At 43.9% G+C, this 552500-nt stretch overlaps 12 protein-coding genes, 1 long non-coding RNA gene and 1 other non-coding gene across 22 annotated transcripts in view; 9 read left to right on the forward strand and 5 right to left on the reverse strand.

Moving 5' to 3' along the window:
* The window catches only part of whrna (whirlin a), a 123415-nt gene extending 661 nt beyond the window's left edge, over positions 1-122754 (forward strand). The window contains exons 1-13 of the mRNA XM_082957564.1: positions 1-1023; positions 56518-56736; positions 57145-57270; positions 85317-85525; positions 92326-92428; positions 92652-92750; positions 110544-110756; positions 111402-111623; positions 114415-114498; positions 116918-117458; positions 117671-117837; positions 118390-118512; positions 121698-122754. The exon at positions 1-1023 is cut by the window's left edge and continues 661 nt beyond it. Of these exons, the coding sequence (XP_082813690.1) occupies positions 277-1023; positions 56518-56736; positions 57145-57270; positions 85317-85525; positions 92326-92428; positions 92652-92750; positions 110544-110756; positions 111402-111623; positions 114415-114498; positions 116918-117458; positions 117671-117837; positions 118390-118512; positions 121698-121880 (3036 nt within the window). The 5' untranslated portion in view covers positions 1-276 and the 3' untranslated portion in view covers positions 121881-122754. The remainder of the gene's footprint in view (positions 1024-56517; positions 56737-57144; positions 57271-85316; positions 85526-92325; positions 92429-92651; positions 92751-110543; positions 110757-111401; positions 111624-114414; positions 114499-116917; positions 117459-117670; positions 117838-118389; positions 118513-121697) is intronic.
* Positions 122755-137238: 14484 nt separating this feature from the next.
* Positions 137239-147018, reverse strand: LOC145859190 (uncharacterized). The gene is made up of 2 exons (XR_014379438.1): positions 146609-147018; positions 137239-137726 (listed from the first exon to the last, which is right to left on the reverse strand). It is a non-coding gene; the product is annotated as an uncharacterized LOC145859190 (long non-coding RNA).
* akna (AT-hook transcription factor) lies at positions 145423-177556 on the forward strand. The gene is made up of 22 exons (XM_014128363.3): positions 145423-145706; positions 146090-146204; positions 149018-149596; positions 149859-151150; positions 151379-151453; positions 159080-159236; positions 159468-159655; positions 159773-159891; positions 160031-160202; positions 160319-160482; positions 160777-160947; positions 161142-161391; positions 161512-161615; positions 161921-162219; positions 165296-165446; positions 167904-168050; positions 168257-168426; positions 173969-174097; positions 174518-174637; positions 174849-174965; positions 175086-175245; positions 176077-177556. Exons 3-22 carry the CDS (start codon positions 149188-149190, stop codon positions 176354-176356), a joined length of 4674 nt encoding a protein of 1557 aa, XP_013983838.2. The 5' UTR covers positions 145423-145706; positions 146090-146204; positions 149018-149187; the 3' UTR covers positions 176357-177556.
* Positions 177557-177901: 345 nt separating this feature from the next.
* Positions 177902-228298, reverse strand: stxbp1a (syntaxin binding protein 1a). 3 transcript variants are annotated; one of them, XM_014128368.3, is made up of 20 exons: positions 228147-228298; positions 207196-207245; positions 202171-202252; positions 201198-201274; positions 200765-200843; positions 200215-200318; positions 194604-194752; positions 194257-194341; positions 193777-193907; positions 193026-193133; positions 192704-192767; positions 192526-192591; positions 192366-192446; positions 190878-191016; positions 189763-189872; positions 189291-189392; positions 189046-189131; positions 187922-188076; positions 182862-183023; positions 177902-180096 (listed from the first exon to the last, which is right to left on the reverse strand). In XM_014128368.3, exons 1-19 carry the CDS (start codon positions 228181-228183, stop codon positions 182911-182913), a joined length of 1818 nt encoding a protein of 605 aa, XP_013983843.1. In that variant the 5' UTR covers positions 228184-228298; the 3' UTR covers positions 177902-180096; positions 182862-182910. The 3 variants fall into 3 exon arrangements, with proteins under 3 accessions (XP_013983843.1, XP_013983845.1, XP_013983844.1); XM_014128370.3 differs by lacking the exon at positions 228147-228298 and adding an exon at positions 212339-212526; XM_014128369.3 differs by lacking the exon at positions 182862-183023.
* Positions 228299-230498: 2200 nt separating this feature from the next.
* Positions 230499-315567, forward strand: LOC106563126 (protein Niban 2). The gene is made up of 14 exons (XM_014128360.3): positions 230499-230852; positions 242331-242461; positions 243378-243506; positions 243712-243817; positions 244220-244387; positions 269647-269762; positions 303478-303582; positions 303843-304005; positions 310825-311012; positions 311308-311463; positions 311703-311822; positions 312086-312193; positions 312396-312507; positions 312790-315567. Exons 1-14 carry the CDS (start codon positions 230798-230800, stop codon positions 313875-313877), a joined length of 2745 nt encoding a protein of 914 aa, XP_013983835.3. The 5' UTR covers positions 230499-230797; the 3' UTR covers positions 313878-315567.
* Positions 315568-315595: 28 nt separating this feature from the next.
* Positions 315596-324253, reverse strand: copt2 (Probable low affinity copper uptake protein 2). Its single transcript, NM_001165291.1, is given in 4 exon segments — positions 315596-316688; positions 316939-317143; positions 317526-317592; positions 324231-324253. Coding segments are annotated over 4 exon segments (444 nt in total). The 5' UTR covers positions 324237-324253; the 3' UTR covers positions 315596-316522.
* A 1182-nt stretch (positions 324254-325435) lies between these two features.
* Positions 325436-347134, forward strand: LOC106563127 (ER degradation-enhancing alpha-mannosidase-like protein 3). Of its 2 annotated transcripts, none has more exons than XM_014128362.3 (20): positions 325436-326288; positions 326478-326523; positions 326856-326956; positions 328764-328803; positions 329138-329250; positions 329456-329609; positions 335540-335674; positions 335764-335869; positions 336162-336259; positions 336831-336956; positions 337286-337369; positions 337454-337537; positions 337669-337793; positions 337936-338101; positions 338188-338342; positions 340002-340113; positions 340343-340519; positions 342474-342639; positions 344225-344410; positions 344863-347134. In XM_014128362.3, exons 1-20 carry the CDS (start codon positions 326146-326148, stop codon positions 345120-345122), a joined length of 2577 nt encoding a protein of 858 aa, XP_013983837.2. In that variant the 5' UTR covers positions 325436-326145; the 3' UTR covers positions 345123-347134. The 2 variants fall into 2 exon arrangements, with proteins under 2 accessions (XP_013983837.2, XP_013983836.2); XM_014128361.3 differs by having other exon boundaries at positions 325437-326288; positions 344225-344422.
* A 5417-nt stretch (positions 347135-352551) lies between these two features.
* Positions 352552-391170, forward strand: npdc1 (neural proliferation, differentiation and control, 1). Its single transcript, NM_001173856.1, is given in 9 exon segments — positions 352552-352794; positions 377392-377541; positions 384888-384980; positions 385183-385386; positions 385616-385682; positions 386277-386361; positions 388896-388975; positions 389179-389278; positions 389407-391170. Coding segments are annotated over 9 exon segments (951 nt in total). The 5' UTR covers positions 352552-352694; the 3' UTR covers positions 389479-391170.
* Positions 391171-400152: 8982 nt separating this feature from the next.
* On the forward strand, positions 400153-402928 carry pou5f3 (POU domain, class 5, transcription factor 3). The gene is made up of 5 exons (XM_014128359.3): positions 400153-400908; positions 401049-401160; positions 401397-401527; positions 402128-402292; positions 402536-402928. The coding sequence occupies exons 1-5, from the start codon at positions 400153-400155 to the stop codon at positions 402779-402781; spliced, it is 1410 nt and encodes a 469-aa protein (XP_013983834.2). The 3' UTR covers positions 402782-402928.
* Positions 402929-403739: 811 nt separating this feature from the next.
* Positions 403740-413321, reverse strand: fut7 (fucosyltransferase 7 (alpha (1,3) fucosyltransferase)). 3 transcript variants are annotated; one of them, XM_014128337.3, is made up of 3 exons: positions 413143-413321; positions 412188-412262; positions 403740-405532 (listed from the first exon to the last, which is right to left on the reverse strand). In XM_014128337.3, exon 3 carries the CDS (start codon positions 405491-405493, stop codon positions 404420-404422), a length of 1074 nt encoding a protein of 357 aa, XP_013983812.3. In that variant the 5' UTR covers positions 405494-405532; positions 412188-412262; positions 413143-413321; the 3' UTR covers positions 403740-404419.
* An 8310-nt stretch (positions 413322-421631) lies between these two features.
* clic3 (CLIC family member 3) lies at positions 421632-426862 on the forward strand. The gene is made up of 6 exons (XM_014128357.3): positions 421632-421976; positions 424322-424431; positions 424685-424810; positions 425080-425186; positions 425292-425467; positions 425841-426862. The coding sequence occupies exons 1-6, from the start codon at positions 421941-421943 to the stop codon at positions 426003-426005; spliced, it is 720 nt and encodes a 239-aa protein (XP_013983832.1). The 5' UTR covers positions 421632-421940; the 3' UTR covers positions 426006-426862.
* Positions 426863-468911: 42049 nt separating this feature from the next.
* Positions 468912-518319, forward strand: LOC106563121 (patatin-like phospholipase domain-containing protein 7). 4 transcript variants are annotated; one of them, XM_014128355.3, is made up of 37 exons: positions 468924-469038; positions 474209-474281; positions 474600-474632; positions 483338-483429; positions 483603-483686; positions 484410-484497; positions 484791-484870; positions 488072-488160; positions 488237-488377; positions 488469-488628; positions 489132-489212; positions 490027-490155; positions 490431-490511; positions 490921-491137; positions 491226-491314; positions 491465-491620; positions 491978-492055; positions 495701-495906; positions 496012-496143; positions 496858-496981; positions 497810-497923; positions 500112-500178; positions 500319-500468; positions 500994-501057; positions 501210-501378; positions 502189-502371; positions 504317-504435; positions 508883-509039; positions 510038-510154; positions 510454-510523; positions 510659-510775; positions 511017-511165; positions 511555-511707; positions 512191-512307; positions 515707-515794; positions 516395-516513; positions 516852-518319. In XM_014128355.3, the coding sequence occupies exons 4-37, from the start codon at positions 483340-483342 to the stop codon at positions 516969-516971; spliced, it is 4098 nt and encodes a 1365-aa protein (XP_013983830.1). In that variant the 5' UTR covers positions 468924-469038; positions 474209-474281; positions 474600-474632; positions 483338-483339; the 3' UTR covers positions 516972-518319. The 4 variants fall into 4 exon arrangements, with proteins under 4 accessions (XP_013983828.1, XP_013983829.1, XP_013983830.1 ...); XM_014128353.3 differs by lacking the exon at positions 474209-474281 and having other exon boundaries at positions 468912-469038; XM_014128356.3 differs by lacking the exon at positions 474209-474281 and having other exon boundaries at positions 474550-474632.
* trnaa-agc (transfer RNA alanine (anticodon AGC)) lies at positions 516612-516679 on the reverse strand. The gene has a single exon. It is a non-coding gene; the product is annotated as a tRNA-Ala (tRNA).
* Positions 518320-550807: 32488 nt separating the features above from the next.
* The window catches only part of LOC106563145 (NMDA receptor synaptonuclear signaling and neuronal migration factor), a 41336-nt gene continuing 39643 nt past the window's right edge, over positions 550808-552500 (forward strand). Inside the window, exon 1 of the mRNA XM_045689939.2 lies at positions 550808-551224. Within this exon, the coding sequence (XP_045545895.1) occupies positions 551154-551224 (71 nt within the window). The 5' untranslated portion in view covers positions 550808-551153. The remainder of the gene's footprint in view (positions 551225-552500) is intronic.

Below are 552500 nucleotides of genomic sequence, written 5' to 3' on the forward strand. Positions count from 1 at the left end.
CTGTTGAATATGTCCTATAGTTTGTGTTTGAAATTATAACATTGTACTTAAAGTTGTTTATTTCATTGCTCGAGGCTGCGTTGTAAGACTGTTGGAATTCAGCCGGTTGGCTAAGCCAGACCAGGGCTCAGACCTAACCAGTATGACTATTAGTGGAGTGGACGTCCTGCAGGAATCGCTATGCCACGCTCCGTTTTAAAGGAGCACAACCCAGCACTGTCAGCCCCTAATGCCCAAATGTCTCCCCGCTCCAGTGTTGCTGCGTGACCCAGTCACATGTCTAGAATGAGCACGGATCTAGAGCGTATGTCGCTCAACTCCTCCTCGGCCAACTCGGTGGCCTCGAGTGCCCGCACGCTGTCAGCCAATGTCAAGAAGCTGCACAACGCGCTCAACCTGCTGCTCAACGAATTGGAGCGGGAGCAGTTCATCCACTGCCTCAACGTGTACCACTCCAAGCGTAATGTCTACGACCTGGTTCAAACACTTAAAGTCATTCTCAATGCGCCCAGCAAACGCCAACTTCTGCCCATGCTACGGCAGGTCATTCCCCGCTCAGACCAGCTTTTGTTTGACCAGCACACCTCGGAGGGCCTTTATTTGAAATCGGATTTACTTGCCAGAAATGGGAGCGCCGAAGCGTTGGGCGAAGTTCCCAGTGGGAGTCCAACTCCTCCTGGGCATTTCTTGTCAACACCTCCCGGATCTCAAGTTGCGATGCGCGGCTCTCCGGATAGTTTCAGCACCAGCAGTGATGGGACAGCTCCCCTCGTCCCGCTGCTCGGGAGAGGCTTTCTGCACGAGCCTCCAGGAGAGGTTCGACAGGTGACCCTGAAACGGCACAAGAGCAACGAGGGCTTGGGTTTCAGTATCCGCGGAGGCTCGGAGCACGGGGTCGGGATCTATGTGTCTCTGGTGGAGCCGGGATCCCTGGCCGAAAAAGAGGGACTAAGGATTGGGGATCAGATTATGAAAGTCAACAACACAGTGTTCGATAAAGTCACGCATGCTGAAGCAGTGAAGGTAAGTGTGTGTGTGTGTGTGTGTGTGTGTGTGTGTGTGTGTGTGTGTGTGTGTGTGTGTGTGTGTGTGTGTGTGTGTGTGTGTGTGTGTGTGTGTGTGTGTGTGTGTGTGTGTGTGTTATATTAACTGTCACGTTTCAGCCCAGCAATATATAGCATGTAATCACAATACAGAGTTAATACAGAGAACACCAAACACACCACAACACACACACACACACACACACACACACACACACACACACACACACACACACAGAAGAGAGCGAAAGGAAATACTTTAAAACAGGGTTCAGATGAAATTGATGCTGGTTTACAATGTTTTACTCCCACTGTACAGCCTGCCTCTACTAGCTCTCCTATGCTCCACTTTTTTAAAGTTCCCCTGAAGCTCTTAACTGAGCAGTCTGTCTTGGCTCAGCTTCTGGAGTCTGTGCCAGGGTGGGCCACACAGTCAGCACTTAGAGCTTTTTTAGGATCATCTTTTTCGTGGCACGCTTGGCGGCGAGGAACAGCATCGTGACGGGAACTGGGTCGTAAATCCCGCCATCCCGTGGCCACGTCCAATTGGACGAAGCAGAGAGAGAGAGACGTCTGTCTACCTACCGCTTCATCCGATTGATCTGAGTCTCTGACTCAGTGATGAAACAGAGAAGGCTGGAGATGAGATCAAATCAAATCAAATCAAATTTATTTATATAGCCCTTCGTACATCAGCTGATATCTCAAAGTGCTGTACAGAAACCCAGCCTAAAACCCCAAACAGCAAGCAATGCATGTGAAAGAAGCACGGTGGCTAGGAAAAACTCCCTAGAAAGGCCAAAAACCTAGGAAGAAACCTAGAGAGGAACCAGGCTATGAGGGGTGGCCAGTCCTCTTCTGGCTGTGCAGGGTGGATATTATAACAGAACATGGTCAAGATGTTAAAATGTTCATAAATGACCAGCATGGTCAAATAATAATAATCATAGTAGTTGTCGAGGGTGCAACAAGCACGTCCGGTGAACAGGTCAGGGTTCCATAGCCGCAGGCAGAACAGTTGAAACTGGAGCAGCAGCACGGCCAGGTGGACTGGGGACAGCAAGGAGTCATCATGCCAGGTAGTCCTGAGGCATGGTCCTAGGGCTCAGGTCCTCCAAGAGAAAGACAGAAAGAGAGAAAGAGAGAATTAGAGAGAGCATATTTAAATTCACACAGGACACCGGATAAGACAAGAGAAATACTCCAGATGTAACAGACTGACCCTAGCCCCCCGACACATAAGCTACTGCAGCATAAATACTGGAGGCTGAGACAGGAGGGATCAGAAGACACTGTGGCCCCATCCGATGATACCCCCGGACAGGGCCAAACAGGCAGGAGATGACCTTCCCTTTGGCTGGACTCTCTCTCTCTCTATACCAGGGCAGCGTACTCTTTTGCTGTTTAGGAATTAACAGAATATCTGACTAGTGAAATGAAATGCACACTCTTACAGTTGTTCAGAGTTACTCCACTGGGACTTCTGCTGTTGTCTGAGCTGCCTGTGTGTGGATGGCTGGGGGATGGGGGAACGGATATGTGGAGCATTAAGGTAGAGGTACTAGTTAACCCAGCTGTTAACCCACCATGCATACTGTTAACTGGTAAAGATCCACCAGGCATGCTGTTAACTGGTAAAGGCCCACCATGCATGCTGTTAACTGGTAAAGGCCCACCATGCATACTGTTAACTGGTAAAGATCCACCAGGCATACTGTTAACTGGTAAAGATCCACCAGGCATGCTGTTAACTGGTAAAGATCCACCAGGCATGCTGTTAACTGGTAAAGATCCACCAGGCATGCTGTTAACTGGTAAAGATCCACCAGGCATGCTGTTAACTGGTAAAGATCCACCAGGCATACTGTTAACTGGTAAAGGCCCACCATGCATGCTGTTAACTGGTAAAGATCCACCATGCATGCTGTTAACTGGTAAAGATCCACCAGGCATGCTGTTAACTGGTAAAGGCCCACCATGCATGCTGTTAACTGGTAAAGATCCACCAGGCATACTGTTAACTGGTAAAGGCCCACCAGGCATGCTGTTAACTGGTAAAGATCCACCAGGCATGCTGTTAACTGGTAAAGATCCACCAGGCATACTGTTAACTGGTAAAGGCCCACCATGCATACTGTTAACTGGTAAAGGCCCACCATGCATACTGTTAACTGGTAAAGATCCACCAGGCATACTGTTAACTGGTAAAGATCCACCAGGCATGCTGGTAACTGGTAAAGATCCACCATGCATACTGTTAACTGGTAAAGGCCCACCAGGCATGCTGTTAACTGGTAAAGATCCACCAGGCATACTGTTAACTGGTAAAGATCCACCAGGCATACTGTTAACTGGTAAAGATCCACCAGGCATACTGTTAACTGGTAAAGATCCACCAGGCATGCTGTTAACTGGTAAAGATCCACCAGGCATGCTGTTAACTGGTAAAGATCCACCAGGCATGCTGTTAACTGGTAAAGATCCACCAGGCATGCTGTTAACTGGTAAAGATCCACCAGGCATGCTGTTAACTGGTAAAGATCCACCAGGCATACTGTTAACTGGTAAAGATCCACCAGGCATGCTGTTAACTGGTAAAGATCCACCAGGCATGCTGTTAACTGGTAAAGATCCACCAGGCATGCTGTTAACTGGTAAAGATCCACCATGCATGCTGTTAACTGGTAAAGATCCACCAGGCATACTGTTAACTGGTAAAGATCCACCAGGCATGCTGTTAACTGGTAAAGATCCACCAGGCATGCTGTTAACTGGTAAAGATCCACCAGGCATGCTGTTAACTGGTAAAGATCCACCAGGCATACTGTTAACTGGTAAAGATCCACCAGGCATGCTGTTAACTGGTAAAGATCCACCAGGCATGCTGTTAACTGGTAAAGATCCACCAGGCATGCTGTTAACTGGTAAAGATCCACCAGGCATGCTGTTAACTGGTAAAGATCCACCAGGCATACTGTTAACTGGTAAAGATCCACCAGGCATGCTGTTAACTGGTAAAGATCCACCAGGCATGCTGTTAACTGGTAAAGATCCACCAGGCATGCTGTAAGTCAGGCCTCTCTTGGTCTCTGGGGGTCAGTGATCATCAAAGATTGAACTTTCTCTAGCTGACGGTAAATTGTCATGGCCATGATGAACGTACAATTCCCTCTGGCTGAGCCTAGGGGCCTGTCTGTGTGTGGACTGCATGTGTAAGGAGCAGGTATGTAAGCAGGTACATGACTGAGAGTAAGGTCAACAGGAAGATTGGATTCTTAAGTAGATTTCTACCACTGTAGTAGTTCTTCTAATTCTTCTTCTTCTGTCATCTGTGTCCTGAGGTTCAAATGGCAAAGTGATGACAGTGTATTTATTGTAAGAGGACTTTTAGCGTGCTTCTGTTACCTATTCCTTATAGGTCATGCTATGCTATAAGGTCACACTGAGTGGTCATAGCTCATATCCAAGAGACCGCAATTTGTAACACCTTTTAAAATAATTAAATGATCTGTCCAAAATTCACCGCTCCCTTGTCGAGAATACATTTTGCAGAATTGTAAACGTTGCAAAAAACAGCACTGAGCTCCGTTCATGATTTACCGATATGGACATTGGCTGCAGCTCAACAACCCCTATGTTTTCTGCCCTAAATAATTGTGGTCCAATCCTGGCCAGGGTTTCCTGGCTCACCACTTGTTGTTTAAGTACAGGACCGGCCCACTTTCGTAATGATGCGGGGGTGTGCCGTGCGTCATCCTCTCCACACAGATAGCTCTAAAGAGAGAAGAGACCAAAACAGAGTGCTGAGGCCAGCTGGGGTCTGCTGTGGTCACTTGGGTCCATTCCTTTTTTTAATTACGAAGTGAATTATATATCAAATGCTTTAATTACACAGGCGGAGACTAATTCCTCTTGCCTTTGTGTGACGGTGCACCGGTTTGATTAATATTGAAATGTTTTCCCGGGGTGCGTTTGGAGGACGGGTTAAGAAGGAGATTTCATCCCAAATGATACCCTATTTCCTATGTAGTGCATTACTTTTGACCAGGGCCCATAGGAAATAGGGTGGCATTTGGGACACGGCCTGAAGTCACACCCGTCTCGCTGATCCCAATTTATGCATTTTACAGCCACGGGAGAAGTTGGAGCTATCCTTCACACAATCTTTCAGCCATAATCTTTACCCTTTTTCTCATGTTTTCACTGTCGCTCATACTCAAACTCTTCCTTGTCATCTTTTTACTTCCCCCGTTTCCTCATCATGAACAGAAAACACATACATCCCTCTCTTCCTGCCACCGGCTTATATTGGTCACATGCACGAAGGCACGCAATACACACACACACACACACACGCACGCACGCACGCACGCACGCACGCACGCACACACACACACACACACACACACACACACACACACACACACACACACACACACACACACACACACACACACACACACACACACACACACACACACACACACACACACACACACACATACACACTGGCAGACTCTTTGTCAACATTCTTCATCCCCTGTCTGTCTTAAAGTACTGTTTGTATTCACCTCCAGTCTCTCCTGGGATCTTCCACAGCTGCCCTAACACATTGATTCCATTCTGGCTGTCTAATTGTTTTACAATGGACTGCAAGGTTGGGTCAGTTCACAGCCAAGGTGTCTCTAATCCATCACCTGGTCTCACTTGTTCTCTACAGGCAGAGTATTGCTGGACTAGCCATTAATATCACCTAGTCACTGCCCAGAGCTGTGGTCAGATATGTGCTGAAATATCACTCATTCTATTAGCGTCTGGCCTGTTCACTTACGCTAACATTGATTTCAATGGAGACACTGGAGACCGCATTGGGAGCACCATTAAAGTGACAGTTCAATTGTCTGGGTGGTACATGGTTTAGGTGACACCATGAAAATGTAGGGCTAAACTCAGACAATTGAAGCGCTTGTATGGGACTTGCAGCTTTATTACTTTAACTGTGTCCCAAATGGAACCCTGTTCCCTATTTAGTGCACAACTGGGCTCTGGTCAAATGTAGTGCACTATGTAGGGAATAGGGTGCCATTTGGGACACAAACTGCATGATTTATTGTGGAGTACCTTGCCTCCTCAATGGACTCTGACACTGTTTACAATGTGTGTTGATCACTCTGGTCATAGATAGCACCCTTAGCATATGTCTGATTTCAGCTCCGATGGATTTACAGCTGAACTGGGCATGGGGGATTCTCTCAAAGGCCCTTTCTGTGTCCCAACTAGCACCCTATTCCCTACGTAGTGCACTACTTTTGCTCTGGTCAAAAGTAGTGCACTATAAAGGGAATAGGGCGCCATATGGGACACAGCCCCTCTCTCCTCCCAAGGTTACGTGGGAAGGGTGAGCCTCCGGTGGAGGTCTGAGGTGAATATTAAGTAGGATAACAGGATGGAGGGATGGAGGGATGGAGGGATGGCTCTGTCTGGGCTATCAGTAGCTTTTGACAGGTATGTGTTTGATGTAGGATGGAGATTTAAACAGGCGTGCAGACACAGACGCGTACACGCACGTACACACGCACACACGCACACACGCACACATGCACACACACGGTTGTGCCTTAGTTAGGGCTTAGTTATCCTGCAAAGGAAAGGAAGACCACCCTGGCTGGTGTGTTGATAATCCTGTTCCCTTCACTAAGGATGAGAGAGGGAGACAATGAGGAGCGCATCAGGGGCTTTTCACTAGTATCACACTGAAACATGTTGAGTGGAAATCATTTTCCTTGGAGAAAAACACAAATACATACACTCTCTCTCACACACACACACGCACGCACGCACGCACACACACACCCTGCTGCTGCTTACTGCCTGATGGGTGCCGCCAGCTAACGATTTCCCTTCCAGAGGAGGAGGAGGAGAGAGAGAGGGGGAGGGCCAGATGGAGAGAGGGAGGGGGGGTTGTTAGAGTTGCAGAATGGGATAGGATTTGAATCATCTCAAGGTATGGGACTAGATGGAAAATTCTGAAGTTCTCGGATGTTTCACTGTGGTATACCCATGTTCAGGACCAGAAGTGATCCTAACCACAGAACAGGAAAAGTTACAGCACATGAAGACCCAGAGTTTTTCCCTGTCAGGTCAAAGTAGTAAGGAAACAATTACTGGCCCTATTCACTTTCAATATTATTATCAATCTTTAATCATGTTCAATATTAATATATTTAACCAGGGTACGAATTATGAGGGAGTCAGGGGGTGCTCAACTCCCCTGAATGAGATATTAGCTCCCCTAAATACAACAAAAATCTATCTTTGGGGGGGATTTCTAAATAATGCTAATTTAAGCATTCTCCTGTTTGTTTAAAATGCAGTGGTAAACATGTTTTACAGTGGCAAATTTGAAAATAAAAGCACCTCTTTCTGATGGTTTAAACCATATATTTCTACATGGCTGCACAAACCGTCTCCCTTTCCACGGCGCTGTTCACTCAGTAGCGCTGAATTTCGGCCTCAGCTGAGCTCCTGTAAACACAAAGATTTATTTTGTTTCTCCTCATTTTCACCATCTGTTTTCCATGCGTCCTTGATAAAAATAACCAATGCCTTTATTCCAATGCATTAGATTTATCTGTTGATTTATCATTGTTTGCTTTTGTCAGTCCTCTGTTTAGAGCGCTCAGCCAAAAGAAGTCGACCGTTTATTTAGCATCAATGTTTTATATTGGTGTTTGTTTTTCTTTCCTCGATCAGCGGATGGTGGTCGCCAATATCAATTGACAATTAGCCTACAGCTGGACACCAATGCGCATCCAATCCATCCAACGTTAATGACAGTAGGCCTGTATTAGACTCTTTAGAAGCATGTGATTTTGTAACGGCATAGGACTACATTATTGTGGATTTGTGTCCCCATGAGAACTGTTTTCACGGTGAAACATAATGAAATGTGACGTAGGTATAGTTACACTTACAGTGCATTTATGGCGATCTCACCATTTACAGAAAAATGTATTGAACGTCTAGGGAGCGTAATATTTCTTTACCGCGACCAGCGATCAGAGTTTACCCACCATTTTTTTTTTTTACCACTATGTCACTGGCTACGGGTAGGCCTATTAGAAGTTCATGGTAATACACATTGTAGCCCATTGTATAAAATGTACTGTGTGTGTTAGGGTGACCATCCTGTTTTTCCCAGGACAATTTTCAGCCCCATTTCAGGTGTCCAGACTTAATCAATGGCAATTGGCAAATTTCATTAGGCACACTTTTTGGTGTTTTGTAAACAGATGTTTATTTCCATTTATACAACAGGTGGTTCTAATCATGAAAGCTGATTGGTTAAAACCGCATTCCTGGCGGTGTCTATTCCACAAGTTACAACCGGCTAAATCTATGGTGTTAAAATGCCTATTTACTCTGTTCCATCTGGCTGCGCAATACAGTGTCTCATCAGCCCAGCCAGGCAATTTATAAACTTGATCTCCACTATAAAAAGCATCTAGACATTATCTCACACTTCTTTTGACTAACATTTCGTTTTCAACAGCAGAGATTTGTATAAACCTTGCTGTCTGTCCGACATTTGCAACATTGTCCCATAGTTTATTTAACTAGGCAAGTCAGTTAAGAACAAATTCTTATTTTCAATGACGGCCTAGGAACAGTGGGTTAACTGCCTTGTTCAGGGGCAGAACGACAGATTTTTACCTTGTCAGCTCGGGGATTCGATCTTGGTACCTTTCGGTTACAAAAGGTATATTGGCATGGTTTTCCAGACCTCGACTGCATCTAGGGTCTAACACCACCTGTGACAATATATCCTCCAAACACCGACTTCTTGGGCATTATAACTTAATTATCAAATGGCGAGTGTAGGCTACATGCATTGCACTGTTTGGATTATTTTGGAGCAGATGAACATGCACACGTATGCTACTTACATTTTTTGGGGTGTTTATGCCACGTTAAAAGGTAATTCATTTTTACCATTAAATAACAGCATTATTATTAGGCGCCCCCGATTGTCACGGTGTAATTCACACTCTGTAATTACAACAGTCAGTCTCTTTCAACTGCATGCAGTGTCAAGTCTGGTATGACATAGTGAGCTAATTGGTCACAAGTCGATTCTGCTAGTCCACTTATCAAGCTGTTTCATGTTGTAATAGATAATGATTGGTCCTATAGCTACAACAAAGATCTATCTACAGAGCATGACAGTATGAGAGCTTTTTCTTTGGCACCCTATTCCCTATTTAGTGCACTACTTTTGATCAGGACCTACAGGCTAGTGCACTATGTAGGGAATATGGTGCCACTTGGGACCTCGCCTTTATCTAGGGGATCCAGATGTCTTCTTTATCTCAGGATCACCTGGGAGGAGCTCTGTCTCTCTCTGGGTCATCTGATGCACGTCAGCATCGAGCCTCTTCTCTCCCACGTCACATGACCCTGGACACTCAGTCTGCCACCTCCCTCCCTCGCTACCATCTGTTGCGTACAATAAAATAACTCTCACTGGTACCTGTTATCACTACTGATATGCAAGTACATATAAACAAACACACACACATATAAACCCACGCAGCCACACACACACACAAACAAACACATACCTGAGGAGAAGGTAAGGAGACACAGAATGAATGAGTGCCCTTCTCCTCCTCTGCATAAGATCTCTGTGTACCACTGCTAGCTAGGTGGGCATCTGCCTTGCTAATGAGTGATCCGAGAAGGTATTGATTTTAAGCACATGGGAGAGCCCGGATGCCCAGTCCTGTTCAGTCCCCTCTCCTTGAAGACGTCTGATAGGCTGTGTCCCCTGCTCAAGGCTTCCTGGGTCTGAATTATTGAACAAGAGCTAAGCCTCACCGTATTGTCTGTCTATGAAAGAGAAAGGGCTAGACAGAGAAAGAGGTTTTCTTTCTCTGCTGCTCTTTGGCAATCCTCTCTTCTCTGTCTGTCTGTCTGTCTGTCTGTCTGTCTGTCTGTCTGTCTGTCTGTCTGTCTGTCTGTCTGTCTGTCTGTCTGTCTGTCTGTCTGTCTGTCTGTCTGTCTGTCTGTCTGTCTGTCTGTCTGTCTGTCTGTCTGTCTGCCTGCCTGCCTGTCTGTCTGTCTGTCGATCAGAGAGCACAGGATACAACAGGTGTAATACAGTACAGTGAAATTCTTACTTGAGAGCTCTTTCCCAACAGTGCAGTAATAAAACAAATAATATAGATAATAAAACATCTAATAAAAACACACAAGATGTGAGATAAAATAAAGAAACCGGAGAATGCGAGTATATACAGGTCAGTGCCTGTCCCATACTCAATGTGCAGGGGTACAGGAGGTGGTGGAGGTAGGTATGTACATAGAAAGTGACTGGTAGTAGGATAAATACTCATGGTAATATGTACACTACCGTTCAAAAGTTTGGGGTCACTTAGAAATGTCCTTGTTTTTGAAAGAAAATAACATCAAATTGATCAGAAATACATTGTAGACACTGTTAATGTTATAAATGACTATGTTAGCAAAGCTGAAAACTGTTGTTCTGATTAAAGAAGCAATAAAACTTGCCTTCTTTAGACTAGCAGAGTACCTGGAGAATCAGTATTTGTGGGTTCGATTACAGGCTCAAAATGGCTAGAAACAAAGACCTTTCTTCTGAAACTCGTCTGTCTATTCTTGTTCTGAGAAATGAAGGCTATTCCATGTGAGAAATTGCCAAGAAACTGAAGATCACGTACAACACTGTGTACTATTCCTTCACAGAACAGCGCAAACTGGCTCTAACCAGAATAGAAAGAGGAGTGGGAGGCCCAATGCACAACTGAGCAAGAGGACAAGTACATTAAAGTGTCTAGTTTGAGAAACAGACGCCTCACAAGTCCTCAACTGGCAGCTTCATTAAATAGTACCCGCAAAACACCAGTCTCAACGTCAACAGTGAAGAGGCGACTCCGGGATGCTGGCCTTTTAGGCAGAGTTCCCCTGTCCAGTGTCTGTGTTCTTTTGCTCATCTTAATCTTTTATTTTTATTGGCCAGTCTGAGATTTGGCCTTTTCTTTGCAACTCTGCCTAGAAGGCCAGCATCACGGAGTCGCTTCTTCACTGTTGACGTTGAGACTGGTGTTTTGCGGGTACTATTTAATGAAGCTGCCAGTTGAGGATCAGATACTCAACTAATCTAAAGAAGGCCAATTTTATTGCTTCTTTAATCAGCAAAACAGTTTTCAGTTGTGCTAACATAATTGCAAAAGGGTTTTCTAATGATCAATTAGCCTTTTAAAATGATAAACTTGGGTTAGTTAACACAATGTGCCATTGGAATACAGGAGTGATGGTTGCTGATAATGGGCCTCTGTATGCCTATGTAGATATTCCATTAAAAATCTGCCGTTTCCAGCTACAATAGTCATTTACAACATTAACAATGTCTACACTGTATTTCTGATCAATTTGATGTTATTTTAATTGACAAAAAAGTTGCTTTTCTTTCAAAATCAAGGACATTTCTAGTGACCCCAAACTTTTGAATGGTAGTGTACGTGTAAACGGTCTGATAGTAGGAATATATTATAAATACTAATGGTAGTGTATACTAATGGTAATATATACATGTAAACAGGGGTAAAAGTGATTGATAGTGAGTTAAATAGATGCATACTATTAGCAATGGAAATCATAATAATCAACGAGCAGCAGCGTAATGGTAATAATACATCTAAACAATATCATCTTTATAGCAAAGCCCATTCTCTTATGGAATATGCCATGGAGCTTCATCAATAAGTTGTCCCCACAGTGACTGTGCATACGTATCCCAACCAGAAGCCATGGATTACAGGCAACATTTTATTTTAATGATTTTTTTTATCTCACCTTTATTTAACCAGGTAGGCCAGTTGAGAACAAGTTCTCATTTACAACTGCGACCTGGCCAAGATAAAGCAAAGCAGTGCGACAAAAACAACAATACAGTTACGCATGGGATAAAAAAACATACTTTGGTGACAAAACGGATGGCACCGTGATAGACTGCATCCAATTTGCTGAGTAGAGTGTTGGAGGCTATTTTGTAAATGACATCGCCGAAGTCAAGGATCGGCAGGATAGTCAGTTTTAGGAGGGTATGTTTAGCATCATGAGTGAAGGAGGCTGTGTTGCGAAATAGGAAGCCGATTCTAGATTTAATTTTGGATTATAGATGCTTAATATGAGTCTGGAAGGAGAGTTTACAGTCTAGCCAGACACCTAGGTATTTATAGTTGTCCACATGTTCCAAGTCAGAACCGTCCAGAGTAGTGATGCTAGGCGGGCGGGTGGGTGCGGGCAGTGATCAGTTGAAGAGCATGCATTTAGTTTTACTAGCGTTGAAGAGCGGTTGGAGGCCACGGAAGGAGTGTTGTATGGCATTGAAGCTCGTTTGGAAGTTTGTTTGACAATGTCCAAAGAAGGGCCAGATGTATACAGAATGGTGTCGTCTGCGTAGAGGTGGATCAAAGAATCACCCGCAGCAAGAGCGACATCATTGATATATACAGAGAAAAGAGTCAGCCCGAGAATTTAACCCTGTGGCAACCCCATAGAGACTGCCAGAGGTCTGGACAACAGCCCTTCCGATTTGACACACTGAACTCTATCTGAGAAGTAGTTGGTGAACCAAGCGAGGCAGACATTAGAGATACCAAGGCTGTTGAGTCTACCGATAAGAATATGGTGAGAGCCTTGGCCAGGTCGATGAAGACGGCTGCAGTATTGTTTTTTTGTCGATGGTGTTTATGATATTGTTTAGGACCTTGAGCGTGGCTGAGGTGCACCCGTGACCAGCTTGGAAACCGGATTGCATAGCGGAGAAGGTATGGTGGGATTCAAGATGGTCAGTGATCTGTTTGTTCACTTGGCTTTCGAAGACTTTAGAAAGGTAGGGCAGGATGGATATAGGTCTGTAACAGTTTGGGTTTAGAGTGTCTCCCCCTTTGAAGAGGGGGATGACCGCGGCCGCTTTCCAATCTTTAGGAATCTCAGACGATACGAAAGAGAGGTTGAAAAGACTAGTAATAGGGGTTGCGACAATGGCGGCGGATAATTATAGGAAGAGAGGGTCCAGATTGTCTTGCCCAGCTAATTTGTAGGGATCCAGATTCTGCAGCTCTTTCAGGACATCAGCTGTCTGGATTTGGGTGACGGAGAAGTGGGGTGGGGGGGTGGGGGGGGGGGCTTGGGCCAGTTGCAGCAGGGGGTGCAGAGCTGTTGGCCGGGGTTGGGGTAGCCAGGTGGAAAGCGTGGCCAGCCGTAGAGAAATGCTTATTAAAATTCTCGATTATCGTGGATTTCTCGGTGGTGACAGTGGTTCCTAGTCTCAGTGCAGTGGGCAGTTGATAGGAGGTGCTCTTATTCCCCATGGACTTTAGTGTCCCAAAAGTTTTTGGAATTAGTGCTGCAGGATGAAAATTTCTAACTGACTGTGAATATTGGTTCCTGACTTCCTTGAAAAGTTGCATATCGCGGGGACTATTCGAAGCTAGTGCAGTGCGCTACAGGATATATACAACATCCGCATCGAGCTAAAGGCTAGAGCTGTCGCTTTCAAGGAACGGGAGACTAATCCGGACGCTTATAAGAAATCCCGCTATGCCCTCAGATGAACCATCGAACAAGCAAAGCGTCAATATGGGATTAAGATTGAATCCTACTACACCGGCTCTGACTCTCGTCGGATGTGTCAGGGCTTGAAAACTATTATGGACTACGAAGGTAAATCCAGACGCGAGCTGCCCAGTGACGCGAGCCTACTAGACGAGATAAATGCCTTTTATGCTCGCTTCGAGGCAAGCAACAATGAAACATGCACAAGAGCACCAGCTGTTCTGGATAACAGTGTGATAACACTCTCGGTAGCCGATGTGAACAAAGTCTTCAAACAAATCAACATTCACAAAGCCGCTGGGCCAGATGGATTACCAGGACGTGTACTCAAAGCATGCGCGAACCAACTGTCAAGTGTCTTCACTGACATTTTCAACCTCTCCCTGACAGAGTCTGAAATACCTACATGTTTCAAGCAGACCACCATAGTCCCTGTGCCCAAGGAAGCGAAGGTAACCTGCCTAAATGATTACCACCCCGTGGCACTCACGTTGGTAGCCATGAAGTGCTTTGAAAGGCTGGTCATGGCTCACATCAACAGCATCCAGTTCAACACCATAGTGCCCACGAAGCTCATCACTAAGCTAAGGACTCTGGGACTGAACACCTCCCTCTGCAACTGGATCCTGGACTTCCTGACAGGATGCCCTCAGGTGGTAAGAGTAGCCAACGCCACGCGGATCCTTAACACTGGGGCCCCACAGGGGTGTGTACTTAGTCCCCTCCTGTATTCCCTGTTCAACCACGACTGTGTGGCCAAATACGACTCCAACACCACCATTAAGTTTGCTGACGACACAACAGTGGAAGGCCTGATCACCGACAATGATGAGACGGCCTATAGGGAGGAGGTCAGAGAACGGGTCGAGAGTTTCAAGTTTCTTGGTGTCCACATCACCAACGAACTATCATGGTCCAAACATACCAAGACAGTCATGAAGTGGGCACGACAAAACCTTTTCCTCCTCAGGAGACTGAAAAGATTTGGCATGGGTCCCCAGATCCTCAAAAGGTTCTAAAGCTGCACCATTGAGAGCATCCTAACCGGTTGCATCACTGCCTGGTATGGCAAATGCTCGGCATCTGACCGTAAGGCGCTACAGAGGTTAACGCGAATGGCCAAACTTCCTGCCATCCAGGATCTATTTAATAGGCGTTGTAAGAGGAAAGCCCATAAAATTGTCAGAGACTCCAGTCACCGAAGTTATAGAATGTTTTCTCTGCTACTGCACGGCAAGTGGTACCGGAGCGCCAAGTCTAGGACCAAAAGGCTCCTCAACAGCTTCTACCCCCAAGCCATTAGACTGCTGAACAATTCATAAAAATCCTCACCGGACAATTTACATTGTCCACCCCCCCCCCCCCATACATTGCTGCTACTCGCTGTTTGTTTGTTACCTATGCATAGTCACTTCATCCCCACCTACATGTACAGATTACCTCAACTAGCTTGTAGCCCTGCACACTGACTCGGTACTGGTGCCCCGTGTATATAGCTTCGTTATTCTTATTGTGTTACTTTTTATTGTTACTTTTTATTTTAGCCTACTTGGTAAATATTTTCTTCTTCTTGAATTGCACTGTTGGTTAAGGGCTTGTTTGTAAGCATTTCACGGTAAAGTCTACACTTGTTGTATTCTGGGCACGTGGCAAATAAAGTTTGATTTGATTTGATTCTGCAGGTTCCAGATTACGGTTGGACCTGGCGAAATGTGGAAGCTATACCGTCCACTAGGGGCAACGTGAGCCCTTGTTACCATCTAGTAGGCTTGCAGAAATTTAAGGTTGCATCTAGATTAAGCCGCATATTTCGGCTCAGAGGGTCACGTGTTTAATCCCAGTTCTAGGCATTTGTTTTTGTTTTAAGCCTTTCCCACACCTTAACCACTCAGAATTAAAGCCTAAAATTAAGTTTATCAAAATAATGTATATAAACTCTGGATTGCTGATGCTATGTATTGGCCATTGAGAGGCTATAAAGCAACCGGTCGGCCATATTGGCACTCCCCAGTAGGAGCACTCCTTCATAGGAATTAATGTTATTCTACAGTATTTAAATTACATTTAAGTATTTTTTTGTTGTAATAGGGACAGTAACATAAGTAATGGTTTTAGATATTTTTTATTTTTCATTTTTATGTTTATCTCACATAACATTTAAAAGTAGGCATTAAGGTGTCTGTAATAGAATGAATGTGACATCAATAAATGCTTTTCTATGGCTTCCAAAATCTTTTTTACAACGGAGGAGGAGTACCAAGATGGAGGGCACGTTGGCTTCAACACAGCACCCCCTATTAGTCATCTAGTGTATATATAAATGATTGGTTTAACCCTATCCTTAACGCTAACCTTAACTATTTGGAACTAATGCCTAAACTTAAATGTAGTTTCACTTTTGCGGGGTTTGACTGGCAGCTAAGATACGGCGCCACATGGCGTAATTAATTTAATTCTGTGACAGCTAAAATACGGCACCACATGGTAATAATTAAAATGTCAAGCCACATGACGTAATTTTGTGACTGCAGTCACGCCACAGGTTTTATTTGGAGATTCAGTTGATATAGCAGCAGCATAAGGTGTGAGTGGGTGTGTATGGGTGGGTGCATGTGTGTTGCGTCAGTAATGAGTGTGTGCGTGAGCATGTATGTGAGTTTGTGTGTGTTCGTGTGTGTGTAAGAGTCTCAGTGTAGGTATGTGTACCTCTGTGGATAGAGACCTGTGGATGAACATAGAGTCAGGTAGATAGAGTTGACAATAACCGTGGGAGAGGGAGGGCAGTAGTTGGTAGCCATTTAACAGTCTTATGGCCAGGGGCTAAAAGTTGTCTCGTTCCGCCTGCTGGATGGGAGCAGAGAGAACAGTCCAGGGCTCGGGTGGCTGGAGTCTTTGTCAATTTTTCTAGCCTTTCTCAGATACCACCTGGCATGAATGTCCTGGATGATTGGGAGCTCGCTCCGTGAGGTGCTGGCCCATCTGCACCAGCCTCTGTAGGATCTTAAAGTCAAGGGTGGTCCAGTTGCCATACCAGACGGTGATACAACCGGTCAGGATGCTCTCGATGGTGCACCTGTAAAAGTCCCTGAGGATCTGAGGGGCCATGACAAAAAGTTTCAACCTCCCGAGGGAGAAGAGGCGTTGACGTGCCTTCTTCACAACTTCTTCACGACCGTCACCACTTGAGGTCGGCCCGTCAGCAAGTCCAGGATTCAGTTGCAGAGGGAGGTGTTCAGTCCCAGTGTCCCAAGCTTGGTGACGAGCTTGGAGGGGACTATGGTGTTGAACCCTGAGCTGCATTCGGTATATGCATTCCGTTGCAATACAAACCATTAAGCTTTGGGGGTCATTGGATGAATTTTCCTTCTTTGACTGTGTTTTTCATATTGCTCCTGGAACAGTGTCAGCTCTTAAATTCTGTTAACTTTCCCCAAATTTCCCATGTTCTCCAGAAATTCCAGTTGGAAGAATCCTGGAAGGTTCTGGTGTGCGTGTTGTTCAATTGCGTAACACGCTCTGCAGGTGTGGCTACCTTGCACTCTGAATAAATGTTATTCAACCACGCGTAATGGTGGTGAAATTATTAGGGGATTAAATCAAGGTCAGAATACAGTTTATCTGTAGACACACCTTCATTTATACTATCTCCCCCCAAAGGAATAGCAGGTGAATAGCATGCTATTCTCATGCTTAAATTCAAGATCAGAATAAGCGTAGAGGGAAAAATGCATAAAATCGGAATTACGTTCCATTTACATGGCCTAAACTCGGGTCAGAATCGGGCCCTTGTTGAATTGGAATTTTAGTTTACTTCCTGAATTGATTACCTTCAATTCTGACATGACATCTGCATGGCCTCTGGAGAGTCGGATTGGATCAGACCTGTGGGCATATGCATGCGGGTGTGCATGTTTGCATGTGTGTGGGAATCTGTGCCAGATTATGATAGTCACTCAACTGACCCAGGTGTCCTTCAGAATACAGGGTCACAGCCACAGCATAGCCATAAAGGCTAGACATATTGTCTCCAGGTGAAATGACAGGCTTATTCTACGGCTGCTTCGCAAATGGCACCCTAATCCATATAGTGCACTACTTTTAACCAGAGCACTATGGGGTTTATGGGGCACATTAGGGAATAGGCTGACATTTTGGACACTGAGTGTATATTAATGAAATGTTGTTGGCGTCTCACGCTTCATTGTCCTCCAAATGCAGTTGTATCCATTAAGCCATTCTGGTAGCCAGAAGCTATGATAATCGCCTATTGGGGCCAATTCTGGCCACATTATTTTCCTCCTCTTGTTTTGTATCCCTTGTTATATTAGATCAGGGAGGCATGTTCATGGTTATGCTATTACCAATTGTGGTCAAATGAAGACACAATTTCCCTCCAAATGAAAATGAGTGTACGTTAATGCCCTTTATTACAAATAAGCACTGGAGAGGGATTAGAGACTGAAGGACGATCGGGTCTCCATAGACACTGATGGAAATCTTCTTCTCCTAATACGTTCGGAAGTAGATCTGGGACTATCGGACTATCAGACACTAGAGGACCGAGCTAAAGAGATTGGTACACGAGAGTAGGACCACGTCCCAAATAGCACCCTATTCTCTATTTAGCGCTACTTTTGACCAGAGTCCTAGGCCCTGGTTGGGTTTCTGCTTAGAAGTTGTGCACTATACAGGGAATAGGGTGCCGTTTTGGGACACAACCTAGGATAAATATGCGGCCAGTAATTCACCAGAGATACAGAGCATAGTGTTTCATTATGAGCTGTAGCGTGGCTGGACGGATGGATTATGATAGCTTGAGTTGATATGAGAAGCCATGTCCAAAGACTAAAACCTGCAGCCAACCAAGGCAGGATAATTGAATCTGTTTGAAGGCAGATTATTTTTTCGGTTCGATTGTTTCCCAGATGAGGATTGTTTCCTGAATCTTTGTGTACTTGGTTATGAAGCAGATGGTTCCACAGAGATTGGGAGGGACATTAGATGAGTTATTGAGCTGGCGTTGTTCCACAGCTATTCCTATTTAATCCTTGTAATTAAGACTCGATCAATCGCAGACATAACGCCCTCTATGTGCCCTCTATTGTAATGGGTTCTGTGTATGATCCATGGGAGGGAATGTCAGGTGAGAATATAGTCGCTCTTCATGAGGACATTTAGTGTGTGTTGGTGTGTGTGTGTGTGTGTGTGTGTGTGTGTGTGTGTGTGTGTGTGTGTGTGTGTGTGTGTGTGTGTGTGTGTGTGTGTGTGTGTGTGGTGTGTGTGTGTGTGTGTGTGTGTGTGTGTGTGTGTGTGTGTGTGCGTGCATGGGGCTTAGTGACTGGAGGAAATAGAGGTGTGCTGTTTGTTTCTCCTCTGTATTCTAACTTAGGTAATGCCTTAGTGTCAAGGTTAGGAAAAACATGGCACGGAGCCTGGCTGATAATGCATGTCTCGCCCTCAGCTTGGCCCCCAATTAACTTGCATGTGGGGAGACAAAACGCTCCCTAGAGGCCCCGCTTCTGGATAGGGAAGTACGTTCCCATTTTATTACCTCCTCCGCACCCCGAGGCTATCAACAACCCTTAGTTATTAGACCCTATAGCCCAGACCTGACATACACACTACATGTCTCAGACTGCACCCTATTCTCTACCTAGTGCAGTTCTACTAATAACCAGGGTCAACAAAGGGAATAAGGTGCTATTTGGGACGAAGAGTTCACATACAAATCACACACACCATGTGGGGCTAGAAAGAAGCTTTCTCTCGTCTAGCCATCTGGCCCTTTTCCTTATAGCATATTGTCTTTTTTCTCTACCAACTACCAACTTCCACTGAGAAGGGCCTTGGGTGACCGGGGACAGCTGGAGAGCAGGGGAGTCCGGTGGAGGAGGCGGCTGGTGTGTGTGTGTGTGTGTGTGTGAGCGTGAGCGTGAGCGTGGTCTCACCTGCTTCTAAGCTCCTGTAGGCGATACCTCAGAGAGAAAGCGTGAGAAAGAGAAGGACCGCGACACATAGCAGATACAGTAGTCTGGGAGGCTGCGTCTTGCATTTTAACTTCGACAGACCTTGATCTCTCCATTTAACACTACATCTCAGAGCTGTTGCCTAGATGGCCCTGAACACCATCTTTTTTTTCTCAGAGAAGCAATGAGGGAACATTGTCATTTAGATTCCAGTTTATTTCCTGAATTGACTGAATTCGGGAAACCTGGCACCCACACGCAGACACACAAATACACTCACATATGCATATGCACACTCCTAGTCATATGTGAAAGGTCATAGACACACACCTCACAGACACACCTCTCACACACAAAACCTCCAAGGCCCGACAACAACCTAAGGAGGAAGTGATGGATGAGACACAAAAGGGAGGGAGTTGGAGAGAGGGTTAGAGGGGGGAAGAGAGGGAGGGAGAGAGACAGGACTGTCAGTGCCAGACCCATGTCAACATGGCAGGAGAGGAGGATGTTTCAGAAGGAGGGATGCAGGCGGAGTGACAGAGTGCCGACGAGAGGGGGATGAGAGCAGAGGGAGGGAGAGGGGGAAGGTAATGGGAGAGAGAGGGAGGGGGGGTGTGGGAGTTGGCAAGGAGATTAGTGGTGACAGCCAATTTAGGGTGCCACTCCTGCATCTATTTCACATACACCAGTGACCTCCCTCCCTCCCTCGGAGGTAGCAGGCAGCCTCCCAGGCACTGGTTTGGCCTTCAGCCTGCTTAACCACACTCCAACGTTGCCTAATGTTCATTTGGAAAGCATCCGTCAAAATGTGGCATTTCTGTGACTATATTTGTATACCTAGTATAGCCTAGCTTCTCTGCACAGCCCACATACAGAGACGAGGGAAACTGTCTTTGATACGGTCTTTGCCTGAGTGTCAGCACATCTCCCTGTAAACCGAGCCATCACAATACTCTTGATTTGTAGGCAATGAGAAAAGCAACTCATACAATGCATATTCATGAGGACAATATCTTCTACGTGTGCATGTTATTATACACTGAGAGTACAAAACATTAAGAACCTGGCATCTACTACCATTCCCTGCACTTAAATGTTTTGTCTTGCCCATTCATCGTCTGAATGGCACACATACAAAATCTGTCTCAATTGTCTCAAGGCTTAAACATCCTTCTTTAACCTGTCTCCTCCCCTTCATCCACTGATTGAAGTGGATTTAACACGTGACATCAATAAGGGATCATAGCTTTCACCTGGTATCACCTGGTCATTCTATGTCATGGAAAGAGCAGGTGTCCTTAATGTTTTGTACACTGTCTATACAGTAAGGTTTTACTGGGAGTCTTTTTCACTCAATTCATTTCTGTAACAAGAGGCTCTTTTAGTGGACAGGTGTGTCTGGCTGGTTGCTGGGACAACAGCCCTCACTGTGATAAAAGCTGTGCCCCAGTGCATGCTGGGAGGGTCTGGCTGGCCATGTGGCGTGTATTGGCGCTGGGTTAAAAGGCACTCAGAGCAGCGTGGCGGCAACACTCTGAAGGACCTGTGGAACAATCAGCCTCACACACACACACACACACACACACACACACACACACACACACACACACACACACACACACACACACACACACACACACACACACACAGACACAGACACACATACACTCGCTCTCCCTGCTGCAGCCACCAGGTGCTCCACACAGCTGTGACCCTGAGAGGGGGAGGAGAGGGAGAAGAGGAGGGAGGGAGGGAGAGAGGGAGGATAGGCTTTTAAAGTGATATCCCAAGCAATCCGTCATTTCTCTTCCCACTGGCTGGTTTTGATGAAACGCCAGAGGATTTTGGAGTTAATTAAAGGGGATTAGGAGCTACTTGGATCAGACTGTTCATTTGTACCTCCCTCGCTCTCTTCTACCTCTCCATCTCGCTCTTTCTCTTTATCTGGCTCCACACCTCCCTCTCTCTCTTCTACCTCTCTACCTCTCCATCTCTCTCTTTATCTGGCTCAACAATTCCACAGCCAGGTTCTTTTAGTGTATGAAATACTGAGCTTTTAGCTTTTATTCATGATTCTAGCTCAGAGGTAAGTCTGCTTATAAAAGCCCAGAAGTGTTATGCAGGTCAGGTCAGAGCTGCATTACAGAGTCATGTGATGTGGACTAGACACACACACACACACACACATTTCACCGCCTCAACAATAAGAGCCGCGGGCTAAACAGCTTAACCCTTTGTTCAGTGCCACGTCATTGTTTTTTAACCATGTACAGCTCGGCTACATAGTGTCCGGTGGACATAAGTCCGCTATTAGGTTTAAAGAATGAGTTGGTCAAGTGACCAGACAGATATAAGTCAATGCTCTGATGGCTTTTGAGGGCTATGCAGCTTGTTTCCATTTTATTTAACTGATGTGTTGTAAAATCAGATTGAGCTGATTGAGTTACAGCATGCTGTTAGGAGTTAAAGGGAGGGGGCCATGGGGTATGTTGCCTCAAGATGTAAGCAGAAGGAGAGGGGTAAGGGGAGGCCTTCAGAAGTGCATCTTTCCTTCCTACCTTCCTTGAATTAGTTGGATTGGTGAAAGTAACAGGGCGGTAACCTTGCTTGCACCTATCCATTCAGGTATAGATATGTGCTTAATGTACCTCAAGGAAAAGGGACGAAGGATACATTTCCATAGTATTCTAACAGGGCCTCAGTCTTTGGTCTGCTTTAATACTCCACTCTTCCTCATTTGAATATTTTTATTTCACCTTTATTTAACCAGGTAGGCCAGTTGAGAACAAGTTCTCATTTCCAACTGCGACCTGGCCAAGGTAAAGCAAAGCAGTCCGACAAAAACAACAACACAGAGTTATACATGGAATAAACAAATGTACAGTCAATAGCACAATAGAAAAAAGTCTATATACAGTGTGTGCAAATGGCATGAGGAGGTAAGGCAATAAATAGGCCATAGTGGCGAAGTAATTACAATTTAGCAAATTAACACTGGAGTGATAGATGTGCAGATGATGATGTGCAAGTAGAAGTACTGGTGTGCAATAGAGCAAAAAAAGTAAATAAAAACAATATGGTAATGAGGTAGGTAGGTTATATTTTATGTATGAGGTAGGTTATATTTTGGGACAGGGTGCGAAGAGAACCTGGTCTGACGTCAGTAGTAGTGTTTTCTCTCTGCTCTCACCCTCTTCCTCGCCCTATCCACTTCTGTCGTCTACTGTCGTCATGACACACACACACATCATGGAAGACAACACAAATTCCCGCCCACGCCACTTCATTGCGCCTCCATGATGAGGGCCGGGCGCTGCCTTTGGAGCACAATGGCCCTTGAAACCCATGCTTCAGCCTAGCTGTTGTCAGAGTTAGTCTTCTTTCTCTCGCTGGCTCTCCACTGTGGACCTGCGTTGACTAATACTCCATAGAAAAGGTGGGCGACAACCAAAGAATAGAGGGGGTGACAGCTATAGAGATAGAACAGCCATAGGATAGAGGGGGCGACAGCTATAGATATAGATCAGCCATAGAGATAGAACAGCCATAGGATAGAGGGGGCGACAGCTATAGAGATAGAACAGCCATAGAGATAGAACAGCCATAGGATAGAGGGGGCGACAGCTATAGAGATAGAACAGCAATAGAGATAGAACAGCCATAGGATAGAGGGGGCGACAGCTATAGAGATAGAACAGCCATAGAGATAGAACAGCCATAGGATAGAGGGGGCGACAGCTATAGAGATAGAACAGCCATAGGATAGAGGGGGCAACAGCTATAGAGATAGAACAGCCATAGGATAGAGGGGGCGACAGCTATAGAGATAGATCAGCCATAGGATAGAGGGGGCGACAACAGCCAGGAAGTGGAAGTGTTTGACGCATGGCAGTTGGAGTGCATGTTTGTGTGTTCTTTACTTTTTGCAGCCTGTTAAGATAGACGACCAGGCAGTCTAGTTAGTCAGAGGATCAGGTGCACAAATTTGGTGTTTAGTTAGTTGGCCAATATATTGGTTGAGTTCCTGCCTGACTAGATGCGCAGGCATTGCATTGCATCAACCTATGGTTGCGTGCCAAATCATCGACTGTGCAGTCGAGCATCAGATGGCTATATCATATGATGTGGTCATCTGATATGTTGAATACCTATCCAGGCCTTTGTAAGATCTGGCGTCTCCAATGTTGTAAGGGGTGCATAACTAGTGGCAGGGAAGTCAGACGCAGGAGAGCAGAACTAGGTAATAGCCGGAGCAGTTTAAATCCAAAACCAACGGCATCAAGAAAATAACAACTTGGGTTCAAAACCCAATGCGCAGCAGTCAACATGTGCACAAGCACTTACAAATAAACAATACCACACAAAGACATGGGGGGGAACAGAGGGTTAAATACACAGCACGTAATGAGGGAATGAAAACCAGGTGTGTGGGAAAACAAGACAAAACAAATGGAAAATGAAAAATGGATCGGCGATGGCTAGAAGGCCGGTGACGTCGACCGCCGAACACCGCCCGAACAAGGAGAGGAACCGACTTCGTCAGAAGTCGTTACAAATGTAGTCAGGAAAGAACTCGACCATTGTCTCCTCAACTTAAGGAGAAAGGCAAAACGCCTATAACCACGGACAATGTCAATATAGTAAACTCAACCAACTGAGTAGGTAGGATATTTGTCAGAGCTATACTTTTTTAAATTTTGTATTTAACCTTTATTTAACAGGTTAGTCTCGTTGAGATAAAAATCCTCTCTTTTTCAAGGGAGACCTGGATCAAGACAGCACAATCAACACATCAGTATCAGAAAGACAGGCACATGACATCAACAGGATGAAAATGAGGACTACATCAAGACAATAAGCAGCACATCAGTCACAACCAGAACAGCCAGAAAAATATCAGACTGCAATGGCTCAAGCATCAGAGCTTGAAATAACTACATGTTACCTAAACTGAACAGCCCTCCTAGAATTAGGAGAACAGGCATCTTCAACAACATTTTAATTTTACCTGGCAAGTCAGTTAAGAACAAAAACTTGCTGGGCAAACTGCCCAATGTCACTCCCAATCACAGCCAGATGTGATACAGTCTGGAATCGAACCAGGGACTGTAGTGACACCTCTTGTGCTGAGATGCCATCCCTTAGACCACTGTGCCACTTGGCCTGCCCTAACATGGCACAAACCATTAACATCTTAAACAGGTAATTCTTAATGAACAGTTGTATTACACTTTACATGCAATATTGCTAAATTTACAGTTGCTTTAGTTATTCCCTCCGCAAGGCAATCAAACGGGCAAAATGTCAGTGCATATACAAAGTGGAGTTGCAATTCAACGGCTCAGACACGAGACGTATGTGGCAGGGTCTACAGACAATCACGGACTACAAAGGGAAAACTAGCCACGTCGCGGACACCGACGTCTTGCTCCCGGACAAGCTAAACACCTTCTTCGCTCGCTTTGAGGATAACACAGTGCCACCGACGAGGCCCGCTTCCAAGAACTGTGGCCTCTCGTTCTCCGTGTCCGACGTGAGTAAGACATTTAAGAGTGTTAACTCTCGCAAGGCTGCCGGCCCAGACGGCATCCCTCGCCGCATCCTCAGTGCATGGTGCGGTCTGGTCTGCCCAACGCATCACCGGGGACACACTGCCTGCCCTCCAGGGCACCTACATCACCCGATGTCACAGGAAGGCCAAAAGGACTGTTAAATAGCCATCACTAGCCAGCTACCACCCGGTTACTCAAACCTCCACCTTAGAGGCTGCTGCCCTATGTACATAGACATGGAATAATGTTTACATAATGTTTTACTCATTTCAAATGTACAGTAACAGTCCAAAGTTTGGACATACCTACTCATTCCAGGGTTTTTCTTTATTTTGCCTATTTTCTACATTGTAGAATAATAGTGAAGACATCAAAACAATAAAATAACACAGAGAAACTCTGGAGCTCTGTCAGAGTGACCATCGGGTTCTTGGGCGCCTCTCTGACCAATGCCTTTCTCCGATTGCTCAGTTTTGCTGGGCAGACAGCTTTAGGAAGAGTTTTGGTGGTTCCAAACTTCTTCCATTTAAGAATGATGGAGGCCACTGTGTTCTTGGGGACCTTCAATGCTGCAGACATTTTTTGGTACTCTTCCACAGATCTGTGTCTGGACATAATCCTGTCTCAGAGCTCTACGGACAATTCCTTTCACCTTTTCCTCTGATATGCACTGTCAACTGTGGGACCTTATATAGACAGGTGTGTGCCTTTCCAAATCATGTCCAATCAATTAAATTTACCACAGGAGGACTCCAAATTGTAGAAAACTCTCAAGGATGATCAATGGAAACAGGTTGCAGCTGAGCTCAATTTTGAGTCTCATATCAAAGGGTCTGAATACTTATGTAAATAAGCTATTTCTGTTTTATTGTTTCATTTTTTTAATTAGCAAAAAAATCTAAAAACCTGTTTTCACTTTGTCATGATGGGATATTATGTGGTTTTTTATTATTTAATCCATTTTAGAATAAGGCTGTAACGTAACAAAATGTGAAAAAAGGGAAGGGGTCTGAATACTTTCCAAATGCACTGTATTTTTGTTCAGTATAATACAATAGTTTTGTCTTATTCTCTGGTCTCCATATTCTCACTGACATGTTTTATATTTGTCTTACACTCAGTGAATACATGATTTGAGTCCTGGCCTCATAAGAACAGACAGATCCTAATTTATATCAAGCGTATGGCCTGAAGGTTAGAAACATAGAAATGCCTCCAGCAAGCCTCTGCACTTTGTGGAACACTGGCATCCTCCCTGTTTACATCGTGTAATGGGGCATACAGTATATCATATGTTCTCTACGTTTTCATGTAACCTTCTTTAGAGATCCGTAATTGTGTCCAAAATGGCACCCTATTCCCTAATAGTGCAGACGAGCCCTGGTCAAAAGTAGTGCACTAAATAGAGAACAAGGTGCAACTTGGAACACCTCCTCAGTCTATCAGTCTACCCAGGATGTGGTGTCAGTCTCTGTAAACAATCCCATTGGAAGTGGGTCAGGGTTCAGGTTTAAGTTACTGATAGTTAATACAGTCAATATCACAGTAAGAGAAACGTCCCCCTGCACTCTGCCCCCCTCCATCATGTTCGGCTATTAGGAGCCACCACTAGCATGTTAGTTAATGGATTAGGAGGGAAGCTAGGAGCTATAAAATCATCACCCTCCTGACGCCTCCCTCCCCCTCATCCCTTATCTCGTAATTTACGGAAAGACTGAGCCCCGTCCCTGCAGAGTCCAGGCTTTTTATTGGCTCAGATAGGAGCTCCAGTCACTGGAGCATGGTTAACACATAATTAATAGAAGATCACTGGTAGCAGGTACACAAACAGAATCCTCACTGTCACATCAATCAAGCACCATGTGGAGAATTCTAAAATGGCACCCTATGGGCCCTGGTCAAAAGTAGTGCGTTACGTATGGAAATGTGTCGAGTATTTTGATCCGCTCCACTCATGCAGGAGTAATAAAGGCCTAGTGCACTAATTTGGTGGGGGAAATTCACAATATTTTTAATATTTTTTTTTAAATTGAGATTTATCATTGGGTGCTACAGCACCCTCAGCACCCCTACTTCCTGCGGCTATGGTTGTGGTTCTCCCAAAGGTGCTCTGAAGTGTCTTAGAAGTGACATTTGTCTTCTGTAAATATGTTTCCAATACTAGTCTCTCAAATGTTATGCAATCTGCCTGGTTTCCCTTACATAGGCAGATACTGTACTGTATGCAATATAGTGCTTTAGCTCTGGGATGGAATCAATTAACTTACAGGCCTGGGTCAAAAATTGTGCACTGCATAGGGACGAGGCTTCTATTTGGAACACACCCATAGCATTTAATTTCCCTCTCTATAAAACACTCTGATTCGAGCCTCCATGACCTGCCTCCATTTGCCTCCATTCAGCTGAAGAGGGGCTAAGCTAGGAGGTCAGGAGTAATGGCACTGCCTCAACTCTCCATGTGTCAGCAAAAAACAGAGAGAGAGAGAGAGAGAGAGAGAGAGCGAGAGAAAAAGAGGGACAATGAAATGGCAATGAAATTCTTAACTGATTCACTTACTGAAGGGGCCACCGGTCTTCATATTTGTGCTTTGTAGTTACACTCACCAGATAGTTTATTGGGTACACCAACACGTTCACGAAAATGGATCGCTCCTACAGGAAGTGAGTCATGTGGCCGTGGCTTCTTTATATAAAGCAGGCACGCCACATCCAGTATCTCAGAAACGGCCTCCTGGGCTTTTCAAGCATGACGGTGTTTAGGGTTTACTGAGAAGGATGCGACAAACAAAAATCATCTAGTCAGCGGCAGTCCTGTGGGCGAAAACTGCTCATTGATGAGAGGTCGAAGGAGAATAGCAAGAATCGTGCAAGCTAACAGGCTGGCCACAAGCAGACAAATAACGGAGCAGTACAACAGTGGTGTACGAAACAGCATCTGGGAACGCACAACTCGTTGATGCTTGTCACAGATGGGCTACTGGAGCAGACGACCACACCGGGTTCCACTCCTATCAGCTGAAAACAAGAAGCAGCGTCATGCGATCACCAACATTGGACAATTGAGAATTGGAAAAACGTTGCCTGGTCCGACGAATCCTGGTTCCTGTTGCATTATGCTGATGGCAGAGTCAGAATTTGGCGTAAGCAGCATGAGTCTATGGACCCATCGTGTCTGGTACAGGCCGGTGGCGGTGGTATAATGGTGTGGGGAATGTTTTCCTGGCACACGTTAGGTCCTTTGATACCAATTGAATAACGAACATTTCCGACACCTTGTAGAATCCACACCCCAAAGAATTCAGGCTGTTCTGGAGGCAAAGGGGGTCCGACCCGGTACTAGATGGGTGTACCTAATATACTGCTCAGTAAGTGTATATCAATGATGTCTTCTAGTGATGTTGAGGTTCAGCAGGGGTGAGCAGAGTTACTCTCTAGAGTGGCTCTGGGTGAAGTGCCTCTGTGACTAACTGTCCGTCCACTGTCAGGTGATCTGTGTGGCTCAGTTGGCAGAACATGGCGTCACGGTCTCGATTCCCACTGTGGTCACTTTGGATAAAAACGTCTGTTGAATGGCTAAATGGAAATTAAAAGTGCAAAAGTATGTGAGAATTATTTCAAAAGAGAGGGTAACCTGAGCTTATCTGTCTTTTGAAACGCACTAATGGGAAAAAAAAGACATTTACGCTTTGCTTCACATCCAAATGTGGAAAGGAATGGAAATCCTTGTCAATCCCAGGGGTTTAACATTTAATACTCCTCTGATGTGCAGCTGTGTGTGTGTGCATGTGTGTTTTTCCCACATCTATCTCATCACCACAGCGGTTCCACCAATTCGGGTGGCTTTTTAGAACAAAAAAACTCAATTTGATTTCACCTAATATTAACATTCTGTCAAAAAGAGCACTTGTTCAACTTAATAAAAAACATGTTTTCCCATCTGAAGAGGTTAAATACAATAATGTTTATAGAAAGTGCCTATTAAGTGCCAAACAGGTTTGACTGTAACAAGGTTGCCGATTTCTTCTTAAATCAGCCATGAATCCCCTCGTGACAGGGGGAATGGAAGCTTGTTGTGTGCAACAGGGAGTGGCATTTGAATACAAGCTTCCCAAAAGAAATATGTAATTGTTAAAACATTTCTAGCTTGTCTATCTATGGGTAACAGAGTTGACGTGTTATGCTCGACCTGCTCAGTTTTCATGGTTGCCATGTTCTCAGAATATAATATATTAATGTTCTAGACACGTTTTAATTGGAGGAACTGCAGAGAAGGGCAGTGCCTCTTTAGCTATTATACACTAGAGTAAGGGAAAAAAGTATTTGATCCCCTGCTGATTTTGTACGTTTGCCCACTGACAAAGAAATGATCAGTCTATAATTTTAATGGTAGGTTTATTTGAACAGTGAGTGACAGAATAACAACAAAAAATCCAGAAAAACACATGTCAAAAATGTTATAAATTGATTTGCATTTTAATGAGGGAAATAAGTACTTTTTTCCCTCACTGTATATATACAAAAGTATGTGGACATCCCTTCAAATTAGTGGATTCGGCTATTTCAGCCACACCCATTGCTGACAGGTGTATAAAATTGAGCACCCAGCCATGCAATCTCCATTGCCAAACATTGGCAGTAGAATGGCCCGTACTGAAGAGCTCAGTGTCTTTCAACGTGGCACCGTCATAGGATGCCACCTTTCCAACAAGTCAGTTTGTAAAATTTCTGCACTGCTAGAGCTGCACCGGTCAACTGTACATGCTGTTATTGTGAAGTGGAAACGTCTAGGAGCAACAACGGCTCAGCTGTGAAGTGGTAGGCCACACAAGCTCACAGAACGGGACCGCCGAGTGCTGTAGCCCGTAAAAATCATCTGCCCTCCAACACTCCAAACTGCATCTGGAAGCAACATCAGCACAAGAACTGCTCGTTGGGAGCGTCATGAAATGGGTTTCCATGGCCGAGAAGCTGCACAAGCCTAAGGCCAACATGCGCAATGCCAAGCGTCGGCTGGAGTGGTGTAAAACCTGCCACCATTGGATACTGGAGCAGTGGAAACGCATTTTTTGGAGTGATGAATCACGCTTCACCACCTGGCAGTCCGACGGACGAATCTAGGTTTGGCGCTTGCCAGGAGAACGCTACCTGCTCGAATGCATAGTTCCAATTGCAAAGTGTGGTGGAGGAGGAATAGTGGTCTGGGGCTGTTTTTCATGGTTTCCAGTGAATGAAAATCTTAACGCTACAGCATACAATGATATTCTAGACAATTCTGTGCTTCCAACTTTGTGTCAACAGTTTGAGGAAGGCCCTTTCCTGTTTCAGCATGACAATGTCCCGTGCACAAAGCGAGGTTCATACAGAAATGGTTTGTCGCGATCGGTGTGGAACAAAGCCTGCACAGAGCCCTGACCTCAACCCCATCGAACACCTTTAGGATGAATTGGAACGCCGACTGCGAGCCAGGTCTAATCGCACAACATCAGTGCCTGACCTCACTACATCCCCGCAGCAATGTTCCAACATCTAGTGGAAAGCCTTCCCAGGAGAGTGGAGGCTGTTATAGCAGCAAAGGGGGGACCAACTCCATATTAATGTCCATGATTTTGGAATGAGATGTTCAACGAGCAGCTGTCCACATACTAGATGCTAGTCTCAGATGCTAGTCTCGGGGCTAGAGACTTCAACTCTCTGGATTGATCGTATAAAAGAGAACACAGCCACTTCTGCCTGTCTGCCTTGCCAGGGGAAGGGGAGATGTAGTAGTGGGGCTGACAAAAAAGTCCACTTCCTGTTTTTTAACCCCCCCTTTTGTGAGATTTGTGAGGAACATTGAAAGCTGAATTGATCTGGAGGTGACTCACCTCAACTAGCTTTTGTGATGCTGAGAGTAGCTTGTGGGGTGTGCTTGTGCATGCATGTGTGTGTGATAGTGTGAGTGTTAGACACAACTTTAAGAGATTAACTTTTGTGTAATTGAATTTAGCTTATGTTAAAATGCTACTGATTAAGCTTTAGAGGAAAGTGGATTGTAGTGTGTGTGTGTTGGCTTTGGGGTTTGTTTCTCCATGTGTGTGTGTGCGTGTGTGTGTGTGTGTGTGTGTGTGTGTGTGTGTGTGTGTGTGTGTGTGTGTGTGTGTGTGTGTTCACACCTAACTTTTAACCAAAAGTATTGCACTATATAGGGAATACGGTACTATTTGGGACTATCTGTTTCTCAGTGGAATTAGTTGGTGTGGACTGAAGGCATCAGCATGCTTCGGTTGGGCTGGTGGCTAGCTTATCTCGGCTAGGCAACCCAAACGAGAGTGCTCACATACAGCCACATACTCCGTCTCCCATTGAATGACAACAAATACTTAATGGAAGAATTCCTACTGTTGACCAATCACTGACTAAGGGGCGTAGACTTCAGCTACTGACTTCGGTTATCGACTTCGACTTCCCACTTTGGCTTGTGTCAAGAAAAATGTTTGCTGAAAACGAACAAAAACGTCACAAAATGGCGTCATAAGATACAGTATACACAAACTGTTCTGAACTGTTTCTGATGGGAAGCATGAGGACGCCTTAAAGGGATGTTTCAATATATTTAGCAGTCTTGACTCAAAAGTGCACAGTAATGTATTATAAATGAACACATTATTTTGGACACTCAGTCATTCAAGCACATTATCATGAATGACTACAAACACTTAATGTATTTCAATTACATATTATTGTCGCAAGTGCAAGTGCATGCACACAAACACACACACACACACACACACACACACACACACACACACACACACACACACACACACACACACACACGACAGTCAGCTGGTGAGGGGAGGACGGGCTCATAATAATGGCTGGAATGGAGTAAATGGAATGGCATCAAACCCATGGATACCATTCCATGGGTGGTATTTGATACCATTCCATTAATTCCGTTCCAGCCATTACTATGAGCCCGTCCTCCCCAATTAAGGTGCCACCAGCCACCCGTGACACACACACACACAGTTGATGTACACTGAGTGTACCAAGCATTAGGAACACCTTCCTAATTTTGAGTTGCTCCTCCCCCCTTTTATCCTCAGAAGAGCCTCAATTCATCGGGGCATAGACTCTACAAGGTGTCGAAGGCGTTCCACAGGGATGCTGGCCCATGTTGACTCCAATGCTTCCAACAGTTGTGTCAAGTTGGCTGGATTTCCTTTGGGTGGTGGACAATTCTTGATACACACAGGAAACTGTTCAGCGTGAAATACCCAGTGCGTTGCTGTTCTTGAGACTAACCGGTGCACCTGGCATCTACTACCATACCCCGTTCAAATGCACTTGCATGTTTTGTCTTGCCCATTCACCCGCTGAATGGCACACATACACAATCCATGTCTCAATTGTCTCAAGGCTTAAAAATCCTTATTTAACCTGTCTCCTCTACGCTGATTGAAGTGGGTTTAACGAGTGACATCAATAAGGGATCGTAACATTCACCTGGATTTACCTATGTCATGGAAAGAGTAGTTGTTCCTCATGTTTTGTATACTCAGTGTTTTTTGTTAGTGCATTGGAAGAAATACCTTGTGACAATCCCAACCTCTACAACGTGGTTTGATTCAACATACATGACAATTAACTGGAACGAAGGCTATTAGCTTAGTGGCTTCCTGTGAATAATGAAGGACTTGGCCTCTTCCTGGTCATTATGGGCTGGCTGCTAATAGAGTCAATGTACCAAGTCTTTTCTGAGTGTGCTCTGCTCTTAAGTGAAATCGTCACTGATTAGCATTCTCTATGTGAGATTTGAACCAAAAACCAGCATGTGGCCAACGTTATTTCGATATGTAAGACTTGAAGCTGTGCTAGTTTAACTAGACCAGAGACTATGTTCCACAATGCATTCCTTTGTTCTGTTTAGTGTCTGCCAAGTACTGGGTCGTATTCACTAGGAACCAATTGGATGCATATGGGCTGAAATGTGGAGCGACCTACACTACATGACCAAAAGTATGTGGACACCTGCTCATCGGACATCTCATTCCAAAATCATGGGCATTAATATGGAGCCTCTAATCCTCTGGGAAGGCTTTCCACTAGATGTTGTAACATTGCTGCGGGGACTTGCTTCCATTCAGCCATAAGAGCATTAGTGAGGTCGAGCACTGATGTTGGGCAATTAAGCCTGACTCACAGTCGGCGTTCCAATTCGTCCTCGAGGTGTTCGATGGGGTTGAGGTCAGGGCTCTGTGCAGGCCAGTCCTGTTCTTCCAAGCAAATCTCTACAACCCATTTCTGTATGGACCTCGCTTTGTGCACGGGGGCATTGTCATGATGGAACAGGAAAGGGCCTTCCCCAAACTGTTGCCACAAAGCTGGAAGCACAGAATCAGCTAGAATGTCTTTGTATGCTGTAGCATTAATATTTCCCTGCACTGGAACTAAGGGGCCTAGACCAAACAATAAAAAACAGCCCCAGACCATTATTCCTTCTCCACCAAACTTTACAGTTGGCAATATGCATTGGGGCAGGTAAGGGTCATCTGGTATCCGCCAAACCCAGATTTGTCCAATGGACTACCAGATGGTGAAGCGTTATTCATCACTCCAGAGAACCCGTTTCCACTGCTCCAGAGTCCAATGGCGGCGAGCATTACACCACTCCAGCCGACACTTGGCATTGCAAATGGTGATCTTGGGCTTGGAAACCCATTTCATGAAGCTTCCTAAGAACAGTTCTTGTACTGACGTTGCTTCCAGAGGCAGTTTGGAACTCGGTAGTGAGTGTTGCAATTGAGAACAGATGATTTTTACACTCTATGCCCTTCAGCACTCGGCGGTCCCGTTCTGTGAGACTGTTGTTTCAGTGTAGTATCTGTTGCATTTTCTCTCTAATTCGCTCTCTATAAAACACTCTGCGGCGTGCCTCCATTTGTCTCCATTCAGCTGAAGAGGGGCTGAGCTAGGAGGTCAGGAGTAATGGCACTGCCTCAACACTCCATGTGTCAGCAAAAACACACACACACACGAGAGAGAGAGAGAGACGAGAGAGAGAGAGAGAGAGAGAGAGAGAGAGAGAGAGAGAGAGAGAGAGAGAGAGAGAGAGAGAGAGGACTCAAGGTTGTTTTACTTGGCCCCCACCTTACTAGAACCCCATATTGTAAATAACCTTGGTCATTTGTCCACCAATGTAAAGCCTACGGCCAGAAACGTTGCTGCCTCTTTTTTTTTTACCGTGACCTAAACCTCAAGGTGCATGTTAAGAAGGTTGCCCAGTCCTGATTTTATCATCTAAGAAATATAGCTAAAGTCGTGTTTTATTTCAATCACTGCTCTGGAGAACGTCTAGATTACTGTAACTGCATACCTGTGTCAGTCAGAAATCCCTCCATCGTCTACAGTTAGTTCAAAATGCTGCAGCTCGGCTTTTAACAGGCACCAGGAAGTGTTACCATATTACACCTATTTTAGCTTCTCTGCACTGGCTGTCAGTCACTTTTAGGTTGGGGAAAAACTGAGCCTTTAAGGAAAATTCCACTCAAAAACGACATTTAAGTATTTGGAGTCCACAGTTAATACAGTCCCAAAATGTTTCACGTCAGCAATCATGTTTTCAAGATTTAGAACTTACAAAATACAGAAAGTGTCACAGTATGAGGCATTTTGCATCATTGTGGGACTGTATCAGCAATGGACTAATGAAACAAATACCAAAAGATCGATTTCAGTGGTATTTTCCTTTAATGCTCGGTTTTGCCCCATCCTATATGTCAGATATTTTATCTGTCTCTCTACGAGCCAGGACACAGCCTGACATACTCTGGCAGGGCACTGTTGACCGTTCCAAAGTCTCGGTTGAAAACTAAAGGAGACCGGGCATTTGCCATTAGGGCTCCTAGACTTTGTTACTTGTAAAAAGCACAATAGAAAATAAAATTAGGGAGAGAGAAATGGCCTTTAAACTGATATTGATTCACCTACTAAAAAGGCAGTGGTCTCCGTATTTGTCCTTTGTAGTTATGGCAACAACGTATTGTTCTAGTGATACATCCGCATCGAACCCGTCACCCTCCCTAGGAGAGGGGTTGACCTTAACAATGTATTGTTCAAACGTAAAGACTTTGATCTGAAACCATTCCTATGATTATTGCGTTTTTGCTATCGCTTGTAAATAAAATTGTGTTTAATTATGATCAAATTGTGTGTATGATCGTCGGATATCCAGGCATGCTTTTTTATATGCATTACTGATATTTGTAAATTGACCAATGATATTATAACACAGCCGGCCATGATTACAAACACCTGTGCGTGACCAACTGAAATCCTATATTAACTGGTGACCTGCAGTGTTTGACGCGGTGCTGTGATGAAGCCATCTTGCTGTTGAAACCTTAGTGAAAAATAAGTTATTGCATTGGAGCTCCTACAGTGTGTGGCTTTTCCTTTCTTTTAAAATCCCAGTGGTTTAACATTTAGTAGTCTTGTGTGTGTGTGTGTGTGTGTGTGCACTCTTTCCTCTTCTTTCTCATCACCCTAGAGAGGCAGTTTAACATAGATCAACGCTCTTTCAAATGCTGCCGATGGCGGGCCTCCGTTCACAGACCTTCCATCACACACACGATAAACCTGTCTGTCTGTCCGTCCGCCTCTATCTATCGGTCTGTCTCTCTGTCTGCCGCGTCTGTCTGTCTGTCTGCGCGTCGGTCTGTCTCTTGTGTTCACTCTCTTTAACCTCCCCGGTGACCTGCACAGTAACAGCAGACACATGTACAGGTGCAGGCTGGCCTTACTACAGTATTACCGCAGCCATCCCCACCATGGAGCAGACCGGCTAACCACTGCACTCTGTGACCAGAGATAGAGGAAGCCTACAGCTTTGGGAGATTTGCTTCGATTTAGCACTGCAGAGAGAGAAGGCAAGGAGAAATACTGCAGCAACTCTGCTGATTGACTGTGAACAAACGGAGCAGCCTGTTTCATCTGGGTTGTCATGTTAATTTGTGTTCTGGCTGTTGTGTTGCTGTCGGTCGGTGACAGGATTCACAGCAGGATAAATACCATCTCCTCTTTTAGATTTGTCTCCTGTATTGTGTTGTAATACTACGCTTGCGGGATAGCAGCAGCAATCCATACGAAGCAACAACAAATATAGATCTGTGAAATTCAATTTAGGATATGAATGTCTTCGCGGTATAGGAAGTGTGGTGCTTTTCTTTGTTGGGTTGTTTGATGCTGTTTTGAGCATGTGGATCTGTGTATGCTGTGTAATCAACATCGGCACCAGATATGCAGGAAAACTGTGTGTGTGTGTGTGCGTGGGTGAAGGTGAGCGTATGGTGTGCATGTGACGAGTGTGTGTGTGTGTGTGTGTGTGTGTGTGTGAATGTTAGACACAACTTTAAGAGATTACCTTTTGTGTTAATGAATTTAGCTTGTGTTAAAATTCTACTGATTAAGCTTTAGAGGAGAGTGGATTGTAGTGAGTGTGTTCAGACCTAACTTTAGCAGATTACCTGCAGTACAGTTGAGTTGTGCTGACGTTGCAGTGTCTGTGATTTGATTGAGCGCGACTTAGCGGTAGGGTCTTATCACCAGGCTGCTACCATAGCTACACCGGGCCTCATCTGCCTTCTTCAGAAAGGCCACCGGTGACAATGAGGCCTGTTTAATGAATGGTCTTTGCATAGAAGTGCGTAAAGACCACGTCCCAAATGGCACCCTAGTCCCTACATAGAGCACTACTTTTGACCGGAAGTAGTGCTCTGTGTAGAGAATAGGGTGCCATTTGGGACAAGACCAGTCTGTTTCTTCGTGGAATGAGTTGGTGTGGACTGAGGGGATGTCTGCATTCTGCAATTTCTCAGTATATGAAGGAGTCTGGACTCACACAATTTGGGATTCTCAGTCATGCAAGCACATCATCATGAATAACTATCACATACACACTTATTTGTACATCAATTATAGATTATATATGCAATGCGTGCATGCAGGTACACACAGTTGACTTACGTGGTTAGTGCATTGAAAGAATTAGCTCGTGGCAATCCCAGCTTCTACAACGCGGTTTGATTCAACAGACCTGTTAACTGTAACGAAGGCATGAAGGCTATTAGCTGAGTGGCTTCCTGTGAATAATGAAGGACTTGGACACTTCATGGTCACTACGGGCTGTCTGATAATAGATTCAATGTGTTTTCTGAGTGTGCTCTGCTCTTAAGTCAAATCGTCGCTCATTAGCGTTCTCTAAATGAGAATAAAAAAACAGCATGTGGCAAAGTTATTTCTCTACGTAAGACTAAAAGCTGTGCTCGACCAACTAGACCAGAGACTATGTTCCACAATGCATTCCTTTGTTCTATTTAGAGTGTCTACCAAGTACAGGTTCATATTCACTAGGAACCAAATTGAAACAAACGGGCTGAAATGGGGAGCGACCTACCTAAGTTTGTTCAATAAGAAACACTTGATGTTGTTTTCCGTGGTAACTATGTTTTCCGTTTTAACACTAATGAATAGGAACCAGATGTCCGTAGTGCGTAACAAATGTTGATTCAGTCTAATATCTGCACTATTGTCTCTCTAATTAGCAGTAAGATATTTCTGTACCTCTCCACTCATTCACTCCTGGACAGAGGACTCCTAGCACTGGCAGCCCCAGATGGGCATGTCTCTCCTGTCCCTATCAGTCCCTCTGTGAGCATTAGTGTCACCCACTGGGTGTCTGGGGGGGGGGGGGGGGGGGGGGTGCCAGCCAGGACCCATCTGTTTCATCAGTCCCCCTGTTCCTGGTTCTGCCCTGGTAGGTGGAGTGGGGATGGCTGGTGACAGTAGCAGGCGTGTCTGTCAGCTGTCTCAGACAGAGACACAGTCTGCCCTGGGAATCAGATCCTGACACAACCCTTCCCGAATGCTGAAGAAAGTGAAGTGGTGACTATTGGAATTGAAACGCTGTTAGGTGGCTATATGAGGAGGCACATAAGCAGGTTCTTGTATGTAATGAAAAGTTGCTCAGTTCCAGTTCACTGCTGATGTGAGTTTAGATGTACTGTATGTCAGATTGGATGTGTTTGGTGGTGTGGATGTCATGTGAATGTGGTGTATGGGTCGGGGTGTGTGTGTGGTGTGTGTGCACGTATGGATAAAAGTGTGTGTGTGTGTTTTTGAAGCAATGTGAAGGATTGTATGAATGAGTGTGTGTTGATCCCCCTTTGGAAGGGGTCTCACCCTTTCTCTTGGGAGTTCATTTCCCGCATAACTGAGCACTGAAACTAGGTAAAACAGTTGCTTGTGGCAGCGGAGAGCAACTCATAAGACAATGCATCATGTCAGTGCGCCAGCAGAACTGTCTGACAGCACAACGGCAGTCCAAAGGAAACTGATGCATCACCAGCCTGATCGGCCAAATGGCAACACAGCAACAGCAACAAACTATCAAAACGAATCATCTTCAGGCTATAGGTCAGAGGTCAGGCTAGGACTGAGGCCAAAGAGTGTCTCATCATCACAGACCACCCTGTTCAGTCTGAGGAAGTAGGGTAAAGGGGAGAATTCATTCCCCTCCTTTCCCTCCCCTCCCCCAGGTCACTTACAGCAGTCAGCATCCATATTTATAAAGTGTCTAAAAGTAGCAGTGCTGATCTAGGATCAGGTCATCCCTATCCATAGCAATCTGATTTGTTATGATCTGAAAGGCAAACCTGATCCTAAATCAGCACTCCTAATCTGAGTCGCTTCATAAATACGGGCCCAAACCACACCTTTGAGTGCTAGAGTGGGTACTAGGAAGTACTAGCCCACTGCTCCTTGTCCTATGTGCTAGCTAGAGTGAGTACTAGGAAGTACTAGCCCACTCTGTCCTCTAATGATTCATAGGAAGCGGTCAAGCACTATTACAGTAACTCCAGGTTTGTTATGAGAAGCCGTGATTTATTCCATTGCTGACTGCAGGATTCCGAGTGCAGCGCTGCTTGGCCAGAAAGCCAATGAAAACCTCATCAATATCTCCAATATATTCATAAACGTCCAGGAAATAAATGCTTTAAATGGCTTCTAACTGGCAGGGTGGAGGGGTGATATAGAACCCAGAAAGTGCATGTGTTTTAAGAGTTTCCTTCCCACTGTGTTCTATATGGCAGCCTCAGAGCTGTATTCTCACTTCTCAGCTGTTCTCCTGAGTAATAGTTTGCACAGCTGAGAGACTAGCATCTAAGGCCTCGACGTGACCTTCTTTTGTGGTTTTCTGTGGAACGTTATTGGTTGTTCATTACCCGCATGTCGAGCCAACATTCACCTGCCTCTCCTCATCTCCTCCTCTCTTCTCCTTGCAGAGATGTGGGTTGGACTGATCGCCAAACACGCACTCTGTAATCAAAAAAGCACTCTGTCCATTCCCTGGGAGACTGGCAGGAGGGAGGGAGGGATGGATGGAGGAGAGCTGGATTCACTGATGATGTGGCCTTTGGTGAACTTATCTGTCTGTCTGTCCTGGTAAATATCAAGTGTATGTGGGCCTCAGTGAAAGGACTTGGTACGATGCAATAACTGTGACTCCACTTTGAAAATCAACTATACTGTAACAAGAGGACGATCGAGGGACGTGGCAGCTCATAGGCGGAAGGTCATTGCGTCGTGTTGTGTGGCTCAGTTGGTAGAGCGTGGCTATTGCACCACAAGATCATGGGTTTGATTCCTGCTGCGGCCACCCATGTGAAAACGTAGGCACTTTGAATCAAAGTGTCTGCTAAATAGCACATTTTAGTGAGAATTAACATGAATGAAATGATGGAAACGTCTTTACTCAAGCTAATGCAGTGCCCCAGTGTGTAGGTAGATCAACAGGTAAATAGGGAAAGCATTAGTGTAAAATATAGATTTCACACCGATAGCACTCTCCTGTTTTAAAGAGAATAAGCAATCATTTTCACTACGTATGTTTCCCTCCCCTCCTTCCATTCCTCCCTCGCTTCCACCTCTTTCCCTTTTTGTTGTGCAGTGAATTAGGCAAATATCAAATAAACACCCAACAACTGCACACATCAAAGGGCAGCTATAGACGCTCCATTATGGCGACCGATACAAACAGATTGCTCCTGACGAGAAGCATGTTCGTGCAACGTCATCTCAATGCAATAACACCCGTATGAAATGTTCATTATCATACAGATTCAGGCAATATGAGATATTATAATAGGTACAGTACATGACCAAAAGTATGTGGACACCTGCTCGTCAAACATCTCATTCCAAAATCATGGGCATGGGCTATAACAGCCTCTACTCTTCTGGGAAGGCTTTCCAATAGATGTTGGAACATTGCTGCGGAGACTTGCTTCTATTAAAGCCAAAAGAGCATTAGTGAGGTTGGTCACTGGTGTTGGGCGATTAGGCCAACATCAGAGTTCCAATTCATCCCCAAGGTGTTCGATGGGGTTGAGGTCAGGGCTCTGCGCTGGCCAGTTAAGTTCTTCCACACCGATCTCGACAAGCCATTCCTGTATGGACCTCGCTTAGTGCACAGGGGCATTGTCATGCTGAAACAGGAAAAGGCCTTCCCCAAACTGTTGCCACAAAGCTGGAAGCACAGAATCGTCTAGAATGTCATTGTATGTTGTAGTGTTTCTCTTCACTGGAACTAAAGGGGCCTAGCCCAAACAATGAAAAACAGCCACAGACCATTATTCCTCCTCCACCAAACGTTGGCACTATGCATTGGGGCAGGTAGTGTTCTCCTGGCATCCACCAAACCCAGATTGGTCTGTTGGACTGCCAGATAGTGAAGCGTGATTCATCACTCCAGAGAACGTGTTTCCACTGTTCGAGAGTCCAATGGCTTTACACCACTCCAGCCGACGCTTGGCATTGCGCATGGTGATCTTAGGCTTATTCTGTGAGCTTGTGTGGCCTACCACTTCTCAGCTGAGCTGTTGTTGTCCTAGACGTTTCCACTTCACAATAAGAGCACTTACAGTTGACCGGGGCAGCTTTGACAAACTGACTTTTTGGAAAGGTGGCATCCTATGACGGTGCCACGTTGAAAGTCACTGAGCTCTTCATTAAGGCCATTCTGCTGCCAATGTTTGTCTATGGAGATTGCATGGCGGTGTGCTCGATTGTATACACCTGTCGTCAACGGTTTAGGCTGAAGTAGCCAAATCCACTCATTTGAAGGGGTGTCCACATACTTTTGTATATACGGTGCATTCAGAAAGTATTCAGTCCCCTTACATTTTTCCACATTTTGTTATGTTACAGCCTTATTCTAAAATTGATTTTGTTTAAAAATCCTCATCAATCTACACACAATACCCCATAATGACAAAGCAAAAACAGGTTTTTATACATTTTTGCAAATGTATTACAAATGATGCTGCCACCACCATACTTCACCATAGAGATGGTGCCAGGTTTCCTCCAGACGTGACGCTTGGCATTCAGGCCAAAGAGTTCAATCTTGGTTTCATCAGACCAGAGAATCTGGTTACTCATGGTCAGAGTCCTTTAGGTGCCTTTTCGCGATCTCCAAGCAGGGTGTGATGTGCTTTTTACTGAGGAGTGGCTTCCGTCTGGCCACTCTACCATAAAGGCCTGATTGGTGGAGTGCTGCAGAGATGGTTGTCCTTCTGGAAGGTTCTCCCATCTCCACAGAGGATCTCTGGAGCTCTGTCAGAGTGACCATTGGATTCTTGGTCACCTCCTTGACCAAGGCCCTTCTCCTCCGATTGCTCAGTTTGGCTGGGCAGCCAGCCTTAGGGGGTTCCAAACTTCTTCCATTTAAGAATTATGGAGGCCACTGTTTGTTGGGGACCTTCAATAATGCAGACATGTTTTGGTGCCCTTCCCCAGATCTATGCCTTGGCACAATCGTGTCTCGGAGCTCTACGGACAATTCCTTTCATCAGGTGTGTGCCTTTCCAAATCATGTCCAAGCAATTGAATTTACCACAGGTGGACTCCAATCAAGTTGTAGAAACATCTAAATGATCATCAATGGAAACAGGATGCACCTGAGCTCAGCTATGAGTCTCATAGCAAAGGGTCTGAATACTTATGTAAATAAGGTATTTCAGTATAAAAAAATAAAAAAACATTTGCAAAAAATTCTCATTATGGGGTATTGTGTGTAGATTGATGAGGAAAATATTTTATTTAATCAATTTTAGAATAAGTCTGTAACGTAAACATTTTAGGAAAAAGTCAAGGGGTCTGAATACTTTCCAAAAGCGCTGTATAAGGTATTTGGTTATTTCATTGTCGAGTGGCTTGGATTAGACCAAATTGGAAATCATCTGTCATGCTATTTGTTAATGTGTATCGTGTTGAGACAATATGACAGTACAGTGACCTTGTGAAAAGTGTGTGTGTGTGTGTGCGCGCGTGTGCATGCATGCTTGTGTATGTGTGTTTGTATATGTGTACGTGCACGTATGTGTACGAACGTACATGCGGGCGAGTGTGCATGCTTGCTTGTGTGTTTGTGCGCACGTATGAGCGTGTGCACGTGCGAGTGTGTGCATGTGCATTCATGCGTGCGTGTTTGTGTGTGTGTGTGTGGTATTGTTATCTTTCAGTGCTGTTGGACCCTGCAGGCACTGGTTGGCCTGAATAGATGGTTGATGTTTGAAAGGCAGGTTATTAAACAAGCAGAGGGTTGTGTTTCCTGTGTTCTCTCTGTGTATGGCAGGCTGGCAGGCCAGCTACGCAATATCAACACTACACTGGTTTTACCTGATGTAGGTCATTTACTTTCTGGACAGACTTTTCAGCTGTTTATTCTAAGATAGCCACACATCAGCATTTAGCGCAGTATGAACATATAATAAATTACATGCACCATTTATAAACCCTTTATGCACTGTTCCTATACCATTCAAACTCCATAAACTACTCACAAGCAATGGATCATGTAATATGGGCACGGGAGATAGCCTAGTGGCTAGAGATGCAGGCCATTAACCGGAGGGATACTGGTTCGAATCCCAGCTCAGATAGGAACATTGGTGCTGAGTGATTTGTCTGTTGTTGTTCCCGTGAGCAAGGCTATACAGTTTAGGTCAGAAGTTTACATACACTTAGGTTGGAGTCATTAAAACTCGTTTTTCAACCACTCCACAAATTTCTTGTTAACAAACTATAGTTTGGGCAAGTTGGTTAGGACATCTACTTTGTGCATGACAAAAGTAATTTTTTCCAACAATTGTTTACAAACAGATTATTTCACTTAAAAGCTGAAATAAATCATTCTCTCTATTATTCTGACATTTCACATTCTTAAAATAAAGTGGTGATCCTAACTGACCTAAAACAGGGAATATTTACTAGGATTAAATGTCAGGAATTGTGAAAAACTGAGTTTAAATGTATTTGGCTAGGGTGTATGTAAACTTCCGACTTCAACTGTAATTGCTCCAGGTGCTCTGCACTGCAGCTGACCCATTTCTTCCAGACCCTCAGGGTGTGTGTGTGTCTGTCTCTGGGGGTTGGGTTGTGAATGTAAAGACAAATTTCCCTTCTCTGTAAGTTAATGTGCAATAAAGTAGACCTTATCCTATTCATGCTTTTCTAACACACTCCATTCTAAAATGAGGACAGAGAGATGAGAAACACCTGATTGTGTCCAGGTTAAGTATGTCTAATGAGAGAATAGATTGGCTCATCAACATTTCACCTCATAAGCAGCTCACTGCTCTGCATTTCCTGGAATGAACAGTTCTGCAGTGAAACAGATGGCAGTATGACTCAATTTGTTCTTTCTTACCCGTGAAATGGAGTTCGGAGCAAATGCGACGATAATTACTCTGAAAGCATCACATTTCTGATACCGGTGGGGGGAGTGCAGCATGCATTTAAGTGTGGCAGTACATTATTGTGTCTGGGAGCATACAGACTGTAATTGATTCACTGTCGCTGATGAAAGGAGACACAGGCAGGTGCCGGCCCCAATCACCTGCGGCCCCAAATCAGCTCTCACATTTCTAAGAAAAGGAGCTCATCCATTTGGCTAGCATTTAATACTTTTTGGGATCCATGCCAAAACAGAGTGCTGTGGTAGATTTGATGGAGTAGTGAAGGGGCTACATAGCACTTTAGGGGTGCCTGTGGTAGCCTATTCACTATATAGTGCACTACGTTTGACTAGAGCCATACAGGCACAGGTCAAAAGTAGTGCACTGTATAGTGAATACACTTAGAAAAAAGGTGCTATCTAGATCCTAAAAGGGTTCTTCGGTTGTCCCCATAGGATAACCCTGCTTTGGGGATAGCCGAAGAACTCTGTTGTAACCTTTTTTATGAGAGTGTAGGGTGCTATTTGTGAGGCAGCCCAGCAGCTCTCCTTTAGTCCACTGCATACCATTTCATTGGCCTTTAAGGCGCCACTTAAGCAGCTTTGGAGTCTCATAACCACTGATGTAGGTCAATGTAATAGAAGTGTGCCTCGTTAAGCAAGCTGCTGGCCGGTAGTCCTGATGTCGGTCATCTACGGTCTGTTGGACACATTAGAAGAGGCTGGTTATTGTCAGGTGTAAATGCAGTTTCAGACGTAGGGTCTTGCTATTAGTTGTTGCCACAATAACATTGACTATCGCCCCACAATAATGACATAAACAATCTAGCTTGCTAAGCAATGTACTATAGCTAGCTGAAGATACAGCCCTTACCTTATGCATTGATTCAGTACACTCCGTCCTTTGTCAATGCAATTTTCAGTGTCAAGTTACTTTTCAATGTATTCCCTTAAACATTAATTCGCCATCCAATTCAAAAGTAGCCAGTGGGGTGAGGGTGCACCATGTTGAACAACACCAAATTAATTGCTTGCTTGCGTGACCCCTTTGCGCAGTCAAAATAAAACGCCATGCTTGCTAACTTGGTTAGCTATGTGACTGTTTTCAATACATCAACTGTTTTAGACAAAAGAAAAATTGCCAAGCAAGATAAATAAATGTTCAGTCAGTATTGAGTGAATGATCAACAACAAAAGCGTCCTGTCATCACCAGACTGTCCATTTAAGACAATGCGTTCATGACAGGGTTCGTAGTGTACGTGTTAACATCACCGCCATGGAACCTGAAGGGTTTCCACTAGTTACTACAGTCACAAAGTCCAAATTGGTTATATCGTAAAATTCATGAAGAAATTAAGATTTTTGGTCTTACTTTAAGGTTAGGGTTAGCCATAATGTAAGCAGTGTGGTTAAGGTTAGGGTTGAGGTTAGGGTTAGGTTTTAAATCAGATTTTAAGAAGAGAAATGGTAGAAATAGGCAGGGTTTATGACTTTGTGGCTGTGGTAAGTAGTGACAAGCAATCCCCCCACTGTAGAGTACGCAATCTTCATGCGTGTGTGACACTTTTGATATTGTCTATGCGATTAAAATGAAAAAGGGAAATACAAGTATTATGTGAGTTCTTCAGGGGCGAAGGACACTGTCTGTCCTAGCTAAATACCGCCTCCCATCTGCTGTGTACCGGTCCTCCTAGCTAGCTAGCTAACACAATGTCCTTCGATCCCGCCTGCCCTCACCGTTGCTAACAGAACTGTGGGAAAGCAGGGCCCGACAGGCGGAGGACACTGTCTGCCGGTGTCCTATCCATCGTTAGCTAGCTTGCTATATTCAGTATCCCACCTGCTGTGTACCAGAATCCTAGCTAGCACCCAGTTTCCTTAGCTAATGCCTGTCCAACACCTGCGTGATATCAGCACTGGTTGAAAAAGTACCCCATTTTAATACTTGCGTAAAAGTAAAGATATCTTAATAGAAAATGTTTAAAGTATAAGTGAAAGTCACCCAGTAAAAAAACATGAGTAAGTATAAAAGTATTTGGTTTTAAATACAAATTTAAGTATCAAAAGTAAATGTAATTGCTAAAATATACTTAAGTATCAAATTCCTTATATAAAGCAAACCAGACGGCATCATTTTCTTGTTTTAATTTACGGATAGCCAGGGGCACACTCCAACACTCAGACATCATTTACAAACGAAGCATGTGGGATGACCAGGGATGTTCTTTTAATGAACACTCAGGGAGAAACAGTTGTAGAATCACGGGCAGAGCGCGGCAGATGTTTATTAAGCCTTCACAGAAGGCAGGCAATGGTCAAACACAGGTAGGCGGTCAAAAACAAACAATACCTCACAACCATACAAACAGAAAGAACTGAACTAAATAGGGAGCTGATGAGACCAGGTGAGAAACGAACACAGGTGAACAGGGCTACGTTCAAGAACACCAAGAAAAAGAACACAAGGTTGACGAAGAAAAGAAAAGCAGAACCTTACAGTTCTCTTAATAAGTGTGTGAATTAGACAAATGTCCTGTCCTGCTAAGTACTTTTGGGTGTCAGGGAAAATGTATGGTGTAAAAAAGTATATACTTTTCTTTAGGAATGTAGTGAAGAAAAAGTTGACAAAGATATTAAAAATAGTAAAGTACAGATACCCCAAAACCTACTCAAGTATTTTTACTTAAGTACTTTACACCGCTGGATATCAGAGGAGAACGCCGTTGTCCCGGGAAACATTCAGATGACCACCTACCTCTAAATCTGAGCATCTGCAGGATGTCAGGGGGAGACGTAAGCACAGGTCCTCCGCTGGCGCAGAACACCAAACAGTTTGTTTATTTTTATTTTTATTTGACCTTTATTTAACCAGGAAGGGCTCATTGAGATTTGAAATCTCTTTTTCATGAGCCCCCTGGCCAAGATAGGCAGCACCAAGTCATTACACAATTACAGACAGACAACATGAAAAACTACAAGTAATCTAGTAAAAGATGTGCCACTTCATGCCTTGTTCTCCGAGCCACGTGATGTGACAGTCAATCATTTATGTAAATAGTTCATGGGATGGCTACATGGTAATTATTTGTGTATTTTCCAGGGGCTTTCTCAGTTGTCTTGTTATATTTCCGTTTTTTCACTTCCCTCTGGAAAATCTGCTGTTCATATAAAAAAATACTAATAACAACATTATTTCTGTTGCCATTTGCCATTACTGTATATTTTGACTTTACTCGTTTTGCTGTGTTACGCTGTGATATAATGTTATATTATAACATTATATATTATAATGTATAATAATCACCTTCCGGTGTAAAAACCAGTGAGAAGTAGGCATCGGTCTGGACCCCCCCCCCCCCCCCCAAAAAAAGAAGAACATTCACATAAGCACCGCAATGCCTACTCCACCCATGCTCTACCAAGTTTTTCCAGCACACAGCTTTGAGCTTCTACAGCAACTACAGTATGATGGTCTATTTAAGGGATATACACTATCATTCAGAAGTTTGGGGTCACTTGGAAATCGATCAGAATACAGTGTAGACATTGTTAATGTTGTAAATGACTATTGTAGCTGGAAACAGCCAATTTTTAACGCAATATCTACATAGCCGTACAGAGGCCCATTATCAGCAACCAACACTCCTGTGTTCCAATGGCACGTTGTGTTAGCTAACCCAAGTTTATCATTTTAAAAGGCATTGAGACTGGTGTTTTCCGGGTACTACTTAATGAAGCTGCCAGTTGAGGACTTGTGAGGTGTCTGTTTCTCAAACTAGACGCTAATGTACTTGTCCTCTTGCTCAGTTGTGCATTGCGGCCTCCCACTCCTCTTTCTATTCTGGTTAGAGCCAGTTTGCGCTGTTCTGTCAAGGGAATAGTACACAGCGTTGTATGAGATCTTCAGTTTCTTGGCAATTTCTCACATGGAATAGCCGTTGTTTCTCAGAACAAGAATAGACTGATGAGTTTCAGAAGAAAGTTATTTGTTTCTAGCCATTTTGAGCCTGTAATCGAACCCACAAATACTGATTCTCCAGATACTCTGCTAGTCTAAAGATGGCAAGTTTTATTGCTTCTTTAATCAGAAAAACAGTTTTCATCTGTGCTAACATAATTGCAAAAGGGTTTTGTAATGATCAATTAGCCTTTTAAAATTATAAACTTGGATTAGCTAACACAACGTGCCATTGGAACACAGGAGTGATGGTTGCTGATAATGGGCCTCTGTAGGCCTATGTAGATATTCCTTTACAAATCAGCTGTTTCCAGCTACAATAGTCATTTATAACATTAACAATGTCTACACTGTATTTCTGATCAATTTGAAGTTATTTTAATGGACAAAAAATGTTTTTCTTTCAAAAACAAGGACATTTCCTAGTGACGCCAAACTTTTGAACGGTAGTGTATACAGGTATATCCTCCAAACACCGGATTCAAGGGCATTATCACTTTTATAAAACGGGTTACCAACATATTCAAATAATGATTTACATATTTTCATTAAAAACGTTATTTTGATGAATTTATTCATACCATTTCATCCTTCCACAATATATAGTCCCGACACAAATCTAGGGTTGCTACCCAAGCCGGCTGGTCATTTGTTCTTTCGGTTCGGTTGCCAGAGACGCGATCCAGTCGTTCAGTCTAAATGTTCCATTGCCATACCCGCTGGCAAAGTTCTGCTTGCTAGCTAGCCAACTACGGCTAACTTACAGTCACGTCAGAATAACAGCAAAGTAGCTGTGTTTGCATTTGTTTAAGCTGTTTTTTTGTGACATTTATTTGGATACATCCGTGACAATGAGCTAATGATGTACGATTTCGCCTGGCACAGAAAAATGTGCTCACTCATCAGGACACTGTTGTTCAGAGGAGATGGCCACCAACACAGCTAACGCAATCACTTCAAACTGGAAAGAATAGCTGCACTTCATTTTACCTTTTTTCAATTGACATTTCTTTGTCTATATCGATAAAAATGATGCCAGCTGTTTCATGATTTCAACTGGCTGAGAAACGCTGCCAGCCTGTCTGTCTGTCTTGTCCCGACTTCCGACACATTCATTATAATGGGACAGCTGGAGGTCGAATTTGAATATTGAAACAATGTTGCAAATGCCAGAGAGACAGACTGCAAGGTTTATACAAATCTCCGCTGCTGAAAACAAATGTTAGTCTAAAAGAAGTGTGAGATAATGTCTAGATGCTTTTTATAGTGGAGATCAAGTTTATAAATTTAGCAGGTGGTAACTTGTGGAATAGACACCGCCAGGAATGCAGTTTTAATCAATCAGCATTCAGGACTAGACCCACCCGTTGTATAATGTACTTCAAACAATGTGTATGCAGGTTGCTAAGGATTCAAACCTTCTCAAACAGCCTAACTCATACTCACCAGTGGATTAATGGACTTTACAGTGTCCTGCTATTCAAATAATGTATATATATGATATCATTAGGCTGTAGGTATTTTTAGATATAGGCCTATTGTAAATGTGTGTTATTGTATCGTCACCGTCTTTATTGCAAAATAAATACAAATACACACCGAACGTTAAGCTACTTATTCATTTGACAGAGGTAATAAACTGCCCATTGATCAGCAAAGCAATTGATAAAACATGACTGTGTTGGCAAAACAAATGTTTCTGAGTGTATGTCAATATCACACGTAAGCTAATGGTTACAGAAATCAGGGATACAGACAGGCTCTGTAGACCTCTATATATATATATGAGTGACTGTGTCCAATACACCACCACCTGGTGTTATGTTGGGTACCTACTGACCCCAAAAAGATTTTATGAAATGAATTGTTAAATAAAAAGGTTTAAGGCAGGCGCCACATTACTACAAGACAAAACAGCTCACTCAATCAAGCATGATGGTCTTGTAAGTATAAAAGCAAAGCTTGTTTTCATATAATAAAAAAATATATATAAAAGGTAGTGGAATGGGATTAAGTGTAGTGTGTGAAGAATCCAATAATTTACCTTATATGCGGTACAAATCACATTATTGTGGGAGCACCTCCTCTAAGAGTATGAATTAGGCATACACATTGTTTGAAGTACAGTAGAATAACATAGCTACTGTAGTAGTCAAAGCTGTGTGCTGGAAAACCTTGGTAGAGCATGGGTGGAGTTGGCATTGTGATGCTCATGTGAATTTCCTTTCTTTTTCGACTTCAGACCAATGCCTACTGCTCACTTAAAACTTTGTTTTTTGTTTTTAATAGATACAAAAGGGCCAGTAAGTAACGGTACAATTGTGAAGTAGATTCAGATAGAGAAGTGTTGATGCTATTTCACTGTCCATGGTGCTGAATCTTACATCAGCCGCTCTCTCTTCATCTCCCTCTCTCCTTCTCCACCCTCCCTTTCTCTGTTTATCTCTCCCTCTCTCTCTCTCTCTCTCTGTCTCTCTGTCTCTCTCTCTCTCTTCATCTCCCTCTCTCCTTCTCCACCCTCCCTTTCTCGCTTTATCTCTCCCTCTCTCTCTCTTTCTCTCTCTCTCTCTTTCTCTCTCTCTCTCTCTCTCTCTCTCTCTCTCTCTGCCCCTCTCTCTCCATCCCTCTCTCTCTGAGTACATTTGGGGCATCTCTGGCCGGGAAGATGCATTGTAAATAACGACCGCTGAGATATGTGGTGCTCGATAGAGGAGAGATAGAGCAGGGGAGGAGGAAAGGTATGGGAGGAGGTTGATTAATGGGGGAAGGATTCGAGGAAGGGGCCGACAGGGCCCCTCAGTCCTGCCACTCAGGGGCCGGATCAATCTATTCTCAGGCCCCCTTTCTCACATCTCTTCCATATTGTTTAATGTGACACATTCTCACCCTCTGGCTTTCAAACAGTTAAATGTCCAATCTACATAGCTTCAGGCTCAAGGGCATGTTTTAATAGTCAGTTGCTTATCAGTTACTTATGATTCATTGTTACAATGATCATTTCTATATCTTCCTGAGATACAGTATCAACAGTGTGGGATTTGTTGCAAAGAGGATGCTATATTATCTGTAGCTACAGATTGTACACTGTTGCCTCTGAGAATATTATCCTGTATATGGAATTGTTGCTATAGTGAATCTGAAGGACAGAGGGCCTGTTCACACTCAGATTGTACAACTGATGTACAACGCATTTAACACAATGGTTGTGTGTCATGTCCTGACCAGTAAAAGAGGTTGTTTGTTATTGTAGTTTGGTCAGGGCGTGGCAGGGGGAGTTTGTTTAGAGTGTTTCGGCGTTTGTTGGGCTATGTTCTTTGTTAGTCTATTTCTATGTTAGTTCTAGTATGTCTATTTTCTATGTGGTGTTTATTGGGTTGACCTTCAATTGGAAGCAGCTGCTCCTAGTTGCTTCTAATTGAAGGTCCTATTTAAGAGGGGTGTTTTTTTCTATGGGATTTGTGGGTAGTTATTTCCTGTTTTGTGTTCGTGCACCTGACGGGACTGTTTAGTGGCGTTTGTTGTTTTTGTATACGTGTTTCTTTTGTTTTCCTTCTTTAATAAAATAAGAAGATGATTTTACACGTTCCCTCTGCATTTTGGTCCAATCCCTACGACACCCGTGACATTGTGATACAACTGATGGGCCTACATTAGTTGTACAAGTTGAGTGTGAACGAGACCCAAGAGAAAAACTGGAATGGGTTGAAAATTGAGATAGGAGAGAGTGGCAGAGTGAGAGACAGAGATGGATTGGGGGAATGGATGGATTACCAGAGAGAGAGAGATGGCTGGGGAGTTAGGGAGCTACTTGCATTGTAGATACAGTATCTCCTTGTGATTGTTGCCTCTAGTCCATTAATTCTGGGAATGGTCTTGTGTCGTGTGTGTTCCCTCTCCGGCCTCCGGCCTCTGCTTGTTAGGGCTCGTTAGGGCGCACACCTGTCACCAGCGGTACGTGCATAATGACACTCACCTGGACTCCATCACCTCCTTGATTACCTGCCCTTTATATGTCACTCCCTTTGGTTTCTTCCCCCAGTCGTCATTGTTCCTGTTTCATGTCGGTGCGCTGTTCGTGGTTCTTGTTTTGTTCATTTATTTATTAAATGTGTTCACTCCCTGAACTTGCTTCCCGACTCTCAGCGTACATCGTTACACCTTGTCAGTCTATCATCCATTCATCTACACTGCCTTCAGAAAGTATTCATACCCCTTGCCTTATTCCACATTTTGTTGTGTTAGCCTGAATTCAAAATGGATAAAAAAATATATATGCTCACCCAACTACACACAATATCTCATAATGACGAAGTGCAAACATGCTTCACCTTTGGTTGTGATTACAGCTGTGAGTCTTTCTGGGTAAGTCTCTAAGAGCTTTGCACACCTGGATTGTACAATATTTGCACATTATTATTTAAAAGAATTGTCAAGCTCTGTCAAGTTGGTGGTTAATCATCGCTAGACAGCCATTTTCAAGCCTTGCCTTAGATTGTCAAGCCGGTTTAAGTCAGAACTAGGTAACGAGGCAGCTCAGGAACATTCGATGTCATCTTGGTAAGCAACTCCAGTATATATTTGGCCTTGTTTTTAGATTATTGTCCTTCTGAAAGGTGAATTTGTCTCCCACTGTCTGTTGGAAAGCAGACTGAACCAGGTTTTCCTCTTTAATTTGCCTGTGCTTCGCTCTATTCCATTTATTTTTTATCCTAAATGATTTGTATTCAGGACATAAAATGTATTTCTTTGCCACATTCTTTTCAGTTTTACTTGACTGCCTTATTGCAAAGAGGGTGCATGTGAATATTTTCATTCTATACAGGCTTCCTTCTTTTCACTCTGTCATTTAGGTTAGTATTGTGGAGTAACTACAATGTTGTTGATCCATCCTCAGTTTTCTCCTATCACAGCCGTTAAACTCTGTAACTGTCTTAAAGTCACCATTGGCCTCATGGTGAAATCCCTGAGCGTTTTCCTTCTCCGGCAACTGAGTTAGGAAGCACGCCTGTATCTTTGTAGTAAATGGGTGTAGTGATACTTCAAAGGGATTTTAAGTGTCTGCTTTGCAAGGCATTGGAACACTTCAATGGTCTCTGTGGTTGAATCTTTGTTTGAAATTCACCGTTCGACTGAGGGACCTTACAATTATTTGTGTGTGTGTGGGGTACAGAGATGAATTTGTGTGTGTGGTGTACAAAAATCATGTTAAACACTATTATCGCACACAGAGTCCATGCAACTTATTATATGAGTGGTTAAGCAGGTTTTTTCCTCCTGAACTTATGTAGGCTTGCCATTCCAGCATTTCATTTTTAATTCACTAAACTTAAAGACATGTTCACACCATAGAATGTGCACAAGACTTGAGGGAAAATGCTGACACTGTCAAAAATGTGCTATGCACATGCGTACTCACGCATGACTCTCGTACCTTACACAAATTTGCAAAGGGGATTGCCTCCATTGACAGGTACATGGGCATCTACTGTGGATCATCAGGCTCACTCAGATGGACCTCTACTACAAGTCTACTACGAGTCTACTACAAGTTCTGTGGGAATATAGTATATATAACTCTGGTCAATGTGCCAATGCTTAATTGATCCATGTAGACGACATCAACTGGACTGCCTGCCGACCTGCACTGTGACTAATTCAAACAAACGTTCTTTCTGGCCAACCGTTCAGGTATATTCCACCCTCCCGTTTGTTGACTTTGTAATCGTGTAATCACATTTGGAACATTCTGAACACACGCCACTTCCAGAAAAGATCCAATTACTTCTTGGGTTAATGAATGAATGGTGTTTGTTTTGTTTACATGTGCTGTGTTTTGGTACCTCTTTGTTTGCGTTCCCCTGTCACTGTTAACGTTAAGATCTAACTTTACCACATACCCACCCACACACACACACACACACACACACACACACACACACACACACACACACACACACACACACACACACACACACACACACACACACACACACACACACACACACACACACACACACACAATCAGACATCAGCCCAATCACACACCTGAGCTGTTCCATTCCCACTCAGACAGCCGGTGAGTCTAACAGCCCTACAACTGGAGTCTCAATGGTCTCCAATCACAGGCAGAGATGTTCAGGGACAGCACAGAGTACTTCTCTCTTCCCTTTCTCATCACCCATGTGTCTGAGCACTGAGCTGTTTCCCCCTGTTCCCCTTCAGCTCTCAGTTGTTTTATAGGTCCCTTTGGACACAGCGGTAAATACACAGGGAGTGGCGGAGTGAGTGAGTGTGTGTGTGTGCGTCAGTGTGTGTGCGCTCATGTGTGTATGCCGGTTTAAGGAACCTGCCAAGCGCAGCCAATTACCAGGAACAATTAGCCGTGTTTTCACTATAGGAGCCAGGACGACACCGTAGCCCCCTAAAAAGCTGTTACGCTGGGAAACAAGGGCAGACCGTTTTCTCTTCGTGGCATAAAATCCATGGGCCCTTCTGGAGGCTCAATGTGGAACCCCAATGGTCCCTACCACAACCCCTTTATCTGAGACACAAACACACACACACCATTACTTCCCCAGATTACATTATTTTAAAGAATAGGTGTATTGTAGCTCTGGTATACACACACACACACACACACACACACACACACACACACACACACACACACACACACACACACACACACACACACACACACACACACACACACACACACACACACACAGTACTGGTAGTGTAGCGTGTTCATATAGAATGGGGCAGTCAGTATTTTCATTAGGGGGATTTAGGTTTTTATGCTCTTGCCTGATTGCTGGCTGTATATTACCTGGCTTTACCGTTTCCTGTTTTCTCCCTGTATTTCCCGTTACCAGCCATTATGTCCTGTAGCTGTGGGCCTTACTGATGCACTTCATCAGGCTCTGTCCCAGTCAGCACTTTCCTGCTGGGACACAACACATTAGGACCACTGCTGCTGCCATTGTAGAGCAGCAATGCTCTATACTACTGTTGTGCCTTTATTCACAGTGGGAACAGTTTATCCCCCCCCCCCTCCATGTCTCCTCTTCGCTCTTTCCCCTCTCCTCCCTTCCCGCCCTTCCTAAGTGCTACTCTACCAAACTCTCTCAGCCCTTTTCCATTTCCATTTAATCTAAACGCAGTTCATTTTCCGCTTCCTATTCTCTTTCTTCTAAATTTAAAGGAACATTTCTGCGCCAGGCACGGTGGCACGCACCACGAGAGAGAGAGAGCCTGTTGGATCTCATAAATCATAGGAGTACAGACTTGGCAAAGTGGCCCACAGATACACATCTACTCCCATACTCACAGATACACAATATAAAGGCAATTTCTATATCTCCATCTCCTCCCCCTTTAGAATACTGATCATGTTAGTGCCAAATAGGAATTTCAGGTGTAATCTCTGGTGACAGAATGGAGGTAGCTAGCTAGCTAACACAAGATTTTGTTCTGGGTCCCGAGATTATTCAGGTGAGATTGATCAGTTTAGAGGTGTTTGTAATGGCACTTTCATATGCAACTGTGATTGCTTTGACTGCTCTCCGTCTTGACCCAATCAAAGCCCCCACAATGTAATGTCTGCTGCCAAACCCTGATGAAGGCTACAGACGACCGAAACGGTTTGACTTTGAACAATAAAGAAGCATTTTTTATCAACTCCCACTGTCCTCCAAGAGTTGCTGAATTTGGTTTTCTCTTTAGTTTGCAATCTCAATTCATTCACGTTGGTTGGAGAGCAAGGTTCCCAGATGCTCAGGGGAAAGCAGACTATCCACTAAGTTGACACTTTAGAAGAGTTTTTCATCCCTTTTCTCAGAGGTGGCCTGAAGCCTCTGCATAACTGTGTATTAGGAGCTGACTACATTTACATTTTAGTCATTTAGCAGACGCTCTTATCCAGAGCAACTTACAGTAGTGAATGCATACATTTCATACATTTTTTTCCCCATACTGGTCCCCTGTGGGAATCAATCCCACAAACCTGGCATTGCAAACACCATGCTCTACCAACTGAGCTACACTGTAGAGACTAGCGCTCCTAGTACTCCAACTATTTATTGTCTTCTCTGCAAAACGGGCTGTATTCGTAAATCTTCTCAGAGTAGGAATGCACATCTAGGACGGGCACTCCTAGCTCTGAGATGCATGTTACGTACAGCCGTGGGAGAACAGTCTGAAATATATGGCTTTTTGAGGATCTGACTGTACTACGGAGGAACAGTAGGATCTTTTGACACTCTGATGCAGTCACCACCCTGCACAAACATATGACTGCATCTACAGCAGACTATCAGAAATCAATGAGGCACAACTCCGTGTTCTTTTCTCAGTGCAGCTAATGTGTGCGTTACTGTGTGCATGCGGGCATGATTGATTACCAGAAGGATCTGTATGTATATTGTGCTTTGAAGCGCTGGCTCATGTGTGAATGGATGATTTGGATGATTTGTGAAATATTTACTTTTTCATCTGACTATCTTCTCTTTCTCTAACCCCTCTCATCCACCCCTTCCTCTCCTCTCTCCTCCACCCCTTCTCTCCTTTCCCTAGGTGTTGAAGGGCAGTAAGAAGCTGTCCCTGTGGGTGCGGTCGGTGGGGCGTATCCCGGGGGGTTATGTCACTAACCATGTGTACACCTGGGTGGACCCTCAGGGTCGCAGTGTGACCCCTCCCCCTGACCTCCCAGAGCACCGCAGTGCCACCCTGAGACGCAACGACAGCCAGCGACGCAGCAACATGCAGCTACTGCAGGAGGGAGACGAGAAGAAGGTGAGCCGGTAGTCAAACACACACGGTCGATCCCCAGTTGGTTGGCTGGCAGGGTGAAAGGTCACTGAACACACAAGTACCCACCCAGATAGAGTCCATCCACAATATCGCTGGCCTCTGGAAAAAGGCCGTAGTTTAGTGTAATTTAGTGTTGGGCGTTTACACAGTGTTTCCAGATGCCAGCTGTTCAGGGCCTTCACATGGATCATAATGTTTTATTGTTGCGACAAATGCTCTGCTTAGCCAATAATAACTCACCAACAATAGCCACAATAGCTTCTCAACTCACTGTATAAAACACACAGCGTTCAGAATCTTAGACAATGCTGGAATCCGCATATTTCTTTTCTCTCAAATCTCTCTCTTACCCCCCCTTTCCCCCCTCTCTTTCCCCCCTCTCTCTGTCAGGTGAACTTGGTATTGGACGATGGCCGTTCGCTGGGTCTGATGATCCGGGGGGGGGCAGAGTATGCCTTGGGGATCTACATCACAGGAGTGGACCGGGGCTCTGCTGCAGAGTGTGGAGGACTCAAGGTAACCACTGACGTGGGCTGTGTCCCAAATGGCACCATTTCTCTATAGTGCACTACATTTGAGGTCACTAGAGCTGTCCATGGTGCTGAATACTGTCCTGGGCAGTTCTCCTCCTCTCTACTTTGTGCTCCCTGTTTTATCTATATTCTCTGCAGTGGGTATCAGGTGCACAGACTAATGTTTAATAGCGGGAACCGGGTCACCAAGATTTAAAGAGATTTCCTGCCCAAACCCACTCCCGTTTCCCTGGATAAATAACAGTGAGAAATATAATTATAATAAATAATTTCTATGAACAGCATGACATGAAATGGAACTGTTAAATTATATGCCATGTCTAAATCTGGCTTCTCTACGGGCTTCTTTGCTCTGCTATCTGCATGATCAATCATCAATGCTCAGGGTGGGGACAGACAGCGCATCTCATATGGAATACAGTTCACAATGCATGTGTCATCTCATCAGCTGGTAACTTTTTGTCTTGTGACAGATACATTTGCTGCAGCATAGTCTATGGTACAGTAATATTAAGACTAGTAATATATCTGAATGCACGTTTAATTTACACATTTCCATCTGGCTTTCGGGGGTCACCTTGTTTTTTTATTGTAAAGATGATATATATATATATATATATATATATACACAAAAGTATGTGGACACCCCCTCAAATTAGTGGATTTGGCTATTTCAGCCACACCTGTTGCTGACAGGTGTATAAAATCGAGCACACAACCATGTAATCTTCATAGACAAACATTGGCAGTAGAATGGCCTTACTGGAGTGCTCAGTGACTAGGATGCCACCTTTCCAACAAGTCAGTTCGTCAAATTTCCACCCTGCTAGACCTGCCCCGGTCAACTGTAAGTGTTGTTATTGTGGAAACATCTAGGAGGAACAACTGCTCAGCCTCGTAGTGGTAGGCGACACAAGCTCACAGAACGAGACTGCCGAGTGCTGAAGCACGTAGCGTGTAAAAATCTGTCCTCGGTTGAAATGGGTTTCCATGGCCGAACAAGCCTAATATCACCATTCGCAATGCCAAGCGTGGAGTAAAGCTCGCCTGCCTTTAGACTCTGGAGCAGTGGAAACGGGTTTTCTAGAGTGATGAATCACGCTTCACCATCTGGTAGTCCGACGTACGAATCTGGGTTTGGCGGATGCCGGAGAACGCTACCTTCCCGAATACATAGTGCCAACTGTAAAGTTTGGTGGAGGAGGAATAATAGTCTGGGGCTGTTTTTCATGGTTTGGGCTAGGCCTCTTAGTTCCAGTGAAGGGAAATCAGCATACAAACAGCATACAATGACATTGTAGATGATTCTGTGCTTCAAACTTTGTGGCAGCATGTTGGAGAAGGCCCTTTCCTGTTTCAGCATGACAATGCAACCCTTGTACAAAGCTAGGTCCATACAGAAATAGTTTGTCGAGATCGGTGCGGAAGAACTTGACTGGCCTGCACAGAGCCCTGACCTCACCAATGCTCGTGGCTGAATAAAAGCAAATCCCTGCAGCAATGTTCCAACATCTAGTGGAAAGCCTTCCCATAAGAGTGGAGGCTGCTATTGCAGGAAAGGGGGGACCAACTCCATATGTATGCCCATGATTTTGGAATGAGATGTTCGACGAGCAGTTGTCCACATACTGTAGTGAAAATATACAGTACCTCTCAAAAGTTTGGACACAACTACTCATTCAAGGATTTTTCTTTATTTTTTAAACTATTTTCTACATTGTAGAATAATAGTGAAGATATCAAAACTATGAAATAATACATGGAATCATGTAGTAACCAAAAAAGTGTTAAACAAATCAAAATATATTTTGTATTTGAGATTCATCAAAGTAGCCACCCTTTTCCTTGATGACAGAGTTGCACACTCTTGGCATTCTCTCAACCAGTTTCATGAGGAATGCTTTTCCAACAGTCTTGAAGTAGTTCCCACATATGCTGAGCACTTGTTGGCTGCTTTTCCTTCACTCAGCGATCCAACTCATCTCAAACCATCTCAATTGGGTTGAGGTTGGGTAATTGTGGAGGCCAGGTCATCTGATGCAGCACTCCATCACTCTCCTTCTTGGTCAAATAGCCCTTACATAGCCTGGAGGTGTATTTTGTGTCATTGTCCTGTTTAAAAACAAATTATAGTTCCACAAAGAGCAAACCAGATGGGATGGCTTATCGCTGCAGAATGCTGTGGTAGCCATGCTGGTTAAGTGTCTCTAAATATTCTAAAAATCACAGACAGTGTTACCAGCAAAGCACCCCCACACCATCACACCTCCTCCTCCATGCTTCACGGTGGGAACCACATATGCGGAGATCATCCGTTCACCTACTCTGCGTCTCACAAAGACACGGCGGTTGGAACCAAAAATCTCAAATCTGGACTCATCAGACCAAAGGACAGATTTCCACCGCTCGTGTTTCTTGGCCCAAGCAAGTCTCTTCGTCTTATTAGTGTCCTTTAGTAGTGGTTTCTTTGCAGCAATACGACCATGAATACCTGATTCACGTAGTCTCCTCGGAACAGTTGATGTTTAGATGTGTCTGTTACTTAAACTCTGTGAAGCATTTATTTAGGCTGCAATCTGAGGTGCAGTTAACCCTAATGAATTTATCCTCTGCAGCAGAGGTAACTCTGGGTCTTCCTTTCCTGTGGCGGTCCTCATGAGAGCCAGTTTCATCATAGCACTTGATGGTTTTTGCGACTGCACTTGAAGAAACTCTGTGAAATATATAGTTTCACCGACATATTGTTGCATTTTTTTCTGCTTTATGCGAAATTGTTAAGAATAATATAAAACCAGTCTGCACACCACCAAGGTGAATTGATTTAGTCTCGACTCTTGGTTGACAGTGTTGGTGGATGGGTAATGTATTGATGCTCGAGTGCCAAATCAACACAAACTTGTTTATATTTGTCTTTGTTACTTTATTTGTCTTTGTCTTATTTTTGTATATATTTTTATATTTATACAGTTTTAAATGTTATGATTATTTATTTGTGTTGTTCCAAATGTCTGAATAAAAATTACAGTTAGTGCAGAATGGTGCTTTTTGGGGGGGAGCAGGTGGGTGGGGGGGTGGGGGGAGGGTTCGCCCAGGGAGCCAGACAAGCTTGAACCGCCACTGCTGTGGGTGGAGACCATTGAGACTCCAGTTGTAGAGCTGTTAGACTCACCAGCTGTCTGAATGGGAATGGAACAGCTCAGGTGTGTGATTGGGCTGTGTAGAAAGTCCTCTCTTTTAAGGCTGGCTCTCAACTCTGCCTAGCTTTATTACTCTGCAGAGAGCAGAGGTGCTGAGGGGATGGGCTTTCAATTCACAGCTCAGCTTCTGGAACACTTTTCCTGGGTCACCTGACCTCTTCCAGCCAATCATTGGCCTACCTAGGGTAGCTGAACCTACAAACAGTATTTCTGAACTTCTTAGTTGTTCCTAGGAGGGCAGGTTGAGAAGGTATCTGTAAACTCCTGTCCTCCATCACAACTCAGCATCTGGACCTTTCCACCAATGGACAATCCTCACCTGGGACTTTCCCCAATATGATTATGGTCCTTTGTAGCTCAGTTGGTAGAGCATGGTGCTTGTAATGCCAGCATAGTGGGTTTGATTCCCAGGACCACCCATATGTAAACTGTATGCACACATGACTGTAAGTCACTTTGAATAAAAGTGACTGCTAAATGGTGTTAGTGTCTTAGTACCATGAAACCGCTATTCACTAGTTTGGTGTGTGTGGATTGTATCCCTGTCTCCTACTGGTCATTTCTAACCCGTAAGGTTGTATCTAAACCAGTTGCTGGTGCTCTATTTCAGTGTGTGTTTGAGCAGTTTGTCACACATTAGGTCACTAAGGGATAGTTGGAGTGTGGACACTCCCGTCAATGGCTTGTCTTGCACCTGTTTCAACACCCACTGGCCAAGCAGGCACTTCTACAGCCCCCCTATTAGAGGACCCAGACACACACTTAGGGCAGGATATGGATCCTCTGTGTTGTTAGCGACTGACAAGCCCTCCCAAGGGAAATGGAGAGGGAGAGAGGGAGAGAGAGAGAGAGAGGGAGGGGCTGAGAGAGTGATGACACTGTGGTTGGTTGGGGTGTTTTTATTGAAGCCCTGCAGGGATTGGGAGAGAGAAGGGAGAGAAAAAGAGGGAGAGGTAGACGGAGAAGGAAAGGGAGAGATAGAAATGGAGAGAAAGAGGGAGAAGGAGGCTCAAAGGCTCAACATCATCATTACATCTGAGATGGGCTTCAAGGGAAAAGACTTCTGTTTCTTTCTCTTCATCCGTCTCTGCTCTGTTCCAGACGCTTGTCTGTTTACTTCTCTCCGTCTCCCTCAATCCATCCGTCGCTTGCTTTTTTCTTATGCCTCAATGTCATCTTAAAGCCAATTTGCCTGTGTTCTTGAGGAGATTGTTTTGCTTGAGGTTTTTCAAAAATCTTCATCTAGTTTGTTTTTTACCTCTGAGTTTTGATGCGTGGTGGTTTGATGTGGTTTGATAGGGAAGGTGAATGTTTTCACCTGAATATATTGAAATGGTTATAGTCATGTCCTCTATTCTATTGAGCAGCGTGTATACATTGCACAGTAGGCCATGATGAAACACAAAGGGGAGGCAGGATGGCAGGATCTAAATATATCCATGTCTCTGTCTGATGTGTTGCGTCTGTACCTTTGTTGACGGGGGGAGATTGAACTAGGCTTCAATGGATACCTGGTATCGTGGTGCTGAGACACACGCGCTTTTGACGAGTTGGGGGGAGCATAAGTCAAAACACACGGACACGCACAGCATTCACACACACACGCACACACACGCGATGGACACGGAAACAATGCACGCACACACACACACACACACACAGACACCACCACACACCCACTTCACTGATACCTTATAGCAATCATCGGTACCGACCACATGAAATGAGGTATTCGACATGCATCCATACAGTACGCTGCAACCTTGATGTGCATAATCATTCTATTCCACGGTGTTTTGTGAATGTGTCTCTGTAATGTTCCAGCCCAGTGCTTTGTAATGGCCCCCCGTGGGCTGGTTATAAGAGGCCAGCGGGCAGGAGACCCAACTCTCTTGGGGGGATCGGGGGGTCTAGGTCTGGTAACCCATTGGAGCCCGACACTTTGACTGATGGAGTTATTACAGGCGTAGCACACAGGCCAAGGGGGCCGTCCATCTCCCCCTTGCCCCCTCTACAGAATGGAGGTGGTCGTGTCCCAAGTGGCACCCTATTCCCTATGTAGCACACTGCTTTTGACCAGAGCCACATGGGCCCTTGTCAAAATGTGTGCACTACATAGAGAATAGGGTGTCATTTGGGATGCATATGGTGTCTTTAAATCCATGTTGGGATCTCGCTCTGCACCATTGAGTATGTCATCTTGGGTTTATTCCTATTGCTATAACATTGTACATTGTAGAAAGCTGTCGTTCACCCTGGAGGAGGCCTTCAATCCATTACATTTTTTAAATTTTGAAATACTTCAGAATATTATTATACACAGTGTCCTTCATTCCAGAAATCACTGCAAAAACAGAATGGAATAGACTACCCAGCTAGCACATTTGGTTTCTTTGAAGATTAACGTATGTTTTTGGCTTCACATTGGTTGTGGGAACGAAACAACAAGTTTCCTGACCGGTCAAACTGAACGTTTTTTAAACATTCTGAGAACAGAAGTAAAAATGTTGCCTGTCCTGGGAATGTTTATTTTTAGATTGCAGGGAGGTTCTGAGAATGGGACTTTTCTTTAACGTTTTTCTTGGAGATTTTATTAATGATCTGAGAACGGAAATTATAGGTTATTTAAAGTTAATTAAATAACATTCTCTAAATGCTGTGAATTTAGTTTTCTTAAAACTTTAAGAACTAAATGTAAAGGTAACTTTTAGGTTTTTTAATAATTACCTTAAATTGTAATAACACTGCTAGCTGGTTTAGGTTCAAGCACAGTAGGACACATATTTGCTTAGGAATTGATCATGCAAACAGCTTTTTAAAAACTTTACCACAACATCAGTGAGATTTGAACATATGATCTTCTGTTTTCTAGCCTTGGAAGTAGTCCACTGTACCACCAGGATGTAGCTAATTTGCCCTATTTTTTTACGCATAGAAAGCTGATCATTTTAATCTATTCACGCAGACCCCATTTCAAAGGAAACAGGCACTCATTAAGATCAGGTGTGGCCAATTAGTGGAGCGGCCAACAAACTTAACAAGATAGAGTATAGAGAGAGTTTTGTTGGCGTTGAAAATGGAATGTATGTTTTTAATTAATAGTCTTAGAACATATTCTGAACATTACAAAAGTTTTCTTGTGGTTTTTATGGAAAGTTTTCTTCATGTAGTAAAAATATGACATTAAATAGAACCAAATGGGATCGTGTGGAATCAATGATGTGTATAAACCCTGGATCACTGACAGGGGGCGCTGTATTAAAGCCACCGTGCAACCATCTTGGTACTCCTCCTCCATTGTAAAAAAGATTTTGGAAGCTATGAATCTCTACATTAGTTTTTGACTTGTTTATTCTATTACAGACACCTTAATGTATACTTTGAAATTATATTATGTGAGCTAAACATAAAAAAAAGAAAAGAATACATACAACAACAAAAAAAGACATGTTATTTTGTCCTTGAAACATTAAATTGAAATAGTGTAGAATAACATTAATTCCTATGAAGGACTGCTCCTATTGGGGAGTGCCAATATGGCCGACCGGTGGCTTCAAAGCCTTTCAATGGACAGTACATAGCATCAGACCCCTTGACTTTTACACATTTTGTTATGTTACAGCCTTATTCTAAAATGGATTAAATAGTTTTTTCCCCTCATCAATCTACACACAATAATCAAATCAAATTATATTGGTCACATGCATGTGATTAGCAGATGTTATTGCGGGTGTAGCGAAATGCTTGTGCTTCTAGCTCCAACAGTGCAGTAATATCTAACAAATTACAGAACATATACCCAATACAAATCTAAATAGGAATGAATTAAGACTTATGGACGAGCGATGTCAGAGCGGAACGGACTAAGATACAGTAGAATAGTATAGAATAGAGTACATATTTATGAGATGAGTAATGCAAGATATGTAAGCATTATTAGGTGAATAAGATACCGTAGAATAGTATAGAAAACAGTATATACATATGAGTAATGCCAGATATGTAAACATTATTAAAGTGACTGAGATACCGTAGAATAGTATAGAATACAGTATATACATATGAGTAATGCCAGATATGTAAACATTATTAAAGTGACTAAGATACCGTAGAATAGTATAGAATACAGTATATACATATGAGTAATGCCAGATATGTAAACATTATTAAAGTGACTAAGATACCGTAGAATAGTATAGAATACAGTATATACATATGAGTAATGCCAGATATGTAAACATTATTAAAGTGACTGAGATACCGTAGAATAGTATAGAAAACAGTATATACATATGAGTAATGGCAGATATATAAACATTATTAAAGTGACTAAGATACCGTAGAATAGTATAGAATACAGTATATACATATGAGATGAGTAATTCAAGATATGTAAACATTATTAAAGTGACTAGTGTTCCATTCCTTAAAGTGGCCAGTGATTCAAGTCTATGTATATAGGGCAGCAGCCTCTAATGTGCTAGTGATGGCTGTTTAACAGTCTGATGGCCTTGAGATAGAAGCTGTTTTTCAGTCTCTCGGTCCCAGCTTTGACGCACCTGTACTCACCTCGCCTTCTGGATGATAACGGTGTGAACAGGCAGTGGCTCGGGTGGTTGTTGTCTTTGATGATCTTTTTGGCCTTGTGGCAAAATGGCTTAAGGACAACAAAGTCAAGGTATTGGAGTGGGCATCACAAAGCCCTGACCTCAATCCTATAGAAAATTTGTGGGCAGAACTGAAAAAGTGTGTGCGAACAAGGAGGCCTACAAACCTGTAGGACTCCTTGCATGATGACGCTACAAGCTTGGCACACCTGTATTTGGGGAGTTTCTCCCATTTTTCTCTGCAGATCCTCTCAAGCTCTGTCAGTTTGGGTGGGGAGCGTTGCTCACAGCTATTTTCAGGTCTCTCCAGAGGTGTTTGATCGGGTTCAAGTCCAGGCTCTGGCTGGGCCACTCAAGGACATTCATAGACTTGTCCCGAAGCCACTCCTGCATTGTCTTGGCTATGTGCTTAGGGTTGTTGTCCTGTTGGAAGGTGAACCTTCGCCCCAGTCTGAGGTCCTGAGCTCTCTGGAGCAGTTTTTCATCAAAGATCTTTCTGTACTTTGCTCCATTCATCTTTGCCTTGATCCTGACTAGTCTCCCAGTCCCTGCCACTGAAAAACATCCCCACACCATGATGCTGCCACCACCATACTTCACTGTAGGGATGGTACCAGGTTTCTTTCAGTTGTGAAGCTTGGTATTCAGGCCAAAGAGTTCTATCTTGGTTACATCAAACCAGATAATCTTGTTGCTCATGGTCTAAGAATCTTTAGGTGCCTTTTGCCAAACTCCAATCGAGCTGTCATGTTCCTTTTATTGAGGAGTTGCTTCCGTCTGGCCACTCTATCATTAAGGCCTAATTGGTGGAGTGCTACAGAGATCGTTGTCCTTCTGTAAGGTTCTCCCATCTCCACAGAGAAACTTTGGAGCTCTGTCAGAGTGACCATCTGGTTCTTGGCCACTCTGACCAAGGCCCTTCTCCCCCGATTACTCAGTCTTGGTGGTTCCAAACTTCTTCCATTTAAGAATGATGGAAGGTGTTGTATTCTTGGGGACCTTCAATGCTGCAGACAGCTCTACGGACAATTACTTCGACCTCATGGCTTGGTTTTTTTTCTGATATGCACTGTCAACTGTGGGACCTTATATAGACAGGTGTGTGCCTTTCCAAATCATGTCCAATCAATTAAATTGACCACAGGTGGACTCCATTCAAGTTCTAGAAGCATCTCAAGGATGATAAATGGAAACAGGATGCACCTGAGCTCAATTTCGAGTCTCATAGCAGAGAGTCTGAATGCGTATAGGTAAACAAGGTATTTCTATTTTTTGTTTTTAATAAATTTGTAAACATTTCTAAAAACCTATTTTCATGTTGTCATTATGTGGTATTGCGAGTAGATTGCTGAGGAAATAGTTTTATTTAATCCTTTTTAGAATAAGGCAGTAACGTCACAAGATGTGAGTAAAGTCAAGGGGTCTAAATACTTTCCGAAGGCACTGTATATAAAATATTCAGACCCCTTCCCTTTTTCACATTTTGTTACGTTACAACCTTATTCTAAAATGTATTCATACATTCCTTTCCTCCTACACAAATTATTATTTTTTTTTTTGTAATTATTTTTTATTATGGGGTATTGTGTGTAGATTAATGAGGGGAAAAAAATGATTTAATCAATTTTAGAATAAGGCTGTAACGTAACAAAATGTGGAAAAAGTGAAGGGGTCTGAATACTTTCCGAATGCATTGTACATCATTGTGTGGAATGTTCTGTGGAAGTACTGACATTCCCACAGAAGATTGTTGTTTCTTAAAGTTCTCTAAACAATTAAAGAACATCACTTTAAATATGTTTTCAAATAGTTCAGAGAATGATTAAGAAATAATGTTCTTCAGTGGGAATATCAATATTTCAGCATAACAGTTCCCACATGTTTCTACATGGTTCTATTTAAAGTCATGTTCTCAAATTGTTGAGGAAATCCTGTAGGAAACGTTATAATGGAGTACTGACATTTCCACAGAAGAACTTTGTTTCTTAACGTTCTCTAAACAATTTGAAAACATTCCTAATGTTGAACCAGATGAAGAACATTCCTAGAACATTACCAACATTGAAATTTAAAGTAACTATGTTTGAACTTTTAGGAAAAGTTCTATTAAAGTAATGAAATACCAAGAAGATTAAAAAAAAATTCTGTCAAGTTCCTTTAATGTGCTGAGAATGTTCCAAAGCCAAGCAACTATCCTGCACCATTCCCAGAAAGTTGTGGGAAGGTTGTATGCAACGTGTCTCACAACGTTATGTGCTTGCTGGGTAGTGAGTTTCCCAATTGTACAGACTGCATCCAAACCCCAAAAAATGAATAGGGTTTCTGAAGGGAAGTGAATTTGCCAAGAGTGCACCCAGTCAATTTATGTGCCAATGAGAGTTTTCTGCAATAACCTACATTATGATGATGCACAGCACAAAGCCATGAACTCTTATCAGTCCAGATGTCCACCTAAAGACGTCTGAGCAGCAGATCTCTGTGGGGAGGGATACTATCCAATCACAGCCGATTATAGTGTATGTTGGGGGGGATGAAAGTCCTGCTGCTAGTAGTCATATTAACCAGGGGGAGATGTCTGTACAGGTACTTTGTGAAGGTATTCATCTAGCATTGGGTTGATGGATCTCTCTCTCTCTCTCTCTGCCTTGCCAAAGTGTTGTTATAAAGTGCTGGGGTGCGTTTAACAGCTATGTTGGTCCTGCATAGAAAATAATGGAAGGGAATGATAGGTCTGAGTCCTGACCTCCACAGCCAGGTTAGTGAGCTCTACATGGGGACAGGCTTTTCCCCATCAAAGAAGCCTGTGGGTCTGTATCCCAAATAGCACCCTATTCCTGTTCCTGGAGGGCCGGCAGGCACTTCATGTTTTAGATTTAACCGACCTGGAAGACTAGGTGTGTTGAATTTAGGCAATCACCGAAACGGATCAATTAGCTCAGTTGGTCAGGTGTGGTACCTAGTACCAAAATCCTGCAGTAACTCCAGCACTAGGGATAGGGTTGTCTTCCCCTGCCCTATACATTCCCTATTGGTCCTGGTCAAAAGTAGTGCACTAAATAGGGCATATGGTGGCATTTGGGACACAGGATGGGTCTTGGTCTTCTCCGCTTTGGAAAAGGCTACTAACAGTCGTCTGCCCTTTTAATGACACCTGGCGGCTTCAGTCTAATTGAATTGAATGTCTTGAGAAAGGTCACACTGTGTCAACACAATAACACATGCACAGTGGGGAGAGAGTGTCAGAGGTACGGATGAGACAACTCCTACTCAGACCGAGTCTGTCCTAATATGGACACCATACAGACAAACTGTTATGGACGGCGAGGTCAATTGACTACTAACACCACCTGAAGAGGGGACTACATACGAGAAATTGTACTCACGTGTTGTTTTTTAGTCACACTTGAACAAGAGTGATTGATTACAGCTGGTGATAATGCTCCGGTCGACAAACTAAATGGTTCCAACGGGGCTCTTGCTCTCTCTTGCACACAGTGCTTTACATTTAGATGGATTAAGGAACACATTTTCTATTTGGTTTTTGGGCAGTTTTCCATCTATCGTGATAATAGAGGGTTATGCTGAAAGAGCGGAAAACAAATCAGGGTGTTCAACCTGCCTGTCAGTCCGACTCCACACTCGGTTTTAGTTACACTATAGTACCACTTCAATGGCCTCTGTGGAAGTCTATAGCATTCTTTGTATGATTCTTCTAAGGAAAGGTTTCATTTACTGGTTTGCATTGAGTCAGACTTCGTTGAATCTACTTTGTCTTCTTTGTAGTAGTGATCTCCTTTGTATGTACTGTAGCTAGTGATTTGAAAATGGCAGTGCATTTATTCAATTTAATTCATTACATCTTTATTGTCTCGAAGGGCAATTCTTGTGCAGCGTAAAATAAGACATATACTGTACATAGATAAAGACATACACACAGCATTGATGCTATGAATGAAAAGTTACTGCTCTATGTACTTTGTATCTAGTTAAATGGCCTGTTTTGGTTGTTGCCTGTGAAGAAATGCATCATACAGTTCATTGTCTGGATTTGATATATGAATATTTGGGGTGAATGGTGTTTGGTTGTAGTTTTCAATGCAGCGCCGTGGCTGTCTCTACTGTTGGAGTCCTACATTATCAAAGAACAGTCGTTCTATCTCAGGTTAGATTGCTCCTGTAAGCCTCAGATTGAGATTCCTGCCCAGTGCTCTGTTCCTCTGTTGGAAAGGCTGATTCTCTCACACACACACACACACACACACACACACACACACACACACACACACACACACACACACACACACACACACACACACACACACACACACACACACACACACACACACACACTGCTTTAAATGCAAGATTATGCACATAAACACATGTTTACATAAACACGTGCACACACACACACACACACACACACTCACACACACACACACACACACACACACACACACACACACACACACACACACACACACACACACAAACACACACTGACAAATTGCATATGAAGTACGCATGTAAAATACCAGTGACCTACCGCTGTGGTCCAATAGTACATTTGGACTGTAGCTAGGCAGAACCTCCACAGTGAAATAGAGAATGGATGATCTGATTGGAGGTATAGAACACACTTTACTATGATGACTCATAATGGATATATTACTATTGTATATCTGGTCATGGACAAATAACTTTTTGCTAGTAGGGAAAAAACACTTGGAAATCCATGTCTCTGATCATGTAGGCTACATCCAATACAAAAGCGCACACACACACACACACACACACACACACACACACACACACACACACACACACACACACACACACACACACACACACACACACACACACACACACACACACACACACAGCCACTATAGAGAGAAACAGATCATTGCAGCCTGAAGGCCCGTAGATCAAAGCCCAGGCCCAGCTGATAGTAGACTCGATGGACACCTGGGTTTCATCATCTAATCTCAGGGCCACCAGGGTGCTCTCAGGATGGGAGTAAATAACCATTATAGCTTTACCCAGACACACCTGCTCAGGTGCTAGGGGGCCAGACAGGAGACCATGCAGTAGTACATGCCATCTGCTTTACTTTGGTGGGGACTCACTTTTAAATCTCCTCAATGGCCCAATCAAGGAAAATACTGTTAATTGTAGGCTACACAGGAAATACCAGTGAATTGTCTTTCATAAAAAGCTCAAAGGGAGCCAGTTCTTTTCGCCGTGTTTTGCATAGAGCATTGTGAGAACTAGTAAGTAGGGGATGGATTGAAAAATAATACAATGCCACCATATTTAATGTGTCCAAGATTTGACATTTTGTAGTTGTCGTCTTCCAAGTCGTTTCCACAGGTCGCATATAGCAAAATTAGCAGGCCACGAACTGAATTAAATATAAAAGGCTTTGGGGGAGAAAAGCTTATGGTAAGCTCAGTGATCCATTGACATTTCACAGAGATGCGCTTGTTTTTGTCCGAAATCTTGGGAAAAGAACAGGAACGTTGCATTAATATGAACAGCGTGTACTAAAATATGAAAATACTACATGTCATGTCTCAAAATCTGATATACTTTGGTGGGGACTCACTCTCTTTAATCAATTCAATTCAAGGGACTTTAAGCAAGTGAAGTAGATAATACACAGACGTGAAATAAACAATAAAAATGAACAGTAAACATTACGCTCACAGGCGTTCCAAAAGAATAAAGACATTACAAAGGAAAACATTGCTAATTGTAGGCTACATAAGAATACCAGTGAATTGTCTTTCATAAAAAGCCAGTTCTTTTCGCTGTGTTTTGCATAGAGCATTGTGAGAACTAGTAAGTAGGGGATGGATTGTAAATGATACCATATCACCATATTTGTTTTCCATTGAATGAATGTTCTGCTGACAGTCTATTGTGAGCTGAGTGATTAACCACGTTTTCATCCTCAGCTTTTGTCCGAGTATAGTCAAGTTTCGGTTCAATTTTCTAATTGCTGACAGATCATTTGTTCTTTTCGACATAGTGGGATCTTTTTGTGTCCGTCAAATGAATTATGCAAGAAATAGCGGTGGAAACGCCAAATATTGATATAATAACCATCGTATCGAAGTAAACTTGGAATAACGTGATGATAATAAGTTATAATGAACATCACAGGGTGGTGAAAGTGCACTGTGATTTTGATGCTCCTTTCCAATAAATATTGAGGGTCTTATTCTGGTGACATGATGATCGATGCTTGATTGCCGTTTGACAAATACACATATTCTCGCTGTTATCCATAATAACCTCATCATTTAGACTATACCTGCACAGCCTACCCGCACTGTATCGGCGAGATATTGGTTAGAGCGCACATGCCAAGACCAGAGTGTAAGGTTCTGTATTTATTTTCTTAGTTAGTCAACCTTGTGTTCTGTTTCGTTGTGTTCTTGAACGTAGCCCTGTCTTTCATTTTTGTTCATTGATTTCACCTGTGTTAGTTACTCACCTGGTCTCATCAGCTCCTTATTTAGTTCAGTTCATTCTGTTTGTGCCTTTGTGAGGTATTGTTGGTTTAGACTCTACTAAGCCTTTTCCTAGCTCGTTTGTGAGAACCAGTTATAGCCTTCAGTCCTAGTTTTGATTCACCTGCCTGTTTGCCTACCTGTGTATGACCATTGCCTGCCTGTGACCACGATTCCTGCCTTCTGTGAAGGCGAAATAAACACCTGCCGCACTCTGCGCGTGAATCTACACGTTTTTCTCCCTGAACATTCATTACACAGAGTAGGCATGTTTTTTCTCCCTGAGTATTCATTACACAGAGTAGGCACGTTTTTCTCCCTGAGTATTCATTACACAGAGTAGGCACGTTTTTCTCCCTGAGTGTTCATTACACAGAGTAGGCACGTTTTTCTCCCTGAGTATTCATTACACAGAGTAGGCACGTTTTTTCTCCCTGAGTATTCATTACACAGAGTAGGCACATTTTTCTCCCTGAGTATTCATTACACAGAGTAGGCACGTTTTTCTCCCTGAACATTCATTACACAGAGTAGGCACGTTTTTTTCTCCCTGAGTATTCATTACACAGAGTAGGCACGTTTTTCTCCCTGAGTATTCATTACACAGAGTAGCACGTTTTTCTCCCTGAGTATTCATTACACAGAGTAGGCACGTTTTTCTCCCTGAGTATTCATTACACAGAGTAGGCACGTTTTTCTCCTTGAGTATTCATTACACAGAGTAGGCATGTTTGCTATTTAAAGCAACAGTAGAGTTGAAAATACGATTGGAAACATTGAACTTCAGATTTGTATTCGGTACGTGAACATTTAAGCGAAAAAGTACATTTTGTGTGCACTACCTCATCACGCACTGATTTTATCCTCAAAAAGTCAATTTGGTGGAAACACACCACTGGTGGTAAAATGCGCATATTTTCTTTATGCAGATTCTAGATTATTCCTATGAACATCTGTCACCAATTGGATGGAAACCTAGCTATTGGAAATGCTATTTTAAGGCTATAGATAGATTTCCATCTAAATGGCAACATTTTTTTATGCAAATATTTTACAATCTGCATAAAGAAAACATGCACATTTTACCACCAGTGGTGTTTCCACCAAACTGACTTGTTGAAGATAAAATCAGTGAATGATGACGTAGTGTACTGAATAAAATGTTCAATGTGTTTCCATTTCATGTTCAACTCCACCGATAGTTTTGTCACAAAAAAATGAAATTCCCATTTTAAATAGAAAATGTGCCTACTCTTATCTTGACATGTGCTCTCTGCAGGTAGGGTAGTCTACATGATGAGATTATGGATAAGAATGTTTTTATTTGTCAAAACAGCAACCAAGCATCGATCATCATGTCACCAGAATAAGACCCTCGATATCTATTGGAAAGGAGCATCAAGCTCATCACAGTGCACTTTCACCACACAGTGAAGTTCATAATGTATTTCATCTGTAGCTTAATGAACTGGATTGTTTCCCGAGTCGTAGTGGGAGGACCACACACCATGTCATCGCATGACTCCAACTTTACTTCCATGTGATGGTTATTATATCAATATTTGCGCATAAAGACGTTTTTACTGTCATTTCTTGCATAATTAATTGTACCGACATAAGATCCCACCATGTCGAACGAAGAAATGATCTGTCAGCGTTTATAAAATTGTTTTGATCACAGCTGTCATGATTTTTTGTATACATGGTATGACTTTACTCACGTAACTGTGGATGGAAACGTGGTTTATGAAAGGGTTTTATTGTGTCAAATTATTAAGTGTGTAATTATGAATAGAACGTCATTTGCGTGATGAATGTTGTAGGCGTTTTGATCCGGACTGCTAAAATGAAATTGCCTTTGATAAACTGCACAGAGTTGCCGGGCTTTCAATGACAAAGTCAGCCTTTACTGTTCCCTCGAATGCTGGATCACTCTTCTCCACGTTATGGTCCCTTACAGAGGATCCTCTGTGCTGAGACCTGTCAAGATTCTTATCAGAGATATTTAGTGTCATGCCAGTCATTCAAAAGTGTCAACAAAAAAATGTTGATACAGAAAGGACCTTGAGACGAGGAGTAGCTGAAGAGAGAACTTGAGACAAAATCGTGAAAAAAATATGCTCACTCCTGAACACACAAAAAAAGAATGGTTCTAAATAGTACCAGATAGGGGTTCTTTGGCTTGTAACCATAGCGGAACCCTTTTTGGTGCCATATACTATAGAACCCTTTTTTTGAAGATTCAATAAAGAACCAAGCTCATAAGGTTCTAAATGGAACCTGTATGGTGCTATAAAGAATCATTTCATAAGAACCATTAACAAAGGTTCCATATAGCACCAAAAAAAGGGTTCCACTATTGTTACAACCCTTTTTGGGGCTATATAGAAGCCTTTTTATGGTTCTTTATAGAACCTTTCTCAATCTGGAAGGTTCTTTGTAGATCGCGAGGGGGAGATGTAGTGAGACGGAGGACAGAGAAAGTGAGAGGGGGAGATGTAGTGAGACGGGGAACAGAGGGAGAGAAAGAGAGAGGGGGAGATGTAGTGAGACAGGGGGACAAAGAGAGAGAAAGAGAGAGGGGGAGATGTAGTGAGACATGGACAAAGAGAAAGAAAGAGAGAGGGGGAGATGTAGTGAGACATGGACAAAGAGAGAGAAAGTGAGAGGGGGAGATGTAGTGAGACAGGGACAAAGAGAGAGAAAGTGAGAGGGGGAGATGTAGTGAGACAGGGACAAAGAGAGAGAAAGAGAGAGGTGGAGATGTAGTGAGACAGGGACAAAGAGAGAGAAAGAGAGAGGGGGAGATGTAGTCAGACATGGACAAAGAGAGAGAAAGAGAGAGGGGGAGATGTAGTGAGACGGGGGACAGAGAGAGAGAAAGTGAGAGGGGGAGATGTAGTGAGACGGGGGACAGAGAGAGAGAAAGAGAGAGGGGGAGATGTAGTGAGACGGGGGACAGAAGGAGAGAAAGAGAGAGGGGGAGATGTAGTGAGACTGGGACAGAGGAAGAGAAAGAGAGGGGGAGATGTAGTGAGACAGGGGGACAGAGGGAGAGAAAGAGAGGGGGAGATGTAGTGAGACTGGGACAGAGGAAGAGAACCATACAGGGTTTTGTATTCCGGTCAGCCATATTATGTTGTTATAATTCCATACATGTTCCATACATGTATAGTCATATATACAGTAATATGTAATGGCATAACACAACACATTAGATCAATTGGAACGACACTCTCACTCACTGTTGCACAAAAAGAGTTGTGAGCAAACCACGGCCAAAATATTCTATTGAGCCGCCTCCCCTACATTTTAGTTATCACTAAAAGAGCAAACTTTTGTGAACTGTAAAGAACCATTGAACAACTCAAAGCGTTACTTGAGTCATTATAGTTCCACATAACCATCACCCTTCCCAAAGAACCTTTGAGGAACCCACATTTTTTAGCCAGTGTGATGTGGTATGTGGATACGTGAGGTTTACCATATTATGCTTTTACACCATGTCAATTAATCTCAGTGAGATGATGGGATGCAGTTAGAGGATCTGGGGGCTCATTAAGATGCTGTGGGGGCAGTTCAGACAGCAAGAGCCTGTCAGTGGGTGAAAATATAGAATGAAATTACAGAATGAGAAGGGTCACTTGTAGACTATAGCAGAGAGAGATAGAATGTAAAGAAAGAGAGAGGGGGAGATGTAGTGAGACTGGGGGACAGAGAGAGAGAAAGAGAGAGGGGGAGATGTAGTGAGACTGGGACAGAGGGAGAGAAAGAGAGGGGGAGATGTGGTGAGACTGGGACAGAGGGAGAGAAAGAGAGGGGGAGATGTGGTGAGACAAGGGGACAGAGGAAGAGAAAGAGAGGGGGAGATGTAGAGAGACTGGGACAGAGGGAGAGAAAGAGAGGGGGAGATGTGGTGAGACAAGGGGACAGAGGAAGAGAAAGAGAGGGGGAGATGTGGTGAGACAGGGGGACAGAGGAAGAGAAAGAGAGGGGGAGATGTGGTGAGACAGGGGGACAGAGGAAGAGAAAGAGAGGGGGAGATGTAGAGAGACTGGGACAGAGGGAGAGAAAGAGAGGGGGAGATGTGGTGAGACTGGGACAGAGGGAGAGAAAGAGAGGGGGAGATGTGGTGAGACAAGGGGACAGAGGAAGAGAAAGAGAGGGGGAGATGTAGAGAGACTGGGACAGAAAGAGAGAGAAAGAGAGGGGGAGATGTGGTGAGACAAGGGGACAGAGGAAGAGAAAGAGAGGGGGAGATGTGGTGAGACAGGGGGACAGAGGAAGAGAAAGAGAGGGGGAGATGTGGTGAGACAGGGGGACAGAGGAAGAGAAAGAGAGGGGGAGATGTGGTGAGACAGGGGGACAGAGGAAGAGAAAGAGAGGGGGAGATGTAGTGAGAATGGGACAGAGGGAGAGAGAGAGGGGGAGATGTTGTGAGACAGGGGGACAGAGAGAGAGAAATAGAGAGATGTAAAGAAGACAACAGCCTTTGTTTAACACCAACAAAGTACTGTAGTGCACTATAAAGAGAATAGGGATCCAGCTCACCAGACATTCCTCTATCCCTCTTTTTGACACAAACATACACTTCCCCATATTCCCAAACCCCCAGCTGCATTCCTTCACTTAGGGAATCCCGGTTAGTTGGTAGAGCATGGTGTTTGCAACGCCAGGGTTGTGGGTTCGATTCCCACGGGGGACCAGTACGGAGAAAAAAAATGTATGAAATGTATGCATTCACTACTGTAAGTCGCTCTGGATAAGAACGTCTGCTAAATGACTAAAATGTAAATGTAAAAATGCTACATTTCACAGAGCAGAGAGTTGGACAGAGGGGCATGGCGCCAGTCAATATCCAATCTCTCCCCAGTTCTCCTCTTTTCTTCACTGGAGAACAGAACATGAGAGAAATGTCAGGGGTGCCCCAGTGTAGAGAACAGCGGAGGGTGGTCAAATGCCAAATGCTGCTCCGTCACAGCATGGATCCTTGCACTCTAGGAGAGAGAGGGAGAAAGAGCAGAGAAAGGCAATGAGAGAGAGAGAGACAGTAAAGGAGACAACAAAAAAAACGAGAATGGGCATAAAAAAAGAGAACAACAATGAGGCTCAGACAGGGACAACGAAGTGAAAGACACGTCATTCCAAAAGATGAGTGTATGGCTGTATAGAGATGACTGGACTCTTATATCTTCCCACCCCCCTCTCCCATCTCACAGTAAAGTCATCTTCCCCCTACTGTAATGTCAACGGGATTCATGACAGTGGGCCAGATCAAACAGATACAGGGTGCGTCCCAAATGGCTCACTATTCACACCATAGTGCACTACTTTTGACGTAGCGCTGTGGACCCTGGTCAAAACTAGTGGACTATATAGGGAATAGGGTGCCATTTTGGGACAGAGACACATTGTCAGGGAAGAAAGACACTTCAAAGGGGGTTTAATGGGATGCCTGTTCAGCTCTCCACAGCTCTCCTCTCCTGAGATGAGGGCTCTTTAACCTTTTCCTACTGCTGTGAGATCAGCTCTGGTCAGCTTTCAGCTCTCACTCTCTCATCTGATTCACTTAACATGCAGACTTCATCAAAATCATGATCTTTATTTCATACGGTCTGTGTATTGGTCACAGTGCCACAGTGGTATACCCGTAGTACAGTGGTGGTTGGTGGGTGGAGATATAGGACGAAAAGCTGTCATAGCTTGAAAGGAATGAATGGAACAGTATGTTGTTGATAGCTTTCCATTCAGTCCATTCCAGCCATTGCAACAAGCCCATCCTCCTATATCTCCACCCTACCAGCCACCACTGCAGTAGCCCAATTGCTTAACAGGCTTCCTTCCTCTGACTGTTTCTCTGGTTGTCGTTCTAGTGAGGGAGGGAGTTGTTGTTGCTTCCTTGTGGAGCTTTTGGCACACAAGCTGAGAAAGCGAGACAGAAAAGAGAGACAACAGGAAGGACATGGAGAGAGGAGGAATCGATGGCAATGTGAGACTTGTGATAGAGAGGTGTGTGTGGGGAAAACAATGGGCCGTGTTTAATGGCCATCGATCCAGTTGTACTCATCTGTGGCCTGAGTCGTATTCCCAGAAAACACAGTCACTTATTATTCATCTCCACATTGATTGGCCTTTTGTTTGTAAATGTCATTATCATTGGCCCAGCATTTCTGCTGCTGGTTAATTACCCAGGATGCTCCCTGGCGGCTTGGCCACGCTCTGATCTGACGCAGTGCATTGATCTGTGTGTGTGTGTGTGTGTGTGTGTGTGTGTGTGTGTGTGTGTGTGTGTGTGTGTGTGTGTGTGTGTGTGTGTGTGTGTGTGTGTGTGTGTGTGTGTGTGTGTGTGTGTGTGTGTGTGTGTGTGTGTACAAAGCAGTACTTACTTCCCATGCCAGCTTCTCTGAGCCCCCAAATGAATGTATAGTGTGAAGGAGGGTGAGATGGAGGGTGAGCTGGAGGGTGATAGAGAGAGCAGGAAGAGTGGCGTCAGCGCAGCAGCACCATCACATTCAGGTGACGTCTCTGTGGTGACTCAGGCTTATTCAGAGACTCTTCTCTATGCTCTGATTACAGGGGGAGGTAGGGACTGACGGAGGGAGAGAGAGCGAGAGAGCGAGAGGGAGAGCGAGAGAGGGGGAGAGAGGGAGAGAGAGTCTACCAAACATTAGGAACACGTACCTGATATTGAGTTCCATGCCTCCCTTTTGCCTTCAGAACATCCTCAGTTCGTCAGGGTATGGACTCTACAAGGTGTTGAAAGCATTCTACAGGGATGCTGGCCCATGTTGACTCCAATGCTTCCCATAGTGGTGTCAAGTTGGCTGGATGTCCTTTGGGTGGTGGACCGTTCTTGATACATGGGAAACTATTGAGTGTGGGAAAACCCAGCAGCGTTGGAGTTCTTGACACAAACCGGTGTACCTGGCACCTAGTACCATACCCCGTTCAAAGGCACTTAAATTGATTGTTTTGCCCATTCGCCCTCTGAATGGCACACATACACAATCCATGTCTCAATTGTCTTAAGGCTTAAAACTCCTTCTTTAACATGTCTCCTCCCCTTCATCTACACTGATTGAAGTGGATTTAACAAGTGACATCAATAAGGGATCATAGCTTTCACCTGGACTCACCCGGTCTGCTATGTCATGGAAAGAGCGGGTGTTCTTAATGTTTTGTACACTCAGTGTATTGTCTTAACACCAGTCACTGAACACCAGTCACTAGATATATTTTTTCACACACAAGCACAGTGTCTGCAGTGATTTGACTGAGGGGCTGTTGAAGTTATCGATGGTGAGATATGGATGACTGAGCAGAGTGAAATAAAATATTTCAACACATGTAAGAACAGCTGCCATATGGGAAACAATGTTTAAATGGCAAACACAAAATGAAACTCTAAATGCTGAACGAATGCGCTAACGTGGAAGGAGACTGAGAGTTAATTCTGTAGCTGTGTGTGTTCAGTGACCTGTCAGCAGAACAACCAACCAACTGTACGATCAAACCATGCATGTCACAGCACATCAGTACACTTCACTCCCATCCGAATTCCCGTGAACTGATTTGAACATGTAAACTTTCCATTGTGATCTAAAAGGCAAACCTGATGAATAGTCAGCACTCCTACTCTACAGGTGTACTATTTTCATTTGATAACTCCGTTGTCATAGAGAATTTTCCTGCGCAGTAGGCAATGCAAATTGTAGTGTATTCCAGGTTTAAAAATCTATTTTAATTGTCACATGTGCTGAATACAGCAGGTGTAGACCTTACAGTGAAATGCTTACTTACAAGCCCTTAACAGACCAATGCTTTAAGAAGTTAAGAAAAGAAATAAAAATAAGTGTTAAGTAAAAAATAGATAAATAGAAAATAGAAAATAAAAGTAACAAATAATTAAAGAGCAGCAGTAAAATAACAGCAGCGAGGCTATATACAGGGGGTACCGGTACCGAGTCAATGTGCGGGGCACCAGGTTAGTCGAAGTAATTGAAGTAATATGTACATGTAGGTAGAGTTAAAGTGACTATGCATAGATAATAAACAGAGAGTAGCAGCAGCGTAAAAGAGGGGTCTGGGTAGCCCTTTGATTAGATGTTCAGGATTCTTATGGCTTGGAGGTAGAAGCTGTTAACCTCTACGGGATCAGTCAGGGTTCTGTGCAGGCCAGTCAAGTTCTTCCACACCGATCTCGACAAACCATTTCTGTATGAACCTCGCTTTGTGCATGGGGGCATAGTCATGCTGAAACAGGAAAGGGCCTTCACCAAACTGTTGCCACAAAGTTGAAAGCACAGAATCCTCTAGAATGTCATTATATGCTGTAGTGTTAAGATTACCCTCCACTGGAACTAAGTGGCCTAGCTCAAACCATGAAAAACAGCCCCACACCATTATTCCTCCTGCACCAAACTTTACAGTTGGCACTATGCATTGGGGCAGTTAATGTCCTCCTGGCATCCACCAAAACCAGATTAGTCCGTCGGACTGCCAGATGGTGAAGCGTGATTCATCACTCCAAAGAATGCGTTTTCACTGCTACAGAGTCCAATGGCGGTGAGCTTTACACCACTCCAGCCGACGCTTGGCATTGCGCATGGTGATCTTAGGCTTGTGTGCGGCTGCTCGGCTATGTAAACCCATTTCAGGAAGCTCCCGACGAGTGTTGTACTCGAGGACAGACAATTTTTACGCTCTACACGCTTCAGCACTCGGCGGTCCCGTTCTGTGAGCTTGTGTGGCCTAGCACTTCGCTGCTGAGCCGTTGTTGCTCCTAGACGTTTCCACTTCACAATAAGAGCACTCACAGTTGACTGGTGCAGCTCTAGCAGGGCAGAAATTTGACAAACTGACTTGCTTGAAAGGTGGCATCCTATGACAGTGCTACGTTAAAAGTCACTGAGCTCTTCAGTAAGGCCATTCTACTGCCAATGTTTGTCTATGGGGATTGCATGGATGTGTGCTCGATTTTATACACCTGTCAGCAATGGGTGTGGCTTAAGTAGCCGAATCCACTAACTTGAAGGGGTGTCCACATACTTTTGTATATCTAGTGTATGTTTAACCCTTTATCATGGTTGGTGTTTTGAAGGATTTGTCCAAAATCGTGTGACATAAAGCATTACTTTTCTGTCCTTGTATTTATGGCAGTGTAAGTTATCGTTAATCATATATTAAGCATTAATCAGTTAAATTAGACATTGAACTTGAATCCTTTAAGAATCCTGGATCTTGCTGTCGGACAGTTTTTTGTCTAGAGATCTCAGAAATGCAGTATAACTACGTAATATTTTGTGTCTCCTTATGTTACGGGGTGAAACAGTTTTCATGGGCACACAAGTCCAAAATAAAATAATGCGATTGAGAAATCAAATGCTTCTAACCGAAGGAGCCACCTTACCTTGATACATAAAACCTACATCGATACTGACGTTAACGTGGTCCTTCAATAATTGTGCATAATACACGTTGGATGTGCATTTGGGGTTCAGCTGTTTCTTTTCACACATATTTTCACACATCGTCATACATTTTCAGAATGACAGCCAAGTGACGAACAGCTGTTGTGATAGGCTGTTGTTGCATTGCATGCGCTAAGTGCTGGGGGGGGGGAGTTGTTTGTGAGGAATGTCCAGAATATTTTGGCGTCTCATTCGTTACTCCGGTGAAGACGGTTTGTGGCTGGGTCCACGTTGGATCTAATATCCCTAGTGAATTGTTGATAATCTGTTGTCTGCTTGATTTACAGCAGGGTCTCGTTAGATTGAACAGAGAAAGCATGAAAGTAATGTGTTCATGTTTACATATGTTTTTTGTGGCTCTGATTAGACACCGAGTCTACTGAGTAATATTGTGTCGTGTGGAGTATTGTGCAACACCCAACGCTATTCCTATTAACTGGTTCGATTCCAGGCTGTATCACAACCGGCTGTGATTGGGAGTGCACAATTGGCCCGGCATTGTCCGGGTTAGGGTTTGGCCGGGGTAGGCCGCCTAATAAAATAAATAAATATAATGACAACACATTACACCACACCCAACACTATTCCTATTCATTATTCTGGATATAATGACAAACAATTACATCGCCTAGTGGGCTTATTCACAATATGATCTGGTAATGAAATAACATGACAAATACATTTTGGTTTCCATGTTACACCTGCAATTTTAAACAATACAAGGGGCTTTAAGTAGCTCAGAAATTCAAGTCTCGGAATAGGCCTACCTTGAAAATCAGAAATTTCTTCAATGCTCCATTAAAAAAGGAACCTGGTTTTTGGTCACTTTCTCACTATAAAAACAATGATGGTGAGGTTGATGCTATGTGTGCCTGCGTCGCTCACGTAGGATACAGAAAAATTGCCATGCTGGCATCTGGTCTATTTAGTCAGGCAATGTCCACATTATTCTCCCATATTTTAGCATGTAATAATCATTTGACTATCGAGGCCTGAAAAATCATTATTCTTAAAGTGGTAATAGCCTACTTTTTCATGCTTTTCGGGAGGGATGGAGGGGTTCTATAATAGGCCCAATATGTACAATTATATAAATTATACAATTGGATAATATTGAGGTCCGTGAAAAAAATAAAAAATCCCTGAAAGTTATTCGATTTGACTTGCCAATGTCTGTATGAACCCTGCTTAAAAGATGCATAAGCCTATGCTGTTGTATAGGTGAAGTTATGGGCCAATTTGCATATATTCCATTTCATTCCTCTAAGTACACATGCGGAACTGCATAGAAATATTTCTTTCTGTTTCAACCCATTTCGAAGTGTTTATCTCAATGTCACACATTGCCCCCGTTATTTATAGAAAGACCCACGTCTGTCTGCTCTCTGTTTAGTGTGGTGGGTCGCTATACTTATTGTACTGCTGCATAGATGGGCTACCTCCCAAATGGCACCCTATTCCCGTCATGATATATTCTCTATATTGTAGGGAGTATGGTTTCATTTGGGATGCATATATTATTTATCTATACAGTCCACAGTCCAGAGTGCTATATAATTTAATGCATATGATGATCTTGTAGATGATCAGAGATCAGCCAAGTGCTTCCTGTGAGGTCAGAGGTCATGTATGAGTCTACAGGGGGGAGAGCAGAGAGACATGGGCGGTGTCCCAAATTGCTCCCTATTCACTACATAGTGCACAATGTTTGACCAGAACCCCAACGGCACTACAATAGGGTGCCGTTTGCAGCTGGAGATCAACATCAGTAGACAGAGTAGTCTTCAGTGGCCTCTAAATCTCTACCCTCAAACTCCTCACAGTCTCACCAGGGGTCAGAGAATACCTCTGACCCTGTGTTCCACGTCTCTACCTGGGATCTACAGTGCCTTCAGAAAGTGTTCATGCCCCTTGACTTATTCCACGTTTAGTTGTGTTACAGCCTGAATTCAAACTGGATTCATTTAATTTCCTCCCCATCTACACACAACACCCCATAATGACAAAGTGAAAGCAGAATCTCATTTACATAATATTCACACCCCTGAGTCAATGTTAAGATCAACTTTGGCAGCGATTACTGCTGTGAGTCTTTCTGGGTAAGTCTCTAAAAGCTTTGCACAACTAGATAGTACAATATTCGCACATTATTATGTTTAAAATTCTTCAAGCTCCGTCAAGTTGGTGTTGATCATTGCTAGACAGCCATTTTCAAGTCTTGCCATAGATTCTCAAGCCGATTTAAGTCAAAACTGTAACTAGGCCACTCAGGAACATTCGATGTCGTCTTGGTAAGCAACTCCAGTGTATATTTGGCCTTGTGTTTTAAGTAATTTTCCTACTGAAAGGCGAATTTGTCTCCTAGTGGTGGAAAGCACAAGTGGATTTTACCTGTGCTTAGCTCTATTCCCTTTCAGTACAGAGAAAAGCTTGGACTGGGGTGGGAGGGCCAAGAGACCTGAGGTGGCAGAACGGAGCTCTCGGGTTGGGGTGTAGGGTTTGAGCGTAGCCTGAAGGTAGGGGGGGCAGTTCCTCTTGCTGTTCCGTAGGTAAGCACCATGGTCTTGTAGTGGATGCCAGCTTCAACTGGAAGCCAGTGGAGTGTGTGGAGGAGCGGGTTGACATGAGAGAACATGGGAAGGTTGAAAACCATCCAGGCTGGTGCGTTCTAGATAAGTTGCAGGGGTTTGATGGCACAAGCCTGGAGCCCAGCCAACAGCGAGTTGCAGTAGTCCAGACGGGAAAGGACAAGTGCCTGGATAAGGACCTGCGCCGCTTCCTGTGTGAGGTACGGTCGTACTTTACGGATGTGGTAGAGCATAAACCTGCAGGAATTGGTCACTTCTTTGATGTTTGCAGAGAACGACAGGGTGTTGTCCAGGGCCAAGCCAAGTTTCTTTGCGCTCTGGGAGGGCGACACTGTGGAGTTGTCAACCGTGACGAAGAGGTCTTTGAGTGGGCAGGCCTTCACCGGGAGGAAGAGCAGTTCCGTCTTGTCGAAGTTGAGCTTGAGGTGGTTGGCCGACATCCAATTTCAGATATCTGCCAGTCACGCAGAGATGCGTGTCGCCACCTGGGTGTCAGAAGGGGGGAAGGAGAAAATAAGTTGAGTGTCATCCTCATAGCAATGATAGGAGAGACCATGTTAGGATATGACGGAGCCGAGTGACCTAGAGAAGAGGAGAGGACCTAGAACCGAGCCCTGGGGGACAACAGTAGTGAGTGTACGTGGTACAGACACAGATCCACTCCACGTCACCTGGTAGGAGCGGCCTGCCAGGTAGGATGCGCTCCAAGAATGTGCATAGCCTAAAATGCCCAGCCCTGAGAGGATCTGATGGTTCACAATGTCAAAGGCAGTGGATAGATCTAGGAGGATGAGAACAAACATTAAACTCTGTAACTGTTTAAAAGTCACTTTTGGCCTCATAGGGAAATCCCTGAGAGGTTTTCTTCCTCTCCAGCACCTGAGTTAGGAAGGACGCCTGTATCTTTGTAGTGACTGGGTGTATTTATACACCATCCAAATTGTAATTAATAACTTCACCATGCTCAATGGGATATTCAGTGTCTGCTTTTTTTATTTTTACCCATCTACCAATTCTTTGGTTGGCATTGGAAAACCTCTCTGGCCTTTTTGGTTGAATCTGTGTTTGGAATTCACTGCTCGACTGAGGAACCTTACAGATAATTGTGTGTGTGGGGTACAGAGATGAGGTAGTCATAAAAAAATCATGTTAAACACTATTATTACACACAGAGCGAGTCCATGCAACTTATTATGTGACTTGTTAAGCAGGTTTTTCCTACTGAACTTATTTAGTCTTGCATAAACAAAGGGATTGAATACTTACAGCTTTTAATTTTTAATTAACTTGTAAAAATTTATAAAAACGTAATTCCACTTTGACATTATGGGGTACTATGTATAGACCACTGACACAAAATCTAAATATAATCAATTTTAAATTCAGGCTATAACACAACAAAATGTGGAAAAAGCCAAGTGATGTGAATACTTTCTGAAGGGACTATACCTCCCTGTGAAGTTCAGCACTGATCAATATACCAATCTAACTCCCACTCTGTTTGTTATCTAACACTCTCGTCTGTGCTCTACCTGGACTCTATCGCTCTAACCCCACTGTGTCACCTCTGACCTGTTTCTGTAACCCAGTGTCTGCCCATGCCAGTCCACCCACCAGCCCTTCCTCTCTATGCCTTCCCCGCCCCGCAGGTGGGTGACCAGATCCTGGAGGTGAACGGGCGCAGCTTCCTGGGCATCCCACACGACGAGGCGGTGCGCATGCTCAAGTCGTCGCGCCACCTGATGATGACGGTGAAGGATGTGGGGCGCCTGCCGCACGCCAGGACGGTGGTGGGGGAGACCAAGTGGATCACTAGCTCCCAGATAGCAGAGAGCTCCGCCAGTGGCAGCGTGGCCGGGTAAGAGAGATGGGGAAGGAGGGGGGTGGGGAGAGGCATAGGGAGAGGGTCTCTGTATGACTGTACAGGTAAAAGAGAGGGGGGAGGGGAGGGATAGGGAGACTATGGTGGGTATAGAGTGATTGAAGGGGATGAAATATGGCAGGATGACAGAAAGGGAAGGGTGAGATGGAGGTTTGGGTATGTGTGATATAGACGAGGGGATTGCAGAGGGGGTAATTGATTTTTGATGATAAGCTACAATAGAGAGAGAGAGAGAGAGAGAGAGAGAGTGGTGGAGGGAGATGGGGGGAGGGAGTATTTAAAACTAGGATTCGCTAATTAAATTGGAATCTCCGGGTGGCACAAGCGCTGGATTTAATGTGCCATTTCAAGAGGGCATCGCACAATTTTTGCGTCTTTGATTTTACATTATGTCCTCTCCTTTTACTGGCCCCAACGGCCATGCTTTGAGTTGGTTTATTTTCTCATGGTCTAAAAACGAATTATGTTATCGGCTGCTTAGATTGCTACAATAAACTAGAATCACTTTCACTAAAGACAAAGACGTTGGACTTCTTCGTGTTGTGATGAAAGATACAAGTAGCTGTTATCTATTCTGCCCGTACTGTAGATCTATTCTGTGTGCATGTCATGAGGCACGTATGTGTCGTAAATTCAGTTGAAAGACTTCCATACATTTCCATTCAAAGGATTTTCTATGTGTGCCAGGTTATTTAGTGTCATTCCGGGAAAAAGTTAAATGAGATACAGTAAAAAAGGACAAAATAGAAACTTCACTCAGACGTGAACGATGCAGTTCCATGAGAAATAGAGGAAGAAAAAAAGGGAATATAAATGTCCCTACTTAACCCATCAATCATATGGAAATGTCAGTTCCCAGCTAATCCCAAGCACATGAAGCACAACCTCTGAACAGCTTGGTGTCTAAGCATACCTTTTGTCTTTGTCTGTCTGTATCTGTCTGTCTGCCTGTGTCTGCCTCTGTCTGTCTGTCTGTCTGTCTGTCTGTCTGTCTGTCTGTCTGTCTGTCTGTCTGTCTGTCTGTCTGTCTGTCTGTCTGTCTGTCTGTCTGTCTGTCTGTCTGTCTGTCTGTCTGTCTGTCTGTCTGGTGCTCCAACTCAGTGTCATTTGCTGTAATGCATCTCTCCTGATTAAGAAAGCTTTGGAGTACTGGTCACACACCAGGCAGAGAAATACATCTGCAAGGTAGCTGGACATGTTTACAGTTTTTCTCAGTCGCTTTGGTGCATTTTTCACATCATCCCTAACATGTGCAAAATAATAAGTGCATTTCTCAGAACAATTTGTACAAACTGCAATATACAATAGATGTGTTTCTAAAGCTAGTCAGTCACAAAAAATCCTTAGTACATCTCTCAAAAGTCAATATTCATGCCAATGATCATGTCAGTGTCATCAGAATGATAAGTCATTGAGTCATTGTTCACGAACAAGGTCGTCAAAATGTTTAGGCATGTTGTCAATGGAACTGTGTACTTTGACAGTATTACCTGATGTAAACTTAGGCTACAGTTTGGATGACAGTTACTGTATTGAAAATGCACAAGGCTGCAATTTTATGGCATATATCAATTTCAACAGTACTATTTACATATTACTGTATGTGGGTTATTGATTGAAAGAGACTGGACAACCCAAGGGACACAAAGGAAAAAAAACTAAATTAGAAAGAAACACAGGAAACCTCCCCTAAGGCACAACTTTGCCCGCAGCACTGTTCTAGTGCTGTCTCCTCACATCCAGACGTTCCTGTCTGTCGGCCCACATATTCTCATCCACATCACATATTTTCCCTTCCAATGCAACGTGGAAAGAATCTTTTGGAATGCCTTATCCATCCTCTGCAGGCGTCTACTGTGATGTCCTCACATGCTGCATCCATTGCAGCCAGCAGGGTCATCTGTGTGTGTGGCTGACGATCGTACACCTTCCACCTCCATGCTGAAAATAACCCCTCAATTGGGTTAAGGAATGGTGAATAAGGTGGGAGGAATTCTATGAGCATCCTCGGGTGGGTCATAAACCATTGCCTTATGATGTTTGATCGATGGAAACTCACATTATCACAAATGACCACATACTTTGGCAAATCCTCTCTAAAAAGACCCCTCTCATCATCAGGGATGAGAGCCCTGTAGAGAGTCTCTAAAAAGTTTGAGTAGATGCTGGGTGTTGTATGGCCCTATAAGGGGGATATGGGTTAGGACACCATGCTCCGAAATAGCAGCACACATGGTGATATTTCCTCCCCGTTGGCCTGGCAAATCCACAGTAGCTCTGTGACCGATGATATTCCGACCCCGCCTTCTGCATTTGGTCAGGTTGAAGCCAGCCTCATCCACGTATACAAAGTTGTGAGAGGGTTCACTTGATTCCAACTCCATAATACGCTATATCCCAGAACACACAGTTACATTTGTTTTGGTAAGGAAGAGTGACATAAAATGTACATATATTGCATGTTCCTTCCACAGCAATGGAAATGTGTGCAGTTTATGCTTACTGTACTATGTATCACTATAAAATGTTGCTGTAAAGTAGTTACATAGATATATGTTTTACCTGTACATACTGGTACCGTAGCTCCTTAACTCTGTCCTCATTCCTTTGGAATGGTACATGGTACAGCTGTTTCATACTCATCTGGTTTCTATGCAGCACCCTGTCGATGGTTGAGATGCTAACCGTATGGATGTTTTCAAAGACATCGTTGTCTTCTATAATGGTCCTTTGTATTTCCCTGAGTCTCATGGCATTTTTTGCTCGGACCATGGTGCAAATAGCCTCCTCCTGTTGAGGTGTGAAAAGGCGTCCTCTGCCACCGGTTTGAGGTAATCTTGCAGTCCTATGTGGGGAAAAATGCAGTGATGCATCGCACACTTTCACATAGTTTTTGTCTATGCGAACACACATTTTACTGTAAAACATACAGGTGGGTGCATGTAAGGTGCAGTATGTATCTGTATAGAGTATATTTCTGTATGCTGTGAAATACAAGTGGACTACTGTAATATGAAGCATTGTAGGAAGTATACAGTATACTGCTTATATACAGTAACTGTGCACTGTACATTGGTGGACATACCTGTTCTCTCTTCGAAACGTTTGAACTATTGAGGACACGGTTGATCTCCCAATATTCGGCTGCACCCTTCGACCCGCCTCAGCCATTGTAAGGCCATGATTGACAACATGGTCTACAATAGTGGCCCTTATGTCATCAGATATGCGCCTATGTCCTCTTCTGCCTCTTCCTCTGTTTTGCCTTCCACCACGCATCCTTGCTCCTCTTCTTCCTCCTCTTGGCTGTTGACCCTGTTCGTTTCCTGGTCCATCCATTATTGGAAAATTGCAACTCTGTGTTGTGGTCTGTCTATATATGCTTGCCAATGAATTCTTCATGAGATGCACCTTTGAGCAATTTAGACAACTGGTTGATTGTTGGTTGAACTAACACTTTACATTCCTTCATGAGTGAGGGTCAATTTCACCTGCACCATTCATCAATTCACGTTTTTGTACAAAAGGTCTAATAATTGAAATGTGTAAAACAATTGAAATGTGTAAAACTATGCTTGACAGTATATGACAAATAGTTCAACAATTTTGCATGTAATGGCTTATGCAAGGAACTAATGCCTAGATGTTTTGAGGGGTAAGACTATTCAACGGAGAACCATCTACTATATTTTGATCAACATGACATGAGCAATTGAAAATGTGGAAAAAAGCTGACACTTGTACATTATCAATTGCAATATGTACAAAAGCAATTGTAATTTGTTTAAAGGAATAAGAAATTCCTTTAATGATGTGCACAAGTGACTAGATGATTTGGAATTTGTACAAGTAGTATCAAGAATGGCACTTTTGATCTAAGAAATGCACCAAAGCGACTGAGAAAAACTGTAAGAAAGTATCTACTAAATAAACTGAAGTAAACAATAAATTAAAAAAATAAAAAAAATAAGAAAATAGAGGTAATTGAGGTAATATGTACATGTAGGTAGAGGTAAAGTAACAATGCATAGATAATAAACAGAGAGTAGCAGCAGTGTGAAACTGGGTGGGGGGGGGGGGGGGGGGGGGGTCAGTACAAATAGTCTGGGTGGCCATTTGGTTAGCTGTTCAGGAGTCTTATGGCTTGGGGGTAGAAGCTGTTAAGAAGCATTTTGGACCCAGACTTGGTGCTCCGGTAACGCTTGCCGTGCGGTAGCAGAGAGAACAGTCTATGACTAGGGTGGCTGGAGTCTTAGGCAATTTTTAGGGCCTTTCTCTGACACCGCCTGGTATAGAGGTCCTGGACGGCAGGAAGCTTGGCCCCAGTGGTGTACTGGGGACTACCCTGTACTACGCACTACCCTCTTTGGCGCCTTGCGGTCGGAGGCTGAGCAGTTGCCATAGCAGGCGGTGATGAAACCAGTCAGGATGCTCCCGATGGTGCAGCTGTAGAAAATGTTGAGGATCTGAGGACCGATGCCAAATCTTTTAGTCTCCTGAGGGGCAATAGGCATTGTCATGCCCTCTTCCCGATTGTCTTGGTGTGTTTGGACCATGACAGTTCGTTGGTGATGTGGACACCAAGGAACTTGAAGCTCTCAACCTGCTCCACTACAGCCCTGTCAATGGGGGTGTGCTCTGCCCTCCTTTTCCTGTACTCCACAATCATCTTGTTTGTCTTGATCACCACACTGCCAGGTCTCTGACCTCCTCCCTATAGGCTGTCTCACAGTTGTTGGTGATCAGGGCTACCACTGTTGTGTCATCAGCAAACTTAATGATGGTGTTGGAGTCGTGCTTGGCCATGCAGTCATGGGTCAACAGGGAGTACAGGAGAGGACTGAGCACGCACCCCTGAGGGGCCCCCGTGTTGAGGATTGCAGACCGCCACTGAAGACTCTGGACTGCAGACCGCCGCTGAAGACTCTGGACTGCAGACCGCCGCTGAAAACTCTGGACTGCAGACCGCTGCTGAAGACTCTGGACTGCAGACCACCGCTGAAGACTCTGGACTGGAGACCGCCGCTGGAGACTTTGGACTGGAGACCGCCGCTGGAGACTCTCGACTGCGAACCGCCGCTGGAGTCCAGAGTCTGCGGACCGCCGCTGGAGGCTCTGGACTGGGGACCGCCGCTGGATGCTCTGGACTGGGGGACTTCGCTGGAGGCTCCGGACTGGGGACCGTTGCTGCAGACTCCGTGCCATGGATCATCACTACAGGTTCTGCGCCATGGATCATCACTGGAGGCTTCTTGCCATGGATCATCACTGGAGGCTCCGGGCCATGGATCATCACTGGAGGCTTCGTGCCATGGATTATCACTACAGGCTCCGGGCCATGGATCATCACTGGAGGCTTCGTGCCATGGATCATCACTGGAGGCTTCGTGCCATGGATCATCACTGGAGGCTTCGTGTCATGGATCATTACTGGAGGCGTCGGACCCTGGATCATCACTGGAGGCTTCTTACGTGGAGCTGGAACCGGTCTCACCGGACTGGGGAGACACACAGGAGACTGGGTGCACAGAGCAGGCACAGGGTATACTGGGCCGTGGAGGCGCACTGGAGGTCTGGAGCTTAGGGCTGGCACAACCCGTCCTGGCTGGATGCTTACTTTAGCCCGGCAAGTGCGGGGCACTGGCACAGGACGAACTGGGCTGTGAAGGCGCACTGGTGACAGTGCGTAGAACTGGCGCAGGATATACTGGGCCGTGGAGGTGCACTGGAGGTCTGGAGCGTATGGCTGGCACAACCCGTCCTGGCTGGATGCTCAGTTTAGCCCGGCAAGTGTGGGGCGCTGGCACAGGACGAACTGGGCTGTGAAGGCGTACTGGCGACACAGTGCGTAAAGCTGGCGCAGGATATCCTGGACCGAGGAGGCGCGCTGGAGACCAGGAGTGCTGAGCCGGCAGAATCCGTCCTGGCTGAATGCCCACTCTAGCACGGCAAATGCGGGGTGCAGGCACAGATCGCACCGGGCTATGAATGCGCACTGGCAATATAGTGCACATCACAGCATAACTCGGTGCCTGACTGGTCACCTGCTCCCTACGGTAAGCACGGGGAGTTGGCTCAGGTCTGAACCCTGACTTAGCCAATCTCCCCGTGTGCCCCCCCAAAAAATGTTTTGGGGGCTGCCTCTCGTGCTTGCCTCGTTGTTGATTCTCCCCTGGCCAGCTCGTCTTCCCAGTAAGCAAGCGCATGCTGCTTGGCCTTCTTGTGGTGGGTAATTCTGTCATGTTCGCTATCTTCAAACTCCCTGTCATATATCAGCCAATGCGCAGTGTACCGGTAATTCTACATTCTTTATTGGAGAAAACCGAACAAAACATTAAACAGGTAAACAGAAAGAAACGTGACGCAACTGAAGCGCACACAAAACACACAGAGAAATAATAATTACCCACAAACACAGGTAGGGAAAAGGCTGCCTAAGTATGATTCCCAATTAGAGACAATGATAGACAGCTGCCTCTGATTGGAAACCATACTCGGCCAAAACAAAGAAATACAAAACAGAATGCCCACCCCATGTCACACCCTGACCTAACCAAACAGAGAAAAACAGCTCTCTCAGGTCAGGGCGTGACAGTGTTGTTTGTTTGTTTGTGTGCGTGCATGTGTGTGTGCATGCGTTTGTGTGTGTCCACATATTCTCAGAGCAGACAGGAAATTAGAAAATGCTGGCAGTGATACCTTTGTGTCTAGAGTGAACTGTCATGAGTCATGAGTACAGTGCAATAATGTGTTCTGTTTATCTGTGTGTCCTGCAGCTTGTCCATGGACCAAGGAGCCTCTGCATCAGGAAAGGTAAGGCCCACCTCCACACGGAGATCTGTCTTTGAAATCAGTAGTCGTATACTTGTGTGTGCATGCGTATGTGCTTGTCTGTGTGCGTGTGTGCGTGTGTTTGCGCATGTGTGTGAGAACGCACTACTTACTTCCCGTGCTTGTGTGGTTGTGCGTTTGTGTGTTTACTGGAGGCTGTGTGTGTGTGTGTGCACATTATCATGTTTCAAATAAAATAAAATGTTATTGTCAGATGTTGTTTGTATGATCATATTTGCTCTCTCTCCATCTGTGTCCACATCTGTGACAGCGTGGCATCATGTCAGCCTGTAGGGGGAAAGGGACGCTGGCATTGCAGCCATGTCACGCGGTGGGCCCCAGTGTTATTGAGTGTGAGGGCATCAGCAGGGCGAGAGGCCAGCGTTAGAGAACATGACCTGAGGAGGGGGAGAGGGACTGTACATAGCTCTGGTCCAAGGCATTACGTGCAGCTTGCTGATGCTGTTCATTCTTTTCATTTTCCTCATCAATCTACTACACACAATACCCCATAATGACAAAGCGAAAACAGGTTTTTAGAATAAAAATCAGAAATACCTTATTTACATAAGTATTCAGACCCTTTGCTATTAGACTCGAAATTGAGCTCAGGTGCATCCTGTTTCCATTGATCATCCTTGAGATGTTTCTACAACTTGATTGGAGTCCACCTGTGGTAAATTCAATTGATGGGACATGATTTGGAAATGCACACACCTGTCTATATAAGGTCCCACAGTTGACAGCGCATGTCAGAGCAAAAACCAAGCCATGAGGTCGAAGGAATTGTCTGTAGAGCACCGAGAGAGGATTGTGTCAAGGCACAGATCTGGGGAAGGGTATCAAAAGAAATCTGCAGCATTGAAGGTCCCCAAGAACACAGTGGCCTCTATCATTCTTAAATGGAAGAAGTTTGGAACCACAAAGACTCTTCCTAGAGCAAGCCGTCCTGCCAAACTGAGCAATCGGGGGAGAAGGGCCTTGTTCAGGGTGGTGACCAAGAACCCAACGGTCACTCTGACAGAGCTCCAAAGTTCCTCTGTGGAGATGGGAGAATCTTCCAGAGGGACAACCATCTCTGCATCACTCCATCAATCAGGCCTTTATGGTAGAGTGGCCAGATGGAAACTACTCCTAGGTAAAAGACACGCCGCTTGGAGTTTGCCAAAAGGCACCTAAAGACTCTCAGACCATGAGAAACAAGATTCTCTGGTCTGATGAAACCAAGATTGAAGTCTTTGGCCTGAATGCTAAGCGTCACAAGAAACCTGGCACCATCCCTACGGTGAAGCATGGTGGTGGCAGCATCATGCTGTGGGGAGGTGTTTCAGTGTCAGGGACTGGGAGACTAGTTAGGATCGAGGCAAAGATGAATGGATCAAAGTACAGAGAGATCCTTGATGAAAACCTGCTCCAGAGCGCTCAGGACCTCAGACTGCGACAAAGGTTCACCTTCCAACAGGACAACGACCTTAAGCACACAGCCAAGACAACGCAGGAGTGGCATCGGGACAAGTCTCTGAATGTCGTTGAGTGGCCCAGCCAGAGCCCGGATTTGAACCTGATCAAAAATCTCTGGAGAGACCTGAAAACAGCTGTGCAGCAGCGCTCCCCATCCAACCTGACAGATCTTAAGATGATCTGCAGAGAAGAATGGGAGTAACTCCCCAAATACAGGTGTGCCAAGCTTGTAGCGTCATACCCAAGAAGACTCGAGGCTGTAATTGCTGCCAAAAGTGCTTCAACAAAGTACTGAGTAAAGGGTCTGAACACTTATGTAAATGCGATATGTCAGAAAATTAGCAACCATTTCTAAAAACCTGTTTTTGTCATTATGGGGTATTGTGTGTAGATTCATGAGGGGGAAAAGACTATTTTAGAATAAGGCTGTAACGTAACAGAATGTGGAAAAAGTCAAGTGGTCTGAATACTTTCCTAAGGCACTATATGTAATGTGGTTTGTGGTTGTCATTCTTCACCTACTTGACCATGCAGTGCTCTATCTGAACATGATGTCCCAGTATGCTTGTACTGTAGAGAGAGAGAGAGAAATGCCTGATCAGCAGAAAGAGCCTGTAGTTAAAAGGTCCTCGGTTTCTCACAGACGGTCCGTGTTTTGTCTTTGACTTCAAAATCTAATTTTATTTGTCAAGTGCGCTGAATACAACTGGTGTGGACTTTACCTTGAAATGCTTGCTTATGAGCCCTTCCCAACAATGCTTAGTTTAAAAATAAAAAAGTAACACAAGAGGAATAAAATAAAATACACAAGAATGTACTGTAGAATGTACTGTAGAATGTATTGTAGAATGTACTGTATCACATCTGGCCGTGATTGGGAGTCCCATAGGGCGGCGCACAGTTAGCCCAGCGTCGTCTGGGTTTGGCCTGTGTAGGCCGTCATTGTAAATAAGAATTTGTTCTTAACTGACTTGCCTAGTTAAATAAAGGTGACATTTTGTTTTATATATGTACAGGGAGTACCAGTATCAGATCATTGTGCAGAGGTACGAGGTATTTGAGGTAGATATGTACATGAAGGCAGGGTAAAGTGACTAGACATCAGGATAGATAATAATAAGGTATTTGAGGTAGATATGTACATGAAGGCAGGGTAAAGTGACTAGACATCAGGATAGATAATAATAAGGTATTTGAGGTAGATATGTACATGAAGGCAGGGTAAAGTGACCAGGCATCAGGATAGATAATAATAAGGTATTTGAGGTAGATATGTACATGAAGGCAGGGTAAAGTTACTAGGCATCATGATAGACAATAATAAGAGTAAAATAAAGAACAGAGTAGCAGCAGCATATGATGAGTGTAAAAGTGTGTGTGCATGTGTGCAATGTGTATTTGTGTTTTTGTTGTCAGTCTGGGTGTGTGTGTGTTGTTCGTGTGTGTGTGGGCGTATGTAGTGTATGTTAATGTCTGTGGGTTTTGTGTGGGCGTGTCAATGTAATGTGTGTGAGTGTGTATATCTGGCCCGCCAACAATATTGTTTGGCCCCCCACCAAAGCCCCCAAATTTAATTATTAATATTATTTTCATTAAAATAAAGAAATGAGTAAATCTCGAACCTGAGATGCAAAACGTCCTAAATGCAATATCCCAAGAAGAGAGTCACCCCACCTAAATAATGCAAACGTTACATTTTCATTTCATTCATGAGGAGAGAGAATGCAGGAGACAGTCAACTAATAAAGCAGGCAGCGGACCATTTTGTGGTGCTGAAACGTAAAGCTGCAACCCCAGCACAATCAAGAGGAGGTAAACAGCGCCTGGTGCTGAAAATATAGCTAACGTCTGATGCAAGTGGCACACAGCAACAGATGGAGAAAAACTACACCAGTCGAGTAATTCATTTCAACTGTAATGTAGATGCAGGGAGTCCGGAAGCAAGTGCAGTTAGTGAGTTGAATGACGACGAACATGGAACGATACAAAACAAGAAAAGCTTCTAAACATGGAAACAAAAACAATATTTCCTGGTGGGTGATAACAACGGAGTGCTATGTAAAGGGGAAGTAATCAGGCTAGTGATGAAGTCCAGGTGTGCCTAATGAGGCGCAGGTGTGCGTAATGAAGGTTCCCAGGTGTGCGTAATGAAGGTTCCCAGGTATGCGTAATGAAGGTGCCCAGGTGTGCGTAATGAAGGTTCGCTGGAGATGGGTCTAGTGGGAGTGGATGTGACATGACTACCCTCGATGTCCAGGGGAGGCGGAGGGGTGTCGTGGGGGACGGCATCAGCGTTGGAGCCTCACGTGGGCAGTGTCCCAAACCTCTACTGTGCGTCGGAACCGCTCATACACCAAAGGGGCTTCGGTCTAGCTCAGGTACCACGGAGCCAGGGCCAGGTGTTACCCCAGGACGCACTGAAAGGGAGACAACCCGGTGGAGGAGTGACGAAGTGAGTTTTCCGCACAGGGAAGAAACTGGGCCCACTCCCTCTGTTGGTCCTGACAGTGACTCCTCAGGAACCTCCCCAGCTCCTGGTTGGTCCTCTCTACCTGCCTGTTGGACTGACGTCGGTACCTGGATGTGAGGTAGACCGTGACCCCCAGCTTCTCCATGAAGGCTCTCCAGACACGTGATATGACTTGGGGGCCACGGTCGGACACGATGTCCTCCAGAAGGCCATAGTGCCGGAAGACCTGCTGTAACAGAGTCTCAGTGACCTGGAGAGTGGTAGGGAGACCAGAGAGAGGGATAAGCATGCCACCAAAACGCACACAAGGACTCGGCTCTCCTGAGCGCATCCCTGATTTGTCTCGATGTCTGGAATTCAATCAGATCAGTTTGAATTGCGGCCTCATCCAGCGAGGGAATCATTTTCTTAGCAAGGGAGGAGAATTCTCCACCAGAGCGGACTGTGAGAAGAGCACGTATGCAACGCAATGATATTCTTGGGCATGCTGTAATCTTCAAATCTAGTGGAGAAGTTGTCCCTCAACTGCTTGTTGAAATCTTCCATCACCTCTGTGACAATGCTGTGGCCTGGTCCCTCTGCCTGTTGTTTCTTCAGTGTGCTGAAGTGCAGTTGCCTTCCAGATGACAAGTCCAAATCGAACGACTCAAGCTTCCTAGTAAAGGCCTCAAGTTTTCCCACCATGTCCACCACTGTTTTCCCTCTTCCTTTTCACTGCAGATTTAACCCGTTTCATTTACAGAATGTCAGGCAAAAAAGCTGTGTGCGTTGCTTGCAGTTAGCGCTTCGATGTTTTTGCGTCGGGCCTCTGTCTGGGACAGGAAGGCCACTTTGAAAGTTCCATGCTTCAAAGTTCCAGATTCATAATGATGTCTGAGATTGAATTCTTTGCAAATAAGACACACTGGCTTGTCATTGGGAAAAGATGGTAAGATGAGCGCATTTCTCTCTGTTCTTTTGATACTTTGTGAGAGGGACATTTTCTCTCGCTATCAAGCTAATTGTTCTGAACGAATGTTTTCCCCCACCAATCAACGCACAGAGAAATAGACACAAATAATTGAATAGAGACATGATTTCACGAGCGTAATCCGATCAAAATGATTGTTGTTGTCACTGAATTTATTATGTACTAATCAGATGTGTTAAAAATGTTGCTCAATTTGTAGCGTAGGCCAATAAATTGTGCTAATATTGTTCTGGCAACTATTAGCACATAAAGAAATTGTCCCAAGGCCAAACCTAGTTGACAAACCCTGGTGTATATGGTTTGTATAGTCTAGTGGGTGTGCTTGACTTTTGCCATCAGTGCCACAGGGAAGATTTATTTAGATGGAAAGGAGACAGGTGGAGAGTTGGGAGAGACAGCAGCTGCCAAAAGAAGGACAGCAAGGGAAGAAGAGGAGAGGAAGAGACGCGAAGAGATCACCATCGATTACACATCTCCTGAAGTGCTGACCCTCTCCATTGATATTACAAGGCAGTGTCTTCGAGTCCACAGGGACTTGAAGAGGAGAGGGGTATTGGGGAGACTTCCACAAAAAGTGTTACAACCCTTGTGTGTACAAAGTCAGTCGTCTTACCTTGTGGAGAACTCTAAGGTCTCTTTAGCCCTAAGGTGTGTGTGTGTGTGTGTGTGTGTGTGTGTGTGTGTGTGTGTGTGTGTGTGTGTGTGTGTGTGTGTGTGTGTGTGTGTGTGTGTGTGTGTGTGTGTGTGTGTGTGTGTGTGTGTGTGTGTGTGTGTGTGTGTGTGTGTGTGTGTGTGTGTGGTCAGAGCGATCTTGTAGGATGAACACGTTCCCTCGCAAAGTGTCATGAGCTTTTTTTAGTGGATGAGTGAGCTTCATAAGATGCTGTGAAATCCCCCTCTGTTCATATCAATCAAATTTAATTTGAAAGCCCTTTTTACATCAGCTGATGTCACAAAGTGCTGTACAGAAACCCAGCCTAAAACCCCAAACAGCAAGCAATGCAGGTGTAGAAGCACGGTGGCTAGGAAAAACTCCCTAGAAAGGCCAGAACCTAGGAAGAAGCCTAGAGAGGAACCAGGCTATGAGGGGTGGCCAGTCCTCTCCTGGCTGTGACGGGTGGAGATTATAACAGAACATGGCCAAGATGTTTAAATGTTCATAGATGACCAGCAGGGTGAAATAATACTAATCACAGTGGTTGTCGAGGGTGCAACAGGTCAACACCTCAGGAGTATATGTCAGTTGGCTTTTCATAGCCGATCATTCAGAGTATCTCTATTGCTCCTGCTGTCTCTAGAGAGTTGAAAACAGCAGGTCTGGGACAGGTAGCACGTCCAGTGAACAGGTCAGGGTTCCATAGCCGCAGGCAGAACAGTTGAAACTGGAGCAGCGTCACAGCCAGGTGGACTAGGGACAACAAGGAGTCATCAGGCCAGGTAGTCTTGAGGCATGGTCCTAGGGTTCAAGTCCTCCAAAAGAAAGAAAGAAAGAAAGAAAGAAAGAAAGAAAGAAAGAAAGAAAGAAAGAAAGAAAGAAAGAAAGAAAGAAAGAAAGAAAGAAAGAAAGAAAGAAAGAACGAAAGAGAGAGAATTAGAGAGAGCATACTTAAATTCACACAGGACACCGGATAAGACAGGAGAAATACTCCAGATATAAGACTGACCCTAGCCCCCGACACATAAACTACTGCAGCATAAATACTAGAGGCTGAGACAGGACGGGTCGGGAGACACTGTGTCCGACGATACCCCTGGAGAGGGCCAAACAGGCAGGATATAACCCCACCCACTTTGCCAAAGCACAGTCCCCACACCACTGGAGGGATATCTTCAACCACCAACTTACCATCCTGAGACAAGGCTGAGTATAGCCCACAAAGATCTCCGCCACGGCACAACCCAAGGGGGGGCGCCAACCCGGACAGGAAGATCACGTCAGTGACTCAACCCACTCAAGTGACGCACCCCTCCTAGGGACGGCATGGAAGAGCACCAGTATGCCAGTGATTCAGCCCCTGTAATAGGGTTAGAGGCAGAGAATCCAGTGGAGAGAGGTGAACCGGCCAGGCAGAGACAGCAAGGGCGGTTTGTTGCTCCAGTGCCTTTCTGTTCACCTTCACACTCCTGGGCCAGACTACACTCAATCATAGGACCTACTGAAGAGATGAGTCTTCAATAAAGACTTAAAAGTTGAAACCGAGTCGGTTCTCCTCTCACGTGGATAGGCAGACCATTCCATAAAAATTGAGCTCTATAGGAGAAAGCCCTGCCTCCAGCTGTTTGCTTAGAAATTCTAGGGACAGTAAGGAGGCCTGCGTCTTGTGACTGTAGCATACGTGTAGGTATGTACGGCAGGACCAAATCGGAAAGATAGGTAGGAGCAAGCCCATGTAATGCTTTGTAGGTTAGCAGTAAAACCTTGAAATCAGCCCTTGCCTTGACAGGAAGCCAGTGTAGAGAGGCTAGCACTGATCAATATATATCAATATATATGATCAAATATTTTGGTTCCAGCCAAGATTCTAGCAGCCGTGTTTAGCACTAACTGAAGTTTATTTAGTGCTTTATCTGGGTACCCGGAAAGTAGAGCATTGCAGTAGTATAACCTAGAAGTGATAAAAGAATGGATACATTTTTCTGCATCATTTTTGGACAGAAAGTTTCTGATTTTTGCAATGTTACTTAGATGGAAAAAAGCTGTCCTTGAAACAGTCTTGATATGTTTGTCAAAAGAGAGATCAGGGTCCAGAGTAACGCCGAAGTCCTTCACGGTTTTATTTGAGACGACTGTACAACCATCCAGATGAATTGTCAGATCCAACAGAAGATCTCTTTGTTTCTTGGGACCTAGAACAAGCATCTCTGTTTTGTCCGAGTTTAAAAGTAGAACATTTGCTGCCATCCACTTCCTTATGTCTGAAACACAGGCTCCCAGGGAGGGCAATTTTGGGGCTTCACCATGTTTCATCGAAATGTACAGCTGTGTATCGTCCGCATAGCAGTGAAAGTTAACATTATGTTTCCGAATGACATCACCAAGAGGTAAAATATATAGTGAAAACAATAGTGGTTCATATGCAAAACTATATATATTTCCATAAAAATGATACCCTGCATGAGAACGCAGATACTATGACAGGACAGTCGTTTATAATGGCTTAGAAGAGGGGGAGTATCAGGTATCAAGGTAAGACCCAAGTGCAGACTGTGTGAAGTAACAATGTTTATTGTAACAGGGGCATGCAAACGACAGGTCAAGGCAGGCAGGGGTCGATAATCCAGAGTAGGAGCAAAGGTACAGGACGGCAGGCATGCTCAGGGACAGGCAGAGTGGTCAGGCGGGCAGGTACAGGACAGGCAAGGGTCAAAAACCAGGAGGACGAGATAAAGAGAGGCTGGGAAAAGACAGGAGCTGACAGGACAAACCGCAGGTAAGCTTAACAAACAAGAGGAACTGGCACAGACAGACCGAAAACACAGGTATAAATACCCAGAGGATAAGTGGGGAAGGAAGATGGGCGACACCTGCAGGGGGTGGAGACGAGCACAAAGACAGGTGAAACAGATCAGGGCGTGACAGGGAGAGGAGAGGAGAGGGAGGGGAGCATAACACTACAGTTCTGTGTATGTGTGCATGCGTACGTATCTACTATTTCCTGAAAAGGGCATCACTCAAATGGGATGTATTTGGTTTTCTTTGATTTCCTGGGTCAAACCATCCTAAACAATCTACATGAAGTACTTGTCTCCAGATTCCTATGGGCCATAATCAAAAGTAGTGCACTATGTAGGGAACAGACTGTCATCTGGGACACAGCTTCAGAGTCCCACTCGTGAATAGCCAGCAGGCTTTCCCTGCGTCCTCTCACCCCTAGAAAGCTCTTGTGTCATGTCTGCCTGTGCAGAGCCTCAGGCCAGCTTTTTAACACATATACAGCAGAGAATTGACTAGTGTTAGTCGAAGCATGGTGATGTCATCATCAGCCATAGGGTTGTGATCATAGAAATACAAATGATTATGGTTGTGACTGGGGTTGAACTGACCCCCCAAAAAAAGACAGGCAGGACATTGGTTTCATTAACACATTTTTTTTTAAACGAACTCTGTTGGGATGTTGTTGGACATCCAAGGTTCATTCAGCGGTTCTGTGATATGACCTGAAGCCATTATCTGTCACTCTGTCAGACCCAATGTCAGTGTTTTTTCACTATGGACTGCCTGTCAAGTCAATCAAATACACCCAGGCAGAGCAGGGTTAATCCCCATTGTAGCCTCTGGCCCTGTGTGTGTGTGTGTGTGTGTGTGTGTGTGTGTGTGTGTGTGGTGTGTGTGTGTGTGTGTGTGTGTGTGTGTGTGTGTGTGTGTGTGTGTGTGTGTGTGTGTGTGTGTGTGTGTGTGTGTGTGTGTGTGTGTGTGCGTGCGCGTGCGTGCGTGCGTGCGTGCGTGTGTGCGTGCGTGCTGATAGGTGAGGTCTCTCCTGACCCCGATGACTGTTTACTGTAGTGATTGTAATTGTTGTTGCAGAGAGAAACCTCCAGCTCTGCTCACCCCTCCAGACATCTCTGAGCTCCTTCAATCTAACTTAAACACCTTGCTTTCAAGTAATTGGCAATCTGTGGCTGACGCTCTTAAAAGGATTTTGAAGTAAACAAAAACACAGGGCACTCTTCAGAGAGAGAGAGAGAGAGATGATAAGGGGGACAGGGGAAGGGAGAGGTTGAGGAAGACAGAGGGAGGGAGAACAGGAAAGAGAGAGAGAAGATAAGGAGGGCAATTCTACTGAAGTAGGGAGGGAGTTTCGATACGTTTTCAAAGTGTACCCTAGCCAGTTGCTACCATGCCCAGAGCTGGCTGTAATACATGCAAGCGAGCAGCATGGATTTGCAGTCTGAGTGCTGTTAGTTGGGAAGGCTGTTAATACACTGTGTAATAGCTTCAGAGCTATTCGATATGAACAGGGAGGAACACTCTGTAAAGTTAAATATCCATCCACCCCAACCTCGTATACAACGTCGACAGCTCTCAACTCGTTTCAGCTGTGAAGATATAGCCAGATGGTGACATCTTCACAAGCCGAGAACTGTCGTCCGCTGCACACCATTCTCTGTCCTTCACCTTGATTCAGTCCATCACACTGGTCATAGAGGGACCGTTGTTCGTCCTGCCACATCCCTCTTTCCCTCCCTCCATCCCTCTCTTTTTAATTAGAGCCAAAGGCCAGAATGGGCCGATAAGCTAATTAATTAAGAATAGGTTGCACGGCAAACCGGGCACGGGTTCAGCGCAGCAAAAGTCTCATAGCAAAGGATCAGGCATATGACCCCTTTCATTTCATGGTGAATGGATGGGATAGCCCAATCAGTGGCTATGCTCTAATCGATTTTGACACGGCTATTATTGGCTAATAGCTTTTCACCCCAAAGAAACCTTGTCTAAAGAATTACAAAGTCTGGTCTCACAATTAGATTTTAGAGGTGGATACGCTTTTACATACGATTCTCTCCGTTTCAGCCATCGATTGGAGAAGCTCACACAATCAGTGGAGAAGATAGCATGCTGGATTGTTCCGTTTACATCTGACAATGGAACAGTGGAACGCACACACATATGCATGCACACACACACACACACACACACACACACACACACACACACACACACACACACACACACACACACACACACACACACACACACACACACACACACACTCACACAAACACACACTCCAGACCACCCTCCCCCCACCTTGACCCTTACCCCCACTTCAGGGGGACCAATAGCTGTCACAAGGCTTTGTGTGTTTAGTACCAGGATGTAGCCATTGTGTGGCTCCAGGGCCTCACTGCTCCTCATGGACAGTCACACAGATAAGTTGCCCCTCGGTATAGCTAGGTAAGAGCTCATCCCTCTGATGAAGTTGAATCTAACGCTTAAAGATGCACTATGTAGTAATGTGAGTTATAGATCTGTCATTCTCATTGAAAGCAAGTCTAAGAAGTGGTAGAGCTGTTCTATGTGCACTATTTCTATGCTTCCCGTTCTTAAGTTTAGTTTTTGCATCTTTTACTTTTGGTTTTGTACAACAGCTTCAAACAGCTGAACATACAATGTGTTTAATTATGGAAAATATATTTCACAGCAGTTTAGATGGTACAATGATTCTCTGCATAATACTTGATTGTTTTGTCATACAAACTGAAATTTTATCAACCAGGAAAATGGCGTCGTGATTTCTGCATAGTGCACCTTTAATTGCTAGGTTAGAGGTTGATTTCACTTCTGTGGTGGTCAGTGATATGTGCAGGAGGATGAAGAGTGAGACTGGGAATATGTCCCAAATCACAGATTTTGACCTGGTTATTAAAAGTAGTGCACTACACAGGGAATTTGGTGCCATTTAGGACACAGAGAGCGTTTGATTCTGCATGGTTTAGCAGGGGGTCCAAGATGCTCCAGTCCAGTACACTAGCTTGATGGTTATTGCTACGAAACAATAGTTCTTTCATTTCTCTATCGGATTGGATTATTAAGGAGCACTGTGGTCTGGTAAAGTGATTTAATCAGCAGGCATTCCCCTGTGGGAAAGATGGATGTCAATCAATACACTAATGGCCTACCATCTAAAATGCCCAGTGTGATTGTGATAACTGCCTAGCTTTAGACGCTCAGCCACAAGAACATTTCATTTGTTTTGGTTTCCATAGGCTTTTACTGTAAATCAACTGTTTGGGCTTCTTTTCGACATGTGGTGAAATTGGAAGAGGTAGAAATGTATAGCATGGTTTAAGGGTTCTAGACTCGAGAATGTGTCCCTGGGCCTGATACCGTTCCATTACATACGTGTCTGCTGGGTCCCACTCTCAGTAGGGATAGGGTTTAATACCTGGATGTATGCCTTCCAAGGTCACACCTTATCTGTCCCACATCATGTGAAATCGATTTGTCCTCCCTTTGCGTGGACATGTTTCTTACCCCTGGTGAAAACTCTCCTCACCTCTTCCTCCTCCTCTTCCTCTGTCATTATATATCCCTGAGCTGCAGCCTTGGACGTGTTCTTCCCTCCTGTGAAAGATAATGTTCTCATTTCTCCAAAAACACTGAGCGTGAGGAAACAGAGAGCGCTGTCATTGTCACTAGGGACTGTGCTGAGTGGTGTCAGGCAGCATCGGTGTGTTCTGGAACAGTCCATACTGGGACAGAGGGGCTAGGCTAGGACAGGTAGGGAAATAGACTAAACACCCTTCACACTGGTTTCCTAATGATGCACCCTTCCCACGGTCTAGTTCATGCCCATTTCTTAGTTCTCACTGATCTGCCAGGTATGTTGCTTTCCCCCATCCAGTACTTTTAGTAGCAGTCAGGGCCGTAACCCCCCCCCCCCCGATTGCTGTAGCTCCATTCACCTCAGTCGATCCACAAACATCTAGCCTATTAGCTATGCAATTAGCCGCTACAAATGAACTCACATTAACTCAGCACTGGGATTAAAAACTATAATTTCATACGTACAGTAGGATCTGTTAGCAGAAACAGTACGATAAAAACACACTTTTTGCCATGGGCTGGGGATAATTTGTTGCAGTTTTTAAGCTAATTTCCTGTAATTCTACAAATTGTTCCATGAGATGTCATGTTAATATGATATCAAAATCAATGGGGCACCCAGGGAGGTCAGTACCCATGGGCATGTACCCTGCGTGCCCGGTCGGTAATTCGCTATGATTACTACAAGTTTAGATAGTTTGCTAGACTAACTAGACTAATTTAATTACAGTTGAAGCCGGAAGTTTACATACACCTTAGCCAAATTCATTTAAACTCAGTTTTTCACAATTCCTGACATTTAATCCTAGTAAAATAATAGTAGAGAGAATGATTTATTTCAGCTTTTATTTCTTTCTTCACATTCCCAGTGGGTCAGAAGTTTACATACACTCAATTAGTATTTGGTAGCATTGCCTTTAAATTGTTTAACTTGGGTCAAACATTTCGGGTAGCCTTCCACAAGCTTCCCACAATAAGTTGGGTGAATTTTGGCCCATTCCTCCTGACAGAGCTGGTGTAACTGAGTCAGGTTTGTAGGCCTCCTTGCTCGAACACGCTTTTTCAGTTCTGCCCACAAATTTTCTATGGGATTGAGGTCAGGGCTTTGTGATGGCCACTCCAATACCTTGACTTTGTTGTCCTTAAGCCATTTTGCCACAACTTTGGAAGTATGCTTGGGGTCATTGTCCATTTGGAAGACCCATTTGCGACCAAACTTTAACTTCCTGACTGATGTCTTGAGATGTTGCATCAATATATCCACATAATTTTCCTCCCTCATGTTGCCATCTATTTTGTGAAGTGCACCAGTCCCTCCTGCAACAAAGCACCCCACAACATGATGCTGTCACCCCCGTGCTTCACGGTTGGGATGGTGTTCTTCGGCTAGTAAGCCTCCCCCTTTTTCCTCCAAACATAACAATGGTCATTATGGCCAAACAGTTCTATTTTTACTTCATCAGACCAGAGGATATTTCTCCAAAAAGTATGATCTTTGTCCCCATGTGCAGTTGCAAACTGTAGTCTGGCTTTTTTACGGCGGTTTTGGAGTAGTGGCTTCTTCCTTGCTGAGCGACCTTTCAGGTTATGTCGATATAGGACTCGTTTTACTGTGGATATAGATACTTTTGTACCCTTTTCCTCCAGCATCTTCACAAGGTCCTTTGCTGTTGTTTGCGGATTGATTTGCACTTTTCGCACCAAAGTACGTTTGTCTCCTTCCTGAGTGGTTTGACGGCTGCGGTGTCCCATGGTGTTTATACTTGCGTACTATTGTTTGTACAAATGAACGTGGTAACTTCAGGCGTTTGGAAATTGCTCCCAAGGATGAAGCAGACTTGTGGAGGTCTACAATTCTTTTTTCTGAAGTCTTGGCTGATTTCTTTTGATTTTCCCATGATGTCAAGTGAAGAGGCACTGAGTTTGAAGGTAGGCCTTGAAATACATCCACAGGTACACCTCCAATTGACTCAAATGATGTCAATTAGCATATCAGAAGCTTCTAAAGCATGACATCATTTTCTGGAATTTTCCAAGCTGTTTAAAGGCACAGTCAACTTAGTGTATGTAAACTTCTGACCCACTGGAATTGTAATACAGTGAATTATTTTCATAGGGGTAGTGAAATGGAGACCAAGATGCAGCGTGGATAGTGCTCATTTTCAATCTTTTAATGAAGACACTTGACAAAATAACAAAAACGACCAACACAGTCCCGTCAGGTACTTAGACTAGAGCGGAAAACAACTACCCACAACCCCAAAGGAAAAACAGGCTGCCTAAGTATGGCTTCCAATCAGAGACAACGAAAGACACCTGCCTCTGATTGGAAACCATACCCGGCCGAACATGAAAACCAACACATAGAAATAGACAACTAGAACAAACCCACATAGAAACAGAAAACCCAAAATACATACAAAACAAACCCCCCCTGCCACGCCCTGACCATACTACTATGGCAAATGACCTCTTTCACTGGTCAGGACGTGACAATTATAAGTTAAATAAACTGTCTGTAAACAATTGTTGGAGAAATTACTTGTGTCATGCACAAAGTAGATATCCTAACCAACTTTCCAAAACTATAGTTTGTTAACAAGAAATTTGTGGAGTGGTTGAAAAATGAGTTTTAATGACGCCAACCTAAGTGTATGTAAACTTCCGACTTCAACTGTATCTATAAATCTACTGCCATGGGCTAATTGAGTGAGTGACATATTACAAGAGTTAAACTGCTGATGCACAACTAACTTTTGAAATTTGCAACCCTGTGTATTCTACTATTCTAGCTCTCAACAGGAAGTTAAGACCCCGACTGAGTCCCCCCCCCATTTTTAAAATGTATTTTTTAATCTGAACTTGCTGAGGTCCGGACCTGGGTGTCCTCATATGTATTGACGGCCCTGGTAGCAGTGTCATGAAGTTTAATATAAGCACTTTGATCCTACTATCAAAGGGCATTGATCTACATTGATCTACAACATTGATCTACAACAGAGTGCTAGACAGTGCAGTGGTGCGAATTGGACCTGTCTGGTCTCCATCTCATCTTGTCTTGTTTTGGTCCTATCCCTCTCTCTGGGTAGTCATTGGAATGGGGTCAGTGGTGCTTGTAGTTGATGCCTTTGGTAAAGGGAGCAGTCATCTTGTCTTGCAGAATGCACACCGAGAATTGACAAAGACCCAGTGCGTGTCCCTAAGGGCACCCTATTTCCAACATAGTGCACAAGATTTGACCAGAGCTCTATGGGCCCTGGTCAAAAGTAGTGCACTACATAGGGAATAGGGTGCCATTTGGCATGCAGATGGAATCCAGCAGCACACTGGCCATTGTAGTATTTGATTAATTATTAATTAATGGGTCTTAGTTTAACATGGGATACAGGTTAGATCTGAGTCTTAGTTTAACATGGGATACAGGTTAGATCTGAGTCTTAGTTTAACATGGGATACAGGTTAGATCTGAGTCTTAGTTTAACATGGGATACAGGTTAGATCTGAGTCTTAGTTTAACATGGGATACAGGTTAGATCTGAGTCTTAGTTTAACATGGGATACAGGTTAGATCTGAGTCTTAGTTTAACATGGGATACAGGTTAGATCTGACACGTAACCCAAACCGGCTGCGCGCGTGCACCATCGTGCAACATTGTGCACATATTTATTTTGGCCCCCCACACTAAACGCGATCATGACATGCAGGTTAAAATATCAAAACAAACTCTGAACCAATTACATTAATCTGGGGACAGGTCGAAAAGCATTAAACATTTCTGTCAATTTGGCTAGCTAGCTTGCACTTGCTAGCTAATGTGTCCTATTTAGATAGCTTGCTGTTGCTAGCTAATTTGGCCTGGGATATAAACATTGAGTTGTTATTCTACCTGAAATGCACAAGGTCCTCTACTCCGACAATTAATCCACATAATAAAATGGTCAACCCGAATTGTTTCTAGTCATCTCTCCTCCTTCTAGGCTTTTTCTTCTCTGGACTTTATATTGCGATTGGCAACTTTCATAAATTAGGTGCATTACCGCCACCGACCTCATTCGTCTTTAAGTTGCCCACGTGGGTATAACCAATGAGGAGATGGCACGTGGGTATAACCAATGAGGAGATGGAATGTGGGTATAACCAATGAGGAGATGGCACATGGGTATAACCAATGAGGAGATGGCACATGGGTACTGTGGTGGTTAATTTCTTTACTATCAAATGAGGAGAGACAAATTTATCACACAAGTCAGAGTCATACTTAAACTAAATCTTTAATAGTGAGAGCAATGGCTTGTCGTTGAATCACCGTTTCTGATGATCCGTTGAGAGCGGCAACACAAAGGCTACTGAGATCTTTTATAGCAAAGATCCACCCGCTAGTCTACATAACAAACCACAGATGTTTTGAACGGGTCACAAGATGAGACTTTTTAAATGAGAAAGGAGTATCCCATAGCAAGATAGCATTCACTATAAATTATCGTTCAGTTTGGTCCCTAAGACGAGGTTCCTTGCTCGTTCCTGGTACTTCATAGCACAAAAACACCAACTCATCCAATGGCATAAATCAATTGTCAACTCCAGATACACCCATCTCATGTAAAACCCCTTCTTGACCCCACTCCTGGACAAGCTCACTGAGGGGAGTGAGCCTCTAGGTCATACACTATCCCAGGATAAGTGCAACATCAGAGATGACATACAATGGTTCCAGACGCTACCACACACATCCCCCAATGCCAAAGGAGGGAGTGACTGGCGCACAGACATTGTGGAGACAAGTAATTAGTTCCGCATTAATCACGCAATCCCTTCACATGGTTTAAGAATAGGTAGACGCATTCACATATGAAGACAATGTTCCCTCCTGTCCTCTTCCCTTTCTGATATTCTGCATAGCACCAGGGACATGTGAAAGACAAGCCTGACCTTTCCCCTCTCTGTGACGCGAACGGTGTAGTCAGCCTGTGAGTCTTAGTTTAACATGGGATACAGGTTAGAACTGAGTCTCAGAGGCTAATCTCTTTAATTATTATCATTGGCATCATACATGTCCTAACAACCATCAAATAAGTTGTCATTAAGGGATTGATTGTTCTTACGCCTTGTAGGTTTGAACTATACTCAGGCTGTGTCCCAAATGGCACCCTATTCCCTATATAGTGCACTACTTTTGACCAGGGCTCTATGGGGAATAGAGTGCCATTTGGGACACAACCGATGTGCACTTTTCAATAGGATTCTTCAGGTAAATGCATGTTGTAAGCATAGAGTTAATTAGGATACTGCCTAAGTGTGGCTTCACCTTGGGGTAGGGACTTATGTTTGGCAAAGGCTGCAACACCTCACTCCTCCAGACCTGGTGGCTAACACAGACGAATGAGAGTGGTTAAGAGTTTGGGATGAGGAGTCTGGGGCAGGTGGGGGAGGGTGAGTTGCCCCTCTCTCCTTCCTTCCCTCCCTCCCTCCCCTCTCTCTCTCGCTCTCTCTCCCCATATCTCTCTCTCTCTTTCGTCTTTCACTCTCTTCTCTCCCTCTCTCTCCCTCTCCCCATCTTTTTTCCTCTTTCTCTCTCTTACACAGCCTTGGGGCTGGTGACTTTGAAGTGGTGTCTTTGATTAAGGAGTTAATTAAAGAAAAGCTGCTTGTGAGGAGATACCGAGAGCGAGAGAAAGAGAGATAGGAAGAGAGGGAGAAAGACAGGACAAGGAAGAGCAAGGAGAGAGAGAGAGTGTGTGTGTATGTATGAATTCGGGGTAATATTCTCATCTGGTTCTCAAGTGCCGTGGTGCCATCGCTGAGTGAATTGATTGGATTGGCTGAGCTGGCTGTGGCATATGAGAAGGGCAGTTGCATAGAGTAGGCTGTGGTTCTGTGGAAGAGATGAGAGCCTTAGTGCCCAGTGTTAGAGTGATGTACTCTGGCCCCTCCACGCCAGCTGTGGGTGGGATGGATGGATGGATGATGAGCAATGACAAATGCATGTACATGATTTCTCTCTTTGTTCTTTTTCTGTCCCTTTGTTTCTCATTTCCTGCCTGACATACACCTCCCCCCTCACCTCTGGGTCTCTCCTGTGTCACCTTTCTACTTCTCACCCCCCCCCCCCACACACACACACACACACACACACACACACACACTTTCTCCCTCACCTTGTCCCTTTTCCAACCCTCCTCCTCACCCCATCCTCCTCTCCCCCTCCCCTTCCAGCCGGTGTTCTATAAGGGTGTGGCGGGCTCCCAGGTGACCCTCTCCAGCCTGGTGAACCAGAGCAGAGCCATGCTGGAGGAACAGGCCCGCCACCTGCTGACGGAGACTGAGAGGCAGACCATGGGCTACTACATGGAGGAGTACCGAGACGGACACATAGGGGTGGAGCAACTAGTCATGGCCCTGTTTGAATTGCTCAACACACACGCCAAGGTGAGGAGTGACTGTGGAGAGACAGCGTGGGGTGTGTGTGTGTTGGTGTGGGTGGATGGGTGTGTGGGTGGGTGGATGGGTATCTTTTGTGTGTTTGTATTTGTGCGTGTGCATGTGTGTGTGTGCACGTGTGTATGTGTGTGTGTGTGCGCGTGTGTGTTTGAGAGAAAGAGCGCGAGAGAGAGAGAGACTTAGAATCGTTTGTGCATACATGTGTGCAAGAAACAGAGAAAGACAAATTCCGGTGTGCATGCGTGTGTCCGTTGTTGTGAGGTGCATCATGTGTTGGGTTCTTGTGTTCCCTCACTCATAGTGCTTATGGTGATTGCTCGCCTTTTCTCTGTACATCCATCACTTGAATGGCAAGTTTTGTGAGACTTTCCGTGATTTATGTTAAGGCTTTTGTGGTTGCTCAGACATCTGTTTTTCTCAGTTTATTAGAAAGCCACTTGTCTTTCTGTCAATGTCCTTGCCCTGCACCTCATATAAAACAATGATTTATCAAATATATTGAATTCACAATTGGTAAAGTGCTTTAAACAGTGTTGTTTTGTTGCAGTCTTCCTCATGGTCTCCTGATGCATGTTATAGCTCCCTATAACTCTAGAACCCTGTCTCCATCTCCTCCCCCAACCCTCCTCTTAGTTCTCCCTGCTATCAGAGGTGCGTGGCCTGGTGACGCCCCAGGATCTGGAGCGTTTCGATGGGATGGTGCTGCGCCGCGAGATCCAGGCTTTGAAGGCCCGGCAGGGGGGTGCCAGTGCGGCCGCCCTCCACCCTGACTCCCTCTCCATGGTTTCCTACCCAGATACCTTGGCCTCCTCGTCAGCCAGCTACATGACCTCCACCACCCTCAGCTCAGCACGGGTAGGAAGGCTGGGCCGCAGTGGACCCAAACTGTCTGTCTGTCTGGCTCTGTCTCTGGCTGTCGCTGGCTGGCTATGTTTGTCTGTCTGTCAGGCTGCCGTGTCCGTCTGGCCGTCTGTCCATCTGTCTGTCTGTATGTCTGTGAGAGTCTGAGTCACTCCTCATTTTTAGGTGTCACTTTTGTCTCGAAGTAGACCGATTTGAAGGTGTCCCTGTTTGATGAGGGGTAGAGGATAGAGCTGTTAGGATGACATATCGTTACTCGGAGTGCATGGGGCAAGGAGAAGGGTTTCAGCAGGACAGAGGTGATGTGTCCCAAATGCCATTCTATTCCCTATATAGTACACTGCTTTTGACCAGGCCCCTTAAAAAGTAGTGCACTAAATAGGGAACAGGGTGCCATTTGGGACATAGTCAGGGATGAGAGCACTGTGCCCCTGCTGAGTCGGAAAGGGCCTAACAAGGGATCATTAACTAGATCCAGCCGTGGGCCGATTTTTTTCTGGAGCGGATGGGCGGGGGGCCAGAACATAATTACAAATAATTTGTAGACTGCAAATCGACGGAAATATAATTATTTCAAACCATGCTTACCTTTGTATAATATCACGTTTCTCTATTATGCGTGGGAATACATGGGAACAGATTTCTTAAATTAAAATCACTTGGAGCTAATTTTCTGGTGTTTTTACAGTCTTTTATGTCCAACAATGAAAATTCCACATGTATTTTTAAAACCCCGGCCTAAACCCTTCACTAGAGATGAAAGAGACGTATTTATCTAGAAACTTCCTCCGTTTAACCCCGACTCCCCGCCTGCCTTTTCAACCCCCCAGGAAAGACTGCTGTGGTTGATAGATATGATGGAGGTAGGAGTTGTTGCCAATTCTCTTATTTTACATCCATTTGCAGTGGTTCTCTGCCTCTAATTTTGAAGTGAATATGGTTTGGAGTGCTTCAGTCTGCATTCATTTGTCAGGTTGCATAAAGACAATGGATCTAACTTTTTCTGTTGATGTGACTGTCCTTTTGAACATTTCTGTGTATCCCTGTGTGTGTTGTATGTGTGTGGACATATACTTGTGGGGACCAAAAAAAAATACAAATTGGGGACGTTTTGCCGGTCCCCATCTTGAAAAAGGCTATTTCTAGGGGGTTTAGGGTTAGGATTATAATTAGTGTTACGGTTAGAATTAGGTTTAGGGTTAGGGGTTAAAGGTTAGGTTTAGGAGTTAGGGTTAGGAGTTAGGGTTAGGTGTAGGTGTAGGGTTAAGGTTGGGTTTCGGGATTAGGGTTAGGAAAAATAGGATATAGAATTGTGTCCCCCCCACAAGGTTAGTAAAACAAGACTGTGTGTGTTGATGTGTGTGCGTGTCTGCGTATGTGCGCATGGCAGTGTGCGTGCGTGCGGCATACATGAGCATGCATGCTGGTGTGTGCTTGCATGCATGTGTCTGTATGTGTTTCCCTATTCGCAGTGCATACACACACATTGTTTCTGCAGGAGTAATTACAGACAGTCAGACTAAGCTGCTGCTAGCCCGTCCACTATTGATGTTTCCTTCTGGGGCGCAAACCAGAGGACAACACTATTAACCAGCTAGCTATGTCACACATGCACTCACACACACACACACTCAAACACACACACATGCATTCACGTACACACACACACGCCAAGGCACGTGCAAACACACACACACAGGCATATGCACACACACACAGACACACAGACTCAATCCACTCTGGACAGTTGAGATAATCTGCAGCTGTCTTACTATAGCACACCGTGGACAAGGCCAGACCTCCAGATCTCTGTGTGTGTATATGCGTGTGTGTGTGTTTGTGTGTGTATGTGTGTGCATGTGCATGTGTGTGGTTTGGACTGTGGCCCAGCTTATAGTTGTTTATGTTTGAGTCACAGTTGAATGCTGCTGCTACTGTTTTGGAGAGATTAGTGAGGCTGGGGGATCACCAACATTGGATTTATCAACTAGACACAAAATGAGGTGTACAGTCACAAACCCAATCACATACACACACACACACACTGACAGCTGATTACATGTGTGTGCGCTCACATACACACACACTCTCTCTCTCTCTCTCTCTCTCTCTCTCTCTCTCTCTCTCTCTCTCTGTCACACACGCACACATATAAATAAACAGCTAAGTATTCCCCGTGCCGATAGTGAGTGTATAATTAGGCTGAATAGGTAGGGTTTTGTTTTGGTACAGGAAGAGTTTAATGAAGGGCACTGCTGCTCTGAACTCACTAACAGTGAACAACACCATGCAGATATCTTTGGTTTCAATTTGTGTGTTTGCACTTTTGGTTGTGTGCCGTGTGTGTGACGAATACCCACCTGTGGTATTGCGTTCCAAGCTTAGAGATTTTGAAGGTCAGAGGTAAAGAGGTGTGTGTTTGTTCTATATCTGCCTCCCAAACTTTGAGATTGGAAGGTAGATTTAGAATGCTATTGAGTTATTTTTCCTCCCACGGAGAGATGGAACAACTCGTACGAAATGCAATTTGGATCAACATTTGCTTTGGGATAAACAAGCAGCTGTGTTTGTCATCTGTTCACGTACTCTCCCTCGTTCTCCCCCCTCTCTTGCTCACTCCCTGTCTTTCTTCTCTCTCTCTCCCCTCCGCTCTCTCTTCTCTCAATCCCCTCATCTCTCTTCTCTCTATCCCCTCGTCTCTCTCTCTCTTACTCTCCCCTCCACCCTTTCTCTTCCCCCCCCCCCCCTCTCTCTCTCTCTCTCTCTCTCTCTATCTCTCTCTCAGAATGACAGTACGGTGGAGAGTAATGGGGGGGATACTCAGGAGAGTCTGGATGCGCTGCCTGACATATCTCTGGTGAGCCTTGAAGTAAGACCCAGACCCACAACCTCATTAAGATGGACAGTGCAGAAGATAGAGGGAGGGATGGAGGGTTAGGGGAAAAAAACAACAAGACTGAGTGAGGGAGAGGAAACAACGGATATGCAGTTTTATATATATACAGTATATATACAGTACCAGTCAAAAGTTTGGACACACCTACTCATTCAAGGGTTTTTCTTTATTTGTACTATTTTCTACATTGTAGAATAATAGTGAAGACATCAGAACTATGAAATAACACATATGGGTGTTAAAGAAATCTAAATATATTTTAGATTGTAGATTCTTCAAAGTAGCCACCCTTTGCCTTGATGACAGTTTTGTACACTCTTGGCATTCTCTCAACCAGCTTCACCTGGAATGCTTTTCCAGCAGTCTTGAAGGAGTTCCCACATATGCTGAGCACTTGTTGGCTGCTTTTCCTTCACTCTGCGGTCCAACTCATCCCAAACCATCTCAATTGGGTTGAGGTCGGGTGATTGTGAAGGTCAGGTCATCTGTTGCAGCACTCCATCACTCTCCTTCTTGGTCAAATAGCCCTTACACAGCCTGGAGGTATATTGGGTTGTTGTCCTGTTGAAAAACAAATGATAGTCCCACTAAGCCCAAACCAGATGGGATGGTGTATCACTGCAGAATGCTGTGGTAGCCATGGTGGTTAAGTATGCCTTGAATTCTAAATAAATCACAGACAATGTCACCAGCAAAGCACCCCACATCTCACCTCCTCCTCCACCACACATGTGGAGATCATCCGTTCACCTACTCTGCGTCTCACAAAGACACAGCGGTTGGAACCAAAAATCTCAAATGTTTCTTGGCCCAAGCAAGTCTCTTCTTATTATTGGTGTCCTTTAGAAGTGGTTTCTTTGCAGCAATTCGACCATGAATACCTGATTCATGCGGCCTCCTCTGAACAGTTGATGTTGAGATGTGTCTGTTACTTGAACTCTGTGAAGCATTTATTTGGGCTGCAATTTCTGAGGCTGGTAATTCTAATGAACTTATCCTGTGCAGCAGAGGTAACTCTGGGTCTTCCTTTCCTGTGGCGGTCCTCATGAGAGCCAGTTTCATCATAGCGCTCGATGGTTTTTGCAACTGCACTTGGAGAAACCTTCAAAGTTCTTGAAATTTTCCAGAGTGACTGACTTCATGTCTTAAAGTAATGATGGACTGTCATTTCTCTTTGCTTATTTGTGCAGTTCTTGCCATAATATGGACTTGGTCTTTTACCAAATAGGGCTATCTTCTGTATACCACTCCTACCTTGTCACAACACAACTGATTGGCTCAAATGCATTAAGAAGGAAAGAAATTCCAAAAATTAACTTTTAAAAAGGCACACCTGTTAATTGAAATTAAATCCAGGTGACTACCTCATGAATCTGGTAGAGAGAATGCCAAGAGTGCAAAGCTGTTATCAAGGCAAAGGGTGGTTACTTTGGAGAATCTCAAATCTAAAATATATTTTGATTTGTGTCACACTTTTTTGGTTACTACATGATTCCATATGTGTTATTTCATAGATCTGATTTCTTCACTATTATTCTACAATGTAGAAAATAGTAAAAATAAAGAAAAACCCTGGAATGAGTAGGTGTGTCCAAACTTTGTACTGGTACTGTATATATATATATATATATATTAAACAACATTATATGTGTATATATAGCCTTCATCCCTTCTTTCTTCTTTCTTTCTTTCTTTCTCTTTCTTTCTTTCTTTCTTTCTTTCTTTCTTTCTTTCTTTCTTTCTTTCTTTCTTTCTTTCTTTCTTTCTTTCTTGTGGAGGAGTCTGTTTACAGATAGATATTAGTTCACACCCTCTTCCTGTTCCTCCTCTTCCTCCTCCTCCTCCTCCCTCCTTACTAAGGAGGAACTAGTTCTGTTTGACACCTGAGGTAAAAGCTATAATTACCTACCACGGTTACCAGAGCAACGGTAACCGATGTTGATGGGAGGTTGTGTTGGTTCCAAGGCGATGTAATGTGGGACACAGAAAGCAGAGACCTGAAGAGTCTTAAAAACACTTGAACTCCATTCAGCCAGAACATATTTGTGTTAGTTCTGATTGCTTTCTCTTATAATTTTTTTTACCAATCACTTCATTCATTCTCTGGCCACTCATGTTACTGTTTTCGTTGTTCATTTCACTGTTGGTTTTGGTTGGAGGGGAGAGCTTGTTGCCGCGGACTGGGGAGGTGTAGCCTGAGGTTACACAAAGACCATAACTGAGTCCTGGCCTGACTAATTCAGTTGTGTTGTGTTCTGAGGCGTGACTGTTGGTGGTGTGTGTGTGTGCGTGCGTGCGTGCGTGTGTGTGTGGAATGATGAGATGTGCTGTAGTATATGAGTGTTTTGTGGGATGAGGGGAATGTGATTTATTTGTTCTCCTCTTACCTTAGGATGAGGTGCACTCCACGTCCGAATCTCCCCCCACCTTCAAACCCCCACCCCCTCCAGGGGTGCAGAGACGCCCCAGCAGACGGGACCAGGTCAAAAAGCTTCCCTCCTCCGAATCCTCCCATTCTGGGCTCTACTTCACCGCCCCCTCCCGTAACCCCATTGACCAGAGGGGGGAGCAAGGGCCCCCCTCCTCAACCAAGGTCCCCCCCAAAAAGGATCCCTCAGTCCCCCCTAAGAGGGAACCCTCTGCCCCCCCTAAGAAGGAGATGGCAACTGCCCAGCTCTCCATGGTCAACAAGCACCCTATAGGCCCCTTCCCCCGAGTCCAGTCCCCTACTAGGACCACCAAGCCTGCCGCCCCCTCTCCATCTCCACCCCCTCCGCCGCCGCTCACTGCCCCATCCGCACCCCCTCCGCTTCCCCACAGCCAGGACAAGTCCTCCCCTGGCTCCAACAAACAGCACTTTGTCATGGTGGAGGTCCATAGGCCCAATGCAGAGTCTGATGTCAACGAGGTGCGGTCACTGCCCCAGGCACGAGGTAAGAGGCATGGGGGACAGCCAGGATTACTGAAGGGAGGAGGTTGGAAGTTGGACTCCGAAAACCATGAGAGCTGATTTGGACGCAAAGGATTGGTTACACAAATAAGAGGAAGTGCATGTCTATGTGTACTCATAGGTGTATGTGTTTCTACCTGAGTGTGTTCCTGTGCCAGTCTCTAACCTCCTGCACCCATCCCCCCACCCCCCCAGGTGCCAACCTGTCCCAGCTGTCAGACAGTGGACAGACGCTGAGCGAGGACAGCGGGGTGGACATTGGCGAGTCAGGGCGTTTCAGCAAGGAAAGCAGTCCGCGTCCCGCCCGCATACGCCCCCCACGACATCCCCAGGGGGCAGGAGGGGACACCCCCGCCAAACCGGTGAGGAGGACACACCAGCGGGAAGAGAGAAGACACAGAGAGAGAAAAGAGGGAGATGGATGGAGGGTTGAATGGATGGATGGGTGGATGAATGGATGGATGATGGATGGGGGGAGCCGAAAGTGAGGGATGACAAGAAGAGAAATAGAGCTGAGTTGTCTTCCGTCACTGCTCCCTTGGAACTCGTTCTCAATCCTAACTGTGATTTCTTTGTGTTTTCTTCTCTCTTTGTGCACATAGTTTTTCTTTCTTTGCTCATTGATTCATTTCTGTGTCCTTTCAATGATTTCTCATCCATTCAATCACATCTCATACTGCAGTAGAGGTCTCTCTTGTCCTCTGCCTGTCCCTTTATGCTTATTGCTGATTGGTGGTTGGGTGGAAGGGAAATTGTTGATTCGTTCCAAACTGAATGGGTGGACTAATAGGTAACAAAGGTGCAAAACAAAAGTGTACATGGTCAGGCCAGGCAGACCAGGCTCTCCAAGGTCAATATTTGAGTAAAAAAGCTGAGTTATGTTATCCACCCTCTCTCTCTCTGTCTTTTTGCAGCCGGGTCTCTTGGAGCCCACCTCCACACTAGTGAGGGTGGCAAAGAGTGCCAGCACCCTCGGCATCGCCATCGAAGGGGGTGCCAACACTCGCCAGCCCCTGCCACGCATCGTCACCATACAGGTGGGTGTCAAACAGCCTGACATCCCTCCATCTCAAGTCATCTCCGAAATGACAGTTTGCCAGGCAATCCCCTGCACCTGTCAGAAATGATCCAACTATGGTATTGTTCTGCGACTCTGCGCTGTCATTGGTCCGTGCCACCTCCTCTTCAACACATGGCTACACAACACAGCCTCTGTCAGATCAGTCTGCGTTTACATGCTGGAACTAGAGAACTCAAACTGAGAGCTTTTATAGGTTTATAACCTTTAGAACACAAGTGTCTATTGGAAATGTGTCATCCTCAGAGAGTGGGGTCACAGCCAGGGTCTGCCATTCAATGGCAATCCTGGAGCAATCAGGGTTAAGTGCCTTGCTCAAGGGCACATCGACAGGTGTTTCACCTTGTCGGCTCTGGGATTCAAACGAGCCACCTTTCGGTTACTGACCCAATGCTCTAACCTCTCTAACCACTAGGCTACCTTTCACTCCACATATGGCACGTTCTGTGTTGGTATGCTAGCGAGAAACTGCTGCAAAGAGGGAAGGGTTTAGATTCAAATATTGCAGTAGCCATAGCAACAGGGGCGAACATAAACCCTGTGATCTCGTGGCTGAGGTAAGATGTCTGTTGGGGGCTAGTTCAAGATGGCCCGAAAATATTTATCTCGGATTGTTCTGGCAATTCTGACATAGAAACTTCATTGGGAGGAAGGATGTTTTGATCTGCTTTGTACATTTGTTTCACAATTATTATTTTTTTTATGATGAAAGTGGCCCTTTTTAGACCTATGCATACCTTCTGTTTGACCCTATGATCTGTGAACTGTACACGAAACATCTTGGTGACATACTTCTTATGTGCTCTCAAATATGGTGGTGCTCATAAAATGGATCAAAACTTTCCAGCCTCTCTGGAAATGTGATGTACTTGTAGAGTACGTATAATGTTCCTAATAATGTCTTAAAAAGACAAAATCCAAAATTGTACTCTTGAGATGTTACTATTAATATATTTAATGTTGAATAAATGAATGTGAACATTTTTATTTCTGAATCTAGACATACTGTTGGAGCACACTATAAGGAGTATAATGTCACCAAGCTGTTGTCTGTATCGTGTATAGTTCTCAGATCATAGGGTCTTACAGGAGGTAAGGGCCGAAAATAGCCACTTTCATCATGATAAAAAAAAAGGTGGTACAAATCTAAAAAGCAGGTCAAACATCCTACCTCCCAATTAAGTTTCTATGTGAAAATTGCCAGAACAATCTGAGATAACCCAAATGTTATCGGGCTACGCTGGCGTTGGAATCACCCTTGCCAGGTGCTTGACATGAATGGATTACTCTAAGAGTACATCAAAACGTTTTTTTTTTACTTGTTTTAAGCACCCTTTCATTTGTTTACGCAAGAAGATAAGAGTTGAGCATGTTCTCTCCCTTTACCTGAAAGAGTACATCCACTGAGAGCACTGACCATTATGTGGAATAAAAGTGTTGCCAGCTTGGCTGAAGGCCACAGCTATAAGAAGCTGAGGGTAATAACAGTGAGTCTGGCTGAAGCTCTGTTCTGCTCTGATTTGTCTGTGCCTCTATTGATTAGCATAAAGACTGAGGAGAGAGGAGGGCTGGGGAGGGAGCTGTGCTGTTCTCTGGAGTTCAGTGAACCACTGAAAGCCCCAGCTCGAAAGATGCTTTGGTGCGACCGGCGTGAAAGGCTAATGAAAAATAAAAGAGCCACTGATTGCGAGGAGAGCGACAAAGGCTCTTTCTGGGAAATCAGCATATTCAAAATCAAAGACAGCAAGAGAGAGGGAGGGGGAGAGGGAGAGAGGGAGGGGTGAGAGATATACAGAGACAGAAGAGAATATGTTATACTGTGTTAATAATAAAGGGGACGCGGACTGAGAAAGGGTGCAGAGAAGGGGAGATAGGGGAGGAAGAGAGAGAGAGAAAGAGAGAGAGAGAGAGAGAGAGGCGGCCTAGCGACAGACAGGCATGAGTGGGTTTTAATTCCAGGACCGTAGCTCTCCTCATCAACGGCTGTAATGGAAATGCACAGACAAAATGCATGAGCCATGATATATGGACGCGCTCTCCTCTCTTTTGTCTCATCCCCCTTTCCCTTTATTTATGTGTTTTTCCGCTTTTCACTATCTTAGGAGTTGGGAGTCGGCACAAAGTATCCGAGCGCGCTCGTCAACCAGGCTGATTTTCATATCAACGTGGCGCTGCCATGCTCCCCTACTATGACATCACAGTGTCCACAATCAGTCACAGGGGACACGGCCTCATCAGCATCGATATTGGTTGAGGGGGTCGGATGGTCCAATCATAACCTCTCCCATTCCACTGTAGCTCCAGTGAAGAACCCATGCCATTATCAGCGAGGTTAATATGGGACTGGGCGTTAATTGGCTCGAAATCACCTATGGAACTATGCGTCCCAAATGGCTCCTTGTTTCCTACCTCTGACCAAAGCACATCCTTGGGATGCATACTTTGTCCCAGACATATCAATCACTGTAAACAGGGCTCACATCATACCCTAGCAACATTCCTGAATGATTGCTTACTCACACCATACTCACACGTATACACATATAGAGTATTCACAACCGTTCACAACACCTAAGACGTTCGTTTCATTCAGGATGATACATTTCGGGATCATATCTAGGTCCGTCTGGTGCTCCCCGGGCCCTGTACAGCACTACAATAGTCTTTTAGTAGTAACGTTAGTTTTTCCTCTTGTAGTAGCTTCAGTCTCCCAGGTCAGCGCAGTCCACGATGTGGTGAACGTTCCAGGCCAGTAGGCCTGTAGAGTGAAGGCGCCGCTGCGGCCACTATCACTCCATACCACACTCCCTGAGCTGCTGCTGCTGCGGTCCCTATCACAGCCATCTCCATGTCGTTCCAGTGGCCGGGGGTAATTGTGGCCAGCTCAGTAAAAAAGAGAACCAATAATGCTCTAAATAACAAAACGTATAGTGATAATCATGCTGATAATGCATGGCATTTAAGGGACTGGAACTGTGGTGAGAGATGAGATCACAAAGGTCCTTTTGCTTCCTGGTTCGTTAGCAGTTGTAATGGTGACCAATCACCAACGAGCATTTGACATCTGTTTGTGCTCTCTTTATCACTCATTTTGTTGGTCTTCCTCTCTCTCGCTCTCTCCTCCAATCTCTTTCTTTCTCTCAGAGGGGCGGCTCGGCGCATAACTGCGGGCAGCTGCGGGTGGGTCAGGTGATCCTGGAGGTGAACGGGGTTTCCCTGAGGGGACGGGAGCACAGGGACGCCGCACGCCTCATCGCAGAGGCCTTCAAGACCAACGAGAGAGACCACGTGGACTTCCTGGTCACCGAGTTCAACGTGGCGCTATAGGAAGAAGTAGAGGAGGTAGAGAGAGAGAGACTTGTCATGGAGAAAGAAGGGATGAGGTATAGGCACAGCAGAGGTAGAGAGGAGAGGGGGGCTGTTGGGGCAAAGTGGCATAGGCCTACATACTGTATTTTACATGGGTTCATCTACCAACTACCCTTGTTCCCTCCACCTTAGTATCCTCCAGTTTAATTCAAGCTTTAGCCCACACAACTAGACATGGATACAGTTGCACTCTAAGTTGAGTTGCACCCATGAGATTTCGGTAACACTTTACTTGACAGGCAGTTTCATGACACATTCATAACCATGTCATAATATGTCATAACAGCTGACATAACTTGTCATAACCTGTCATAATATGGTCATAACACTGTCATGACCCATATATTTACACCTGTTGTGACATATTTTGCGTTATTTTATGGCTGGTTATGACACTTATATAAGGGTGTCAAAATCCACATTTATTGAAATGTATTTTTTCCCTGCCAAGAAGTTTCCTTTTGTTTGAAAGTTTGTTTCTTAAATCCTTTGTTTTAAAATAACTTTATGGCACTGTCAAGAAGCATTATGACCATCCTGTGTCACTTTACTTGAACTAAGAAAATACACTTTATGGCACTGTCAAGAAGCATTATGACCATCCTGTGTCACTTTACTTGAACTAAGAAAATACACTTTATGACACTGTCAAGAAGCATTACGACCATCATAATCATATAAGCCAGATAGGCCTATCACGTACATGCCCTTATATCAGTCATCAGTCAAAAAGAGGGTGTCTTGTCTAGGTCCTGAAATCTGTTCCTGCATTCATCCCAGTCATCAGCAACAGAGCATTGGGGTAGGTGCATGTCTGACATCAACATGTTTGTAATTACAATGATAATTTATATATATATATATATATATATATATATATATATATGAACTCAGCAAAAAAAATAAACATCCTCTGACTGTCAACTGCGTTTATTTTCAGCAAACTTAACATGTGTAAATATTTGTATGAACATAACAAGATTCAACAACTGAGACATAAAATGAACAAGTTCCACAGACATGTGATTAACAGAAATTGAATAATGTGTCCCTGAACAAAGTGGGGGTCAAAATCAAAAGTAACAGTCAGTATCTGGTGTGGCCACTAACTGCATTAAGTACTGCAGTGTATCTCCTCCTCATGGACTGCACCAGATTTGCCAGTTCTTGCTGTGAGATGTTACACCACTCTCCCACCCAGGCACCTGCAAGTTCCCGGACATTTCTGGGGGGAATGGCCCTAGCCCTCACCCTCCGATCCAACAGGTCCCAGGCGTGCTCAATGGGACTGAGATCCGGGCTCTTCACTGTCCATGGCAGAACACTGACATTCCTGTCTTGCAGGAAATCAGCACAGAATGAGCAGTATGGCTGGTGGCACTGTCATGCTGGAGGGTCATGTCTGGATGAGCCTGCAGGAAGGGTACCACATGAGGGAGGAGGATGTCTTCCCTGTAACGCACAGCGTTGAGATTGCCTACAATGACAACAAGCTCAGTCCGATGATGCTGTGACACACCACCCCAGACCATGATGGACCCTCCACCTCCAAATCGATCCCACTCCAGAGTACAGGCCTTGGTGTAACGCTCATTCCTTTGACGATAAACGCAAATCCGACCATCACCCCTGGTGAGACAAAACCGCGACTCGCCAGTGAAGAGCACTTTTTGCCAGTCCTCTCTGGTCCAGCGACGGTGGGTTTGTGCCCATAGGCGACGTTGTTGCCGGTGATGTCTGGTGAGGACCTGCCTTACAGCAGGCCTACAAGCCCTCAGTCCAGCCTCTCTTAGCCTATTGCGGACAGTTTGAGCACTGATGGAGGGATTGTGCGTTCCTGGTGTAACTCGGGCAGTTGTTGTTGCCATCCTGTACCTGCCCCGCAGGTGTGATGTTTGGATGTACCGATCCTGTACAGGTGTTGTTACCTGTGGTCTGCCACTGCAAGGACGATCAGTTGTCCGTCCTGTCTCCCTGTAGCGCTGTCTTAGGCGTCTCACAGTACGGACATTGAAATGTATTGCCCTGGCCACATCTGCAGTCCTCACGCATCCTTGCAGCATGCCTAAAGCATGTTCATGCAGATGAGCAGGGACCCTGGGCATCTTTCTTTTGGTGTTTTTCAGAGTCAGTAGAAAGCTGTTAGCTGTGTCTTAACGACCGTTCCACAGGTGCATGTTCATTAATTGTTTATGGTTAATTGAACGAGCATGGGAAACAGTGTTTAAATCCTTTACAATGAAGATCTGTGCAGTTATTTGGATTTTTACGAATTAGTTTTGAAAGACACTGTTCTGAAAAAGGGATGTTTCTTTTTTTGCTGAGTTTACAACATAAACATGCTGTTGACACGTAGGCTATTGTGTAATGGAATGTTTTGCCTTGTGTGGTAGGTTTTGTGAGTTTGGACACACTTATGTAGGTGTCATAACCAGCCATAGAATAACGCAATATATGTCAACACAGGCCTAAATATATGTGTCATGACAGTGTTATGACATATTATGACATGGTAATGACCGTGTCATAACGTGTTATGACGCTTGGGTGTCAAGTAAAGTGTTACCGAGATTTCTCCCATGGATCATGGACTTCCACCGTCCTTGTGACCGTGGTTTGTGGGATACTCCCTGTAGCAGTCCCTTCTCTTGCCTGTGTGTATCTATATCTCATGTGCTGTCACTCTTTCTGTGTTGGCTAGTGGCTACATTATGTGGATCTCAATTGGACACTTGGACAATGAGGCCATCGGCACTAGAGCTCTAGCTGAAGACGTGCTCCTACAGTGGTTAGTCTGCGGTCGGTGTCTACTAATCCATGTCAGTCTGAGAGACAACCGCACACGTTAGAGGGCGCGGGCTGTGTCCCAAATGGCACCCTATTCCGATATAGTGCACTACCTTTGGCCAGAACCCTATGGGCCCTGGTCAAAAGTAGTGCACTAAATAGGGAACAGGGTGGGACGCAGGCTTGCCTTCCTTCCAGCAGAGCGGAAGATGCAGGGGGAAACACCATTTTCCAATGCCGTTTTGTTTTTGTATATGTACAAATGAACAAATGTACATACAACAAAAATATATATATATAAAGATAATCTATGAATTATAAAATCCTAATCTTATATGCTTAAAAAAATTGAATACTTCAAAGTGTAACTGTTAAGTCCCTTAATCGCTCCGCTTTTCTGCAAACATGTCCTCAAGTGAAGAGTAATGGAGATGATTGTGATTTAATTGCCCCCTGGCCGCGTGTTTGTGTTTGGGCAGAGGGCTTGCTGGGACCTGTGTCACCTAGTAATTACTGTGCCTAAGAAGTGGTAATGAGGCATTGGGGAAAAGGAACTGCTACAGAAGCTGCTACAGAAGCACACTCCCAGATCACACACGTGGCCCAGCACACACACGCAGGCATGCCGTCTTACCACACACACACGCACACACACATGCATACGGGAATGAGTAGGGAGTCATGCCAATCAGAAAGAAGAGAGGAAGGAGGAACAAGAGGATTATTTTGTTTCCTCTCTGGGAGAGAGAGGGGGAAAGGGGGGGGGGGTGGGGGGGTGGAAGGTAGTGATGGGAAGTTTGTCTCTTTTTATTGACTAAGATCTTTTCAACGCGTTCAGTCAAAATAACAAATTGTTCGACTCATTTCGATAATTTGAGTGGGTAAAGCCCAGAGCACACAGGACCCCCTAACGCCGAACGATTAACTGAAAAATCGAAAGAGTCATGATTCTACAAGTCTCTCGTTCACATTTCGTTCACCATAGCGGGCTTATTGGAGCTGCCATTTGTGACTGAGACATGTAAACGTGTGCTATGAGCAATGTACATTTGTGGATTGCTAGGCATACAAATAAGATTAGCCTATTTCTTCAAACATTTGAAATGAGGTGTGGTTGTGGCCACAACCGGTCTAGATTGTGAAGGACTCATAAATGACTGCCGTGAGGGTGATAAGCACAATGTCTTTCGTGAACTGCATCCCCCCCCCCCCCCCAAATGATTTGTTCTCGAGTTCGAGTTTGTTGAGCAGAGGCTGCGTATGTTTTGGTTCTACAAATCTGTGTCCATCATAACATTCAATAATCAAATAATTGCATTCATTATTGCAATCAATTATCAGTTCTAAATATGTTTTTTTCCTCCATATGCTCGTGATCTATTTCCCTGCGCACATGACAGAGAGTTGGGGGTCGGTGCACGTCTCTGGAGCCGCTGAGCCGGAGGAGCGTGTATTAAAGGGGAATTTCACCCTGGGGGAATCTGGGCTTGTTTTCATTATGTCTGCGGCATTTCGAGGACGGTGAGATGTAATTGCCCAGGAGGAAGGCAGGTCAGGGATTCACACGCTGAATGATACACCCAATGACGGCTTCCGGTGTATTGGGGGGGGTAGGTACTTCATGCTCTAGCCCCTGTACCTCCCCCAAGACAGGCTTTTTTTTTTTTTTTAAGAGGCAGACACTAACAACAATCCTTTGGGCAAAACTGAAAAAAATAACCAGACGCTATGGCTTCAAGTGATTCCTCATATCAACATGAATTCAACGATGGAGCATCTATTAGCTACATGGTGACATTCAACCATACATGTTTCAACCGGAATATAGTGAAGAGGATTCTAAATAAAGAGTTGGATTTAGCTAATGTTAGAAGCTCAGCTACAGCCGATGCCAGCACCAAGAGGGCAGATGACAAATACGGTGCCTAGCTAAGTAAGTTATTTTTCCAGAAAGCCACCTAGCTAGCTAGCTAACTTTAGTTTATCTACTGAAACCCACATTGTGTATTGCTGGCAAACATACTACAGTGGGGGAAAATCAAATTATTTTTCTCTTTGCTAACTTAGCTAGCTATGTAGTAAGCTAACTATCTCACTAACTAGCTAAGTCAGCTAGCTAAACAACTACCGATAGCCATATCAATGACTAAAAATAGAAGTGGTTTTACAATCAGAGATCTTTTGTATCTCGATAAATATGTCGTAGATGTGGCTAGCTACTAAGCAACAAGCTACAATGTTACACCCACCCACCTAAAGCTAGGTTGACCAGCAAAGGTTAGCGCCTGCTAACTTGTTATGCGCCACGCCTCACATTTGTAACTTGTTAGCAAACGTGTAACATCAGCAACTTGAAATAATTTGACTAGCTAGCTACAGTATGTACCGTAATTGACGAAGTTTGAAATTGGTTATGATTATGACCTTGGATGCTTTTCAATCTCACAGAATTATAGGCATGACGCAAGATAGGATTCCCAACAGATATAAATAACAAGTAATGAATTTCCAGCCAGCTAGCTACATAAGTTTACTAGCAAACAGTAATACAACAATTTACTGTTGTAAATCTCTAAAACTGAAGCTGGTTTTACTTTAAAAATATTTTCCACAGCATGCTTGATAGACATGGCTGTAGGTAGATACTGTCTGCCTACCTACCTAGGCACATTTGTACAGTCTGGTCACTGTAAAATGGTTGAGGGTTATGCCATATTTCTTTCTATTAGGATAGATATTGATGTAAATGTAATCTCTCTGCCTGTGCACATGTATGCATGTTCAACTAGTCTACCCTAATGTTGATATTATGCTGGCACGGTTCAACTGTTGCTCAAAATGTTCAATAGAGTATAATTATAATTTTTCTGTCTTAAAGACAATACCGTTTGGTGCCTGGACAACATCCTGGAGTGAATTCTAGATACAGAAACATAATTAATTTGCCTGCGTGTGTCATTGTAGCAGAACTGTATCCTGTGAACTGTATCCATCTCGAGCGATTAGACATTATGCTGGAATTCAAGAAGATGACTCACGAGGAGCTGAATGGCAGTTTGATCATGACAACAATCGTCCCACTTCTCCCACATTTTTACAAGCATTCCCTGATCTTACTGTTTCTTTGGAATGGCAATTTTATCATGGCCACCTCTCCCATCATCTGCTGATCACCAGTTCTCTTAGCTACAGATCGTTACAGCAGATAACACCAGTGATTTAACCAAAGATGTTTGGTATCCATTACTGGGACTTACAGGACAGGTAGTGTTTGGTGTAGCACAGAAAGATCAACCTTAGCGGTGCCGTATTTGTCCTCGATTCGAAGAAACAGGAGTCTCTCAAAATGTTTGTGCCCAGTTGCAGGGGGTCAGTTTGAATTTAGAAAATGCTCTGTTATTAAAATAAATACTTTTTTTTTTTTGCTCCATCAAGTAATCAAACTATGTGCGCCGCCATCGTGTGTATTTCAAGTCTTCTCTTTGATCGAGACAGCTATCTGTGTCATGACATAGAGCTCTGTGAGAGAAGACTTGAAATAGACAAGATGTCGGCAAAAATCTTTGGGTAAATCACATTATCTGGCGTAACAATCTGTAGCTACAGTTTTCGGCACTTGTGTGTCTCTACACCTGAGACACACTCTGACACATTGAACTGTACTACACTTTTCATACCATTTTTTGTATGTTACTTTTACCATATAACATTGTTGTTCTCTTGAGTTAGCATTAAATAGTGTACAATCTCCTCTATTTTAGATTTTGAGAAATAAACAAACATTCTTTGGATATCTGAATGTCTAGCATCTGTTTGACACCACATAGCCCTGGACAGCTTATATTAATATCTTCTGTGAATCTATAAGGGTAGACAAATGTTGATGATTGATAGATTCCTGATTGTAATAATTAGCTGGTTGATAAGCTGAACCAGGTTAGTGACAACTGGATTTGGAGTGAAAACCTAAAGCAGGGTACTGTACATTTGGAAAGTATTCAGACCCCTTGACTTTTTCCACATTTTGTTACGTTACAGCCTTATTCTGAAATGAATGTAATTGTTTTTTTCCCCTCATCAATCTACACACAATACCCCATAAAGACAAAGCAAAAACTTTTTTGTTTTGCAAATGTATTACAAATAAAAAACAGAAATATTTTATTTCCATAAGTATTCAGACCCTTTGCTATGAGACTCAAAATTGAGCTCAGGTGCATCCTGTTTCCATTGATCATCCTTGAGATGTTTCTACAACTTGATTGGAGTTCACCTGTGGTAAATTCAATTGATTGAACATGATTTGGAAAGGCACACACCTGTCTATATAAAGTCCCACAGTTGACAGTGCATGTCAGCGCAAAAACCATGGTCAAAGGAATTGTCCCTATAGCTCCGAGACAGGATTCTGTCGAGGCAACGGTACCAAACATTTTCTGCAGCATTAAGGGTCCCCAAGAATACAGTGGCCTCCATCTTTCTTAAATGGAAGAATTTTGGAACCACCAAGACTCTTCCTAGAGCTGGACACCAGGCCAAACTAAGCAATCGGGGGAAAATTGCCTTGGTCAGGGAGGTTACCAAGAACCCAATTGTCACTCTGAAAGAGCTCCAGAGTGAGAAACAATTTCTCTGGTTTGATGAAACCAAACTCTTTGGCCTGAATGCCAAGCATCACGTCTGGAGGAAACCTGGCACCATCCCTACGGTGGAACATGGTGGTGGCGGCATCATTCTGTGGGAATAAACTGAGACATGCTTAACACCCCAGCCATTCTACAATCTAAGCTTGATGCCCTCAATCTCACACAAATGATCAATGAACCTACCAGGTACCACCCCAAAGCCGTAAACACGGGCACCCTCATAGATATCATCCTAACCAACTTGCCCTCTAAATACACCTCTGCTGTTTTCAACCAAGATCTCAGCGATCACTGCCTCGTTGCCTGCATCCGTAATAGGTCAGCGGTCAAACGACCTCCACTCATCACTGTCAAACGCTCCCTGAAACATTTCAGCGAGCAAGCCTTTCTAATCGACCTGGCCCAGGTATCCTGGAAGGATGTTGACCTCATCCCGTCAGTAGAGGATGCCTGGTTATTTTTTTTTTAATGCCTTCCTCACCATCTTAAATAAGCATGCCCCATTCAAGAAATTTAGAACCAGGAACAGATATAGCCCTTGGTTCTCTCCAGACCTGACTGCCCTTAACCAAGACAAAAACATCCTGTGGCGTTCTGCATTAGCATCGAACAGCCCCCGTGATATGCAACTTTTCAGGGAAGTTAGAAACCAATATACACAGGCAGTTAGAAAAGCCAAGGCTACCTTTTTCAAGCAGAAATTTGCTTCCTGCAACACAAACTCAAAAAGGTTCTGGGACACTGTAAAGTCCATGGAGAATAAGAACACCTCCTCCCAGCTGCCCACTGCACTGAGGATAGGAAACTCTGTCACCTCCGTTAAATCCACTATAATTGAGAATTTCAATAAGCATTTTTCTACGGCTGGCCATGCTTTCCACCTGGCTACCCCTACCACGGTCAACAGCACTGCACCCCCCACAGCTACTCGCCCAAGCCTTCGCCATTTCTCCTTCTCCCAACTCCAGTCAGCTGATGTTCTGAAAGAGCTGCAAAATCTGGACCCCTACAAATCAGCCGGGCTAAACAATCTGGACCCTTTCTTTCTAAAACTATCTGCCGAAATTGTTGCAACCCCTATTACTAGCCTGTTCAACCTCTCTTTCGTGTCGTCTGAGATTCCAAAAGATTGGAAAGCAGCTGCTGTCATCCCCCTCTTCAAAGGAGGGGACACTCTTGACCCAAACTGCTACAGACCTATATCTATCCTACCCTGCCTTTCTAAGGTCTTCGAAAGCCAAGTCAACAAACAGATTACCGACCATTTAGAATCCCACCGCACCTTCTCCGCTATGCAATCTGGTTTCAGAGCTGGTCATGGGTGCACCTCAACCACGCTCAAGGTCCTAAACGATATCGTAACCGCCATCGATAAGAAGCAATACTGTGCTGCCGTATTCATTGACCTGGCCAAGGCTTTCGACTCTGTCAATCACCACATCCTCATCGGCAGACTCAATAACCTTGGTTTCTCAAATGATTGCCTCGCCTGGTTCACCAACTACTTCTCTGATAGAGTTCAATGTGTCAAATCGGATGGCCTGTTGTCCGGGCCTCTGGTAGTCTCTATGGGGGTGCCACAGGGTTCAATTCTTGGGCCAACTCTTTTCTCTGTATACATCAATGATGCCGCTCTTGCTGCTGGTGAGTCTCTGATCCACCTCTACGCAGACGACACCATTCTGTATACTTCTGGCCCTTCTTTGGACACTGTGTTAACAACCCTCCAGACGAGCTTCAATACCATACAACTCTCCTTCCGTGGCCTCCAACTGCTCTTAAATACAAGTAAAACTAAATGCATGCTCTTCAACCGATCGCTGCCCGCTCCTGCCCGCCCGTCCAGCATCACTACTCTGGACGGTTCTGACTTAGAATATGTGGACAACTACAAATACCTAGGTGTCTGGTTAGACTGTAAGCTCTCCTTCCAGACTCACATCAAACATCTCCAATCCAAAGTTAAATCTAGAATTGGCTTCCTATTTCGGAACAAAGCATCCTTCACTCATGCTGCCAAACATACCCTCGTAAAACTGACCATCCTACCGATCCTCGACTTCGGCGATGTCATTTACAAAATAGCCTCCAATACCCTACTCAATAAACTGGATGCAGTCTATCACAGTGCCATCCGTTTTGTCACCAAAGACCCATATACTACCCACCACTGCGACCTGTACGCTCTCGTTGGCTGGCCCTCGCTTCATACTCGTCGCCAAACCCACTGGCTCCAGGTCATCTACAAGACCCTGCTAGGTAAAGTCCCCCGTTATCTCAGCTCACTGGTCACCGTAGCAGCCCCCACCTGTAGCACGCGGTCCAGCAGGTATATCTCTCTGGTCACCCCCAAAGCCAATTCCTCCTTTGGCCGTCTCTACTTCTAGTTCTCTGCTGCCAATGTCTGGAACGAACTACAAAAATCTCTGAAACTGGAAACACTTATATCCCTCACTAGCTTTAAGCACCAGCTGTCAGAGCAGCTCACAGATCACTACACCTGTACATAGCCCATCTATAATTTAGCCCAAACAACTACCTCTTCCCCTACTGTATTTATTTATTTATTTATTTTGCTCCTTTGCACCCCATTATTTCTATTTCTACTTTGCACTTTCTTCCACTACAAATCTACTATTCCAGTGTTTTACTTGCTATATTGTATTTACTTTGCCACCATGGCCTTTTTTGCCTTTACCTCCCTTATCTCACCTCATTTGCTTGCATTTGTATATAGACTTATTTTTCTACTGTATTATTGACTGTATGTTTGTTTTACTCCATGTGTAACTCTGTGTTGTTGTATGTGTCGAACTGCTTTGCTTTATCTTGGCCAGGTCGCAATTGTAAATGACAACTTGTTCTCAACTTGCCTACCTGGTTAAATAAAGGTGAAATAAAATAAAATAAAAATGTGTTTCAGCGTCAGGGACTGGGAGACTATTCAGGATCGAGGGAAAGATGAACGGAGAAAGTACAGAGAGATCCTTGATGAAAACCTGCTCCAGAGCGCTCAGGACTTAAGACTGGGGTGAAGATTCACCTTCCAACAGGACAACGACCCTAAGCACACAGCCAAGACAACGCAGGAGTGGCTTCGGGACAAGATTCTGAATGTCCTTGAGTGGCACAACTAGAGCCCAGTCTTCAACCCTGATCTAACATCTCTGGAGAGACCTGAAAATATCTGTGCAGCGACGCTCCCCATCCAACCTGACAGAGCTTGAGATGATCTGCAGTGAAGAATGGGAGAAACTCCCCAAATACAGGTGTACCAAGCTTGTAGCATCATACCCAAGAAGACTCGAGGCTGTAATCGCTGCCAAAGGTGCTTCAACAAAGTACTGAGTGAAGGGTCTGAACACTTATGTAAATTAAATATTAACGTTTTATATTTTTTATAAATTTGCTGACATTTTTTTTATACTGTTTTTGCTTTGTCATTATGGGACATTGTGTGTAGAAAAAAAAATGTCATCTGTTTTTGGATTCAGCTGTAACGTAACAAAATGTGGAAAAAGTCAAGGGATCTGAATACTTTCCGAATGCACTGTAGCTCTCCAGGAACAGGACTGGAGATCCCTGTCCTACATGATCTTATGCTGAGCCACACTGGCTGCTGTTACACAGGCAACCCAATTCTGGTATTTTTCCACTAATTGGTGTTAATCACATCAGATCTTTTTCAGAACTGATCTGATTGTGAAAAAAATATCAGTATTGGGCTGCCTGTGTAAATTGTCCAGGTTCAGTAAGCTTTGAAATATTGGCAATGGGCTTGTCCTGTCTGCGGTGGACGGCCTGCTGGATAAGACTCTGCTGAAAGTGGTATAGGGCTTTTTAATCACCAATTGTTTGGCCCTCTTGCAGAAGATTTGCTGGTACTGCGCGTCTCCTGGAAAGACATGGTTGTGGTCTTAGCATTTTACACTTTTTGTGGAAGGGACGTAGGGCAAAACATCTTTATGGGTAAAGGTATCAACCAAATGGGACTGGCTAGATCATTGTTTAGGGACAATGAGGGGACATTGGAGCTGGTTTTGAGGGGAAAGATCAGTCAACAAAGTCAATGGGCTGGTGGGCGAAAGAAGGTGTGAAAAGTCTTTGGAATTCAGTTCTTACACAATATGAATTGTTAAGTATGGGAGATTGAGGAGAAATGGCACCTCAATAACTCTCATACATAACAATACATTTACTGTCTAAGCACAACCCTGCACAACCCCCCCCCCCCCCCAAAAAAAAGTTATGTTTGTAAACCTGCCCCAGCCCATTGACTTTGACAAATCATTCTTGTCCATAGTAGCCCTGTGCAGGGGAATTTTGTAGACATGTTTTTGTATTGTGTTTTGAGAGTTTGCAGAGAGAAGAATGAGGTGGTTGGGTCATTGTTGTTGTCTTGATTTTATATCTTTCAGTGTCCCTTGCTAGTTTCTGTCCCACAATCTTCTCGTGCTCCATAACCACAAGGTGTGTCCGCTCCATCATGCTTGTGTACCCAACATGCCTCCGCTTTGGGGTATTTTTCAGCAGGGCACTGTGGAATGACTCCAGACAACCTGAGTTTTACAAAAATTAAAGGTTAAAAGAGAAGAGGGGTAGACTAAATTGAGTACATGATCTGGAAGCTACTCTGTGGTACTCAGGCTACCTCAACCACCTATAAACTCATAGCACAAACACAAACCAAAACAAACACTACCCAATTCATGTTTATACCATGCTTACTGTAAATGTAGCTATCTTAGCCGTCAGCTTGTAAATATTTTGGCCAACTTTCCTTGTGCAGAGCTAGGGGTTGGAAGCGCATTTTGGTGGAATCAGATTCTGTACTACCTACAACAAAATACAAAACAATACACAGTTTAGCCACCCCACAAATTGTATTGATCTCTATTTGACTGGCTAGCTAAGCATACCTTATGTTAACATTCCAATATTGTCAGCTTGCTGTTAGCTAACTAGCGTCACTAAATTGACAGAAAGATTGCTAGACAACTGAGACTGGCTGAGAACCACCTAACCAACTATAGACTATTTATACACATTCATCATTGCTACCAACACACAAACATAGAGTGAGTTAGCTATATCGACAATTCTATTTTTGGTAACGGAGTATTTTCCAGACAAGGGTGGAATAGATGGCTACCAAATAGAGATACTCTTTATTTGGTAACACTAGCTAGCTTACATTAGCTAACGTCAGTCAAAGATAGAACGAACAAACAAACATGATTACTCTGCTGAAGGTAGCTACCAGTCTAGCAGTGACTACCATGGCATAGGCGAAATTGATTGACAGTGTGTATACCAAAATATAGCTATATGACTTAGCTGATGGCTTTCAGAGTTCAATACAGGACTGTTACGTTAGCTAGCTAGCTAACTTACCCAGTTAGGCTAGCAAGATAGCTAACGTTAGGTTACCTCTAATTAAAAATCTTCAGTTTTGTTTAAATAAAATGATATAATCTATGGTATTGCGTCACTTCTCAGCTGTTGTCGAAATAGATTCCCCATCAGTTCTGCCTGAAAATCCCTTTGATAATCTTTGGTCACTGAACCACTCTATAGCCGCAAATCACTGTCAGAATTGGTGTTAATCTCTGGTAGGTAGAATGGTGAACGATAACACATTTTTGCGCTTGTTTGTAATTAGCACAACCAGGCACAGAACACCACACGGGCATGATGACAAACAGAGAAAAACAACAATTTTCCCCAAAAATCTTGCGTAGAGAAGTTGTGAGATTACATTTTATTGGTCGTTCGAAGTAAACAACGCCGTTGTTCAAGTTTGTGGGCGGTTTCAGCATTCGCTATGAATGCCGGACTTTTGAGTTTCAATATGAGCCGACGAATACACAGGGACCTGTAACTTCCTGATTCTACAAGTGGATTTCTTTGTTGTTGCTAGTTCTAATTGTGATGTTTATGATAAAAACATGATGGTGTTAATATAGTAATGACTATATGCCGTTTCAGATACAGGGTGAAATTCCCCTTTAATCCTACTGTAGGGAGTAGGACTCATTGCGACTAGCAGTTCAATCGAATGACTAAAATGAACGAGTCACTCAGAAAAAAGATTAATGAGTCTCGAGTCAGTAAAAAGAGTCGTTCAAAAAAAGCAAATCGTTCGCAAACTGCACATCACTAGTGCAAGGGAGTGGGACAGAGGGGTTGAGTGAGGGAGGGGTTGAGCGAGGGAGGGGGAGAGAGGTGGGGTGAGTGAAGCAGAGGGACAGAGGGGCACAAACAGAAGAAGAAGAGGTCACATCTAATAAGGAAGAGTGAGTGAGGTGAGAGAGACTGTGTAAGAGTGTGAGACAAAATACTGATGGAGGGGGACTGCTGGTTGCTGAAGTTTGACACACTAATCTGATTGATGACACGTTATCAAACCTTCCAGTGACTCACCCTGACAACTAACCAATCACCTTAGTCGCCACCGCAGACATCTATAATGGTACACTATATTTTACAGATATATTCTAGATTTATTTTAGAGATATTTCATATTCTTTGATATAAGAATATGGATGGGAGACAGAGCAACAGAGAGAGAGAGAGTGAGTTAATTTAGTCATTGGTTAGGCCATTCCTTCTCATAGTAGGTCTGCGCTGAGTTCAGCCTGTTCTTATTTGTTTCTAGTGGTGCGCTAGTGATCTGCCATCTCAGCACATCAGTCTTTGTTGCGAGGAGCAAATTGCCCCAGGGGAATTCACAGCAAAGTGTCAGTTTGGCGCGACATTGGTACGCACCATTAAAACTAGAATCACCTTAAAACAGCAAATGCAACAAAGGACATTTGGCTGATTTGTGCTATTGTAGGCCTAGATCCGTTGTACCAATAATAGCCATCAAGTGTAAGTCAGGTTTCTCTTGATGTCTACAAACATACAACTGCTTTTTTGACCCCCTTCAGAAGATAGAGGTTTTCCGTCATTTCATGTGTTGTATATTTACTCCGCATCCCAAATGGCACCCCATTCCTATAGCCCACCCAAATGATTTCCCATGACTGAAACTTAAGTGGATCTCAGATCGATTTTCTGAGGCCAAATTAACCTCTCCTTTCATGTAGGAAAGTAATGACCATCATGCTTTTAGGGAAAGAGGATCATTTTCTGTATTAAACTGCGGGTTTGACCAAATCCAGTCCCCTTGCTAAGTGTTTCCGGGGGTCCTCCCCTGGAGAATGTTTAGGTAGAAGGACTGAGAAGCTCAGTTCTGTTGACTTTTTAAAAGGACATTCTACTCTAAAATGAATGAAAATAAAATGATGCTGACACCATCTAAAATATAATTGCCACCTCCAGAAATAGGCTCAATAACATATTGGTAAAAATGATGTTCAAATGATTTTAACATAATGGACCACGCATATAGCCTATGAATGTTCTACCTATATTGTCAGATGTGCTGTTAGCAATAAGCATCATTACTGATGAAGCATAGTGACTATAACATGTACATAGGCTAAAGTATGGGGTTTGTCCATCTGCATTTACCCCATTGGACACAACATCCTGATCGTTATTATTAATCATTATTTTGTATTATTATTTTAAATGTTTAGTTTGTTTCTATTGCCCTTTTAAGAAGACATTGGCCCTTTAAGAGCTCTGTTGAGCAGCTGCCCCTAAACCATGCTTGAAACTGCATTTGTAAAACATGCCACATGAGCGATTGAAGGAGTAGAGAAATAAACATGGTAGCAATGTATCATTTTTTTTAACAAAGGCCAAAACTGCTTTCAAAATACAGTTTGCCAAGACTGCTTTCAAAAGTGTTTTCCCGCTATTGCATGAAGAATTGTTGTGCATTGACTGCTTGTCAGAACACACAACACACAACGAGAAGCTGACTAGGTAAATAGGTTAACTGTTTTAATCAAATCAAATCAAATGTATTTATATAGCCCTTCGTATATCAGCTGATATCTCAACGTGCTGTACAGAAACCCAGCCTAAAACCCAAACAGCAAGCAATGCATGTGAAAGAAGCACGGTGGCTAGGAAAAACTCCCTAGGAAAAACTCCCTAGAAAGGCCAAAAACCTAGGAAGAAACCTAGAGAGGAACCAGGCTATGAGGGGTGGCCAGTCCTCTTCTGGCTGTGCCGGGTGGATATTATAACAGAACATGGTCAAGATGTTAAAATGTTCATAAATGACCAGCATGGTTAAAAATAATAATCATAGTAGTTGTCGAGGGTGCAACAAGCACGTCCGGTGAACAGGTCAGGGTTCCATAGCCACAGGCAGAACAGTTGAAACTGGAGCAGCAGCACGGCCTGGTGGACTGGGGACAGCAAGGAGTCATCATGCCAGGTAGTCCTGAGGCATGGTCCTAGGGCTCAGGTCCTCCGAGAGAAAGAAAGAAAGAGAGAATTAGAGAGAGCATATTTAAATTCACACAGGATACCGGATAAGACAAGAGAAATACTCCAGATGTAACAGACTGACCCTAGCCCCCCGACACATAAACTACTGCAGCATAAATACTGGAGGCTGAGATGGGGTTGTCTGATTTTGTTTGAGTAACAACATTACATGGCAAAAATAGTTGCACTGGGAAGTTACATCCTGAGTGATAAAGTATAGGCTTTGAATGACTTTGCCAGCAGCTACAGTAAACTACACACCGCTGTCTGAGTCGGGTGCTGCTGTGGTGCGCATTATAGACTATTTAATTCCCTTCATGTAAGCTCCGGAGTGTCTTCAACAATCATGCATGTCAGTTCTGTCCACACAGCGTAACAGAGAAAATAAAACATTTGAGAATACATTTATTTGTGAATATATTTCGTGCTTCTGTCTGTATTTGGTTATATCATCTCCTAACCATCTGCCATTTGGGATGCAATGTTATTCTGTATTCATACTCAGGATATCAGACACAATCATGAGAAGACTTCATTTTTCCCGGGCAATTCTACCTCAAATGCTTATCATTCAGCGTGTGTGTGGGAGTGTGGCCTACTTCTATCCACAAGGCAGTCACTATTAAACACTGCTATCTGGGAGGAGGAATCACAGATGATGACTTTGTTCCCTGAGCCTAGTCTTTACAACGTGCTCGTGACACCGACTACCCTTCAGAGGGAGGAGGGTGTGCCGTGTCTAAAGTTGTTTCTACTTTGTTGCGCTGGAGATGGGAAGAGAACGCAGCGCAAGGATAAGGAAGAGAGACAAAGAGAGAGAGCGAGAGAGAGAGAGAGAGAAAGATAGGTTGACCTGATGCAGGTAGAAGGAAAAGGCAAATACACACACACAAACACACACACACACAAACACACACACACACACACACACTGGTCAATCCAAGTTCTACTTCTAACAGGCTGTGACTTCAATGCACTTCCTTTTTGCACACACTGACTCAGGCATGAATCCACACACAGGGACTCTTCGAACAGATATCCTCCTTGTCTTGTAATGTCCTAAACACTGTTAGTAACATAACTACACCGCAGAAATTAGATTATAGACATATCATTTGGGGCCCATAAGGTGCTGGTAAAAAATAACGCACTATATAGGGAATTGGGTGCCATTTTGGATGCAAAAGTAGACTGGTCATTGTGATTTATCTCTCCCCTCTGCTCATAGCTTAAACACAAAAACCTGCGCTACTCAATGGAATATATTGATAACCACTACTGTTTTTTCCCTGTCTCACTCGTGCCTCCCCATTGACTGCAAATGTTTAGTTCAGCGTTCGTATTGCTTTCTACCCCGTAAAGCTCTTGAATTGCCTCCTTTTTGCCTTTATTTGCCTATCATTCTGTCTATTTGCCTGCCTCTTGTACAGTTTAATGAGAAGTGGTGTACACAGCCATGCTATTTATACAGGAAGTGTGTTACATTTTCCAGTAAAGATACCTGCACAATAACTGCCTGGCTGTTTGTGTCTTTTTGTGCTTAGGCAGTGCTGTGTGAGTTTATGACAATACAACAATGACATAGAAATATTAGAAATACTGGCATTCACACTCACATTCAAGCCTACTAATGTTCCATATAGTCAGACAATACACAAACACGTGATGTTACAGGAATCATACATATTCATGAATAGCCTATTAGGCTTGCAAAATTACAGTAACTTTCCCAACATTTTCATGTTTTCCAGAAATCCGGTTTGGAAAATTCCCAGAATCAGCGAATAAGCAAGCAGGAAATCAGGAATCCTCCAACCAGGATCTCTGGAAGACCTGGGAACTTTGGCAAAGTTACTGGAATTTGTGCAACCTTTAAGTTATGATTCATTCTCTATTGTTTCCGGTCACAACTTGCAGACTTGTTTACGCTGCTGTGCGTTTTGTTGCCGATCTTACTTTGCTACCTGACGGTTTTTTACTTATTCATTACCGTATATTTTTACTTTTTCCCTCACTCAACTTTTTTCATTCAACTTTTTCACCCCGGAGGTTTTATCTGGACATGGTTCGTCAGGACTTCAAACAGCCGAAGCTAAGTAACATTAACATGATGCCTTCTAATTGCAGTCGTTGTACTTATAATATACAGGAGAACGATCGCCTTACGGCAAGGATAGCTGTGCTGCAAGCCCAGCTTCAGACGCGATCGTTAGGCAAGGGTAATTTCAGTGTAGGAAAGGATGAAACAGCGTCTGTGCCACCAGTAAGTACACATAGTAACGTTAGTATAAACCCCCTCGCACGGTCCCCGCAGCCGGACATCTTTCTCATGGCTTCTGGAGGGAAACGCTGTAGGAATGCTCAACCGGTGTCGCTTATTCAGCCGACAGAAACTTTCAACCGGTTCTCCCCATTAAGCGAGTCGGAGGCCGAGACTTCTCTGGTCTCTACTCCTCCCGTTGTGGGGTCTGAGACGCCGACGGCTCCCACCATTAGCTCTGACAAATTGAAAACCCTAGTCATTGGCGACTCCATTACCCGCAGTATTAGACTTAAAACTAATCATCCAGCGATCATACACTGTTTACCAGGGGGCAGGGCTACCGACGTTAAGGCTAATCTAAAGACGGTGCTGGCTAAAGCTAAAACTGGCGAGTGTAGAGAGTATAGAGATATTGTTATCCACGTCGGCACCAACGATGTTAGGATGAAACAGTCAGAGGTCACCAAGCGCAACATAGCTTCAGCGTGTAAATCAGCTAGAAAGATGTGTCGGCATCGATTAATTGTCTCTGGCCCCCTCCCAGTTAGGGGGAGTGATGAGCTCTACAGCAGAGTCTCACAACTCAATCGCTGGTTGAAAACTGTTTTCTGCCCCTCCCAAAAGATAGAATTTGTAGATAATTGGCCCTCTTTCTGGGACTCACCCACAAACAGGACCAAGCCTGGCCTGTTGAGGAGTAACGGACTCCATCCTAGCTGGAGGGGTGCTCTCATCTTATCTACGAACATAGACAGGGCTCTAACTCCTCTAGCTCCACAATGAAATAGGGTGCAGGCCAGGCAGCAGGCTGTTAGCCAGCCTGCCAGCTTAGTGGAGTCTGCCACTAGCACAGTCAGCGTAGTCAGCTCAGCTTTCCCCATTGAGACCGTGTCTGTGCCTCGATCTAGGTTGGGCAAAATTAAAAATGGCGGTGTTCGATTTAGCAATCTCACTAGTATAAAGACCTCCTCCATTCCTGCCATTATTGAAAGAGATTGTGATACCTCACATCTCAAAATTGGGTTACTTAATGTTAGATCCCTCACTTCCAAGGCAGTTATAGTCAATGAACTAATCACTGATAATAATCTTGATGTGATTGGCCTGACTGAAACAAGGCTTAAGCCTGATGAATTTACTGTGTTAAATGAGGCCTCACCCCCTGGTTACACTAGTGACCATACCCCCCGTGCATCCTGCAAAGGCGGAGGTGTTGCTAACATTTACGATAGCAAATTTCAATTTACAAAAAAAAAAACAATGACGTTTTCGTCTTTTGAGCTTCTAGTCATGAAATCTATGCAGCCTACTCACTCACTTTTTATAGCTACTGTTTACAGGCCTCCTGGGCCATATGCAGTGTTCCTCACGGAGTTCCCTGAATTCCTATCGGATCTTGTAGTCATAGCAGATAATATTCTAATTTTTGGTGACTTTAACATTCACATGGAAAAGTCCACAGACCCACTCCAAAAGGCTTTCGGAGCCATCATCGACTCAGTGGGTTTTGTCCAACATGTCTCTGGACCTACTCACTGCCACAGTCATACTCTGGACCTAGTTTTGTCCCATGGAATAAATGTTGTGGATCTAAATGTTTTTCCTCATAATCCTGGACTATCGGACCACCATTTTATTACGTTTGCAATTGCAACAAATAATCTGCTCAGACCCCAACCAAGGAGCATTAAAAGTCGTGCTATAAATTCTCAGACAACCCAAAGATTCCTTGTTGCCCTTTCAGACTGCCTCTGCCTACCCAAGGACGTCAGAGGACAAAAATCGGCTAACCACCTAACCGAGGAACTCAATTTAACCTTGCGCAATACCCTAGATGCAGTTGCACCCCTAAAAACTAAAAACATCTGTCATAAGAAACTAGCTCCCTGGTATACAGAAAATACACGAGCTCTGAAGCAAGCTTCCAGAAAATTGGAACGGAAATGGCTCCACACCAAACTGGAAGTCTTCCGACTAGCTTGGAAAGACAGTACCGTGCAGTATCGAAGAGCCCTCACTGCTGCTCGATCATCCTATTTTTCCAACTTAATTGAGGAAAATAAGAACAATCCGAAATTTCTTTTTGATACTGTCGCAAAGCTAACTAAAAAGTAGCCTTCGCAAATGGAGGATGGCTTTCACTTCAGCAGTAATACATTTATGAACTTCTTTGAGGAAACGATCATGATCATTAGAAAGCAAATTACAGACTCCTCTTTAAATCTGGGTATTCCTCCAAAGCTCCATTGTCCTGAGTCTACACAACTCTGCCAGGACCTAGGATCAAGGGAGATACTAAAGTGTTTTAGTACTGTATCTCTTGACACAATGATGAAAATAATCATGGCCTCCAAACCCTCAAGCTGCATACTGGACCCTATTCCAACTAAACTACTGAAAGAGCTGCTTCCTGTGCTTGGCCCTCCTATGTTGAACATAATAAACGGCTCTCTATCCACCGGATGTGTACCAAGCTCACTAAAAGTGGCAGTAATAAAGCCTCTCTTGAAAAAGCCGAATCTTGATCCAGAAATTATAAAAAACTATCGGCCTATATCGAATCTTCCATTCCTCTCAAAAATTTTAGAAAAAGCTGTGGCACAGCAACTCACTGCCTTCCTGAAGACAAACAATGTATACGAAACGCTTCAGTCTGGTTTTAGACCCCATCATAGCACTGAGACTGCACTTGTGAAGGTGGTAAATGACCTTTTAATGACGTCAGACCGAGGCTCTGCATCTGTCCTCGTGCTCCTAGATCTTAGTGCCGCTTTTGATACCATCGATCACCACATTCTTTTGGAGAGATTGGAAACCCAAATTGGTCTACATGGACAAGTTCTGGCCTGGTTTAGATCTTATCTGTCGGAAAGATATCAGTTTGTCTCTGTGAATGGTTTGTCCTCTGACAAATCAATTGTAAATTTCGGTGTTCCTCAAGGTTCCGTTTTAGGACCACTATTGTTTTCACTATATATTTTACCTCTTGGGGATGTCATTCGAAAACATAATGTTAAATTTCACTGCTATGCGGACGACACACAGCTGTACATTTCAATGAAACATGGTGAAGCCCCAAAATTGCCCTCGCTAGAAGCCTGTGTTTCAGACATAAAGAAGTGGATGGCTGCAAACTTTCTACTTTTAAACTCGGACAAAACAGAGATGCTTGTTCTAGGTCCCAAGAAACAAAGAGATCTTCTGTTGAATCTGACAATTAATCTGGATGGTTGTACAGTCGTCTCAAATAAAACTGTGAAGGACCTCGGCGTTACTCTGGACCCTGATCTCTCTTTTGAAGAACATATCAAGACTGTTTCAATGACAGCTTTTTTCCATCTACGTAACATTGCAAAAATCAGAAATGTTCTGTCCAAAAATGACGCAGAAAAATTAATCCATGCTTTTGTTACTTCTAGGCTGGACTACTGCAATGCTCTACTTTCCGGCTACCCGGATAAAGCACTAAATAAACTTCAGTTAGTGCTAAATACGGCTGCTAGAATCCTGACTAGAACCAAAAAGTTTGATCATATTACTCCAGTGCTAGCCTCCCTACACTGGCTTCCTGTTAAGGCAAGGGCTGATTTCAAGGTTTTACTGCTAACCTACAAAGCATTACATGGGCTTGCTCTTACCTATCTTTCCGATTTGGTCCTGCCGTACATACCTACACGTACGCTACGGTCACAAGACGCAGGCCTCCTAATTGTCCCTAGAATTTCTAAGCAAACGGCTGGAGGTAGGGCTTTCTCCTATAGAGCTCCATTTTTATGGAATGGTCTGCCTACCAATGTGAGAGACGCAGACTCAGTCTCAACTTTTAAGTCTTTACTGAAGACTTATCTCTTCAGTAGGTCCTATGATTAAGTATAGTCTGGCCCAGGAGTGTGAAGGTGAACGGAAAGGCTGGAGCAACGAACCGCCCTTGCTGTCTCTGCCTTGCCGGTTCCCCTCTTTCCAATGGGATTCTCTGCCTCTAACCCTTTTACAGGGGCTGAGTCACTGGCCTACTGGTGTTCTTCCATGCCGTCCATGGGAGGGGTGCGTCACTTGAGTGGGTTGAGTCACTGACGTGGTCTTCCTGTCTGGGTTGGCGCCCCCCCCTTGGGTTGTGCCATGGCGGAGATCGTTGTGGGCTATACTCGGCCTTGTCTTAGGACAGTAAGTTGGTGGTTGGAGACATCCCTCTAGTGGTGTGGGGGCTGTGCTTTGGCAAAGTGGGTGGGGTTATATCCTGCCTGTTTGGCCCTGTCCGGGGGTATCATCGGATGGGGCCACAGTGTCTTCTGATCCCTCCTGTCTCAGCCTCCAGTATTTATGCTGCAGTAGTTTATGTGTCGGGGGGCTAGGGTCAGTCTGTTACATCTGGAGTATTTCTCTTGTCTTATCCGGTGTCCTGTGTGTATTTAAATATGCTCTCTCTAATTCTCTCTTTCTCTCTTTCTGTCTTTCTCTCGGAGGACCTGAGCCCTAGGACCATGCCTCAGGACTACCTGGTATGATGACTCCTTGCTGTCCCCAGTCCACCTGGCCGTGCTGCTGCTCCAGTTTCAACTGTTCTGCCTGCGGCTATGGAACCCTGACCTGTTCACCGGACGTGCTTGTTGCACCCTCGACAACTACTATGATTATTATTATTTGACCATGCTGGTCATTTATGAACATTTTAACATTTTAACATCTTGACCATGTTCTGTTATAATATCCACCCTGCACAGCCAGAAGAGGACTGGCCACTCCTCATAGCCTGGTTCCTCTCTAGGTTTCTTCCTAGGTTTTTGGCCTTTCTAGGGAGTTTTTCCTAGGGAGTTTTTCCTAGCCACCGTGCTTCTTTCACATGCTTTGCTTGCTGTTTGGGGTTTTAGGCTGGGTTTCTGTACAGCACTTTGAGAATATCAGCTGATGTACGAAGGGCTATATAAAAATAAATTTGATTTGATTTGATCTGTCTGCTTGTCTGTCTGTTACTCTGAGTGCTGATCTAGGATCGTTTTGCATTTTAGATCACATGGATAGGGGAGACTTGGGCCAATAATCATAAATTGTCTCAGTTGTAGTGCTGATATAGGATCAGTTAAGGTGTTTGCTTGACAGTCGTTGGACCAGAGTTCAAATCCTCCGAATTCGCTACAACATATGTGGGAATAATGGGCGTTTTCAGTCATGTGGAAAATAACTGCAGATACAGTATCACACAATATGTAGAATCATACATGCATGAAGGTTCTGCTGTAAATCATCTAACTGCGCAATCTAGAGGAACAATAATTGATGGCAAGTCGAGTTGAAATCTAAGAAAATGCTGCCCTCGTGTGGATGAAAATTATACAAAATATGTTTTTATCTCCCCCTTGATCAGTCGAGTCTTATTACATTCTGAGAATTATTCAGGAGGCTATAGAGTTGATCTCTGACACACTGGATGTGCACTTATTTTATTCTGTCTACATTTTCATATTAATGTACCGTCAATGTTTTTATCAGTGTATTTTTTTGGAAACGTCAGTCCAAGCCAAGTCCTTCCCCCAAGCGATGCAGCGAACCAATCGGCACTTTGCTTTTGGCGTCAGTTCGGTTTCTTTAATAACTTTTCCTCCAGAAAAATCAGTGCCACGCTCCGAGAATGGAATTATTAGCCAACGGTACTATTTCGCTTTTTTCCCGATGGATTGACGTTAATACACACGATCACAGGTATGACCAACCAGTTCATTTGCCTTCGCCATGATTTAGCCACGATCACATTTAGGACTTTTAGTTTTAAGTGATGGGAATTCGAATACTGATTATGTAGATAAAAGACTTGGATCGCGCCAACACAACATTGGAGAGTGTGTACAATCCCTAGAAAGTGCAGAATAGTTTCTAGCTAAGCTAGCTAGCTACCTAACTATTACCCACTTTTTTGAATGTACTGCATACTCTTTGCTAATAGTATCTCCGATGGCTGAATTGAAACTGAACCTAGCTATAGTTCCGTTTTTTGGGGGGGTTTACTCAGGTAAAGTGGGTGGCTTTGAGTGAAGACGTGGTTTGCAATGCATCGCTTGGTGACATTGGGCTGGGTCTTTTTGTAGTTTGGAAGCGGTTCTCAAGGCAACCAAGGCCTGCTACTTTGAAGTCTGCCCATGCTGCAATCTCGATGTCTCTCTGAATTTCTGCTTCAGCTGCCTTGGATGATATTAACACGAGGTAAGTTTAGAATTTGTAAATGTGTAGTGTTCTTGATTGTCACAAGTAATGAGGATTCTTGAACAAAGTCACAAAGTGGATTCAGTCATTGAGAGAAAGTACTCAAAAGTACTAACGTACTGTGTTGTGTGTTAGTACACTTAAGTAATGACAACAAAAAACCTCTCAACTCCATTGCTATGCACTTACAAAGCTCTTACTAAAAAATGTATACTGTAATTACTATGTATTACTAATGCTACTAGCCTACTACACAGGTATAACTTAAGAACAGGTTAAACGTCTGATGGGTTTTTGGGCTGTCTCTGTGTTGACGCTTTACCCCATCATGGACCCAAGGAACCCCTTAAACCCTCATTATCCCCATACTTGCAGTCCGTTGTGGGACTATGTCTTCCACTCACTAGATGTAGACGAACTGGTATAGCGTGTTGTCAGGATGGAAAGTCTTGTAGGTAGGCAGTTGGGAGACTTGGGAATTTTGCAACACTTCCGTGGTCCCCTGACTTTGGTTTGGCTCAGCATAAGGCCCAGGTTGGTTTCTCCTAGCTCTGTGTCTGTCTGCATGTCCTTATCTCTCCCCTCGCCTTGTAAGAAGATTAGCCTATGTTTGCTTAGTTAGTTAGTAGGCCATCTTAGCCAACCTTCACAGGACTGGACTCTCTCAGCGTGGGTGAAGTCCGGAGGCTTCAAATAGATTCTCTGAATGGGCAGAATGCTCTGGTCGTCAGCCTAACAAAACTGAAACATGTTGCTTTTGGCTCTGTTGACGTCTGTCCTGACAGCTTTGGGAGGGAGGGCTGGGAGTCTGCGAGAGGAGAGCCTGGCAGGTGCACTAATTAGCCTAGCAGCTCTCGTTATCCCAGACTAGAGAGAGAGAGAGAGAGAGAGAGAGAGAGAGAGAGAGAGAGAGCTCCACTGGCACTCCGGGGATTAGCCTAGCTGTCAGTGGGGCTCTCTGGAGATGCAGGACTTCTACTGGGTCTGTCTGGCTGTCTGTCCGTCTGACTGGCTGACTGGCTGTGAGCTGTTGGTGAGCCCCTCAGGGTTTAATAACCCAGCCTGACCACATAACGCAACCTCGGAGTGCCTCATGGGCTGTATGCACACGCCGCTTGGATTGAAGCAACAGGTGAGTCCATTCTTGATGCTTCACAATCCAGCGAATGGCTGTGATATTGCTGTAATGACGAGTGAAGATGTGCATCATCTGAACGTGGGCCTGTTTTAAGATCGACTGCCTAAATTGTTTATGTTGAATGCATTCTATCTAGGCTACATCAAAAATACGTTTGATGTTCACTGATGAACCAAGTCCCGGAGCTGAAATTAGCTATGAAAAATGCCCTTAAATTGTTTGTCTGCCTGAAGAGCTTGTGTTCTCCCTGTTGTCTCGGTTTGGATAGGTTGTGCGTCAGCCCAGCTGCCTCCTCTCCGCGGAGAGAGACTCTCCATACATGCGTATGAAAGGAGGACAGAGGGGCTATGAGCCTGTTGCTTGTTCCACACATAGTGAGAGTCCTGTTTGTTTCCTCCACAACAAAGATGAGCTGGTGTGTGTATGCTAGAAGACACTGCTGATGGGTTCGTGTGTCAGATTAGAAGCAGCACTCTCCAAATAATCTGCTTTTGCTAATCTGGCATATTGATGAGGACCACGATGCACGGTGGCCAAGTCTAAGCTTGCTGCTTCACTTTCCGGGTCCGTGTGTCTTGGAAAACGGATTTGTTTTCCCTCTTTTTTTTGTGTTGTGTTCCATAGTTCCTCCTACAACACCTTTACAAGTAGAATTTCTGTGTGCCTTTGTGCGGTGCTTTGAAGTGCATGAAAGAGTACTGTAGTATGGTGAGGAGGTAACAAGTGTCTCATGTACAGATAAGGCTTTGTCAGCTTCCCCAGCAAACCCCCAGAAACGTCTCTCACTCGTCTCCCCTCGCTGCTTCTTGTCTTGTCCATGAGTCAATGCTCCGAATGCTGTTTGGCTGAAGGTGGGGGTGTGAAGTGCAGCATTGAGGCCTGTTGTTCTCCGCGTTGGTGTTGTCGGTTACTATGGGGACCGTTAACAACAACCCCAGTGCTCTGTAGTAGGTAGGACTGAAGAGACTTTACACACCCATACTCCATGACATCCAGAAATAGTTGATCTTGATGTTCCCTGTTTTTGATAAAACCCCCAAAATGTTTTTCCATTATTAGCCTAAAAAGCAATCTTTCAAAACGGAGATATAAAATGTGAACCTAGTGATCTAATATGCACAGCCTGACTGATACTGAGCCACGGAGATATGTTTTTTCTAAGAGTACTGTACATTTAGGAATTCATTCATGCAATTTGTCTCCCCCTTTTTTATCTGTCTTTGAATGAAGCAACAATAGTTTTTTTAATATGTATAGTAAATATGATGAAATGTAAAGATTGGGCATAGTGAAGGAGCGACACATGGTTGACTGCTGATTGGTTTAGATGCCTCCATGTTAACTTTAGGGAGCAGCTGTGTGTGAGGATGGAGACAGACTGTTCATTTCCTTGCTCTTTAGTCACAGTTCATTAGCGCTGCGATCTGTGTTCTGCATCGTGTGAATGACTGCCCTACTTACTGCCTTAAAGATGGCCTGCAGTTTGCGGTGTGGTGAAGTCACATCTTACAGAGAGGTAGGGATGCGGTATAGAGCTGCATTTGGCTTTTCCCAATCGCCAGATGTTGAAGTGAACGTGTGCGTCCGTGAAGATGTGTGCTCGCATTTGAAATGTGTTGTATCAGAAACTGGGTGAAGTTCTTTCTCTCATTATTGTTACTGCATTTGGTTTCAGGGCATCAGGTGTCCCCAGTGACAAAGCTTTCCATAAGACGGACATAGGCCTTCAGCCAGTAGGCTAGATTCTAAGCCATGGCTTTGGAGGTGGGCTTCAGAGGAGCAGCCAATCAGGATACTGGGCGACACCAGATCTGGCTAGAGGTCAGAGGTCAGATCTGAGAGAGGATGGAGACCAGAGGGCAACGCACAAGGGCAGGAATTTTGTTCTGGACCCCCGCTCCTCAACGCCCCTCTCCCTTCAGCTCCATAGGCTCAGAGGTGGACTGGGGGGAAGAGGAAGAGGAGGATGAGGAAGGTTGGGACAGGAAAGCAGAAGAGGAGGAGGGCTTCCACACCCAGATGGATGAGAACGGGATCATAGGACTGGACGAGGCCTTGGAGGATGTGGGTCTGGGAGGAGAAGAGGAGGGAGAGGAGAATCCACCCCGGTACTCTGGAGCCTTGGAGGGGTCCCTGTCCCCCAGTAGGGCGGGTGGGCTGGGGCTGGTAGACCCTCTGGAGGAGCTGAGTTATAACCTGAGTGAGCTGCAGGACTCTGAGCCACCTGGAGAGGACAGGCACACTCTGTCACTCTGTGAGTCACACATACATTACTAACAATGTCACAACAATGTTATTGCTATCAACGGCCAGTAAGGCGCTGGTCAAAAGTAATGCGCCATGCAGGGAATAGGGTGCCATCAAAGACCTAAGCTGCCTAAGGCCTGCAAGCAGGGGTGACCATGCTATGTGTGTATTGATATTTCATTAAATAAGCTAGTTTATGAACACGGTTACCGCTGAGATGGATGCATCTGAACTGACTCTTCTCCCATGCCCCTCTCTTTCTCTGTTAGATGACGATCTCCCGGAGGACAAGGACAGTGTGGAGATCTGGAGTGAGGAAGAGGAGCAGCAGAAGGTTGAAGAGGAGCAGAGCTGCGTGGTCGACAGGCAGCGGATGGAGCGTCTCCCAGAGAGAGACAGACAGCTGGACATGACGGAGGACGAGAAGGAGGTAGAGGAGGATGGAGAGGAGGAGGAGGACAGCGAGCCACATGCACAAACTGATATGATGGCATATCCTGTCATAGCCGGGGCTGGGCCTGGCTGGGATCAGGGCCTTAGTGTCAGAGGAGAAGAGTGGGAGAAGGAGGAGAGAGAGGTTCGTGCCATAGGCAGTTATACGGCCGACCTACAAATAGAGGAGACAAGTGAACTCTCAGAGAGTGACAGCAGAGGGGGGGAACGGTTGGGAGAGAGTGTGTCTGGAAACCTCTCCTCCATTTTCCCTCCCGACCTGCTCTGTTCATCCCCGCAGTCTCTCCCCTCCCCTCCCAGGAGTTCTACCTTTCCTCACCTCCTCCACTTCTCCTCCGAGGAGTTGGCCTATGCTCCAGGGATTGAAGCCGAGACTTTCCCGGAGGATCCCACCTTCACAGAGAGCCTTCCGGAATCCCGCAGCAGCCGGATGAGCAACGCCCCCAGGCCTCATTGGGTGCTTGAGTCAGGGGGGGAGGATCTCAAGCCTAGGACCTCCCCTTACCCAGCAGCTATCTCTCCTGAGTGTGGGATATCTTCCCAACTCAGCGAGAGAAAAGAGAGGGGTGGAGAGAGCCCACAGGATGAGCCAGGCGTTAACCATCGGCAACACCCCTATCCGAGGAAGATAAGACAGAGCTTATCTGACACCCCACAAGCCATGGTTTGTTCCTCTCAGAAATCCTGGCATGTACCCTCACAGTCCCCCCTTCACAGCAGCACCAAGAACTGGAGCCACCAGACCCCCAGGGAGAGCCCCCCCAAACCCCAACCCAGGAGTCATGACCCTGACATGGACGAGGGCCGAAGAGGCCCACTGAACTACCCCACCCCAGACTTCTCCAAGGTAGAGCCCAGGGTCCACTTCCCTAAGAGCGGCTACACCCCCCCCAAGAGCAAAGGCTCCCCCAGAAAGAGGTCTCTGTCAGTGGAGCCCCCCCTGGTGTTCAAGTCCCCTGCTGACATAGTGAGAGAGGTGCTGCTGAGCAGTACAGACGGACCCCAATCCCCCTCGCCGCCCAACGGGCCCCACAGGCCCCTAAACTCTATGGTGCCAGAGGATTTCAGATGCCCACAACAGGCCAGCACTCTGGTACAGCAGCTGCAGGTGAATACACAGAGATTAGGAGTACACCACGGGCACACACTCAGACTAACTCTGATTCCTTAGCGTTCTGGCGTACTCCGACTTTTCAAGTGTCTGACACACTGACACCAATTCACTAACAAATTCACTGAATGATTCTCTAATTGACTATCTCTGGGTAGTGCTTCTCTACTTCCTATCCAGCTCACAGTTTTCACTCCCCCCTCTCCTTCCCCCTCTTTTCTCTAGGAGGACTACAACCGGCTGTTGACCAAGTATGCTGAGGCAGAGAACACTATTGATCGGATGCGTCTGGAAGCCAAGGTAGTCTATATTAGAGGTCGACCGATTAATCGGAATGGCCGATTAATTAGGGCTGATTTCAAGTTTTCATAACAATCTGTAATCGGTATTTTTGGCCACCGATTTGCCGATTAAAAAAAAAAAATATATATATATATATATATATATTTTTTTACACCTTTATTTAACTAGGCAAGTCAGATTAAGAACACATTCTTATTTTCAATGACGGCCTAGGAACGGGGGTTAACTGCCTTGTTCAGGGGGGATTCGGGGATTCGTTTTTGCAACCTTCTGGTTACTAGTCCAACGCTCTAACCACCTGCCTTACATTGCACTCCACGAGGAGCCTGCGTGGCAGGCTGACTAGCTGTTACGCGAGGGCAGCAAGAAGCCAGGGTAAGTTGCTAGCTAGCATTAAACTTATCTTATAAAAAACTATCAATCTTAACATAATCACTAGTTAACTACACATGGTTGATGATATTACTATTTTATCTAACGTGTCCTGTGTTGCATATAATTGATGCAGTGCCTGTTAATTTCTCATCGAATCACAGCCTACTTCGACAAACGGTGTTGATTTAACAAGCGCATTTGCGAAAAAAGTACTGACGTTGCACCAATGTACCTAACCATAAACATCAATGCCTTTCTTTAAAATCAATACACAAGTATATATTTTTAAACCTGCATATTTAGTTAATATTGCCCGCTAACATGAAATTGTGTCACTGCTCTTGCGTTCATTGCCTGGCTCGTTGCGAACTAATTTGCCAGAATTTTACGTAATTATGACATACCATTGAAGGTTGTGCAATGTAACAGGAATATTTAGACTTATGGATGCCACCCGTTAGATAAAATACGGACCGCTTCTCTATTTTTCGAGATGATAGTTTCCGGATTCGACCATATTAATGACCGAAGGCTCGTATTTCTGTGTGTTCTTATATTAGAATTAAGTCTATGATTTGATAGAGCAGTCTGACTGAGCGGTGGTAGGCAGCAGCAGGCTCGTAAGCATTCATTCAAACAGCACTTTCGTGCGTTTTGCCAGCAGCTGTTCGCAATGCATTGCGCTGTTTATGACTTCAAGCCTGTTAACTCCCAAGATTAGGCTGGTGTAACCGATGTGAAATAGCTTGCTAGTTAGCGGGTGCGCGCTAATAGCGTTTCAAACATCACTCGCTCTGAGACTTGGAGTAGTTTTTCCCCTTGCTCTACATGGGTGATGCTGCTTCGAGGGTGGCTGTTGTCGATGTGTTCCTGGTTCGAGCCCAGGTAGGAGCGAGGAGAGGGACGGAAGCTATACTGTTACACTGGCAATACTAAAGTGCCTATAAGAACATCCAATAGTTAAAGGTATATGAAATACAAATCGTATAGAGAGAAATTGTCCTATAAATCCTATAATAACTACAACCTAAAACGTCATAGCTAGGAATATTGAAGACTCATGTTAAAAGGAACCACCAGCTTTCATATGTTCTCATGTTCTGAGCAAGGCACTTAAACGTTATCTTTCTTACATGGCACATATTGCACTTTTACTTTCTTCTCCAACACTTTGTTTTTGCATTATTTAAACCAAATTGAACATGTTTCATTATTTATTTGAGGCTAAATAGATTTTATTGATGTATTATATTTAGTTAAAATAAGTGTTCATTCAGTATTGTTGTAATTGTCATTATTACAAATAAAATAAAAAAATCGTCCGATTAATCGGTATCGGCTTTTTTTGGCCCTCCAATAATCGGTATCGGCGTTGAAAAATCATAATCGGTCGACCTCTAGTCTATATGGTCTGTCCACTGAGTGTGCAAAACATTTAGGAACACCTGCTCTTTTCCATGACAGACTGACCAGGCGAATCCAGGTGAAAGCTATGATCCCTTGTTGACGTCACCTGTTAAAGCTGCAATAAATATGTCACTTTTCGGGCAACCCGACCAAATGCATATAGAAATGTGACTTATAAATCTGTCATTGTCATTGAAAGCAAGTCTAAGAAGTGGTAGATCCGTTCTATGGGGGCTTACTTTCAGTTTTGAACACCAGCTTCAAACAGCTGAAGATACAACATTTTTGGTCATAGAAAATGTATTTCACAGCGGTTGTAGATGGTGCAATGATTCTCTACACCATACTTGCTTGTTTTGTCACATAAACAAAAGTTAAATCAGTGTAGATGAAGGGGAGGAGACAGGTTAAAGGAGTTTTAAGCCTTGAGACAATTGAGACATGGATTGTGTATGTGTGCCATTCAGAGGGCGAATGGGCAAGACAATCGATTGAAGTGCCTTTGAACGGGGTATGGTAGTAGGTGCCAGGCGCACCGGTTTGTGACAGAACTGTAACGCTGCTGGGTTTTTGAAGCTCAACAGTTTCCCGTCTGTATCAGGAATGGTCCACCACCCAAAGGACATTCAGCCGACTTGACACAACTGTGGGAAGCATTGGAGCCAACATGGGCCAGCATCCATGTGGAACGCTTTCAACACCTTGTAGAGTCCATGCCTCAACAAATTGATTCTGTTCTGAGGGCTAAAGGGGGTGCAAATGAATATTAGGAAGGTGTTCCTAATGTTTTGTGCACTCTGTGTGTGTGTGTGTGTGTGTGTGTGTGTGTGTGTGTGTGTGTGTGTGTGTGTGTGTGTGTGTGTGTGTGTGTGTGTGTGTGTGTCTAACATTGTGTTAGCACACAAGTGTGTCATCTCGATAGCTGTATGTGCTACAAAACTTCTATTGAGCAATTGGCTATAGACCGAGGCTTCTCTTCAAGGGCCAGGGGCTGTATTTATCAAGCGTCTAAGAGTGTAAGCCCTGATTTGGGATCAGTTCTGGCTTTTAGATCACAACATATCAAATGTATTTGGTGTCTCTGGCAGACGGAGTGGTTCTATTTAGTCCTCTCTGCTCTGCATCTGAATACACGCAGGCCACATGAAAGACAACACAAAGCAGATGCTGGAGAGGGCCCCTCAGGTGACCTGTATGATCATAGCCTGTGTTTGCCTCCCCAAATAGCACTCTATTCCCTGGGTAGTGCCCTACTTTTGACCGGGGCCCATAGGATTCTGGTGAAAAGCAGTGCACTATATAGGGTGCAAAAAGGGACACTGCTTGTTTCAGAGGGCGCCCCGCATGTATAATACACTACCTACTGAGGAAAAACACCAGCCTCTGTGGCTGTCGGACTTTTCTCAGCACCTCTGAAGAGCCACAGTGGGATTGTGATTCAAATGAAGGAATTAGACTCTCAAAGTGTGTTATGGAAAGGGAGTTGTAGAAAGAGTAGTAAACAGCTAAAGAACAAGATACAACTAGATACAACTACTGCATTCTGACTGGAACTAGATACAACTACTGCATTCTGACTGGAACTAGATACAACTACTGCATTCTGACTGGAACTAGATACAACTACTGCATTCTGACTGGAACTAGATACAACTACTGCATTATGACTGGAACTAGATACAACTACTGCATTCTGACTGGAACATGATACAACTACTGCATTCTGACTGGAACATGATACAACTACTGCATTCTGACTGGAACATGATACAACTACTGCATTCTGACTGGAACATGATACAACTACTGCATTCTGACTGGAACATGATACAACTACTGCATTCTGACTGGAACTAGATACAGCTACTGCATTCTGACTGGAACTAGATACAACTACTGCATTCTGACTGGAACTAGATACAACTACTGCATTCTGACTGGAACTAGATACAACTACTGCATTCTGACTGGAACTAGATATAACTACTGCATTCTGACTGGAACAAGATACAACTACTGCATTCTGACTGGAACAAGATACAACTACTGCATTCTGACTGGAACAAGATACAACTACTGCATTCTGACTGGAACAAGATACAACTACTGCATTCTGACTGGAACTAGATACAACTACTGCATTCTGACTGGAACTAGATACAACTACTGCATTCTGACTGGAACATGATACAACTACTGCATTCTGACTGGAACATGATACAACTACTGCATTCTGACTGGAACATGATACAACTACTGCATTCTGACTGGAACATGATACAACTACTGCATTCTGACTGGAACATGATACAACTACTGCATTCTGACTGGAACTAGATACAACTACTGCATTCTGACTGGAACTAGATACAACTACTGCATTCTGACTGGAACATGATACAACTACTGCATTCTGACTGGAACATGATACAACTACTGCATTCTGACTGGAACTAGATACAACTACTGCATTCTGACTGGAACATGATACAACTACTGCATTCTGACTGGAACATGATACAACTACTGCATTCTGACTGGAACTAGATACAACTACTGCATTCTGACTGGAACTAGATACAACTACTGCATTCTGACTGGAACTAGATACAACTACTGCATTCTGACTGGAACAAGATACAACTACTGCATTCTGACTGGAACAAGATACAACTACTGCATTCTGACTGGAACAAGATACAACTACTGCATTCTGACTGGAACTAGATACAACTACTGCATTCTGACTGGAACATGATACAACTAACTACTGCATTCTGACTGGAACATGATACAACTAACTACTGCATTCTGACTGGAACTAGATACAACTACTGCATTCTGACTGGAACTAGATACAACTACTGCATTCTGACTGGAACTAGATACAACTACTGCATTCTGACTGGAACTAGATACAACTACTGCATACTGACTGGAACTAGATACAACTACTGCATTCTGACTGGAACTAGATACAACTACTGCATTCTGACTGGAACTAGATACAACTACTGCATTCTGACTGGAATGTAACCCAGTTTCCTATTTGGTAAGAGGGTTAACTACCCCACTTAGCTTTTGCCCATTTGGTTGATAGTTCTTAATTGCTCTCTGACCACCAATACTAGACACACACTAAATAGACCCATCCTGTCATGTGGGGTACAGTCATATGACCCTGCGGTTCACATTAGGACAATCGCGTGCATTGTTTTGGCCCTCACGATGCAGTGGAGGAAAACAGGAAATGACATCATTGATGTCCGAGCCCTGTAGGGGTGTCATCTCCAAGTGGACAGTGTAGTGACAGTTTGTTGTCGTAGTCTTGGCCGTTCACGGTACCTTGTCTCGTAATTGTTGGTTATAGCCTAGTCGTTGATTTGAAAAGGCAATTTACAGAGAGTTAGGTATTCCTATCTACTGTCTTCTATTCCATCTGCACAACAGTCTGCTCTTAATACCAATTAAAATCTAGCTTACCCCCCTCCCTCCTCCACCTCTCCTTACACACACTACCATCTGTCTCTCTCCTCCTCCTCCTGGAGACATAATTACGTTGATGTGCTGGGAGGGCCAATTCAACCCTTTGTCAAGCACAGTCCAATACCTGCTTATAGGTTTGCCTGTATAATTAAAGCTGTGATATGCACAGATACATGTGTGTTATAGATCTGTCATTGTCATTGAAAGCAAATCTAAGAAGCGGTAGATCAGTTCTATGTGCTCTATTTCTACGCTTCCCGATATCAGTTCTATCATCCTGAGACCGAGGTAGAGCCGAGAGGGGTTGAAATAGAAACCTCTCCACAAAAGGGAGGATGTGATGCATACATATACATTAAACACACATAGACGGTAGAGCCACCCCATGTACCTCAGACTTTTCTGTGTTGCGAAGCATCTCTCCTCCAAGATAGCATAGCTATAGAGACTACAACACCACTGGGGTTTAAATCCTTGCCTGCAGCTTTATGACTCAGAAGTCATAGACTGTTCTCTCTGCTACCGCACGGCAAGCGGTACCAATGCACCAAGTCTGGAGCCAACAGGACCCTGAACAGCTTCTACCCCCAGGCTATAAGACTGCTAAATAGTTAGTTAAATAGTTAACCAATTGACTCATCACCAATGTTCCCTCACATTTTTTGGGGCGCTGAGCAAATTTCAGGTCTGCCGAGCGCAAACTTGAACGTTGTGAAAATTCTGTGCAACTTCCAGCGCGCGTTTACTGTGAACACTGACGCTGTACCCGCTTTAAGTTACAGTTTTATCAGTGGCCATGAAGACTACTGTGGCTATTTGATCATAATGTAGGCCTACCAGAGTGGCCTACCATCAAAACAATGGAGAAAATGCAACCCATTACATTTTAACATGGAAATGGCTATTCTATTATTCAGCCTACAGTAGCAGCCAAGGTGTGGTGTTCAATGTAGGCCTACATTCCATGAATGTACATGCAGGGCTTGATTTGAACTTGTTTTAACCTGTTCTGCACGCCCGCAAACGTGTGCAGCTTGGAGGGAACATTACTCATCACGTATTCTGCTGTTACTGTTTATTATCTATCCTGTTGCCTAGTCACTTAATCCCTACCTATATGTACACTACCGTTCAAAAGTTTGGGGTCACTTAGAAATGTCCTTGTTTTTGAAAGAAAAGCACTTTTTTTTGCCATTAAAATAATGTCAAATTGATCCGAAATACAGTGTAGACATTGTTAATGTTGTAAATGACTATTGTAGCTGGAAACGGCTGATTTTTAATGGAATATCTACATAGGCGTACAGAGGCCCATTATCAGCTACCATCACTCCTGTGTTCCAATGGCACGTTGTGTTAGCTAATCCAAGTTTATAATTTTAAAATCATTTTAAAAGATCATTAGAAAACCCTTTTGCAATTATGTTAACACAGCTGAAAACTGTTGTTCTGATTAAAGAAGCAATAAAACTGCCTTTCTTTAGACTAGTTGAGTAACTGAAGCATCAGCATTTGTGGGTTCGATTACAGGCTCAAAATGGCCAGAAACAAAGCACTTTCTTCTGAAACTCATCAGTCTATTCTTGTTCTGAGAAATGAAGGCTATTCCATGTGAGAAACTGAAGATCTCGTACAGTGCTGTGTACTACTCCCTTCACAGAACAGCGCAAACTGTTCTGGAGTGGGAGGCCCCGGTGCACAACTGAGCAAGAGGACAAGTACATTAGTGTCAAGTTTGAGAAACAGATGACTCACAAGTCCTCAACTGGCAGCTTCATTAAATAGTACCCGCAAAACACCAGTCTCAACGTCAACAGTGAAGAGGTGACTCCGGGATGCTGGCCTTCTAGGCAGAGTTCCTCTGTCCAGTGTCTGTGTTCTTTTGCCCATCTTAATCTTTTCTTTTTATTGGCCAGTCTGAGATATGGCTTTTTCTTTGCAACTCTGCCTAGAAGGCCAGCATCCCGGAGTCGCTTCTTCACTGTTGACGTTGAGACTGGTGTTTTGCGGGTACTATTTAATGAAGCTGCCAGTACCTAAATTACCTTGTAGCCCTTCACAGTGACTCGGTACTGGTACTCTGTCTATATAGCCCAGTTATTGTTACTCATTGTGTATTTATTCCTTGTGTTATTATTTTTTGTCTTTTTTTCTCTCTGCATTGTTGCATTGTTAGGAAGGGCCCGTAAATAAGCATTTAACTGTTAGTCTACACCCGTTGTTCACAAAGCATGTCAAAAAAAAAAGAAAAAAGAATGATTTGAAACTCTTATTATTTAGCAATTTTTTTAATAATTTTGCTCATATAATTTATTCATTTTGATGCCTGTTTTTCCCTGTTGTCTCTATCTCCAGGTGAGCCTCTACTCCGACCCTCCCAAGCCCAGTCACGCTGTCCAATCAGGTGTATTCCATGAAGGCTCAAAGGTCATGACCCTAACTTTTCCCCACGCTCAGAGGGCGGAGCTCAGCTCAGGCTCTGTTTACTTAAATGGACAGGCTGCCCACCAAGGTACTAACAGCCATCTTATATATGCTTCCCAAATGACACCCCAATCCCTTTATAGTGCATTACTTTTGACCAGAGCCTTATGGGAATTAGGGTAACATTTGGGACACAGCCATTGCTTTGTTTCAATACGTTCTTATACTCCATTGACAGTTGATTCTGCCTCTCATTCAACATTTCTTTACCCATTTCTATTGTCCTTTACTAAAAACCTATTTTCTCTCCGCACTACAGGACATAGTGGAGTCTCCTCTGTCCGTCCCTCCTCAGCGGCCTCCTCATCCCCCAGAAGCCTGGGCCCTGGAGTTGGAGAGCAGCTGACCAGGGCTCTCTCAAAGCAGGCTGAGAGGTTCCTCCAGCAGGTGCAAACATTTGAAGAGCTCCTGAGGAGAGGGAAACTTAAACCGTTTGAGCAGATGAAGGTATTGTTCTGATATTTATCTAATATGAATCTTGCATATATTGTATAGAGGAGCGTCTCCCAGTGCTCACTGGCCACCATGTTGTTTGAGTAATGATGTGATGTTGTGTCCCTGCAGGGTTTGTCCCAGCTGCTGCAGGGGCAGGATTCTCTGGAAAGAGGTTATCTAGCAGGACGAGACGAACACAGACTTCTACTGCAGAGAGGGGCCGAGTTGGGCCCCTTTGACCCCGGCAGGTGAGACCACACTGCAGGATTATCTACAATACTGTGTTTAAACTGTTAGATGAAGTGCACATTAGGAAATACAAATATGGTGGACATCAAGTGTGTGTTTGGTTGTGTGTGTGTGTGTGTGTTTGTGCGTGTGTGATAGGGAGTTGGAGGGCCGTATATTCCAGTGTGGGATGCGTGTGGAGGAGCTCAAGGAACAGGTGGAGCAGACCGAACAGGACCGGCCCACCTCAGAAGCCCCTCCCACTCCACCTCCTCACCCCACCCCCTACTCCATGCCTGCAGGGGCCAGCGAGCCCATGCCACTCCCTGAGGTACCGTGACAACACAGCTACTGAAGACACTGCAGTAGATTAGTCACTATTCATCCCATAGAATAAAGGCCTGCATTTCCAAGACTGTTAACATCTCTCGCTCTTTCTCTCTCCAGAGCCCAGTGTTACCTCTGCCGGGGGAGTCTGGGGTGGGGGTGGAGGTTAGCTCGGCCAGCGGAGAGAGCGAGGGAGAGGAGGGAGGGATGCCGTCCCTGCTCCTCCATCCCTTACGTCACAAACACAAAGGCGTAGAGAGAGACTTCAGCGTGCTGATGGACCAGTAAGTCTCAATCGATTTTAAACACTTTGGAATAATTTGGACATGAAATACAAAACATTCTAATGTCAGGGATCATTTTTAGACTGCTTACAGAGTAAGGAAATAGGTCATTTATGTCATTTGGATGAACTATCCTTTTAAAGAAGGTCTAGTCTGTATTACATGACGTTGTAGAACAGAAGTATTCCAAATCAGCCAATGAAAAGCAGGCTGTTCTTTTGTTGTAAACATAATCATGGTATTGGTCAATTGAAGTCATGTAAATATCAGTTTGCTTACAAATGCCCCTTCCAGCTACCAGAGTTTCAGGGAGCTGCCCAGACTGCTAGACCTGGATCTGACAGAGGGAGATCACGATTCTCCTGATGCAGGTGAAGAAGCCACACATTCAGATGGTGAGGGGACAAGAGAGGGACCACACCCAAGGACAGGAAAGGAGAAGGGCCACACAAGTTTCGCTCAGAGGTGAGCCTGAACTCTGCACCAGGCTTGTATTCACTAGGAAGCAAAACAGAAATGGGGAGTGACTACCTGAACTTATCCAATAAGAAGCCCTTGTTTTCGTTGCAGCAGGTTTTGCTACAGTGTGCACTGCGTACTAATGAATACGAACACCGGATAACATTTATATTACTCTAAATTATATTATGTGTTTTCAGATGGCCAATACAAGGTCAGCAGGACGCTACATTCATTCCAACGGTGAGACCAAGGACCAGCAAATCAGTTCCTCCTTCCCCGAAGGACCTCAGCCAATCCACCGCATTTCCTGATCTGCTGGCCAATGACAGCAAGAGGTCAGAGGTCAGGAAGTCTCATGGCAGCAGTCTGACCAGTCTGGGGGAGAGTGCTGCCACAGAGAGGCGAGGCTCCAAACTGCAGCCTGGGACCAGAAGAGTGCCGTCCCAGGTCAGTTATCATTTTTTAAAATTTGTTATAATGAATGAATGTTAATTAAGTTACACATTTATCTCCACAATTCAGCGATTTCTACTGAGCCTGAAAGAGTAATTTGTGTGTGTTGACCAGGATGGGATCATCTCACCAGAGACTGACAGTGGTTTTGTTGGCTCTGAAAGCAGTCGTCTGACTCCCGCAGCACCTAGTCCTCTCCACCAGAGGGCCATAGCGAGGTGAGCTACTGGTGCCATCTCCCCCTCCTTTCCTCTTCCTCTACCCTCAGTGACTCGGCTGTCAATCTCACAGAACATGACAACACATTCCCCAGTGTCTCACACACACACACACACACTACTGACACACCTACACACAGCTCCGCACTGTGCCCTCACAATGTCCCTGGCTAGTCGCCTACAGATCTTAACCTTCCCCTGTTTTGTTCCTATTGCTGTTTGCCCATGACTGACAGCTCATGGGTTCCCTTGTAATCTTATCAGTGTGTGTGTTCCTGTCTTTGTTTTACTTCCCTCTTCCCTAGGCTGTCAGTCCCTGAGGAGCAAAACTCAGGGAAGCCCCATCACACAGCCCCCGTGTCAGGTCAGCCTCTCCCCTCTCCCTGCACCCCCTCACACAGACCACAGAGACCAACCTTTCTGGAGCACAGTGGAGGCTCTCGTCTGAGCACCCCAAGGCAGGTACGGGGGTCTTCAGGGAGAACCAGAGGGGAGGAAAGGAGGGGCACCTCAGCCTCCAGTTCCCCCCAGCACAGGGCCAGCAGGACCCCCCAGCCCTGGGCTGGCAGTGGGACCAGTGAGTTTGGACCAGACAGTGACCACAGTGAGTCCATGCTGTTCTGTCTATAACCGTCTTATTTAGGTTAGGTTGCAAATTGTGTTCTTACAAGTGACTAAGAACAAATTAATCTATATAGTTTTTATATTTTATATATATATATTTTTAAATTAGAAAAGCCAATAAATGAAATTGGCACCGGCCAATTTTCCAGGAGAAGTAAAAAATTCCCATTGCGAAATAATGCTTTTGAGTCTATTCATGCATGGAAATACATTTGACCAGTCATGCTTATCGGTCTATGGGTTCATTTGCATAATTTAGTGTAGTTAAATTGGCCCGTGTGTATATTCGTTATGTACCTTATTTATCACACGCATACAGATACAGAGCCTTTGAGCTGAAAATCTGTCAGACAGCGCTTTCATAAGCCCAATCATTGCACAACAATTCTAAATGCAATCGTGTGTTAAAAATAGTTTTATGGCCATGATTAAAAATGGCTAATATTTTTTTATTCTCAACTGCTAATTGAAGCGCGCTCCCCATTCGCCATTCAAATGCATAGGCAACGGAAGGCAGGCTTCATTAGCATTTTGAACACATATAGCTACTTAATTGTTTGAAACCTGAACGTTTTACTACATACTATGAGGCATGTTTTTACCTTGTTTCAAAGTAGCCTAGGCAAAATCCAACCATATCTGCAGAGGCAGTAATAAGACTTCCATATGCCATTAAAACCAGTAGTCTATTGTTTTATACAGACTTCCATATGCCATTAAAACCAGTAGTCTATTGTTTTATACAGACTTCCATATGCCATTAAAACCAGTAGTCTATTGTTTTATACAGACTTCCATATGCCATTAAAACCAGTAGTCTATTGTTTTATACAGACTTCCATATGCCATTAAAACCAGTAGTCTATTGTTTTATAGACTTCCATATGCCATTGAAACCAGTAGTCTATTGTTTTATAGACTTCCATATGCCATTAAAACCAGTAGTCTATTGTTTTATAGACTTCCATATGCCATTAAAACCAGTAGTCTATTGTTTTATACAGACTTCCATATGTCATTAAAACCAGTAGTCTATTGTTTTATACAGACTTCCATATGCCATTAAAACCAGTAGTCTATTGTTTTATACAGACTTCCATATGCCATTGAAACCAGTAGTCTATTGTTTTATACAGACTTCCATATGCCATTAAAACCAGTAGTCTATTGTTTTATAGACTTCCATATGCCATTAAAACCAGTAGTCTATTGTTTTATAGACTTCCATATGCCATTGAAACCAGTAATGTATTGTTTTATACAGACTTCCATATGCCATTGAAACCAGTAATGTATTGTTTTATACAGACTTCCATATGCCATTGAAACCAGTAGTCTATTTCTCTCATGTTCTATTGGTTTTCAACTTCCTTTCATTGTCTGGTAGCCAAACGCACATTTGCGCGTCATCTACTGCCTCGTGCGCATTTCTGCACTACTAATGTTTCGAAATAATAGTTTATCAACATTTTAAGCTAAACGTTCTGATCTGTTGTCTCAGATTCAGTGCTTTTGAACTTTTGTTTTGTTAATGTAGCGTAGATCTACTGGTTGTATGAATTTGGAGATCTATCGTCCCACAGCTCTACCAGAGTCTGTTTGGCCTATTTCTTTCCCGACAAGCTGACCTACAGAATAAGGACATTTTTCTACTATGGGGGATAGTAGATTGACATAGGCTCACAGACGCCGCGTCCATAAGACTAGGGGAAGCTAAGTTTTCCTTAAGTAAATTGAGTTAAAGTACCAAAATTACAGTATATAGCCTAATTGGACTCGTTGGCCTATTATATGGACAAGGTCATTTTTATTGATCTGTTTGTCAGTGCCAGCACAGTGGGATACCCTGTAATGTGTCTTAGTAGCCCTTTCCTGTAGTCAAATCAACTAGCGACCTCATGGGTGGAATGTTATTAATACTTTTCATAATTCGTTTTGCTATATTTCAGTCTTCTGTGATGTATATAAAGTGTAATATTGGGATTCAAACTCTAAATGTAATACCTTTAAACTCTATAGCTGACATCTATTGGAGTCTTCTTTATACACGCGGATGTCGGCCCTGCAGCTGGAGCATGCGTTTGCGGCACAGTCGATAGCGCGCTGCACTTCGGGCTAGAAGGTCGAGGGTTCGAGACCTGCTCCCTGCTGTTTCATTACAGTACTTTTGTTTCAAAGTAGATTTGTTTAAGACTACCAAGAAACACTCGGTGACCCTGATTTAGCCCACTGCAGTATTAAAAATATTCTACTAATGTCTCCAGTCATATAAAGTGTAGTAGAATGGCATGAAATGTGTTTTTCCCGTGCAAAGAAAGAAGATATAGCCTGTAGCCCAGGCCTCTACACTATACGCCCTCAGCCATGCCTCAGCCGTCTTTTTTTACCAACAGTGATTAAGTTATATTATTAGCTTGAATTAGGACTATCCAATCTACTCATCACATTACAAATAGTAGGCCATTTTACATAAGTCTGCAAATGCGATGACGAATGGCATGATTTATTATAAAGGTGCATTTCTATGGTGAAAATGTACTTCCCCAAACTTTAAACTCACGCTCCTCCTGCAAAGGCTAGTGATTTAGCTGTTTGCTACTCGTCTTGTTGGCTGAGGAAAAGTAAATGTGGACAGTTATTCTAACATCTTGAATGTGAGCTGTAAGGACACACGGCGTTGCATCCTCGACTTGCATGTTCTGTTAAGATGAATTACCATAATCGAAATGTGATTTCTGTCATTCTGAGCAGATTGGGTTCGACGCCCTAATCAGGTTACGCACCCGATGCATATGGTTCCGGTACATTTCTCACGTGTCCGGTACATTTAAAATGCTGCCGGTGAAATGTCGGGCGCCACGTTTTCATACCGGAAACCCTGGTACACAGTCTACTCCGTGCCAGAAACGTGTACCCTCCTGAGAGGAAGCAGGGAGGCAGCTATTAGCAGTTTGGCTATGTTTCTTTCCCCGTTTCAGTTCATTTGATTCTCCACCTCTCCCCTGCCTTCTGTTTTAAACCCCTCTCTCCTCTTTAATTCCTCCTCCTATCCTAAGTCCACTCTGCGTCAGGGGAGGACGAGGGACGTAGTGACCGTTCCACCCGAACGACCCAGCATCGCTACCAGCCAAGCCCATCCCCCACTGCACCCTATCACCATGGCGATCCAGTCCGAGCCCTGAGCTCTGGTCAGCTGACCAACCGCAAGTGAGTCTCTCTCTCTCTCTCTCTCTCTCTACACAACTGCTCCCATGGCGATAGTGACACAAACAAGCACAGATTTATGAGTCTCTTTGGAAAGTATTGGCTGGGAGGAGAAGAGGGCAGCTTCACTGCAGCAAAAATACCAGCTCAGCTCCAAGGCGTTTTCTTCTGGCAACTCCCAGTAGAAGCTAGGAGGGGGGGGATTGTTAGACGTTTGATATTTGATTTCCTTTTATGCTGAGGGTGTTGACTGGCTGGTGTCTACAGTGGGGCAAAAAAGTATTTAGTCAGCCACCAATTGTGCAAGTTCTCCCACTTAAAAAGATGAGAGGCCTGTAATTTTCATCATAGGTACACTTCAACTATGACAGACAAAATGAAAAAAAAAATCCAGAAAATCACATTGTAGGAGTTTTTATGAATTTATTTGCAAATTATGGTGGAAAATAAGTATTTGGTAAATAACAAAAGTTTATCTCAATACTTTGTTATATACCCTTTGTTGGCAATGACACAGGTCAAACATTTTCTGTAAGTCTTCACAAGGTTTTCACACACTGTTGCTGGTATTTTGGCCCATTCCTCCATGCAGATCTCCTCTAGAGCAGTGATGTTTTGGGGCTGTTGCTGGGCAACACGGACTTTCAACTCCCTCCAAAGATTTTCTATGGGGTTGAGATCTGGAGACTGGCTAGGCCACTCCAGGACCTTGAAATGCTTCTTACAAAGCCACTCCTTCGTTCCCGGGCGGTGTGTTTGGGATCATTGTCATGCTGAAAGACCCAGCCACGTTTCATCTTCAATGCCCTTGCTGATGGAAGGAGGTTTTCACTCAAAATCTCACGATACATGGCCCCATTCATTCTTTCCTTTACATGGATCAGTCGTCCTGGTCCCTTTGCAGAAAAACAGCCCCAAAGCATGATGTTTCCACCCCCATGCTTCACAGTAGGTATGGTGTTCTTTGGATGCAACTCAGCATTCTTTGTCCTCCAAACACGACGAGTTGAGTTTTTACCAAAAAGTTATATTTTGGTTTCATCTGACCATATGACATTCTCCCCTTACCTCTTCTGGATAATCCAAATGCTCTCTAGCAAACTTTAGACGGGCCTGGACATGTACTGGCTTAAGCAGGGGGACACGTCTGGCACTGCAGGATTTGAGTCCCTGGCGGCGTAGTGTGTTACTGATGGTAGGCTTTGTTACTTTGGTCCCAGCTCTCTGCAGGTCATTCACTAGGTCCCCCCGTGTGCTTCTGGGATTTTTGCTCACCGTTCTTGTGATAATTTTGACCCCACGGGGTGAGATCTTGCGTGGAGCGCCAGATTGAGGGAGATTATCAGTGGTCTTGTATGTCTTCCATTTCCTAATAATTGCTCCCACAGTTGATTTCTTCAAACCAAGCTGCTTACCTATTGCAGATGCAGTCTTCCCAGCCTGGTGCAGGTCTACAATTTTGTTTCTGGTGTCCTTTGACAGCTCTTTGGTCTTGGCCATAGTGGAGTTTGGAGTGTGACTGTTTGAGGTTGTGGACAGGTGTCTTTTATACTGATAACAAGTTCAAACAGGTGCCATTAATACAGGTAACGAGTGGAGGACAGAGGAGCCTCTTAAAGAAGAAGTTACAGGTCTGTGAGAGCCAGAAATCTTGCTTGTTTGTAGGTGACCAAATACTTATTTTCCACCATAATTTGCAAATAAATTCATTAAAAATCCTACAATGTGATTTTCGGGATTTTTTTTCCCTCATTTTGTCTGTCATAGTTGACGTGTACCTATGATGAAAATTACAGGCCTCTTTCATCTTTTTAAGTGGGAGAACTTGCACAATTGGTGGCTGACTAAATACTTTTTTGCCCCACTGTATCTTTTATCTGGGAAGTGGGGTTCTGGCATTGGATCCTACCAGAGCCATGTCTTTATTATATCATAAATATTTATTTGAAAAATCTAGCTCTGGATCCTGCAGTGTTTTATTGGCAGGTGTCAGTGTGTTTCTAATGGGTCAGGTAATTCCAGTCAACCTGAGTCATTTTTACATTCTGTATGATTTGATTTCATTACAGACATGGAAGCTGGTAAATGTGGAGACTCAGGAGGTACATACTGTACCCAGTGATGACTCTTGCATGGTGTGACACTGCATGAGTGGGCCCTATTTATTGACCCGCATTACAGGAATGAGTTTAGAAAATGATTGTGTATGGTTTGGAATGTCAAATTCATTCCATTGGTCAATTGTATATTTTAACACCTATAACAGACGTGCTGTGATATTACTACAATATTACTAACTACAATATTTGGAACAAGTAACAGTACAGTTACCAATGGAGTTGAAATGGCAGTGTCTACTCTATAACATTGAGCTAGAAAATATCAACACTTCTCTCTGTACTCATTCTCTTGTGTTTGTGTGTGCGCATGTGTGCGTGTGTTTCTGTGTCTGTCCCCCAGTGAGGCCATCCAGTCCCTGCAGGCGGAGGTGGGCAGACTAAAGGAGCGACTAGAGGGCAGTCTGAGACACCCTCCCAGTCCTGTTAGAGCTCCCCCATCAGCCCAGGATGACCACACACACCCTCTCAGCTCAACACCTCGTAACAGGTTGGCCTTTTCTTTTTACCTTGTCACTTTTTTTAAGGGAGATCTCATCAGACTTTTGTTACTGTTGAAACAGGTTTATTTCCATTTTTACTGGCCCCATAGGGCTCTGGTCAAAAGTAGTGCACTATATAGGGAATAGGGTCTCATTGTCTTTCTTTCAGCGTTTCTGCTTGGTAATGTTCCTTTTGATTTCTCTACTCTCTCAGGTCTGCTCAGCGAAGGAGGGATGGTGGTAGAGAGGAGAGGAGGTGGGGTGAGGAGCAGCAGGTGGAGGAGAGGAGGTGGGGTGAGGAGCAGCAGGTGGAGGAGAGGTCTCCCAGGTTGACTCCTAGAAGATCAGCCTCTCTACCCAGACAGAGACCTGAGCTGGACATCAGTGAGTTATGGGCTGACTGTAATGCTGAGGTTTTTTTTGCAGCATATATAAACATTGCGTCCCAAATGGTACCCTATTCCCTAAATAATGCACTACTTTTGAACAGAGCCCTTATGGACCCTGGTCAAAAGTTGGAAATATGTTGTACATAATGTTTTTGCCATTGTTTCCTATGACCAAAATGAGCTTCTAGACATCGGAACAGCTATCACTATTCTCGATTTGGATGAGGACTTCTACTTAAGTGAGTCGGTAGCGAAGGACATTTTGATTATCCTGGGCCAGGCCCAAATCTCCGACACTCAGAGAAGGAGGAGGCCGGCGCTATAGACGCCGTCGTGCGGGATTCCTGACAAGACTACGTTGGAGAGTGGATAAACCGCCTCTGCCTTCCGTTCTATTGTCGAACGTGCAATCACTGGAGAATAAACTGGACGAGTTCCATTCGAGATTATCCTATCAACGTGATCTGAAGAACAGTAATACCCTATGTTTCCCCTAGTCGTGGCTGAACAAGGACATGGAAAATATTAATCTAGCTGGTTTTTCTATACATCGGCAGGACAGAACGGCAGCGGGAAAGCTCAGGGGAGGGGGTGTGTGTCTCTTTGTTAACAACAGCTAGTGCATGATCTCTAATATTAAGGAAGTCTCCAGGTTTGACCAAATTTCTACCAGAATGTCACCTGTGCAACTAGAGGTGAAAAAACTTTGGTTACCTTTACTCCACACACAGGGACTCATACAACGCTCTCTCTCGCCCTCTGTTTGGCAAATCTGACCATAACTACGATTGAATTGTCACGTTCGTCTGAAGAATGGGACCAAGGCGCAGCGTGTGTATTGTTCCACATAACTGTGAAACTATGCAATACATACAAATAAACGAATAAACAAACCGTGACAAAGAGGTGCAAAATACACTTACTCGGTGGCGGCTCTGGTGCAGGACGAAGAACCTTCACATCCCGCGGATCCTCCTGCATCTGAGACGGTTCTGGTGCGGGACGAGGGAACCCTCACATCCTGCTTATCCGCCAGTATAGGAGGCGGCTCCGGTTCAGGGCATTGCCCCCGCTCCGCTAGCTGATCCCTCCGCTTTCCTGTAACCAGACTGTGGATCATCGCCGGAGGCTCTGAACTGCAGACCGCCACTGGAGACTCCGGACTGCAGACTGCCGCTGGAGACTCCGGACTGCAGACCGCCGCTGGAGACTCCGGACTGCGGGACCGCCGCTGGAGGCTCCGGAAAGGGGGACGTCGCTGGAGGCTCCGGAAAGGGGGACGTCGCTGGAAGCTCCGGACTGCGGGCCGTCTCAGGAGGCTCCGGACTGCGGGCCGTCTCAGGAGGCTCCGGACTGCGGGCCGTCTCAGGAGGCTCCGGACTGCGGGCCGTCTCAGGAGGCTCCGGACTGCGGGCCGTCTCAGGAGGTTCCGGACTGGGAACTGTCGCCGGAAGCTCCGGACTGGGAACTGTCGCCGGAAGCTCCGGACTGGGAACTGTCGCCGGAAGCTCCGGACTGGGAACTGTCGCCGGAAGCTCCGGACTGGGAATGTGCACTGGAGGCCTGATGCGTGGGGCTGGCATAGGTGGCGCCAGACTGGTAACACGCACCTCAGGGCGAGTGCGTGGAGCAGGAACAGGACACACCGGACTGGGCAGGCGCACTGGAGGCCTGATGCGTGGGGCTGGCACAGGTGGCGCCAGACTGGTAACACACACCTCAGGGCGAGTACGGGGAGCAGACACAGGGCGTACTGGGCTGTGGAGGCGCACTGGAGGTCTGGAGCGTAGGGCTGGCACAATCCGTCCTGGCTGGATGCTCACTTTAGCCCGGCAAGTGCGGGGCACTGGCACAGGACGCACTGGGCTGTGAATGTGCACTGGAGACACCGTGCGTATCACCGCAAAACATGGTGCCTGACAGGTCACACGCTCCCTCAAGAGAGTGCGTGGAGGAGACAAAGGATGTACCAGACTGGGGAGGCGCACTGAAGGCCAGATGCGTGAAACTGGTGCATATGACACCGGACTGGTGTCACGCTCCTCAGCACACCCGCTCTGCAGCGCTCTCAATGCTAACACCTCTCTCCGGAATCTTGCGTCGAGTTCCTCACTCGTCTCCCTGACTGGCTCTGGTTCACCCCTCAGCTCTCCACGGTAAGCACGAGGAGTTGGCTCAGGTCCCAAACCTGACTCCACCAAACTCCCCGTGAGCCCCCCCCCCCCCCCCCCGGGGAGCTGCCTCTCGGGCTTCCATCGTTGCCGTGCTAGTTCCTCGTATTGTCGCCGCCTGCTTGCCTTGATGGTATAACGCCTCGTAATATCGCCGTTCTGCTCTCGCTGCTTCAATCTCCTCCTTTGGACGGTGATACTCCCCGGGCCTTGTCCAGGGTCCTGCCCCATCCAGGATTTCCTCCCAGGTCCAGTCCTCCTGACTACGCTGCTTGGTCCGTTGGTGGTGGGAGATTCTGTCACGGCTGTCTGAAGAATGGGAACAAGGCGCAGCGTGTGTATCGAAACTATGCAATACTTTCAAATAAAACAATAAACAAAACAACAAACCTTGACGAAGAGGTGCAACATACACTTACTCAAAATAATAAATAAACTAGACAAAACCCTCTGTCACGCCCTGACCTAATCTACCATAGAAAATAAAAGCTTTCTATGGTCAGGACGTGACATGAATCAACAGGACTGATCAACAAGACTAAGATTGAAAGGTGCTACACCGTCTCCGACGCTCATCGAATGTGGCAGGGCTTGCAAACTATTACAGACTACAAAGGGAAGAACAGCCGTTAGCTGCCCACTAACACGAGCCTACCAGATGAGCTAAATTTAACTGCCGGTCAAAAGTTTTAGAACACCTACTCATTAAAGGGTTTTTCATATTTGCCTTTATTTATTTTTTCCCCACTCTCTATGCACACTCACAGGGCCCTACACACTAACACAAACACTCACTCCATCATCTGCTCACTCACATATAATATGCACAGACATTTACACTGGCTCTACACACACACACACACACACACACACACACACACACACACACACACACACACACACACACACACACATCCGCTCACATACAAGCTGCTGCTACTCTGTTTATCTTATATCCTGTTGCCTAGTCACATATCTACCTCCATCACTCCAGTATCCTTGCACATTGTAAATACGGTATTGAACTGACCCTGTATGTAGTATTTTAACTTACTTACTTACATATTGTGTTCTTCATATTTCTTCTTATTTCTCTTGTTGTTTTTCTAGTAATACATTGTTATTGATTATTGCATTGTGGGGTTTTGAGTTTGCAAGAAAGGCATTTCACTGTACTTGTGCATGTGACATTGAAACTTGAAGGCCCTAAAAATGGTCAAAGACTCCAGCCACCCAAGTCATAGACTGTTCTCTCTGCTACCGCACAGCAAGCGGTACCGGAGCGCCAAGTCTAGGTCCAAAAGGCTCATGAACAGCTTCTACCCCCAAGCCATATGACTGCTGAACAATTCATCAAATGGCCGGCAGGAATATTTACATCGACCCCCTTTTTATTTTTCACTGACTTTCTTTCACTGGACTCTACCCACACACTCACACACACCACACTGAAACTCCAACACAGACACACACATACGCTCACCCACATGCATATTGACGCCACACACACATAGACACACTATAACACTCTTCACATACGCTGCTACAGCTCTTTTTATTATCTATCCTGATTGGGTAATACTTCTACACCAACATACATGTACATATTTCCTCAACTACCTCGCACATTGACTCGGTACCGGTACACCTTGTTTATAGCCTCGTTATTGTTATTTTGTGTTACTAACTTTTTTTCCCTAATTTGCAATTATTCAATTTCTTTACTTTTTAACTGCATTGTTGGGAAAGGGCTCGTGAGTACACATTTCACAGTAAAGTCTACACCTGTTGTATTTGGCGCATGTGACAAATAACATTTGATTTGAGCCTCATGTATGCTGCATTACACAGTACATACAGAGGGTATCATAATTATTCACCCCCTCTTGGATTTTGTTGCATTACAAAGTAGGATTGAAATTGATTAAATTGAGATTTTCTTTTGCCATTGATCTACACAAAATACTCTGTCAAAGGGAAAAGAAAATACTGTAAATGTTTATAAATTACAAACAATGAAATCACTAAAATATAGTTGTTGCTTAAGTATTCACCCCTTTGTTCAGGTATGCCTAAATTAGTTCAGGAGTACAATTTGGCTCAACACATCGCATAAGAAGTTACATGGACTCAGTCTGCGTGAAATAATAGGGATTGACATGATTTATTTTATGACTATCCCTTCCTCTGTCCCTCATACATATACAACATCTGTAAGGTCCCTCATACATATACAACATCTGTAAGGTCCCTCATACATATACAACATCTGTAAGGTCCCTCATACATATACAACATCTGTAAGGTCCCTCAGTCAAGTATTGAATTTCAAGCCCAGATTCAACTACAAAGACCAGTGAGCTTTTCAAAAGCCTCTTAAAGAAGGGCAGTGATTGGTAGATGGGTAACAATAACAAATCAGACATTGAATATGTCTTTAATTAAGCCTGGTCAAGTTAATAATAATAATAATACAGTCCTCCTTTTGAACTGAGCTGCAGGACAGGAAGGAAACTGCTCAGCGATGTCACCATTAGACCATGGATCAACAACATTGTAGTTACTCTGCAAAATTGACCTAAATGACAGTGGGAGTGAAAAGAAGAATGCAAATAAACATATTTCAAAACATGCATCTTGTATGCAACAAGGCACAAAAATTATACCGCAAGAAGACATGGCAAAGGCATAAATGTTTTGGCCTAAATGCAAAGCCTTATGTTTGGGGCGAATCCAACACAACACACTGCCTCTTCATTTTCAAGCATGGTGGTGGCTGCATCATGGTATGGATATGCTTTCCATCGGCAAAGACTGGGGAGTTTTTCAGGATAAAAAGAAACAGTTAGTTTTGACTTAAATGTGCTTGAAAATCTATGGCAAGACTTGAAAATGGCTTTCTAGCCATGACCCCCAACATCTTGACAGAGCTTGAAGAATTTTGAAAAGAATAATGGACAAATATTGCACAATCCAGGTGTGCAAAGCTCTTATAGACCAATTCAATATTAGGATGGTGTTCCTAGTTTTTGGTATACTCAATGTAGTATATATCTAATATATTAGTGTTTCATTTGACATAAATTTTAAAGAAATGTTCGGTTTTTTTAAATGTTTTTTTTTGTGTAGATCGTTGACAATAAAAATGACAATTAAAATCAATTTTGATCCCACTTTGTAACACAATAAAACGTGAAGAAATCCAAGGGGTGTGAGTACTTATGAAACCCACTGTACATACACTTCAAAATCCACTTCACAATACAATAGCTTTCATTCTTCATTTACTAGAATGCTATGTTTTCTGGGTACCCTAAGTATAAGCTATCAGAATTTTTGGGGGATTTAGTTTGTTTTATCCTTCAGCGACAGATTCGGAGCATTTCCAGTCCACACCCAGACTTCGGTTCTCCAGGCGTATCCCAGTGTCCCCTGCAACGTGGGGAGGCAGCCGTGGCAGAGCAGAGACCCTCAGGAACAGCGGAGCCCACACAAGTAAGAAAGACTTCTGTTTTATATACAGTATGTTACACGCTGATATAAACGTAAAATATAGTATTTTAGGGCTGTCAGAGTTAATCAGTTAACTCAAGTACATTTTTGGTAATATTAGTACACATTTTTTTATTGTAATTAATCGCATTGTCTAAAAGCGTTCAAAATACACTGAAAAAATCCCAAATACATCATCTATACAGCTAAAAACAACAATACCATGTACAACCGTGTTGACGTTGAGCTTAAAGAAAATGTGCTTTATCAATTTACCGGCTTTTTTCTTACCGCTATTTTGGAAAAAATCAAGACTTCAATATTCTTGTAATGCTTTCTGTATACAAAATATTACATTACAGCTCAATATCAGCAATTTCAGATTTAGCAATTAATCGTGATTTATCTGTATTGTGATTGCAGGGCAGCATGTCAGTATGTCTGTAGGTGGAGACGGTGGTGATGAACCTGACTGTAGAGGGAGGCAGGCCCCTGTGTGTCCACAATGTTCCCCACAGACACACAGCCATGGACACTCCACACGTAAGAGCTTCTTTCCCTATTCACAATAGTGTACTACGCATAGGGTCTGGTCAAGAGTATTACACTACATAGGGAATAGGGTGCCATTTGGAACACATCCACAGTCTGGTGTAATGGTGGTTTGTGTGTCACAGTGACAGTCCATCCTGTGCCATCTCCACTCCTTTCTGCTAAGTCTTTATTCTTCTTTCTCTTTTCTTCTGACTGACAGCACTAGAGGGGGGTGGTGGTGACACTGAGCCTATCCACAGTCACACGGGTCTTCATTCTCGTCACTGTCCTATGTGTGGAAGGTCTCAGACGTACCGGAGCACAAGCACGAAACACGGTGAGCAACAGACATGTCCAAGTTACCATCTACTGCCATTTACTTCCTGTTTTATGTTGTGCTGTATTGCTTTGCCATTTTAATTGACAACAAACGTGTGCTGATTTTCTTTATTCGCAGACCGAAGGACAGAGAGAGACTCAGGTCCCGCCCACAGAGGCAGCTGGCCAATGAGCTCCCCCCACGGAGATGTGAGAGGCGTGTTCTTTGCAGCGCCGCCCCCTCCTGTGCTGGGCAGTGTGCCACTGGTCCAGTGTGTGCCAGTGTGCCCGCCAGTTCTGTGAGTACCCTGCTCTCTCTCTCTGTCTGGACATGAAGTGGCCATTAGGTCATTTCGCTACAACCCCATCTGTTGCCAACCCTAATGAAATCTCTCAGTGCTGAGACACACGATCTTTTGGTATTTGTTTCATTAGTCGATTGTTGATATAGTCCCAAAATGTTTTGAATGTCAGCAATCAAGTTTTCAAGATATATAACTTTCAAAATACAGAAATACAGCTGGTATGATATGATGCAAAACACAGCAGACATGGTGCAGGAGTTAATCTTTTGGCCAAAATCCTGACTTGAAGATGTAGGTGGTTACATTTTGCATAAATCATCTAATTATTTTATTACTGTGAGTATTTGAATCACAAATAAGTATGTGTCATAATTTTAGCATTGTTTAAAATCCCACTTTCTTCCCCTATGTATTAAAAGGTGCAATATGCGGAAATTGCTCTGCCATTTCCTGGCTGCTAAAATTCTAATAGTTGGCCTAATTTCAGTTTATGTATAGTGTAGAGAATCATTGTACCATCTAAACCGCTGTGAAATATATTTTCCATAACACAAAATATTGTATCTTCAGCTGTTTGAAGCTGGTGTACAAAAACGGAAGTAAAAGACGCAAAAACGAAACTTAAGAGCGGGAAGCATAGAAATAGCGCACATAGAACAGATCTACCGCATCTTTGACTTGCTTTCGATGACAGACCTTTAACACGCATGTCTTTGTGAATTTGGTCAGGTCGCCCAAAAAGTGACATATTGCAGCTTAAAGAGGAGTAGTAAGTGTAGTTAGAAGGGCTGTTGTTGTTATATTTACCTGGCTCGTTCCCTGCAGGTACTACTCCAGCCCTGTGATGAATGTAGCTCCATCCCACCCCCAGCCCATCTACATGTCTCTGGGTGGGGGTGTGGCCACTGGGGTTAGGGGTCATCATGAGCAGGTCAGAGGTGGAGCTGGCCGTTCCCTGTCTGCTGACCAGCGCTCTCTGAGCAGCTCTCTGAACCATGCCATCGAGGCGGCCAGGGGGGTGAGGGAGGCCTCCCGACGCATGGCCCGCACCATCGCCACCGGACTGCACCACCAGGAGGCGCTGTCACAGTCCTGCATGTACTGATGGACCAGACCAGACACACACACCGGGGTTGTATTCATTAGTGTACACAGTAGCAAAATGTTTTGCGACTTAAAAGGAGAACAAGCGTTTCTTATTGGAGAAGGTCAGGTACTGGTAGTCCCTCCCCGTTTCGGTCTGTTTTCTTCCGTTTGGTGTTTAGTGAATTTGACCCTGGCAAGTCTTTGGACCAGCCACTCTGTACTGACATGGACGTCTCTAAATGTGAAGTTATTGTACTGTACACTCAACATTTAGTATAACAGTTTGGTTTTTGGGGTAACACAAAGCAAGTGCCTGGGTACAGATACTAGGGCCTCAAGCCAGTCATTCAGCTGCAGGTTTCTTGGTTGCAGGGAGTGAGGAACTACAGACCCTTGACATCAGTATTTGATCATCACCCAGTGGCTCAGCACTGATGGGAAAGTAGGGTCTACAAACTGTACTTTATACAGGTTACTACAGGTTACAGGTTACTTTATACAGTACAGATTACTACAGGTTACAGGTTACTTTATACAGTACAGGTTATAGCTTTAGATGAAAGGTGGAGTGGCTATGTTGCAATCTCAGGTATCATATAGAAACAACAGTTGTGAGGATCTGGCAGCTTAAGTGGACAACAGTAGCCGTTCATCTCTTACTCATAAAATGCACTAGAATCTGCATATTAATGATTTACGTTTGGAAATAACGGACATCTGCACATGTTTAGGTTGCTATGAAACCTGGAATTAGTTTTGGATATTTGTCTTGTTACATTTGTACAATGGATGTGAGGCAAAGAAATTAAATTGCTGCTATGGATCTTCAGATGAGATGAAACACATTTTACCCTAATTTATTGATTCTAAATCAGGGTTCCCCAACTGGCGGCCTGCGGGTGGTTCCATTTGAAATGATGTTTCAGTTTGCAGTCTACAAATGATTTGGAATTATGTTCCGGCCCCCTGACCGTTCGCTCAACAAAAACTAAATTGTCCCGTGGCTGAATCAAGTTGATGATCCCTGTTCTAAATGGTTTGTTTCAATTTTATTCTTCATCATTTTGTGTAATAATGAGTTAATAACCTTAGTAATTGGTCGTGCTGGTCGTATTTTTATAGATGTCTTAGAGTTTGTGTTGAACACAAAAATAAGACTTTAGAAATACACATTTCTAGGATTTTGGAAATGCAGATTAAAAAAATATATATATCTAGATCCTGATATCTTTTGTACTATGATTGAATATCAAATGATTTTTTTTTTAAGCTAATATTTTGTAGAAAAATATTTTTATTTTTGCTTTGAAGCCAAATAAATGTTGATGGTGAAACAACTAGTAGTTGTTATTAAGTAAGACTGACTAAATGTGCTGTAGATCAGTCGTACAACCTGGGTGTGTACGGGGCCAGAGGTTTTCAGGGTCTTACTGCACAATGTGAACTGTGAGCCTGAAAATGAGAGGGTTAACTCACAGATACAGCACAGATACACTACGGTGAAGAACGGCAGAATTGCAACAGAGTACCTTACAATGTAGCTACGGTAAGAACGTGCTGAGTCTTTCTCCTTGTAATGGAAGCCAATTTATTAGACAGCCTTGGTACATTGGTACACATGAAGTATATTTTTCTTTGTGCTTCAACACTCGCAGACATAGAATCCCAATGAGTTAAACAGGTTTAGGACAGACTTACATTTTTTTTATTCCGATTTTTTTTCTCTCTGATAAATAACTTTGATATACATGAATTGAATAGACAGAGACGCTATAAACAGCAACTGATAATAGGAAACAATTCAAATTAAATTAAGCGTTTGCATCACAGAAAACGCATAGTGCAATATACAACCTGTTTGGCCAGGAAAGAAATAAAAAATTAAAAATAGATATAAAACGTTGAAATATTTGTTACATTTTCTTTGCAAAGCCATTCGCCGTTGGAAGAGTTAACATTGCACCAGCAGAGAAAAACTAACGGACAGACAAACAAAATATAGATATTAGTTATTTTCCCAGTTCACCACTACAGCTACAGATAAAACATCACAGACACACGTGGCTTCACATTCGCATTTTTTTTTAAAGGAAATCTTTTACTACTTCACTGTCAGAAACATCACCAGTCAACAGTGAGACACTAAAAACATCAACGTATGGCATATACACAACACACTACTCAGTGCATGGCCCGGTTAAACATTTTGATACTAACCAATGATGACTTACACTGAGTGTACAAAACAGTAGGAACACCTGCTCTTTTCCATGACCAGGTGAATCCAGGTGAAAGCTATGATCCCTTATTGATGTCACCTGTTAAATCCACTTCAATCAGTGTATATGCAGGGGAGGAGACAGTTAAAGAAGGATTTTTAAGCCTTGAGACATGGATTGTGTATGTGTGCCATTCAGAGGGTGAATGGGCAAGACAAAAGTTTTAAGTGCTTTTGAATGTGGTATGGTAGTAGGTGCCAGGTACACCGGTTTGAGTGTCAAGAACTGCAACGCTGCAGGTGTTTTTTTCAGCTCAACTGTTTCCTGTGTGTATCAAGAATGGTCCACCACCCAAAAGGGCATCCAGCCAACTTGACACAACTGTGGGAACCATTGGAGTCAACATGGGCCTGCATCCCTGTGGAACGCTTTCGATACCTTGTAGAGTCCATACCCTGATGAATTGAAGCTGTTCTGAGGGCAAAAGGGGTGCAACTCAAAATTAGGAAGTCGTTCCTAATGTTTTGTGCACTCAGTGTATAATGTGACAGGATACAATACTGAAATACAAGCGGCCCTTTGATTATTCTGTAAACATCTGCAAGCAATGGCCTTTTTGACACTAAAACGTGAAATCTCTCCAGAGAAAAAGGAAAAGGATGTGGCGAGTAAATACAGTCTTATGGCTGGAGGAGGGATGCTTCTAGCATTCTGTAGCTATTTACACAGCCCCGTTTCTCTCTATCCTCAGACCCTGGGTCAGTCTAGCTGTTTGTCACTGTCTTACTCACAAGACAGCACTGTGATTGAATGATTTCTCGAGTTGCTTGGTTACGGTATTGCCACACTAAAGGATATGCAGTAACAGTACGGACAATGTTCAGGCATGCTACTGATACAAACATCTTGACCAGCTAGAATTCTCCCCCCTGATAGGACAGGGATGAGTTATGTTGCATGTTGAGTGATGTGATTCTACTGCATTGACTTTCCTAGTGCCAACCAACTCCAGTAAGACATCCCTCCTCCACCCACTACCAATACAAATCACACCAAGAAGATAAACTGAGGGAACAAACAGAGAAAACCTCTACCTTTTACACTTTCTAGCAGGTTTCATAGCATACGTTATTACATTTGGTACTTTCAGTTTCAAATGGCCTTGATATTTAAACCTTTTTTGAAATACTTTCCGTTATTTGCATCCATTGTAAAATATGAGAATACTTGCAACATGATTTAGATCTGTTTAAACATTTATTTTGTTAATTAACGCTGTCATTGTTTTTGCTTGTGGTTATTTTTTTTTCCTCGAGCAACATACATACAGAATGAACGTAGGATCTGATACATACAGAATGAACGTAGGATCTGATACATACAGAATGAACGTAGGATCTGGGGAAGGTGACCGGGGGGAGGTTAAGGTGAGAAGACTGGATGGGGCTGGGCGGTTTTTAGCTCGCCGGTTCCTCGTCTGGTTTGTTCATGGTCTTGAGCTGTTCCAGGAGGGCGGTGGGGGTGAAGACGTGGGTCGATCCTAGAGAGGTGGACAGATAGGCAGCAGAGGACACACACAGACAGAGCATGCTATTAGAGTTGCCCAAACGTTCGCTCGCTAGGAAAATGTGTTTTCAGCTCTTGCTATGAATGCTTGGATGAAAGCACTGTATTCTTGAGAATAAAAAATGTTGGAAATAGGATAAACATAAATACAACCCAAAAACTTGAAATCCTAGTCAATAGCCAGCATTTAAAGAATGTATTGGTTATCATTATTGGTTATAATACGATGTGTGGGCTATTTACACATTTTAAAAAATCTAAGAAGATTGGTGACTTGTGATCTAGTGCCCGCCAACAATTCACAAAATTGTACGTCACATGCAATTGGATCGCTTGTGATTGGACAGTGATGTACTGACATCACAGAACTGGCTTCTGTGAGCTGCGAAGCACTGGTGGTGGAAACCCTGTGACCACAGCTATAGGAGGGAGCAGCAAATCAGGTGTAAGCGTGTGCATGTGATCTAAGAAGCTTTTATCGCAGTGCATGCAAACATCAGTCTAATAGCAATATGAAAAATCAGGTAAAGACAAAAGCAGATTTCTGTCCAGCCATTCTCTGATTGGATGACATCAGGGAAGTAATTGTGCCTGTGCTTGTAAATAAAAACGTGAAATGAAAAGCTAAACATAACAGCAGCACCAAAATATGAATGAGTGACTTTTTCATAGCTGAAGACACATTTTGGACACAGTATAACTCAGGAGGTATAAGATTGGAGTAAACCAAACCTTTCTCCATATAGTTTGTCACCAAGTCGTTGAATGTGTTGATGGCTTACCCTCCATCTTCGACAAACCAAGGCTTTCAATCATGAAGCGAACCGCTGGACCAAAGTTTTGATTTACTCCCCACACCTACTAAGCAGTTGGATTAGTATTATTGTCATTCTTCATCTGTTTGTTTCTGAAGCAAAGCTGAACGTTTCTGTTATTTTGGCTCACCAAGGAAGACGCTTGGTTTATCTGTGCTAGGTACAATTCATTTAAAGCTCAGTAAATCTGATTGCTCATGCCAGTTAGGCCTTTCTAGATGTGATATTGACAGCCAATCAGGAGGGCTGGTTTATCCCATCATCAATAGGTACAGGCAGAGACAGGAGAGGAAGAGGCGAGTCCATCTTAAGTTGGGTCACCATGGTGATGCAGGCATCCTGGGTGTAAGGGAGGGTGGAGTGGGGTGTAGGTGAACACTAGTCACAGATCAACTTTGGACTGGCGCCTGGTTCTCTCCTGTCTCTCAGCGTCTGAAACACACAGCTTTGCAGGGCTCTGGCCAGAAACACAGTGAGCCACGTTGCTCCCCAACACCCACTACATGGGTAGGATCATATCCAAACACCAAATAACAGAAACAAACAGTCTGAGTAAATTAACAATGGACATTTCGTTCAGGACGGGTTGAATACGGCAGTATATGGTAAAGCCTCCATCCTGCATGTGGTGATTGATACTTACAAAAAAAATACCAAAACCATAAAACCAAAAGTTGTTAGAAAAATATATGGTTTTAGCAGATAAGCAAGAATGAGATGGATGCCCTTTAATGCTGTGTTCTGGGAAACTCACTCAGGTGGCAATTGAACAAATTGTGCAGAATATCACCACTTTACTTGCAATTAGACAAAATCCCCAAAATAGGCAGTGATGCGGTAATTGCTAATATTGGTGTTTGAAAAATATACCTTAACTAGACTATGTGCTTTTAGAATCCTGTCTCTGTGTACCAAAACCCATATTGGTCTACTATTGGTCGACCATGCTGTATGGGCCACATATGGTGTCGCAAAAGGGAAAATATGGAGCTATATGGCGAACACAGTGAGGGGGAAATCGTGAAGGCTTTTTATGAAGTGTCGCATCTTTTCTAGGTGCTAAAGCATATCGAGTGAACATCGCTACATTCCCAGTGTCAGTGTCTGCAGAGAAGCACTGTGTCCGAGCGAGCACAAATAGCAGTAGGGAGCTGAAGTTTATTCTTTGACCGAATGGTGTGGAGACCAACATTAGTGTTCTCTGCAGATGACTCCTGGGCCATGTAAGCATGCATGTGATGTCTGGTGGACCGAGAGTGCGTGAGTTGGAGGAGAGGTGGAGGAAGTTGAAAGATTGGGAGCAAAAAATACATCTACGAAAAAAAATGACAATCCTTCCTTGAAAGCCAACATCAACTCAAGGACCTATCCTGAAAGAAACCATTAAATCAAGGTGATTGTCTTGGAGGTGTTATTTTCCAAAAATAATTAGACAGTAATAATCAAGGAATAAAGATGATTCTCGAGGGTAGATTAAATCTGCGCCAACAAATGATAAATTCTGGGAAGCAGGGGCGATTTAATCCACCCAGTTGAGATGATGTGGGGGTGGAGGAGGGGGAGGGCAGCAGGGATGGGGTCAGGATGCCTGTAGCATGGCCAGCCCACATAGGCTTCACACCCTGAAGGCCCAGCAGATAGATACTGCAACACATGCGCATTCTATCTGTCAGCATGACAAGGCCAATCACTATTGGCTGTGGGGGTCACCAATCACACTGTCTTACGCTGTGATTGGGTGTTGGCCTGCAGGAGGTGGAGCCTGGGGTGACTGGGCCATGCAGTGAGCCAGGGGCCAGACGGCCATCCCTGAGGGTGGGGTGGAGTTCAAGCAGTAGTGAATGTAGTAAGAGGAGTACGGAGGGAAAGAAAGCCCTTGTGCTGTGGGCATTCAGAAAGGGCTTCTTTGCGCGGCTGCCTTTACTTTGTCAGAGTGTGATTTCTCTCTCCCTCCCTCCCTCTCTCTTTCTGTCTCACTCGTCTGAGCCTGCGTCTGGCTCCTCAAAGGACACCCTAGTGGACTCTCGGAAGTCAGGGTGCTGCAGGTCCGTTAAGAATTTGATGGGGGTGATGGTGTGGGTGGAACCTGTGAAGGAACAGAGGGTGCTTCACGCTCAATTCTCATCACATGCCACGCCCCCCACGCCACTTTCTCTGCCATCTCGACAAGAAGGGGTTAAACACGCCACCGCACAGCACTACCCACATACTGTGAGTACTCACACACGCGCCCACACGCAAACACACGGACACGAAACCCAGACGCACAGAAAAAGACAGGGCGTAGCTGCAATTCAAAGACAACAGTGTTTTAGACAAAACAAGACTGAATCCAAAAGCAAAAGCATAGCACAGCAAAAAAACAACAGACAAGACACACTGCCTTAGGACAAGGACTGGCTGACTAGAGACAAAACATTCAATAAACAGGGAAAACACGTCACAGGGGGTATCTTAGAGAAGTGTTCGTCAGAAACATAACGTTTTCCTCCAGCCAGATCCTTAAGTAAGTCCAGCACTAACAGAATGAGTGTTGATTGCCTCAACAGGCAAACTAGGGTCATGACATAAGCTTACTCTTCAAGAATCTTTACTGACTGGGATTCGTGGTGTGGGTACAGTGCCTTGCAAAAGTATTCATCCCCCTTGGCGTTTTTCCTATTTTGTTGCATTACAACCTGTAATTTAAATGTATGTTTATTTGGATTTCATGTAATGGGTACACACAAAATAGTCCAAACTGGTGAAGTGAAAAAAATAACTTGTATCAAAAAATTCTGAAAAGTGGTAAAGTGGTACGTGCATATGTATTCATCCCCTTTGCTATGAAGCTCCTAAATAAGATTTGGTGCAACCAATTACCTTCAGAAGTCACATAATTCGTTAGATTGTACACAGGTGGACTTTAAGTGTCACATGATCTGTCACATGATCTCAGTATATATATACACCTGTTCTGAAAGACCCCAGAGTCTGCAACACCACTAAGCTAGGGGCACCACCAAGCAAGCGGCACCATGAAGACCAAGGAGCTCTCCAAACAGGTCAGGGACAAAGTTGTGCAGAAGTACAGATCAGGGTTGGGTTATAAAAAAATATCAGAAACTTTGAACATCCCACGGAGCACCATTAAATCCATTATTAAAAAATGGAAAGAATATGGCACCACAACAAAACACCCAAGAGAGGGCCGCCCACCAAAACTCACAGACCAGGCAAGGAGGGCATTAATCAGAGAGGCAACAAAGAGACCAAAGATAACCCTGAAGGAGCTGCAAAGCTCCACAGCAGAGATTGGAGTATCTGTCCATAGGACCATTTTAAGCTGTATACTCCACAGAGCTGGGCTTTACGGAAGAGTGGCCAGAAAGAGCCATTGCTTAAAGAAAAAAAATAAGAAAACACATTTGGTGTTCGCCATTAGGCATGTAGGAGACTCCCCAAACATATGGAAGATAGTACTCTGGTCAGATGAGACTAAAATGTAGCTTTTTGGCCATCAAGGAAATCGCTATGTCTGACGCAAACCCAACACCTCTCATCACCCCAAGAACACCAGTGAAGCATGGTGGTGGCAGAATCATGCTGTGGGGATGTTTTTCATCGGCAGGGACTGGGAAACTGGTCAGAATTGAAGGAATGATGGATGGTGCTAAATACAGAGAAACTCTTGAGGGAAATCTGTTTGTCTTCCAGAGATTTGAGACTGGGACGGAGGTTCACCTTCCAATAGGACAATGACCCTAAGTATACTGCTAAAGCAACACTTGAGTGGTTTAAGGGGAAACATTTAAATGTCTTGGATTGGCCTAGTCAAAGCCCAGACCTCAATCCAATTGAGAATCTGTATTATGACTTAAAGATTGCTGTACACCAGTGGAACCCAGGAATGGGAAAAAATCCCAGTGGCTAGATGTGCCAAGCTTATAGAGACAAACCCCAAGAGACTTGCAGCTGTAATTGCTGCAAAAGGTGGCTCTACAAAGTATTGACTTTGGGGGGGTGAATAGTTCCGCACACTCAAGTTTTATTTTTTTTGGTCTTATTTCTTGTTTGTTTCACAATAAAAATATTTTGCATCTTCAAAGTGGTAGGCATGTTGTGTAAATCAAATAATACAACCCCCCCAAAAAATATATTTTAATTCCAGGTTGTAAGGCAATAAAATAGGAAAAATGCCAAGGGGGGTGAATACTTTCGCAAGCCACTGTATATGTGAGTAAGGAAGCTAATTAAGGTCAAATATGTTGTCGTGTGGATAAGCCAGAGTTTTAATGAAGTACGGTTGAGTGCAGTCGACGCTCAAATGAGAGAAAGATTATCCGGAATAATTCTCTCCTTCGTCCTTCTTTATTCACCTGTGGTTAACATAGTGGGAACAGAATACAGTTGCATTGGCACTGATGATGGCAGACACGTTGGCATTTGTGTCCTGCTGACCACAATGAATGGAGACTAGGGCTGTGGCGGTCACGAAATTTCATCAGCCATTGATGGTCAAGCAAATAACTGTCGGTCTCGTGGTAACTGACCGTTAATTAACAAACACATTTAGCATCTCCTGCTTCCACATCTAGCCTACAAGCCACTGATGCAGACCTTTGAAACATCTGCGTTTTAAAAAGTCTAATAAATCCATGTAATATAGCCTAAACCTTCACAATAAATCCATTATTTATTATAGACAGGTCTAAAGAAGAATGATATGAAGAAAATGTAGTTTATTTCAGAAGAACAGAATATCATACTCTGAGTTGTCCTTATGTAAGGCCCTGATCTGGATATGCCATATGGCTGTCGGCTATGCTAGTTCACTTAGCAGACAAGATTTGCTTAGAATTCCGTGGCATTATTTTATAGTATGAAGAATACAATTGAACAAAGCTGAATAAAATAGAAAGGATCTTTTCTCCAAATTATTTGAGGGAGTGCGCACATATGCAGCTATTCTGTGTTGAGCGGTTAACAAAGAAATAGGCATTCTATATGCTTAATTTACAGTTATTGATGTAACTTTAGATGTTCTACAAACGTTGGGCTATATGTTTACATTTGTAATACATTGTAAGGATGCGTGATGCGACTCTAATGATGATTTGAAAAAAGTAACTTGAAACGCAATGAGCTCTGCTTTATTTTTTGAGCAGGCTGTACACACTTCATCAGTCTCTCATTCACAATTTGACAAGCACTTGATAATACCTAGAATTTCACGGCGGCATCCCCTTTGTGTGGCTGTAATGCACCCTAAAAAAATCCATGCCTTTTGCGGCCAGTGGCCGTTATGCCCTTCTCCGTGAGTGCTGCACACTCCGAATCACCTCTCACTCACATGGCTCTCCATCACGTGATCGGGTCTTTCTCACAGGCTACAAGTGAAGACAGACACATCCGGGACACAATTGCGCAGGCCCTTATCCAATTCCGAGGTGCATATTGAAGATATTGGAAGAACTGTCCACATTTACTTTTCGTCAACCAACAAGATGAATAGGCCTAACGAACAGCAAAAGCACTAGCCTATGTCAATCTACTATCCCCCATAGTACAAAAGTTGACCTACTGTATTCTGTGCGAGAAATACATATTCTAAACTGTCTGGGACAGTTGTGGGATGCAATAGATCCCAAATTAATACAACCACTAGCATAAAAAAAAACGTTTTTACTATTAGTCTATTTCTTCACATTATAAGCGCAGCAATGCGCACATTAGTAGGCTAAAAGTGCAAATGTTCCATTAGTGGAAAACACCATTATCAAAAGTGACCGCAGAAGCAATTATGCATGTAATGCTTTTATTATAAAGGTGAAGTTTTACCCCTTGTAAAGAGGATTAATGTGCTTAATTTTAAGAAGTTATTTGGCCACTTTATTTGTGATCAAAACATATAGGCCTATGGGCTAGGCTACATGAGGTGTGTGACTGTGATTCGAAAAAGTGCTGGGCATCATTCACAAGTGCTTATATATAATTCACAAGTGATAGGCTAATATTGTCACCCATCAGACTATTCTTGATTTAATCTTGTCTTTATTATTTTGTATATGTGTGAAATATGTATCGAAACAAAGGCAGCGGGAAAAAATACATGTCATCTATGCACTTAAATAGCGAATGGAGGACACTTTTCCCGTGGTTCATTTTCATGCCAGCCAGGCAGGCTATACTCCTGTTGTAAATATAAGCAACATTAGGAAAGTTGAGAAATAAATATAGTAGGCCTAACCTATAGAAAGCTGATGGGATCCTCCTCTTTTTAGTAGAGGCCATCTCTCTGTTTTATCATGCAACTGCATAGCCTATAGAAATGTTGCGCAACATGAGCTCATGGGCTCTCATGACGCGTTTGATTAGATTTTCGATTACATTTGCATTGATACCAGAGTGATTAGACAATAGAGTGCTGAGTACCAGGTAGTTAGTACGTTTGGCAGGCTACTAATGACCAGCAGCAGCATCAGAGCATGGAGAAGCCTAATTACCGTGACTAAACAGTCACGTGGAATTTGACTGCCTTCATGACTCGTGACCGCCGATGTGGGGGTACTACGGTCACCACAACAGTCCTAATTTAGACCAATAACAGAATTAGCCAGTGTACGAGAGTCAGTCAGTTAGAGAAGTACACCCATTTCCCAATCTACATTCTAGTCCCCCATCCCTAGGCACTTTGTGTAGACCCTGAAAATAATTGGGTAGGTATAAGCCATTCCACCTAGCCTATCAGAGGGCATGGTGGACATATTACCTATTCAGACTGTTCAGACCGACAACAAGTGCCCAGAGGGAGGAGTTAAATGTCTATTCAAAATGAGTCTGCATTCTTGCATAAATGAAAGGCAACTGTTCGTTAATGTACCAGTAAGATCAGTCTATGTAAGTGTATTTTCTCTTAGGACTGTTCTGTCACACTCCCTATGGGGGAGTCCCTCCCTACAACCTCGGCCTGCGCTCAGTGGCGCCCCCCGGTGTCAGACTCACCAATGATGGCCTCCCACTTCCCGTTGGCCTGCGTGACCTCGTAGGCAGAGCGCATCTCGCTGAATGACGCGCCTCCGATGATGAAGACCATGACGCGCGGCCCGGTGCGGTACTCGCCTGGGGTCTTATTCTTGTGCCATTGGCCATACCGGGCACTGCCAGGGAGGGAGAAGCACAATCAAAAAGGGTGGCATATCAGTGTTACTCTTCTTCACTATTTCACCACTGCTGTACTGAAGAAAGAATGTGCCTAACTAGGAAGAGAGGTAATGGGCAGAAAGGGTCTTCCTCTACGTGGAGACAACTAGCTATACAACATATCAGCAAACCACATCATATGATACAGCAATCAGATGCCCCACTGCGCAGTCAATGATGTGGCATGCAACCATGGGCTGATCAATGTAATGTCTACAATGTAGTCGGTCTGGAATGTAACCAGTGTGTGTGAATGTGTGTTAGGCTGCGTCATGGCTGTGCAAGGCGTCTAGTGAAATGTGCTCATGTAACTGAGCCTGCCTGTGGATTCTCAGAGCTTCTTGCCCAATGACTCAATCACATTGGGGCTGGGGAATGAATGGTGGTTGGTGGTGGAAGTGGCTCCCATTCTCAGCAGCACAGATCCCATGTCAAATCAATACACACACAATGAAGGTCTAGTGGGGGAGGGATATGCAGGGGTCAATGTGTCAACACTCTCTCTTCATTCCCCAGTGCACGCACACCTACCACTGTGGTAGTAGTATGAGGGTTAGATGCCTTGGCCTTGTCCCAAATGGCACCCTATTCCCTATATTGTCCACTACTTTTGACCAGAGCCCTCTGTTGCAATACTGTATGTTTGATTGAATACACAGCCCTCTGGTTGTCTTTTCTCCTGTTTGTCACTGCTTAGTTCTGCCCTTTCTCTCTTTTACAGCCAATCAGAGTATTCATCTCCCCTCTCCCTCAGAGCCCAAATAACTATTGATCTGTGACCCTCCTTGCTTTGTCATCTCAATAGCGCTAATACACTGCAATACATTCCTGTGTGTGTGTGTGTGTGTGTGTGTGTGTGTGTGTGTGTGTGTGTGTGTGTGTGTGTGTGTGTGTGTGTGTGTGTGTGTGTGTGTGTGTGTGTGTACCTGACTGCAGTGCTGCTGAAGGAGGCAGAGGAGCGGGTAGATATGTAAGGGTAGTGCTTGGTGTCCAGCTTATCTTCAATCACATCCTGCAGGGATGACGAGGAGAAAGGCAGAACAATAGCATGGTCAGCAAATATAATACACAGTGAAGACAAATGGGATGGCCTGAAACACACACACACACAGACAGACAGACAGACAGACAGACAGACAGACAGACACTCTGTGTATTTCCAGTAACTGACCTCCATGATGTCCTTGACCAGTGGTGTCCAGCGTGACAGCTGATAGGTCTGCTCACTCACACGTTCCTTCCTGTCCAGCTTCTTCCCCCTGCGGAGGGTAGACTAGAGGGAGGAGGAACATGGAGTGAAAAATAACAAAGGGGAGAGTTAAATTACTGCAAATATCAGTCTGAATGGAAGTGTTTAATTGAGACCCATATGAAAGGAATAATATGGTAGGAACGTAGAAGAGAACCAGGGAGAGAGAGAGAGAGAGAGAGAAAATGGGCAGGAAAGCTGGTGACAGAGCGAGAGAGAAAGAGAGAGAGAGAGAGAGAAAGAGAGAGTATGGCATGAAGGAGAAAGAGTTTGTAACAGGTGTTGAAAAGGTGGCGGTGCATCTGTGTCCTTGACTGCAGCTGCAGGAGGGACAGAAGAGGAGGCTGGCCAGACACGAAGTGGCCAACAACAGGAAGTAAGAGTGCTGACTCACGTCTGTGATGATGGGCACACCCAGGTGGGCCATGTTGGTGATGATCTCACTGTCCTCGGGAGGGATCTGGGCATGCTGGATGAGCTTGTTCAGGTTCTCCTCTGTGATGCCTACCCAACAGCACACCACAGGTTGTTAAGCTCTTATAGGTTCACTTTAAGCCTCATTCATACACTACGTATGTGCGCAATGCAAGAAAGCAATTAGCTACACAAAATGGTGATACTGCGTATTTGGATGAGTTACAAATTGCGTCTCTGCACACATTTGCATATTGCTACGCAACTACTGCCATTTTGCACAGCTTGCGTTGCGTATGTAAATAGGGAATAACATAGGCTTTAGGAATAAACAGGAAAAACTGATCCTAGATCACCTCTTAGAGTTAGGGTTGTGTTTGAGGCTAGGGTTAGGGTTGAACCAAGATGTGGTTATGAAGCTAGGATTAGTTATGGTTGAGGCAGGATGGGGACATGAAGCTAGACCCATTACGTCAAACCTTTTAGGGCAAACAGACTCGTCTGAAGTTTGTCTGGAAGATTCTTTATATCCAACCATCGTTGGTCCCTCTACACACACCTGTGTGTAGAGGGAGGTTGTGGTTGAGGTTAGGGTAAGGGTTGAATTGGGATGTGGATATGAAGGTAGGGTTAGGTCTATGGTTGAGGCTAGGGTTACGGTTGAATTGGGATGTGGACATGAAGCTAACATTAGGATTAAGTTTGTGGTTTGGTTAGGGTTGCAATGGGATGTTGACATGAAGCTAACATTAGGATTAAGTTTGTGGTTTAGGTTAGGGTTGCACTGGGATGTTGACATGAAGCTAACATTAGGATTAAGGTTGTGGTTTAGGTTAAGGTTGAAGTGGGATATGGATATGAAGCTAGGGTTAGGGTTGAGGTTGTGGTTTAGGTTAAGGTTGAACTGGGATGTGGATATGAAGCTAGGGTTAGGATTAAGGTTGTGGTTTAGGTTAGGGTTGAACTGGGATGTGGATATGAAGCTAGGGTTAGGATTAAGGTTGTGGTTTAGGTTAGGGTTGAACTGGGATGTGGATGTGAAGCTAGGGTTAGGGTAAATGTTAGGGTTAAAAATGTAGCATCGTTCAGTTTCACCGTTCTTGAGGAAGATGTAGAGGAGGATGATGCGGATCTTGTCGTGGGTGGTGACATTGGCGTCCAGCAGGATGGGCACGATGGCCCTCATGGGGTCCTTGATCTTCTCCCCTTCAGCGTCTGTACCCATGGCCAGGTCCTACATGCCACACAGACAGGAGATTAGCGATACATCCCAAATAGCAACCTATTCCTTATATACAGTGCATTCGGAAAGTACTCAGACCCCTTCACTTTTTCCACATTTTGTTACGTTACAGCCTTATTCTAAAATGTTAAATTTTTTCCTCATCAATCTACACACAATACCCTATAATGACAAAGCAAAACTGGTTTTTAGACATTTTTGCAAATTTATTACAAATAAAAGCTGAAATACCTCACTCCACCAATCAGGCCTTTATGGCTGTGAGGATGTTTTTCAGCGGCAGGGACTGGGAGACTAGTCAGGATCGAGGAAAAGATGAATGGAGCAAAGTACAGAGAGATCCTTGATGAAAACCTGCTCCAGAGCGCTCAGGACCTCAGACTGGGGCGAAGGTTCACCTTATAACAGGACAATGACCCTAAGCACACAGCCAAGGCAACACAGGAGTGGCTTCGGGACAAGTGTCTGAATGTCCTTGAGTGGCCCAGCCAGAGCCCGGACTTGAACCCGATTGAACATCTCTGGAGAGACCTGTAAATAGCTGTGCAGCGACGCTCCCCATCCAACCTGACAGAGCTTGAGAGGATCTGCAGAGAAAAATGGGAGAAACTCCCCAAACACAGGTGTGCCAAGCTTGTCTCGTCATACCCAAGAAGACTAGAGGCTGTAATCGCTGCCAAAGGTGCTTCAACAAGGTACTGAGTAAAGGGTCTGAATACTTATGTAAATGTGATATTTCAGTTTCTTATTTTTAATACATTAGCAAAAATGTCTAAAAACCTGTTTTTGCTTCATCATTATAGGGTGTTGTGTGTAGATTATTGAGGGGGAAAAACTATAATCAATTTCAGAATAAGGCTGTAATGTAACAAAAATGTGGAAAAAGTCAAGGGGTCTGAATACTTTCAAAATGCAGTGTAGTGCACTATACTGTACAAGTAAGTAAGTAAGTAAGCTTGTGAGTAGGAATGGTAGACGGGTTGGGTGAAACGCAGAAGGCAAATTTGGTTGAATGCGTTCAGTTGTGCAACTGGCTAGATATCCCCTTTCCCGTTCCCAATTGCGTGTTTCTGTAGCGTGAGGCAGCTTGATGTACAAGTACATCCCTTGGACAGGACGCTAGTCTATCGCAGGGTCGTACCCCCAATCTATCTCCTTAATGATGAGCCAAACAGTGACGCATTGACCTATAGTGCTCTAGAATGTTTCTCTTCTCTCATCCTCTCTGTCCCTTGCTATGCCTCCTCTCTCCATCCCCTCCCACCTCTTCCCTGCCATCACTTCCATCCCTCATCTCCCCTCCATCCCTTCCTCCCCTCCTCCCCCTTCCTGTCCTTTACCTGCTCCACACGACACAACTTGTCCACTGTGCCCTGGTAGTGCTTCATGCAGTCCTCAGCCAGCTGCAGGTGAGTGGAGTACTGAGACACACAGGGAGGCAGGGTCAGTACACACACATCATGTGCACACACAGACACACACACTAACACACACACTAACCTTGCTCAGCTCCTTCTGGTACTGGGGCATCTTCTTCAGCATCTGAGAGAGGTCCCTCATGGTGGTCTGTTGGAACACACAACACGGTCACGTTCTCTCTCCACTCAGCCATAGGAACGTACTGACACAGAGTATTACCAGACAGAGAGGCTTTCTGAAAGCATCCCTCCCTCCGTACCTTCTCTCCAGCAGTGTTCATCCTCTTGCTAGCAGAGAAGTCCTTCAATTGGCGTGTCACCTCCCTGATGGCAGTTAGAGAAGATAGATGGAGATAGCATAAGAGAACTAGTAAGTAGGAGAGCTCGACTTTGTTATGGCTTTATTGAGTCCATATCAAACAGTGGCAGTGATATGGAAGAGAGAGAGAGAGAGAGAGAGAGAGAGAGAGAGAGAGAGAGAGAGAGAGAGAGAGAGAGAGAGAGAGAGAGAGAGAGAGAGAGAGAGAGAGAGAGAGAGAGAGGAGAGAGAGAGAGAGAGAGAGAAACAGGCGTGTGACTTACGTGGACACCTCAGCGATGTGTTTGTGTCTGAGCCCCACCCACAGGTCATCGTCCTCGTGCAGCAGGACCTCCTTCTGAGAAGTGTCTCCCATCCCAGGGGAATCATATCTGATACAGACAGACGTGAATGGGCAGGCAGACAGATAGGCAGGGGGAAATAATTAGACAGGTAGATAGAGAGAGACAGGAAGCTAGATGGAGACAGGGGGAGAGGCAAAGATAAATTGGGTCCAAACAGGCAAAAGCACTCATATATTTACTGTAATCAACATTGCATTACATCGGCTGCCAGCAACAACGTTGTGTTACTTTTCTACACTACACTATATAGAAACACCAGCACATAGAATTTACAGCCAAGTATTTCAACACAAGACCAAATGGAATCCAGGCTAAATGGCAAAGCTATTCTTCGAACCTGGCACAGATGCCTGAGCCCTGAATGTAAGTGTGTGTGGGAAAGGTACTCTGATCGAAGTCTCTAGCGAGCTAAAACAGCACAGATGATTACCTTGTATTGAAAGATTCTGTGGGCGCTACAGCTGCCCTGCCCGAACTGATTATTTTCTTCTATTTACAGTAGTCACACATAAACCTTACCAGCTAGCTAGGCCTCAGCCTGTCTCTTTCCTTGGAGACTGCTGAAGGGAGGGATGTGAATGCAGAGACACACACACACATAGGGGAACACGCACATAAACACACGCGCATAAACATACACACACACACACACAAATGCACCCAGACGTACCTGTAGACGTCGTTTTCGATGGGCAGCAGGTCGTAGCCCATGGCCTGGAAGGTGAGCTCATGCAGGACAGGGGAGACGGGGTCAAAAGCCCTGTCCAGGATGATCAGCTGAGAACGAGCCTTATCGGGACCCTGCAGAGAGAGAAGGATGGAGAGATAGAAGGGTAAAGGAGAGAGGTGCAGATTTACTCTGTGTCCTGATAGCTCCTACATCAAATATGTACACAGTAATATAAATAATAATAATAGTAATACATTTAATTTATAACACCCTTCCATTGAAAGACAACTGCAAAGTGCGACAGTGAGGTGTGATCTCTTGTAGCTTGCTGGTTGTTTATTATAGTTGCACACGGTGACAGTACATGTCAGGTTAACATCTTCTATGTTCTCATATGTTCACTGCTAAAACATTTCCTTCTACCTCTAATCTAATAAACACTCTCTCCCTCATCCTTCCCTTGTTCCATCCCTCCCTCACCTCTCCCATGGTGGGGTCATCAGCCTTGTAGGCGTCCAGTTTGTCCTGCAACAGCTGGGCCAGGGTGGCATTGTCTTTGTACTCCCTGAGAGAGAGAGAGACAGCAGGGAGTCAGAGAGCGAGAGAGAGGATGGGATTTAACAATATGTTTCTATCCTATTTACTGAACATATTAGCCCTGACCCCTTGTCAATGACAGGTTGCCTCCCAAATGGTAACCTAGTCCCTATACTACTTTTAACCCATTCCCAGTAGTTCTTACATAGGGAATAGACTGCCATTTGGGACACAGTAATATTGCTGTTCCTAATGTCCCCGTTATCTGAGATGCGCCCCCTGTGGCTCACCCTCGGTATCTGACAGCGGGGTACTCCTTCAGGGTGGCACACAGGGTGGCCAGCTGGTCTGCCAGCCTCTCCATCACTGGGTTCTTTAGCTGGGTCTTATGGGGGCTGTAGAAACTCTGGAAGGCATCCGGGTTGTCCAGAGAGTACACCTGCACACGCACACGCACACACACACACACACACACACACACACACACACACACACACACCATCAATCAAATGTTATTCGTAAGCAGAGCTAACAGCGGCAAATCAAATCCCACCCTACACAGAAGGAAGAAACCTTGAGAGGAACCAGTTTTATGAGAGAGACCTCACAGTATATATGTTCAGTAATACTTTAAATGTAGGTAATACCCGTGTGGCTCAGTTGGTTGAGCATGGCGCTTGCAATGCCAGGGTTGTGGGTTCGATTCCCACAGGGGACCAGTATAAAAATGTACTGTAAGTCACTCTGGATAAGAGTGCCTACTAAAATGTAATCGTACAGCATACATAACAATGTATGTTAGCACATCATTAACATTACAGCTATATTTGGTTCATTATTATGTGGTGAGGCACATGCTCTCTGGATGGTGACAGTGAAGGACACATGGCGGTTTGCACCCTATATTCTAGAAATGATCATCCAATAGCATCAGAGCATAGTGCTGGGCACAGTAGCATAGTATGTTCTATCTAGGTTTCCTGTTATGCACTGGTTGATTGTTTCTGAGGACAAACTCAGGCCTCCTGATGTGCCTGTGGCCTTTCCTTCCTGGATGTGTGTGTGTATGATGTGAAAGTGATGTGACTGTGGCATTTCCTTCCTGGATGTGTGTGTGTATGATGTGACAGTGATGTGACTGTGGCCTTTCCTTCCTGGATGTGTGTGTGTATGATGTGAAAGTGATGTGACTGTGGCATTTCCTTCCTGGATGTGTGTGTGTGTATGATGGGACAGTGATGTGACCGTGGCCTTTCCTTCCTGTATGTGTATGATGGGACGGTGACGTGACTGTGGCCTTTCCTTCCTGTATGTGTATGATGGGACAGTGACGTGACCGTGGCCTTTCCTTCCTGTATGTGTATGATGGGACAGTGACGTGACTGTGGCCTTTCCTTCCTGTATGTGTATGATGGGACGGTGACGTGACCGTGGCCTTTCCTTCCTGTATGTGTATGATGGGACAGTGATGTGACCGTGGCCTTTCCTTCCTGTATGTGTATGATGGGACAGTGATGTGACCGTGGCCTTTCCTTCCTGTATGTGTATGATGGGACGGTGACGTGACCGTGGCCTTTCCTTCCTGTATGTGTATGATGGGACAGTGACGTGACCGTGGCCTTTCCTTCCTGTATGTGTATGATGGGACAGTGACGTGACCGTGGCCTTTCCTTCCTGTATGTGTATGATGGGACGGTGACGTGACCGTGGCCTTTCCTTCCTGTATGTGTATGATGGGACGGTGACGTGACCGTGGCCTTTCCTTCCTGTATGTGTATGATGGGACAGTGATGTGACCGTGGCCTTTCCTTCCTGTATGTGTATGATGGGACAGTGATGTGACCGTGGCCTTTCCTTCCTGTATGTGTATGATGGGACAGTGATGTGACCGTGGCCTTTCCTTCCTGTATGTGTATGATGGGACAGTGATGTGACCGTGGCCTTTCCTTCCTGTATGTGTATGATGGGACAGTGACGTGACCGTGGCCTTTCCTTCCTGTATGTGTATGATGGGACGGTGACGTGACCGTGGCCTTTCCTTCCTGTATGTGTATGATGGGACAGTGATGTGACCGTGGCCTTTCCTTCCTGTATGTGTATGATGGGACAGTGATGTGACCGTGGCCTTTCCTTCCTGTATGTGTATGATGGGACGGTGACGTGACCGTGGCCTTTCCTTCCTGTATGTGTATGATGGGACAGTGACGTGACTGTGGCCTTTCCTTCCTGTATGTGTATGATGGGACAGTGACGTGACCGTGGCCTTTCCTTCCTGTATGTGTATGATGGGACAGTGATGTGACCGTGGCCTTTCCTTCCTGTATGTGTATGATGGGACGGTGACGTGACCGTGGCCTTTCCTTCCTGTATGTGTATGATGGGACAGTGACGTGACCGTGGCCTTTCCTTCCTGTATGTGTATGATGGGACAGTGACGTGACCGTGGCCTTTCCTTCCTGTATGTGTATGATGGGACAGTGATGTGACCGTGGCCTTTCCTTCCTGTATGTGTATGATGGGACGGTGACGTGACCGTGGCCTTTCCTTCCTGTATGTGTATGATGGGACAGTGATGTGACCGTGGCCTTTCCTTCCTGTATGTGTATGATGGGACAGTGATGTGACCGTGGCCTTTCCTTCCTGTATGTGTATGATGGGACAGTGACGTGACCGTGGCCTTTCCTTCCTGTATGTGTATGATGGGACGGTGACGTGACCGTGGCCTTTCCTTCCTGTATGTGTATGATGGGACAGTGATGTGACCGTGGCCTTTCCTTCCTGTATGTGTATGATGGGACAGTGATGTGACCGTGGCCTTTCCTTCCTGTATGTGTATGATGGGACAGTGATGTGACCGTGGCCTTTCCTTCCTGTATGTGTATGATGGGACGGTGACGTGACCGTGGCCTTTCCTTCCTGTATGTGTATGATGGGACAGTGACGTGACCGTGGCCTTTCCTTCCTGTATGTGTATGATGGGACAGTGATGTGACCGTGGCCTTTCCTTCCTGTATGTGTATGATGGGACAGTGATGTGACCGTGGCCTTTCCTTCCTGTATGTGTATGATGGGACGGTGACGTGACCGTGGCCTTTCCTTCCTGTATGTGTATGATGGGACGGTGACGTGACCGTGGCCTTTCCTTCCTGTATGTGTATGATGGGACAGTGACGTGACTGTGGCCTTTCCTTCCTGTATGTGTATGATGGGACAGTGACGTGACCGTGGCCTTTCCTTCCTGTATGTGTATGATGGGACAGTGATGTGACCGTGGCCTTTCCTTCCTGTATGTGTATGATGGGACAGTGATGTGACCGTGGCCTTTCCTTCCTGTATGTGTATGATGGGACGGTGACGTGACCGTGGCCTTTCCTTCCTGTATGTGTATGATGGGACGGTGACGTGACCGTGGCCTTTCCTTCCTGTATGTGTATGATGGGACGGTGACGTGACCGTGGCCTTTCCTTCCTGTATGTGTATGATGGGACAGTGATGTGACCGTGGCCTTTCCTTCCTGTATGTGTATGATGGGACAGTGATGTGACCGTGGCCTTTCCTTCCTGTATGTGTATGATGGGACAGTGATGTGACCGTGGCCTTTCCTTCCTGTATGTGTATGATGGGACAGTGATGTGACCGTGGCCTTTCCTTCCTGTATGTGTATGATGGGACAGTGACGTGACCGTGGCCTTTCCTTCCTGTATGTGTATGATGGGACGGTGACGTGACCGTGGCCTTTCCTTCCTGTATGTGTATGATGGGACGGTGATGTGACCGTGGCCTTTCCTTCCTGTATGTGTATGATGGGACAGTGATGTGACCGTGGCCTTTCCTTCCTGTATGTGTATGATGGGACGGTGACGTGACCGTGGCCTTTCCTTCCTGTATGTGTATGATGGGACAGTGACGTGACTGTGGCCTTTCCTTCCTGTATGTGTATGATGGGACAGTGACGTGACCGTGGCCTTTCCTTCCTGTATGTGTATGATGGGTCAGTGATGTGACTGTGGCCTTTCCTTCCTGTATGTGTATGATGGGACGGTGACGTGACCGTGGCCTTTCCTTCCTGTATGTGTATGATGGGACAGTGACGTGACCGTGGCCTTTCCTTCCTGTATGTGTATGATGGGACGGTGACGTGACCGTGGCCTTTCCTTCCTGTATGTGTATGATGGGACAGTGATGTGACCGTGGCCTTTCCTTCCTGTATGTGTATGATGGGACGGTGACGTGACCGTGGCCTTTCCTTCCTGTATGTGTATGATGGGACAGTGATGTGACCGTGGCCTTTCCTTCCTGTATGTGTATGATGGGACAGTGATGTGACCGTGGCCTTTCCTTCCTGTATGTGTATGATGGGACGGTGACGTGACCGTGGCCTTTCCTTCCTGTATGTGTATGATGGGACGGTGACGTGACCGTGGCCTTTCCTTCCTGTATGTGTATGATGGGACAGTGATGTGACCGTGGCCTTTCCTTCCTGTATGTGTATGATGGGACAGTGATGTGACCGTGGCCTTTCCTTCCTGTATGTGTATGATGGGACAGTGATGTGACCGTGGCCTTTCCTTCCTGTATGTGTATGATGGGACGGTGACGTGACCGTGGCCTTTCCTTCCTGTATGTGTATGATGGGACAGTGATGTGACCGTGGCCTTTCCTTCCTGTATGTGTATGATGGGACAGTGACGTGACCGTGGCCTTTCCTTCCTGTATGTGTATGATGGGACAGTGATGTGACCGTGGCCTTTCCTTCCTGTATGTGTATGATGGGACGGTGACGTGACCGTGGCCTTTCCTTCCTGTATGTGTATGATGGGACGGTGATGTGACCGTGGCCTTTCCTTCCTGTATGTGTATGATGGGACAGTGATGTGACCGTGGCCTTTCCTTCCTGTATGTGTATGATGGGACAGTGACGTGACCGTGGCCTTTCCTTCCTGTATGTGTATGATGGGACGGTGACGTGACCGTGGCCTTTCCTTCCTGTATGTGTATGATGGGACAGTGATGTGACCGTGGCCTTTCCTTCCTGTATGTGTATGATGGGACAGTGATGTGACCGTGGCCTTTCCTTCCTGTATGTGTATGATGGGACAGTGATGTGACCGTGGCCTTTCCTTCCTGTATGTGTATGATGGGACGGTGACGTGACCGTGGCCTTTCCTTCCTGTATGTGTATGATGGGACAGTGATGTGACCGTGGCCTTTCCTTCCTGTATGTGTATGATGGGACAGTGATGTGACCGTGGCCTTTCCTTCCTGTATGTGTATGATGGGACAGTGATGTGACCGTGGCCTTTCCTTCCTGTATGTGTATGATGGGACAGTGACGTGACCGTGGCCTTTCCTTCCTGTATGTGTATGATGGGACAGTGATGTGACCGTGGCCTTTCCTTCCTGTATGTGTATGATGGGACAGTGATGTGACCGTGGCCTTTCCTTCCTGTATGTGTATGATGGGACGGTGACGTGACCGTGGCCTTTCCTTCCTGCCTTTGTCTTTGCTGTAGTGCTCTGCTCCCCACAGCCTTTTTCACATTCTCTCTCTCACACTATCTCCTCTGCCATTCCTCTCTTGCCTACTCCTCCACTCCACCTCTCTCTGTCCTCTCCTCTACCCCTCCGGCTTCTCCTCTCCTCTACCCTTCCCTCCCTTCCTATAGAACACAACCACTCTCCCTCGCGGCCCCATCTGCCCAAGGTCATCCCTCGGTCTCAGACACCTTCATCACTAACACAGGTGCCCCACAAGGGCTGATATGTACATAACTCTCTAGCTATTCTAGGATCCCTCTATCTCTGGATCTTTCCCTCTGGCTCTTCATGGATCGCTCAATCTCCCTCCATCTCTATATCTCCCTGCCTCTCTCCTTCTGTTTCTCTCCCTCCGTTTGGTACCTGCGATTCGTAGGGCAGGAAGGCGATGTTGATCTCTGTCAGGGTCTTGATGGATTTGGAGGCCCGGCTCTTCACTACCTCGTTGAAAAGTGGGTCTGGGCAGGCTGAAACAGGGAGAGGTTGATGTGAGTGTGAGTGGTGGTTCTGCGTGGCTCAGTTGGTAGAGCATGCACGGCACTTACAACATCAGGATTGTGGGTTTGATTCCTGCTGGGGCCACACGTATGAAAATATATGCACACACTACTGTAAGACGCTTCGGATAAAAGCATATTGAAACATGGGCTGGTATATTAAGAACCCTTGTTTCAAAGGATGATGAGGCTGAAAATTATGAGCTCTATTTTAGGTGTCTAGAACAACTCTGGTTTTGGAATAAAATGAACCGTGAAAAAAAAGTGTTTTCCTTCATTGCAAGTCATTTTACCAACGTCACAGCCCTCTCCACTAAGAATGAATGGCTGAGGTTGCACTCATGTCCATTGAGCTGTGTAGTGAATCCACAGAGTGATTGAGGTGTAGTGGAAAGGCTCCTCAGGTATCTACTCACAGTCAGTGAAGAAGACGTGAGCTGCTTTGTATTTGGCTGAATGGGGGTCTTTGAAGTCTCCGATTAGGGTCTGCACAGACTGGAGAGAGAAGGACACGAGAGAGTAAGACGTCTGTCGTGTGTGTGTGTGTTTCTGTCAGCGTGCGTGTGCCTGCATGTACTGTACGTGTTTGAATAAGGATGGGAGAGGTGGAGAGTAAAACTGGTAGAAGGAAGGTAGGAAAGTAGAGTCCAGTCAGCTAGAGATCCTGTCCACAGACACACATGAGTATTGTGTGGTTTGCGTAGGCTGAGTCAACAACCCTGGGTTTGGGTACCATCTTATACAGAATGGTGGCATATGGTCTCTGTGTACAGTGAGAACAGAAAGCTGCCAGAGACAGTGTTCTAAATATAGACTGTGAGAGGGAGATGATGGTGTGTGTGTGTGTACCTTGTCAGTGGGGGTAATTAGGTAAATGGCCTCCAGGGTGGGAAGAGGCTCTCGCCGCTTGTTTATGTCCTCCACAACTGGGGGGGGAGAGAAAAGAAGAGAGAGAGAGAGAGAGAGAGAGAGAGAGAGAGAGAGAGAGAGAGAGAGAGATGGTTATATCATGTTAGCTGAGTCATGGTAGCCAAATGGTAGCACAGTGCATATGTAACAAGTGTTGTAGAATTACACAAAACCTGAATAGTTCCCATTCCTTTTTTATGTTGCACACTTCCTTCTGCATTCCCCCTCATAAACATCCCCTGCCCCCCCCCCCCCCCCCCCCTTAGGTTACTGAAACATTTCCCCATGAAATCATAATCAATCCTATATGTTACAACACTTATAATGAGTTGATATGGTTTACTTACATTATAATGTCTCCCACCATTCATCGGGATATTCATGTTAATTTGTACTTTGCAGAGGAGTTTGGTGTATTAGGGCAGCTAAGTATTTGTTCATGGAGGTTTTTCCTGTCATTATCAGTTATGTCATGTGTTTTTCTTTGTCAAGTTACGTTGACGATATGTAAGTGTTAGTTTGCAAGTGCATGTCATGTACTGTACTGTACGTAACGCCTGTCTGTCATTGAGAAAGTTGGCTAGTCTAGGCCTATAGGTTATACAGTACATTTCTCTTTCATAATGTCAATTGCATTTGTCTTTACATTGTTATGTCATTCATGAGCTTATTGTTATATGCCCTGTTTACTGTACCCATGTGGAAGAGAGCAGTTTGGCGTATTAGGGCAGCACAGCATTTGTTTTTAAACGTTTTTCCTGTCATTATGAGTGAATAAAAGACCTACACCAACCCTGATCCTTTGGTCGTATGTAAGCCAATCAAAACACAATGCAGAGGCAATGTACACCCCGGTCACACGTACAGTATAACAACAGAGGCTGATGACATTTAAACAGAGCAGAGTGCTTACTGGTGATGCCCTCTGACATGATGTCTGTCATCTTGCAGCAGGAGGACAGCATCCTCATGCTCAGCTGGTCCACAATCAACGCCTGAGACCAGGAAGAGAAAACAATGAGAAACCAGAGAGAGTGAGACAGAGGAAGAAGTAAGACAGAGGTTTTGGAAAACAAGGTTAGGACTCTCTAATCATATTCAAATGTTTCATTGGTAGCACTGGTGCAGTGCACCCAACTTAAAAACGTCAGGAGCATCAAACAGTATTGAGGACACCAGAAAAAGAGATGGATTGAAATGAATTTAGATAGCCTATATGACTACTTTTGATGTAGCTATCCAGAAGCCCCTTTCTAGTCATTATACAACATTAACAATGTCTACTGTATTTCTGATCAATTTGATGTTATTTTAATGGACCAAAAAAACTTGCTTTTCTTTCAAAAACAAGGACATTTCTAAGTGACCCCAAACCTTTGAACGGTAGTGTAAGTCGAAGAGCCTTATGGTCTTGTCAAATAGCTGTCATGTAGCCCTACTACCATTGCTGCCAGGTGGTGTATACCACCACTATGGTGGTTGACAGTGAATGTTCGGGGTACAGTAATCGTGGGTTCAAGGTGCCTTCGCATCAAGCTTTTTTATTAAGGAAAAAAATACCTGTTCACTCCTGGTCGCCTATGCTGAATTCAAATACCGCATTCGTAAGTGGATGATTATAATAATGCATATCAAATGTTGTATATGTGAGTGTCGCCTAAATAAGAAATTAAGTGGTGTTTTTGGTCTAACAGCAACCTTTTAGTATGCTATTATTTTCGGTATGTTAGGCCTGTGTAGAATACTAATGAATCATTCAAATATATTGGCAGACGTTGATTCAGTTTTATCTGAACTTTATTAAACGATCACCATTCTGAAAAGTGGTGGAGTGTCGCTCTGGTGCACTCCGGCAGCACTACGCTACCCAAGGGACTCCAAGAAGCTCCTCATTAAATATATGTATCCCGTTTCAAGAAGCTAGGCGTATGTCGCATGTCACTACTTCATAGGAGAGGCATGTGAACGTTTTTTTTGTTATATATATATTTTTTTTAATCAAAATACGTTTTGACAGAAATGACTTCTGGAACATGTGAACTTTCATGTGCCTTAATAACAAACTTGTATGCCATCTTTAAATACAAATAAAATTGTTAAATTAGGAGCCTACAGGAATACAGGAACCTTCCCGCTAGCCATGATTGGCTGAGATAATGGATGGGCTGGACATGCCGAGAGATGAGTTCAGGTTTGGTCTGCCATGTAGCATGTTTCTGTCTATAACATGAGCTGGTCAGAACGTGTGGATAATCCTTTCTACCGCAGCTTTTTTTGAAAGATATCATGAAGAACTGAAAAAGTGTTGCAGTGCTGCACTGAAGTTATCAGGTGCTATTGACAAAGGTCAGTGGGAAAAAGTTGTGATGGACTACTTTCTGGAGGATGATCGTGCCATGTTGACTCTCTCGGACCCTGAAAATGAATCAGACGATGAGGAAATCCCTGATTTAGGTAAAAACATTTTAATTGAACCAGACATTGTAGAGTCTTCCCCATCACTGTCCTCAGAAAAAAATGGTGATCAAAAGTGTTGTTGTCACAAAAGAAGTTGACTGAGTTTTGAAATCCCTGGAACACCAAATACGGAGGGAGTTGAAAAGAGAAAACAGGAGGCTGTTGTATAAAACACCTGTCTCCGGATTACATCTTCAAACTAAGGGCAACCATGGCATCTGTGACAGAGGGAGAAGCGTTCATCCATGTATGCGGTTAAGCGTCTAGCCTACATTTTTAGATATTATACATTTCTAATTTAGTCAGAAAGTCGTTTTCATTGCAAGTTAAAGCGTACTGTTAGCTAGCTAACGTTAGCTAGCTGGCTCGCTAGCTAACGTTATGTGAATGATCTGTGTAGTAATATACATTTATAATATCTCAGAAAGCCATTTGCATTGCTAGTTATAGCCTAATGTTAGCTAGCTAGCTAACATTGAACCTAGTAGATTAGCTTTAACTTCCTGCAGATTCATGCATGGTGCATGCATAGTATCATGAGTTGGGATTATGGTTAACTGTTTAGCTAGCTAGCTACATGTCTAAACAAAAGACTCCATTATGCAAGTAACCATTTCACTGTACCGTTTACACATCCTGTATCCTGTGCACGTGACAAATAAACTTATAGTATGTGTTTACCAGAGACAGTACTGTGAAGAACAACATGACCAGCAACAAAATCAGATTAGGATATAGGCCAAGGACTAGATAAAGTGTATTTTTACGACTACTTTTTGCTACTACTTTCACCACTTTTAGTCTTGAAAGCTTTGGTTGTTTACTACACTACCTTATTCACTCTGTTTAGCACATGGCCGGTGGGGCTATGGCTTAAGAGGATGTGAACAATACTGAATTGTTTAGACAAGGAAGAGCTCTCCAGTAGGTGTACCAAAACATTCACGGGCCATTTTCTCAAAAGTGGAGTTACGAGTTTATCAACTTCAAAGCAGAATTACTTTCCCATTGCTCCTCAACGGCAGTGTATTATATACAATTTCCTAGCTCTCTACTTTTATCCAATGTAAAAAACACAATTTCAAATTTTGCTACATAGGAACAAATCCAGGCGGTGGGTGACATACTTGTAATCTTGGTGCACTACCCTTCGCAACACACTAATCACAATAAATGTAATTCTACACTTCAAAGGAAAAATATATATCTCACCTGGGATTCGAAGTAGGCACAAACTGTGAAAATGACCATGAGCCAGGTTTGCTACACTGTGGCCTATTCATGCTGTTTTTATGCCTGTTAACTTGTTATGGATAGGGGGCAGTATTTTCACGACCGGATAAAAAACGTACCCGATTTAATCTGGTTATTACTCCTGCCCAGAAACTAGAATATGCATATAATTAGTAGCTTTGGATAGAAAACACTCCAAAGTTTCTAAAACTGTTTGAATGGTGTCTGTGAGTATAACAGAACTCAAATGGCAAGCCAAAACCTGAGAAGATTCTGTACAGGAAGTACCCTGTCTGACCATTTCTTAGCCTTCTTTGTCATCTCTATCCAAAACAGAGGATCTCTGCTGTAACGTGACACGTTCTAAGGCTCCCATAGGCTCTCAGAAGGCGCCAGAACGTTGAATGATGACTCTGCAGTCTCTGGCTGAAAAACAGTAGCGTATTTGGATAGTGGTCGATCTGAGAACAATGAGACGGGCGCGCGCATGCACGTGAAGAGGCCATTTTATATTTTCAGTCTTTGAACGAAAACAACGACTCCCGGGCGGAATATTATCGCTATTTTACGAGAAAAATCGCATAAAAATTGATTTTAAACAGCGTTTGAAATGCTTCGAAGTACGGTAATGGAATATTTTGAATTTTTTTGTCACGATACGCGTCCGCGCGTCACCCTTCGTTACCCTTCGTTACCCTTTGGATAGTGTCTTGAACGCACGAACAAAACGCCGCTATTTGGATATAACGATGGATTATTTGGAACCAAACCAACATTTGTTGTTGAAGTAGAAGTCCTGGGAGTGCATTCTGACGAAGAACAGCAAAGGTAATCCAATTTTTCTTATAGTAAATCTGAGTTTGGTGAGTACCAAACTTGGTGGGTGTCAAAATAGCTAGCCTGTGATGGCCGGGCTATCTACTCAGAATATTGCAAAATGTGCTTTCACCGAAAAGCTATTTTACAATCGGACACCGCGATTGCATAAAGGAGTTCGGTATCTATAATTCTTAAAATAATTGTTATGTTTTTTGTGAACGTTTATCGTGAGTAATTTAGTAAATTCACCGGAAGTGTTTGGTGGGAATGCTAGTTCTGAACGTCACATGCTAATGTAAAAAGCTGGTTTTTGATATAAATATGTACTTGATTGAACAAAACATGCATGTATTGTATAAGATAATGTCCTAGGAGTGTCATCTGATGAAGATCATCAAAGGTTAGTGCTGCATTTAGCTGTGGTTTTGGTTTTTGTGACATTATATGCTAGCTTGAAAAATGGGTGTCTGATTATTTCTGGCTGGGTACTCTCCTGACATAATCTAATGTTTTGCTTTCGTTGTAAAGTCTTTTTGAAATCGGACAGTGTGGTTAGATAAAGGAGAGTATTGTCTTTAAAATGGTGTAAAATAGTAATATGTTTGAAAAATTGAAGTTTTCGGATTTTCGAGGAGTTTGTATTTCACGCCACGCCCTATCATTGGATATTGGAGCGGTGTTCCGCTAGCGGAACGTCTAGATGTAAGAGGTTTTAAGAACACTTTCATGACAGTGTTCAATAACTAACTAACTAACTACGTCAACATTTGGAATTGGCTGATGCAAAATGAGTCCAGCTGGTCTTGTTAGCAAAGGTCTCTGAGTGTGCTGGGTTATCTGATGGGAAAAACGAACATAACGGTCTATCATGTGCAACTACGTTGACAATTTTAATTGTCTGGTGTGGATTTTGAGACTAGAAAATGTTTAAATTAAACTTTTTCTCAATGTTCTCAAATATGGACCTGTAGGTTTTACTTTTAACAATAAAGAGGGATTTTATCAACTTCCAATCTCCTCGAAAAGTTGCTGAATTTCCTCTTCACTCTCACAGGTGAGGTGAAATCCTACAATGTATCCTCTTTGCTCGTGATGTGTGTTGCTCAAATAACGATACAATGTAACAACAGCCGGAAGGCAGAAATATAATTTTGCCATTCAATGTATTATCTGGGTGAATATTTTTCTAGGTACCTGGTGACACCAAATAAAAACTCCAGGTAATATTTACGAGAATACACAACGAAATGGTCACAATTAGACCAGAGCGTCCATGTTTCACTGAACAATTTCACTTTTATCTTTCCATCGTGGGAATGAACTCTGTTTTCGGTCAACAAAGCTTGAAAAATCCTGATTAACAGAATTTTAAAAAACAGTTAAACTGCAGTATAACAAAGACAAATATTAATACTAATGGGCCTCTCACCTTCCATTCTCCCTTCTTCTTCACCTTCTTGATGACATCATTCATAATCTCTGTGAAAGAGAAGAGAGGAGACGAACAGGTCAGAACATTCTTTGCTTCACATGCTTCTTCCCCGTGTGCAACCTTCCAATGTCAGTTGATATGATTTTCTTTGAGTTCTTTTCAATGTCAAAACCTCCTCACATGAAGATTTCAGCGTACAGTACTGGTTAATAATATACAGTCATTTTATCTGATCTGATTCATTGACGGGAATCAGACTGTTTACATATAGTGATGAGTGACAGTGGAGCACAGGACACAAATGAGCACTCTCTCACACTTATAATCATGCCTCTGGGAACAAGGCTGAAGAAGAGTTATTCCGCTACGGAGGATCTACACAAGTATTCACTTCCAGATCAACCACAGAGCACACTGACACCAAAAATATGCTTCTATCAACCACAGAGCACACAAACACTAAAATATGCTTCTATTGGACAGCATTGCTCTGCTCTTGACAGCCTGCCTCATAGCTGTCATGTATAATTGCTGTTGTGCTGAATATGTGATTCTAGTCCATCGGAAGGATTCATGTTCATCAAAGCAAAGTCATCCAACCCCTCTTGGTACATTTAGTATTTTATTAGGATCCCCATTAGCTGTTGCCAAGGCAGCAGCTACTCTACCTGGGGGTCCAAACAGAGATAAAACTTGACATCGTACAAAACATTGGGCTTTATACACATTTACATTACAATACTACATTACATTACTAAGAATAGTGTGTGTGTGTCTCTTCAGTCTGCGTTGTGCCGCGAGGTGTCGTTTTACCTGTTTTTTAAACCAGATGTTACTGCTAGCTTGAGATACCCGATGTGGAAGAGAGGTCCATGTATTCATGGCTCTATTTAGTACTGTGCGTTTCCTAACCTCTGTTCTGGACATGGGAACTGTGAAGAGACTTCTGGCGGCGTCTCTTGCTGGGTATGTATGAGTGTCTGAGCTGTGTGTTAACCGACTGAACAGACAACTCAGTACATTTAACGTGCCAATACCTCTCACAAAGACCAGTAGGGATGCAGTCAATCTTTCCTCTACTTTCAACCAAGAGAGATTGATATGCATGTTGTTGATATAAGCCCTCTGTGTATTTAAGGGCCAGTCGTGCTGCTCTGTTCTAGGGCAACTGTAAATTGCCTATGTCCCTCTTTGCAGCACTTGACCATATAACTGGGCAGTTGTCCAGGTATGATAAAACTAGGGCCTGTAGGACTTGTTTGGTCGATTGTGATGTCAAGAAAGCAGAGCAGCACTTTATCATGGACAGACCTCTCCCCATTTTGAATCAATATGTTTTGACCATATCAGCTTGCAATCTAGGGTTACATCAAGCAGCCACCTCAACTTGCTCAATCGCCACATTAACATCAGCATGCTGCCAAGGGTTCAGTTCTATATTAAGTGTATGGTTTATGTGTGCATGTGTGTGTGTGTGTATATGTACCCATGTATGCATTGCCATCCACTATCAAATACTCACATCATTGCAAGGAGAGAGTATATGGCTCCTTAATTGGGGAGGACTGGCTCGTGGTAACGGCTGGAGTGCAATCAGTGGAATAGTATAAAATAAATCAAAAACACATGATTTCCATATGTTTGATGCCATTCAATTTGCTACGTTCCAGCCATTATTATGAGCCGTCCGCCCCTCAGCAGGCTCCTGTGCTTACACTGTAGCTAGCAAAATGGAGGGCTGCTGCTACACATGAGTCAAATGCATCTTGAAACACAGATGATGCCTTCTTATGCAGTTACATTCCAGACTGGCTTCCATAACAGAACTAAAGAATCAAATGTATTATCCAATACGCAGAGAAGACACATTTTTGCCAGATGCAATTGATTCTCTGAACGGAAAAAAACAACAACAAATCAATTATTTTTGGTTGACTGCCATTGGCTCCAGTTCTCCTCTGCTGCAGCAAGAATGGACTAATCCCATAGGTTGTCTGTGGATCAGGCTAAGGCAGGCGGCCATGTTTGTGTGGCGATGCCACTATTAGCCCGATCGCTGTTGTTGGCCATCTGGCTGCAGTATTGGGATAAATCCATTTAGGATGACTCTCTTTAATGTTTTGCAGTATCACCATATAAAACGGTATTAAACTGCTAAGCCCTTTGGATCAGCAGTGCCCAACATCTAGGTGTACACAGAGATACAGACGGATTATCACAGATTAAACAGGATGTGTGTGTGAATGGGCTGTGTGGAGACTGCAGGAACTTTCAAAGAAGGAATTGGATTTGTTGGGTAAATGCTGCCGATAGTCATTTGTGTAGACAACATTAACCTCATGGTTAAATTACAAAATGACATTTGTTTTCTTACTCTGTAAGCAGTCTATGTACAGTGCCATTTAGGTGGACTATCCCGTAAAGCACAGACCACTCAAAGCCAGGGGGTTAGGTCTGTCCAGCAAAGCAGCACTATAGACATAGATGCCCTGATGTGACCATGATGTAGGTGATCTGAGTAAGAGGATACTTATCTGACCTCCATAGGGAAAGAGGACAATCTTGGAATAGACGTGCTCATTTACTTGTAGTCTTTGTGGGGAATAGCTGAGAGTGAATCGCTTATTCAGCTCTTGTCTATTTCCAGCTCTTTCTAGGCTATGCCACAGGAAACCATTTCAGCAGACAGGATGCCGTTCTGGGATTGTTCTGGCTCTCCCTTGACCCCCCTGTGTGGCATAACAGTACAGTCACATAGCAGGCAGTCTGAGAGGAGGGAAGGAAACTTAAAGCAACTGTCCAGTGTTTCCAGATTTCTATGAAATATGACGTACAGTGTAATTGATTACAATATGTTTTAATTCAGTATGATAAAAGCAGGTTTTCTGTGTTGTAATGGTGATGGCGTACCCCAACAACAGAATGGTGTGGGCGTACAGCAGTCATTAAAAATATTCATGCGAGTAAACAGCTAATTGGCCGGCTCATCCTTCAAATTTTTTAAACGGTCTGTTTGAGATACAAGTTTGAAGTTGGGTTTTTGATGTGTTTTTTCTCCAATTTATGCTTTGGCCACAAATACTAGTATAGGATGAGTCAACAAATTTTATTGGGTATGACGTATGAGTTAACAGAATATTCACTTCTAAAAGTGAGATTTTCACTGGACAGTCAATTTAGTTTAACAAACACAGTGGCACAGCTGTGTCAACCAGCAGAGTAGAGAGGCTAACAGCCTCACACAGTCACAGACAGGAGTCTCCAAGGACTGTGGGCTATCGTTCTCCGTGGCCAATGTAAGTAAGACATTTAAGCGTGTTAACCCTCGCAAGGCTGCCGGCCCAGACTGCATCCCTAGCTGTGTCCTCAGAGCATGCGCAGACCAGCTGGCTGGAGTGTTTACGGACATTTTGGAGTGTTTACGGACATTTTCAATCTCTCCCTATCCCAGTCTATCCCAGTCTGCTTCAAGATGTCCACCATTGTTGCTGTACCCAAGAAAGCAAAGGTTACTGAACTAAATGACTATCTCTCTGTGGCACTCACTTCTGTCGTCACAAAGTGCTTTGAGAGGCTAGTTAAGGATCATATCACCTCTACCTTACCTGATACCCAAGACCCACTGAGATTTGCTTTCCGCCCCAATAGATCCACAGACGATGCAATCACCATCGCACAGCACACTGCCCTATCCCATCTGGACAAGAGGAATACCTATGTACAGTATGCTGTTCATTGACTACAGCTCCGCCTTCAACACCATAGTACCCTCCAAGTTTATCATTAAGCTCTGGTCCCTGGGTCTGAACCCCGCCCTGTGCAACTGGGCCTGAACTTCCTGACGGGCCGCCCCTAGGTGGTGAAGGTAGGAAACAACACCTCCACTATGCTGATCCTCAACACAGGGGCCCCACAAGGGTGCATGCTCAGCCCCTTCCTGTACTCCCTGTTCACCCTGAATGCGTGGCCACGCACGCCTCCAACTAAATCATCAAGTTTGCAGACAACACAACAGTAGTAGGCCTGATTATCAACAATGACGAGACAGCCTACAGGGAGGAGGTGAGGGTCCTGGCAGAGTGGTGCCAGGAAAATAACCTCTCCCTCAACGTCAACAAAACAAAGGAGCTGATCGTGGACTACAGGAAACTGCAGAGGGAGCACGCCCCCATTCACATCGACGGGACCACAGTGGAGAACGTGAAAAGATTCAAGTTCCTCTGGGTACAAATCCCTGACAATCTGAAATGGTCCACTCACACAGACAGTGTGGTGAAGAAAGCACAACAGCGCCTCTTCAACCTCAGGAGGCAGAAGAAATTCGGCTTGGCCCCTAAGACCCTCACAAATGTTTGCAGATGCACCATTGAGAGCATCCTGTTGGGCTGTATCACCACGTGGTACAGTAACTGCACCGCCCTCAACCGCAGGGCTCTCCAGAGGGTGGTGCGGTCTGCCAAACGCATCGCCGGGGGTACACTGCCTGCCCTGCAGAACACCTACAGCACCCGATGTCACAAGAAAGCCAAAAAGATCATCAAGGACATCAAGCACCCGAGCCACGGCCTGTTCACCCCGCTATCACCCAGAAGGCGAGGTCAGTACAGGTACATCAAGGTGGGACCGAGAGACTGAAAAACAGCTTCTATATCAAGGCAATTAAACTGTTAAATAGCCATCACTAGCCGGCCTCCACCCAGTACCCTGCCCTGAACTTAGTCACTGTCACTAGCCGGCTACCACCCGGTTACTCAACCCTGCACCTTAGAGGCTGCTGTCCTATCTACATAGACATGGAATCACTGGTCACTTTAATAATGTTTGCATACTGTTTTACTCATTTCATACATACAGTGCATTCGGAAAGTATTCAGACCCCTTGACTTTTCCCCAATTTTTTTACATTATAGCCTTATTCTAAAATTTATTAAATTGTTTTTCCCCCCTCATCAATCTACACACAATACCCCATAATGACATAGCAAAAACAGTTTTTTTGAAATCTTTGCAAATGTAGTAAAAACAAAAAAAACTGAAATATAACATTTACATGTGTATTCAGACCCTTTACTCAGTACTTTGCGAAGCACCTTTGGCAGCCTCGAGTCTTTTTGGGTATGACGATACAATCTTGGCAAACCTGTAATTTGGGAGTTTCTCCCATTTTTCTCTGCAGATCCTCTCAAGCTCTGTCAGGTTGGATAGGGAGAGTCGCTGCAAAGCTGTTTTCAGTTCTCTCCAGAGATGTTCGATCGGGTTCAAGGCCTGGCTCTGGCTGGGCCACTCAAGGACATTCAGAGACTTGTCCCGACGCCACTCCTGTATTGTCTTGGCTGTGTGCTTAGTGTCGTTGTCCTGTTGGAAGGTGAACCTTAGCCCCAGTCTGGGGTCCTGAGCGTTCTGGAGCAGATTTTCATCAAGGAACTCTCTGTACTTTGCTCCGTTTGTCTTTCCCTCGATCCTGACTAGTATCCCAGTCCCTGCCGCGGAAAAACATCCCCACAGCATTTAGAATAAGGCTGTAACGCAACAAAATGTGGAAAAGTCAAGGGGTCTGAATACTTTCCGAATGCACTGTATATACTGTAGTCTATTCAATGCCACTACGACATTTCTCGTCCTAATATTTATATATTTCTTAATTCCATTCTTTTACTTTGAGATGTGTGTGTATTGTTGTGAATTGTTAGATATTACTGCACTGTTGGAGCTGGGAACACAAGCATTTCACTACACCCGCAATAACATCTGCTAAATATGTGTATGTGACCAATAAAATGTCATTTGATTTGGTCAGTCTGGCATATGCTACTAAACATAAATAGTGGAATAGAGTAATACAGTATGCACAGTATCTCAGTGTTTGTGTCGGTCTGTGGCTCTGACCAGACCAGTGTAAGCTCTGGGATGGGTTAGAGCCAGAGCTCTTTCAACTGTAGGTGAATCAGCCATAGCTGTCCTCAGCCTGAGACATGTGTCACTGTAAATACTAAATTCATTTGACATCTTATAGATATGTTAAACATCACGTCTCATATGTTCAAATTAGGTGGACACGTCACTTTCACCTGATGCTGACTTTGTCTTCCAGAGTACAGCAGAGAGAATTGGAACGGCTGAGACATATGCAGATGTTCCTCAACCATTCACCTCACAGGGAGGCAGTGTTGTAAGATCACAGCATAATGAACAGCTGTCGCTTTAGCAGCCTAGCTTTAGCATCAACATTTGCATTAACATCAACCCATACCACAATACTAGGCTAGAATTAGCATCAACCCATACCACAATGCTAGGCTCCAGCAGGAGTCACGCAACACGCTCTTCATACAGATAACCAACACAACGTAACAAACCCAACAGGATATCAGAGACCATTATCCTTTCCACTTCAATATGCTTTGATATCAAACATTATCATTAAGTATGAGTATGCTTAGCACAGGGTTTGTAAGCCTTTTATCCACACAGGAACAATTAGTCTCATTGAGAGGCTGGCTGGCTGTTTGTTGTGTCATTGATGTGTATTGGTTATGTAATGGTTGTGTATTATGTCTTCCACTCCGGAAGAATCCTCAACCTTGACCCCAGCAAACACTGCCTAGCCCTACCTACTCAATACTCTGAATTTAACCCTTTACCTTCCTGTTCTGCCTTGGCGGTCGGCGACTATGATTACATGATCCATTTTCTCTAGATCTCAGCATCAGTCCCAGGGAATGTAACACCCCTGCTCTTAAAGACTCAGGTGGCCATTTTAAGCAGGACACAGCCCCTCCCATATTATTTTCCCTCTCATCTTCTGGACCATGGAGTACCTATACTCCTAGTCCTGGAGGGCACACAGCAGGAGCTACATTCACTCGGAATTGTCTCAGTCAAAACAATTAGCACCTTGACTGGTTTGGTCCTGGCTGACATTTTGGACGGCTCTTGAAAAGAAGAGAATAGACAAATTTGGTTAGATATTTGGTTCAATTATGCCCTGGTCATATCTCATTAAGCATACTAAACACAGTTATAACATGTATGTATACAAAACAAATATTTAAAAAACAGAGGAAAATCGAATAGAGATATAAATATTGACTACTGCTCTCCCTGGTGTGATCGTCAGTAACAGAGGGAGTAGTGTCTCAGAGTGCCCTTCCACAGACTTAGCCGTTTACAAACATCCATGAGTCAGTCAGCTGTGTGAGCCCAGTCTGCCGTTACGCAAACTCGCACAATGCCTTGCCCCTTTCCCACTGGTCGTGCCTACAGCAAAGGGTCACACTCACATCCATCCATTTCCTGCTCTGAGCGAGTGGGCATGACCTGCAGCCAGACTCTGACAACACAAACAGATCCCAGATCAGCTAAGAGACATCTCAGGAGAACTGAACAGGAATAACAAGCAAGCAGCAACAACTCCCGTCCACATCTCCGCTGGGATCAAAGGTTGTGTTGTCAGAGTCTGGCTGTAGGTCATGCTGACTCTCTCAGAGCATGAAATGGATGGATGTGAGAGTGACCCTTTGCTGTAGCCACGATCAGTGGGAAAGGGCCAAGGCATTGTGTGAGAAAAAATAATATAAAGATGAAGACCCTGAACAATCCCTCAAGAAAGTATCTTATTCTTAGTATGTTGAGGTAAACTGAAGTATTTTTCTGCCACAATCTCTTGGTGTGTCTGGGTGTTATATTCCATCTATTTTCCATTTTCCTACAACACGGTGTTATGTAATGATAGCTGGTATACTGTATTATGCAATTGGCTTGAAAAATATATAAATGTTGGCATTAGACCTTTATTTTAAAGGCATGCAACTGGGGCTGGCACAATTACCGTATAATCGTGTAACCAACAGTTATGGATGTAGACCATCATGGAAAATAAAATAACCGTCATAACCGTTATTATTATTACATCTTTTTACAAACAGCTGGCAGCTGACGGCCAGCCATTCATACAGTTGAGTTAGTTTCTGTGGTAACATGGACTCTTAATGTGATTAACCTTTGCTCCTCCTTGCTGAAACAAGAAACTAGCAAACAAGTCAGCAATGCAGCAGCACACGTCGAAATAGAATGAATAGAAATAGAATGAATAGAACAGGCTTGGGACTTCAAACCCTGGCTGGTAAACTCATGGGTATGCTCACAATGGCTGTCTGGTATTGTGATAAAATAATTTCCATGGTAATGTAGAATGTTAATTCAATTTATGTTAACTGATGTGGCTCATGTAATACTCTGAGTCGATATTCATGTAATAACAAGGAATTCCCCTCGACCACGCCCACAAATTGGGGAAAACAATGATTATTTTCCATTGACCCCCAGTGTAAAAGAGCCAACTTCGTCGTCACTTTTTTGTTACACAGAAATAACAAAACGTGCCGAAAATCTGATGTGTTGTATAGTATAGTCCGTTTGTAACTCCACTCACTACTTGTAGCTGTATAGCAGAGGTGGGACCAAGTCATTGTTTTACAAGTCACAAGTAAGTCTCAAGTCTTAGCACTCAAATCCCAAGTCAAGTCCCAAGTCAAGACAGGCAAGTCCAAGTCAAGTATCAAGTCAAGTCCTAAACTTTGAGTTTCAAGTCCTAAACAAATCATAATGTGCTCTTCACCAAATGTAATACCATTTCATATTTTAAACAAGAGTAATAGTTAGTATATTACATTTACCCAAATCATGAATGCTTTTAAAAATATCTATATATTTATTACTTTACAAATAAACGTTATATTTCCATGGAAATACATGGGTAGCTGAGTCGGTCCCTCTCCTTATTTGAGCGGCGTTCGGCGGTTGACGTCACTGGCCTTCTAGCCATCGCCGATCCACTTTTCATTTTCCATTTGTTTTGTCTTTGTTTTCTAAACACCTGGTTTCAAATCCCCATTACATGTTCATTAATTAACCCTCTGGTGTTTGTGTGCGTGTTTGTTCTATTGTTCAGGCTGTTACTGACGGCTGGTATTTTGTTGCCGGGTTTTGTTAATACGCCCGTTTATTTCGTGGTACCGGTATTTTTCCCCGCACCGTAGTATTGTATTTATACTGGTGTTATCTTGTATTAAATACCTTGTCCATGCATCTCAGCTCAGTTACCCACAGCCTTGACAGAAACACAAACCCACTCGGAATGGAGTCAGCAGGAGCAGGTGCCCCTGCAGTAGGGGTTGAGGAGCGAGTCCAGCAGCACGCTGCCATGCTACAGCATCTTGGCAGCGCCATGGATCGCGTTCTACAAAGCATGGAGCGCTGGGAAAGAAGAGGAGTTCCTCCTGCGTCTCCACCAGCTCCACCAGTCTCACCATTACTCACCCCTCCTTCACCCGGGCCCAGTGGGATTCGGCTCACCCTCCCGAGGGAGTATGATGGAACGAAGGCGGGTTGTCAGGGGTTCTTGCTCCAGCTAGAGCTCTACCTGGAAACCGTCCACCCGGCTCCTTTGGGCCGTGAGAGCGTGGCCGCCCTTGTCTCCTGCCTCTCAGGGAAAGCCCTGAAGTGGGCCAACGCCGTATGGGGGGAAGAAGAAGCGGTGTTGGACCACTTCGAGGATTTCACCCGCCGCTTCCGGGCAGTCTTTGAACACCCGCCTGAGGGTAGAGCGGCGGGTGACCGTCTCGTCAACCTGAGGCAGGGGACGACGAGCGCACAGGAGTTCGCGCTGGAATTCCGGACCCTGGCCACCGGTGTGGGATGGAACGACAAGGCCCTGATCGATCACTACCGGTGCAGTCTGCGCGAGGATGTCCGTCAGGAGTTGGCCTGCAGGGACACCACTCTCACATTCGACCAGCTGGTGGTCCTGTCCATCCGGCGGGATAACCTGCTGGCTACCCGCGGATGTCCAGATCGGGGTCTGTCGGTTCGTTCCACCAGCATCACCGCTCCGACGCCCATGGAGCTGGGAGGTGCTGCACTTAGGGCGATTGGAGGGGCCGTTCCATGCACCATCTGTGGCCGCAGAGGGCACACTGCCGGTCGGTGCTGGGGAGGTTCCTCTGGGAGTCGAGTCAGCAGGCAGGGCACTCTCGTGTCACCCCCAGGTGAGTCGGCACCAGGCTCACCCAGAGCCCCCTGTTGCTCACATGTTTTTGTTTATTAATTTTCCTGAGTTTTCCCCACATTCCCAGCATAAGGCGCTCGTATATTCAGGCGCAGCTGGGAATTTTATTGACAGATCATTTACCCATAGTTTAGGGATCCCCATTGTTCCTGTGGATATGCCCTTCCCTGTGCACACCCTAGATAGTCGACCATTAGGGTCAGGGCTAATTAGGGAGGCCACCACTCCACTGGGCATGCTTACGCAGGAGGGTCACAAGGAGAGAATCTGTCTCTTCCTTATTGATTCTCCTGCATTTCTTGTGGTGCTGGGCCTACCCTGGTTGGCCTGTCATGACCCCACTATTTCGTGGCAACAGAGGGCTCTCACGGAGTGGTTACGAAAGTGCTCGGGGAGGTGTTTAGGGGTTTCTGTCGGTGCTTCTACGGTGGAAAGTCCAGACCAGGTCTCCACCGTGCGCATCCCCTCTGAATATGCCGATTTGGCTCTCGCCTTCTGTAAAAAGAAGGCGGCTCAATTACCAGCCCATCGACGGGGGGATTGTGCGATAAATCTCCTGGTAGATGCAGCACTTCCCAGGAGTCACGTGTATCCCCTGTCGCAAGAGGAGACGGACGGCGGCTATGGAAACATATGTCTCCGAATCTCTGGGGCAGGGGTACATTCGGCCCTCCACTTCACCTGCCTCCTCGAGTTTCTTTTTTGTGAAGAAGAAGGATGGAGGTCTGCGCCCGTGTATTGACTATCGAGGCATCAACCAATGAGGTACAGTTACCCACTACCTCTCATAGCCAGTGCGATCGAGTCAATGCACGGGGCGCGCTTCTTCACAAAGTTGGATCTCAGGAGCGCTTACAACCTGGTGCCTATCCGGGAGGCATTTAGTACCACCTCAGGGAACTATGAGTACCTCGTCATGCTGTACGGGTTGATGAATGCTCCATCAGTCTTCCAGGCCTTTGTAGACGAGATTTTCCGGGACCTGCACGGGCAGGGTGTAGTGGTGTATATCGACAACATTCTGATATACTCCGCTACACGCGCCGAGCATGTGTCCCTGGAGCGCAGGGTGCTTGGTCGACTGTTGGAGCATGACCTGTACGTCAAGGTTGTGAAATGTCTGTTTTTCCAACAGTCCGTCTCCTTCCTAGGGTACCGCATTTCCACTTCAGGGGTGGAGATGGAGACTGACCACATTTCAGCCGTGCGTAATTGGCTGACTCCCACCACGGTAAAGGAAGGGCAGTGGTTTCTAGGGTTTGCCAACTACTACCGAAGGTTTATCCGGGGCTTTGGTAAGGTAGCGGCTCCCATTACCTCACTGCTGAAAGGGGGACCGGTGCGACTGCAGTGGTCGGCTGAAGCGGACAGGGCTTTTGGTCAGCTGAGGGCTCTGTTTACCTCGGCTCCTGTGCTGGCTCATCCGGATCCCTCTTTGGCATTCATAGTGGAGGTGGACGCATCCGAGGCTGGGATAGGAGCTGTGAACGAGGTTTGTTACAGGTTACAGCTTCCCCCAGATTACCATATTAACTCCTCATTCCATGTGTCTCTCCTCAGGCCGGTGGTGGCTGGTCCACTCCAGGAGTCTGAGGTGCGGAAGGTTCCTCCACTCCCTCTGGACATCGAGGGGGCCCCGGTGTATGCAGTCCGATCCATACTGGACTCGAGGCGTCGGGCGAGGGGCCTTCAGTACCTCGTGGAATGGGAGGGGTACAGTCCAGAGGAGAGATGCTGGGTGCAGGTGGAGGACGTATTGGACCCTTCGATGCTGCGGGAGTTCCATCGTCTCCATCAGGATCGCCCTGCACCTCGCCCTCCGGGTCGTCCCCGAGGCCGGTGTTAGCGCACTGCTGGAGCTGCGCGTCAAGTGGGGGGGTACTGTCACGACTTCCACCGAAGTCGGTCCCTCTCCTTGTTCGAGCGGCGTTCGGCGGTCGACGTCACCGGCCTTCTAGCCATCGCCGATCCACTTTTCATTTTCCATTTGTTTTGTCTTTGTTTTCTACACATCTGGTTTCAATTCCCCCATTACATGTTCATTATTTAACCCTCTGGTTTCCCCCATGTTTGTTCTATTGTTCAGGCTGTTACTGACGGCTGGTATTTTGTTGCCGGGTTTTGTTAATACGCCCGTTTATTTCGTGGTACCAGTATTTTTCCTGCACCGTAGTATTGTGTTTATACTGGTGTTATCTTGTGTTAAATACCTTGTCCACACATCTCAGCTCTCCTGCACCTGACTCCTTTCACCAGTTACCCACAGCCTTGACAGTAGCCATGAGAAAGCCCCCCCCAATAGTGATTGACTATCGAGGATGGCTATGAGGCGCAATCGGGCGATGTAGGCTTGTACACAATCGCCCAACCTTAACACACACACCCTCTCTGTGTGTGGTTACAGTAGGCTAACGTATGTCAATGGTTTTAGGAACAGCAGTAACATCAGGCAGAATTTAGGCTATCAACTGCCTAGCCAGTTGTAGCTCAATCTTGGGTGCAAAGATCACGTTCTCGCACTGACTGACTGTGTGGAGGCTCATTGATTTAACTTTACGTTAGCCTACATGATACACTAGTAAAGTAATAAAATATATAGCTGTCGGCTATATTAGCCACGACTTACCGTTCTTTGTGTTCTTTGTGCAGCTTCAAATGTCGAACAAAGTTGGAAATTGTTGCGACTCCGTCTGTAATTTTCTTCCCACATGTTTTGCAAGTTGCAATCTGTTTTTTGTTGATACAGTGTCGTCTTTATGTCCGAAAATACAATTTTGGGGTATCATCTTTCCAAGGGCTCCATCTAAATTCACCCGCCGACGTTCCTCTGCACTGCCACGCACAACTTTTTCTCAGCTGGCACAATTTTATTGGCTGTTGTCCGATTCAAACTGTAATCTGTTAAATGAAGAGTTGATGCGCTGCACACTTTTTTTAATAGCATCATTTTTAATATTTGGGCTTGGGGAGGGTATCAAGTCAGGTCGAGTCATAAGGCTCAAGTCCAAGTCAAGTCACGAGTCATTGGTGTTAAAGTCAAAGTCGAGTTGCAAGTCATCATATTTGTGACTCGAGTCCAAGTCATGTGACTCGAGTCCACACCTCTGCTGTATAGTTCGGTTGCTTGTGTTGTTGGTCTTGGCTAGCTTAATGTTCTGGTCGGTAGCTAGCTAGCACTCACTCACTCAAGTAGCTGCTAGCACCGTCATGAAAAGGGGCATGAGGGAAGCCCTAAAATATTCTGTTTTTCTAAGTAGTGAGAACGCTCGGTAGCAGGCAATGTTGAAAAGTAATGTTTAGACATGTACTTACTTAAATGTTTTGTAATTGACTAAAACAAGCAGACAAAAATAAAATTGTGTTTGAAAAAGGTGACGTTTTTGCTGTGACACAATGGGTTAACCTAGATAAACACTGGTTGTTTTCCACACAAGCGGAGGGTGCCATGAAGTTCTATCCAGTACTGACTGGGATTATGGAATGTCTTTTTTGATATGTCTGTTGAGTTGAATCAACAAATCACAGAACATATTGATGGGTAGGCATGCCTAATCTTCCTACTTTTGCTTTCTGCTTTGCTCCTAAGTCAAAATATAAAATATACTGCACCTATGTGTACACTTGCAATGACTGCCAGCCCACCCATTATGCCATCATTGACTTGAATGGTGGTGGCCATTCTATTCCTTCTTGTTCTATAGAATGAATGCACCTGTGTGTATTTCTGTACACATAGGTGCAGTTTGTTTGGGGTTTTAGGCTGGGTTTCTGTACAGCACTTTGTGACATCAGCTGATGTAAGAAGGGCTTTATAAATACATTTGATTGATTGATATAGCAACACATGTAGTCAGGAGCAAAGGAGAGGAGAAAATGTTTGTAAAAAAACATACATATATTCAGTACATGTGAAAAGTTTGGACACACCTACTCATTCAAGGGTTTTTCTTTATTTTTACAATTTTCTACATTGTAGAATAATAGTGAAGACATCAAAACTATGAAATAACACATATCGAATCATATAGTAACCAAAAGAAATTGTTAAACAAATCAAAATATATTTTATATTTGAGATTCTTCAAAGTAGCCACCCTTTGCCTTGATGACAGCTTTGCACATTCTCTCAACCAGCTTCACGAGGTAGTCACCTGGAACGCATTTCAATTAACAGGTGTGCCTTGCTAAAAGTTAATTTGTGGAATTTCTTTCCTTCACCTCTTCAGCGTCTCATCTCGTCAGCGGGATCAAAATCCAGCGAAAAATCATATCGCCAATTAGCATTAAAAAAAATTCATAATTAAAATAAAAAAAATAATAATATATATATATTTTTTTTATAGATACACCTCTCCTGAATCGACCCACGTCGTCCGATTTCAAAAAGGTTTTACAGGAAAAGCAAATCATTAGATTATGTTAGATGAGTCCATCGTAAAAAGCAGCTTCATAGCCATTTTCCGACCAACCACTTGCATCACATATAATCAAAAAACAGCTAAATGCAGCACTAACCTTTTACAAACTTCATCAGATGGCACCCCTAGGACATCATGTTATACAATGCATGCATTCTTTTGTTCAATAAAGGTCATATTTATATATAAAAACAGCATTTTACATCGGCGCGTAACGTTGACTAAATAATTTCCCCTCAAATGCGTCCCGGTAAACAATGCTACATTTCCCTAAATTACTATCCGATAACGATTTTTTAAATTTATATTGTCAATCTAACATTTATAGATGAATATCTCTTGAGAACACCTGTCATACCAGATTTTAAATTAACTTTACTGGGTAATCACACTTTGCGATAAAAGGAGATGCGATACTCAGAAAATGAGCTAATATACAGAGCTCGGCGCCATCTTGGAAACAATCGCATGTCACATCTCATCTTGTATAATATTGTCAATAATCGCCTACCTTTAGTTGTCTTCATCAGAAAGCATCCAAGGTCCACAACAGATGTATTTTCGGTCAAAAAGTCCATACTTCACGTTCCATTAGCCTGCTGTTGGTAGCGCGTCCTATGGCTCTCTCCAAGCGCAGGGCTGAAGTTCCGGATAAAATGAGATTCTCCCGCCTGTAGGTTCGTTCAAACATGTCAAACGTTGTAAAACATTAATCTTCAGGGCCTTTAACACCAAGAGAGCCAATAAGATTCGAGGGGGATGATTTCATTGCCTTTAAAACCGTTTCCAAAGGTGGGGGTAGACATGGCCGCCGGCGTCATAATGGTGATGGCCCATCCCCTGTGACCAATTTCCAATGCGTGTCATTCACTGAGTTTCGACTGTATAAGGCTCAAACCACTGTGAAAAGACTGGCGACATCTAGTGGAAGCAATAGGAAGTGCTCACTGAACCATTGTTAACGGTGTGATTAATAAGGAAAGATGAGAAGTCGAGTCCACAATTCAGAATTCCACTTCCTGTTTCAATCGGTCTCGGGGTTTTGACTGCCATTTGAGTTCTGTTATACTCACAGATACCATTCAAACAGTTTTAGAAACTTTAGGGTGTTTTCTATCCATATATAATAAGTATATGCATGCCCTAGCTTCTGAGTTTGATTAGTAGGCCGTTGAAAATGGGAACGATTTTTTTTCAAAATGCGCTGTGGCGCCCCCTATCCTAGGGTATCCTCTAATGCATTTGAGACAATCAGTTGTGTTGGTATACAGAAGATAGCCCTATTTGGTAAAAGACCAAGTCCATATTATGGTAAGAACAGCTCAAATAAGCAAAGAGAAAAGACAGTCCATCAATACTTTAAGACATGAAGGTCAGTTATTTCGGAAAATTTCAAGAACTTTTAAAGTTTCTTCAAGTGCAGTCGCAAAAACCATCACTATGATTTAAAATGAGTTGGAACGCAGAGTGAAGGAAAAGAAGCCAACAAGTGCTCAGCATATGTGTGAACTCCTTCAAGACTGCTGGAAAAGGCATTCCAGGTGAAGCTGTTTGAGAGAATGCCAAGAGTGCAGCACTGCTTCTTAATCAGGGAGAATGGGATTTTATGACTGCTCATTAATTCTCATAATCATTACTATTCTAATCTAGCATTCAAGTTGGCTAGTCCGTGTGTAGTCAGCCATTAGAATACAGATTAAATGTTGGGTCTGTCTGTGTGTGTTTACAGTGGCAGGCTGCAGACACTGCGTCACACAATGAGCTCAGATGAGTGTGTGTGAGATAGGCTGAGTATCTCTCCCAAGGTCAGTGGAGAGGTTTGCACGCACGTTCATGTGTGTATGTCCTGGTGTCGGCCTGTGCAGCTGGTGAGTGCTTGGGCTGGGGGTGGGCTAATGAAATGTACAGTAACTGCCTCTCTCTCACTATACTGCAGAGCCTGGTCATCCCTGAAGTCCTACAGGGTGAGGTGTCTCTCTTCCTTTCCAGCCTTCTTCCATCCCTCTCCTCTCCCTGCCTAGTCACCCATCTGTCCTTCTGATTCACTTTGAAATAACAGCTTAGCAAGCCTCTGGAAAACCAAGGCTTCTTTACATTCTGTTGGAGATTTGGAAGGATGGCCCAGCAAGATCTTAGCAGGAGTCATAGTTCCAATGGGGATGTGGGGTGCTCTTGAGCTATTTCTCACTGTAGACCACGAGTCACTACAGCAAGTAGTAAGTCATTATACTTGTCACCTTTAGGTAAAGTGTTAGACATATTTAGCAATGTTTTTATGAACCATCAATGTATTTTATACTGGTGAAAGACTGCTAATGACATCAAACTGTTAATTTGATTAGATACCAAATCCTGAGAGGTTGCCATTAGTGCAATTAAGAAAATTGGTGTGGCAAGGGGCAATCTAGTGCGCGAAAAACAGAGAATTCACTGGACTTAAGAATTAGCTTTCAGAATTAGATGAAAAGAAACTAGGACAACACTTTACCAACAGGTACATACTTTATTACTCATATAAGCACCTTCTAAATGTCTAATAGCGATACTTTTACTAGGCCATGTGTCGTGAATCCCCTTTGCTTTCAAATGTTAATTTCATGGAATGTTTGAATGAAATGGAATGAAAGTGGTTTGCTGACACACGCACACACACACATAATTTCCTTGGCTTCTGGAATTAATATCTTGTAAATCAAAACTGATTCCAGTCAAATACGTTGAATGAAGAACTGTCATGGCGATTCAAACAATTTAAAAAAACGTGTGATTTAAAAATACACAATCAAGCAGCAGGAATAATAAAGCAGGAGAAACACCATGAATCATCGGGTAAGATACAGACTCTTGGCCCAGTTTGTCTGCTGTTCCTCTCCCTGGCACGTGCCACTGGATTTACAGTCATGATCACACACTAGCCTACTCCCTGTTTCCTCCTCTGCTGTGTCAGGCTCACTATACAATACTCACATCTTACCCTGTAGACCGCAGTCTGACAGAAAGGCTCTCATATAATTCCGCGCCATTGTGATAATATTGAAATGCATGTTTTAGGCTACATATTTCCAACATGTAAATTAGAAATCGGTCTCTTTATTAATACAGCCTCATAACTGGGGTGAGAACTGAATGATGTGTGTACAGGATGTGTGACATCCCTCTTGTCCCAAACCGGCTGCGCGCGTGCGAGATCGTGCATACATTTGTTTTGTCCACCCCACACCAAATGCGATCACGACACGCAGGTTAAAATATCAAAACAAACTCTGAACCAATTACATTAATTTGGGGACAGGTCGGAAAGCATTAAACATTTATGGCAATTTAGCTAGCTAGCTTGCACTTGCTAGCTAATTTGTCCTATTTAAATAGCTTACTGTTGCTAGCTAATTTGTCCTGAGATATAAACATTGAGTTGTTATTTTACCTGAAATGCACAAGGTCCTCTACTCCAACAATTAATCCACAAATAAAACGGTCAATCGAATCATTTCTAGTCATCTCTCCTCCTTCTAGGCTTTTTCTTCTCTTGACTTTATATTGCGATTGGCAACTTTCATAAATTAGCGGCATTACCGCCACTGACCTCGTTCATCTTTCAGTCACCCACGTGGGTATAACCAATGAGGAGATGGCACGTGGGTACCTGCTTCTATAAACCAATGAGGAGATGAGAGAGGTAGGACTTCCACCGCGTTCAGCGTCACAAATAGAACTGACTTCAATTTTAGCCCTTGGCAACGTAGATGCTCGTTGGGACGCGCGAGTAGTGTGGGTGCAATAATTGAATAATATAGATTTCTAAATGTATTTTGCACATGATGCAAGCGGTGTAGTTAGGCGTAATTCTGCAAATTAGGAATCCAATAGGCATTGAGATCCTGTGTCTGCCTTTTCTTTCCCAAACATTATTAATGTAATCTGCAGTTTAGACGTAGGTCTAGGCCTTTATTACAGCCAAGACCATTTACTATGGAACGCCGTTTGGGTCTTTGCGTGTCAAAAAGATACACGTTAAATAACACTATTTGACGTGTCAGATAACAATATGTAAACTATATGCAAATGTTGGCCAATCACTATATGAAAAACTTCTAATTCGTCACTAACAAACGACTAAGTCATGTCGAACCTTGAAAACATGAGACCGCTTTTTATGTTTTGCCAGCCAAGTGCGTCAAATGCGTCAAATAGTGTTATTTGATGTGTATCTTTTTGACACGCAAAGACCCAAACGGCGTTCCATAATGTGCCAGTGTATTATTATTTAACGGACTGTATTTACACAAGCCATATTGCGTAACTGTCATTAGCTCATGGAATGTTACAAAGGATTTTGTTTTGGTGAGGTCTAATCCGCAGCCAAATTACCCAGATCTACTACTGAGCTGATATCATTCATACTATACATATTACAGCTTTATGACATCAATTTAAAAACCACTATAAATTGAAAACATATGACTCAGCTGTCCTCAGTATAGTCACACTCCAAACCAAGGTAGGCCTTTTGGGTTGCAATGGTCATACACACCTGCTTGCATATTTGGAATGCGTAGGCTAACCTGATCTCTTGAGAATCATGCTGTTGGGTTCATATATTGAATATTATTTGCATATCTAATTGCGCTATCATTACTGAAGTAATCGATTTGTATACCTTGTTCATCAGTGACATGGGCAGTGGCGGATTTAGGTATAGGTGACATGGGCAGCCGCCCAGGACGTCATCTTGCCGTGGACGGCACGGGGCGTCTGCACAATTTTTTTTGGAATGGTGACATTTGCGCGATCGGTTTTCTATCGTTCATTTGCATGTCATGTCACGTCAATGATATCATGTCACCTTGTGGGACTGTGGGTCAATTAACCTTGTCGGAGTGGGCGCCTTGATTCTAGTTTGAGCTAGGCAGGCTACTGCCTGGGAAGGTCTCCCACTCAGAAGTACTAGATGGGGAGAAGGGTGGGGGTAGGTTGACCTCAGGTCTCCCCACTGGAAGCCCGAGGTAGGGGGAGAATCTATCAAATAGCGCACCTCTAACTTTGTACAGAACTAATGCAATTAGTAAAATCAGTCACACTACGAAATGCTACCAAATAGTCCACAATTCATTCATAATACTGTGAATATATAGTTTTACAGACATATTGTTGCATTTTTTTTCTGGTTTGTGCAAAATCGTTAATTATATAAAACTCTGTTGCTGTTGATTGCACATTTATCAAGACGGGGGTAGCTGCATACTTGTCTTTATCCCAGAAGAACATGTTTTATCTTACAATATGATGACCGATATTTAGTCAGCCTTCAGGATGAGGAAAATGCCTCAGCCCGTCATAAATCTGGTTCATGTTTAAGCTGCGCACCCATTTTCCAGTGATTTGCGATGCTACTGAATAGCCTACTGCTATTTCGTTTGAACAGTTAGAGAGATGCCCAAAAGCCCCTACATGGCCTGCGACATCCACGGACCTCAACCTCAGGGGATTGGGCAATAGGCCTAGTAGCAGGTCCGTCTAAAAACAACCATCCGCGGTTATTTTTAAACCATACACCGATGCTGTTTTGCAACTGCTACTCATGCTGCATAAATGATGCTTGTAGCGGGCATCGTGGGCCAAGTGGGTCTATGTGCATTGCCTCCTGTATATGCGGATGAAAGCGCAGTAAAACACGATTTCCGAAAAGGTGTTACCATACCGAATGCGGATTTATCTCCGGGCTTATGTGCTCCATACAGAGGGCAAGACACACCCTCCGCCATTATCCATCTAATACTGCAGACCAATACTATCATCAGACTGTTCAACCTACATTTCCTTGTTTGAACCGTTGGACCTGAAAGATGACGTTCTACGCAGCGTAGGTGATCCATCATAGGGGTGAGGCATTGCTGAAACAGCGGAATCCCTTAGACGCAGCGCTCCTGGATGGAGAATATTAATTGTTATAGGCCTACAACGGTCCATTGTGCGGTTAACATTGTGCCTAAATAAAAAAAGGCATGGACCTGGAACAGCCTATGACTTTAGATGATGTGTCCTAATGTCGCCCCAATGCAGCACAGTTTGTATTTTAATTTCCGATTGGAAGTATATTATGGGTGTATCTGTCTTTCTCGACTTTCTCATGCAGAGTTCGATTTTTTTTAAATCATTGATCATTGGCCGCAGCGCGCGAAGAATAACCATGTGCAGCTTATATAAATATGCATCAGCATCGCTGGAGCGCTGGTATACATGGCACAGGTATAGGTCCCTGGTTCATGCTGATAACCACGGCTGCACAATGGTAAATCAGCGCACAACAACCTGCCGCATCCTGGGGAAAAACACGCACCCACACATTCACTTCACCACCCCATCCGAGGAAAATGCACAGTGCATCCCATCGATGCGTTTCCATGGATGCTTATTCCATATCAAATAGTCAAAAGGGATGTATAAATATAATAAGGTATTCTTACTTTCACCGACCACCGCCTTGAGTCCTATGGGTGCCATGATGCTATTGTGTGTTTGACCGTATTCTCTCCCTTTGACTCCCTCTTTCTCCCTTGCAGTATTCCTCTCGTTTCTCTGCTCGACCGAATGTGCATGCCTCACATCGCAGCTGACTGCAGAGCTTCGAATAGAGACGTCACCCCGTTTCCCTCCGCCCCCACATCAGTGGCTACATTAGCCAATTCATTTAAACATTTGCCAATTTCATTATTATACGGTTTCTAATGTTTTACATGTTTACTTTTTCATTCCTTAAGTAGTTCATCTTTTTTTTCGTTTTTTCTCTTAATGTGAAAAAACACAACTCTATATTTTAATTTGCAATTTGCACCTGTATGTGTTTTATTGATAGGCCCATATTAACTTTTGAATAGTCGAATGCATTTGTAGTGCAAATATGTTGTGTAGCCTATACGAATCACTGACGCGTTTTAATTGGCTGTACCTTTTTTAGGATTTGCCAAAACTCTTCAGCCAAAACTGGATGAAAATCGTCCGTGGTGGTCCTTTTAACGTTTGCCAACGTCGATTTTCCACACGGGGGCGCAGTACACCTCTTTCGGCCAGTCTCATCCCCATCTCGCTCACTCATCATCCTCTTCCTAAACATGGCATTGTTAACTGTCAGTGTCAAAGATTACTTTCTTACCAAAACAGAAGTCAAACAATTGACACGAACTTAAAAGAATGACATGTCATCATCAAACACGATAGATGGCTGTAGACTATCCTAGACTAGTGTTAAAAAACGATTATTAGCCTACATTTTTTTCCAAAGCTAAAAGCAACATTTCCTTACCTCAATAATGAAGTTGAAATTTGGGCCAGATATCATTTCGGTAAATAAGAAAAGGGTATTCTATGAACACCTCACAGAATCAGAATGATCCAGATTCGGTAATCCTTTTTGGCTGTGTTTAGACAAGCAGCCCAATTCTGGTATTTTCCCCATTAATTGGTCTTTTGACCAACCACATCAGATCTGTTCACATCAGATCGTTTTCAGAGCTGATCTGATTGGTCAAAAGACCAAATAGTGAAAGAAATATTCAAATTAGCTGCCTGTCGAAACACAGCCTTTTTTTTGCAATTCAGGATCAGATCAATCTGTCTGTCTTTGAGACAGTTTTGTAACAAAGAATCGGAGAGGATCATTCTAATCCAGATATCACAATATGGTTGTGTTTACACAGGCACCCCAATTTTGATCTTTTTCCACTAATTGGTCTTTTGACCAATCATATTAGGTCTTAAAAAGTGCTCATAGGAAAACGTATTATGTGATTGGTCAAAAGACCAATTAGTGGAAAAAATATCAGAATCGGGTTGCCTGTGTAAACAATATCATATTGTATCATATCAATATAATATCATATCAATATCACAGAATCCAGATTCTCAGTGCTTTGAACAGGGCTGCACCTTGCCATCTACTGGATAGGTTAGGGTACTACTACACTGTCATAGGGAAAAATAAATGACTAAACTACATGAATAGTCTTCCCTGTGGCTCAGTTGGTAGAGCATGGTGTTTGCAATGCCAGCATGGTGTGTGCAACGCCAGGGTTGTGGGTTCGATTCCCATGGGGGGCCAGTACAAAATGCATGAAATGAAATGTATGTATTCACTACTGTAAGTCGCTCTGGATAAGAGCGTCTGCTAAATGACAGAAATGTAAAATGAATGAAGGTACCTAGATTAAAAGTAATAGAGCCTGCATATAATTTATAAGAAATTACACACATTTATTTAACACTTCTCAATATAACAACTGACCACATGCCTATACTGCGGTCAATTTAACATAATTAACCTTTAGTTTTCAGATGTAAGAAAGTTTTCTAAGCCTTGTCACCTTAATTACATTGACATTTATTGGTTGTAGAGCCTTTCACCTTTCTAAATCCACCTTTCCAGTGGAATAAAAATAATCCTGATTTTCGGCACCAAAACAATACTTATCACCTTTGAAAAACGCAAAAACAGCATTTAATCTTGATTTGAAATCAGATTGGATTACCAAATCCATATCAGGAGGATCAGAATCTAATTTCAGTTTTGAAAAGCCCAATTCTAAAATGTAACACTATCCGACTGCATGAAATCTGATCGGATCGGATTAAATGCATAGAAAAATGATTAATCAAGACAATGATTAATCCGTTCTATTCATTACTTTTCTATGCATTTAATCTGATCCGATAGGCGAAATCCAGATAATAATAAAAAAGAAACTGGGCCCAGAAGATTCATTTGAATGCCACACCCAGGACATTGAATGGAGGCTGAACAATTATGAGTTTCAGAGGGTGTGTCTTGTCAGAATGAACGAGCCCGCTCTAATTTTACATTTAATCCAGACGAGGTACAACACGAAACGCTCTACCACAACCTTCTGTCGACCCAGGTTTTCTGGAGGATAAGCGACCAACTTGCTTTTAAAACATTGAATTTGGGGTCGTTTCGGCAAAGTGCTACGCAGTAGGCTAGTGGTTTTCTTCATCACCTAGTTTCAGATATTGTCCTTGATATTGGCCAACGCGTCTCTCTTGCCCCTTCGCTTGGGGTCGATTTCGTCGGTGATTGTTGCTAGTTCGCTAAGGGGGTGTTGCCATGGGGGATGTTATTTCCACTCACCTGGACGAGGGCAAGCGAGAGATGATTACAGGTAAGCTCTCCCTTCTCATGACAACTGAACTCGTGGAAATAAAGTTGAATTTCCCACTAATTTCCCTCTTGAGTTGCTGCCTAATTTGCGTAAAATGTGAAGAGGGGTACAAGACAATTGATTTTTAAAACGATACGTCCTTCCACACTCACAGGAAACTTACTCGACAGTCGGCATCCCTCGAAAGTTAGGCTACATTGTTTCAATAAATTACAGAATGTTACAGAATGTCAAATTGCCTCGCATAACCCTCAGCTGAAGTATATTTCGAACAGTCAGTCTCCCTCCCCATACTTGAAGCAAGCCCAAAGTGAAAGTCCTTATTTCTCAGAGACAATAACTGCTTTCCCAATGACAGGCGGCTTGATCATAATGTTTGTGCAGTCGTTTGGCCCATACAGAAGTCTATTAAAAGCATGTATTGTCCAACCTCTCACTCCCACAGATTTATTTTAGTCAATTTAGGGAGCGGAGTAGGCTAAACTCTCACATGGACTTGAACTATTTATGTTTGAGGAATGCAATCCCTCTTGTAGAAGTTCTATACTATTGCTTGAGCATTGGTTTGCTAACTTCTCATGTTGAAATGTGTCCTTCTGAAAGATAAACAGGGGTGAGCGCTGGAATGAGGGTAGGCCTATTTGGGCTACTTGTGATTCACTGAACCAGTCTACAATTCAACCCTGTTGATATACATTTGCTTGGGTGAAGTGAGGTCTGATCAGGCTACTCCAGTCTTGTATTTTCACTCAGTCCGGGGTTCTGACCTCAGAATCCAGGATATGTCTGGTTGTGGCTGGAAACAATGTATGCCACTTTCCCCCCCAGACTCACCCTCATTCCTGATTTACAATTGATTCTCTCCACCATGAATGTTTGTTTGTGCCTTCTATAAGACTTGTCATCCAGAGAATAAGCAGATTTACAGATATCTGTCGTCTCTCCACATAAGAATGGATTAATCCCAATTGGCACCCTATTCTCCAGTTCACTACTTTTGACCAGAGCCCTATGGGTCCTGGTCAAAAGTAGTGCCCTATATAGGAAATAGTGTGCCATTTGGGATGGAACCTCTCTCGGGGAGTCCTTCCTGGTAACATGAGGTATCAACTCTAACACTGCTGCTTCTTGAGAATGTGAAAGCCAGCTCTGTGCTGTTCACACTACTACTTCAGTCAGATCTGTTGAAGTGACAGGTCTGTCGCAAATGGCAAGCAACTTCTAGTGAGGCGATCAGAATGTCATCACAAGCAAAAGGAGCCTCGTTTACACCTTGCAGTAACATGTAGATTTTTTTGATCTGATCAATATGATCTAATCCCTATCTGATCATGGTATTAAAATGTCTCATCTGTCCACTTTGTCTGCATTGTGATCAGATTTCCAGGTAACTCCCTGTGTATGTAAGTATATATATTTCAAACTAACATGAATTTAAGACAATTATTAATGCCATACGTCATTGGTGCTTCCTGTCAATGATGTTAGAGGCGGGTATAATTATGAATTGAAATGGTTTGACCATCCAGATCGTTTTACACTTGATATCCAGATACACCTCCAGAGGTGGTCAGGAAGAACTGATCACAGTCCCATTACAATGCACCTTTTAATGATCTACACGTCAAAAAATATGGACAAGATCAGGACAAAGGATGCTAGTTGGCACCAGGTATAAACCGGGCTAGAGTAGGCCAATTATTTCCCCGCTACTGCAAGAGTATAGTACGTCACTGTTCATAGTAATATACACACTACCTAATACTAAAAAAATAAAGCCGAGCCAGTTGATATAATAGTGAACCCTTCCTCCACTGATCAGTCAGACTGTTTTAGTCTGGTAAAGGGGCAGGCAGTAGCTGTAGCTTCTAAAGATGTCCGAAGCTGCAGCTTCAGAAGGAAAGAGAGAAGGAAGGAAAAAGCAGGTAGGAACATGCCTTGGTATTAATGAACAGAAAGCCAGTCTGGTTCTCACTCAGATGAATGGAAAGTAACCCCCCCCCCCCCCCCCCATTCTGTCTATGACTTTCTACATGCCTTTTTAGTTCATATCTCTGTTTTCATTTTATACCTTTTGTCTACTTCACAAACACGACCCAACCAACTGCTTAAGGTGACAGTTCTGTTTGGGTGTGGGTGGGAGAAGTGGTTTGTCAGCTCTTGTCCATGGGGAGTATACTGTTTGGAATAGTTAGCTGTACTGGGGGATGTCTCCACATTTGCTGTCAAGGTACATTCTCACCAGCTGACACACACACACATTCCTGTTTTTCTTTCCTACTCCCAGACTTTTGTTAATCAGTTGTCAGTGAACTGCTTGACCCCAGTCCATCACTCCCTCATCCCCTAATACATACAGTAGACCTACCCAGTGACAGTACATACCATTCAAGCTGCAGGAGTTTTCCAGTCAGTCTAGTTTTCCATCTGTAAAGAGTTCAACAGTCTGCAACCAACAGAAACAGGACGGTCAATGTTCAATCCATTCTGACTACTGTACTTCTCACTCACACAGAGGCTGGAGGTAGGTGTGGGTGCTGTCCATCTAACCCCCAGACTGCTCCTGTGCTCTGATGCAATCAAAGCCAGGTTTGGACTCCAGATGACAGGGCACACAGTTCCATAACTTAGGCCTTGAGTGTAATCAAATCTCCATCAGTTTAGTCTGCTGCAGACTGTCAGTCAAGCCATGCCTTCATTCCAGTGGGGAAGTGTGTAATTTGACCTAAATCCTTGTGAGAGTGGCTTTGGCACACTAACCCAGCCTGTCGGCAGTGCAGTACGTGAATGAAATGTACTGAACAAAATATAAACGCAACAATTTTAAAGATTTTACTGTTATAGTTCATATGAGGAAATCAGTTAATTTAAATACATTCATTAGGCCCTAATCTATGGATTTCACATGACTGGGAATATAGATATGTGTCTGTTGGTCACAGACCCCTTAAAGGGTTCTGGATCCGAACCAGTCAGGGGCCTCCCGAGTGACTCAGTGGTCTAACGCACTGCATCGCAGTGCTTGAGGTGTCACTACAGACCCAGGTTCGGATCCCAGGCTGTCTCACAACCGGCCGTGACCAGGAGTCCCAAAAGGCGGCGCATAATTGGCCCAGTGTCGTCCGGGTTAGGGGAGGGTTTGGCTGGGGGGGGCTCTTTTTGGCTCATCGCACTCTAGTGACTCCTTTTGGCGGACCGGGTGCCTGCAGGCTGACTTCATTTGAATGGTATTTCCTCCGACACATTGGTGCGGCTGGCTTCTGGGTTGAGCAGGTGTTAAGTGCGGTTAGGTGGGTCATGTTTCGGAGGACGTATGACTCGACTTTCACCTCTCCCGAGTCCGCTGGGGTGTTGCAGCGACGAGACAAGACTGCAACTGGATATCACAAAATTGGGGTAAAAAAAATGTCAGTATCTGGTGCACTGCATGAGTGAAATGGTGGGCACAACACATCTCCATCGCATAGAGTTGATCAGGCTGTTGATTGTGGCCTGTGGAATGTTGTCCCACTCCTCTTCAATGGCTGTGCGAAGTTTCTGGATATTGGCAGGAACTGGAACGCTGTTTTAAAAGTAAATCCAGAGCATCCCAAACATGCTCAATGTGTGACATGTCTGGTGAGTATGCAGGCCAAGGAAGAGCTGGGGCATTATGCTGAAATGTGAGGTGGTGGCAATTTGAATGCCATTCATCCCCTGCCATCAATTTAAAATGCAGTTGTTTTTAAAATGGAATTGTGTGAACAGAGTGCCATCATAGGGCACTCTGTTCACAATGTTGACATCAGCAACCATACATGGTCTGCATTTGTGAGGCCAGTTGGACGTACTACTACGTTCTCTAAAACAACGTTGGTGGTGGCTTATGGTAGAGAAATGAACATTAAATTCTCTGGCAACAGCTCTTGTGGACATTCCTGCAGTCAGCATGCCAATTGCATACTCCCTCAACTTGAGACATCTGTGGCATTGTGTTGTGACAACTGCACATTTTAGTGGCCTTTTGTCCCCAGCACAAGGTCCACCTGTGTAATGATCATGCTGTTATTGTGTTTGATGGGGTTGAAGTCAGGGCTCTGTGCAGCCAAGTCAAGTTCTTCCACACCGATCTCGCAAACCATTTCTGTATAGACCTTGCTTTTGTGCACAGGGCATTATTACGCTTAAACGGGAACTAAGTCACCTAGCCCAAACCATGAAAACAGCCCTAGACCATTATCCCGCCTACACCAAACTTTACAGTTGGCACTATGCATTTGGGCATGTAGCGTTCTCCTGGCATCTGCCAAACTCGGATTCATTCGTTCGGACTGCCAGATGGGGAAGCGTGATTCATCACTCCAGAGAACGCGTTTCCACTGCTCCGGAGTCCAATGGAGGCAAGCTTTACACCACTCCAGCCAACGCTTGGCATTGCGCATGGTGATCTTTGGCTTGTGTGCGGCTGCTCGGCCATGGAAACCCATTTCATGACATTCCAGACGATCCATTCTTGTGCTGACGTTAGTGAGTGTTGCAACCAAGGACAGAATATATATATATTTTTTTTTAAATATTTTTTTTTGCACAATTTGGTTGGGAGAATGCAAAATGTCATCCTGTGGGTGAAATTGCCGAATCCACTAATTTGAAGGAGTGTTCACTTTTGTGTGTTTGAGGTAGATGTGTACATCAAGGCAAAGTGACTAGGCATCAGGATAGATAAAGAGTAAAATAAAGAACAGATTTGCAGAAGCGTGTGAGTGTTTGTCGGTATGCGTTGTGTGTGTCTGTGTGTACCAGTCAAAAGTTTGAACACACCTACTCATTCAAGTGTATTGTTTATTTGTACTATATTCTACGTTTTAGATAATAGTGAAGACATATATAAACTATTAAATAACACATATGGAGTCATGTAGTAACCAAAAAGTGTTAATCAAAATATATTAAAAGTAGCCACCCTTTGGCTTGATGACCACCAGGAATGCATTTCAATTAACAGGTGTGCCTTAAAAGTTAATTTGTGGAATTTATTTCCTTCATGCATTTGAGCCATTCAGTTGTGTTGTGACACGGTAGGGGTGGTATACAGAATACAGCCCTATTTGGTAAAAGACCAAGTCCATATTATGGCAAGAACAGCTCAAATAAGCAAAGAGAAATGACAGTCCATCATTACTTTAAGATATGAAGGTCAGTCAATCTGCTGCATGAATCAGGCCTTCATGGTCGAATTGCTACAAAGAAACCACTACTAAAGGACACCAATAAGAGACTTGCTTGGTCCAAGAAACATGAGCAATGGACATTAGACCGGTGGAAATCTGTCCTTTTGGTCTGAGGGCAAATTTGATATTTTTGGTTCCAACCGCTGTGTCTGTGAGGCGCAGAGTAGGTGAACGGATGATCTCCGCGTGTGGTTCCCACTGTGAAGTGTGGGGGTGCTTTGCTGGTGACACTCAGTGATTTATTTAGAATTCAAGACGCACTTAGTCAGCATGGCTACCACAGCATTCTGCAGCGATATGCCATCCCATCTGGTTTGGGCTTATTTTTAATATAACCTTTTTATTTAACTAGGCAAGTCAGTTAAGAACAAACTCTTTACAATGACATCCCACTATTCCCAGGTAGGCCAACTGCCTTGTTCGAGGGCAGAACGACAGATTTTTACCTTGTCAGCTCAGGGATTCGATCTAGCAACTTTTAGGTTACTGGCCTAACGCTCTAACCGCTAGGCTACCTGCCGCTCCAGTGGGCTTAGTCCCACTACCATTTGTTTTTCAACAGGACAATGACCCAACACACCTCCAGGCTGTGTAAGGGCTATTTGGCCAAGAATGAGAGTGATGGAGTGCTGCATCAGATGGCCTGACCTCCACAATCCCTCAACCCAATTGAGATGGTTTGGGATGAGTTGGACCGCAGAGTGATGGAAAAGCAGACAAGTGCTCAGCATATGTGGGTACTCCTTCAAGACTGTTGGAGAAGCATTCCATGTGAAGGTGGTTGAGAGAATGCCAAGAGTGTGCAAAGGTGGCTACTTTAAATTATAAAATATTTTGATTTAACACTTTTGATTACATGGTTCCATGTGTTCATAGTGTTAATGTCTTAACTATTGTTCTATAATGTAGAAAAAGGTAAAAAAAACTTGCATGAGTAGGTGGGTCAACTTTTGACTGGTGCTGTGTGTATGCATAGTCAGTGCAAGTTAGTTAATTAATGGTTACCTGGACTATTTAGCAATCTTCTGGCTATTTATCAGTTTTATGGCTTGGGGGTAGAAACTGTCTTGGAGCCGGATGGTCGGTGAGCCCACGCTCCAGTATTGTTTGCCAGACGGTAGCTGGTTGGACAGTCTATGGCTTGGGTGACGGGAGACTTTGGCAATTTTTTTGGGACCTTCCTCTGACGCCTGATCTAGAGGTCCAGGATGGCAGGGAGATCGGCCCCAGTAATGTACTGGGCTGTCCGCACCACCCTCTGTTGCGCTTTGTGGTCGATGGTGGTGCATTTGCTATACCAAGCGGTGATGCTCTCAATGGTGCAGCTGTAGAACCTTTTGAGGATCTGAGGGCCCATGCCAAATCTTTTCAGCCTCTTGAGGGGAAAATGACTGCGGATGTGTGTGGACCACGTTAAGACCTTAGTGATGTGAACTCCAAGGAACTTGAAGCTCTCGACCCGCTCCACCACAGCCCTGTGGATGGAGGCGTGCTCTCCCCTATTTCTCCTGTATTTCATGATCAGCTCCTTGGTCTCACTGACGTTGAGGGAGAGGTTGTTGTCATGGCACCACACTGCCAAGTCTTTGACCTCCCTGTAGGCGGTCTCATCGCCATCAGCGATTAGGCCTACCACCATCATGACATCAGCAAACTTAAAGGAAAGTTTGTGTGGAGTTATCTTTTGGTATTTGTTTCATTAGTCCGTTGAGATATTCCCAAAATGTTTTGAATGTCGTCATTCAAGTTTTCAAGATGTGTAACTTTCAAAATACAGAAACTTTCAAAATGCATCATGATGCTGTGTTTTGCGTATCTTTATCGACCTTGTGCCATCACAAACTCCACTGAACCTCCAATCAGGTTAGCAATGCTAACAAGTACATGTAAATGCTAACGAGTGCGGTATTTGACATAAACTACTTCCAGGACAGACATCCAAGCTCATAAAGTTATAAAATGCTGCACCCACAAATACAATATTAGACAGCAAGGTGCTTGATCCAGTAGGTAACTAGCTACTAAGTTAGCACACCAAATGCACAACTGCAGAGCATTTAACACATTTTATACAGTTAGCTTAATAGTTAAGCTATCTAGCTAGCAAACGTTTAAAAAAAAAAAAAAAAAAAAAAAAAACGCTTGGAATTCCATAGTGTAACTAAATCTTCTGGCGCATGCTGCACAATAGTGAGTGTGACTTACAAGGCTTCCGGTCTCTCGTCGTTGTGTGCTTGTAAACAAAACGACGTGAATGGGGACTACTGTTAAGCTTCATAATGCGACCGGTGAAATTAAGAATGCAATCTGCTTTATCTCCTAGCGTATTGTACAAGTTGGTATTTACTTAAGTAGCTACAAATATTCACATTTTATTCAACTTCAGTATACCTCCCAAGCCTACTTGAGGGGCCCCCGTGTTGACTGTCAGTGTGGCGGAAATATTGTTGCCTAACCTCACCACCTGGGGCCGTCCCGTCAAAGTCCAGGATCCAGTTAACGAGCCAGGTATTCAGTCCCCGGTTCCCCAGCTTGGTGATGAGCTTGGAGGGCACTATGGTGTTTAACGCTGAACTGTAGTCTGAACATCATTCTCACATAGTTATTTCCCCTCTTGTCCAGCTGGGAGAGGACAAGCACTTCATAATTACATATGTGAGTGCTACAGGGCGATAGTAATTTAGGCAGGTTATTTTGGAATTTTTGGGATAAGGGACAATGGTGGTCAGCTTGAAACATGCTGGCATTACAGACTGGAACAAGGAGAGATTGAAAATGTCCATGAAGACACTTGCCAGCTGGTCAGCGCATGCTTTGAGAACTCACCCTGGTATTCCCTCTGGCCCGGCGGCCTTGTGATTGTTAAACTGTTTTAAATGTTTTACTCACATTGGCCATGGACAGAGCTCACACAGTCATCCGGAACAAGTGCTTTCATGCAAGACTCTGTATTCCTCAAAGTGAGAATAAAAGGCATCGCTGGGTATCTCACGGCTGGGTTTCCCTTTGTAATCCGTTGTCGTCTGCAAGCCCAGCCACATACGATAAGCCGACGTTATAGGATTCCACCTTCCTCCTATATTGTCTTTTTGCATGTTCAATGTCTTGTCGGAGGTCATAGCAGGCTTTCTTGTATGTGTCCTGTTTCTTGTAAGTGGTTGCTCTGGTTTTTGGTTCGTATAGTTACTCTGGAGACAACATCATATATGCACTTATGATGAAGCTCGTGACTGATGTGGTAAACTCCTCAATGCTATCGGATGAATCCCGGAACATATCCCAGTCTGTGCTAGCAAAAGTCTTTTAGCATCGAGTCTGCTTCATCGGACCATTTCCATATTGAGCGTGTCACTGGTACTTACTCTTTTGAGCTTTTGTTTGTAAGCAGGAGAGAGTCATGGTCAGATTTCCCGCAGGGAGCATGAGGGAGGGCCTTATGTGGTCTGGTTTTAGCGCCCTTAGTGGCGCAGGACACGTTTTTGGTAAAAGTGAGGTAGAACGGTTTTAAGTCTCCCCGCATTAGTCAACGCCCACCAGAAACGCTGCCGCTGGGTGAGTGATTTCTTGTTTGTTTAAATTGGTGTTGGCTTGTGGAGAGATGTATACAGCCCTGATTATGGATGACAACTCTCTTGGTAGAGAAGTGTCTGCAGCATACCATGAGGTGTTCTATATCAGGTGAGCAAAATCTTGAGATTTCCTTCACACTGGAAGCATTGCGCTAGTTGTTTATGACGACATGCCCCTCCCCCTTTGGACTTGCCCAAGCCCTCCTTTGTCCGATCGTGCTGCTGCATGGAGGAAACCACTGAGTCCTACTTACATAGTCATCCAGCCACGTCTCTGCTAGGCATATAATATTGCAGCTTTCCAAGTCTCCTGATAAGAGCGTCTGCTAAATGACTAAAATGTAAATCTAATCTGTTAGACCAGCAAGAATTGATTAGGTAGGTGGAACTGTCTAGATTCTAGGTTTGCAAAACCTATTTCCAGGTTGGAAGATTCCCGGAATCTGAAGGGTATATGCCAGAAATCTGGGTATTGTTCAACCAGAATTTCATGGGAGTTTTGAGTTAGCTGAATTTTGCAACCCTAGACCAGCATGAAACATCTATTAAACCGGTTAAACTTTCATTATTCTGTTTAGATCCCCCTCATTATGTTTTTATACAGTGCATTTCAGAAAGTGACTAAGTGTGTGTTTTGAGTTTACAGGATAAACTCTGATTTACTTGTCTCTGTTCCCTCCTTGGCTCTTCCACTAGTCCTTATCTTGTTGTCAGGTCTTTCCTTCCTGCCCTCCTACTCAAAGGCTCCTTTTGCTTTCCTGTGGAGCCTTTGCCATAAACATCTCATAGACTGGTGTCACGTTGAGCTGAGAACACTGAACCACCACAAGCCAACCCTAAATGGACTGAGCAATTTTGTTGTTGAGGAAGTCCTTTTCAAGAATGACTCTGGTTAGACCATGGTATTTTACCATTCAACATCAAGGTTGCAAAATTCTGGTAACTTTTAAATGTCCAGGTTTTGAGAATTTGGGGGAAAATAACTGGAGTTTTGCAACCTTACTCCAGATAGTGTAGTCTGCTACAAATGCAATACATTTGGCACAATGCTATTCTAGGCTCTTATGCTCCTTGACTGTAACAAAAGGTATGCAAAAGCAATCTTCAATATCTGTTCCAATTGAGAATGAAGTTATTGTACCAGCATTATATGTAGTGTTTTCTCAGTGAAAGCTGACGTAGCTAACTTTCCTTATAAAGACAAATGGTGAGCAATATACATTTTACTGCTTGGACCTTTTCATATAAGGCTGATAGAAAGGCGGTAAAGATACTGGAGGGTTAATGCCCTCTCTTCCAGTCTCTCTGCTTTTCCTGTCTGAGTCCAGTCCAAGCCTAGTTGAGTCACCTTATAGCCCTCCACACGCCTGTCCTCAATGCCCGCCTTGGTAGTCTCATACTAACAGCTTCTCTTCTAGACCAAGCTCTTAGCAAAATCCTCTGTGATCTAACGAGTCACATTACTGACATGTCATGCTTTTCTGGCTCTGCTGCCAGCTGAGACTGGGTTTCTGTGACTGTGTGGCCTAGCTGTGCTCTCGCTGTCTCTGTGGCTGTTTTTCTGTGACTGTCTAGTGTGTGTGTGAGACTGATGTTTGGGTAACCTGTTGTCACTTCTGATTACATAATGGGTTATCAATCAAATTTATTTATAAAGCCCTTCTTACATCAGCTGTTGGCACAAAGTGATTATACAGAAAGCCAGCCTAAAACCCCAAACAGCAAGCAATGCAGGTGTAGAAGCACGGTGGCTAGGAAAAACTACCCTAGAAAGGCCAGAACCTAGGAAGAAACCTAGAGAGGAACCAGGCTATGAGGGCTGGCCAGTCCTCTTCTGGCTGTGCCGGGTGGAGATTATAACAGCACATGGCCAAGATGTTCATAGATGACCAGCAGGGTCTTATTATTATTATTATTATTATTAATCATCAGTGGTTGTTGATGTTGCAACAGGTCAGCACCTCAGGAGTATATGTCAGTTGGTTTTTCATAGCCGATCATTCAGAGTATCTCAATCTAGAGACGGTAGGAGCGGTAAACAGCAGGTCTGGGACAGGTGGCACGTCTGGTGATCAGTTCAGGGTTCCATAGCCACAGGCAGAAGAGTTGAAACTGGAGCAGCAGCACGGCCAGGTGGACTGGGGACAGCAAGGAGTCATCAGGCCAGGTAGTCCTGAGGCATGGTCCTAGGGCTCAGGTCCTCCGAGAGAAAGAGAGAGGGAATTAGAGGGAGCATACTTAAATTCACACAGGACACCAGATAAGACAGGAGAAATACTCCAGATATAACAGGTTGACCCTAGCCCCCCGACACATAAACTACTGCAGCATAAATACTAGAGGCTGAGACAGGAGGGGTCGGGAGACACTGGCCCCGTCCGCTGATACCCCTGGACAGGGCCAGACAGGCAGGATATAACCTTCTCATGGTTATTCCTTCTCATGAATTTATGCCAGCCTGTGTTGCCAGCCTGTGTTGCCAGCCTGTGTTGCCAGCCTGTGTTGCCAGCCTGTGTTGCCAGCCTGTGTTGCCAGCCTGTGTTGCCAGCCTGTGTTGCCAGCCTGTGTTGCCAGCCTGTGTTGCCAGCCTGTGTTGCCAGCCTGTGTTGCCAGCCTGTGTTGCCAGCCTGTGTTGCCAGCCTGTGTTGCCAGCCTGTGTTTACGGTCTAACTGTGAATTCTGTCTCTTTCTTCCCACAGCTCGTGCCAGGCAGGTGATGGGGGAGTTTGGCCATGTGTACAAGGAGCAGTATGCTGTGGCCCTCTTTAACAGTGTCCGCTTTGAGATCGAGGGGGGAGGAGGGCCCCAGTCACAGCTCCTGCACCGCAAGGCAAGCGGCCAGGCCGGCCTGGGGACGACTGTCTGTTGCACTCGTTCACCCCTCTGTTTTGCCTGTTTTTTTTATTTTTATTTTGTCACCCCCCCCCCCCCCCCCATTCTCTCTTCTCGCTCTCTCTTCCTTTTATTCAGTTCCCCTCTCACAGTATTCCCACCATCTGCAACTCTCTCCTTCTCAACCTCCTTACCTTCGTGTCCCTTATTTTTTTTTTTTCTCTTCCTATTTTCTGAGTGTCAAGGTTTTATCTCTGAGTGCAAGGCCGTGTGTGTTTTAAACTCAACAGTCAAAAGCGATGGGCACAGATGGGAAACATACTGTAGCCATCTCCACTTCAGTGCTGGGGAGTTCTGTGTTAGTCCCTGCCATTGAGTCACTGGAGGGAAAGTGGAGCAGAATTCACACATGAACAAATAGGGATGGTGCTAAGAATGTTGTTTCCCTCGTCTCTTCTCCTCACTACCCGAGTGATGCCCCGGGTAGTCACACACACCGAAACACACACTTGTTTTTTGATTTACACACACAAAATATTTCTGAATAACACACAGGCACCACATTTTACAGAGCACTGCCAGTCAGCACCTTCCAAGCGCACACAACCCCTCTTCTCCAGCTTCTCTCATCCCCTTATTTCCGGCCTTCCTCTGCTGTGATTAAAGCTGTTTGAGTTCTAGTATTTGATCTACAACAGGAAATGTAAAAACGAAGTGTGTGGTTGTGTAAACACTAGCCGAAACTTGTGTGCTCTCATTTTAGCCCTCCGGTCTAAATTGCCTCCAGCGTGTGAAATATAATTAGGCCTGACATTACTGTATGGATGAGTCTCAAATAGCACCCTATTCCCTATATAGTGCACTGCTTTTGACCAAAAGCCCTATTGCTAACTGTGTCTGTTGTGTTGTGGTAGAATCCTCTAGAAGACCACTCGATCTTCTCTGGGGGTCTGTTCCAGTACTTGGAGGGGAACAAGAAATGGAGAAACCGCTTTGTCTTCGTGGCTGACACATACAACGTTAGCTTCTACGAGAACAAAGTGGTGAGGGTGGTCGGAAAAACTGAAACTATATATTTTCTTGCTCGTTTTACGTTTACCTTCATAACCAAACTTCAATGTCAGCTAGTCTGAATAATTTGGGTCACAACTTTAGCTGTGGGTTGACGGTTCTGAACGGCTTGTACTTTTTTCACTTTTTTTTTTCACCCTCTCTCCTTGAAACTACCCCCTTCTCGCTCTCTGATAGGCTCACGAGAGGGGCTTGCACCCTAAAGGAACCATCAACTGTGCTGGATACAAAGCTCTGACCTCCATGGAAGAATACCTGGATCTGGTCAGCACCAGCCTGCCAGGTGAGAGAGACGATTTGTTAACGGCCGCTGACTGTGTATAATAAACGGCCGATCATGAGAAACACTGTTGCGTTGTCGTTGAACCAGCACTTCATCCAATGTGAGATCAAGTACTAAAGTCAGTGGCTCGCTGGGCCGTATTCATTAGGGGCTCTATTCAATATGGTTTGCTGAAGCGTTACGTTTTCCGTAAATGCGTTCTCGGCTAATGCGGGGACATTGAAATTTAAAGGCAATCGCGCAGTAACTCTGAACTTCCGCGATACTGATTTGAATAGAGCCCTAGGGCACACTGTAGTAAAAGTTTAGCAATCGGTCCGTTTTCTTCCATTTGGTGACTAGTGAATACAACCCTGATGACGAAGCTATGAGCACTAAGTGTGTGTGTGTGTTTTTTTTCAGGTGTAAAGGCTAAGGTGGGCAGCGGTCCATTTGTTAAGGGTGCCACCCAGTTCCCCCTGATCCTGTGGCACCCGTACGCCCGTCACCACTACTTCTGTGTGCTGACAGAGAAGGAGCAGACGAAGTGGCACGCTGTGCTCCAGGACTGTGTCAGGCACAGCAACAATGGTGAGGAGCTGTGTGAACACATGACACAGTTAACACATACAGTACACACACACAGCCATTTGGTGGTTCTGAATGACAGGAAGGGGATGACAGGTAGGGAACAACAGACTCTCCCTCAGCTCCACCCTGGCCAATTATTGCTCTTCTGTTTTACTGCCATTGTTCACAACACAGACCAGGGTGTGTGTGTTTCACTATGTGAGCGTTTGCATACCATCTCAATGAGCTGTTCTATCAGTGAGAGTGAAATGCAGCCAGGCAGGAATGTTTTTTAAAAGTTATGACTTGGTTATGATAGTCTGGAGCGGTGTTCCTCAACTCTGAGTCCTGGAGGGCATGTGAGTGGCAGGGTGTGGCCTAATTCTTTATTACCCCAATTCAATAAATGTGAGCCTTGTCCAATCCAGAACCAGCCATAGGTTCCTATCTTCTTTCTGTAGCGCGATGCATCTACAAGTAAACAACCCAGACAGGATGCTCCATTAATCAGTCATTTGATCTGTACTGGCACACACACCAGATGAATACAGCCTGGTGTGGTGAGTGCAGGGTGCTACACAGTAAACATTGGTGTTGGATGAGGTGAAACTCCCCTCACCTCCCCACAATCACAGTAGTAAATGTGGAGTGTTTGTGTATTCTCCTACCTCGCGGAGCATATAAAGAGACTTATTTGTTTAGTATTTCATTAGGATCCCCAATTAGCTGCTGCTGCAGGGAAACAAAATACAACAAATGTAATACATAATACACATCACAGAATACAATGCAATGCATAATACTATACAGAATATATAAAAATGAGGGCTGTCAAACGATTAAAAGAATCGCGATGAATCGCTTTTTTTTTTTTTGCACAAATATGGTGCTAAATAAAGATTTGTCCATAAAAATAAAAGTTTTATTGAGTTATAAGCATGCTTTTAATGGCATATTCACCATAAACAAGTTAAGCAATACAAAAGTCCTCTAAGTTACTAATGCACCCAGTAGGGCTACTACCTCATACATTTTCTTGAAGTTCACAGACACACACACACACACACACAGTTAAAGCTTCAGCCATTCCAAATGATTGTTCTACCAAATACTAATTGGAGGGTTGGCTATAAGAAAGAAAATAACTGTCTCTATGGATACAAAGGGCATAAACCTGTCCAACAATGTCATGAATTCCACACATAAGCCTATGACCATAGACTTCAGTCATCCTCCTTTTTCTTTTCACTGAGCCAGTTGCTAAGATAAATAAGCATGTTGTCATTTTCAGATAATGAAGCTGCTCTTTTTCTGTACGATATGCACAGAGTGAAAACAACCTCTCAGTCAGGCGTTGCCAGGTACATTTGTGCAGTGTAGGCCAGCCTGGTGTTTGCCCCTGCATGCTGTGACCACCAATGTAGTGGACAGTCCTCCATTACATTTTAGTCATTTAGCAGACGTTCTTATCCAGAGCGACTTACAGTAGTGAATGCATACATTTCATTTTTTTTCTCCGTACTGGTCCCCCGTGGGAATCGAACCCACAACCCTGGCATTGCAAACACCATGCTCTACCAACTGAGCCACACGGGACTAATGTCCATGTTGATGCTGGGCTCTGCTTTGTAACGCTCCACACATTTTCTCAATGGACTCCTCTTCATCAGACTCAAAAGAACTCAACAAGAGGGCAGCTTTCTTCTTTGGTGGCTCTGACGGGTTGCTTTATCAGGTTGCTGTGCAGGCCTCTCTTCCTTCAGCAAGTTGCTGACCAAAGCCCACACCTCACCCCTCTCAGGTCTGGGAAGGCACTTCAGGTCCTTAAGGATTGGCCCCTTTTTTTCAATTTTTGCTTAAAATGACATACCCAAATCTAACTGCCCGTAGCTCAGGCCCTGAAGCACGGATATGCATATTATTGGTACCATTTGAAAGGAAACACTTTGGCTTTTGTGGAAATGTGAAAGGAATGTAGGAGAATATAACACATTAGATCTGGTCAAAGATAATACAAAGAAACACTTTCTTTTTTTTTGTACCTTGTTTGAAATGCAAGAGAGGCCATAATGTATTATTCCAGCCCAGATACAATTTAGATGTTGGCCACTAGACAGCAGCAGTGTATGTGCAAGTTTTAGACTGATCCAATGAACCATTGCATTTCTGTTTAGGATGTTATATCAAGACTGCCCAAATGTGCTTAATTTGTTTAACTTTTCATGTTCAAAACTGTGCACTCCCCTCAAACAATAGCATGGTATTCACTATAATTGCTACTGTAAATTGGACAGTGCAGTTAGCTTCAATTCTTGTTAATCTTTCTGCCAATATAAGATATATCTATGTCCTGGGAAATTGTCTTGTTACTTACAACCTCATGCTGATCGCATTAGCCTACATTAGCTCAACCGTCCCGCAGGGGACCCACTTATCCTGAAGAAGTTTTAAACCTTGGGTCGAATGCTGTGGCGATCTTCAGCCATGTGAGGTTGGTGTTTTCCTTTGGTTTCTCCAGGTCTATAAGAGGAGAGATGGTCGCCTCGCTTTGAGTTCTTAGGAAACTATGCAGTTTTTATTTTTATATTATTTCTTACATTGCTACCCTGGGAAATCTTAAGTCTTATTACATACAGCCGGGAAGAACTATTGGATATAAGAGCAACGTCAACTTACCAACATTGCGACCAGGAATACAACTTTCCCAAAGCGGAGCCTCTGTTCAGACCACCACCCAGGACAATGGATCTAATCCCAGTAGCCGACCCAAAACAACGGCACCGCAGACGGAGCGGCCACCTGGTCAGTCTCCGTAGACGTGCACATCACCCACCGCTCCCAAGTAGGCTACTAGCCAATGTCTAGTCTCTTGACAACAAGGTAGACGAAATTCGAGCAAGGGTTGCCTTCCAGAGAGACATCAGCAATTGTAACATTCTCAGTTTCATGGAAACATGGCTCTCTCGGGATATGTTGTCGGAATTGGTTCAGCCACCGGGCTTCTCCATGCATCGCGCCGACAGAGATAAACACCTCTTTGGGAAGGGGAAGGGTGGGGGTGTATGCTTTGACTAACGACTCATGGTGTAATCATAACGTACAGGAACTCAAGTCCTGCTCACCCGACCTAGAATTCCTTACAATAAATGTCGGACATTTTACCTACCAAGATAATTCTTGTCAGTTATAGTCACAGCTGTGTACATTCCCCCTCAAGCACACACCAGGACGGCCCTCATGGAACTTCACGGAACTCTATGTAAACTGTAAACCATATATCCCGAGGCTGCATTTATTGTAGCTGGGGATTTTACCAAAGCAAATTTGAGAACAAGGCTACCTAAATTCTATCAGCATATTGATTGCACCACGCGCAGGGGTAATACTCTCGACCACTGCTACTCTAACGTCCGCGATGCATACAAAGCCCTCCCCGCCTTCCCTTCGGCAAATCTGACCACGATGCCATCTTGCTCCTACCGTCTTATAGGCAGCTGGTCTGACCAATCGGAAGCCACGCTTAAAGATTGTTTTGATCACGAGGACTGGAATATGTTCCGGCCAGCCTCAGAACAACATCGACCTATACGCTGACTCGGTGAGTGAGTTTATTAAGAAGTGCTTTAGAGATGTTGTACCCACTGTGACTAAAACCTACCCTAACCAGAAACCGTGGATGGATGGCGGCATTCGTGCAAAACTGAAAGCGCGAACCACCGCATTTAATCATGGAACGAGGTCTGGAAATATGACTGAATATAAACAGTGTAGTTATTCCCTCCAAGGCAATCAAACAAGCGAAATGCCGGTACAGGGACAAGGTGGAGTTGCATTTCAACAGCTCGGACATGAGATGTATGTGGCAGGATCTACAGGAAATAACGGACAACAAAAAGAACCAGCCACATCACAGACACTGACATCACGCTTCCAGACAAACTAAACACCTTCTTTGCCCGCTTTGAGGATAATACAGTGCCACCGTCGCGGCTCGCTAACAAGAACTGTGCCCCCCCCCCCCCCCCCCCCACCACCACCACCTCTCATCAATGGCTGACGTGAGTAAAACATTTAAATGTGTCAAACCTCGCAGGGCTGCTGGCCCAGATAGCATCCCTATCCACTTCCTCAGAGCATGCACAGACCAGCTGGCTGGTGTGTTTACGGATATATTCACTCGCTACCTATGCCAGTCTGTTGTCCCCAGATGCTTCAAGATGGCTACCATTGCTCCTGTACCCAAGAAGGCAAAGATAACTGAACTAAATGACTACCGCCCCGTAGCACTCACTTCTGTCATCATGAAGTGCTTTCAGAGGCTAGTCAAGGATCATATCACCTCCACCTTATCGGCCACCCTAGACCCACTTCAGTTTGCATACCGCCCCAACAGGTCCACCGATGACGCATTTACCATCACATTGCACACTGCCCTATCCCATCTGGACAAGAGGAATACCTATGTAAGAATGCTATTCATTGACTACAGCTCAGCATTCAACACCATAGTGCTCATCAAGCTGGAGGCCCTGGGTCTCAACCCCGCCCTGTGCAATTGGGTCCTGGAGTTTCTGATGGGCTGCCCCAAGGTGGTGAAGGTAGGAAACATCTCTACTTCGCTGACCCTCAACACTGGGGCCCCACAAGGGTGTGTGTGCTCAGCCCCCTCCTGTACTCCCTGTTCACCCACGACTGCGTGGCTATACACGTCTCTAACTCAATCAGGTTTGCAGATGACACAACAGTAGTGGGCTTGATTACCAACAATGACACGACAGTCTGCAGGGAGGAGGTGAGGGCACTCGGAGTGTGGTGTCAGGAAAACAACCTCTCACTCAACGTCAACAAAACAAAGGAGATGATCGTGGACTTCAGGAAACAGCAGAGCGAGCACCCCCCTATCCACATCGGAGGGACATCAGTGGAGAAGGTGGAAAGTTTTATGTTCCTCGGCGTACACATCACAGACAAACTGAAATGGTCCACCCGCACAGGCAGTGTGGTGAAGAAGGCGCAACAGCACCTCTTCAACCTCAGGAGGCTGACAATGTCTTGTCACCCAAAACCCTGACTAACTTTTTACAGATGCTCAATTGAGAGCATCCTGTCAGGCTGTATCACAGCCTGGTACGGCAACTGCACCGCCCTCAACTGCAAGGCTCTCAGAGGGTGGTGCGGTCTGCCCAACACACCACCGGGGGCAAACTACCTGCCCTCCATGACACCTACAGCACCCGATGTCACAGGAAGGCCCAAAAGATCAAGGACAACACCTCCCTCCGAACCACTGCCTGTTCACAACGCTACCATCGAGAAGGCGAGGTCATCCTGACATGACCCTCCAGCATGACAATGCCACCAGCCGTTGTGCTCATTCTGCGCGTGATTTCCTGCAAGGCAGGAATGTCAGTGTTCTGCCATGGCCAGCGACGAGCCCGGATCTCAATCCCATTGAACACATCTGGGACCTGTTGGGTCCCAGATGTGGGCTAGGCCCATCCCAGATGAGGGCTAGGCCCATACCCCCCCCTTTGTGGAGGAGTGGGGTAACATCTCACAGCAAGAACGGGCAAATCTGGTGCAGTCCATGAGGAGATGCACTACAGTACTTAGTATCTGGTGTGGCCACCAGCTGCATTGACTGACTTTTGATTTTGACACCCCCCCTTTGTTCAGGGACACATTATTCCATTTCTGTTAGTCACATGTCTGTGGAACTGTCTGTTCAGTTTGTCTCAGTTGTTGAATCCTGTTATGTTCATACAAATATTTACACATGTTAAGTTTGCTGAAAATAAACACAGTTGACAGTGAGAGGACGTTTCTTTTTTTGCTGAGTTTATGTACATATTCTCATTCACCCCTTTTTAGATCTGTGTGTTGGGTAGTTGGAATTGTTAGACATTACTGCACTGTCGGAACCTGAAGCACAAGCATTTCGCTACATTCACATTAACATCTGCTAACTATGTGTATGTGTCCAACTTCAGCTTGAATCTTACCAGATAGGCAAAAAATCATCAGCTTTCCATCATCTGAAGGCGATGGCACAAAGCAGGCACCACTGAGCAAGTTCAGTCAAGTACCTGCAGTGGAAGATCTTTCAATCACTTCAGTCAATTATGAGAGACTTGTTGTACGCAGACAATTCACTCACTCGCATATTATAACACTAATGGTGTGATAGATTACCTGCAGGGCCCAGCAGTGCCCGCAGTTTCTCCAGTTCAGCTGTGGTTGGCATGGTGATGTTTTTCTGTTGGGCCAGAGCATCTCTGTGGTTGATTTCTGTGGACAAGCTTTACCATTTCCAGAGTGGAAATCCATCTTGTTTTGACATCTTGTGCAAGTGACTCCTTCTTTTGCAACTTGATATTGTCCTAGCTCTGCACCTTTTTTGGAGGGCTGTGGTTTGAAATGACCAACAATTTTTCAGCGTTTGGCTAGCAAGGGCATTGTCGAACCTGCTGTTCTGTAGGGACACTGATGGGCCTTTTTGGAGACTGTGCAGGGCAGGTTTTCAAAAGGCAGATGTCACTCAGATGCGGTCATGTTCTGTGCAAAGTGTGGTAACTTTGTTTTCAATGTTCAACTGCTTTGCAACATCCATGACATGCTCGGCGCACGTTTCAGCATAATGCATCTCTTCTGTGCTCTTATTTATTTATTTATTTATTTATTTATTTATTTTAAATATTTTTTTTTATTTATTAAAAAAAATAAAATGTTATGGTGCGCAGTAACCCCAGGGTAGTTGTGGTTACTCACCGAAGTCCAGTGCTATTGCTTGTGTTAGCTTGCTGCTCGTCGACTTGTCCATCGGTCTCCCGCGCACTCACTCTTCTAGCTTAGCCTGCCGACGATGTCCTCCATTGTTACTGGTAACGTTACTTGTATTGCTAGCATCAACGGTGTGTTTTGCTTGTAAATGATAACGAGGACTCGATGCACTTCGGTGATAAACAAATTCAGCATTGCGGTAGATGCAAATTACAGAGTTTTATCCAGAGAGCCACCTGGGAGGGATTAAAATTGAATTTGGCATATTGAAAGCCCCTTACTACCATTCCCCATCATTCAGTCATACAAGTAGCTAGCCAGTAAAGTGGTTGTCAAACTAGCACATCGGGTGGATGGGCTTGAATTTGAACTATGGATGGTTCAGGGGGTCAAACTAACAACGTGTTAATGGCGTCAAAAAAAAACTGACAGCCCTAATAAAAATGTCTGTCTCCTCCCTGTCCTGCCGTAAGGTGTGTTTAAAAAAAAAAAAAAATGTATTGCTAGCTTGAGTGGCAGAGTTCCATGTAGTCAAGGCTCTATTTAATACTGTGTTTCCCAGCCTCTGTTCTGGACCTGGAGACTGAAGAGACCTCTGGTTGCATGTCTTGTGTGGTACTCATGAGTGTCCGAACTGTGTGCCAACTGTTTGAACAGACAGTTCAGTACCTTCAACACCTCACACAAAGACCAATAGTGACGCAGTTAATCTCTCCTCTACTTTGAGCTAGGAGAGATTAACATGCATGCCAATGAGATTCGTGCTCCGTGTACATCTAAGTGCACTATGTGCTGCTCTGTTCTGGAGCAACTGCAATTTGCCTATGTCCTTCTTTGCCGCACATGACCACACAAGTCCAGGTGCGACAACAAGGGCCAGTAGGACCTGTCTGGTTGATTGAGATGTCAAAACAAAGCAGCACCTTATCATGGACAGACAACCTCTTCCCATTTTAACCACTGAATATGTTTTGACCATGATGGCTTGCTATCTAGTGTTACACCCAGCAGTTTAGTCTCCTCAACTTGCTCAATCAACACATTATTCAATAATAGATCTAGATGAGGTTTAGTGTTGAGCAATTGATTTGTCCCAAAAACTATGCGTTTATTTGTTTTGATATTTAGCACCAGCCTATTGCTAGTTACCCATTCTGAAACTGACTGGAGCTCTGTTAGAGGTGTCAATTATTTCTTTTACTTTCGTACCCGACGTGTATACTGTTGCATCGTCAGCGTACACACAGGCTTTATTCAAGGGCAGTGCAAATGTATTTCAAATAAAAAATACTTTTTAAAATAAGTAATCAGACCCTTTGCTATGAGACTCGAAATTGAGCTCAGCTGCATCCGGTTTCCATTGATCATCCATGAGATGTTTCTACAACTTGATTGGAGTTCACCTGTGGTAAATTCAATTGATTGGACATGATTTGGAAAGGCACACACCTGTCTATAGAAGGTCCCACAGTTGACAGTTCCTGTCAGAGCAAAAACCAAGCCATGAGGTTGAAGGAATTGTCTGTAGAGCGCCGAGACAGGATTGTGTCAAGGCACAGATCTGGTGAAGGGTACCAAGAGCACAGTGGCCTCCATCATTCTTAAATGGAAAAAGTTTGGAACCACCAAGACTCTTTCCTAGAGCTGGCCAAACTGGGCAATCGGAGGAGAAGGGCCTCAGGGAGGTGACCAGGAACCTGATGGTCACTCTGACAGAGCTCTAGAATTCCTCTGTGGAGGTAGTTGTCCTTCTGGAAGGTTCTCCTATCTCTGCAGCACTACACCAATCAGGCCTTTATGGTAGAGTGGCCAGTCGGAAGCCACATGACTGCCCACTTGGAATTTAACAAAAAGCACCTAAAGACTCTCAGACCATGAGAAACAAGATTCTCTGGTCTGACGAAACCTGATCGAGCATCTCTGGAGAGACCTGAAAATAGCTGTGCAGCAACGCTCCCCATCCAACCTGACAGAGCTTGAGAAGATCTGCAGAGAAGAATGGGAGAAACGCCCCAAATACAGGTGTGCCAAGCTTGTAGTGTCATACCCAAGAAGACTCAAGGCTCTAATTGCTGCTGAATGTGATTTAACAAAGTACTGAGTAAAGGGTCTGAATACTTGTGTATGTGTTTATTTATTTTTTAAATGGCAAAAATGTCTAAACCGGTTTTTGCTTTGTAACGTAACAATGTGGTTAAAGTCAAGGGGTCTGAATACTTTCCCAAGGTAATGTATGTAACTCTCAATCCATGATAAGGCAGAGGATGTGAATCCGTAACGTCTTGGTTTTTCTTTCAGCAATAGTTTATGATCAATGATATCAAAGCTGGACGGAAGTATAAATCTTATCAATTTATTTCAGCCAATCAGTCATTTGTGTAAGTTCTGAGAATGTTGAGTGTCCTTCCCTATAACTTTGCTGAAAGTCTTTTTCCAATTTGTTTAATGTAAAATAGCATTTTTTTATATAAAAAAATTCCAAAGTTTTCTATGCATCGGTAACATGCCGATTTTATAGTCGGCTGTTTGAACTATTTAAAGGGTGCTTTGTTATTCTTGGGCAGTGGAATGACCTTTGCCTTTCTCCAGGCCTGAGGGCACATACCGTCTTCGAGGCTTAAATTCAAGATTTGGCGAACAGGAGTTGCAATGTATTCCAGTACTGACCTCATGAATTGACTATCCAGATTTTCCTCTTCCACACCCACATTGCCGCACTCAACTACAGTGCTTGCCTTTCATTATTTTGTCCGATATGCATGAATATGAAGACTAAGTTTGCTAATCTTGTCAACAAAAAAGCAATTCAGGTGGTTGGCAATATCAAAGGGTTTTCATTGATCTGTTCTAATGAAGGATGGAGCCGAGTTAGCTTTATAGCCTAGAATTTCATTTAAGGTACTCCAGCGCTTTTTACAATCAGTTTTTATATAATTTTATCCTGTTCCACAGTGTGGTTTTCCCCAACAATCATTGAGGGGCTGCACGGTGCAGCGAGGAGCGCCGTGGGAGAGAGGGGGGTGTTACGGGGGTGACGAGAGCCTCCGTTGGTTCGGCGCTCCAATGTCGTGGAAACCCAGCGGTGAGGTGTTCCCCTGTTTGGGACAGAGGACACATTCTGGCTGAAAGTGGACATGGGTAGAGGGACTGATGTTGGCGAGCACTTGCCTGGCATCGGGGTATCCAGGACCAGAGTGGGCTCCTGGGGTCAGATAATCCACTTCCAGCGGTGCAAATCTGTTTGCCAGGTGGAATGGATCCTCCAAGTCACGGCTCGCTCGTGCCCTTTAGTGTAACCATCTCGGCCCAGTCTCTGTGGTGAAGTGCAGTTGAACAAGCCACCTTCTCTGAGAAGTGGGACAGATAAACTTCGCCCAACTCTCCACCACCCTGGGCGAGAGATGTTCAGTGCAGAGATATTTTTAGCCTGGGCTATAGCTACGTTGGTGAACTCCTCAATAAGGCTCTGATTCAGCTCATCGGATAGCCGGCGAACGTCCTTCTGTAGCGGCCCGATGTCACACCAATGGCACTTCCACTCTGTCCCTTTTTTGGTTAGTTAACATGTCACAGCAGCATTGGACAGTCAATGGCCATTGGATCGCCATCGGTAGCAATAATGGTAAAAGCCACAGCTAGCAGCACTAGCTTAAAATAAAAAAGTCCATTAGGGCAGTGTGTTCCATGAAGTGCTAAAATAAGCTACAAAAAGATGTGCATCGGTCTTGCTTTGACTTTATTTTCTTACAGTTGTTCAGTTTTAAACTCTGGCATTCCATGTCAAAAGAACTCTAATCGGTTGACTGTCCTATGTGACATCAGAATTACTGAGTGAGTTTTCCGTGATGAAGACGTAGAGCCTGACCAGGAATGTAGTCAATATGGGATGCCTACCAAATGGCGCATAGTGCTCTCTATAGGCAATAGGGGTCCATTTGGGACACAACCATGGAGAAGTGAGAAATTGAATTAGATGCTGACCACACCAGCCGCATTGCGTGAGCGTTGCAAAAAAGTAAATTTACACTTTATTCAATCATTTCATCCGAACTACGTGCGAGCTTCAACGAGTGTCTGCGTAGTCAGGTGTTAAAATAGAACTTGATCTATTTTAAACACTTGACACGCTACAAGTCCTGTGTCTCCCATCTCATTGGTTTTTATGAGCATATACCCACGGTGAATTTGTATATATATTTCACCTTTATTTAACCAGGTAGGCCAGTTGAAAACAAGTTCTCATTTGCAACTGCGACCTGGCCAAGATAAAGCAAAGCAGTGCGACAAAAACAAGTTACACATGGGATAAACAAACGTACAGTCAACACAAAATAAACATCTATATACAGTGTGTGCAAATGGAGTAAGGAGGTAAGGCAATAAATAGGCCATAGTAGCGAAGTAATTACAATTTAGCAAATTAACGAGTGATAGATGTGCAAGTAGAAATACTGGTGTGCAAAAAAAGGTAAATAAATAAAAACTGTGGATGAGGTAGGTAGTTGGATGGGCTATTTACAGATGGGCTGTGTACAGCTGCAGCGATCGATAAGCTGCTCAGATAGCTGATGCTTAAAGTTAGTGAGGGAGATATGTCTCCAACTTCAGCGAATTGTTCCAGTCATTGGCAGCAGAGAACTGGAAGGAAAGCCGGCCAAAGTAGGTGTTGGCTTTGGGGATGACCAGTGAGATATACCTGCTGGAGCACGTGCTATGAGAGGGTATTGCTATGGTGACCAGTGAGCTGAGATAAGGCGGGGCTTTACCTTGCAAAGACTTATAAATGACCTGGAGCCAGTGGGTTTGGCGACGAATATGTAGCGAGGGCCAGCCGAGAGCATACATGTCTCAGTGGTGGGGATATATTGGGCTTTGGTGACAAAACGGATGGCACTGTGATAGACTACATCCAGTTTGCTGAGCAGAGTGGAGGCTATTTTGTAAATGACATTGCCGAAGTCAAGGATCGGTAGGATGGTCAGTTTAATGAGGGTATGTTTGGCAGCGTGAGTGAAGGAGGCTTTGTTGCTTAATAGGAAGTCGATTCTAGATTTGATTGGAGATGCTTAATGAGTCTGGAAGGAGAGTTTACAGTCTAACCAGATACCTAGGTATTTGTAGTTGTCCACATATTCTAAGTCAGAACCGTCCAGAGTAGTGATGCTAGGCGGGCAGGTGAGGACAGCGATCGGTTGAAGAGTATGCATTTAGTTTTACTAGCATTAAGGAGCATGTGGAGGCCACGGAAGGAGTGTTGTATGGCATTGAAGCTTGTTTGGAGGTTAGGTAACACAGCATCCAAAGAAGGGCCAGATGTATACAGAATGGTGTCATCTGCGTAGAGGTGGATCAAGGAATCACCTGCAGCAAGAGCGACATCATTGAGAGATAATTAATGAGAAGAGACGGCCCGAGAATTGAACCCTGTGGTACCCTCATAGACTGCCAGAGGTCCTGACAACAGGCCCTCCGATTTGACACACTGAACTCTATCTGAAAAGTAGTTGGTGAACCAGGCGAGGCAATCATTTGAGAAACCAAGGCTATTGAGTCTGCCGATAAGAATGCGGTGATTGAGAGTCGAAAGCCTTGGCCGGGTCGAAGAAGACGGCTGCACAGTACTGTCTTATCAATGGCGGTTATGATCTCGTTTAGGACCTTGAGCGTGGATGAGGTGCACCCGTGACCAGCTAGGATACCGGATTGTACACCTGAGAAGGTACGGTGTGATTCGAAATGGTCAGTGATCTGTTTAACATGACTTTTTAGAAAGGCAGGGCAGGATGGATATTGGTCTGTAACAGTTTGGGTCTAGAGTGTCACCACCATTGAAGAGAGGGCTTTCCATTCTTTGGGAATCTCAGACGATATGAAAGAGGTTGAAATGACTAGTAATAGGGGTTGGAACAATGGCGGCGGATCATTTTAGAAAGAGGGTCCAGATTGTCTAGCCCAGCTGACTTGTACGGGTCCAGGATTTGCAGCTCTTTCAGAACATCAGCTATTTGGGTGAAGGAGAAGCTGGAGGCTTGGGCAAGTAGCTGCGGGGGGGTGCAGAGCTGTTGGCCGGGGTTGGGGTAGCCAGGAGGAAAGCATAGCCAGCCGTAGAGATGCTCATTGAAATTATCGAGGATTTATCAGTGGTAAGTGTTTCTTAGCCTCCTGGGAGGAGGTGCTCTTATTCTCCATGGACTTTAGTGTCCCAGAACTTTTTGGAGTTGGAGCTACAGGATGCAAGTTTCTGTTTGAAAAAGCTAGCCTTTGCTTTCTTGACTGACTGTGTCTATTGGTTCCTGACTTCCCTGAAAAGTTGCATATTGCGGGGACTATTCGATGCTAGTGCAGTACGCCACAGGATGTTTTTGTGCTGGTCGAGCGAGGGCAGTCAGGTCTGGAGTGAACCAAGGGCGATATCTGTTCTTAGTGTTACATTTTTTGAAAGGGGCATGCTTATTTAAGATGGTGAGGAAATTACTTTTAATTAAAGAACAACCAGGCATCCTCTACTGACGGGATGAGGTCAATATCCTTCAAGGATACCCGGCTAGGTCGATTAGAAAGGCCTGCTTGCGCAAGTGTTTATTATTTTTATTTTTTTATAAGGTAGCGTTTGACAGTGAGGGGTGGTTGTTTGACCGCGGACACATAACGGGTGCAGGCAGTGATCGCAGAGATCCTGATTGAAAACAGCAGAGGTGTATTTGGAGGGCAAGTTGGTCAGGATAATATCTGAGGGCGCCCATGTTTACGGATTTAGGGATTAGGAACCCACCTGGTTAGATTGAGGGCATCTACCTTAAATTGTAGGACGGCCTGTGTGTTAAGCATATCCCAGTTTAGGTCACCTAACAGACAGAACTCTGACGATAGATGGGGGGGCAATCAATTCACATATGGTGTCCAGGGCACAGCTGGGAGACGAGGGTGGTCTATAACAGGCAGTAACAGTGAGACTTATTTCTGGAGAGTTTCATTTTTTTATATTAGAAGCTCGAACTGTTTGGGCATAGACCTGGAAAGTATGACAGCCTGCAAAGTTCTATCTCTGCAGTAGATTGCAGCTCCTCCCCCTTTGGCAGTTCTATCTTGACGGAAAACGTTGTAGTTGGGGATGAACATTTCAGAATTTGATGGCCTTCCTAAGCCAGGATTCAGACACGTCAAAGACATCAGGGTTGGTGGAGTGTGCTAAAGCAGTGAGTAAAACAAACTTAGGGAGAAGGCTTCTGATGTTAACATGCATGAAACCAAGGCTTTTATGGTTACAGAAGTCAACAAATGAGAGTGCCTGGGGACACGCAGGGCCTGGGTTAACCTCCACATCACCCGAGGAACAGAGGAGTAGGTTGCGGGTATGGCTAAAGGCTGTCGGAACTGGTTGTCTAGTGCGTTCGGAACAGAGAATAAAAGGAGCAGATTTCTGGGCGTGGTAGGATAGATTCAGTCCATAATGTACAGACGGGTAGGGTGCGGGTACAGTGGAGGTAAACCTAGGCATTGTGTGACGATAAGAGGTTGCATCTAGAGGCACTAGTTATGCTAGGTGAGGTCACCGGATGTGTGGGAGGTGGGACAAAAGAGCTATTTGAGGCATATTGAGTGGGACTAGGGGCTCCGCAGTAAAATAAAACAATGATAACTACCCTAAACAGTATACAAGGCATATTGACATTAGAGCGAGACATAAAGCGAGGCATAAAGCAATCACAGGTGTTGATTGGGAGAGCTAGCTAAGACCACAACAGGTAAGACAACAGCTAATCAGCTAAGACAACAGGTAAAATGGCGATGAATGTGCATAGAGGGTCAGTTAACTACACACAGGGCCTGAGTTCGAGGCTGGAGCCGATAAACAAAATTGAGTACTGTGATTAATGAACAGTCCAGCAGGCATCAACTAGGTAGCCAAGTGATCATAGGGTCCAGTGAACAGCAATAGATGGAACAGGGAAGCCGTTAGGTAGTCGTTAATACGCTAGCCGGGAGATGCGCCTGGCTTGAGGTTAACTGGTGCTAGCTTTGGGACAAGGGAGTCAGCGACGTGCCCTCAACCAGCATTTGCTGGACATCAGACTGATTTACATCAGCAGACCAGTCGTGATGGATCGGCGGGGCTCCGTGTCAACAAAGGGTCCAAGCCAAATTGGCAAAAGAGGTATTGTGTCTGGAGTAATTTTGTTTGCTAGCCGGGAGATGCGCCTGGCTCGAGGCTAACTGGTGCTAGCTTCGGGACAAGGGCGTTAGCCACTTTGGTGTATCCTATGCAAAGGTCCAGAGCTTACGGCAGGACTCCGGTGACGTAGTGGCTTCTAGTCATGTTAGTGAATAGTCCGGGAGGCATCAGCTGTGTAGCCAAGTGATCATAGGGTCCACTGAGCAGGCCGGGAGATCGGCCTGGCTCAAGGCTAGCTTCGGGGTGTGGGAGATTTGAAAGATGAACTGAGGTCCACACTCCAGTCCAGTTGGTGGCAGTAATGCACCTTTAAAGTTGGTTGCCAACTGCCGTATGAAGTCTGAAGAAGACTGAACTAGGAGAGATTACTAGAAACTAACTAGGTTTCCCCTTTTTTTGTCTGTGGGTTAATTGTCAGTGTAGAGGACCTTGTGCATTTCAAGATTAAATAACAATGTTTATATCCCAGGACAAATTAGCTAGCAAACTGTTTGTGAATGCTTTCTTGTTTCGACCTTTCCCCAAATGAATATAGTTGGTTCAGAGTTCGTTTTGATATTTCAACTTGTGTGTCCTGATTTGCGTCTGGTGAGGATAGACAAACTCAACATGCGCACGATGGTGGACGCCCGCACGGAGACGGTTTGGTCACTTTCACAGAAAGGTGAAACAATAACAGTGATTTATTAATTGAGTGAAGTAGAGCACGCCGACGAAATCACATGAACAGACCTGTTGGGTCCCACAGGTGGCCGACGCAGCTAAACGATAACACAGTGATCACTGCACTGTTATCATCCACTGATGGTCCTCAGATTTTACCTCAACACTTTCCCATAATGCCCTTTTTAAATAAACACACTCTTGAGTCTGGACCATTAACAACCCACGCCCTGGGAGGATCTGACCCGTGTTTACTTGGGATCAAAGCACACACACACACAATGGTGCTGACAATGTTTGTGTCCATTTTAGACTTCCTCCTTTGAAGAGGTCTTCTCATACTTATTCCGGTGATTTGACGTAAAGCTTTCTCTATCATTTTTGTAAGTTGGTTGTATTAGAGCCATGCAGTGTATAGTTACCAGATCTACAAGCACATCAGTTTTCTCAGACCCGTAATCTGCCTATTTATAGTCTGAGTAACACCTACACACCACATTGGGTGGGCTTAACACACCCAGCTGCACGTTGACTGTCTTCGGCCTTTCTTTTACAAACATGAAGATGCTCCAGAATGTTCACCCCTCGTTGGCCCCTCTCTGGAGCCAAGCAGAGCCATGGTACATCCCCTACCTGTCCAGGCCTGCTAGCCCTCCAGTCACTCCTCTAAAGACACAACATTCCTGCTGTGCACTTCCTTCCACTGCAGTGAAGTGACAGTGCTCATTAGCAGTTTAACTGTCTTCTCTTCTGCTCATGGCTGTTAAGAACGCTGAGCTGGCAATAGTTACAACTTATAGTAATTGAAGGTACGAAGGGGGGATGTTTTTTGTTTTTTTGGGGGCCTATTTGGTTTGTGTCCTCAGCCCGTTGCTCTTGGGTCTGTAGTGTACTAGGTTAGGTTTCACTCCTCTTATAGGCCCTCCGTGTTTAGATGGGGCGTGCCTGTTTCTATGCATCCTTGCATGTGAGTGAATATAACACATTTAGGACAGTACTCCTCATGTACATAACTAGAAGGGCAACATAACATGACTACCATGTGCATGTTGTCATGCATGTCATTTCCTGCAGGTGTACTCAACTGTATTTGAGAAGTAGTAGTTAGCAGAACTGGAAGTAGTCGTTAGAGGAATTGTATTGGTCAGAATTCTCGTTTTAGTATTTCACTATTTTCTTTCTAGGACTGTATGGTTCAGTGTATGTATAGTGCCTCTTGTTACTTAGAATATCACCAAGGATAGGGAGCAGGATACTGTGCTCAAAGAACTGCTTTGAATAGGGGTTAAGTGCTAACCAGAGCATTTACACAGTGAAGATGCTGCAAGGCGATATAGTCCAACCAGTACAGAAACACCATTCAGGCTTCCCTCATAAGTCTCTAACCACAGATAAAAACACATTGTGTGGCTTGCTGCATATTCTGGGTTTCGCAGGGGAATTGGTTATCATAAAGTGCAGTCCAATAAAAGTGATTTGCATCACATTCAGAGGATGGATTGTTTGCTGGGGTAAGATTGAGTTCTCAGGCTTCATCTGAAATGGCACCCTATTCCCTTCAAAAGTAGTGCACTATATAGGGAATAGGGTGCCATGGTGTGAATTGAAGAAAATGGCTGAGTTCTCTATTTTTCCCTTTCGTAGAGAGTTATAGAGTAGTCACAGGCAGTTGTCACTGTGGGCAAAAATGGCTTCGTTGCTGTTCTTGGCTGTTATACCTGGTGTCCATGACAACCACTTGTTCCTGTGGCTTCACCTGTGGCAGGTGATGGTATTATCAGTTAATGACATCTTCATTACCCATACACCTAAAGGTTTAGAAAAGTACACTACATGACCAAAAGCTCGTCAAACATCTCATTCCAAAATCATGAGCATTAATATGGAGTTGGTCGCCCCTTTGCTGCTTGCCGCCATTGGACACTGGAGCAGTGGAAACACTTTCTCTAGAGTGATGAATCACACTTACCATCTGGCAATCTGATGGACAAATCTGGGTTTGGGGGATGCCAGGAGATCGCTACCTGCCCAAATGCATAGTACCAACTGTAAAGTTTGGTGGAAGGCTTTTTTTTTTTTTTTTTTTTTTTTTTTCGGTTTAGGCCCCTTAGTTCCAGTGAAGGGAAATCTTAACACTACAGTATACATTCAAGACAAATCTGTGCTTCCAACTTTGGCAACAGTTTGGGGAAGGCCCTTTCCTGTTTAAGCATGATAATACCCCTGTGCACAAAGTGAGGTCCATACAGAGATGGTTTGTCGAGTTCGGTGTGAAAGAACTTGCCTGGCCTGCACACAGCCCTGACCTGAACCCCATCAAACACCTTTGGGATAAATTGGAACGCTGACTGAGAGCCAGGCCTAATTGCCCAACATCAGTGCCTGACCTCGCTAATGCTCTTTTGGTTGAATGGAAGCAAGTCCACGCAGCAATGTTGGAAAGCCTTCCCTGAAGAGTGGAGGCTGCTATAGCAGCAAAGGGAGGACCAGCTCCATATTAATGCACATGAATGAGCTTGAGAGGATCATGGGCATTAATCGTCTACACACAATACCCCATATTAACAAAGCAAATGTATTAAAAATGAAAAACATACATTTTACATAAGTATTCAGACCCTTTACTCAGGACTCTGAAGCACCTTTGGCAGTGATTTACAGTCTCGAGTCTTCTTGGGTATGACGCTACAAGCTCGGCACATCTGCATTTGGGGAGTTTCTCCCATTCTTCTCTGCAGATCCTCTCAAGCTCTGTCAGGATGGATAGGGAGCGTTGCTGCACAGCTATTTTCAGGTCTCTTCAGAGATGTTCAATCGGGGTTCCAGTCCGGGCTCTGGCTGGGCCACTCAAGGACATTCAGACTTGTCCCGAAGCCACTCCTGCCTTGTCTTGGCTGTGTGCTTAGGGTCATTGTCCTGCTAGACTGGGGTGACGGTTCACCTTCCAAGGTTCCTGAGCGTTCTGGAGCAGGTGTTAATCAAGTATTTCTCTGTACTTTTGCTACGTTCATCTTTCCCTCGATCCTGACTAGTTTGCCAGTCCCACTGAAAAAAACTTCACAACAGCATGATGGTGCCAGGTTTCCTCCAGATGTGCAGTTTGGCATTCAGGCCAAATAATTGAATCTTGGTTTCATCAGATCAGAGAATCTTGTTTCTCATGGTGTGAGAGTCCTTCAGGTGCCTTTTGGCAAACTTCAAGCGGGCTGTCGTGCCTTTTTATGGAGTGGCTTCTGTCTGGCCTCTCTACCATAAAGGCCTGATTGGTGGAGTGCTGCAGAGATGGTTGTCCTTCTGGAAGGTTGTCTCATCTCCACAGAGGAGCTCTGTCAGTGACCATCAGGTTCCTGGTCACCTCCCTAGACAAGACCCCCCCCCCCCCCCACCGATTGCTCATTTTGGCTGGGCGGCCAGCTCTAGGAAGAGTTTCTTGGTGGTTCCAAACTTCTTCCATTTAAGAATGATGGAGGCCACTGTGTTCTTGGACCTTCAATCTGCAGAAGTGTTTTGGTACTTTTCCCCGTTTCTGTGCCTCGACACAATCCTGTCTCGGAGCTCTACGGACATTTCCTTTGACCTGACTGCTTGGTTTTTGCTCTGATTGCACTGTCAACTGTGGGACTTTATATAGACAGGTGTGTGCCTTTCCAAATCATGTCCAATCAATTGAATTTACCACAGGTGGACTCCAATCAAGTCGTAGAAACATCTCAGGGATGATCAATGAAAACAGGATGCACTTGAGATCAATTTCGAGGCTCATAGCAAAGGGTCTGAATAGTTATGTAATTAAGGTATTTCTTTTTTTTTGTAATACATTTGCAAAAATGAATAACCTGTTTTCGCTTTGTCATTTTAAAGGGTATTGGGTGTAGCTTGAGGGATTTTTTTGGGGGGAATAAGCCTGTAAAGTAACAAAAAGGGGAAGGGGTCTGAATACTTTCCGAATGCACTAATATACATGCATACATACATTTATATAACCGTTCAAAAGTTTGGGGTCGCTTAGAAATGTCTGTTTTTGAAAGAAAAGCAAAAAATGTTGTCCATTTTAAATAACATGAAATTGATCAGAAATAGTGTAGACATTGTTAATGTTGTAAATGACTATTGTAGCTGGAAATGGCTTTCTTTTTTTTCCTTTTTAAAAAAAAAATGAAATGTCTGCATAGGTGTACAGAGGCCTATTGGCAGCTTCATTAAATAGTATCCACAAAACACCAGTCTCCACGTCAACAGTGAAGAGGTGACTCCGGGATGCTGGCCTTCTAGGCAGTTACTCTGTCCAGTCTGTGTTCTTTTGCCCATCTTAATATTAGATTTTTATTGGCCAGTCTGAGAGATGGATTTTTCTTTGCAACTCTGCCTAGAAGGCCAGAATCCCGGAGTTGCCTCTTCATTGTTGATGTTGAGACTGGTGTTTTGCGGGTACTATTTAATGAAGCTGCGAGTTGAGGACTTGATGCGTCTGTTTCTCAAACTAGACACTAATGTACTTGTCCTCTTGCTCAGTTGTGCACCGGGGCCTCCCACTCTTTCTATTCTTGTTAAAGCCAGTTTGAGCGATTCTGTGAAGGGAGTAGTACACAACGCTGTACGAGATCTTCAGTTTCTTGGCAATTTCTCGCAAGGAATAGCCTTCATTTCTCAGAACAAGAATAGACTGACGAATTACAGAAGAAAGTTATTTGTTTCTGGCCATTTTGAGCCTGTAATCAAACCCACAAATGCTGATGCTCCAACTAGTCTAAAGAAGGCTAGTTTTATTGCTTATTTAATCAGTACAACAGTTTTCAGTTGTGCTAACATAATTGCAAAAGGGTTTTCTAATGATCAATTAGACTTTTAAAATTATAAACTTGGATTAGCTAACACAACGTGCCATTGGAACACAGGAGTGATGTTTGTTGATAATGGGCTTATGTAGATATTCCCATAAATCAGCAACAATAGTCATTTACAACATTAACAAATGTTTACACTGTATTTCTGATCAATTTGATGTTTATTTTAATGGACCAAAAACCAGAATTTCTAAGTGACCCCAAACTTTTGAACATCGATGTGTATTTTTTTCATCCCTAACACATACACACAGTACCCCCACTGACTCCCCCATGAATTGCTGTTTCAGCATTGTCTCAATGAAGAGTTCAGTGTTAGACAAGCAACATGCCCACAGTTACGAGCCTGGCTTGAGTGAGCGACGGGTACATGATCAATATCCCCCTTCATATCATAGATAAAGCCTGAGCTGGAATGTGACATTAGCTGACACTGGCTAGCTTGATTAAAATCCTGAAAATATCCAGTGTTGTAGTATACCCCTCGTGGCCTGATCACAATAACACCACATCACTGCTTTAACCCTTAGCAGACTAAGTGGGCCATATTGCTGCCATGGTGGGGTTTTGTTTACCATTGTGCATACACAGAGAGAGAGGCTGGATGTGAAGGCCTGGGAACTGGGATCTGGCTGTGGTAGGACTCGGGAGTCACGCCAACCACAGTAGTGCAGAGAGAGAGACGGAAATGCCTCAAATAAAGAGACATTGGTAAATGCTACCACATGTTCTATTTTTACAAAACACACACACACTTTCTCATGTCTGCTGCTACTCTGGATGCAATCTGTTCCCTGATCTTGGGATAAGTAAAGGTTTCCAACAAGCCTTTTTATGAATTAAACATTATTCCCTTTTCCATGGTATTGCCTCCAAGCACTAAGAAATCAAATTTTATTTATATAGCCCTTCGTATATCAGCTGATATCTCAAAGTGCTGTACAGAAACCCAGCCTAAAACCCCAAACAGCAAGCAATGCATGTGAAAGAAGCACGGTGGCTAGGAAAAACTCCCTAGGAAAAACTCCCTAGAAAGGCCAAAACCTAGGAAGAAACCTAGAGGAACCAGGCTATGAGGGGTGGCCAGTTCTTTCTGGCTGTGCCGGGTGGATATTATAACAGAACATGGTCAAGATGTTAAAATGTTCATAAATGACCAGCATGGTCTAATAATAATAATCATCATCATCATCATAATCATAATAATCATAATAGTAGTTGTCGAGGGTGCAACAAGCACGTCCGGTGAACAGGTCAGGGTTCCATAGCCGCAGGCAGAACAGTTGAAACTGGAGCAGCAGCACGGCCAGGTGGACTGGGGACAGCAAGGAGTCATCATGCCAGGTAGTCCTGAGGCATGGTCCTAGGGCTCAGGTCCTCCGAGAGAAAGAAAAAGAGAGAGAGAGAGAGCATATTTAAATTCACACAGGACACCGGATAAGACAAGAGAAATACTCCAGATGTAACAGACTGACCCTAGCCCCCCGACACAAACTACTGCAGCATAAATACTGGAGGCTGAGACAGGAGGGATCAGAAGACACTGTGGCCCCATCCGATGATACCCCCGGAAGATATGCTTCCCATGTGTGGGTGTTCATTTGTGTTGAGAGATATATTTATTTATAGTTAGTGGCCAGTTTAATAGGTACACCACCCTGTTCATGAAAAAGGAGGTCCAACGTTTCCATGCCCTGTAGAATTTGGGCTGTTCTGAAGGCAAAGGGGGGTATATAAACTCAGCAAAAAAAGAAACATCCTCTCACTGTCAACTGTTCATTTCAGCCAACTTAACATGTGTAAATATTTGTATGAACATAAGATTCAACAACTGAGACAAACTGAACAAGTTCCACAGACATGTAACTAACATAAATGGAATAATGTGTCCCTGAACAAAGGGGGGGTCAGAATCAAAAGTAACAGTCAGTATCTGGTGTGGCCACCAGCTGCATTAAGTACTGCAGTGCATCTCCTCCTCATGGACTGCACCAGATTTGCCTGTTCTTGCTGTGAAATGTTACCCCACGCTTCCACCAAGGCACCTGCAAGTTCCCAGACATTTCTGGGGGGAATGGCCCTAGCCCTCACTCTCCGATCCAACAGGTCGCAGACGTGCTCAATGGGATTGAGATCCGGGCTCTTCGCTGGCCATGGCAGAACACTGACATTCCTGTCTTGCAGGAAATCACGTACAGAACGAGCAGTATGGCTGGTGGCATTGTCATGCTGGAGGGTCATGTCAGGATGAGCCTGCAGGAAGGGTACCACATGAGGGAGGAGGATGTCTTCCCTGTAACGCACAGCGTTGAGATTGCCTGCAATGACAACAAGCTCAGTCCGATGATGCTGTGACACACCACCCCAGACCATGACAGACCCTCCACCTCCAAATCGATCCGGCTCCAGAGTACAGGCCTTGGTGTAATGCTCATTCCTTCGACGATAAACGCAAATCTGACCATCACCCCTGGTGAGACAAAACCGCGACTCGTCAGTGAAGAGCACTTTTTGCCAGTCCTGTCTGTTCCAGCGACGGTGGATTTGTGCCCATAGGTGACGTTGTTGCAGGTGATGTCTGGTGAGGACCTGCCTTACAACAGGCCTACAAGCCCTCAGTCCAGCCTCTCTCTCAGCCTGTTGCGGACAGTCTGAGCACTGATGGATGGATTGTGCGTTCCTGGTGTAACTCGGGCAGTTGTTGTTGCCATCCTGTACCTGTCCCGCAGGTGTGATGTTCGGATGTACCGATCCTGTGCAGGTGGTGTTTCACGTGTTCTACCACTTTGAGGATGATCAGCTGTCCGTCCTGTCTCCCTGTAGCGCTGTCTTAGGTATTTCACAGTACGGACATTGCAATTTATTGCCCTGGCCACATCTGCAGTCCTCATGCCTCCTTGCAGCATGCCTAAGGCACATTCACGCAGATGAGCAGAGACCCTGGGCATCTTTCTTTTGGTGTTTTTCAGAGTCAGTAGAAAGGCCTCTTTAGTGTCCTAAGTTCTCATAACTGTGACCTTAATTGCCTACCGTCTGTTAGTGTCTTAACGACCGTTCCACAGGTGCATGTTCATTGAACAAGCATGGGGAAACGGTGTTTAAACCCTTTACAATGAAGATCTGTGAAGTTATTTGGATTTTACACATCTTTGAAAGACAGGGTCCTGAAAAAGGGACGTTTCTTTTTTGCTGAGTTTACATGTAGTTTAAAAGTTCACACTGCTCCACATGTCCCAAAGGGAACATGGAATGAGATTGTTATATTTAAGAAGGGAAATCATAGCAATCCTGTTTTTAAAAGGGGTCCGTCCCTCGTTATGCCTGGTGACACATTTTTCTTGCTGTGTGACGCTCTACTCCCTATGTAGTGCACTACTTTTGAGTGCACCATATAGGGAAGTACACTATATATAGGGAATAGGGTGCCATTTTGGATATAACCGTGGCCAGCTGACCTGTATGTCTGTGTTCTAATGAATGCCAAGGCAAACTAGCCCCATTTCACCCATCAGCCCAGAGTTGGCATGGGGGGAGAGGGAGGGCTTCCTGTCTGTCTAACCCTCCCCCAACCTTCTCCATTTAATTTCCTCTCTTTGTCAAACCCACAGCCGTGGCATGTGGGATAGACACATGTGCGCGCACACACATTTGTGCATGACTAGACTACATCACAGACCCACTCAAGTGGGTCTTTCCTGTACGCTTGACTCTTGTGGAGTCATGAGGTGATATGCGATTCTGTTATGTCAGAGTATTTTCCCCCAAACATTTATATTTTGCAGGGGTCTCCTACTTAGTATTTTCTCAGTAGGTTGCTTGACTTCGACTAAGCTGAGTGCCATCTTCTGATTCTGTGGAAGGTTGTAGTCTTTAGGTCGCATCTGTACGTTGGCGCAATCAATTGCTCCTCACCGGTCTGTTTACCTGTCATAGTGATTTGTATGCACATGTTGGCACATTGTGTGTTCTTTGTATGCATGCTGTGGAGCTCTGTCCTATCCAGCCATCCATCCATATGGCAGGCACATCTGCTTGCTTGCTATTCAATTAATGTCCATACCTCTTAACACCTACCTACTAGACAGTGTTTCAATACAGAGACCTTGAGAGAAACAGATTTCAGAATACCCTGACCTTGAAGGCTGGTGTATTTTCACCACATACACAAACCCACATGAGTGCTGACTTCCTGAAAGCAAAATAGCACTATGCACACGTGTGTGCTGACTCCTCTTCAGCTGCCTACCATTGTCCCTGCTGCTACTGGGAGGGGCCGTAACCATAGTAACTACACCACCTCTGTCACTTCCTGTTTTGGGCATGACTCCGCTGCCTGACGAGGGCTGTGATTCCTGTGTTGTCCCACGGTCAAGTTACTATTATTAACGAATAGCCGCTGTGGTGGAACATGGGTGGTTTATGTAGGGCCAAGAGGTCGTTGATAATGTTCTAGCAATATCCTTGAGCAACTGAAAAGTGTGTTTTTGAAAAGCCATGTAAAAGCTTGAATAGATTTTTCAAATTGTTCTATTACCTGAATAGTTTGATAGCTGGTCGCTCAGTACAGTTAAAACGCCTGTTTTGTGTCTTCCAAACAAACTATCTTTCAGCGTCTTCCCAAATGGCATCATATTCCATATATAGTACACTACTTATGACCAGAACCTTATGGGACCTGGTCAAAAACAGTGCACTATATAGGGAATAGGGTGCCATTTGAGACTCGACCTCAGTGTTCATACTGAAACATTTCAAAGTCAATCACTTCCACCACAGAAGCTCCAGCCTATCGTAACTGTGCTCTTGCCTGCCCCCTCCAGGTCTGTCAGAAGAGTGCAGGGTGCAGACCCCTGCCTTCACGGATGCTGTGCGGCTCTACAGGCAGGCTCAGGGACACTACGGCACCTGGGACATGATGTGTGGAGGGCCACCACAGGTGAGAGGATCACTATGGAGCTGGCTGTACCTCCTTGAGGACTTTGTTACATTTAGTCAACCTCATTTAATTTGAATGTATTGTGAATAGGTGATGCTAACACCTTACAGTACTTACAGCAGGTCTGTTGAGTCACGGCCTTAGCTAAACCTCTTGAGTGGTCAGTGTCCATGAATGATGTGAGTCGGGCAGCTGGTGTGTATTTGAGGTCTGTCTATCTATTGAGGATTTGTTGACTGTTTCTCTGAGTACAGATGGAAGGAGGAATTGGACTCTCCTGAGAAAACGTAAGGTCCAAGATGGCGTAGCAGTCGGACGTCTTTGTCCTGTCGTGTCCCTTGTATATATCTTTTAAAAATATTTTCCTAAACCTCAACTTCTAAATACTCTCCTGCAACCAGCCTCACCTAATGTGGCGTGGATCTGTTTTTTCTAAAGTATTTCTATTTACTTCGGATCTGGAATACCTCAACTGAAGCTAGCCAGCTAACTTGCTACCAGTTATCAGTCAGCAAACCACTGCTAGTGGTCAGCTAACCTTTAGCTCAGAAAGCTCTCGCCAGTTCGTACAACGTGACTCAAACCAGAGCATAACGGACATATTTGTTTTCTATCCATATCCCCGGATTCTCCATACCGCAAACTGTGAACATTTTCATATGGATCTTCGCAACTAGCTAACCGCAATCCCGGGTGACTACTCCTAGCTAGTGTTTCCATCCCGGCGCAAGCAACTGCTAACTGCTTGCTTGCTAGCCCCTGTCTGCTAACTGCTTGCTTGCTAGCCCCTGTCTGCTAACTGCTTGCTTGCTAGCCCCTGTCTGCTAACTGCTTGCTTGCTAGCCCCTGTCTGCTAACTGCTTGCTTGCTAGCCCCTGTCTGCTAACTGCTTGCTTGCTAGCCCCTGTCTGCTAACTGCTTGCTTGCTAGCCCCTGTCTGCTAACTGCTTGCTTGCTAGCCCCTGTCTGCTAACTGCTTGCTTGCTAGCCCCTGTCTGCTAACTGCTTGCTTGCTAGCCCCTGTCTGCTAACTGCTTGCTTGCTAGCCCCTGTCTGCTAACTGCTTGCTTGCTAGCCCCTGTCTGCTAACTGCTTGCTTGCTAGCCCCTGTCTGCTAACTGCTTGCTTGCTAGCCCCTGTCTGCTAACTGCTTGCTTGCTAGCCCCTGTCTGCTAACTGCTTGCTTGCTAGCCCCTGTCTGCTAACTGCTTGCTTGCCAGCCCCTGTCTGCTAACTGCTTGCTAGCCCCATATGTTCACTTGGCTACGCATGCCTCGTCCATTACTGTCCTGGTTAGTGATTAGTCTTATTTCACTGTAGAGCCTCTAGCCCTGCTCAATATGCCTTAACCAACCATGTTGTTCCACCTCCTACATATGCGATGTACTCACATCCTACCTTAGCTTTGTTTGTACACTATCCCTTGAATCTATGCTATCGTGCCCAGAAACCTGCTCCTTTTACTCTCTGTTCCGAACGTGCTAGACGGCCAGTTCGTATAGCCTTTAGCCGTACCCTTATCCTACTTCTCCTCAGTTCCTCTGGTGATGTAGAGGTTAATGCAGGTCCTGCAGTGCCTAGCTCCACTCCCGTGCTCTCATTTGTTGACTTCTGTAACTGTAAAAGCATTGGTTTCATGCATGTTCACCTCTCTGGGCTAGGCGGGACGAATTCGTCCCACCTACGCAACAGCCAGTGTAATCCAGTGGCGCGATTTTCAAATACCTTAGAAATGCTATTACTTCAATTTCTCAAACATATGACTATTTTACAGCATTTTAAAGACAACTCTCGTTAATCTAACCACACTGTCCGATTTCAAAAAGGCTTTACAACGAAAGCAAAACATTAGATTATGTCAGCAGAGTACCCAGCCAGAAATAATCAGACACCCATTTTTCAAGCTAGCATATAATGTCACAAAAACCCAGAAGACAGCTAAATGCAGCACTAACCTTTGATCTTCATCAGATGACACACCTAGGACATTATGTTATACAATACATGCATGTTTTGTTCAATCAAGTTCATATTTATATCAAAAACCAGCTTTTTACATTAGCATGTGACGTTCAGAACTAGCATACCCCCCGCAAACCTCCGGTGAAATTACTAAATTACTCACGATAAACGTTCACAAAAAACATAATTATTTTAAGAATTATAGATACAGCACTCCTTTGTGCAATCGAGGTGTCCGATTTTAAAATAGCTTTTCGGTGAAAGCACATTTTGCAATATTCTCAGTAGATAGCCCAGCCATCACGGCTAGCCATTTAGACACCCAGCAAGTTTAGCCCTGACCAAACTCCGATTTACTATTACAAAAGTTTGATTACCTTTGTTGTCTTCGTCAGAATGCACTCCCAGGACTGCTACTTCAATAACAAATGTTGGTTTGGTCCAAAATAATCCATCGTTATATCCAAATAGCGGCGTTTTGTTCGTGCGTTCCAAGACACTATCCGAAGTGTAAATAAGGGTCACGAGCATGGCGCAATTCGTGACAAAAGATTTCTAAATATTCCATTACCGTACTTCGAAGCATGTCAACCGCTGTTTAAAATCCATTTTTATGCCATTTTTCTCGTAAAAAAGCGATAATATTCCAACCGGTAATCTGCGTTTAAGTAAACAGAGGAAAGAAAACAAAGCATTCGGTCGACGCGGGCACGCGCCTGAGTCTCACAGTACTGTAACCAGCCACTACCCAAACGCGCTACTTTTTTTCAGCCAGAGCCTGCAAAGCCACGATTCAGCTTTTTGCCGCCTTCTGAGAGCCCATTGGAGCCGTAGGAAGTGTCACGTAACAGCAGAGATCCTTTGTTTTGGATGGAGATGACAGAAGGCCAAGAAATGGTCAGACAGGGTACTTCCTGTACAGAATCTTCTCAGGTTTTGACCTGCCATTTGAGTTCTGTTATACTCACAGACACCATTCAAACAGTTTTAGAGACTTTGGAGTGTTTTCTATCCAAAGCCAATAATTATATGCATATTCTAGTTACTGGGCAGGAGTAGTAACCAGATTAAATCGGGTACGTTTTTTATCCAGCCGTGTCAATACTGCCCCCTAGCCCTAACAGGTTAACATTAGAAGCCTAGTCCCTAAATTTGTTTTACATTTACGTCATTTAGCAGACGCTCTTATCCGGAGCGACTTACAAATTGGTGCATTATGACATCCAGTGGAACAACCACTTTACAATAGTACATCTATATCTTTTTTTTGGGGGGGGGGGTTAGAAGGATTACTTTATCCTATCCCAGGTATTCCTTAAAGAGGTGGGGTTTCAGGTGTCTCCGGAAGGTGGTGATTGACTCCGCTGTCCTGGCGTCGTGAGGGAGCTTCTTCCACCATTGGGGTGCCAGAGCAGCGAACAGTTTTGACTGGGCTGAGCGGGAACTGTGCTTCTGCAGAGGTAGGGAGGCGAGCAGGCCAGAGGTGGATGAAGGCAGTGCCCTTCTTTGGGTGTAGGGACTGATCAGAGCCTGGAGGTGCCGTTTTACTCACTGCTTTAGCGCACACTGCCAACCCGGATGTCTTAGCCGTGTCTGAATCCTGGCTTAGGAAAACCACCAAAAATCCTGACATCTCCATCCCTAACTAACATTTTCCGCCACGATAGAACTGCCAAAGGGGGCGGTGTTGCAATCTACTGTAAAGAGAGCCTGCAGAGTTCTGTATTACTATCCAAGTCTGTACCCAAACAATTCGAACTTCTACTTGTAAAAATTCACCTTTCCAGAAACAAGTCTCTCACTGTTGCCGCTTGCTATAGACCACCCTCTGCCCCCAGCTGTGCCCTCGACACCATATGTGAACTGAATGTCCCCCCATCTATCTTCTGAGTTTGTGCTGCTAGGTGACCTAAATTGGGACATGCTTAACACCCCGGCCATCCTACAATCTAAGCTTGATGCCCTCAATCTCACACAAATTATCAATGAACCTACCAGGTACAACACCAAATCCATAAACATGGGCACCCTCATAAATATCATCCTAACTAACTTGACCTCCAAATACACCTCTGCTGTTTTCAATCAAGATCTCAGCGATCACTGCCTCATTGTCTGCATCCGTAATGGGTCTGCGAACAAACGACCACCCCTCATCACTGTTAAACGCTCCCTAAAACACTTCTGCGAGCAGGCCTTTCTAATCGACCTGGCCGGGGTATCCTGGAATGACATTGACCTCATCCCGTCAGTAGAGGATGCCTGGTTATTCTTTAAAAGTGCCTTCCTCACCATCTTAAATAAGCATGCCCCATTAAAAAAAAATGACCTAGGAATAGATTTAGTCCTTGGTTCACTCCAGACCTGTCTGCCCTTGACCAGCACAAAAACATCCTGTGGTGTTCTGCATTAGCATCGAATAGCCCCCGTGATATGCAACTTTTCAGGGAAGTTAGGAACAAATATACACAGGCAGTTAGCTTTCCTAAGGCTAGCTTTTTCGAACAGAAATTTGCATCCTGTAGTACAAACTCAGAGGTTCTGGGACACTGTAAAGTCCATGGCGAATAAGAACACCTCCTCCCAGCTGCCCACTGCTTTGAGGCTAGGCAACACTGTTACCACCGATAAATCCACTATAATTGAGAATTTCAATAAGCATTTCTCTACGGCTGGCCATGCTTTCCACCTGGCTACCCCTACCCCGGTCAACTGCCCGGCACCCTCCACAGCAATCCGCCAATGCCCCCACCATTTCTCCTTCACCCAAATCCAGATAGCTGATGTTCTGAAAGAGCTGCAAAATCTGGACCCCTACAAATCATCCCGGCTAGACAATCTGGACCTTCTCTTTCTAAAATTATCTGCCGAAATTGTTGCAACTCCTATTACTAGCCTGTTCAACCTCTTTTGTATCGTCTGAGATTCCCAAAGATTGGAAAGCTGCCGTGGTCAGCCCCCTCTTCAAAGGGGGTGACACTCTAGACCCAAACTGCTACAGACCTATATCTATCCTACCATGTCTTTCTAAGGTCTTCGAAAGCCAAGTTAACAAACGGATTACCGTCCATTTCGAATCCCACTGTACCTTCTCCGCTATGCAATCTGGTTTCATAGCTGGTCATGGGTGCACCTCAGCCATGCTCAAGGTCCTAAACGACATCATAACCGCCATCCATAAGAGACATTACTGTGCAGCCGTATTCATCGATCTGGCCAAGGCTTTCGACTCTGTCAATCACCACATTCTTATTGGCAGACTCGAAAGCCTTGGTTTCTCAAATGATTGCCTCGCCTGGTTCACCAACTACTTCTCAGATATTCAGTGTGTAAAATCGGAGGGCCTGTTGTCCGGAACGCTGTCTGTCTCTATGGGGGTGCCACAGGGTTCAATTCTCAGGCCGACTCTGTTCTCTGTATACATCAATGTCGCTCTTGCTGCTGGTGATTCCATGATCCACCTCTACGCAGACGACACCATTCTGTATACTTCTGGCCCGTCTTTGGACACTGTTAACTAACCTCCAGATGAGCTTCAATGCCGTACAACTCTCCTTCCGTGGCCTATAACTGCTCTTAATGCAAGTAAAACTAAATGCATGCTATTCAATCGATCACTGCCCGTCCGTCCAGCATCACTACTCTGGACCGCTCTGACTTAGAATACGTGGACAACTACCTAGGTGTCTGGTTAGACTGTAAACTCTCCTTCCAGACTTGCATTAAGCATCTCCAATCCAAAATTAAATCTAGAATCGGCTTCCTATATCGCAACAAAGCATCCTTCACTCATGCTGCCAAAAACATACTGTCGTGTCTTTGGCATCATTAAACTGAAGATTAGTCTTTATCAAAGATTCTCTGTAATTATTATTATTACGTGATTAAGCTACTTAATCACGTAACTGTAATTAACTAGGAAGTCGGGGCACCAAGGAAAATATTCAGAATACAAAGTTATAATTTTCCTAATATGACTTTCAGATATTTTAATATCTGATCACTTAGTCCCCTGAAGTTAACTTCTTGGGGACTATGTGGGACGCTAGCGTGCCACCCGTGGTGCACCCTATCAACAGCAAGTGCATTTCAAGAGCGGCAAATTTGAAACCAAATAAATGTCAAAATTCAAATTTTTCAAACATACAACTATGTTACACCCTTTGAAAGATAAACATCTCCTTAATCTAACCACGTTGTCCGATTTCAAAAAGGTTTTACGGCGAAAGCATAAAGTTAGATTATGTTAGGAGAGTACATTGACAATAGCTGTGTAATGTTTTGTCAATTCAAAGACAGGGTCACCAAAACCATAAAACCAGCTAAAATGATGCACTAACCTTTTACCATCTCCATCAGATGACACTCCTAGGACATTATGTTAGACAATGCATGCATTTTTAGTTCTATCAAGTTCATATTTATATCCAAAAACAGCGTTTTACTATGGCATTGATGTTGAGGAAATCGTTTCCCTCCAATAACCGGCAGTCAAGTCAGCACCACAAATTAAATAATTAAAATTAGAAAACATTGGTAAAATATTATATTGTCATTTAAAGAATTATAGATTTACATCTCTTGAACGCAATCAACTTGCCAGATTTAAAAATAACCTTACTGGGAAATCACACTTTGCAATAATCTGAGCACTGCGCCCAGAAAAATATGCTTTGCTATACAGACAAACGGCCATGTTGGAGAGATCTAAAATCGAAAATACTATGTAAATAATCCATTACCTTTGATTCTCTTCATCAGATGTCACTTCCAGGAATCCCAGGTCCATAACGAATGTAGTTTTGTTCAAAAAAGCTCATAATTTATATCCAAAAAGCTCCGTGTTGTTTAGCACATGATCTAAGCCAGCCGGACTTCTCGTCATGAACGAGGGGAAAAAATATATTTACGTTCGTTCAAACATGTCAAACGTTGTATAGCATAAATCATTAGTGCCTTTTTTAATCCAGAACATGAATAATATTCAAGGTGGACGAATGCATTCTCTTTTATAACGTATTGGAACGAGGGTACCCAACATGAACTCGCGCGCCAGAGTCTAATCGGCCATCACCGTTCCATGGCTCTTGTTCGGTCAGATCTCACAGTAAAAGACTCAAAACACTTTGTAAAGGCTGGTGACATCTAGTGGAAGCAATAGGAAGTGCCAAAACATTAATCAACCCCTGTGTGTTTCAATGGCATAGGCTTAAAGGTAATTCAACACATCAGGTATCCACTTCCTGTCAGAAAATGTCTCAGGGTTTTGCCTGCCAAATGAGTTCTGTTATACTCACAGACACCATTCAAACAGTTTTAGAAACTTTAGGGTGTTTTCTATCCATATATAATAAGTATATGCATATTCTAGTTACTGGGTAGGATTAGTAACCAGATTAAATCGGGTACGTTTTTTTATCCAGCCGTGAAAATACTGCCCCCTAGCCCCAACAGGTTAATGATGTATTCTTTACCTCACGTTAGTCTCATTCCAAACGTCGTAAATTGTTAGTTATCTGCAGGTACCCAGTCTTCACGATGAGTCATCAATACATCAATTGTCTTAAATCACTTATTTACTAACTAAATAAATCACAGAAATGCATAACAAACAGTAGATATGGTTACAAAGAAATGATAGGGGAATGTGCCCTAGTGGGCTAAACTGGCATGGCGGCTTGTGAGACAGGGACTGATAAGGGCGCGAAAGGTAAGAGACACTACAAAGATGATAATTATAACAATTGAAATGCTAACCCTTTGCACATGAACGCTCACTCATTCGGGAATAATTGCAATCAATATATATATTTAATGCTCAGTGTGTCGTTGGGATCTCTGTTGAAAAGTTTGTTTCTGTTGGAGAGTGTCCTCGCCTCGCTCGCTCGCTCTCTCGCTCGCTCTCGCTCTGAATGGTAGTTCAGAGTGACATTCATGTTGTTATAGAACAAATGTTTTGTCGGTCTTCGCGTTGAGTGATACCGAATTCCTAGCTGCAGACTAGTAATTAATATCAAAGACTTGTTCTTATTCTGTCAGTATCGATAGTCTAAGAGTTTAACCATGTGGGATGGTTAAAAGATTCAGCAATCTACTTAAACCGTATTTCCCTCTATGATAGAGGTTCTGGTCTCAAACCTTGGCCCTCTCGTTATCGAGGTAAGCTGGTCTCCTCTCAAACCTTGGCCCTCTCGTTATCGAGGTAAGCTGGTCTGAAGTGGGAAAACCCAGGTGGGGGTTTTATTCGGAACCTAGAATAGGTCTGTCCCATGATGCCAGGTCCTGTCTGTGCCCCTGGGGGCGTGCCAATGACTTAGTGAAACTTTAAACAGAAATACAAGTCTCTCACATTAACATCATTAACCTCTATGGGCTAGGTGGGACGCTAGCGTGCCACCCGTGGTGCACTCCATCAACAGCAGGTGCATTTCAAGAGCGGCAAATTTGAATCCAAATAAATGTCAAAATTCAAATTTTTCAAACATACAACTATTTTACACCCTTTGAAAGATAAACATCTCCTTAATCTAACCACGTTTTACGATTTCAAAAAGGTTTTACGGCGAAAGCATAAATTTAGAGTATGTTAGGACAGTACATTTACAAGAGTTGTGTGTAATGTTTTGTCAAGTCAAAGACAGGGTCACCAAAACCATAAAACCAGCTAAAATGATGCACTAACCTTTTACAATCTCCATCAGATGACACTCCTAGGACATTATGTTAGACAATGCATGCATTTTTAGTTCTATCAAGTTCATATTTATATCCAAAAACAGCGTTTTACTATGGCATTGATGTTGAGGAAATCGTTTCCCTCCAATAACCGGCAGTCAAGTCAGCGTCACAAATTAAATAATTAAAATTAGAAAACATTGGTAAAATATTATATTGTCATTTAAAGAATTATAGATTTACATCTCTTGAACGCAATCAACTTGCCAGATTTAAAAATAACCTTACTGGGAAATCACACTTTGCAATAATCTGAGCACTGCGCCCAGAAAAATACGCGTTGCGATACAGACTAGACGTCATGTTGGGGAGATCTAAAATCGAAAATACTATGTAAATAATCCATTACCTTTGATTCTCTTCATCAGATGTCACTTCCAGGTATCACAGGTCCATAACGAATGTAGTTTTGTTCAGAAAAGCTCATCATTTATGTCCAAAAATCTCCGTCTTGTTAGCACATGATCTAAGCCAGCCGGACTTCTCGTCATGAACGAGGGGAAAAAATATATTTACGTTCGTTCAAACATGTCAAACGTTGTATAGCATAAATCATTAGGGCCTTTTTTAACCAGAACATGAATAATATTCAAGGTGGACGAATGCATACTCTTTTATAACGTATTGGAACGAGGGTACCCAACATGAACTCGCGCGCCAGGTGTCTAATGGGCCATCATCGTTCCATGGCTCTTGTTCGGTCAGATCTCCCTCCAGAAGACTCAAAACACTTTGTAAAGGCTGGTGACATCTAGTGGAAGCAATAGGAAGTGCCAAAATATTCCTCAGCCCCTGTGTTTTTCAATGGGATAGGTTTAAAGGTAATACAACACATCAGGTATCCACTTCCTGTCAGAAAATGTCTCAGGGTTTTGCCTGCCAAATGAGTTCTGTTATACTCACAGACACCATTCAAACAGTTTTAGAAAATTTAGGGTGTTTTCTATCCATATGTAATAAGTATATGCATATTCTAGTTACTGGGTAGGAGTGGTAACCAGATTAAATCGGGTATGTTTTTTTTATCCAGCCGTGTCAATACTGCCCCCTAGCCCTAACAGGTTAAATAGCATCACATCATTTCACAAATAGTTTCATCTTTACTCATTCATTTTATACAACAAATAGATGTAAGCCTCATAACTGAGGCTATTGTATAAACAGCGTTATGGTAATGTGGCCGTATTGTCTCATGAGTTTCATAAAATTGTACCAAATGGACCAGTTCGTAGCTGGATTCTTCACCGATCTTTTATACATTCTCCAGAACGTAAATATTGTTCGGACCTCCAGTTCCGTGAGGTGGAAGAAATTCCTTTGTTCACTCTATGAAAACTCACTCTCTCTCTATACTGTGGCCATGAGGAGATAATCTCCTCCAGGAATATACGACCTCTCTGACCACAGCAGCCTAGGTGTAGGAGACAGAGAGATGGTCCAAAGAGGGCAATGTCATGACAAAACCCTCGTAAAACTGACCATCCTACCGATCCTCGACTTCGGCGACGTCATCTATAAAATAGCCGCCAACACTCTACTCAACAAATTGGATGTACTCCGTCACAGTGCCATCCATTTTGTCACCAAAGCCCCATACACTACCCACCACTGCGACCTGTACGCTCTCGTTGGTTGGCCCTCGCTTCATACTTGTCGCCAAACCCACTGGCTACAGGTTATGTACAAGTCTCTGCTAGGTAAAGCCCCGCCTTATCTCAGCTCTCTGGTCACCATAGCAATACCCACTCGTAGCGCGCTCTCCAGCAGGTATATCTCACTGGTCACCCCCACAGCCAATTCCTACTTTGGTCGCCTTCCAGTTCTCTGCTGCCAACGACTTGAACGAACTGCAAAAATCACTGAAGCTTGAGACTCGTATCTCCCTCACTAGCTTTAAGCACCAGCTGTCAGAGCAGCTCACAGATCACTGCACCTGTCCATAGCCCGTCTGTAAACAGCCCATCTATCTACCTCATCCCCATACTGTATTTATTTATTTATCTTGTTCCTTTGCACCCCAGTATCTCTACTTGCACATTCATCTTCTGCACATCCACTATTCCAGTGTTTAATTGCTATATTGTAATTACTTCGCCACCATGGCCTATTTACTGCCTTAACTCCCTTATCTTACCTAATTTGCACTAACTGTATATAGACTTATTTTTTTCTACTGTATTATTGACTATGTTTTTGTTTATTCCATGTGTAACTCTGTGTCAAATTGCTATGCTTTATCTTGGCTAGGTCGCAGTTGCAAATGAGAACTTGTTCTCAACTAGCCTACCTGGTTAAATAAAGGTGAAATAAAAAGGTTACTTGCATAACATCAGTTCTCTGATATGAGTTAGATACTGTATCTCACATGAGGGATTCACTAGAGTCTTATAAGCTCTAAGAACCAATCACACACATCATCTGTCGGAGACGGACAGGTCGAGTGGCAAATGAGTTGAGCCTCTCCCCTCAAACTAAAGAGCCACTCATCCGCCTTCTGGTCATTCTCGAGCATGCCGAACGTCGTCACACTCTTGTGAGTAGGGGAATATGGTGAGATCTCACTCATAATATCAGAGAATCAGGGTTACACAAGTAACCTTAAGTCATCTTTCCATTATTAGTTTCAATATCTCAAATGAGGGATATGGCCAACTCCTGTATTGCAACATGCTCTCCGAAGCCAGGTAACTGCAACATATCAACCCTCAGAGGCCCCGACACTAAGGACCGTATGCACCAAAGAATGTGCAGTGACGTCTAGCTGGTAGAACCTCCTAAAAGTATAAGGGGATACCCAACAAGCTGCATCGCAAGGGTATCTCCTTGCAGGAGAATTGAACAGTGCCCAAGAAGTAGCCATACCGCTGGAGTGAGCCCCAAGGCCTTCCGGAGGCTGAAACGCTTTACTGTTATAGGCCAATATAATAGCTTCCACCATCCAATGTGATAACCATTGATGGGTTCTGCCCTTGCAGGGAGGCGAACATGACAGAGTTGGTCGCTCTTGTGCAAAGGTCTCATTCTCTCCGCTCATACTGGACAAAAACGGAGTCGCTCTTCTGTAGAAGGGAAATGTAGCGGATGGAAAGCCACAAGGTCCAAGGCGAGAATTGTAATTGCCGCTGACCTTTAGGCATAAAGGCAGGGTTGGGCAATAAGGTAACTGTGGAAAAGCCCAGTGCCAACTGCAGGCATGAATCTCTCACTTGCTTTGCGGACATAAGGGCGACCAATAAAGCAGTCTTAAAGGAGGGATATGTCATCTCCACGCTTTCCAGCGGCGCAAAAGGCTGCTGTGAAATGGCCTAGCCCATGACTGGACTAAAGGCTTGAACTGGCCGTAAGCGACGCGCCCCCTCCGTGGCTCTCGAGTAGTACAGTGGTCTAAGGCACTGCATCTTAGTGCAAGAGATGTCACTACAGTCCCCTGGTCCGAATCCAGGCTATATCACATCAGGCCGTGATTGGGAGTCCCGTAGGGCGGCACACAATTGGCCCAGCGTCGTTCGGGTTTGGCCGAGGTAGGCCGTCATTGTAAATAAAAATGTTTTAACTGACTTGCCTAGTTAAATAAAGGTTCCTTTTTATTTTTATTTTTTTATGAAACGCATTAACAAGGAGTTTCCCCACCGTGTTATTGTCGAAGCCTATGTGACAGGCCGAGAAGGTGGCTAGATAGACCTTATCAGTGGCGAAAGCGTTCCCTCTGTTCAAAAAAGTGACGTGTTTCTGGTCCCACCACTTCTCAAAAATGCACCACTTGATTCCATACAGAGGGCGTGTAGAAGGAGCCCTCTGGATAGTCTCAATGACTCTGAGAGGGAAGGACGGTCGCATCCAGATTTAACCTCACGGGCCAGGCCCAGAGGGCCATGGTGTCTGGGTAAGGTTGTAAAAGTTTGCTTGGGTCAGCAGATCCCTGCGTAATGGCAGTTGCCAGGGCTCGACGTACTGCAGGAAAATGAGCTCCGCTATGCAGAGCTTGCCTGGCCATCAAGGGGCTACCAAGTTGAGGGATGAGCCTTCTTCCCTCACTCTGGCTAGATTGGGGCTGAGGGGAGTAAAAGTATAACGCAACACCCTCTGCCAAGCGTGTGCCAGCAAATTCAACCTGAGTTGTCTCCAGCTTGCGTGAAGAATAGCGGGTAGTGCTTGTTTTCGTGCAAAGAGATCTACGGATGCTTGACCGTATCTCTCCCAGATCTGTTTCACTTCTTGGGTATTTGGTATTTTTGGTGTTGGTATTTTATTAGGATCCCCATTAGCTGTTGCGATAGCAGCAGCTTCTCTTCTTGGCGTCCATGTGAAACATGACATAAAACAGAACAATTAACTAGAACAGCTCAAGGACAGACATACTCAAAGGTTCTGTACTGACTCAATACTGAAGAAAAAAAATCTGTTCACTTGAGCAATATGAGATGTAAGAGTTTCATGCAGTCATGGCTCTATATAATACTGTGTGTTTCCTTGAATTCATTCTGGATTTGGGGATTGTGACAAGTTGGTGGTGTGTGTGTGTGTGTGTGTTAACTATGCAAACAACTTAGTAATTTTCCACTCATAAATGTTTCTTAAACACTGAAAAAAAATATAAGAATGTAAAGTGTTGGTCTTATGTTTTATGAGCTGAAATAAAAGATCCCAGAAATGTTCCATATTCACAAAAAGCTTATTTCTCCCAAATGTTGTGCACAAATGTGTTTACATCCCTGTTGGTGAACATTTCTCCTTTTCCAAGATAATCCATCCACCTGACAGGTGTGGCATATCAAGAAGCTGATTAAATAGCATGATCACTACACAGGTGCACCTTGTGCTAGGGACAAAAGTTTTGTAACACAACACAATGCCACATATGTCTCAAGTTGAGGCATGCTGACTTAAGGAATGTCCACCAGAGCTCTTGCCAGAGTTGAATGTTCACTTTTTGATCTTAAGCCGCCTCAAACGCTTTTTTTGAGAATTTGGCAGTACATCCAACCGACCAAGTGTATGGTATCATGTGTGCGAGCGGTTTGCTGAAGTCACTGTTGTGAACAGAGTGCCCCGCGGTGGGGTTACGGTATGGGCAGGCATAAGCTACGGACAACGAACACAATTACATTTAATCGATGGCATTTTGAATGTACCGCAATGCCACAACGTGGCCCATTGTCGTGCCATTCATCCGTCGCCTTCACCTCATACTTAAGCATGATAATGCACGGCCCCATGTCGCAAGGATCTGTACACAATTCCTTGAAGCTGAAAATGTCCCAGTTCTTCCATGGCCTGCATACTCACCAGACATGTCACCCGCTGAGCATGTTTGGGATGCTCTGGATTGATGTGTACGACAGCGTGTTCCAGTTACCGCCAATATCCAGCAACTTGGCCTAGTCATTGAAGAGGAGTGAGACAACATTCCACAGGCCACAATCAACAGTCTGATGAACTTTATGCGAAAGATGTGTCGCACTGCATGAGGCGAATGGTCCCACCAGATACTGACTGATTCTTCTGATCCTTGCCCCGACATTTTTTAAAGGTATCTGTGACCAACAGATGCATGTCTGTATTCCCAGTCATGTGAAATCCATAGATTAGGGCCTAATGAATTAATTTCAATAGACTGATATTTTTATTTGAACTGTAACTCAGTGAAATCTTTGAAATTGTTGCCTGTTGCGTTGATATTTTTGTTCAGAATAAAAACAAGAAGTAATGCAGTCACTCTCCTCTACTTTTAGCCGAGACTGGCATGCATAGTATGGATATTAGCCCTCTGATTACAGTGAAGAGCAAGACGTGCCGCTCTTCTGGGTCAGCTGCAATTTTCTAGTTCCTCCTTTGTAGCTAGCACCTGACCATATAACTGGGCAGTAATCAAGATAAGATAAAACTAGAGTCTGCAGGACTTGCTTTGTGGAGTGTGGTGTCAAGAGCATCTCTGTCACAGACCTACTGTATCTCTTCCCATCTTTAACAATCATTGAATCAATATATTTTGACCATGACAGTTTACAATCCAAGGTAACAACAAGTAATTTAGTCTGCTCAACAGCCACTTTTTTTTTTAATCAGATGCAGCTGAGGTCTAGAGGCATGTGACTAACAAATGGAATAATGTGTCCATGAACAAAGGGGGGATCAAAAGTAACAGTCAGTATCTGGTGTGGCCACCAGCTGCATTAAGTACTGCAGTGCATCTCCTCATGGACTGCACCAGAATTGCCTGTTCTTGCTGTGAGATGTTACCCCACTCTTCCACCCAGGCACCTGCAAGTTCCTGGATATTTCTGGGGGGAATGGCCCTAGCCCCCAGCCTCCGATCCAACAGGTACCAGACGTGCTCAATGGGATTGAGATCCGGGCTCTTTGCTGGCCATGGCAGAACACTGACATTCCTGTCTTGCAGGAAATCACATACAGAACGAGCAGTATGGCTGGTGGCATTGTCATGCTGGAGGGTCATGTCAGGATGAGCCTGCAGGTAGGGTACCACATGAGGGAGGAAGATGTCTTCCCTGTAATGCACGGTGTTGAGATTGCCTGCAATGACAACAAGCTCAGTCCGATGATGCTGTGACGCACCGCCCCAGACCATGACGGACCCTCCACCTCCAAATCAATCCCGCTCCAGAGTACAGGCCTTGGTGTAACGCTCATTCCTTCCACGATAAACGCAAATCCGACCATCACCCCTGGTGAGACGAAAACCGCGACTTGTCAGAAGAGCACTTTTTGCCAGTCCTGTCTGGTCCAGCGACGGTGGGTTTGTGCCCATAGGTGACATTGCTGCCGGTGATGTCTGGTGAGGACCTTCCTTACAACAGGCCTGCAAGCCCTCAGTCCACCTCTCTCAGCCTATTGTGGACAGTCTGAGCACTGATGGAGAGATTGTGTGTTCCTGGTGTAGCTCGGGCTGTTGCCATCCTGTACCTGTCCCGCAGGTATCATGTTCGGATGTACCAATTTGTGCAGGTGTTGTTATACATGGTCTGCCACTGCGAGGACGATCAGCTGTCCGTCTTGTCTCCCTGTAGCGCTGTCTTAGGCGTCTCACAGTACGGACATTGCAATTTATTGCCCTGTCCACATCTGCAGTCGTCATGCCTCCTTGCAGCATGCTTAAGGCACGTTCACGCAGATGAGCAGGAACCCTGGGCATCTTTTGGTGTTTTTCAGAATCAGTAGAAAGCCTCTTTTTAGTGTCCTAAGTTTTCATAACTGTGACCTTAATTGCCAACCGTCTGTAAGCTGTTAGTGTCTTAACGACCGTTCCACAGGTGCATGTTCATTAATTGTTCATGGTTTATTGAACAAGCATTGGAAACAGTGTTTAACCTCTATGGGCTAGGTGGGACGCTTGCGTCCCACCTACTCAACAGCCAGTGTAATCCCGTGGCGCGATATTCAAATACCTCAAAAATGCAAAGACTTCAATTTCTCAAACATATGACTATTTTACACCATTTTAAAGACAAGACTCTCGTTAATCTAACCACACTGTCCGATTTCAAAAAGGCTTTACAACGAAAGCAAAACATTAGATTATGTCAGCAGAGTACCCAGCCAGAAATAATCAGACACCCATTTTTCAAGCTAGCATATAATGTCACATAAACCCAAACCACAGCTAAATGCAGCACTAACCTTTGATCTTCATCAGATGACAACCCTAGGACATTATGTTATAAAATACATGCATGTTTTGTTCAATCAAGTTCATATTTATATCAATAACCAGCTTTTTACATTAGCATGTGACTAGCATGTAACTAGCATTCCGACCGAACACTGCCGGTGAATTTTCTAAATTACTCACGATAAACGTTCACAAAAAAACACAATTATTTTAAGAATTATAGATACAGAACTCCTCTATGCACTCGATATGTCCGATTTTAAAATAGCTTTTCGGTGAAAGCACATTTTGCAATATTCTCAGTAGATAGCCCGGCATCACAGGGCTATTCTAGTTACTGGGCAGGAGTAGTAACTAGATTAAATCGGGTACGTTTTTTTATCCGGCCGTGTCAAGGTTAACCTGTTGGGGGTAGGGGGCAGTATTGACACGGCTGGATAAAAAACGTACCCGATTTTAATCTGGTTACTACTCCTGCCCAGTAACTAGAATATGCATATAATTATTTGCTTTGAATAGAAAACACCCTAAAGTTTATAAAACTGTTTGAATGGTGTCTGTGAGTATAACAGAACTCATATGGCAGGCAAAAACCTGAGAAGATTCCTTACAGGAAGTGCCCTCTCTTACAAGATCTTGTTCTTCTTGTCTCTGTTTATTGAAGACTGAGGATCTTTGCTGTAACGTGACACTTCCTACGGCTCCCATAGGCTCTCAGAGCCCGGGAAAAAGCTGAATGATATCGAGGCAGCCCCAGGCTGAAACACATTTGCACTTTTGGCAAGTGGCCGATCAGAGGACAATGGGCTTAGGCGCGTGCACGAGTCGACCCCATGCTTTATTTTCTTTCGTCTTTTTACCTAAACGCAGATTCCCGGTCGGAATATTATCGCTTTTTTACGAGAAAAATGGCATAAAAATTGATTTTAAACAGCGGTTGACATGCTTCGAAGTACGGTAATGGAATATTTCGAAATTTTGTCACGAAATGCGTCGTGCTCGTCACCCTTCTTTACCCTTTCGGATAGTGTCTTGAACGCACGAACAAAACGCCGCTGTTTGGATATAACTATGGATTATTTGTGACCAAACCAACATTTGTTATTGAAGTAGAAGTCCCGGGAGTGCATTCTGACGAAGACAGCAAAGGTAATAACATTTTTGTTATAGTAAATCTGACTTTGGTGAGTGCTAAACTTGCTGGGTGTCTAAATAGCTAGCCCTGTGATGCCGGGCTATCTACTTAGAATATTGCAAAATGTGCTTTCACCGAAAACCTATTTTAAAATCGGACATATCGAGTGCATAGAGGAGTTCTGTATCTGTAATTCTTAAAATAATTGTTATGCTTTTTGTGAACGTTTATCGTGAGTAATTTAGTAAATTTTTTTGTAAATTCACCGGAAGTTTGCGGGGGGTATGCTAGTTCTGAAAGTCACATGCTAATGTAAAAAGCTGGTTTTTGATATAAATATGAACTTGATTGAACAAAACATGCATGTATTGTATAACATAATGTCCTAGGTGTGTCATCTGATGAAGATCATCAAAGGTTAGTGCTGCATTTAGCTGTCTTCTGGGTTTTTGTGACATTATATGCTAAGCTTGAAAAATGGGTGTCTGATAATTTCTGGCTGGGTACTCTGCTGACATAATCTAATGTTTTGCATTCGTTGTAAAGCCTTTTTGAAATCGGACAGTGTGGTTAGATTAACGAGAGTCTTGTCTTTAAAATGGTGTAAAATAGTAATATGTTTGAGAAATTGAAGTAATAGCATTTCTAAGGTATTTGAATAACGCGCCACAGGATTCCACTGGCTGTTACGTAGGTGGGACGATTTCGTCCCGCCGACCCTGGAGGTTAAACCCTTTACAATGAAGATCTGTGAAGTTATTTGGATTTTTACAAATTATCTTTGAAAGACAGGGTCCTGAAAGGGATGTTTCTTTTTTTGCTGAGTTTACAATGCTTTTAGTTTGAGATGTTCAGGACATGTTTATTACTGGCCACCCATTCTAAGACGGACTATAACTCTACGTACATATCCCAACCAGAAGCCATGGATTACAGGCAACATCTGCACTGAGCTAAAGGCTATAGAGTTGCCGCTTTCAAGGAGTAGGACACTAATCCGGACTCTTATAAGAGAACCTGATGCGCCCTCCAATGAACCAACAGGCAAGGTGTTAATACAGGACTTAGATTGAATCCTACTATACCTTTTCTGACGCGGCAGAGCTTGCAAACTATCACAGATTACAAAGGGAAACCCAGCCAAATGCTTGCCCAGTGACACAAGCCTACCAGATGAGCTAAATGCCTTCTATGCTCACTTTGAGACAAGCAACAGTGAACCATGCGTGAGAGCACCAGCTGTTACAAACAACTGTATGATTACGCTTTCTGTAGCCGACGTGTGTAAGACCTTTTTAACCTGTCTGGGAACCTGGGACGCTTGCGTCCCACCCTAGTCAACAGCCAGTGGAATCGCGTCGCGCGAAATACAAATACCTCATAAATGCTATTACTTCAATTTCTCAAACATATGACTATTTTACACCATTTTATAGATACACCTCTCCTGAATCGAACCACGTTGTCCGATTTCAAAAAGGCTTTACAGCAAAAGCAAAACATTAGATTATGTTAGAGTACCCTGCCAAAGAAATCACACTGCCATTTTCAAAGCAACTAGCATGCATCACAAATACCCAAAACACAGCTAAATGCAGCACTAACCTTTGACAATCTTAATCAGATGACACTCCTAGGACATCATGTTACACAATGCATGCATTTTTTTTTTGTTCGATAAAGTTCATATTTATATATAAAAACAGCATTTTACATCGGCGCGTGACGTTCAGAAAATATTTTCCCTCAAACGCTTCCGGTGAATCAGCGCTACAATTTACAAAATTACTATTCGAAAACATTGTTAATGTAATATAGTCATTCAAAGAATTATAGATTAACACCTCGTGAATGCAACCGCATTGCCAGATTTAAAAATAACTTTACTGGGAAATCACACTTTGCAATAAACGAGGTGCTATGCTCAGAAAAATAGGCTAGGCGATACAGGTTAGCGCCATCTTGGAACCATCTAAAATCAAATATACTATTGTTAATATTCCCTTACCTTTGATTATCTTCATCAGAAGGCACTTCCAGGGATCCCAGGTCCACAACAAATGTAGTTTTGTTTGAAAAAGTTAATAATTTATGTCCCAATAGCTCCTTCTTGTTAGCGCGTTCCGAAGGCTACTCATAATGTACTGAAGCGTGCGGGACTTGTCGTCACGAATGTGCAAAAAAATATATATTTACGTTCGTTCAAACGTTGTATAACATAAATCTTTAGGGCCTTTTTCAATCAGAGCTTCAATAATATTCAAGGCGGACGATTGCATTGTCTTACTAAACGTTTCGGAACAAAAGGGTATCCACGGGCGCCCGCATCATAGTAGTAATAGCCCTCCCCCTATGACCAACTTTCCAGGCCTCTCGTTCGGTCAGTTTTTACCGGAGAAGACAAACACTTTGTAAAGACTGTTGACATCTAGTGGAAGCCTTAGGAAGTGCTAAATGAATCCTAACTCATGGTGTGTTTCATAGGCAAAGTGTTGAAGGTGATTCCACAAATCAGATTTCCACTTCCTGCATGGAATCTTCTCAGGTTTTGGCCTGCCATATGAGTTCTGTTATACTCACAGACACCATTCAAACAGTTTTAGAAACTTTAGTGTTTTATATCCAAATCTACTAATTATATGCATATTCTAGTTACTGGGCAGCAGTAGTAACCAGATTAAATCGGGTACGTTTTTTATCCGGCCGTGCAAATACTGCCCCCTAGCCCCAACAGGTTAAAGGATAACATTCATAAGGCCACAGATTACCAGGACAAGTACTCAGAGAATGCGCTGACCAGCTGGCAAGTGCCTATACTGACATTTTAAGCCTCTCTCTTACCCACTCTGTAATACCTACATGTTTCAAGCAAACCACCATAGTCCCTGTGCCTAAGAACGCCAAGGTAACCTGTCTATCGCCCCGTAGCACTCACATCTGTTGCAATTAAGTGCTTTGAAAGGCTGGTCATGGCTCACAACACCATTATCCAAGAAACCCTTTACCCACTCCAATACGCGTACCGCCCCAACTGATTGACAGATGATGCAATCTCTATGGCACTTCACATCTGCCTTTCCCACCTAGACAAAAGGAACACCTACGTGAGAATGTTCATTGATTACAGCTCAGCGTTCAACACCATACTGTCCTCCAAGCTCATCACTAAGCTAAGGGCCATGGGACTGAGCACCTCCCTCTGCCACTGGATCCTGGACTTCCTGACGGGCTGCTCCCAGGTGGTGAGGGTAGGCAACAACACATTTGCCACGCTGACCCTCAACACGGAGGCCCCCCCCCCCCCCCCCCCAGGGTTGTGTTCTTAGTCCCGGCCTGTACTCCCTGTTCACCCACGACTGTGTGGCCGGGCACGTTTTCCGACGAAATGGCGACGTTAAGCCTGATCATCGATGACAATTAAACAGCATATAGGGAGGAGGTCTGAGACCCGGCAGTGTGGTGCCAGGACAACAACCTCTACCTCCAATGTGGGCAAGACAAAGGAGCTTATCGTGGACTACAGGAAACTGATGGCCTAACACACCCCCATTCATATCAATGGGGCTGTAGTGGAGTGGATTGAGAGCTTCAAGTTCCTCGGTGTCGACATTACTAGTGACCTATCATGGTCCAAACACACCAAGACAGTCGTGAAGCGGGCACTCAGCTCCTCAATGTTCTACATCTGCACCATTGAGAGCAACTTGACTTTTCTGCATCACCTCTTGGTATGGCAACTGCTCGGCATCCAACCACAAGGTGCTACAGGGCCCCAGTACATCACTGGGGCTGAACTCCCTGCCATCCAGGAACTCTATACCTGTCAGAGGAAGGCCCTAAAAATTGTGAGACTCTCTTCCTACTACCGTACGGGAAGCGGTACCGGAGCGCCAAGTCTGGGACCAAAAGCGCCTGAACAGCCGCCCCCCCCCCCAAGCTAGAAGGCTGCTGAAAAGTTAATGAAATGGTTACACAGACAACTTACTTTGACTCCCTTTTATTTATTTATCTTCATTGTTTTGCACTGACTCCCTTGCACTGGATGTATGCACACTCACTAGACTCTACCCACACACTCACACATACTATACTGACACTCCAATACACACTACATATGTGACCAACTGGCTCGATTCGGTCTTATGTAGCAACATTTGAAATTGTTTTTTACATTGGATAAAAGTAGTATAAATGGTATATCATACACTACAGTTGAGGAACAATGGGGAAAGTAATTCTGCTTTAAAAGTTGAACTTGTATCCTCACTTTTGAGAAAATTGCCTTTTAATGTTTTGGTACCTACTGGAGAGCTCTTTGTCTACAGCCATGCAGCATCGTTCACACCCTCTTAAGCTTTATCCCCACCCATCTCTCTTTAATGCTTGATCTGAGCGTTCTGTCCTAACAGCTGCAGTCAAGCACCCAAGCTAACTGGTTAACGTTGGCTAGCTTGCTAGCTACTTCCAGACACAAATGAGAGAACAGCTCACTGACCATTTTACTTGCCCTAGCAGAGCTGGTTAGGCTGTTTTTATGTTGTCCAGAGCATTGGTGACTGCAACTTTGCTGCTGGCAACAATTTACGCTTTTTTTCCTACTTACTGGCCATATTCAACAGGTGTTGAGCGTTCGTAAATGCGTCAGTTAATCTGCGCTCTGGCACACTGACGAGAGGGCTCTGAAATCAGAGTAGATAGACATAGCTGGTGAACTCGCTCTGGCTATCAACAGTTGTCACAGTGACATTCTTTTGAAATGGTTACTTGCATAGTGGAGTCTTTTTTGTTAAGACATGTAGCTAGCTAGGTAAACAATTAACCATAATCCCAACTCATGATATTACTACCCTGCATGAATCTGCAGATAGCTAACCAACCAGGTTCAATGTTTGCTAGCTAACATTAGGCTGTACCTTGCAAAATGTCTCTGAGATACGAATAATATTACTACACAGATCATACATGTAATGTTAGCTAGCTGTCCTAACAGCAGCAGTCAAGCACCCAAGCTAACTGGCTAACATTGACTAGCTTGCTAGTTACTTCCAGACACAAATGAGAGAACAGCTCACTGACCATTTTACTCACCCTATTGAAATGGATACTTGCATAGTGGAGTCTTTTGTTAAACAATGAACCATAATCCCAACGGATGACGTTACTACCTTGCATGAATCTGCATTTTGCTAACCAACTAAATTCAATGTGATCTAGCTAACATTTAGGTTAGAACTAGCAAAGCAAATGGTTCTGAGATACGAATAATACTACACAGATCATACACGTAACATAAGCTAGCGAGCCAGCCAGTTAACAGTACACTTTAACCTCACTAGGGTAGGGGGTAGCATTCGGATTTTTGGATGAAAAGCATGCCCAAAGTAAACTGCCTGCTACTCAAGCCCAGAAGCTAGGATATGCATATAATTGGTAGATTTGGATAGAAAACACTAAAGTTTCCTAAACTGTTAAAATAATGTCTGTGAGTATAACAGAACTGATATGGCAGGCGAAAACCTGAGCAATCCATCCAGGAAGTGCTATTATTTTGAAATGGCTGTTTTTCCATTGAAAGCCTATCCACCATACAAAGACTTATGACGCAGTTCACGATCCCTATGGCTTCCACTACATGTGGCCAGTCTTTAGGCATTGCTTCAGGCTTTTAATCTGAAAAATGAGGGAGAAACATCACTTTCAATGAGAGAACAGTGGAAATTTCCAGACATCTGCGCGTGACCAGGAGCGTGCCTTTCTTGTTTTTCCTTTTCTATTGACGAAGCTATTGTCCGGTTGAAATATGATAGATTATTTATGACAAAAACAACCTGAGGATTGATTATAAACATCGTTTGACGTGTTTCTACAAACTTTTATGGTACTTTTTTGATTTTGTCCATCTGTTGTGACCGTGCTTTGTTCCTATGGATTATTGAACAAAACACACCAACAAAACGGAGGTTTTTGAATATAAAGAGGGACTTTATCGAACAAAACGAACATTTTATTGTGTAACATGGAGTCTTGGGAGTGCAACCATATGAAGATCATCAAAGGTAAGTGATACATTTTATCGCTATTTCTGACTTTTGTTACTCCTCTACTTGGCTGGTTACTGTTCGTAATGATTTGTCTGCTGGGCGCTGTTCTCAGATAATCGTATGGTTTGCTTTCGCCGTAAAGTCTTTTTGAAATCTGACACCGTGGTTGGATTAACAAGAGGTTTAATCTTTAAACCGATGTATAACACTTATATGTTTTATGATTTTTTTCATAATTAGTATTTCTGTTTTTGAATTTGGTACTCTGCAATTTCACTGGATGTTGGCCAGGTGGGACGGTAACCTCTCGGGGTTGTGGGACGCTAACTTGAAATGAAAACGACTTTCTGTTGTAATTAGAAACGTGTAATATCTAAAAAGGTGGCTAGCTAGACTATCTTACCCGTATACATGGAATGGACGCTTCTCCCTGTCACGGATGCCGTGGTTGCTTCTTGATTATCTCTATCCAATACAGGGGATCTCTGCTGTTACGTGACACTTCCTACGGCTCCCATGGGCTCTCAGAAGGCGGCAAAAAGCTGAATCGTGGCTTTGCAGGCTCTGGCTGAAAAAAAAGTAGCGCGTTTGGATAGTGGCTGGTCACAGTACTGTGAGACTCAGGCTCGTGCACGAGGGGATCCCATGCTTTTATTTTCTCTCTCTTTGTATGTATACACGCTTTCCCGGTCGGAATATTATCGCTTTTTTACGAGAAAAATGGCATAAAAATTGATTTTAAACAGCGGTTGACATGCTTCGAAGTACGGTAATGGAATATTTAGAAATCTTTTGTCACGAAATGCGCCATGCTCGTGACCCTTATTTACACTTCGGATAGTGTCTTGAACAAAACGCCGCTATTTGGATATAACAATGGATTATTTTGAACCAAACCAACATTTGTTATTGAAGTAGCAGTCCTGGAAGTGCATTCTGACGAAGAACACCAAAGGTAATCAAACTTTTCTAATAGTAAATCGGAGTTTGGTCAGGGATAAACTTGGTGGGTGTCTAAATAGCTAGCCGTGATGGCTGGGCTATCTACTCAGAATATTGCAAAATGTGTTTTCACCAAAAAGCAATTTTAAAATCGGACACCTCAATTGCACAAAGGATTTCTGTATCTATAATTCTTAAAATAATTGTTTTTTGTGAACGTCACATGCTAATGTAAAAAGCTGGTTTTTGATATAAATATGAACTTGATTGAACAAAACATGCATGTATTGTATAACATAATGTCATCTGATGAAGATCATCAAAGGTTAGTGCTGCATTTAGCTGTGGTTTTGTTTTTTGTGACATATGCTAGCTTGAAAAATGGGTGTCTGATTATTTCTGGCTGGGTACTCTGCTGACATAATCTAATGTTTTGCTTTCGCTGTAAAGCCTTTTTGAAATCGGACAGTGTGGTTAGATAAAGGAGAGTCTTGTCTTTAAAATGCTGTGAAATAGTCATATGTTTGAAAAATGGAAGTTTTTGTATTTTTGAGGAATTTGTAATTCGCGCCACGCCTATCATTGGATATTGGAGCAGGTGTTCCGCTAGCGGAACGTCTAGATGTAAGAGGTTAAGGCACATGAAAGTTCACATGTTCCAGAAGGCATTTCTGCCAAAAAATGCATTTGTATTTTTGTATTTTTTTTTAAACGACTCTCCTGTGAAGTAGTGACTTGCGCCATACGCCAAGTTTCCTGAAACGAGTCACACACACACGCACACACATTGACGTCTTTCACACCTCACACAAGATGCTACTGGTCTATTTATTGCCTAGTCACTTTTACCCCTACAAACGTGCATACTGTATTACCTCAACTATCTCATACTCCTGCATACTGACTCGGTACTGGTACTCCTTGTATATAGTCTCGTTATTGTTTTTAGTGTTACCATTTCCTTTTTTATTCAGGAAATATGTCTTTTTAACTATGCAGTGTTGGGAGTCTACACCAGTTGTATTTGGTGCTTGTGACCAATAAAATTAGTTTTGATTTAAGGTTGCAGTGATTTCGCTAGCTGTGGTTGCTGACGTGTATAATGTTGAATCATCAGCATACATAGACACACAGGCTTTGTTTAATACTGGTGGCAGGTCATTGGAAAAACTAGAGAACAGTAAAGGGCTAAGAGAGCTCCCTTGCGGTACACCATCGGAAGGTTCCATTAAGAAAACCCTCTGTTCGATTAGATGGCTCTGAATCCACAATATGGCAGAGGTTGAAAAGCCATACCACATATGTTTTTCAATAACAGGTTATGGTCAATAATATCAAAGGCTGCACTAAAATCTAACAATGCAGCTCCCACAACCGTCTTATCAGTAATTTGTGTCACATGTTGAGTGCCCTTTTTTTGTAAGCATGCTGAAAGTTTTTTTAATTTGTTTACAGAGAAATAGCATTGTACCTGTCAATTTCTTTGCAAAGGGTTGCTAAGAGTCGGCAGTAAGCGTTCTGCATTCCCTTTGAACAATAAGTCTGCGCTTACGGTCAGTAGTTGTGAGCTGCTCCACAGAATGGTCCTGACGTGTAGTCTGTAAGCAGGGAGCGAGTACCACCCAGGCAGTTGATGTATGCCACCACAGTCGTATTGTAGAAAGAGGATAGAATGTGAGGGTCCACACTCCGTTTAATACATTCCCCTCGTGAACTGCGCCCCAGCCCATGAGTGACTCATCTGTCGTCACCACTTTCCTAGTTGTCACTACCCCTAAGGGAGTGCTAGGATCGAGGGGCTCTTCCAGTGACAGAGCTGCGAGACATGAGGTCACCTTTACCTGACGATTGAGGGGACGACGTGTGCACAGACGCTGGGCAAACACCCAGCACTGGAAGTCTCTCATCCTCAGTTACATTAATGTTTTTTAGCAGACACTTTTATCCAGAGCGACTTACAGGAGCAATTAGGGTTAAGTGCCTTGCTCAAGGGCCCATCAACATATATTCACCTAGTTGGCTCGGGGAGTTGAACCAGTGACCTTCCAGTTACTGGCCCAACGCTCTTAACCACTAGGCTACCTACCAGTCTCTCATCCTCAGTTGGCCAAGAGGTACTAGTGAGATGGTGGACGCCATCAACTCCAGCGATGCGGTTGTCCAAGAGTGTTGCCTGATAAGAGAGAGAATCCTTCATTATGCCTAGGTGTTTCATTCCCTGTGTTGACACCAAACAGCTCTTTTTCTGATTTGATCTCGAACCCTAGCTCGGAAAGGTGGGTTACAAGGGAAGTCGTGTCTCGTATTGCTTGCTCCCGGGATGGGGAGCAAAGCAGGTATGTAGGCGAAGAATCTCATGCCCTTGTTTCTAATATTTCACCATGGACACTGCGGCCGACGCAACTCCTTCCTCCGCTATTCTTTCGTTCGCATGAGGCTACAATACTTAGTTTGTGTTTTTATGATTCTATTAAAGAATGTGAAACAATGTGTATGTTTACTGCTTTTCATTAAATCATGTGTGGCTATAAATACTGTATAGCCTATAGGCCTACATTATATCTAGGCCTACATCTAGTTTTCTACAATGTATTTTTGTTTTAAAGAATGTGTTTTTGTTATCTCGTTTTTACACCATCCATTAACACAAACCATAAACCACCAAACCGTTAACCACCATTAACCATCCATTAACCACCCATGGCGTTGGCCCATGAGGGCTGGGTCTGTGAGGTAGTCTCCTCACTCGAAGGCAGTGTGGGAGACGAACCACATTGGGCTGCTCTGCGCACTCTCCGACAGAGGGTGTTATCATGAAACTCCCTACAATGGATACATGACTGTGGCTCATCGAACGTCGCTTGCGTTTGTTCTTGCCTAATATGGTTGCCCCGTATGGACATGGATGTGCTGGGGCCTTGCTCAGTACCCCTTGGGCTGAGCTAGCAGGCTCCCTGGGTCCAAAAAAACTGCTAATCTGAGAACAAAGCGAAATGTAACTAGCGTTCTCCATGTGGGCTAATAGTCTAGCTAGTTATCACAGTGCTAGCCGTATAAGCTATTCCGTTAACAATGTGAGCGTTGATAGCATTCGCTTTGTGGACTAGTAGCCTAGCTAGTTAGCACTAGCTTCCTTTTGCTAACATTATGCTATGTTGATCTTGCAATGAACAAAAGCGTGGCTCTCGACTGATGAGCAGAGAGGCTAGGACGGTCAGTCTAGTCAACGCTGGCATAGTAGTGGGATTAGCTAAACCAAGAGGGAGCTAGTAATTCTTCCCTTCCAGGTAGGATAGCTAGCCAGGTTAGCTAAGCCTTGCAGCTAGTCAAGTCTCAGTAGCTAGCTGTGTGACACGTGCCAACACAGGAGACAAAGGGAAGAAAAAGTGCAAAGCTCATTCTTACCCGAAAATGTTCCTTTCGGTAAAGTCACCCAACACAGAAAACGAGTGCTGTAAAACCTGCGCACGGTGATGTAATCTTGCGGCACACCTGCGAACAGGAAAACCGATGAAGTCGTGCTGAGAAGAGCTTAGAGTAGTACTCTGTGAGGAAGAGGTGAGAATGACTAGAGGATGGGCGAGTGGCTCTTTAGTATGAGGGGATGGGGCTCACCTTATTCGCCAGTCGACCCGGCTGTCTCCGACAGACGTGTGGGATTTGGTTCTTCGAGTTTGAGGTTCAAATGAATCCCTCATTGAGATATTGAATGAGAACAGTGTAGAGGACCTCTTGTACCTCACTCCCTCCCACTATCACAGTTTGAAAAGACCCCTGCTTCTCTGGGTGGGGTCTTCTCTGAAAGAGACTCAAATTCCCCCTCTTTCTGTTTCTTACCCCTGCTTGGGTAGGAACAGTCCCCTACTCAGGCTCAGGTGTGGCCCTGCCTGGGTGGTCTTCCTTTCAAATAGTCTGGTTTCTGTCTCACTAGCTCCATTTCACTCATTGTCCTCCCAATTCTCATCAACACAGGAAAAGATGGCTTTTCAGAGCTCGCTCCCTCTCTTCCCTCTGTCTTTGTAGGCCTGATCTGTTTTGTGAGACTGGTAATGGTGTTTCTGCTTGGTGTAAAGGTAGCAGTAGGGACTAAGGCTTTGTTTACACAGGCAGCCCAATAGAAAAGTATCTGATGTGCTTGGTCAAAATACCAATTAGTGGAAAAAAGATCTGAATTGAGCTGCCTGTGTAAATGTAACCTAAGTGGTGCCATGCCCTGAATCACAAAACTCTGGGTGCACCTAATTCCTACGGGCCCTGGTCAAAAGTATTGCACTGTAGATGGAATGGGGTGCCATTTGGGGGAAGGGCACTGTTACTCTGAAGTCCTGAAGTGATCTGACTTGCCTAGTATGAGAGACTAAACTTTGACGGGATCACAGTGTTGGGCATGAGACAGGAGGACCGCATCCGAAATGGCACCCTATTCCCTATATAGTGCACCCTATGTGGACCCTGGTCAAAAGTATTGCACTATATAGGGAATAGGGTGCTATTTGGATGGGCACCCTAGATTTACCATGTCAATATCATGGCCCTATTTATTAACAGCTGTCCTGGAAGGAGTAATAGTGTGTTTGTAGCCTTTGTTGCCTAAGGAGGGTTTTCCCGGAGCATCACAGGTGTCCTAAAGCATGTACCTCACCAACTACACAGTAGGCTTCTATGAACATCTAGAGACGAGGGGGGGGAAAAATTCCACGTCATGTAGCTAGCCGCTGTGTTAAGCTCCAATCTGTTGTCTGGACCGCATTGAGACGATTATTCAAGTATGTCGAAAGCAGAGTGGGCCAAGTCGAGCCCTGGTGCAAGCATTTTAAATCGTATTAAGACTTGAGTTATGGTTTTATATTCTGCAGTCAGGGCTACTATGCATGTAGATGGATAAAGACTGTAATGCTGTGTTCTGTATCCCTGTTAAGAGATGGGTTGGGTGGGGCATGCATATTTACACATGTTAAACCATTTCCTCAGAACTATCATCATGTCAAACTTGTTTGTTTTCAGTTTCTCTTATGATTTCATTGGAAGTTGGACGTGTGTGTTTCGAATGATTATTAGCTGTCTGGTGACATGTTTGACTGTTTAGTGTAGGGTTGTATTCATTAGGCTACATGGTAGTAAAAGCTTTTTTCCGTTTCAGTTCCCAGTTGAGTCTTATTGGAGGAGCTTTGGGGAGGTAAATGAAGAGTTATTGAGCACAGAGTGTGTGTTGTGTGCATGGGCTGGGTCCTGGGTAGGGGCAGTAACCACTTTTCCTGTCTCCCTCCAGCTAGTTTCAATCGCCCCCAGTGTGTCTACAAACACGCAACACAGGAAAAAGGGGCCATAGGGCCAGTGTTTGTGCTGCAGGGCGGGGGCTGCTTGCTTGTTTTTCTTAGGGTTCAGGATACATTTGGCCTACACCTGTGACAACCCCCTCCCGAATATACAGTACCAGTCAAAAGTTTGGACACACCTACTCATTCAAGGGTTTTTCTTTATTTTTGACTATTTTCTACATTGTAGAATAATAGTGAAGACATCAACTATGGAATCATGTAGTAACCAAAAAAGTGTTAAACAAATTTAAAATATGTTTTTAATTAAAATGTAAAATGCCAAGAGTGGGCAAAGCAGTCAAGGCAAAGGGTGGCTACTTTGAAGAATCTCAAATACAAGAAAATATTTTGATTTAACACTTTATTTGGTTACTACATGATTCCATATGTGTTTCATAGTTTTGATGTCTTCACTATTATTCTACAATGTAGAAAATAGTCAAAATAATGAAATGTATGCTGGAATATGTTTTGTATCTACCCCTATGTGATTCTGACCAAGAACCGAGAGCAACTAGATGGGTAAGGTGTACTACTAGTACAGTACTGTCTAGTAGGATCTTCTATAATTTCTTATATCAAACAAGAACACGATCCAAAAGATGACGTGCACTGCCATTGTTTGTATTGTGTAACAAAGCCAGGCGATTGTTTTCTGAAACACAATGAGGGGAACTCATTTTTCTGTGATTTACCCCTGAGGACTGGACCTTCATCCCTCTGCTCTGCCCGTAGCTGTGGCCCATGAGTAAACAACCATCTGGCCATATTGTGTAACGCCACACCCTACAATCAGTTCTAATTGTGGCTGTAATTCAAATGGGACAACCAGGCCTGGTATAATTGGGCTTTAAAGACATGGTCCTGAACTTTAGCGACTAGTAAACCGCCTGCTTTGGGCTGGATGTGTCAATGTGTAGTTTATACATGCATAGTGTATGAGCAGAATTAGTGTCTTACCTCAATTAGCCACGAAATCCCTAGTTTGAAAGCGACTGTTTTCTGGAAGTTGTGTAGCGCCCCTTTTCCCTGCATTTTCCCCCACGTGGGCCAGCCCCCTAGCAATTTGAGTTTCAGCCAATGAGCTTCGGTAACCGAAAGGTGGCTGGATCGAATGCCAAGCTAACAAGGTAAAAATCTGTCGTTCTGCCCCTGAACAAGGCAGTTAACCTACTGTTTCCCAGTAGGCCGTCATTGTAAATAAGAATTTCTTAACTGACTTGCCTAGTAAAATAAAGGTTAAATAAAAAATTGGCCATTCAAGTGAGTGACTGTATGTTGGGTTGGAGGAGGGGGACTGAGGCGTGTGTGTTCAGTGTTTGAGTGCCTTTAAATGTTTGCTGTAAATCTAGTGAGGCAGATGCGCTGCAGGTAAAAAGCAGGCTGTGTGTGTGCGCCTGTAAGCACCTTTTATAATGCAGAACCACTAATGAGCAAAGGGAAATGGAGAACTGGCCCTCTGACAAACCCAATCCCAGCAGATTTATCTGTGTTTGGAGTGAGTATTTTACTGCATGTTAGGGAGAAAATAGTGTCTCTTGACATTCTGGTTCTGGGTGAGAGATTAGGGTGTAAAATTCCATGCTACTGTATATGAATACATGTATTACATGACTTAATTATTTAATGCAGAATGAATCAATTTAATTAATGACACATATTAGTTACATAGTGGTCAATCTGCATCCTGTCTCAGACACTGACCTGAAGGTTTCTTGAAGGTTTCTTTAAGGTTAACCCTATAGCATAGCACTATGCGCACACACATACACATGGATTTCTGTTATACAGTGCATTTGGAAAGTATTCAGACCACTGACTTTTGCCACATTTTTACGTTACAGCCTTATTCTAAAATGTATTATTTCTCATCTACACACAATACCCCATAATGACAAAGCAAAAACAGGTTTTTAGAATTTTGAGCAAATGTATTACTAATAAAAAAACGCAAATCACATTTACACAAGTATTCAGACCCTTTACTCAGTACTTTGTCGAAGAACCTTTGGCAGCGATTACAGCTTTGTCTTCGGTATGACACTACAAGCTTGGCACACCTGTATTTGGGAAGTTTGCTTAGGCACACCTGTCTTGGCTGTGTGCTTAGGGTCGTTGTCCTGTTGGAAGGATCTCTCTGCACTGCACTCTGTTCATCTTTCCTGACTAGTCCCCCAGTCCCTGCCACTGAAAAACATTCCCTCCGGCATGATGCTGCCACCACGCTTCACCGTAGGGAAGGTGCCAGGTTTCCTCCAGACGTGACGCTTGGCATTCAGGCCAAAGATTTCTATCTCCCTTTCATCAGACCAGAGAATCTTATTTCTTATGGTCAGAGTCCTTTAGGTACTTTTTGGGAAACTCCAAGCGGGCTTCCATCTGGCCATTCTACATAAAGCCCTGATTGGTGGATTGCTGCAGAGATGGTTGTCCTTCTGGGAGGTTTTCCCATCTCCACAGGGGAACTATGGAGCTCTGTCAGAGTGACCTTCGGGTTCTTGGTCACCTCCCTGACCAAGGCCCTTCTCCCCCGATTGTTCAGTTTGGCCAGGTGCCCAGCTCTAGGAAGAGTCTTGGTGCTTCCAAACTTCTTCAATTTAAGAATGATGGAGGCCACTGTGTTCTTGGGGACCTTCAATGCTGCAGAAATGTTTTGGTACCCTTCCCCAGATCTGTGCCTCGACACAATCCTGTCTCGGAGCTCTACGGACAATTCCTTTGACTTCATGGCTTGGTTTTTGCTCTAACATGCGCTGTCAACTGTGGGACCTTATATAGACAGGTTTGTGCCTTTCCAAATCATGTCCAATCAATTTAATTTACCACAGGTGGACTCCAATCAAGTTGTAGCAACATCTCAAGGTTGATCAATGGAAACAGGATGCACCTGAGCTCAATTTCGAGTCTCATAGCAAAGGGTCTGTCTGAATACTTATGTAAATAAGGTATTTCGTTTTTTTATTTGTAATATATTTACAAACGTTTCTAAAAACCTGTTTTCACTTTGTCATTATGGGGTATTGTGTGTATATTTTATTGTATTTTATTTAACTAGGCAAGTCGGTTGAGAACAATTTCTTATTTACAATGATTGGCCCGGACGATGCTGGGCCAATTGTGCGCCGCCCTATGGGATACAGCCCGGGATTGAACCAGGGTCTGTAGTGACACCTCTAGCACTACGATGCAGTGCCTTAGACCACTGCACCACTCGGGAGCCCAGATTGATGGGATTTCTTTTTAAACCATTTTTCAAGTATGGCTGTAATGTAGAAAAAGTCAAGGTCTGAATGCACTGTGGATGTGTGGTAGTAGAATAGTGGCCTGAGGGCACACAATGTGTTGTGAAATGTATTGTAATGTTTTTAACATGATAAAACTGTGTTCATTTTGCTGGACCCCAGGAAGCGTAGCTGCTGCCTTGGCAGGAGCTAATGGAGACCTATCATAAATACTATCTCCCTATTTTGTAGGTTGTATTGTGAACAGCTCCTCACTCATACATTTAGCAATTATTATGTTGTGTAGAGGGAGCCACATATTACTGTGAGCCCTGGTCAAAGTAGTGCACTATATAGGGAATAGGGTGTCATTTGGGATGTACCCATGGACTCATGTACTGAACCTGCATACTCCTGTGCCCACACACCAGTCAACCCATTCATGTCAGTGACTGAAGTGGTTGCTGCGCTCTACAGGTTGCCAGTTAGTTGTGTGTTTGTTACCGTTCTGTTTGAAATGCCACAAAGATTAAGACTGGCACAACACCTTGTCATTTTCTCTGTTGTGGAAACACCGAACTCCAACAACGAAGCCTCTCTAAAGTTTCATATGCTTTTACTAGGTGCCAAGTTCTGCCAACCACTAATTACTTATCTTGGTTACTCATACAGGCACACCCTATACACGCACTTTAAAGATTGTGTAGGTGATTAATGCAGTGTTTTTTTAGATCCTAGCCAACCTAGTGATGGAGACCCTCTACCCAGAGCTGAGGAATCTGATTGGTCCTCGTCTGAAGGGGAAGATGCAACAGAGACAGAGGAACTGGATGCTGGTGAGTCGTTCTACCGACGTGCTGCACTGTGTTCTTTCCCAGGCCCCAGAGTTTTCCCTGTTCAGGTCACATAGTCCAGAAAACTCCTGGCCCAACATTCCTGATCACATTGCTGATTGCGGCTGCGTCCCAAATGGCACCCTATTCCCTACATGGTGCACTACTTTTGACCAACCTACACGTGCATTATGTGCCCTGGTCAAAGGTGGTGGAATAGGGTGGCATCTGGAACAACCCTTTCTCTCCCTGTCCCCCTCCAGATCTCTGAGGCGGTGTACAAGCAGGTGTTGTCTCAGACCCAGGCCCAATACGAGGCTCTCGTCCAGGCCTGTGAGGTAGAGACGCCCCGTCTAGATGCCGCGCTACGCACAGACATGGACCAGATTATCACCTCCAAGGAACACGTCAGCGGCAAGATCCGCGGTGAGAGGCCGTGCACACACGTTTTTATTTTTTTAATCCTGACACCCTCTCACCTTGTGTTGTGACACAGCAGCACCCACAGGAAACACTCCTTACACTTTTCACACACACAGGCTGTGATGCAGTGTGTCGACTTAATCACAGGGCGTTAGTTGTCTCAACGATGGCACTTTTTCAGCCCAAGCGTCTAGTGTATAGTCGAGGGAATTACCTAGGTGTTTACGCTGTAAAATTAGCAATGCTGTAATGCTCCTCAACAGAGGGGCCATTGTTAGCAACGGTTTGTCATTTGTAGTGTTTGTGGTTTGAGTGCAGAACTAAGGGCTTTATTGGCACAGTAAAGCAGTTAGACCAGTCAGAATACATACCCAATGGCACCTATTCCCTACATAGTGCACTACTTTGACAATCCCTATCGGCCTTAGTCAAAAGTAGTGCACTATGTAGGGAATAAAGTGCCATTTGGGATAGAAGGATCTTCTCTCTCTTCTCTCTCCTCTCTCTCATTTCTCCTCTCTCTCTCATCTCTCCTCTCTCTCTCATCTCTCCCTCTCTCTCTCATCTCTCCCTCTCTCTCTCATCTCTCCTCTCTCTCTCATCTCTCCTCTCTCTCTCATCTCTCCTCTCTCTCTCATCTCTCCTCTCATCTCTCATCTCTCCTCTCTCCTCTCATCTCTCCTCTCATCTCTCATCTCTCCTCTCTTCTCTCTCTCATCTCTCCTCTCACTCTCTCCTCTCTCTCTCCTCTCTCTCTCCTCTCTCTCTCCTCTCTCTCCTCCTCTCTCTCATCTCTCTCTCCTCTCTCTCTCCCTCTCATCTCCTCGCTCATCCCTTATGCTCACCCCCATCTCTCGCTCACCCCCATCTCTCGCTCTCTCGCTCACCCCCATCTCTCGCTCACCCCCATCTCTCGCTCACCCCCATCTCTCGCCCATCCCCCGCTCACGCCCATCCCCCGCCCACGCCCATCCCATGCCCGCCCATGCCCATCTCTCGCCCATGCCCATCTCTCGCTCATGCCCATCTCTCGCTCATGCCCATCTCTCGCTCATGCCCATCTCTCGCCCATCTCTCGCCCATGCCCATCTCTCGCCCATCTCTCGCCCATGCCCATCTCTCGCCCATGCCCATCTCTCGCCCATGCCCATCTCTCGCCCATCTCTCGCCCATGCCCATCTCTCGCCCATCTCTCGCTCTCGCCCATCTCTCGCTCATGTGTCTGCCTTACTGCTCTAACATTTTCTCATGTTTTGTTTCCCATGGAGACAATGTTGAAGGACTGCATTCCTTGGATGTCACTGGAGGCCAGGGCTCACAGATCCTGTGTTTATTTGTGTGTGTGTTTTATTAGTGGGTGTGTATGGAATGATCAGGACTATTTTAGTCCATTACTGTTTAATTAGGTTTTGTATTTGGTTACACTACAGTGACTGGTCATATACAGCATACAGTCCCTTCAGAAAGTATTCATGCCCCTTGACTTATTCCACATTTTGTTGTTAGACAGAATTCAAAATCGATTAAGTAGATTGTTTTTTCTCACCCATCTACATATAGTACCCCATAATGACAAAGTATAAACATGTTTTTAGAACATGTTGCACATTAATTGAAAATGAAATACAGATGTATCTCATTTACATAAGTATTCACCCCTGAGTCAATACTTTGTAGAAGCATCTTTGGCAGTGATTAAAGCTGTGTGTCTTTCTGGGTAAATCTGTAAGAGCTTTCTACACTGGATTGCGCAACATTTGCCCATTTATTCTTTTCAATATTCTTCAAGATCTGCCAAATTGATTGTTGATCATTGCTAGAAAACCATTTTCAGGTCTTGCTATAGATTTTCAAGTATATTTAAGTCAAAACTGTAACCTGGCCACTCAGGAACATTCACTGTCTTCTTGGTAAGCAACTCCAGTGTAGATTTGGCCTTGTGTTTGGGTTATTGTCCTGCTGAAAGGTGAATTCACCTCCCAGTGTCTGGTGGAAAGCAGGTTTTCCTATAGGACTTTGCCTGTGCTTAGCTCAATTCCGTTTTCTATTTTTATCCTGAAAAACTCCCCAGCATATGCTAACCTCACCGCTCACGTCACAAAATAAATGTACACATGTTATTCAATGATTGCACCCACACTGCTCGCGTGCATCAACGAGCGTCTGCGTGGCCAGGCACTAAAATATAACTTGGTTCTATTTGTGACGCTTGATGCGCAGCAAGTCCTGCCTCTCCCATCTCCTCATTGGTTTTTAGGAGCATATTCCCATGTGGGTGATTGAAAGATGAACTGAGGTCCACACTCCAGTCCAGTTGGTGGTGGTAATGCACCTTGAAGTTGGTTGCCAACCGCCATATAAATTCCAAAGAAGAAGCCTGAAGGAAGGAAGAGGGATTACTAGAAACAAACTGACCCTTTTTATCTGTGGATTAATTGTCGGAGTAGAGGACCTTGTGCATTTCTGGTAAAATAACAACCCAATGTTTATATCCCAGGACAAATTAGCTAATATGCGCACGATGGTGCACAAGCGAGAGCGGTCTGGTCCGCATGTTAGCATTGGGCGGTATCCAGATTGTCATACCTTCATACCGACCTTGTGCCATACTGAACACAATGGGCGCTGTTTTCAAACCCTACTGATACTCTGTAATCTGAAGGTTAGCAATGCTGACAAGTACATGTAAAATCCCATAGAGAGTGCTAACTAAATGCTAACGAGCGCTTTGCAAACATTTTGTACAGTTTCTGACCTAAACTGTACAAGTAACGAAACAATGCTACTCACGCTTTGCTGCTCAAACAAAACAAATATTACCTGGAGAGAATTCTCTGCTGTTACCAAGCGACTACTTGATTTTGGAAGAACTTTGCTAACTAGCTACTAAATTAGCGAACCAAATGCCCAACTACAGAGCATTTAGCACATTTTAGAGTTAACTTAATAGTTATAAGCTATCTAGCTGACAAACATTTACCCAAGAAAGCGAAGGTAACTGAACTAAATGACTATCGCCCCGCTGCACTCACTTCTGTCATCATGAAGTGCTTTGAGAGGTTAGTTAAGGATCATATCAACTCCAACTTACCTGACACCCTAGACCCACTTCAATTTGCATACCACCCCAATAATGATGCAATCGCCATCGCACTGTACACTGCCCTTGCCCTATCATTATCTGGACAAGAGGAATACCTATGTATGCTGTTCATTAGGCTCCCGAGTGGCGCAGCGGTCTAAGGCACAGCATCTCTAGAGGCGTCACTGCCCACACCCTGGTTCGAATCCAGGCTGTATCACAACCGGCCTTGATTGCGAGTCCCATAGGGCGGCGCACAATTGACCCAGCGTTGTCCAGGTTTGGCTGGTGTAGGCCGTCATTGTAAATAAGAATTTGTTCTTAACTGACTTGCCTAGCTAAATAAATTACCCTCCAAGCTCATAAGGCCCTAGGTCTGAATCCCGCCCTGTGCAACTGGGTCCTGGACTTCCTGACAGGCTGCCCCCAGGTGGTGAAGGTAGGCAACAACACCTCCACTATGCTGATCGTCAACACAGGGGCCCACAACGGTGCATACTCAGCGCCCTCCTGTAATCCCTGTTCACCCATGACTGCGTGGCCAAGCACGCCTCCAACTCAATGATCAAGTTTGCAGAAGACACAACAGCCTACAGGGAGGAGGTGAGGGCCCTGGCGGAGTGGTGCCAGGAAAATGACCTCTCCCTCAATGTCAACAAAAATAAGTGATTGTGGACTTCAGGAGACCGCTAAGGGAGCACGTCCACACGGCGTACACATGAATAAATTTGGCTTGGCCCCTAAGACAAACTTTTACAGATGCACCATTGAGAGCATCCTGTCGGGCTGTATCACCGCCTGGTATGGCAACTGCATCGTCCACAACCGCAGGGCTCTCCAGAATGTGGTGCGGTCTGCCCAACGCATCACCGGCACACTGCCTTCCCTCCAGGACATCTACAGCACCTGGTGTCACAGGAAGGACAAGAAGATCATCAAGGACATCAACCACCCGAGCCCTGGCCTGTTCACCTTGCTATCATCCAGAAGGCGAGGTTAGTACAGGTGCATCAAAGCTGGGACAGAGACTGAAAAACAGCTTTCATCTCAAGGCCATTAGACTGTTAAATAGCCATCACGAGCCGGCCTCTACCCAGTACTCTGTTCTGAAATAAGTCACTAGCCGGCTACCACCCGCTTACTTAACCCTGCACCTTAGAGGCTGCTGCCCTATGCACATAGACATGGAACACTGGTCACTTTAATAATGTTTACATACTGTTTTCCCATTTAATATGTATACTGTATTCTAGTCAAGGCCATCCTATTTAACTATTGCTGTAAATATACTATTTTATCCTACATATTATTCAGATATACTACATATTCTATCCACACATCCCATCGTGTGTGTGTGTGTGTGTGTGTGTGTGTGTGTGGTGTGTGTCTATACATGCAGTACCAGTCAAACTTGGACACACCTACTCATTCAAGGGTTTTTCTTTATTTACTATTTTCCACATTGTAGAATAATAGTAAAGACATCACAACTATGAAGTAACACATATGGAATCATGTAGTAACCCAAAAAGTGTTAAACAAATCAAAATATATTTGAGATTCTTCAAAGGAGCCAGCCTTTGCCTTGATGACCTCTTGGCATTCTCTCAACCAGCTTCATGAGGTAGTCACCTGGAATGCATTTCAATTAACAGGTGTGCCTTGTTTAAAAGTTAATTTGTGGAATTTCTACAATGTAGAAAATAGTAAAATAATTAAGAAAAACCCTTGAATGAGTAGGTGTTCTAAAACTTTAGACCGGTAGTGTATATACTGAACAAAAATATAAATGCGGCTATTACAGTTCATATAAGGAAATCAGGCAATTTAAATAAATTCATTAGGCCCTAATCTATGGATTTCACATGACTGGGCAGGGTGCAGCCATGGGTGGGCATAGGCTAGTTTTCCACAAAAAAGGGCTTTATTACAGACATAAATACTCATCAGCTGGCACATGCTGCGCAACAGTGAGTGACTCACAAGGCTCCAGTCTCTTGTCGTTGTGTGCTTGTAAACAAACACCACGTGACTGGGGACTACAGTAAGCTTGATAATAATTTGACAGGGGAAATTAAGAATGCAATGTTATTTATTTCCAAAGATATTGCACAAGTTGACTGCAGGTATGTACTTGAAAAGTAACTACAAATATTCCAAAGTATTAAACTTCAAAGAAATTATTTTGACGATATTGAAAAACTATCCCGTGGCTTTTTCCAAATAACCTGGTAAGCGGTATATATGGTATACCGCCTAGCCTAATACCCATAACATGATGCAGCCACCACTATGCTTGAAAATATGGAAAGGGTTACTCAGTAATGTATTGGATTTTCCCCAAACATACACTTTTTCAGGACAAAAAGTGAATTGCTTTGCCACATTTTTTTGCAGTTTTACTTTAGTGCCATGGACAAACAGGATGCATGTCTTGGAATATCTTTATTCTGCACAGGCTTCCTTTTCATTCTGTCATTTAGGTTAGTATTGTGGAGTAGCTACTATGTTGTTAATCCATACTCAGGTTTCTACAGCCATTAAACTTTGTAACTGGTTTAAATTCACCAACTGAGTTAGGAAGGACGCCTGTATCTTTGTAGTGACTGGATGTATTGATACACCATCCAAAGTGTATTTAATAACTTCACCATGCTCAAAGGCATATTCAATGTCTGCTTTTTTTATATATAAAAAAAAAGGCACCTACCTACCAATAGGTGCCTTTAATGGTGAGGCATAGGAAAATTTCCCTGGTCTTTGCAGTTAAATCTGTTTGAAATTCACTGCTCGACTGAGGGACCTTTACAGATAATTGCATGTGTGCGGTACAGAAATGAGGTAGTCATTCACAGATCACGTGTAACACTTTTATTGCTCGCAGAGTGAGTCCATGCAACTTATGTGACTTGTTAAGCACATTTTTACCGCACCTGCTGTCCAAACCTCTGAATGCTTGGCTATGAAAAGCCAACTGACATTTACTCCTGAGGTGCTGACCTGTTGCACCCTCTATAACCACTGTGATTATTACTTGACCCTGATGGTCATCTATGAACATTTGAACATCTTGAAGAATAATCTGGCCTTAATGGCCGTGTTCTCTTATCTCCACCCGGCACAGCCAGAAGAGGACTGGCCACCCCTCAGAGCCTGGTTCCTCTCTAGGTTTCTGTCTTTCTAGGGAGTTTTTTCTAGCCACTGTGCTTCGGCATTGCTTACTCTTTGGGGTTTTAGGCTGGGTTTCTGTATAAGCACTTTGTGACATCTGCTGATGTAAAAAAAAAAGAAGGGGTTTATAAATACATGTGATTGATTGACCGATGTAGTTCTTACCAGAGGTGTGGCAATGCTTACCTACGTTTGGCATAGCAGTCTCTCTGTTCCACCTTCACTTTGTCATCGCCTCCTGTGCCAGAACAGTTGATCGGGATCTGATTACAATACTCACATGTTTTGTGTGGAAATGACTGACAACTGTTCATGACTTTGTTAGTTGGGACATTGTTAGTAGCAGCCAGGTTAGTAGGGTTACTTTATATCATCGCTGCATTATTTTTCCATTTCACAGTCACAGGTTTGACGGCTAATGATATTTTGGTTCCTTTTCTCCAGACTTTTCAGTCGGACGTCTCTGGGTAATGCTTGGTATTACCGTGGTCTTGAAGTGTGGGTGTTTACTGTCTACTAGCCATGGGGACGAACCGTACTCCTCATTGTCTCCTCCCCCCCTTCCGTAGCTCTGGTGTTGCCCAGGGCAGAGCAGCTCCTGCGGCGCAGCGTCCAGCCCTACGTCAGCTCCATCCTGGAGGCCCTGATGGAGCCCACCAGCAGAGGCTTCTCCGAGGTCCGAGACGTCTTCTTCAGAGAGCTGGTGGAGGTCAGCAAGAACACGCTCAACGGAGGGGGCAAGGACAAACTGGGAGAGGTGAGTGGACCACCGGAGGACTTGGAAACACAAGGAGTTCACGCTTACTGTCCTTGGTGACCTCTGTGACTGTTCCATAAAATGTACTGTAGCTCGGTCTTGGAGGATCTGTTGAAGTGCTCGGTGTTGCCATGTCCTCACCTCATCTCGGTCTGTCTCTTTCCCCTCTTCTCTCGCTCTCCCTACTCTCTCTCTCACGCCCCCTACTCTCCACCCCCCATGCCTTTCTTTCGTCTTTCTCTATTTGCCCCTCTCTCTCTCTCTCTCTCTCCATCTCCCTCCTCCCCTCTCTCAGCACATGGAGAAGATCTCTATGCTGGCGTTCCACCCGGTGAAGATGCAGAGCTGCTATGAGAAGGTGGAGCAGCTGAGTCTGGAAGGGCTGCAGCAGAGATTTGATGTGTCCAGCCCCTCCGTGTTCGTCCAGAGGGCTCAGATCCTCATGAGAGAGGTGAGATCTTAACCCACATATCCCATTACCTGGTGGGTATGAATCTGCCAAACGAGACTACCAACACTGTAGTTTGATGGTCTGTAGTGGTCCCATCTGGTGGAGAGAGGGTATTTCATTGAACACCAAAGGAACTCTTGTAGCATAAAATGGAACCACCGAATGAGCTACGTGAGATCATTGACAATCTGTCTTTTTCCCCAATGTATCACTAATGTCCTCTCTCCTCTGTGTAAAAGCAAATGGACAACGCTGTGTACACGTTTGAACAGCTGCTGCACCAGAGTCTGGAGGAAAAGGACCAGACAGGAGAGGACCTGTGTAAGACCATCCAATGCTGTCAGGACAGAGTGCTCAAGGTTAGTTGGTTAGACTGAGGGTGGATAAGGATGAAGGAGAATGACTGATTTGATTGAAGGATTAAGAATAGATTGGCCATTAAATACGGTTGCAAAAGGTTTTCCCAAAATTCTGGTTGGAGGATTCCAGATTTCCTGCCTATTCCCTCCTGATTCCGGGAATACTCCAATCGGTAGGCCGGAAACCCTGGGAAGTTTTGGCAACCCTTGCCATCAAAGAGTCTAATGGCTTCTGTCTGCGTCCCTCTGTCTGTCCCTGTCAGAAATATGACTATGACAGTAGCACGGTGCGTAAGAAGTTCTTCAGAGAGGCCCTGCTACAGATCATCATCCCCTACATGCTGAAGCAGCTGGCTCCCTCCTGCCATCCGGTGAGGCTCTCTGGTTATAGTCTCTTTTTCCAGCTATCCTAGTCTCCCTAAGACACAGATAACCCCTTTACTCTCATATGGAACCCTGTCATCTATTTAGGCTCTGGTCAAAAGTAGTGCACTATATAAGTGACTGGGGTGCCACTTGGGACGTTGCCTATGTCTAGTGCATTAGTCTAACATCTCTCCTCCTCCCTCTCAGGAGTTCCCTCCCTTCCAGGAGATGATCTTTGAGGACTTCTCCCAGTTCATCCTGGTGGAGAACATGTTTGAGGAGGTGGTGCTGCTGTCTGTCACCAAGGACATCATGATGGGTGAGTGGTGGACACTGGACACGTATGGAGAAACTGGCCCGGCATAGGCTAGACTATTCGTAAAGCATCTCCGGGTAGGACTGCTAATCTAGGATCCGTTTTTTAAAAAAAATTTTAGAGCACATGATTATATAGACAGGGAGGACCTGATCCTAGATTGGCAGATTCAGCAGTGCTAATCTGAGGCGATTTGTGAATACGGCGCTGATGTAAGTCTGATACAACTGAGCTTTTAGCGTTATAGCATAGAGGTGATTCTCTCTCCCCTCTGTGTGCCTACAGCTGTGAAAGAGGCGGCAGTCCAGAAGAGACACAACCTGTACAGAGACAGCATGATCCTGACCAACAGCGACCCCAACCTCCACCTGCTGGGGGAGAGCCCCTCGGTAGACTGGAACACCCAGTTCGGTGGCGGGGATGAGGAGCCTGACAAGACCCCGGAAGGATGTGACCGGTCCAAATGGCAGCGCAGGCAAGTGGTCTCCATGATCAAGCTGGACGGTATGAGCCCGCTGCCCTACGAGTCGTGCTTGGAGGTGCCGGGGGAGGATTTCATCCCCGAGGAGGAGGAGGAGGAGGAGGAGGGAACGACCCTCATGGAAGCAGAGCCAAAGACCCCCACGGAACTAGAGCCTAATTCCCCAGACAACGTGCAGGAGATCCGTTACCTCATCAACCCGGTGGTGGAGATGGTAGTCCCGGCCTCAGAGGAGGACTTGGCTGTTCTGGCCAATGGGACAGAGCCGGGGATGATGACGCTAGAGGGCGAGGAGGAGGAGGTGACGCTCATCACCACCGTGGTGGAGGAGGTGCACATGAAGTCACTACAGTGGAAAAGTACCCCACAGGAAGTGAGTGAGCAGCTGATAGAAAGAGGTCCAGACCAGAAAGCTGAGGGGGAGCTTCAGGAAAAGGGGGAGGCAGCTATTGAGGGCAAGGTAGAGGGCGAGGCGGCCATCGAGAACGCCTTACAGGAAATGGCGATAATGATACAGGAAGAGGTCGGAGACTTACAGGAGGAGGTGGATTCATCCATCGAGGGAGAAGATGAGGAGGCTATCGAGAATGCCATACAGGAAATAGAGATGGCGGTACAGGAAGAGGACGAAGACAGGATAACGGAGTGTGCCGTAGACTCTGACGCTGAGCTGGCCCCACCATTGGCCGACTCCAGCCCCCGGCGCCACGATGACAGCGGCTTCCAGTCACTGACCAATGAGGCCTTGGATGAGGGCGAAGCTCAGCCAATGAAGGATGCTCTGAAAACAGAGGACTCTCTAACCGACCCAGGTGAGGTGGTGGTGATTGTGGAGCAGGGAAACGCTGCACTTCACGACGACTCTGAGACCGAAGTTTTATTTGCGATTTGAATGGGAAGACAAGGGAGAATATATATATATTTTTTTTGCCCTAATTTTCATTATCTCCAGCACAATACCAGTGTCAACATACCTGTTGACATCATCAAAAGTTTCAAATAATAAGTTCAAGGAAAAAAACCACTGAGGTTGGCAGTGACGTAGGGAGCAAGAAAATACCCTCCCTTGGGCTACAAACTTATTGCAGGTTTTGAAAATCCCTTTTTTGACTTTGAATCTTACCCTGTGGTGTCACAGAGAAGCATTTAAATATATATACGTATATGTGTAACCACAGATCATAGAAACGCAGCGTTTTCACATGTAGACACTGGTATGGTTCTGGAGATGATGACTATGAGGTTGAAAAGTTACACTTTACACTACAGATGCCCATGTGTAAGGGCCTTCAGGATATGTTCAGAGATGCATGGCAGGATAGACGTAACACTATGGTGCATGGGTACACACTCACTGGTCATTGCATGACCTCTTACTGAGCACTAGGAGGCACTGTAAGCTGGCTTTTGACACAAACGGCTCTGTTTTACCTCTTTGTCATGACATCTTACTGTAATGGGCATTGTCGGAAACATATCATTGGAGATTCCGCTATCGTTGCATTCAGGGCCCGGGAGCTCTGCTTTTTAACATGTTTTAACAATGACTCGGCACACTAGTGTATAAAATCAGCCAGAGTGATTTTTGTCTTGAAATAAGTTTAAGCCTTGTTTTTTGAACCATTTATATTTTTCATTTTCACAAGCAGCCTTCTGGTATCTTTTCACTGTGCATGACATCAGCATGACGAGGCACTTGCTTACTTCCTACTTTTCTGTCTGTGTTAGTCCAACCCTTATTTAGTGTGAGGGGAGCTGCTCGACTGGTAGCAGTCACTAGTCTTATTATAGATGCTAGAGGTCCTGCGTCAGCTACAGTGCCACTGCCATGAGCACGCTTACAGTTATTATTAAAGGGACTTGCTCTGCTGATAGCTTGTCTCGACTGTGACGCATCAGAATCTCTCGTCTGCGTGTGGGGCGTGTGTTGTGTAGATGATTGCCAGCACGCAATGTACCTTGTCATGAAGAGGCCTCTGTCAGTCTAAAAACATTAGAAAAATGAAGTTGGCTTTATGCAACCTCTTTTTGAGTGCAGACCCATCACACCTTACTCTTTGTCCACAGTCTCCTCTGGCCCACACCAAGGGAATAAACCAAGTCTATATTTGTTTAATTTTCCCCACTCTTCAAAATGAGGGAAATTGATTTATGATGATTTTCTATCCATGCTATGTTTATGGCCACTGTATATATGTGTTCTTAACCAGGCTGAGTTTGTAGCCTTGGGGAAAATAGGTCCATGTATCTCCGTGACTTAAAGGGATAGTTCACTCTGAACTATCCCTTTAAGATGGAGTCCTTCTGTATCCTTCCTCTATTTATGACAAATACTGTGTGTGTATGGTGACCAATGCACTATCCTCAGCTATATTCCTCATTTTGTGTAAAGCCCTATGCAAGAGCCTTTTGTTGATTTGTATTTTGCTATGTATGACAGACTATACTTATGGATTAATAAATATATTGATTTGATATGGTTTTTCTGTTTCTCATCTATCTAGACTAAAATGGTAAACTGTGCTTAAGCCAATCAAATCATCATGTATTTTTATTTAATCAAATTAAATATGTTAACAAAGGTTAGTGGTATTTGTTTTATTACTATCAATAAAATGCAACAGTAGCAAGCACATGTTCATTGAGAAGCAGCCTTCTAAAAGTGGTTCAGATTAAAGGCCTTACGAGTAGGCCATTATCTACTTTCACAGTAAATCAATAGGATTTGAAGAAGAAGAAGCTTTGTGTATATCCATGATTAGGTTACATAATTCAACAGGAAATATGCCTCTGAAATGTATTTAGGATATCAAAGGCACTAAAAGGTTGGGGTATACGATCTCAGGCGTCTCTCTCTCTCAAATGATTAACAAGAGCCACATTTTCAGTTCTCCTCTTTGTACTTAAGAGCAATTAAAACAAACGGTTGCCTGACGGAGTTACACCACTCAATCACATGCTTCTGTGCGGTCAGTGGCAATTCCAGAAAATGTCTTGTGACTAGTGCTGACGAAATGCATAATCTCAGTTCCCTCTGCAAGTAGCCTGACCTTGGGAGTTAGATGCTAGAATGAGGCCACAGGTTGAACTCAAACTCTCCTCAAGGGCCATTCTCAAACGTATGTCAGTGGATATGCATAGTACAGTAGGTCATACAGGGTAACACAAAAAACAAAGCATTAACTTCCTGAGACTTATCTTAAATGTGCCATGGGTGTGCTCGATCGCTCTAACATGCTGTACTCTGTACATCTGTGTCACACTATGGAAGTCCCCATCTTGCTTTTTTTACTTCGCACACCTCTGCTTTAAGATAAGTAGGGAAGAACCACCTTCCGCTTCAGGTAACTTGAAAAGAGACAGTCACAGGGAGATCTATCGCACATTGAGTGTGCAACAGGGTCAGAGTGAAAAACGCCATGACAGGTGCTGTGATATGTTCTTCAGAGCACATCTTTGTCCAACAGGATAACTAGTGCCTGTAGATCAATAGTCCAGGAAAAGGATTATTCTCTTTCTGTTGATTCCTCTGTTTGATCAGATTTGACCCAGTAGAGGGAACCCTATGAAGTATCCCAGGACAGAGCCCAAGATGACCCCCAGGAAGATCCAGGTGTTGTAGGACATGACACACAACATCAGCATGTAGCCAACGGTTACCTGCAGGATGTGCAGGGCTGTCTGGATCCCACGGAGAAGCCATCTGGGTGAAATGAGACCGAGAGAACAGTGTTATTGTGGTAGTCTCTCTGGAGTAATTATATACAGGTGCACAGTTCAGGTTCTCGTGTCTAATGACCTGCTCGTCTTTTTTGTGATTCATGTAGGCCTGTGAAACCAGGTGCTTGCTCTCTCTGGCCAATTTGGGGACCTGGTGGATGAAAGCCGGCATCCCTGGAACGTGGTAATCACAGACAACTACATGGGCAGGGCTGCTCCTGTGTGAATCCTACCTGTTCATGGGGGAGGGTGCGAGGGCAGTCTGTTCCATGGGGTCCAGAGAGGACTCCGACAGGCTACTGGCTAATGCGGCGGTGCTTCCCCGGCAGTCTGAGGAGTGGAAGGGAGAGGGGTGCTTCCCCAGCCAGACCCTCCACACCTTCAGCAGCTCGTAGAACACGGTCAACAGGAGGACCACGATCACCGACAGCACCATCCCTGCGAACACATTGACCACAGAGCTTATCGCGGTTGACAGCAACGACGGTCATCAACAGTGGCCACAACTGTGTCCGTCTGGAACTCAGTGGTGTCACCAGTGTCCGCTATACTTGCAGTACTGTAGCGATAACAGCAGTTACTTAATATGAGTGTAAGAAACCAGTGCATGCATCGCAAGGGGCCCTACTTGAAACAGGTCTACAGAAGCAACAAGTGCTAATTTGCAACAAGTGAATTTGTTACCTGAAACACACTATGCAGAATGGTGGGGCTGAACTGTACTTGAAAAAATACAATGGATTCAACCAGACAAACGGGTTCTAAAATATATCATTTAGATTCTCCTGAGGGCACAGATCTGTCATCAGTGTTAGCCTACCTGCAGGTCCTTGCACATCCCAGAAGTGAAACAGCAGCATCACACTGCTCCCTGCCTCAAAGGTCATCTGAATGAAAAAAGAGCAATTGAACTACAACAAAGAATATGCACAAGTAAACAGTAGTATACTGCAAGGAAGCAGACCAGATTTGGGACCTGTGCAGGAAATCCTGGTTACATGGACATCCCACGTATGTGAAATATAATCTATAAAGCTTGGTCAGGTATATAATGACAACACAGTAAGCCTGTCATCAAGGCAAAGGGTGGCGACTTTGAAGAATCTCAAATATTTTGATTTGTTTAACACTTTCTTCGTTACTACGTGATTCCTTTTGTGTTATTTTATAGTTATGTCTTCTATCTACAAATGTAGAAAATAGTACAAATAAAGAAAAACCCTGGAATGAGTAGGTGTCAATAACGTTTAAACAACTTTCAAATGGTACTATGAAGATGGTTAGAGGTCCACACATCACAGAATGTTCACTTGAGTGGCAATATTCATTGTTTTACAATTTAATTATCAATCTTCCATAGGAAACCTATTGAAATCAGACATTTTTATAATTGAATAGACATTCCCATTCAAGTTGACATTCGACGGTGGGTGGACTGGCCTCTTTCTGGTAGTAATTGAAGCACATATTTCAACTTCAATGGTGTACCAGCTAAACTGCAGCGGTATGAGGGGGTAGGTCCATTCTATAAATTTGGTTTCTATGATTGAAATGACACCCAACCTATATTTAAGAGGATACTGTGTCAACACAAAATCCTCAGTCCCTGTAAAATAGGGTCTAAGTTTCAACTGAGCCTTCCTTGTGGCTCAGTTGGTAGAGCATGGTGTTTGCAACACCAGGGTTGTGGGTTCGATTCCCACGGGGGGCCAGTACAAAAAAAAATGTCTGCTAAATGACTAAAATGTAAATGTAAAATGTTATATGAAAATTTGAATCTGAGTTTATGCGTATTTTTAGATAATTGACGTTGAAGGTAAAAAAAAATACAATTTGTTTCTTTAAGAAATGTAAAAGTTTGACAACCCTTTTTGTAAGCTTTCAAACGATATCAAGCTCAACAGTTAATATTTTTCAGTGATGAAGACATGGATTTCTCATGGTATGGTATGCAAAATGGGTCAACTGAGCACCTCCTGAATGTTTTGGAATTCAGGTCCAAAAAGTCACTTTCTGACCACTTCTAGCGTGAGAAAAACCTATTTGTTAGGTTCTGTTCAAATCTGAAGGGGTGCAGTCAGAAAGTGATCGAACTCATCTGGAAAGACCCTCGTGTTCTGTCTGACAGGAATGTGCTTTGTTGCTGTTGCCCACTCTGCCAGACAGACTGACTCCTGTTAATATGTACCAATTGGTCTATATAATTTATGTAAACTACGTTTTTTTTCTTCATATTTGCATATGTTGTCGCTTAGACCTTACTTTACATCATCTGAGATTTTTGTGTTGTGCCTGCCATCGCTTGAGACACAACATGCTCTTGAATTCAGGGTGGGTGTCATTTCAAACATAGAAATAGAATTCATAGAATGAACCTATCCCTTCAGACCACTGCAATTTAGCTGGTACACCATTGACATTTAAATTGAAACATTAACTTCTAATTACTACCACAAAGATGGCTGCCGGACCACCCACTGTCGAATGTCAACTTAAAATGGTAATGTCTATTCTATTATCTATATTTATATGATTTCAATTGGTTTCCTATTGAGGATTGACAGTATAATATAAAACAGCAGATATTCCCGTCTGACTATACTACCGATCCTTGAGTTCGGCGATGTCATTTACAAAATAGCCTCCAACACTCTACTCAGCAAATTGGAAGCAGTCTATCACAGTGCCATCCGTTTCGTCACCAAAGCCCCATATTACTACCCATCACAGTGACCTGTACGCTCTCGTTGGTTGGTCCTCGCTACATATTCGTCGCCAAACCCACTGGCTCCAGGTCATCTATAAGTCTCTGCTAGGTAAAGCCCCGCCTTATCTCAGCTCACTGGTCACCATAGCAGCACCCACCCGTTTCACGCGTTCCAGCGGATATATTTCACTGGTCATCCCCAAAGCCAACACCTCCTTTGGCCGCCTTTCCTTCCAGTTCTCTGCTGCCAATGACTGGAACGAATTGCAAAAATCACTGAAATTGGAGACTTATCTCCCTCACTAACTTTAAGCATCAGCTGTCAGAGCAGCTTACCGATCGCTGCAGCTGTACACAGCCCATCTGTAAATAGCCCATCCAATCTACCTACCTTATCCCCATATTTGTTTTTCCTGCTCTTTTGCACCCCAGTATTTCTACTTGCACATCCTCATCTGCACATCTATCACTCCAGTGTTAATTTTCTCAATTGTACTGTAATTACTTCGCCACTATGGCCTATTTATTGCCTTACCTCCTTACTTCATTTGCACACGCTGTATACAGATTTTTCTATAGTGTTATTGACTGTACGTTTGTTTATCCCGTGTGTAACTCTGTGTTGTTTTTGTCGCACTGCCATGCTTTATCTTGGCCAGGTCGCAGTTGTGAATGAGAACTGGTTCTCAACTGGCCTACCTGGTTAAATCTGTGGTACCATTTAAAAGTTGGAATTTAAATTGTATTACCATTTTAGTACATTTATTAGCCAAAACAGGGCACCCACCCTGTATTTAAGAGTTGTCTCAACCAATGGCGAGCACGATACAAACACCTCAGATAATCTAAAATAGGGTCTAAGCTACAACACATTCATAGGTAAAAGAAATCTGAAATTACACGTTTCTAGATAATTGTAGTTTAAGGTTAAACAATTGTTTGACAAGCCTGTTTGTAAACTTAAATTATACCAATCTCAAACGTTTATATTTTCATGGATGTCTCATGGTATGCAAAATAGGTCAACTTTGAGCACCTTTATCTCTTGAATGTTTTTGCATTCAGTTCCAAAAAGTACCTTTCTGAGCACTTCTACAAAAGGCAAATATGAACGGAAGGTTTGGTTCAAATCAAAGAGGTGATTGAATTTAAATGGATTATCTCTACTATATCACGTGAAAGCAGTCAGCTGTAGATCTGTAGTAAGACGAAATCAAACTCCTTCTCCCCTTGCATCTTGGGGAAGTATGCCAAATACAAAAGTTATGTGGAAACCTCTTTGGATTATAACTTTAGAATTGGTTGATATATGTGGTTGTGTCACTTGACTATCTTAAGATGAATGCACTCACTAAGTCGCTCTGGATAAGGGAGTCTGTTAAATTACTAAAATGTAAAAAAAAAAAAAAAATCTGTCTTTCAGAAACAAACAAATATAGACACACTAAAGCAAGCTGTAGAATCTCAAAACCTCTCCTTATCTGCCCCTCGACCTACATCACGTTTTCCATTCCTTTCAATTATTTTCAATATATCAGTCACCAACAACAAACCACATATACTTAAAACATACAAAATCACCAACAACAAACCACATATACTTAAAACATACAAAATCACCAACAACAAACCACATATACTTAAAACATACAAAATCACCAACAACAAACCACATATACTTAAAACATACAAAATCACCAACAACAAACCACATATACTTAAAACATACAAAATCACCAACAACAAACCACATATACTTAAAACATACAAAATCACCAACAACAAACCACATATACTTAAAACATACAAAATCACCAACAACAAACCACATATACTTAAAACATACAAAATCACCAACAACAAACCACATATACTTAAAACATACAAAATCACCAACAACAAACCACATATACTTAAAACATACAAAATCACCAACAACAAACCACATATACTTAAAACATACAAAATCACCAACAACAAACCACATATACTTAAAACATACAAAATCACCAACAAACACAAAACACAAAGCAACAATGACGTTAAGTTCTTCTAAAAAATCGAACATGTTAAAATAAGCAAATAATTCAATTATACTCAGCTCATTACTCTTTTTTACAGTTCTCAATTTTTATGTTTTCCTTTATTTTATTTTGGACAATTCGTTTTTAGAGTTTTCCTAGCAAATAATCCCACATCTTCCAAAATAAGAATGAAAATGTGTATAATATCCTTTTCCTCTCCCTACCACCCACACAAATTCCTGTAAGTATTCATTTTCACTTAAAGGTTACAAAATAGCACAATAGTATGGACTTACAGGCTACAGAATAACATCATTATTAAAAAAAATGTTAGACTTAATTTCACCTGATAAGAGGCAGCAACAACCAGATACTCAGTAGGTTATGGGTTGGCTAACCCCTTCAATAACATATTTGCACATCTCCTATAAACTTAAGTACAGGGCTCGCAGAAACTCAGTTTTCCCTGAAGGACATACTGTAAGTTAGTCTTTCCAGAGGAAACAACCACAACAGGTTTTGCATTCCAAGACAAAGGGGTTCTCGGGTCTTCCAACCAAAACCAATAGACCAAGTAGTTTGTGGCAATTAAAGACAATGACCACCATTCTTAGAGCACAGATTCTGCTTGTACTGACATACAATAGCAGTACTATGGAAAGACAGCCATGCTGTCGCATGAGCTTATCAGCCAATTTGATTGTCAAGAGAGCCTACTGTTTCCTTAACTGGATGCAGTGTCTCAAGGCCAGTGAAGGAAAACGAGTTCAGTGAGATAGGTGCATACATACACTTTTTTCTTCATGAAATTCTCAGCAGGAGCCTTTGCCTGTTTATTTTTTTATTTTATTTAACCAGGTAGACCAGTTGAGAACAAGTTCTCATTTACAACTGCGACCTAGCCAAGATAAAGCAAGGCAGTACAACAAAAACAACACAGAGTTACACATGGGATAAACAAACGTACAGTCAATAACACAATAGAAAAATATGTAAACAGTGAGTGCAAAGGAAGTAAGGAGGTAAGGCAATAAATAGGCCATAGTGGCGAAGTAATTACAATTTAGAAAATTAACACTGGAGTGATAGATGTGCAAGTAGAAATACTGGTGTGTAAAAGAGCAGAAAAACAAAAACAAATATGGGGATGAGGTAGGAAGTTGGTTGGATGGATGGGCTATTTACAGATCAGCTGTGTACAGCTGCAGCGATCGGTAAGCTGCTCTGACAGCTGATGCTTAAAGCTAGTGAGGGAGATAAGTCTCCAGCTTCAGTTATTTTTGCAGTTCGTTCTAGTCATTGGCAGCAGAGAACTGGAAGGAAAGGCGGCCAAAAGAGGTGTTGGCTTTGGGGGTGACCAGTGAAATATACCTGCTGGAGCGCGTGCTACGGGGTGGGTGTTGCTATGGTGACCAGTGAGCTGAGATAAGGCGGGGCTTTACCTAGCAAAGACTTATAGATGACCTGGAGCCAGTGAGTTTGATGACGAATATGTAGCGAGGACCAACCAACGAGCGCATACAGTGGTGGGTGGTATATGGGGCTTTGGTGACAAAACAGATGGCACTGTGATAGACTGCATCCAGTTTGCTGAGTAGAGTGTTGGAGGCTATTTTGTAAATTGCATCGCCGAAGTCAAGGATCGGTAGGATAGTCAGTTTTACGAGGGTATGTTTGGCAGCATGAGTGAAGGAGGCTTTGTTGCGAAATAGGAAGCCGATTCTATATTAAATTTTGGGATTGGAGATGCTTAATGTGAGTCTGGATGGAGAGTTTACAGTCTAACCAGATACCTAGGTATTTGTAGTTGTCCACATATTCTCAGTCAGAACCGTCCAGAGTAGTGATGCTAGGCGGGCGGGCGGGTGCGGGCAGCGATCGGTTGAAAAGCATGCATTTAGTTTTACTAGGATTTAAGAGCAGTTGGAGGCCACGGAAGTAGTGTTGTATGGCATTGAAGCTCCTTTGGAGGTTTGTTAACAGTGTCCAAGGAAGGGCCAGATGTATACAGAATGGTGTTGTCTGTGTAGAGGTGGATCAGAGAATCACCAGCAGCAAGAGCAACATCATTGATATATATACAGAGAAAAGAGTCGGCCCGAGAATTGAACCCTGTGGCACCCCCATAGAGACAGACAGAGTTCCGGACAACAGGCCCTCCGATTTTACACACTGAATATCTGAGAAGTAGTTGGTGAACCAGGCGAGGCAGTCATTTGAGAAACCAAGGCTATTGAGTCTGCCAATAAGAATGTGATTTATGGAAATATATAGCCCATGATCCATTATCAGATTTGAATAATGTAGTGACATAAGAGAAATTGTGGACACCCAATTAGGCATTTGGTCTATGTATGGCTCCAAGCATTCAACCTCTTACATAACATAGCAGGTCACTTTCCATATACTAGTGACCGAAAGGTTGCAAGATCGAATCTCCGAGCTGACAAGGTACAAATCTGTTGTTCTGCCCCTGAACAAGGCAGTTAACCCACTGTTCCTAGGCCGTCATTGAAAATGAGAATTTGTTCTTAACTGACTTGCCTAGTTAAAGGTTTAAAAAATAAATAAAAAATATGATAAAGTATCAAGAGTGCCAGCAGCACTCACATTACAGTAGTCTACAACATGTTCGTTCGCGTTCGCTCTCTCTCTCTCTCTCTCTCTCTCTCTCTCTCATGCAAAACAGTTAAATGGTGTAATGTTCTGCGAAAGTATTACCTACATATGATTGTGTTGTATCACCAAAACAAAAAACAAATGCAACACAACACTATGCGAAGAAACTACTTACAGACATGATTGATCAACTTGAGCAGACAAATAAGAGATTTGGGGGGGGGGGGGGTCCTCAGGTCCTTTGACTCCCCATCACCGACGAGATCGAACTAGATACGTTTTGACGGGATGTAGTTGCAGTCCACTTCTTCTCGTTTCTGAACGCAGGGCAGCAGGCTACCACAAACATACTTCTGCCCTGCACATTATGACAATGAAGAGGCAGCGGCACCACATGACGTTCTAAAATGTCGCAAGGGTAGATGGTAGGTGTAGTCTTGTGCACATTATTCGTTTGCAAGGCAGATCGACGCAATCGGCAGCAATGTGTAGGAGGGAGATTCCGAGATGTGTAGTATCGGTGGAAAAAGTTGTGTGTAAACTGTAGGGGTCCCCATGGTGCTGGAGATCAGAGGTGCCCAGTGAGAGAAAGGCAGGTTGTGGTTGAGGTAATGCAGAAGGTGTCATATGCTGAGGCAGTGAAGATAGTAGTAGAGGAAGATGAGTCCAGGGGCAGGTTGAGGCTAGTAGAGAGTGATAGGAGTAACATGGGCTTTAGTAAGATTGATTTTTTTTGGGGCGTTCATGGCCAGCAATTCTACCACAGAAATGAAACGCAAATGACATTGGATAGATGTTGTGGTGGCAGCTGCAGAGAAGTACTTGGGTTTACGAGATTTCACTGCATTCACAAAGTGTAATGAAGCCATACTACATAATAGTAGGCGGTGGCATGCACCAAATATACAATCTCAGTATATCCACTAACATTCGAATGTGATAGCTAAGCCTACATGTAGGCATACTTCATAGTCTAATAACGCATACGAAAGGATAGGCATATTGCAAAGTGTTGTTTTAAAATGACCACGCTGCTCCGGTTGATCTAGCTACCTAAAATATTCAAGTTAAAAAAAGTCTGCCTACAATTTAACTCAATATTATGGCCATAACTGATAACAATGTAACTTTGAAAACAAGCAACCTTTTTTTATCGTGATACGCTCCATCATGATACAAACGACGTCAATTGGACTTGTTCGACAATGCAGGCGACTGCGGACTGACTGATCCACGAAGAACATTCGTATCATAAATAACGACTCATTATTATTTGTAGATCAGTGAGTCACACTTGACGGGTGTGATCCTCTCAAACACCGCCAATGTCTTCCTCTTACTTCGGCCGCCTCGACCAATAGCATCAAGAGGTATCCTCGAAGCTTGTTGGGTGCAGTAGACGACTAGCTAAGTAAGTAGCCACCAAAGAAGCCGAGCGCCGTCTGATTTGGTTTCTCCCTGGGGGTTTCGTCGACGGTTTGGTTGAAAACCCCCTTTGGGTCGGGAGACAGGCGTTGTCCGTGTAACTGGGACTGACACGGAAGAGGAGGGCTGTGTTGCAATACGAAGCAGACATCACCACTGGCTCCTCTTTGTCAATTAGCTAGCTAAGTTAGCTAACTAGCCAGCTAAGCTGATGGAGTTTCTTCCTGTCATTTTGAGTAGACGCCTGATTATAGACTGGGAAATCACGCTAGTGAACAGAAGAGGAGCTTCGTGTGTGATTCAAAGTATATGGACATAGCTAGGTAGCTTGCGAGCTAGCTACACCTACAGATGTCTATTGTGGCAAAGTTCTCAACAATCTCTAACGTACCCGGTGGTTCTCCTGTTAGGCTCGCTAATTATTGATCCTGCCAGGGGTAACATGCAAGTAACCTGATTGTTGTTGTCAATTAGCTATTTTGACAGCTAAGCCCATCTACTGTAGTGGAGACAACCAGTTGTCAAGTCTCTGAACTCTTGTGCTTGTCCATGAGGCCACCCCATGCAGGTTCCAGGAGAAGAAATGCATTGGACTATATGATTTTTCAGGGACGTCATTGAAAGCACAGGAACACCCACTTGTGTACAGACGTGCCAAAGATTAAATGGGTGCAAAGCTGTTTTGCTGGCCACAGGGTTCTCCTGGCATTGCCATGATGCTGAGAGCCCTACTCCTTACAGGCCTTCTTAGCTGGGCCAATGGCCAGGAAGGTCAGGCCATGTTACCTGAAGAAAAGAGCCAAATCAGGTGAGATAACAACCGTGTGTGATCACACTCCAGCGTTGCGCAATGCCCACCTTTTACTGAGTAGCAAGGTCTGTACTGTGAAGACGAAGGGACTAGATCGTTGAACCCACCAGCACTTTACCTATCCATCATCTTGTCTGTTGGAAATGACTTGGTTATGTTGATGTAGCATATTTCTTTCTGTTACAGGGACCAGATCGTTGAGATGTTCGATCATGCCTATGGCAGCTATATGGTAAGTCTGTCTGACCACATCATTTCTAATAATACATCAGATGTATGCCGCTTTGCATTATTATTGTCACTTTCAACTACATTGGGCGAAATTGGATGTTTCAGGCCATAGCTATGGCTGTCTGTCTGTTACTGACCATGAAGCTGGCCAGGGCATGCTTCTGTTAACTGTTTTGTTGATATTGTATTATTGCTCAAACAGCTCTCTGACTTGACTGTGTGCCATCCACTCGGGCCTCTACTTCTAAGTTCAAACGTATTTAAACAAGTGTTCCTCCTAATTAGTATGTGTACCCGTACCCTGACTGCACCTGTTCCCTGATTCTGCCCCAGAAATATGCATACCCAGCGGACGAGCTGATGCCCCTGAGCTGCAGGGGGAGGGTGCGGGGCCTGGAGCCCAACAGGGGAGACATCGACGACTCTCTGGGGAAGTGAGTATAGCCGCACGTTTCTCAGTATGTAACGCTCATGGGGAAAGGAAATGCATTTGGACTTGATGTGGGTAAGCCTGTAATACTCTGTTTGGCGTGACCTATCCGAACCCCCCTCTGGTTCTTCCTTAAGACCTGGTATGTAACACTTAGCCTGGAAACACACTAGATGATGACTATGGTGAAGCTGACAAGGAGCAGGATCTAGTTTGTGTTGTGTGTGTGCGCAGAAGTTCAACCTCCTGAACTGGGTCATATTCATTAACTTGTTATGGATAGGGGGCAGTATTTTCACGGCAGGATAAAAAACGTACCCGATTTAATCTGATTATTACTCCTGCCCAGAAACTAGAATATGCATATAATTATTAGCTTTGGATAGAAAACACTCCAAAGTTTCTAAAACTGTTTGAATGGTGTCTGTGAGTATAACAGAACTCATTTGGCAGGCCAAAACCTGAGAAGATTCCAAACAGGAAGCGCCCTCTCTGACCATTTCTTGGCCTTCTTGATCATCTCTATCCAAAACAGCTGTGCTGTAACGTGACATTTTCTAACGCTCCCATAGGCTCTCGGAAGGCGCCAGAACGTTGAATGATGACTTTGCAGGCCATGGCTGAAAAACAGTAGCGCATTTGGTAAGTGGTCGATCTGAGAACAATGAGACTGGCGCGCACAAGACAACTCCATGTTTACATTTTCAGTCTTTGAACGAAAACAACGACTCCCGGTCTGAATATTATCGCTTTTTTACAAGAAAAATCACATAAAAATTGATTTTAAACAGCGTTTGACATGCTTCGAAGTACGGTAATGGAATATTTTGCATTTTTTTTGTCACGAAACGCGCCGGATAGTGTCTTGAACGCACAACAAAACGCCGCTATTTGGATATAACTATGGATTATTTTGAACCAAACCAACATTTGTTATTGAAGTAGAAGTCCTGGGAGTGCATTCTGACAAAGAACAGCAAAGGTAATCCAATTTTTCTTATTGTAAATCTGAGTTTGGTGAGTACCAAACTTGGTGGGTGTCAAAATAGCTAGCCCGTGATGGCGAGCTATCTACTCAGAATATTGCAAAATGTGCTTTCACCGAAAAGCTATTTTAAAATCGGACACCGCGATTGCATAAAGGAGTTCTGTATCTATAATTCTTAAAATAATTTGTTTTTTGTGAACGTTTATCGTGAGTAATTTAGTAAATTCACCGGAAGTGTTCGGTGGGAATGCTAGTTCTGAACGTCACATGCTAATGTAAAAAGCTGGTTTTTGATATAAATATGAACTTGTTTGAACAAAACATGCATGTATTGTATAACATAATGTCCTAGGAGTGTCATCTGATGAAGATCATCAAAGGTTAGTGCTGCATTTAGCTGTGGTTTTGTTTTTTGTGACATTATATGCTAGCTTGAAAAATGGGTGTCTGATTATTTCTGGCTTGGTACTCTGCTGACATAATCTAATGTTTTTCTTTCGCTGTAAAGCCTTTTTGAAATCGGACAGTGTGGTTAGATAAAGGAGAGTCTTGTCTTTAAAATGGTGTAAAATAGTCATATGTTTGAAAACTGGAAGTTTTCGGATTTTCGAGGAGTTTGTATTTAGCGCCACGCCTATCATTGGATATTGGAGCAGGTGTTCCGCTAGCGGAACGTCTAGATGTAAAGCACCAAATGGAAGAAGACTGGCTGAAACAGGACGGGACTATCTGAACTTGTCCAATAAGAAACTACAGTTTTCAAGGTTTTGTTGCAAACATTTTTGCTATGGTGTCCCCTAACGAATATAACCTTTTCTCCTAGGTTCTCCCTCACACTGATTGACACCCTGGATACTCTGGTGGTGAGTGTCTGATCCTGTCTGTGTGGCTATAATTGTAGTCAGCTGTAGTACCACAAATGTCTATAGAGAAATCAATGAGCAGATTGGATCTATTTTCACGACAACCCCTCAGAGCCACACACATAAAGTAAATGGCAGTATAGACAAAATGGATAGCCCTTCTTTCTAATGGTTATGGAAACCATAGCAAAAATCATTGAAATGTAGTAATTCACAGGAATAATTCATGTTTTTTTTTCAGGTTAGTTTCTCATTTGTTTAGTCTTAAGTATTTAAACACCTATTTCTTCAGTCTTTTCCGCTATTAACGAATGTTGCTTGTCCGTGTTTCCAGGTATTGAACAAGCTGGACGAGTTTGAGGATGCAGTGAGGAAGACGTTGAGGGATGTCAGGCTGGACAACGATGTGGTGGTGTCTGTGTTTGAGACCAACATCCGAGTCCTGGGGTACGGACCTATACAATGCATTGTCTCACTACGACACCGTAGTTCTCCAAGATCGTGTATGATACTGGTTCAAATGTGTAATTGGACATTATGTTCTAATAACTGTACGACTTTATCATATAGTGCTGTCAGTGTTTTAGATTAATAGGAAATTGTCCGGAGATTGCCACGTGCTCACCACACCATCATCTTGCTGTTCCTACAGGGGCCTGCTGGGGGCGCATACGATGGCGGACATGCTCCGTCAGCGGGGGGACAGGATGCAGTGGTACGGAGATGAGCTGCTCCACATGGCCAAGGAGCTGGGCCACAGACTGCTCCCTGCCTTTAACACCACCAGTGGCCTTCCCTACCCCAGGGTAACACACCTCACTCTCCACATGTCTGCTTTTCGCAGTTCCCCTGGGTGCAAAGCCTTGTTAATCAGAACTCTGTTTTTCCACAATGTCGGAAAAATACCAAACGATTCCGGTCTGAAAGAAGTGACCAACTGAATGTGAATAGAAGATTCAAAGTGATTTCAAGATAGCGTTGTAGTCGTATATTATATATCCCCCAAAATATATTGGGGATTGGAAATGATGCAGACAATTACATTGCCACAAAATGTTTTATTTAAAAAAAATAATAATAATGTCCTTTATTATTTTCCCTGAACCCTGCCTCCTAGGACTAGATATTGGCTAATAAAACAACAATACTTACACTTCCAGTTTATACATTCTACATACATTTCTCAGACAGTATATTTTACATTTAGTTATCTTTGTTTGTTTTTAGTCCCAGCCTTCAGCTACCCTCAACCCCTCCCATCTATCTCTGAAGAGCATCCAGTTTTGATTTCTAGCAGCCATATATTTTTCCACTGTGCTGCGATGTTTCACAAAAGTTCTGAAGCTTTCTATTCTCATAGTTTCTCATAGTAAATGAAAGATAAACACCTTTGCTAAAAGTATTATTCTATTATTGATTGATTTGACTATGACTTTTCAAATCACCCAGCAGTGCTATTTGCGGAGTTAGCTCCAAGTAAATCAGCCATTCCTGAACCCGTGACCAAAAACAAGCTACATATGGGCAGTACCAAAACAAGTGATCTAAATATTCTGTCTCTTCACAGCACAATCTGTAGAGCTGGGGTGGTTGTATCATTTTATTGGTAGCAAGAATTTTGTATAGTAGTTTAAATAAAAAACTCAAGTTTTGAATCCGGCATCGTTTTGTGTATCAGTTCATAGACCATGTGCCATGGAATATGTACATCGAAAATCTCCTCCCAAGTATTTTGCAACCGGTATGATGCAGGTGTAAATGTTTTGGTCCTTAAATGAACTTTGGTCTGCAGGGCCGACAGACAGGCTCCTTACCTTCTCCCCTTTCCACTTACCTCTTCCATTTTTGCATAATGCTGCAATCATTTGGTTGTAATTTTGGATCGAGCAGACATTTCCATATGTTTTTGTTAGCTGCATGTGTGACACAACTCCACCAGTCCTATTTATCATATCATTTACAAAGATTATACCGTTTAAAAAATATTAAATCAATGAGTAAATTTGAGTTTAACCATAATATTTGTTCTAATATTTGTTCAGTCTTTTCTGGTGGATTAAACTGAAATTGCTACCAGCTTTCTATTGCTTGCTTTATAAATAGCGATATTTTGGAGATAATGAATAATTGTAATCTGAATGAAGGGGAAAAGGCCATTCTTGGACACGGGGTGAGCCATTGTTACTTATCTGCTAGAGAACCAGTTTGTATTCAAGTATAGTTTTTGTATGACTGAAGCCTTTAGTGAGAGGTCCAATGCTTTAATATTTAATAATTTCTTCCCTCTGAATTCATATTAATTATAGAAATAGGCCCAATTAATTGTCTAGCTTGCCGTTCCAAATAAAGTGGAATATTTTTTTGCTCATATAATTTAAAAAACAAGTCTATAGGTGTAGGCAGGCCCCTAAGTAAATATAGAATATGACTAAAGAATTAATCAGGGTGAATTTCTTTCCACAAATACACTACATGACCATCTCATTCCAAAATCATGGGCATTAATATGGAGTTGGTCCCCTCTTTGCTGCTATGACAGACCCCACTCTTCTGGGAAGGCTTTCCACTAGATGTTGGAACATTGATGCGGCGACTTGCTTCCTTTCAGCCACGAGCATTAGTGAGGCCGGGGACTGATGTTGAGCGATTAGGTCTGGCTCGCAGTCGGCGTTCCAATTCATCCCAAAGGTGTTCGATGGAGGTGAGGTCAGTGCTCTGTGCAGGCCAGTCAAGTTCTTCCACACCGATTTTGACAATCCATTTCTGTATGGACCTCGCTTTGTGCACGAGGGCATTGTCATGCTGAAACAGAAAAGGACCTTCCCCAAACTGTTGGAAGCACAGAATCGTCTAGAATGTCATTGTATGCTGTAGGGTTAAGATTTCCCTTCACTGGAGCTAAGGGGCCTAGCAACAAAACCATGAAAAACAACACCTGGACCATTATTCCTCCTCGACTAAACTTTATAGTTGGCACTATGCATTGGGGCAGGTAGCTTTCTCCTGGCATCCACCAAACCCAGATTGGTCCGTCGGACTGCCGATGGTGAAGTGTGATTCATCACTCCAGAGAACATGTTTCCACTGCTACAGAGTCCAATGGCGCCACGCTTTACACCACTCCAGACGACACTTGGCATTGCGCATGGGGATTTTAGGCTTGTGTGCGGCTGCCCGGCCATGGAAACCCGTTTAATGAAGCTCCTGACAAACAGTTTTTGTGCTGACGATGCTTCCAGAGGCAGTTTGGAACTCGGTAGTGAGTGTTGTAACCGAGAACAGACAAATTTTACGCGCTTCAGCACTCAACGGTCCCATTCTGTGAGTTTATATGGCCTACCACTTTGCGGCTGAGCCGTTGTTGCTCCTAGATGTTTCAACTTCACAATAACAGCACTTACAGTTGAATGGGGCAGCTCCAGCAGGGCAGAAATTTGACGAACTAACTTATTGGAAAAGTGGCATCCTATGACGGTGCCACGTTAAAACTCACTAAGCTCTTCAGTAAGGCCATTATACTGCTGTTTCCTATGGAGATTGCATGGCTGTGTGCTCAATTTTATACACTGGCTGTGGCTGAAATAGCCGATACCACACATTTTAAGGCGTATCCACATGCTTTTGTAAATATAGTGTATGTTTGTAAACTTACCATTTTAAGAAGTACCCTGATAATTGAGTGTTCATATAGCTGTACCATGATAATTGAGTACAGCTATACTGTAGCTGCGACTAAGTAAACCTCTACCTCTATTTGTCCTCCAATGTTCCACCCACTAAAACCTCTCCCCATCCCAAAGTGGGTTGTCGTCCCAGTGGGTGGCTGACCATCCCTGTACACATGGGTCCTTTAAGACACGTATTCCCAAACTAGGGTACGGCAATGCCGCCAGGGGTACGCCAAATAAAAACGTTTCACTTTTTTTTTTAACATATTTATTTTTTAAATTCTTCACGTTTTCAAACAGTCCATTTATATTTTCCAACGGGGCTATACATTTGGGCGAAGTTTTTGTCGACTGAGTAGCCTTGTTTTCACTGCCAAAAATAAAATTAAACCATCTAGTGTTCAGCGAAATAATACAATGTCAAATACAGGTAGCCTAGTCAAATAATTAACTCTCTCACGGGAATTCCACTAACGGTCCGTATGTAGCCAAACGTAGCTGCTGCTCATGTTGGTATCTGTACTGATGGCGCAAAAGCCATGACAGGGAGACATAGTGGAGTGGTAACGCGCGTCCAAGCAGTTGCTTCCGACGCCACTTGGGTACACTGCAGCATCCACCAAGAGGCCAAGGGAGCTTGAAAGACGTTTTGGACACTACAGTGAAAATGGTTAACTTTGTTAAAGCAAGGCCCCTGAACTCTCGTGTATTTTCTGCACTATGATATGGGCAGTGACCATGTAACGCTTTTACAACATACAGAAGTGCGCTGGTTATCAAGGGGAAAAGTATTGACACATTTTTTTAAATTTAGAGACAAGCTTAGTTTTCTTTACTGACCATAATTTTCACTTGTCTGACCGCTTGCATGATGATGAGTTTCTCACACGACTGTCCTATCTGGGTGATGTTTTTTCTCGCCTGAATTATCTGAATGTAGGATTACAGGGACGCTCCACAACTATATTCAATGTGCGGGACAAAATTGAGGCTATGATTAAGAAGTTGGAGCTTTTCTCTGTCTGCATTAACAAGGACAACACACAGGTCTTTCCATCATTGTATGATTTTCTGTGTGCAAATTAACTCAAGCTTACGGACAATATCAAATGTGATATAGAGAAGCACCTGAGTGAGTTGGGTGCGCAATTACGCAGGTACTTTCCCGAAACGGATCACACAAACAACTGGATTCGTTATCCCTTTCATGCCCTGCCTCCAGTCCACTTACCGATATCTGAACAAGAGAGCCTCATCGAAATTGCAACAAGCGGTTCTGTGAAAATTGAATTTAATCAGAAGCCACTACCAGATTTCTGGATTGGGCTGTGCTCAGAGTATCCTGCCTTGGCAAATCGGGCTGTTAAGACACTGATGCCCTTTGCAACCAAGTACCTATGTGAGAGTGGATTCTCGGCCCTCACTAGCATGAAAACTAAATACAGGCACAGACTGTGTGTGAAAAATTATTTAAGACAGACTCTCTCCAATACAACCCAACATTGCAGAGTTATGTGCATCCTTTCAACCACACCCTTCTCATTAACCTGTGGTGAGTTATTCACAATTTCCGATGAACAAATACAGTTTTATATGTAAGATGGTTAAATAAAGAGCAAAATAATTGATTATTATTATTTGTGCCCTGGTCCTATAAGAGCTCTTTGTCACTTCCCACGAGCCGGGTTGTGACAAAAACTCACACTCATTCTTATGTTTAATAAATGTATTGTATAGTGTGTGTGTGTGTGTGTGTGTGTGTGTGTGTGTGTGTGTGGCATGCTTACAATGATGGCAAAAAACAACATTTGAGAGTGCGCTGACCCTGGTGCTAGAGGGGGTACACAGCTGGAGGTTGAATGTTTGAAGGGGTACGGGACTATATAAAGTTTGGGAACCACTGCTTTAAGAGGTAGGAGTCCTCCTTTAAAAAGAGCCCATGGTGCCACCTACAGTACAGAAACAGATCCACAGCCCAACATCATTTGGAACGCCTTCCCCTCAGTTGTATTGCATCTCGTTATGAACAAATATACACTACCGTTCACAAGTTTGGGGTCGTATAGAAATGTCCTTGTTTTTGAAAGAAAAGCACACATTTTTGGTTCATTAAAATAACATCAAATTGATCAGAAATACAGTGTAGACATTGTTAATGTTGGAAATGACTATTGTAGCTGGAAACGGCTGATTTAAAAATATATATATATTTTAATGGAATATCAACATACGCGTACAGAGGCCCATTATCAGCAACCATCACTCCTGTGTTCCAATGGCACGTTGTGTTAGCTAATCCAAGTTTATCATTTTAAAAGGCTAATTGATCATTAGAAAACCCTTTTGCAATTATGTTAGCACAGCTGAAAACTGTTGTGCTAATTTATAGTAATAAAATATATATATATATATATTTTTAAAGCTGATTGAGAGAATGCCACGAGTGTACAAAGCTGTCATCAAGGCAAAGGGTGGCTACTTTGAAGAATCTCAAATATCAAATATATTTTGATTTGTTTAACACTTTATTTGGTTACTACATGATTCCATATGTGTTATTTCATAGTTTTGACGTCTTCACTATTATTCCACAATGTAGAAAATTGTCAAAATAAAGAAAAACCCTTGAATGAGTAGGTGTGTCCAAACCTTTGACTGGTACTGTATATCAGATACACCACACAGGTGTGCCAACTAAAATATATCCCAGACAAGACTGAAGAATGGGACAAGTACACAAAGTGAATATAAGTCAGTGATTGTGTCTGTTGCAGTTTGTATGAATTTCCATCCCCGAATCCAACTCAAGACTTGATGTGTGAATGCGTATACAGTTTGGGTGTTTAATAAGGGATGCCAAATTGCCAACTTGAGCAGGAATGGGAATATTTTATTAGCCAATACCTAGTCCTAGCTGATGGAGCTTGGAACCCCCCACCCCACACTGGTCCCCTGTTGTGACCCATCTTCCCTAGCACCTCTGAGCAGTCGCACCGTTTGATTATTCTGTGCTGCCGGGGCCACAATAATATGCATACAATATACTTACTACTTCTGTTTGTTTGCAGGTAAACCTGAGGTACGGGGTCCTTAATCCCCTATCACGCACAGGCACTGAGTCGGACACCTGTACAGCCTGTGCAGGGACCATGATTCTAGAGTTTGCTGCTCTTAGTCGGCTGTCTGGGGAGGCCGTGTTCGAGGTACATTAGTAATTCCAGTATTAATAAATAGTTGTTTTTTTGTATTTATGAACCGGTGTGTATGAAGATGTGTTTCTGTGTCACAACAGGAGAATGCTAGGAAAGCACTGGACGTCCTGTGGGAGAAGAGACAGAGAGGAAGTGACCTCGTGGGCACAGTCATTAATATCCACAATGGTGACTGGGTCCGCAGGGGTGAGCCAGAGCTCCACTGTCACACACTTAGCCGCTCAGACAGCACACACTCGCCTACACCAGCGCACATGGCCACCCACTCTCACATTTAAAAAGTCCAAATGTTGCAGGAGGAACAAACATTTTATCACCTCGCACCATGTGATGACACATCATCTCAGATCCTCTATGTCAGCCATTAGTCAATATTACTAGCTGGGTTTGGTTTTGAATATGTGTGTCTTTGCCTGGTTGTTATTCCCATTTAGATCAGTCAAAATCTATATTAACAGTGTCTCCCTTGCATCTCCAGACAGTGGTGTGGGTGCTGGCATTGACTCCTACTATGAGTACCTGATGAAGGCTTACGTTCTGCTGGGAGACAACGTTTACCTGGAGAGGTTCAACACTGTGAGACCCAGTCTCTCTACTCTCACTAGCTGCTGATCTATTGCAATGTATTGCTCTATGCTTGTAGAGAACACTCCAATTTGTCAGACAGCATTTTTCCATTGAAATGCTGCCTGCATCCAGATTGCAGAACCAGAACATATGCATGTTCATTTCAAATGTAAATGTCCAGATGAACTGTGGCCAGATGGTGATCAGATGAAAGTTATCAGATATCACAAGGTCTATGTTATTGTCAGTGTTTCCCCTATAGGCATTTAGCAGTGGCGAAATTAGCTTTCAAACTGCAATTTTTCTCTCGGCCCCATGATGAAGTGTGTAAAATTGCAGGAAATTAGCTTGAAAACTGAAACATTATGTTTCTGCGGCCAAGATGAGAGACTCTTAACCGCGTCATTGGCCACGGACGCTCCCACCCCTTTACCACCGCTGCTGAGAAAAGTCCTAGTGGAAACACTGATTGATTGAAGTGTAAACATCACTGATCTAACCCCCCCCCATATCAACTCTACACATCATCCATAATGTGAGTGTATTTAGTGACGCCTGCTGTCTGCTGTGTCTCCTACAGCATTACAGAGCCATCATGAAGTATATCAGCCAGCCTCCGTTGCTGCTCAACGTTCACATGCACAACCCCACGGTGAGCGTCCGCAGCTGGATGGACTCCCTACTCGCCTTCTTCCCCGGCCTGCAGGTGAGTCCCGTGACACCGCCTCTATCATCGCCACCACTTGGCATGGTTAGCCCTTCCGCCTCTAACAATATGACGCAGGCCGCCTCCTAAATGGCATCCTATTCCCGATTATAGTGCACTACTTTTGTATGCAAATGTCACACAAATTCATGAGACCCTCTGCTTGTATCTTGACATCATCATGACCACATATCTATCCACTACAGCAGAAGATTGTTAATTTTATTTTATTGAGTTTCTATCAGTTTCAATGGGGTTGTATGACCAGGTATACGCTCTGAAAGTGAATCGTTCATAGTAAAGACTGTATTATCAACCCTTGGCCATAGGTTCTGAGAGGAGACCTAAAGCCAGCCATAGAGACCCATGAGATGCTCTACCAAGTCACCAAGCAGCACAAGTTTCTCCCCGAGGTAAGGAAAAGTGACATTTGAAATTTGAGTCAAGATGATATCTGCTCTCAGCTTTGCTTGACGGTGTTTTTCCTAACGTTGCAGGCTTTCACCACCGAGTTCAGAGTTCACTGGGGTCAACACCCTCTGAGGCCAGAGTTTGCAGAAAGCACCTACTACCTCTACAAGGTAATGCAGTTTGGTTTGGGTTCCCACTGGGAAAAGCCAAAGGTGCAAAGTAATGGTATACTCTGTGTACATGAGTGAACTGCTTGAGAGAGGGGTTGAGAATGGGATAGACCATGTTTTCCCTTCCACAGGCCACAGGCGACCCCTACTACCTCAGGGTGGGCCAGTCCATAGTGGAAAAACTCAACGCCCATGCCAGGGTACCTTGTGGATTTGCAGCTGTGCAGGACGTCCGCACAGGGGCCCACGAGGACAGGTAGGGGATCGCAGCGAATCATATGGGTTAAAACCTCCGGTCATATCCACTGATTCCATGGTGCTCTTTGAGCAAGAGAGCTCAAATTGCATAGCAATACGTTTTGATTTCAAGTGATTTCAAACATTCCCTTTCTTTGTAGGATGGACTCGTTCTTCCTGGCGGAGATGTTTAAGTACCTGTACCTTCTGTTCTCTGAGAAGAACCAGCTTCACTTCGACATCGATGACTACATCTTCACCACCGAGGCCCATCTGTTGCCTGTCTCCCTGTCCACCTCACAGCCCCCTTGTCGGGGCAACAACACGGTGAGGCTGAGTCAGTTACCAACAGTTGTGTTGCGTTAGGTTTCAGCTCTTCTGACCATATCTGCCATTTTGTGTCTATGTTCCAGGAAGCGCCCACTGCCGCGGAGGAAGACCTGTTTACCTACTCCTGCCCCAGCACCCAGACCCTTTTCCCCAACAACCCCTCCTTCGCCAAGACCATCAGGGACAGCTACAAGTACCTGACTGGGGTGGGCCGGGCCTTCCACGCTTCACCTGTCAGGTTTGTGTGTGTGTGTAGTGTTCATAATGAGAGTATTCAGACCCATTGACTTCTTTGTTACGTTACAGCCTTATTCAAAAATAATAAATAATCCTCAGCAATCGACACACAATATCCCATAATGACAAGGAAAAACAGGTTTTTAGAAATTATTTCAACTGTATTCAAAATAAACAGAAATACCTTATTTACGTAAGTATTCAGACCCTTTGCTATGAGACTCGAAATTGAGTTTCCATTGATCATCCTTGATATGTTTCTACAACTTGATTGGAGTCCACCTGTGGTAAATTCAATTGATTGGACATGATTTGAAAAGGCACACACCTGTCTATATAAGGTTGACAGTTGACAGTGCATGTCAGAGCAAAAACCAAGCCATGAAGTCTAAGGAATTGTCCGTAGAGCTCCGAGACAGGATTGTGTCGAGGCACAGATCTGGGGAAGGATACCAAAACATTTCTGCAGCATTGAAGGTCCCCAAGAACACAGTGGCCTCCATCATTCTTAAATTGAAGAAGTTTGGAACCACCAAGACTCTTCCTAGAGCTGGACACCCGGCCAAACTGAGCAATCGGGAGAAGGGAATTGGGCAGGGAGGTGACCAAGTACCCGATGGTCACTCTGACTGACATAGCTCTAGAGTTCCTCTGTGGAGATGGGAGAACCTTCCAGAAGGACAACCATCTCTGCAGCACTCCACCAATCAGGCCTATGGCCAGACGGAATGCACTCCTCAGTAAAAGGCACATGACAGCCCAGCACAAAAGGCACCTAAAGACTCTCAGACCATGAGAAACAAGATTCTCTGGTCTGATGAAATCAAGAAACCCTTTGGCCTGAATGCCAAGCATCACGTCTAGAGGAAACCTGGCACTATCCCTACAGTGAAGCATGGTGGTGGCAGCATCCTGCTGTGAGGATTCAGGGACTGGGAGACTAGTCAGGATAGAGGCAAAGATGAACAGAGCCATGTACAGAGAGATCCTTGAAAGTCTGAGGGCCTGAGCAGGTTGTCTCAGAACCTCAGACTGGGGCGAAAGTCCAACAGGACAACGACCCTAAGCACACAGCCAAGACAATGCAGGAGTGGTTTCGGGACAAGTCTCTGAATGTCCTTGAGTGGCCCAGCCAGAGGCCGGACTTGAACCTGATCGAACATCTCTGGAGAGACCTGAAAATAGCTCCCCATCCAACCTGACAGAGCTTGGGAGGATCTGCAGAGAAAATACAGGTGTGCCAAGCTTGTAGCTTCATACCCAAGAAAATGAAATGCTGTAATCGCTGCCAAAGGTGTTTCAACAAAGTACTGAGTAAAGGGTCTGAATACTTATGCAAATGTATATTTAAGTTGTTTTTTATTTTAATAAATTAGCAAACATTTCTAAACTGTTTTTTCTTTGTCATTATGGGGCATTGTGTATAGATTGAGGGGGGGTGGGAAATAATTTTAGAATAAGGCTGTAACGTAACAAAATGTGGAAAAAGTCAAGGGATCTGTATACTACCGAAGGCACTGGTCGTAAATGTTGTGTGGCTGTAAAGACCTACACATTCACTAAAACTGATTTTGTTCTTCCGTCATCCTTTGTGTTAACCCTGCTAGGTGACTCTGACCTAGCCACTGTGTGTCACTGATGAGTCTGTGTGTGTTTGCAGGGGCATCGAGCTGCCGCTTCACGACCACGGTATGGAGCCTGTTGAGTTTCTGAGGAGCATGGGCGTCTCCCTCACCCCACTGAGCGAGGCTGGTTCAACAGGGACACGGGGGGTAAGAAGCGTGGGCAGCTTTTTGATTTCTAGCTCTCTATTGTTTGACTCCCAAATGGCACCCTATTCCTTGTGCACTACTTTTGACCAGAGCCCTATCAAAAGTAGTGCACTGTGTAGGGAATAGGGTGCCATTTGGGATGCGGGCTATTGTTTAGCAGTGTTAGCAATGTTTCCCCGTCTCATTAATGGCCCTGTGTAATTAATAACATCAATGTACTTATTTTCAGGAGGTACATAAAGGTGTTTACAGGGTGAAGCTGGTGGCAGAGGTGACCCAGACCACGGAGGAGGAAGAAGTAGAGCCCCTCCTCGTTCAGCTCATATCCCCCCCGTTTCTGGGTAGAACGGTCCTGACTGCAGGACCAGCCAAGTTTGGAATGGACCTTACCAAGCAGGAGCATGGGGTTAGCTTTCTTGAATCTTGCATTCATTTCTATTTGTTTTTTTTATGTCACCCAAAATACTGATACTGTAAGAGATGGGCATGCACCTGTTTGTCCCCTTACATTTATGACCCAAATTAAATATTGACTCATGTTAGTTATGGAGATCTCTGGAGCTCTTTGTATGTCTGTCTGTGTCAATACTTTACAGTGTATTTACGTGTATGTATGTATATATATATATATATATATGTGTGTGTGTGTGTGTGTGTGTGTGTGTGTGTGTGTGTGTGAGTAACAGAGATTCCTGTAAATACTCTGTACAGTATTGACACAGGCAGATATCCAAATACATTTAAACTCAGTTTTTCACAATTCCCGACATTTAATCCTAGTAAAAATTCCCTGTCTTAGGTCAGTTAGGATCACCACTTCATTTTAAGAATGTGAAATGTCAGAATAACAGTAGAGAGAATGATTTTATTTCAGCTTTTATTTCTTTCATCACATTCCCAGTAGGTCAGAAGTGTACATACACTCAATTAGTATTTGGTAGCATTGCCTTTAAATTGTTTAACTTGGGTCAAACATTTTGGGTAGCCTTCCACAAGCTTCCCACAATAAATTGGGTGAATTTTGGCCCATTCCTCCTGACAGAGCTGGTGTAACTGAGTCAAGTTTGTAAGCCTTCTTGCTCGCACATGCTTTTTCAGTTCTGCCCACACATTTTCTATGGGATTGAGGTCAGTGCTTTGTGATGGCCACTCCAATACCTTGACTTTGTTGTCCATAAGCCATTTTTCCACAACTTTGGAAGTATGCTTTGGGTCATTGTCCATTTGGAAGATCCATTTGCGACCAAGCTTTAACTTCCTGACTGATGTCTTGAAATGTTGCTTAAATATATCCAAATAATTTCCTACCTCATGATGCAATCTATTTTGTGAAGTGCACCAGCCCCTCCTGCAGCAAAGCACCCCCACAACATGATGCTGCCACTCCTGTGCTTCACGGTTGGGGTGGTGTTCTTCGGCTTGCAAGCCTCCCCCTTTTTCCTCCAAACATAACGATGGTCATTATGGCCAAACAGTTCTATTTTTGTTTCATCAGACCAGAGGACATTTCTCCAAAAAGTACAATCTTTGTCCCCATGTGCAGTTGCAAACCGTAGTCTGGCTTTTTTAATGGCGGTTTTGGAGCAGTGACTTCTTACTTGCTGAGCGGCCTTTCAGGCTATGTCGATATAGGACTCGTTTTTCTGTGGATATAGATACTTTTGTACCCGTTTCCTCCAGCATCTTCACAAGGTCCTTTGCTGTTGTTCTGGGATTGATTTGCACTTTTCGCACCAAAGTACATTCATCTCTTGGAGACAGAACGAGTCTCCTTCCTGGGCGGTATGACGGCTGCGTGGTCCCATGGTGTTTATACTTGTGTACTATTGTTTGTACAGATGAATGTGGTACCTTCAGATGTTTGGAAATTGCTCCCAAGGATGAACCAGACTTGTGGAGGTCTACATTTTTTTTCTGAGGTCTTGGCTGATTTCTTTTGATTTTCCCATGATGTCAAGCAAAGAGGCACTGAGTTTGAAGGTAGGCCTTGAAATACATCCACAGGTACACCTCCAATTGACTCAAATGATGTCAATTAGACCATCAGAAGCTTCTAAAGCCATGACATCATTTTCTGGAATTTTCCAAGCTGTTTAAAGGCTGAGTCAACTTAGTGTATGTAAACTTCTGACGCACTGGAATTGTGATACAGTGAATTATAAGTGAAATAATCTGTCTGAAAACAATTGTTGGAAAAATGACTTGTGTCATGCACAAAGTAGATGTCCTTACCGACTTGCCAAAACTATAGTTTGTTAACACGAAATGTGTGGAGTGGTTGAAAAACGAGTTTTAATGACTCCAACCTAAGTGTATGTAAACTTCTGACTTGAACTGTACATACCTTGTTCCTCTCCCAGGTGAAGGGCAGCATAGTGAAGACCTCCCCTTACACAGCATGTGGACCCATAGAGAATGCTGAGGAGCTGAGCGGGCACATTGCCCTGGCACTGCGTGGTGACTGCATGTTTGCTGCCAAGGCCCACAGGCTACAGGAGGCTGGGGCTATCGGAGTTATCTTCATAGGTGAGGGAATGGAACACACACCACCCCCCCCCCCCCCATTCTGTCTGTCTCCCTCGCTCTCTCACACCTCAACCCCACCCAGCTCCCCAAGGACAGCCGGGCAAAAGAAACACCAGCAGAGAAGCAGGAGATTGAACTTCACTCAACGTTACTAGTTTCGAACCATTAGTTTACACTATCAATGTTTCCCTCTACTGTCGGTATTGTTTTCAAATTAACATATTAGCCCCTTTCGATGCAACAAACCAAAACAAATCTAACTATGCAAGGCTTAATCTGTGATTTGGTTTTAGGCAGAGCGCATTGTCGGAGGATTCTATTGCATTGACAGGCACGAGCTGTCGCAAGTAGATGTGCTTGTTTTGAGAACGTAGCCGCGTTTGCACATTTGTTGATATTCTTTGCTAGTTAGTGAGTTATTAGCCTAGTTATAACTAGTTTCTAGTCAGCAATAGGGGAGTGGTTGCTTCCTACATTTCTATCCATCTTTCAAAAGCGAGTCCGGTAAATGCCGTGTTCACGTCATGTCGTTAACTCTGACATTTCGGACTTGCTTACTCATTGTAGAAAGATGATACCCAAGTATCCCACTTGGCAAGTATCAGAATCAACCAATAGGAATCTCTACGCAAATAACGTATGTTAATTATAACTCGGAGGTCCCGAGTTTCCGACATGACATGAACTCAGCAAAAGACTAAAGAGCTTTTTTTTTATGTCTTAAAGGTGCAGTGTTGTATTAAGAGACCAGCTTGAATAAGCCAAAAGGCAGATGGTAGCAAAGCCTACATTTTCATCTGATTCTCTGTAATAATAATGGTATGGGAATAATAATACATTTTACTTTGAAGTGATTTCTTGCATCACACATTTTAAGTCATCGACTTGTCTGAAGGAAAATGTTAATGTCAAGCCCATGCATAATGTTTTTAAAAAGTCTCATGGAATGTAGACCTATATTGAACATCACACATGGCTGCTAGTGGCTGTATCATAGAACAGCTATTGCAATTTTATGGAACACATTTCTTTTCAATCGTTTTTTTGATAGTAGACCACTCTGGTAGGTCTACATTGTGATCAAATAACCACACTAGCCTACTTGGCCACTAACTTAGTGTGTACACCCTTAAAATTGTAACTTAGTGTGTACAGAATTTGAAGTTTCCACTCAGCAGACCTGAAATTTGCTCATTGCCGAAAACAATTAGAGGGAACATTGCTCAACACACCCACTCATAGCCCATAATATCAGCACACAGCCTGTTACTCTGCTGTAAGAGGAGCTTAGGAAAATAGCTTAGTGGGGCCTAACCTAGATTTAGTAGGCCATATCGGTCTGCGTTGTTACAGTGTGTACTACTTACTGAAGTAAAGATCCCAAATGGTTGGTTTTGGGGAACCATCACCTACTTTATCAGTGTGAGTTTACAGTAGCTCTGCGTTTTACCTCTTAAGATCAGAGTTGGTTCACAAACGGGCTTTGATCGATATGGCATTCCTCTTTGAGTTGATATCACTCACAAGACCTCCCTGCTTGTGTTCTGAAAAACAACATTTCCCATAACTCCTCCGTCCCTCCTAGACCACCGGGAGGGGAGTAACAGCGCAGAGACGCCCCTGTTCCAGATGGTGGGAGACGGAGGGTCCACAGCTGACATCACCATCCCCCTGGTGTTCCTATTCAGCCAGGAGGGGGCGCTGCTCACCTCTGCTCTGGAGGACCACAGCAACGTAGACGTACTGATGCTGCCCAAAGAGAGACGGCTAGGTAAGACAACAGGTAAGAGAGGGGCCCAGTGCAGAGCCCGTGGTCTAGTAACACTGCTCCTCACCGGAGACCAGAGTTCTAGCAATGCGTCTATCATACTGTTCTCCCACTTGCCTGTCTCCCCCTCTGTTTCCAGCAGTCTAAATCAAGTGTAAAATGTACAAAATATTTTTAAAAAGAGGTGGTCTGCCTATGAGATTGAAGCTATAGGGGTTAATTATGCGAAGGAAGAGTTCTACATTGAGGTGAAAGGTGAAACTGCCCAAAAGCCTAACTGACATTTTATAATGTTGAACTCTATCAGTTGTTTGGGTTCAATGAAAAATAATACTTTGTAACTTAAATGTGTGCTAGTTGTTTGAGGTGTAACAGATTACATGTTCGCCACTGACTGTCTCTCCCTCTTCCTTTCTTGTTCTCGCTCTGTCTTCCTCCTGATCACTACTCTCCAGACAAACCCCTGGGGAAGATGAACATCAAGTTCCGCCTGGCGGAAGAGGGGGAGCTGGAAGACGGGGAGGAGGGAGAGGCCAGAGGCCCCACCCTGCAGTTTGTCCTGGAGAAGGGAGAGGTAGTGTTGGAGGAAGAGGAGTACAAACAACAAGGAGACAGCTGCTTAACACCTGGAGACGATCATATTCCATGTTCCTACGGACAAACTGCTGCCTCGTCCCCCTCCCACAGCCCCAACGACCCCAATACAGACCCCTGATCTCAGAACAGTTAGGTTCCTCAACCCCCCCTCCCACTGACCAAGGGCCTGGGCTCCCCAGCACCGATCCCTGGCCAGTGTGCAGAGGCACGTTGCTGTGCCAGAGAGGGCCCTGCTGCACGCTCTGGACAGAACTGACTCAAAAGGGGACCTTAGCAGTGTGACAGTGACTCCCTCACTACCCCTTCTAAAACCTGAGGGTGGGCTCATCCAGTTGATAGTTATTGGAACTGCAGTATGTATTTATGTATAGGAAGGGATGGGCATTGGGCAGGGAGCTTGTTAGTCTTACCGTGCTACTGTAGCCTCCTCAGTTGTGTTGTGGAGATGACAGATTTAGTCAGATGATTGTAAGAGAGGGTTGATGACGTGCACATTTCAGAGAAATAGCTGAGGTAAGCGTGGGAGGGGATATTGGGCTGATAGAGGGACAACTTTGTCTGAGGCCTTGTGTTTGAGTCTCTGTACTGTAGGCTAGATTGTGTTGAGCGGCTGCAATGACAAGGGGATCGCTTTACTGTCCCCTGTAACAAGTTGGTGTCCTGTCCATTCAGTGGCGTGTGAGTGAATTTACAGTGTGGCTAGTAGTGTTATTTTGAAGATGATTAGGTGAGGAATGGGCTCTCCTGACCAAAGGGATGTGTTAACACTCACGAGAATGCTTTTAGAAAAAGGATAAGGGGCCATTTTGGGTGAACCGATGAGTTCAGTTTGATTTATTTTGTACTGGTAGCTACATCAGGGAAATGGAAGAGTGAAAAAGACGTGTGCGTGTGTGCAATCGTTACTACACTACCAAATCAATACCTTTTATCGACCTTAGTCATGCATATTTCATTTTTCAAATGTCAGTCGGTTATGTAAACACAATATATCAGTCCGATTTCCACAACAACTAAGAGCATTAACGCGCGAGGCTCAATTTCTCCTCCGTTTTGGGTCCCGTATAAACCACGTAACATCATGAAGTGCAGCCACGCTCATGCGCAGATACGGTGTGAGGAGAAAGTCTCGCACTGCACTTAACTACATTCTTTCCCCAGTGCTGCTCGTGGCAACGTCATGACGCTGAGTCTACCAGCTCTAGGTTGGTACTCTGCCTATCTTCACCACTGCCCCTGTGCCACCAGACGGCCTATAATGCCACGGACTTCAGCCCACCGGCATCTTCCTCCCTAGAGCCATCATCATGGTGGGACCATACATCCACAGACTTCTTCCCCAGTAGCTCACAGCACATCAAACACACCGTCGGTGTTTTGTCTGTTCGGTGTCCTCATTGCAAACAGCCTTTGTATGATTCTTTGTGTGGACAGTAAGATCAGACTATTCTTATTTCTCGCTTTCTCCATTCATCTTTCTTTTTGCATTACGAGATTACGTGGGCGTGTACCAACAACAGTGAAGATGCAGCAGCCATAACGCTTCTATTTGTATGATCGGATGCAGTCACTCACATCCTCGTATTGTATCATTCATTCCTGAGTCTCAATATTGATCTGCCAGATGTTTTAGTCATTTTTGCATGGGTTTTATATTTATGTTTTAAGGTGTAAAAGTGGGTTATATTCCCATTGTCCCTGTGGAAACATGAGACTGGTTTGTATAGAGAAAGTGTTTTGTCATGACAGAGTACATGATTTCTTCACAGTTACTGTTTTGTGTAGTAGCCCTCTCGTTGTTGCTGCTCACTTCACTTGAAGTCTTAATCCACCACGGCCACCTATATACAGTACTTGTTTATTTCAAGGCAAATTCCATCTGTATCTATGGCCTCTGTGACCATTACTGTTCACTCAGAGAGGAAAGGGACATTAAAAATGAGTTGTCTTTTTAGGTATTTATTATGGACATTTTGGAAATGTTGACCGATAGGGATAACTGAAGCTCAAAGTGCCAAAGTGATTATTTCTGATAGCAGTATCAGATTATGATGTACTTTGTATTTTGAGAAGTATCATTTGAAAGCTGAAGCACCTGATCTTGTCAATAAATTAAGAATAATGATCTTAGTTTTTCTTGAGTCATTTGTGTACTCACTTCCCTCAACAAAATATTACAATGTGGATGTTTTCAATGATCACATTTCTTCATAAAGAGGTTTCTAGGTAGGTTTATGAACTAGTAATGGCTCTAACTTTAGAATAAAATCTATTTCATTTTATGTCTGTAACGGAGGTCTTGGTGATGTAACTCACAATTCATTCCAAGATGACGTCATTGGCCATTAAGTGTCATTTGTGGTAATGACGACAACCACCACCTTTTTGTTTGTGGGGATTCAACCATACTCCGACTTGGATTTTTGGATAAAAGCCACCAAATTTGGAGCCCAGTATCCGCTTAAAGGGAACTACTGGGAGCCCCAACCATATGTGTCCCAAGTGACACCCTATCCCCTATGTGCTCCACTTTCAACCAAGGCCCATCAACCGTAGTGCACTATATAGGGTGCCATTTGGGATGCACACAATTTATCACTTCTCCTTACACAGAACAAAAACTGACTTTTGACTTCACAATGGCATGTGTGGATTAAGGTTTACTCTAACCATAGATGTTGCCTTCAAGAGTAAATTACAAGACCGTGTGCTTCGTAGCTTCTCAGTGAGCCAGGATCCAGGTAGATTTTTCATTTAGTTCAGTATAGGGTTGCACATTTTGGGGAATATTCAGAGGTGGAAACTTTCTGTGGGAATTAATGGTAATTAATGGAAATATGCAAATTAATATTAATGCCATTTAATTGTAATGTTTTTTTAATTGGATATATTTACCAAATCATATGGACACAAACATAAACCTTTTACCTCATCTTCACTGTCACTATCCAACCTGGTTGAGGAAGGCTCGTTGTCAGGCTCAAAAAGCCTCAAATTTGCCCAGATGGCCACCAATTTTTCAACACCAGTTGTGCTCTGAGGCGGCTGATGTTGGTGGGATTTGGAGGATGAGGGAGGCAACAGGGGAAAGAGCCTCAGATCCACAGTCCCTTCTACCAGGTGGCTGATGAGATATGTTGGCACGACTGCCATATTGCATCTCCATCCCAAAGCCCTTGCTTGGAATTGTACTTCGCCAGACTGCCAAGAACCTTGTCCTCATCCAGGCCAAGGTGGCAAGACACGGTAGTGATGACACCATAGGCCTTGTTGATCTCTACACCAGACAGGATGCTCTAGCCAGCATACTTGGCATCCAACATGTACGCTGCGGCTTGTATGGGATTCAGGCAGAAGTCTTCACGCTTTTTGATGCATTTCAGAACTGCAGTTTCCTCTGCTTGGAGCAACAGTGAAGTGGGCAGGGCAGGACAGGTTTCTTCTCTTACATTTGCAAGCAGAGTCTGAACATCAGACAGGATGGCATTGTCTCCCTCAATCTGTGCAATGGCTACTGCTATAGGTTTCAGAAGTTTCAGGCTGCTTACCACTCTCTCCCAAAATACATCATCCAGGAGGATCCTCTTGATGGGGCTGTCCATATCGGCAGACTGTGATATGGCCATTTCCTGGAGAGACTCCTTCCCCTCCGAGGGACTGTCAAACATGACAACACCACCCCAACGGGTGTTGCTGGGCAGCTTCAATGTGGTGATCTCATTCTTCTCACTTTGCTTGTTGATGTTGATTGCTACTATAACTTGATGACCCTTCACATACCCAACCATTTACTTGGCTCTCTTGTAGTGTATCCATTGTTTTCAGTTCCATGATGTCCTTGAGGATTAGATTCAATGCATGAGTAGCACAGCCAATGGGTGTGATGTGAGGGTAAAACTCCTTCACTTTAGACCAGGCAGCCTTCATGTTCGCAGCATTGTCTGTCACCAGTGCAAATACCTTCTGTGGGCCAACCAAGGTCATTGATGACTGCCTTCAGCTCATCTGCAATGTAGAGACCGGTGTGTCTGTTGGCCCTTGTGTCTGTGCTCTTGTAGAATACTGGTTGAGGCGTGGAGATGATGTAGTTAATTATTCCTTTCCCACAAACATTCGACCACCCACCAGAGATGATTGCAATACAGTCTGCTTTCTCTATGATATGCTTGACCTTCACTTGAACTCTGTTGAACTCTGCATCCAGCAAATGAGTAGATAAATCATGTCTGGTTGGAGGGGTGTATGCTGGGTGAAGAACAATCAGAAATCTCTTCCAATACACATTACCTGTGAGCATCAGAGGTGAACCAGTTGTATACACAGCTCGAGCAAGACATTCATCAGCATTTCTCTGCCTACGTTCCTCCATTGAGTCAAAAAAACATCTGATTCCAGGAGGACCATGAGCTGTTGCTATCGATAAGGTGTCTGATTCAACATTTTCACCTCAAATAGAAGTAGAGGGACTTTTGTCAGAGGTTGCTTGTTGGGAGCGCTGAGGAAACTTTATACACTTGGCCAGATGATTCTGCATCTTTGTTGCATTCTTCACATGTGATTTGGCACAGTATTTGCAAATGTACACTTTTCCTTCTACATTAGCTGGAGTGAAATGTCTCCACACATCAGATAGTGCCCGTGGCATTTTCCTGTAAAGATTAGGGAACAAATACCAAATACAATTCCACGTACAGATATAGTTAAGCAGTTAGATTAAACAACTCATTTTGTAAGATAAATGTTTTAAAATGAAACGTATGGAAACGGGTGAATTAACACTCCTCAGTTAGCAGGCTCAAGCAAGCTAAACCCCACATGGTTGCAAAAACTAACTAGCACAGACTGTTAACAAGTTAGAAATGATTTAAACACACTTTACTGTAGGCTACTATTTACTAGTTAACAAAAAATCATGTATGTCATATAAAATATATTCATCCCACCCAGTATTGTAATCAAAACTTACCAGAAAGCATGTAGTCCTTGGCTCAGACAGTGTAGTAGTGTGGGCTCAATAGCATCTCATTAGTGTGCAAGATCTTGAGAATCAGCTGTACATGTGATGGAAGAATGCACTGTGCATGCAGAAGAATGCACTGTGCATGGCATATTTTGGTTAAACTATCCCCATTTCCATTGAATTGGGGATAGTTTAACCAAAATATGCCATGTGTATCCCACAAAAAAGGTGGGATACACATTAAAAAAAGCAAACATTTTTGTTGGATTTAAGCAAAATTCCCCAAATTCCAGGGCTTAACTTCCCATGGAAAATGTCTGACCCTTTGCAACCCTACTTCAGTACTTGTTTCACTGCTTTATAGTGAGGTTTGGAGACTGATAAAAAAATCCTCTTTCAGGGGAGAGTTGTGACAAAGCACAGGCTTTAAGCCAGGCCCAGTATACTGACCTGGTCTCTCACAAGGACACTGGACATAAGGTTAAAATAAATGTCAATAGTGTTATTTTTGCCTTATTACCAAACCACTAGCGATTGGCCTATATTACTTACTTAATCCTCATCATTCCTGGCAGAACATAGGCCTATATTACAATTGCTTGATTTGATATGGAACTTTATTTCTCACCCAAATGACTGAGCAAAAAGGATATGTTTGATATTTGTATTACCTCCAGTGCTTGACTTGGACTGAAATAGGTGCCAGTACTCATTTTGGGTGCCGGTACTGTTTATATTTAGGTGTAGGAGCTCCACAATACTTTAGAGCTAATATTCTAGAAGAGGTGCAGGAGCTCAAGCAGTAGAACATTTTAGGTGCCGGTACTCCGCTCCGGTGAGCTTCTGCCAAAGTCAAGCACTTATTTACCTCTGATATTTGAAACCTTGTAAACTGCTTGTCCTATTACCACTGTGGTGATGGTTTTACTAATACATCAGTAATAATATCTGTATTGCAGCTTCTGCTCCCTACACTGATCAGCAGGGTGCGCGCTCTCACACGATCCAAGATGTCCTCCCAGACCCACTCATTCTCCCTGCCCAGTCTGGGTCACTCCAAGCTCCTCACCTCAAAGAAGAAGCAGCCCATCAGATGTGAGCCTTCAATTTGACCAATGTCCAAACAGCTGAATTGTGAATTTTAAAGTGACTTCCTCTGTCCTCTCCTTCATCTGCAATGATCTGAAAGCACAGTGTAGTTTCCTGATCCACTCTCACATCAGTGCAGGTGAAGGGAAGGCGATGAAGAAAATAAGCCACTTTAGTCTATTGAGAGATGCACACATTGTCTCCAGTCCATCATGTTTTTCAGTTCTCTCAGTGGTCCTCGAGTGACAACATGTTTTCAGCCCAGTCTGAGCGTTCCAGTCACTCCTAGAGGAACTCTGCTAAGAAGAGACCACAGGAACAGCCAGACAGGCCTCCACGCCATGAGGTAAACCACTAGTCACACTCCATATCATAAGAGTACTCTGAGATAAAAGGGGTAATGTAGCCATGGGAATTAGGTTATTTTTAATTGATTCTCACACCCAATGAGCAATACCGCTACAAAAACTATGTGGGCCAGTTTTCCGGACACAGATTAGGCCAATTTATGGACAGAGAACCTATATCAATGGAGAATTTCCATTGAGTTTGTTTGTTAGTCCAGGACTAGGTTTAGAGGCAATTTATACTTGATCCGAAATGTGGTCGGATGGTACCATGTAGATGTTGTGACGCAATTGCAGAGTATGAATGCCCTGCCCTCTGCATAGGCCTTATCACTGTAAATGCTGCACGGCCAACGCAGAAATCGGATTGACCATGCAGCACCTTTAAATCTGTGTCCGAGAAACCAGCCCTGTATGTACGGTATGGCTAGCTGCAATAAAGCTATCCCCTTTTACTGCCAGCAGACGGGAGAAGGCCTGAAGCCATTCAGCTGCATCAGCCCTGACAGTGGAACTAGATGCGGAGTGCTCTAACTAGGACCCATATGATAACGAAGTCACCTTCCTCACCGATGCTAACACCCACATGCACTAAAGCTGTGCTCACTTTCTGGTACTTACACTGTCATAGCACGAAAATAGGCAAATGTTAACAATGTTATTTTCTCAGAAAAGTGTGATAGTGGAAACTAGCTGCTTAGACCTACATAAAACCTTTCTATTGCATTATAATCATGGACTTTCCATTGCGTTTCTTATCTTGCAAACTAGATGATAAGTGATGCCACCCCCCCTCGCTACAGTGATAACATCGGTGATGGTAGAACATGTTAAAGCCTACGTCCATTTTATGTGCGACTGATAGTGGTTAAACCAGAGACAATGTAATAAACCGTTTTTCGTCAAACATTGGAGGCAACAGCAGAATACACCTGTATTTCCCCTACCTGCGCTCTGTTTGTCAATTCGACAAAATCATCAAGCCTGTTTTCTAACCGCGTCATGACGCAGACACCAAGATTTTACGTAGCCTACCGCCGCAGTTCACCGGTGCCTCTCCATCTGATCTCTCCTCTCGGTTGAGGAATTCCCCGCCTCCCCTTAATTTGCGCACCGCGATCTTTAGCAGTGCTACGGATTAATCAGCGACACGTAGACCGTGAACCGGACTGTTCACAAGCGTAGGATTTATTTGTCACGGAAAACACTTCGCACTGAAAACGAGTAGGGGGAATGATGACCAACCCTATGTCCCGGTGTCTGGCTCACGGTTCCTAAAGAAGTCCTCTCAAGGATGCTGCCTTCGAAGCGGATCGAACGACAACCCCGGGCCTCGCTTCTGCCCGGGGTTCTCCTGTGTGTCATTCTCGCCACTGTCAGTGCAAGTATGCCAGGTAAGCATATCGATTTATTACAGCACAAGTGAAACTGTTTACAAATAAACAAATCAAATACAAATATATAGTTTTGTTCTGTCTCATATAAGTTATAAAATGATGCCTTATTATGTCTTCGGATTCTCAAAACAACCTGAATTCAATGTAACAACAACAGCAAACATAACATATACAATAACATTATTTGGCCGATCATTTTGGGTTGAAAATTGTCTAAAGGGCACTGAAATTGATATGTTTATTGGATATGTTAAGTCAATTGTGTTTATGTAACGCTCACTGTGCTTAGTGCGTGACTAGGAGTTGTGATCAGCAAACTAAGAAAAGGGAACCAGGAAAGGGAATTCTCAATATACTGTATACCCTAGCAAATGGACGTAGTCTAGCCTATATTGCTTGACATGTGTTGTCATTCATATAACAATCTATAATTTTTAAGTAAATCATTATGTGCAGGCTTAGCCTATACGGCAGATTGTTATTGGAAAAAACACTTCACATTGGGTAAATCTAATCAAACACACTACATGGTTTTAATTAAAATGTTATTTCCATGAAAATTTCGAACATGTAGACCTCATTTTAAATCACCATTTTATAAGAGAGAGATGCGATTGAAAAGGATGAATTAGAGAATTAAAGATGCATTCTCGTATAATTTCAACCAGTAGTTTTGAAAGTGGTGCTCACGAGTCAAGTGGTCCCGTTTTTTTGTGCGCTACCTCATCCGATTGTGTACCATGTCACTCATTTCATGTGATATGTTGCAAATGTAGCAATTTGTATATCATACAATTTTTGCAATTTGTGTGATATGTAAGATCCCAGAGTGCATCTAGAATAGTAGTGTCTGCGAGGCAATCCCCCTGCTATGTGACGATATCTGGTGCCAAAGATGAGAGGTACTGACTGACTATGAGAGATAATCTCTCCTGAGCTCTCAACACTAAGGCCATATGAGAAACACAACTGCTAGATACTCTTATACACATAATCTCTTCATTTTACTGGACGGGGACACACACACACATTATCATTATCTCACCGACCACTCACACCGCTCAGTCAATCAAATGTATTTTATAAAGCCCATTTTACAACAGCAGGTGTCACAAAGTGCTATACAGATACCCAGTCTAAAAACCCAAAGAGCAAGCAATGCAGATGTAGAAGCACAGTGGCTAGGAAAAACTCCCTAGAAAGACAGAAACCTAGGAAGAAACCTAGAGAGGAACTAGGCTCCGAGGTTTGGCCAGTCCTCTTCTGGCTGTTCCATTTAGGCCAGATTGTTCTTCGAGTCGTTTAAACATTCGTAGATGACCATCAGGGTCAGATAATAACCACAGTGGTTATAGAGGGTGGAACTCTATAACACCTCAGGAGTAAATGTCAGTTGGCTTTTAATAGCCAAGCATTCAGAGGTTAAGAGTGAGAGAGAGAGCTATTCGGGAGCATTATTAAGGCGTCCGTAGGCTTCCCAGACGAAACACTTTGGAAGAGTTTGTGTATATATTATGACACCATTTTGTGACGTTTTTGTTCATTTTGGACTTCGGCAGTTCGGGCACACAACATGTTTTGGGGAGCAAGCCGAATTTCGGAGCAGACGCAACTATATGAGCCTTCGTCTGTGATTGGTCAACAGTAGGGATTCTTCAATAAAGTCTTTGTCGTCATTCCACGAGACACAACAAATTCATGCACCAAACATCTTAGTTAGATGTAAAATCGCGCGACTAAGATCTCTGCAAAAAAGGCTAAATTAATGACAGATTTCTTGATTTATCTTGCATTAATTTGAACTTTTGAGAAAGTGTGAGTGGCTAGGTTGTTGCTACGGTGACTCGAGGAACAAACTAAATTAACTGCCAGGGTACAATTTAAAGAACATAACACACCCACAACGTACAACACCGCGAAGACCAAAATCTCATTTTTTTTTAATGAGCAGTAGAAAAACACATGCAGAATCGGTGAGTTCAGGCCAGGGGAGGACGACTACCCCCTCTCATTGAGGATTTCAAATTCAAGGCTGACTGGGGTTCTGCAAGCAATGTTTTCAGAAAGCAGTAACCCCCATAAGGGGAGTATGGTGGCTCTTCATGGTCAATATTCGTGGAAATACATATATTGTTTTAACACCGTCATGGTAGCAATACTTGCTTCTATTTCACCAGTATGTCTTGACATTTTTAATTTTTAATTTAACTAGGCAAGTTGGTTAAGAACGAATTCTTATTTGCAATGACTGCCTACACCGTACAAACCTGGATGACGCTGGGCCAATTGTGCGCCGCCCTATGGGACTCCCAAACACGTCCGGTTGTGATACAGCCTGGATTCGAACCAGGGTGTCTGTAGTGACGCCTCTATCACTGAGATGCAGTGCCTTAGATACTCAATGAGAGGGAGCAGCACTGAGCTAGCCTGCAACGTCACTTCCTAGATTAGCTCACACTGCGCATAGAATGTTTCCAAAAACTCCTCCAAGAAGCAAGATGGTGGTACACTAAAACAGCAGTTCTTGATCTTCAAATGTGCACCTGAGACTTCACATAGGAAACAATGGGGTTACGTAATCTATGACTTCCATTCTTTTTACAAGCCAGTAACTCCGACCCTGTTATAGGGTCAGAGGCAGTGAAATCAAATCAAATGCTATTTGTCACATGCACCGAGTACAACAGGTGTGGACTTTTACAGTGTAGCCCAGTAACGAGTGGAGAGCCAGGCAGAGACAGCAAGGGTGGTCACTCCAGTGCCTTGTCGTTCAATTTCGCACCCCTGGACTTGACTACACTCAATCATAGGGCCTACTGAAGAGATGAGCCTTCAGTAAGGATTAAAGGTTGAGATCGAGTCTGCGTCTCTCACATGGATAGGCAGACCATTCCATTAAAATGGAGCTCTATAGGAGAAAGCCCTGCCTCCAGCTGTTTGCTTAGAAATTCTAGGAACAATAAGGAGGCCTGCGTCTTGTGACCGTAGCATACGTGTAGGTATGTACGGCAGGACCATCCTCTCTCTGCCCCTTCTTTAACTTCATCCTTCTATGCTGATTCTCCCTGTTGTCATCCGTGTTTTGTTCTTTAAGGTCAGGTATGTCATTGCAGAGGCAGTGCCTTTGTGTGGCTCTCTGGCACTCTTGTCACTAATAGTATTCAGTGATCATTCTCCTGGGGGCTGGCTTGTGTTAGATGGAGAGATTACAGTTTAACTGTTATTGCTAGTCACAAATAACATGTGCACATACATGCACACAAGTGCACATACACGCAGTGGTGGGAAAAGTACCCAATTGTCATACTTGAGTAAAAGTAAAGCTACCATCATAGAAAATGACTCAAGTGAAAGTCACTCAGTAAAAATACTTATTGAGTAGAAGTCTAAAAGTATTTGGTTTTAAATATACTTAAGTATCAAAAGTAAAAGTATAAATCATTTCAAATTGCTCATATTAGGCTAACTAGATTTTCTTGTATTTTGTTTTTTAAGGATAGCCAGGGGCACACTCCAATACTGACATAATTTACAAATGAATAATTTGTGTTTAGTAAGTCTGCCAGATCAGAGGCAGTAGGGATGACCAGGGATGTTCTCTTGAAGTACGTGAATTGGACCATTTTCCTGTCCTGTTAAGCATTCAAAATGTAATGAGTACTTTTGGATGTCAAATGTATGGAGTAAAAAATACATTATTTATTTAGTAACTATTTTCTTAACTCTATTGAACTGCATTGTTGGTTAAAGGGCCAAATACACCTGTTGTATTTGGCGCATGTGACAAATAACATTTGATTTGATTTACATTCGGTAACTAAATATTCAGACCCCTTGACTTTTTTGTTACGTTAGATTTATTTTAAAATGAATGAAGGTCCCCAAGAACTCAGTGGCCTCCATCATTCTTAAATGGAAGAAGTTTGGAACCACCAAGACTCTTCCGAGAGCTGGCCGCCTGGCCAAACTGAGCAATCGGGAGAAGGACCTTGGTCAGGGAGGTGACCAAGAACCCGATGGTCACTCTGTCAGAGCTCCAGAGTTGCACCGAGTGCAACTCTGGTACCCTGTGCCTCCCTGTGTCCCAACTCCTCTGTGGAGTTGGGAGAACCTTCCAGACCTTCTCTGTAGCACTCCACCAATCAGGCCTTTATGGTGGAGTTGTCAGACGGAAGCCACTCCTCAGTAAAAGGCACATGACAGCCCGCTTGGAGTTTTCCAAAAGGCACCTAAAGGACTCTCAGACCATGAGAAACAAGATTCTCTGATCTGATGGAACCAAGATTGAACTCTTTGGCCTGAATTACAAACGTTACTTCTGGAGGAAACCTGCCGCCATCCCTACAGTGAAACATGGTGGTGGGAGCATCATGTTGAAAATAGCTGTGCAGCAACGCTCCCCATCCAACCTGACAGAGCTTGAGAGGATCTGCAGGGAAAATTGGGAGAAACACCCCAAATACATGTGTGCCAAGCTTGTAGCGTCATACCCAAGAAGACTCGAGACTGTAATCGCTGCCAAGGTGCTTCAACAAAGTACTGAGTAAAGGGTCTGAATACTTATGTAAATGATTTTTTTTTTATACATTTGCAATAAATTCTAAAAACCTGTATTTGTTATGTCATTATGATGAATTGTGTGTAGATTGATGAGAATTTTTATTTTTTTAATCCATTTTAGAAAAACGCTGTAACGTAACAAAATGTGGAAAAAGTCAAGGGGTCTGAATACTTTCCAAATGCACTGTACTATACATAAATGCACAATTATGGATATGAATATCATTCTCTTCATGGTGATGTATCCTGAATAGGTACACAAATATAAAAATATCCTTCTTTTGCATATTTTGCTGGTATTCTACATACTGGCTATTATTCTAATGAGATCCGCCCCCAAAAAAGACCACATTTGGTTGGTCCGGAGCAGACCAAATCTGAACCAATCATAGTCTGTTTCACAAGTTTGGACATCACAGTACAGCACAGTAGAATGGCGTTCCGTAGAGTACAGTACTGTACTCTAGTGTCCTGTACTGTACAGTTCTGCACTGTACTTTTCTTTACTCTACTGTATTGTTCTGCACTTTACTGTGCTGTCCAAACTTGTGAAACATCTATGATTGGTTCAGATTTGGTCCAACCAGAGTGAACTGACCAAATTTCAACTACTTTTCAACCTCAATGGATGTCCGGTGTTGGTCGGTGCTCAGTGGGTGCTTGTTACAGTAAATGGAAAAAGAGTAGGTGGTAGGTATCAGTAAGACCTGGGGAGGTGACATTAACTGGAGAGAGAGAGAGAGAGAGGCTCTAACCACTTCTGGGAAAATTGAAAAACACTAAACAAACAACAACACAAAGAATTATCTATCCAAAATGGAGATGTATGGGTAATCTTTTTGGCCCTATAACAAAGAACAAAGAACAAACAGCAAAAACATATACATGATCAAATACAAATCAACTATTAAAGACTACCAGAACCCATTTGATTCTCCAATTACCTTGAATGAACTACAGGATAAAATAAAAACCCTCCAACCCTAAAAGGCCTGTGGTGTTGATGGTATCCTCCATGAAATGATAAAATATACAGACCACAAATTCCAATTGGCTATACTGAAACTCTTTAACATCATCCTTAGCTCTGGCATCTTCCCCAATATTTGGAACCAAGGACTGATCATCCCAATCCACAAAAGTTGAGACAAATTTGGCCCCAATAATTACCGTGGGATTATGCGTCAACAGCAACCTTGGGAAAATCCTCTGCATTATCATTAACAGCAGACTTGTACATTTCCTCAGTGAAAACAATGTACTGAGCAAATGTCAAATTGACTTTTACCAATTTATCGTACGACAGACCACATATTCACCCTGCACACCCTATTTGACAAACAAACAAACCGAAACAAAGGCAAAGTCTTCTCATGCTTTGTTTATTTCAAAAAAGCCTTTGACTCAATTTGGCATGAGGGTCTTCTATACAAATTGATGGAAAGTGGTGTTGCGGGAAGAACATACAACATTATAAAATCCATGTACACAAACAACAAGTGTGCGGTTAAAATAGGCAAAAAATAACATGTTTCTTCCCACAGGGCTGTGGGGTGAGACAGGGATGCAGCTTAAGCCCCACCCTCTTCAACATATATATCAACGAATTGGTGAGGGCACTAGAACAGTCTGCAGCACCCGGCCTCACCCTACTAGAATCTGTTGTCAAATGTCTACTGTTTGCTGATGATCTGGTGCTTCTGCCACCAACCAAGGAGGGCCTACAGCAGCAATCAATCAATCAATCAAATTTATTTTTATATAGCCCTTCGTACATCAGCTGATATCTCAAAGTGCTGTACAGAAACCCAGCCTAAAACCCCAAACAGCAAGCAAAGCATGTGAAAGAAGCACGGTGGCTAGGAAAAACTCCCTAGGAAAAACTCCCTAGAAAGGCCAAAAACCTAGGAAGAAACCTAGAGAGGAACCAGGCTATGAGGGGTGGCCAGTCCTCTTCTGTCTGTGCAGGGTGGATATTAAAACAGAACATGGTCAAGATGTTAAAATGTTCATAAATGACCAGCATGGTCAAATAATAATAATCATAGTAGTTGTCGAGGGTGCAACAAGCACGTCCGGTGAACAGGTCAGGGTTCCATAGCCGCAGGCAGAACAGTTGAAACTGGAGCAGCAGCACGGCCAGGTGGACTGGGGACAGCAAGGAGTCATCATACCAGGTAGTCCTGAGGCATGGTCCTAGGGCTCAGGACCTCCGAGAGAAAGACAGAAAGAGAGAGAGAGAATTAGAGAGAGCATATTTAAATTCACACAGGACACCGGATAAGACAAGACAAATACTCCAGATGTAACAGACTGACCCTAGCCCCCCGAACACAAACTACTGCAGCATAAATACTGGAGGCTGAGACAGGAGGGATCAGAAGACACTGTGGCCCCATCCGATGATACCCCCGGACAGGGCCAAACAGGCAGGATATAACCCCACCCACTTTGCCAAAGCACAGCCCCCACACCAGCACCTAGATCTTCTGCACAGGTTCTGCTAGACCTGGGCCCTGACAGTAAATCTCAGTAAGACTAAAATAATGGTGTTCCAAAAAAGGTCCAGTCGCCAGGACCACAAATACAAATTCCATCTAGAGACTGTTGCCCTAGAGCACACAAAAAAACTATACATACCTTTGCCTAAAAATCAGCGCCACAGGGAACTTCCACAAAGCTGTGAACGATCTGAGAGACAAGGCAAGAAGGGCATTCTATGCCATCAAAAGGAACATCAAATTCTACATACCAATTAGGATCTGGCTAAAAATACTTGAATCAGTTATAGAACCCATTGCCCTTTATGGTTGTGAGGTCTGGGGTCCGCTCACCAACCAACAATTCACAAAATGGGACAAACACCAAATTGGGACTCTGCATGCAGAATTCGGAAAAAATATCCTCCGTGTTCATCGTAAAACACCAAATAATGCATGCAGAGCAGAATTAGGCCGATACCCGCTAATTATCAAAATCCAGAAAAGAGCCGTTAAATTCTACAACCATCTAAAAGGAAGCGATTCCCAAACCTTCCTTGGAGATGAGTCCCCTAAGCAAGCTGGTCCTGGGGCTCTGTTCACAAACACAAACATGCCCCAGGACAGAAACACAATTAGACCCAACCAAATCATGAGAAAACACAAAGATAATTATTTCCAATCTGTCAAGTAATGAACAAAAAAACAGAGCAAACTAGAAAGCTATTTGGCCCTAACCAGAGAGTACACAGTGGCAGAATACCTGACCACTGTGACTGACCCAAACTTAAGGAAAGCTTTGACTATGTACAGACTCAGTGAGCATAGCCTTGCTATTGAGAAAGGCAGACCTGGCTCTCAAGAGAAGACATGCTATGTGCACACTGCCCACAAAATGAGGTGGAAACTGAGCTGCACTTCCTAACCTCCTGCCAAACGTATGATCATATTAGAGACACATATTTCCCTCAGATTACACAGATCCACAAAGAATTCGAAAACAGCCAATTTTGATAAACTCCCATATCTACTGGGTGAAATACAACAGTGTGCCATCACAGCAGCAAGATTTGTGACCTGTTTCCACAAGATATGGGTAACTAGTGAAGAGCAAACACCATTGTAAATACAACCGATATTTACAGTATGTTTATTTTCCCTTTAGTACTTTAACCATTTGCACATCGTTACAACACTGTATATACAGTTGAAGACGGAAGTTTACATACACCTTAGCCAAATACATTTAAACTGTTTTTCACAATTCCTGACATTTAATCCTAGTAAAAATTCAATGTCTTAGGTCAGTTAGGATCACCACTTTTATTTTAAGAATGTGAAATGTCAGAATTATAGTAGAGTGGTGTATTTCAGCTTTTATTTCTTTCATCACATTCCCAGTGGGTCAGAAGTTTACATACACTCAATTAGGATTTGGTTGCATTGCCTTTAAATTGTTTAACTTGGTTCAAATGTTTCGGGTAGCCTTCCACAAGCTTCCCACAATAAGTTGGGTGAATTTTTGGCCCATTCCTCCTGACAGAGCTGGTGTAACTGAGTCAGGTTTGTAGGCCTCCTTGCTCGCACACGCTTTTTCAGTTCTGCCCCAAAAAATGATATGGGATTGAGGTCAGGGCTTTGTGATGGCCACTCCAACACCTTGACTTTGTTGCCCATTTTGCCACAACTTTGGAAGTATGCTTGGGGTCATTGTCCATTTGGAAGACCCATTTACGAGCAAGCTTTAACTTCCTGACTGGAATCTTGAGATGTTGCTTCAATATATCCACATACCTTTCCTTCCTCATGAAGCCATCTATTTCGTGAAGTGCACCAGTCCCTCCTGCAGCAAAACACCCCCACAACATGATGCTGCCACCCCCGTGCTTCACGGTTGGGATGGTGTTTTTCGGCTCGCAAGCCTCCCCCTTTTTCCTCCAAACACAACAATGGTCATTATGGCCAAACAGTTCTATTTTTGTTTAATCAGACCAGAGGACATTTCTCAAAAAAGTACGATCTTTGTCCCCATGTGCAGTTGCAAACCGTAGTCTGGCTTTTTTACGGCGGTTTTGGAGCAGTGGCTTCTTCCTTGCTGAGCGGCCTTTCAGGTTATGTCGATATAGGACTCGTTTTTCTGTGGATATAGATACTTTTGTACCTGTTTCCTCCAGCATCTTCACAAAGTCCTTTGCTGTTCTGGGATTGATTTTCACTTTTCGCACCAAAGTACTTTCATCTCTAAGAGACAGAACGCATCTCCTTCCTGAGCGGTATGACGGCTGCGTGGTCCCATGGTGTTTATACTAGCGTACTATTGTTTGTACAGATGAACGTGGTACCTTCAGGCGTTTGATGAACCAGACTTGGATGAACCAGACTTGTGGAGGTCTACAATTTATTTTTTCTTTTGATTTTCCCATGATGTCAAGCAAAGAGGCTGAGTTTGAAGTTAGGCCTTGAAATACATCCACAGGTACACCTCCAATTGACTCAAAATGTCAATTAACCTATCAGAAGCTTCTAAAGCCATGACATCATTTTCTGGAATTTTCCATGCTGTTAAAAGGCACAGTCAACTTAGTGTATTTAAACTTCTGACCCACTGGAATTGTGATACAGTGAATTATAAGTGAAATAATCTGTCTGTAAACAATTGTTGGAAAAATGACTTTTGTCATGCACAAAGTAGATGTCCTAACCGACTTTCCAAAACTATAGTTTGTCAACACAAAATGTGTGGAGTGGTTGAAAAACTAGTTTTAATGACTCCAGCCTAAGTGTATGTAAACCTCCGACTTCATTCGTAATGTCTTTATTATTTTGGAACTTCTGTGAGTGTAATGTTTACTGTTCGTTTTTATTGTTTATTTCACTTTTGTATATTATCTACTTCACTTGCTTTGGCAATGTTAACATGTGTTTCCCATGCCTATAAAGCCCATGGGGGCGAGAGAGAGAGAGGTTCTCCAGATTGTTTTCATAGTCTTATTTTGGCCACCAGATGACAGAAGGAGAAATAAAACAGTTATGCGCTCAACATAACAGTATGCAAGTGGAAGGGAGGACAGTAGGCCCACCCACTGGGGAGCCAGACCCAGCCAATCAGAATTTGTTTTTCTCCACAAAAGGGCTTTATTACAGACAGAAATACTCCTCAGTTTCATCAGCTGTCTGGGTGGCTGGTCTCAGATGATCCCGCAGGTGAAGCATCCGGATGTTGAGGTCCTGGGCTGGCGTGGTAACACGTGGTCTGTGGTTGTGAGGCGGGTGGACCTTCCGCCAAATTCTCTAAAACGACGTTGGAGGCGGGATATGGTAGAGAAATTAACATTCAATTCTCTGGCAACAGCTCTGGTGGACATTCCTGCAGTCAGCATGTCAATTGCACGCTCCCTCAAAACATGAGACATCTGTGGCATTGTATTGTTTGACAAAACTGCACATTTTAGAGTGGCCTTTTATTGTCCACAGCACAAGGTGCATCCATTTAATGATAATGCTGTTTAATCAGCTTCTTGATATGCCACACCTGTCAGGTGGATGGATTATCTTGGAAAAGGAGAAATGCTCACTAACAGGGATGTAAACAAATTTGTGCACACAATTTGAGAGAAATAAGCTTTTTTTTTGCATATGGAACATTTCTGAGATTTTTTTTCAGCTCATAAACATGAGACCAAGAATTTACATGTGTCTCACTGGGCCATGAGTCCGACCTGCTCTCACTTGGGGCCAAAGCCTGGCCACTGGTACTTTTCAGCCACATTTACATAACAATGGCTAACTGTAAACTTTAACACCTTCTAAGAAAGCAACTGTTTTGATTATGCACAGGTTATTGATTCTGCTCTTCACAAGTCCACACTGTCAGCCCTAGCTATGGAAAAACAAGGGTGTATACACTAGTGTAACACTGGTGTTATAGTCAAAGCGGCATAAGTGCCCGAATGCTGTTACTAACTGCTCTGAGATCAGTTAGGCTCAGGAGGGGTCAGAAGACTGTGATTCAGTAATAAAGCTGGATTGAGGAACCTGGCAGTGAAATGACATAAATCCTGGTCTTGAACCCACATGGCAGCAGGCACTAAGCCTATAAAGGCTGTCCGCAGACCTCCGAGAGTGGGTTAGAACTATTCTGCAGCTACTGGTGCGTTAATATGATGTAATGTTTCATTTATAAGCTAGAACTCATTCTTCATTATTACCCTGGCCAAATGTGAGCTAAAAAGGTCCTACTTTTTCCGAGATTAGGTATAATATAAGGAAATGTACTACACGTCCATAGATAAAGAGAAAATGAGGAAGACTATACAGTTGAGGGGTTGCGCTCAGAAAGATTCCTTTGAAATAAATGTTGCACTTTTGAAATCTCTTACGTAACAACCAGAAAGGAGGTATTATCGATCTGTTTTCCTTGGTTCCTTTTCCTTATTGCATTCCTCCTGAACAAATGTTGTTTGGTCGGTCTATGGGGTAAGGAGGAAGAAAGGAAGATTTTTTTTCACAACACAGGGACTTGTTGCCGTGGCAACTCTGAAGCCTCACTGCAGACCAAGCAAGCAAGTTTCTCCCAGCCAGCCCAGGGGAAATCATTACACAGACTCTCAGTGAAATTGTAGCTGGCAATGTGATTCCGACTATTGATCCAGAGATATTTAACCAGACTTAACCCATTGCATGAATCAATGCTGTCTATATTGTGCTGTAGCGTTTCTGCTAATCTCACTGTCCTCTGAGAGAGAGAGAGGGATGTTAAAAAAAAGGGAGAGAATGACAAGACAGTGAAGGCTAGCTGTATTTGTGGTAGTCACTGCTGTCATGGTGCAGATGAACAGGCTGTGTCTGTGTCCCATGTTCTGTTATCTATTCTGGTTCTCACCCTAGCTAATAACCAGGTCATTAGCCTAATGGACATTGGTAATAACTGGCTGTGTCAGACGTTATGGAAATGGTTTGTGTGTGTGTGTGTGTGTGTGTGTGTGGAAAGAGAGAGCGAGGGGAGCAAGAGATAGGGAGGAGGAAAGACATGTACAGTAGGAAAGTTATCAGTGATGCACAGCAGAGAAAGAGTCTGACCCGGCTTCACCCGTTTCTGTGGAACTGCGAAGTCGTGTGTCAGTCAAAGCCACTATTCAGGAACAAATTCTTTCACTTGTCTGAAAACACTTCCTTGTCATTTTTTGCCTTGTCACCCCCACACGGTGAGTGACTGTAATTATGTCTGTCTTATACTGAACAAAAATATAAATGCAACATTTTTTTTTTCACCTTTATTTAACCAGGTAGGCAAGTTGAGAACAAGTTCTCATTTACAATTGCGACCTGGCCAAGATAAAGCAAAGCAGTTTGACACATACAACAACACAGAGTTACACATGGAGTAAAACAAACATACAGTCAATAATATAGTAGAAAAATAAGTCTATATACAATGCGAGCAAATGAGGTGAGATAAGGGAGGTAAAGGCAAAAAAGGCCATGGTGGCAAAGTAAATACAATATAGCAAGTAAAACACTGGAATAGTAGATTTGTAGTGGAAGAAAGTGCAAAATAGAAATAGAAATGGGGTGCAAAGGAGCAAAATAAATAAATACAGTAGGGGAAGAGGTAGTTGTTTGGGCTAAATTATAGATGGGCTATGTACAGGTGCAGTAATATGTGAGCTGCTCTGAAAGCTGGTGCTTAAAGCTAGTGAGGGAGATAAGTGTTTCTAGTTTTAAAGATTTTTGTAGTTCGTTCCAGTCATTGGCAGCAGAGAACTGGAAGGAGAGGTGGCCGAAGGAGGAATTGGCTTTGGGGGTGACCAGAGAGATATACCTGCTGGAGCGCGTGCTACAGGTGGGTGCTGCTATGGTGACCAGCAAGCTGAGATAAGGGGGAACTTTACCTAGCAGGGTCTTGTAGATGACCTGGAGCCAGTGGGTTTGGCGACGAGTATGAAGCGAGGGCCAGCCAACGAGACCGTACAGGTCGCAGTGGTAGGTAGTATATGGGGCTTTGGTGACAAAACGGATGGCACTGTGATAGACTGCATCCAATTTATTGAGTAGGGTATTGGAGGCTATTTTGCAAATGACATAATCGAGGATCGGCAGGATGGTCAGTTTTACAAGGGTATGTTTGGCAGCATGAGTGAAGGAGGCTTTGTTGCGAAATAGGAAGCCAATTCTAGATTTAACTTTGGATTGGAGATGTTTGATGTGAGTCTGGAAGGAGAGTTTACAGTCAAAGTGTTGGTCCCATGTTTCACGAGCGCCAATAAAAGATCCCAGATGTTTTTTTACATCCCTGTTAGTGAGCATATCTACCAAGACAATCTATCCACCTGACAGGTGTGGTATAACAACAAAATGATCAAACAGCATTATCATTACACAGATGCACCTTGTGCTGGGGACAATAAAAGGCCACTCTAAAATGTGCAGTTTTGTCACACAGCACAATGCCACAGATGTCTTACGTTTTGAGGGAGTGTGCAATTGGCATGTTGACTGCAGGAATGTCCAACAGAGCTGTTGCCAGAGAATTTAATGTGTATTTCTCTACCATAAGCCACCTTCAATGTCGTTTTAGAAAATTTGGCAGTACGTCCAACCAGCCTCACAACCGCAGGCCACGTGTAATCACGCCAGCCCAGGACCTCCACATCCAGCTTCATTCATCTCTGGGAAGCTCATCTGCGTACTCATCGTCACTGGCACGCTGGAGAAGTGTGCTCTTCATGGATGAATCCCGGTTTCAACTGTACCGGGAAGATGGCAGACAGCAAGTAAGGCTTTGTGTGGGCAATCGGTTTTCTGATGTCATGTTGTGAACAGAGTGCCCCATGGTGGCAGTGGGGTTATGGTATGTTCAGGCATAAGCTACGGACAACGAAGACAATTGCATTTTATCGATGGCAATTTGAATGCACAGAGATGCCATGACAAGTCCTGAGGCCCATTGTCATGCCATTCATCCCCCGCCATCACCTTATGTTTCAGCATGATAATGCACGGCCCCATGACACAAGGATCTGTACACAATTCCTGGAAGCTGGAAATATCCCAGTTCTTCCATGACCTGCATACTCACCAGACATGTCACTCATTGAGCATGTTTGTTGTGCTCTGGATCGACGTGTATGACAGCATGTTCTAGTTCCCGCCAATATCCAGCAACTTCGCACAGCTGGGCCTCCCGAGTGGCAGAGTGGTCTAAGGCACTGCATCGCAGTGCTAGCTGTGTGACTAGAGATTCTGGGTTAGAGTCCAGGCTTTGACGCAGCCGGCCGCGACTGGGAGACCCATGGGGCGGCACACAATTGGCCCAGCGTCGTCCGGGTTAGGGGAGGGTTTGGCCGACAGGGATGTCCTTGTCCCATCGCACACTAGCGACTCCTGTGGCGGGCCGGACTCAGTGCACACTGACACGGTCACGAGGTGCACAGTGTTTCCTCCGACACATTGGTGCAGCTGGCTTCTGGTGTAAGTGGGCAATGTGTCAAGAAGTAGTGCGGCTTGGTTGTGTTTCGGAGGACCCACGACTGTAACTTCGTCTCTCCTAAGTCCGTACGGGAGTTGCAGCGATGAGACAAGACTGTAACTACCAATTGGATACCACAAAATTAGGGAGAAAACGGGGTAAAAAAAAACGAAAGTTTGTACAGCCATTGAAGAGGAGAGCGACAACATACACAGGCCACAATCAAAAGCCTGATCAACTCTATGCGAAGGAGATGTGTCATGCTGCATGAGGCAAATGGTGGTCACATGAGATACAGACTGGTTTTCTGATCCACGCCCCTACTTTAAAAAAAAAAGGTATACATATTTGTATTTCCAGTCATGTGAAATCCATAGATTAGGGCCTAATTAATTTATTTCCTTATATGAACTGTAACTCAGTAAAATCTTTGAAATTGTTGCATGTTGCGTTTATATTTTTGTTCGGTGTAGTTGTGAGGCTTTGTGTGTGACTGCGAGTGCATCGGCTTTCACTCTAAAGGTGCAGTGTGAGCCTCAAGGGCCTCTTCAACACTTTTGAAGGACTTAACAAGAAAGCGCTATTGCAACAGAATCTCTTGTCAGGCTTTTTTCACAGAAGATAAATCATATCAAATTTTCTGTCACATGCTTCGTAAACAACAGGTGCAGACTTGCTCCGCAACAGCCCTTCCGTTTCCTGAAGTCCACTATCAGCTCCTTTGTCTTGCTGATGTTGAGGGAGAGGTGGTTGTCCCCTATATAGCCTCCCTATAGGCTTTCTTATCGGTGATCAGACCTACCACCGCTGTGTCATCTGCAAACTTAATGATGGTGTTGGAGTCGTGTGCGGCCACGCAGTCGTGGGTGAACAGGGAGTACAGGAAGGGACTAAGCACGCACCTTTGAGGGGCCCCCGTTTTGAGGGTTAGCGTGGCAGATGTGTTATTGACTACCCTCATCACCTGGAGGCGGCCTGTCAGGAAGTCCAGGATCTAGTAGCAGAGGGAGGTGTTTAGTCCCGGGTCTTTAACTTAGTGATGAGCTTGGAGGGTGCAATGGTGTTGAACGCTGATAAGGTATTTGTTCACCTATATCAGGGTCATGGTTAAATCACCAGACTGAACCTGTATCCTGAGAATAGGAACAGCTTGGTTTGATAGGGACTTTTTTCCACTCGTTTCAAATTGCACACCCCTCCCTTTATGGTTGCCATAAACTTTTAACCCTGTGGAGCTCTGATACCCATCCCACGATACATGCTTCCATTAATATGATAAGTGTATGCGGCCAGCTCTAACTTATACAGTTAGGCTTATTATGTTCTATTTGCAGTCACAAGGTTTGAATGGGATAAGGGTGCTTCAAACCTTTAATGCTGATTGGCTGACAGCCATGGTATATCAGGCCGTATACCATGGGTATGGCAAAACATTTATTTGTATTGCTCTAATTACGTTGGTAACCAGTTTATAATAGCAATAAGGCACCTCGTGGGTTTTTGGTATATGGCCAATATACCAGGGCTAAGGGCTGTGTCCAAGCATTCCGCATTGTGTCGTACATAAGAGAACAGCCCTTAGCCGTGGTATATTGGCCATATACCACACCTCCTCGTGCCTTATTGCTTAAATTAATAATACTCTTTGTGAGTGCTGGCCGTCTGGTGTAGTTGGATAACTCATGGGCTTCACACCTATTACCTATGTTCCTGTTTTGAGATGAGAATTTTTAATTGGGCTGCAAAAAATGCCCTGTCCTTGCTGGGTAAAATATTAACAGTGACACTTCCTATACAGACGTATGCATGCATTAGATTGTCTCAGACAGACATAGTCGTATCCACCGCAAAGGTCTCTTCAGTCTATGCTGATGCTGCTATCTGCAGCCACTTGACTTGGGAGCATTTCCATACAGGATTTACTCCAGTGTTTTAACCAAGGCTCAGACTTTTCTGTTTCCATCGACACGGGCGGACAAGTACAGTTACAGTTGGGGTCTATCTGAAATGGGACCCGGTTTCCTGTACAGTGCACTACTTTCTTTTGATCAGGGCCCGTAGAGTCCTGGACTATATACAGTGCCTTGCAAAAGTATTTCTTCACATGTTATTGTGTTACAAAGTGGGATTAAAATTGATTTAATTGTCTTTTTTCTTTGTCATCCATCTACACAAAATACTCTGTAATGTCAATGTGAAAGAAAAATCCTATATATTTTTAAAATATAAATACAAAAATATCGGACCCTTCGTTTAGGCAAGCCTAAATTATTCAGCACTAACATTTTGCTTAGCAGATCACAAAATAGGTTACATGGACTCACTCTGTGTGAAATAATAAGGCTTGACATGATTTTTGAATGACTAACCCTTTCTCTGTCCCCCATACATAAAACATCTGTAAGGTCCCTCAGTCAAGTATTGAATTTCAAGCCCAGATTCCACAACAAAGACCAGTGAGCTTTTCAAAAGCCTCTTAAAGAAGGGCAGCGATTGGTAGATGGGTAACAATAACAAATCAGACATTGAGTATCTCTTTAAGCCTGTTCAAGTTAATAATTATGCTGTGGATTATGTATTAAACCACCCAGACACAACAAAGATAGTAATCCTTCTGAACTGAGCTGCAGGACAGGAATTCAACTGCTCGGGGATGTGACCATGAGGCCATTGGTGATTTTATAACAGCTACAGAGTTAAATGGCTGAGATAGAACTGAGGATGGATCAACAACATTGTAGTGACTCACAATAATGACCTAAATGAAAGAATAAAAATATTCCAAAACATCCATATTGTATGCAACAAGGTACTAAAGTAATACTGCAAAAAAACACAGCAAAGCAATACACTTTTTGGTCTAAATGCAAAGCCTTATGTTTGGTGCAAACACAACACTGAGTAACTGCCTCCTTATTTTCTAGCATGGTGGCTGCATCATGGTATGGGTATGCTTGGCATTGGCAAAGACTGGGGAGTTTTTCATGGAGCTAAGCACAGGCCAAATCCTACAGGAAAACCTGCTTCAGTCTGCTTTCCACCAGACATTGGAAGAGTAATTCACCTTTCAGCAGGATAATAACCTAAAACACAAGGCCAAATCTACACTGGAGTTGCTTACCAAGAAGACAGTGACGGTTTCTGAGTGGCCAAGTTACAGTTTTGACAATCTGCTTGAAAATCTATGGTAGGTTTAGAAAATTGCTGTTCAGCCATGAACCCCAACATCTTGACAGAGCTTGAAGATTGTTTTTAAGAATAATGGGCAAATATTGCACAATCCAGGGGTGTAAAGCTCTTAGAGACTTACCCAGAAAGACTCATAGCTGTAATCACTGCCAAAGGTGATTCTAACATGTATTGACTCAGGAAGCTGAATACTTATGCAACGACTATGTTTTAGTTATACAATTACAATTAAATACATTTTAAACCACTTTGTAACACTAACATTTTAAGAAATCCAAGGGGTCTGAATACTTTTTCAAGGCACTGCAAGGCCCCTAATTTAGAAACGGCCACAGGCCCCCAAAAAATAAGAAACTAACACCCTTGCTTTTCTTGCACCAACACTCACACTTGTCTTTTGTTACTAGCTGCTTTTATGGAACATTTCCTTACATTGACCGTGATATGTTGTTGTCTCACCTAGCTACCTTAAGATGAACGCATTACTTGTAAATCGCTCTGTATAGGTGCCATTTTCCAGCTTTTCTCGTGACTTCTGATCGTGCCTCATTAAGTCAATAAAAAGTCAACGGTGCCACGTCAGGGCCTTTTCCCATCTGGTACAATAGATTGCCACGGCACTGTTTGCTTCTCTGCCCTTCTTGGAACTGTTTACGATTACACAGCCTGGCAGGCACCAGATGGCTTGAATAGTAATTTTTAATGTTGTACATTGAGTTTATTTTATTTTATTTGTATTTATTGAACCTTTATTTAACTAGTCAAGTCAGTTAAGACCAAATTCTTATTCACAATGATGGCCTAGGAACAGTGGGTTAACTGCCTTTGTTCAGGGGCAGAACGACAGATTTTTACCTTGTCAGCTCGGGGATTCGATCTAGCAACCTTTCGGGTTTCTGGCATTACATAACTGTATTTACACCTCGCTGGTCCCACCTGACCGAATGACCTAATGGTTCTCTCCTTCTCTCTCTCTCGCTCACTCTTTCATTCTCGCTCTCTCTCACCGTGCTCTTTCCAACCAGCTCTTCTGTCGCAGGTTTAATAAAGTGCCTTAGGTGATTCATACTGTCCTCCTTTATTTGCTTTATGCTGCGGTACCTAGGGCTGATGATGCACTTGTCTCCTAATTCACTATCTCCATTACAGGGAATATTTCACAGCTGGGAAAGATGCACTTGGAGGTGTGTATATGTGTTAAGTGTAAAGATCACAGTCCCTGGGGCTGCAATTGTCTGTGCAACATTAACTTCCCACATTATGGGAAAACAGCCTGCACTGCTGCATGTGAACTATGCTCCACAAGCTTCCCACAATAAGTTGGGTGAATTTTGGCCCATTCCTCCTGACAAAGCTGGTGTAACTGAGTCAGGTTTGTAGGCCTCCTTGCTCGCGCACACTTTTTCAGTTCTGCCCAAAAGATTTCTATGGGATTGAGGTCAGGGCTTTGTGATGGCCACTCCAACACCTTGACTTTGTTGTCCTTAAGCCATTTTGCCACAACTTTGGTAGTATGCTTGGGGTCATTGTCCATTTGGAAGACCCATTTGTGCCCAAGCTTTAACTTCCTGACTGATGTCTTGAGATGTTGCTTCAATATATCCACATCATTTTCCTTCCTCATGAAGCCATCTATTTTGTGAAGTGCACCAGTCCCTCCTGCAGCAAAGCACCCTCACAACATGATGCTGCCACCCCCGTGCTTCACGGTTGGGATGGTGTTCTTCGGTTTGCAAGCTTCCCCCTTTTTCCTCCAAACATAACGATGGTCATTATGGCCAAACAGTTCTATTTTTGTTTCATCAGACCAGAGGACATTTCTCCAAAAAGTACGATCTTTCTCCCCATGTGCAGTTACAAACCGTAGTCTGGCTTTTTTATGGTGGTTTTGGAGCAGTGGCTTCTTCCTTGCTGAGCGGCCTTTCAGGTTATGTCGATATAGGGCTCGTTTTTCTGTGGATATAGATACTTTTGTACCTGTTTCCTCCAGCATCTTCACAAGGTCCTTTGCTGCTGTTCTGGGATTGATTTTCACTTTTCGCACCAAAGTACGTTCATCTCTAGGAGACAGAACGCGTCTCCTTCCTGAGAGGTATGACGGTTGCGTGGTCCCATGGTGTTTATATTTGCGTACTATTGTTTGTACAGATGAACATGGTACCTTCAGGCGTTTGGAAATTGCTCCCAAGGATGAACCAGACTTGTGGAGGTCTAAAAAAAAAAATTCTGAGGTCTTGGCTGATTTCTTTTGATTTTCCCATGATGTCAAGCAAAGAGGCACTGAGTTTGGAGGTAGGCCTTGAAATACATCCACAGGTACACCTCCAATTGACTCAAAGTATGTCAATTAGCCTATCAGAAAGCCAAGACATAATTTTCAGGAATTTTCCAAGCTCTTTAAAGGCAGAGTCAACTTAGTTTATGTAAACTTCTAACCCACTGAAATTGTGATACAGTGAATTATGAGTGAAATAATCTGTCTGTAAACAATTGTTGGGAAAATGACTTGTGTCATGCACAAAGTAGATGTCCTAACCGACTTTCCAAAACTATAGTTTGTTAACAAGAAATGTATGGAGTGGTTGAAAAACGGGTTTTAATGACTCCAACCTAAGTGTATGTAAACATCCGACTTCAACTGTATTTTGGTACCATATCTATTCTAAGTAAAACTATGATTTGCTAACCATAATGACCTAAACCAAGCCAGACAGAAAGATGCGATAAGGAGCAGTAGAGGTAAATGGGTGTGTCATTTGATTAAGGAAATAGTTCCTTGTCTAAAGACTCTCTGCGTTGTTGTGCCGTGATCTGGGTCCTATTCTGTGACACCTTATCTGGTCGTCTTGGCTCTTTGCTCTTCCTTGATCTGTAGATTTGTTTGATCAAACAGTCTGAGAAGACAAATTATCTGGCACAATTTGATGAAAGGAACCATGGATGGAGAGAGGTGGACAAACAGAGATTAAATGGAGGGAAGGAGGGATTAAGAGACTTCAAAGGGCAGGATACGTGGCCTCCTGCAGTGTATTGAGTTATGAGGATCAACATGTAGGTGGCTTCACTGTGACAGACTGACTGACTCCATTGGGCAGGACAACTGGGGGAGCTGTAGCCAGAAGCCACATCACATGTGGGAGCAGTGAGCAGTGCTCCTGGGTAACATAAGCACGGTCACCTTCAGGACAGGCCACTGAGAAAGGCTGGCAGGCAGGCTGGAGGTGGGCGGTGCAGTGGGGCACTCCTTGAGGGAAGACACCAATCCTTTCATACACACACACACACACACACACGTAATAATCAGATTGACATAAACACATACTCAGACTCTCTCACACGCACGTGCACACACTAACACACACCATCACATACAAACTCAGACTAATACGATCACATGAGCAGATATACAGATTATATTTATCTTTCTCTCTCTTTGTCCCTCGAGGGCAATTACATACACTCAAATTCTATCACATGCAGACATCATCTCACATACACACCACCTAGACATGATCTTCTACAATAGGGAGTTTGGTAGATGAGACGTGGAAGGATCAGAGGAGAGGAATATTAGGGAGAGTGGCACGTGCCAGGCCAAAACACGACAGATTACAAAGAGAGGGAGGGAGGAGAATATGAATTTAATCCAGGATGGAGAGAGGGAGGGAGGAGAATATGAATTTAATCCAGGATGGAGAGAGGGGAATATGAATTTAATCCAGGATGGAGAGAGGGAGGAGGAGAATATGAATTTAATCCAGGATGGAGGAGGAGAATATGAATTTAATCCAGGATGGAGAGAGGGAGGAGGAGAATATGAATTTAATCCAGGATGGAGGGATGGAGGAGGAGAATATGAATTTAATCCAGGACGGACGGACGGAGGGAGGGAGGAGGAGAATATGAATTTAATCCAGGATGGAGGGATGGAGGAGGAGAATATGAATTTAATCCAGGATGGAGGAGGAGAATATGAATTTAATCCGGGATGGAGGAGGAGAATATGAATTTAATCCGGGATGATGGAGGAGAATATGAATTTAATCCGGGATGGAGGAGGAGAATATGAATTTAATCCGGGATGGAGGAGGCAGTGAGATCGGTGAGAGCAGGAGAGACAACATTGCTAGGGTACCTTTCATTATGGAAATAATAAAGAATACATTTCAGAGACTTTATGATTTTGAGACAATGCCAGAGATCTATAAGAGGGTGAAGAAATGTGTGTGTGATTGACAATAGACAATCTGTGTGTGGTCCTTTTTTGTTGTATGATACCGTAAGTTATCACCTGTTTGTCATGAGCACCTAGCCCTATGTTTTGAATTGGTCTTGTGACACAGGCACATGCACACACACCAACATGCACACACCAGCATGATCACACTCAACCAAATAACATCCAACCTTTCAGACGACACTCTGACACACATCCCCCTACAGGGAGAGAGGGAGGAAATGCATGTACAGTAGGAATGATATCAGTGATGCGCAGCAGAGAGATTGTTTCTCTCTCTGTCTCGGGTCACACCTGTTTGCAGTTTAACCCGGCTCCACCACTATGCGGGAACAAATTCTTTCACTTGTCTGAATTCACTTCCTTGTCATTTTTTGCCTTGTCTCCCCCACACATTGAGTGCCTGTAATTATGTCTGTCCTATACTGAACATGTTTCATGAGCTGAAATAAAAGATCCCAGAAATGTTCCATAGTCACAAAAAGCTTATTTCTCCCAAATTTTGTGCACATTTCTATTTACATCCCTGTTAGTGAGCATTTCTCCATTACCAAGATAATCCATCTAGCATGCAGTTTTGCAACAGCCTCTGGTTGCCATGGAGGTCGTTATGGCGACAAATGCTGTAGCGCTGCAGCAGCCTTGGAGGCATGAGTTTCTATGAATACCCTCCTTCTGTACTATGCCCTCCTACCTGCCCATGCTTACTGTACCACTCTGTACAACTCTGCCTCTTTAACCCTGAGAGGTGTGTGGCTAATCATTATTATCTTCATTATCCCTCCTGAAAAGAGCCTAGTGTGCCTCTGCAACAACAAAACACCTGGTGACCCACTTTCTGTGTGTGTGTGTGTCACAGATTGGAGAATCACTCAGTCTGTCATTCAACCTGTCATAATGTATAATTCTGACGTCAGCAGAACTTCACAATCTGGGCCTTGAAGGTGAAGTTGTGTATATTCCTCTGTTGATTTTCAAAGATGACACTTCTGGTTTGGAAGACTGCTTTTTCAATATGCAGAGGCTATGAAAACAACAGCACGCTCAGTAGATAGTGTTTTGCTATTAGAAATCCCTGTAAATGTGTATACTGAACAAAAATATAAACGCAACATGCAACAAGTTACAGTTTATAAAAGGAAATCAGTCAATTGAAATAAATTAATCAGGCCCTAATCTATGGATTTCACATGACTGAGAATATAGATATGCATCTGTTGGTCATAGAAACCTTTAAAAAACTAAGTTAGGGACCTGGATCAGAAAAGCAGTCAGTATCTGGTGTGACCACCATTTTCCTCATGCAGTGCGACACATCTCATTCCCGTAGTTGATAAGGCTGTTGATTGTGGAATGTTGTCCCACTCCTCTTTAATGGCTGTGCGAAGCTGCTGGATATTGTCGGGAACTGAAACACGCTGTCTTACATGTCGATCCAGAGCATCCCAAACATGCTCAATGGGTGACATGTCTGGTGAGTACGCAGGCCATGGAAGAACTGAGACATTTTCAGCTTCCAGGAATTGGGTTCAGATCCTAGCGACATGGGGCCGTGCATTATCATGCTGAAACAAGAGGTGATGACGGCAGATGAATGGCACGACAATGGGCCTCAGGATCTGGTCGCAGTGCATTCAAATTGCCATCGATAAAATGCAATTGTGTTCGATGTCCGTAGCTTATGCCTGCCCATACCATAACCCCACCACCATACGGCTTTCTTTTCACAATGTTGACCACAGGAGGTTGGTGGCACTTTAAAGGGCTGGTAATGGTAATGGCTGGAGCGGAATCAGTGGAATAGAAACAAATACATCAAACACATGGTTTCCAGGTGTTTGATAACATTCCATTTGCTGCGTTCCGGCCATTTTTATAAGCCGTTCTCCCCTCAGCAGCCTCCTGTGACGTTGACATCAGCAAACCACTCGCCCACATGACGCCATACATATGGTCTGGTTTCTCAGGCTGGTTGGACGTACTGCCAAATTCTCTAAAAGGATGTTGTAGTCGGCTTATGGTAAAGAAATGAACCTTCAATTATCTGGCAACAGCTCTGGTGGACATTCCTGCAGTCAGCATGCCAATTGCACGCTACCTCCAAACTTGATACATCTGTGGCATTGTGTTGTGTGACAACTTTTAGTGTGGCCTTTTATTGTCCCCAGCACAAGATGCACCTGTGTAATGATCATGCTGTTTAATCAGCTTCTTGATATGCCACACCTGTCAGGTGGATGGATTATCCAGGCAAAGGAGAAATGCTCACTAACAAGTATGGTAACAAATTTGTGCACAGAACTTGAGAGAGAGAAGGTTTTTGGGATCTTTTATTTCAGCTCATGGAACATGGGACACCTGACATGTTGGTCTGTATTTATTTATTTTGTTCCGTGTACATAGTAAAATTAAGTCTGCCACTGACTGGTGTGTCTTTTATTCAGTAGGTTGTCATGACTACATGTCGTCCTGTCATCTCCGAGCAGCTTCTTTTGTCATGGCACCTGGGGGGTGATGTCTCTCACACGTTCCGTACGAATCATGAGAGCCAGGATTCAGTATATGCCGTCAGAGGAGGTGAGCAATAGTGTGTCATCTAACCTATGTCTCTTTTTATGCCCCCTCTCTCTCTCTCTCTCTCTCTCTCTCTTTCTATTTAGCTAGGGATAAGTGCCCGGACCACATAGACTGTGCCCGCGAGGGGCGGCACTTCTGCAAACCTGGCACATCCTACTGCGGCCCGTGTCTCAATCCATTGGACGAGAACGAGGAAGGATTGTGCGTGGCGAGGAAGAGCCGCCGTCACCATGGTATGTAGGTCTGGCCATTACACAGTACACACAGATTATGCACATACAGACGGCCCCGCAGTCTCCATTATAATCAAGGGGATTTGGTTCATTTATGACAGACGTTATTGAATGTATTTGATGAAGCTGCTTCAATAGATAGCGATTCGAGTTTCAAACGGAGAGTTCTGCACAGCGTATTTATCTATGTGCAGTGAACATCAATACCCGTCCCTGCCCTCGTTGTGGCTGCATCCCAAATTGCACTCTTTTCCCTACATAGTGCACTACTTTTGACCACAGCCCTCTGTAGTGCACTATGTAATACCTGTTTTTTACTTTAAAAATTGCGCTGTTGGTAAGTAAGCATTTCACTGTAAGGTCTACACCTGTTGTATTCGGCGCATGTGTCATATAAACTTTGATTCGATGTAGGGAATAGGGTGCCATTTGGGGCACAAGCCTGTGTCAAGCGACAGATCTCTGAGCTTCCAGACATGGGCTTTGGTCAAACACAGTCAAACTAAGTGGTTAATGAGCTGATGCAGAGATACTGCTGTTTAATCGGATGCCCTGTAGTGTGTGTGTGTGTGTGTGTGTGTGTGTGTGTGTGTGTGTGTGTGTGTGTGTGTGTGTTGCAGCCATGAGTAAGTAACCCCGTGCTTTAAGAGTGGGCATAGTGAGCCACACAGTGACACAGACTGTGTACACCACTGGCTGCAGAGAAAAAGACAGGAAACCCTCACTCCTCTTCTTTTTCCTCCTCCTCCTTCTCCCTCGCTCTCTCAGTCCCCCTCCTTGCTTACCGCATTCACTCTCAATCTGCCTCCTCCTCCCTCGCTCTCAGTCCCCCTCCTTGCTTACCGCATTCACTCTCAATCTGCCTTCTTCTCCCTCGCTCTCTGTCCCCCTCCTTGCTTACCGCATTCACTCTCAATCTTCCTCTCATTCGATGTCCCTTCATCCCTCTCCCTCCGTCTCCCTATCGATCACTCTCTCTATCCCTCTCTCCCTCGATCCCTCTCTCTTTCACTCTCTGCATCGATCTGGCCTTATTTCTCCCTCTCTCTGTGTGCTGTAGTCTAATCCTGTGTTACTCTAATCCCCCCCCTGCTGTCCACACCCAGCTAACAATAAACATTCCCACAACTTTAGAGAATGTTCCCTCAAGTCTCATTAGGTCCTTAACGTTTTCGCAGGAATGTTCCTGTGATGTGCAAGGAAAGTTTCCAAGAGACCATTCCCTTAATGTGAAATAGAACTTACACAGAACATGGCTGGCATGTTCTCAGAACATAAGATATTCATGTTCGAGACACATTTTATGTGAACGTAGCAGGAACATTTCTGTGTGTCAGTTGTCAGGACATTGCCTGATGCCCCCCCCCCCCCCCCCCCCCCCCCAAAATAGTTTTGTTACACATCACTGTTGCCGAGCCAACAAAGGCCCTGATTGGTGAATCACTTATCCATTCATAGCTCTTTGTCTGTTGGCAAGGTTAAGGATGCTCACACACACAGTGCTTTTAACTTCCGTATTTGACACACTTTGATATAGGTGATTACATTGTGCATGTTGATTTATACAGCGGTTATTATTCATGTTCCTCACCTGGGATTTGAACTCACAACCTCTTGGTTCACGGTACTCTGATCTTCCTGCCACACCACCATGTCTGTGTCAGGTATAGTTTAATCGGACTGTTCTCCTCACTGATTTGATTGACTTATTTCAGCAATTTAAGAGCTTTCTGTCTAGTTGTCTAATGTTGGTGGGGCATGTGAACCTGTTTTAATGATACTCCTGAATCACTGTGATCAATACAAAAACATGTTGTGAGTGGACTTTTAACAGAGCTGAGATTGACTTCAAAGTGCATTCACCCTATTACAACTATCAAGTTGTTTCAGATCTATACAAGTGCCTAGGGACGAGGGGTTAGGGTTTATTCTGGACAGGGCCTAACTATACTGGTCCAATAAGCTCATCTAGAGATGTTCCTTATTGGGAAAGTGGTTAGGGTGTACATCATTGGTGCTGGTGGCCTGGGTTCTAGACTCGATAGGGGAGTGCCCCTACGCTCACGTTCTTAACAATATGCAGTACCAGTCAAATGTTTTGACACACCTACTCATTCCAGGGTTTTTTTTTAATAGTGAAGACATCAAAACTATGAAATAACACACATGGAATCATGTAGTAACCAAAAAAGTGTTAAACAAATGAAAATACATTTTCTATTTGAGATTCTTCAAGGTAGCCACCCTTTGCCTTGATGACAGCTTTGTACACTCTTGGTATTAGAGGAATATTGTGGGTAACATTACAAAAACGTTCTTTCTCCCTCTAATTTTTAGCTGGGCATCACATGACCACCGCCTTTAATCACCCAGAGTACTGCATGTCTCTCTCTCTCTCTCTCTCTCTCTCTCTCTTCTCTCTCTCTCTCTCTCTCTCTTTCCCTCTCTTTCCCTCTCTCTCTCTCTCTCTCTCTCTCTCTCTCTCTTCCCCTCTCTCTCTCTCTCTCTTTCTCTTTCTCTCTCTCTCTCTCTCTCTCTTTCTCTTTCTCTCTCTCTCTCTCTCTCCTCTCTCTCTCTTTCCTCTCTCTCCTCTCTCTCTCTCTTTCTCTTTCTCTCTCTGTCTCTCTGTCTCTGTCTCTCTGTCTCTCTGTCTCTGTTTCTCTGTCTGTCGTGTGAGGGCCAGGTTGGCCGTCGGGTTGTGCTGTGGTGTGTTGTGTTGTGAGTGCTACAGACCACTGAGCTAGGTTAAGCCTCTTACACGAGCCTGAGAGGGTGAGGGCCGACTAGGACAGACTGGCCCAGTAGGTGTAGGCAACTTACTTCACAGTCACAGAGCCCATGTACAGGATCAGGTGTACTTCAATGGAGATTTACTCCAAATCCGAGAGATCAGAAATCAGTTGAGTCGCCATTCAAAGCCTTAGCTTTTATGCTCCTTCTACGTGCTAAACATATTTGGGCTTATTTTTAGCATCTTCTTATGTCTTCCATAGGCCATATCTATTGAGGCAGGCTTTTGTGGGTTCTTCCAGTACAGATGTAGCCATGCGTGTTGTACACTGAGAGAGAAACCCATCCTGACACAGTGGGGCCAGAGAGGGGCTTATGTGGGACCAAGAGGCCTTGAAACGGATACATTATTGAATGTGGCAGCCCAGATGTCTTAGACTATGCATGAGAGAGCAGCAGGGTGAGAACAGGAAGCAGACGCACTCCACAGCAGCATGTAATACAGACACATTTACACAAACACGCACTCGCATACGTAAGCATACTTCGTCTTGTTTTCCTTTTCACAAGCGCACACACACACACTGATAAACAGATATGTGAGTGTAGGTGCCATGCTTTGTATGTTGGTAGGTAAAGTTGTCATAGGCACAGTATGCATACTATCAGAAAAGTAAGAGTAGGACTGTTATTCAGTGGTTTTTCAGTGGGCGCCGTGATGGCCTGAGGAGCAGAGGTGAGAGGGTAGGTAGATTCCAGGAGCTAGGTGAGTACAGTTAGTGAACAGTACTCTGTGTGTAGGACAAGCCTGTGTTTGACATCAAGGCGTACACTCCCATAGGTAAACACTCCTTGCCTTGGAGCCTGGGCTTTGTCTGGTAACAAGGCTGACAAACAGTCAGGGGAACTAGATATGTATACACACAGTATGTACTGATAGCAGAGCTGTACCCAGGGACTGTGTGTGTGTGCGTGACTATGTTTATTGACTGTGTCACTTCTTGTCCATGTTGGTGATGGACAAGAAGTGTCTCCTTTTCAGTCTGACCACAGCATGTAAAGCTGTGGTCAGACTGACCCCTCCATAGTCAGACCTAGGTCTGTGTTTTTAAAAATAAATACAAAATATTCACAGTTTGCTGTTCGGGTTAGAGGGATGAATAATTCACTTGAAAAGTAGTTTTATGCTGTGTTTTATGCTGTGCCCGTCTTACCTAGTGCACGAAATTGGAGGGCCTGTTAAAAATACTCACCGGTGCATTGTTCACTTTGCCACAAGAGGGCAGCAGTAGACCCTAAGAATGACCCCTCCCCCCGAGAAATGTAAGTCAGTGAGATCAACTGTAATATTGGAAGTCATGCAGTAATGTAGTCATGCCATAACGTAGTCATGCAGTAATGTAGTCATGCCGTAAAGTAGTCATGCAGTAATGTAGTCATGCCAGAACGTAGTCATGTAGTCATGCAGTAATGTAGTCATGCCATAACGTAGTCATGCAGTAATGTAGTCATACCGTAACGTAGTCATGCAGTAATGTAGTCATACCGTAACGTAGTCATGCAGTAATGTAGTCATGCCGTAACGTAGTCATGCAGTAATGTAGTCATGCCGTAACGTAGTCATGCAGTAATGTAGTCATGCCGTAACGTAGTCATGTAGTCATGCAGTAATGTAGTCATGCCATAACGTAGTCATGCAGTAATGTAGTCATGCCGTAACATAGTCATGTAGTCATGCAGTAATGTAGTCATGCCATAACGTAGTCATGTAGTCATGCAGTAATGTAGTCATGCCGTAACGTAGTCATGTAGTCATGCAGTAATGTAGTCATGCCGTAACGTAGTCATGTAGTCATGCAGTAATGTAGTCATGCCGTAACGTAGTCATGCAGTAATGTAGTCATGCCATAACGTAGTCATACCGTAACGTAGTCATGCCGTAATGTAGTCATGCCGTAACGTAGTCATGCAGTAATGTAGTCATGCCGTAACGTAGTCATGCAGTAATGTAGTCATGCCGTAACGTAGTCATGTAGTCATGCAGTAATGTAGTCATGCCATAACGTAGTCATGCAGTAATGTAGTCATGCCGTAACATAGTCATGTCGTAACGTAGTCATGTAGTCATGCAGTAATGTAGTCATGCCGTAACGTAGTCATGTAGTCATGCAGTAATGTAGTCATGCCATAACGTAGTCATGCCGTAACGTAGTCATGCAGTAATGTAGTCATGCCGTAATGTAGTCATGCAGTAATGTAGTCATGCCGTAACATAGTCATGTAGTCATGCAGTAATGTAGTCATGCAGTAATGTAGTCATGCAGTAATGTAGTCATGCCGTAACATAGTCATGCAGTAATGTAGTCATGCCGTAACGTAGTCATGCAGTAATGTAGTCTTGCCGTAACATAGTCATGCAGTAATGTAGTCATGCCGTAACATGGTAATGTAGTCATGCCGTAACGTAGTCATGTAGTCATGCAAACACAGTCACAAACAAAAGCAGGGCAGCCCCTTTGACTGGAAATACAAATGACAGCATGCGTCTTCGTGTTGTAATGGGAAATTATCAGTAACTGATTGTGTTGTCCTGGTGTAGCCAGCGTGGGGAATGGGAGATTCCAAATGTGCTGTAAATGTCTTGTAAGTGGAATAAGAGAACCTCACAGATGGGTGTGAGTCTGAGTCACTGTTTACTTGTTTAGTGTTTGTTTGCAGTAACTTACCGCCCCACTGGACACCTATCGGGGGGTTATGGGTAATTATCAAGCTGTTGCCAAAACCTGCTCTCCGACGCAAGGAGAGGTGTATGCTTAGTCAGTGTGTGAGGATCTACTGACACACACGTCCATTTCCTCGTTCCTGCTGTCTCTATGTACTAGACACTCTCACTCAGACAAAAAAAACACAAATACCCTTCCGCTCCATTTTCTGTGGTTCATGCTCACTGATTCTTATCATGTACTCTCTCACTCATGTACTCATAGCAACACAATGTCTCAGGAAAGTTCTCATTTTCTTTCTTATTTTGTCCTTTTCGTCAAACTTTGCAGTTGGCTAACGAAGTAGGGTAGAAGTAGTGCTCTTGCTGGCAAGTACACTGGCACACTTGGAGCACTCCACCACCTGCAGAGTACAGATGGCATGACCCGCCCCCACTGACACCTGCTGTGGAGCACACTAAATGTCCAGGGATAGAGGGGGGTCAAAAAAGTAACAAAGCACGGAGTGAAAGTGCTGCCACGTCATATCACGCACATTACCACCGCCAGATGGCCTCCCTTCTGGAGAGGACAACACCACCTTCATCATTAATAACACAGAGCCCACGCTAATACAAACACAGTCCGACAGTGCATTAAGCATATTCAGCAAGGTGGCTCAGGCTGTTTCACTACAGTATTCCAATATTGAATCTCAATCATGTTTAGCTCATCATGTAAACAGTGTGGAATTCCCTGGTCTTTTGGAGTAACCTACCGCGTTTTGACTGTAACACCAGTGTTACACTAGTGGATACACCCTTAAGTTATACGAGGGAAATTGTTTTTCCATAGCTAGGGCTGACAGTGAGGACTTGTGAAAAGCAGAATCAACAACCTCTGCATAATCAAAACAGTTGCTTTCTGAGAAGGTGTTAAAGTTCACAGTTAGCCATTGTTATGTAAAAAGGAGCTGAAAAGTACCAGTGGCCTGGCTTTGGCCCCAAGTGAGAGCAGGTCTGCCGGAGCCATGTCCCAGTCAGCCACGGGTGCCGGCCTGCGTAGATGGAAACAGAAAAGTCTAAGCACTGGGGTAAATCCTGAATGGGAATGCTCCACAATGGAGTGGGTGAGATTAGCCATTTCTCATCACCATTAGCACTCAGCTGAGTGAGATTTAGGGCCTTGTGTGTGAGAGGGAGCAGGGCCGAGTCGGGGGGGGGGGGGGGGGGGGGGGGGTGATCGCACAAGCCCCCTGCCGTGCTCCATCCCCTGGCCACACACACACTACGTACCCCGGTAACCAAGGAGAGCTGTGGCCCAGTCCTGGAATGTGGCCTACTGTCTGGCCAACAGAGCTGTTGGAACAACACCCTGGCTTTGTCTCCTTTTCACTGCATCCCAAACAAACAACACACACTGGCACACTCTCTGTCTGTCATACACACACACACAAACAAACAAACACTCTCACTCTCTTGTGGTTTGCTTCATACACCTGCAGTCACACAACACCACACGGGCTTATTTCTTCAGACACGCAGGATGCCCCGTTTCTTCTAAATAATGCTCTTTCACACACCACTCTGTTCTCGTTTATATGGTTACCAACTCCCAAATGTAGAAGTACAATGCATACGTATTCTAGTGGTTAGAGTGTTGGGCCAGTAACCGAAAGGTCGCTGCTTGGAATACCCGAGCCAGCAAGGTGAAAAATCTGTAAATGTGCCCTTGAGCAAGGCACTTAACCCGAATTTGCTCCAGGGGTGCCGTACTACTATGGCTGACCCTGTAAAACAACACATTTCACTGCACCTATCCAGTGTATGCGACAATAAAACCTCTTTTATATCCTGAACGAAGGTATTGTGTTCACACGGACTCAGTTATATCTTCCCCTGTCTTTCTCCTCAGGTAAAGTGACATCCTTCTCTGATCTAGATGAAGAGATTGACTTCCTTCACTCTGTCATTGCCAAACAGGAAGTGTCTGAGGTCAAACAATCAGGTGAGCCTTACATTCTGTATGCATTTCTGTGCATTTTTATTCTTTTCTATTTTTAGTCACTTTTCTATAGATGCGTGTCGCTACATCAAACATTATCTACACCACAATAATATTAATGTCTCTTTCACTCTCTCTCTCTCTCTCTCTTAATCCTTTAATCTCTCTCTCTCTTAATCTTTCAATCTCTCTCTTTCGCTCCCAGACACCCACTCCAAGGCAGCTAGGATTCAGACAGAGGCTCCCAGAATGAGAGGCCAGGTCCAACCCTCGGCGGGGCAGCCCAACACCACCCAGCCCTCCACCCAGACCCCCCAGCCTGCCACCGGGGCTCTGGGGAGGGTTAGAGCGGGAGGACCTGATGGCCTCATAGCCGTCCCATACACCTCCAAGGACAGCCTCCTCGTCAGTAAGTGGCTTTATGAGTTGAAAGTAGAGACATGTTTATGATGTAAGAGCAGCATGGAGCACCCAGGCCAGCCCTACTAAACCGCCTTAGTATGATGCAAATATACAGAACTATTTATAAAGGATTAAAAGTGATTCAATTTCATCTGCAGTCACACATCATTTCTCATCCTTTTATGTGTAACTTGCGTTCACTCTATCATTTTCTCTGTTTGTGTCCACCTCTGCAGTTATGATCTCTGTGTGTGTCATCGTTGGCGCCGCCGGCCTGATCTTGGCTACAGTTTTCTGGGTCAGGTAAGACATCAGACAATACCATTCTAGTTACAGATGCACTACAATATATATGATAATCGTATTGCTCAATTTGACAACTAAGATGTGCTAGACGCCATTGTTTTACTGGCAAGTGTTGTTGTTGGAGCATGTTAGATTTCCTTTTCAGAATATTTTATGAAGGGCTCCCGAGTGGAGCTGCGGTCTAAGGCACTGCATCTCAGGCGTCACTACAGATCCTGGCTCGATCCTGGGCTGTATCACAACCGGCCGTGATTGGGAGTCCTATAGGACGGCGCACAATAGGCCCAGCGTCGTCTGGGTTAGGGGAGGGTTTGGCCGGGTTAGGCCTTCATTGTAAAATAAGAATTTGTTCTTAACTGACTTTCCTAGTTAAATAAATGTTAAAATAAATTGGCAACCTATTCCCTATAGTGCACTACATTTGACCAGGACCCATAAGGCTCTGGTCAAAAGAATTGCATTATATAGGGAATAGGTTGCCATTGGGACAAATCCTTAGTCCATAATGCAGTTGCTTTGGGATATTTTGCATACTGTTCTTTCTCCAGTCTCTCCATTTCTAATGTCCCAGAAAAATGTTGCCCCCTACAGGTTGCAGAAGGAATCCCATCTGGCCCAGAAGGTAGATTACCCTGCATTTGGAAGCCATGGGAATGGAACAGTCAACAGGACTTCAGTAAGTACATTGTCCTTTATGGGGAACCATACATCCAAAATACTAATATAGTTACCATGGCTTGCATGAGATTTGTGCCACAAATGCTAAAAGGTTAGCATTTGGAAACAATGCCACGGAAACTAAACCAAAGCATGTATTGCTCTGATACTTTGTCCATAGACTGCTTACAGGGTAAGGGTCCAGATTGACTTAGATAGTAGTGAGTGCATACATTGTCATACTTTTTTGTTTGTACTGGTCCCCCTCGAGAATTAAACCCAGAAACTTGGCATTGCATGCTCTACCAACTAAACCACACAGGCCACATCCTGTTTTAAGGTCACATGATGAAATCTTACTAAAATTGCCTAGTCTCTTACACATATACAGTATATATATACACTGTGCTTTCAGAAAGTTTTCAGACCCCTTCCCCTTTTCCACAACTGGTTTTTAGACATTTTTGCAAATGTATTAAAAATTGTTAACAGAAATACCTTATTGACCCTTTGATATGAGACTTGAAACTGAGCTCAGGTGCATCCTGTTTCCATTGATCATCCTTGATGTTTCTACAACTTGATTGGAGTCCACCTGTGGTACATTCAATTGATTGGACATGATTTGGAAAGTCACACACCTGTCTATATAAGGTCCCACAGTTGACAATGCATGTCAGAGCAAAAACCAAGCAACGATGTCGAAGGAATTGTCCGTAGAGCTCCGAGACAGGATTGTGTCGAGGCACAGATCTGGGGAAGGGTACCAAAAACATTCTGCAGCATTGAAGGTCCCCAAGAACACAGTGGCCTCCATCATTCTTAAATGGAAGACGTTTGGAACCACCAAGCCTCTTCCTAGAGTTGGCTGCCTGGCCAATATGAGCAATCGGGGGTGAAAGGCCTTGGTCAGGGAGGTGACCAAGAACCTGATGGTCACTCTGACAGAGTTCCTCTGTGGTGATGGGAGAACCTTCCAGAAGGACAACCATCTCTGCAGCACTCCACCAATCAGGCTTTTACGGTACAGTGGCTGACGGAAGCCACTCCTCAGTAAAAGGTACATGACAGCCCGCTTGGCATTTGCCAAAAGGCACCTAAAGGACTCTCAGACCATGAGAAACAAGATTCTCTGGTCTGATGAAACCAAGATTGAACTTTTTGGCCTGAATTCCAAGCGTCACATCTGGAGGAAACCTGGAAACATCCCTACGATTAAGCATAGTGGTGGCAGCATCATACTGTGAGGATGTTTTTCAGCGGCAGGGACTGGGAGACTTGTCAGGATAGAGGGAAAGATGAACGGAGCAAAGTACAGAAAGATCTGTGATGAAAACCTGCTCCAGAGCGCTCAGAACCTCAGACTGGGGGCGAAAGTTCACCTTCCAACAGGAAAACGACCGTAAGCACACAGCCAAGACAACGCAGGAGTGGCTTGGGACAAGTCTCAATGTCCTTGAGTGGCCCAGCCAGAGCTTCAGAGGATCTGCAGAGAAGAATGGGAGAAACTCCCCAAATACAGGTGTGCCAAGTTTGTAGCGTCATACCCAAGAAGACTCGAGGCTGTAATCGCTGACAAGGGTGCTTCAACAAAGTACTGATTAAAGGGTCTGAGTACTTATGTAAATGTAATATTTACGTTTATTTTATTTATACATTTGCTAACATTTCTAAAAACTTGTTTTTACTTTGCATTATGGGGTATTGTGTGTACATTGATGAGGGGGAAAAAACTATTTAATACCTTTTTAGAATAAGGCTGTAACATAGCAAAATGTGGAAAAGGTGAAGGGGTCTGAATACTTTTCGAAAGCACTGTATACATTACCAGTCGAAAGTTTGGACACCTACTCATTCCAGGGTTTTTCTTTATTTTGACTTTTTTCTACATCGTAGAATAATAGTGAAGACATCAAACTATTAAATAAACACATATAGAATCATGTAGTAACCAAAAAATTGTTAAACAAATCAAAATACATTTTATGTTCTTCAAAGTAGCCACCCATTGCATTGATAGCAGCTTTGCACACTCTTGGCATTCTCTCAACCAGCTTCATGAGGTAGTCACCTGGAATGCATTTCAATTAATAGGTGTGCCTTGTTAAAAGTTATTTTGTGGAATTTCTTTCCTTCTTAATGCGTTTGAGACAATTAGTTGTGTTGTGACAAGGTAGGGTTGGTATACAGAAGATAGCCCTATTTGGTAAAAGACCAACTCCATATTATGGCAAGAACAGCTCAAATAAGCAAAGAGAAACGACAGTCCATCATTACTTTGAGACATGAAGGTCAGTCAATCCGGAAAAGGGCTCATCAGGCTCAGGCTGCGTCAGGCTTGAACTTTCATGCGATCAAAGCTCTAATCAAATCCAGACATATATACTGTAAAGCATATACAGTATATGCTTGAGAATGACACTTCCAGTTTTGGCGGGAAATACCGGGTTACCCAGGCAGGAAAGTGATTATTTCTTGGAATGGAACATTTTGTAAAATACTGGGGAAATATTCAACCCTTTTTTTCTTGTGCCTCTTCCCTTTTCTTTTCAGTCGGGGGATAAGAAGTTGGCCCAGAGTGCTCAGATGTACCACTACCAGCATCAGAAACAGCAGATGCTGTCCATGGAAAAGTGAGCTCTACTCCTCCTCCTGCCCCTTTCAATCTCTCTCTCTTTCCTTCTTTCTTTCTTTTTCTCTTTCTCTCTCTTTTCTCTCTCTTTCCTTGTCTATCTCCTTCTCTCCCTTTCTCTCTCTCTCGACATCTCCCACAATTCAGTTCCATTGAAATATGAATAAACACACATTCATCCTGGTGCATTCTGCTGTTTCTCAGTCATAAATCGGAACCGAAGGTCGCTGACTCAGAAGTCACATCAGATGAGGAGGAAGTGGACGGAGACTTCACTGTGTACGAGTGCCCTGGACTGGCACCGGTGGGTCTGCTACGACACACACGCACATAACATATGCACACAAATTATTGATTAATACACACTATTTACAATGATGATAACTTTGTTTGTGTTAGACTTTTAACAGCAATGTTTTTGTTTCATTGCAGACTGGAGAGATGGAAGTGAAGAATCCTTTGTTTAACGACTCTACCCTACACTACCAGGGGAATCTCAAGTGAAACCAATAGATTTTCATGCCCACACACACACACACACACACACACACACCATTTATTTTACTCTGGAAAAAGAGCACCTGAACTCTCCAATCTCAGAACTGGATGGGCTTATATAAGAGGAAATGAAGAGGCAGGAGGTTGACAGATGTGTGGAACTCAACATGTATGTCTCTAATGGCACCCTTACACCCTATATAGTGCACTACTTTTGACCAGAACCCTATGGGTCCATGTCAAAAGTAGTGCACTACATTGGGTATAGGGTGCTATTTGGGATGTAGACAACCTTCCTGTATCCTAGGACTTTTTCACTAGTGGGGTGTTTCTATCATACAAAAGGCCTAGTCCCCTATACTTTCCAGTAAAAGACAGTGTTCCTTTTGAATATAATTTGTTGTTTCATGTCTTTGCACCGTTCCTTGGTCTTTTAAGCTTGTTTGTAATTTAATCTCACAACGAGAACATTACTATGGGAAACAAATGTTTACATTGCCAAAGCAAATGAAATAGACAACAAACTAAAGCGAAATAAACAAGGAAAAGACAATCAGAAATGAACAGTAAACATTACTCACAAAAGTTTTTAAAGAATATAGACATTTCAAATGTTATATTATTGGCACAGTGTTGTAACAATGTCCAAGTAATTGAAGTATGGAAGGGAAAATAAATAAACAGATATATATAGGTTGTATTTACAATGGTGTTTGTGCTCCACTTGTTGCCCTTTTCTTGTGGCAACAGGTCACAAATCTTACTGATGCGGTGTCACACTGTGTGGTATTTCACCTAATAGATATGGGCGTTTTGTCAAGATTGGATTTGTTTTCAAATTCTTTCTGGGTCTGTGTAATCAGAGGAGGGTAGAAAATGCAGCTTGGTTTCTCTCTCTCTTAGAATCAGTGTTTCAATTGCTCGCCTTTGTAATGTCCATTGTTATCTCCCAAAGTATGTTTGAATGTGGTACAATGACCTAACATATAGCACGTAGAACACACATATGTGCAGATACATACACACATCAATTCACAATATAACAGTCCCTTACTCTATTAGCAATGCATAGCTAGTAGCTAACCCCATATGATTATACTGTAGATACTGGTACACATAAAGGGTTTTTCATGAAATGTGCTTGGCATTTGGCTAAGGAGCAAGAGGAACACAAGGGGACACTGTCATGATATACTGTGATATAATCTTTTAAGTACTATTTTATGGATGCAAAAAATGTATGTCACATATTTGTGATGTCTGTCTATTCTTATCTTCCAAAAACAGGGTTTAGGATGAAGTTCTTGTCATTTGGTGTAGCAAATTTTAACTTGTTAAATCATTATTGTAGATTTAAGAAAGTATATTGGAAAATGTAGTACCAGGTGATTTCTCATGCGTGGTTTGATTCCGACATGTTTGAATATGATAATGACTTTGATTCGACCTCCTATGTGTAACTGGAGGAGACATGTAAATTGATATGTCCACACTTGTATGAATGTCTGTAGGATTGACGATCGGTGGTGGATGTCACTATCTAGTATTGTTTCTCTCTTTTATCCCTGTTAGTTCCCACCCTGGTGTTGCAAAATGTGCATAGAAAGAGTGAAACTGTTCACTTTTATATATTTGTACATGCAGGCCTAGCATCTGAATTAAACGTTTTTACCACAAGTGAAGCTTGCAAAAGGACAATGCGTAGTATGCATCTCTGTCTCGATATCTTTCTCTCTCTCACTCCTCTCCTGTCTCCTCTCTCTTGCTCACTCTCTGTCTCTCTCTATCCAATTCAATTCAAAGGGCTTCATTGGCATGGGAACATATGTTTACGTTGCCTAAGCAAGTGAAATAGATAATAAACAAAAGTGAAACAAACAAAAAGTTTACACTCACAAACGTTCTAAAGGAATAGAGACATTTCAAATGTCATTATGGCTATATACAGTGTTGTAATGATGTGCACCTCTCTCTCTCTCTCCTCCCTACTCTCTCTCTTTCCCTCTTCGGTATCTCCCTCTCTCTCTGTCATCCCCCTCCCTCCATCTCCCTTCTCTCTCTCTCCACCCTCTGTTTCTCTCGCCCTCCTCTCTCAATTCGATTCAAAGGGCTTTATTGGCATGGAAACGGTATGTTTACGTTGCCAAAGCAAGTGAAATAGATAATAAACAATCAAACATTAATTAAAATTACAATCACAAACGTTTCAAAGGAATAGAGGCATTCCAAATGTCATATTATGGCTATGTACCGTGTTATAACGATGTGTAAATAGGTAAATTACAAAAGGGAAAATAAATAAACATAAATATGGGTTGTATGTACAATGGTGTTTGTTCTTCACTGGTTGCCCTTTTCTTTTGACAATAGGTCACAAATATTGCTGCTGTTATGACAAACTGTGGTATTTCACCCAGTAGAAATAGTGGGTTTTTAGTTTATTTTTTTTTATTGACATTACATCCTTCTTTTACACCTGTGGCTCATATCCATCATGAACTACACAGACACTTATAGTCATCTAGCTCTATTCATTTACATTTTTTTTCTCCAATTTCTTGTAAACTGATCAACTTCCTTTCTGATGAAAGTAATGCAGTTATGAGTACGCACGCCAGATTCCACGGTGTTGAGTCATAAAGTATATCAGTGATAAACCCATCACACCCATTCACTCCTCTCTCTCTCTCTCTCTCTCTCTCTCTCTCTCTCTCTCTCTCTCTCTCTCTCTCTTTCCCTCTCTCAATTTCAATTCAAGGGGCTTTATTGGCATGGAAAACATATGTTTACACTGGCAAAGCAAGTGAAATGGATAAACAAAAGTGAAATAAACAAAAAGTGAACAAAACATTTTACACTCAGACAAGTTCCAAAAGAATAAAGACATTTAAATGTCATATTATGTCTATAAACCGTGTTGCAACGATGTGCAAATAGTTAAAGTACAAAAGGGAAAATAAATAAACATATATTGGTTGTATTTATAATGGTGTTTGTTCTTCACTGGTTGCCTTTGTAACCGATGTGAAATGGCTAGTTAGTTAGCGGCGGTGGGCGCTAATAGCATTTCAATCAGTGACGTCACTCGCTCTGAGACTTGAAGTAGGGTTTCCCCTTGCGGGGCCGCGGCTTTTGTGGCGAGATGGGTAACGATGCTTCGTGGGTGTCAGTTGTTGATGTGTGCAAGGGTCCCTGGTTCGAGCCCGGGTTGGGGTGAAGAGAGGGACGGAACCTACACTGTTGCACCTTTTTCTTGGTAAATCTCGCTGCTGTTATGGCACACTGTGGTATTTCACCCAATAGAATTGGATTTGTTTTGGAATTCTTTCTGGGTCTGTGGGAAAAATGTGTCTCTAATATGGTCATACATTTGGCAGGAGGTTAGGAAGTGCAGCTCAGTTTCTACCTCATTTTGTGGGCAGTGTGCACATAGCCTGTCTTCTCTTGAGAGCCAGGTCTGCTTACGGCGGCCTCTCTCAATAGCAAGGCCATGCTCACTGAGTCTGTACATAGTCAAAGCTTTCCTTCATTATTTGTTGTTTTATGTTGTACACTGAGGATGTTTTTGCAGAATTCTGCATGCAGAGTCTCAATTTGGTGTTTGTCCCATTTTTGTAATTCTTGGTTGGCATGGGACCCCAGACCTCAACCATAAAGGGCAATGGGTTCTATAACTGATTCAAGTATTTTTAGCCAGATCCTAATTGGTATGTTGAATTTTATGTTCCTTTTGATGGCGTAAAAGGCCCTTCTTGCCTTGTCTCTCAGATCGTTCACAGCTTTGTGGAAGTTGTGGTGCTGATGTTTAGGTCAAGGTACAGTGCCTTGCAAAAGTATTCTTCCCCATTGCCGTTTTTCCTATTTTGTTGCATTACAACCTGTAATTAAAATGGATGTTTATTTGGATTTCATGTAATGGACATACACGAAATAGTCCAAATTGGTGAAGGGAAATGAAAAAAAATGACTTGTTTTAAAAAAATATTAAAAACTGGAGAAGTGGTGCATGCATATGTATTCACCCTGTGTGCAATCTAAGTGTCCCATGATTTGTCACATGATCTCAGTACATATACACCTGTTCTGAAAGGCCCCCGAGTCTGCAACACCACTAAGCAAGGGGCACCGCCAAGCAAGTGGCACCATGAAGACCAAGGAGCTCTCCAAACAGGTCAGGGACAAAGTTGTAGAGAAGTACAGATCAGAGTTAGGTTATTAAAAAAATCTGACATTTTTTACGTCCCAAGGAGCACCATTATTAAAACATTTAAAAAATATGGCACCACAGCAAACAAACCTGCCAAGAGAAGGCCGCCCACCAAAACTCACGGATCAGGCAAGGAGGACATTAATCAGAGAGGCAACAAAGAGACCAAAGATAACCCTGAAGGAGCTGCAAAGCTCCACAGCAGAGATTGGAGTATCTGTCCATAGGACCACTTTAAAATAAAAAAATAAGCAAACACATTTGGTGTTCGCCAAAAGGCATGTGGGAGACTCCCCAAACATATGGAAGAAGGTACTCTGGTCTGGTCAGATGAGACTAAATTTGGCTTTTTGGCCATCAAGGAAAATGCTATATCTGGCGCAAACCCAACACCTCTCATCAGCCCGGGAACAACATCCCCACAGTGAAGCATGGTGGTGGCACCATCATGCTGTGTGGATGTTTTTCATCGGCAGGGACTGGGAAGCTGGTCAGAATTGAAAGAATGATGGATGGCACTAAATGCAGGGAAAGTCTTGAGGGAAACCTGTTTCAGTCTTCCAGAGATTTGAGACTGAGATTTGAGACTGGAGGTCCACCTTCCAGCAGGACAATGACCCTATGCATACTGCTAAAGCATCACTCAAGTGGTTTAAGGGAAAACATTTAAATGTTTTGGAATGGCCTAGTCAAAGCCCAGACCTCAATCCAATTGAGAATCTGTGGTATGACTTAAAGATTGCTGTACACCAACAGAGCCCATCCAAACTTGAAGGAGCCTGAGCAGTTTTGCCTTGAAGAATGGGGGGAAATCCCAGTGGCTAGATGTGCCAAGCTTATAGAGACATACCCCAAGAGACTTGCAGTTGTAATTGCTGCAAAAGGTGGCTTTACAAAGTATTGACTTGGGGGGTGAATAGTTATGCAAGCTGAAGTTTTCTGTGTTTTTGTCTTATTTGTTTGTTTCACAAAAATGTTTTGCAGCTTCAAAGTGGTAGGCATGTTGTGTAAATCAAATGATACAAATCCCCCCAAAATAAATTTTCATTCCAGGTTGTAAGGCAACAAAATAGGAAAAATGCCAAGGGGGTGAATACTTTCGCAGGCCACTGTAGGTATGTTTTTTTGTGTGCTCTAGGGCAAGATCAAATAAACACAATATATTTTTTTCTCACAGATTTGCTGAGGGAGATGAGGGTGGCTATGATCCTGTGCTTCAGCAGACAACCTCCAGCAGCATGTGTGCATTTACTCAATGTGTTTTTATAGTATGTGTTGGTCTTATTGAATTTCTATTTGTGGTCCTGGCAACTGGACCTTTTTTGTAACACCATTATTTTTTGTCTTACTGAGATTTACTGATCTAGGTTCTGCTGAAGGCCCTCCTTGGTTGGAGACAGAACCACCAGTTCATCAGCAAAAAGTAGACACTTGCCTTCTAGTAGGGTGAGGCCGGGAGCTGCAGACTGTTCTAGTGCCATCACCAATTTGTTGATATATGTTGAACAGGGTGGGGCTTAAGCTGCATCAGCGTTTTTTGCCAATTTTAACTGCACACTTGTACATGGATTTTGTACATGGATTTTATAATGTTATAATGTTATAATGTCGCCTATGGGCACAAACCCACCGTCACTGGACTAGACAGGACTGAGAAAAAAGTGCTCTTTACTGACAAGTCACAGTTTTGTCTCACCAGGGGTGATGGTCCAATTCGCGTTTATCGTCGAAGGAATGAGTGTTACATCGAGGCCTGTACTCTGGAGCGGGATCGATTTGGAGGTGGAGGGTCCGTCATGGTCTGAGGCGGAGAGTCACAGCATCATCGGACTGAGCTTGTTGTCATTGCAGGCAATCTCAACACTGCGTTACAGGGAAGACATCCTCCTCCCTCATGTGGTACCCTTCCTGCAGGCTTATCCTGACATGACCCTCCAGCATGACAATGCCACCAGCCATACTGCTTATTCTGTGCATGATTTCCTGCATGACAGGAATGTCAGTGTTCTGCCATGGCCAGCAAAGACCCTGGATCACAGTCCCATTGAGCACATCAGGGACCTGTTGGATCGGAGGGTGAGGGCTAGGGCCATTCCACCCAGAAATGTCCGGGAACTTGCAGATGCCTCGGTGGAAGAGTGGGGTAACATCTCACAGCAAGAACTGGCAAATCTGGTGCAGTCCATGAGGAGGAGATGCACTGCTGTACTTAATGCAGCTGGTGGCCACACCAGATACTGACTGTTACTTTTGATTCTGACCCCTGGGGCGTGGGAACCGGACAGACCAGCTGAGGCAGGGGAGCCTGGTGATCCAGCTGAGGCATGAGAGCCTGGCAATCCAGTGAAGGCATGAAAGCCTGACAAGCTGGCTGTAGCAGGGGAGCCTGCCGATGACTCTTTGTGGTGTTTGTTTAGTGTGTTCCAATTTTCCCAGAAGTGGTTAGATTCTATGGAATCTTTAATTACATTGCTTTTTCATTTATTTATTTTTTTACCTTTATTTAACTAGGCAAGTCAGTTAAGAACAAATTCTTATTTTCGATGACAGCCTAGGAACAGTGGCAACGCTCTAACTACTAGGCTACCTGCCGCCCCATTGTGCTGATTTCTGATGTGCTGTTCCTTCTTTTTCCATAGTGTATTTCTGTATTGTTTTAGTGATTCACCATAGTGAAGGCGTAGGTCTCTATGTTCTTGGTTGGATAAGTCTCTCAATATCTTTCTTAGGTTTTTACATTCTTCATCTAACCATTTGTCATTGTTGATAACACATTGTTGTGTGTGTGTGTGTGTGTGTGTGTGTGTGTGTGTGTGTGTGTGTGTGTGTGTGTGTGTGTGTGTGTGTGTGTGTGTGTGTGTGTGTGTGTGTGTGTGTGTGTGTGTGTGTGTGTGTGTGTGTGTGTGTGTGTGTGCGTGCGAACATGCATGCAAGCGGTTGTGTGTGGGGAGGGGAGGGGATGGATGGCTCTTGTAACTGTCCTCATTGAGCTGCCTCCCGAGGGCCGTTAAAGCCCATTGTCCTCGTGGACGGTGGTAGGGAGGCAGCTATTGGTCAACTGCTGAAAGTTTGCGATGGGTGGAGGGATGGTGGTGGGTGTCAAAGGCAGGGCCGTTAGGGAGAAAATCAAAAAGCCATCAGTCTTGTTTGTGGGGGAAGGTAGGCGGCAGGGGGGAGGTGGGGGAGACTGTGGAGTAAAACTGGGAGCTTACTATGGGTGCTATAGGGAGAAGGCTCAGGAAAAACTCCAAGGCCTAGTTGTTGTATATAGGCTATAACTAAGGGTTATTCCTGGTCAGGAAAAACTCCTGGCCTGAATAAGAAGTTATGTGTATATACAGTACCTATACACCAGCCCCCTGTGATGGCTTGGTGCACAGTGACCTCTCAGTCACTTGTTTCTGGGCAAGCCAATCTGTATGGGGCGGCAGGTAGCCTAGCGGTTAACATTGGGCCAGTAACTGAAAGGTCGTTGGTTTGAATCCCCAAGGTGAAAAATCTATCAATGTGTCCTTGAGCAAGGCACTTAACCCTAGTTGCTCTAAATAAGACCGTCTGCTAAATGACAAAAATGTATGAATTCTCTCCACTGATGGAGTCAGAAGGAGACGATGGCAATATAAACAAATATTCAAGCCAAACTAAATTATTATGGCAATGAACTTAAAGCATATTGGTTTAAATGGTTGAAACCAGGCTGCACCGTTATAGTCCTCTGTCTCTCTCAGTCACCCTGGATGGGTTATTGGTGAGTGGTGACTGTGTGTCTGAACTACATTGTTTACACACACAGATATGTGTGACTCTCCCTCACACCTCCTTATGGCTGATAATGGTTACTTTCATTTAGAATACACTGTAGTACAGGGAGCTTATTTGGACATGGTGCTAGACAGACTTGATATGTCTGAGTTGTCTCTGTGAGTGTTGAACTGTACAGTACCATTAACCATCTTTACAGCTTTGACTTTTGGCTAATCCCTGAGCACCCTCCCTCCCCCTCACTGTACCTCTTACCCCGTCCCACTTTCTCCCTAAGTGTCAACGTTTAGCATGACAATTCCCTCCCAAGTCCATGGCACAGGACAATGCCAGTATCTGGAGTTTGATGTCTTTTAAGCCTTTCACTGGCTCCTGTTGCCTCCAAGGTCCCCTCTCCCTGGCTTTGTAATGGGGCGAGATGGGGAGAACGAGAGACCTGGTTCAATCTGCCGGGTCAGTGTGTTTGAAGGTGGATAGGTTGGATAGAGAAGGGAAATAGAAAATTGAAACAAAAACGATGATAATACATGCTATGCCATAACTGCCAAAACTCTCGTGCCACATCAACCACACACCCCATCAAATACTTCACTCTCTGGACTGTGGCTTGAGCGAAACCTTGGAGAGTGTTTGTTTCAGGGAAGGGGGTGGGTGTGTGTGGGGCGGAATCAAAGGGCTGCGACTTATTGTTCGTGTCTGTAAAGAAGTTAATGGTCGCGCCATCGCTACTCCGGGTCTGAAAGCCGCGGGGTGCCTCCGGGCCAAGTCGCACAATGACACCCCCACTCCTTCCCGTGGTGCGTCTTCCTGCCACAATCTGTACCAACGACTCGCTCTGGGGGCGCGCATCTGTATCGGTGCGACGGCTCTCCACTATTTTCAATACACCAATCAAGGCTATAGTATAAGTTCACCTGGATGCTTTTAGTTGTTTTATGAATATCCTTTGCGTTGTCTTGATTTTCTATGGGCAAAAATTGGCTTGTGTGTGTAAATTGTGCGTAAAGTTGTCACTCTTGGGCGAAGTTCAACCATTATGTGAATCATTCGTTTAGAGTTAATTGTCTACTTTGAAATGTCGTAAGACTGCTTCTAATTTATAGACTCACTGACCCCCCCCCCCCCCCGAAACACAAGTCATTCTCAGTTTATCTCAGATATCCATGTAATTGCGCCATCACATTATAGGCTTTGTCTCTCAGCCAAAACGATGGTCCAGATATTGTAAGATTAGACAAAACATGAATCAAATGATTTAGCAGTTAACTTCACTAGGCCTTTATCAAAGATAGACACATAACGCATGAGGGTCACTTAAGGCCAGTGTGTTGTGTGTAGAAGCCTAAAGCTCAAAGAAAATGCGTTTAGAGTCAGTTATAATTTCCAATAAAAAAAAATATATATAGAGATTCTCCTTCAACGATTTTATTGACATTTTATTTCAGAACCATGTAAAACTCAAGTGAAAATAGATAGGCCTATGCTATTTTGAGATTTTGATCGAATGGGATTCCTCTTTCAGACTAGTAAAATAGTTAACCAATAGCTAATAAGCTACCCGGACTATCTTCATGGACCCTTTCTGCAATAACTCCTGTGACTCATCACATATGGTGCTGTTACTGTTTATCATCCTGTTGGCTAGTCATCGTTACTCATTCTGTATTTATTCCTACTGTTATCATTTTTCTATTTTGTTTTTCTCTCTGCGTTGTTGGGAACGCCCGTAAATAAGCATTTCACTATTAGTCTACACCTGTTGTTTGCGAAGCATGTGACAAATACACAAATAACATTTTATTTTTAGGTTATAGGCTAAGAAAAATCCATATAGGCCTACTAATCTTTCTATATTGCTTGATATTCTCATATAAAATAGATAAACTGTGAGTGAAGAATGAAAATTGAGCATGATCAGCAAGGTTCCCAAGACGTTTTTGAATTAAATGTGATTGTTGATTTGATCACAATTTGACCTATACATTCTTTCTAATGAGTAATAGTCAAAATCTTTAATTCTGCTGTTTAAATGCATCTGGTCGCATGTATATCAAGGAAAGCTCGTTAAGGTGAAGTATTTAAACAAAGTCCGCACAATGCTCCATGCATATTAGATACTCTAGATACAGTCACTGAATATCCTACTGATTAGTAATGTAAACATACTAAATGGATCCACATTGAATCCGTGAATTATATATAGCCTAACTTTTTCCAAGATCATTTCCTTTAATTGCTTACAGGAGTTTTGCATACCTGCGCTTGCATTATTTACATGTTATCTCAGGAAGAGGAATAGTCGATATTTAGTCGTTAAATAAAAAAAGATTCTCCAAAGTCTCGAATGGGAAAGCACGCCCACTATTTTAACACATTGAATGAAATAAAATAATCAAGTTCATTCACAAATTTACCATCAGCTGTGCGTGATTGTCTCTGGCGGCCAATGGGAGGCGAGGCAATTAACATCGCAACCTCCAGCGCCAGATGATTCAAAAAAACCTCTGGAGCTGGAGTGTTTGTTGTGAGACGGGCATTTGAGTTTGAAGGTGAAGTAGGTGGTGGTGAACTCGAAATTCAATGGACTACAGTTGATGGGTATCTCGCACATAGGCAACACACTGCTTGCATTTCTGAAAAGGTTCATTTCGAAACGGCAAGCGTCATTGAATATCACCCGAACTTTTACTAAGACGATCAAACCGAGGAGAATGTCGGAGCGACCCCAAAGCCCTACTTCGGAGTGCAACAGCCGGCCTGATGACTTCAGCCGGGCCATGTACGCCCAGGCCTTGAGTCAAGAGGGGTTTGGAGGAGCGTCGCTCCAGATCCCACACGGCGTTCTACAACATCATAGTCTTCTCTTCAACAAGGCCGCATATAATGGGATGCCTCCAACAACCAATCAAACACTTTTGCCGTTCCCACCGGGCGCTGGTGACTATAGGGCCTCCGACTTGCAAGCCGGTGACTTTTGCCAACCCAAACACTGGTGTCCTATCGCCGCTCCGGAGTACACCGGCCAAGTAGCAGGGGTCGCAGCGCCTACCCACCTCACAAACCTGAGGCCACCTAACACCGAAACCAGGGAACAAGTCAAGATGTCCGAAATAAAGCTTGAGAAGGATGCCAATGACGAGTATGGGCAAAAGATTCAACATTATCCAACTCCACCTTCCTCTGCTGTAGCTCACGGGGTTTACTACTCGACCCCATGGAATTCGTCGTTTTGGCCCGGCTTTCCCCACATCACGGCTGCGAACACCAATACTCAAAACCTCAATTCCATACCCTCAACATCGTCTTCATCGTCCCCATCTCTCTCGCCCTCACCCCCCAGTAACGGGTTACCCGGGGTCACGTTCTTCAACGGGAGCGCAAGCCAAACTGCCCAAGCGCCGCAAGCGCAAACCTCTACCCGGAGCAGTGGTTCCTCCAGCGGTGGGTGCAGTGACTCGGAGGAAGAGGTGAGTCAAAACGGGCCTATGTACTGTTATCCGATAGTCATTGTACTATTATGCGTTTACCCTGCAAGTTGTCTTTTCTTTCAAAGAGAGCGTTATTGTGAAATGTTTCCTAATGTCGTTAGTAATTTTGCCTCTAACAGGAGAACCTTTCGACTGAGGAGCTGGAACAGTTTGCCAAGGAGCTGAAGCACAAGCGTATAACTCTGGGTTTCACACAAGCAGATGTAGGCCTGGCCCTAGGCAACCTTTATGGTGAGTTTTCCTGCTGTGTTAAATACTATCCATACATAACCTTTCCCTTCTGGCCATTGAGTTGGTGTATGTGGTGAATGCAATTCTTTGCCTTCTGAACTTGCTGAGTGTCTCATTAAATTGACTTAGACTACAGTTTCCTCAGAAAATGTGCTGAGGCAATATTTATTTCCTTCACTGCATCTACTGTAGTTGCAGTGACATCAACTACCGATGACAACTTGTTCTCTGTTTAGGCAAGATGTTCAGCCAGACTACAATTTGCCGCTTTGAAGCGCTCCAGCTTAGCTTCAAGAACATGTGCAAGCTGAAGCCCCTGCTCCGCAGATGGCTGAATGAGGCTGAGACCTCGGACAACCCCCAAGATGTGAGTATGTTGGTTGTAGTTTAGAAACCCATCTGCTAAAGAGAGGGGTCATGTTTGTGGAGTGTAGGATGCCATCTTGAGAATAGAAAATGAATACATTTCCATGAGCAACCAAGGTAATATTTATTAGACAATGTTCACCATCACTAGCGGTTCTGGGGGGGGGGGGGGGGGCAGTGCCCCTGTGACAACAATTTTGGACCCCCTTGTGGCCCCCCTAAATGTGGAGTGTGAAATAATTTGTACATAACTCATTTTTGCTATCGTTCATCCGTTATTACCCAGTGGCAACGCGGAACACTAATTTAACCCACACATTTTCTAGAGGGGCGGCTTTAGGCGGAGCACAACAGTATCGTACCACATGCAAAACGATATGACAACAATGTCTAATCTAACTGGCCCCTCTAACAGTACAACTGGCCCCAGCTTGGCCCCCCCAGTTGAAATGGTCTAGAACCGCCACTGTTAACCGTTAAATGGCGCAAAAGCTGAATAGGTAAGGGGAGGTTGGGGGACGCCATAGTATTACCACCTCTGGAATGGACCAAAGCACACTGCAATGTCCCAGTCTAAATGTAAGTTCATGTTTGTTCCCAGATGTACAAGATCGAGCGGGTATTTGTGGACACCAGGAAGAGGAAGCGGAGGACCAGTCTCGAGGGATCGGTGCGCACGGCTCTGGAGTCCTACTTTGTCAAGTGTCCCAAACCGAACACCCAGGAGATCACACACATTGCTGATGACCTGTGTCTGGAGAGAGATGTGAGTTCCCATACAGCTGGCCATCACGTACTGCCTTTTACTTCCTCAACCCTGTATGGCTTTAAAGTTCCTCTTACATGACATGGTGCCTAAATGTATTTATGGCAAATGCCTTCTTGCTTGTGTTGCCATGGTTTGAATCTTAGTGCTGTTAACTTCTGACCATGTCAAGTTCCGTATTTGTAATATAAGAGGTGTGGAAATACTTTTTGGTTAGCATGTGACTTATGTTGTGTTTGGCAGGTGGTGCGTGTGTGGTTCTGTAACCGCAGACAGAAGGGCAAGCGCCTGGCCCTCCCCTTCGATGAGGAGTGTGAAGGACAGTACTATGAGCAGAGCCTCCCTCCCCCGCACATGGCTCACGCACCCCTCCCTGGGCAGGGGTACTCTCTCTCCGGGGGCCCCACCTTCTACATGCCCCCCCTCCAGAGGCCAGATGTCTTTAAGCAGGCCCTGCACCCTGGACTGGTGGGTCACCTGACAAGCTAAACCGGTTCCAGTTCTCCAAACCAGCCCTGGCCATATGGCCACCTCTTCTCTTCCCCACCCAACATGGCTACCTCTCTTTAGTCCTCCAGTCCCGACCCAACATGTTGTCCTCCATATGCAGTTCGAACACACCCTAGTCCCTCTGGACCACGGAGGGAAAGTCAAGTGAGCGGGGGCTTGTAGGCCAGTAAAGAAATGGCTCAAAGCTGGAACTTCCTGGTGTCTTTGTAAGGCCAGGGAATCTTGATACTGCCTTTTGTCTCTTTGCTTCATGTTGACTTTTCTTCGGTTGTGCCTTGCCTCCCACCCAGTTCAGCTGCGAGTCATCGGCACAACTGTCGACGCCCCAGCCAGCATCATGACTATTTTAAGGGATGGGGAGGGTTTGCTCATCGGCTCTGAATCCGGTATGAGATGGCTTTGCACAAAGTTGTGGTTTTGTTGAGTCTGACTTTTTTTTTTTTTTTTTCTTTAGCTTGAATATCTTTGTTCTGTCTTATCCTCCATCGGTTAGCTATTTTCAGGTGACAGTTGTCTTATCTAGAGTTTCTATAAGTATTTTTTTGTCTTCTTCTTCAGGAGTACTTTCATAGTGGAAGTATGTCAGTTTACTTGTCTTGCTGAGAATTCTGGTATATTTTGTTACCCATGAATGTCTTTTTCATCTGTTGCACACTGACTAACTTAAGTGATTTTATTATTTTAAAACTGGAACCGTAGTTCATGTTGCACCAAGGGGACAAACGGCAGGATGTCTGTCGAGTGGGGCATTGATTACTGCCCCTCAACCAGTGTTTCTTGTTAACGTGATCGTCAGTGACCTAAATTGTTTGTCGCCGTTGACTTCCCCAATCCTGTAATAGTCGCTTTGATTGGGCCTTTCTAAAATGACCATGTCAGTCTTGTGTATTTAAAGTCATTTCCTCTTGTGAAATGTGTTTACACAAACCAATGTTTATAAATGAAAGCATATTTGATAATTTATTGAAACTGGCTATTTCTCTGGGGAAACCTAAAGATGTTACCTGTACATTTTCCACCACGCAATTAAATACTTCACTTTATTTTCCATTCCAACCTCTGGTGTAGTTACAATTATTCCAAGTTGACAATTTACGTTTTGTGCTTTGGTTCTCACAGTTAAGGTTTTTACTTTGTGGGTGTTATGCTTTACAGTGAACGCCTTGCAATAAGTATTGTCAATGTCATATCCACACATTATACATAAGTGTCGTTAATGTTTGGATTGGTATATTCCATTTTCCTGTAACTTCTCCACAGAGTATGCTTTGGTACTGTAACACATTGCTTCGGTTCAATTCTGCTGTTTTAAGTACCTTACTGTGATTTGCTATTAATTAAAATGGTCAAAGAGCCATTTCTCAAGTTATTTTGCTGGGAGTGGGGAAGGAAAACGAGAACACAAGTTATTGGCAGAGGGTGGAAATATAACACACAGGAAAGTCCTGTGACTCAATGTGTGGTTTACTGACTCGTTGAAACATGCCCATGCATGTGAAAAGCACTGGTCATAGATGATCGACGTTTCTGAAGCTGTACATTTTTACATGGTGTACTTATGGGCCATGTTCAAAAGTAGTGCACTGGAATAGGAGCTCATTTGGGATGCAGAAGTCTTTAGGGATCTGTCAGTGCACTTGGTGTCCACCTGCCCCAGGCCTCCAGGTCATGGTACACCTTCTGAGCAGGCAGGATGTGATACTTGGGGCAGATGCTACAAAGCCTCTCCCTCCAGTCCGTGTACACTTTCACTTGATGGCTTCGCCGCCACGAAAAGTACCCAGCATATCTCTCCTTGTCTAGTATTAGCTGGCTGAGATAGTTCCCCAGCTCCTTAGTGGATGGAAAGTCCTCAATGTGGATGAAGGAGTTGGGCTGGGCCACAGCCTTGTAGTCACCTGGAGGCGGACCCAGAACCACAGGCACCGCCCCTGCCTGGTAAGCATTCCGCCAGAGCTTCTCAGTGATGTAATCCTTGGAGACGGAGTTCTCGAAGGCCAGGTAGAAGTAGCAGCGTGAGATGGTGGGCAGCAAGTTGCTGGGGGCCAGTACTCTCCCTCCCCATTGCCCATACACCTCCACTTTGATGCTTTTCCTTAGGCTATTGTACACCAAGCTCCTCTTTTGCTGGGAGTTGTAGTTACTAACCACCCAGCAGGCCAGAGTTGACTTATTTTTAGGAAAAACGTCCTCTGTGCTGCTATAGTTACCACTATCGCTCTCCTTCGGCACCAGCTTTCCATATGGTATGGTGAAATCGGCATCACGGCGGTAGGACATGGTCCAGTTGAACACGTTATTGAAGGGTTTCAGGTCTCCATTGTTGTCAGGGGACTCCAGGGAGAGCCAGACCCACTTCTGGTGCCTCGTCCGGGGGAGGTGGAAGGGCAGCCGCTCCTGGCCCGTCATCAGCTCTCTGTGGTGGAAGACCACCAGGTCAGCACTGGAGTAGAGGGAGCGCTGGTCCACCAGGCGGCAGCCGCGGATACGGTACTTGTCCCAGCACACGTCTCCCTCCAGGCTGTAGGAGGGGCCGAAGGGCCAATGCCACAGGAGAATGGTGAGGTTCCCTGTGATAATGTGGCTTCTGTCAGAGTATGGACCCCACCCATACTCACTCAGAAAGAACATGAGAGTGACCAGGCAGGTGATGAAGAGGAAGAGCCTCAAGCAGAATGAGGGGGATCCCATGGTAGAACTGAACCCTTGTTGGTCATCAGGGTTGTTTCACTGTTGGGAAGTGAACAGAGAACACAGTATTTAGTTAATCTGTACACAGTAGCCCACTTACTGGCCTTATCACTCTAGTCATACTATCAGTAGAACATCATTGCTTGGTCCTTAATCTGCTTGCAAAATAAACAATTTTGTTCTCATTTTATTGTGTCACCTCCTGCCATCCGGCCCACGGTATTATTAGACATACAGGGAGTGGTTGATTTGGAAGTTATAAAAGGCTGAATGACTAGCTATGTATCTCCATGTAGCAGCTTGATGAACTTTTTCTAATTTGTCACCATCTCTGCCGTCTCAATTTCCATGTTGGGAGTAGTCTTTGTCAAAGATGGGAGTGATCAGTTGGAGATTGAGTTTCTTTTGGTTGTGCTGCGTGTTACATTTTGCTTCCTGTATTGTGGTTGTCTATCCCTCCCAAGTCTGTGGTTGTCCCAATGTCACTTTGTCACACTGCCTTCCTGTGATAAAGACACTGGGTGTGTTCAGGGCCAAAAGGAGACAGGAAGTGATTACACAGTTATCATAGTACATTGAGCTCAATGTTTGGCTTGATGAGAGCATTGGAGTTGGGGAGACCACAGATCAAGGACTGGGATGTTATTCAACAGAGGTGTTTGATGACCATTAGAATCCACTTCGCCCTTCTGAACTCTCTTGTTTGTGCCTTCTTGTGTCAATGACTCAATGGATGATGGGTATGACCAGACCTGGTATTGACAATGGATTATATATCATCATTACTCACGTTTAGTACACGATGACACAGTTGCCAATATACTGCATCTGTTAATATACAGTATTGACTCTGACCAATAATGACCCTGCATTTAGTGTTATGGTTATGATTAGGTTAGGGTTTAGCAGGGCCATGGACAAATCTTTCAGGGGGCTGTTGCTCAAAATGAAAAAGAAATGGGGAAAGAGGGCAGGCTATCGGCTCGTCATTCATATTGATATTGATGTAAATCTGCGAGTTAGCTAGCTCAATTTCTTTTACTGATTGTGATTTACCTCTCTGTGTCTTTCTGCCTCTCTCTGCTGAGCGTATCAGGCAACCAGACCAAATATTGATGACAATGATTATGTAGGCTAAATCAAGTGTTATGCTGTTGATGTTTAAACTAGGTAGCTAGCTACACACGCTCAACCAGCGACCAAATCTCTCAAGACATGCATACAGGGCCAGCAATATTTTTTATTTTATATTTAACTAAGCAAGTCGGTTAAGAACAAATTCTTATTCACAATGATGGCCTAGGAACAGTGGGTTAACTGCCTTGTTCAAGGGCAGAATGACAGATTTTGACCTTGTCAGCTCAGAGATTTGATCTAGCAACCTTTCGGTTACTGGCCCAATGCTATAACCACTAGGCTACCTGCGGGCCCTAACCATGGGCCCTTGCCCGTCCAAATTAAATATTGATAATTTATTTGACTGAGATGCGCACTGACAGAGACGCATCCATCTCAGATAAAGAATCCGAGCGAGTGAAACAGCGCCCCTCTGTCTCCGTATGTGTTGACCATGTATCTGATACTGTCTGGACAAAAGAAGTATGGCATGCCACACTTTTTTTGGCCAGACAGCTTCAGATACATGGGCTACATATAAAAGACTGAGTGATACTGTTTAGCTCGCGAGAGGGTTCACTCTTGCCAAAATCTGTCCTGAATAAGCCCAATACGTTTCTATGGGCTTAATATGCAGACCTAGTCTTGTCGTCTTCATTCCTGTCTTTGTGACAATGACTGGCATTGTTAGGGCGGAGACATATGCATCAGGTCATTGTATACAGATCTCTGGATTCAGCCACTTGCGAATTAGAAAGGAAAGATGGGCGAGTGCACTGTTCAGATGCTGGCTTACCCTGAAGTAAATTGATGTTTTGCCAAAATAAGCAAATTACACCTGTCTAAATAAAAATATTCAAAATACTTTACCAGAGAGCTTGACTTAGAGGATCATTAGCTTCTTATATACATTTGGGAAGCCAGCAATTTGGGCAGCGTAATAGGCCTAGCTGATTATTGAGTTGAGGCTGTCAGTGAAAAGCATCTAAAATCTGTGAAGATAATGTGTCTTGAGTATAATTTCAAATTTTGAGACAAGAAAAAGGGGAGCGGTGTATGGCGAAGATAGGGGCTTCTCTTTCCAGAATACATGCACTCAGCTCTCCGGAATGTGCTCTGCTGTCTCCCAGCAATTCTTGCACAGTCATTGTGTGAATTGTTTGCCCTTAGATTGTATTACATACACGACCGGTCAAACATTTTAGAACACCTACTCATGTCAGGGTTTTTCTTTATTTTTACTGTTTTCTACATTGTAGAATAATAGTGAAGACATCACAACTATGAAATAACACATATGGAATCATGTAGTAACCAAAAAAGTGTAAAACAAATAGATTCTTCAAATAGCCACCCTTGGCCTTGATGACAGCTTTGCACACTCTTGGCATTCTCTCAACCAGCTTCATGAAATAGTCACCTTAAATGTATTTCAATTAACAGGTGTGCATTGTTAATTTGTGGAATTTGTGGTAAAAGTCCAAGTCCATATTATGGCAAGAACAGCTCAAATAAGCAAAGAGAAATTACAATCCTTCATTACTTTAAGACATGAAGGTCAGTCAATATGAAATATTTCAAAAACGTAAAAAAGTTCTTCAAGTGCAGTCGCAAAAAACATCAAGCCCTATGATGAAACTGGCTCTCATGAGGACCGCCACACTCTGGGAAGACCAAGAGTTACCTCTGCTGCAGAGGATAAATTCATTAGAGTTACCAGCCTCAAAAATTGCAGCCAAATAAATGCTTCACAGAGTTCAAGTAACAGACACATCTCAACATCAAGACTGTGTGAATCAGGCCTTCATGGTCGAATTGCTGGGCCAAGAAACATGAGCAATGGACATTAGACCGGTGGAAATGTGTGCTTTGGTCTAGAGTCCAAATTTGACATTTTTGGTCCCAACCGCCATATCTTTGTGAACGTATGATCTCCGCATGTGTATGTCCCACCGTAAAGCATGGAGGTGTTATGGTTTGGGGGTACTTTGCTGGCGACACTGTCTGTGATTTATTTAGAATTCAAGGCACACATAACCAGCAAGTCTACCACAGCATTCTGCAGCGATACGCCATCCCATCTGGTTTGGGCTTAGTGGGATTATCATTTGTTTTTCAACAGGAAAGTGACCCAAAACACACCTCCAGGCTGTGTAAGGCCTCTTTGACAAAGAAGGAGAGTGATGGAGTGCTGCATCAGATGACCTGGCCTCCACAATCCCCCAACCTCAACCAAATTGAGATGGTTTGGGATGAGTCGGACCGCAGAGTGAAGGAAAAGCAGCCAACAAGTTCTCAGCATATGTGAACTGTTGGAAAAGCATTCCTATGTGTTATTTCATTGTTTTTTGTTGTCTTAACTATTATTATTATTTCCCACCTGGACAAAAGGAACCCTTATGTGAGAATACTATTCATTGACTACAGCTCAGCGTTCAACACCATAGTACCCTCAAAGCTCATCACTAAGCTAAGGATCCTGGGACTAAACACCTTCTTCTGCAACTGGATCCTGGACTTCCTGACGGGCCGCCCCCAGGTGGTGAGGGTAGGTAGCAACACATCTGCCACCCTGATCCTCAACACTGGAGCTCCACAGGGGTACGTTCTCAGTCCCCTCCTGTACTCCCTGTTCACCCATGACCGCATGGCTAGGCATGACTCCAACACCATCATTAAGTTTGCAGACGACATAACAGTGGTAGACCTGATCCCCGACAACGACGAGACAGCCTATAGGGAGGAGGTCAGAGACCTGGCCGGGTGGTGCCAGAATAACAACCTATCCCTCAACGTAACCAAGACTAAGGAGATTATTGAGTACTACAGGAAAAGGAGGACCGAGCATGCCCCCATTCTCATCGACGGGGCTGTAGTGGAGCAGGTTGAGAGCTTCAAGTTCCTTGGTGTCCACATCAACAACAAACTAGAACGGTCCAAACACACCAAGACAGTCGTGAAGAGGGTACGACAAAGCCTATTCCTCCTCAGGAAACTAAAAAGATTTGGCATGGGTCCTGAGATCCTCAAAAGGTTCTACAGCTGCAACATCGAGAGCATCCTGACTGTTTGCATCACTGCCTGGTACGACAATTGCTCGGCCTCTGACCGCAAGGCACTACAGAGGGTAGTGCGTACGGCCCAGTACATCACTGGGGCTAAGCTGCCTGCCATCCAGGACCTCTTCACCAGGCGGTGTCAGAGGAAGGCCCTAAAAATTGTCAAAGACCCCAGCCACCCCAGTCATAGACTGTTCTCTCTACTAGCGCATGGCAAGCGGTACCGGAGTGCTAAGTCTAGGACAAAAAGGCTTCTCAACAGTTTTTACCCCCAAGCCATAAGACTGCTGAACAGGTAATCAAATGGCTACCTGGACTATTTGCATTGTGCCCCCCCCCCCCCCCCCCAACCCCTCTTTTAACGCTGCTGCTACTCTCTGTTTATCATATAGGCATAGTCACTTTAACTGTATATTCATGGGTAGCCTAGTGGTTAGAGCGTTGGACTAGTAACCGAAAGGTTGCAATTTCGAATCCTCGAGCTGACAAGGTACAAATCTGTCGTTCTGCCCCTGAACAAGGGAGTTAACCAACTGTTCCTAGGCCGTCATTGAAAATAAGAATTTGTTCTTAACTGACTTGCCTAGTTAAATAAAGGTACAATAAAAAAAATTGGGCGACCAACCAGTGCTCCCGCACATTGGCTAACCGGGCTATCTGCATTGTGTCCCACCCGCCAACCCCTCTTTTACGCTACTGCTACTCTCTGTTCATCATATATGCATAGTCACTTTAACCATATCTACATGTACATACTACCTCAATCAGCCTGACTAACCGGTGTCTGTATGTAGCCTCGCTACTTTTATAGCCGCGCTACTGTATATAGCCTGTCTTTTTACTGTTTCTATTTCTTTACCTACCTATTGTTCACCTAATACCTTTTTGCACTATTGGTTAGAACCTGTAAGTAAGCATTTCACTGTAAGGTCCACACCTGTTGTATTCAGCGCACGACAAATAAACTTGGATTTTATTTGATTTATTATGTAATGAAGAAAATAGTAAAAATAAAGAAAAACCTTTGAATGAGTAGGTGTTCTAAAACTTTTGACCGGTAGTGTGTGTAACCAGTAGGCATAGTAAATGTACCAATATTCACCCTCATTTGGTTACATTCATTTCTGTTTATGCATGTATTACAGTCATTTACCGTTCTCATTCTCTGAGTGCAACCCATGTTTGCAGAGTTCACAACCTGCTACACTTGTGAGAAACACGTTTTTTTTTTCATAACCATAATTTAGGAGTTTTATAATTTTCCCCCCATGTCTTTTGTTTAGAATGCTGCATGTGAGCAATGAGATCTCTGTACTAATAACGTTGAGTGAGCACGCGCCTGAGCACGCCAACCTGCCGAGTTCACTAGCAACAGTGAAATAACCTGAATTTTCATCAGGATATTTTCGACTGTTTTTATTTCGTAGGCTTGAGGCCTATGTATTTTACTTAGTTGACAATGGAAGTTATAGACCTACTGCTGCATTGGTTTATATGCTATCTCTGAGTTCCATGCGCAAATGTAGTTAGCTGCCAATGGATCATGGTGTAGGCTATCAATGTGTCCTTATGGCAAGGCTGGTGCTCCAGCAATAGTTGAATTATAACTTTTAGATGTTTTATTGTTTTTATTCATATTTGTATGATGACAATACTTTTTAGAAATGAAAACGTTATTACTGAAATGAAACTGTTCCACGAAAAAAATGATCACAACTTGCACGCAGATAGGTAGAAGTGGTAGGATAAATTCTAAACTTCCCCAAACGTTATTATAACAGGTCCCGTGAAAAAAAACGTCCCGCCTATAAGAAGAAATCAAATGCCCATCCAACTGATTCGTTCAGGCACCGTCCCTGCATGCAGGTTTGGGTACCGGGCGCGCGCAGAGAGGCGCAACTGGGCGCGGGTGATCTCCATACAGGGCAGATTAATTGGCGCAAACAATGGACGGGGTGAGGTGGCGAATTTGACGACGACTTGCGGACAATGGGTTCTGAACAACAATGACAAAATCATTTTGGTGGGAATTTGACCACCACCCTAAAGGACACTTTGGAGACTGGAAAGGCAAACTGGAAAGGCAAAGGGCCATATGCTCTGCACAGGTAGAGCCCAATCTGTACAAGTGCCTCACAGTTAGTGTGTAAATACCGCCATACGGAACCATACACAATTTGCCAGCCCTTTCCACTGACTGTGGGGGAAAAACATCTATATTTGAAAGATCTGTTTGAAATTAAGTATACAAAAACTAAATCAAAACAGTAACTCAAACGTTATCTTTTAATTAAGTGAGTTTCCAGATCGTTGCAAAGTAGATAAAACATTCGAGGTACAACACAGGTAACCTCTAGACAAGCAAAGCCTCACATATAAGAGAAACTGAAAGTGGCAGTAAAAGAAAGACAACTTCACAACTAAGATTCATATTTTACTACTGGAATCGAATAATTGTGCAATACAGAGTGAACATGCCGTTGACAGCACAGTCATTCTGTCCATCTCTATCCACTAACCTGGGAGGTGGGCTGTCGGTCAGTGGATGTGGAGTCCCAGTCTTGTCTGTTCTTGCTGAGGCCTTGATGGGGACCCTGCTCAGAGAGTGTCCATCAAAAGCAGGTGAAAAAGCTGTGCTGCTCTGGGTTATGATTGAAAGATAACTGTATCAGGATGTGTGCTCTGTGGGCACTGCAGCACCATGTGCTCTTTCTCGCTCTCTCTCTCTCTCTCTCTCTCTCTCTCGCTTTCTCTCTCGCTTTGCTCTCTCTCTCGCTTCCCTCTCTCGCTTCCCTCCCTCTCTCTCTCTCTCTCGCTCTCTCTCTCTCTCTCTTCTCATTTTCTGTCCTTCCCTGCTTTTTCTCTCAGTCGAATGGTATGTTTACCAGACTGCTGTGGCCATAGTGATAATGAAGACAAATAGGTTTGTAGAGTCTGTATTTCCTCGTCCATAATGATTAACCTCAGCTAAGTACAGGTATTTGCCCGTTTAAAACATAACTTATAAGTAGGGGAGAACGTATTCAGATACAGTAGCCTTTTTGGATATCTCAGAGGACTTTTAACAACTTTCACATGTAAAAGTTTATAGCCAGCCTTTTTAGAGTCAAACTGTATGATAAAATAGGTTCAGCAGATTATCAGAAGAAAAGAGATCAAGCTACTCACTGGGCACGTACTGGTCGAATCAAAGTTTCAATTACGTTATATTGAACAATTGTGGACTCGACTTTGAATTGTTATGTATTGTTCAGTAAGCTCAAATGTCAGAGAGAGGAAACTAACCATCCATCTCAACCTGATTCCCCAATACAATAGCGTATTGCAACAAAACTAAAACCACTTAATATGTTCCACTTCTCTAAACTCTTCTGAGAAATCAGGAAACCAAGAGAGGCCCAGGCATGCACTTGTAAAGACAGTTGCAACTGAAAAGACTGTTGATTACATGCACTTTCAAAATAATGTGCCCACAATCATTGTTGTAGTGGTCCAGTGTAGTGGTCCAGTGTAGTGGTCCAGTAGTCCCCACCCTCTGGTTGTTGTCTGGCTCTCTGGTCTGGTTACTGGTCAGTCACTGCCTGTCACTGATGGCTGTTGTGGGGGAAGTATGGTCCTTCACACAGTCCATCCACCTTAAGCCATGACTGTCCAGCCACATATGAGCAGGTGCCTGGGCATCTCTCCCCAGATACCGCCTCTGTAGCCAGAGGAGATGTTTATATTTAACTTGATAACAGCTGCACTGTTCACAGCCCCAGATACACCATGTTTCCATTGTCACTTTTAATGTGCTTTTTCCTTATCGCTGAATAACCAAAACTCCCTGCTAATCATTAACAGTTAGATAGTGCCAACTACCCACTGAGCAGATACAGAGGCACCTGACCCAATATCTGTGTTACAGCTGAGCTTGTACATGAGCTGCTGTGTGCTGCCTCCTCAAACAACCTTTTCTCAAAGTGTTGTATCGTTCTGTCTATGTGGTGTTGTTTGAGTGATGCTTAAAGGTACAATTTATCAGTCCTCTTTGAGTCTGCTTCGAATCTGGGTCTGTTAATTACTCTTGAACTTGTTTTTATGCACTGTCCTCTCTCTGTACTTAATGGAACCTTGTTCAGGAATCACTGGTTGAACCAGAGGAGGCTGGTGGGAGGAGCTATAGGAGGACAGGCTCATTGTAATGGTTGTAATGGAATAAATGGAACCGAGTCAAACATGTGCTTTCAATGTGTTTGACGTGTTTGACACCGCTCCATTTATTCCATTCCAGTCATTACAATGAGCCCGTCCTCCTATAGCTCCTCCCACCAGAATCCTCTGTTTTAAACCAACATCACAGCTTCAATAAGTGACTTGGTCGCTCAAGATTTCTAAACTATTCAATTCCCTGCCTGGATGTTCGTTTTTGTTGTAGAACAAGGAGTGTCTATGAAGTCAATCCACAAGTGGTTTTCAACCCACTGTTTCTTGGCAGACAGAAGAGAAGAGAGAAAACAAGGCTCTTTTCTCACAGAGATTTTATTATTTACAACCAAAAGACAGATAGTGGGTTTTTAGTGGTTTTAAAAAAATTGACATTACATCCTTCTTTTACACCTGTGGCTCATATCCATCATGAACTACACAGACACTTATAGTCATCTAGCTCTATTCATTTACATTTTTTTTCTCCAATTTCTTGTAAACTGATCAACTTCCTTTCTGATGAAAGTAATGCAGTTATGAGTACGCACGCCAGATTCCACGGTGTTGAGTCATAAAGTATATCAGTGATAAACCCATCACACCCATTCACTCCTCTCTCTCTCTCTCTCTCCCCCTTCTCTCTCTCTCTTTCCTTCTCTCAATTTCAATTCAAGGGGCTTTATTGGCATGGAAAACATATGTTTACACTGGCAAAGCAAGTGAAATGGATAAACAAAAGTGAAATAAACAATAAAATGTGAACAGTAAATATTACACTCACACAAGTTACAAAATAATAAAGACATTTCAAATGTCATATTATGTCTATATACAGTGTTCTAAAGAGGTGCAAATAGTTAAAGTAAAAAAGGGAAAATAAATAAACATGGGTTGTATTTACAATTGTGTTTGTTCCTCACTGGTTGCCCTTTTCTAACAAATCTTACTGCTGTGATTGCACACTGTGGTATTTCACCCAGTAGAAATGTAAGTTTATCAAAATGTGATTTGTTTTTCAAATTATTTGTTAGTCTGTGTAATCTCTCTCTCTCTGTCTCACTCTCAACTCCCCCCTCTCTCTCACTCTCTCTCTCTCTGTCACGACACCGACGGATGGTGGCGCCCCTCCTCGGCCGGGCGGAGCTCGGCGGTCGTCGTCGCCGGCCTACTAGCTGCCATCGATCCTTTTTGTTTCACTTTCTGTTGGTTAGGTCTAGGTAGGCACGCACCTGTTTTGGTTTAGTTATTAGTAGGGGGGGGGGTATTTAGTCTAGCAGGGTATGTCTGTGTTTGTGCGTGATTATTTTCGTCAGGTTGTACGTCTGGGGAACAGGTGTTTTTCCCTTCTGCCTGTGGGTTTTGTGGCAGTGTGTTTTGGGCTGCGTCCCTACGCTGTGTTCGGGCTGTTTATGGGTATTTGTTTTACCTTGCCCTGCCCTACCTGTTTTTGGCAAGCGTGGATTATTTATTAAAAAGAAACGAGTGTTCACGGACTTGTGTTTCCTGCGCCTGACTTCAACCCTCCTGCTTCCTTGAGCATTCTGACACTCTCTCTCTCTCTCTCTCTCTCTCTCTCTCTCTCTCTCTCTCTCTCTCTCTCTCTCTCTCTCTCTCTCTCTCTCTCTCTCTCTCTCGGTTTCTCTCACCCCCCCTTTCTCAATTCAATTCAAGGGCTGTATTGGCATGGGAAACATATTTTAACATTGCCAAAGCAAGTGAAGTAGATAATAAACAAAATTGAAATAAACAATAAAAATTAACACTAAACATTACACTCATAGAAGTTCCAAAATAATAATAATTACAAGTGGAAAGGGGGAAAGGGGGGAAAAGAATAAACATAAATATGGGTTGTATTAACAATGGTGTTTGTTCTTCACTGGTTGGCCCTTTTCTTGTGGCAACAGGTCACACATATTGCTGCTGTGATGGCACACTGTGCTATTTCAACCAAAAGATATGGGAGTTTATCAAAATTGGGTTTGTTTTCAAATTCTTTGTGGATCTGTGTAATCTGAGGGAATTATGTGTCGCTTATCAGGTTTAAGGTATGACAGTGTCAAAGAAACACAAGTTTATTTCTAGTACAGGGGCAGGCAAACGACAGGTCAAAGGCCGGCAGAGGTCAGTAATCCAGAGAGGGTGCAAAAGGTCCAGAACGGCAGGCAGTCTCAGGGTCAGGGCAGGTAGAACGGTCAAAACCGGTAAGGACTAGAAAACAGGAGCAAGAACAGAGAGGAGCAGGGGAACAAATGCTGGAAAGTTTAACGAAACAAAACAAACTGGAAACAGAGAAACAGTGAAAACATGTATAAATACCCTGTGGATAATGTGGAAGATGGGCGACACCTGGAGGGGGGTGGAGACAATCACAAAGACAGGTGGAACAGATCAGGGTGTGACATCTAATATGGTCATACATTTGGCAGGAGGTTAGGAAGTGCAGCTCAGTTTCCACCTCATTTTGTGGGCAGTGTGCACATAGCCTGTCTTCTCTTGAGAGCCAGGTCTACCTACGGCGGCCTCTTTCAATAGCAAGGCTATGCTCATTGAGTCTGTACATAGTCAAAGTATGCCTTAAGTTTGGGTCAGTCACAGTGGTCAGGTATTCTGCCACTGTGTACTCTCTGTTTAGGGCCAAATAGCATTCCAGTTTGCTCTGTTTTTTTGTTAATTCTTTCCAATGTGTCAAATATTATATTTTTGTTTTCTCATGATTTGGTTGGGTCTAATTGTGTTGCTGTCCTGGGGCTCTGTGAGGTCTGTTTGTGTTTGTGAACAGAGCCCCAGGACCAGCTTGCTTAGGGGACTGCTCTCCAGGTTCATCCCTCTGTAGGTGATGGCTTTGTTATGGAAGGTTTGGGAATCGCTTCCTTTTAGGTGGTTGTAGAATTTAACGGCTCTTTTCTGGATTTTGATAATTAGCGGGTATCGGCCTAATTCTGCTCTGCATGCATTATTTGGTGTTTTATGTTGTACACTGAGGATGCAGAGTCTCAACTTAGTGTTTGTCCCATTTTGTGAATTCTTGGTTGGCATGGGACCCCAGACCTCACAACCATAAAGGGCAATGGGTTCTATCTCTCTCTCTCTCTCTCTCTCTCGGGTCTCTCTCTCTCGTGGTCTCTCTCTCACCTCCCCCCTCTCTCTGTCTTGGTCTCGGTCTCTCTCTCTCAGTCTCTTTCTCACCTCCCCCGTCTCTCTCTCTCGCGATGTCTCTCCCTCACCTCATCTCCTCACTCTCTTTCAATTCAAGGAGCTTAATTGGCATGGGAAACATATGTTTACATTGTCAAATCAAATGAAATAGAAAATAAACAATAGTGAAATAAACAATAAAAAAATGAACAGTAAACATTAAACTCACAAAAGCTACAAAAGAAAAAAGACAATTCAAATGTTATATTATGTCTATATACAGTGTTGTAATGATGTGCAAATAGTTAAAGTATAAAGGGAAAATAAATAAACATAAATACAGGTTGTATTTACAGTGGTGTTTGTTATTCACTGGTAGCCCTTTTCTTGTGGCAACAGGTAACAAATGTTGCTGATGTGATTGCACACTGTGGTATTTCAAATCAAATCAAATCAAAATGTATTTGTCACATGCGCCGAATACAACAGGTGTAGACCTTACAGTGAAATGCTTACTTACAAGCCCTTAACCAACAATGCAGTTGTAAGATTTTAAGAAAGAAAAAATATATATATAACAAATAATTAAGGAGGAACAGTAAAATAACAGTAGAGAGGATATATACAGGGGGTTCCGGTGCAGAGTCAATGTGCGGGGGCACCGGATAGTCGAGGTAATTGAGGTAATATGTACATGTAGGTAGAGGTAAAGTGACTATACATAGATAATAAACAGAGAGGAGCAGCAGCATAAAAATGGGGGGTGGGGAAAATGCAAATAGTCCAAGTAGCCATTTGATTAACTGTTCAGGAGTCTTATGGCTTGGGGGTAGAAGCTGTTAATTAAGAAGATTTTTTTAACTAGACTTGGCGCTCCGGTACCGCTTACCGTGCGGCACTGGTGGAAAAAATACCCAATTGTCATACTTGAGTAAAAATAGATACCTTAATATAAAATGACTCAAGTAAAAGTGGAAGTCACCCAGTAAAATACTACTTGAGTAAAAGTCCAAATGTATTTGGTTTTAAATATAGTTAAGTATCAAAGTAAATGTAATTGCTAAAATATACTTAAGTATCAAAAGTAAAATTAAAAGTATGAATCATTTAAAATTCCTTGTACTAAGCAAACCAGACGGCACAATTTTATATTTTATTTACAGATAGCCAGGGGCACCCTTCAATACTCAGACTTAATTTAAACGGAGCATTTGTGTTTAGTCCACCAGACCAGAGAAAGTAGGGATGACCAGGGATGTTCTCTTGATAAGTGTGTGAATTTGACAATTTTTTGTCTTCTTCTAAACATTCAAAATGTAATGAGTACTTTTGGGTGTCAGGGAAAATATTTGGAGTAAAAATAACATTATTTACTTTAAGAATGTAGCCAAGTAAAAGTAATAGTTGTCAAAAATATAAATAATGTACAGATACCCCAAAAAACTACTTAAGTAGCACTGTAAAGTATTTTTACTTAAGCTGCTTTATTTGAGGGGTTTAGTGAAGGTGGGTCATTTTTTACCGTTAGGAAAAGGGGAGTATACAGAATGTTAAGACTACACAAGGGTTTACTTAAGTCCTTTCATCACTGCCGTGCGGTAGCAGAGAGAACAGTCTATGACTAGGATGGCTGGAGTCCTTGGCAATTCTTTGGGTCTTCCTCTGACACCGCCTGGTATAGAGCTCCTGGATGGCAGGAAGCTTGGCCCCAGTGATGTACTGGGCCATACGCACTACCCTCTGTAGTGCCTTGCGGTCAGAGGCCGTGCAGTTGCCATACCAGGCGGTGATGCAACCAGTCAGGATGATCTCGATGGTGCAGCTGTAGAACCTTTTGCGGATCTGATGACCCATGCCAAATCTTTTCAGTTTCCTGAGGGGAATAGGCGTTGTCATGCCCTCTTCATGATTGTCGTGGTGTGTTTGGACCATGATAGTTTGTTGTTGAGGTGGATGCCAAGGAACTTGAAGCTCTCAGCCTGCTCCACTACAGCCTCGTCGATGAGAATGGGGGCATGCTTGGTCCTCCTTTTTCTGAAGTCCACAATCATCTCTTTTGTCTTGATCACGCTGAGGGAGAGGTTGTTATCCTGCCACCACACTGCCAGGGCTCTGACCTCCTCCTTATAGGCTGTCTCAATGCTGTTGTGTCGTCAGCAAACTTAATGATGGAGTTGGAGTTGTGCTTGGCCATGCAGTCATGGGTGAACAGGGAGTACAGGAGGGGACTGAGCACACACCCCTGAGGGGCTCCTGTGTTGAGGATCAGTGAAGCCACTTGCCAGTTGGTCAACGCATGCTTGGAGTACACTTCCTGGTAATCTTTCTGGCCCTGTGGCCTTGTGAATGTTGATCTGTTTAAAGGTCTTACTCACATCGGCTACGGAGAGCTTGATCACACAGTCATCCGGAACAGCTGATGCTCTCATGCATGCTTCAGTGTTGCTTGCCTTGTAGCGAGCATAGAAGTTATTTAGCTCGTCTGATAGTCTCGTGTCACTGGGCAGCTCGCGGCTGTGTTTCCCTTTGTAGTCCGTAATAGTTTTCAAGCCCTGCCACATCCGACAAGCATCGGAGTCGGTGTAGTACAATCCAATCTTAATCCTGTATTGACGCTTTGCCTGTTTGATGGTGCGTCGGCGGGCATAGCGGGATTTTATACCCTTTAGCTCAGTGCGGAATTTGCCTGTAATCCATGGCTTCTGGTTGGGGTATGTATGTACGGTCACTGTGGGGACGACGTCATCGATGCACTTATTGATGAAGCCAGTGACTGATTTGGTGTACTCTTCAATGCCATTGGAAGAATCCCGGAACATATTCCAGTGTGTGCTAGAAAAACAGTCCTGTAGCTTAGCATCTGCGACCTCTGACCACTTCCTTATTGAGCGAGTCACTGGAATTTCCTGCTTTAGTTTTTGCTTGTAAGCAGGAATCAGGAGGATAGAGTTTTGGTCAGATTTGCCAAATGGAGGGTGAGGGAGTGCTTTGTACCTGTCTCTGTGTGTGGAGTAAAGGTGGTCTAGAGTTTTTTTTCCTCTGGTTGCAAATTAAACATGCTGGTAGAAATTAGGTAAAAAGGATTTAAGATTCTATGCATTGAAGTCCCCGGCCACTAGGAGCGCCGCCTCTGGATAAGCATTTTCCTGTTTGTTTATGGCTATATACTGCTCATTGAGTGCCGTCTTAGTGCCAGCATCGGTTTGTGGTGGTAAATAGACAGCTACGAAAAATATAGATGAAAACTCTCTTGGTAAATAGTGTTTTCTACAGCTTATCATGAGATACTTTACCTCAGGCAAGCAAAACCTCGAGACTTCCTTAATATTAGATTTCGTGCACCAGCTGTTATTTACAAATTGACAGTCTTGCCGGAGGACAGTTGTTGTTCAGCCACGACTCAGTGAAACATAAGATATTACAGTTTTTAATGTCCCGTTGGTAGGATATCCTTGATAGGAGCTCATCCATTTTGTTATCCAATAATTGCACATCGACTAATAGGACTGAGGGGTTTACTCACTCGCCTACGAATTCTCAGAAGGCATCCCGACCGCCGCTCCCTTTTTCTCCATCTTTTCTTCACGCAAAGGACGGGGATTTGGGCCTGTTCCAGAGAAAGCAGTATAACCTTTGCGTCGGACTCGTTAAAGTATAATTCTTTGTCTAGTTCGAGGTGAGTAATCGCTGTTCTGATGCCAGAAGTTATTTTCAGTCATAAGAGACGGTAGCAGCAACATTATGTACAAAATTAGTTAAAAAATAAGTTACAAACAACATGAAAAAACAAAGAAAATAGCACAGTTGGTTAAGAGCAAGTTAAACGGCAGTCATCCCGTCTGGCACCATTCTTCTAATAGATGTGGGAGTTTATCAAAATTGGATTTGTTTTTGAATTCTTTGTGGGTCTGTGTAATCTGAGGGAAATATGTGTCTCTAATATGGTCATACATTTGGCAGGAAGTTAGGAAGTGTAGCTTAGTTTCCACCTCATTTTGTGGGCAGTGTGCACATAGCCTGTCTTCTCTTGAGAGCCAGGCTATGCAAATCAAATCAAATCAAATGTATTTATATAGCCCTTCTTACATCAGCTGATATCTCAAAGTGCTGTACAGAAACCCAGCCTAAAACCCCAAACAGCAAGCAATGCAGGTGTAGAAGCACGGTGGCTAGGAAAAACTCCCTAGAAAGGGCTATGCTCACTGAATCTGTACATAGTCAAAGATTACCTTAATTTTGGGTCAGTCACCGTGGTCAGGTATTCTGCCACTCAAATTCTTTGTGGGTCTGTGTAATCTCTCTCTCTCTCTCTCTCTCTCTGTCTCTCTCCCCTTAACTTAACTCTCTTTGTCATCTTTGAGAGTTTTCAGATGAATGACGAGGTCTTCAGCCGGTCATAAATTCTCTCGAAGACAGAAAGTGGGCTTAATGTGTCCACCAAAAACACTGCAAAATGTATAGCTGGGTAAGGTACGCAGGAAGGTGGGGGAGAGGGGGTGGGAGAGAAAGAGAGCCACACTGACATTACATTGTTTGGAGGCCTGTGGGAGAGTGAGAATAGGTGGGGTGATCTCACTTTACTGGTCTGACTGGTAGGTCTGGTGGGGGTGTTTTCTTCAGAGACAGATGACGGGTGTGGTGAGAGACACAGAAACAGATAGAGGCGACAGAGAGGTACTAAAGAGAGGGAGAGAGGGAGGAATAGAGGATTAGTCCTAACAAACCAGTGTTGTTGCTTCCTGTGGAGGAGCTGACCATCTTTTATCATAACAGCAAATCTGACCTTCATCACTAAGAGAACCATTTGGATCCTCTGACCTTCGGTGACCTACGGTGATTTAGCCGTGTGTGTATGCATGTGTGTGTGGATTGGGATGACACTGACAGCTCTCGCTTTTCTGAGAACCAACATTAACTAGTTGCTAAGCTCGAAGGAACTGAGAGAGATGGCGGAGGTCCCCAAGATTGAACTTTTCATCAAGGTAAGAGTTAGAATCCTAACCTGCCTCCAATGGAGACTGTATTACTGTGTTTTGAACTTTAGTCCTGTTTTATAACAACAGGGGTACCTTTTAGTTCCACCATCTTGGAATGGGAGAGAGCATACAGCAAGGACTTATACTTTCAGGATATAGATGAACGTTGACCCATTTTGCATGCCCCACCCTATCATGAGAAGAAGATAAACGGTTTAGTTTGATATCATTGGAAAACTTAAAAACAGGATTGTCAAACTATTTTATAATTTATTTGTAAAAATAAATTATACTTTTTAAAACTTTAACATCAATGATCTAAAAACGCGTAAACTTAGATTTTTTTCATGTTCATTTACAGTACCAGTCAAAAGTTTGGACACACCTACTCATTCAAGGGTTTTTCTTTATTTTTTACTATTTTCTACATTGTAGAATAATAGTGAAGACATCAAAACTATGAAATAACACATAAGGAATAAAATAGTAACCAAAAAAGTGTTAAACAAATCAAAATATATTTTATATTTGAGATTCTTCAAAGTTGCCACCCTTTTCCTTGATGACAGCTTTGCACACTCTTGGCATTCTCTCAACCAGCTTCATGAGGTAGTCACATGGAATGCATTTCAATTAACAGGTAAGCCATGTTAAAAGTTATTTTGTGGAATTTCTTTCCTTCTTAATGCGTTTGAGCCAATCAGTTATGTTGTGACAAGGTAGGGGTGGTATGCAGAAGGTAGCCCAATTTGGTAAAAGACTAAGTCCATATTATGGGCAAGAACAGTTCAAATAAGCAAAGAGAAACGACAGTTCATCATTACTTTAAGACATGAAGGTCAGTCAATGCGGAACATTTCAAGAACTTTGAAAGTTTCTTCAATTGCAATCGCACCATCAAGCACTATGATGAAACTGGCTCTTATTAGGGCTGCCACAGGAAAGGAAGACCCAGAGTTACCTCTGCTGCAGTGGATAAGTTCATTAGAGTTAACTGCACCTCAGATTGCAGCCCAAATAAATGCTTCACAGAGTTCAAGTAACAGACACACATTAACATTAACTGTTCAGAGGAGACTGCGTGAATCAGGCCTTCATGGTCGAATTGCTGCAAAGAAAGCATTACTAAAGGACACCAATAAGAAGAAGAGACTTGCTTGGGCCAAGAAACACAAGCAATGGACATTAGACCGGTGGAAATGTGTCCTTTGGTCTGATGATTCCAAATTGGAGATTTTTAGTTCCAACCGCCGTGTCTTTGTGAGATGGAGAGTAGGTGAACGGATTATCTCTGCATGTGTGGTTCCCACTGTGAAGCATGGAGGAGGAGGTGTGATGGTGTATGGGTGGAATGCTGGTGTCACGGTCAGTGATTTATTTAGAATTCAAGGCACACTTAACCAGCATGGCTACCATAGCACTCTGCAGCGATACGCCATCATATCTGGTTTGTGCTTAGTGGGATTATCATTTGTTTTCCAACAGGATAGTGACCCAACACACCTCCAGGCTGTGTAAGGGCTATTTGACCATGGAGAGTGATGGAGTGCTGCATCAGATGACCTGGCCTCCACAATCCCCCGAACTCAACCCAATTGAGATGGGATATGTGGGAACTCCTTCAAGACTGTTGGAAAAGCATTCCTCATGAAGCTGGTTGAGAGAATTCCAAGAGTGTGCAATGCTGTCATCAAGGCAAAGGGTGGCTACTTTGAAGAATCTAAAATATGAAATATATTTTGATTTGTTTAAGATTGTTTTGGTTACCACATGATTCCATGTGTGTTATTTCATAGTTCTGATGTCTTCACTATTATTCTACAATGTAGAGAATAGTTAAATAAAGAAAAACCCTTGAATGACTAGGCGTGTCCAAACCTTTGACTGGTACTGTATGTATGGAAGGTTTTTTTTCAAATCAAAAGGGTGCAGTCAGAAAGTGATTAAAATAATATGCAATGACCCTGAAGCAATCTTCATAAAATCTTGTTGTTTACATAAATCCTGTACAGTTACAGCGTATAGGTGTGTGTTCTGTTTGAAGCCAGGTCAGGTGAACAGAAACTGAAAAAGAGGATTGTCCAGTTTGGAGGCTTTCTACTTGTCTTTATCCCCTGCTGCTGAAAATGCCTTCACTTCCTCACAGTCCAATGACTCAATTATCTTGATTCGCAAAGTGTTGTAAAAAGTGCTATATAAATAAAAACGGTAACACTTTACATTAGTGTCCTTACTACAGCATATATATTACATAAGAAAGTATAGTGTAACAAGTACAGCAATAAATCGTCTTTGTTCCACTGCACTTACATTATGAAAAAGTCCTTCTCGAATACCCCTCCACCCGTCAGGCCAGTGATGATGGGGAGAGCGTGGGGAACTGTCCCTTCTGTCAGCGACTCTTTATGATCCTCTGGCTGAAGGGGGCCAACTTCACTCTCACCACAGTGGACATGAAGAGGTACGTATGTGGCTATTCACCCTCACACACATACACTCTCCACAATACACCTAAAGCAACCGTTCCCTACATCCAAGCCACGCCTGAATCCAAGTGCTTGTCCAAACATGCCCATGCATCCTCAAAAGTCATTTGTCACTACTTATGAACTGCTAATGATAACAGAACGACTAGAGGATTGTGTGTAACAGATGAAGTGTGCAGTTGAGTGACTTTCTCCCTCATGTGTTTCATCTGGTCCTCTGGTTGTCAGGGCTCCAGAGGTGCTGAAGGACCTGGCCCCAGGTTCTCAGCCCCCGTTCCTCATCTTCGGGGAGGAGGTGCGCACTGACACCAACAAGATCGAGGAGTTTCTAGAGGAGGCCCTGGCTCCTCCACAGTGAGTGTGTGATGAACATAAACAGGCATAAATGCACAGAAACACACACACACACACACACACACACACACACACACACACACACACACACACACACACACACACACACACACACACACACACACACACACACACACACACTGCAAACGAGACAGGTAATGTATAAATAAATGTTTATTCCGGGTGAATTAACCTCTTTGCAGTCAAATGTATCCTCCACTGGTTTCACTGATCCAGAAAGCTGAGAGCTAATGGCAATGCTTTTCCAGGTACCCCAAGCTCTGCTGTCGCTACAAGGAGTCCAACGGTGCTGGAGATGACATCTTCCACAAGTTCTCTGCATACATCAAGAACCCTAACCCTGGCCTCAATGATAGTAAGAGCCCCTCGTTGTTAAGAAATCGCTGAGTCATTGAAACAGTATGTCCTGTATTAAAATGAGCCTTGTTCCAGCTTTTAATGAGGCTTTGCTGCTTCTCAGTGCTGGAGAAGAAGTTTCTGAAGAGCCTGATGAAGTTGGATCAGTACCTGCTGACGCCACTCCCACATGAGCTGGACCAGAACCCAGATGCCCGCCAGTACTCACGGAACTATCTGGATGGGAACTCCCTCAGTCTAGCTGACTGCAACCTGCTTCCCAAGCTCAACATAGTCAAGGTTATCAGATCAAGCATTCCAGGAACTCATAGACCACATCGCCTTTGCCTATGTCATCTATTGTCCTTTCATTTATTCTGTTCCTCTCTGTTGGAACCATCTCAATCTCTATCAGGAAATGCAAAGGTTTAGTCACGGTATTTATAGGTGAACTCAGGGGTGTCGCTATGGTAACATGGCACTGTAGTGATCAAATACGGACAGTATGGGTAGTCTTGAAGATCAAACGATGGGAATATATACAGTGCATGGCCTTTTATTGGTCTGTATGACTACATACTACAAGTACCACTGACACCACTGTGTCAATAGTAAACAGATTAAATGTTGCTCAGTGTGGTTCAGTGTGTGTGTTCCCTCTTGCCCCCTACAGGTGGTGTGTAGGAAGTACCGTGACTTTGAGATCCCTGTGGCTCTGACCGGTCTGACCCGCTACCTGACCAAGGCCAACCAGCAGGACGAGTTCCGATATACCTGTCCCAAGGACTCCGAGATCCTACTGGCCTACCACTCAGTGGCCAAATACCTCAACAAGTAGATCAGCAGAGGAGGAGGGGGAAAGAGGGGTGCAAGGAGAGATAATATAGAGAGGGGTGGGTGTGGGGGGCAGACAGGGTAAAAGAGGAGCTGAAAAAGGTATGTTTAGAAAAAAGAAATATAAAAAAAGGGAAAAGGCCATGAAGAGATGAGGACCAGAACAATACGCCTGCTGCCCGTGCTGCAGAACAAGGCTTGTCTGTCTTCTTTCAATAACATATTGATGTATAACGCTGTGTGTGCAGGGTGAAAGTCTACTTATACTGTACATGTACTATTACAATGTGTAATATATCAATAATATATGCCATTTCGCCGAAGCTTTTATCCAAAGCGACACAGTCTTGCGTGCATCATTTCTTTTTATATTGGTGGTCCCAGGACTCCCTTTGGCGTTGCAAGCACCATGCTCTACCAACTGAGCTAGGGAGGACCATGTGTGTACAATACAATTGTGTGCTGCCTGTTTAGTTTATGTAGATATTTGCATTCTCTGAGTTATGGTCAACAGTTCAAATGTTATGTTTAATAACCTTTCAGTGTATTTTATGCTCGCTTTAAAAACCTAGCAATGTGCATCCCTTGTCTGGCAATTTGTAATGATGTGGATTTTCTACCCGTGAGAGACAAAGAGACGACACTATGTCATATGCCATGTCAACAAAGATAAATGTGGTACAGTTGTGTGTGGGTTGATAGGTTTCGCATTTAATGAAATGTTCTACGTTGAAATTACTGTCACATCTCGTAGGACCAGAGCAATATTAATCTGAGTAGACATCATTTTAATTGGTTTATTTAAAAGTGTTTGGTTTGCCAGAGGGAAACAGTACAAATCAAATAAAGTTCACGAAACTGCCTCATGTCATGAAAATTATTGATCAAATGGATGCCTTTTAATTGCTGTGGGTGGAATCATAACATGTGAATGATCATGCTGAGTCTATGGGTGGAATGCACCATTACATCACAAATACATTGTTTGGTTTTTGTTGTTGATATTGGTTTTGGTTCAAACAGAATACAGTCCATAGATATAGTAGATATGATACAGTCAGTCAGTTCACTGGCAGAAACACTGAATGTATCTCTTTTCTTTGATAAGAGAATCAATTCTATCAAGGAAGGAGATTCCAGAGAGGAGAAACAGATGGAGAGGGTTAAGAAGGAATAACATAGATTGTCAAAACCAAACCAGTCAGAGATCGAGACGGAGATGAGGAAAAACAGAGAGAAAGAAAAGGACAAACGGAGATTGATCAGCTGAAAAGACAGGGAGCTATAAAAAGCAATGGGAAGGATGAGAGAGAGTAGGCCTACAAGGCGAAAGGAAAAGGATGAACGGAGGAAGGTAGCTAAACAGCGAGTTGATGAAGACAAAGGAGCGATCGAGAAAGCGAGACAAAACGAAAGACAGAGCACCGCCGGTGCAAAAATGGGAAGAGCAGTACATTAAGGCGAGACAAGCAAAGGTAGAAAAACATACAGCATTTGAGCAAGAGAAGAACGAAAGGTGGAAAGAAATAGATGGATAGAGAGAAAGACCAGCAGAGAATGAAAGAGGAGAGTAAAGAAATGGAGAGACAGACAAAGGAGGAGATGAGGACCAAAGCGACTGTGGAGGAAGATGATGGTGGAAGCATCATTGAGGAAAAGAACAAGAAAGATGAAAGTATCAGTAGGAGAATCTTCAACTGGGGAAATACTAAGGTCAAAGAGAGATACCGACGACAAATCGAGAGGACCTTTCACAGGGAGAAGGAGGAAGGCGGTCATTTATACAGCATAGGTAGGAAGCTATGCTAGACAACCAATATTTTATCTCAAGCCTAACTGAACATTAGGCTCTCTCACTAGTTCTCTTATCTCTTCTACAAGTTTATATTACGTTCTCCCCTCGGGTGTAGCTCGTCTGAGGAGGAGACGTAAATGCCTGGGCCTAAACACACCAGGTAACACGGATGAAAGGGGAAGAAATGTGGGGTGCAATGAGCGATAAATAAATCAGACCACAACCAGAACTCAATTTTAACCCTCAGGGGATGTTTAGTGAATTAGTTAAATAAACAATATAAAACACCCATAAATAATCAGTAAGAAACAAAACAACAAGGGAAGGTAAGAGAAGGGAACTGTTTGGGTTCGGGGTCCAAGTAATGAAAATAAACAAAAGGTCCCTCCTCTTCTACACACCTAATCCTTCCTAACACATTCTAAACCCTAACCCACTGTCCTACCTGGTTCCAAGAAAAATACAAGGGTGACACCCGCCCGGCTAACCTAGTGTATAAAACAATGGGTTATCTACGTGAGAATGTACACCCATGGGCAGATCTACCTTTTCCCTTCTCCAGGACCTAGGTAGGGTGGAGCACCTCAGGAGGACAGGCTGAAACACAAACAAAGAAATTAACACCAATAATCAAACAAAAAAAACAAGTGTTCTCTCTCTCTCTCTCTCTCTCTCTCTCTCTCTCTCTCTCTCTCTCTCTCTCTCTCTCTCTCTCTCTCTCTCTCTCTCTCTCTCTCTCTCTCTCTCTCTCTCTCTCTCTCTCTCTCTCTCTCTCTCTCTCTCTCTCTCTCTCTCTCTCTCTCTCTCTCTCTCTCTCTCTCTCTCTCTCTCTCTCTCTCTCTCTCTCTCTCTCTCTCTCTCTCTCTCTCTCTCTCTCTCTCTCTCTTCTTACACGGCAAACAGATATCCTCTCTGTAATCAGCTACAGCCACGCCCACCTTCGTTAGCCGCAACTCTGTACACCTGTAATGCCCAGGACACAAACACACTAACAGGGGAAAATGGGGAACAAGAAACACGTAACAGTTTATTTTTCAAATTCTCTTTGGGAAAGCAGCCTGAAAATATTCTTGCTAATAAGAGGCACGTTACAATTCCCACTAAGTGGGTTAACCCTATTGGCACAATGCGTTGGGTGTTTGCCTTCACGCCAGTGACTCGGGTTTGCTTCCCTACCCCGCCATTCACTACCCTGGTGTCAGAAGTGAGATGGCGGCCGTGAGGCCATTGGAATGCACATCTGGACGTGTCAGGCGGCTGATGTGTTTGAAGGGGGGTATGTGCCTTCCTTTTCGGAGGGGGCAGTGTAGCGATCCTCGCTAATATGAGTCATGTTCCTATTCAAACCAGGGACACACTCTTTTCACGCCACTTCGATACAAAGTCATTTTCATAGAAGGTTAGGAGAGCTAACTCTTTTCCTAACCTTAATTATCCTAACCCTGCTGCGTAAGTTCTCCTAACCTGTTATGATAAAGTCACTTCGGTATTGAAGTGGTGTGAAAAGAGTGATTCCCATTCCCACCAAGTGGGGTAGCCCTATTGGCATGATGCGTAGGCTGTTTGCCTATCATGCCAGTGACCTGGGTTTGCTTCTCTGTCCACCATTGACAGTCTACCAACTCTCCCTTCTTCCCACCAGGCACCTTAGGAGGTGGTCTTGGATCCGTGGCCCATTGTCTTGTCAGCACACGGGCCGAGCGCGAGAGAGAGAAGAGGCAAAGGGAGAAGGAAAAGCTTAAAGAGGAGAAGATAAGGATGGCCTCTGAATCACTCCAGAGCCTACACATTTATTTCTCCTGAAGTATATTAATAAAATGATTCAACTTTTGTTAAGTTCATCCTGTCAAACATTCCATTCAAGGTAGTGACAAATAATCGTCCAGTCAGTCTAGCAGTCTAGTGAAGCAGAGATAGCTAGCTAGCTGAAGATACTGTAGTTACACCAAAGATAGGTTACACATTTATGGTAGCCAACAGCAGTGAAAAAAAGCAGGTACCATCTACCTTAAGCTTAAAATAGTCTTGGTTGGTGCGTAAAACAAAGAAATAATGAAATCCTAAGAATTTTGAGCAGAAATGTCTCAATGATTGTAAGATGTCCTTGTTTCTCTATTGGAGACCACAAAGAAAGGTTTGGTAGCCTAGCCCTAGCCCATCAACCACCGATTCATCAGCTGGGTTATGTTAAAGAGTGTTAGTGCTGGGCTAGAACAAATACAGTAGCGGACAAATATATTGGCACCCTTGCAAATTTCTTAAATAAATCCCTATTTCTTCTCAAATAAATTATTGAAAAAAAATGTTTGGTCTCCACACCTTGTTATTGGACTTTCAACATTGCAGAACCAATTTTATTCTTGTAAACTTAAATTTACAATTTTTTATTTAGAAAATAAAGACAAATGGCATGGACACTTCTTGTAGCAATCAATGATCTTGCTGAAGCTTTCTACTGGCAATTTGGCCCATTATTCAGCAGCAAACTGTTCTAATTCTTCAAAGTTTGAGGGGTGCTCTCGACCAACTGCTGTTTTCAGATCTTGCCATAGGTTTTGGATGTGATTCAGATCTGGACTCTTCGCTGGCCGCTCCAAAACAGTCTAGTGTTTCTTCTTGATCCATTCCTGGGTGCTTTTTGATGTGTGTTTGGGGTCATTGTCCTACTGGAAGACCCACAGCCTTCAATGGAGACAAAGTTTTTGGACACTGGGTTAATATTGGATTCCAAAACACCTGATAATTTGCTGATTTCATGACGTCTTGTACACGTTTAAGGCCCCCAGTACCAGAGGCAGCAAAGCGACCCCACAGCATTATAAAACCTCCCCATGTGTGATAGTAGGGAGGGTGTTATTTTCATTGAATGCTTCATTTGATCGTTAGTAAACAGAGCGCTGATCTGTACATTCCGAAATAGCATTTTCCCAGGATTAAGGCGTGTTTAGGTGGCTTTTTGCTACGTTCAATCAGGTCTTCTTGTGTCTCCGTCAGCAGCTAGGTCTTCTCATATTTACCAATGACCAAATGAACCATTCAAAGAAAAGAACACCCTCCCTATGATGACACATGGGGAAGTTTGATAATGCTGTGGGGTTGCTTTCAAATGAAGGGGATGAAGACGTAATCTTTGCGAGAGGTAAGGAATTGGATTTCATTGGTCCTCAACGCGTGTCATTTCATTCATGGTAAGTGGAGTAATGCAGTGTTCAAAACAACTGGAAACTGAGAACTCTGAAATCTCAGACTTCTGACTTCATTGCGTTCAAGACAATTGAGAACTCTGGAAAAAACGAGCTCCGACTGGGAAAAATAGTTTTGAACGGTCATCCAACTCGGAATTCTAAGTCGGGAACTTTTTCTAGAACTCCGACTTGCAGACCTTGTTTTTTCCCCCCCAGAGTTCCCTAAAGCACCATAAATCCATCTAATTCGGGACACACCCGTGACTTGAATGAAGCAATTTTGATACTTAAGTATCATTTTGACAATTACATTTACTTTTGATACTTAAGTACATTTAAAACCAAAAAGTTTCAGACTTTTACTCAAGTAGTATTTTACTGGGTGACTTTCACTTCCACTTGAGTCATTTTCTATTAAGGTATCTTTACTTTCACCCAAGTATGACAGTTGTGCATTTTTTCCACCACTGCACTTGTGCATATAGCAGATGCATGCGTGAACATGCAAATGGAGGGGCGAAGGGTAGGGAATCATTTGGAATTCAGCCTGAGAAGGCCATGACATATGGCTTACATCGTTTTCATGCTCATCAAACCATTCAGAGACCACTCGTGCCCTGTTGATGGGCGCATTATGATCCTATGGAGGAATAGCCATGGCAGTCAAAATAATGGCCTGCCTAGCATTTTTATACATGATGGGATGTTAATTGCTTAATTAATTCGGGAACCACACCTGTATAGAAGCACCTGCTTTCAAAATACACTGCATGACCAAAAGTATATGGACACCTGCTCGTCGAACATCTCATTCCAAAATCATGGGCATTAATATGGAGTTGGTCCCCCCTTTGATGCTATAACAGCCTCCACTCTTCTGGAAAGCCTTTCCACTAGATGTTGGAACACTTCTGCAGGGACTTTCTTCCATTCAACCACAAGAGCATTAGTGAGGTCGGGCACTGATGTTGGGCGATTAGGCCTGGCTCGCAGTCGGCATTTCAATTCATCCCAAAGGAGTTGAGGTCAGGGCTCTGTGCAGGCCAGTCAAGGTATTCCACACTGATTTCGACAAACCAATTCTGTACGGACTTCACTTTGTATACATGGGCATTGTCATGCTGAAACAGGAAACACAAAGTTGGAAGCACAGAATCGTCTAGAATGTCATTGTATGCTGTAGCGTTAAGATTTCCCTTCACTGGAACTAAGTGGCCTAAGAGAAGAAATACAGTAGACGGCACGTGTCCCGAAAGTGATTGATGACCACCTATTTTATGTGTCACGCGGTTATGCCCATTTATGTACATCCTGTCCAGATGTTCTCACGCTATGTACATCCTGTCCGGATGTTCTCATGCAATCGAGTGAGTGCTTACGTATGTAACTTAATTCTGCAGCTGTTTTGGGTAAAGCATGTGTTTGCAAATCTATCCTGGTGATTGATGTGTAGTGACCTTGTTGAACTGAAAGAAGATGGGACATTTGGGAATTTATGTAGTGAATAGTGAAGGCCTGAGTTTGACAGTTTTAAACAGATGGGAATTTATGTAGTGAATTGGGGAGACCTGAGTTTGAACATTTGAAACAATTGGGAATTTTTGTAGTGAACTTACGGAGCTGATGTTAAGGGAGCTTGTGAAATGAAAAAGTATTTTCCGGGTAGGTCTGCCTGAGTATAAGTAACTGTTAGACTTGTCCTGTTTGTATTTATGATGGATCCCCATTAGCTGCTGCCAAGGCAGCAGCTACTCTTCCTGGGGTCCAGCAAAATTAAGGCAGTTTATAAAATTTTAAAACATTACAATACATTCACAGATTTCACAACACACTCTGTGCCAGCAGGCCCCTACCACATATCTACAGTACTAAATCCATGTGTATGTATAGTGCATATGTTATCGTGTGTGTGTGTGTGTGTGTGTGTGTGTGTGTGTGTGCATACAGTGAGGGAAAAAAGTATTTGATCCCCTGCTGATTTTGTTCGTTTGCCCACTGACAAAGAAATGATCAGTCTATAATTTTAATGGTAGGTTTATTTGAACAGTGAGAGACAGAATAACAACAAAAAAATCCAGAAAAACGCATGTCAAAAATGTTACGAATTGATTTGCATTTTAATGATGGAAATAAGTATTTATGCAATACATAAATAAACTGAATGACAAAAACAACAAACCGTGACGCAGCAGTGAAACATACACTGACTCAAAGATAATCTCCCACAAACCCAGGGGGGACAAACACCAATTTAAATATGACCTCCAATTAGAGACAACGATGACCAGCTGCCTCTAATTGGAGATCATCTCAAACAAAGCCCAACATAAAAATACAAAACTAGAACAACCCAACATAGAAATACAAAACTAGAACATAACAACATAGAAAAACTAAACTAGAAAACCCCCATCACGCCCTGACCTACTCTACTATAGAAAATAACAGCTTACTATGGTCAGGACGTGACACGTTGACATTTCTGGGTATGTCTCACCTGTAACATAATAATAATAATAATAATGATTATGATAATAATGATTAGTATAATAATCATATTGTTAAATTATTTGTAGAATAACACAAATCTGTCAATCAACCAAATGTATTTCTTAAAATCCCTTTTTTGCATCAGCAGTTGTCACAAAGTGTTTTACAGAGACTCAGTGTCATGTCCTTTCCATAGCCTGAGAGAGAAAGAGAGAGAGAGAGAGAAAGAGAGAGTGAGAGAGGATCTATTACATAAAGTTATCACAGATGCACACTATGTAACACATTATACACTGCTCAAAAAAATAAAGGGAACACTTAAACAACACAATGTAACTCCAAGTCAATCACACTTCTGTGAAATCAAACTGTCCACTTAGGAAGCAACACTGATTGACAATACATTTCACATGCTGTTGTGCAAATGGAATAGACAACAGGTGGAAATTATAGGCAATTAGCAAGACACCCCCAATAAAGGAATGGTTCTGCAGGTGGTGACCACAGACCACTTCTCAGTTCCTATGCTTCCTGGCTGATGTTTTGGTCACTTTTGAATGCTGGCGGTGCTTTCACTCTAGTGGTAGCATGAGACGGAGTCTACAACCCACACAAGTGGCTCAGGTAGTGCAGCTCATCCAGGATGGCACATCAATGCGAGCTGTGGCAAGAAGGTTTGCTGTGTCTGTCAGCGTAGTGTCCAGAGCATGGAGGCGCTACCAGGAGACAGGCCAGTACATCAGGAGACGTGGAGGAGGCTGTAGGAGGACAACAACCCAGCAACAGGACAGCTACCTCTGCCTTTGTGCAAGAAGGAGCAGGAGGAGCACTGCCAGAGCCCTGCAAAATGACCTCCAGCAGGCCACAAAGGTGCATGTGTCTGCTCAAACGGTCAGAAACAGACTCCATGAGGGTCGTATGAGGGCCCGACGTCCACAGGTGGGGGTTGTGCTTACAGCCCAACACCGTGCAGGACGTTTGGCATTTGCCAGAGAACACCAAGATTGGCAAATTCGCCACTGGCGCCCTGTGCTCTTCACAGATGAAAGCAGGTTCACACTGAGCACATGTGACAGACGTGACAGAGTTTGGAGACGCCGTGGAGAATGTTCTGCTGCCTGCAACATCCTCCAGCATGACTGGTTTGGCGGTGGGTCAGTCATGGTGTGGGGTGGCATTTCTTTGGGGGGCCGCACAGCCCTCCATGTGCTCGCCAGAGGTAGCCTGACTGCCATTAGGTACCGAGATGAGATCCTCAGACCCCTTATGAGACCATATGCTGGTGCGGTTGGCCCTGGGTTCCTCCTAATGCAAGACAATGCTAGACCTCATGTGGCTGGAGTGTGTCAGCAGTTCCTGCAAGAGGAAGGCATTGATGCTATGGACTGGCCCGCCCGTTCCCCAGAACTGAATCCAATTTAGCACATCTGGGACATCATGTCTCGCTCCATCCACCAACGCCACGTTGCACCACAGACTGTCCAGGAGTTGGCGGATGCTTTAGTCCAGGTCTGGGAGGAGATCCCTCAGGAGACCATCCGCCACCTCATCAGGAGCATGCCCAGGCGTTGTAGGGAGGTCATACAGGCACGTGGAGGCCACACACACTACTGAGCCTCATTTTGACTTGTTTTAAGGACATTACATCAAAGTTGGATCAGCCTGTAGTGTGGTTTTCCACTTTAATTTTGAGTGTGACTCCAAATTCAGACCTCCATGGGTTGATAAATTGGATTTCCATTGATTATTTTTGTGTGATTTTGTTGTCAGCACATTCAACTATGTAAAGAAAAAAGTATTTAATAAGACTATTTCATTCATTCAGATCTAGGATGTGTTATTTTCGTGTTCCCTTTATTTTTTTGAGCAATGTATTAATAATTCCCTAAAAATTGCATGTCATTGTCTTTCAGAACTGTTGCAATACAAAACGTTGAAAAGTTGTTAATTATATGTGTTACTTTGGTATACATTGAGAGAGGTAGTGGAGAGAGAGAGTAATATTACACTATTAAATAATAGATCATTACTCACACACACAGGCTTCATAGTTGTTCATAGTTTCTAATTATCATTTCTAATCATAGTTTGTAGTCTAAGAGGTTTGATATAAGAGGGTCAAATAGATTGCTTACAAACAGTATGAAAATAAACAATGGCTACTGTTCAATAGATAAATAGCCTTCCTTTTTAAAAAAACATACATGTCAATGAAAACAATTAAGACACATCATTCTTAAATAATATATATCTATATACAAACATCACATTGAATATTCAAGTCACCTTCAAAAAGCTCCATAAGGAAGAAAGAATTCCCAAATGATCTTTTAGCTGTTCTGTCTTCATACTGTTCTGGGCTGATGGCTGTTGGAGAGGGGAGTGGCAGTTGAGTAAGCTGGGGCCTTTTATGGCCCTGCCTCTGGGAGCCTGTTCGCTTGTGACATGATGAGAGAGAGTGAAAGAGGGCTGACCTGTAAGATATTTTGTGCTACAAACATACTTCTATTTGAAGAGGTGTTTTGACCATTCAGGGATCTACTATCAAACAGTCATGAAATCATAAAAAAATGAATGTCTACACTAAAGAATGTAAATTTGGTCATAAAAATACTTTTTGACAAAAGTTATATGCTTGAAAATAAAGATGCTTAAAACATTTGACATTTTGGAGAGATTTTTGGACACTATAGGGGCCTCCTAGATCCTTGTTAATGACAAATGTCTATACAGATAGATTGGTATAAGATATCTGCTCCATTTTTGGGGCACATGTTGACAAGATGTTGGGGAATCACTCGAGGGGAATATTGACCAACTGAGCATCAGAGTGTACAGCTCAATAGGCATTTTGTTACATTTCAGTCTTCTGTGATGTATTTAAAGTGGCATATTGGGTTGCAAACTCAAACATGAATACATTTAAACTATATCTGACATGGTACAGGAGTCTTCTTTTTTAAGTCCATAACCATGTGTGTGAGGTGTATACTTTTGCTTCACAGTAGATTTGTTTAAGACCACCAAGAAACACTCTGTGTGCCCCTGATTTAGCCCACTGCAGTAATAGGTTATTGGGGGGGTCAAGTTAAGGGCCCATCTTAAGAGTACAATTAAAATCAACGAGTCTCCTTTACATCAACGGGCAACTGTATCCGGACTCTAGAGTAACTCCCTGGCTATTTTAATCCAATGTTCAAATCTGAGTTTGTGTGTTGTAGTGTATCATGACACCTTCAACTATAACGAATACATGCTCTATTGATCTCCTCTTGACAAGGAAAGGGCTGCATATAGCTCAGGTTAATGTCTGTAGCCTTCCTAACAAAATACATGAGGTTTTTATCTTGGTCAACATAAATCATTTTAATATTTTAGCTTTGACCTGAAACGCATTTGGATGCGTCTGTAAATGATGGACAAATGAACATCCATGGATATAGTCTACTGAGAAGGGACAGGAATAGGAATGGTGGGGGTGGAGCACTGTACATTCAGAATCATATACCTTTTAATAGGAGGGATGACCTTAATATATGTCAAGTAGAGGCACTATGGGCTCAGGTACATCTGCCTCACCAGGCAGCCATATTGGCGGGATGTGTGTATAGACCTCCTAGCTCTAAGGTGTCCTATCTGGATGACTTATGCACTGGGATTAACAAGGCCACAGATAGCAACAGAGATGTATTTAGCTTGGGTGATTTTAATATAAATTGGAAGGATCATAATAATTACAATTCATGATTCCAATATAATTCAGTTAATGAGATATGCGGAGAGCTGTGGTTTGAAACGAATGGTTAATGATACTACCAGATCATCAACTAAGTTAGGTCACAGTTCGAACACGTGCATTGATCTGATCTTCTGTAATATACCTTTGCCCATGCTTAAAAGCCAGATCAATGCCAGTGGGCTGGACAGACCATAAAAATAAGACCAATGTTCCGGAACTCCAATTTGAGCAGCAGCAGCTGAAAAATGAGCTCCTACAAATATTGAAATTTACATGGTTTTTAGAGTGAAGTACATCGGAAAAAAGCAAAAGAAAACTGCAAGACTGAATAGGAGAAAAAACAAGCAACAAACAAAGAAGATAACTATTTTTCATAAAATTGTAGTTATCTTAGCAAGCTGAATTGTTTACCAGTTGCTAAGCAGTTGCTAGGGACTCTTTTGGAAGAAGCTAGCTAGCTAACGAAGAATAACAAAGAATATCTAGTTAACAGAAGAAAAGAAAGAGAAAATCAGGACAGAAGAAAAAGGATATCAAAGTGAAACAGTTCTCTAAAGACACAGGAGACAATAATACAAGAAACAACACTTCTGTAGCTTGTCAACTATGTGTCTGTCTATCCCTGTTCTCTCCTCTCTGCACAGGCCATACAAACGCTTCACACCGCGTGGCCGCTGCCACTCTAACCTGGTGGTCCCAGCGCGCACGACCCACGTGGAGTTCCAGGTCTCCGGCAGCCTCTGGAACTGCCGGTCTGCAGCCAACAAGGCTGAGTTCATCTCAGCCTATGCTACCCTCCAGTCCCTAGACTTCCTGGCGCTGACGGAAACATGGATTACCACAGATAACACTGCTACTCCTACTGCTCTCTCTTCGTCTGCCCACGTGTTCTCGCATACCCCTAGAGCATCGAGCCAGCGGGGTGGTGGCACTGGAATCCTCATCTCTCCCAAGTGGACATTCTCTCTTTCTCCCCTGACCCATCTGTCTATCTCCTCATTTGAATTCCATGCTGTCACAGTTACCAGCCCTTTCAAGCTTAACATCCTTATCATTTATCGCCCTCCAGGTTCCCTTGGAGAGTTCATCAATGAGCTTGACGCCTTGATAAGTTCCTTTCCTGAGGATGGCTCACCTCTCACAGTTCTGGGTGACTTTAACCTCCCCATGTCTACCTTTGACTCATTCCTCTCTGCCTCCTTCTTTCCACTCCTCTCCTCTTTTGACCTCACCCTCTCACCTTCCCCCCCTACTCACAAGGCAGGCAATACGCTTGACCTCATCTTTACTAGATGCTGTTCTTCCACTAATCTCATTGCAACTCCCCTCCAAATCTCCGACCACTACCTTGTATCCTTTTCCCTCTTGCTCTCATCCAACACTTCTCACTCTGCCCCTACTCGGATGGTATTGCGCCGTCCCAACCTTCGCTCTCTCTCTCCCGCTACTCTCTCCTCTTCCATCCTATCATCTCTTCCCTCTGCTCAAACCTTCTCCAACCTATCTCCTGATTCTGCCTCCTCAACCCTCCTCTCCTCCCTTTCTGCATCCTTTGATTTTCTATGTCCCCTATCCTCCAGGCCGGCTCGGTCCTCCCCTCCTGCTCCGTGGCTCGACGACTCACTACGAGCTCACAGAACAAGGCTCCGGGCAGCCGAGCGGAAATGGAGGAAAACTCGCCTCCCTGCGGACCTGGCATCCTTTCACTCACTCCTCTCTACATTCTCCTCTTCTGTCTCTGCTGCTAAAGCCACTTTCTACCACTCTAAATTCCAAGCATCTGCCTCTAACCCTAGGAAGCTCTTTGCTACCTTCTCCTTCCTCCTGAATCCTCCTCCCCCTCCCCCCCCCCCCCTCCTCCCTCTCTGCGGATGACTTTGTCAACCATTTTGAAAAGAAGGTTGACGATATCCGATCCTCGTTTGCTAAGTCAAACGACACCGCTGGTCCTGCTCACACTGCCCTACCCTGTGCTTTGACCTCTTTCTCCCCTCTCTCTCCAGATGAAATCTCGCGTCTTGTGACGGCCGGCCGCCCAACAACCTGCCCACTTGACCCTATCCCCTCCTCTCTTCTCCAGACCATTTCCGGAGACCTTCTCCCCTTCCTCACCTCGCTCATCAACTCATCCTTGACCGCTGGCTACGTCCCTTCCGTCTTCAAGAGAGCGAGAGTTGCACCCCTTCTGAAAAAACCTACACTCGATCCCTCCGATGTCAACAACTACAGACCAGTATCCCTTCTTTCTTTTCTCTCCAAAACTCTTGAACGTGCCGTCCTTGGCCAGCTCTCCTGCTATCTCTCTCAGAATGACCTTCTTGATCCTAATCAGTCAGGTTTCAAGACTGGGCATTCAACTGAGACTGCTCTTCTCTGTGTCACGGAGGCTCTCCGCACTGCTAAAGCTAACTCTCTCTCCTCTGCTCTCATCCTTCTAGACCTATCTGCTGCCTTTGATACTGTGAACCATCAGATCCTCCTCTCCACCCTCTCCGAGTTGGGCATCTCCGGCGCGGCCCACGCTTGGATTGCGTCCTACCTGACAGGTCGCTCCTACCAGGTGGCGTGGCGAGAATCTGTCTCCGCACCATGCGCTCTCACCACTGCTGTCCCCCAGGGCTCTGTTCTAGGCCCTCTCCTATTCTCGCTATACACCAAGTCACTTGGCTCTGTCATATCCTCACATGGTCTCTCCTATCATTGCTATGCAGACGACACACAATTAATCTTCTCCTTTCCCCCTTCTGATAACCAGGCGGTGAATCGCATCTCTGCATGTCTGTCAGACATATCAGTGTGGATGACGGATCACCAGCTCAAGCTGAACCTCGGCAAGACGGAGCTGCTCTTCCTCCCGGGGAAGGACTGCCCGTTCCATGATCTTTCCATCACGGTTGACAACTCCCTTGTGTCCTCCTCCCAGAGTGCTAAGAACCTTGGCGTGATCCTGGACAACACCCTGTCGTTCTCCACTAACATCAAGGCGGTGACCCGATCCTGTAGGTTCATGCTCTACAACATTCGCAGAGTACGACCCTGCCTCACACAGGAAGCGGCGCAGGTCCTAATCCAGGCACTTGTCATCTCTCGTCTGGATTACTGCAACTCGCTGTTGGCTGGGCTCCCTGCCTGTGCCATTAAACCCCTACAACTCATCCAGAACGCCGCAGCCCGTCTGGTGTTCAACCTTCCCAAGTTCTCTCACGTCACCCCGCTCCTCCGCTCTCTCCACTGGCTTCCAGTTGAAGCTCTCATCCGCTACAAGACCATGGTGATTGCCTACGGAGCTGTGAAGGGAACGGCACCTCCATACCTTCAGGCTCTGATCAGGCCCTACACCCAAACAAGGGCACTGCGTTCATCCACCACTGGCCTGCTGGCCCCCCTACCTCTGAGGAAGCACAGTTCCCGCTCAGCCCAGTCAAAACTGTTCGCTGCTCTGGCACCCCAATGGTGGAACAAGCTCCCTCACGACGCCAGGACAGCGGAGTCAATCACCACCTTCCGGAGACACCTGAAACCCCACCTCTTTAAGGAATACCTAGGATAGGATAAAGTAATCCTTCTAACCCCCCCCCCTTAAAAGATTTAGATGCACTATTGTAAAGTGGTTGTTCCACTGGATATCATAAGGTGAATGCACCATTTTGTAAGTCGCTCTGGATAAGAGCGTCTGCTAAATGACTTAAATGTAATGTAATGTAATGTAATAATATTGTGACCATAACCATGAACACCAAGGTTCCAAAGAAACCCCCAAGGATTGTGGTCAAGAGAAATTTGAAAACATTTAATCATGAGCTATTTCTAAATGATTTGGCTGCTGTACCCTGGGAGATGGTTTATCTAGAGGATGATTTAAATCACGCTACAGAATGTTTTATTGATTTGCTCACTGAGGTAATGGACCATCATGCCCCAGTAAGAAAGAGGACAGTTGGGGCTTGTCCATCTCCATGGATTGATGATGAACTGGGTGAGGCATTTTCTCAAAGAAATATGGAAAAATGTCTTAGCAGCCAAATCTAAACTAGAAATTGATGAACAGAATTATAGAACACTACGTATTTATGCATTTAAATTATAATGTAAGAAAAAAAAACGCTATTTTACAACAATGCTTTTACTGATTGTAAAAATGATTCTAAAAGGTATGGAATACAGTTAAGGGCTTACTTGGTACATCTATCTCATCATGTCCATCTAGTGTGGAGGTTGACGGGAGAACAATAACATAACCAGCTGATATTGGCAATCATTTTGCCGATTTTTTAACAAAGAAAATGTATTTACTGAGTGATAATGTGAACACCCATTCCTCCAAACAAGTTATTGTCCAATGGATTGATGATCATATTATGAGCAAAAACCCTGCTCTTTTAGTCTGCAAATGGCGTCAGTAGAGGAGGATTTAAACCTCTGATGTCATTACCCGATGGTAAATCTACAGGTTATGTTTTTATGGACAATGTTTTACTTCACTATGCTGCTCCCTAGATTGCAGCTCCACTGAAATACATATTTAATTGGTCACTGGAAAAGGGGACATTTGCAAATGTATGGAAGCATGCTAAACTGTGTCCAATCCCAAAAGACAGCAAAGAACCCATTACTCCTGCCAATAGTCGACCAATTAATCTAATCCCTTCACTCAGTAAGATATTGGAGGGTATTGTGAGTAGACAAATATGGGAGTACATGGAAAAGAATGATCTGATTACAGCCAATCAGCATGCTTATCGCAAAAACCATTCCACTACCACTGCATTGGTTGACATGACTGGCCAGAGGCTCAATGCTATGGATCATGGCAGGTTTGTGGGTGTACTATTTTTAGATTATAGTGCAGCATTTGATTTAGTGGATCCCTTTGACAAAATTATTGCATTATGGGTTTAAGAAGGCAGCATTGAATTGGGTAGATTCATATCTAATTGACAGGAAACAGTCCACCTATATCAATGGGTTGTTTTCTTCCCCTCATGCTTTAGACTGTGGAATACTGCAGGACAGCTGCCTTGGGCCACTTCTTCACTTAATATATATACCAACAACCTTCCTTATGCCTTATCTGAAACTCAAGCTACTATATTTGCAGATGATACTACAATTTATACAACAAGACAATCGGTTCAACAGGTACAGAAAGCTCTACAAGTAGATCTGGGAAATATCAGGGAGTGAGTTTGCTAGAACAAACTTGTTGTGAACACTAAGAAAACCAAGGTTAAATTGGTCTGTTCCACCAGGAAAAGACCAACAAAGCATGGGATACAATTACGTATGTATGGGGAAAGGAAAGGGAAAGGGAGATACCTAGTCAGTTGTACAACTGAATGCCTTCAACTGAAATGTGTCTTCTGCATTTAACCCAACCCCTCTGAATCAGAGAAGTGCATGGGGCTGCCTTAATCGGGGATTACAAATTGAGGAAGTGGCAGAAACCAAACTACTACGGGCGTAGCTACACAGCTGCTTATCATGGTTGTCTCAAATAACTAATCTATGTAAAGAAAAATATTAAAACTGCATGCATGATCAGAAGGATAGCTCAATACTTACCGGGAAAGATTCTTAAGCAAATAACACAAGCATTAATTGAGTCAGGTGAACTACTGTTCTGTGTTCTGGGGACATGCATCAGCAAGTCAAGTTAGGAGGCTGCAGATCGCACAGAATAAAGCAGCAAGGATTGTTTTAAGGTGGTTCTTCTGTTGTAGTCATGCTCACTGCTCAGTGAATAATGGCACCGGATGGGATGGCTGCCGTTTTACTGGGCTCTTAACCAACTGTGCTATTTTGTTTGGTTTTTCGCATTGTTTGTAACTCATTTAGTATATAATGTTGCTGCTACCGTCTCTTATGACCGAAAAGAGCTTCTGGACATCAGAACAGCGATTTCTCACCTGGAACTGGATGAAACTTTTTTCTTTAATGAGTCCGACGCGAAGGATATACTGCTTCCCTGAGACCAGGCCCAAATGCCCGTCATTCGCATGAAGAAAAGACGAAGGGCGGAGGTCTGGGTGTTGTAAGGGAATTCTGCCCTATGTGCACACAAGTGACCACAGGAAAGTTCTTTGATCAGAGGTTAATTTGTTTAATAAGGATTGCGAGCCGGATTGCAACCCGGAGTATACACTTACAGTAATTGGCAAGTAACACACTCAGCACAAAAGGTGGTATTTTCCCTTTTTATCCCCTACTGAGGATCACCCCGCCCAGGGTGATGTCACTTAAATTTAATACCATATAATACCATATAATTAATAGTTGCTAATACAAAGATGTCTCTGCTAAGCGGATTTCAGCTTATTGTTATTTGCAGTTAGTTTCCCAAACCTTCTTCCTCCTATTGCTATCATGTGCTAGCAGAAGTAAGACTGTAACATAGTATCAACGGGAACTGAAAGTATAGTTTCAACACATAGACATCTGACTTTTGTACAGTTGACCTCTTCATGCACTTACAAATCAATTCAAATCAAATCTTATTGGTCACATACACATGGTTAGCAGATGTTAATGCGAGTGTAGCGAAATGCTACACTCGCATCATTCTACCTACACCGCCCTCTTCTGCCAATAACATATCGAGAGTCAGTCTATTTTACCAGGTCATGAGGGAGGTGGCGGATAATTGGTCAGAGAACCTCTTTACCGCATCCCCGTTTTCATTCATGAATCTCTGTTGATTATAAAAGATGTCATTAATCCCATCCACATTTGTATTTATTGTCAACCACCAAAATAACGTAGTGTTAGAGCCTTCACATATTTGATTCGTAGCTTTGTATTCATCTGGAACTTCCCTGAGGATGCCAATAGCATCCATCTAGACAAAGCTACTCCCATCCTGGTCAAAACTCCTCCTGTGCCTACTTTAGCCTCCTATAACTGGCCTCTGATGACTAATTCGACTTGGTTGGACCTATAACCCCAGGGCGCAAGTTCCTAACCACCCTTTGTGGTAATTTCTTTCGTATGCGTCCTTTGCTGGTACTAGCCCAACCTACATCAGTTATAGGTGCTGTGAGGTTAAGAATTTTCGATTCATCTTTCAAACCTAAGTCAGTCACATTAACGACTACTTTCCAGCCATTAAAATCATCTAAGTTCTCGGTGCCATTCTTGTATCTATAACACTGGTGTTCATCAGGAATTTAGGTGAACCGAGGTGGGTTGGCTGAGTACTTCAATCTGGCCAACCCCAATTCCTGTACAGTTGTCTGCTTCCCCAGGAAATTGTTTCATGTTTACCTTAAATTCTACATCTTAATCTTCTTTGATTCCTTATTCTGTATGTCACTCATCAGTGTATTATATAGTTTATCTTCTACTTCTTCTCAATGACAACGGTATCGTATGATTAGTACCGGAAGGTGGTGGATCTGAATGTATCAGAAAGGTTACCAAAACTATGATGCAGCTCAGAGTCTCTACTCTTCCCAAAAACCGCCAACCCTCTCCTGCCCTGAGTCGATCTGCTAGGTACCACCCCATACTCACACCTCTAGGAGCACACACAGTGATGAATGGTCGGGATAGGAAATCTTTGTTAAGGAGGTGACCCCCGGACCCTGTTGGTACTCGGTTCTTCTCCTAACTCTGTGTGTGATCAGCAGTGCTCATATGTGTACATACCTTCTTGCAGTGGGTAACGTGGACCCAAATGACTCTTTCAGCTTTTCTAATGGCAAAGGCAGTGGTTTAACAGAACCTGTTATGGGCCTTCCCAACGGGACTGCTTCCAGTTTCTTCTCCTCAGGGACTGGATCCACACCCAGTCTCCTGGTTGGATCGAGTGAATCACCTTCTCCTGTAATTCACCTGTTGGACACAAAATCTTGGACATACGGGTTTGGTTAACAAACAGTCTTCTCATGTGTTCTGCTAGTATTTCTTCCACTTCTATGTCTACCTGTTCTGGTATCTCTAACTCTGGCATTCTATTTATTCAACCCGATTAGCTAAAATGTCATCCATCATTTAAAAAGATGGCTCCTAGTAAACCAACTCTAGGGATAATATCTTGACTTAACCTGTTGGGGATAGGGGGCAGTATTGACACGGCCGGATAAAAAACATACCCGATTTAATCTAGTTACTACTCCTGCCCAGTAACTAGAATATGCATATAATTATTGGCTTTGGATAGAAAACACCCTAAAGTTTCTAAAACTGTTTGAATGGTGTCTGTGAGTATAACAGAACTCATATGGCAGGCAAAAACCTGAGAGGATTCTATATGGGAAGTGGCCTGTCTGACAAGTTGTTGTTCATCTTGGCTCTTTTTATTGAAGACTGAGGATCTTTGCTATAACGTGACACTTCCTACGGCTCCCATAGGCTCTCAGAGCCCGGGAAAAAGCTGAATGATATCGAGGCAGCCTCTGGCTGAAACACATTATCGCTTTTGGCAAGTGGCCGATCAGAGTACTATGGGCTTAGGCGCGTGCCCGAGTCGACCCCATGCTTTATTTTCTTTCGTCTGTTTACCTAAATGCAGATTCCCGGTCGGAATATTATCGCTTTTTTATGAGAAAAATGGCATAAAAATGGATTTTAAACAGCGCTTGACATGCTTCGAAGTACGGTAATGGAATATTTAGAAATCTTTTGTCACGAAATGCGCCATGCTCGTCACCCTTCTTTACCCTTTCGGATAGTGTCTTGAACGCACTAACAAAACGCCGCTATTTGGATATAACGATGGATTATTTGGGACCAAACCAACATTTGTTATTGAAGTAGAAGTCCTGGGAGTGCATTCTGACGAAGAACACCAAAGGTAATAACATTTTTCTTATAGTAAATCTGACTTTGGTGAGTGCTAAACTTGCTGGGTGTCTAAATAGCTAGCCCTGTGATGCCGGGCTATCTACTTAGAATATTGCAAAATGTGCTTTTACCGAAAAGCTATTTTAAAATCGGACATATCGAGTGCATAGAGGAGTTCTGTATCTATAATTCTTAAAATAATTTTTATGCTTTTTGTGAACGTTTATCGTGAGTAATTTAGTAAATTCACCAGAAGTTTGCGGGGTGTATGCTAGTTCTGAACGTCACATGCTAATGTAAAAAGCTGGTTTTTGATATAAATATGAACTTGATTGAACAAAACATGCATGTATTGTATAACATAATGTCCTAGGTGTGTCATCTGATGAAGATCATCAAAGGTTAGTGCTGCATTTAGCTGTCTTCTGGGTTTTTGTGACATTATATGCTAGCTTGAAAAATGGGTGTCTGATTATTTCTGGCTGGGTACTCTGCTGACATAATCTAATGTTTTGCTTTCGTTGTAAAGCCTTTTTGAAATCGGACAGTGTGGTTAGATTAACGAGAGTCTTGTCTTTAAAATGGTGTAAAATAGTCATATGTTTGAGAAATTGAAGTAATAGCATTTCTAAGGTATTTGAATAACGCGCCACAGGATTCCACTGGCTGTTACGTAGGTGGGACGATTTCGTTCCGCCGGCCCTAGAGAAGTTAATATTTTAGCTACCATAATCATGTCCACCAAGTAAGTTGGGAACGCTTCTACCCTTTTGCTATACTTATCTATTATTGTTAAACACCCCTTTTTCCCCTTAATTCAGAATAGTTCAATAAGTCCAATTCCAAATGTTGGAATGGATCTTCTTACAAAAACAATTGTTTAAGTAATTATCCTCTAGGCCATCACTCTTTCCTAACTACTCTACTATACTTCCCTCCCCTTGATACATTGCTTAGCCTATGTATCAATATTGCTGCATATCTAAACAATGTCTTTGGTAAGATTAGTAAATTATCCTTATGTCAGACCTTCTCTTGTAGGATTGCCCCCTTTCATTTTCCACATGTACAATTCTGCCTGGGACCTTCATCCTTGTCTATTCTGTAACAATTCTCGGTCAAGTGTTTTATCTTCTTTAAGATTTATCTGTGCTGCTTTGTATGGTTTTAAATGTCTATGTGCTTGTCTGTGTAAATAGTAAATTTTCTCTCCTTTCTCATTTCACCGGTTCTAGTCAATGCTACTATTTCGGCCTACTGTGCAGAATAGTGTCTGGGCAATGGTTCAGTGTCTAACACCTGAAACCAACTAAGCTTTCTTTGCCCTTTTAGTTAGGGTAACAATTACTTTCAACAAAATGATTATGTCTCCTCCTAGCGAATTTACCAAACATAAACTTCAAATCAAAACTAAAATACATGCCTGCCAACGGAGCCGATAGTCTCTCCATGAATTAATATCCTAGAGCTAAGTGAACCAAATTCTCTTCCTATCTACTCCTGCTGGCCCCCCTCCTTTCTTCCTGCTACTCCCCAACCCTCAAGGTTTCAGCAGTGGAGGATTTCTCCCCGTCTGCCCTTCTTTCTATCTGTCTCCAGCTTTTTCTCATAACAGAAAGTATAAAATATGGGTTGTTTCCAAATATTGACTAAATGTCTCATTGTCTCCTTGGTTGCACTCCTGAGTTTTAGAAAAATCAACCTGTCTAGATATTGCATATCTACTTAAATTTATCTCAATACCCTCAATGATCCTAGATCACCTACAGATGTCATATATCCCTGTCCTGTTGACCTAAGTGTACCATTATTAAACTTATTCACAACAAAATATAGTAATACTATTATATCAATTCCACAGCCTTGTTGTGTTAAATCTCTTACACTGCTTTCAACCACAGCTGACTTCCTAAGGGAAAATAAACTTATCTAGATCATGTAAAAAATACCCACATAATCAGATCAAAATGACTAATCTGAATTACTCCACAAAGAAAAATAATTGTACCCTTATCGTCATTCTGTCTTCTCATTGGTTCAAATTATCAATTGTGTCTAAGAACTTTAACTCCATCGTAATTATCAGTTCTACCAATTTCCTTAAAATCAATATCACCCATGACCTTAAATTCACCATCCAAATGGCTTTTCATTGCGGCTGATCAGACCACAAAAGGAAAAGTCACCAGAGGGGTCAAAAGTCATACCACCCTTTCAGAACCGTGTTTCTTACTATGTTAAACAAATTAAAGCTAAGAACTTTATCGACATTTTGTATCCCAGGTTCCCAGAACATTCCCTATCAAAAGAATTTCACGTGTTTATTAAAACTCAGAAAACAAAACTTCAAAATGCCATGTGTGTATACCCCTTTAAGATACCCTGTCCCTAGGAATTTTTCCCAAAGAGAGCTAAGCGCTCCTTTTCCCATAAAATAACCACTTGGTCAGCATTTCATCATACTACACCGATTCAAAAACCCAAACGTTAACTACAAACAAAACCTAATAATAACTCCACTGTACTTCCTGAAATCATTAATCGTTGGTTTTAAACTTCCTCGATGGTTCTGTGTACTTTAATTGAACATACACTACCCTTGGATCCAATATTGTACTTCCAATCTATGAAACCCCCATATTTAACGTACTATTTGACTAATTTGACCCAAGATTGCTTAAAACCTTAAAACCCCTTTAATTAATCCTACATCTGCTGGACCTTTTGACCCTAAGTATTCAGGGATTTTTTTCTAAATCTAATTCCTGTTCTTCTGTCAACAGGTACTCCTCCCCTCAGTTTCTGACCCCCTCGTCCAGATGTACAGCAGGAACACTATTTGCCCTCCAAATTAATTTCCTGCGATACCTCTTGGTCGAGGGACTGTGTTGATCTCCACTACTCATCTCTACCCAATCCTTGATTGTTTTCCCCTGTGACACCCATTGACCCATGTCCTCCCACCTTTCTGAGGCTTCCCTTGCGAGAGATACATGGGGGCTCCATCCTTCTCTGAACAATGTCCGGTTCAGTGGAAGTAGCTCCACTTCCACAGCAACATGAGCGCTGTCATAGTGTAGCCACTTTAACCCCATAGTTCTCTCTGGGGTTTTAAGTAATGCTTCCTCATAGACGGGATCTGGACCTGGGTGTTTGTTATACCAGAGAGTACAATGCAAATCATCGGGTGACATTTTAATGAGCCCTGGTGCCAGTTGGTCTGAGAGCTCCATCAGGGTCTTAGGAATATCTGTTATCCCCCCCTCAGCAAATCCTGACTGTACCAATAACATGGTTCCCCGTCCCCACAGACGACCATGTTGTCTCTGACAACGTATGCCTTCATTCCCCTCTCAGTGGGAGTGACTGCCACATTTAATTTTGTCATCACATCCCTGCCCAACAAGTTTATTGGACATAGTTTAGATATTAGAACCGGGACAGTGGCTTCTCCCCCAGACGACTCATGTTTCAGGGCTATAGGAGCAGACCACCGCTCCATGAATTGATGTCCTGATGCTGATCGCACTATTATCTGTTCCCCATTGCTTTTTATCCCTTTGGGGGCCTCGTCTGCATAGATTGCTGCGCGACACGCCCCAGTATCACACAGAAATTTGATTCTCTCTCCCATTACTGTTAGTGTCAAATAGGGTTTCTGTTCTTGTTGTAATGCCAAATCAATTGTAGCCAATTCAAAAACTTCACAATCGCTGTTTATAACTAAATTCTGAAAATCGTCCTTCCCCTCACTAGTGTCTGCTCCCCCGCTCTCCATAGTTAGTCATGCCTCATCCTCCTCCTCCTCCTCTGAGTCTGGCTGGGGGCGCCTGACCTTCTTCTCTTTGTATTTGTCTCTACTCCCTCTCTGGTCTTGCTTGTCTCTGTTTTTGTTACAATCTCTACCAGAATGGTTTCCCTCCCTGCAGCGGTTACACGGGCTTTACACTGTCTAGCAAAGTGTCCTAGCTTGTGACAATTGAAACACTTGTATTCCCCTTTCTCTCCTTTCCTGCTATTCTGTTCTCTTTTGTCACCTCTACCATTCCCTGCAATCTCTCCTAGAGTGGCCATCAAATACTCTGCTCCTTTCCTTTCCTTCTTCTCTTTCTCCCCTTTGCCATGCTGCTCATAGTGTACCGCATATCTCTTTACTTCCCTCAGATCTGCTAGCCCCCACCCTACGAGGTTCTGTTTGATGGCGCGACTTATCTCGGGACGCATTCCACTGAGGAAAGCAATTTTTAATTGCTGTTAATACGGGGCATCAAATCCATCCACTATCGGGGGTTCGATTAACCCACTATTTGCGTTGAACACGTCCTTTAATCTCTCTAGGTATTGGCTTATAGTCTCACTGTCTTCTTGTTTACACTCGTGAACCTTAGAGAAATCTGCATGTCGGTGATAGTGGTCCCTCAGATTATTACACAGCTGTGTGATTTTCTCGACATATTGTCCATCTATCGCCCAGGGCACTACTATCAAATCACCATTTCCTGGTACCCAATTTCCCCTAACTGCTGCCCAATCTTTTCCCACCAGCTGTCTAACTGCTCTCTCTACTTCACCCGTGTCAAGTTTAAAGCTGGCTGCCAGAGCCTCCAAATCGCTCTTGAACCCATCCATTCCTGTCTTGAGATGTCCTACCCCTTCTACTGCCCTGGCTACATCTCTCTGAGTCCATGCTCTATATACCTCCAGTGTCGGCCCCTGTCCGTCATCCCCAGCTCGGGGGTTAGGTAAGGCTATCAGAGGGTACTGTCTGGCTGTCCTTTCCTTCTCTTCTATCCATTCCGAATCATCCCCACTTTCCTCTTGTCTATGCCTATCCGGACTTTGGTTATGAGAAACGAGTCTACTGAGGGCTCTGGGTTGTGCAGCACCACCAACACGCTCTCTACCCCTAGTTCTCATCTTTCTATCTCCCTCCGTTTCTATCCACTTTTTCAATAAAGTGGCTAAATCCTGTCCTCCTCCCTGTGTCTCTTCCTCTCTACCTCCCTCGGCTCCCTGAGGACCAGCATATGGGGGAGGGTATCGGTACGGGCGGCACTTGATGTGGTTGCCTCCGTCTCACTACCACCACCTCGTTATCTGGGTTCTCCCGCCACCCCTGGTCAGCCAGGGAGGTGTATAATTTGGGTTTATCTCTGTGGGAGCCGTGGGAGTCCTCTCTGTCTGCTCCTGGCTACCCAAACCTTCATTCTTAGTAACTCCCTTACTCTTGGCCCCCTCCGCTCTCTTTCTAGCTTCTGCCAGCCAGACACGAGCGGTGTCAAGGCCTTCTGTGCGCTGCTTCTCTGTCTTATCCCCACAGACCCTATGTATTTGTTTAACCAGTGATTCCAATCTAACAACATTTAAACATCCATCAAAATCATACTTCTTCCTCCATCTCGGCCCAAAATAAATGTTCCTCTTATCTTTTCCCAGCATAAAACGTTCATCTCCCGTCAATACCGGGATTTTCTTAGAGGATTTGCTACCCATATTTGTTATAGTACAATTGTAGTTATTCCGCTTGTTTTCCCAATCTAGTCTTTTAGAAGGATTATTCGTAAGAACCTTAAACTATCTTTTATTCTATGTGCTTTTTTAAAACTCTGATTCAATTACAATCTGTGTGTACTTGCTATTGATCTTTATGTGTATGCTATTTACCGTTATTAATCTAGAATTTTAGAATAATTATTCGCATGCTTCCTGACATATTATTTATATCTCACACGTATATGACTATAAGTTATACTTATTTTCCTGTCGTTCCTTGCGACTCTTGACTTTATCAATATATCTTTCGCACACGTAACTAATGGTCTTTTTCCGTTATTAACCTAGAATTTGGAGAATAATTATCATGACACATTGATTCTATCTCACGCGTAGAAGAACTACTCAGTCTTTCTCGCGACTCTCGACCTTATCAATATATCCTCTATGTGTAACAACACCCATTCATTTCCTTAATTATCAATATAGAGTTATTCTGCTAGAATGATTGATCACCCACACCGATCCTGACTAACGTATAGACAAACACCGCAACCCGTTTATTTTTAGGTTTTACTGCCTGTTTTTTTTTCTCGCGATTGTTGACTGGATTCTCCTCACATGCAATCACTCATCCCAGCATAATCACTCTATCTCTCTCGAAACTTTATCTATAGAGGGGACTCTTGATTGGACATTAGGTCGCATACATATGCAACTATAAACTATTTTCCAGGGGTCGTAAAGCCCTAGTTAACAGCCTATTTATCTGTTTCTTCATGTAATTCTTGACAATACTTTCTGTTTCTCACTCTGCCATATTAGGTTTCTCTTCTCCCATAGATATCAGACCTAAATAAACTCTATCTTTAGGTACCGACATTCCCCCTATGGACTCTTGACCCTTTTACTACGTTATCAGGTCTCACCATAAGCCTTAGTTTAGTTTTATGCAGTGGCCACAGTTGCCCAGGGTCGTTTCGGACCCTGCATCTCTTTCGAATTCGTATCCTTTTGAATTTACAGCTGATTCCTGCCTTCCATTCGCGCAGAATACTTGATTCCCTTTAAAACTGTTTTCTCCACACGAACTTCTGAAGCCAGGTCACCAGCTATAACATTCACCAATTTCAGCATCTAACACCCAGAGTACATTAAAATCCTCTACTTGCTCCCGCCTTTCACTCTCACATCAATCGCTTTTGCCTTTCACTCTCACATCAATCGCTTTTGCCTTTCACTCACATCAATCGCTTTTGCCTTTCACTCACATCAATCGCTTTTGCCTTTCACTCACATCAATCGCTTTTGCCTTTCACTCACATCAATGTTTCCTCATTTAATGCCAACACCCAATTGTGTCCCTTATTCCATCATGCAATGCAGACATACAGGTGTATTCCTCATTTCATCATGTAATGCAGACTTACAGGTGCTTCACTCATTTCATCATGCAATGCAGACCTGTAGGTGCTTCACTCATTTCATCATGTAATGCAGACTTATAGGTGCTTCACTCATTTCATCATGCAATGCAGACACACAGGTGTATCACTCACTCCTTATTTAATGTAATCATACAGGTGCTATTCCCCAAAAGTATGAATAAAGCTTACTAACCTTGTTATTTGCAGCTGAGTTTTTCAATGTTCGTTGAATCTCGTCACCACCTCTGTCGCGTACCAGTTTGCCACCGGCCTGTAAAGAACCCACAGAAAGGGCCAGGTCTTTGATTTACGGATATTTCATCTGCCCGTGCACGGTTTCAGTGTCTCCTTGGAACGACAGCGGCAGTTTATGAGATCCCGCTCGAAGGACCAATTGTTAGAATAATTTGATATCTTGATGATAATAATCAATAACCAATTCACCTTGACTAATGCCCAAGGTTTGTAAGACAATGGGTTAAATAATTAGGCAAGGACTCAGCTTTCTGCAAAAGGTTTCTGTAGCTTTATTCAGAGAACGTTCTGAAGTCAGGATAACAAAACAGTCATTTTATAGTTCTTGCTTACTTACGCACATGCATTTACACACAAACTGTTGGTGACCTGCATCCCCCATTGACTTCCCACACTGTTTATCACTACCTAGCTCAGCCTGTTCCTTTCCCTCAAGGTTAGGAACCCTTTGAAGTTTTACTCACTTTTCCATCTGTCCCCTGCTCTCTACACTAATTACATACACACATTTCTTTCCCTCTCCAGTGGTTCCTGGACTTTCTGGAACTAATCAGACCAATCGATCACTACATTGATCATTACATTGATTATTCATTAACCATGCTGTATGACTAAAAATTCATCATGGTTTATTGATTCATTTACCTTTATTAGATCATTCTCTTATCATGGCCTTGAGATAGAAGCTGTTTTTCAGTCTCTCGGTCCCAGCTTTGATGCAAGTGTACTGACCTCGTCTTCTGGATGTTAGTGGGGTGAACAGGCAGTGGCTAGGGTGGTTGTTGTCCTTAATGATCCTTTTGGCATTCCTGTGACATCTGATGGTGTAGGTGTCCTGGAGGGCAGGTAGTTTGCCCCCGGTGATGCGTTGTACAGACCTCACTACCCTCTGGAGAGCCTTACGGTTGTGGGTGGAGCAGTTGCCGTACCAGGCAGTGATACAGCCCGACAGGATGCTCTCAATTGTGCATCTGTAAAAGTTTGTGAGTGTTTTTGGTGACAAGCCAAATTTCTTCAGCCTCCTGAGGTTGAAGAGGCGCTGTTGCGCCTTCTTCACCACGCTGTCTGTGTGGGTGGACCATTTCAGTTTGTCCGTGATGTGTACGCTGAGGAACTTAAAACTTTCCACCTTCTCCACTACTGTCCCGTCGATGTGGATGGGGGGTGCTCCCTCTGCTGTTTCCTGAAGTCCACGATCATCTCTTTTGTTTTGTTGACGTTGAGTGTGAGGTTATTTTCCTGACACCACATTCCGAAGGCCCTCACCTCCTCCCTGTAGGCCGTCTCGTCGTTGTTGGTAATCAAGCCTACCACTGTAGTGTCCTTCTGCAAACTTGATGATTGAGTTGGAGGCGTGCATGGCCACGCAGTCATGGGTGAACAGGGAGTACAGGAGAGGGCTGAGAACACACCCTTGTGGGGCCCCAGTGTTGAGGATCAGCGGGGTGGAGATGTTGTTTCCTACCCTCACTACCTGGGGGTATCCCGTCAGAATGTCCAGGACCCAGTTGCACAGGGCGGGGTCGAGACCCAGGTTCTCGAGCTTAATGACGAGTTTGGAAGGTACTATGGTGTTAAATGTTGAGCTGTAGTCGATGAACAGCATTCTTACATAGGTATTCCTCTTGTCCAGATGGGTTAGGGCAGTGTGCAGTGTGATTGTGTTGTCTGTGAACCTATTGGGGCGGTAAGCAAATTGGAGTGGGTCTACGGTGTCAGGTAGGGTGGAGGTGATATGATCCTTGACTAGTCTCTCAAAGCACTTCATGATGACGGAAGTGAGTGCTACAGGGCGATAGTCGTTTAGCTCAGTTACCTTAGCTTTCTTGGGAACAGGAACAACGGTGGCCCTCTTGAAGCATGTGGGAACAGCAGACTGGGATAGGGATTGATTGAATATGTCCGTAAACACACCAGCCAGCTGGTGTGCGCATGCTCTGAGGACGCGGCTAGGGATGCTGTCTGGGCTGGCAGCCCTGCGAGGGTTAACACGTTTAAATGTTTTACTCACGTTGGCTGCGGTGAAGGAGAGCCTGCAGGTTTTGGTAGCGGGCCGTGTCGGTGGCACTGTATTGTCCTCAAAGCGAGCAAAGAAGTTGTTTAGTCAGGGTCCGCGACGGGGCTGGTTTTGTTTTTGTAGTCCGTGATTGACTGTAGACCCTGCCACATACCTCTCGTGTCTGAGCCGCTGAATTGCGACTCTACTTTGTCTCTATACTGACGCTGAGCTTGTTTGATTGCCTTGCGGAGGGAATAGCTACACTGTTTGTATTCATTCATGTTTCCGTTCGCCTTGCCCTGATTAAAAGCAGTGGTTCACGCTTTCAGTTTTGCGCGAATGCTGCCATCAATCCCCGGTTTCTGGTTGGGGAAGGTTTTAATAGTTGCCTCGGGTACAACATCACCAATGCACTTGCTAATAAACTCGCTCACCGAATCAGCATATACATCAATGTTGTTGTTCGACGCTATCCGGAACTTGTTCTCAACTAGCTTACCTGGTTAAATAAAGGTGAAATAAAAAAATACAAAATATCCCAGTCCACGTGATCGAAGCAATCTTGAAGCGTGGAATCACTAGGAGCAACAAAATGGAGTCGTGGTCAGATTTCCCGAAAGGAGGGCGAGGGAGGGCTTTGTATGCGTCGCGGAAGTTAGAGTAACAATGATCCAGAATTTTGCCAGCCCCTTCGCGCATTCGATATGCTGATAAGATTTAGGGAGCCTACAAAGTCTCCACCACTGATTCTTAATCTCAAGCTAAAGCAAAACATTAATCATTATACTTTTGTAATTACAGGTGTTCCTATAATGTACAGATATTATAAAATTCCTTTCACTCCCCGCTTTGGAGGTAAAACCTCCAACACAAACATTACAATAAATTATTTTGGTTCACAAGGAAATGTAGCACAAATAGGACAATCATCTCTTTGTCACATTGCACGCAAGCTTCATTACAACACACAGGACAATCGTCACACTGTCACCTGGCACAATAAGAAGGGTCAGCATGGTGGACATTTAGAAAATGTAATTTGGTAATGGATTAGGATGAGGTTCACTCTCAGGATCTCCGGGTCAGAGTGCACCCTCTCCATTCACCAGGGCATGCTGAGAATAGTGTCAAAATCTTTAGTACACAACTTCTTTACCCATGTCACAATTAGCATAGCATCAATCAAAACAATCAATTCATAATACATTCATTGCTTCACTCATATAGTTATTAACTAAGAACATACCCAAATCAATTGGTCAGTTTTCAAAAATCTTTCAGTTTCCAAATCATAATCAATACCCAATTAATTATCCAACCCAAAATTAGAATGACAATGCTTCAGTGATTGGTCCTATTACTCAAAGTTAAAAACCTTCAATTTAGCACATCGACACTGGCAGAATGTATATTTATATTATCATATAGCATAATTATCCATAATTATAGTATTCACTTTCTTATCACGATTATAACCATAGATCAGTATCCCAATGCATTATTAATCTAAATAACTAAATTTATCAGTGTGTATACCTCTACAATCAACTTAATACCCCAATTTTGGGCATAGTTGACAAACCCCACCCCCTTCAGGTACTCAATCTTCTGGCATCTCTTCATAGTCTTCTTCAGCCAACTTCATAGTTCAAGTGGATGGGCCATGATAATGTTCCAATTTCAATGTCACACCCTTGTTGACCAGCATACCAGCAATATGAGAGAGGTTTGGGAACGGATCTCTCTTCATGCTTACTTCACATGTACTCCTGTCCCACTCCTGAAAGAAAAGGCACGAGAGAAAAGCAGTTGATAGCTTTGATTGGATGCTGTACACCGGTTGCTGGCTCGGACTCAGGTTTCTCAGTAGAAGTGGTACGGACAGGGCCGGATTGCACACCTTTGTCGCTCTTCTTCAGCCATTTTAGAGGGGGTTTTGAGGTTCACACCGTTCTCGTGGTCAAATTATTCCTTTCAGGCATTAAGACAACGACTGCAGTCACCCTCATGATAACCTCAAGAGAGGACAGATCAGAAACACAGTTTAGTTCAGTTAATTTTTAAACATGTCAAAGAGAATAACAACACATTCTGTTGAAAACATTTTTTTTATAAAAAAAGGCTTATAAATCAAATCAAATCTATTTATAAAGCCCTTCTTACATCAGCTGATATCTCAAAGTGCTATACAGAAACCCAGCCTAAAACCCCAAACAGCAAGCAATGCATGTGTAGAAGCACATGGCTAGGAAAAACTCCCTAGAAAGGCCAGAACCTAGGAAGAAACCTAGAGAGGAACGCGTCGACATCCACTGTGATTATTATTATTTGACCATGCTGGTCACCTGTGAACATTTGAACATCTTGGCCATGTTCTGTTATAATCTCCACCCGGCCCAGCCAGAAGATGAGGGGTGGCCAGTCCTTATCTCTTATCAAATGATCCATAAAGGGGAACAACTCAGAAAAAACTTGTATTTACTATTTACCCAGCCAACATCTGGATGCGCAAGTTAGTATATTATTAATAATTTAGTTCCATCATTCTTCATCGCTATTCTGTTCTGCGGAAAAGGAGTGTTAGTCATTCTCATAGGTCGACCTGTAAGTACCTCATGTGGGGGCAATCCCCATCTTGGAATTATTTTTCTCAGTAGGCATTTAGCCACTGTGTTTGCATTTGCTTCTCTACAGGGAAAATCTTCTACCCATTTGGAGAACATGTTAATAACTACCAGGCAGTACTTATAGCCCTGGCATGGGCTTAATTTAAAAAATAATAATTCAACAGCGTGCCAACATCATACATGACACAGAATGCAGAATGACTATCAGTATAGATATGAACTGATTTATCCTTAGCCAGCATGCATGCTCTAGTTAATGCAAACAATTCAGCCGCCTGGGCAGATAGATGTGATGGTAGTCTTCATTGCAACAATATCAGCACAAGCCAACACAACCTAAGTTGCCGCAGCAACTGCTCTAAGACAACAAACCTTCCCCATCTACTGGATCCAAATGCTTAGAATAGTATCCCACTGGTCTTTGCTGAGCTCCATGTTCTTGCGTAGGAACAGCAGACATAGGACCCCCTTTCTCACCCACAATCAAATTAAAAAGCAAACCCAGGCATGGTTAAACAGTCAACCTTTGCTTTAGAGCAACCATAGCTGATTCTGCATCCTCATTCCAAACATCAGGATCCTGTGCGGTCATTTGGTGACCATAAATACAAGCTTGAAGGGGAGTGACTATTTCAGCATAGTCAGGCAGCCGGAGCTTTGCAGTAGCCAGCCATCCCCAGTAATAACATCACGTGTTGTTTGGTAAGAGGTTTAGGCACTGCCAATATAGCCTCCAGTCACTCAGTACCCAATTTTCTCCCTCCAGGAGTGACATCGTTACCCAAATACTTTACTGATTATGTAACACACCGCAATTTTGATTTAGACACCTTTTCAATACCCCAGTGTATTTCAAACCCCTCATCTCGGCAGTGTTTTGAATAATATGCGGTACAATGCAAATCATCGGGTTCTTTCACATCCCCCCAAATTCGCAATATCTTCAGTCATCTCCCCCATCAACTAAGTTTTCAGAGTATAAATCAAAGTTTATTTGTCACGTGCGCCAAATACAACAGGTGTAGACCTTACAGTGAAATGCTTACTTACAGGCTCTAACCAATAGTGCAAAAAAGGTGTTAGGTGAACAATAGGTAAGTAAAGAAATAAAACAACAGTAAAAAAGACAGGTGTAACGTTCCCCAGTTTCTGTGTTGTGGTTTTGTTTGTATGTGTGTGTTTCAGGATGGCTTCCTGAAATTCCCCCCAAGCAGCTGATTGGTCGGCCACATCGATGATTGGAGAGCTGACCCCGCCCTCTCGTCAGGACACAGCTGTATCCAATTACAGACTCCTTCTCCAGCTTTAAAAGCCAGTGTTCCTTTGTAAGAGAAGAGAGCTGAGGGTTATATCATATGTTGGTTGTTTACCAGAAAGAGATTTGGTATATACTATGTTAGTTGTTGCTGAGAGAGCTGATGGTTATGTTATGTGTTAGTTTGTTGCTCAGTCAGAGCTTATTTGATGTCCTGTGTTTCTCAGTTTTTTTTGTGAAATTGTTTGTAATATTCTGTTTCATTTGTTCCCAGGGGGGAAGGGGAAGGCACCTAGGGAGTGCTTAGGCAAGAGGCCTGCGGGCATATATAACCCGTAGTATTTACTGTCTATACACACTAGGTAAGACCTGGGCGGACCATCCCCTGTATTTTGGCTAGCGCACCAGGTGGTGCTAAGTAGGCAGGTAAGGTAGGAGAGGGGGCTTTGACATTTACTTTCTTTGCTTTGGTTCCGTCCAGCCCCTTTTCCCCATATTACCGTGTGATGGAATAAATTCCTTGTAAATGGTACCACTCTCTGCCTTTGTCATCCTTACTCACACCTACAGTCCCATACCTCTTTCACTCCACGGGGAGTTGAGTTGTAGCTGGGTGTTGCGTTCCCTCTTCCTAGAGGCGTACGTAACAACAGGCTATATACAGTAGCGAGGCTATAAAAGTAGAGGCTACATACAGACACCGGTTAGTCAGGCTGATTGAGGTAGTATGTAGATATGGTTAAAGTGACTATGTATATGAACATAGTCCCCTACCTCACCTCGCTCATCAACTCATCCTTGACCGCTAGCTACGTCCCTTCCGTCTTCAAGAGAGCGAGAGTTGCACCCCTTCTCAAAAAACCTACACTCGATCCCTCCGATGTCAACAACTACAGACCAGTATCCCTTCTTTCTTTTCTCTCCAAAACTCTTGAGCGTGCCGTCCTTGGCCAGCTCTCCTGCTATCTCTCTCAGAATGACCTTCTTGATCCAAATCAGTCAGGTTTCAAGACTGGTCATTCAACTGAGACTGCTCTTCTCTGTGTCACGGAGGCTCTCCATACTGCTAAAGCTAACTCTCTCTCCTCTGCTCTCATCCTTCTAGACCTATCTGCTGCCTTTGATACTGTGAACCATCAGATCCTCCTCTCCACCCTCTCCGAGTTGGGCATCTCCGGCGCGGCTCACTCTTGGATTGCGTCCTACCTGACAGGTTGCTCCTACCAGGTGGCGTGGTGAGAATCCGTCTCCGCACCACGTGCTCTCACCACTGGTGTCCTCCAGGGCTCAGTTCTAGGCCCTCTCCTATTCTCGCTATACACCAAGTCACTTGGCTCTGTCATATCCTCACATGGTCTCTCCTATCATTGCTACGCAGACGACACACAATTAATCTTCTCCTTTCCCCCTTCTGATAACCAGGTGGCGAATCGCATCTCTGCATGTCTGGCAGACATATCAGTGTGGATGACGGATCACCACCTCAAGCTGAACCTCGGCAAGACGGAGCTGCTCTTCCTCCCGGGGAAGGACTGCCCGTTCCATGATCTCGCCATCACGGTTGACAACTCCATTGTGTCCTCCTCCCAGAGTGCTAAGAGCCTTGGCATGACCCTGGACAACACCCTGTCGTTCTCCGCTTACATCAAGGCGGTGACCCGATCCTGTAGGTTCATGCTCTACAACATTCGCAGAGTACGGTCCTCCTTTTCCTGTACTCCATAATAATCTCCTTAGTCTTGGTTACGTTGAGGAATAGGTTGTTATTCTGCCACCACCTGGCCAGGTCTCTGACCTCCTCCCTATAGGCTGTCTCGTCGTTGTCGGTGATCACTGTTGTGTCGTCTGCAAACTTAATGATGGTGTTGAAGTCGTGCCTGGCCATGCAGTCGTGGGTGAACAGGGAGTACAGGAGGGGAGTGAGCACGCACCCCTGAGGCGCTCCAGTGTTGAGGATCAGGGTGGCAGATGTGTTGCTACCTACCCTCACCACCTGGGGGCGGCCCGTCAGGAAGTCTAGGATGCAGTTGCAGAGGAAGGTGTTTAGTCCCAGGATCCTTAGCTTAGTGAAGAGCTTTGAGGGTACTATGGTGTCGAACGCTGAGCTGTAGTCAATGAATAGCATTCTCACATAAGTGTTCCTTTTGTCCAGGTGGGAAAGGGCAGTGTGAAGTGCAAAAGAGATTGCATCATCTGTGGATCTGTTTGGGCGGTATGCAAATTGGAGTGGGTCTAGGGTTTCTGGGATAATGGTGTTGATGTGAGCCATTACCAACTTTTCAAAGCACTTCATGGCTACGGACGTGAGTGCTACCAGTCTGTAGTCATTTATGCAGTTTGCCTTATTGTTCTTGGGCACAGGGACTATGGTGGTCTGCTTGAAACATGTTGGTATTACAGACTCAATCAGGGACATGTTGAAAATGTCAGTGAAGACACCTGCCAATTGGTCAGCACATGCCCGGAGCACACGTCCTGGTAATCCGTCTGGCCCCGCAGCCTTGTGTATGTTGACCTGTTTAAAGGTCTTACTCACGTCGGCTACGGAGAGCGTGATCACACAGTCATCCCGAACAGCTGATGCTCTCATGCATGCCTCAGTGTTGCTTGCCTCGAAGCGAGCATAGAAGTGAATTAGGTCGTTTGCTAGGCTCGTGTCACTGGGCAGCTCGCGGCTGTGCTTCCCTTTGTAGTCTAATAGTTTGCAAGCCCTGGCACATAAGACCAGCGTCGGAGCCGGTGTAGTATGATTCAATCTTATCCCTGTATTGATGGTTCATCGCAGGGCATAGCAGGATTTCTTGTAAGCTTCCGGGTTAGAGTCCCGCACCTTGAAAGCGGCAGCTCTACCCTTTAGCTCATTGCGAATGTTGCCTGTAGTCCATGGCTTCTGGTTGGGGTATGTACGTACAGTCACTGTGGGGACAACGTCGTCGAAGTACTTATTGGTAAAGCCAGTGACTGATGTGGTGTACTCCTCAATGCCATCGGAAGAATCCTGGAACATGTTCCAGTCTGTGATAGCAAAACAGTCCTGTAGTTTAGCATCTGCTTCATCTGACCACTTTTTTATAGACCGAGTCACTGGTGCTTTCTGCTTTAATTTTTGCTTTTAAGCCGGAATCAGGAGGATAGAGTTGTGGTCGGACTTACCAAATGGAGGGCGAGGGAGAGCTTTGTACGCGTCTCTGTGTGTGGAGTACAGGTGATCTAGAATTTTTTCCCCTCTGGTTGCACATTTAACATTTTGATAGAAATTTGGTAGAACTGATTTAAGTTTCCCTGCATTAAAGTCTCCGGCCACTAGGAGCGCCGCCTCTGGGTGAGTGGTTTCCTGTTTTCTTATTTCCTTATACAGCTGACTGAGTGCGGTCTTAGTGCCAGCATCTGTCTGTGGTGGTAAATAAACAGCCACGAAAAGTATAGCTGAAAACTCTCTAGGCAAGTAGTGTGGCCTGCAATTTATCACAATATACTCTACTTCAGGCGAGCAAAATCTATAGACTTCCTTAGATTTCGTGCACCAGCTGTTGTTTACAAATATGCACAGACCGCCCCCCCCCCCCCCCCCTCGTCTTAGCGGAGTGTGCTGTTCTATCTTGCTGGTGCAGCGAATATCCCGCTAGCTGAATATCTATGTAGTCATTCAGCCACGATTCCATGAAACATAGGATATTACAGTTTTTGATGTCCCGTTGGTAGGATATTCGTGATCGTACCTCGTCTAATTTATTGTCCAATGATTACACGTTGGCGAGTAGTATTGACGGTAACGTCAGCTTTCCCCCTCACCTTCTCCGGGTCCTGACCAGGCATCCTCCTCTTTGTCCTCTGTACCTGCGTCGCTTCCTCTTGCAAATAACAGGGATGTCGGGTGTTTGGAGAGTATCCTGTGTGTCTTGCTTGTTGAAGAAAAAAATCTTTGTCTAATCCGAGGTGAGTGATCGCTGTCCTGATATCCAGAAGCTCTTTTTTGCCGTAAGATACGGTTGCAGAAATATGATGTACAAAATAAGTTACAAATAACGTGAAAAAAACACATAATAGCACAATTGGTTTGGTCGCCCATAAAACTGCTACCATTTCTTCCGGCGCCATTTTAACCAGTCTAAAGACCAGTCAAAATGGACATGTACCAATTGTTCACAACTCAGAGGAGTAGAAATGTTACTCCACTAGTATCACAGTGAACCTCAATCCCAAATTTGCATAGTTGGTCTCAGGCCAACAACTCTTTAGGACAATGTGGAGAGGCCAGGAGAGTGTGCGCTCAAGTCATGTCTCCCAACTTCACCATGATTGGTTTAGTTAAGTGGTCAGTCATGGGCACTCCCGATGCCCCAACCGAAATGACAGTAGCTTCAGACAGAGGTGAGTCTGGGTATGATTTTCACATTAATAACCGATATGGTTGCCCCCGTATCGCATAGAAATTAAATTCTATCTGAACTTGCACCATGGGCGACTGATGAGGAGAGGAGAGCAGTTTCACCAACTGTGGCACAAGATTTGCACTATCTTCTGTCTCTGTCTCAAAGTCCTCTTCTCCTTCGTCTCCTCAGGACTCTGGGTTGTGCGCCGCTGTGTGTGGAGGAGGGGCATTCAGCCAGGGTCCACGATCTGCTGGTTCTGGGTTGCCCTGAGCGTTTGGGCATTCTCTCTTAAAATGACCGGGTTGGCCGCATACAAAGCAGCCTTTCTGTAGACATAAAGGGAAGTGTGTCCAGGTTGATTGCAGGTATAGCAGATGAACGTTTTGGAATTTCCTCTGCCACGGCCTCTTCCCTGAGCTCGTTCTCCACCTCCACCACTCCGCGGGTGACCTGCTCCTTTTCCTCTCGGCAGCCCTCCAGTTGCATATGGTTGTGGATGTAGAGCATATGGTTGTGGATGTGGGGATTTCCCTTGGTAGAAAACCAGCTGAGCCATCTGTAGTTTGGTTTCTTTCTTTGTTTACTCCTTCTTGTTAATCTCCCATTCATACATTTCCTTCTTCAAGAGGACTCTGCCCCTATCTCCCATTCATACTCCCATCTTTCAAGAGGACTCTGCCCCTATCTCCCATTCATACATTTCCTTCTTCAAGACGACTCTGCCCCATCTCCCATTCATACTCCCATCTCCCATTCAGCCAACCCCTATAATAGAGAAAGGACCCTTCTTTCAAGAGGACTCTGCCCCTATCTCCCATTCACTGAGCTTGCTATTTCTTAAAACTAAGAGCTATTTTCTTAAAACTAAGCTCGTTAACCCATGATCAAAGAATCCAGTTCTTATCTAAATTTGTTCGGGATAGAGTAGACAGTCTCCCCTGCTCCAGTGATTTCAGACGGGTTTCATCTGTTCCAACCTCTATGTGGAGTGAGAATTCCCTGGGTCACTGGTGACCCCTGTGCACGGTGTGACCTGTCGTCAATCTGGAATCAGTTGAAGACTGCCATTATCCATCCCATCCTCGTCACCAAGAATTGTAAGGGAATTCTGGCCTATGGCACACAAGTGACCACAGGAAACTTCTTTGATCATAGGTTCATTTGTTTAATAAGGATTGCGAGCCGGATTGCAACCCGGAATATACACTTACAGTAATTTGCAAGTAACACACTCAGCACAAAAGGTGGTGTTTTCCTTTTTTATCCCCTACTGAGGATCACCCCGCCCAGGGTGATGTCCCTTAAATTTAATACCATATAAGCTCATAATTAAGTTGCTAATACAAAGATGTCTCTGCTAAGCGGAGTTCAGCTTATTGTTATTTGCAGTTAGTTTCCAAATCCTTCTTTCTCCTATTGCTATCATGTGCTAGCAGAAGTAAGACTGTAACATAGTATCAACAGAAACTGAAAGTATAGTTTCAACACATAGACATCTGACTTTTTGTACAGTTGACCTCTTTATGCACTTACAAAATCTCTACGACTGATTCTTAATCGCAAGCTAAAGCAAAACAATAATCACTGTACTTTTGTAATTACAGGTGTTCCTATAATGTACCGATATTATAAAATTCATTTCAGTGCTTTGTGAGAATTCGTTGGCAAGTGAGCAAACCACCACTACCCTCTGTATTATTGGCCAATGTGCAATCATTGGGAAACAAACTGGAAGATCTACGATTAAGACTATCCTACCAATGGGACATTAAAAACTGTAATATCTTATATTCCGCCGAGACTTGGCTGAACAACGACACGGATAATATAGAGCTGGCTGGCTTCTTCGTTTTTCGGCAGGACAGAGCAGCTATGTCTGGTAAGACGAGGGGCAGGGGTGTGTGTCTATTTGTCAATAACTGTTGGTGCGTGATGTGTAATATTAAAGAAGTCTCAAGGTATTGCTCGCCTGAGGTAAAATACCTCATGATAAGCTGAAGACCACACTATCTACCAAGAGAGTTCTCATCTATATTATTCGTAGCCATCTATGTACCACCACAAACCGATGCTGGCACTAAGACAGCACTCAACGAGCTGTATAAGGCCATAAGCAAAATACAAAATGCTCATCCAGAAGCAGCGCTCCTAGTGGCCAGGGACTTTAATGCAGGCAAACTTAAATCAGTTTTACCTAATTTCTACCAGCATGTCACACGTGCAACCAGATTAAAAAGAAACTCTAGACCACCTTTACTCCACACACAGAGATGCATACACAGCTTTCCATCACCCTCCATTTGGCATATCTGACCATAATTCTATCCTCCTGATTCCTGCTTACAAGCAAAAACTAAAGCAGGAAGTACACGTGACTCACTCAATACAGAAGTGGTCAGATGATGCGGATGGAACGCTACAGAACTGTTTTGCTAGCACAAACTGGAATATGTTCCGGGATTCATCCAATGGCATTGAGGAGTATACCACCTCGGTCACCAGCTTCATCAATAAGTGCATCGACGACATCGTCCCCACAGCGACCGTTCATACATTTCCTAACCAGAAGCCATGGATTACAGGCAACATCCGCACCGAGCTAAAGGCTAGAGCTTCCGCTTTCAAGGAGTGGGACACTAATCCGGAAGCTTATAAGATATCACGCTATGCCCTCAGACGAACCATCAAACAGGCAAAGTGTCAATACAGGACTAAGAATGAATCATACTACACAAGCTCTGATGCTCATCAGATGTGGCAGGGCTTGAAAACTATTATGGACTACAAAGGGAAACACAGCCGGAGCTGCCCAGTGACACGAGCCTACCAGACGAGCTAAATGCCTTTTATGCTCGCTTTGAGGCAAGCAACACTGTAGCATACATGAGAGCACCAGCTGTTCTGGATGACTGTGTGATCACGCTCTCCGTAGCCGATGTGAGAAAGACCTTTAAAACAGGTCAACATTCACAAAGTCACTGGGGCCAAGCTTCCTGACATCCAGGACCTATATACTAGGTGGTGTCAGAGGAAGGCCCCAAAAAATTGTCAAAGACTTCAGTCACCCAAGTCATAGACTGTTCTCTCTGCCACCACACGGCAAGCGGAACCGGAGCGCCAAGTCTAGGACCAAAAGGCTCCTTAACAGCTTCTACCCCCAAGCCATAAGACTGCGGAACAACTCAACTAATCAAATGGCCACCCAAACTATTTACATTGAACCCCCCCCCCCCCCCCCCCTCCCCACGTCAGTGTATTATGTCTGTTTGTAACAGTGTGAAAATGTGATCGTATTATAAATTATATTCTAATGTTTAAGGACTATTGGAAGACTAGTCCAAATGAGAACTAAAAGAGATCATAATAAAATAAAATAAATAAAATCAATCCTCTATAACAACAGGCACAACCCAGATATAAAATAATGTTTTGGTAGGTTGCCGAAATGCCAGGTACATACACCTACAGGATATCCGTGCATTCATAACAACCTAAACATTACGAAACATATATTACATAAAATAAGCCTCATGTAGCAAATTAGCTATGAACAAAAATATAAACGTAACATGCAACAATTTCAAAGATTTTAGCGAGTTACAATTCACAAGGAAATCATTAGATTAGGGCCTAATTCATTTATTTTAATCTATGGATTTCACATGACTGGGCAGGGGTGCAGCCCCTGTGAAAAAGGCTATGACAAATTACATGGTATACATGTGCATTTATAGCTAGCTAAGATATTATTTATATTATGGCACCATGTTTCATCTCACTAACAATTGCTAAGGTGAACAACAAATTCCACTATTGTGGCTAATACGTATTGTGGCTAGCTTCACATAGATTACTTATTACATCATAACAATATACTTCTCCTTATTTGACTGTAGTTAAGCTAGCTGCTAACTTAGATACCTGTGATTGTTGAGACCTAATTTTGCAGCCAAACTGCTTCAAAGATGGATGAGGTCAATAATTAGCCAATGTAGCTAGCTAGCTAACTAAATGACAACCCTATTAATTAAGTATCCACTATATTGCTTAATAAATGATCTAGTAAATGATCCTGCTGACAGATATTTAGCTACTGTATCTAGCTAGATAATAATGGTTTATGATAATTGCAGTTTAGTTCCTTATCTAGCTAGCTAGCTAAGTGTAAAACTGAGAGTTTGTCTGTCAAATGCACCTAGCTAACCCCCTTGACTATATTAGTTGTAGCCAAGCTAGCTAGCTTGATACTCACTAACGTTATCTTTTCCAGCCAACTGGACATTCCTCTCGCCCATCCCGGGTTGAATCCTTCTTGGTTGTCTTCTAGGTTCAAAACTATATGGCTGTAGTCCAGTGACTTATTGTCAAAAGCAACCAAGTTGTAACACAGCCACCTGGTGCAGGCAGGCAGTCAATGGCTCAGTGTCCTAAAACTGTTCACCTGTCTTTACATCAAGCAAGGACAATTTTGCATTTGTTATTTTTATGTTGCGCTTGCAACACAGCAGCATATAATAGATTGTATCTCCTATTTCCCCCCCCAAAAAAGTGCCATCATATTGATACATATCTATATGCGCTACACATTTATTTATTTATTTATATGTGCATTTATTGATTTATGTGTGAATTTATTGATTTAATTCTAATTACTGCAGGTTTGGTCCTCCATATTCTCATTGACATCCATACAAAAATTCCTCACTTGGTTGGCTTATTTTGGAAAGGAATGTGTAGCATTGGGGAAAGTAGTGGTATGTGTTAATTGTAGGGGTGCCCATGGGGCTGGGGATCAGAAATGTCCCATGCGAGAGAGGCAGGTTGAGGTTTCCAGGGTTAGAGTAGTGCAGAAGCTGACATATGCTGAGGCAGTGAAGAAAGTAGAGGAAGATGGGTCAAGGCCAACAAGTGATATATGTTTCAGTAAGATTTGATTTTTAGCATTTATATCAATGGTTATCAACTGAACTGCAGGGATGGAACGTACATTGCAGAAAATTGAGGTTGTGGTGGCAGCTGCAGAGAGGTACTTGGGTGTGCGAGACTTGACATCAGACGAGTTACAGGGTGTGTTAAGTGGTGGTGTCCCATCCTTTCAGGTTGTTGGCCTGAGGTAGGACAAAATACATTTAAATAGTGGAGTAGGGTGTTGTTATTTTTTATAAGATGTTATTTAAAAAAAAATAGTGAGTGTTGATTTAGATGGTAGGGTATTTTCAAGCAAAGTATAAGGGAATTGTACTCCAGTCTAGTAGGTGGCGGCAATGCAACATTTATTGGATGCCAACCGACGTTAAACCTCATCGAAGAAGAATAAGGCTTATTTTGGGCGGAGTAAAACCTCTCGCTTCGCCTCTCTGACCGTGCTCGTGTAAACAGGAAGTACATAGCTAACTGAGAATATAAGCACGACTCTGATAGGATGAGTGCATATAACGATAGCCAATTGGAATGCATGACACTGTGTGTAGTTCTTACGGCAACAGCAGGGATTGACTAGTGATGTAAATGGGCGGGGTTGGGCAGCCAGGAGGAATAGCTTATTTTATTCAACTGTATCATATGGCTAGCTATGTTGGACAAGAAAGAGAGAAATAGCGAGTCAAGAAAGTTCTAAAGTAAGTTTCCAGCTCCTACATTTCATGGGCTTTATCTATATGTGATTAGACTTTGTGGTTTCAATTGATTGTGACTGTTCCCAACGTTAACCAGCTTTTCTGCTTACTAGTAACGTTAGCCAGGTAACGTAAGCTAGTACATGAACAGTCTATGCATGTCTACTTGTACAAACCAGCGTGCACGTAATGTTTATTGTAGCTAACTTAGCTAGGTCAAACGCAAGTCTCGCTTGAAGTTGCATGGATAGTGACAGGGACGTCTATCGTTCAGCCTGCTGCCAGGAGTTCTAACTTACCTCTAACGTTACTAGAGGCTCTAGCCCTTGATCATGACTCTCAGTTTCATGATAACTCCCACTCTTTCAGTCCATCAAATTTCCATAACTCCCTCCCCAGGCCCCGGGGCCCGAGAGGGTGGTATTGTTCGTGACCGGTGGAAAAAGTAATACCCAATTGTAGTGTAAAAGTAAAGATACCTTAATAGAAAATGACTCGAGTAAAAGTCTTCCAGTAAAATACTACTTCAGTAAAAGTCAAAAAGAATTTTGTTTTAAATATACTCAAGTATCAAAAGTATAAATCAAATTCCTTATATTAAGCAAACCAGACGCAACCATTCTTGTTTTTAAAATGTACGGCTAGCAAGGGGCACAGTCCCACTCAGACATTTAAAAACGAAGCATTTGTGTTTAATAAGTCTGCCAGATCAGAGGCAGTAGGGATGACAAGGGATGTTCTCTTTAAGTACGTGAACTGGACCATTTTCCTGTCCTGCTAAGCATTCAAAATGTAACGAGTACTTTTGGGTGTCAGGGAAAATGTATGGAGTAAAGAGTACATTATTTTCTTTAGGAATGTAGTAAAGTAAAAGTTGTCAAAGATTTAAAAAAAAGTAAAGTACAGATACCCCCCCAAAAAACACTTTAGTACTTTAAGGTATTTTTACTTAAGTACTTTACACCTCTGCTCATGCCAGTACCTCATGTAAATCCTTTTCCCAAAAACCCTTTAGTCTCAGGAACCGCACTGCCACATCCACAATAACATCCATCCTTCTGGACCTCTTCTCCACCTTAACTGTGCCATTGACCACCATTGCCATAAAAAAACACAAATTCCACCTTCACATGCAACATCTCTGGGTCCTGCTGGTGAGAGCCCGCCCGTAGAGAATGCCTACCGACCACTGTGGACTCTTCAGGACCACTCAATCCCTAAACCTTTCTCACTGCTGCTGCATATGAGATGATCTGATTAATCCTGACTCTAGCTACCTCACCCTCGTCGGGCACTCCAAAGATGTCGCTTCATGGTTCCCACTACAATTGCAACACTTCACTTTCTCCTCACTTCTACAATACATTATAACTCACATATCCCAACTTCACCTGGGTAGGGAGGGGCTCCGCTTTAAAAAAAGAACAGACCGACATTTCACTTTTGCTCCATTAACCACTCGATTCAACCGACGTGCATCATTCACTCCAGGAATATGTTTAATCTGTGCAACATCGACTTCCCACGAGATACCAGATATTACCACCTTGAAGTGCGCCCTGTTCAGAAGAGACACGGCAAACTTCTCGAATCAGGTGAGATGCAACACACGTACCTTCTGATCCTCAGAAGTACATAAAACAAGCCTGCCTTGTGATTCTCACAGCCTTTACTTTACCCAGCACTCTCTCCACCAGTTTGGATATCTCAAATTAATTCTTCAAGATTGGTAATCCAATTAACTGCTCATCATCAACAAACCGTATTCCTTCCTACAAGATACGAAGGAACATTCTCAGCACTGTACGCTACTTTGCTCAGTTTAGCATTTTTTGTTGTCATATTTTCCTTTAATTCTACCGCCATTAGATTCAAGATCCTTAACAGCTTCTGCTTCCGCCATCTTTTTCTCCTCCTGAAAACAAAAGGTTAAATTGATACACACCTTTTTAGGGTTAGTGTTCCCACAAGGCCATATCTTCATGTTACATTACATTTCAGTCATTTAGCAGATGCTCTTATCCAGAGCGACTTACAGTAGTGAATGCATACATTTCATACATTTAATTTCATGCATTTTTTTTGTTGTTGTACTAACCCTCCGTGGGAATCGAACCCACAACCCTGGCGTTGCACACACCATGCTGGCATTGCAAACACCATGCTCTACCAACTGAGCACATGTTTACGGAAAACAGACGGAAGACCTGTTTGAATGAACTATTTGCGACTAACACCTGTGAAGAAATGGAAGACGGACATCATAAACAAGTTGACTATGAAAAATACTGTCGGCTGCAACTGTTAAAACAGTGTTACAGTAAGCGGTATTTTGCATTGGTGAAATCATTTTGATTGATATGAAAGTAGAGAGATTTGTTTCTAGAACTGTACTGCAATTGAGAATCGATTCACATTTAGATGGAGTATTTGGCAGTTTAGGCTTCCAGAGCCAATTCACCTTTAAACAGAGCATGTAAGGTCCTTGGACTATAAGGGGTAACGTTAGCCCAATAATGGACTGAAGGAGTCTAATTTACCACTAGTCTAGAGTACCTGGTTAAATTGTGCTTAGGAGAATTTTTAAACTCTCCATTTTTAAAGTTGGAAAAAATAGATGTCATTCCTGTAAAAATGTGTGTGCTACATTTTACTATTATTTATATATATATATATATATATTAGCGTATTATAGCTAACATCATTAAAATATGTCAAAAAATAAATAAATATTTATTTATTTATTGACATATTTTAATGATGTTAGCTATAATACGCTAATATATATTTGCCACCTTTATATATATATATATATATATATATATATATTAGCGTATTATAGCTAACATCATTAAAATATGTCAAAAAATAAATATATATATATTTATTTATTTATTGACATTTTAATTATGTTAGCTATAATACGCTAATATATATTTGCCACCTTTATATATATATTAGCGTATTATAGCTAACATCATTAAAATATGTCATAAAATAAATATATATTTATTTATTGACATATTTTAATGATGTTAGCTATAATACGCTAATATATATTTGCCACCTTTATATATATATATTAGCGTATTATAGCTAACATCATTAAAATATGTCAAATAAATAAATATATATATATTAATTTTTTGACATATTTTAATGATATATATATATATTTATTTATTTTTTTGACATATTTTAATGATGTTAGCTATAATATGCTAATTCCCCTATGGTCAGACAAAACGTGTTAATCATTGCACTGGTTAGCTACTAACGTCACATTACACAAGCTTGCATTTTCACCAAAACATTTAGTGGAATTAGCTACACATTAGTTTTTTGCTTCAGATTGGTGATGTTAATAGAAAAGTTTAGTCGTCACGAATACATTCAATTGATTGCTTTAATATATTTGGTTTTGGTGCCGTTTATTTTGTTATACGCGCCTGTCTGTCGCCGTTATCATTTTAAGCTCAAATGGCACAGAAAGTTCCATTAATATCCGTCTGTGGACTGCAGTAACTACACAACACACCGAGTTCACTGCCATTGAAAGTACTTGTAGCGTGCACGCTAGCTAGTGCACATCTTCTTTGGTATAATGGCGTTCGCAACAATGATGTGCATTCCACCACCTGTCGATAATGATCCAAAAAGGAAATGAGGGGTAATTTTTAAAAATCAGTAACAATGTTAATTAAACTAAATCAGCTTGCTTTTCTGTTTTAATCAGGTCCCTACACAGGCTTAGAAGGTTATTGTGACAGCGGGACATTTCCTGGCGACCGTAGTCCATGCAGTGCTTCTGCCGTTAAGTCTTAGAGGTCCAAAGACTTCTCGGGTGCAGATATAATGATGTCCAGCTTCTTGGACACTTGTGCAGTACAACTAATAAATGCCACAAAATCCACCTTCACAATAAGTGGATCTAGATCACTTGATTGACATAACGTTGGCAACTGGTTGTGGTGCATCCACCGCCATATCTTCTTCAGAACTGTGGCCTCTTGCCCCTTCAACGCTCTTCACCGCCTCCACATAGGAGGTCTGCTGTACAGCCCTGATCCTTGACACCTCAACCTCTTTCACCCTAACAGGGCACTCTGGGAATTCAGAAATATGATCCCCACCACAGTTGTAACATTTTACATTCACAGACTCTTCAATAACATATTCCTTCCGTCTGCGAACACTTGACACATGGCCAAACTTTTTACACTTCTTGCATTGCATCGGGTTTTGCACGAATGCTCTTACGCCGTATCTTATATATCCCAACTTTAAATATGGTGGTAAATACTCATCAAACCTGCCAACCCCTCTTTTACGCTACTGCTACTCTCTGTTCATCATATATGCATAGTCACTTTAACCATATCTACATGTACATACAACCTCAATCAGCCTGACTAACCGGTGTCTGTATGTAGCCTCGCTACTTTTATAGCCGCGCTACTGTATATAGCCTGTCTTTTTACTGTTTCTATTTCTTTACCTACCTATTGTTCACCTAATACCTTTTTGCACTATTGGTTAGAACCTGTAAGTAAGCATTTCACTGTAAGGTCTACACCTGTTGTATTCAGCGCACGTGACAAATAAACTTTGATTTGATACAAATAAACTTTGATTTAATACCGATAAACTTTGTTCCTTTTTCCCATTTTCCATACGGGTCAAGCCACGTGCATTAACTACTCCTGGAATTTTTAGCCCAAGATATTGATTATCAATGTCCAGCGGGACACCAGAGATTACTGATTACGTTTTTTCTTTCTGTTGGTGACCACCATATATAAATCAACATTCCAAAATGTCACTGACTGTCTTCTGCAGGTTGTCCTCTAAGCAGTGATGTAAAAATATCTACGTTTCCATGGTTTTTTAGTTGTGGAAGTTTCAACAGTGCATACAACCAGATAAAAACATTTTTTGGTCATCCATATGAGTGATTTATTGGCACTTGTCAAAACAACAGGGTTTTTCTTGCGTGTGCAGTTTTATAAAGTGCTAGATTAAAAAAAATACAAGTCATATGATTTCTGTTGTTGCACATGTTTGTGTAATAGTACATTTTATGTTTTCAATATATCACAAACTGTTTCTGCATATTGGTTACTGATTTGGACAGGTAGATTTTTGGCTATTTATCAAAATCTCTTGTCAACAGGAAGCGACAGCATAATCTTTCTGGATTCGGTGAAGATACTTTTATCTTGGAAATGTCCGTTTCCCAGTTGCAGGTGGCTGTACATAAAACATACATTCAGAAAGATCCATATTTTGTATCGAGTGAGATATGCCTCTTGCATGTGTGTAGATCTTTGTTTTTGTCGTACTGTGTGACGAGCTATCATCTACTAGTACGCATGGCCGCGTTGCATAGAAACGACTAGATCCTGCAAAGATGCTGGGAAATGCTAGATGTGTGGCAGTTAAGATTGCGAGGAACCTCCTCGCGTGGTACAAATCAGGGATTTAATATCTTTGACTTTTGGCTGTTTTTTGTAGAACCACCTGCGACTGGAAACGGACGTTTCTAAGATACTTTTTTTTCACAGAATCGAGAACAAAGAAAGTGTCGCCAGTAACAGGTTAGTTGAAGAATCGATGGCGCCGGTTTATATGGGGCTTTCCTATAACACCCAGTAATGGACACCAAAAATCTTTGCTTATACGGTGCTGTGAAAAAGTATTTGCCACCTTTCTGATTTTCACTATTTTAGCATTTTTCTGACACTGAATGTTATCAGATCTTCAACCAAAACCTAATATTAGATAAAGGGAACCTGAGTGAACAAATAAAAATGTTGATACACAGAACAAAAATATAAACGTAACATGCAACAATCTCAAAGATTTTACTGAGTTACAGTTCATATAAGGATATCAGTCAAAAAATGAATTGGGCCCTAATCTATGGATTTCATATGACTGGGAATACAGATGCATATGTTGGTCACAGATAACTTAAAAAAAAAGGTAGGGGCGTGGATCAGAAAACCAGTCAGTATCTGGTGTGACCACCATTTGCCTCATGCAGTGCAACACATGTCCTTCGCTTAGAGTTGATCACGCTGTTGATTGTGGAATCGTGTCCCACTGCTCTTTAATGGCTGTGCGAAGTTGCTGGATATTGGCGGAACTGGAACATGCTGTCGTACACGCCAGAGCATCCCTAACAGCTCAATGGGTGACGTCTGGGAGTATGCAGGCCATGGAAGAACTGGGATATTTCCAGCTTCCAGGAATTCTGTAGATCCTTGTGACATGGGGCCGTGCATTATCATGCTGAGACATGAGGTGATGGCGGCGGATGAATGGCATGACAATGGGCCTCAGGACCTCGTCACTGTATCTCTGTGCATTCAAATTGCCATCGATAAAATGCAGTAGTGTTCATTGTCCGTAGCTTATGCCTGCCCATACACTAACTAGAGGTCGACCGATTATGATTTTTCAACGCCGATACCAATACCGATTATTGGAGGGCCAAAAAAAGCCGGTACCGATAAATTGTATTTTTATTTTATTTCTATATATATATATATATATATATATATATATTTTTTTTTACATTATTATTATTTTTGTATTATTATTTAATTGTATTTTTATTTTATTTTATATTTTGTATAAAAAAAAATATTATTATTATATATATTTTTTTACATTTATTTGTAATAATGACAATTACAACAATACTGAATGAACACTTATTTTAACCTAATATAATACATAAATACAATCAATTTAGCCTCAAATAAATAAATAATGAAACGTTCAATTTGGTTTAAATAATGCAAAAACAAAGTGTTGGAGAAGAAAGTAAAAGTGCAATATGTGCCATGTAAAAAAGCTAACGTTTAAGTTCCTTGCTCAGAACATAAGAACATATGAAAGCTGGTGGTTCCTTTTAACATGAGTCTTCAATATTCCCAGGTAAGAAGTTTTAGGTTGTAGTTATTATAGGAATTATAGGACTATTTCTCTCTATACGATTTGTATTTCATATACCTTTGACTATTGGATGTTCTTATAGGCACTTTAGTATTGCCAGTGTAACAGTATAGCTTCCGTCCCTCTCCTCGCTCCTACCTGGGCTCGAACCAGGAACACATCGACAACAGCCACCCTCGAAGCAGCGTTACCCAACCAGAGCAAGGGGAACAACTACTCCAAGTCTCAGAGCGAGTGACGTTTGAAACGCTATTAGCGCGCACCCGGCTAACTAGCTAGCCATTTCACATCGGTTACACCAGCCTAATCTTGGGAGTAGAAGTCATAAACGGTGCAATGCTTGAAGAATTGCAAAGGGCTGCTGGCAAACGCACGGAAGTGCTGTTTGAATGAATGCTTACGAGCCTGCTGGTGCCTACCACTGCTCAGTCAGACTGCTCTATCAAATATCAAATCATAGACTTAATTATAATATAATAAACACAGAAATACGAGCCTTAGGTCATTAATATGGTCGAATCCGGAAACTATCATCTCGAAAACACAACGCTTATTTTTTCAGTGAAATACGGAACCGTTCCGTATTTTATCTAACGGGTGGCATCCATAAGTCTAAATATTCCTGTTACATTGCACAACCTTCAATGTTATGTCATAATTACGTAAAATTCTGGCAAATTAGTTCGCAACGAGCCAGGCGGCCCAAATTGTTGCATATACCCTGACTGCGTGCAATGAACGCAAGAGAAGTGACACAATTTCACCTGGTTAATATTGCCTGCTAACCTGGATTTCTTTTAGCTAAATATGCAGGTTTAAAAATATATACTTCTGTGTATTGATTTTAAGAAAGGCATTGATGTTTATGGTTAGGTACAGTCGTGCAACGATTGTGCTTTTTTCGCAAATGCGCTTTTGTTAAATCATCCCCTGTTTGGCGAAGTCGGCTGTCTTTGTTAGGAAGAAATAATATTCACACAGTTCGCAACGAGCCAGGTGGCCCAAACTGCTGCATATACCCTGACTCTGTTGCAGAGGTGACACATTTTCCCTAGTTAAAAGAAATTCATGTTAGCAGGCAATATTAACTAAATATGCAGGTTTAAAAATATATACTTGTGTATTGATTTTAAGAAAGACATTGATGTTTATGGTTAGGTACACGTTGGAGCAATGACAGTCCTTTTTCACGAATGCGCACCGCATCGATTATATGCAACGCAGGACAGGCTAGATAAACTAGTAATATCATCAACCATGTGTAGTTAACTAGTGATTATGATTGATTGATTGATTGTTTTTTTATAAGATAAGTTTAATGCTAGCTAGCAACTTACCTTGGCTTCTTACTGCATTCGCGTAACAGGCAGGCTCCTCGTGGAGTGCAATGTAAAGCAGGTGGTTAGAGCGTTGGACTAGTTAACCGTAAGGTTGCAAGATTGAATCCCCAAGCTGACAAGGTAAAAATCTGTCGTTCTGCCCCTGAACAAGGCAGTTAACCCACCGTCCCTAGGCCGTCATTGAAAATAAGAATGTGTTTTTAACTGACTTGCCTTGTTAAAAAATATTATAATAAAAAAAATTACATGTAAAAATAAAAACAATATGTAAAAGAAATCGGCAAATCGGTGGCCAAAAATAACGATTACCGATTGTTGCGAAAACTTGAAATCGGCCCTAATTAATCGGCCATTCCGATTAATCGGTCGACCTCTAACCCTAACCCCACCGCTACCATGGGACACTCTGTTTTTAAAACGTTGACATCAACAAACCTCTCACCCACACAATTCTATACACACTGCCACCTGCCCGGTACAGTTGAAACCGGGATTCATCCATGAAGAGGACACTTCTCCAGTGTGCCAGTGGCCATTGAAGGTGAGCATTTGCCCACTGAAGTCGGTCACGACGCCGAACTGCAGTCAGGTCAAGACCTTGGTGAGAACGACTAGCGCGCAGATGAGCTGCCCTGAGACGATTTCTGACAGTTTGTGCAGAAATTCTTTGGTTGTGCAAACCCTCAGTTTTCAGGTGAAGAAGTGGGATGTAGTGCTCCTACGGCTGGCGTGGTTACACGTGGTCTGCAGTTGTGAGGCCGGTTGGAAGTACTGCCAAATTCTCAAACTATGTTTGAAGTGGCTTATAGTAGATAAATGAACATTCAATTCTCTGACAACAGCTCTGGTGGACATTCCTGCAGTCATTCCTGCACTTGTTTGTGTTTTGGATCATTGTCTTGCTGCATGATCCAGCTGCGCTTCAGCTCACGGACAGATGGCCTGACATTCTCCTTTAGAATTCTCTGATACAGGATATAAAATGTGGAAAAAAATGAAATAATGGCAAAAAGAATATCTCACAATCTACAGCAATCATTTAAGTGGACCACAATAAATATTTAGTACTTAGGATGCTTAAGTGACAACAAATATATAAGGACAAATATATAAGGATATCTTTATTCCATTACTCAACAATATGAAAGCGGATGTAATTAAATTGAATAATCTTCCCATAAATCTTAAACCTCATTAGAATGGCATAGATCCCAAAGTTTTTTTTTTTTACCATTTTGGTAATACAAACATTTCCCCACCAAAGTCATTCTTTAAAAAAAGAATACTCAGTCATAAGACTTTTTATATGGGAAAATAAAATTAATACGATAAATAAGATGGCTCCCGAGTGGCGCGGTGGTCTAAGTCAGTGCAAGAGGTGTCACTACAGTCCCTGGTTCGATTCCAGGCTGTATCACATCCGGCCGTGATTGGGAGTCCCATAGGGCGGTGCACAATTGGACCAGCGTCGTCCGGGTTTGGCCGGGATAGGCCATCATTGTTAATAAGAATTTGTTCTTAACTGACTTGCCTAGTTAAATAAATACAAAAAAGTTTTGCATCTTCCTAACCTTCCGGACTTGGAATTGTATCAACTCGCTACCAAAGGATTTTACTTGCGACATGTAGTTAAATGCACTAAAGAGGAACAATTCGTACATATTGAAGATGCTCATTTGCAGAATCTTTTTACGTGTCTATTTTCAAAGGATCAAGCTAAGAACATTAACAACTTCATAGTTAAGGAACACTAAAACAACATGAAAGAAAATGTAACGTATTCTACAGTAATATCTCTCCCTAAAAACACAACCTTATGGAACAATCATTGGATAGCTTGTCAGAATACACATATAAATTGGTCCACATGGAAAACTAAAGCAATAGAAACGGTAAATGTCTTGTAACAGGAAATATGGCTATTTCCATGACACAATTTAAAAGTAATTTGACTGACCACATGCAAATACATTCAACTTAAAAGTTACATACCACAATTCCCATTTGAAATCTTTTGGCGATCAGAGCAACGTTGAGGGAATCTTATTTGAGTCAGAAAAGTATGTTCGTATGACAGGGAATATGTACAAAACCTTGCAGAGAGCGTTTCCAACTGAAATCACTTAGAAAAAAATAGAAACTATTGGAACCATGACTTAAAAAGAACTGATGTTGGCACAAGATTAAGGGAAAGTTGGAGCTTAACTAACAAAATTACAGTTAACAAAAATGTACACTTAATCCAGTATAAACTAACGTATAGAATTTATTATGAGACAAAGTTCACAGATTCTACAGCACAATGGCAGAGTCATGTCTTAAGTGTAAAACTAATAATGTCTCAATAATCCATGCTTTCTTGGAATGTCCAAAAGTCCAAAAGTTATGGACGGGACCTAGAAAGTTGACTGTCAGAAGTATTACAATGTAAAGCTACTTTGAGTCTGTTTGTCTGCATATTTCAAGACATACTATATGGGGGTTTGGTGAGATACCCAATGGGTTCGATGATTCTCTTCTCATCATTAACACAATGGAAAAATCTAATTGATTATTTAAATATTGAAATAGCATGGGCGACTGAGGAAAAACAAATTGGAACAATTTAAGGCCATGTGGCAAACAATAACGCAATCACAAAGGATGGGGGTGTGAGCATGCGGGTCAGGGCAGATGAGATGGGCAGTGCCTTCAGAAAGTATTCATACCCCTTGGCTTATTCCACATTTTGTTGTTACAGCCTGAATTCAAAATGGATTAAATATATATTTTGTTCTCAACCATCTATACACAATACCCCATAATGATAAGGTGAAAATATGTTTTTAGAATTTTTTTGGGCTAATTTATTAAAAATAAAACAATCGAATTGACATAAGTATTCACACCCCTGAGTCAGTACTTTGTAGAACACCTTTGGCAGTAATTTACAGAGTCTTTCTGGGTACGTCTCTAAGAGATTTGCACACCTGGATTGTGCAACATTTGTCCATTTGTTCTTTTCAAAATTCTTTAGTTGGTTGTTGATCATTGCTAGACAACTGTTGTCAGGTCATAGATTTTCAAGTAGATTTAAGTCAACTGTAACTCGGCCACTCAGGAACATTCTGTCTTGTTGGTAAGCAACTCCAGTGAAGGTTTGGCCTTTCGTTTTAGGTTATTGTCCTGCTGAAAGGTGAATTTCATCTCCCAGTTTCTGGTGGAAAGCAGAATGAACCAGGTTTTCCTCAAGGATTTTCCCTGTGCTTAGCTCCATTCTGTTTATTTTTTATCCTAAAAAAACTCCCCGTTCCTTAACGATTACAAGCATACCCATAACATGATGCAGCCACCATCAAGCTTGAAAATATGGAGTTGTGGTACTCAGTAATATGTTAGGGGAAAATCCAATACAACACAACACTTTGTATTCAGAACAAAAAGTTAACTGCTTTGCCCCATTTTTTGCAGTATTACATTTGTAAATAGGATGCACTGTTTTGGAATATATTTGTTATGTACAGGCTTTCTTCTTTTCACTCTGTCATTTAGATTAGTATTGTGGAGTAACTACAATGTTGTTGATCCATCCACAGTTTTCTCCTTTCACAGCCACTAAACTTTGTAACTGTTTTAAAGTCACCATTGGCCTCGTGATGAGATCCCTGAGAAAGTTTCCTTCCTCTCCGGCAACTAAGTTAGGAAGGACACCTGTATCTTTTGTAGAGACTGGGTGCATTGATACACCATCCAAAGTGTAATGAATAATTTCACCATGCTCAAAGGGATATTCAGTGTCAATTGTATTTGTTTTTCTACCCATCTACAAATAGGTGCTCTTCTTTGCCATGCATTGGAAAACATCCATGGTCTTTGTGGTTGAATATGTGTTTGAAATTCAGTGCTCGACTGCCAGACCTTACAGATGTGTGTGGGGTACAGAGATGAGGAAGTCACATTGCACACGGAATGAGTCCATGCAACTTACTATGTGACTTGTTAAGCACATTTTTAATCCTCAACTTATTTAGGCTTGCTATAACAAAGAGGTTGAATCCTTATTGACTCAAGACATTTCAGCTTTTAATTTTTTATTCATTTGTAATAAGAAAAATATTCCACTTTGTCATTATGGGCTATTGTATGTAGGCCAGTGACAAAAAAAACAGAATTGAATTCATTTTAAATTGCTGTAACACAACAAAATGTGGAAAAGTCAAGGTGTGTGTGAATACTTTCTGAAGGCACTGTAGTCGTTTGTGTGAGTCTAAGTTGTTGTTTGTACAGTACCAGTCAAAAGTTTGGACACCTACTCATTCCAGGGTTTTTCTTTATTTTTACTATTTTCTATATTGTACAATAATAGTGTAGACATCAAAGCTATGAAATAACACCATGTGGTAACCAAAAAAACACAAATCAAAATATTTTATATTTGAGATTCTTCAAAGTAGCCACCCTTTGCCTTGATGACAGCTTTGGACACTTGGCATTGCCTCAACCATCTTTCCTTAATGCGTTTGAGCCAATCTGTTGTGTTGTGACGACAAGGTAGGGGTGGTATACAGAAGATATCCCTATTTGGTTAAATACCAAGTCCATATTATGGCAAAAACAGCTCAAATAAGCAAAGAGAAACGATAGTCCGTCATTAATTTAAGACATGAAGGTCAGTCAATCCGGAACATTTCAAGAACTTTGAAAGTTTCTAGAGTTGCAGTTGTAAAAACCAAGAACTGGCTAATGAGGACCGCCCCAGGAAAGGAAGACCCAGCGTTACCTCTGCTGCCGAGGATAAATTCATTAGGGTTAATTGCACCTCAGATTGCAGCCCAAATAAATGTTTCAGAGTTCAAGTAACGGACACATCTCAACATCAGCTGTTCAGAGGAGACTGCGTGAATCAGGCCTTCATGGTCGAATTGCTGCAAAGAAACCACTACTAAAGGACACCAATAAGAAGAAGAGACTTGTTTGGGCCAAGAAACATGAGCAATGGACATTAGACCAGTGGAAATCTGTCCTTTGGTCTGATGAGTCCAAATGTGAGATTTTTGGTTGCAACCGCCGTGTCTTTGTGAGACGCAGAGTAGGTGAACGGATGATCTCCACATGTGTGGTTCCCACCGTGAAGCATGGAGGAGGAGGTGTGGCGGTGCTTTGCTGGTGACCCTGTCTGTGATTTATTTAGAATTTAAGGCACCCTTAACCAGCATGGCTACCACAGCATTCTGCAGCGACACACCATCCCATCTGGTTTGGGCTTAGTGGGACTATCATTTGTTTTTCAACAGGACAATGACCCACCACACCTCCAGCCTGTGGAAGGGCTATTTGACCAAGTAGAGTGATGGAGTGCGGCATCAGATGATCTGGCCTCCACAATCACCCAACCTCAACTCAATTGAGATGGTTTGTGATGAGTTGGACCGCAGAGTGAAGGAAAGGCAGCCAACGAGTGCTCAGCATATGTGGGAACTCCTTCCAGACTTTTGGGGGGGAAGCATTCCCGGTAACATTTTTTATTTTATTTTTTTCTCGTTACTATATGAGGTCTTCAATATTATTCTACAATGTAGAAAATAGTAAAAATAAAGATAAACCCTGGAATGAGTAGGTGTGTCTAAGTTTAACCCTAAACATTTAAATAATATTTAAAAAATAAGAATTCTCTGATACAAGGAAGAATTCATGGTTCCTTCAATGATGGCAAGTCATCCAGCTCCTGAGGCAGCAAAGCATCTCCAAAGCATCACACTACCACCGTTGGTATGAAGTACTTTCTGTGGAATGCAGTGTTTGTTCCCTTTATCTAATATTAGGTTTCGGTTGAAGATCTGATGACATTCAGTGTCAGAAATATGTAAAAATATAGGCTCAGAAAGGGGTAAATACTGGTTTGCGGCGCTGTATCACATTTAAAAAACAGATAATCTGTAGCTGGAATGTGCGAGCTACTTTAGCAACTTTCTCCATCCCTGCTTTTTCACCCCATTTTTTTGGTGTGTGTGTGTGTGTAGGAATGGCTGGTGAAGAGGATCCTGATGACCAGTGCAGTTGGACCAGTGCATTGAGTAACAATCTCAACGATGACATGTCAGGACTGAAAACGGTATCTTAAGTCCAGCAAAATGCCATGTTCTATTACACCATGTATTTTCAAACACTCCTATCACAATATTGATTTGTGTGTGTGTGTGGTTACTGGGTCTATAAATCTTTGCATTTGTCTGCACTCTACATCAATTATTTATTTGATGACTTTGTTTGCCTGTTTCTCCACAGTACTTGGCAGGAAAGGTGCCTAGCAGGGAGGATATCAGGGCACGTGTCCAGCAGTTTGTGGAGGAGAGGATGCAGACTACCATGGTACAGAGATCCACTAAGCTTCATGAAAGTGAATGTGTACTTAGCTAGGGTGTATTTATTGTTGCACACCGTAGCAAAACATTTTCACTGCAGCAAAACTTTTTCGCAACAGCATACATTTATTTTGCTAGACAAATTCAGGTTGGTCCCTCCCTGTTTCGCTCCGTTAGCTTCTGTTTACCTTTGTTCGGTTCTGATGCTTCCTAGTGACTACACCCGGGTGTATTCACTAAGACGCTAACGGAACGAAATGGGGAGGGACATACCTGAACTTGTCCAATAGAAATTTGTTTACATTGCAAAACGTTTTTAGTTTGTGAAACGTTTTGGTACTGTTTGCTACGGTGTGCATGCACTAATGAATACACCCCAGATAAACTTCTATTTCCATGCGTGCAAAACATTTTAATAAAGCAAAAAAACTAACATAATAACCAAAGTAAAGTCTCTGGCCTTCTGAAAGTAAATCCTACATCAACAATGTCTAGTAAATCCTCCTTAGACACCAAGAATAAACAAAAAGAGGAAGGAGGTCTTTGATGTAGCCCCCCCACATCCCCTTTGGTCTCTCCATGACTTCTTGATCAGACTTCAGTGACCATGTTTGTTGTTGTTGGAATGTTCTGTGGTTCCCAGTGTCTGTGTCTGACACCAAACTAGCCATAGAATAGAACAGTGTAATTGAATGGATCTTTATGGTAATAACTTTGTTTTGTTGTCCAGTTGACTGGCGTGCTGATCGGGGCTGTGGTGGCAGTTTCTCTAATTGGCATCGTGGTGCTCTTCCTCTATAGAAGATACAAGCTGGCCAGTGAGTCATCTATCCTCTTCCTCCCCACTTCATGGGACAAACACGAGGGGCAATGAAACTGATATTAAACTTGACATTAAAGTAACTGAACACATTTTGTGGCAAATGACAAAGTGTAACCACATCGGCATAATAATAGGAATTAATAATGGGACTTATGAATTGGACCTGAACAGAGAGAATCCTATGTTTTACGGGACATCATTCATTGTTCATTCGTTGTATGCTCAGTAGCCACTGTTGCGTAAGTGCTGTTATCTTTGTTGATAGCATGTTGTTGTGTCTATTCGAAGGTGGACAGCAGGCTGTTCCCCGCTATCGCTTCAGGAAGAGAGACAAGGTGCTCTTCTACGGCAGGAAGATTATGAGGAAGGTTAGTCATTATTTGTCTGTGTTCCAAATGGCACCCCAGTCCCTTTATAGTGCCACTACTTTTGGCCAGGGACCATAGGGATCTCTGAGCGTAACGGCTAAGGTGTTTGGTTTACAGTCTCTGGACTCGGGTTGGAATTCCGGCCAGGGCTATCACCCGAATTCGCGACAATACTACTTTTACCTGGGAAAATGGAAGTGACTCTTCACCAAGTCACTCAGCTCTATGCCATGCATTACATATCAGGGCCCCTATTCATAAAGCGAATAAGAGTAGGAGTGCTGATCTAGTGTCAGTTTTGCCTTTTAGATTATAATTATTACAATTGCATGGACAGCTGGGAACTGATGCTAAATCAGCAATTACTACTTTTCTGAAACACTTTATGAATACAGGCCCAGGAGTTTCAACTCTCATATAATGCTGGAGGGCCCTCAGCCAATACTCATTACTATCCAATAAAATTTCAGGATATTACATATCAATTTTAATGTACTCATTGCGATTATCAAGTTTCAAATCCTTTAGCACACTCATTTAGCACTTGTATGGGGTTCTTGAAATTGATACTGTGATACAGTTGCATCAATATACAGTGCATTCAGACCCCTTGACTTTTTCCAAATCTTGTTACTTACAGCCTTATTCTATAATTGATTTTAAAAAAGTATCCTCAATCGACACAACATCCCATAATGACTAAGCGAAAACAGGACATTTTTGCAAATTTATGAAAAATAACTAGCAGAAATACCTTATTTCCATAAGTATTCAGACCCTTTGCTATGAGACTCGAAATTAAATTGCACTTGGCTGCTTCGTGTTAACATCGATCATCCTTGATGTTTCTACAACTTGATTAGAGTCCACCTGTGACATGATTTGGAAAGGCACACACCTGTCTATATAAGGTCCCACAGCTCATGTCAGAGCAAAAACCAAGCCATGAGGTCGAAGGAATTGTCCGTAGAGCTCCGAGACAGGATTGTGTCGAGGCACAGATCTGGGAAGGGTACCAAAAAATGTCTGCTGCATTGAAGGTTGCCAAGAACACATTCTTAAATGGAAGAAGTTTGGAAGCACCAAGACTCTTCCTAGAGCTGGCCGCCCGGCCAAACTGAGCAATCCAAATTGAACAATCAGGGGAGAAGGGCCTTGGTCAGGGAGGTCACTCTGACAGAGCTCCAGAGTTCCTCTGTGGAGATGGGAGGACCTTCCAGAAGAACAACCATCTCTGCAGCACTCCACCAATCAGGCCTTTATGGTAAAGTGGCCAGACGGGAGTCACTCCTCAGTAAAAGGCACATGACAGCCTGCTTGGAGTTTGCCAAAAGGCACCTAAAGGCTCTCAGACGATGAGAAACAAGATTCTCTGGTCTGATGAAACCAAGATTGAACTCTTTGGCCTGAATGCCAAGCGTCACGTTTGGAGGAAACCTGGCACCATTACGGTGAAGCATGGTGGTGGCAGCATCATGCTGTGGGGATGTTTTTTAGCGGCAGGGACTGGGAGACTAGTCAGGATCGAGGGCAAGATTAACGGAGCAAAGTACAGAGAGATTCTTGATGAAAACCTGCTCCAGAGCGCTCAGGACCTCAGACTGGGGGCGAGGGTTCACCTTCCAACAGGACAATGACCCTAAGCACACAGCCAAGACAATGCAGGAGTGGCTTCGGGAGAACCCGGACTTGAACCCGATCGAACATCTCTGGAGAGACCTGAAAATAGCTGTGCAGCGATGCTCCCCATCCAACCTGACAGAGCTTGAGAGGATCTGCAGAGAAAAAAAACCCATTTAATACATTTTTAAATAGGCTGTAACGTAACAGAATGTGGAAAAAGTCAAGGGGTCTGAATACTTTCCAAATGCACTGTATATATTGACACTTTTATTGAATAATTATTCATTTCTTCTAAAATCAGGTAGAGAATGTTTTTTTTTAACTTTTGGTCACTGTTACAGTTATTGCAGAACCAATTTATTTTTGTAAACTTAAGTTTACAATTTTAATTAGGAAAATAAAGACAAAGGTCATGTGCAAAATGATTGGCACCCCGTAGCTAGTACTTTGTTGTACAGCTTTAGGCCAAGAGAACTGTCAACAAATACTTCTTGTAGCCATCAATGAGCTTGCTGCATCTTTCTACTGGCAAATTGGCCCATTCTTCAGCAGCAAACTGCTCTAATTAATGTTTGAGGTGTGCCCACCACCAACTGCTGTTTTCAGCTCTCGCCATAGGTTATTGATGTGATTCAGATCTGGCCTCTTTGCTGGCCACTCCAGAACAGTCCAGCGTTTCTCCTTGAACCATTCCAGGGTGCTTTTGATGTGTGTTTGGGGTCCTTGTCCTGCTGGAAGACCCACAACCTTCATCAGAGGCACCGGTTCGAATCCCGAGTCGACATGGTGAAAAATCAGTCGATGTGCCTTTTGAGCAAAGCACTTTTTATTTATTTTATTTAACCAGGAAAAGCTCATTGAGAACCAGAGTCTCTTTTTCAAGGGAGACCGGGCCAAGAAGGCAGAAACAATCAATACATTACAGAATTAAAACATACAACTACATGATCCAGCCTTAAAAAAAGCATTTACACTCCTCTGTAACAGTCTCCCATCAATATTTTAAATTCATTCAGTGGCACTAACATATCTAGATGAAGCATGGATTGTAGACTATTCCATGCCTACTGGTGCACGAGATGAGAAGGCAGTGTTGCCTAATACTGTGAATGTCCTGGGGAATTTATTAAGTAGCAACCACCTAGCAGACCAGGTATGGTAACTGCTGGTAGTGAAGGAGACCAGACTACAGAGGTAAAGAGGGAGTTTACCCAAAAGGTCTTTTTAGATTAACACATACATTTGTATCTTTCTGTGCATATAAAGTGAGGTCCAACCTACCATTTGGTGCAAGGTGCAATGGTGGGTGAGTGACTTGGCATTTGTTTATCATGCATCCTTGCTCTTTATTACAGAGTCCAGTCTCTTAACCATAATTGCTCCAGGACAAATAAGCACCACAAAGTGCAAGGGGTGCCAATATATTTGGCTGCAACTGTGTCTTCTGATGATAAGAAATGTCACTTACATGTTTCCCCACTAGAGGGCAGACCGAAATAGCATTTTGTGCTTTTTTTGGGAACTCATTCCTTCATCCCCTTCCTTCCTTCGTTGTCTCTTTCTCTCTGTCACTCACAGGTCCAGACCCTTTCCTCCCCTCCATCTTCTACCTCGGTGTCCAAGCAGCGCCCTCGGAAGAGACCCAAAGTCCTGAGTATAGCTCGCAGGTACCATCTCTACTCAAAACCGACCGACGAGGAAGGGCTGCGCTAGTCTCTGCTATTTAATGTGTTTGTGTTGTAGGATCCTGCGTATCCGTAAGGAGCCCCCTACTCTGCAGCCCAAGGAGCCCCCTCCCTCCCTGCTGGAGGCGGACCTGACTGAGTTTGATGTTCAGAACTCCAACCTGCCCTCAGAGGTCCTCTACATGCTCAAAAATGTCAGGTAATCACAACCTTGTTGCACACACGCACACCAGTAGCATTGTGTGTGTGTGTGTTCTGTGTCACTCTTTGCGGTCTCCCTCTGCTCTCAGGGTGCTGGGCCACTTTGAAAAGCCTCTGTTCCTGGAGCTGTGTCGTCACATGGTCTTTGTGGAACTGCAGGAGGGGGAGGGGCTGTTCCGGCCAGGCGACGACGACGACAGCATCTACGTTGTCCAGGATGGACGTCTGGAACTCTGCATCCACGAGAACGTAAGACTGGGCTAGAATACCTGCTGGGAATACACAATGAAACCGACTGTAGACGAGCTCAGAGCCAGCTAAGTCAATATCAGACTTATTTTTATCAATTATTCTGTCCACCTAGGGGAACTTATCTTTCTGGACAAACATTTGACCAACTGAGGACATTTTGTTAGTCCCCACAAGGTCAAATGCTATGTATAGAGGGTTTAGGATTAAGGTTAGGGTTAGACTTGGGTTTAGTGTTAGGGTTAACGTTAGGTTTTTGGGTTAGGGTTAGGTGCAGTGAAAATAGGATTTTGAATGAGACTGAATTGTGTGTCCCCACAAGGTTAGTTATCTCTGTGTGTGTGTGTGGTGTGTGTGTGTGTGTGTGTGTGTGTGTGTGTGTGTGTGTGTGTGTGTGTGTGTGTGTGTGTGTGTGTGTGTGTGTGTGTGTGTGTGTGTGTGTGTGTGTGTGTGTGTGTGTGTGTGTGTGTGTGTGTGTGTGTGTGTGTGTGTGTGGTGTACAGGATGGCACAGAGCCGGTTGTGAAGGACGTGCTCCCGGGGGACAGTGTCCACAGCCTGCTGAGTATTCTGGACATCATCACCGTGAGTTTACTGCGGTCTTATAGGGCACCCTATTCCCTTTTATAGTTCACTACTTTTGACCATAGGGCTGTGGTCAAAAGTGGTGCACCATACAAGGAATTAGCTGTCATTTGGGACGCGTCTTATATCTTCCCTCCATCTGATGCGTGTCACACCTCACCTCTGTCCTCCTCACCTCTGTACTCCCCACCTCTGTCCTCCCCACCTCTGTCCTCCCCACCTCTGTCCTCCTCACCTCTGTCCTCCTCACCTCTGTCCTCCTCACCTCTGGCTTATCCTCCACCCACTTCTCCATCCATCCATCTCTCCCACGTCCCCGTCCTGTCCTCCATCTCTCCCTCCTCCCTGTCCTGTCATCCATCTCTCCCTCCTCCCTGTCCTGTCCTCCATCCATCCATCTCTCCCTCCTCCCCGTCCTGTCCTCCATCCATCCATCTCTCCCTCCTCCCCGTCCTGTCCTCTATCCATCCATCTCTCCCTCTCCCTGTCCTCCATCCATCCATCTCTCCCTCCTCCCCGTCCTGTCCTCCATCCATCCATCCATCCATCCATCCATCCATCCATCCATCCATCTCTCCCTCCTCCTCGTCCTGTCCTCCCTCCATCCATCTCTCTGCCTTTTTATCTTTTAACTACTGTACCTCGATTCATCTGTTCATGTTTCCCCCTCTCTTTTCAGACATCACTCCTCCCTCTCTCTCCCCCTCCTCCTTCCTGTTTTTCTGATTTCAGTGTTCCATTCACCTCCTCCCCTGTCTCTCTTGTCCTCTCTCTCTCTCCCCCTGTGTGATTGGTTGGTTCCTGTGTTCCTCAGGGTTACCCCGCCCCCTATAAGACTGTGTCAGCGCGGGCTGCGTCTCGCTCCACTATCCTGCGTCTGCCCGCCTCAGCCTTCCAGTCTGTGTTTGAGAAGTACCCCGAGACTCTGGTGCGCGTCATTCAGGTACGGCCCCAACCCGAACACACTTCAAACAACTCTTTGGATGAGACCCCCCCCCCCCCCCCTAATGGCAAGGGCTGCATCCCAAACTGCACCGTATTCCCTATTGGCCCGTTTGGGACACAGCCAAGGGTGAATACTCTGCCTAACCTGAGTTGAAAGCACACCCTGATTGTTCTAGAGAAGTCTTTATGTTGGCTGTATCACAGGCATTGTTGTGTTGTGGTGTTTGATCCACCTTGGTGTTTGATCCACCTTGGTGTTTGTGTGTGTTCCAGATAATCATGGTGCGACTCCAGAGAGTGACTTTCCTGGCGTTACATAACTACCTGGGCCTAACCACAGAGCTCTTCAACCCGGTAATACACACACACACACACACACACACACACACACACACACACACACATCCTCCGTGCAGAATCATAAAGCTCAGTGAAAAATGAATAACATGGATCCCAAGCCTCTTTTAAATAACGTAAAGGGCAGTAACACTGATGGAAGAGCAACGGCAAGAGGGTTTAAAAGTTATGTCACTCAGACCCTCCCTGACCCAATCTTCTCCAACATCCACATTATTCTACAGTGGAATTCTGTCATACAGATTGGATTTTCTCTAGTATTCTATTGTTCACCCACCTCATATTGCATTCTCTTTATAGCCAATCAAACATCCAAGGACACATTTGTTGTGTTATTAGTGAAATGCATGATTAGGTTGATATGGTGTGAATAGTTCATGTAATATTTTGCCTCTTTGATTGACAGGAGCGCCAGGCGGTCCCCTTGGTGGCGGTTGCTGGGGTGATAGAGGGGAGTCCGGGCAGGATCCCACGCAGACCCCACTTTCAGGAGGACCCGGTCTTCGCCCCCATCCCCACACCTGCACTCGCAGAAACCTCCTCGGACACAGACGCCGGGAAAGATAGCCCCTCCAACACCTTTAGGAAGACTCGCTCTATCTCTATGCCCACTGACGGCACAGGTAGGCTTGTCCCCTGCCCAGTGCTGCAACTACATTCACTTGTGACTTCACACGTACACAATGCCCATCAATACCTCTCTCTGCTCAGCGGGGGTGACAGGGATCGACCTGAACATGGCGTACGAGCGAGCCAGAGTCACCATAGACGAGCGCCCCTCCAGCCCTGTCATTTACAAGGTGAGCCTCCTTTCTCCCTCTGCCTATGGGCGCTGGTCCAAAGTAGTGCACTAAATATGGAATAGGGTGCCATATGGGGCGCAATCACTGACAGACCTCTGCCTCACTCATGTCTGAACCCCCTCCCTCTCTCCCCTCACCTTCCTCCAGTCCATCCTGAAGAAGAGCGTGACCATGCAGCACACGCCCTCTGCCGTGTTCCACTACACGGACAGCGGGGGGCGCTCTGACACCGTCCACCCCAGCAAGGTCAGCTCCATCTTCCAGGCTGCCAAGAAAGACCTGCTGGGCATCATCCAGCTGCAGGTGAGACGTTTCGGACAGGGAGTACCATATAGAGCTATAGTATATTGTTAAATACACTGAAATATAATTACTAGACATTCCAATTGAAGTCATTCCAGTGTGACCGGTGGATCGGCGGCCACATATATTCTATGTCTCACAATAATGCTCTCCATAGAAATAGAATAACTAGAACAGTCGTTACCTTTCAAGTCATTCTTCTGTCCGTGTGTGGCTCGGCGGCCATATGCAGTTCTACATCTATGGAGAGCACTACTGTGAGACAGTACCGGGTGTGTCCCGTCAAGGTCTGAATCCCTAGCAGTCTCTCACACCTGCCTTAATCCTGCTGTACCATAATCTCTCCCTCTCTGTCAGGACCCTGGTCTGTTGGAGGGCAGGGTGACTCTGCACCAGGTCAAAGCAGGTTCTGTGGTGGCCAGACAGGGAGACCAGGTCAGAGCACCATACTGTCTGCTTTACTTCATCAACCATGAGCTGGTTCTCCTCTTTGGTCATACCTATCCACACCTGGGTTCATATACTACTTGGAAGCATTCCTTTATCTGTGCTTGATTGAACGTCGGTAGCTTAATGGACCAATGGAATAATCCGAACACTGGGGAAATTACAACATTTCCTCCCCAATGACACGTTGATGCAATTCCACAAAATACGCAACATGTGCAGCAGAAGATTGAGAAAAGTTAAATGGGACATTATACAAACAGGTTGTCACATGAAAGCCTTTAAGCTAATGTATTTACTTCACACACATTCGCCATAAATTCAAAGCACACGCGTAATTGACACTGGATTGGACAATTGACAGCACACGAAACCCGAATGCCGTTTAGATTTCTCGTCAGAACTGAAAATTCTATACCCTTCTATCCCCTTCTGACCCACAAATTAAAGCCCAGGATTGGTCCAACATCACAGAAATGAAAGAGCCAACGCGGCGGATGCAGGCGGCAGCGAAGTGAGGAGACGAGGAAACCATTGTGCCTAGAAAAAGCGCAGAGACAGAAACTCTTTAGTTAGGATCAACTGAATGATGAAAATATTGGAATTAAGTAGGATAATGCTTTTTTAGTAATTTATCAAATTCTGGCTTCTACTGAAACTCCCAAAGTCATATCCAACCATCATACTAATTTAAAGCAATAGTCGTCTGTGTGTGGTCACCTAGGTTATCATTTCAGCACTGTTTTGATTGGGATCGCGCTGCTTTGAGACAAACACGGGACTCGTTTAGATAAATTTGACATTGATTGATTTTTGTTTTAACACTGAATCTCCATTTGGATATTTGGTAACAATTGGGCTGGGAAAATGTTAGCTAAGTTAAGGTGAGTGCTAATGATCATATTTACTCTTGTTTGCTCATATACAGTTGAAGTCGGAAGTTTACATACACTTAGGTTGGAGTCATTAAGTCATCGTTTTTTTCAACCACTCCACAAACTTGTTAACAAACTATAGTTTTGGCAAGTTGGTTAGGACATCTACTTTGTTCATGACACAAGTAATTTTTCCAACAAATGTTTACAGACAGATTATTTCACTTATAATTCACTGTATCACAATTCCAGTGGGTCAGAAGTTTACATACACTAAGTTGACTGTGCCTTTTAAACAGCTTGGAAAATTCCCCAAAATGATGTCATGGCTTTAGAAACTTCTGATAGGCAATTGACATCATTTGAGTCAATTGGAGGTGTACCTGTGGAAGTATTTCAAGGCCTAACTTCAAACTCAGTGCCTCTTTGCTTGACATCATGGAAAATCAAAAGAAATCAGCCAAGACTTCAGAAAACAAATTGTAGACCTCCACAAGTCTGGTTCATCCTTGGGAGCAATTTCCAAATGCCTGAAGGTACCACGTTCATCTGTACAAACAATAGTACGCAAGTATAAACACCATGGGACCACACAGCCGTCATACCACTCAGGAAGGAGACGTGTTCTGTCTCCTAGAGATGAATGTACTTTGGTGCGAAAAGTGCAAATCAATCCCAGAACAACAGTAAAAGACCTTGTGAAGATGCTGGAGGAAACGGGTACAAAAGTATCTATATCCACAGTAAAAGGAGTCCTATATCGACATAACCTGAAAGGCCGCTCAGCAAGGAAGAAGCCACAGCTCCAAAACCGCCAGTAAAAAAGCCAGACTACAGTTTGCAACTGCACATGGGGACAAAGATCGTACTTTTTGGAGAAATGTCCTCTGGTCTGATGAAACAAAAATATAACTATTTTGCCATAATGACCATCGTTATGTTTGGAGGAAAAAGGGGAGGCTTGCAAGCCGAAGAACACCATCCCAACCGTGAAGCGCGGGGGTGGCAGCATCATGTTGTGGGGGTGCTTTGCTGCAGGAGGGACTGGTGCACTTCACAAAATAGATGGCATTATGTGGATATATTGAAGCAACATCTCAAGACATCAGTCAGGAAGTTAAAGCTTGGTCGCAAATGGGTCTTCCAAATGGACAATGACCCCAAGCATACTTCCAAAGTTGTGGCAAAATGGCTTAAGGGCAACAAAGTCAAGGTATTGGAGTGGCCATCACGAAGCCCTGACCTCAATCCCATATAACATTTGTGGGCAGAACTGGAAAATGTGTGTGCGAGCAAGGAGGCCTACAAACCTGACTCAGTTACACCAGCTCTGTCAGGAGGAATGGGCCAAAATTCACCCAACTTATTGTGGGAAGCTTGTGGAAGGCTACCCAAAACGTTTGACCCAAGTTAAACAATTTAAAAGCAATGCTACCAAATACTAATTGAGTGTATGTACACTTTTGACCCACTGCGAATGTGATGAAATAAATAAAAGCTGAAATAAATCCTTCTCTCTACTGTTATTCTGACATTTCACATTCTTAAAATAAGGTGGTGATCCTAACTGACCTAAGACAGGGAATTTTTACTGGTATTAATGTCAGGAATTGTGAAAACTGAATTTAAATGTATTTGGCTAAGGTGTATGTAAACTTCTGACTTCAACTGTATTAGCTGATTTTGCTAGTATGTTATACAAGTAGCTTTTTCTCTTCAGCCTTGTCCTATTCCTGACCAAAAGCCTTTGTCTTGTCTGATAATCAATGTGATTTTGTTTCACTGAATCTGTCTGTATATTTGGTTAATTGACCTCTGGCTGGACAAGTGGAAGTAGCTAATTTATTAGTTTGCGCATCTATCACTGATCAGAAACATTGAGCATGTGATAACGTAGCCTAAATCAAGTGTATTATTGACGCAAGTAGTAGCCTTATATAGAGCCACGGCTATTTCCCTGACGTCCCAATCCCACTGAAACCCTAAATCCTGACTCCTGTCTCGCATGAAAATTCCTAACTTTATTCTGTAATCCATAGGTTGCATGTCCAAATACCGCTATGACATTTCCCCTGCTTCTCTGCACTGTGTCATATCGCTGCCCATATGAGAGCTTAGAGAATATGTGATCAACAAACTGTATGAAGGTCGATATAGATATATGTATTTTTAAGAGTTGGTCCCCGTTAAGAGCTTGATATTTAAACAATTTCCTCTCTTCCTCTCTTCAATTTCCTCTCTTCATCTCCCTCAACTCGATTTTGCCAAATCGGAGATATTCTGTCATTCGTTAGAGGTTATCTCACAAGCTTAGCAACTTTGGTTATTTGTTTGTCTGGCGTTAATAAGTTTGTATGATTTGACAACGCTATAGCCTACTCGTGGTGCGTTCTGAGCGCGCTCTGTGTCGAGGTAGCCTAGGCCTTCTGCTGAAAATGCGCTGAATTAATTGAGGAACATCATCACGCTCCGAATTGATGAACGTCCTGTTTCGCAATTCACGACAATGTCATTGGCGATCAAAGTTACACTCATGACCAAATATCAGTTTCACTTGCTGTGAAACCTTGATATCGAGGCGCAGCCAAGTTGGCAATGTGGCCCAGCGACAATCTTATTTTGGGAAGAACCCTGGCATAGTGACCATTTCTTAGTTTTAAATTGGCACTTCCAATTTTTCGGTTATAAATATAAATTATTCCCAGGATAGGAACTTGGTCGATTTCCTGGAAAGTATTCATCCCAGTGTGTTTTGCAGGAGGTGAGTGTGCAGTTTGTGATCTTGGGCCTGCTGCATGTGTACCAGCGGATGATCGACCGTGAGGAGGACACATGTCTGTTCGTGACCCACCCCGGGGAGCTGGTGGGCCAGCTGGCTGTTCTGACCGGCGAGCCCCTCATCTTCACTGTCCGAGCCCACCGAGACTGCAGCTTCCTCTCCATTTCCAAGACCCACTTCTACGAGTGAGGCACAGGGACTACACACTGTCGTGCACATGTATTTCACACGCATACATGCACGCACACTCCGACATTTACGTGTGTGTGTCTGTGTCCCCCCCCCCTCAGGATCATGCGTGCAGAACCCACAGTGGTGCTAAACGTAGCTCACACGGTCGTTCGGAGGATGTCGTCCTTCGTCAGGCAGATAGACTTTGCTCTGGATTGGATGGCTGTGGAGGCCGGCCGGGCAGTCTACAGGTAGGTAACCCCTCTGTCCACACCGATGTCTATCACCCTCAGTTCAGCTTTTACTGTCTTCACTGATCTGCAGTAATCCCATCTCATCTAGAGATGGTACATCTACAATGAATCCCCAAGCGTGATTAGTCTTAAAGGGATACTGTGAGATTTCAAGATTTTAGGTCGTTTTTCTACTTCCCCAGTGACAGACGAACTCATGGATACCATTTTTATGTATCTGCATGCAGGTTAGGAGATGATTAAAGTTAGCATATCTTTATTTTAGCGCAATTGCTGGAAGTCTCCCGGTACATTAGCCAGCTCCTCTCAAAAGCAGGGAAATAGACTTAACTACTCCAAAGCTGGGTGGTTGGTCATTTATAGTCTCACAGAGTAATCGTTATTTTATCATCTTTTTAATTTGACTGATAATAATAAGAAACAAGATTCTATCCACTTCCTTCTCTGTCGCATAGAGATTTATAGAGATGGCAGCGCATCTGTCCCATTATTGCGTCTGTTAGCGCACGGGCAGCGCCATTGAGCGCTAACTTCAATAATCTCCAAATGGCACCCGGAGACATAAAAATGGTTTCCATGAGTTCGTCTGGGTAAGTAGAAAAAAGACCGAAATCACGCAATATCCCTTTTAACCTCAAATATGGTATTACTACAATCCAATTCGGAAGCTTGAATTTGTCTGGCTACAGTTGAAACAATTCTCTCTCTCAGACAGGGGGATAAGTCAGACAGCACCTTCATAGTTCTGAGTGGCCGTCTGCGCTCCGTCATCATGAAGGAGGACGGCAAGAAGGAGCTGACCGGAGAGTACGGCCGCGGTGACCTCATCGGCGTGGTAAGGGGTCAAATGTCTGATGGCACAATGAGTGGTACCATTTTAAAAACGCAGCGGCCGTAGAATAAACAATCCCAGGCTTTTAAAGAATTCATAGTTTTATTGATTGTAGATGTACGCAAACCCATTTAGACACCGACACGGTTTCATGCAGGGTCATGAGTAAGCCCCACCATGATGGGGCTATACACACACCTCGAAGATGTTGTGAGTGTGTGTGTGTGTGTGTGTCTCTGCTGTCCAGAGAGGATTTAGCTCTGTTTGGTAACCCCTCTCCCTTTAATTCACTGCATCACGCTCCCATTGGCTGACGTGGATTTGCATCGCTGTGGCAATGCCTATGCTGCTAAGAATACCTGCCCGAGGCGAATCGTCCGATGCCATGGTTACCGGCTCCAGACGGTAGCCGTAGTTACGGTGTCCATGAGGACAGAGTCAGGAGAGCGTGGAATGCTAGGATACAGAATTAGACCATGTGTGTACCAGCAGCACAGTGTTATTACAGAGAGAGAGATCAATCGCTTTGATATGAAAGGTCACTGCCTGGCTGGCTTGTTGACGCTGATGAAAATGGACACGAGAATCACCGGGGCTTAAAAAGTCTGGCTCACCATGCTTTTCTTGATCCGTTCCTCTGATCACATTTTCTGCACCAGTGAGTGCTTTTTTTAACTAAATATGTTCCTATTTGTAGGGCTAAGATCACTTCAACTCCATATGAAAACAAGGAATGTGCAATGATTATTAAATCAATTGCAAGAGTGTTAAGGGGTGAGTTTGGTGCATAGTTCCTGTATAATGATTGGTTGTGGTTGTGTCCCCGCCCAGGTGGAGGCCCTGACCCATCAGAACAGAGCGACCACGGTGCATGCAGTACGTGACTCAGAGCTGGCCAAACTACCAGAGGGAGCACTCAGCTACATTAAGAGGAAGTTCCCACAGGTATGTAGGTCAACTGGCTTCATAGACTTAGATAGACGACTCTAATACCCAAAAGCACGTTTTAACATTGGCAGCGACATTGAGGACTTTCACCATTTGTGTAGTTAACTGGGTGGGAAGGATCATATTCCATTGTCACCCGGAGGGATCAGCCAATGAATTGTGAGTATGGCTGTTGCGGTGACCGTATTACCGCCACACCGGCGGTCACGAGTCATGAAGGCATTCAAATTCAACATGACCGTTTAGTCATGGTAATTAGGTTTCTCCATGCTCTGATGCTGCTGATGGTCATTAGTAGCCTACCAAACTTGATAACTGCCTGGTACTCAGCACTCTATTGTCCCTCTAATCACTCTGACATCAATGCAAATAGTTTGAAAATCTAATCAAACACTTCATGAGCTCATGCTGCTCAACATTTCTATAGGCTATGCAGTTGCATGAGAAAACAGAGTGATGGCCTCTACTAAAAAGAGGAGGAGCCCATCAGCTTTCTATAGGCTAGGCCTACTATATTTATTTGTCAACGTTCCTAATATTAAGCACATTGTTTATCTTTTACAACCGGAGTAGCCTTTTGTTAAGAAGCCTTTTGGACTTAGACTTGGCGCTCCGGTACCGCTTGCCATGCGGTAACAGAGAGAACAGTCTATGGCTAGGGTGGTTGGAGTCTTTGACAATTTTTAGAGCCTTTCTCTGACATCGCCTGGTATAGAGGTCCTGGATGGCAGGAAGCTTGGCCTCCGTGATGTACTGGGCCGTACGCACTACCCTCTGTAGTGCCTTGCGGTCTGAGGCCGAGCAGTTGCCATACCAGGCAGTGATGCAACCAGTCAGGATACTCTCAATGGTGCAGCTGTAGAACCTTTTGAGGATCTGAGGACCCATGCAAAATCTTTTCAGTGTCCTGTGGGGAAATAAGATTTGTCTTCACGACTGTCTTGGTGTGTTTGGACTATGACAGTTTGTTGGTGATGTGGACACCAAGGAACTTGAAGCTCTCAACCTGCTCCACTACAGCCCCGTCGATGAGAATGGGGACGTGCTCGGTCCTCCTTTTCCTGTAGTCCACATTCATCTCCTTTGTCTTGATCACATTGAGGGAGAGGTTGTTGTCCTGGCACCACACAGCCAGGTCTCTGACCTCCTCCCTATAGGCCGTCTCATCGTTCGGTGATCAGGCCTACCATTGTTGTGCGGACTTAAAATGTATTAAAAATCAAAACATATAGCCTAACGTTTGTAGAACAACAAGTTACATTAATAACTCTAAATAAGCATGTTGGAGTACCTGTTTCTTTGTTAACCGCTCAACACAGAATAGCCGCATGTGCACACTCCCTCAAATCGTTTGGAGAAAAAATTCTGTTTTCTGCTTTCTGTTTTATTCAGCTTTGTTTAATTGTATTCTTCATACTATAAAATAATGCCACGGAATTCTAAGCAAATCTTGTCTGCTTAATGAACTAGTGTAGCCCACAGCCATATGGCATATCCAGATCAGGACCTAACATAAGGACAACTCAGAGTATGCTATTCTGTTCTTCTGAAATAGACTACATTTTCTTCATATTATGCTTCTTTAGACCTGTCTAAAATAAATCATTGATTTATTGTGAAGGTTTAGGCTATATTACATGGATTTATTAAACCTGTTAAAATGTAGATGTTTCAAAGGTCTGCATCAGTAGCTTGTAGGCTAGATGTGGAAGCAGGAGATGCTAAATGTGTTTGTTAATTAACGGTCAGTTGCCACGAGACCGACAGTTATTTGCTTGACAATCACCGGCTGAGGAAAATAGGTGACCGCCACATACCTACTTATGAGCAAACGTTCCATAATTGAAGGTGGCAGTAAATCACCAACCTTGGGTTTTATACTTGTTCAAACGGGTATAACAGGTATGCACCTTTCAGTTTGTTTACCAACTCATAGAAGTAGACGAAGAAATGGACTACTTTAAAATAGAGATGGCCTCTATGGTGCTGCCCGTGCTTTCACAGATGCCATGATGGGACAGCTACAAAGATGAGAAGTCTAACTTGGTCTATGACTGGCTTTCACTCACTCACCCACACACATGACACTCCTCCACACACACACACACACACACACACACACACACACACACACACACACACACACACACACACACACGCTAACTCTCTCTTTCTTGTGTTTTAGGTAGTCACGAGGTTGATCCACCTTCTTGGCCAGAAGATCCTTCAGCAGGTCAATGGCCCTCTGACAGGTGTGTAGGCGTGCGCGTGTGTTTACAGGCATCTTTTGTACCCAGAAGGATCTAACGCCTCATTTACCTGCTATGTGTAATATATCTTTATGATAATGTTGCTCTCTCCATCCATGGCTGTGTGTCTGTCCTCCTCCCAGCTCGGAGCCTGGCCCTGCACACCCCAGGCAGTAAGTGGGATGCAGGGAACCCGGCGTCCAACCTGTCCACTGTCACCGTGCTGCCTGTGTCTGAGGAGGTTCCTCTCACAGCCTTCACCCTGGAGCTGCAGCACGCACTCATCGCCATTGGTAACCACACACACTTTCCACCTCTCTCTTCATCACGTCAGTTCAAGGCTGTCTAGACAGTGCAGTTCAGCAGCGCTGCCTGTCTATAGATTTCTCATCTATATAGATAGGGGGGGGGTGACATTGTGTTTATGCCCAGGTGCCCTTTCCTATGATTTAATACTCTGCTGGGGCTGAATTAATGATCTCCATTCATGGGGACCTTGAATTGGCCGTCGTCCCTCCTCAGTAGAATGAGCTGATTCTGTGTCCTGTTGGCCAGTTCATCTCTTAGAAAGCTTTAGGGCCTGGGGAATGATATGAGTTAGTACAGTTGTACTATGACTGTGTCTTTATTCCTTGTCTTTTCATTTTGTATTTTGTATTATCTTTATCTTTAATTCTGCATTGTTGGAAAAGGACCCGTAAGTAAGCATTTCACTGTTAGTCGACACCTGTTGTTTACCAAGCACGTGACAAATACAATGTGATTTGATTTAGGTATGCCCGTTCCACAGACCTGACCTAAATTGTCCTTCTTCATAGGCCCCACACTTCTACTGACCAGCGACAGCATCAAGCAGCGCCTGGGAGCGGCCGCACTGGACAGGTGAGCTTGACTGAACGGGTTTGTGTGCATCTTGAACTACCCACATGCATTATAAAGGGTTCCTTATATTTTTTAAAAGAAGTAAATCATTGTCTCTCTCTCACTTCACCCTCTTGTGTCCTGTCTGTCTGATCTGTCTGTCTGTCTGTCAGTGTTCATGAGTATCGTCTGTCCAGTTGGCTGGGCCAGCAGGAGGACATCCACCGCATTGTGCTCTACCAGACAGACTACACCCTGACCCCCTGGACCCAGCGATGTATCCGCCAGGCCGACTGCATCATCATTGTGGGACTGGGGGAGCAAGACCCCGCTGTGGGGGAGGTACGGGGGGAACCAGGAGGGACTGGGGGCTCTGTCTGGGAGGGGAACTGATTTTGGGAAATGGAATTCTACTGAGCCATCCTATGAGTCTGTCACATGTAACACATTTGGACTGTTACAGAATCATTTATGTGCTTCCACAGAGGGTGGAGCAATACGTTTGTGTGCGTGACCACACTTACTAAATCTGCCTAGCCTTTGAATATCTTCAGGGGCAGCAAAAGCTTCAGAAGCAGAGGAAATAGGCCCCTCTCCTGGGGTGTAATCCTTAGTGCACATTGAGGCAAACAGTTGCAACCAAAACAAGCGTTTCTATTGGACAAATTCCGGTAGGTTGCTCACCGTTCTCTTTGAGTGACGGACGGAGAAAACAGGGAGGGACCTGACGTTTTTGTTGCAAAACTAGCATTAGGCTTTTGGAGAGGTTAGCGTGTTAGCATGATGCTTAGGGAGAGGCTAGCTAGCTTAGTGTAATTCCATGGTGCTTGGGGAGAGGTTAGCTAGCTTAGCGTGTTAGCAGGCCACTGTGTTTGATGTGGGATTAGGGTCAGTGCAGATCCTTGGGTTTTTTAGTCATGTCTGGGGCTTGGTGGCAGGGTCGACCTCGCTGACCTCTTATCCCTGATATCATATCCATTTACTAAGATAAAGAGAGGACTACCAACCAGTCACAGACTCAAGTGGCTTGATACTATTGTGTAAGACACTCCTCTCCTCTCAGTATGCAGTACATGCCTGTTTAATTCTGGACAAACTATGTCCTACCTCCTTGGCCAACCTCTAGTTGACCCCTGGCCTTTGACCCTGTAGTTGGAGCGGATGCTGGAGGGCAGTGCGGTGAGGGCCCAGAAGCAGCTGGTGTTGTTACACAGGGAGGACGGCCCCCCGCCCCAGGGCACTGTGGAGTGGCTCAACATGAGGAGCTGGATCTCCAGACACCTGCACCTCTCCTGCCCACGCAGGGTCTTCTCCAAGAGGAGCCTGCCCAAACTGGTACACACACACACACCTGATCTTCCCAAACTGGTACACACACACACACACACACACACACACACACACACACCTGATCTTCCCAAACTGGTACACACACACACACACACACACACACACACACACACACACACACCTGATCTTCCCAAACTGGTACACACACACACACACACACACACACACACACACACACACACACACACACACACACACACACCTGATCTTCCCAAACCAGTACACACACACACACACACACACACACACACACACACACACACACACACACACACACACACACACACACACACACACACACACACACACACACACACCTGATCTTCCCAAACTGGTACACACACACACACACACACACACACACACACACACACACACACACACACACACACACACCTGATCTTCCCAAACTGGTACACACACACACACACACACCTGATCTTCCCAAACTGGTACACACACACACACACACACACACACACACACACACACACACACACACACACACACACACACACACACACACACACACACACACCTGATCTTCCCAAACTGCACACACCACCCATGATAAGGATGTGGCAAATGGTACATTTTTTCTTTCATGTTTAAACTGCCATTTTTAATCGGTTTTCCGTTAAAACAATAAGGAAATGTATAAAATTCCACGTGAATTCACAAGGCTGCTGCCAGCTACAGTTTGGGTCCCTTCCAGAAGGTGAAGCACTGCACCTGTACTACCATTACTGCACCTGTACTACCATTACTGCACCTGTACTACCATTACTGCACCTGTACTACCATTACTGCACCTGTACTACCATTACTGCACCTGTACTACCATTACTGCACCTGTACTACCATTACTGCACCTGTATTACCATTACTGCACCTGTACTACCATTATGGCACCTGTACTACCATTACTGCACCTGTACTACCATTACTGCACCTGTACTACCATTACTGCACCTGTACTACCATTACTGCACCTGTACTACCATTACTGCACCTGTACTACCATTACTGCACCTGTACTACCATTACTGCACCTGTACTACCATTACTGCACCTGTACTACCATTACTGCACCTGTACTACCATTACTGCACCTGTACTACCATTACTGCACCTGTACTACCATTACTGCACCTGTACTACCATTACTGGCACCTGTACTACCATTACTGCACCTGTACTACCATTACTGCACCTGTACTACCATTACTGCACCTGTACTACCATTACTGCACCTGTACTACCATTACTGCACCTGTACTACCATTACTGCACCTGTACTACCATTACTGCACCTGTACTACCATTACTGCACCTGTACTACCATTACTGTATCTCAACTCCACCTGGCGAGGTTTCCATTTCCTTCTCATTTAACCTTCTCATTTCAGTATTTCCATACAGGACTTCGCTGCCGTCGCTTGCCTTTCCTCTGCCATTTTTCCAACTGTTAACGATGATGTCATAGTGGTGAAGTGTCGACTCCAAAATAATTGATTCCTCGACTCCTTGCACGTCGACTCCCGGTATCGACTCCCATTGAGTGTCAAGATTTGTTTCCTCTAAGAATTGACTCCTAAGATTCAGTATTTTTGGAGACTGATTTGTTGCCGTATCTGCGCATGTGTATTGGCTCGCTTCGTGCACCAAAACAGAGGAGAAGTTGAGCATCGCGTTTCAACGCTCTTAGTTGTTGCGGAAATGCTGTTTACTTTCTGCATCGACGTAAAACAACGGAAAAATATTTTTCTTAACGTTAAGCATCCCAATTTTGTTTTAACATTTTAAATGTTCACGACCCTAACCCATAACTAAGGAAGGAATTGCCTCACAGCCGCACAGTTATTTCCAGTGTCCCACCGTTTGAGGAAACAGTGTTTAATTATCTGCTGTGTATTGCTCTCCTCTCCAGATTGAGATGTACCAGCGTGTGTTCCAGAAGCCGGCTGACCGCCACTCAGACTTCTCCCGCCTGGCCAGGGTCCTGACCGGGAACGCCATCGCCCTCATACTGGGGGGAGGAGGGGCCAGGTACGCCCCACTGACCCCTGATCTCTAACCTCCGTCCTCTAGGTCACTGACTTCACTAGGCCCCATGTATAGTCATTTCTATGGGGGGGGGGGTTGTCTTTCCTAATGCATGAAACACAAAGCAGACTGCTTCCACTTTTCTGCCAAGTGTAATATCTTGCTCATTTCATTTTCCCTTCTTCTCCTGTCTGTCTCTCTTCTCCTTCCGTTTGTCCTGTTTTTGTGTTGTGTTCAGGAGATGTTTTAAGGTTGGTTCCTCTTGTCTCTCTCTCGCTCTTAACTCGTGCCTGTTAAATGCTTTGGACTAATATTTGTCGTTTTCCCCTTGGGGAATTCACACTTGAGTTAAGCACGCATAAATGGAAGGTCATTTCCTTTTTCATGCCCCTTTCTCTCTATGTGTATTCTGACCTTGAATTTAAGCATGAGAATAGCATGCTATTCACCTGCTATTCCTTTGGGGGGGAGATAGTATAAATGAAGGTGTGTCTACAGATAAGCTGTATTCTGACCTTGATTTAATCCCCTAATAATCCCACCCTCTTTTCACACGAGGAAACCATGAATGAGGTTCAGCGACCCTGCCGGTTCCAAGTGGAAAAAGCATCTGCTTTATTTTTCCCCGATTTTTAGAATCTCAATGCACTGTAATTTAGACATTTATAAGAGCTAGGTAAATTAGTAATCTGTTTGGAGATTGTAAATACACGTAGCAATTGTTTTAGATCATTTTCCCTTGAAGACGAAGGTGAAACCATACCAGCAAACTGAAAATCATATCAACGTGACATGTATTGCGGCCCATTTTCCACAGTGAAATAGGCTATAAACAGCTGTGCCGTCATTCTGAATTTTTATTGTATGCCCTTATAATTTGCTGGGATAAAATCTGTTTTTATTTCACAATTTCGAGCATGTTAAATATTAGCCACTATCGGAAGCCACCATTTGTAATACCCACATACATTTATAACTGTCACTTTAGTGTTTCCTACAATTTGTATCTTGCATCATTCCATTCCAATGTACCTTTCTTTCCCCTGTCACATCAGTGTAGTTTTTCCTGGATTAGTGGATCACGTTAGGCTAACGTTGTGCGGTTAATTTGGGACATGTAGCCTGTTTGAATCGTTATGGAACTCATCGTTATAGACCCAACGTAGCAGATTAAACCTGGAGCCTGGCGCACTGTTCGTGATGACTGGACCGTTGTCATACAGGTCCATGATTAGGGTAGATGTATAGGACCGTTGTCATACAGGTCCATGATTAGGGTAGATTTATAGGACCGTTGTCATACAGGTCCATGATTAGGGTGATGTATAGGACCGTTGTCATACAGGTCCATGATTAGGGTAGATGTATAGGACCGTTGTCATACAGGTCCATGATTAGGGTAGATTTATAGGACCGTTGTCATACAGGTCCATGATTAGGGTAGATTTATAGGACCGTTGTCATACAGGTCCATGATTAGGGTAGATGTATAGGACCGTTGTCATACAGGTCCATGATTAGGGTAGATTTATAGGACCGTTGTCATACAGGTCCATGATTAGGGTAGATGTATAGGACCGTTGTCATACAGGTCCATGATTAGGGTAGATGTATAGGACCGTTGTCATACAGGTCCATGATTAGGGTAGATGTATAGGACCGTTGTCATACAGGTCCATGATTAGGGTAGATGTATAGGACCGTTGTCATACAGGTCCATGATTAGGGTAGATGTATAGGACCGTTGTCATACAGGTCCATGATTAGGGTAGATGTATAGGACCGTTGTCATACAGGTCCATGATTAGGGTGATGTATAGGACCGTTGTCATACAGGTCCATGATTAGGGTAGATTTATAGGACCGTTGTCATACAGGTCCATGATTAGGGTAGATTTATAGGACCGTTGTCATACAGGTCCATGATTAGGGTAGATGTATAGGACCGTTGTCATACAGGTCCATGATTAGGGTGATGTATAGGACCGTTGTCATACAGGTCCATGATTAGGGTAGATGTATAGGACCGTTGTCATACAGGTCCATGATTAGGGTAGATTTATAGGACCGTTGTCATACAGGTCCATGATTAGGGTAGATGTATAGGACCGTTGTCATACAGGTCCATGATTAGGGTAGATTTATAGGACCGTTGTCATACAGGTCCATGATTAGGGTAGATGTATAGGACCGTTGTCATACAGGTCCATGATTAGGGTAGATGTATAGGACCGTTGTCATACAGGTCCATGATTAGGGTAGATGTATAGGACCGTTGTCATACAGGTCCATGATTAGGGTAGATTTATAGGACCGTTGTCATACAGGTCCATGATTAGGGTAGATGTATAGGACCGTTGTCATACAGGTCCATGATTAGGGTAGATGTATAGGACCGTTGTCATACAGGTCCATGATTAGGGTAGATTTATAGGACCGTTGTCATACAGGTCCATGATTAGGGTAGATGTATAGGACCGTTGTCATACAGGTCCATGATTAGGGTAGATGTATAGGACCGTTGTCATACAGGTCCATGATTAGGGTAGATGTATAGGACCGTTGTCATACAGGTCCATGATTAGGGTAGATGTATAGGACCGTTGTCATACAGGTCCATGATTAGGGTAGATGTATAGGACCGTTGTCATACAGGTCCATGATTAGGGTAGATGTATAGGACCGTTGTCATACAGGTCCATGATTAGGGTAGATGTATAGGACCGTTGTCATACAGGTCCATGATTAGGGTAGATGTATAGGACCGTTGTCATACAGGTCCATGATTAGGGTAGATGTATAGGACCGTTGTCATACAGGTCCATGATTAGGGTAGATGTATAGGACCGTTGTCATACAGGTCCATGATTAGGGTAGATGTATAGGACCGTTGTCATACAGGTCCATGATTAGGGTAGATGTATAGGACCGTTGTCATACAGGTCCATGATTAGGGTAGATGTATAGGACCGTTGTCATACAGGTCCATGATTAGGGTAGATGTATAGGACCGTTGTCATACAGGTCCATGATTAGGGTAGATGTATAGGACCGTTGTCATACAGGTCCATGATTAGGGTAGATGTATAGGACCGTTGTCATACAGGTCCATGATTAGGGTAGATGTATAGGACCGTTGTCATACAGGTCCATGATTAGGGTAGATGTATAGGACCGTTGTCATACAGGTCCATGATTAGGGTAGATGTATAGGACCGTTGTCATACAGGTCCATGATTAGGGTAGATGTATAGGACCGTTGTCATACAGGTCCATGATTAGGGTAGATGTATAGGACCGTTGTCATACAGGTCCATGATTAGGGTAGATGTATAGGACCGTTGTCATACAGGTCCATGATTAGGGTAGATGTATAGGACCGTTGTCATACAGGTCCATGATTAGGGTAGATGTATAGGACCGTTGTCATACAGGTCCATGATTAGGGTAGATGTATAGGACCGTTGTCATACAGGTCCATGATTAGGGTAGATGTATAGGACCGTTGTCATACAGGTCCATGATTAGGGTAGATGTATAGGAACTCCAGCATTTGTTCTACCTTCCTTGAATATGGCAACTTTCAGGTTGAAGCAAACCACTGTATTTTTGATTCCTCAATATATTTTGTGCGTAAAGCCTCTTAACTCAGTTTTTTTATGATTCATCAATACTTTCCTAACCCTAAAATGTGCCTAAGTAATCTCCAAGATCAGAGTATTTTTAAATCTACCAGTTGGTGCTGAAACAGAGACAAATATACATACATTTAGATGGCTGTCTTTTATTGATCCCTATATTCTGAACCCGTTCTCTCAATGTCTTCTAGTGAGTGTCAACAAAACGTTATTAAAGGTACAGTACACCGTATTTAAAGGGATGGCTTAAGCTAAATGCACTGAAAACCCTATTGAATGCAAACTCCACGAGCAAATGTGTTGTCCAGCAAATGGGAGGATTTTCAGTGGTTGAATTAAATGTATTCAGCGCGCGCAAGGGAACCACGCCTGCAAAGCCCGTTTACATACCTGCATAAGGTAAGCCTGAATACCAACTACTGAGAAGTGTGTAGGAAAAGCGTGCGTAGGATAAGGCGTACGTTTCGGGCCCCTTGTGAATTGTTGTGGTTCTGGTGTTGACATACTGTATGTGGTAGTGTTAAACAAGTTGGCTACTTGGCAGTTACAATCACTAACAGTACATGGAGATGTATGTATGGTGTGTGAAACCATTTCCAAGAGCCTGCAATGCAATCTGTTAGTACACCTGCCAAATACAGGGAATGCTGCAGAGACTGGTTAGTCATCAGAACCACAAACATAATGATGAAAGCCAAGACATTACCTCAATCTACATTCCTATACGTTTTAATGAGGGAGCTTGTATCTGTGGAGTTTCAAATGTCTCTCGCTCCTCTTCCTCTCATCCTCTCTCTCCCGTCCTCTCTCAGGGGCTGCTCTCAGGTGGGTATCATGCATGCTCTGAGCGAGGCAGGGATCCCTGTGGATCTGGTGGGAGGTGTTTCCATCGGCTCCCTGATGGGGGGGCTGTACGCAGAGGACCGCAGTCACTGCCGCATGAGGATGAGGGCACGAGAGTGGGCTATGGTGAGAGGAATTCACCACGGCTAGTCTCTTTCGCAATGCATCTTTCCGCGATTCCTCGCATCCTCTGTCATTTTACGTTGACGTTTTAGTCATTTGGTAGACGCTCTGATCCAGAGCGACTTTTTTAGGGTTGTGCTTTGCTAAAGGGCACATCAACTGATATTTTGTTTAGTCTCCGGGATTCGAACCAGAAACCTTTTGGTCACTGGCCAAACGCTCTTAACCGCTAAGCTACTTGCCGCCCCACCTGTCCTCACCGCCTTCTCGAAATGCGTTAGGAGGAACAAGTCCAAGGGGAAGGACATTGTATAATTTTGTCCAAAATGTCTTGAGAAGGAGAGAGGATGCGAGGAATCGAGAAAAGACAAAATCGAGAAATATTAACTTGACGTTCACTCAACCTTCAAGTGTTTAAATGTTGTCCAGGCCGGTCAACCTTCAGGTGTTTAAATGTTGTCCAGGCCGGTCAACCTTCAGGTGTTTAAATGTTGTCCAGGCCGGTCAACCTTCAGGTGTTTAAATGTTGTCCAGGCCGGTCAACCTTCAGGTGTTTAAATGTTGTCCAGGCCGGTCAACCTTCAAGTGTTTAAATGTTGTCCAGGCCGGTCAACCTTCAGGTGTTTAAATGTTGTCCAGGCCGGTCAACCTTCAGGTGTTTAAATGTTGTCCAGGCCGGTCAACCTTCAGGTGTTTAAATGTTGTCCAGGCCGGTCAACCTTCAAGTGTTTAAATGTTGTCCAGGCCGGTCAACCTTCAAGTGTTTAAATGTTGTCCAGGCCGGTCAACCTTCAGGTGTTTAAATGTTGTCCAGGCCAGTCAACCTTCAGGTGTTTAAATGTTGTCCAGGCCGGTCAACCTTCAAGTGTTTAAATGTTGTCCAGGCCGGTCAACCTTGAAGAAACATTATTTTGACCTCAATGGGACAACTTAGTCAAATAAAGGTGAAATAAACGTGTTCTCATGGATTTGTTCCCGGTCTTCTTGGTGGTGTATTGCAGGGAATGACGTCGGTGTTCAAGAAGGTGTTGGACCTGACCTACCCCATCACTTCTATGTTCTCTGGCGCTGCCTTCAACTCCAGCATTTACACGGTGTTCAAGGGCAAGCAGATAGAGGTGAGGAACTCTCGCAGGGCAGCTGGAGTTAGACGGTCTTGCGACTCTCTTGTAAAAGGCATTTTTCATCGTAATGTGACCAACTGTGTAAACAGAGTAGATTAAATACATCAAAAAATTGCCTGTCGTACACAGTCTGAAAGATTTGTTAACTTATTATACTAATAAGACAAGGAGCCTGCTTTGAAACGCGTTAGCAATAAATATAATTGAAGGGAATTAAGTCTCCGCCCAGAACCTTCTTTTACAATTGCAATATTTCCATAATCATTTAATGACTGGTGGTGTTGTTTGTTCAGGACCTGTGGATCCCATATTTCAACATCACCACTGACATCACTGCCTCCACCATGAGAGTGCACACTGACGGTTAGGCCTCAAGTCTCTCTACCTCTCTCTCTCTAACCCTCTTTCCTTCTCTCTTTTAACTGATTGAATTGTAAAGAAGGCACCTGGTCCTCTTTTATATCTGCCTCCACGTGTTTTTAATGTTCCCTCTCTCAGGCTCTCTGTGGAGGTATGTGCGTGCCAGCATGTCTCTCTCTGGCTACCTGCCCCCTCTATGTGACCCTAAAGACGGACACCTACTGATGGACGGAGGCTACATCAACAACCTACCAGGTCAGCAACACGCGTGCACGCACACACACTGCAGTGGCAAGATAAGACAAGGTGGGGATATCCATAGGTGTCACAGTACGCAGAGTACTTCTCTCCTGATCAGAGATTGTACCACTAATAATAATTATTTGGTTGGTGCTTCTATGTGTCCGATGTACATGTTCAAGTGTGTAAAAAGTGAAACTCCCCAATGTTCCTTGTTACTCTAAGCCCTGAACCTGCGTCTCTGCCCCTTTCCCAGCGGACGTGGCTCGCTCCATGGGTGCCAAGGTGGTGATCGCCATAGACGTGGGCAGCCAGGACGAGACCAACCTCACCAACTACGGCGACTCGCTTTCCGGCTGGTGGCTGCTATGGAAACGCCTCAACCCGCTGGCAGAGAAAGTCAAGGTGAGCCTCTCACAGCACTGTATAGGACTACAGCCTCAGAGACTGTGTAAACCGAAAGATATGGTGTAATGATATGGCATTCATGTTTTGTCCTACTTTGCAATTCATTGTTATGAAATGGTATTGGGTTCAAATCGGAGTGAAAATGTGTTGTCGTTCACTGAGAATATTTCTGCCGTTTTTCAAGAATTCTAAATGTGTAGAGTTACTTAGTGTGTCCAAAATGGTACCCTCTTCCTTATTTAGTGCTCTACTTTTGCTCTGGTCAAAACTTGTGCACTATATAAGGATTAGGGTGCCATTTTGGACACAATAGACACTGGAAGTATGTGCACAGTTGTCACCCTGCTGTGCTAAGTGTTGTGGCATTTGACCCTTGACCCCTGTAGGTGTTGAACATGGCAGAGATTCAGACGCGGCTGGCATACGTGTGCTGTGTGCGTCAGCTGGAGTCGGTGAAGAGCAGTGACTACTGCGAGTACATCAGGCCTCCCATAGACCGCTACCGCACACTGGAGTTTGGCAAGTTCGACGAGATCGCTGTGAGTCTCTCTCTGTCTGTCTGTCTGTCTGTCTGTCTGTCTGTCTGTCTGTCTGTCTGTCTGTCTGTCTGTCTGTCTGTCTGTCTGTCTGTCTGTCTGTCTGTCTGTCTGTCTGTCTGTCTGTCTCTCTCTCTCTCTCTCTCTCTCTCTCTCTCTCTCTCTCTCTCTCTCTCTCTCTCTCTCTCTCTCTCTCTCTCTCTCTCTCTCTCTCTCTCTCTCTCTCTCTCTCTTTGACCTGGGCAGTCAGTCTGTTATTCTCTCTCTGTCTCTGTCTTGCTTCCTCTCGCTCTCCCATGTCCCCCTCTTACTCTAGACCTCACCTCTTCACACTTCACTATTTGTCTCTTTTGCCTCCTCCATCTTCAGTCAAAAGTGTGAGAAGGTTTTCAAGGATTGCATGAGATCCCCCCCCCCCCCCCCCCCCCCAATTAGCTACATTACATACAGCCTTGTATGTGTATATTGTGTTTGTGTGTCCTGCAGGAGGTGGGCTACCAGCACGGCAAGACGGTATTTGACGTGTGGAGTCGCAGTGGAGTGGTGGAGAAGATGCTGAAGGACCGCCACCAGGAAGAGTTTCACAACACGCACAGCAACAACGTGAGGGTCAAGGAGGGTGGGAAGGAGGGAGGGTCAGGGAGGGAGGGAGGGTCAGGGAGTGACTAGATCATCAAATGGTTAAATGTTCAGGAGAGAATTCCAGGACCACGGAGCTGAGTAACTAAAACGATTTCTACCATGACCTGTTATAATTATTGGTACTGTTAAAAGCAAATGAGAATGGGACCGTAATTGATATTTATTTACTGAACTGATTTAAAAAAGAACAGAGATAGATAGTGCTCTCAGGGTAGTGGTTGAGGCCTGCAGTGCATTCTGAAAGTTTTCAGACCCATTGACTTTTTCCACATTTTGTTACATTACAGCCTTATTCTAAAATGGATTAAATAGTTTTTGTTTCATCATCAATCTACACACAATGCCCCATAATGACAAAGCAAAAACAGGTTTTTAGAATGTTTTGCAAATTTATTAAAAAAATAACAAATATCACAAGTATTCAGACCCTTTACTCAGTACCTTGTTGAAACACCTTTAGCAGCGATTACAGCCTCGAGTCTTCTAGGGTATGAAGCTACAAGCTTGGCACACCTGTATTTGGGGCGTTTCTCCCATTTTTCTCTGCGGATCTTCTCAAGCTCTGTCAGGTTGGATGGGGAGCGTTGCTGCACAGCTATTTTCAGGTCTCTCCAGAGATGTTCGATCGGGTTCAAGTCCGGGCTCTGGCTGGGCCACTCAAGGACATTCAGAGACTTGTCCCGAAGCCACTCCTGCATTGTCTTGGGTTGTTGTCCTGTTGGAAGGTGAACCTTCGCCCCAGTCTTAGGTCCTGACGTCTCTGGAGCAGGTTATCAAGGCTCTCTCTGTACTTTTCTCCGTTCATCTTTCCCTCGATCCTGACTAGTCTCCCAGTCCCTACCGCTGAAAAACATCACCACAGCATGATGCTGCCACCACCATGCTTCACCGTAGGGATGGTGCCAGGTTTTCTCCAGATGTGACGCTTGGTATTCAGGTCAAAAGGTTAAAACTTGGTTTCATCAGACCAGACAATCTTGTTTCTCATGGTCTGAAAGTCTTTAGGGGCCTTTTGGCAAACTCCAAGCAGAGGAGTGACTTCCGTCTGGCCAATCTACAATAAAGGCCTGACTGGTGGAGTGCTGCAGAGATGGCTGTCCTTTTGGAAGGTTCTCCAATCTCCACAGAGGAACTCTGGAGCTCTGTCAGAGTGACCATCTGGTTCTTGGTCACCTCTCTGACCAACTCCTTCTCCCCTTCTTGCTCAGTTTTGCTGGGCGGTTCCAGCTCTAGGAAGAGTTGTTGTGGTTGCGGTTCTTCCATTTAAGAATGATGGCAGCCACTGTGTTCTTGGGGATCTACAATGCTGCAGAAATGTTTTGGTGCCCTTCACCAGATCTGTGCCTCGACATAATCTTGTCTCGGCGCTCTACGGACATTTCCTTCGACCTCATGGCTTGGTTTTTGCTCTGGCATGCACTGTCAACCTTGGGACCTTATATAGACAGGTGTGTACCCTTCCAAATCATGTCCAATCAATTGAATTTACCACAGGTGGACTGCAATCAAGTTGTAAAAACATCTCAAGGATGATCAGGTGAAACAGGATGCACCTGAACTACATTTTGAGTCTGATAGCAAAGGGTCTAAATACTTATGTAAATAAGGTATTTCTGATTTTTGCTTTGTCATTATGGGGTATTGTGTGAAGATTGAGGATTTTTTATTTATTTAATCCATTTAGAATTAGGCTGTAACAAAATGTGGAAAAAGTCAAGGGGGCTGAATACTTCCCGAATGCACTCTATAACTGACGCAGCGGTCTAAGGCACTGCATCTCAGTGCTAGAGGCGTCACTACAGACCGATTCCAGGTTGTGACGGCCATGATTGGGAGTCCAGAGGGCGGCGCGCAATTGGCCCAGCGTCGTCCGGGTTAGGATTTGGCCGGGGTAGACCGCCATTGTAAATATGAATTTGTTCTTAACTGACTTTCCTAGTTAACTAAAGGTTCAATTAAATCTGAAGCCACCAGTAATGTACATCATACCAGCTTCTTCCTGGCCTCCAGAGAAAAACAAGCCTCATGCCGGTAATAAAAATAGCTTCAAATCATGCAGATTCTGTTCTTTGGTGTTAAGTGCTCTTTGGGCATTTTCAAAAACTGAAGATAAACTACTACCACTTGAATAAAAAACAGTATCATCTGCATAAAAATGAACACCCGCTGTTTCAATATGATCCCCAATGTTGTTGATATACAAAATGAACAAGAGTGGGCCCAAAATAGAACCTTGCGGAACACCTGAGCACAACTCTGTAGACTCAGATTTACAACAACCCACCATTACACATTGTGTACGATTTGATAGGTAATTTATAAACAAATCTAGAGCATGACCAGTAATTCATAGGGGGCTCATGTAGACCTTTAACCTTTTCAAATAAACTGCCTGCATCTAGAAAGTTCTGATTTTAAGGCTTTCAGAATAGAGGTTCTCTCAGTTACAATCTGTATGTCTACCAACAATTGTTTGGGAAGCTGTGTATCTTTTTTGCACTCCAAACCTTTCACTACTTGCCAAAATTTGGAGGGATTATTTAAATTATCCGAAGTAGATAGTGGTCTGCTTTTAGTTTTCGGGTCATAGCCACAGCCAGATTTCAAAGACCTTTTAAAGCCATCCAATCATCTGCCGAACCAGACCCTCTTGCTTTAGCACACATAGCATTTCATTCGCTTATGATTTGAGTAAGTTCTTCAGTAAACCAAGGGTTCTCTCTGCCCTTAATCCTGCATTTTTTTAAGGGGCATGCCTATTGCATACATCCTGGAATGTGTTGTGGAAGTAAGAAAAGGCTAATTCAACATCGGGAATTAATTCTATTCCATTCAATGCTAAATACATCATGTAAAAAAACCTTGAATATCGAACTGCTTCCAGTTTCTTTTCGTAACAACACGTGGAGATTGCTTAGGAATTTTACCATCTCTCACACAGGCAATAGCAGTGATCACTAATGTCATTTGCAAAAAAAAAAAAAAACACAAATCAAATAGTCCAACAGCAGATCAGTAAAAAGTTTGCGACATAGACGAGCAAAGCTCCGGGGAGAGAGAGAGTGGCAGGGGCACCTGTACCAGACAGGGCAGGCGGGAAGCAGTGCAGCAGGTAGCAGGAGGAGGTCGAAGAGGCCCTCAACTAGGCAGACATTCAGGGCGACAATAGATGATAAAATAACCGTTGGTCGAAAAAACAAAACCATGACGGTTCTAAAATCGCTAAAATCCAGACCAGAATGGATGGTCATGACTAGATAATGTACAATTGTGTATTTTAATGCTATTATTCTGAATGATTTCTGTATGAGGCCTCTAGTGAATGATACCTGTGTGCTGTCTGTCCTATGTGTTCTGCAGGGACCTGTGACCTGTCCCAATGCCTCCTTCACTGACCTGGCAGAGATCGTGTCCCGCATCGAGCTGGCCAAACCAGCTCTGGTTGATGGTGAGACTGGCACATGATCTGATCTGCACATAGAGCAGCAGAGTGCTATGGAGGTCAACAAGACTCATGACCTCTGGGACCCCAGATATTTGGCAACAAGAGAGGGGAAAAGCTGTAACTGTGTTATTTTAACTGTAAATGGCCTTTTTTTTATTGTAAACTGGGAAGAGCATGCGAGCCAATAGCTAGCTAGCAGTTGACCTTCCTGTTACCATCACAGCTGGAGTAATTGAATATTTATGTTTTTAATGCCGCTCTGCTAGCTTTTCACCCCCCTCCCCTCTCTTTCATGGGTTTGGCACTCTGCCTCCTGCTGTCCTGGGAAAGATAAGCTTATTTCCTATCTTGTCTTTCTCCTTGCTTGTTGTTGACTATTGTTTGGGCTCTGTGAATGCAGCCACACTCACTTCGCAGATACATTTGTTTTGGTTAAACGATGATTAATATGCAGCGATGACAGTTCCTGTACACACCCCTCCTTCCTCTTTCATCACCCCTATCCACTCTTTTCTTCCCTACCTTTCTCTTTATGCCACCTTTCCGTCTCTCTCTCTCTCCACCCCGCCACGCTTCCCTCTCCATTACCCTTCCCTATCTCAGAAGAGTCCGACTACCCCACAGACTATGAGGAGGAGGCGGTGGAGAGTGCCTACTCAGACTTTGAGCTGTCCAATCACTACAGCGAACACACCACTGAGGGGGAGGAGACTGCGGACACGGTGCGGTGAAGGGTTTCCATTTTGAGTCATTTAGCAGACGCTATTATCCAGAGTGACTTATAGTTTACAGTCATACGTTTTTGTCCTTTTTTTGTACTAGTTCCCCGTGGGAATCGAACCCACAGCCTGGCGTTGCTAGCACCATGCTCTACCAACTGAGCTAGACATTGTTGAATGTTGATTCTTTTCCTTAACTCGATATCGCATGACAGTATAAACTAAGAGGACATTTTAGGACTTGGGCCGTCTGATCATTTTCTCTCTCCTTTTTGAGACTTTTAAGCCTGAGATTAGCCTAATGACATATCAGCTAATCACTGTGTCCTCCTCATCCTCAGGATGAAGAGCTGCTGGACATGGGGAGAAGACGTCGCCCACCTCCCCCGGGCTCTAGCGACGTGAGCCCCCTCTCCTCCCCCCACCCCCCGCCTACAGCCCCACCCCCTGGAGGAAACTGAGGGGAACCCCACCGCTGAGCGAAGACCATGCCAAGAGTCACTGAACCCACAGTCTGGAAGCCCAAGGAACTGACTCTCTGGCTGTCTGTCCCTCCAGCACTAGTGCTAACACAGTGCCTTACAGACCCACAACAAATACAGGACCAACTATTTTTAACATAATCATATTCCTGTCTGTCTGACTAGTCACCTGGCGATGGTGGAGATTGATTCACTGTTTGTCTCCCGTGTTCTTCCCTCTTAATATAAATCCTTCTAGTTTATTGGGACACACTACTGGTGTTTGGAGCTCACACCTTCTGTACGCCTCACGTCAGCCTCAGTGTCTGAGGTCCTAGATTGCGATAAAACGAGAAGAAAGAAGGAGACAACCTTTCCGGTCACGGGTATGGGCGCAGTTCGACGGCAGTGTGACGGGAATGGACACATAGCCTCAGTTTATCCTTCTCCTCTGTTTTCTGGCTTCAATCAATTAGACGAAGGGGTGGTTAAATGCAAACTACACTGTTAATACTATATAGCATTTATATATGTACAGGCACATCCAAGACAGCTGGACAATAGACCATTGTAACACACAGTTGATTTGACTAATGAATGATTAACCTTTACTTACCTCTTGAGCTAACTTTATAGATGTGCTGACACAACATTAAGCAAATCGATGCGATGTATTTTTGTTTTTTACGTGTGTTTATCCGTGCAGTGCCTTTAACCCAGCTGATACTGACGCTGCAACCACCGGTAGTAGCCTTTCATTGTGTTGTAGATCTGGGGAAAGTCCTATTTGGTACAGTCCCCTGGGGTTGTAAGGCTGCGTCCTAAATGGCACCCTATTCCTTCTACGGTGTACTACTTTAGACCAGGGCCCATAGGGCTCGGATCAGAGGTAATGCGTTATATAGGGGATAGGATGCCACTTGGGAGTCAACCTGTCTAAATGCAGAAGAGACACTGTGTGTGTGTGTGTGTGTGTGTGTGTGTGTGTGTGTGTGTGAGCATGTCAGTAACAGGAAGCTGTTTATAAAATGCATGCATATGTTCAGTGACTGGAACAAAGCTTTTTGTGAGCCCTTACTGAACTATACTGGCCAACTTGACCTTTTAACACATTTCAAGCTATTTAATTGTGCCTTTGGTGACTGACAATCACATGCTGATTAGTTAAACTTGAATGTTTAGCACAGTTTGCCAATGACTCTGTAAAACAATGAAGGACTTATGTACTATTTAGGCGTTGCTTGTGTGTGAATGTTATTTGTACCACATAATTGATGTTTTTGATAATCCATTGTATAACACAACTCACTAATAATAATAAACACTATTGGTTAGCTGAGTCTCTTTACATTGGTGTTTGTGTCTATTTCCCCAGCTTTGTTCTAATAAGGAGGGGATTTGTTTAAAGGCTGAATGCAGCTGTTTTTTATCGCTATCAAATCATTTCTGGGTAACAATTAAGTGCCTTACTGCGGTTGTTTTCAATTCAAATGGTCAAAAAGAAACAAAAGAGCTTTTTAGCAAGATCCATTTTTCAAGCAATCATTTTTCTAGGACTCTGGGAGTGGTCTGAGTGGGGAGGGGAAAACTAGCTTTTAAAGCCGCAATATGTAACTTTTTCGGAAACCCAAACAAATTCACATATAAATGTGTGTAAGATCTATGATTCTCATCTACAGCGGTAGATTTGTTCTATGTGAGCTATTTCTAGCCTTCCCGTTCTTAAGTTTTGTTTTTGTGTCTTACTTCAGGTTTTGTACAACAGCTTCAATCAGCTGAAAATACAATATTTTTGGTTATAGTAAAGATATTTCATAGCGGTTTAGATGGTACAATGATTCTCTACCTGCTTGTTTGTCACGAACTACACTGAACAAAAATAGAAACGTAACATGCAACAATTTCGAAGATTTTACCAAGTTGCAATTCATAAGGAAATCAGTCAATTGAAATACATTCATTAGGCCCTAATCTATGGATTTCACATGACTGAGAATCTGTTGGTCCCAGATACAGGACATGCTCATTGAACATCTCATTCCAAAATCATGGGCATTAATATGGAGTTGGTCCCCCCTTTGATGCTATAACAGCCTCCACTCTTCTGGGAAGTCTTTCCACCAGATGTTGGAACATTTCTGCAGGGACTTGCTTCCACTCAACCATAAGATAATTAGTGAGATTGGGCACTGTTGGGCGATTAGGCTTGGCACGCAGTCGGAGTTCCAATTCACCCAAACGGTTTGATGGGGTTGAGGTCAGGGCTCTGTGAAGGTCAGTCAAGTTCTTCCACACCGATCTCGACAAACCATTTCTGTATGGACCTCGATTTGTGCACGGGGGCATTGTCATGCTGAAAGAGGAAAGGGCCTTCCCCAAACTGTTGCCAAGTTGGAAGCGCAGAACTGCTAGAATGTCATTGTACGCTGTAGCGTTAATATTTCCCTTCACTGGAACTAGGGGGCCTAGCCCAAACTGCACCAGACCATTATTCCTCCTCCACCAAACTTTACAGTTGACACTATGTATTCGTATGGGTAGTGTTCTGGCATCCGCCAAATCCAGATTCATCCATCGGACTGCCAGATGGTGAAGTGTGATTCATCACTCCAGAGAACGCTTGTGTGCGGCTGCTTGGCCATGGAAACCCATTTCGTGAAGCTCCTGATGAACAGTTATTGTGCTGACGTTGCTTCCAGAGGCAGTTTGTAACACGGTAGGGAGTGTTGCAGACGATTTGTATGCACTACACCCTTCAGCACTCGGCGGTCCCGTTCTTGTGTGGCCTACCACTTCGCGGCTGAGCCATTGTTGCTCCTAGACTTTTTTACTTTACAATAATAGCACTTACAGTTGACCAGGGCAGCTCTAGCAGGACAGAAATTTACAAACTGACTTGTTGGAAAGGTGGCATCCTATGACGGTGCCACATTGATAATCACTGAGCTCTTCAGTAAGGCCATTCTACTGCCAATGTTTGTCTATGAAGATTGCATGGCTGATTGCATGGCTGTGTGCATGGCTGTGTGTCGATCTTCACCAGATCTGTGCCTTGACACAGTCCTGTCTCGGAGCTCTACGGACAATTCCTTCAACCTCATGGCTTGACACTAGAGGAAGATGGGGGGAAGGTGGGTGTGATCAGATGTGAGGAAGTCCAGTACTAAATGTCTTCGACAGGACTTTAAACACACAGACGGATGGGCTGTTATGGGAATATGTGGGCTGAGGAGTCATTTTTGAACTGAGACTAAGTTGATTTATGGAAAGTCATTCTTCATGGTCATACACCTCTTTGTCTCTCTGTCTCTCTCTCTGACCAGTTCATCTGGGACACAGATTACTTAAACAGGTAAGTGGGTCACTTTCAACGCTTCAGGTATTTGAATACCTAATTCTGACGCATGAATACAAATAGAAACACATGGACGCTCAACTTCCTCAATTACACAAACGCTCACTTACAGTACATATAGTATGTCCTTATGTTTACTTGCAGGTAAACTCCCACACACTTCCTTCTACTCACATAGTCGCCTATGCACCACATTCTCTTCAGTTGAGACATCATTCTTTCCTCATTTAATCACTGCAATTGTCTGTGTAATTGTTTTTATCTGTTATTTGCCCCACTAAATATTCACAGGACTTTAAATGGAAGAAAATCAATTTCCTAACAAAATTAGTTTTGATTCAACTTTTCTGTATGCGTGAGCGCTTGCCCGTGCGTGTTTTTTTGGCATACTGGCTCAGTGGAGGATTAGATGTGTCATTTCCACAGATGCAGACTGGCCTCGTCTCCTCAAGGAGCTCCGAGTGAAATTGAGCCAAGCCCCATAGTTCAGGTCGGCCTGGACGAGTCACTTCATTTCGTCTGTATGAACTGAACATTGTGCTCTGACAGTTCATCTGCCAATCAGCCTGCAGACTTCTGTGCAGTAAGACTCTCTCTCCCAGTATATACCTGCATCCCAAATAGCACCTTATTCCCTATATGGTTCACTACTTCTGACCAGGGCCCAGATGTAAGGAATAGGGTGCTATTTGGGACATATCTAATAGTGTCTATGTCCGTCTGTGTTAGTGATAACATGACACCAATATCCCTTCACCTGAAAGGCACCAGGAGGAATCAGTGTTCTGAGAGAATGGGTGTATTGATGGGTAAGTTTGCCTTAAGACAGAATCCATTCATCCATAATAGTGCCTGGTTCTGTAGACGGGTGTAGCTTGTTCTGCCGTTGTTGAGGTTCCCATTTGTCTGCAGTGTTCAATACTTCTAGTAGATGAAAATGTGGATTAGATTAGTGGCCAGTGGCCATGTCCTGTATTTGACTTACCTCTTTCTGGCATTATGATCAGTGCCCACTGCTGCACAGGCCAAATCACTATAAGATTTGTTACCACCATTTTTTTCTCTCCTGTCGTCCATGATGAGGCCCAGCAGTCTGCTCTGTCTACTCTGTGCTTTACCGTGCTGCAGGTAATTCAGAATGACGTTAATCTTTGTGTTTGTGAATAAAGTTTTCCATCTGGGTCATGTCTGAATGCGGATGTGTTAGTTTAAATATATATATATTTTTTTACTATAGGCTTAAATAGGCAGGATACACAGTTCAAGAATGGGATGTTTTCTGTATTTTTAAGATTAAGTTTTAAGATCACTTTATTGGTCAATTGCATACAAGGTCCAACCAAAATTTGACTTCCGCTTTTAACCCAACCCCTCCAAAAGACACACATACACAGATTTATTTGGAGAGGTGCGGGGGCAGCCAAATTGCCCACTGGGCACACGCTGGTTGAATCAACGTTGTTTTCAAGTGGAATAGACGTTGAATTGACATCTGTGTCCTGTTGGTGGGTGCCCAGGGAGCTGTTGTTGTGGTGGCTTAAGTGCCTTGCTCAAGGGCACACCGGCAGGCAATGGTATCTAGGATTTGATACCAGCAACCATCCGGCTGCCAGCTCACTTCCCAACAGATTTTCCCCGCCGGACCCGTGATTTGAACTGGCAGCCCTCCGGTTGCTGGTGCACTGCTAGGCGATCATTTCCTCTCTCAAATACATGCATCCCATACCTTCCTGGTTTTAATTTAACAACCTTCTTTACCTCTGTCTCACACACACACACACACACACACACACACACACACACACACACACACACACACACACACACACACACACACACACACACACACACACATCTCTCCTTATCTCTCTGTGTTCCCTGGCGGCCTGCTCTGGTTTTTGGGGCGACCAGGAGGTGGTTCTTCTGTGGGTAATCACTCACTTCCATCTCCCCTGACAACGGCGGGGCGCTGTAATTACACTCTGGTTGCCGTGGTACACCTGCTGATATGGACGACGCCACACATCCTTCAGACAGCACAGCCCTCAGGCGACAGAGTAGGCACCGGGACGAGACATGGGAGCAACACACTGTGATTGGCACGGCAGGTGGCCAATAGGCATCAGTGTAGGAGACAATGGGGAGGAGTCCCAGAGGGAGATGCACAGCAGTGGGTGGAGACACACTGGGAGAGAACAGATGTGAATGTAGTACCTGGCTTGTGTTCTGGATTGCATTCCACCTCGGCTTATTACCCACCACGTAGTTTTTGACCTTAATAGTTTTACTTTTTGGAACGATAAGAAGAACACAGTGGTTGATGACCTTTGTAGGTTACATTGTTATGAATGTGTTGTTGTTTTTTATGATTTAAAAAAAAATTAAGCACAGAAATAAATTATTGGATTGATACAATAGGCTTTACAGGAGGGGTGTCAAACAAATGTTGTACTGGGGGCTGCACTGGAAATGGTTTATATTTCCTCGCGGGCCAAATGTGCAAAGAATTGTCCTGTATCAATAGTTTGGGGTATTTTCAGTGCTGATTACCTATACGGCAAACGGTATAGTTAGATAACTTCATATGGAATCGTTTAAGAGGTGTAGTGAAAAGCCCCTATGAAATGGATGAGCTGATGAGCTGCGTTTCTGGAGGAGAAGAAAGTATTGTCCCATACTCCCAACCTTTTTTGGGTACTGTACCACTAAAACACTTTGACCTGCCTGAAGTACCCCCTCACGCGCCTCCGACCGGCATGATTCCTAGATTACATTTAAATTGGACTAAATTAGGTTTAATATCAATATTATTTGTCTATGTCTGTCATAACTGCGAATAATGATAATAAGTTACTATAATAATACTTGTGTACTCTTAACATCAGTTTAATAATAATACTTGTGTACTCTTAACATCAGTTTAATAATAATACTTGTGTACTCTTAACATCAGTTTAATAATAATACTTGTGTACTCTTAACATCAGTTTAATAATAATACTTGTGTACTCTTAACATCAGTTTAATAATAATACTTGTGTACTCTTAACTTCATTTTAATATTTTTTATTGGATTCTTTCACATCTTCATGTGTCCAGACAAATTATACAAAAACAAAGATCACATTTTATACACGTACTCCCAATACATGTAACCCATATTTACAGAGTAGACTTATGTATGACACAAACAATGAGAAACTTGACCCTGTCCCTCACTCATAAGCTTTGTCAATCTTAGGGGCAGCGTGGCAACAACAGTGATCAGGCTTTTCTCCATGTCGAGTCTGTTCCTGTGCTTGAGCTTGATTAGGGCCACGGATGAAAACGTCACTTTACGTAAGCACGTAGATCCAAAAGGCAGCAGTTCATTCTGTGCATGTTTCCACAAATCAGGATAGTCCTTCTCCACATCACACCAGAACTGTGACGGTCTTGTCTCTGAGTACCTCGTCTTCAGGACACGGTTTGAGAACACATACGGAAGATTTGTCTGCGGTCTGGTGGGAATGTTGTTGTTGGCACTGTCAGGCATGAAATGATTACACACCCAGTCAAGTTTGGCAGACTGCTTCTCAATGTGAAGGAGGAGTTCAACTCACTGAGTTTGGATACATGTGAGCTTACTATTTCAGAGGAGCTCTGCCAACATCACCTGTAGAAAGCCAGTTATATCCCCATTTTCACATTTCCTCTCCCAGAGTTTGATCTTCTTCATTTTTTTATTTTTATTTCACCTTTATTTAACCAGGTAGGCTAGTTGAGAACAAGTTCTCATTTACAACTGCGACCTAGCCAAGATAAAGCATAGCAGTGCGACACAAACAACACAGTTACACATGGAATAAACAAGCATACAGTCAATAATACAGTAGAAAAAGTATATATACAGTGTGTGAAAATGAGGTAGGATAACGGAGGTAAGGCAATAAATAGGCCATAGTGGCGAAATAATTACAATATAGCAATTAAACACTGGAGTGGTAGATGTGCAGAAGATGAGTATACAAGTAGAGATACTGGGGTGCAAAGGAGCAAGATAAATAAATAAATACAGTATGGGGATGAGGTAGTTGGATGGGCTAATTACAGGTGGGCTATGTACAGGTGCAGTGATCTATGAGCTGCTCTGACAGCTGGTGCTTAAAGCTAGTATTCATGAAACCGCAGACTTTGCCTTTACCTTGCAGAGTTAGATTCAGATTGTTCAGTTTGCTGAATACAGCAAGATAGACGATTGAGACCACCCAGTCGGTGTCCTCAAACACAGCCACAAGGGGGTGTGAGTACTTAGACAGAAAATCCCTTCAACGTGCAGCTCAAAAGGCCTCTGTAGTGTTTTCCCTCTGGATGGCCAACTGAGGTCGGTGTAAAGCAGTAGCTGCTGGCGCACAGTCCCATTGTCATCGCAAAGCCTTTAAAACAGTCAGTGATTCAGAGCCACCTGGTCTCAGAGCATTTCGTATTATTCTGTACGTAAATCCGTGACACTCCATTTAGTGTGATATGTTACGTTTCGTATGGTATGTATTAATCTGTGGATGTCCATCACGCATTTCATATGATATGTTACGAATGACAATTTATATGAAATGTTACAATTTGCAAAATGTACAACGATGTGATGAATTTGCTTAATATACAATATGTTATGGATTTCCTAAATGTTTTTGCCCTAGCACTAAACACCTGATTTAAATGACCAACTCATCATCGATCTTCGATTATATGAATCAGCTCTGTAGTGCTAGGGAAAAACAAAAACGTGCACCCAGGAAGGAAGGACCCTGATCTAGGTCATTACTGGCACAGTCACCTAATATATCCCTCCTCTCTCCTCTTTAGATGAAGTGACAGGGTACTGAGCCATCATCATAGGGTAGACCCAGGGATTCTACAGTGATCCCCCTCAAAGTAGTATACAACTGTGATGCCGGAAATATCTTACTTTAGCTTGAAAGGAATTCTCTTAAAAAGGTGGTATACGGCTTGATGTGAGGAAAAACTATTTACTACTCGCATTTCATTTCAATTTAATTATCCTCTAATTCAGTCATCTGATTTCACCCTAGGCAATGACCAACAGTATTCAGAGAGTTAATGATGCAATGTTCTCTCTTATGGTAGTAGATTAGAAATTCATTAGATTAGAAATTCAGTACAGAGAGAGAGAGAGAGAGAGAGAGACAGAGAGTAAGAGAGAGAGAGAGGCAGAGAGTAAGAGAGAGAAAATAAAATGGGGAAAAGGAAGGATAGAGAGATTTAAAGCTAGGAAGAAATAAACAGAGGAGAGAATGGCAGAGTTGACCTCACATAAACAAAGTGACTCAGCACTATGCTCAAAATGGCTGCCTGATCAAATGGCTGCCTGATCGAGTGTTTTTTTTTTTCATGTCCATGCAGACACAGTTTCTGAAGGGTTATGCTGTTGTTTTTGAAACAGTACTACTACTTTTTATTTACTCCTTCATGCAGTATCCCACGTTATCTGCTATTTAATGCCACTACGTCCCCTCATGTTAGTGTTTAGAATTCTCTTTGTTGGATGGGGACGACAAATATTTCAACTGACCTACTGTATATCTTGAGCAACATACTTTTTCAGATAACAGTGTAAACTTGATGACACATTATGTCATGTCCCTTTGAAGGTTTCAGTACCATTGGTGACCCCATCTCTCTGTGCCTCTATTGACACATTGATTGGTTAAATAATATAATACGGTGGGTTCTGGATGATTGTATACACATCATTACGTCTTATCAAAAGTGTATTTTCTAAGAGAGACATTTTGAAGGCATCCTTGTCAAAGTGGTTTCATCAGATCAGTGTAGCGATGTAACGCCTGAGCCACTGTGGAGGTGTGATGAAGACAAGTTGTCTGATGTCTCTCGATGAAGATCAGTCGAACATTCTGCCCTAGAGGTCCTGCTAAGCAGTTAGACCCATGGGCCAGCTATCACACAGCGATCCCCTATGTGACGTAGGTTGGGTCTATACATTTTCTTGTCTGGCTGAACAACTTTCATCGCCCATTTAATAGGTGATGACAGTGAAGGTGTCATCACCTATTAAAGGAGGAAAGAGAAAGAGAGGAAAAGGGAGAGAGAAAGCGAGTGAGAGGGAGTGAAAAACAAAACTTAATGTGATGAGAGCCAGAGTTTCTGATTGTTCCAGAATCAGAGCGTGTGGTGCTGGGAGGCTAAACGCGGTTCCTGGTTGGTTATTTATACCCACTGGTGTTGCTAAGTGGGAGCGTGAGGCGCTATGTGGAAGGTGAGTGGAAGCTCAGCCCTGTCGATGTGCGTCACTGGGGTTCAGGAGCTTCTAAATACAGAATCGCGTTCTATCACACACCAACTGCGTCCCAAATGGCACCCTATTCCCTATATAGTGCACAGCTTTCGACCAGAGCCATATGGGGAATAGGGTGCCATGTAGGACGCAGAGACGGATACACACGTTGCATTGCACACTGTCAGGAACACAGCGTAGGCCCAGATCAACACACTTTAAGCCAAGTGAGCAAAGGCGCAAACTTAGCCAGAGTCATATTTACTTTCTCATTTGACTTTTGCTTACAAAGCTCATGGAGGTTCTTGTAAATAGCTAAAGCAATTTTCCCAGCACAATATCAACAGTTTGAAGTGATTAAAGAATGAGTTGGATGTATTAATATGCAATGTCAATGACATTTCATGGGCTGTTTAATGCAAATGAACTACAGTTAATGAATATGCCAATGAGTTAGACATGCCAGGTCAATATGATAACCTTTTGTATTATAGACCTGCGTTCAAATACTACTCAAAATAATTTAAAATACTTTATCTGTGCTTGAGTGAGCTTGCCGCTATTAAGATACATTGGAATGTGCTCATGGCTGATCCTACTTGGCAAAAGATTTTCTCAGACTCTTCTCTTTTCATACTGCAGGGCCAGGAATGTCAGGGACTTCGTTGTTCAGTCTGACACTCATGTCACCCCCAAAAGAACTGACTGAAGACTGACTGGCTTCTACCCCTGCTGCCGTAGTTGTGCAGCATGTAGGGATTCCTGTAAAAAGGGGAGCGTGTTCAGCAGCTCTGCCACTGGCAAACAATACACTATCAAACAGTTCCTCACATGCAGCTCTCCTAACGTCATATATCTTATCTATTTTCCATGCAATAAGCAATACGTGGGCTATACAGCAGATAAAACGTTCACGTAGGGCTGGTCATCTTGAACTTATTTTCCTCCAGACAGAATGCAGGTGGATGTTCTATTTAAAAACCTCACCTTGTCCGAGAGAGATTTACACGGTTATCAAAACATCACGCCAGGGTAAGCCTACACAAAACACAGCCCTTATTTTAAGTGTTTTTAAAATCCCCTATGGGAAAAATGAGCTGGTGGAACAATGATTGGAACCATTTCCCTGTTTGACCTCTAGGTTTTATGGGTATTGTGACACGTCCACTGTGGGGCTCTATTGCCTCTTATTGGTGTTCATACCGCCATCTAGTGGTCCACCTGCATTTGATAGTGTATCTCCAAGCTCCCTACTCTTACAGTCCTGTGTTATTTATTCTGAGGAAATGTTCACATGGTATATGTAAAAGCAATAATTGATGATATTGCTCTGTTCGCTTTTGAATATGTTGTATATAATCTAGATCATGCCGTCTACTGATTCATTCATTTTCTGATGTGTTTTCTTGCTGACATACAGTACCAGTCAAAAGTTTGAACTATTTTCTACATTATAGAATAATAGTGAAGACATCAAAACTATGAAATAACACATATGGAATCATGTAGTAACCAAAAAAGTGTTAAACAAATCACAATGTATTTTATATTTCAGATTCTTCAAAGTAGCCACCCCTTTGCCTTGATGACAGTTATGCACACTCTTGGCATTCTCTCAACCAGCTTCACCTGGAATGCTTTTTCAACAGTCTTGAAGGAGTTCCCACATATGCTGAGCACTTGTTAGATGCTTTTCCTTCACTCTACGGCCCAGCTCATCCCAAACCATCTCAATTGGGTTGAGTTCGGGGGATTGTGGAGGCCAGGTCATCTGATGCAGCACTCCATCACTCTCCTTCTTGGTCAAATAGCCCTTACACAGCCTGGAGGTGTATTGGATCATTGTCCTGTTGAAAAACAAATAATAGTCCCACAAAGCGCAAACCAGATGGGATGGCTTATCGCTGCAGAATGCTGTGGTAGCCATGCTGGTTAAGTGTGCCTTGTTGGTCACCATGATGTTTTAATATCTTTATTTTGCATTCAAGCCTCAGAACATACAGAACATTAATAGACAAGAACAGCTCAAGGACATGATTGGTTCTGGCTCTTAAACTTGAAATATTGTTAATTATCAGGTATCCAATGGAAATGATGAGTGCCATAGTCTGGTTTCTACGCCAGAAGTTAATGGTTACCTGTAGGAGGAACGTAAATGGTGGATGCAATTAAGCTTGGAATGTACTGAGTAAAGGAAAGGCCATCACATTTGTTGCAGTCACTGATAAGGGTGGAGAGACTTGGTTTAGTGAGGAATGGAGGTCAGGTCAGGTCACAATAAGGGAGAAGGAACCGTTTATTGCCCGCATCACTTAATTTCCTGCCTAGCATCAAATATGTGATGCTTAGAGAGAAGGAGGATACTCCACCCAAATCGGGGTATATATACTACCAGTGGTGGAAACATGTCTTTGTCTGTGAAGCTGTCCGACCCTTGAGTGAATAAACTTGGTTTGAGCTTTACTAAGCGTCCGTGAGTTTTTTACTCTGTTTATTTAGAACTTAACAGACAGAACTACATCAATTAAATTAGCTATTCAGTAGTAAGGACCTTAAAAGAGTGCAGACAGCCTCTTATCATTTAAGAATCCAGTATATAAATACAGGCGGTGTGTATAAACAGTGTAACTACAAAGCAATGTATAGTAGTAGAAATATTAGACTGAGCTAGAATACAGTATTTAAATACACAGTACAAAAAAACATGACAAAATGGATAGAATTCCAGGAAATTAGCTTCCGGACCAGAATCCAGAGTATAAATATACACTATATGTATGTGAATGGTGTATGCCCCTGGCAGCCCAACAACTACTCATTAATCACTCTCTCCTCTCTCTCTCATTCCTCATTTAATACACTTCTCCATTCATCTCCACTCTGGATGGGCTGTCACCAGCCATCCCAATCCCTCCATCATTCATCTCTCCATGCTGTATATCCCTCTCTTCAGCAGACTGGAAAATGTCCCTCTTTCTTTCTTACTCTTTCATTTCTCTCCTCCTCTTTCTCTCCCATTCTACCTCTCCCTTTAGAGCCATTCTTTCTGTCTACTACTCTGCTTAGAACCCATTTAACTCTTAAAAAGAGAGAGGGGGGTAGAGAAAAATTGGCCTTTACCATTGAGCAGAGATGAGGCCAGGTTTCATCGGATCACTGTGCCCTTTGTCATTTCCCTGTCCTCCCTGTCTGTCCCTTTGCCTGGAGGACCTATCTGGGTCAGCACAGACGTGACTTACTTTGTGCTCCTCTGGTTTGGGACCTGTCTCAGAGTAGGCCTGTTGCTCCTAACAACATTATCCCCAAAGGAACATCCTGTTCTTAATGGACCATGTCATGCAGGACCTGAGTACCCAGTCTGACTTGCCCAGGGCAAGAGGGATGTGTGCGTGTGTGTGTGTGTGTGTGTGTGTGTGTGTGTGTGTGTGTGTGTGTGTGTGTGTGTGTGTGTGTGTGTGTGTGTGTGTGTGTGTGTGTGTGTGTGTGTGTGTGTGTGTGTGTGTGTGTGTGTGTGTGTGTGTGTGTGTGTGTGTGTGTGCCTGTGCGTGTGTGTAAACACAGGGAAACTCAAACTTTCTCAGAGTCAATGGGCAGCCGATATCCGATGACATCATGGAGCTCCATTTCAGCCTTAGCTGCCAGCTACTCACACACAAACAAAAGGGGCAAGGTGAGACAAGGTGGGGATAGGCATGGGCATCACGTACGTTGAAGGCCTCCCCACACACACACACACGCACGCACGCACGCACGCACGACACACACACACACACACACACACACACACACACACACACACACACACACACACACACACACACACACACACACACACACAGGCTGAACCTAAAGCCCCGGCAGGAATGTCATTAGTTCCAAGCGACGGCTGTACTGAGGCAGTAATGAGATTGGTGAACTGGCATAGTGTTATGTCACTAACAAGACTGTAAATTTAGCTCACTCAGAGGAGGAGATTTTTATCTACGTTCACATACCTTATAGCTCATTCCACGTCACAGAATATAATGACGCAGGGCCATAAGGGAAATGTATGAATTAGAGCCATGTGAATATCCCTTGTTGTGCTTAACACGGAACCCAAACCGGCTGCGTGCGTGAGCCATCGTGCATACATTTATTTTGTCCCCCCACACCAAACGCAACCACGACACGCAGGTTAAAATATCAAAACAAACTCTGAACCAATCACATTAATTTGGGGACAGGTCGAAAAGCATTAAACATTTTTGGCAATTTAGCTTGCACTTGCTAGCTAACTTGTTCTATTTAGTTAGCTTGCTGTTGCTAGCTAATTTGCTTCTGGGATATAAACATTAGGTTGTTATTTTACCTGAAATACACAAGGTCCTCTACTCCGACAATTAATCCACAGATAAAACGGTCAACCGACTCGTTTCTAGTCATCTCTCCTCCTTCCAGGCTTTTTCATCGTTTAACTTATATGGTGATAGGCATCTAAACTTTCATAGTATTACCACGACAACCGGCAACAGTTCGTCTTTCAATCACCCACGTGGGTATAACTAATGAGGAGATGGCACATGGGTACCTACTTCTATAAACCAATGAGGAGATGGGAGAGGCAGGACTTGCAGCGCGATCTGCGTCACAGATAGAACTGACTTCTATTTTAGCCCTTGGCAACGCAGACGCTCATTGGCGCGCAAGCAGTGTGGGTGCAATAATTGAATAACATAGATTCCTACATTTATTTTGCAATGCTCGCGCACGCGACGCGACCGGTGTAGTCAGGGTATAAGGGTGATTTAAAACGTTTGCTATGTAGACGGGTGTGTGACTTAGTGATGTGATCCACAGTTCCTCTATATGTGTTTATGGACCTCTGTTCTTGTGCATGCACATACAGTGTCCAAATGTCTAGAAAACCAATACACACAGACACAAACACAAACACAGGTTCATCTATCTGAACTGGAATCAGTTCTGTTGAGAGATCATATTTGATATGAGGCAGAATCTAAGCGTATGTGGATGTGTGCTGTAATCGACAGTAGCTACAGCACCAGTCAAAAGTTTGGACACACCTACTCATTCAAGGGTTTTTCTTTATTTTAACTATTTTCTACATTGTAGAATAATAGTGAAGACATCAAAACTATGAAATAACACATATGGAAACATGTAGTAACCAAGTGTTAAACAAATCAAAATATATTTTAGATTTTAGATTCTTCAAAGTAGCCACCCTTTGCCTTGATGACAGTTATGCACACTCTTGGCTTTCTCTCAACCAGCTTCACCTGGAATGCTTTTCCAACAGTCTTGAAGGAGTTCCCACATATTCTGAGCACTTGTTGGCTGCTTTTCCTTCACTCTGCAGTCCAACTCATCCCAAACATCTAAATTACATTGAGGTCAGGTGATAGTGGAGACCAGGTCATCTGATGCAGCACTCCATGACTCTCCTTCTTGGTCAAATAGCCCTTACACAGCTTGGAGGTGTGTTGGGTCATTGTCCTGTTGAAAAACAAATGATAGTCCCACTAAGCACAAACCAGAGCGTATGGCGTATCGCTGCAGAATGCTGTGGTAGCCATGTTGGTTAAGTGTGCCTTGAATTCTAAATAAATCACAGACAGTGTCACCAGCAAAGCATCCCCACATCATCACATTTCCTCCTCCATGCTTCACAGTGGGAACCACACATGCGGAGTTCATCCGTTCACCTACTCTCTGTCTCAAAGACACGGCGGTTGGAACTAAACATCTCAAATTTGAACTCATCAGACCAAAGGACAGCTTTCCACCGGTCTAATGTTCATTGCTCGTGTTTCTTGGCCCAAGCAAGTCTCTTCTTCTTATTGGTGTCCTTTAGTGGTGGTTTCTTTGCAGAAATTTGACCATGAAGGCCTGATTCTCCTCTAAACAGTTGATGTTGAGATGTGTCTTAACTCTGTGAAGCATTTATTTGGGCTGCAATTTCTGAGGCTGGTAACTTTAATGAACATATCCTCTGCAGCAGAGGTAACTCTTCCTTTCCTGTGGCGGTCCTCATGACAGCCAGTTTCATCATAGCACTTCATGGTTTTTGCGACTGCACTTGAAGAAACTTTCAAAGTTCTTGAAATTTTCCGGATTGACTGACCTTCTGTCACGTCCTGACCAGCAGAGGGCGTATTGCTTAGTCTAGGTCAGGATGTGGCAGGGGGTTTGTGTTTGTTAAATGTTGGGTTGATGATTGGGACTTCCAATTGAAGGCAGGTGTGTATAGTTGCCTTTGATTGGAAGTCCTATATAGGGTGTGTGTGTTTGTCTTTGGGGTTGTGGGGAATTGTTCTGTGTTGAGCCTATGCTTTGCCAGACTGTTGGGTGTTCGGTCATTCTCGTGAGTTCTTTGTTATTTTGGGTGTTCATTTTTGATCGTTAATAAAAGTCAAGATGAGCCTGCACATACCTGCTGCGTTTTGGACCTCTTCTCTCCAGTACGACATTTTTAAGGATGAGTATGACTTATTCTATGACAGAATTCCCCACCAACAAAGGACCAAGCAGCGGAAGAAGGCTGGCGAGGTAAGGGAGACCGAGAGGCACCCCCAATAATTTTTTAGGGGGGGGCACAAGGGCTGTTTGACGGGGCAAGAGCTGCCCGCCAGTCAACAGTCGCCATCAGAGCTGCCCGCCAGTCAACAGTCGCCGTCAGAGCTGCCCGCCAGTCAACAGTCGCCGTCAGAGCTGCCCGCCAGTCAACAGTCGTCGTCAGAACTGCCCGCCAGTCAACAGTCGTCGTCAGAGCTGCCCGCCAGTCAACAGTCGTCGTCAGAGCTGCCCGCCAGTCAACAGTCGTCGTCAGAGCTGCCCGCCAGTCAACAGTCGTCGTCAGAGCTGCCCGCCAGTCAACAGTCGTCGTCAGAGCTGCCCGCCAGTCAACAGTCGTCGTCAGAGCTGCCCGCCAGTCAACAGTCGTCGTCAGAGCTGCCCGCCAGTCAACAGTCGTCGTCAGAGCTGCCCGCCAGTCAACAGTCGTCGTCAGAGCTGCCCGCCAGTGCTGAACTGCCGGAGTGGCCAGACTGCGCTGAACTGCCGGCGTGGCCAGACTGCGCTGAACTGCCGGCGTGGCCAGACTGCGCTGAACTGCCGGCGTGGCCAGACTGCCCTGAACTGCCGGCGTGGCCAGACTGCCCTGAACTGCCGGCGTGGCCAGACTGCGCTGAACTGCCGGCGTGGCCAGACTGCGCTGAACTGCCGGCGTGGCCAGACTGCCCTGAACTGCCGGAGTGGCCAGACTGCCCAGACTGTCCCGTGCTGCCAGAGTGGCCCGACTGCCTGGAACGGCCTGCACCTGAGCCACCTCCAGGATAGGTGGGTTGGGGAGGGAGGGTGTAGCACAGTGCCGTCGGTGACGGCAGCCACCCTCCCTTCCCTCCCTTATGGTTTAGGGGTTATTGTTTGTTGGGGTATTGGGGATTTTCTTGTTTTTCTTTTTTAGGTGCATCCTGGAGTCTGCACCTTGAGGGGGGGGTACTGTCACGTCCTGACCAGCAGAGGGCGTATTGCTTAGTCTAGGTCAGGATGTGGCAGGGGGTTTGTGTTTGTTAAATGTTGGGTTGATGATTGGGACTTCCAATTGAAGGCAGGTGTGTATAGTTGCCTTTGATTGGAAGTCCTATATAGGTGTGTTTGTCTTTGGGGTTGTGGGGAATTGTTCTGTGTTTTGCCAGACTGTTGGGTGTTCGTTCATTCTCGTGAGTTCTTTGTTATTTTGGGTGTTCATTTTTGATAGTTAATAAAAGTCAAGATGAGCCTGCACATACCTGCTGCGTTTTGGTCCTCTTCTCTCCAGTACGACATTTTTAAGGATGAGTACGACTTATTCTATGACACCTTCATGTCTTAAAGTAATAATTGACTGTCGTTTCTCTTTGCTTATTTGAGCTGTTGTTGCAATAATATGGACTTGGTGTTTTACCAAATAGGGTTATCTTCTGTATACCAACCCTTCCATGTCACAACACAACTGATTGGCCCAAACGCATAGAGAAGGAAAGTAATTCCACAAATTAACTTTTAACAAGACACACCTGCTAATGGAAATGCATTCCAGGTGACTACCTCATGAATGCCAAGAGTGTGCAAAGCTGTCATCAAGGCAAAGGGTGGTTACTTTGAAGAATCTCAAATATAAAATATTTGTTTAACACTTTTTTTGGTTACTACATGAATCCATGTGTGTTATTTCATAGTTTTGATGTCTTCACTGTTATTCTACAATGTAGAAAATAGTACAAATAAAGAAAAACCCTTGAATGAGTTGGTGTGTCCAAACGTTTGATTGGTGCTGTAGCAGAAGGGCTTCTTTGGTACAAGTGCGTCAATGGAACATGAGTAACAACGGCAGGTAAAGACTTTCATCAGCCCCCCTGCCTTGCCTTGCCATATACTCAGGGTACGTCCCAAATTGCACCCTATTCCCTAAATAGTGCACCAGTTTTGGCAAGGGCCCTATAGTCTCTGATATACCCTCGAAATATAGGGAATAAGGTGCCATTTGGAACGTAACCCCAGTGAGTAACAGCTGCTATTGTCCTGCAGGGCCTCTCCATTTCTGGACCTGTCACATCCACTTAATTGAACCCCTCCAAGCCCAGCCACTAATCCACACACACACACACACACACACACACACACACAGGTATTGATACGTGTTGGGCTGTTAATCTCAGGGTGTATGTGTGTGTTTCCCTGTCTAGGTTTGTGTGCTCCACCAATGTGCTGTACGCATCACTGGATTCTGGGGTGCGCACACGACGGATTGGGGATATGAGTATTTGACCTCACCTCAAGGTGTGCTGTGCTGCTGAGAGATAGTCCGTCTCCTTTGTTGAGCAGGCTCTAGACGCCAGAGTCAGCCGTGCTGCCTCTGTAGAGTAAAGAGCCATCTCATCACTGTCAACATCCCACAGTGATGCACTATGGGCTTGTTGTGGCTCACATACATAAAACAATCTGCTTCAAGGTTTGGCCAGAAGTCTGTTTGTAGATAGCGCTGATGTGACATATTATGCAGAATGCCACTGAAACAGGGATTACTATCCTCCTAGTAGCCTGCAGGTGTAGGATCTTAATTTGAACCAGTTTGCTACAGCAGGAAAGTAATCCTGCAGCAACAGGAACTTTTAATTATTATGTGGATTATAATACATTGTAGGGGTTGATATATTTTTTGTAAGGGAAAATCAAGTCTGCAATTTCATATTGGAAAATATAGCTGCAAGCAGCAATGCTGCGGTTCAGCTGTGGGCACACTGTGCCACCATCCGGACAAATTGGGCACATCACCATAGGATGAACTGCTTCTGAAATGTTTACCATGCTTGCCAAATATCGGAACTTAGAATGAAACTGATCATACAATATACTTTTGATGTATTTTGGACTGTTTTTAATGATCGGCACCAAATATCGCATTGCAAGACCTTGTTCCATGGATGCTATATATACATTTTAGTGCAGAACTGTGATTTGGTTCTGAGGAGTAGCATTTTAAGTGTTTTTCACAAATATCAAAATGGAAGAAAACCCATTATGGGTCCTTGAGGCAAATTCTTTCCTTGTGAGGGACCTATGTCACATCCTGACCATAGTAAGATGTTATTTTCTATGGTAGAGTAGGTCAGGGCGTGACAGGGGATGTTTTTCTATGTTTTGTATTTCTATGTTCATGTTCTAGTTTTGTATTTCTATGTTGGTTTTGTTTGGGATGATCTCCAATTAGAGGCAGCTGGTCCTCGTTGTCTCTAATTGGAGATCATACTTAAGTAGGGTTTTTTCCCACCTGGGTTTGTGGGAGATTAGTTTTGAGTAGTGTCTGGTTCACCTCTGCGTCACGTTTTGTTTTTTATATTATTATTATTTTTGGGTCATTCAAGTTTATTTATGTATTGCATAGTTTCACAGCATAAATAAAATGTGGAACGACACACACGCTGCACTTTGGTCCGCTCATTCCTACGACAGCCGTGACAGAATCTCCCACCACCAATGGACCAAGCAGTGTGCCCAGGAGAAACAGGAATGGACCTGGGAGGAGATACTGGACAGGAAAGGACCCTGGAGTCAGGCTGGGGATTATCGCCGTCCTAAGGAGGAGATTGAGGCAGCGAAGGCGGAGCGGCGATATTATGAGGCACTATACCAACCACGAGGCAAGTGCAAGAGGCAGCCCCAAAAAAAAAATTTGGGGGGGGGGGCACACGGGGAGATTGGCAGAGTCAGGGTGGAGACCTGAGCCAACTTCCCGTGCTTACCGTGGAGAGCCGAGGGGTGAACCAGAGCAAGTCAGGGAGTAGAGTGAGGAGCTCGACGCAAGATTCCCGAAGAGAGGTGCTGGCGTGGAGAGCACTGAGGAGCGGGCGTGCTGAGGAGCGTGACATCAGTCCGGTGCGTCCTGTGCTACCTCTCTGCACTCGCCCTGAGGTGCGCGTCATCAACCCGGTGCCACCTGTACCGGTCCCACGCATCAGACCTCCAGTGCGCCTCCACAGCCCAGTACGTCCTGTGCCTCCTCCTCGCACTCGCCCTGAGGTGCGTGTTACCAGTCTGACGCCACCTGTGCCAGCCCCACGCATCAGGCCTCCAGTGCGCGTTCCCAGTCCGGAGCTTCCGGCGACAGTTCCCAGTCCGGAGCTTCCGGCGACAGTTCCCAGCCCGGAACCTCCTGAGACGGCCTGCAGCCCGGAACCTCTGACGATGATCCACGGTCCGGTGACACAGAAGCAGAGGGATCAGCGGGCAGAGCGGGGGTTATGCCCCGAACCAGAGCCGCCTCCTCTGTTGGAGGATCCGCGGGATAAGAAGGTTGTGTACTGCACCAGAGCCACCATAGACAGTAGTTACCCACCCTACCCTCCCTTTTGTTTGTTTTTTTGGGGTGGGGGGGGGTTTGTTGTGTTTTTGTTTAAGTGCGGTCGGAGTCCGCACCTTTGGGGGGGTACTGTCACGTCCTGACCATAGTAAGATGTTATTTTCTATGGTCAAGTAGGTCAGGGTGTGACGGGTGTTTTTTCTATGTTTTGTATTTCAATGTTCTAGTTTTGTATTTCTATGTTGGTTTTGTTTGGGATGATCTCCAATTAGAGTCAGCTGGTCCTCGTTGTCTCTAATTGGAGATCATATTTAAGTAGGGGTTTTTTCCACCTGGGTTTGTGGGAGATAGTTTGAGTAGTGTCTGTTTCACCTCTGCGTCGCGTTTTATTTTTGTCATTCAAGTTTATTTATGTATTGCATAGTTTCACAGTATAAATAAAATGTGGAACGACACACACGCTGCACTTTGGTCCGCTCATTCCTACGACAGCCGTGACAACCTATGTACCAAAATAAAAGGAATCTAGGTCAAATTGGGTGAGGGGCGGGACCTTTCACAATTTGCATCTTCAACCAAGTTGCGCTATCCTAGGCCTACCAATTCACAAGAATTTGCATGTTATTTTCCTTGGCGGAAGAACCTGGTATAATAATGAACGCAAACAAATACAACAGGGTTTCAGTAGCTTTGCTGCTGAACCCCTAAGTACAAACATCAGAGTATTTTTAAACCTCAAATACACAAGTTTAAGATTTCGTGAAATTCTCTTGCAACAGGGTGATCAAATTAAGATCCTACAGTGCCTTCAGAAAGTAATTACACCCCTTGACCTTTTCAACATTTTGTGTTACATTCTGAATTTAAAATGTATTAAATGAGATCTTCTGTCACTGGCCTACACACAATACTGTATAATGTCAAAGTGGAATTATATTTTTAGAACATTTTACAAATTAAAAGCTGAAATGTCTTGAGTCAATAAGTATTCAACCCCTTTATGACAAGCCTAAAAAGCTTCAGGAGTAAAAATGTGCTTAAGTAATTTAAGTTGCACCAATGGTGAGTTTAAAACAGACAGTGTTTAATGGCTGTGATAGGAGAAAACTGAGGATTGTAGTTACTCCACAATACTAACCTAAATGACAGATTGTAAAGACGAAGCCTATACGGAATAAAACATGCATCATGTTTGCAATAAGGCACTAAGGTAGAACTGCAAAAGATATGGCAAAGAAATTAACTTTATGTCCTGAATACAAAGTGTTATGTTTGGGGTAAATACAAATCACTGAGTACCAACTCTTCATATTTTCAAGCATGGTGGTGGCTACATCATGTTATGGGTATGCTTGTCATTGGCAAGGACTAGGGAGTTTTTTTTAGGATAAAAAGAAACGGAATAGAGCTAAACATAGACAAACCTGGTTCAGTCTATTTTCCAACAGACGCTGGGAGACAAATTCAGCAGGACAATAACCTAAAACACAAGGCCAAATATACACTGCTTACCAAGACGACGTTGAATGTTCCTGAGTGCCTTAGTTACAGTTTTCACTTAAATCAGCTTAAAAATCTATGGCAAGACTTGAAAATGGCTGTTTAGCAATAATCAACTACCAACTTCGCAGAGCTTGAACATTTTCAATAACAATGTGCAAATATTGTACAATCCAGGTATGCAAAGTTCTTAAAGACTTAGCCAGAAAGACTCACAGCTGTAATCTCTGCCAAAGGGGATTCTAACATGTATTGACAAAGGGGTGTGAATACTTAAGTAAATTAGATATTTTTTCTGCATTTCATTTTCAATACATTTGCAAAAAATTCTGAAAATATGTTTTACTTTGTCATTATGGGGTATTGTGTGTAGATAGGTGAGAAAAAATGTAATCCATTTTGAATTCAGACTAACACAACAAAAGGTGGAATGAGTCAAGGGGTATGAACACTTTCTAAAGGCACTGTAGATCTGTAGATGATATGCCACTATGGAATGATGAATCATACTTAAATGCATGGAAGCCATAAGAATGCACATGATTGAAAGGGAATCATTGAGTTTCCTTCTTGCTAATGACAGCTGGTGTGGGATGCTCGATTTCCATCCTGCAAGCAAATCCCTGTTTAAAGGCTTCTTCATTCAATGTGATAAAAAGATAGGTCATATCCCAAATGGCATCCAATTCCCTCTATATTGCCCTTACTTTTGACCAGAGCCCTACGAATGGGCCGTGGTTGAAAGTAGTCCACTATACAGGGGATAGGGTTCCATTTGGGACACAGACAAAGACCGAGTGTTCTCCACAACCCGCATCATCTCCAGGACCTCCAGCCCATCCATCCACCACTGTCACACCGGAGAATGTCACAGAGGGGGCAGTGGTGGGGAGATGGGGGGCGGGAGGGAGATTCCCGGTAACCCACCGGAATTACAATTATCTGCCCACCACCTTGGCATTCCGCGTAATGGCGTGTGTTTATGGAGAGGGGGAGTGGATGTCTGGGTGGAGGGGGCGTATGGGATGACTCACCCAGGAGAAGGGCATGGTGCTGAGGTAGGATTGGCCTGGTAGGTGGAGGTGCTTAGCCCGCTAATGAGGTGGCTGTCCAGGAGTCATAAATAAACCAACCTGTCTGTCTGTCCTGCTGTGGTGGCTGCATGCTGGCACCACATCACGATACGGCTGACTGGGACATGTGGGCATAGCAGGCACACACCACACACTGCTTTATCTATAAAATACCTTTTACCCCTTTTTTAATCATTTCTCTATTCCTCTTTTCCAATGTTATTGTCTCCTCTCTTCCTACCTGTTCCCTCTTCCTCTATTTCAGTCGGTCCCTCTCTCCCTCTATTTCAGTCGGTCCCTCTCTCCCTCTATTTCAGTCGTTCCCTCTCTCCCTCTTTAACTTCCACTTTTCCTCTCTTTTGATCTATTTCTTTCATTATGTCTTTTTTCCATCTCTTGAGTTCTACTATCTTGTACTAATTGTGGCTCAGTAGGTTTGTACTCTGCTATCCTCTCTAAGAGCCAGCCTGATCCACAACTGTAACGACTGTCGTAGAGAGGGGACCAAAGCGCAGCGTGTTTATGATAATTTATTATAACTCAAAATACTGAAGCAAAATAACAAAGAGAAAAAAAACGACAGCGCACAGTTCTGTCAGGTACAGAGATTAAACAGAAAACAACTGCCCACAAACACAGGTGGAAAAAAAAAAACTACTTAAATATGATCTCCAATTAGAGACAACGAGGACCAGCTGCCTCTAATTGGAGATCATCCCAAAAAACAACAACATAGAAATAGAAACCTAGAACTTAAACATAGAAATAGAAAACATAGAAAAACAAAAACACCCCCTGTCACGCCCTGACCTACTCAACCATAGAAAATAATATCTTACTATGGTCAGGACGTGACATTTTCCCCCCCCCAAAGGTGCAGACTCCGAATGCCACTAAACATACACCACAAAAAAAGGGAGGGTAGGGTGGGTAACTCCTATCTATGGTGGCTCTAGTGCAGTCCACATAACCTTTTCCTCCAGCAGAGGAGGCGGCTCCGGTTCGGGGCGTAACCCCCGCTCCACCCGTTGATCCCTCTGCTTTAGTACCACCGGACCGTGGATCGTTGTCGAAGGAACTGGACTGTAGATCGCCGCTGGAGGCTCTGGGCTGCAGGCCGTCTCAGGAGGTTCTGGGCTGCAGGCCGTCTCAGGAGGTTCTGGGCTGCAGGCTGTCTCAGGAGGTTCTGTACTGGGGAGCGTCACTGGATGCTCCGGACTGGGGAGCGTCGCTGGAGGCTCCAGACTGGGGAGCGTCGCTGGAGGCTCCGGACTGGGGATGCGCACTGGAGGTCTGATGCGTGGGACTGGCATAGGTGGTGCCAGACTGGTAACACGCACCTCAGGTCAAGTGCGGGGAGGAGGCACAGGACGTACTGGGCTGTGGAGGCGAACCGGAGGTCTGATGCGTGGGACCGGTACAGGTGGTACCGGGCTGATGACACGCACCTCAGGGCGAGTGCGGAGAGGAGGCACAGGATGTACCGGGCTGTTGAGACGTACTGGAGACCTGGTGTGTATAGCCGGTATCACTTGTTCCGGAACTTCCACACACTTCTCAGGACGAGTACGGGGAGCTGACTCAGGGGTGGCATCAAACTGACGACACGTTCCTTTGGGAAAAACTTGTGCGTCCTCCATCAACTCAATAACTCTCCCATTTCTCCCTTCTCCAAATTTTCCCTCTTCTCCCGGATTGGCTCTGGTTTACTCCTCGGCTCCGCCGACTGCTCCATGTGCCCCCCCAATTTATTTATTTTTCGGTTTCTGTAGCCTCTTGTGCATCCCCGGCAGGCTTCTATATCTGTCCAGTACTTGGCCCCAAGTCCAGTTTACCCTCTAGCCTTTCCTCCAGAGACCAGGTATCCATCTCCTCCCGAGAACGCTGCTTGATCCAGTTGTGGTGGGCAGTTCTGTAACAACTGTTATAGAGAGGGGACCAAAGCGCAGCGTGTTGAGTGCTCATGATGATAATTTATTATAACTCAAAATACTGAATCAAAATAACAAAGACAAAAAACGACAGCGCACAGTTCTGTCAGGTACAGAGACTAAACAGAAAACAACTGCCCACAAACACAGGTGGAAAAAAAAAACTACTTAAATATGATCTCCAATTAGAGACAACGAGGACCAGCTGCCTCTAATTGGAGATCATCCCCCCCCAAAAAACATAGAAATAGAAACCTAGAACTTAAACATAGAAATAGAAAACATAGAAAAACACAAAACACGCCGTCACACCCTGACCTACTCTACCATAGAAAATAATATCTTACTATGGTCAGGACGTGACAACAACTTTTTATTTCAATTAAGTTGATCATTTTAAACACAATACAATCACACGTGTATTTCCATTGTGGTCCTCGTGAAAACATACATATGAAATATACACATTTCATATAATATGAAAAGAAAATACATCTCAAATAAATCCATCTCATCAATAGGGAGGAAACCGTAATAGAACAGCACACTCCGGTAAGACGAAGGGGGGCAGTCTGTGCATATTTGTAAACAACAGCTGGTGCACAAAATCTAAGAAAGTCTCTAGATTTTGCTCGCCTGAAGTAGAGTATATTGTGATAAATTGCAGGCCACACTACATGCCTAGAGAGCTTTCAGCTATACTTTTCATGGCTGTTTATTTACCACCACAGACAGATGCTGGCACTAAGACCGCACTCAGTCAGCTGTATAAGGAAATAAGCAAACAGGAAACCACTCACCCAGAGCCGGCGCTCCTAGTGGCTGGAGACTTTAATGCAGGGAAACTTAAATCAGTGCTACCAAATTGTTAAATGTGCAACCAGAGGGGAAAAATTCTAGATCTCCTGTACTCCACACACAGAGACGTGTACAAAGCTCTCCCCCGCCCTCCATTTGGTAAATCTGACCACAACTCTATCCTCCTGATTCCTGCTTACAAGCAAAAATTAAAGCAGGAAGCACCAGTGACTCGGTCTATAAAAAAGTGGTCAGATGAAGCAGATGCTAAACTACAGGACTGTTTTGCTATCACAGACTGTAACATGTTCCCTGATTCTTCCGATGGCATTGAGGAGTACACCACATCAGTCACTGGCTTTATCAATAAGTGCACCGAGGACGTCATCCCCACAGTGACTGTACGTACATATCCCAACCATAAGCCATGGACTTCAGGCAACACTCGCACTGAGCTAAAGGGTAGAGCTGCCGCTTTCAAGGTGCGGAACTCTAACCCGGAAGCTTACAAGAAATCCTGCTATGCCCTGCGACGAACCATCAAACAGGCAAAGCGTCAATACAGGGATAAGATTGAATCATACTACACCAGCTCCGACACTCGTCTTATGTGGCAGGGCTTGCAAACTATTACACACTACAAAGGGAAGCACAGCCGCGAGCTGCCCAGTGACACGAGCCTACCAGACGACTTAAATCACTTCTATGCTCGCTTCGACACAAGCAACACTGAGGCATGCATGAGAGCATCAGCTGTTCCGGACGACTGTGTGATCACGCTCTCCGTAGCTGACGTGAGTAAGACCTTTAAACAGGTCAACATACACAAGGCTGTGGGGCCAGACGGATTACCAGGACGTGTGCTCCGGGCATGTGCTGACCAACTGGCAGGTGTCTTCACTGACATTTTCAACATGTCCCTGATTGAGTCTGTAATACCAACATGTTTCAAGCAGACCACTATAGTCCCTGTGCCCAAGAACACAAAGGTAACCTGCCTAAATGACTACAGACCCGTAGCACTCACATCCGTAGCCATGAAGTGCTTTGAAAGGTTGGTAATGGCTCACATCAATACCATTATCCCAGAAACCCTAGACACACTCCAATTTGCATACCGTCCAAACAGATCCACAGATGATGCAATCTCTATTGCATTCCACACTGCTCTTTCCCACCTGGACAAAAGGAACCCTTATGTGAGAATACCATTCATTGACTACAGCTCAGCGTTCAACACCATAGTACCCTCAAAGCTCATCACTAAGCTAAGGATCCTGGGACTAAACACCTTCCTCTGCAACTGGATCCTGGACTTCCTGACGGGCCGCCCCCAGGTGGTGAGGGTAGGTAGCAACGCATCTGCCACGCTGATCCTCAACACTGGAGCTCCACAGGGGTGTGTGCTCAGTCCCCTCCTGTACTTCAGTTTCACCCACGACTGCATGGCCAGGCACGACTCCAACACCATCATTAAGTTTGCAGACGACACAACAGTGGTAGGCCTGATCACCGACAACGAAGAGACAGCCTATAGGGAGGAGGTCAGAGACCTGGCCGGGTGGTGCCAGAATAACAACCTATCCCTCAACGTAACCAAGACTAAGCAGATGATTGTGGACTACAGGAAATTGAGGACTGAGCACGCCCCCATTCTCATCAACGGGACTATAGTGGAGCAGGTTGAGAGCTTCAAGTTCCTTGGTGTCTACATCAACAACAAACTAGAACGGTCCAAACACACCAAGACAGTCGTGAAGAGGGCACAACAAAGCCTATTCCCCCTCAGGAAACTAAAAAGATTTGGCATGGGTCCTGAGATCCTCAAAAGGTTCTACAGCTGCAACATCGAGAGCATCCTGATGGGTTGCATCACTGCCTGGTATGGCAATTGCTCGGCCTCTGACTGCAAGGCACTACAGAAGGTAGTGCGTATGGCCCAGTACATCACTGGGGCTAAGCTGCCTGCCATCCAGGACCTCTACACCAGGCGGTGTCAGAGGAAGGCCCTAAAAATTGTCAAAGACCCCAGCCACCCCAGTCATAGACTGTTCTCTCTGCTACCGCACGGCAAGCGGTACCAGAACGTCAAGTCTAGGTCCAAAAGGCTTCTTAACAGCTTCTACCCCAAGTCATAAGACTCCTGAACAGCTAATGAAATGCCCCCCCCCCCCCCCCCCCCCCCCGCCCCCCATTTTTACGCTGCTGCTACTCTCAGTTTATTATCTATGCATAGTCACTTTAACTCTACCTACTTGTAAATATTACTTCAATTACTTCGACTAACCTGGTGCCCCGCACATTGACTCTGTACCGGTACCACCTGTATATAGCCTCGTTACTGTACATTTTATTGTTGCTTTTTAATTATTTGTTATTCTTATATTTTCTTTTTTTCATTTATTGTTTACTTCAGTTTATATAGTAAATACTTTCTTAACAATTACGTTTCTTAATACTGCAATGTTGGTTTAGTAAGTAAGCATTTCACTGTAAGGTCAACACCTGTTGAATTCAACGCATGTGACAAATGACATTTGATTTGATTTTGATAATAAGGAGTTGGTGACAAAACCAATTGTTTTCAGTATGTGCAACAAAATATTATGCTTCACCGAATCAAATGCTTTTTTGCAGGTCAAGCATGACCGTACCACAGAAGTTGCTCCCTGTCAATTTCCTGCTTGATAAAATCTGTCAAGTATAGGAAACAAGTGTTGGTAGAATATATAACCTTTATTTAACCTTTATTTAACTGGGCAAGTCAGTTAAGAACAAGTTCTTATTTACAATGACGTCCTACCTCGGACGACGCTGGGCCAATTGTGGCCTCCCTATGGGACTCCCAATCACGGCCCGATGGGATTCAGCCTGGATTCAAACCAGGGACTGTAGTGACCCCTCTTGCACTGAGATGCAGTGCCTTAGACCGCTGCGCCACTCGGGAGCCCAAATAGGATTGTCTAAAACTGGACTGAAGGTCATATAAAATGTTATGGTCATCATACTTTCGGATCTGTTCATGGAGTGCTCTTTTTAAAGCCTTTGACAACACACTGAAGATTAATACTGGTCTGTAGTTCCCTTGTTCAACTTTGCCTCCTTTATTATAAAAAGGAACAACTCTTGCATGTTTCAACTCTTGTGATACCTTTCCATGTTGACTGGAATGGTTGATAATGTGTGTTACACGAGGTCCGACAGCTGGTATGTTATGCGGTCCTGTGGTGTCTGGTTGTCGAGATATTCAAGCATCTTTGTAACGTCTGAAGTTGAAACTTGGGAAAATGCAAACTGTCCTCCGGAGATGCCCCTGGATTAATAATAGGTGTGAATATGATGGTTACCAGAGGTGACAGTGCATTCTGGGAGTTGGTCAACAAGGTTGCTGGCAATGGTGGTGAAAAACTCATTAAAATGATCAGCCACCTGTGCTCTGTCAAAGTTCCACATGGTCAGGTCATCTGAGGCTATGCCTGTCCTAAAATGGCATTTGGGATGCAGCCTATGTCTATTGCTGTCCTATCTATATTTGATGAGTAGGTCATCCCAGCATTAGTATTCATCGTAAAGTACATCACAGTGAAATGTTTTCCACCTTTCAGAACACATCGCTATCCCATTCCAAACCCAGTGATGAAATTGAAATAGAAAACCACTGACTGACACGTTCAATTAAATCAAAAGCTTGTTTGGACAACATTATCATTCTTGATGATTTCCTTATGCAAATCAAACTGCTCATTGGTGTTATTGGCAGCTGGTCTGCCTCAGTTGGTAGAGTAAATGTCACGAGGTTGAAATCTGGTCCAGACAAGACAAGGACAAAACACCGAGGGACATGTCTTATGCTGCATACAGCCTCATCAGTGCTTCTGTATGTGCTCATAGCCATTGATTATCTACATGCCTGGGCACTGTTATTACATTCATAGCAGCCTTATTACAGTGAGATTGATGCTGTGGCTAGACCATGTGTTCGGGGGAAGTGGATGAATGGTGGTTGGCTGAACTTGTTTAGCTGTTTGTTTTCTCTAGCAGCTCTGGCAAGATGGAGAGGAGAGCAGAGGCATAGCTAGGGAGATGAGAGCAGGCAACCAGCCCTTCCTCCTCTACATTCACCAAACGCCTTCTCATATTACAGAACACAGACGGAGACGGAAAATGTGCGTGTTTCTGCATGCCATTCCCTTTCGTCTGTTGATCAGGGTAGTAGATCAAACATACTTCTCCAGGTAAGAGGCAGAGTGGAAGCACAGCATTCTGGATCCATACACACACACACACACACACACACACACACACACACACACACACACACACACACACACACACACACACACACACACACACACACACACACACACACACACACACACACACACACACACACACACACACCACACACACACTTTCTCACCCCTTGCCCGCTGATTGCACTATCCATCATCTGTCTGAGAAATTCTCCCTCCTTGGACACACTTAATTTCTATCTTATCCCTCCATTTCTGTCATTTTACTGCTGCCATCTATCTCCGACAGCCCTCCCCCTCTTGCTTTCTCCTGTCAGCTGATCTGTGCCTTCTAAGAGAAATACTGCCATAGTTCTCTTTACCTAGGTAGAGAACCATTTAACTGCAGACATCTGCCTACATTGTACCTCATGTACGATGTGGCAAATATCTTCATTTGCATCCTTTATTTCATTCTTTGTGATCAAGTGTCTTATTAGAAACAAACAGCAGGACAAAGGAATTGAATAATAAACAAAACCAGAGACGCCATCAAGAAGCTAGACATCCTGTTTCCCTCCAACACTCCCACAGGACCTCAGAGATTTGAACTATAACTTACGCTGGTACGTTCAGAATTGATGACACACTCTCTGGCATATTCTTTCTTAACACAGTCTGTTCTTCCCAGTTCTTAGTCTTTTCTAATTGTATCACCCTCTTTATTACGTCCATTTAAAAAATACCCCTCTTCTACAACTCCTGCTGAGAACGTCCTCACATGGACACCGTACTCTTCAAAGGCTCGTTTTTTGGGGGGGGGGGGCAACCAAGGGACAGTTACCTTGATGTGTATGAGCAGCTCCTCTGGGTGAAATAGAATGGTGGAGCTTCGGTGCACCTAACCGATTAAACCTGTCAGGAGATCAAGGTCCTGTGGGACTCTCAGGCAACTGTCTGTCTGAGCACCGTGTTGCAAACATGCACTGACAGTAGAGTAGCTATCAGACCTGTGTGTATTGTTTCAGGACCGTGGAAAATGAAATACTGTACATTGTCTCCCAGTAGTACAGCTGACCTGATGTTTCAGGACCATGGAGAGCAACACACATTGTCTCCCAGTAGTACAGCTGACCTGATGTTTCAGGACCATGGAGAGCAACACACATTGTCTCCCAGTAGTACAGCTGACCTGATGTTTCAGGACCATGGAGAGCAACACACATTTTTCGCCATGTAGGTTACATCTGGATTTTGTTGGAGCATTGTCTTACTTTCTCCTTCCAGTCTCATATAATCTGATCAAGTAAAGCAGTGCTTTTACTCGAGGGCCTTTCTTTTCAGGACCACGGAGAGTGACATCGTTTTTCTTACTGGAAGTGAGATCATCTCAGCTATCCCAAATCTAACTAAAATGGATGGTTGAGAGGAATATTTTCCCCATAATTGCTGATCATGTTAGATCTGAGATCAACTTGTGGAATGAGGAAGGAGGAAGGATGATGTCCTTTCATAGTACTCAATGGGGCAGAGCCAAACAAGAGCGACACTTCAGCCATGCACTATAGGCTGGTATAACTACCCGACTCAGACTCAAATATTGATCAGCTATTTCATCAGTCAAACATGAGTGGTTTTGGGGTTAGTGGAGACACATATATCTCTGGCAGACACATGAATTGATGCTTTTAGTGAAAGGTGTGGGTGGAGGTCAATACAGTAACTCTCTGACTCCTCTTTTACATTTCTCTCATCTCTTTCTTCCACACACACACACACACACACACACACACACACACACCACACACACACACACACACACCACACACACACACACACACACACACACACACACACACACACACACACACACACACTACCGTTCAAAAGTTTGGGGTCACTTAGAAATGTCCTTGTTTTTGAAAGAAAATCAAATTTTTGGTCAATTAAAATAACATCAAATTGATCAGAAATACAGTGTAGACATTGTTAATGTTGGAAATGACTATTGTAGCTAGAAACAGCTGATTTTTTATGAGAAAACAGACGCCTCCGTGATGCTGGCCTTCTAGGCAGAGTTGCAAAGAAAAAGCCATATCTCTGACTGGCCAATAAAAAGAAAAGATTAAGATGGGCAAAAGAACACAGACATTGGACAGAGGAACTCTGCCTAGAAGGCCAGCATCCCGATGTTAGCTCTTCACTGTTGATGTTGAGACTGGTGTTTGTGGGTACTATTTAATGAACCTGCCAGTTGGGGACTTGTGAGGCGTCTGTTTCTCGAACTAGACACTCTAATATACTTGTCCTCTTGCTCGGTTGTGCACCGGGGCCTCCCACTCCTCTTTCTATTCTGGTTAGAGACAGTTTGCACTGTTCTATGAAGGGAGTAGTACACAGCGTTGTATGAGATCTTCAGTTTCTTGGCAATTTCTCACATGGAATAGCTTTCATTTCTCAGAACAAGAATAGGCTGACGAGTTTCAGAAGAAAGTTATTTGTTTCTGGCCATTTTGAGCCTGTAATCAAACCCACAAATGCTGATGCTCCAGATACTCAACTAGTCTAAAGAAGGCCAGTTTTATTGCTTCTTTAATCAGCAAAAGAGTTTTCAGTTGTGCTAACATAATTGCAAAAGGGTTTTCTAATGATCAATTAGCCTTTTAAAATGATAAACTTGGATTAGCTAACACAACGTGCCATTGGAACACAGGAGTGATGGTTGCTGATAATGGGCCTCTGTATGCCTATGTAGATATTCCATTAAAAATCAGCCGTTTCCAGCTACAATTGTCATTTACAAAATTAACAATGTCTACACTGTATTTCTGATCAATTTGATGTTATTTTAATGGACCAAAAATTTGATTTTCTTTCAAAAACAAGGACATTTCTAAGTGACCCCAAACTTTTGAATGGTAGTGTGTATATATACACACACCCATTACCTATTTTCTGCCCACACTAGTCATAGCCGCACCCCTATTTTAGTCTGTACAAGGAACCACCCTGTTTCCCCTCTTCATTCATCTCTCCTATTTCCTCCTCGTCTTCCCCTCCTCTCCACTTCAGTCTGTGGAGCCACGCTGTCCGTTCATCATTCATCCCTTGTATTCCTTCTTTTATCTGCTGCCTCACATTATTTACTGCCTGACTGCCTTCAGCGCACACTGATCTGGGATGCTTTGCTTTACTTATTTGTATCCCTTTTGTCTCAGTGTGTGTGTGTGGTGTGTGTGTGGTGTGTGTGTGTGTGTGTACCAATGACTGAAAAAGATTATATAACAAACTCCCAAGGACATCCAGTGCCTTCATTTGTTTCACTAGCAGGTTGTTTTGTGGATTGCTTGATTAGTATTCGAAGGCTGACGGCCCGTTACTTGTTGGCTCTGTCTGCCAGTGGAGTGTGTGTATACAACCACAATACCCCAGTGTATCCAGGCCTGTGGGTTAACGATTTGTGTGTGTCTCAATCCCTCGCTTTGTGCTAGCTAGAAAGTGACTCAGCTAAGCACCAAAAAGACTCGGACACACCTTATATCTTGACTTTAGGCACCTTAGAATATCACTGAAATGTAGAAATGTACTAAGTACACGTGGTCCTCTAGGGACAATGCACTTGCACATACCTGTATTTGTGTGTACAAATTTATACTGCCGGAATTCCCTTTGTGGTGTAGGGGATGACAGCTCCTTATATGGCTCTACTCAGTTTCCTGTCCACTGCCTCCACCCCCCCTCCACCCCCCACATACATATACATATACACACAACACACACACACACCAACCCTGATGATGACAAGCAGGAGTCCAACCCCCTCACATCCCATTTTCTCTGGTTCTGATCAATGAAGAGAGCATGAGAGAGAGAGAGAGGAGGAGAGCGTGTCACAGTGTTTTCGTTCAGTACACGTTACCTCACACGCACTCTGAAGTCACAGCAGCGAGAAAGGGCACCCGTATCTATCCGTTGCATTACTAGCTGTTTTCTTTCCGAGAGAGCTCTGCAGGCGTGAAAATACCGCGATTCCTGCCGAAGTGGAACGCTCGCCAGTTATCTTTCCTGGATTCCCGACAACCTTCTCGCCGCATTTCTCCATCCTAGGTTTTCTGGAATGAGCTGTTTTTCTGCTTGCGTCGTTTCCATGTCAGCATGGGAACTGCGGTGTCCAAAAGGAAGAATATAAGAAACGATGCGACATCTTCCGTGGCAGCAAAAGTTAGGTGAGTGCCCTCTGTCCCGACCGACCAAACACCCACCGACAGACTAGCCTTTCGGCATTACCGTCACACTGTAGCAGATATCTGCTGAGCTACAAAATGACTGAACATAGCGTGACATAGGACCTAACAGTGACATTAAGGCTAACCCTTTATGCAATAAGAACAGGTGTATTTAGGCTAACCAACGAAATTGCGTAATTGCGCGTTTATTAACGACTAGATCTATTCATGGTGGGTCCCCCACAATTATTATACGTTATGTCGTTCCGTGCAGGACAGTTAGGATAGATTTCATCATTACAATCGGGGAGCAACATCAACCCGTCACTGCGTCTGCAGCTTCCTCGACATGACTTGGTTGCACAAATAGCAATTGATGGGTTACACAATTTACCGCTTAGGTTCCCAAAGTGGCCTTTGTTCTCACCATTGGCGCATGCATGTCTCAGGGCGCATGCAGAAAGTGTGTATCATGACAGGGAATATGTTCACTTATACTGGACATCTGTATGGTGCAGTGCAATTTTGATTCGTTTGAGCTTAGTCCATTTCAACTTCAGTTCACTCTGTCTGGATTTCGTTTAGAGACAACTGTTAACACATTAGCACATATAGCTCTCGAAGGTGGCCTAAAATCAAACATGATCTGCAAAACATGATCTGCAAAAGAAAGGTAAAATCATAGCAACATCGTCTTAACCCATTTAGGAGACTGTAGCCTAGGGGTCCCACTGCACGGGTGGGGACTTGTTCAAACCAATGGTTCAGATATGAAGGACACTTACCATTAACCTTTATCTTTAGAAACACTTGGATTTGTAATGGTCTGAATTTTACCTTAATAGCAGCGACTACCGGTATTGGATGCACTGCCGTTGCACCCTGCGGGAAAATGATCGAGCTATCAATTCATCAATCAGCCGCAATTGACTCGCGCGCCTTCGGTGATCGGGCGTCACGGTGAGTTATTGCACCAGACGGAAAATGGAAACAGAATGCCTATAAACGCCACCGTTAATTTATTAAGCAAAGAAAGCATAAACCATCCTATATTTGGCAGGTCTCTGAGGCTATAGGCTAAGGCTAACCAGTCTAAACGACTCACGTGAGCTAAACGTTACTTCGCATGTCCTGTGAAAGTTTAAACACAGGTCATTAATCTGGGAGATTTCTGAAACCGTGTCACCAAGGCAATAATGTCTAACAGCACCGCATTTACGTTTATTCTAAAGTTGGCAATGCGCAGGTATCCTGTGTTTACTGGGTATATTGAGCG

This window comes from Salmo salar, chromosome 11 (assembly GCF_965601325.2).
Source record: "Salmo salar chromosome 11, fSalSal1, whole genome shotgun sequence".
In the NCBI taxonomy this organism is placed as follows: domain Eukaryota; kingdom Metazoa; phylum Chordata; class Actinopteri; order Salmoniformes; family Salmonidae; genus Salmo; species Salmo salar.

Bases quoted from the DNA above. Each gene is read 5' to 3' on its own strand.
- clic3 (XM_014128357.3), top strand. From the start codon at position 421,941: ATGGCGGAGGTCCCCAAGATTGAACTTTTCATCAAG. The intron at 421,977-424,321 runs GTAAGAGTTAGA...TCCACCCGTCAG, and splicing joins AGATTGAACTTTTCATCAAG to GCCAGTGATGATGGGGAGAG. The intron at 424,432-424,684 runs GTACGTATGTGG...TCTGGTTGTCAG, and splicing joins ACCACAGTGGACATGAAGAG to GGCTCCAGAGGTGCTGAAGG.
- LOC106563127 (XM_014128361.3), top strand. From the start codon at position 326,146: ATGGGTGCAAAGCTGTTTTGCTGGCCACAGGGTTCTCCTGGCATTGCC. The intron at 335,870-336,161 runs GTGAGCCAGAGC...TTGCATCTCCAG, and splicing joins TGGTGACTGGGTCCGCAGGG to ACAGTGGTGTGGGTGCTGGC. The intron at 337,794-337,935 runs GTAGGGGATCGC...CTTTCTTTGTAG, and splicing joins ACAGGGGCCCACGAGGACAG to GATGGACTCGTTCTTCCTGG.
- stxbp1a (XM_014128368.3), bottom strand. From the start codon at position 228,183: ATGGCACCCATAGGACTCAAGGCGGTGGTCGGTGAAA. The intron at 192,592-192,703 runs GTACGGAGGGAG...GTGTTCCAACAG, and splicing joins TGAACACTGCTGGAGAGAAG to ACCACCATGAGGGACCTCTC. The intron at 183,024-187,921 runs GTGAGTCTGACA...GTTCCTTCACAG, and splicing joins GAAGTGGGAGGCCATCATTG to GTTCCACCCACACCATCACC.
- pou5f3 (XM_014128359.3), top strand. From the start codon at position 400,153: ATGTCGGAGCGACCCCAAAGCCCTACTTCGGAGTGCAACAGCCGGCCT. The intron at 400,909-401,048 runs GTGAGTCAAAAC...TGCCTCTAACAG, and splicing joins GCAGTGACTCGGAGGAAGAG to GAGAACCTTTCGACTGAGGA. The intron at 401,161-401,396 runs GTGAGTTTTCCT...TTCTCTGTTTAG, and splicing joins GGCCCTAGGCAACCTTTATG to GCAAGATGTTCAGCCAGACT.
- fut7 (XM_014128337.3), bottom strand. From the start codon at position 405,493: ATGGGATCCCCCTCATTCTGCTTGAGGCTCTTCCTCTTCATCACCTGC.
- LOC106563126 (XM_014128360.3), top strand. From the start codon at position 230,798: ATGGGGGATGTTATTTCCACTCACCTGGACGAGGGCAAGCGAGAGATG. The intron at 311,464-311,702 runs GTGAGATCTTAA...TCTGTGTAAAAG, and splicing joins CTCAGATCCTCATGAGAGAG to CAAATGGACAACGCTGTGTA. The intron at 312,508-312,789 runs GTGAGTGGTGGA...GTGTGCCTACAG, and splicing joins CACCAAGGACATCATGATGG to CTGTGAAAGAGGCGGCAGTC.
- akna (XM_014128363.3), top strand. From the start codon at position 149,188: ATGGAGACCAGAGGGCAACGCACAAGGGCAGGAATTTTGTTCTGGACC. The intron at 159,892-160,030 runs GTGAGACCACAC...CGTGTGTGATAG, and splicing joins GGCCCCTTTGACCCCGGCAG to GGAGTTGGAGGGCCGTATAT. The intron at 161,616-161,920 runs GTGAGCTACTGG...CCTCTTCCCTAG, and splicing joins CACCAGAGGGCCATAGCGAG to GCTGTCAGTCCCTGAGGAGC.
- LOC106563121 (XM_014128353.3), top strand. From the start codon at position 483,340: ATGGCTGGTGAAGAGGATCCTGATGACCAGTGCAGTTGGACCAGTGCA. The intron at 488,629-489,131 runs GTAAGACTGGGC...TGTGGTGTACAG, and splicing joins AACTCTGCATCCACGAGAAC to GATGGCACAGAGCCGGTTGT. The intron at 510,776-511,016 runs GTCAGCAACACG...CCCCTTTCCCAG, and splicing joins CTACATCAACAACCTACCAG to CGGACGTGGCTCGCTCCATG.